At 39.1% G+C, this 487,587-nt stretch overlaps 7 protein-coding genes and 2 long non-coding RNA genes across 22 annotated transcripts; 4 read left to right on the plus strand and 5 right to left on the minus strand.

Moving 5' to 3' along the window:
- Positions 1–70,484: 70,484 nt before the first annotated feature.
- Positions 70,485–110,411, minus strand: LOC130249751 (uncharacterized). 2 transcript variants are annotated; one of them, XR_008839851.1, is made up of 3 exons: positions 109,902–110,411; positions 99,871–100,053; positions 70,485–70,582 (listed from the first exon to the last, which is right to left on the minus strand). It is a non-coding gene; the product is annotated as an uncharacterized LOC130249751 (long non-coding RNA). The 2 variants fall into 2 exon arrangements; XR_008839850.1 differs by lacking the exon at positions 70,485–70,582 and adding an exon at positions 84,333–84,597.
- A 53,931-nt stretch (positions 110,412–164,342) lies between these two features.
- NR4A3 (nuclear receptor subfamily 4 group A member 3) lies at positions 164,343–192,345 on the plus strand. Its single transcript, XM_056484828.1, has 8 exons — positions 164,343–164,788; positions 167,280–167,435; positions 170,014–170,900; positions 173,046–173,175; positions 174,155–174,327; positions 179,577–179,776; positions 180,935–181,113; positions 190,516–192,345. The coding sequence occupies exons 3-8, from the start codon at positions 170,016–170,018 to the stop codon at positions 190,776–190,778; spliced, it is 1,830 nt and encodes a 609-aa protein (XP_056340803.1). The 5' UTR covers positions 164,343–164,788; positions 167,280–167,435; positions 170,014–170,015; the 3' UTR covers positions 190,779–192,345.
- Positions 192,346–192,629: 284 nt separating this feature from the next.
- On the minus strand, positions 192,630–221,757 carry LOC130249758 (uncharacterized). Of its 2 annotated transcripts, none has more exons than XR_008839852.1 (7): positions 221,670–221,757; positions 211,650–211,811; positions 209,889–209,952; positions 204,966–205,021; positions 202,378–202,401; positions 201,720–201,797; positions 192,630–193,188 (listed from the first exon to the last, which is right to left on the minus strand). It is a non-coding gene; the product is annotated as an uncharacterized LOC130249758 (long non-coding RNA). The 2 variants fall into 2 exon arrangements; XR_008839853.1 differs by having other exon boundaries at positions 209,889–209,979.
- A 74-nt stretch (positions 221,758–221,831) lies between these two features.
- Positions 221,832–245,317, plus strand: STX17 (syntaxin 17). 3 transcript variants are annotated; one of them, XM_056484830.1, is made up of 9 exons: positions 221,839–221,933; positions 222,572–222,669; positions 227,267–227,428; positions 231,409–231,474; positions 237,066–237,285; positions 242,404–242,519; positions 242,603–242,653; positions 244,167–244,253; positions 244,933–245,317. In XM_056484830.1, exons 3-9 carry the CDS (start codon positions 227,306–227,308, stop codon positions 245,170–245,172), a joined length of 903 nt encoding a protein of 300 aa, XP_056340805.1. In that variant the 5' UTR covers positions 221,839–221,933; positions 222,572–222,669; positions 227,267–227,305; the 3' UTR covers positions 245,173–245,317. The 3 variants fall into 3 exon arrangements, with proteins under 3 accessions (XP_056340804.1, XP_056340805.1, XP_056340806.1); XM_056484831.1 differs by lacking the exon at positions 221,839–221,933 and adding an exon at positions 221,984–222,080; XM_056484829.1 differs by lacking the exon at positions 222,572–222,669 and having other exon boundaries at positions 221,832–221,933.
- A 4,576-nt stretch (positions 245,318–249,893) lies between these two features.
- Positions 249,894–297,406, minus strand: ERP44 (endoplasmic reticulum protein 44). Its single transcript, XM_056484826.1, has 12 exons — positions 296,609–297,406; positions 277,762–277,834; positions 275,925–275,964; positions 274,332–274,447; positions 265,401–265,585; positions 264,874–264,989; positions 261,020–261,077; positions 259,565–259,681; positions 256,173–256,284; positions 255,572–255,713; positions 252,505–252,607; positions 249,894–250,490 (listed from the first exon to the last, which is right to left on the minus strand). The coding sequence occupies exons 1-12, from the start codon at positions 297,389–297,391 to the stop codon at positions 250,389–250,391; spliced, it is 1,947 nt and encodes a 648-aa protein (XP_056340801.1). The 5' UTR covers positions 297,392–297,406; the 3' UTR covers positions 249,894–250,388.
- Positions 296,817–377,885, plus strand: INVS (inversin). The gene is made up of 17 exons (XM_056484820.1): positions 296,817–296,977; positions 299,605–299,774; positions 305,530–305,696; positions 331,832–332,005; positions 334,172–334,339; positions 342,420–342,600; positions 346,217–346,326; positions 350,517–350,688; positions 354,838–354,993; positions 356,442–356,671; positions 357,707–357,813; positions 360,998–361,210; positions 367,130–367,431; positions 368,729–369,536; positions 373,595–373,827; positions 374,771–374,851; positions 376,857–377,885. Exons 2-17 carry the CDS (start codon positions 299,669–299,671, stop codon positions 376,970–376,972), a joined length of 3,324 nt encoding a protein of 1,107 aa, XP_056340795.1. The 5' UTR covers positions 296,817–296,977; positions 299,605–299,668; the 3' UTR covers positions 376,973–377,885.
- Positions 377,886–377,974: 89 nt separating this feature from the next.
- Positions 377,975–432,629, minus strand: TEX10 (testis expressed 10). 5 transcript variants are annotated; one of them, XM_056484821.1, is made up of 16 exons: positions 432,551–432,629; positions 432,007–432,129; positions 429,116–429,304; positions 427,832–428,538; positions 422,131–422,374; positions 420,086–420,198; positions 419,085–419,323; positions 414,496–414,631; positions 411,594–411,769; positions 410,698–410,875; positions 395,408–395,496; positions 394,143–394,276; positions 382,636–382,716; positions 380,008–380,189; positions 378,884–379,094; positions 377,975–378,211 (listed from the first exon to the last, which is right to left on the minus strand). In XM_056484821.1, the coding sequence occupies exons 3-16, from the start codon at positions 429,293–429,295 to the stop codon at positions 378,098–378,100; spliced, it is 2,784 nt and encodes a 927-aa protein (XP_056340796.1). In that variant the 5' UTR covers positions 429,296–429,304; positions 432,007–432,129; positions 432,551–432,629; the 3' UTR covers positions 377,975–378,097. The 5 variants fall into 5 exon arrangements, with proteins under 5 accessions (XP_056340796.1, XP_056340800.1, XP_056340797.1 ...); XM_056484825.1 differs by having other exon boundaries at positions 414,496–414,628; positions 432,551–432,611; XM_056484822.1 differs by lacking the exon at positions 432,551–432,629 and having other exon boundaries at positions 431,917–432,125.
- A 1,864-nt stretch (positions 432,630–434,493) lies between these two features.
- LOC130249440 (uncharacterized) lies at positions 434,494–453,566 on the minus strand. 5 transcript variants are annotated; one of them, XM_056484236.1, is made up of 19 exons: positions 453,477–453,566; positions 452,820–452,906; positions 451,891–451,959; positions 451,399–451,429; positions 450,252–450,311; positions 449,662–449,721; positions 449,271–449,351; positions 448,448–448,584; positions 446,514–446,636; positions 445,009–445,051; positions 444,028–444,138; positions 443,556–443,670; positions 441,530–441,575; positions 441,177–441,236; positions 439,058–439,165; positions 438,125–438,221; positions 436,956–437,153; positions 436,061–436,144; positions 434,494–435,004 (listed from the first exon to the last, which is right to left on the minus strand). In XM_056484236.1, the coding sequence occupies exons 2-18, from the start codon at positions 452,868–452,870 to the stop codon at positions 436,065–436,067; spliced, it is 1,470 nt and encodes a 489-aa protein (XP_056340211.1). In that variant the 5' UTR covers positions 452,871–452,906; positions 453,477–453,566; the 3' UTR covers positions 434,494–435,004; positions 436,061–436,064. The 5 variants fall into 5 exon arrangements, with proteins under 5 accessions (XP_056340211.1, XP_056340212.1, XP_056340207.1 ...); XM_056484237.1 differs by having other exon boundaries at positions 436,956–437,081; positions 441,177–441,239; XM_056484232.1 differs by having other exon boundaries at positions 441,177–441,239.
- A 638-nt stretch (positions 453,567–454,204) lies between these two features.
- MSANTD3 (Myb/SANT DNA binding domain containing 3) lies at positions 454,205–467,796 on the plus strand. 2 transcript variants are annotated; one of them, XM_056484239.1, is made up of 4 exons: positions 454,205–454,495; positions 459,892–460,195; positions 460,289–460,337; positions 461,677–467,796. In XM_056484239.1, the coding sequence occupies exons 2-4, from the start codon at positions 459,923–459,925 to the stop codon at positions 462,084–462,086; spliced, it is 732 nt and encodes a 243-aa protein (XP_056340214.1). In that variant the 5' UTR covers positions 454,205–454,495; positions 459,892–459,922; the 3' UTR covers positions 462,087–467,796. The 2 variants fall into 2 exon arrangements, with proteins under 2 accessions (XP_056340214.1, XP_056340213.1); XM_056484238.1 differs by having other exon boundaries at positions 459,892–460,337.
- The last annotated feature ends 19,791 nt before the right edge of the window (positions 467,797–487,587 follow it).

The raw sequence follows: 487,587 nt of genomic DNA on the forward strand, positions 1-487,587 counted from the left end.
AAGAGAGAAAGAGAGAAAGAGAGAAAGAAAGAAAGAAAGAAAGAAAGAAAGAAAGAAAGAAAGAAAGAAAGAAAGAAAGAAAGAAAGAAAGAAAGAAAGAAAGAAAGAAAGAAAAGCAAGGCAATATCAAAGGAGATGGGCATAGGTAACACACTGCACAAGGAATGAAATTTTCGTCTTAGCAGCCATTGACAAAATGAACTTTTTCAGGCAGCCCCATAGTATGAAAATTAGAGTACAGGTTGGAGCCAATAAGTCCAAGGAAGAATATGACAAATAAAGTACAGCTGCACATCATATTTGTAATAACACAGCTTAATTAGAAAGTGATTAGAAAGCATAATGGTTATCAAATGATGCTTCTGCCGGAGATGCATTGCAACTCAGCTGCAAGTGCTATGAGACCCTTTGCTTCCGCACAAAAGCGTAGATGAGATTCCTCTGTTACAGGCAAGCTGCCAGTTATTATTTTTTACTGTGGTAAAATGCTCAAAATTTCAGCATTGATAACTTCCTTACTGTTCAGTGCATAAAATTATTCTGCTTTTATATATAGCAATGTATAAATCTGTTTGCTCCAGTCCATGACTAATATTTCCACTTGAGTGTTTTCCAAGTAAGTTTTCTGAAACACTTTCTTCTTTTTAACTGGTCTTTGGTATTACTTGATTGCTGACCTCTTTGGTCCAAGACCTGAAACATTTGCAAACTCATAACTCCTGACTGAGACAGAATACAACTTTTGCAGTATTTCCAGTATTGGCTTACAGATTCAAGTGGCAGGAGCAAGGTTCACATCTAGGTAAGTAGTTTCCAGGGATCAACTAACCACACCAAGAAGTAGGCACATAATTTCTAGCTTGATTTATCTACATTTACTTTCCAGAAATAGAAGTCTCATTTCTGCCATTTTCTTTAGTGTTCAACAGCTTGTTTCTGGCATGACTCTTCTCTTAAGCTCCTTCTTAATAGCATATTGCACCCATCACACTTACATAGGTTTTTCAGACTTGTTACTCTCTTCTGAACCCTTTCCTTATGACAGGATTAGATAGGATTTTAGTGGCAGTTTCTTCTTTCTATTTCTACTTGACAGCACTGCTTTTTACAGAGCATGCTCTTAGCCAGAGACCACAGAACTTCACATTCACCTGTTTATTCATTTACATTTGAGTATCCCTCGGAGTCACCAATTTCCAGATCATCCTTTGTGCAAATATGAGACTATTTCTGCATGGATCATCTGAGCAGACACAGCCCAGACATCAATATTGTTATAACTGCTATAAATCTGGTCAGTCCTTGCTTCTATTATTATCTTCTAATCTGCATCTGCAAAATAGACTTACAACACACTCACATTTTTGTCCAGATGAATACACTGTAACTACTCAAGACAGCCAATGTTTCACTGTTGTGAGTGCCCCCTGATGATTTTGATTAGTCATTGGCAGGATTTGGATGAAAAAAGCAGCAGTGATGCAGCCTGTGCAGGTGTTGGGAGAAACAAACTATATTTGCTGAAGTCCAGGGGGTCCCTTACAGGACCACTTGTGTCCATCTATTCTTCTGAGGGCTGCTAAGTGGCACTCACACATTTCACACTTAATTTCTTAAGTGGACAAAGGCACTTGTTCACAAACTGAATAATTTCTTATTTCCACAGTCTTTTTCATTTATTATTTAGTATTTTCCTCCATTAAAATCTTTATCCTGGTTAAAAATATTTTTAAACAGTCACATAAAAAAAACCAGATTAGAAATTATTCCTCAACAGAGGAAATGCATCATGAGTGGCTCCCATGTGTTTACAAGAACTACCCATCAGACAGCAACCTGCAGCAAACAAACAGTTCAACATATCAGGAACAATATTCATTTATGTTGCAGACAAATGTTTGTGATCGATTCTCAAACAATAGAACAGGGGTAAGTTTTGTGCAAATGAATAATTGAACCAATCTTGTTATCTTCAGTACAGACTTAATTTGAAACAACCACATTCAGCTGGAATGAGAGTACTTAATGGAACACACATCACTGCTTCACAGTTCACTCAGCCAAAATTGTCTTCTGCTTGAATTGGCCAGTGTGAACACCACAGAGAAGCAATGCCAGCTACCTTCTGGTGGAATCCCTAGAAAGGTTTTGGAAGATCTGAGAATGCACACTAGTTGCAGTGAAAGCAAAATAACCACAAAGTCATTCTAGTTGTTAAAGTACTGTGTAGTTTTATGGTACTTTTTTAATATTCCAAAGCATTAAGGAAATTCCATCTTAAAGCTCTCTGTAGACAGCCTGCCTGCCTGTGAGAGGGTGGGAGAGATAATATTGTGGATTTGACTTTTCACTGTCTATTACTATTACTATGTGAAGAGTAAGAACAGTAAATATGTACCCTGGTAACTGGAGGCACTAGAAAGATGCAGAGCAACAAACCCATCAAAGAATATAAGGTGAGCTTGAGGGAAGAACATGGGTGTAGCTGGACCTCCCCTATCTAGTCCCATCAAGGTTTCACACCTTCCTCTCCCATCACTGACCATGAATACTAAAACCACTGGGAAAACTATTTTGTGTCAGAAATGGTTAGCAACTAAATATAGCAGAAATGGTTATTCAGTATAATATGTGAATTAATTGGATCATAGTGTAAACAAACTTGAGAAGCTTGCAGATTTTGTTTGTCTGCACTGTGTAATATGAACAAAAGCTCCTACATTGCAAGCAAATCACTAGGATACTTGCCTACAGCTTCATGCATCAGATAAACAATTGGTTTGGCATTTCCAAAGGAACTTAACTGGTTGCCATGCGTCTTCAATGTATCTGTATTAAAAATATACTTATCTATATTTATAATGTGTTAAATACTTCCATATTTCATGTTACATTTAGATCTTTTTTCTGTGATATTGCCAATGTCAGAGAAGGATGGATTTCAGTAAACTGTCTGGTGCTCTTGGATGTAGATGAAATATATGTAACTGAAAATGAAATTTGTTTCATGAAGACAAGACGCGTTTCAGTTTTAAATTTTAATGTTTTAATGTTATAGAAAAAATTGATTATTTTTTTCTCCAATGTCATAAAAGACCAATTAAAAAAGTGGTCAGTCTCTTTGCTCAGCTAACAGAGCAAAGAAAGAGGGATCCTTTAGAAACACTGATATGTCAAGAGGAGTTTATATATGGAATTTACGTTTTTAAAAAGAGACATATTTTACTCTAGAAAATCATATTTCACTGCAGAAAATAACAGTTGGTTTCTGTGCAGTTGCCTTGAGACTCGCTTAGTTCTCAATATCTTCAATGGAGATGAATATGTATATCTGAGGAAATATTTTGGCCTTGAGAGAAAGAAAAAGGGAGCATTTGGATTTGATTGTCTACATAACTCCAACTTTTCTTGGTACAGCTGAATCTACTCTGATTCTTGAGAGAAGTTGGCTTTTCTTGCACTGAATACACAAACCCAAAAGAGACTTTTGTCTGGTTCTTGGTGTACAGCTGAAATAATGGAATCAAAAGACTTTGCTTTCTAGAATGTTGTCTGGTGGGTGGCAAGGTAGAACAGAGATACTTTATCCTAAGTTTGTGTTTATCTATGGTTTGTTTTTTGTTTTTTTAATGTCCTGAGCTAATAAACTCTTTTCTGGTCATGTGTTAATCCTGCCTCTTCAGAGGGCTGTGATGGGTCTCAAGTTTTCAAGTCTACTAGGGTAGGAAAGATGAAAAAGATAAAAAACTTAGTTCTCAAGAACACCCTCTCAAGTCTGCTCTGTTGATGTGACACTCAGCAGAAGATTTCCCTGTAAATGAAAAAAAGTGCTGCCTACTTTCCTCCTGTCCACTTTTCCAGTTAAAGAGATATTGGTTCTAAACTCCTGCTCTACCTCTCAGCTAAACCTGCTCCTGTGTATCAGCAATAAGTATATTTAAAAGAACAGGCAAATGTGTTGAGTTTCTTTGACATTTCTTTTTCAAACCTCTCTTTATAGTTTCCTCCCAGAAAGAGAGCGAGGAGTGTGTGCAAACACTTGTTCTCCACATCAAGCCTGACTGAACAATTTCTCTGCTATTCTGAGTTTCTGATGAACTGAAAATTACCAGCTGTACTGAAATGTGACAAACACTGTGTATGTGTGTCTCTGTGTCTCTGTGCGTGGAAGAAAACATATAAACAGAAAATATCATATCTAATGACAGCAAAATAGGTTTCACATTTATGACCCTATCTAGAATTTTAATTCCATAGAATGCAAATGCAGCCTTAATTTCTAACTAAAGCATATTTCTTCAAGCCCTCACAGAGGCATGTATAGAGCATATGCAGAACAAGAATTCTCTGATGCCTTTCCTGGTTGAGACACAGTCAATGAATAGGACAGCAACTACATAAATGCAGCCATCATTGCACAGATTTGAAAAAGAAAATGAGATTGCAGCAGGGAAGAAGAAAGGTGTTTTAGAAGTATGCAGCTTCCACTTCGTACTTCAGGACGGTTGATCCACATCCAGATATACTCAATGATCAATATCAAGCTGATTTGCAATGAGAATAGAAACCCACTGAACTGCAGTAACACATTTGCCACCCTTTGATGTCTATATTCTTAGCATTAACATGGTAACAATCTAAGCTTTCTGTGTCTGTGCCACATCACTCCCTCCATGTCAAAATAAACCACAATAGCTATATAAAAATTGTGGTCACAACCCAGCTAGCTAAATCCTTGCCAAAAATTGACTTCAATAGCTGTCTACAGAGCCTGCCAGAATACTGTTGGCCAACTCATACCATGTGTGCCTTTCAGGGTCATGGCTTTAAAAGGACTACAGAATTGCTAAAATCTATCCATCTTTTCAGCTGGAACCCTCACTATTCCTCATGAATTATAGTCCCATCTCATAGGAAGGAAATAGACAAAAAGCCATCTGCACAGAGCAACCTAGGAGGAAGTAAACAATGCTTTTAGACTCTGAATGGGAGCACTTCATGTTGGCAAAATTGGACTACCCAGACTGAGATGCATAGTTGCATCCTGAAAATAACAGTTTTTAAAACACTTTCTATGAACTGCACTTACCTGAGAACCTGGGAGACAGCAAATCTTCCTGGGTATTCTGCTAGCTGAAACCCATAGCTGATTTTCTTGAAGGACACTGTAAAAAGTGCCACTTTTCTGAACATCATGGTCTGGCCAATCTGTTGCTTTGACATGACTGCTCTAGCAGAAGGCCACTTCACAGAAGCTTTTCAATCAAATATGGTCCCTCTTTCACTAAAAGTTTGCAGTTCTGGGTGGGGATATGTGCAAGACTTTGAAAGTCAAAGACATTACTGTAATTTTGTCGTAATTATGACTGTATAACCACTACATCTGCACAGCAAAGCTCTACATTGTGAGTGCAGCAAGGCCACTACACCTGACAGGTGATCTGTGCTATTCAGGCACAGCAGAATTGCAGTGAGACTGTGGGAAACAAAACCCCTCCAATGTTTAGGTGTGGAAACTGGTTTTTATTTCACCCAGCAGAGCTGACAGGAACACAGACCACAGTATGCTTACAGGTCCAGCAGACAGCAGGAGAGATGGCTTGCCACAGCTTCCATTCTGGTGGATTTAAGGGATACAGTTTTGGGGGCTCTTTCACAGATTCAGAATATCAGGATTAAGGGCTAGAAGGAGGTTACTAATGAACTAAAAGAATGAGACAACCTCTGATTGCCCTCACTGTCACTGCTGCTCTGGGTGTCCACCACATCCATGCTTGTATGAAGTTTTGCATGCAATGTCTGTATATCCAGGATTATCCTTATTCAGACAGTATGAAGGGACAGTGCTCTGGTCTGGAAAGATGAAGGAGCACTTTGTGCAGAATGGATAAAGTGAGATAATATTAAAAACACATAAGTTGAAAAAGGAAAAGTAAAAAAAAGATCCAGAAGAAGCAAAAAGAAAAGGAATAACAAGAGACTGGGCAGAGAAAAGAAGGACTAAAGTGGACAAAGAGAAGCAACTGTAAAGGAAGTAAAAGTAGATGAAAACACCTTGGGAGACTGAAACATCCAGCTGGGCTGTGACTGAACATGAGCTCATTTCACAGTAAATTCCAACAGAAGGAAACTCCACCTACAAGGGGAATGGTGGTGACAGTGAGGTCAATGGTGGCACTAACTTTACTCCCCATTTGGAAGGTGGGACATGGCACAGGGCAAGGGGATGCAAACAGCTCCAGCAGAAGACTTCCAGGAGAAGAGAAAGTAACAGTAGAAAACTCTCCATCTTTCACCCAGGAAGACTGATGAACCTCTCTGCATCTCTGTCCTGGTCTTTTCAGGGAAAGAATCCTGCTAGCTTTCTCACAGTGGCAGAAATAATTAAAAGGGGGATCAACTTCAGAGGAACATAAACACACACCAAAAGTCTGTCTCTTTAATGATATCCCCTCCATACTTCACTGGCAGGCATTCTGCTAATCTAATACCTGTTAATTCTATTTCTAATTAGGGCTATAGCTCACCAGAGGCTGTTTTATACTTAATTTGTTGGGGTTTTATTATATGGCTCAACAGACAGCCAACCACTGTATGCACCATGTGATCCTGGTAGGGATCTTTCAGGCATTACTGAGCACTGAGGCCCTTGGAGAGAACGTGCCACTACAATTTGTGAGTCACGCGTTCTTGCTCTGCCTAGGTCTTGTCATGTGTGTGCTTGTCAGGATTCATCTCCATCTCCATTACCCCTGGGGCAGAAGTCATAGTTTGTTTCTGCTCACTTGTCTGATTTTTAGCAGATCATACTCCCATCTTCAGAACCTTAAGCAAGTGCCATCTTTGTAGAATTTAAGGTGGAATTCTAAGTGGTGATTTAATTTAACTCAAACCAGTCTTCTAATTGACAGGGAACATCCTCAGTTCAATCATCTTCCAAGGTTGATGTAAACTGCTATACAAAGGAAAATAGTTAAATTAAAAGCATTCTTAACTGTTAAGAAAATTTTCTTAAATGTTTTTCTTGTAATTCTGTCATTTTTTAAATACTTTCTTTTAAGAGTTTGAAATTAAGATCTGAGGCAAATTTAATTATTTGAAGCACATATGTGAGAGATGCATCTTTATTAATTCCATTTTTGCCAGAAAGAATTGCAACCAAGTTATGTACCAGTTAAAGAATTACCTGGAAGATTATAAGGAGAAAAAGAAATCACAGACAAGCAAAGTCCATGGGGTATTAGTGACCAGAACAGAATATAGGCTGATGAAGAAACATTTTATTAAGCCACTGGAAGCTAGCCTAGGGGACTGACCAAACTTTGTTTTGGCTCTAGAGTGTCAGCTGCCAGGTAAACAAGAGTATTAAAGCATCATTGACTCCAAACTGGTGAGCAAAGAAGGTCACCAACAGCTGTTAAACAGCTGTGGGTGCCAAGAAGGATGACACTTAAAGGCTGTTCAGTCACTCACTGAGAGTGATGGTAGCACTTGTTATGTCATCCTAAAACAACACTTCGGCTCCAGAGAACCACTGTCCATCTTATCTGAATCCACAAAGGGTTTAACAGTCACACAAGCAATTCCCATGACTGGGAATTGTAGATCTTACAGAAACAGTATAATGGAACTTGCTTATCTCCAGATAGCAGAAAACAACCTCAGAAAAATTCCTCCTTTCTGCATTGTCATTTAGTAGGGTTTTACTGGAAGAGATGGAGAGTACAAATCAAGAAAACACTGGCTGTTCTGGAAAGCCTTCAGAAACAGTACATTAAATAAAAATAATAAGTAAAATAATGAAGAATTTATAAATCCTTATATAAAGATAAATAACAAAGTCAGCCCATCTAGCCATACATCTAGTAGCTTTAAAGATGTGACCTAACTCCAGCCAGATCAAAAGAGAAGTTGGGCTGGATCTGGTTTTGCCTACAGAAGCATGGTTAGTCAGATAATCTTCTGTGGTATTTCAGTGGGAAAACTACAGGATCAGAGTTCCTAGATCAGGAAGTTCATGGCAAAGTGAAACAAGGATGCTGAGTGTGTAGCTGCACAAGTCACAGCTGGCAATTCAGAAGGACAGTCAAGTTATCCTTTGTCAGCCATGGAAGGTTACTTGTTCCAGGAACAAATTATCCAGGCACAAGATAATGTGTTATTTCTTTGATAAAACTGTATTTTTCTTAGCATTCTCTGGCAGGCCTAGGTAGATATCTTGAAGGGAAGACCTTGCATGGAAGAATAAAATAGAGAGGATAGATTTGCACAATGCATATTGAAATTATGCATCTTGGTGCTACCCTGTGTTAGGCAGGCATAATAAAATTCTCTGAAAGCTAATGAACACAGAATCATAGAATCATAAAATGGCCAAGGTTAGAAGGGGCATTAAATATCATCTAGTCTCAAGCCCCCTGCCATGGGCAGGGACCTTCCACTAGACTAAGTTGCTCAGAGCTCCATCTAACCTGGCCTTGAACACTTCCAGGTATGGGGCATCCACAACTTCTCTGGGTAACCTCTCCCAGTGCCTCATGACCATCACAGTAACAATATTTCTTCCTAAGATCTAATATATATCTACTCTCCTTCAGTTTGAACCATTCCCCTTGTGCTATCACTACATGCTCATGTAAAAGTTCCCACTCCATCTTTCTTGTAGGCTCCCTTCAGGTACTGGAAGACTGAAATTAGGTTACCCCAAAGCATATGCATGATGGTCATGTCCATTTGGAGTCTTCAGACAGAGCAACTTGAATTCTTGACCAGTAAGTCAGTAGCCCAGGGACAGCTGGAGATAGGAAGGAAGGACATAACAAAGGAGGAGTCACTCCAGAAATGGCCAGTTCCTTAGTTCTTCTGCAGGGATCTGCTGCTGACTCATCAGAGAAAAAGTGCTAGGCTGGAGAGAACTTCTCCACACACAGAGCAGCTCTTCTGCTCTCTACTCACCTGTCACCAGTATTCCTTTCTGCTTTCAGCCCCATTTCCATGCAGTGCTACCATCCTGGACTCCTTAAGAAGGATTGCAAGCATCAAGGGACATTACTGCTGATGTGATCATCAATGACTGCTGCTGGAAATCCATGCAGAAATATGTGCTGTGCACAGGGAAGCAGACAGCAACAACACCCAGCTCTCCTTCCCCCTCTCCCTTCCTCCACCTGTAATTGAAATGCAAGGAGTGTAAGTCCCACTGTCTCCTGTCAGGATAGCTCCATTCCTTGGGGAAGCAGTTATCAATAGCAAGCCATGCCTTAGCAGCAGTGTGCCATCCCACATGTGTAAAAACCAGTATGTGCAGGTAGACACCTGGTTTTAGCCAAGATTTTTTGGATGTGCAAGAATGAGGGACAAGAGCAAATCCATGTGAGAAGGCTGACCAAAATAACAATGTTTTGCTTGACCTAATTTTGAGGCTAATTTTCCTCACAGAAGGGACAGAGGTAAAGTGAGATTGTGGAAACACCTCATTTTAAGACAAGCCACAGCTTTGCACCTTTGAGGAGTGAGGCTTCCTGAAGTCCCAAGCATTTTGTAGTGACATTTATATGCAAATCATCAAGGCAGGGTCAGGCCAGGTATGGCAGCTGTAGCCAGAGTCAAACACATTCTCATGATCAGCAGGCAAGTCCATAGTGACAGGCAGGTCCTGTGTCAAGCTTGGAGCAGGGCCATGGCCAGGCATGACTGAAACACAGCTGGAGCTGGAGCAGAACTCAGCAGAGACTGAGCTGCAGTGGAGCCCCTGAGCAGAACATGTGGGTGGAGGCCCTATGGGGGTTTGAGGAGAGCAGCTAAGGCTCATTAATGCACTCAGGACCCTGACACAATTTTTCTAGGACAACAAGGAGAGGTGAAAAAGTACCAAGGAACTTTGGCCTGAGCCAAGGGTTACCCATCAAAATAAGAAGCCCCAGCTGCTCCAGTGTGGTCCATGCCACAGGAGTGTCAGACAGACTCAGATGTTTCCTGTCTCCACGTTTTGCCCCAGAATAGTTGAAAAACAAGCAAATAATGGTTAGCACCAATCTGCAGTGACCATGCCCAAGAGAAGAGGCAGCCACCCAATGTGACATTTGCTTTCCTCACACTCAGAAAAGCCAGCAAATAAACAAACACTTAAGGGAGGTTAGGAGGAACATTAAAGGCTTCGGGATGCAATAGATTTTTTAAACAACCATGACAAAATTTAGCACTAAGGACTATATTTTTGTGTTTTCATAATACATGGTTTCATAATATGCAAGACTACAGAGACCTACCTTTGGATTTCTCAGTTTTGCTGTTTTCAAATTCACTCATAGGATTCAGATAATTACTTTTTTTATAACTTTCTTCACAAGAAAACAAGTAGCAGGGTGAGGTCATAAACTAATGCAGCCTAATTTTGAACAGCTTGTGATAACTGACTTTTAAACTTTCTTTATGCCTTTATTGCTGACAGAGACTGAGTCTATACAGAAGCAAAAACCTTGCTGCAGAACAAGATCCATGTTACCTGCAGGAAGCATTTCCTGTGGCTGATCAATGATAACAATTTCTTTCCAAGAGTTTCTCTGGCAGATAACCTAGGCAGCTATTTCTCTCTCCATAAAGATTAAGAGTATCACCCTTTCCTACTCTGTTCCTGATTTCATTAAGCTTTTAGGAACAGAGTATGCTGAAGATCTCTGACCCTCTATCAGATAGGAAGGAAGGAAGGAAGGAAGGAAGGAAGGAAGGAAGGAAGGAAGGAAGGAAGGAAGGAAGGAAGGAAGGAAGGAAGGAAGGAAGGAAGGAAGGAAGGAAGGAAGGAAGGATTGCATAAGTGCCATTTCATAGGAAAGCAAGTAAAAAGGAAAAAATACCTATTACACAATAATCAACCTAATTAATTTTTACATACTGGCTGTAAAAGCTCTATTAGAAAAAACAAAACCAGAAAAGCAGAGGAGGTTTTAGGGGATATTTAAAAATAATAATAATAAGTAAGATATTAATATCTCATATTTTCTTGAAATATATAGATCAAACTGTCTATGTTGAAAGGCTTATGCCTCATGTGTAAGGCAGAATACCATTACAAATGTTTTGAATCTTGCACAAGATAAGAGTGAGAGTCCATTGCAGGGTTGACATCACTACTTGAGTCTTAATACCTAAAACTATAGAAGATAAATATTCTAACTTTATTCAATTGCTCTTTCAGTAACAGAGCAAGGAGAGAGATAATAGCAGGGCTATCAATTCATCACATTTGTCAAAACAGAAGAGCAGGCAGCTACTTTTTGAAATCTTCATGTATTAGGGAAGATACAAGGAATTCCTTTACTTTTTATATGTGGTATTTGCCATTAGAAGAATAATGTGAAAGATCATAATCTTCAGGTTTCAGTTCCAAACTCTACTACTTTTCTCCTTCTCTACTTCCAAAACATATTATAGAAAATATGGCTGGATGTGTTCTCAAAAACCAGCTTAATTAATCCTTTTAACCTACATCTAGACTTAACTGAGAAATACTTTCCTAAAACAACAGCAACTCTCTCCCATAATGATGGAGATTAGCAGCTTCCTCAGGCAATATAATTCAGTGCTAGGGTACCCTTTCCTACTTTACCCCTTGATTTGGCCATGAATCTCCTTTACTGCAGTTTAGATCCATTATCTTTTGTCTCATGCATTGTGAATGCTCTGACAACAAGATAATACTTCCCAGCTAGCACTTGCATACCTAAGGAATATTTCTCCTGCCTTCCTTTGGAGTTCTCTTTCTCAGACTAAATAAACCTAATTCCGCTTTTGTTTTCCTTGCTGATCACAGTTTCCAGTTATTCTTTTTAATCTCTGCAGAGTACATCCATTTGGACCACATATTTTCTGAAGTATGGTATCCAAAATTGTATGGAACAATCCAGCTGAGACTTCCATTCATCCACATTTTGACATCTCCAGATGTTTTCTTTTGGCTTGATTTAGTCTTGTGCAAGCTCTGTCAGTGTATAAGGACATGAATATTTGGAGAAAAAATAAGGCACCAAATTAAACACTGAAGGGTTAAAGCATATAATACAGGAGTTTGAGAGAACCAAGCTGTGAGAAGTGGAATTACAGTGATAGAAGGTGTTATGATTAGGAATAACTGGAAAGGAAATATATAACCTTATTTCCACCTGACTGGTGCCCAACTGTTACTGTAAGCATCATAGATGGCCACAAGATCCTTCAGAATTCCAAGACCCAGCAGGCACCTCCCTCCTTATAACCTCAGATACAGTTCCTTAGAGAAGACCATCCCTAGTGTGATAATACTTCCAAATTTTCTTCAAGTGGAAGTCCTTTAGTGAATCCCTAAAGTTTGTTCCTCATGCTGTGCAAACCAGCCCAGTGTGACCTTTCCAGGAGCAGGACAATTGTAAAAGCCACATATACTAATTTCATATAGATATGACATAGTAAATAAACTATCTCTGCAAACAAAAGGATGAAGACTGAATACCTGGATTGCTGTTTTCCAAATGCAGTTTCAGAAAGTCTGAAAAATTGTGGGAATTGTTTTTACTTGACAAAACTGTCATTGATTCTCCTTCAATACAAGTCAGGGATGATCTACATGGAATATGTTCCACAGTAGAGCCCTGACTCCTGAAACTCTAATTATTTACATTACACTTCAACCTCAATGAAAGTTGCTGCTCATGAAGAATTGCAGACAGGTTTCTGAACAGCCACACAAAGTAGAGCTAAAAATACAGGGGTTTTTGTTAGCAAGGAAATTTTATAAGGCACATGAAGCCATATCAGTGAGTTTGTGAATGGCCTGGTTTTCAAAATAATGTAGTCACTCCTGGATGCATACTAATCCAATTCCAGTTCTCATTTGCCAGCCCCTTTCTATAGGCTCTGGGCAGCATATGTGATTCGTAGGTCTGTGATAATTTCATGACACTCTGATAACTTCATGAAGTGCTCCAGCTACAGTCCCTGGAAGCCAGCTCCAGGATTTGCAGGACCTTCTGTGGTGGGAAGCCCTGTAGCTTTCAGAGCCTCCTTCCTCCAAGAGCCTTCAAACTTACAGTTTTGAGAAACCTCAGACTCTATTGAGGAACCCAAAATTTGGCAATATGCCTCTTGGATCTCCCTTGAACCTGAGTGATGAGTGACCTCCATTGCCAGGAATCCAGCAACTCCAATAGGAATTCTACAGGACACCTGGGTTACAAAGTAATGAAAAATACTTATAAAATACTTACCCTCAACTAAGTATTAATTGATCAAACCATATTTAATTTAAAATCTTCAGCCTAACTTTGAAAGAGGTACCTTTGCCCTCCAAAGAGGCAATGTGTAAGATCCATATACAACTGCTTTTCAGAGGTTGTCTTTCCTCAGCAGACAGGTGTTCCTTTTGCCTCATTGCAAGTGATGGAGGGGCACTGGGAAGTGAGAATGATTCATAATTCCCTTCTGCCAATAGCATGATGGCCCTAATTTTCTGAGTTTTCAAACACTGCAGGAAACATAGCTGTAAAGTCAATAAATTATGACTACACTTAATTTTTTCTCTATAAAATCCACTGCTGTTCAAAGGTTTTGAGCAAAGATAAATACTAATGAATTTTCAGTGTTTTGTATGTCATGTCTTCCAGTCTCTTCTAAAATCTCTTTCCATAACACCAGACTCTTTCCCCAGTCAAGGATGAAAACCATTAAACATATCTATGTTAGATATAAAACAGCCTTTGGTGAGCTACAGACCTGACTAGAGATAGAATTAACAAGTATTAGCAGAATGCCTGCCAAGAGGTTCATCAATCTTCATTGGTGAAAGATGGATGATGGGAGAGTTTCCTACCAGTCACTTTCTCTTCTCCTGAAGTTTTCTGCTGAAGCTGTTTGCATCCTCTTGCCTTGTGCCATCTCCCACCTCCCAAAAATTAGTGCCACTACTGATGTCACTGTCACCAGCATTCACATGAATGCACAGAATTTAGTGTGAAATGAGCTCCCACCCAGCCTGATCCCAGGTCTCTGAAGCTGGGTATTTCTTCCTGGCTAATGCATCTACAAAAATCAATCTGATTCTGTCTAGAAATTTGATCTACAAAATTAATGGTTTCTGTCTCCCAGCATCACAAGTTTTCCCTTCCTTTTGCCTCAAATGATTTTTGAAGATCTTCAAGGTCCAAGTAGACTGAAACACTAAATTCTACAATTTGATTTCTGCAGACAGTAGATCTATCTTTTCCTTTTTCATTCTGTCTGCTAAACTAAAGATGGAAAAGATAGCAAGTTGCATTGGGGCATTTTTCTACAAAAGAAACTAGTTTGTTGTCAGGAGATGAGAATGTGCTTTCCTCCAATACTTCCCATTTAAAAGCCTTTCAGACTTTTGATATTTTGTTGTATGAAACAGATCCTTCAACTTCACAGCAGTTTCATATGTTTCTCCAAAACACATGTTCATAACATCTTCTGATCCTGACTTCACCAATGCCAAAAACCAGTGTGTCCATGCAGATGTGGCCTCCAGTCAGAGAACTAGCCTAGGGAGATGGTGGCAAACAAAAGTGAGCACACCAAAACCACTCAGCAAAGCAAACTGAAACATACTTCAACAGGTTTACACAATTGCATGTATTCCTCTGACAGGATAGAAGAAATTGTGCACGACAGTAGAAAGGAGGAACAGTGGGCAAGTAGTTGATGCATAGAGAGAGACGAGAAAGGTGCTTTGATTCAGACCTTTTATCTACAGGCATAGGGTACCACAAGACTGAGTTAGTTCCAGCCCTGAAAAATGCAGAGTAGGGCCCAGAATACCATGTTCCCCCCAATCAACACATTGTCAATGCAAATGCTTTCTTCCTCAGAAAAATAAACCATAGAGCTAGGTAGAGAAAAATGAACATTCCAAACCCAAGCAACTCCTCTTTTCTTTAATTTTCTATCTTTTTTTTTTAATTTTAAAAAAAATTATTCCTTTCCCTCCCAATTATACGACATTAAGGAGTTAAGGTCAAATAACATTTCTTCAAAATGCCTTAGTCTGTTAGGTTCTTTGTAACCTAACATTTTATTGAAAATTATAATCCCATCCATTGTTGCCTTATTTGTACCAGAAAACATCAGTAGCCTCCAGAGCCTAGCTGGTACAAGGTGAGTTCTTGAAGAGCTCAATACTCAGTGGAAACTGGTAGAAAGCAACAGCTACTGTCAAAAGGTGACTGCAATATTCTGATACATATCTAATGATTCAGTGCCCAGAAATCTGTAGCAAACATTGCTTAGACTGCCTATCAGTAAAGAAATTGAGGCCAGACAGACAAATTTTTAAACACACCTTACCAACGTCACCCACTAATAGAGGAGAAATGATCACAGATTCATCCTTCTCTTCCTTGTGTATTACTGCCAAGAAAATACAAACCAATCCAAGAAGTCCAGCAGGTAGCATGGTATGATTCATTTTCATGCACACTACAGCTCTCACTTCAGAAGACAAAGTGCTTGGTTGAGGTCCAAGATCCATGCCAAAAGTGATCTCCCTGCACAAGGGAGGCAGTGTCGTACACTGTTCATTTCTGTGCATTTCTTTGTTTCACCATCCTTTGGTAAAATCCTTGACCCACTGAAGTCATTACAACCCTTGTCATGGATTTTAATCTTGCCCTATATTAAGTATCTACTTATAACTGAGGGAAGCTTTCTTGTGCAAGGAAAGAGCGTTCCCAAAGTGCCATCTAAGGCTGAAATAATTCCCCAAGGAACTGGGAATCATCACAAATCTCATTACCTTCTTGTACAGGGCACTTTGAATTTGCTCTTAGTAACATGAATAGCAACACATATTTTAAAACAAAACACATTGGAAAGTAATGAACATTAAAAACAAAAGTTAAGGCAGTGGAGCCTTAGTAAAGCCAATGGTAATACCAGACAATGCTGCAGTAAAATCCTTAATTAAAAATAGAAAAAAAATGAAATAAAGTACACTACTCCTATTGTAAAAAGACCAAATCCCGTTTTGGAAAGGCTTTTCATCTCAAACAAGCTACACGGAGCAGTGACTTTACAGTTCACACAGACTATGAAGCAGCAAAACCCTGCTGCATGTGACAAGATCCAGGACAAAATGGTGATGCAAAAATAGAAGGATAAATATAACTAAATGTGCCATGCAGAACACAGAAAGCTGAGGCAGGTGTTATCATAGCTATCAACTTTCAGGTTCCTTCTTTCTTCACTTTTTCAAATCATATCTTGATTCTTCCATAAAAACCATGGGAAAGGACCAGATATGAGACTTTTGGATTTAAATCCATAATTTCAAGTGTTGCAAAAAGCCATCTAAAACTGTTGTATATCCACTAGAGAGGAAAAAAAAAATAAATAAACTACAATCCAATAATCTTGATTTTCCTTTGAAAAGTTTGTTTCTGAGAAATTAGGAAAGACAAGTGTTTCCAGGAGAAAAAATAATAGTTTAAAAATATTAAAGCCTCAGATAAAATACATAATACAATTAAATATTTTATAAAAATTGAAGTACTTCTTACTTGTAAACAAGTAATCTAGAAGAAATTGTAGCATGAAAATACAGTTTGCATTTCTTATTGAAGTCTCAGAGTCAAAAGTATCCCAAGTTGTGTCACTTCTGTGACATGGTCTGAAAAGAGAAAATCCCCGCCACTGTGACACTGTAACAAAAATAGCCAGCACTGGCAAGGGAGCATCAACTGACCTCAGCAAAGGAGGGAAATACTGGCAAGCTCAAACCTTGACCTCTAGCAGTGATATTCTTGTTTCAAGACTTGGAGGTCTACACACATATCCACCTATTTCTGTCGGAGTCTACCCTTGCTGCAATCTATCCCTGGGCAGAGAGCCAGTGTGAAATCTCTCCAGCACAGAAGCCCCACTTGAGCCATGGGTTTAACAGGAACATAATGAAGGGAGTGGCTGAAAATAACCTGCCCTTACAAGGCAATCACATTTCAGGATTCCCAGGCCATAGGGAAAAGGCATCTGTAAACAGCAGGGTCTCTGGGTCCTGCCTTTCCCATCACTTTCTTCTCCTTGGAAAAGGAAACCTTGAGAAACTTCTGTGAAAGCAGCAGTCCCAATGTGGGAAAGAGAACTTTTAGTGGCTTTGCTCTCCCTTGAGCTGCCCCTCTATGGCTGTGCCAGCTGTAGGCGAGCAGTGGAGCACTGTTCCCCAGCTCTGTACAGTGTGAGAGCAGGGAATGTGTGCTCCAGGAGCCTCTTTGCAGACGGTGAGTTTTTCTCTTTATGCCTTGGTCTTTTCCGCTAGCTCGTAATCTGCCCCCCAGCTTCCCTGGAGCCAAGGGGAAGAGGATGATCTTTATATAGCTGTCCTCGGGGACTGGGTGAATCACAGAGTAACATCTAATCCCTCTTGCACTCCACTACTGTATAACAGCCCAGCTGAATATCAAGCCAGGGAAAATAACTTGCAGTTTTACGTGCAAAAATCAGGGAGAGATACCACAAGCACAGTTAGAGGAGTTAACAGTTTCCAACATAAAACTTAAACTGAAAAATTAAACAAAGAGAAAACAACCAGAGACCAGGGAGGGTGCAGAAACCACCTAGAAAGGCCAAGATACCATGCTCTTTATCTTGGCACTTTATTTTTCATAAGTTTTTAAAAAATAATATTCAATAGTCATTGTGTGAATCTATTGCATGATTTTTTAAATTTTTTTTCTTTAATGGAGAGGGCACAGAGCCATGTTTTTGTAAAAGCTTGGCCACCATGTTTGGTATCTGAGCTGTATATCATGCACTGTTTGTCATTTCACGCCACTTAGAACAAATCCCAGCTGGCTGGAATCCTAGTCCTGTGCACTGTGAGTCATGGATATTAAATGACCATCATGTGAGCTCCTGCATGCTGCTGTGTTTAGTGTGTGGCACTGTAAAGTTGTACAGTATCTTATCACAGAAGATCATCAGCATGCATACACAATTTGACCGGGAGCACTTTCATAACAACACGAATTATTTGTTTTAGCAAGAGGCAAGAAAGGGGTAGAATGCATGAAGCTGAAGCAAAGGTACAGCATTTGTGTGGTTTTTGGAAGATCAGTAAGCCACAGAAAATCAGGTGCTGGCTCTGTAGCAGCAGATCTGGGGCAAGAATAGAAAAGGTACAGTCCGTAGTGGAAGGGTTTGCAAGAACATTTAAATCTGCTCAAGGAAATCCTGTAGCAGTCTTTTTGATGCATAATTATAATCCAGTCCAGTCTCACCCAGGATATCTAGTATCCTACCCAGGATAAGGAAATGAAGACAAGCATTAAACTACTTGTCTTATAGGAACCAGAACAAATTTTGGGACTGACTAAAATACCAGTCCCAATTCAGAATTTTAAAACAAGCAATGAGATCTTTTTCACTGATGTGATTGGGACAATCTTGAAGTGGATCATTTTAGTCCAGCAGAAGCCCAACTTAGAAAATTTACTCAGCAATCCATTTCATGTTAATGACATGCAGGAAATCTGTACTACAAATCAGATAGGAAAAGACTTAGTGCTAGGGGAGAACATTATTTTCAAAGAATACCATTTCATACCTGTATGAGGTAGGTTTATTCCATCCTAGTTATGAGCTGAGTAACTTCCTGCCATCAGTGATAAAACGAAAATCCATTTTAGACAACATATGGGAAAATCCTGTAAGAGCTGGATGTGAAAGCCAACTTCCCTCTTCGTTAGCATGGGTAAGTCATTCAGGCTAGAAATTTTGTTATCCGGTCCAAAGTGTTATCCAGTTGCCTCCTGCAGGTTACTGTGAGATCACACACTGCTATCAAAGGTTCTTAGGAGTCTATAATGTTTCAGCTTCCAGTCACGGCTCCAACAAAACTACTTCTCTTGCTGCTGGTTCCAGCTTAGATCGGTTTTTCTGTCTTTGCATGTGTTTTTCTTCCTGGTAGCAGCTACCAGCTTCTTCCCACTATCCCAGCAGTTTCCCCTACCTTTGCTTATGTTTCTACCACGTCATAGCAGTGTAGTTAGCTCTCCTTAGGTCAGCAAAGCCAGGCATTCATAGCTTGCACCTTCTAACACTTTTCAAGCACCGAGTCTTTTAAAATGTATTCTATTTCTTCAATTAAGCATCAAAAACTTTGCATTTGAAGTCTGTTCATGGGCCAAAAGTGATGGTAAAACTCACTACTAATTTTTTTGTACAGAAGTCCAGGGTTTTAGAGAAAAAAAATATGACTTGAATCAAATGAGGAAAATTTACTCCCATTGATTCAGACTTAATCGAAATCACCATTATAAAGACATGAGCAAGTTATATAAGAGGAAGGATAAAACTGTTAATGCAGTGAAGTCAAGTTACTGTGACTGTCAGAGAAAAGTCAAACAGTATATTGGGTAGTGTTAATAAAAACAGAATGTTAAATATACAACTATGTCACTACAGCTAGCTCAAATCATCCTTGACTTTTTTTTCCTTTATCAATATAGGGGCAAATTTTCAAAATGCTGTTGAATTTGAAAGAGCTTAAGAGGAAACATCTTCAAATATGGAGAAGTCTTCATGGGAAGAAAAGACCAAGAGGAAGCAGGATTATTCACAGACATATGAATGGATATCAGATAAATGATAAATCAGTCTTATCAACACATTGGGAAGACCAGGAAGTAATAAAATAAGGTATTAGCAAGGAAAAAAGCAGATTAAAAATTAAAGAAATTTTCATAACTATATGATGGCAAAATAAACCCAGATGCAAATGCAGAAACAAGATGCCAAGAAAAGCTAAGAAATTAACTTCACAGGGGATATTCAAGATATTGGTTTGTGGGAAGTCACTTCAGCATAATCAAATCAGAGCTTTCAAATGCAGAGACATGAACTGAGGAAGCCACTCACTATCTTCTAACCCAAATCAGCAGAAATAGCTTTGGTGAGCTAAACATTATGTTGTCACAGTTGTCCTCATTTATTACAACCCAGTTTTCTTGAAATAGGTGGAACTGACAAATATGCTGACAATGGCCTCATAACCTGAATGTGACAGCAAGGCCAGACATGGGTATCTGACTAAAAGTCATTGCTATTTTTCCAGGTCAATTTTTTTTTTTAATTTAATGAAAATAAATTTCTGCTTTAGTGAAATAATTTCAAAACTGTTACTTGAAAGCATAGTGAGATAAATTCTCAAGGAATTTTAATGAATAGATGTGCTTTGCTTTGTTTCTAGCAAAGATTAATGCATTTGCACAAGGATTAGAAAGCAGTTTCACAGTCAGAGGAAAACAGAAGTCCTCGCTCTCCCTCAAAGAGAGCACAGGCCTGTCAGCCTGATTCTGCTGTTTGGAAATAGAAATATTTTCTTCTTTTCTTTACACAACTGTGATAACAGTCTGTAAGCCAATGTACAACTAAAGTGTCTCAAGGAATTACACTGTTTGCAAGAAATGCATTTTAAACTTATTATAATAGTGTACTCAAGAGCTTGAAATTTCCATGCCCACAGGGCAATATAGCACTACATTTGTGATTTGATGTCACAAGCATGTAGACTTCAGTTTTACAAATACTCTTCAAGAAAACATTTAATTTTTCTTTCCAGGAAAAACATTAAACTCTACCTCAGAAAACTGTACAGAAGGAAGGAAATTTGGTTTGATATGGCCATGTTTTGGCTTCCAGTCACCAAAATCAAATCCTCTCCCCATATGTATTACAGCTTTAGCTTCATATCCCTACTGCTCTGAACCTAAATAACAAACCTAGAACACATTTTACCCTTTTTATTATATTCCCATTTGTAACATTCCATATAGGTTTTCCAGAATTCTGAAGGTCCATGACTACTTATGGTTTCTAAGGAAATAAGGTTTAGATGATCACAATCTGCCCACTCATACATTTCTCTTTCCTTCTCTCTTTTGAAAAAAACAGAGTATTTTTATTCATACTTGACTGGATGATGAAGATATTAAAGGCAAAACACTTATTCTATGGGTAAAGGAAAAAGAACCAAGCTGGTTCTGCCAAAGGGATCCAGCCACTGTGTGGCCAGAGATGGGAGCCAGGTGGCCAGTCAGCATGTGTGTATTGACAGGGCAACCAGCACCTTGCTTAGTTTTGCCCTTGTCACACTGTGTGCTGCCACTCACCCATCTGGTTAGGTGAAATTCCCTTCACAAAGCTGGGGCTTCAGAAATGATCCACTAAAAACCTGCTTCTCTTTTTGGAGAGTCATGTGGATCCCAGGCTCTGTAAGTACACTGCTGTGCAAGATAAAACAGACCCCAGCACTGCCAGAGTTACACAAGTGATGAGCCCTCAGGACTGCCAGAACAGAGGCAGATATCCATAATTATCTAATATCCAGCATTACTGAGGTCCTGCACAAACACTCACCCAGAGCACATGCAGGGGCGTGGCATCAGAGCTCTGTTCCTCAGCCAGAATTCATCCTGGTGTGCTCAGTAAGGCACTGCTCAGCCTGGACTGCAAGATAACCATGTAAATGAGCACCCACAGAAGTGTCCTGCCCAGTGCTGGGCAGCTCAGCACAGTGGGAAGCCTACCCAGTGTTCTGTACAACACTGTACCCAGAGCTGGATCCCAAACTGGCTGAATGGTGGCTCTGATGCCTCAGCTGCCACACTTTGTTTAAAGTAGTTCAGGTATGAGTTGCCCCTGCTTCAAATGCATCCAGCTTGAATCAATGCATACACAGAATTTATATGTGCCTCATTCTGATCAGCCTCAGGTTGTGCTGGTGGAAGCTTAGACTGGATATTAGGAAAAACTTAATCACTGAGAGGGTGGAACAGGGAAGTGGTGGAATTAAGGTACCTGGAAGTGTTCAGAAATCATGTGTACATGATTTAGACACATGATTTTGTTGTGGGCAGTGTTGGATTACTGCTTGGCTTTTTGCAACCTAAACAATTCTAGGATTGTGTGATTCTACAGGAACTAGAAAGATTGAAATCAGTTAAGCAAATATGAACAGAGAGCATTTACAGAACAAAATTCCAAAAGGCTATCTACCCTATTGCCTAATTAAAAGAACACAGTATTTATGTTCACATTTGCCCTGTCAGGTCACAAGCCACTGCAATTCCCACGTTTTACACACACAACATTGAAACACTATCTGCAGTGTAGATACTCACACGTGAACCCTTCAAATTCAGAGAAAGGTGGGCACTCAGAGGACAGGAGCTGCCTTAGCAATTTCAGCCGCCTGCCGTATGATGGGACCAGCTCCTTTCTGGGAAACTGGCAGCACATTATCACCATGTAATGAGTCTGGAGCTGGCTCTGGCATCCACAGTGTGGGCACAGCCTTGGTCACAGGGCTGAGAGGAGAGGGGGAGCTGAGACTGACAGCTGCACTGCTGGGAGCTGAAGTGAGAAAGGCTAAAGGTGAGGGTCAAATTGCTGCGGGAGCAAGTGTCACGGTTTCTGGTTTCAACCAAGCAAACTATCTACCTGCACTTAACTCCCTTACACATCCAGTATGGCTGTTAACATACTGATTTCTATCCACTTCACAAATTAACTGCCTAAAAGTCACCAAAGTCAAAGGATGGGAGGTAATTCTTTCAGTCAGGAGAACTGTGAAACAGAAAGCTTAACAGAGAGTGATTTGCAGATCCAAAGGAATAGTACCTAATTTAACCAAGAAGAATGGCCAAGAGAGAATCTAGAGTGGGCTTTGTGATGAAATGAAGTGTTTAACAAGAGCATCTTCAAGAATCTTGCTCTAAAAGTTATTGGGTTTCACTGAGGTAGAGATTATAAGAAGGCCTGAGTAGGATAACCCTTTCAGTGGAAGCAAACTAACTTCAGCAAGTTAATTGGGCAGGGTGTCCTGGTTTGATGTCTGCCAATAACGGCAGAAGCTTCTCTTGGAAATGGAAAATGTAAACTCCCTCCCTCCAAATTATTATAATTTGGAAATTAAGGGGCTCTCAGGCAAAGATATGGGAATTAGGAATAACAGCTCTTTACTAGATAAAATAGAAATACAGTATTACAAAGAATAATCCCAAAACACTAACAGAGTCAGAATACAACCTGACACCCTGTCAGTCAGTCAGGGTGTTGGTAGCAGTCCCATTAAATGGTAGTTACAGTCCCCCTGCAGTGGCAGGTGTGGTTCAGCTGAAGCAGTGCTCCTGTAGAAGGTTGTAGCTTTCCTCTGAAGGTCCAGGGATGATGTGGAAAGGTCCAGCTTTCCTCTGGAATCCAGTGGAAAGAAGGTATCTTGCTGTCCAAAATCTCAGATTTTATCTAGGTAGGAATGGCTTGGCTCCTCCCCCTGGCTGGAACATCTCCCAGTGGGATGATGTAATTTTATCAGTCATACAGTGGGACTGAATGGCCCATTCAGCAGATGATATCTTCCTGGAGGGAGGATGGGTTGTGGAAAAGATAAAGATGATTGCCCCACCTGGTTTTAAAGATGGCCCATTAGCAGATAATATGTGCCATGGAGATAAGGAATCACTGCCCCACCCAGCTTCAACAGATGGTGATAGAGTACACATTTCTGGCCACATCCTGTATTGCAACCCAAGACACAGGGTTAATGTGCTGGGTCTGGCTGAACTGGAGTTCATTTCCCCACAGCAGCACTCACAGAGCTCTGCTCTGCACTGCTGGCTGGAAGGTGTTGATAACTCACCTGTGCTTTGGGTCCTGCTGAGCAGCAGTGCCAGCAACCTTCCCCCTCCATCAGAAGGCTGATCCTGGGAGGGAACACAGCTAGGCCAGCTGACCCAAATTAACCAAATAGATATTGAAATAGATATTGCATACCATAGGAGGTCAGCTCAGATATAAAAGCTAAGTAAAATAGAAGGGAGGGGAGGCATTCCTTATTTACAATGTCTGCCATGTGGAGCAACCACTCAAATACTGAAGCCTTGCTACCCAGGAAGTGACCAGACCATCATTTGCTGATGAGAAGTAGGGAATAAAACTTTTTTTTTTTTTCCTTTGCTTGTGCACACCCTAACTTCCTCTTTTGCCTTGGAAAACTGCCTTGTCTCAATTTATGAGTAGTTTTCTATTTTATTTTCTGTCCCCTGTCCAGCTGAGAATGGGGAGTGATAGAGTGATTTGGTGGCACATGGTACCCCGACAAGGTCAACCCACCACAGGGAAGAAAGAGGGGAAAAAGCAACCTTTCTGATGTAAGTTTTAATTAATTAAGACTGAGTTTTCTTCCCTGTGTATTTAAAAATCTATTATAAGAGAATTCTGTACATTGCATATACAAAAGTATGAGTCATGTAACACCAACCTGACGTGACATTTGTGAGTTATGATTTTATATGGATAACACTGACCAAAAAATGTGGCAAACCCCTAAGCAGGGCCCCAAGGCACCTTGTCATGTGAAATCACTGCCCAACACACTTTCCAGAGTAAAGAGCAGCAGAGTAGATCACCTCAGGAGCTATTCAGGTAGGTGACACTGGAAACAGATGAAGGTGTCCTCTACTGCCTGGTGATAATCAGGAAAGCACTCTGACATGCAGAAAGAACCCAGGGAGGCCCAGAAGACCAAACAAGTTGTCAGAGCATCCTTTTTTCCTCTGTGCAGATGTCTGTGAGCAAGGTACCCTGACAAGTCCATCAGAGACTCTTGTGCGGAGAAGGATTTACAAATGTCCCACCCTTGTGGTCCTGACAAACTTGAGAGAAAAGGTCTCCCAAGGAGACCAGCTTCACAGTGTTGCCTCAGTTACCATGTGGGAGATGGTGGTGACAGAGGGGAGCCTGAACAGCCAAAAGAAGCACACCAGCTTTGTTCTGAGGAGCTTGGCCCAGGAAAAAATGGATTGTCCCTAGAGGAAGCTATTGATGTATAAACAGAATCCAGCCATCAGTCTCATCATGAGCTTAAGTGCAAAGGCAGAAAAGGAGATTGAACCGAGATGTATCTGGCACACACCATGTACCCCTGAGGCCACCCCAGATAAATGAAAGGTACTCCAGACTGAGACACTCAGCTGAATTTCAATTCACGTATCAACATCAGTAAAAGCAGATCAAATGCACAGACGGCAGGAGAGTTTCCATGGCAGAATTGGATTGCAGCAGGGATGAAAACAACCAGGAATGAGGAGAAAGGAGGCCAACAAGCACAGAGTAGTACCATTACATCTGCCTCATATGTGTTCTGAAAAAGGTGATTCCAGGCTGGCTTATGGCTTTTTTCAGCTGTCTAGAAATGTGTATTGGTTGCTGTGCATAGGGGCTGGCAGTCTGAGGGGTCTGCAGAGCATCCTCTGGAAGCTGTGAGCCTCTGTGAAGCAGCCAGGCTGATGGCCCCACCACAGAGCATGGCTGAGCCAAGAAGCCAAGACAATGACATCTTGGGGAAAAGGTGTCCCTTCCAACATGAACCATTTTGTGATTTTATGATCCGAATGCCAGGGACCAACTTTGCAATATGAATGTAATATCAGTCATGAATTACAGTAGTTTTAGACAAGTTGAAGTGTGAATCATGGAGTACATTTGGCCACAAGAATTCCCATGCATCAGGTGAAAGAAATAGTGCTGAATATCCTAGCCAAGCAGGGAATGCATGTGAAGGCCATTTGTGACCACCTCTGTATCTAAGTTGTCTTCAGACTGTGATACAGAGGAGGTAATCACAAATGAGTAAGTAGAAAACTGCTAGAAAAAAAAATTACCAGAGAGCTCTCTGAAGAACATTTTATTTTCTTTTAGTCAACTTTATGTAGTTCAGAGTCAAATTGTGTATTTATATATACTTATCTACATTTGTTTCAAATTCTCTTTCATATTCAATAGAGATAGTAATGTTTGTGGAATATAGAAAGCTTAGGATGCTTCTTAGGTGACAGAATGCCTTCTTGAATCTATATGCATATACATTTTTGAGAAAATTTTAGACAGAACTGAATAAAATGTTTCATAGAGAAACTTCCAGTGCTTCCATATATTTACTGCACTCCCATGAGAAGCAGGACTTTAAAACACACTGACTCATGGGAAAGCATAACACAACTGTGACACTTCTGTACAGAGGCACCAAGTACAGTTGGCCTGCCAGCAAAATCCCAGTTTATGAGTTAAAATCACTTGAGCAGGTATTGCCTGTGAGGCCCTTTGCCAAGCCAAACAACAGCATCTGAAAGCTGTTATTTACATTCTGTGTGGGAAAGAAAGAGGATCACACAGAGGGAGGTTCCAACAAGAATGGGAAAGGAATAAAATGGATTTGCAATGATGAGTTGAAAAGTTGGATAGGGAGAATATCACATAAATAGTTAAACATTTGTAATTGCATTTGTGACAGTAAGGATGTTGTTTGACTTAGCTTGACTTGATTTCTTATCTAATTTATTTAACACAGTATAAAATTACACAAGGATTAAGAGAAATTAAATAGCACGGACAAAGCAAGCAACGACACCAAGGGTCATCACAGGTATTGTAAAAGCAAGTAAATGAGCTCAGGGATGTGCAGATGATCTGGAAGGAAAAGGGATTGTTCAGGATCAGGAAGGTAACAGCTTCCTGGTGCCTTCCATGTCCTGAGTTGTGACAGCTCTGCAACTTACACTTCTGCAGAACAGAATAAAAGCATTTCTAAGTGTCCAGCCTGAAGCCATGACTCCACCCACAGCTAAGACGTTTTTTGAGATTCTGGTTTCGGGGACATCTAACAAGGCTGGGAATGAGGAAAGCAGTTAAATGTCAGAGGATAAAGGAATTGAGGCAGAAAGAGACAGATGTTTCTCTGGCACATGGCTAAACTGTCTGGTGGGAGACTTTGGCAAAAGCTCATGGTCTGCATGTTCTTACTGCTGTTGAGAGGAACTGGGCTTTGTGTACAATTATGTAAACAAACAAATGATCTCAAGACTTTCCAGCTTTGAACCCATTTTTCATCCAGATACACCCTCTTTCCTGCAAAGCCTCAGTGTTCAGTTTGCCATGAAACCAAAAGGGCAATGAGGCTATCACCCCCTGGTTTGCATAGTGAAGTAGCCCAGCAACAAGCAATGTAAAACTAAACTACACATTGCCCCGTCCATTAATCTGCACTCTTGCTTTTCACTTTTCACAGTGATGAGCCACAGGGAAAACAAAGAGCTGTTCTTTTCAGACTTTGGACTAACACATTCCTATTTTAATCACAAGAAAATTTGATTGGAATGAACAAGGTTCATGTTTTCAGATGATTTGGGAAATGCTTTAAAATAACATTTCTTGATATATTTTTTTTTCAGTTTCAGGACATAGCTCAGAAGAATGCAAAACAATAATATCAATAGTTGACTTACTATTTTGAACTGAAAGATACAATTCATTAGTAACCTGAAAGAAGCCCAGGACCACTCTGACCTTACTGGTGTCATTTTGTTGTACACATGCTAGAAAGAGTGGAAAATTCAAGCAGATTAAAAATCTTCTAAAATCTGCAAAATTCTGCTGGCTTGAAGAGAAGGCTTTCATAGGCAAACAGATTTTCTTGATTTACTTTCCATCCAACAGTGTTCTAAGGCTGGGGTTAATAGCAGCAAAATAGAGTAACTTGCAATAGAAATACTTAATGGTCCTGCAGCATATGTGATAACTACACAGCAGGGGCTCACAGGAGCTGGCTGACAAAAATTGCAGTGCTCTGCTAGGTTAATCTAATTAGAGCTCTTCCTTGTGGCTTCGATTGACAGTTTGGAAACCTGTAAACTTCTCTAAACATAGACAGCCTTCCATTTGCTGCAGTTCAAGAGAGGACCCTCTTCTTGCACTCTTCCCTTGAACTGTTTCCATGGAATGATGTCCATATTCAGAAAAATGTACAGGTTGCCAAACTGTCAACTAAAGCTGTAATGAATGGCTCTAATTACATTCAAGTAGCAGAGAGCATTGCCATTTTAATCAAATCTGAGCCTTGTGAGATATTTGGCACAAATACAAGAGAAAGCCTGAGGAAAACACTGCCAAAATGTTAGCAACCTTTTATTCTAAATTCTGCCTTTCAGAGAACTGAATACCAACTGCTTTGCAAAGGTTTTTGTTTTATGGGTTTTTTTATTGTAGCCTATATGGTCTCATCATGAATTATTATCCTGTTCTCTAACAACAATGCAAAACAAAACAAAAACCACAGCCCCACAATTTCAAGACTAAAAATGATGATCAGCAATTTCACTAATCAGTCAGCTACAGTCACATTGCCAGTTGCAGAGGCAAGAGGGACCTAATAACATCTTTTCACTCAAAGAGTTTCTGCCAGTGCTCAGCTTCGTGTTGTGTACAGCAAGAGACACACAAACAAACTGCTTTGTCAAATATCCTGTCAGATGCTGCCCCAGCTCCTTTCCAAATGGCACCACTTTATGTTTTGCAGCCCTTTATTATCCTAATAGTGAAAGAGTTATCCTTACCCGAGTCTGGTGATCTTGATATTCTGTTCCTTTCTACAAATCACAAATTTGGAACCACCCCCAAAGTTACAGCCTTTTATTTATTGATTTATTTGTCACACCTTCAAGACCTCACAGTGATTCAAAAGTAAAGTATTAAAACTAGTGAGTGCCTGGAAAAAAAAGATAAGGAATTATTCAATCATTCTATAAGTTTAATGGACAAGAAGGAAAGCAAGATTTCTAGAATTTTACAATATCTACTCTGGAGGATAAATGAATGCAACAAAGGAATTCCTTCTTCTTCTTCTTCTTCCAGAGGAGTTAATTTGGTAATGTAAGGTTTTCAATTACATTCCAGTTCCCTCTCATGAAAGCATCTACACCAAGTGCATTATAGGTGAAACGATAAAAGAGGAAGGACTCATACCTCAGATATTTTTTGCGAGCACAATCAGTCTCAGTCCACCACCATTCCTCATTTCAGGAGATGGCTTTCATTTATTTCACAAGACATTTTGCTAGACTTGTCACACCAGTTGTCACACAGAAGTCCTGCTGTTTCATGTTCCAGCAGACGGCCAAATGCCAACCACGCCTGACTGCTTACTGTTGCATTACTGGAGTGCTCTTCCTCCAGCTCCCCTCCCAGCAACAAAGATTCTCAGAAAAAGTCTTCTTCTAAGTTCCAAGGATTTCCTCATTAATATTTTTTCATTTGCATGATCTCTGTTTGTTGCAACCCAAGCAACACCTTCGATGCAACATCTGTTCACTCAGTATGCTTTTAAAATGGGCAAAACTTCTAAGAGGGGTAATCCAGGCCCTTTGCAACCATCTGTCTAATAACTAATTTTGAAGCAGACTTCAATACATCACTACTGAACTTCCCTGAATAGTGACAGGGGCTGTAGGGAGGTTTTTACACAGCCTTACCATTCTCCCTCAGTGACAGAGCTTAGCAGCCCTCAGGAAACAGTCTCTTGATTTCTAGACCTAATCTCTACTGCACGCAGAGTGGAATGATTAGAGTAGCAGGAGTCTAAATTAAAGGGTTTTCTTTTCTTTTTGGCGTTTCTAAAGAAGCTTTCTCTACTTGTCTTTAAGGGAGTTTTTTTTTTTTGTTTGTTTGTTTTTCATGTGGTAAGAACTTTTGTGTCTTTTTGTATAAAGATAATTTTTCTGTTATCTTTTTCTGGAAACTGCGTATGTTGAAGCTGCTAGTGAATTACGTTTCTGGTACACTCATGATCAGCATGGGATATATCATTGACAATTTCATTGTTGATGCAACTGAAATATCAGATTAGCTAATATAAGAAGACATTTTTTTAAATTTTTTTAATGCTGGTTGTGTTCTCTATTCTTTAAATATATTCATTAAGTACATGCATAGGTCTTTCTGGCTTCAGCTAATAACAGATGTTTTAAACATGATGTAGAAGCTCCACACAGAAGGATATTTCTATCCTATCAACTTCAGTTTGAAGCATGAAATATAATTATCCTTATATCATTATCTTAGCCTGCATAGTTCAAAGAAATAAGACACAATCTGGAAGTGTTTCTGTGCCAAAAAATGTGCTAGCCTTTTCTTCTTCTAAAATCTGAGTATCAGTTAGGAGGGAGAAGAGAGAATCCTTCTTTCTGGGTAATAAAAATGGGAGTGTTTTCTTTACTTACATTCCAACACAAAGCCCAGTGTCACAACCACCCTTCCTTCACCACTAAAGCCTGGGACAAGAGCATCCAAACTGCATGGAAGACACCTAAATCAAAATAATTTGCTTTTCAGGCATGCTGAGTGCTTTCTGCAATTGATGCACCACTGATGCCTAAGGAGAACACAGCCTTGGGTAACCAGAACCAAGTTTCTTGGGAGAAGTAATGTGCCCTGTTCTGTTCTGTATGCCCTGATACATATGTTCCATGTTACTCCAATGGAATGCAGCAATGGCAGCAGTATGAGGAGAAAACAGGTCAGAGAAAGGAGCACCAAGCAAAACAACAGCTATTTTGTACAAATCTTTGGATTCTCTAAGTTTCCTCTAAAACCTTGATAAATTAAGGTGGAATCAACTACCTCCTGTATTAGGAACACAATTTGCCTGATGGTGGAAAGGTACAATGTGGACATTTACACAGCAGTTAATCACTGTAAATTGTTCTTAGAGTCAATGGGCATCTAGTCAGTCTAATTAACACAAACTGTGGAGATGCTGTTCTTCACCTTAAGCAGACTTTTAAGATAGTTCAAGCGGATCCCATGCTAATAATTCTCATTGCTTTCCAGTGCCAGCATGGATGACAAAGTCAGCTGTAGTGAGGTGAGAGGAACATGATTCCAGGTACTAAAATGTAAAATATCACAGGCCATTCTTCGTCTTGAAAAGGGAAACTGTGAGTCATTGCAACCTTGGCAGTGGGACCTTGGTATTCTGCATCAAGTGAGAAATCAACTCACCTCTGCTTGTTTTGCTAATGATGGGACTCAGAAAAGCTGATAGCTTCTTTAGAATGCTGCATATAGAGTTCATGTCACCTGGCTTCAAAAAATTCAGTATTATGGCAGTAATGGCAGTCATCTTCAGCTGTCTCGAAGTCACTGAAGTGAAACAGATCTCTCCAAATGATGATTCACTTGACGTATCTCATACACAACCTATTTCAGGATTAAATTATTAATCTCTCAGGGGTGGTTTATTCTCTATATAAACAGTAAGGATCCTAGATATCTAACACAGATTTCTGATTTTGATAGACACAAGGAAGGACTCTCTGTCTCCAAGACTTTTTGACCATTTCAGACCTGACTCTGCATAGTATTTTTATAGAATCATAGCAGAGTTTAGTTTGGAAGAGACCTTTAAAAGCCATCTACTTCAATCACACTCTCTCCAACGAGCAGAGTCTACACAGACTACATCAGGCTATTTATTCAACTAGATCATCTTACTTGAAGGTGTTCACCCCAGCCAATATTTAGGTTATACTACTCCTCTTACCTATGCTCTCTCTTTTTTCTTTCTCTCATTGCTGTGAATAGAGATTTTAGTAACAGATAAGACATCCCTCTTTATCTGTGAGGTTACTTTCCCAACCAGAGCAAGAATTACACTGAAGCTGAGCTAAATTTCTGACTGTTGTGGAGATGGAAGAACTGAAGATAACTTTTTTACAGGGGACATAATTTCTTGCACAAAAACCATACTCATTCTGCAAGGGCAACTAGTCACATTTGTGGTTTTCTTTTTCTTTCTTTCTTTCTTTCTTTCTTTCTTTCTTTCTTTCTTTCTTTCTTTCTTTCTTTCTTTCTTTCTTTCTTTCTTTCTTTCTTTCCTTCCTTCCTTCCTTCCTTCCTTCCTTCCTTCCTTCCTTCCTTCCTTCCTTCCTTCCTTCCTTCCTTCCTCCCTTCCTCCCTTCCTTCCAAACCCAGTTTTGACAAGTACTGTGCTCAAATTGGCAGCTTTCAGAGAGAAAGACTATAATGCTAATTCACAAAATTTTGACTGATGTGATGATCAAGAGTCAGTTTAGGCATTTGTAGATTTATACTCCTTTTGTCAGTTACAAATCACAAAGGAGCTTTCATACTTTAAAGAAAACATTAAAGCAAAGGAGTGGAGTCACTGTAGCAGAGTTGTGGAATCAGAATAATACCAAAGTGTGTTTTACTTTAATAAAACTCTCAGATTTGTCTTTGATGATAGTCTGATCAACAAGCATGGAAAACATGCATGCACAGCACATAATTTGACACAACAGGAGTAGATGCAACTAGAGGCCTGTGTTCAAAGACAGTAAAAGAACCAATCTCTAGTTTACACTGCACCTCTCTCTGCACAGATTTGCAGAGTTTTCTTTATATGTCTATAGTAAAAATTCAGTTTTATCTTCATCTTAAAGGTCACACAATCCAAAATCTCCATAAAACTAAACCAACATGCATAAGCAGGACAAAGAGGCTGCTTCTCAAAGTCAAACCATGTGTGTAGACACGAACAGCACAGTTTGTACACAGAGAAGTTAATAAGGGTTCACCAACAACCCACAGATAGTATTGAATGGAGATCCATGAAATGCTCTTCTGGGTTTAAAGACTGCAGTATAGAAAAAAGGCGATACTTTTGATAAATAAGCTCTATATGTACTGTAAATTGCCATTTTTTTACAGTTGATTTCCCAGCTGAGATCTGGAAACTATCTGACCAGAAGAGAACTCTCCTAAACATTAAACAGAATGGAGGACATTCAGTTAAACAGTGAAAAGGAGGGTGTTAGAAGGAAAATTGACGACTCCTAAAATGGTTTTCCTCTGTGTATGAAGTGGTTAACCAGATGAGAATGCAGATAAATCAACAACTATAGGTTTATCTCATTCCTGTACTTATATTTTCTAAGAACAATGCAAACTGGTGTTACCAACTTTGCGTGGTGAATAAAGAAACTCTCCCACAACCCTCTGGACCTGTCCATGTTGACTGGACTATTGCATCTTCTGATTCTCTGTTTACTAATGCTGGGTAAGTATGGATTCAATTCACCATGGCTTGGTTTCTACCAGCAAGTAGCTTGTAGGCTTCTTTGAACTGAAACTTCTGAAAGCTGTCCTGTTTGAAGGTGAATGAATGAGAAGGTATTAATCACTTTTTGTTTTGTTTTCTGACTTCTCAGACAATTCTCAGTGTGTCTTCTCCACAAGTTTTACTCATTCAGGCACATTACATTTACTCATTAGCATACGGAGTGCTAAATGAGGAAGGAAAACTCAGACAATTGATCTTTTATTTCGTATCTCCTGAGTTACAACTATCTTCAGCCTATTGTGGCAAACATCAAAAACAGATTTTTGTTGAACAATCTGATTTTAAACATAAGATTTAAAGGTAATATAGTCAAATGCTTGTGAACAACCACTTCTTTCTTATCTGAAGTAAGATATCGAAATTCTAAAGGAGATTTGGCTGTGTCAGCCTTTCATGTTTTGCCAGCAAGCAAGAAGAGAAAGATGGTGTGAAAAGTAACTGAATTTCCCCAAACTGTTAATGAGGCAGTATCTGTTCAGTACACTTTCATTTATGTTTCCTGGTATTATTAATGTATTTTGCTTTGCTTCCAAGTAGTTACAAGAATAAATGTTACTGGGGCTGGCATGTGATTGTTAGTACTTAACATAATTTTTGATGATAAATTATTATTAAGACAGCAAAAGCCTCCACAACAGCTAATATCTCTCTTCCCTCTGAAGTCACCACTGAAAGCTGTGTTCTCCAGAAAGTGATTTAGACCAAGAATCTAACCTTATTGTCCTTTAGAAATGAATCAATAGAAATTAATCAAATTTGGGTTTCATCTACAGCCCTTGCTTATAGAAGGACCATAAGAAGTTTTTCCTTGATAGGTCACAGATAGCCTTTAGGAATATCCTATCATGCCTGTTGGAGCTGTGCAGTAGACCATCTTATCAGATGTTCTAGAAAGTTGAAAAAAATTAGGGCCTTTTGTAATGAGCAACTGACCCAAGCCCAAAATACACGTGCAGTTTGCCTGCTCTTTGAGTTTGGTGTTGAGCTTGGCTCCTCCACTTTCTCTGTTTATCTGGGATCATTTAAGAAGAATTACAGGCCACTGATTTCACCTATGTCAAAGAGGCAGGAGAAAGAGGATGTTTCAAATACTTCTAAAGTTTGATTTTGTTGAGCTGAAAGCAATATCTCTTGACACAACTTCTGTTCTGAAAAGTTGAACTCTGCAGGATCGAGTTAGGCTTGATGAGTCAAACTCAGCTATTAGGGGTTCTGATAAGTTTTTGCCAATTTTCTCAGGCATGCTCTGAGAGCAGAAAGGATAAAATTGCCCCCCAGTTCACAGTCAAGGGGCACTTGGGAATAAAACTCTAAGTTGCTTGTGACTCATTTTGAGTTGCAAACCATAAGACACACCCAGAGCAAGAGGACAAGCTCTGCACATTAGATGCATCACCCAATACACCCAGCAACTGACATCATGAATGCTGAGTATGAGAACAATTGTGAAGTAACGGGGGTCACTCAAAATGAAGAGCTGTCTTAAAAGAAAAATCCTGAAGTTGTGTTGCTTTATATTTCAAGTAGCACAAGTAACTAAGATATTCGTTGTAATTTTTACAAACTTCTTTCTAAACACAAGCTTCATTTTGCTTTTAACTATAGAAGAAGTAAAGGGATTAACTATTCATCCTTAATTTTGAGGCCCAGAGGGATTACCTTTAATGAAGGGACAATGAATACACACTGTCTGTGGCCTAGGACACCTATGGTGAGAGATAACAAGTAGTATTATTTGCTGCATTATGAAAAGGATGTGAAGGAGGAAGCAGAATTACACCATTGTAGCAGGGCATGTCACCCCCACCAGAGTTTATCTGTTGCTTGTTAACCAGTCAGATAACTCAAACAGGACAAGATTTCTTATAGTGAGTTATTCTGTGCCATGGGGTTAACATTTGTCTGGCATCTCCCAACAAACATCTTACCATAAGTGAGATCTGGAAAGATAAGCTGGATTTTTGACTGACAGACACTTACTTTACACCAAATTTTCACAAAGCAGAAATCTTCTATACATTCCCCTGGAGAGGTGTGGAGTTTCTCCAATGAGTAGGGACACCTGTTTGCAGTTATTCCCCAGGGATTAAGTGAAGGAATCTGTGCCTGTTATCGTCATTTTTGTGATAAATTACATTCAACTCCTAATCAATACTATTTCTTTTGCTAGCTGTAATACAGGTATCTTGATATCATGCACTGTTTTATGTTATGCTATAATCTACTAGTAGCTCTTTTTAGTTTTATACTGTGTACTAAGTAATTCTGATTAAGATCTTTCATCTGTTATCCCTTGTCTATTTAATAAATAATTCATTTTATAAATAGACCTGATCTGCCATCCTTAGAACGCACAGGCCAGAGTGATTCCTTAAATTTAAACTGTTGCCAAAACCTGAGACTAAGGCATGCTTTGCCTGAAGCTCACACTCTTCCTGTGACAATTATGTCACAATAAAAGATAGGAAGGGTAATGGATTTTCTCAGCAAAGGTAAAATTATTGTGTGAAAGAAAATTGGGCAAGAATGCTCTCAAGGCCAGGCTAGCTTATGCTGCTCAGCATTCTTGAAAGCAAACTCTTCTGTTTTCTGTTTCAAGAAGGTTCCCAAAAGTGGGCCAATCTGGCTTTGTTTTACCCTGTTTTGCCCTGGTGGACCACAAGAAAGAGGGCAATGCATGGAAGGTCCCTGTTGCCAGCCAACACAAAGGGATCTGGAGATGCTAGCAGGGGTACAATGCTCCCCAGGGCATGACTGTACTGTGCAAGACCACAGGACTGCAGTATCACTACCAACACACTTTCAGTGAACCTGGTGGAACATCTCTGCAGCTGGCAAAAATTGGGAAACATCACTGGTGCTGTCTGCAATAGCAAATAAAAAACGGGACGTTTCTCCTCCATTCTGCTGGGATCAGCAGAAGGTTTGGTTCAACTGAATATTCAAAGGAAAGGGATGGGTCAAGGAAGAAATTGATCCAGATTTTTGACACTTTATAGAAATAATCTAGTTTGTCAGATCATCCCCCAATCTCTCACTGAAAGAAGTGGCTGAAAAAGGATTTCATAAAATGATCTGAAGGACAGGCACATGTTTCAGATACCTAAGAATGCCTGAAGAAAAAAATAAATCATACAATGGAGTTTAGACACTTCCATGAGTTGGTAGCAAGTATGCAGAGGATTTTTGGATTACAGCTTTAAATTTGGGCACCTACTTCTTCTTCTGGATTGAATTCCAGGGCTCTAGAAAGAGTGAAGGAAATAGACTCCATCAAGACCTCCCAGTCTGAACAGGAGATTTTCACTGCAGGTGAGATGAATATTTAAATGTATTTAAATTCCATAAACTTTGGACAGTCTCCAATTCTCAAGTTAAGATCTTTTATTTGATGTTGGTGGGCAGTTACAGCCAACAAGGATAACCCAAGACAAATCCTAAGCAAAAGAACACAAACAGCCCTTCTGTGGAAATTAAAATCACAGGATTTTTCTCTCTTCCCTGCCCCCTCAAAAGTTGTTGATTTATTGCCCTGAATCAAAGCATGTCATTCAAAACCAAGAAGTTAAATAGACATTGAATTTATGATTTGTGTAGGAGAACTTGCATCTAGAAATTCTGGTAAAAATATGGAGTATACTGCAAAAGGAGAAAATAATAACTTTCTAAGAGGAAGAATTACTAAAGTTCAAAACCTACTAGAAAATGTTGAATCAAACATTTCTCCTCTGTTCAATTAGTATTGATTTCTCCAGATTTTACTAATATGAAATTCATCATTCTCCGTATGTAATAAAAGACTACCCTTTTAAAATGGACACTCTACTTATTGCTAGAAAACATGTTTAGTTAAAACTCTACCCTAAGACATGCCAGTGGAGGCTTCATGCATCAGTGTTTGCCCAGGCAAAACTCATATTTGTTCATGTAAATGTCCAGCTAGGACACATAAATATTGATCTGTTTGCACAAGGAAGATATTTTTGCTGGCAAAAGTTTTTGAAGCTGTGGCCTGACATCCAGGCCCAGACTATTTAATGGCCTTTGAAGACACAATGGTAGCAGGCAAATCTTTTTGAAGTTTGCAAAAATATAAAAAATTTGAAAAACATATGTTCAAATATTCAGGTTCAACCATTATGAATTTTGAATACAGCATTTCAGACAGAATAAGGTTTCACAGAAGGAAAGAGGGTCTCTATTTAAAGCAGGAGCCTGGGAAAATGAAGACATATGTTCAATTCCTGTTACTGCAATAAACTTTACTGACACTGGGCAAGTATCCTAATCACTCAGTCCCTTAGTGCCCAGCTGGAAAAAGCAGGAACACTGGTGCTTATTTTTCCTGTCTTGCTTCATTTGCCTTGAAGGTCTTGGAAACAGGATTGCTTCTGATTATGTACAGCTAATGCTTGCAGGAGTAAGACCCAGATCTCAACTGGAAGCTCCAGGAACCACAAAGAGCAGGACTGGACACTGTGCAATTAAAAGGGTGAAAACTTTCAGTATGGCATTTCTAAACACATTTCTTTAAGTGCTCCTTAGAAAAGGGGGAGGAAAACTTCTTTCCTTTTTTTTTTTATTTAAGTTTGAATTAATGAAAATATTTATACTGAAAAATAAATCAATACTCTAAGGATATTACAAGTAAAACTCAAGATTTTAAAATTTAGATAGCACCTCAGCAATTTAAAAAAAAAATTAAGGCCAGGAAGCTAGCATTGAGAACACTCATCAATTTCTGCTGTTAGTCTTCAAAGTAGTGGTTGAAAAAATTACTTTTTTCACATGAAGCTCTGGAAAGTTGTGTTAGATGGGGAAAGCAGGTACAGGTAGTTGTCCCTTTTGCAAAGATTTGCTTATTAAAAAGGGTGAACACAGTATGATGTAAGATAGAAAATGTCAAAGAATGTTGTTATCCCTTTGTAGCCGGGACTGAGCATTAATCACTTTCATGGATGCACACAGCCTTCCACAGCAAACCAGCAACCTTGTGTCACTGCTAAAAATACCACTTTTGTTCACAGTTTCGAGCTTTAATACTTGTAAGTAAGCATCTCTTTCATTATTAAAAAAAAAAAAAAATGCACGGTTTGAGGACATGGTTAATATTTATTTTTTCAGTAAAAATGGGCCATAAGAAAAAGAACATCAACCATGCAAATTGTCTTCAATTGTCACAGAACTGAAAGGTGGTTATAACTAGGGCAGCACAAACATCTGACTTATGCCATTTGACAATCAGCCATTGGCTATTTTTTTTCTGCAGAAAAGTAAAAGAGTGAAAGCTGTTCCATTCCAAATGAAATTGTTAAGCTTGGGTGGGGTTTTTTTGTTTGTTGTGGGTTCATTTAATTTTTAAATTATTTTTCATCTATTTCACTATTAAATACAATTAGCTTCTAAAATTGAATTTTTTTAATTAAAAAAAAATTCTGTTTGGAAAACATCAATATCAAGTTGATATCTTTTATTTAAAACAACCTAGGTTTAACAACTATTTTTATTTATTCTCTGTACAAAGAAAGCGGTAAAAAGCACTTCACTCAGCTTAGCAACACTAAATATCTCTTGGTTCATGTTACTGGCATAGAAAAGATTTGCCAGCTTCCAGGAAACTCCTGAGACTTACTGCACACCATCAATGTTCATATGTATGGAAAAATTACAGCTGTTTGAAATCAAAGGAAATCTGGCCATACTCTACTTGAGGGTGATATAATTTCAAGGCCCCCAAGCCTTATTGAATTTCAGGATATTCCTGGGCTAGCAGTAATCTGTACTCACCTACAGGGAGCTTTGCAAAGCTGCAAGGTTCAGACACAAAAATGATGAAGAATTTGGTAACAAACAGCATTTTCAGGCCACTATAGCTACATGACTTTCAGTGGAGAAAGTGAAGATATACATTCTACCCAGATGTGTTACCTCCTTGGGAGCAAAAAGTGGTGAATGAGCAATACTCACACACTGCTATGTGGGATAACAAGCATCATCCATTTTGGCCAATGAAGTGTTCTGATGTACCTTTTGAGGTCCAAAAACTTCTCTCTAAGTAGTGGCATCAATATGAGCATTGCTGAGAAATCATGGTGCTTTTTCTTTACAACTCTGCTCTTTCACAGCCTTGTCTATTACTGTGAATATCAAAATAGGAACTAGATTTTGAGAAAAGAAAGGGGTGAAATCTCCTTTTTGCTATGCATACTCAGAAAACAATTCCCTGTTCCAATACATTGACAACCAGCTCCTATGGCTATTTCACTGCAGAAACAGAAAAATTTTGAAATTGCTGTTCCTCTTGCCACATGTAACTCTCCCCTAAATTATTCTGGTGAAAGCCCAGTCACTTTGTTTCCTTAGAAAGAGAATTAAGTGATTCTCAAGTCAGCAAAAGCTTTTGAAGTAACCATGCAATTATTTTTCTTCCTTTCCCCCAGAAAGGGGACAAGCTGCACGAGTCCTGAAACGTTAGGCAACCACTGGAAGCCTTATCAGGCCCCACACCAGAAAAGAAAATCTGTGTGGTAGCACTCGACCCTTCTTTCAGCAGGGCCATATTTTGGCTCCTATGGAAAGATCTGTGCCATTTCCAGCCAGAGGTTACAGAAAGTTATACAAACCTCCTGCTTCCACATGTGTCTGGGAGCGTTTTATATGACTAGGTTATGCCCATAATTTATTTGTTCTTTTATAGGGCTTTCTCTCACACAGCAATTCTTATCATGCTCCCCAGCACTTGCCATTGATCCCAGCCAAGCTCAGACATCCCTTGGGTGGAAATGCAGAGACAGAACGGATGCATCAGTTTAATGGCACCCACATATCCTCCATGTCATGAGGATCTCTGTGTAACCCCTGGGGAGTATCTCCCTGCCCCTTTTTTGCTACAGAGCTGTACAAAAGGTCAGAGAAAGAGTCAGCAGGATGTGTCCTGAAGGGTCATTCTCTGATCTTAATTATTCTGATGTAGTTCCTTTGAATTATAGGTACTATTTTTGCCTGTGAAAAGATGATCTAAGGTTTGCCCTGAACCTTGACTTTATAAACATGGCTTTCTTACTCCCCCTTTCTCTTTGTCTAATGGATGGCTTTACAGAACTTCAAACACCAAGGAAATTTGATGTGCTATAAAGAGTGGAACATCATAGAATTTACTTTCATATTTTTTTACTGGGTACTAAGGAAGCAATATGAAGCCTATTGTTAGCTAGCAGTCTTCAAATAATAAGATGAACTCTGAATCCCATGAATTACAGTTATTCAGTGTGTCTGGTAAATGATATATTGCTTATTTTATCCACAATATAGGGGTTAACCACAGGGAAGAGAATTTTGAGAATCTTTAAGAAAATTCTCACACAAGTGTATTAATACCAGATGTATGAAAAATATGCCGCCAGGGAAAATACAGATTAAAAATATTATTTAAATGTAACAGTATGCATATAGTAAATAAAACAGCATACATTAACAGTCAAATATAATTAAATATAATTAAAATAATTAAATTTTTTTTGTCTTTTCAGTGAAAAATTAGTGGATCTTTAATTTCAGGTGATATCAAAAGAAATCAATAAATATTTGCCTGAAAAATAGCTCTTTTAAGAAATAAAAATACATATATTGCTTGTTACTGCATTAAACTGGATAAAGCAGAGAGGGTGTGAAAGATTCTTTCACACAGACTTTACTGGTTCCTTCTTTGTTTCATGTACAAACTCATTGGCTTCAAATGCTTTCTTGTAGTTGAATTCTAAGCTGAACTGTATTTATGTTATCTATGTTCCACTATCCTCTACAAGCAGATGTCCTTGTATCTACAGCAAACATTCTTGGCCACTTGTCATCCCTCATCCCAAATCATGTGAGTCCTTTTTTAGAGCCTCCTCCCTCAGATTAACCTGGAATCATATCACAAAAAGTACTGTGAGTTTACAGTCAATGAACTAGTTTTCAGTAATTCAGAAATCTCATAGTTTGCTTGGCTTAGATAAAGATCTAGAATTGCTACTAATACATTGGATATTTTTTAATATTTAAAAAGTTAAAAAATAATGGACATATAATTCTAATAAATCGTGTTTCTGTTTGTGCACAATGGTCTTACTAAAAAATTCACATTCAAGCACTGACTGTTGTTATATATGCAGCAACAACTATTTCAGAAGAGGCTTCATGTAAAGATGTAGTGTGTGTTCTGTAGATGCCAATTGCTCATGAATTAATCAGATTTATCAAGAAGTTCTAACCTCCATCCACTCTAAGTAAAGTTCAAGGCCCAGAAAGAGAAAGTCAAAATAAATTACAACAAAAGAAATAAAATAGTGCAAATATCTAAGAGAGAAAACTCCATTCACTTTACCTTGTATGACCCTGTGGGCTCTGTTCTCCACATCTACTCATGACAAGTGTGCTCTAGGAACTTGCTTTGCAAAACAGCAAATTCAGTGAAAATTGAAGAGCAGTTTTAGTGTGCAGACACTAGACATAGAGGCAGGTAGCATGGTTCAGAGATTTTTTTCCTTAACTGGATATAACCACTGTCATCTTCTTCTGTTAGCTGGGTCTGCATCTAGGAGCAGAAATGTTATTAAGTTCTTCACATCACATACTTAAAAAGAATAACAATCAGGGCTGACAATGAAAAAGAAAGGGTGCTAGGCATCCTGGAGCACTCTAACAATTTACCATAGCCACATTCTTCCTGTTGCAGGCATTTTACATGAAACTCTTCAGTCTTAGTTTACTGTGTGTTGTACTTTTTCACTGTGGTGAGCCACACATTTTAAAAATAGTTAAAAGCCCACTATGAGATATTCAATCAGCTTTTATTCTTACACCACAGCACTTCAGCCCACATAAATGGTCAGAAATCACTACTTTCACAGGTATTAATCTTCATCAACTCCCCTGAAATCTTTATCAAAGATTTCTTTTTATATATCAGCTGTCCTTCTCACCAAAAAGTGGGTCTCAACACCAGGTGTTTCTCATCCTTATTGTATGTGCTCATCATACACCCTCATAAAAAATGTCTAGACCAAGATACAGACATGCAGCATTGCTTCTCCCCAGTGGTTGTTGGTGCCTAAATATGCTCATTAGAGAAATAGAAACTCATGCTTCTGCTGCACATCATTCACAAGGCATTATTAGCAAGAAATGTTTCCAAGTATTACACTGTTTGATTTCTTGGTATTATCAGATTATTACTAAGCAGGCTTGCTCAGCATCCCCTCATAATTTTAGATTTATTTGGACTTTCTTGCCACTTCAAGCACAGCTTTTAAACAGTCATTTATATCCTGTTTTTTGTCTAATTCATGGCAAATTGACCACCAGCACGTATCAGCACAAATTAGAAGTCAATAAGGGCCACCTAAAACAAGGACAGATTTTTGCAATTACCATGGCACTTTTCCCTTTCCCATTATAATAATTCCTACATTATCATGGTATAGAATCATTTAGGTTGGAAAAGATGATTAAGATCATGAAGGCCAACTGTTCCTGTAGTACTGCCAAGTCCACAATTAAACCTTGTGTCTCAGTGCCACACCCACATCTTTTCCATACTTCCAGGGATGGTGACTCCACCATTTCCCTGGACAGCCTCTTCCAATGTCTGACAACCCTTCCAGGGAATTATTCCAGTGAATAAAGCTTTCATAATATCCATTCTAAATCCTTCCTGGTGCAACTTGAGTACATTTCCTCTTGTCCCATTACTTGTTACTTCAGAGAAGAGGCCAATAATCTCTTCATTACAACCTCATTTTGGTCAGCTGTAGACTCTGAGTAGCATCACTTCATAACAGGTTAGGCAGAGGTCTCATTCCCTTGTTACATTCTGTAAAGGCGAAGTTTAGTACTTTTCCTGGGAATCCAAAATACTCATTGTGACCACAGTACTCTTTTGAGTATATCATCCCGTATCTTCTTGCAAAATGATGTATTTCCATCTTTTCTCAAGCAGTTGACAAACTGAAAATATTTGAGCAACAATATACTTGTTTTTCTGTAATGCCTTCATATTTTCTTACTAAAACCTCTGTGTACCTCTTCAGCATATATAAAACTATAAAAATCAGATGGGATCTTGTGAGGTAAAAAGTTCCTGTACCGACTAAAATACTACTTTGCATTAACTGCATTTTTTTCAGAATTCCTGACATAGAAATAACTTAGACTTAATGTATATCTTCTTATGTTTTCATAGTTCATTAGAAATTTTGTTATACTTTTATTACCGAGTTGCTTTTTTTATGTTCTTTTAAAAAATATTGCTTTCACAAGTGGTTCTGCTGCCTAGAAAATCTCCCTGAATCTCTCTACCCACTTCACCATGATGATACTCATTAAAACTGTTTTCTTAATATGAGTGCATGTCTTATAACAGAGCTACAATATCAATGCTGTCTGTAAACTTCAATTAATGTTTTTTAAAGCCAGCTCTTGGTGACCAACATCATTGTGTGCTTCCTGCCTGTTATGGAGCCTCTGTTTTAGTTGTGCCTCATCTCTTATTTTCATGTCTTTAAAGAACCATTTTTCTCTCTTGCACAACAGTGGCCTGAATCACAACTGGGTTCCTTTAGACTCTGTATTAGTCTGCTGTCTTAAGGCAGCTCGTGGTTGATCTAGTAGGTAAGAATTCCATTTCTGAATATTAACATATTCTTGCAAATACCATTGGGAGTACAATGAGCTGATTATTCCCACTGTAGGCAGCTGTGTTACAGGTAGAGTTCTTTCTCATTTTCCTACTATAATGCCTTAGTGTAAGGATCATTTTAATGTCAGTGCTGAGAGCTGGTATGGGCTCCTTCAAGTTCTCTGTAGACTCAGTTTATGTTTCTCCAGTGAGAACACACATGCTGGTAGCAAGCTTGATCACAGCTTATTTCAAGGACAGTAACTGCACCAGCAGCTTTTCATACTCAGAGGTTCCATTGCTTTTCCATTCTGCTGAGATTAGGATGTGCTTTACAGACAGTTGCTCCACCATATTTGGCTGAGATTTTTGCCTTTGATGAGATTGAGACACTCCATGTTCTCAGTCTGTTTTCTCTACCAGGGTAATGTATCTGTATTATCATATACCAGTAATATTTATTTAGCTTTATATCAAAAGGAGATGAATATTCAGGCTTTGACGAAAGACAACTGGATCCTGACTCTGGCCCTTCCCCTCCAGCCTGCTCAGAAGGCTCTGCTTGCAGCAGGACACGTCTGGCACAGCTCCCAGGGCCGTGGGAACACACAGGAGCTGCCACCATGACTGGAGGCTAATTTAGAGTAACAAACTGATTCAAGGAAGACCAAAGCAGCTCACAAACAAGCGGCAGTCAGAGGCAGAGCTAAATTTATCAAGCAACACATTCTGTCCACTCATTGCTCATTCATCTCTAACAACTCTGTTTGTGAGCATAATTATGTTTTTCTGCTGTGGTTGTTTCAGAACATTTTTCTGACTCTATCATGGAGCAACATTCTAACTCACTCAAAATAAAGCTTTTTTGTTGGTTTGTTTGTTTGTTTGTTTGTTTGAATAATTAAATTCCAGATGAAAGATTTGGCTTCTCCAAGGAAGGCACAGAAGATCCTTTCTAATAGCCATGAAAAAGTATTTTAAATCAGATTTGTTCCTAAGTCATAACATGCATAAAATCATTCTTAATATAGCTTTCTGGATTTTTTTAAATACTTAAATGAGCTTCAAAACAAACTTATGAATGATAGCTTACTGTAGCCGGAAACAGGCAGGACACTTGAGTCCTTTGAAAAGCAGAACCATAATAATTTATCATTTTTATTTATGTCTGCTAAATTACTCTTAAGCCAGTCATTATTCCAAACCCAAGAATAATACTTTACTAGATGTGCTGCAAGCCATTTTTAAAAATTAGTTGTAATACTAGATTTGAATATTTATGGAAGGTAGTAAGAATAGCTCAGAAAGCCTGACAAACATACATTTTTTAACAAAAAAAAAAAAAAAAAAGATAATTGGATACATCTGAATGAAAAAAAGCTGAAGTTTTAACTAGCCAATGAAGTATCATAAGTAGCGAATGGGTGATGTCCCACTCAGTTTATCTTTGCTGTATGAAAACCTACCCAACATCTTCTACATTCACATTAATTAATCATAAAGAAAATCGTCGTTAATATTTTTTAACAGATCTATGATCATGTTGTGTGAATTTCATGCACAATTAAATCATTTTGCTCCAGATCACACTTTAAAAATTCTTGTGGCCCTACTGAAATTGTCAGGGCTACAGATGTCCACAAGTTTGGAATACTGTGCCTCCATCATATCCCAGTACATAACTTTAAATGTGAGAATCAACTCCAGAATTATTATTACTATTGAATAAAATTAAAAGACAATTCATCAGCAGGGTATATAGCCAAGAATTTTCACTCTGCACTTAAAGGATTACATTCCCCTAAAATACTGGCATGTTCAGTTGTGCAAGTTGTACATACTGAGCTCCTTCTGAAAACTGCTGTCTGTTTGGAAACACTGGGCTTTTGTGAACTTCTTTTAAAATTTTTCTGATCTCCTCCTGGGTTATCCAAAAGAATGTTTTTCTCTCCAAGGCCTCAGCTGCTCTTGTGTCTTTGCTGCTCACCACCACCACCAGAACTATCAACTCATGTGCTGAAATTAAATGGGAATTTACAGAGAGCCAGGCAAGCACTAAAAGCTCACACTTAGTTCACAACAACCAGAATTTGTAAAACATGCCATGCAATGAAATGAATACATTTAGAGCCTGGGTTTTGATTGTGGCTATTTGAGAGAATAAGAAAACACACATATCAGATATTAGTCTTTTGACTTGGAGGTGTATTCATGCTGCAATGATGAGAGAGGAACATTACCCTCCAGACCCTGTTCACACCACCCTCGAAGCAAATGGCATCAGTCCAGCAGTCATAAAAGAGGCCAAGATGTGTCAAGAACATTTTTCAACTACATGATGACCTTTATGTTTTCTTTCCCATGCTTCTCATTACAGAGCAATTAACAAAAGAAAGGGGGCTTCATAAAGTGGTTGGAAAAGAACTTACAAATTAAATGGTAATTAAATACATAACAAGAAACTATCAATTCATGAAGAAAACAGACAGGATTAAATAGCAGCAAAACCTTTAAATCACAACCCTCATAAAATATTAAAAATAAAAACACGGCTCATAAATATATGTTTGAATTCAGAAGCAAAACCGCATCTTCAATGAGACAGTTACTGGATGAGCAGACATATTGTTAAAGCAAATTCAAATTTGCCTCAAGAACAATATTTGGGTACTAAATTTTAAGTCCACCAAAAGACATTTTTTCTATAGCTTTTTTTCATGTGGCAGCACAAAACCTATCAGTATAGTATTGGTTTAAATATAAGCCATATAGAAATCTGGAGAAGAATAAGTGGAATAAAGGGAAAGAAAGAAAGAAAGAAAGAAAGAAAGAAAGAAAGAAAGAAAGAAAGAAAGAAAGAAAGAAAGAAAGAAAGAAAGAAAGAAAGAAAGAAAGAAAGAAAGAAAGAAAGAAAGAAAGAAAGAAAGAAAGAAAATAAAAAACAGTAACTTTCTCCAAAATACCTCCAAAAATGACAATAACAGGCAAAAATCCTATATGTAATGAAAGACAGAGAGCAAAAAAAGCAGCATGAAACAAGAGAAAAGGAAGAATGCACATAGTACTTTTAAGCATATTGAAGTGAGTACTGATGGAGAAATGAATGGATTTCAGCAGGCAAGTTTAGAGATATCCTAGGATAAGCAAGGAGGGATTTCTTGAATAGAAAAGAAATAAAGCAAGCAATGGGTAAATGGTATCAAGAGCTGCTAAACAAATCCATAATATTAAAAAAAGAGTTATTAAAAAAATACTTTCTTTGGAAGAGAATTATAACACATCACATCTCAAAAGAGCAATAGACTCCATGAAAAAGATTGCATTAAAAACCTTACAACTGAAGAACACTGTAGCAGAGGAATCAAGGTGCTGTTAGTCAGAAGGTGCAGGGTTGGTACATTGGAAAAACTGTGGAAATCCATCACTGGTACACATTCCTTGTAAGGAAATACTTCAGAAAAATGCTGGTATTGAATAGGATATATTTCTAATTGAGTGCTAAGAAAAATCAACTGAGTGCCAGAAATCAATTATTTGTTTTTTGAATGTTACCCATTTAAAAATTAGATAGATAGATAGATAGATAGATAGATAGATAGATAGATAGACAGATAGATGTCAAATTTCAAAGAAAACCCTGAAAAGAAAATCCATTAGTGGGACACAAATCAGAGCTAAGCTAAAGTGTAGCTCTGTAAAAAAGCACTGAAGGGGAGTTTCTGGACTTTATAGCAAGGGACATGCCAGAAGCAACACTGGACACACAGGTGTAACAGAGCTACCTTTGTGCTCCTGGCTGTGTCATAGCAGCATGGAAAATTTTCTGCATGCTAGAGCATTCACTTTCTGTGCAGATGAAATCTATAGGATTTTTTTGTGTCATTATAGCATTTCAACAGGAAACAAAAAAAAAAAAAAAAATCCAAATAAACAACAAACAGCAGCCTTCCTAACTTCTGCATCTGTTTTGGTGTGTATAAGATGATACAATATATGTCACTTTAAAAAATAACCTTATTGGATTTGAAATGCGCTGTATTCCTGGAGATTGAAATCAAACTCTTGAGAACAGGTGGGAGTGGAATCAATGTCTTTCTTAAAAAGCAGATTCAGCTTTAGCTCAGTGTATCACTCTTGCTTCTTTTCAGATACAAAATTACAATATTACATCACCCACAGGGATGGGATTTGTTACAAACAGAATACTTATTTAGTTATCTTCCTATATTGTGTACCTTACTTACGAGCTTTGCAATTTTACTACTTCTTATCAGAGCTTTACATATGTAAAAGCTCTTCCATTTTATATTTGACTGAAATTTTGCATAATTATCAAGCACTGTGTGTAGTGTTAGGTAATGCCCAGAACACAGTGTTTAGGCACATACTTGATTTTTACATCCATTAGTGGCATCATTAAATTTGACTGGCTTCCTTAGTTATTAAATGTTACTGTGAACTAAGTTCCCTGTTGACCTGGAGACACAAAGAGGACTGTGCTTGATGAACAAAGACAGTACAAGATGAAGGCAGAATTCTCATTCTCTGTGGAATATAAGATTCTGTATGTCAGGTTAACAAAAGAAAGCTGAGGGTAAAGTTTTTCTTTAGACCATTTCAGTTCTCTTCTCTATACGTTTGCTGTAACACATTAGATCTTTAAATTGTAACTTTATAATATATAATTTATTATATATTATTATATTAATATTATATACAGTATAAATTTCTGAATATAAAGCATTATAAGAATGCTTACATTGTGCTGTAAGCCATGAAATATCTGCATTAGGAGAATAATAAATTTGCAAAGTAAACTTTTTAGAAAGTGTGTAATGTGGGAATTAAAATTGCTGTGCAATTTTAACTGACTCCCATTGAGCTTTTTTGGTAAGTGAGTTAATTAATTTTGTACCAGCTTTTCTTCAGGATTCCTACCTCAGTTCAAAACTGAATCAGTCAGTAAGTGAGGAAATCTGCAACATTTTACAATTAATTTTCCATAAGCTCACTAATGGCATTCATCACTGCAGCTTCTGAATGAAAGTTATTTGAAAATGTCAACTGATTTATGTTTGCAGCATTCCTGTGAATGCAAGGTTGGCTATCCCCAAGCTGCAGAGCTGCAGCAGAAACAAAGGACAATTAGAGAAAAAAAATATTCAGTAAATATGGATGCACATTTTGGGATGCCTCATAGCTGGGTTTTTAAGAGCACTTGATGATATGCAGTGTTTTATATACCCAACATTAGGATCCCATTGATTCCGTGCCATCCACAGGCAAAAGTGTAAAGTGGTAGCACAACAACTTCTAAGCGATCATGCATAAAACAATTGATTTAGGGAATTCTCGCTGTCTACAACAAATAAAATTCAATTATCTGAACAGCATCCAAAGAAGTACTTTTGTTTTCCAGCCCACCCCACCCCCCAGTCTCCTTGTGCATCCTCCAGTTTCTGCAGCTAATGAAGGCAGCCCAGAGAGCAGACTCCTTGGCTGAGCAACCTTCTCCACTTTGAGGGCACAGCCCATCCAGTGTGAAAATGGGAAGGGGAGCAAAGAACAAGCACAACATCTAGTTGGATACTCTCTCATATTTCACAATGAATAAGGAGAAAAGCACTTTTTAAAAAATAGCAATATTAACAACAACGTGAATTTGCTTAGAATTCTGCTGTTGTGGAGCTTTGAGGCTTGGAATAATACAATATGTTTACTTATCTTTGTAGGACTAGATTGTTAAACTATATTTTAATGATGGTAATTCGTTAATACAACAAATGTTGCATTAAACACATTTCAGAAATGTCTCAACAGATAAGGTATGTCCTTGTCATAACCTTTAAAATAAATTAAGCACAGCATCTCTGATACCAAACAGGAGAATAAGGGCTAGTTTACTTTCTTCTATTTACTCCTAAATTTCTAAATGGAAAATTTAGGTCCTTTCAATGATGACCCAGCAAGTGGTGTATGCCTTCTGGAAGGAAGGAGACTGCTACAATATATCTCTTTAGAATAGCTTTTTTTTGATACTGCATTATAGTCTGATCATACTTCAAAACATTTAGGAGCCTTTTTTGGATTGTACAAAAACTATACACTTCATATAGCAAAAATGTGACCTAGGATGACAAATGGTGATTTTACAAGCATGCCCTTCCCTTCCCTTCCCTTCCCTTCCCTTCCCTTCCCTTCCCTTCCCTTCCCTTCCCTTCCCTTCCCTTCCCTTCCCTTCCCTTCCCTTCCCTTCCCTTCCCTTCCCTTCCCTTCCCTTCCCTTCCCTTCCCTTCCCTTCCCTTCCCTTCCCTTCCCTTCCCTTCCCTTCCCTTCCCTTCCCTTCCCTTCCCTTCCCTTCCCTTCCCTTCCCTTCCCTTCCCTTCCCTTCCCTTCCCTTCCCTTCCCTTCCCTTCCCTTGAGGAAATAAGGTTGTGTAGTGGTATTACAGAAGCACCTTTTAACCAGTAAGCATAAATAATCTGATAGCATGACCTTTGAGAGATCACAAAACATGAAGGTCTTAGAGATCATTCTCACTTTTCTGCTTTAAAGAGTAGAACTGCACTTTAATGAACCAAGTTTGAATGTTTGTAATCCAGCAGATGTCCACATATTTAACATTTCCCCATGGGTAAAAGAACTATGTGTTTTGAGTACCAGATGAGTTGATCTGGAATATTTTATTATTCTGATCTAGCCTGGTGGTCTTTAGAAGATGACAATTCTATTTTCAGCTTATTTTCTTCTTTCCTAATTTTCCCATAACCATTTAAATAAAAATTTCCATCAAATCATGTTTCACTGTTACTGAACATAGCTCTGGGGCATAATGTTGTTCTTTTATCTCAACAGTTGTATTCAGATATTTCTCTGGTGTTCCGGTTCTGCGGGTTTATAAGTTTCTACATGAGTAGGAGTTTTCTACATCTTCGTATTGTTTTCTATCCTTGACAAAGACTTCAGCCTTGGACAGATTGCTGACAGATTGGTTCAGAGCCAACAAGCAGGCAACAGTGCTAAATGGAGCAACGAACTCTCTATTACTTGTGTCTATTATAAATTTAAAAACCTTGGGTTTTTTTGGGCTGCATATGTCACTGAACTCCTGACAGAGCAGTTACATTACAAGAATTAGAAGGATTTAGTTAAAGTCACTTTTCTAAAAGTAGTTCTTAAGCCCAACCTGGAAGACAACCCAGGTCAATTGTAGGCTCAGTCATGGAGATTGAGGGGTCCAGAGAACTACTTTATTTGGCAAGAAAGAAGCCCTCTGGCTCTCTTGCTCTTGTCTGTAATAAAAGATAAGTCACCTCTTGATGTATATTAAAAACAGAAGCAGGGTGAAGAAAAAAATCTCTTTCAGGGCACTATCTGAGTATTCTGTTTCTTTATCTGCCCACTGTTTTGAGCAGGAGTCTACAGCAATGACTGTGCATATGTCAAGGAAATCTATAACCTTGATTGTGCACCTAGTATGGAAATAAATGAATTCAGGAATATTATGTGTCTGTTCATAGCAGAATGAGAAAGTAAAGGAAATATGAAAAAAAAATGCTCCTATCTGCTATATTCCTATCTTCAAAGAAACCAAATGACATTTCAGGAAGGACAAAAAGGAAAATCTGGGGAGCTGCAGGCCAGTCAGCCTCACATCAATCCCTGTGAAGATCATGGAGCAACTAATTCTGGAAGCCTTTTCCAAACACATGAAGGACAAGGTGATCAGAAGAAGTCAATGTGACTTTACCTAGTGAAAGTCACACTTAACCAAGCAGATACCTTCCCACAGCAAAAGGACTACCTTGTCAGATGATGGGAAAAGCAAGGAATATTGTTTGCTCCAACTCTGTTAAGGCCTTTGGCAGACTCCCATAGCAATCTCGCAGACAAGGCAGTGTTGTATGGGTTTGGTGAATTGACAGTGAGGTGGATTGGGTGTGGCTGACCAGCCAAGCTCAGGGGATGGTGATCACCAGCACAAAGTGCAGCTGAAGGTACCTCTCTGGTGGTGTATGCCAGGGGTCAAGAGGCCAATATTGTTCAACCTTTTCATTAAAAACCTTCGAAAATGGGGCAAAGCGAACCCTCGGCAAGTTCAGAGTTATAAAATTGGAGGAAGCAAACATCGACAAAGAGAGCAGAGAGGGGCATGAAAAGGGAAATTCAAAGTTCTGCCAATGCAGAGCAATGACCCTCATGCACCAGTACACACTGAGCTTCTGAGAAACAGCTCCATAAAGAGCTTGGGATCCTGGTGGACAGCAAGTTGAATGCAAGCCAGCAATACACCATAGTGACCAACAGCATTGTGGGCTGCATCAGGAAGAGCTTTACCAGCAGATTGAAGGGTGTTACCTTTTTTCAACCCAATACTGTTAGGGCCATTACTGAAATACTGGATCCAGTTCTGGACCCCCCAGTAATGGAGATATATGACTTACTGGAACAAGCCCAGTGAAGGACTGTGGAGATGACTGAGGGACTGGAGCATCTCATATGAGGAGAGTTGAGACTCTTCTGCCTGGAGAAGATTCAGGGGAGAATCTCACAAATGTGTGTAGATATCTGATAGAAGGCAATGAAGAAAATCAGTCTGTTCTCAGTAGTGCCCAGTGTCTCAAATATTCAAATATTGGTTTGGACATTCTGAAAAATCTTTTCAGTAACTTAATACACAAAAAACCCAATTTTTAAAATATGTAAATAAATAACCCCAAAAATTATTTCTAGGCAATTTCCACTCATTTAACTAGATGTTTAAGTTATTTTAAAAACTGTAAAACTTTCATTTTTAAACAATGAGAGATAGACTTCTGTCAGATACTTTTCATGAAAGTAGTATTTTCATTTCCTGGAAAGCACTGACACATTAAAATTTCACCTGTCCTAAACTGAAGTAAAGCAAACAGGAGCACTATTTTTTTTAATTCACCTAAGATAAACTTGGATTAAAAGTTTTAATTCTGACAATTTGTTCCCCAATTTATAATATTGAACACAATCCTGAATGAAATGTCTTCCAAAATGAAACATTCAAATATTCTGTCATGACATGATTATAAAAAAGTTATCAGAATGCTTTGTTTTGATTGAAAGCAAAACAAACAACGTATAGTCAATCCTGACACATTCCCACATAACATTTACAACAGAATTAATTGGCATTTTCTGAAAAACATTCTGCTCAAAATTTCTGAGCCCCTCCACTGACAAGTGTATAGAATCACTGCTCTGTCCCAGGCAACCCCCCACACATGCACACATCCTGTTGCCCTGACAAGATATCTTATTGAGAATATTGGCCTTTTTAAGGAGGAATTGCATTGCTAGATTCATATCACTGAGGCAGAAAAGGAGGAAGAGCAGAGGAACCATTCTCAGAGGGGTGTTTCAAATGGATATGTTCTCCTAATGTTTCTCAAGACAATCTCTTGTCCATTGGTTTTGCTCCAGATATACCTGGAAGCAGCATCTAGTCCTTTTATATGTCATTTAATATTATGGCATGTTTATGTGGAAGAATTTGGATGTTTTTTGCTTCATAAAACTAACCTGTTTGGAAAAAAAAAGCCCATAATCCAGTTAATGGGATTCTTTTAAACCATTATCTTTGAAAATGTTCCAAACCAGTCCCAAAGTGTTCTACTGGAGGGACATGAATTAACCACAAAAGTTTGTTGGTTCACACCAGGCTTCAGTTAACCATGTTTTACCATGATTTTCATGATTTGCTGCTTTTGATTCTCATAATCACATTAGCATTTGAAAGGTGATCTACTTTTGAAACATTGTGGGTTTTTAGGCCTTTCAGATTTATTATTTTTTTTAAATAGACAAGAAAATAACATACTCCTCTCTTCTTCATTCAACTTATCAGAGAATTTATAAGGCCAGATTTTTTTTTTATTTCTCCCCACTTACTTTGATACAGTGACTTGCTGTAAAGATCTCTGCCTTTACCCTGAGACACAAAATTTCCTTCAAAAAATTCTTGAAAACTGAATGGTAAATGCTCACAGGGAATCTCTTTAACTGGCTTACTTTGTAGTTGTCTGTGGTCTTAAATGCTTTGTTGATTGGAAATTTTGTATTTTTTGTATGACCATATCAGAAAGGAGAGTCTCACAGAAGAGGTAAGACTGAGGATACATATACATCATATATACCATTTACACATAGTGAACTGTAATTGGCACAAGCAGAAAACTTCAGTCACAGATGAACCCAAACAGGAAATTAAAGCTAAACCTGTGCTGTTTGGGCTCAGTTATGTGTAATTTTGCATGAACTACACCCGTTGATTCAAGCAGAAGAGCATCTACACATCTACAGATCTAAACAGATATGACAGGAAGAACGGAATATACACTGGTGACCACTATTCATAAATATTCTGAATACAGTGAACACACATTTACAACTGAGATACAAGTTTCAGAAAATGCTGGGTACTGGGCATACGATCTTGCATCCTATTAAACAGAAACTTTTGACTTAATATTGACTTTATAATGACAAGTAGCAAGATAGAAAACAAGAGAATTGACAAAAGAGCTTTTATTTTCCCCTGATGTCATCTGGTCATGTCACTCACTGCAGTTAAATCCAATCTCTAATTGCAACAAGCATTATGAACAACATTTGTTAATTTATAATGTGGTGCTATGCCAAGCCTGCATTTGAATGCACACTATAGTATTTCCATATCTACAATTTTCTCTGTCTAAAGTCGTCTTCATCTCAAAAGGACTGGGCTTGTTAAATGTGTGTGCATTTTTAATACATAGTAGCTTAAAAAACATAAGCACAGACATTTTCTTGTCTGTATGTATGCCCTCCTCTTCTATTATGTTTTACAATTTCATCTGTGGGAAGGGATAAAGTTTGAAAACACAGGAATCTTACACCTGTTGCTTCATTTACACATGTGGAAGATGACTGCAAAATGCAAGCAAAACACATTATCGTGAACATGGAAATGTTTCACAGCCACATTGCATGAGCAGAGGCAAGTGTAGGAAATGACAGTAAATGAACCACTGTCTTTTGTTCTGCATCATTCACATATCGGGCACTATAAGTCATTATGCACTCATCAGGGCTGCCATGTCTATGAAAGCCCCTGCCAAATATGCAGCTCTTTTACACAACCAGACACTTAGAAAGCAACAGAAATAAAAATGAGAATCAGCCCATAATATTTTAGTGCTAAATAATAGGATTGGATGCAATAATGCATATCCAAGACCAGTAAAGATACAAAATATCTACCAGTTATATGAGACGTAGCTTTATTATGATTGTATGTCAGGAATATTGTTCTGAAATATAAAAACACAGGCTACCAGATGCTGAAGTGCACATGACTTTTTAATGTGTTTCTTTAATGCTGATAAACTAAAAACTGAGGCAGTGAATGTTTATATTTGCAATGATTGGTATCAGTCTAGTTTAGAAAATTCAGTTCAAGATTTTTCTCCTTTTTTGCTCACATTTTTCTACTTAGATAGGTATCAAAATCCCCAGTTAAAATCCATTTTATTAATCTTTGCTCAGGAGGTAGAAGATAATAATTTCGGTCTCAAAGCTCATTCACATACTTTGCACACACAAGGCTTAGAACAAATTGATTTTTGACACCAAAATGATCTCTGAATTCTCATTCTTCTAACTCAGTTTCTGTGTAAATCATTCAAAATGCTCAAGTGAAACAACATATAGGGACATCATTTATCAAAATTAAAAAGCAGTTTTAAATGCTTCCTAGGTGGTGGGGATCTCAACAGAATCCTTTGCAGTAGAGGTGCAGCAGTATGTACATAAATGATGTTTAGCAGAGCCATTTCCTACAGAACACAAGTAACACAGATCCTAAAACATTTAAGTCAAAAGGCTAACTTGTATATGATAGAAAAGTAAGTATATACAGAAAGTCTTTTATGACAAGTTACAACACAAAGTGGTGGCTACAAGATGTAGCCTTTAGTGAGTTTTTTTGCTGCCTGTCCTCAGACTCATGCTGTCAGATGTAGCAACTCTGCTGAGGAAAAAAACAAAACATGTATCTGGAAAATTGTACACATATGTATATGAAAAGCTATAATGTCTTTTAAAAGTCCATGGCCTGTTTTGTCCTCTGTTGTGAAGTATGGCAGCCAAATAGTTTCAACTACTCCATATTGTTTTTACAATGAATAACCTATAGGTTTGTTGCTTTTTCCAACATTGTCTCTTAAATCTCCATTCTGCAGTGCCACTACTACAGATCAGTATTAAAAAAAATTATGAAAAAGGTTGAAATGATAGTATCAGTACCTACTACAGCTCTTAGCAATATTTTCCTTTTCTGGAAAAGAAATTTTCCAATCACCATACATTAGTCATATTTATGAAGTCCATACAGACAATATAATGTCCACACAGACAGAGACTGCAGGCATTTTTCCATAAGTAATTATTCTTATTTCAGTTTTCCTTACTCAGTCAATATTTCCAGAATAAAGGAAATGAAACCTGATAAAATGTTTCAAATGTAGGGCTTCATTATTTGACCAAATAACAGTAAATAAATGACTGTTGACAGATGTGTTTGAGTGCATTTTTCACCTAACGTCTTCTTTATCATTCCTACTAAATACCATTTTTAATTTACTCTACACACATGAAACAAGGATGCAACTAATACTCTCAGGAATATTTTTCAGTACCCTGTTGCTCCCATTAGGCTGCATCTTGGCATGAATTTTTAAAGGGTTTCTTATAATTTTAAACCCTATTCCTCCCATTCAACTTGAAAGGGATGCCTATGTTGCCAACAGTTAATATTCTCATAAATGTTTCTCATAAACATTCACTTCCTTGCTTTCAACTCTGTGTTTCTGGGATCTTTTAAAATTATTTCTTCCTCATGTCTACTGTGATCTTGCAAGCTGTTAACAGACTAACTGTGGGCAGAAAGAAAGATCATCTTTGTCTGTACAGCGTAAATTCTCCAGTGCCTTTCCTGGCACAGTTCCATTCAGCAGCTCCTTTGGCACACACAGTTCTCTGCCTCCTTACACCAGACCCCGACCTCCACCTCAACTATCCTTCCCCTAGTGACACATACATCTATTTTATTTTCTTGGAATTTCTGATATGTAATTTCTTAATACTTTAAGAAATAGGCACTAACTGAATGAAGCAATGATTTTCAAGCATGCATCCTTTAGTGAGTATATTCACACGAACATTTCCACAAAAATCAATAAAGATTTATGACATTTGCACCAAAGGCTGCTCTACAGGCTGTTGAGTTTCTGAAATATCTTAGTCAAACAAAACTGAATGAACTCAAAAGATCTTAGACCCCCCTTCACTTTGACTCTCAGCTCTGGGCTGCTCTCTGGGCTAGAGCCTTCACCTTATTCTCCATGTGTTAAACCTTTTAAAACAAGATATTTCCTGTCTTTCTACTACTTTTAAATTGCCATTAGCTTTTCATTTGCAGCAAGAAAAATGCTGTAGTTTCTTTAACTGCATTTAACATGGATCACTTCCCCTAGGCATGCAAGTTGCCACTGCTGGTGTCACCGTGAGCCCTTTCCAGGGCTACCAGCGCTTTAGTTTTTTTTTAGAAAGCTCCCTGTGATGAAACAGGCAGAATTCCTTGACATAATTTCTCTTTCCTTTAAAAAGCTTCATTTTACCTTGTCAACAGCTCCTACACTTCAGATACCTCAACCCTCCTCCCATTCTTGCTGTAGGTTGCAGTATTTCTACAGTGACCTCTTTTCCTTGTTACCCTAGGGATGGTTGCCCAGGCTTTTCCTAACAGGGATATAATCATGTTCAGCTGTTTCTTGGTTTTCTTTGTTTAAGACATGTCCTCCCTCAAGTTAAAAAGTATCCATGAACATTAAACCAGCTCAGGCCTGACATACACATCCAACATCAGCAGAATACAAAGATTTTGAGGCTGCAAAAAGGCACTTTCATAAAAGTTGAAGAAATATGTGCAGACGCAGAAGCAAAGGGAGAAAGTTCCTCTAGTGCTGCATCACATGTGACTGCTCTGTGCCTCTGACAGCAGATACCAGCTGGACAATGCCATCAGGTCACAATGAGGAGAGGAGATGCCACCACTGGGCCCTAAGCTCACAGTAGTTCCAAACCAAGACAGAGGTGGTGAGGAGCAGGGAATAAGCACACATGGCATGTGACGAATGTTGGGAACAGGGTAGGAATCTACAGCTGACAGGATACAACACAGACAGCAGAACAGTACTGTCCTTGGGCAGGCCCCTCCTCACTACCTCCTTCCAACCCAGGTATGCCACATTTCCCTTTGGAAAAGAGCAGTTATCTTAGCTGTTGCTTAGAAAGGATGGACAGTAGGCTAACATTCTTGATTTGCCTTATTTTCCTGTCCTGTTTTTACTTTGAAATTGATATATGCTTCCTTCTGCTGCTACACTGGATCCAATACAATCTAAATTTTTCCTTTTCTCCTTTGCTCTTAAATGAGTCTTTCTACTGCTTCCCCTCTGCAGGAATCCCCCCTAAAGGATACAATTTGATTGACAGTGACTTCTCATGCAAACACAAAAATATACAGAATATAATGGCTATTTTGTTGGAAGACTGCAGTGGGTGCAGCAGCTTCTTCACAACCTGACATACTTGACAAAAAAAAATTGCAGCCACAAAACCTCAGAACACAAATCACAAGCTAGGTGGATTTCTCACCTACATAAAGCTTTAGTGGTGATTTCTGCAACAAGAACCATAGAATGGTTTGGATTGGAAGAGACTTCAAAGACCATCTGGTCCAACCTCACCTGCTATGGGCAGGGATACCTTCCATTAAACCATGTTGATCTAGGCCCCATCCAACCTGGCCTTAAACATTTCCAGAGACGGAGCATCCACAGTTTCTCTGGGTGAACCATTAAGGATGTTTTAATGGCAACAAGCAAGGTAAACAGGGCAGTTTATACACTGAATGCACTTCTTAGAGAAAGCCCACTGGTAGAGTAATTCTTACAATAGTAAGTTCAGGTATGTTATGTGGGCCACATCATCCTCTTTTTTCATAGTCAAATGCTTGAGATCACAGCTGCATTGTTCCATTTGGTGGACATATGACTAGTTGAACCATACAATGAATTACTCATGGCTTTATTTTTAGACCTACATTTCAGGTACTCCTGCAACTATCCTTGTCTCTGGCAATACAGTGCATGGCATGGGGAGTCAGACCTCCAAAAATAGTAAGCATTCTATATTTTTGGTGGGAGAACACATTGGAGAGCACTCACTCTGTCATACCCAGTATAATCCCACCTCTTGCTGCTCCAGATACCATCTTTGACACCTCTGTCAGCTCCTAAAATGGAACTAAAACTATGGGACCAAAGTCCCTGTAAGTGTAACTCATAACTGGCAGAGGAGACATAAAGCAGCCTTTCAATTATCAGTGCACAGAAGAATCTTCTCTCTGTTTTTTTTCTTATCCCCTTTCCCTGTAAATAGATCTTTGTCTCAGTGATTGCTTCTGGATGACTGCAATCCTCAAATTTTCACTGCCTGCTTCTGGGTAACTAGAGAGATCATCTTTGGCCTACGGTGTCCAAAAATGTCCTTAATAGTGGCACCTCAGTTACTTGGGAAATCAAAGACATTTCTGGCTTCATTAAAATATTTTCCTGGAAGAAATATGCTGCCTTTCTACCAGCTCTGGAAAAGAGTAGTACATGATGTATGCCTTGCCATACCATCTGTGCAAACTTGCCACAATATATAGCAGTTTTCACATCTGTAGGTCCAATTATCCATTTTAAAACAAATACATTTTTGGTTAAATACAAAACTTTTTTTTTGCCCAATCAGAATTCTTTCTCTGGTAAGGCAAGGAATGCCTACATGCCTAACCAAAACATGTAAGCAGTCCCTTTTATCATGGGGATCTTTACATATATGGTACCTTGGTAACTGGAACTCAAGGGCCAAATTCTCTGCTAGTGTCATCCTGTAAAGACCATGTCCTTCAATTCAGCTCCACTGATTTATATGCCCAAACTGCATAATGAAATTTAGCCAACTGGAAAGTGGAATATAAAAGCATTATGATGCTGTCAGGCTCTACAGTAGAAAGCCTTGCAGCTAGCATTTGTTTGGAAAAATAACAAGCCCTGAAGTTGTTGGCTAGATTTCCTTTACAAGCAGTCTTATTAACGTCAATCCCCTGTATGGAGAACATTGTATTAATACTAGGAGTTTAAACATAATCAAAATTATATTTATTTATTTCATTTATAAAGATATTTTGAATAAAATTAAGCTGACAATGATAAGACCAGCAAGTAGGTGCATGGATCCCTCACAACTTGCAGCTCCCCACTGTACTTCCCTGTTCTTACAAAGCCTCAGGATCAAGAACATGAAAATGCAATTCCTCATTAGTTATCTAAGAAACTACTCATCCTGTCCCCAGGTAATGGCTTCAAGGAACATAATTTAGAAGTCAAAACAGCAACTGTCTTGAAAGCCTTAGAGAGCTAAGTCACTCCATGGCTGGCTTCCTGCTAGTTTCATTCAGCAGTGTTTCCTTTGGCCCCATTCCTTGCTTGTTTGTCTCCTATGGTATAACTTTTGTCCAGCAAAGCTTCAGTCTGCCTAAAGCTCTGCAATGTCCACAGAAAGGTGGAGGGGTACATGTTTGGGGCTATCCCAGAAGTGCTGTATGGAATGCTGGTGATTCCCCACAGGTTAGGCACAAACATACATGGCTTGCTTTGTTCATAAACCCTTCCATCCCTCACACATCCCTGCACCACAGGTGACTCCAATGTTTAATATAACTAACGTAAAGAATAGCACAGCTAGTTAAACAGAGATGAGTACCACTCCGAAACAAAATCTGTTTGTATTTATATTTAAAAACAGGAGGTGTATCCTCTAGCAGATATTCCAGTCTGCCTGGAAAGCCTATATGCACTGTTAAGGGAGGCTTACAAAGGCTTTGATGATTCCTATGGTAACCCAGTAGAAGGGCTGTTTCCATGGGGACTAGCCAAGCCTATAAAAACCTTCTGTCTTCATTAGAGTATCTCTGACACTGAATGCTTTAACAGTTACTGTTCTGGATTAGTTAACAACAATCTCTGCTCTAGGGAGAGAATAAATTCTTTCCTTCCGGTGGAAGTCCAGTTATTTTGTCAACTTTCAGTAACACTCAACTGAATACCTGTCATGTATCAATATAAGGAACATACCAAACAGTGGTATGCACTTTAAAAAGCACTCTGATTTACTATCCCCAGCATTAGAGTATATGAACATTATGCATTTAGAAATGCAGTTAATTTAAGTGTAAGGATAGAATAAAACATACTCTTTAAATTTCACAAGCATTAAATATATCTGGGTGTATGTGTAGTTGATTATCTGTCAAGGTAGTGTTCTGGTTCCTATTCAGATTCCCCTTCTCAGTTGCTCACATCTCCTTCTAATATGCTTTACCAAAACAAAACAAAAAAATTATTTCTTTTGAATATAAATCTTTCACTCTTGATCTCAGCCAAATTTGCTTTTCTCCTTATTTTTTTCCTATCCTTCTTTTTTCTTTTCTATAAACCCAACCATTTCTGACTTATGCAAGTAGACATAAAGCTTTGTTTCTTCCATATGTTCCACACAAAACATTTATACATTCAGAACTCAAAAATGCCTGAAGGAACAAACTTCAGATTTCATCTCAGCAATGCCTGCATCATCATTAATTTTGCCACCTCTTTCCTATACATTTATGTGTCTAATTTCTATTTTCCATTCCCTTTTCCTTTAGTATAAGAGCCTTTCTTAGCACTCTCCCTACCTCCCATGTCTCTGGGATATTATTCTGCATGTAAAGACATGCTGTCTAAGCTATAATATGCAAACCTTCAAGTAAATAAATCAAAGAGTTAACACATTACAATCTCTGAATAATTTTAAAAGAGTTTAAAAATATGCCACAAATTGCCTTTGTCTCCAGAAGCAGCCCCACATGTGCCAATGCAGTTTGAGTTCTTGACTGGAGTCTTAGTATCAGCTTAAAATAGACTAAAATTATTTCTATCTATCTTTAAAAGAACAAATGTCCAGGTGCCCTTTACAAAAATATTTGAGGCCTTTCCTAAAAACTGATATTAAATAGCTGTGGTCCCTTGCAATTCATAAAAACCTTAATAAATATTTTTTCTCTATTTAATATATTTCATAATGGAAGTTTGTCTTCAGAGTAGGGATTCAGCATTTTTTAGAAAACAAAAACAAAAACAAAAACAAAAACAAAAACAAACAAAAACAAAAACAAAAGGCATAACTTCGTTCTACACTTGCAGATTTAAAACCAGCAAAGATTTTCACAACACCCCTCAATTTTGGATGGATAATGACAAAGATGGTGATTGATGTACCCAGCCAGGACCACTGTTTCTCTGCTCATTTCATAAACTGTTGCTAAGAAGCACCCTCCAAGTCTGGGAGGTTCAGAGAACTCAAAGCCTTCATGCTTCTATCTCTGAGGCCAAGTCTTGCTCAGCCTCAGCAGTTGTGCAGGCTTAGGTTCTTCAAACAAGACACTGCTTAGATTAATCTGTCACTCATGCAGCACATGTGACAAAGCCAAAAAGTACCATCACACTTTACAGCTTTGCTTTCTATAAAGATGATTTGGTTTCCCCCTTGAAGTTCAGAAACTGAAAATTGTTCTGATACAGAAAGATACTGTAAATTGTTCTGCCATCTCTCATGTTTATAATTCTTTTCCATGCACTAGCATGCTCAGAAAAGCATCATACACTCCACCTGAAAGACACATATTTGTCATTTGATCATAACTGCTTATTTTCCAATATGTGTTTAGACACATTGCCAAAGACAGTTTCTGAATTATACACTTGATTCCAAGTATCACTTGATTACAGATTGCAGGGTGTAAATGCACCTTCTGGCATGGTATAATCTGATGCAGTTCCTGGATCAGTCAGAGCGCTTTGGGTCATGATGATTTTCCTCTTCACATTAATGCTGAGGTCTGAACATGTCTTAACTGCCCAAACTGAGAGCAAAGCTTCATGTACTCACTTTAAGTCAGAGCAGCAACAGGAGGATAAAGAAGGCTTACCTACTTAATAATTCTGACTGAGGATATGCAGTGCCTTTTTGAAAACAAATGGTATCTGATTAGGAAAAATTAAATTAAAAAGAGAAAAAGAGGGAATATATCAAGCATACACAGTAATGCTAGTTTATGCCTGAGTCCATGTGAGGATCCAAGCTTTCAGAATTGCAACAGGATTAAAATCCAATTTCGTGTGAGTGCCCTACTTACTGAATCACTTTAGGCACACAGGCCAATAGATATATACTCCATCCCCTAAGTTAACTTATTACTGCAGTTGCCACATATTCATGGCTACTGCATATGCCAGCTGGACATAACACTAAATGCTTCCACCATTCTGAAAAATCTGAGTCCAAACCTGTTGTGAAACAAGACCAAATACTAACCAGTATTCTGTGAACCCACAGTGCATTGCTGAGCAAGCAGGCTGTCTATCCCTCTCCCCTATCATCATTCTCTATGTCTTTACAAGCATTCAGAGCAAAAAGAAATTATACTCAATAGGCACTGTAACACCTGTGAATCTGAACAGTGAAAGCAATTCCCTTGAGGATGACCTCTGCTAAGGAGATGCCTTAAAATTACACAGCTCTTAAGATTCCAGTGTTTGCACGTTGCTCAGCTCAAACAGTAACATTTATACAGTGACAATACCACCAGCACCCCTTCAAGCAGAGCCCAGGGAATGCCCCTGAATCAGCAGTGTACGTGCCAGCTGGACAGAATAAGGTCACTTCTCTCCCTTTCATCTCTTTCACAGCAAGAAATTGCTCAGAGGAGTAAGCCTCACTCGATGTTCTTGTAGTCAAGAAATCGTTGCCAATTATTGCAGCTGTGAATGATCCCTGACCAGAGCAGAGAAGGCTCCTGAAGCCAGTCCCATGGGGCACAGACATTATAACACAAAGGGCCTGAGTGCTGTAAAGCCTGGGTGATGAGTGAGCTCGTTCCTTCTGCGTGGTGAGACTTACAGTTCAGGATGATTCAGTTAGGGAGTATGTCAGCAGAGAGTTTTTAATCCTGTTAAAGAAAGCAGCCTTCCTTCCTATTGGATACCTAGCGGCAGTCTCTAGAGAGATGACTTCTTCCCAGTGCTGCACAGGATCCCACTGCTTGCTGTGCTGGAAGGAATGTGTCAGAACTAATCTTACAATAACAAGTTGCACTAACTGCTGACATGAATCTTGGCACTGACGTAAGCCTGAGTTGTTTAATTAGTATTTATGAAAGATGAAGTGATACGGTTCTTCAAAAAATGGTAACATTCTGTTACCATAATCTGTTATGATAAACTGATATAAAGATTTCAACCCAGCTGAGGTCACTTGGGAAGGGGAACAGTTTTCTATGGTTTAATAAAGCAAAGAAGGGATTTGGGGAGCAGAGCATTATGAAGAAGTAAATACATAAGCTTTGGCTTCATTTCCTATTCAGCATCTCCTATTTAGCATTTCCTATTTAGTATCATTTGCATTAGAAAAAATAATTAATTTTGCGTGAAAACTCAGCTTCTTATCATAAATGCATTCTGAGAAAGAGGTGACCACCATAAATGTTTTAAATTGTGATATTCTAGCAGGGATATATTAATTGACCACATCGGCAAAATCAGGATCAGTATTTAATGTCTCCCTAATTAAAAGAGAAACACTTCCATGATTCATGGATCACTATATTCAAAATGCAGAACTTCATTTTCATATGCAGGAAAACTTATAAAAATACATCCAATTAGTGTTTGGTAGATTTCTTTAAATTGTTAATTAATGCTAAATTCCTATAGATGAATAACACCATGCATATACACAGAGACAGCATGTTCTTCCATCTTCAAAGAAGAAATCGATTAAGAAATTCTTACTTAAAAATTCCTGTGGATATTTTCAGGTGTTTTTCTACTGTGATAGCATTAGCTCATGATAAATTCTGCCTGTAGCTTCAAAAGTGTTTCATTTCCCACAGTCAGATTTCTTTCTCCCATTGAAAATCTGATGGGAAGTGGTTTGAATAAAAGGATACTCAGCAGCATTCCTCTGTATTTTTTAAGCCAATTTGTGCCTATCTCTAGGGAATGACCAAGGACATAGAGCTATCCACAAGGGTGGGAAACATTTGAGCATGAGTATTTAGCACAGTGATATTGCATGTTAGCATTTCTATGAATTTACATTGGGAATGAAGCAGACAGCTCCCAAGTGTTGGACTTGCTCTTCCTTCAAACCCCCTTCCCACACACATATTTATGTTCAATTGAGGGCTGATGGAGGCCTTGTGAAAGGAAGCCTGATGTTATCAAGGTAAATTATTTTCTTTCCATGTCTCTCATTTTCCTTCCATACAGAAAGGGGGAAATCTGTGGCGTCAGGTTTTTAAAAGCCTCATTCGGGAGACTTCCCTCATGTCTTTATTACCTGGATCAGTCTCAGTTCTTTGCATTCAAGCTTCTGCACAATTTGTAAAATATCTGTCTCTCTTGTTACTATATTCCTTTCCAGTAGTCACCATTCTCCACATATTTGGTGCAATCTAATCATGTGTTGAATTTCATTTCCAGGTAAAGACTGCAATATTCACTAAGAGACTGTTTTTGACTGCAATATGTGTCCACAAAAAACAGTATATACACAGCACTGCTTTGATCTTTTATCCTAATTACATATAACAGTGTAAGGATCATAGAATATATTGAGTTGAAAGGGACCTTTAAAGGCTTTCTAGTTCAACTGCCTCAACATGGGCATGGGCACCTTCCACTAGACCAGGTTTCTCAGAGTCCCATCCAACCTGGCCTTGAGCATCACATCTTACTTTCCTCTGAAAGACCCTTTGCTTCCCCTAGTCTCTTTTATCTCATTACTGTGTAGTGGGTTTCCCAGTTAAAGTCATTGTCTGCTCTCCAGCTTCCCTAGGTGGATTGGGAACCACAGTGGTCATACGATCCTATGTATTCTCCATCTTTTAGTCAAGACACACTCACACATCAATACTGTCCACCTCACTCTTTCAACCTCTTCGTGGTGATCCCTAGCCAGCACCAGTCCAGCACTGTCCGTTTCCATTCTTTTCAGTGACTTTGTCTCAGAGTCATATACATACCTACACCCACATATGCATGTCTCAGACATGGCAGAAAGGCAAAGACTTTGCATGAGAGCACAATGCTGCACAGAGTATGGCCCCTTTATCTCTTTATTGAGATATACATGTACCTGAGGTGTGAGATTCAGTCCTTTAGCTAAGAAGAGAACACCAAAGGGCTAAGGAGAGAACACCTACATCAAAGCAGCGATGTGACATTCTTCCCTGCCCGTTACTGTTAAACTGATACCAAGGGAAGAGGGGCCAGCACTGAACAGACCCCATCCAGATTTTTCTCTCCAGAAGGTAGGAAATGCTTAAGACGAATGAACAAAGGAAAAGCCTAGTTCCCATTGATCACTGAAAGAAGCTACTGAGTGCTGCAGCATCAGTAGGTCTAGACACTATCTGTTATATGTATTTCTGCCCTGCACTACTTCTTCAGGCTCTCTCCCAGCTCTGATTCACAAAGGGCAAAAATCCATCAGAGCCCTGAATTTTAAATCATTTTCTGACATCTCGAGGATTTAGCTAAAACATCTTGTTCAATCCAAAATGTTGAGGAAAAGACTGTAAGGTGACAAGGCAATGGACCAGTCCCCTCTAGCTGTGGGGCTGGGAGCCCATTCCACCTATCTGACAGCCTTCCTCACCAGGACTCAGAGCGTCAAGAGCTTCTCAAAGTCCTCCTGGGTCGGTACAGCTTTCTGCCACCCCCAAACAGGCGGGTGGTTGTCAGGCACAATCTGGCCTGGACTGTTTTTCATTGTATAAAGTTGCTATGGTATCACCAATTAAAAATTCTAAAAAATAATCTGCATCTGTACAGCATGCTAAAATAACCTACCAAATGACACGTCCTTTCGTAGAAAGCGAGTCTACTAATTGCTGAGGGGCAGATTCCTCCACCCTTCCTCTCGCTGAACAGTGCCTTCAAGCTGCAAATACTCCCACTGCTTTCAGCATTTGCCAAGCCTAAGTTTTCCACAGAAACCATGAGTCAGGCTCCAAAAATCAGGAGACAAGCTTAAAAAATCATGAGATTTAATTACAGCAGGTGAAGTATTTTGCCTTGACGAAGGATTTGGCAGAGTGGGCATTTAGCATAAGAGTCAACCTCACAGCTAAAAGCAGGTGATCAGCAGCTTTAGCAGAGTGATCCCATCTGAAAATATGTGGTCTAACACTCCAAAAGCTTTTTGTTAGTGTCTAGCAGGAGGAAACAGAGATCATAATTTCCACTATAATCTTCTTCCCTCTCCGTTTTCATCTTTTTAATTTATTTTTTTCCCCTTTTTTTCTGTCCCTTCACCTTATTTCCAAATGCATTTCAGTAGATTGGTCATTGCAGGAAGAAGGTGACAGTTAAGACTCAGGTAGGAAGACAATTTTGGTAGCCAGAGTCATGACAGTCATGGATGACAGAGCTGGCCTGTAAAGACAGAACCAAGCTCCCTGGAAGAGATGGATTTACTGACAAAAGGTAGTAGCACCCTGTGACCTGGTAGACCTGAGCAAGAGCAGAGTGCCTGGTTTCACAAAACTTTGGTTTCCCTACAGTCATCCACAGGCTTAATAGCAAAGACTTGAGATCAAAAGACTCAAAAACTAAACTTCAGTCAGTAGTATGTGAAGCCATGAACTCAAGACCTGTATTTACTCCTTTATGGTCAAGAGCTCAAGCTCATGCCCCCAGCTGAGCACCACACACAGGTGCTGGGGCCCTGGGCACACCAACATGCCACACTGACTCTGACTGGCCTCCTCTGCCCTTCCCTCTTGGCTGGGGGCTCCATGTACCCTTCGCTGTGTCACTTGGAAGGCTTGTCCTTAGCTGCCCTTCTGACCTGCTGACTGGTCCTCCTCAGGGAGGAGCTCAGTGTTCATCCTCAGTGCCATTATGCTGCCCACCTCCAGGTCAGTTGTGTGACAGAAAGGCTCATGTCATACCATGGAGCCACCTGAATTTAACCCTGGGCTGGCCTCATGTCAGGAGTGCAAAAGGATGCTCTGTGGCAAACATGGACTGCAGAGCTGAGGGCCATCACTCTTTCTCTGATGACAGGAACAAAAGTGAGTGCAAGTACTACATGCTGAACATGCAGACAAGTCAGAGGACAGATTTAGACCTGGTCAGACCTGATGCAATGAGAACTTCCTACTTCATTTACTGTTCCTCCCACTGTCGTGAGCCTTTTCACACCCCTACGTATTACCAGCAATCTCTTACACCTTCCACCAGAATAGTGGGCTGGAAAATCATAGTGCACAATAAGATGAGACCTTGGCACATTCCCTTTTCAACTCAGAACTTTCATCTTCCCCACACAGAAAACGCCTCAAAGATCTGCAGCATCAGCTTGTCAACGAGGAACAATTTAGCTTCCAGAAATTATCACCATGGATTAATTTTATGAAGTCTGAAAGCAAAGCCCAGAGACAAGCTCGATCACATGTTCTATTAATTGAAAATACATGCATCTATGTATGGTCATGTTAAAAGCTACTTATTAATTTGACTAATTAAATGCATATTTTATTTTCTAGGAGTTTATTACACTTTGGGCACAAACAGGTTGATAGCAGCATTTGCACAGGAGAATGAAAAAGTTCAGAAAGCTCTTGGAATCTGGCAAGAAAAACATGGATTTGTAATGTCATAAGATCAAAAAGCTGTTGATGAAAAAGAAAGATTTTGGTCAAAAAGAAAATATTAGTTCTTATTTTTTTCAAAATGGGTGTTGAGAAGAGCTAAGTGAATAACTGTCTGTCTGGGTGCTGCAAGTGGGAACATGTCTAGATGCTATAAATTTAGAGATGAATAATCTTTCTTTATAACAAGTGTAAGAAAAAGTACAGAAAAGATGCTCCATCTCAAGAAAAGTCCATATAAGCGGAATCAGCTTCCCTATGAGGAAATAATTACAGCAAGCTGCAAAAATAGAAATAAATCTCTGACGAATTGCTGGTGTATGAATTCCTGTTACAGTTTATTTATGCAGACAATATAGTGTCTGGGATGAAACAGCTCTGTTGGCAGAACAAGCATGAGCCACTGTATGTGGGCTCTCAGAGCACTGCATGGGAGTGTTTACTTCAGCTCTCCTGGAACCATGCAGAAGTGACGTTACTATGCTAGAGCCTGAAATTAGCAGTGATACCACGGGTAGCAAGAGAAAGCCGAGTGTGTGGCTGAGATCTTCGTCATCTGACAAAAAAATAAAAACTAAAACAAAAACCAAACCCTAAAGAAGCTAAAAGGATGTATTTTAAGTATTTGAAACCTCTTCCTAAACAGATCACTCTGAATACAAAGAGGGGTTGCTAGACTCAGCCACTCACATTTTGCCACTGTGATCACTTACCTGCAGCGTTTTCTGCAGGTCAGGGCAAATGACCACTATCTGCCTCTTCATGTTTGCATGTTTATATTGCTTTATTCTTTTAAATAAGAGTTCAAGTTGTACTGGATGTTGTCAAAAAACCCCGGTAATATTTTTCTGATCTAGAGGATAATTCTGAAATTAAAATGTATTTATTAAACATGACCACTTTTATGTATGGAAGATATGCTAATCTACTCGGTTACAAGGTACCCTCAGCAGGCATTTTCATAGCTCTATTGCTGAGAACAGGCCCAAATGAAAAAGAGGAGGAAGTCCTTGTGCAAGAGGGCTGTGGCACACAACTGAAGGAGCAGGCCCTGGGAAGGCTGTCAGCACAGCTTTGCCTGCTCTGCATCACCCATCCCACTGAGCTCTGCATGCTCTCTCTGCACCCCTGGACTTGTGGATAGGCAGGGGTTAAAACCACTCTTGGAAGAAAAGTGTGAAACACCTGCCACAAGGAGACTATGGCAGCTAGAAAGCAACAGAGCAAAGAGGGACAGACAGACAAAGGGATGCTGTGAGAGCAAAAAGAACAATTCTGTGCTGTCCCTTCATGAGAGATATTCCCCATCAGTCATCATGTAGGTTTTAGAAACCAATGGATTAGCACAAGGAACAAACTCCAGCTCATGGCCTGCCTGTTTGGTCCTGCATCCCTTGAAGTAAATGACATAAGATCCATTGGCTTCAGGGAAAAAGGATCACACCCTGCCATCCCATCAGCTGATTCCTCAGACACTAAGTTTACTCAAAACCACAATTTTCTTTTGCCCTTAGTGTTCAGCTGTTGGGAGATTATTGCTAAAGTGCTTCATGCAAAGCCTGAGTATGGCCAGAGAGCAGCCACTGCTGGTGTATCCAGAGGTGGGCTCAGCAGTGATGCAGCTGTGGGAAGGGAGCTTAAACTACTTAAATCTTAGAGGTTCATTGAAGTGATATTTCATTCCCTTCTGGTCAGTGGGAGTCTTCCCATTGATGGCATCCCAGGACTGGCCTTTGTTATCAATTTATCCCTTATTTATCCTTTATTATTAAAATAAATGGTTTGTAAAAGAGTATTCTAAGGGGCAGGTGACTGAAACAGGCGCACCTGAGAAGAGCACATTTCACTTGCTCACAAAATTGCCAGTGATGAGCAGTACAGCAGAAAATCATCAAAAATATGCGCATTGAATTGAGGAAGAAGGAGGGAACAAGACATGCAAATAAACATTCTGATGCAAAATATATTTTTTCTGTCTGCAGATTCTACCAGGAATAATTTAAAAAATAGAAACAAAAGACAAGCCATGTGGAGGTGTCTCCTTTATCTGAAAGAAAAAAGAAGAAAACAAAAAGAAAAATCAACAATAAAAGCAAACAAGCAAAATAAACCAAAAAACTGCTTTTACATGATACAAATTTCTGATGGTATCAATATGTGCCCTGACTATTATTATTTTTAAAATACTCTGATTTGGCTTTTTTGAAGATGGAAGAATCTTTCCTGGGGTAAAACCTAGGATTTATATTCATCTTCAATTTATTGAGCCTTACAAAAAGATGAAAACATGCAGAACATTTTCTCTATGGTAGGAAAATGTAAGTTGCTGTGTTCTCAAATTTATCTATATTTTTAAACAGTGTCCTTACTAGTAAAGGAGGAAATTCTAAAACAGTATCTTCACTGGTGAAAGAGGAAATTCCATGAGGCTAGATATTATGGACATGCTGAAACAGATGTGAATAACTGTTGTGAAAGCTTTTTTCTACCTCTTAGAAATCCAAAACAGAACTGTTTTTTGGAGAGTGAAAGATCTTTGCAGTATCTACAGTGGGCATAAAAGCAAAGGCAGCTGACAGCATCAGTCCAAGCAGATTGAGGAGATGAATGGGTAGACTCTGTGAAAGTTAAGTAATAGTTCACAGTCATTTACAGAAAATTCAATGCAACTGCAGTCTAAAACCTATAAGAAAGAAAGAAAAAGGTCACTTCTCAATCATATAGGGGCCTATTTTCTTAGTTCCATGTATAGATATCTAATTATGTGCATACAAATAGATGGCAGTATTAAGATACTGTGCTTATTTCAGGATATCATGCAGAGATCCTTTTCAGGCACTTGACTATCGTTTCTGCTTCTCCAAGTGCTCCTACTGAGTGTCAGTAATGTTGAAACTTTTCAGGGAGTTTTTAAAAATTTCTGAGTTCTATCTTTGAAGCACTGGCTTTAGAATATATGCACTTTTGTGCCTTTTTGTCCTGTATTTATTGTATATATGTTTCGTCATTATGTGTGCAAAAAGAAAAAATATCTTTTTGCATACATATCTATTATAAAAATTCATCTGAATCGTGTGCACAGCATTTCCTCTGTATCTTTCATGATGTTATAGATGTGTAGTCTCAATTTGTTTGCTCATTTTTAACAACATTCAGTAACAGAAAAGGCTGTGTCATAATGAGCATGTGAAGTGCTGTGTCTAGCCAAAGCCATTGCTTTTCACAATGTGAGTACAATGTTCCCTAAGGCATCACTTGGTAAATGGCATTAGTATTAAAAACAAAACCTTTAGATGGGAAGGCTGGATTGATTCCTTCTTTTCACTCTTATCCTTACCATAAGAACCTGATCCATTTACCTTAACCACTGAGGAGTTTTACATTTTTCTAAGATATTGTTATAAATATGTAACAATTGAAAGGACTAGTAAGAGAAATTACTGATGTAGGTCTCAACTGGCAAGAGATGTAACAAGAAGACCACAGCCAGATATTTGGAAGCCCATCCAGGGAGCACTGCTTTAGAGCATTTTGGGGTATTACAAGACACCACAGAATAAGAGGAATGCCAGCATGCCCCTCGCTAACAGAAGAGCACCCATGGGAATAGCTGACACTGCTCCCATCACCTCTCCCAGCTCAAAACAGATTGTACATGGACTAGGATTGTGCATCCAGTTATCTGAGTTGCACCTAGCCTCTGAGACAAAGGTTTGAGGCTGTCAGCACTGCTAAAACAAAGTGTATCTTCCTACCTGTGGTGGATCCTTGGATACTCCATGTCACTCTCAGCAGAGGTTGGATATTTTGTGGTGCTACAAAGGCACTGCCATGATCTATTTAAATCATTTAGAAATTGGAGAAATATAAAAGTATTCAAGACTTACAGGGACTGATTAACGGACAGGCTGCCGTATTTTGGAAATAGCTCCAGATGACTTAAAGTTTTATTGAGAAATTCCAAGAGATGTGGAGATTTTGTAATATGTGAGATAATGGATGGCTGGTATAATATTATTTGCACTTTCACAGATTCCTGTAATATTATGGTCAGACAGCAAATTCATAAGGACTAGAAAACTAGAAGGACCCTTTCACCTTCATCAAACCTTTTCAGTGATTCCAAAACACAGACCTTTTTCTTCCCGGAAGCATAGAGTTATTTTACTTGTTCCTAAAAGCTGAGATTTTGTTGCTGCATGCTGCCACATAGAGCAGGATAGGAAGCAAGTCAATGCCTGGAGATAACAGTAAAGTAGTCACAATCCAGAGGTTTTTTCCTTCTCTTATTTTTAGATGACAGTGTAGTAAGTGGGAGAAATGGTGAAATGGTGTAGGATGTAGCTGGGAGCTAAGGCCACACAGTGGAGCAGTGAGGTGGTATAAAGCAGTTGAGAAATGAAAGTATTTCTTGGAAAGGTAATTTTGAGCACTGACCTTACATAATACATAGAATGTGAGTAGGCGCTGAAGCCATCTAAAAGAATCTAGCCCTAAACAAAAAATAAGTACTTTTTTTTCTTAAATATCTTTTTATGTTTTAGGCATAGAAATCTATCCAGACGAGAGCAATTTGACGATGATGCTTATTTGCTTACTATGAAAGGAGCAGAATGTTCTTTTAAGGAATATAAGGAAAATTTAGAAGGATCTGAGGGTTTGTCTATCCTTATGCAAAGGTCCAAACCACTGTAGGGCTATAGCATAAATTAGACCAGAGATGAGGTTTATACTCTTTCCTTCCCTACTCATGCTTCCTACTAGCTGCATGTCCTACAAGACGTCTTGTCATCAGAGCCTTGTTCATTCCTTTCATTTAGAGTTTCACAAAGTCCAGTCCAGTTGTCTGAAATCAGAGGTGTCCATGTAAAGAGGGTATAAACACTGAAGGCTTAGATATGAGCATAGATTAGCCATGGACAACAATTCTGAGAACTAAAAAAGGGAACACTGCATCACCGGATGAGCTCTGAATGGAACAAAAGGATTTGCTTAAACACATGCTCAAAATAGAAAATAATTTTAGCAATGTTGTTCAACTAGGAGGCTTTTTTTTTTTTTTCCCTCAGAACTGATCAGCAAATGAAAAGCTACAGCAAAGCAACTTCTCTTCCACTGAGCTCTCAGGGCTAAATTCTTTTTCAGTACAAGTTTTACAAACTAATTTAAGAATCTCAAACAATGGGCTGGATGATTTGAAACAGTCACGTTATCACAATCATTGTGAATGTTGCTTTTTTGGTTGGAAAGCTTGCCAATTTACCTGCCATTCCCAGGCCTGGGTGGCCTCTCAAGCAATGACTAAGCCTTTTGGCGAAGTTTAGAATTTGGAGAAGTGAAAGCATAGTTTAACTGTGTGTATACCTTTCCTTTTCAGAAGGCATGTTGCAATAAAGGCTGTAAAAATCACATCCATTCCTTCCCTTCTTGCTAGTGCTGATTTGGACAAGAAGTGTTTATGAAAGCAAATTACAGTCTGATGTCATACAAGCTGCAGTTCAGAGTCCAGAACAAAAAACATTGCCTATTAAATTGACCATATTTCTCCTATAGAATGTTATTTCACTGTTTGTCTGCTTCAGAAGAAGTCCCAGGCACATGCAATTAGGCAAAGCTTACTGGAGCTAATGTATTTATCCCAAATAGCAACAGGATACCAATCACTGACTGCAAATGTATGTACTGAACTCAACACCTGTTCATAGCTCCTATAACACACACAGGTTGGGGAATAAGATTTAATACAGTTAATAAATAAATATAATAATGCAATATAATTTTCCCTCACACCCATTTTACCTTATTGTCTGTCTTCAGGAGATGGGGAAATCTTCACAGCCTAGTCCCTTGATTTAAACTACTTAGAAAGTCTTCCCGTTACAGACTCTCAGTAGCTGTTGAAATAGGGTTGAAAACTCTTTTATCAAGCCAAATAATTTCCATAAGAGTATATCCAGCAGCTGAGGTGCATGTTATCAGCACATGTTACAAGCACTTTGCCTGTGTTACTCAAGCACCTGGCAGTTCAACCAGCCCTTAGAAAGAGGAGAGCATTCATTGTTTTCAGCACCTCACTACAACTTTTTTGATAGCTTTTAAGATGACAGAAACTTTAATGGTTAAATGTGGGAATCTGGTTTTCCTGCAAAAGCCCAGAGTACATAGAACCAATGTTAAAAGATTAGAAGCTAGATTTCATGAATACTGAACACTAATCAGATTTTTTAAAATATCAGTAATTTCACATTTTGTTGCAGCCTTTGTTTGCAATTACTCAACTTAGTTCCATTTGAAAGGATGTCTAAGAAGACCCCACTAGGCCCCATTCAAATATTTTAGTTCAGAGAACTCTCTGAACTAGGGATGTAAATTCATCCTTTGCACTTTATTTCAAGTAAAACTCAGTCCACCATCACTTCTGGTTTAGACCTTCCTTTTCTGATTTTATTCTTCACAGCAGCAGGAAGGATTTTAAAACTGAGCTGTTTATAGCCTTAACCCATTGAATTACTTTCTGGTAAAGTGGTTGGAAAAGTCTTCCTTTGGAAGAACAAGTGACAGTGTGTAAGTATTCCAAATCATAATGAAGTCACCAATAAGTTTCTGGGTTTAAAAATGCTTTCCTTTACTTGTGTAGCACAAATGAAGTCAGTGGGGTTTCAAATTAAATAAAACTTGGCACTTCTTCTCAAAAAGCCATATTTTGTTTTGCTAGATCTGCATAACTCAAAATTGCTTAAGTGAAAGTTTCTTGCACATAAGAGAGATGAATTTAGCACAAGAAAGAAATTCTCTCTTAATTTAAATCTCTAAGGCAAACAGGTGTTAGTCTGTGCACAATTTGGCCCTCTGGGCCCTTTTATTCTACCTCTACATTTATGTTCTCTCTAAAACAATTGTGTAATTTCATCATGCACTCAAAGATAAAATACAACCTGTCACTCTGAGACCAAGGCATGGATCTCCCAGCTCTGAACAATGTTAGTCATATGATAAATGAAAGAAACAGAGAATAAATGCAATGTCAAAATAGCACTCGAGAAAGCCATCTTCTTTTATTCTGATTTTTCAATTTTGCCTAAGATATGAAGAAAAGCATGGAAGTGTTGTAGATTTTTTTTACTCACTGTTCAAATATGTCTAGAAAAAAAAAGCAATAAGGATTAGTCACTCTGTTTTCATGCCTTTTATTGTTATTTTATGATCTCAGAGGTCTCAAGCAAGAGTCACTAATGTTTGTAATTACATCATCTTCTCTGAAAATTTTTATTTGCGTTTACCTAAAATAATGAGTTAAGAGTAATTCCAAGCTAGGTAAGTACTGACAACACATTTATTATCAACTATATAGAATATCAGTTAAATTGTCATACACAGGCAACCCAATTGAACAACAGTTCTACTCAAGTAATTAAAGCACTTTGGGCTGTTTTGACATTCCTGGCTTTCTTTTGAAGGAAACAAGCAAAAATCTTAGTTCCGACCACACGAGTCTGGAGATGCATAAGTGTCTTCTGGCGGACAGCAGTAACCAAGGAGGTTCTCTGCCTGTCTCTGAAAAGATTGTGGGGAGCAGATGCTCAAACTCAAGGCTCCCCAGGGAGTTTGTCACAGCCACCAATTATTACATTTGAAGAAGCTGGCTAAAAATAAATCTTATTTCTTTCCTGTCCTCTGTTCGAACATGAAAGTAAAATGGTGTATATGCATGGCCAAAAACCCCCAAAACCACAAAAACCACTTACCTCCTTTTCACTGCTGCCTCATTAAAGCATCATGTAGATATGAAGGAAGAGAGGGTGTTCCTTGGTGAATATTTAATTTTCTTTGTGAGTTCAAGGGAATCCACTCCTAGCATGTTTTGGAAATGCAGGGAAATGGGCTGGGATCGGGTGGCATTTGGCATGCCAAAGAATTGACTCTCTTTCTGCCAGTGGCCAGCAGGAGACAATGTTGCAGTGTTAATAAACCGCAATTAATTCCAGCTCCTGAAAAGCAGTGAGCTCTGCTGACTACCTAGGAATTCTCTAACGGTCAGTAAAGAAGTGTGAATAATATTTTTAAGTCTTTAGAAAGGACTGAAGCATAAACAGCATTAAGGTGGGCTTTTTGAGGAGCTGTACTAGTTTACCTCTCCTAGAACAGATCTAAACAAATTTCTTCAGTTTTTGGAAGCCTTTCAGGAATTTGTAAGAATTATTTTACAAAGCTAGCTTGTGTGGGTGTTCTTGTACTCCTGATGACATAAGGCTGCACCATCCTAAAGGAAAGATTTTGAAGATATTTTTGGACTAATTTTTTGGAAGATACCAGTTTACAAACTGCTTCATAGGGAGTTTTATCATAGGAAGTTTCATCAGTTTGAACACAGAAAGAATTCTGATATCCTGTTAATGTGCAGGGATGTGATAGATCCACCCACACATAGTGTGTGTACAGAGAGAAAGAGGGACAAACGCATAGGTGCTCTGTTCTGGTGGTGGCTCTTAATTCCCTGGTCTTCTGAGAACTTTCAGAAGAAGGATTTAACTGGTCTCCATTTTTGGGCTTCGTAATACACAGTCTTTTGTGTAACAAGAATTGGATTTGATCCAGGGTCTTCATAATTTTTACGTGTCCAGTATTTTTCCATTTATTATCCACACACAAAACAGGACACGGAGAGAAGTCAACACATCACCTTGTTCTCAATTCTCCCTCTCTGCCATCCTCCTCTATCTGGTGTTATAATGCTGAGACTTGCTAGCAGTGGGAGTGGGAAGCCATGAGGTGAGTTGTCAGCAGTCCAAGCAAAAAGGCAGAGGAACAGTGTGAACAGCTAGACTTGAAGAAAAGCTTCATTTGACAATGCATGTTACTCTGACAATTTGCCTTCCTGATTGTTTCCTTTATTCTTTCATCAACTGGTGTTTGTTATTGAGTAAATCATGCACATCAAGGGAAAAATAGCACCCTGAACCACAGATGGGTCACTTTCATTTTCTCAGGGGTTTTTTTGCTTGGGTGGGATGGGTACAGAGGCTCAAGCTGAAGTACTAATTTCTTAAGTACTTCCTCAAATATAAGTCCAGTTCATAAAGTGGCAAATTAAGACTTATCCGAAGAGTTATAACTAAATGAAGAAAAGCTGCAAGGAGGACCTAGTAGCCTACACACTCTTTTCCTCCTTTTTTCCCCCAGCGAAAGCAGAACACTGTCACATTTCTACTCATCCCTCTCTGAAGTTCAGAATACCAGAGAAACTTGGAATACCATGTTTCAGAGTTTGATAGAGAACAGCCATTAAATCAGAAATATGCTTAGAGAATAAGACCTGTCAGGGGAAATGCTATCATGCACCCTTCAGGAAGATTCATCTTTCCTGTGATTGAGCATGTCTTTAATAAGAGTCTGGCTGCAGAAGAGGGGCACTGGTGCAGCTATTCTTAGAGATCAGCCAACAGGACCAACAGGCTTGTATGTCACTCTTTATGGCTCAGAAGGGGTTTGGATGCTGAGTTTATCAGTTCTGACAGAGACTCTATGATCTGTGTCAATGTGAGGAGCAATCTGAGGGCAAAGCAAAGGGGAAATGCAATGATAGTTAACTGCTGTTCACAGCTGAGCTGAAGGCACAGACACTGAGCTTTACCTTCAACCACAGGAGCCCAATTGTCATAGGAAAGAGCAGGGCTGGTGACTACAGAAAGCTGCCTAAATTCCAAGACATGCTGGTTTCTTGGCTATGGAACTTTGGTTTTTTTACGAAAAAGAAGGCAATAAACAACTCAGAGACTGGGTTTAAAACACACAGTTGTTATTATGGCTATGCCAAAACTAACCTTGAGAGTTCTTGCACTAAAACAATGATAATCCCCAGCAGAAGCAGTTACAGAGCCTTTGGCTATGTAGTGAGCAGTCAGTATTTCTGGATGACTACTTGCTACATTATAAAAATGCCAGCATACTGGATATTTATTTGCAGAGCAAACCACTGTCATGAAGGGTCACTTTTGACATCCAGGTGACTGTAGTTACATTGCAACTACTTAGGCTTTTGCTAGAAAAGCATTAATAGCTCATTTCTCTGCGTCCTGAATCATCAGTGACAGGCAATTTTGGAAAAGGATTCATACTTAGGGGACAAAAAATGACAACTCCTGATTGCCAGCATGATCCACGTATCTTGCAAACTCTGCAGTGAAAACAAATTTCAGTCTTCAGTGGCTGCATTTCAAATCAATAGGTCAGCTTACCTCTAAGATAGAAAGGGGGGAGATTTATCTGTATTAAACTGTGAAATGTTGCATTGAACAGTAGGACATCCTCCATTAAAAGCAAATTGGAGAACATTTGCATGGGCTGCCATGAGTAAGGCTATGCAGAAACTGCTAATACCATGCATTTCATATAGTAGTTACATGGCTATTGATCAATGCTAATACTGCCTCAAGTAGTTCTTTGATTAAAATAATTTTGTTCTTGTTGCTGTTGTAAATTAAGACAATTAGGGCTTTCTTCACAGATAGTGACTTGCTAACTTCATCTATGCTAACTGCTCTGAGCACCAGTATTGTCTTCTATATTATGTCTCCCCAATGCCTCAGGCTTTACTGACCTTTTTTTTTTCCATGCTGACTGGCTTATTCTTAATGGTATCTTCCTCTTTTGCCTTGTGCCTAATTGTCCAAGTTGCATTATGCACAATCCTTTCTTGGTACCTTATGTGTGATATTTCACTTTCTCACTTTGCGCTGAATGATTCTACACTGAACCAAACATATCCAGTCTTGACTTTGCCATGTCAGAGTCCTCATGATCAGAATCTGTCAAGCTCCATAGCTGAGGCCCTTTACTTGGGTGGATTATCTGCACCCAACAAAGAGGATTTTGCCCTCTGTTCATTCAGACTCAACTGCCTGAGGATATAACCAGCTCATTGGTTAAACAACTTCCTACATCACAGAAGTATACACCGCAAACCACTTCAAGGGATGAGAGGAGTAATTCTTCAAATAAACTTGCACAGTGATGGAAACATCACAGGATTTATTATGTATGCTATCAACTGTTTTCCAGTTTGCTACGCAGTTGATAGCACAGTTGAGTTTTGTAATATTTTGTAGTTCTTTTGTAAGTGATTTTTGTAAGAGACTTATGCTAACTAAAACCAACCAACTTAAAATGGTCTGGATCCTCTAAAATACTTTCAGTAGTTGTTACTATCTGGTCAACACTTGGAGATATAACCTTATGTCACCTAAATGTGGAAGCTCCCAGGGAGTCAGGTCTGTTTCACAGCAGCAGATTTAAGAAATGAAGAGCATTTATTCCCTGGCTGTATAGATAATTCCACAAGATGTAGGAAGACCCTCAAGATGTTATCACAATTGCCCAGTTCAGTAACTGAATTCTGAACCACATCCCTCATACACTTTTGATCCCAAATGTGCCACTACTCAGCAAAAAATGTAGCCTGCCATTTTATTTATTACAAATTCTGCAGTCTTAACAGAAAATGAAAGGTTTCATCTCAGATAAGTAAAGCTGCCTCATGTTTTATCTTCAGATGACATTCTCCTTAAAGACACAATAAACAGAAAAGCAGTATTTACTGACAGATGTTGAAAATTACTTTGCTGGTGTCCACAGATGTATTAATCTATCATAGATAAAATCTGCCTCTTTTTCCCCCTTCCACTCTCTACAGGTCAGCCAAAATAATTTCACCACTTTTTAAGATCACAATTTGATTTCATGTATCTGATCATCAGTTATTAGCTTCTTCATAAACTCTTTTTTTGATGCACTCTATCACACTAGAGATAAAACAAAGGTCACAGGAATAGTTCTGTGAAGACAGTAAATCTTGGTACTGCAGAAAGCAATGCTTATGGTTAGAAGACAGCTGTACAAGTGATTTTCATGGTCTGTGCCAATAAGATGGGAGAGTCATAGCTACAAATCTTTCTTTAGAAGAAGCACCATTCACTAGCATAGGCAGAAAGACAAAACATCTTTAAGGGATTTTTTTATTATTCACTTGAGATTTTTAATTCTAGAACCACGGAAAGACCATAGAAATTCTAGAACCATAGAAATACCATTAAGGTGTTAGAAACTAAAGAAAAAACCAGCAAGAATAACATAAGGAACATATGGGACTGACTTCTAGGCTAGTCATGGTCAAAAGAGTAAGTTGCCTACAGAAGACAAAGGAGAGAAGGGACAGAGAAGGGCAGAGTGGGAAAGTGAGAGAGAGAGAGACACTGTAGTTTGAGGAGAAGCTCTGAGGTGCTAAAAATAGTATTCTGGAGGGCCTATAGGACTCGTTAAGATGATATAATCTGATGAGGAAGCTGAGAATCATATGCAGGATTTTTTTTTTTTCCTAATTCTATGAATCTTCTATGCTTCTTACACTGAAAAAGAACTGGTTTCATGACCCTCACAGCTCTCATCACTTGTCTGCTTCTTCCATAATACATCTGAAAACACAAATGTAACCTTCGAACACCCAGGTGGGTTAGAGAGATGAGAAAAAGTGAGAAATAAGAAAAATGAGAAATTTGTCTTGAGAGGAGCTGTACCACAGTGATCAAGATAAGAGATTTCATGGTTGCCTTGTCCCGACATAAGGAGTTCAAGCAAACATGTCCAGTATGATGGCACTCAAACATAACTTCTTGTTGTTGTCATCTGGACGGGTCTCTCCCAAAACCATATAACACAATCTTCTGCATTAAGAACAGGAAGAGGAAGATGATCCTTCCTCTCTGCTCAGCACTGGTGAGGCTACGTCTGGATAACTGCATCCAGCTCTGGGCTTCCCAGCACAGAAAAAGGCAGAAAAGATGATTATGGGAATGGGAGGAAAAGCTGAGACAGCTGGGACTACAAAGCCTAGAGAAGAGAAGGCTCAGGGAGGATCTTATCAAACATGTAAATATCTGAACAGATAGTTCTCTCTATAGCCCAGGGAAAGGACAAGAGCAATGAACACACAAGGAAATGCATACTTTTCTATCTGAGCACCAGGAAACCCGTGTGACCTCGTGTCTTGCACCTATTATTCGTTATAGATGAGGCACAGAAGTTAATTCCCAACCCTGTGAAGACTTTGTCAAACAATGGCACAGGCCCAGAGCATCCTTGTACCACTGACTGCCTAGAAACACCCAGGTTTGCAAATCTAGCTTGACCAGCAGGGAAGAGAAATGCATCCAGCTCTCACCAGCTGTATGTGCCTATGGAGAAGGAATAGAAGAGAACACCTTGGAATATTTGCTCTCAGTTTTTCTGCCTTTTGGTGCTTGGGACTTGATCTAAGTAATTTACTGCCCAGTGATAACTGTTGTCCTAAAGTTAGATCTATAAAAATTAATAAACTCTACAAGGAGTTACAATTTTATTTATTCCCAGTCATGTATGCCTAGCTTTACTACCCAAGATAATCAATTCCACAAGATGAGTACATTGCTGAGTTATAGCTGTTTCACACAAGTGTATTTTGAGACAAACACATACAAAATTTGATTCAGAGCCTTCAATATTGAAGGCATTAAATGAGTGAGACAGCAATGCCATTTGTTGCTGTTAATTATTAATTAATTGTGAATGGATAATTAGAACTGAACGCAGCATTCTTTGTATTGGTTTTGTACTGAGCAGAATGACTAATCTAAGGCCATTGGGGTGGCTGTGCTATCTTGCAAACACTTTTTGATATCGTAATTTTGGAGCCACGTGCTCCCTTCAACTGCTGTACACATGCTGCTCCCGCTGGATGGATGAGGATGGACATTCTGTCTATGCCCTGTTCAAGGGCAAGGTACAGAGACCAATAAAGGTATAAAAAAGAATAATATGTCATGCTACAGTCCTCACCACCATGGGGAAAGAAAGAGAGCATGCTGGCTACTTTTCTCAAAAAGAAAATATTGTGGCAATGACTTCCCTCACACCTGTGAATGGATTTCCCAGACTAGAGTTACTTCTCCTCTGGACTAGTCCAAATCTGTAAGTATTAAAAAGAGTATTAGTGACATTGACCTGCTGCTAAAACACTAATGCAGTTCATAAGGCAGATCAGCATCATTCACCTCATTTGGCAGGATGGAAACAGGGGCAGAGGAACTTGCCTAAGGTCTTCCAATATGCCAAGTGATGGAGATAGAAATAGAAGTTCTTCTCCCTGACTCCCAGCTTCATGTTCTCTCTATTGCATGTCAGAAAGGATCCCGCACATTTAGGAGAGATGTACAAGTAGAAAACTCGACAAATTGAAAATAGCTATAAATATATATATATATATATTTGTGGCTGCAGAAGAAGAAACTCTTCTCTGAAGTCGATAACCAAACTCTCATTTCAGGTAAGGAAGACAGTAGATGGCAGTGTCCCCCAATACTTCCTAGGGAGACACAGATCTGACACTCAACATCCCTGCTACAGAGCACAGTCCCACACCCCAGCCAGTGACAGATGCCAGACAGAACAGACTTCACCCCCCCCCACCACCCCCAAGTTAAAACCAGGCAGGGTCTGGAAGAGCTGCAGGCTCTCATCTCATTTCTCCTTAGGAAAGCCTTGTAGCTCACTTTTCCTGTCTTGCAAGTCAAGCTACTATAACTGACATCTGACAGATGACAGTAGAAGACCATTCCTGGACTGAAGGAAACAGTGGTCAGTCAGCTCATCAAGTATGTTCCATAGTAATAAATCATGGCAGCTTTCCATTTCTTAAAGTCCTGACATCTGGCCTTCAGATAGAAGGTATTAAAAAGCCAGGAAAAAGGTCCCAGGGCAGAACAGAGATCTGGCTACAAATTATGTGTTTCCACTGGCTTCCCGTGTCACAATGAACAACACAGTATGTCCCTCTGCATTCTGGTTCCTGTTGCAATGCAAAAATGTCTGCTTTGGGATATGTACTAAACATTAAAAAAATTCTGCTCTCTCAATCAACAAAAGAATTCAGAATAACTCCAATGACTCAAAGAATCAGACTTCTGTGACAGATACTAAAATATCTGCTGAAGTCTTCTCATAGGAAATTGAGATTATTCCATTAATCTTTGGAAGACAACTGCCATATAGAGCCCTAAGAGAAACCTAGAAGAGAGATAAAGAAATAAATTTGGAAAGAAGCAGCATTCCATAATGACTCTCCTAAAAACAGATCAAAACTGGGAACTGTTGTAGGGCAGGTACTTTTCAGATTTCTCTGAAAGAAAATGAGCACAACAAATGAACTCAATGGAAAGGTCAAGAATTAATACATCTACCACTTCTAATGTTGCTGGGTATTCTGTTCCCTTGTAAAAATCAACATAACTCTGTCAACCACAATACTGGTATGTACAAGCTCATCACCTGACCTCTTTCTGAGCTTTGGTATTATCTTGGACTCTGAAGACTTTTATTAGAGGACTTTGCAGCAAAACAACTGGTGCAGAGCACAGTGATGTGAACTTTTAACACCAACCATCAGACTACAGCAGGACATAAACTGGCCCTGGGTTCAGGGTTAAAGAATAATGCCAAAACAAGCCAACATGATAGAGTATGCCACCAGCATTTAAAATTAGCCTTAGTGAGTCATTCAGACGTGCTAGAAGAGCAGATCCCAAAGCACACACATTCTTAGCCTTCTTCCTCTAAAGCTCCAGAGTGACACTAAACTTTTAACTACAGCATCCTAGTGAGCTGGTTTAGATATACAAAAAGAGATAGAAAACAATAGTTTTAAATGCACTCAAAACATACTGTGATGCATCCCATGGTAGTGAAGGTCACAGAAGAATAAAGTGGGGGGACAGGAACAGATTTTTAAACCAGTTTTCATCACTAGCTAACTGCAAAGCTTTCTATTTCTTTCCAACGTGTTGAGTGGAAACTTTCCTGCAGTTACAACAGCACAAGATGAGGAATTTCAAGACTTCCATAGGCAGGAAGTGGAAAGATTCTCCTGCAGAAACTGCCAAAATGCTGGATTTGTAGCTATGGTCAGTGAAAACACCTCCTCACACAGTGCATCTTGCTGCTTCGTTTTCAATGGTCCACTCAGTTGTGCTGCAATTGCTGTGGGGAGGGGAAAGAAAAAAAGAAAATAAGAGACAGGCAGCTGCACCTGAAGCTCCCTCACATGATGATTTTAGAGCTCTTGCATGGTCTGAACTGATTCTTCAGATCTTTCAAAGAGTAAGGAAGATAGATTTCCCAACAAAGATTGGTTTCTATGATCCTCTCCAAATGAATTCACTTGGTCATATGCGGGCATCTCACATTTTGTGCAGTTAAAAGTTTGCCTGGTTTGTGTGTCCAAAGCTAGAAGTTTCAAGAAACCACTCAGAAAGAACCAGTGAAGGACATAGAAGAAGAGGTTGCTCTGCTGTTTGGGAAGAAAATGAAGAACACTTGTATGTGGATCCGTAATTTTTGGAGTCTCCATGGTACACAGGTATCTTTTAATTAGGCACTTTGCCAGAAGCTGAACAAGGCATGAATGGCAGAAGACAGTTTCTCATCAGAGAAACTTGAAAAAAGGACATTAAATTACCTTTGTTTAAAGACCTTTAAGGGCATAATATTATAGCTATCCTACCTGTCAAGGCAAGCTTCTGTCTTAAAATCCCCGTACTATATATGAAGTCAAGAAGGCCTTTACATGCTTTATTTAGTAAAACGCTGTCTAGGCCATTCCTGCTTCTCTGCATCAGCCAGGCACACTACAGCACACCACTCCTCCTGGACCTTGCTATATCCATCCTGAAATGTCCTGAACACACATTCTGTTGCTGTGGTTTTAGCACTAACTTAATGAAAGAATAAGCTTTTCTCAAGGGTATCAGCAGCAGTACCTCAGGAACATGCTGGCAGGTGCTCAGCATCACAGACCTTGTGTAACTCCACAAGATGAATTGCCAAGTAATAGCTTGGGCTGGGGTTCAAAAGTTGCTTCTGTTGGCACTTGCAGTTGTGCCACTGGTGACACTAAAGACAGAGAAAGGATCCAAATTTAAGCATCTGACAGGTGTTGCCCAGGAATCTGAATAACAGAATTTATACACTTCTCAGACTCCACAGTTTTCTTTGAGAAAAGCAAGCCTCAGGCTCATCTGATGTCACAGAATCCAGTGACTTTGAAGATTATGAAATTGATGGGCAGTCTCTCTGAACACAGGGCGAAGCTTCAAAACAAAACACTGCTACAAATCCTTGCCTTCTAGATGTGCCTGTGTTTTCCTTTTCTCCCTGAGCCATCAGGAGAACACCTTGTCACTGTCCACTCTTCTAACCAGCGAGTCCTTCCGAGTGCCCCCGAGCCAGCGTCAAGCCCTGGCAGAGTCAGAGCAGCACACGCGATGTGACCGCACAGGGCTCGGCTGTGCCCTCCAGCTCTGCTGTTTGCACCCAGCATACCTTGCCATCAGACTCTGTGTCACATTCTGTCCCAGTCCATGTGCAGGCATGCTTGTGCTTCATGTCACTTGTAATAAAGAATAATTTTAAGAGGGATTGTCCTATTCTGTAATAGTTGCAACATACATACAGCTCACAGAACCTCTTTCTGCCTGCTTTCATAGAAGCCTGAGTTGAACAGGGCTATGACAATAATTGATTATTTTTTTAGTTCAGCAGTCTAAGCAAACAAAAAATAAATATTAGGTTATACTCTTATTAACCAGAATACAATTTTTCTGCTTCAATTCCCCTGCTTCCTTCAACAACAAAAGTATCACAGAGTCACAGAATAAAATGATTTGGACGGGACTACAAGGATCATCTAGTCCAGCTCTGAAGTATCTATGATATAAGTAGCTATCATACTTCTTTCCCCCAAGGAATAATGCCCTACAATAACTGACCTCTACAGATTTAATATTTTCCAGCCATATTTTAAAGAGACAATACATTCTTTGTTTTACTATATGATGTGCCAGAAGATCCTGAAGAATGTAAATCACAATTTCAAACTTTATTCCTCAAAATACATGAATAGAAAAATTCAATAATTAATTTGGTGATCTACTACTATGACATCTTTCATTTCATCACTTGGTTCAAACAGCATCCAACATTTGCTTTGCTGGTCTTTTAAGTATCTAGCACAAACACATGTTGAGAAAAATAGTTTGAAGGTTTTCTCATCCTTTTTATCTATTTTTCAAACAAAATTTCAGGATTTACATTAATTGTTTTGCTTTACACTTTCAAACCTAATTAGCAAACTAAGCTATTTTATAAGGAAACAGAAATGAATGTTTGTAGTACATAAGGTTCCAAAGGCCTCCCAAAAAAATCAGTTTTACTTTCTATATTTTATGGTGAAGCTACTGGAAAAGCTGCCATCCTAGCCAAGGAGTCCACAACCCTCACTGGCAGGCCAGAGTAGGACTGGAGAATAAGAGCAGCATGAGAGGGCAGTTAGAAGACTTTTTGCCAGCTCGTGTTATACATTCATTCCACTAGGAGTGAAATGCAAGTGAAAACATTCATTATATATATACGTTATGATGTATATATATACTGCAATAGCAGCATGCATTCGATGACTGACATTCAGCTGTGCCACTGCGCATGAAACCTCACTGTCATCCCTAGCTGACCCCTGACTCTCAGCAGTAGCCCGGGACTACTCCTTGCAAAAGCACATACCCCACTACATGAGTCACAGCTGTATAAAACCCTGGCAGGAGTAATCTCCTGCAAGGTCTTCCATCTAGAAATCTCAAGAAATGTGAATCTATCTTGAAGTGTTCTATTCCAGGACTCCCATTAAAACTATATTAAGATAAAGTTACAAACAGGATCCTCATGGTATAAAATACCCACCTCTCCCACATCTTTATGGTGACAAGCTTCTTTAAATCCTGGCAATGTCCAGGCTCTGGTGTTTCAGAACAAGAATTTTAATTGGATGGCTAACCTATTAATTTATATTAAATGAAATCAAAGCTAAAGCTCAAAAAGAAATCTAAACTAATATTTTCAGGTTTTTTCTCCCTTTTTGTTTGATAATCATTATACTCTGTTGAATAACCAGTGTATTTCCCAATATAGCTGCAAGGAATTTCACAATAGCATTCATTCATTTAAAAAACAGGAGAGAGTCAAAGCTCTTCTGTCTTACATCACTTTCAATGAATGCTTTAGAGTGAAATGGCAATCATGAGACCTCCAGCCTACACAAGGAGGAAGTGGTTTTGCAGGCTTGCCAGATTAAAGAGTGACATCACATTATCTTCGTCAATGCTGATTCCAGCTCTTCGATAATCAGGCAAACATGGAAAGTGCTGTTCTCGTATCACATGGTCAGACATCACTTTCCATTCATTAGTGGAGCTAGCAGTGCCTGCCTCAGCAGAAGCTCTGCCTCCTCTACTGTAGGAAACTTGCAAAAGCTAAGAAAATGGGACAGAAAGAGCAGCCTTCTCTACTCCTTGGCTGACCTATTCAAGATGCATATACCAAAGCCACTTGCCATTTGTTTATATCACAAATCAGGCAAAATTAAAACCCTGTTCTTGTACAGAAAAGACTGTTACGTGCCATCACTTTCAAACAAGTGTTGTAATTTTTGTGTATAAGAGTGAAACCTTCTGAGAGACCCAGGTTTTCAAATTGCTTATGAAACATGGACTTAAACCACGAAAGAAAACATTAGTGTGTGTGTAGTACCCCTTTCTGAAAATGCTCTAACACAAACTGCAGATCATGGACAAGATCCCACTGATTAAGAATTTGAGAAGGACACCACAAAATTTTTGGTGACTTTTTTTTTCCACAGAGTGCCAGCAATTCCAGTAACAGACTTGCACTTTGCTGTAAGAGTTATGCACTGAAACTTTGTTGAAATAAAAGATAGCTTGGGTTCATAGCAAACACTTCAGAGAGTTTTCTGAGTTTACAAATTACACCATGTATGGTTTCTGTTAACAGAAATTTGGGCTTAACCTGCAGCCTTCTTGAAGTGAAGAGGCAAGAACATCTTTCTATAGACAGCTATATATAGGTCTAACATATTACACAGCACAGCTGATACACGCTCCTGATCAGCCTGGAGAGGAAATTATCTGTCACATATGGTCTCAAAATTACATTCATTGCTGTCCTTTAGCTGAGACTTAATGCTTCTTCCCTACATAGAACACAGTGTAGAGATGTAGTTATTCAACACTTCTCAACAGAACTCCAAAAAACTTGCCAGGTCTTTTAAAGAAGAACAGGTGTGGTCTGTGCCCCAGAGATACTGCGTGGTCCAAGGCACCCCCATTGCAGAGCTCTTACACCTGTCATGTTAGTCAATGTCCTACAGCAGAGCCATGCAGAGCACTGGCAGCAGATTCTAGCACAAGGCTTGCTTCAGAAGCCCCAGAGATTCATTCAAAGCACAGTACCAGACAGCAGATGAGGTAAAGATGAGGCAACAAGCTTCTCTCCTCAGGTCCCTTTTTGGCTTCTTCTTTATTCATTTCTACTCTTCATTCTCAAAGGCTGGAAAACTAATTCCTCGTCATCTGGGCTGGGAGAAGAGAACAGGCATGGAGATAGTAAAGGGAAAATCTTCAGCTGAGACTGGGCCTTGAGAGATCATTCTATCAGCCCAGACTCACAACTTCTGCAGATTTAGACTTGTCTGAGTTTGGAATCCAATTAGGCAAGAGATCCAGATGAAGCTTTCCTCATGGCTGAGGCTTTTAAAAGGTTCTTCTTTTTGACCATCCAGAAGGAGACCGGGTCACCAAAGTCAACATCTCAATAAAAGCATACATAACCTTGTTCTGTTTTATGCTTCATGATTTCTGTAGGGAAGACCTCTTTAGGACCTCAAATCTTTGTCTAAGCTTGTCTAAGAAGCTATTGAAGGAGGGAAAAGGAATGGAGAAACGGGGGAAGTACACTGTAGGCCTGAAATATTTCCACTTCATATCAAAAGTTTCCTTGATTGCTTGATGACTTATAAAACAAACAAACAAACAAACAAAAACAAAAACCAAAACCAAAATAAAACAAAACAAACAAACAAACAAACAAACAAACATAAAAAAAAAAAAAAAAAACAAAAAAAAAAAACAAAAAAAAACCACCTTTTTCAATGGCAGGATTAAAAACACAGCTCATCTAAACTCAGTTTACCCTCACTGTTAATCTCTGGGAACTCTGGGTAAGATTAGAGGTGAAAGACACCAAATCTTATCAGACTAGAAGCAAGTTGTTCCCTGAAGTAAACTAAGTTCCCTTTTTCGTTTGCACAGCTAAGTCATAGGCGGCAGAGGAGGAAATCTCCCAAGCCTGTCAGACCCAAAAGTGGTATCACACGACAACGCCCACAAGGTTAAATAAGCACCATTCTGATAAACGCCGGTCAAACAAAGGAAAGAATTACTGCTCCCTTTGTGAACTGGAAATCCCAATCAAGATTATAATCCCCAGACGCTATGCCCCCAAAATAAGAATTTATAAAAAGAAAAAATGCACAAATGTACATTAGAAAAAAATCAACCAAGGAGGTCTGTCATTGGTACTGTTACATACACACTCACATAGTTCTTTTGAACTGAAGCACTCTACAAATGAGTGCATCTCCACAAGAGTTGTCATTGTAAGAATGAAATTTCTCAGCTCTCAGGAGGCAGTAAACAGTAAATCATTTCAATCAGGAAACCTGGATAGCAAACAGCAAGTGTACCTTGTAGCAGAAATTCACTTCCTCAAATTAGTGGCATTTGCACTGAATTTATAAAAATCCATTTTAGCCACTTCTCTTAACCTAGAATCTTGGGTTCACGATAGATGAAAATGCTCTGACCACAGACATTTCCTAACTGAAAAGGAATTGGGAAGTGATGCCAGGTTCTTCTGTCATTCAAAGGTTTTGGTTAATAAGCGTGACATTAGATCCATTTGAAAAAAATTTCTTTTATAATCATGGGACATTGACTTATTGCTTGCGCTAATGTTCTTTATTTGGAATTTAAAGGTCTAACAGGAGAAGTAGGCTACACACTACACATACTACTGTTATAAGTGGATTCTTTACTGGAAAACTTTGGTTCAGTCAGACATTCAAGTAGGGTATTGGTGGGGGAAAGACTGAGCTGTGGACCTTAGGAAAGGTGATAAGGATATGAATTTGCAATAATTAGTTTTGCACAGCCTAGGTCTGAGCGCAGCTCCTCAGGTAGAATGGTTGATAGTGTATACCCTGTGATGGCACATTATAGTCAGCTCAAATGCCAGGTATGAAGTCTTCTTGTAAAAAGCACAGCATAAAAATATCACAGAGAAAACGTCAGTCTTATTGAGATTATGTGAGTGCAACCCTTGATAGGGGCCTTTTGGATAGTTATAGCTCACAATGACTATAGTTCACAATGGCAAAGGATTTCTTGAGGGCATTTCTTCTTCGTCCATACTGAAACCCTTCTCTCCAACCCTGCCAATGCCAGAGTCTGTCAGACTCTACAGCTAGCATACCAACCAGAACCCACCTAGACCCAGCCTGAGCCAAAAGCAGGGAATATGGCTGTCTGTGAAGGCAGCCAAGCACTCAACCATCAAAAGAAAAAAGTCACTTTTCCAGAGAGAAATGAAAGCTCTTATTGGATCTTTCATTTGTTACCTGTGGTCAACAAACAGAAAATTCTCATAAGAAGCTCCCCCATTAAATTCTCTTAGCTCACTGTTCTGCCACAAAAAGACAGACACCCCTAAATTTTGCCTGGCAGAACACATATTACTGCTCTGACAACAGAAGTGATAAAGAGAGAATCTGCAACCATAAGTATCCATCAGGATCACATAGCTGCAAGTAAAGAAAACATAACTAAGAACAGTAAACAGAGCTTAACAAGGGCTCTGTGTTTTTAATCACAAAAGTACTTAGGAAGTGAACCAGATTTAAACCCCTTCCTTCTTCTGTAAAAGGGTAGCAACTTCACTTGCTCTAAATGTTGGAACTACTCACAGAGGAAGGTAGAGCACTACAACAGGATTTTCTTCTTCCACATTCCAGAAGAAGAATCCAAGCACACACCAGGTTTATCATTTGTAAGTGAATGGAGAATGGTCAGTCCCTTGACATGTGGCTTACAGCAACACCAACAGTACAACAACTAAATTAGCAGTTTGCAGTGGCTTTCCTTCAGACACAGGCATAACTTTATTGCTGGGTTGAAAATATTCCCACTAAAACAGCAAACACCTCTAAGTTGTAACAGGAACAGAAATATAAAAATAGTTGTACACTGAGCACAACTTATTAAGAAATAAAGATCAAAGTTCCCAGCTAGAGTCAACTGCCTTCCAAAATAATCTTTGTAGCTGCCATGAAAACCACAGCAACCAATGGCCAAAGGCTCATTTCTTCTGTATGAGATGAAAGACCACAGAGGTAAAGTCTCTCTCTACCAGTGGGATTTGAACACCAAGCTGCTGCCTGCTTCCTTACAAATCAAAAAGGCTGTTGGGAACTGGGAACTGATAGCTGCTATCAGATCTGCATCAGTTTGGCATAGTCCAGTTCCATGGTGTGCAAGGCGATGCTCAAATGAAAATACATTTAGGAACTGCTACCATTTATAGCAAGACAAATTCTATCTTTGGTTCTACATATTTGAGAGGGAAATGTAGACAGTGTTAAACAGCCTATCCATCCATTAATTACACATACAATAAATTATTAAACACTGTGGGACTATATATTAGGCCAAATAAGCAGTGATGGGAGTAGAGGACACAATAGTAACACCTGAAAAAGACCATGGGGTGTTTGTCAATCCAGCTTCACTAACCAAAATGAAATGCTGATGATGCCCCTACTGGGTGCCCAGAGTTCCCAGATGGAAAAATCCCTACTTTTCTGGCTGGGACTGCAAAGATAGTGCAGAACTTGGCTGCAAACCTATTAATCATGTTGCAGAGAGTTCAACTTCTTTCCCATCCAGAACGTGACAGGCTGGAGAAGCAAGAGGAGGGAAATAAAAATGAGAGTTGCCAGCTCCTTTGAAGCACCAAGCACCTTCAGAGCAATATCCCTTCAAGTTGCCCTACAGGAGCAAACCTTGTTCTCTGATGCAAGAGGACCTTGCTCTTACCTGAGGGTTGTACCTTTGCACAGGTAACAGCCAGCAGGAAAAGACTCTCCATCTCTCTCCTCCGCTCCACAGTCCGCAGAAAAGTACCCTCAAAGATTTCTAGCTCCTTAAATGTGACTCCATCATCACCCACTGACAGAGCAAAATAGGATTCGTGATCAAAGAAAGTCACTAATATTTGGACATGTATGGAAAGGAAACAAAGGATAATGGAAGACGAGTGACAGGATTGTGAAGTGCTCTGTGTTAGTATTATGTCCCACTATTTAATGTTCCTAGACTATTTATTCAGTTTAGGTTTCTTCCATGGATGATGTTTTTTGAATTTTCAGTGACTGAAGTCACTAGATCTCCTTAATGCCACATTTGCTCAGTCACTGATCAGCCTTTCCTTGCTTGTGCATTCTGGGAGGTCACACCAGATACACCAAAATGGGGTCATTATGCCATATGCTTATTTACTATGTGTATGTTAGACCTTTTGTGTGCTATTTTTTGCTTGTTATCCATCATTATATGTATTTATCTTCAAGTAGCATATGGAGTAGTAGGATGGGGTATATATACGGAGTCAACAGATGGTGAGACTGTGTGTGATTAATATGTTCTCATAACTTTTTATTGTCTCTTGTTCTTATATGTTCTACTTTCAAAGTGTCATTATTTTTTTATCCCTGTTCTTATTTCTTCATTCTTGTATGCTGTTAAACAAAGACAAAAAAATTCAGTGTCTGGGTTTGAGACTTGTCTTTAGTGTATAAGGTGTTACCTTTATTGAGGTGTTTCATAGGTTATTCAGACCAACAGGGCTAGTGTGTTCTGATCACTTTGTACAACACAGAATTTTATCCTGCAACTTCTTGATCTATAGGAGTGTTGCTTCCAGCTACTGCATGAACACCATCAATACTTTATTGTCTGTATTTCACATGGCAGTCATTCTGTAGAATGATAAAAAAACCTTTAGAAGATTAAATAATAATTCATGCTATTAATTGTAACTTAAATGCAGACAGAAGGGCGTATGTTGAGTTTGAACAAGTTTCCCATCCACTGGAGGCATTGCAGAAACCTGGCTGAGATTTCACATGCGCACTGGCACACACAGCGGGGAAGCAATTGCGCACATGCTCTGGCCTGACCCCACATGTGACACCTCCCAGACAGTGAACAGCTTCACTCTGTTTCATTTTGACTGTCCTTGCTCAAGTAGCACAATGGTTCCTTGTGGCACAGGAAGCAAAGGCATGTTTTCCCACCCAATGAATCACCTTTCCCTTATCTGAATGGGTGGCCATGTTATCAAAGGTCTGTTTAGCTCTAATGCCTTTCCCTCCCAGCATATTACTTGTATTACATGGAAAGTGGGTATCCAATATTTGTTAAAATCACTTCAATAATGTCTATTGATTTTTATTGACAGTTTAAAATGTTGCTTGAACCCATGACTGCCTCCTCTCCCCTTAAGCCTCATGCATACTGGAAACAAGGATAGCTATTTATCAAACTCTTCAGGAAAGGGCTTTTGCTCTTATAGCAGCATGATCAGTTCAGAAATGTACATGGCAATGACTGCAAGAAAAAATTCCATCCTGATCTATATAGAGTATAGAAAGCTTCATGTCCTTATTTACCTTTTATTTCATTATTATATGAAATGTAAATTCTGACTTTCAGAAACCACTGGTGTACATGAGATTATGGTGAAAAATCTAAGGATGATGAGAACAACATACTTCCAGATAATGAATAGGAAAGGAACTTCAACTATATGCACCCCTGATTTCCCTGAAATATGATTTCTGTAAAGTTTTTATGTCAGAGTTTTCTCTAGATGCACCATGCCTGACATAATATTGTTTAATAGCAAGCCACCAATTAGTAACAAAGGAGTAAGCAGCTCTCAATGATATACAGGTAGAAGTATATCATCAACAGCCTGTTATTCTCTCAGAAAATTACTACCAAAATCATAGGGTTTTTGCAGATATTTATAGTGTAGATTAGTGCAAAAACAAGACTTATTTTAATATAAGACTTATTTTAATATTATTCTGTGAAGATGATACTATGCCTATTTAATAACAAGGAAGATCACAGATAACATCAGTGACCCAAGCTAAAAAATAACACAATTTCAAACAGTTACACAGTACAGACATCTCAACTATACCCTCTTCAGATCATATTAGGAAGAAGTTGAGCTTCTTTATTGGTTGTTTCACCTGGACAGGGTGAACACAGACAGCAATCTTAGATGACCATCAATAATTGCCAATATTGTCAATGACTATCAAGAGTTAAACTCTACCAGGATTCATGGAGGGAAGCAATCACCTGAGGCATCAGCAATTAGTCATAGATCATTATGTTGGGGGTTTCATTTTGGAATGGTTTTCAAAGTGTGTTATGCTTGCATTGATCATGAACTCGCCTTGTGTTTGAATGGTGAAGGAGGATATGTGGAGCAACACCAGCCTAGCTAGCTAAATGTGCAGGTGTGACCCTGTGTGCTGCATGGAGGTTGATATTATACAACACTGGACAGCTCAAATAACCCGTGAATCAAACTGTCAGACTTTGAGTGAAAACCAAACACCCACAAATGAATGGGAGAAAGTGAAAAAGGAGACCAAAGATATGTCATCAGACTCAGTTCTCCTCATCTGACACAGCCTGATGACAAATAGTTGCTATTTCTTCATCTTTCTAGTAGACAAGACCCTACTAAAATTAGAGGTAAATTTCACAGCACATTTATAAATATGGAGGACATTGTGAGAGGACTACAAAATCTAAGTGTATGAGTTACATGTTAGCTGGCTGATTACTGTTCCTTCCTGGTAAGTAACAAGATAAAAGAAAAAAAAAAAAAAAAAAAAAAAAGAACAAGCCAGTGAAAATGAAGAAGCTTTAAAATCCCTTGCTTGATTCAACTGGTTTAAGAAGAAAACATGTTTTGCAGAAATCCAGAAGATAGGTTACTGTCTTTGCTGACACCCAAGGAATATTAACCTTTTGACTTCAGGGGACATCCTTGTTGAATTAGATAAACTAAAATGAAGAAAATATTAATTTTCAAGAACCCTGAATGCTTTTAATTGCTGACGTTTTCCCAGCCAGAGTCTTCTGTATGTTCCCAGTCAAGTAGGATTTGGCAATAGATCCAGATATATTGCGGACGCCTTTCAACTTTTGGAGGCTCAGGTTATTTAAGCACAGCATGTTTATATTGAAGGATGAGTCGTTGTCTCAGATGAAGAGGTGAGAAGAAAAGAAAGACCATGTAAATGATATAAATATGTGTTAATGCTGTGCTGAAAATATGCTGTGATGGTAACAGATGTTGCAGCTGTTACTTTTCATAAACACAATGTATAGGCAACAGCAGGAGTGTGAGCTGGTATGGCAGTAAGCTGGAGCAAACTTCCTCAGAAATAAATTGCATTTACACTGCTGTTTTCAAACTATTCGAGAACGCATGCTTGCAGTGCTTATGTGTTCACTACAAATATTTTCTCTGTGAATAATTACGTGGCATCTTTTTGTTAAATAGCATCTGGTTACCTACACAAAAAGACCTGAACTCAGTATTTGAATTCTGTGTCTGGAATTTACTCTGTCAGGTATCCCAACATATGCTTCAGCTGACACATCTCTTTCTGGTGCAGCACCAAACATATAAATGGAAGTACAAAGAGAAACAATGACTGTACATGCTGCATGCCAGTGTTCTACATAGATTAAACAACTTCAAGGGCAAAAAGTGTGGCACTGATCAGTGGGCTACAGTTTTGAAGATTTCTTAACTGTCTATGAATGGCACACTTCATTTTCTGGCACTTCATTTTCAACACTGCTTTCTATAAAGAGCTTTGGCTATCAACTACCTAGCAGCAAGTACTTGAAATTACTTCAATTTCCCTTAGCTGTTGATTTTTCTTAAAAAAAAAAAAAAAAAAAAAAAAAAAAAAAAAAAAAAAAAAAAAAAAAAAAACCAAACATGATCTATCTGAGATTAGAAGACTCCTCTTCTGTGTCCATCAGTTTAATCAGGAACATGGTGCAGAGAGAAAAAGAAGACACAGTTTGAGTAGGCTACCAGAAAAACAGAAGAAAAAATGAGGGGTCTTTTGCAGAAATCAACCTTGATTTTGCATGTTACATGTCGACAAAAAGGTATGTGCAGTGCACATTACATGTTAATAATACATCCTCACTGATCTTTCATCAAATTCCAGCTGAGCCCTTCTCTACACTTTTCCTTGATATCTGTACTAGCTTTCAAACTTGCAAATAGGGTATTTTTCCCTCCATATATGTCCAGTTTGATTATTTCTCCATATTGGTTAGTCCTTTGAGTTTCTTTTTGTTCAGGATTTTAAATTGCCTCTTCTAAATACTTATTCATAAACTTTTTCAGATAGAATTGATTTCTGCTTCACAAATTCTTCATTTTTGCAGAGGAGCACAAAGGTTTCTTGTTGCTGACAGCTGACAAGAAAGAATCCTGTCAATCCATTCTGTGCTCAAGATCAAGGTAGGAAATTTCAGCTTTCCTTTCAGTGCCACACACATACTAAAATATAGACTAATATGGCCTTTCCTTAGACAAATCATTGAGAAATACTTGCTTTTAAGTGCTGGACAAAATTGCAGCCTTGCTCACACTGATGTAATACAAAAACAAAGGAGCTCTCTCAGAGATCACATGGTCCAACCCAGGTTGCTTATGATCAGCTTATGACCCATTATTATTTCATGTGTTAACTCTGGCCTTCTTCTGGAGAAAGGAATGAGTCTTGTGGTTTCAGCTACAGAGAGGTTTTGGTTTGCAGCTTGCCATATCACTGAAGGTCACCACCCCGCCTAGAGAGTGTACTTGAAGCCACACAAAGAGGAGTTCCACTTGCTGCCTCTTCTCAGTCTCGCAAGCACTCCTGTCATTTCCTCCTCAGACAGACCTCGAGCAGATTCTCTTCACCCTGAGCAGCACTTGTCTCCACTGAATGTGTCCCAGTGTATTTGGAAACATATGTCCCACTGAGTTTCATGAGCGTTTCACAGTAATAAAGCACTGTTCACCATCAGTAAGTAGGACAGACACTTAGGAAAGTGCTAGCATGAACAGGTTATGAATTATGACAAAGCACATTTGAAATAAAACCAAAATGTTTGCACAGTACAAGCAGCTTCAAATGAGAAGATAAACACTGAATTATAGGGAGTATCTTGATTCCATTTGGAAAGACATAAGTGTGGTGTTAAACAAGAAAATGAAAACATTTCCTCCTCTTATCTTAGTTTTGTCCTGGCATGAGAACAGAGCCTTGCATTTTCTAGACACTACTAGAAAACACATTCATGATGGTACTCAAATATAGCTATTACCATATTTAAATATTTCCTCACTGTTATTACTTACACGGTCAGCTATAGCTGTTTCCAATTCAAGACAATTACGACATGCAGACGAAAAAGCTGAAGGGGAGGAGGGAACAACTTTTGTTCCTAAACAGCTTACCTCTTCAAAAAAGAACAATGTTTACTGAGATAAATGAAGAGAGGGTGGTTGTTTTAGATCACTATGACTAATGTTAAGAAACAGCTGGTAAGGAATATTAGGTAATCACATACACAGGCTGCACATTGGGAACATTACGCTAACATACCTACTATAATTTTATTCCTTTCCCCACGCATTTATTCAAAGCTGCAGCTGTGATACTGGCTTTTGAACACTAGAAACTATCAGGAAAAGCAGCATGAATCATCATCTTTTGCTTGTGTTATTTAACTTAGTCACTCAAGAGCAGTTCTTCCAAGAGAATAATAGAAAGAAAATGATAATTTCTTTGAGAAATTTGTGAAGACTGTATTTCCTTTTCCTTTCCCTTTTTCCTTTCCTTTTCCTTTCCCTTTCCCTTTTTCCTTCCCTTCTCTCCCATTTTTTGTTCTTTACTGGAGATAATCACTAGGTTCTTCAATTAATTCAGACTTCCAGTCACTACACAAGTGGTGAGTAATTCATTTAGATATATTTGGGAAATATCACTTAGGATCTCAGACATGAAGTGGAGTTCTGCAATAAAGTATTTGTGATGGTCCCCATTTCTCTACTGTGGGATTGACCTAAATTTTCAAGGCTGCTTGTACCTTTCAGATGGCAGCACATTTGTTCCACCATTTCACAGCAAACCAGTGAGGAAGGAGAGACACAGGGAGGTTTATTCTGTACTGATGGCATGTTCTATCCTCACTGCTTCTGTTCCCAATCCCTTTAGAACAAACTCTGACAAAGCAATTCCATCTCATGTCAAGATGTTTCTAGTGGCTTTGTGATTAAACACACTATTGCTCATGAGGTCATCCATTTAACTTAGGCCAGATGACAATTAACTTTATTTCCTACTGAAGGCAGCCCTGCAGCACTAAACAAGTTCCTCTTTGCTCAGTGCTCACCAGTCTGCTGCTTTTTTATCAAAACTGCTATTTCCTCACAGTTTTATGCTTCTGTGAGCATGATAGGCCACAGAAGTCAATTCACTCCAAGAAGGGTCTCTACTGCTTCTGGGAAATGCAACAACACTCAAGTTCCAAGAAACCACCCTAAAGGAAGGAAGGTTCCTGAAAAACTGTGGTTCAGACATCAGGGTTAAGTGGTCATGCCTGCAAACACCAGCAGGAGCCATCCTAAGGACCACTGAGTATTTTTAGAGAAGGATAAGGAATTTACAGGACCAGCACTTAAAGCTTCAGGTTATTTTGGATGTTTTGTGACAGTGAAACAAGCCACAGTTCACGCCATCCTTTCCCTCCCACCGTATGGCAACCTCCTGTCCTAGGTTTTCCCATTACTTTATACCCACACACACGTGCAGGCAATATCTGGCCATGCTTTGATATTTTATCAGTAGCTTTCAAGCCTTACTCATCCATATCTCATTTCCCTAGCTAAGACTTTTCTTTTGCTAATGCAAACTTAGTAAGATCCTGGGAACAGCCTCGTGCCCTTGCTACAACAAGTAAGTGGGAAAGGAAGCCACAAGGAATAAACATGGAGTGTCTTGCATAAAATAATTATGAGTTGGCGGAAATAGGCCTACGTTACATTTTTAGAGGAAGACACAGAACAAAGCAAGTCTTCATTGCTACACAGCTGTGCATGGTCAAACAGGCCAAAACCCAGCCAGTGACCTCCCTCCAATCTAAAACTTCTGGAATGTGGGAAGGATCAGCACACTTTCTCACTCACCTGATATCTCTAGTAGTCAGCTTCTGTATCCTCTCCTTGGCATCCAAAAGATGAAATCAGTTTCTGCCCCCACAGGATTTAAGGCTGGTCCCTCAGGGTTGAAATGTATTACCTCCCAGAACTTTCTCCTGAAGTGCAAGCTCTCCACTACACCATGCAGCACTCCGCAAGTTCTCAGTAGAGCTAAACAAAAAACACATCAAGCATATAGACAGAGATCATTAAGATTCCACCACCACTTACTTCATGCCATAATAAACACATGGATCTATAAAAGAACATGGCCTTTCTCCTTTTCACCATCCAATCAGAGCCTTTCTGTGGGCTCAGTTCTTTTGGAATTTCCAATCAGATCACATCCTGCTCCTGAAACACAACTCCCAAACCAAGCATTTTTTTTTTCTAACCCAACCTGCCCATTAGAGCATATTATATGTCCCAGATATTTTTTCCCTGTGTTTCCCCATTTATATGCCTTTTTTTTCTCCTATCTCTGATAAATTTCTTTTAATCCATACATTTAAAGTCAAGACAGACAGAATGGTTTGTTCTAAAAGAACTTCAGTCCTTGACTCAAATGTTTTATATTTCAATCACTAACCATCAAAATTTAGGAGCTAACAATTGTCCTTCACCTAAAGGGATATGACAGTCTCACCTACAAAAATGAATGCACATGGGTAAAAAAAGTGTTAATGATACAACAATATGTATAGCCAGAGTAAGAAAAGAACTTCATAACAACAACCAAACTCAGGCAGAAGTTTCTCAGATTATGCAGGTCAGTGTGGTAGGGCATCCCGTATCTATTTTAGGAAATTCATACTCTGAAGTGTGCCAGTGGTACAGGAGAAGGCAGAAGTGGTTTCCAGCTAGTCCCCACTCACTACCAGGCTCTCCCCTGATTCTATCTCTTCCAATATGAGTGGCAGACAAACTCTGGAAGATTTATGTAGCTGAGGCAAAAATATCACTGTAGCTTGCTGAATGCTTGTTTTCTGCACCTCCCTACCATAAGTTGCTACCCCCATAGAACAGGCAGTGGTAGAGTACATGGGTCTGCCTGTAAGTCTACTACCTAACACAGTTTTATAAATTGTTTGAGGTGGGTTTTATGCTGAAATACTAGATAGTGACCTGGGGCAGCCAAGGAACTGATGTGAATCCTGCTTTGCTACCTGCTCATACAGCTGGAAACCAGCCATCCCTTGAACCTCCACAGTTAGCCCCCAAACACCAAGTTGGCAGCTCCAAACATTCTCTGGCACAGTTCCCACCTGTTGACCAGTGGATTCTTCTCAGATGAAAATGCATAAAACAGTTTGTAGCTCTCTCTTCTTGCCAGCAAAACCTGCTCCTGCACAAATCACTATGAAGCCTTATGGATACACTGACCTCCAAAAGAGAAAGTGTTCACTCTCAAGAAGCACTATTCCATCAGTCTACTGGGACATCATTTGAGAACTCACAGAGGATAAGCACAATGTTCCTGAGTTCACTGCTCTTCCAAGTTGCCTCCCACCATCCTACATGCCATTACAGTCTGTCACAACAGTGACAAAACATGACAGGAGGAGGGTGAATTCCATCACAAAACTGTCAAGTTCTTTAACTTAGTGAAATTTTGAGAAGTTCTATAATTGATTTTAAAATGTTGCAGAGAGGAAAAGCTAAGAACTTCATTAAAAGTAAACACAAATCAAAACTCATGTTAAACTTTTTTTTTTTTATTTATTTCAGCAAGTTTTTGCCAGAGGTGGTGGAATTCTGGATGGTGGAAGTTTATAAACTTTCCATGCATCTAGGCATATCAGCAAGCACATTCAATGTGAGTGTGGAAAAGTAGTAGTATCTTCCGAGACTTGAAAAATGTTTCTGTTAGCCAACAAGGCTATAAATACTTGACTGTAAATAGAATTTATGAACCCACAGGTGACTGCAGACAGGGCTGTTTGATAACTACAAACTAGGTCCTTTGGAGGGGAAAAAAAATCAGTCTGGTCCATCCATAGAGGAGAAACACTAATTTTCAAATTATCCATCTCAAACTCTAAAATCTTGTTATGCTGTCTAGTTTTGAGTAAACCAGAGCAGAGATATCTCTGGCAATATTAACCATTTGAGATCCCAAAAGCAGTTTCTGCCTCACTTTGTCTCACTGCCACCACAATCTCCAGCTTTCTCCCCAAAAGTTTAGCTGACTCTGCCAGGATGGTGTTGGCACATGGCAAACAGGAGTTTCTTCCAGCTGCACCCCCATCTTGCCATCATTTCCAGACAAGTGAAAATTGCCTTGTTAGTAGTGAGATTTTCAAAGAGCAAGTTAATTTACAGCCGACAGTTCTGTCTCACTATTTAAAATTACCATCTGTAAAGGTGCATAGTTCATCAGAAGGTATGAAGTGCATGTTTATGGACACCTGTTACCATTTTATAGACACTTCCCCATCCAAAAGACATGGTCATTCACATAGCAAAAATCAAAACAATGCTGAATAAAAAATCTCTTACAGTTATTGGTGATAATCTAGAGTGTTCAAAAGTGAAGGGCTGCCTCCCTATTACTTGTCCCCCACCAGACCAGCTCTGCTTGTTGGGGCCATTGGCTCTCAAACTGTGCCTTTTGGCTTGTTGGGAGGACAACACAGGGCTGACTACATTTGCCCAGGCTTCAGATTACAAAAGGTTTTATTTGCATCTACTCTACTGATTATTGAAATGGCTTCTGAGACCACTCTTAACACTAAACTAGGTTAAAGAAAGAAAGCAATAGATTCATTCTCACAATGCAAAGCTGATTCTTCTACTCATATATTTCTAAGACTCACTCCTATCTGAAGTATTTACAGAGCTTTTATGATGAACCAGTGCTTTTCTAACACAGTACATTAATGAAGCATCTTATTTTTTGGGGATTTCTATTTAGCCAAACAGAGGAACAGATCATGATCAGAGGTCATTCCCACCATCTCATATAGTTCCTGAAGTTCATTCTACTAGCAGCATGAAGAAACAGGCTCAAAAGGTGCTACTGGGTTTCATTGCACAAGGTTTACACTGGCACTTGTGGATGTTGGCAGGAAGTCTCCAGCAGGATGCCAGTGCCCTCAGGCCTGGCACAGGCATAGTCATACCTTGATGCCTAATCTGACTCAGGTGTTCCCTGGCAGCCTAAGGAAAGCATGCTGCTTCCCCTGCTCCTCCTCATTAGGGAAGCAGGTTTATTGCATGTACTACGGTCAGGATAAGAAGTTGGGTTTATGGTCCTAGTTTAGGCCACAGTGATAAAGTACAAGACTTTCCAACAGGTATCCCCAGACAGCACTAATCACAGCTTGCTACCTCTTACATTACCTTTTCTCCTTCTCACTCTCATTTGTTTCACCATTCTCATTCTCTCCCAAATAAACACCAACCACCCCTGCTTACTGTTCTTTCCACAGGCTCCAGTGTTGTTACATAAATAGCTTGATACCCTAATCCAGGTGATCCATTCCTGATGGTAACAGCTACAGCTTTTGCTAGCTTCTTGCTTTATTGCATCATGTTCAGGAATTTCTAATTTGAAATCTCTAGTAATTTCTCTCCTGTTAACCTAAATTCAGGACAGGACCTAGTCGGTTTCTTACCAAGACGCTACACATAACTGCTCTCCCTGGAGCAATATCAATTTTACAAAAAAAAAAAAAAAAAACCAAACCCAACAAAAAACCAAACTAACCTCATCCCCACTCCTTAATCTTATATTTGCACAAATCTTATCAATAAGAATAGATTTAAATTGCATTCTCTTCTATTTTTTCTATTTTTAGTGATTCCTTGATAGCAAAACCTGATCTTAAAAAGAGTACTCTTAGAAACAGAGTTGCATTGTGCGCCATTTCTATCCACTTGTGCCTCTGACTGAATGCATCTTCATGGAAGATATGGGAAATTGAAAGGCTTGAATCTGGGATCAACCACTGTGTAAAAGTATAAAGGAAATGGATGGCTTAGAGGCAAGGAACCTTTTTTCTGCAACAAGCTTATGGTAATAACAACATCACAGACACAGACCTTTCTGTTAACGATGAGCTTCCTGGTTCTTCTAGGTGAAACTTTTCCCAAGGATAACATTATTCCTTGTTTGAAGTTACAGGATAAGATAAAGTGATTTTCCAGGAAACACCAGAAGATCATTGGCAGAGTCAGGAAGAGTGTACTGAATTTCTACCACCCTGCCTGATGTGCCCACGAGCCAGGAGAAGTCAACTCAAGCCTATGTGCTTTCATTCAGTCTGACATAATAGTCCCATTCCCAAGGAATGCTATCTCCTTCTTTGTGGGATTACTGTCCCAAGCACTATGGAAGTTTTGAAACAATTTCAGACTCCTAGCAGATATTACAGCACAAGTTGTTGAGTGCCAGTCAAGCAGAGCACCTTATGTAAAGCTAATACAGTGACCAACAAAGCACTTGATTTAGCTGCTCATCAATTGCACATATTTGTGGGTTTCTGTTGTGTGGGAAGCACACATTCAAAGCTGGTCATGTCCCTTTCTTCCTCTCATGTGATTTTGTGTGGATTCCTTAGCTGTAACAAGTACTGCAATTCATGATACAAATATATTGCGATCTATTGCTTTATTAACTCATGAATACTAATGGAGGAAAAAAACCCAATAACAAGTGAATGGAGGATAAATCTCACAGCCAAAGATAAATGATGTTTGTGCAGTTGTCATGGTTTAAGAATGGCACTCTCCAATTCAGTGCCTTCACCAAAACTCTCCCAAAACACCTGCCACCCTCTCACTAAGAATGGAATTGAGAATTGGAGGCACAAAAGATGAAAATCACAGGCTGAGATAAGAACAATTTATGGGAAACAGCAATAAGATAAGAAATAAATAGTAACAGCAACAATATTAAAAACAAAATTACATAAAAGAGAAAGTGATTCACATGCAAAAATACTCATTGCAGACCCCGAGATAATGAGCAATGCAGACAGCTTTCCCTGAGACAGATTTGCTCAATTGTACTTTCCTGCCCTTAAGACTAGCATTCAGACTAAAGTGGTTCGGAGATTTCCAAATTGAAGAAAAGTATGAACATGTTGACACCATGGAGGGCTACTCCAGAAATTCTTCTTGCCATGCCAAAACGCCCTCTGGAATTTCCTCCTCAGACATTTAAATGCCAGACAAGGCACTTTCAACCTTCCATCACACCAGCCCAACTTTTAGCAGAGATACATGACTCTCAGTGTCCAGAAACAGGTCTTTTCAGTGCTTCAGTTAAATAAGATGGCTTTTTGTAAAACAGCAAGAAATAATACAGTAAGGTTCAGGCTGATATCCAATTTGATGACAAAGAATTAAACCACAGTTTTCACAGGAAGGTGAATTTGCCCTCAGCCTGCAATTCATTAGACCCCAGCCCTTGCCTTCACCCTTTTGCCTTGAGGGACTAAGAACAGGAGCTATCACTCCTACAGTGACATGCCCTGATATGGAGAGCTTGAATGACAGTTTCCCAAAGTAGGGCTGGGAAATGTGTTCATGCCTAAAGCCTTCCCTTTACTTACAGGATGATTTTTATGTTTATTGCAGTTTCTCATAATGGCAAAAAACAGACTACATGCAACATGATAGAACATTATTTGTACAGTCAGCAACCTCAGCTCTTTGAAAAAAAGGATCAGAGCTATTTTGAGGTCTATCAACAGGGTTATTACAGGAAAATAACCAACATCATCACTGCAGTCTAGACAGCAGTGACTAGGCCTTAATTGCAATAAAGAAGTTGGATTTGAGTGCCACAGCTCTAGAAGCTGATTATGAAAAAGGATCCCCTAAAAATAAGCCAAAAACCAATCAATTAGAAAATATAACCTATGGAGTTTATCTAGATACATTCAGTTGTTGTCCCTGAACACCAAAACAAAGCCTTTGCACATGCCAATACAACAAAGACAAAACCAGAACAAATAAATGCAATTTGTTTATGAGTAGAAGCTTTCTAAAGAGCAAAAATGTAATGTAACAAGCTTGAAACTACTGCCACTTAATATGGATACCTATATGTAAGGTGCAGCTTAAGAAGATGAGGTTTTTCATGATTAAAGGGCAGACCAGCAGTACAGTTACCAGAGATCCATATGGGATGCCATATTCTTGACAACATAGCTTTTAATTGCTTTGGAAACTGGCTCATCATCTTTCACGAGTGAAGACATTATAGAGAAGGGAAATACTGTTTCCATTCCAATTTGCTCTCATTCAGCATTCTTGTTGCCTTCACTGTTATATTATCATGTTAAATTTATTGAGATAAATCCACTAGTGAATACCTTTATATATATATATATATATATATATATATATATATATATATATATATATATATATATATATATATATATATATATATATATAAGTTCGTAAGGTATTTTTTTAAATCAATTTGCACATCCTTTCACTTGTTCAGCTCAACTTAACATTAATATATATCTTGGGCTTAACAGAAGCAATATTTTAAAAATTTCCAAACCATCTGTTTTTAAAAGGAAAATATTCTCCAGAGTGTGCACTCAAGTCAGCAGAGAGTATATTAAAGTCAACGAATTTAGAAAAATAGAGATAACAAGAGCCTTCGACAATTTCTTTACACAAGGCTCATGCCATAGGTGTATTATTGACACGCTTGCCTTCCCCAAAACTCTTCAGCCAAAGATTCCTAATCCAGACTTGGAAGCTCAGCCTGCCTCAAACATCTGTGATTTCCTGAAAGGACAATGCTTTTTTCCAGAGGAAGCAAGCAACTCAGTTTAAATTTCATTTTGTTTTTCGTGGCTTTCATACAAATTCTGGTATTTGAAAGGTGAATGAAATGCTGGCTGGTTTTCCTGCTTTCATGTAAAAGTGTATTTAAGAATTAGACTGTGATGCATGAATCAGTTGTCAATTCTTTTCCTAGATTATCCTTCAGAAAAAGTATGACATCATTAACTTCAGCACACAGAAGAGCAGGTTGTTATGATTTTTAAGTGTGTCATTAAAAAAAACCTTTTAAGTAGTTATTTAGTCATTGAAAGCATCACTCCCATCCTCCTCATCCTTACAGAAATTAGAAGTTGCAATTAAGCAATCTTTGCCTAAAGTAGAAGACTAACTTCTAATAGTGAGGAAACTTTTCAATATCCCTTCAACTGCACAGTTAGTTAACACATTTATCTTAAATTGACAGCAGAGATAATATTTTTGTGGAGTTATGCATCAGCAGCTCCAAATATTCAATGCTGAAATATCTCCTGCCACTCTGGAAATCTTTTGGCCATTGAAGAAAGGTTCCTATAAACATGATTGCATTTTTCTTTTTCACCTCAGTAATAACTTACATACAGAATACTTTGCTGTACAAGGGAATCAGGAACCTACCACTGTTTCTGCAAAATCAGTGTTAGATTTATGAGTACAAATGATTACATGTTTTCAAAAGACAATTAATTTTAATGCACTGTACTTTTCCCAATTGCAATTATTCCAAACACAGGTCCTTAAGTGCTTCTTTTTAAATTAATCAATAGACAGAGGTTGTTTGCCCTCTTAAAGCTGTATTAATGAACAGCTAGCAGATACACGGACATTTTCCCAGTTTGAGATTGTGACCCTTTCCAACTTAATTGATTTAATTTTTTCTCATCTGAAAGAGATTACATTATTATCATGTACACAAAGTTGTAGTTCTACCAAGAAGTATTACTTGTGGATATATCTTAGAATAGCGGATATTTTAAATTTTGTGTCACATATGAATGGCTCTATACAGTACCAGTATTTCTTCAGGAAATTTCCACGCTGAAAACAAAGTTTAATCAACAGCATATGGTTTAGCATCACTCTGCAAACGTTTGATTCATGTGACAAACTAATGAAATAAGCAATCTCCTTTAAAGGACAGAAAAGATGGTCATCCTCTCCCCCTCCAAAAAAAGAACCCAACAGATTTTGTAATCCATTATTAAGACTCCAAATTAAACCTGCACTAACATGAAGCAGTCTACATGTGGTTAGAAAAATGAAAGCTAGAAGCAGTTTCTGAAAAACACTTTTCAGATGAGTGAAGACTAAACTTCCAATTGGACAGGAACTGTGAGGCAGATTTGCTTAAAGTTTGCAGGAAGAACTTCCCTTGCTCCTAAAAAAAATGTAAGACTTTTCAAGTGAAATGCCAGGTTCTACTAAAATGCAAACAAGAAGAGTTAACTTTTTACAATGGATATAAATCAAGTCATTAGGTAAGACAGAAATGAAATTTTAAAAAGGTTTGCAACAAAAAGTCCTCTCACTATCTTATTCTCCTGAAGTGCATCCTTTCTTCTAGGCTTTTTTCCAGCCCAACAATCTATTTTCTTGAGGTTGGAGTTCAACTCTATGTAGTGGCCCCCCAGTCCTGAGAATTACTTAGGGCTAATTGTGTGTTTGCTCCCTGTTCTCTGTAGCCGTTTCCCAGCTCCTTGGACAGCTTCCAATCTCAGACCTCCTCAAATCCCTCCCCTGCCCAACCAATGTGTATAAAAGCTTTTTTTCCTCCAGAACCCTCAAGATGATCTCCAGGAGTGACTTGCCCCTTTCTCCACAGGTTTCCACTTGAATCCATCACTCTCTTTTTGTAAGAGACCAAAACATCATAGCAGCAGAGTAAAAATAAAACACCATCCATCACTGAGTTCCAGCCTAACTTCCCCTTGTATATCACTGCACAAAACTGATCATTTTCAAACACAAAACTAATCCACTAATCCGTGTTGATAAAACAGATTCATCGCCAAGATAGTGAAAAAACCAGACTCTATGAGGCCTTTCAAACCTGTGTGTTCAAAGAAATACTGCTGACTGCTGAAACACTGCTGACTGCCCACTGGCACAATACAGAAAGTATGAGATGAAAAGGCCTTTGCAAGAAAGAACTTTCTGAAGTAGGGCTTTGGTGCACAGTTCTGGGCTATTTGCCTCATTTGTTACGGTGCCCTTGATTTGAAGATTTAGAAACGCCTACAAGTGAGTATATTTCGATTTTCCAAGTTGACATCATATTATTTCCTCCACAACATGCCAGGCCAAGAACTAACATGTCTAGTCCATTAAACATACAAAAGAACATTTATTATTTCCTAAAACTGAGAAGAAATTTCTCAACATTGCCAGGGGGAAGGAAGTATCATAAAACCAGAAAACAATACATGAGATATAACTAAGCTCTCAAGTTTTCTTCTGAGCATAGATACAATCTTAACTTTGCAGGAAAAAGAAGAAAGTCGTGGAGATTTTTCACAGATCAAATCCCAGCTTTCTTTACGAAGTTGAAAAATGAATTGAGAATTAAAATACACTACTAAAAGAAAGGGGAGAAAAGGGGGGGAGGCTGTTGTCTCATTCTTCTCCACCCTTTAGCCTTGTCACCAGCTGCAGAAGCATTTGATCGCACAGAAAAAACAGTGATCCTATTCTTCCACAAACATCGTCAGCAATTAACAGGAGAGTAAAACAGTAGAAAACTTTGATAATCCCCTTCTATCTGCAGGACAAATCAAAGTTCCCAAACTTCTCTGGAGCACAGAACCATTGCTGGAATCTTGTGGACCATCCTTGTGGGACTTGTCACATGCTGGGGAGTTAGCAGTCATGTGAGGTCACACAGCAAGGAAGAAACATTACAGCAGAAGATACTGATGGCAGACTACAACATCCACAATACAGCACTGGTTTGTTCATAAATATCATATTTCCATGCAGTTCTGGAGATCTGCTGTTCAATTGTACTTTCAATTGTACTTTCTGCAGATCTGCTCCAGAAAACTTAACATAGCCTTCTAAATCATCAGTGTATTTCTATCCACTGCATTTTGTAAGTAATACCATACAGTGGACCTGTAAATGTGCTGTATATAATACCTAGCAATGATAGTGAGAACCAGGACTCAGGATATCTGAGCTTCATTCCTAATTTTGCCTCAGATACCTGCACCAGTAATTACTTAACTTACCTATGCATCATTTTCTTTGGAAAAACAGGCTGGACTGCATGGAATCTTCATCATTCACCCATTCCTCCCACAGTGACTGGAGAGACATTTTGTGTTTCCAGGGTCATTGTGATGTAATAGATCCATAAAAGAAATAACAGAAATAGTATCTCATAGATGTATTCAAAATCAGACTATATAGTGAAGTATTTTGAAGAGTGTGGGTATAAATCATTGCAGCAATCCAAACATTATATACATTACATATATATACATATATATACAGTTAAGATTATCCTTATGTACTATCAGTCTAGTCTGATACAATTCTTACATTATTTTTAGTTGCTGATAACTTTCCTTAATTAATGTTTTTACTCTTGGTATGTTGAGATCCCACAATTATTTCCATGACTCCAGTGTAACTGAGAGAACTGGGTGATTTCTAATGTTTGCTAAAAAGCAAGAAAGAATTTAAGAGTGCAAAATGGTGCTGCTGAGCTACTGAAATCAGAATACTACAAAGCAGAGTATTTCCTATCATTTCAGTCACTATGTAACCTTTCTGTCCCATCCTGATTTGATTTAAAGTTCTTTCTTACAAGCCTAGCTTCCAGGTTTGGCCATTGCAAGAATATCTTTGCCATTTTTAACTTGCTTCAGCGAGTTCAAAGTGCATCAGCCCAACTCTTTCATCCATACCAGTCACCCAGCACTCATCACAACGACTGTCAGGTTAAACCAGAATGAAATTATTCTGCTTTTCCTTTCAGAGCCCTCCATGGGCTCTGCATTCTCACCTAAAGGAAAATTATTTGACACTGAAACTTTCTCAGAGAGTGAAATCCACAGCCTCAGTAGTGACCTAAAGCATGCTGGCAAGCCAAGGAAAAGGTCTTGACCGACTTTTGAAGGATGCCTGGAGAGAAAAACTGCAAGGGGGACATCCAAGGATGCCAGGGGCTTAGAGTGGCCTAAGGCAACCTGCTGGCACATCAGGCACAACCAGAGTGGCCAGCTGCACATTGCCTGCAAGACATCACTGGTTCGGAGGGCAGCATCCTCCTGGTCTCCTGACAAAAGCCATGCAGGACAGTACTTCTCTGTCTTTAGACACATTCCTCTAGCAGAAATGCAAATGACCATGAGCCTCTGTGGCTTCAAAAATGAAGGCAAAGCTCCCTTTCTGTCATAGTAAAGTCAAATATGATTTTTAAAAAACATGAATGTTCTGTACCTGTAATATAAAATTATCAACATTGCCTGTAGTACTGGAATAACTCACAAACCTATGGGGCAAACATGTAAAAACAATAATATATAAATAATTATAAAATCATCAAATAAATATAAATAAATATATATATAATTTAATAAAAACCACTATTTTAGTTATCCCTTGTACTTCACAGTATATCAGTATAATCTGTCTTTTATTAGGTTGCTGGATGGTGTGGCAAGAAAAAAAAAGCATATTTGGTTTTTAAGCACTTTGAAGTGAGTACTTTGAAGCCTCAGTAAGTGATAATCAAGAAAAATGGCTCTAACAACTTATAAATCTTCTTTATATATTTAATCAGGATTACTTGTGAAACCTCAGAAATTAAAATTATTAAATATAGCCTTACTTAAGACTTGAGTTTAATAAAGCATACGATATTGGTTTTTAAAATCCTGTCTTTTGGAGCTAAGTTAGCTATAGTAATGCCATTCAAATGAGCTCTTCTGTGAGTAGTAGAACTAATAAAAAATGGTCCCCTTCAACCCATAAATGAGGCAAGAGAGTGTATGAAATGTGGATAGTCCAAAATTAGACTTTGTCCACTGCTGCTGAATAAAGTATGGAGTTTTTGCTTCCTGCCCAGCCTTTCCTCAGCAGCACACAAATCTGAGTCTCTTTCCTCCATGCAGCCCCTAATTTTTCTCATGACTTAAAGGAAACATAGTAATGTCAAAATGGCAGATGGAAAGACAATGCCACAGCATAAGTCTCTTCTGAAACCTTGAAATCAGCTTAAAAAATAATTTCTTTTAAGCAGCTCATTCAACTAGAAATACTACCAGAGATATGAATGTCATAAAAGTTATTACAACTTTTACTGTGGTGTGATTTCAGAATTTCTTGTTTAGTTATTAAAAAAAAATAATTAAAATCTCATGAAATCTCAAACTTCTTGGCAGATACAAGAATTTTCTATAAACTTCAGCATCTTGTTTGTCTTGCAAAATCCCATTATTTAGCAAGAACAAAATAATTTCTCCATAACATTTCTCTATCTTTGAGCACAAGAGCCATCTTTCTGATTATCACTACTAGACTATGGAATCCAGGTACTCTTGTATACATATTTCCAAACTGTCAGTTAATATTCATCACATAATTTAACATTTCTTGAAATGTTAAAAAAAAATCTTAAGGCAAGCAGACTATGAATTCTAAGCAATAAATAATTTAGTTACTTGACATTTGGGGAATTTCAAGTTTACTGAAGTTTGAAAGAAACAAAGAAGCAATTGTTTGCAAGTGTACATCTTTCCAAGTTTTCTCCAAATGTTTTCACACAACAAGGGACATTTTTAGTTCTTCTGTCTGTCAAGCTTACACATCATAGACAAGCATTACAACAGCAGTTTTGCATCTAAGAAAAACTGTTCTTGAAGATTACATGAAGTATGTATATAAAAAAGCTGAATTGGATGCCTAATGTTCACAGCTAATTGCTTTGGTTTTTAATACTTCTCATTTAACTATGGCATGTTCCCTTTCCATTCTTTAGGACTGGTTGCAGAGCCTAGAGTTATGAGAAATAACTATCAAAAGTACCGAAAAAAGAAGCCCACCTGTACCTTTCCAGACAACTGATCCTTCTATTGAAATATGCTGGGGAAAAGATTTTATAAAATATTTTGAGTAGCACATAAAAATAACACTTAAAAGTTACCACAGTGGAACTAACACAATGCAGGTAGTCCCTTGGGAGAATCAGTCTACCTCATTTAGAAATTTATCTTGGTTTTTACAAATCTTTACATTCAAATGTAGCAATTTAATATTTTTTTTAACTAGTCCAATTATAAATATCTGTAATATGTGCTTTTTGACTAGAGGTTTTTATTTCAGGTCTTGTATGAGAGATTTTCAAAAACGAAGCACCTCATTTCAGCGTTCATCAGACAACTGTGGTTTCTCACAAGGAGTTTTTTGATGCAGCAATTTTAATTAGAACAGCAACTAATAAACTCCACACCCCAAGCTTCAAGCTCTGACTGGATTACCAAACACATTTGAAGACTTCCTGCTGCAAGTAAGGCTAGCCACAACATCCAAGAAATCACTCTGAACAGAACTTGAATACATCTCAGCAAAGGGCATTTTTAGAGACTGCCAAGTAGCCAACATGGTTCCCTTTTCTGAAGAAGTTTCTCTTGGCTCAGAGAGAAAGACAGATGACAGAACATGCACGTAACTGTAGACAGGAGAGGGATTTTGTAGACAGACCTTTCCTCAGCCTGGCAGCAAGAACAGCAGTAGCAGCAACATCATCGGCCCACTGGCTTCCAGCAGACTGGAGGAGGGTTGAAAGAAAATAGATTTGCTTAATGCAAGGATTTCTTCACCAGGACAGGATAAAAATGGAAGCATTTCTGTGCAAATATTTTCGGAATATTCATCAACTTGAATTTGAACAGTAGGACTGTATTAAACAAGGTACCACTAAAAGAACACTTCACTTAAAAATAAGCCTTTCTGAGCACAGACATACTGTTTGAAATGTTTGGATGTCAGAATAGCTGAATACTGCATTCACCACCCTGAGCCTTACAAAGCGTGAAGGAGGAAACAAAACAATCCCAGAAAATTTAAGGAAGAAATGGAGAAGGATATTCACCATTTTGCAGAAGACTACCCCAAAAGCTTTTCTTTTGTCCCATTAAAGTCCCATTAAAGAACTCAAAACAGTCATTAACAATAGGTCTTACAAAAGAGGCAGGCCATTTCTTAACACTGTCCAGCAAAGACTTTGATTCATAAATCATTTCTTTTATCAGTTCTGCTCTGAGCAATTCCCATATTTAACAACTGCAACATCCTCTGGGAGACTCTGAAGAAAGCAGAAGGCCACTGAGATAGCCACCAATTTCTGCTCTTCAGAATTAGGGAAAGGAGATTGGTTTTGCCCCTCTTACTGTATTTTAACATAATTAATGTGCTTCTGTGAAACGGGAACTAAAACTTTCAAAACTATAAATATTTAAGTAAATATTTAAATAGGAAACTCCTTATAGAGCCTACTCTCTTCCAGCAATGCATGTGTTCCCTTGTCCCTTCACCGTACAACTGTGTGATATTCAGTGTCTGCAATTTAAATAACAAAAAGTAGACATTACTAAAACAATTTTAGCTATTGTAAATGGAGGGAAAAAAAAAAATTGAAGTAATTTGCAGTTCTAGGAAGTTTCCACCTACTGCATTTTCTCCACATTCAAAGGCAAGTTTTTGAGCTAACAAAAAGGGAAGACTGAATTGGCCCTAAGTATATGTAAAAAGTGCTTTTTTACGACAAAGCATGGCAGTTATGAATAAAAACTATGCAGATTTTTTTAAGAATACATTATAAACAATATATTATGTGATCCAGATAATCAGTGAAAATTGTTTATCCATCCTTCCTGCACACAATTAATGCTTGGAGAGAAATTACAATAGATTTTAACTTGTTCATAATTCCTCTTTAGGATTCATCTATTAGAAAGCAGAGGCCACAGTTTTGGAGTGTTGAGTTACATGTCAAAGTAAAAGTAGTGTCTTTCACATGGAAAGCCAGAAAATCAATATGTTGAAGGGTTTCACCAATAAATATCTATGCCTGTTAAGAATGACAGTTCAAGTTCTGCCTACTCCCCTAATGTATATAACTGATGGGAGTCCGAGAGCAATATTTCACCTGCTTGTATGAACTATAGATTTAGCAGGAGAAAATGTGGTGCTGTTTATACCAAAATGTCATGCAGCCACCTCAGCTAGACATTCTTGTGGAGATTCAGGGGCAAGGGAAAGAGTAACAGGAACAACACTCCATGTTTCTTTTTGCCAAGTAAAACTGAGACGTTAGGGCAATCAGTAGTAATTATGGTTGGTAAGGGTTTTATTAGGTAATATAGTAGCATTTTCCTCTTCAGTGCAAAACAGAAATGTCTGTTCTTTTGGAACACTTTTTAATAACAGCTATTTGCATTTAATTTAAATATCTCTGGACAGACATAAAGGTTTATTGTATATGTTAACTGAAACTAACCAATAATTCATAGGCAGCATTTGGTTTCATGGTTGGAACTATCCTGTTAAAATTGACCTCTTCTTGCACTTGAAACAGACCTGGACTTGTCCAACAAAATCAAAGCAGCATTTCCACCATCTAATACTTCATCTCTAGCGAATGGTTTTTCAGATTTTCAGAAGGCTTCTTTTATATTGAAGCTACATATTTATTTGTGGAACTACCACTCCACTTTTGAGTTTTAGTGATATGAGAAGAACACAGCCCAGGCAACAACTCCTCAGGTTATCAGAATTCAACAGGAAACAGAATATTACCTAACAATTCTTATATCTTGGCAGATTTGGGACTATCCTATGTAAAATAAAACTTCAAGTATCCATGAGAAAATGTGACTGAGATATAGTTTAAGTACCTATCCCCACTATACTTTATCACTAGGAGCTAGCAGAAAGTATTATCACCAAAATCCAAATTAAACAAGTTTCTCTGGAGATCTTGTGAAAATCTGAAATCATGATGATGATGGCAATGATGATGAGGATCATAACAATAATAATAATACCATCATCTATCACCACATTCATGAATCAAAACCCATCCCCTAGTTGATGTTGATATTATGAATCTTTTTAGTTCTATGTTTAAGTTATAAAAAATGGATAATATTACCTGGCTGATGAAGACATGTAAACTAGTCGTAAAATGAAATAAAGATTTGAAATCCAATCCAACCAGACTAAACCCCCTGAACAAACTATCTTGTTCCTTACCAAGTATCTTTCACTGATTCTGTCCCAAACTTTCTTAACTCTTATATGTCAGTAATATTAATCATTACAGATGTCTTATCAAGAGTGATATTATATTACTTCATATATATTTTCCTAGACTGTGCCCTCAGACCAGTAGTATCAACTACTCTTTCCACAAACAATGTATTGTTTTCTTACACTACCTATTAGACTCACTTATACTTATAGGATGCCTGTGTTTTAGAATAGCCTCTCTTTTCTTGATTTAGTGCGATCAAAAGTTGATTTTAAAAATTCATTAAAAACTCAAGGCTTGTATATAACTCCCTCTGCAACACTCCTTGTATAATACTATATGAGTGGCTTCCAATACAGCAACACATATATCAACATTCTTTTAATTATTCTACATCAGGCTGAATGACTTCAAGGATACTGTAAAATCCAGTTAAGTACTCTAACAAGAAACAGAATTGAGATGAAATATAAAGGTCAAGACAAAGTCTTGCCTAGCCACCTTCTTAGCCTCTTTAGCAAGAATTATTTGGCCTCCTATCCACCCCTTACTAGTTGTATATTGATTTCCAGTTAAAACTAAATATTATTGGAAGAGTATAATTGCTGCATTCCTGCTGGAGATGACTGGTTGTTTAGTTTATATTTCCATGCTTGGTTTCATAAACTCACAATTGTTCCCATTTGAAATTAGGTCAGTGTCAAACACCTTCCAAAAACATACAGTGAAATAATTGCCAAACATTGCTTGACATTATTGCAAAGACACTACTGGTTATTTCGGTTGAGTTTCCACGCTGTGTGTGCCAAAACCAAAATTAATAATAAGTATACCATGTGAAATAATGACAAAATTAAAATAATTTTGTGGCTAGCATCATTTGGTTACAGGATCAAAGCAAAAATATTACTGGATGCCAAAAGATCTAGTTCTTTCATCATAGCAAAACCATGAGCAATGAACAAATAAATGTGGTAGTGGAACTAATAAGAATGGTCAAAATCTACACTACTAAAAAAAATCTGCAGAAGTCCCCCATCCAGTATGCACAATTACTTGTTACTGAAAGTTCACAAAACAGAGAAAGGGTCTTGTTTTTTGGGTTTTTTTTTACAAACTCCATTCAATACAAAATTTCCTCAGTTGTCCTGGCATCTTTCTATGGCTAAGATCTGGAAGTAATAATCTTCCTCAGATACTTCCTTAAATTATCTCACTTCAAATGGTAACAGAGAATGCTTATGATAGCCTATAGTAGTTGCAGGTTTTGTTTCTTTGTCAAACTACTCAGTGAGAGGCCAGTCCTTAACATCTGATTTCTAAATCCTTTCAAATCACCAGATAATTTTTCTCCCTTTGCCTTGGTAATCTTTCTTTGAGAGCAAAGCTTTAAGGCGCTTGTCTGACATTTGATAAAATATTATACAGTTTACCATTGTACATAATTGGCTATTATACAATAATCCACTGTGAGATGAAGGAAATCCCTACCACCTCAGGGAATTGCTCTGTACATTACTCTGTACTCTGAACTGATAGAGGTTTTATCTACAAATTTGTCCATTCTGCTACTGTGGTGTCTGCTTCTTTTTGAAAAAATACTGAACAAAACCATGATTTACATTGACTGTCTCCTTGATGGTTGCACTGGCTGATACTCATCTACTGATTCGTTTTGCCTTTCTCTGTTCCTTTTGCAGCACAGCTCCTTCCAACAGTTTGGACCCAGCTCTACAAGCACTCAGGGAAGGCAGGCAAGAAGGGATGCAGCACTTAGCAGGCACTGGTTTACAGGCAAGGGGGAGCTGTAAAAACGTGTAGGCAAATGCAAAGTCATGCACAGACTGAGCATATAATCATCACAGAACGGCAGCATGAGAAATGAAAGATGTGGTGGGGGAAAAGAAAATAATAAAATGTATCTCACATCATAACATTGCCCAACTCACAAGGAAGGAAGGAAGGAAGGAAGGAAGGAAGGAAGGAAGGAAGGAAGGAAGGAAGTTACATGCTGCCAGTCTAACATGACAGCTACACACAGCTACCGTGTCAGAGAGATGCACATCATGATTGGCACAAGGTGGCCTGACTTCAAGCCTCCCTTGCAAGCTCATTGCCAAGAGAGACCAGAACTGGTTTTGTATACAATCTCAGGACAACCCTTAGAATCAACACAATAAAAGTTACTGAGTTTGTATATTGCATATCACAAGGTTTCAGTGTGTCTCAGGCATCATCATCTTTCCCTGTCTGGTCCACAAAGAGTAGTTAGGTGGATTCTGAAGCTTTTAACCTTTGTTTGACTAAAAAGATTCCCATAAACCAGTGTTAGAATTATATGTAAAAACAATGAGAAAAAGTACAATTACCACCTTCTAATGAATTGATGAATTTTGCTTGTTTCCTCTCTTCTTTCCTTAAACTAATTACTTGAAGAATAACTTTTAGGACCTAGCACTCAAGTCTTCAAAAGTCCAGAATTAAGACTCTCACCCAAGCAAGAATAAGGTCCACTGTCCACATGGAGAAAAATTTGGTTTAAATTACAATACAAATCCTGATTTTTCTGATACTCCCCTGGGTCTGACACAGCCCACAGAAAGAAGGGTATGTACACAGGGCAAACAATAGTCTTGATTCTGTCCCTGCCTCATTTTCTACATGGTTTCATGCATTATAGGAGCATGGCAGAGGGACTTCAGGGTGACAGCAGATGTGAAGTTTAGGAAGCAGAAATTCAGACAAGTGAACTCACTTCCAAGCCTGACTCTTCCATAGATTTCACAGAAATTTCCAGATTTCCCTTCCTGCCTGCAAGATAAAAATGTTTTTCAGTCCTCAGTTTTGGTGTGTCTTGTCTGAAGTGCTGACTTTCAGGGGTGTGATATGACTAGGCACTTTCTAAAATGTGCATTCCTAGTCATGCTCATGAAGACTGGAGCAGTGCTGGAGTGCTGGGAGTTTCCACACTAACAATTATCCTAATTGCTAGTAAAAGTCTGTTTTATCATAAAAAGTCCTTTCTGACATATTTTCCTTGTCATTAAAATAAAGATTATAGAGCAAAAGGCTAAAGAAGGGATGTGGAAGTTTCTTTGTTACTTGGTGTTATCTATTCTTGCATGTCATGAGACACAATCCTTTTAAAAAAAAAAAAAGAGTTTAATCATCATTCAAGTGAGGGAAGTCCAAAATTAGTATTGCCCAAGAAACTACAAGAAACTGTAACTCTGTTTTTCCTTTAAGATCTTCACTTTGACATACTAACATTATTTTAACAGGTCAACTGTTTGCATAATCATAGGTAAAGGTCAAGCATCAACAACCACCGAAGTTGTTAGGGAATGACTCTATAACTAAATAAATAGTAGAAGTTTAGAGAAAAACAGACACAGTTCTATTGAGGAAAAAAAAAAAAACCATGCTGCTCCGGAAACCACGAGCAGAACAAACCTAACTTCTTTCCTAAACAAAAATAATAAGGCAAGTGATTTGGCAAGTCAAAATAAATGAACTATGAGGGAGTTACAGAATGCAAAACTATTGCACTACCTGTGGGAAGGTGGCTAGAAATCAAGTGGCTGCTGGTTTTCCAAACAGAAGAATTAAGGGCATTAATGAGAGCTAGTAAGACACAGGTTTGAAGAAATAAAAGATGATCCTTCACACAGGTGGAATTTGTCCATATGCTCTTCTGCTATCAGCACCTAATTACCAGAAAAGCATAGAAAAATTGGACTAAGTTCAAAGAAAAGCTGCAAAAATAATTAGGGGGGGACTAACCTAAAAGAAAATACATGTTTAGTGTTAATTAAATGACATCAAGTTACAATTACATCTACAACAAATATTTAAAATGTGCAAATTCTACCCTGGTTCATAAGCAGAATCATTTAGAGTGATACAAGAGAGTATTACACATATATAAAGGAAAAATTAAGTTATGAGCATTGAAGTCCAACAGTAGGAAAAACCTTTAATTGGTCTCTGAAACTCAATTATTAGGCCTAATAGATTAGATAAACACTAGCATTGACAAAAATTTGGGAATGATCCTGCACTGCAGTAGGAAAACCAGGGAATATATGAAGAAGTTCCAAGGGGTTTTGATCAGCAATTAAAAAAAAATCAAACCAAGTTGGTATTTTTTTCATTAAATGGCCATTTTATTAAAAATTTTTAACTCTGTTGGTATTTCAGATTGCATTATTTTAAGAATTTTAGAGGGTGGAGTGTAAAGTATAGCAGGGGATGTATATATAGAGTGTACAAAAAACTGTATAAATAATTGTTTCAATCCTTTCAAAAATTATCTTGGAAAATAATAAGTACTTCTTCATCTCTGCCCTAACATGTCAAAATCCTGTCACTGTCATTTACAGTTACAATTTTATTTCTAGATCTCTCCTTCCTTGTTCCATGCCCTTCTTTAGTCATTTATCTTTCTTTTGTTGCCCATTCCCTTTAAGCAGCAGCTGAGGGGCATTTTTCAACCACAATCCACTGCAGTAGCACTTCCAACAGGCACTCTGCAAAGGACAAGCAACTACAGTCAGAAAGGTCTCCTTGCCTTGCTCCCTCCTCAGTATTCTGTCAGCAGGAGACAATAAAACAGCTCTTCAGAGACAGGACCTCACCCACAATTCTCATAATTTGGCGTTTCTCCATGTTCATCTGTCAAAACCATTGAGATTGTGCCATCTTAGTGTCAGTCCTTAAGTCTTTGCAGCTTAATTATGGTTTTTTGATGGCAGATGGTGGAGAATTCTCCAAGCTTTCAAAACCCCACCACAATTTTAAGAGGGAGTCTTTCACAAGAAGGCAAAATGAAGGTAAAGAGACCTAATAAAATTAAGTTCCTTTGCCAGTCACATCCTCAGGATTCAAAAAAGCTCCTTCAAAGAAACTTCCAGCAGATGTATCCCCATACACTCTTAAGCTAAATAGCATTGTCACAGCCATGTTCCCTCCAGGCTTCTTGTGCATCTCCTTGTTGGCACAGCATGAGAAACTGAAAACTCCTTGACTTAGAGTAAGCACTTCTTAGCAACAACTAAAACATCGCCATGTTATCAACATTACTTTCATACTAAATCCAAAATAAAGCACTGTACCAAGTACTGGGAAGAAAATTACCCTTGCCTCAGCTGAAACCAGGACAGTACCCACCCCTTATTCTATTCCATTTATGTCATGCTCAAGTCCCACACTTTCCAACACACCATCACCTTTCCTGTGTTTTGCTATATACATACAGACTCTGCCACAGGGGACATTTGAATCGGACTTCTGGATCTGTGGGTGGCTGCACATTGCTCAGGTCATAATAAATTACCTCTAGGATGGCTAATTCACTCAGGTATCAGATACGTCTCTCCATGGTAGTCCATTTTCCTGAGTGACATAAATATCTTCCTTGAAGGGATACTTTTCCTTTACCCTTGACAGGAGTTGCCTCCAGAGACTGAGAACTTGCATTCCTTTTCCAAGCACCTTGCCAATGTCCCCTTTCCCTAGAAAATTATCCCAGCTGCTTGACTTTCTTCCTCTCTAATTCCAGGCTAATAGCTTTGTCACCCCATCACCAAGGCAGCCAGATGTGCTCATCTGATTGACAGATAAAATACTTTGCCTATCCTGCAGCTCACTCAGGGATAGGGATCGAGTGGTTACCTCCTTTTCTGCCTCTTCCTCATGTTCTTGTGCTGGCTCTGCTTAGTTCTCCTTCACTAAATGCGATGGCTCAATTTCTTCTGGTGTATAGGGGCACAGACTGGTTCTCTGGTTCAGCTGCAGTGCCTTTTACAGGGGTAGGAACAGGCTGTTGTGTTTTTTGTCTGACCCAGAGACCTTTTTCTCCCCTTGAGGATAACAAATATGGTCAAACAGGGCTTGAAACGCCTCAGCTATGGCCCAGCACTTGGCAGAGATTTTTGTCTCTCTGAAATTGCCAGGGTGAGTGCATACTTTTTCCAAATATTTTATTAGCTCTTCTAGATTCTGCACTTGTTCAGGGATGGAGTTTCAAAACACTGGAGGTGCCCACAGTCTTTGGCACTTTGGCACATACTATCCCACACAGCCTTACCACCGATAACTACCTGGCTTCAGGGTAGACCACTGGGTGGTATTCTTAAACAGTTGTTTTTTCTTAAACAAGACCTGGAACCCACTCAGGACACATAGCAATACAAACATGCTGGTTTCAACATCCCAAATATATTCAAAATTCTCAAGAGTTGTTGTAATTAGCCTGAAGAAGAAGGGGAAGAAGAAGGGGGGTATCTCCACCATGGATTGAGTCTTCAAGAAGGAAAGGTAAAAGGTACAATTAATAGTTCTGATAGATTCTTCCAAATTATAGAGATGATGGCAGAGACTGAGCACAAATACCAGATCCACTTCAGAGCCAGCAATTCTACCATATCATAAACCAGAGTAACAAAGTACAACATGATAACCTTGGCCCAGTTCCCATGGGTGACAAACAGCACAGTGAGGAACACCTACTGCAAGTAAGGTACCACATAAATGAAACTTTAAGAACAAGCAGGCTAGCTTTGAGAGAAAATTAATAAATGTTGTGACCAGTGACTATTAAACTAATAAAGCTAACTTGTTCTAGTGTGTTGTGGTCAGATTTGTTGTTACCACAACCCATCATGCTTACCATCATGCTCCCATGCTCTGCCAGTGAGCAGGTGCACAAGAAACAGGAGGGGAGCACAGCCAGGACTGCTGATCCAAACTAGCCAAAAAATACATAAACTAGGGAGGCACCAATCACTGGGAGGAGCAGACTGGGCATCGCTCAGGGATTAGTGAGAAATTGTACTGTGCATCATTCCTTGTTCTCTTGGGCTTTATTTCTCTCTCCCTTCTTGTTGGGCATTTGGCATCTAGCCAGGTCCAAATCACAACAAGCAGCAAAAAGAAATACATTGGAGCAAGATGTGGTTAAAAATGGAAGCACTTATTGTAATCCATGAACTAAACACAAACAAATTATGTAGGCAATGACGTGGCTTCCAATTTTTAAACCTGAGGAGATCCCACAGGAAACCTTATCTGTAGCTTACAAAGAAGCTTTCTGCTGTTATATATAAGAATCATTTTGGCTATGGACATCTGAAATATGATAAGGACCATTTGCAGACCATACAATCATTTAATGAATACACAAAGTGCCAGCATTTTCCAATGTAGCAAGGTACCAAAGTTGTATGATAAGATCATAATGGCAATAGTTCATCCATGGGTCTGGGTTTATACCAGTATTATCTGCACAGACTGTTTAATGTATTTAGTTTCTATGAAGAATTTGATAACAGTAAATCAACATTGTCATTATTTAATAATATGGCTGCATTCCATCCTTCTGGGTGGAAATAGTCAATTCTGACTTTTTAACATCTTCATTTCAGAGGTCAATTTATCAAATGGGCAGCATTAAATAAAAAACACCCAAATCAGAGCAAACCTAAAGGTCTAACATGATTTTGTTTAGCATGAGAAATACACAGTGACATACCTTTGCCATGCAAATGCATCCTGAACACACAGGATGAAGAAAGCTGTGTTGCATCATGTTTACCATGTACATAGAGACACCTAATACAGGGCTATTACAGAGGCAGAGCTACAGTGTGAAAGGCTGGTCTCCTGAAAGGTGGGCAAATCTTTCCTGAGGAGGCAATCCAGGGGTACAGGGACAACAGTGGCAAAAATGCAGCAGGGATCAGTCAGCACTCCAGGACAGAAGAAGGCCACAGGTAGGCAGAGGAATCCCCTTCTTGGGCAGCCAACATCCTCTGTTACTGCAGTCTGTCTAGGTCCTGACCCAAGCAAGAGGCACTTCTGAAACACTTTGTGCTTATGATGCTGTAATTTGTCCCATTAAAAAGCATTAACCCCATAAATGTGAACAAGATGGTCCTGCATCTAAAACACTTAAGTACTCAGAATGGTGTCAGACTTAAGACAACAGGAATTTGGATACACTAGATATTTGGTTCCACACATCACTACTTTTCACTACTTTTTACAACCTCACAAGCAGAAAAAGGACCTGAAAAAACACAGATCTTTTGTAGATACCTTGCATTGGCAGCAGGGACATTGTTTCTTTTACCAGCCTGACCACAGAAATAAAATATGTCTGTACCAAAACCTCTCTTGGTTTGGTCTAGATCTATCTAGCTTCTCTCTCTGCTTCAAAGGAGAGGACCCTTGCCACCTCTACCTGACAAAAAAAGCTGAAGAGGATGCTACTGCTTCAGAAAGGGAACATGGTTTCCTGGGAGGTGCTGGAGCACAGATACCTTCAGCATCAATGACAAGAGCTCAGCACTCTCTTCTCACCCAAGTCAATCAGGGTCACCTGCTGGGTTTCTATCTCACAATGCTCCCAGGCTTAACAGAATCATGCAACCTTGCTGGATAAGGCTCAGATGCTCAGCCCTTTGCAGGATCAAATCCATTACTTAAAATTGAATCAGGGTTACCAAGAACTAAATGGAAATAGTGTTGTTTCCCAGGACACAGCAGATCTTTCACAATGTACTGGGGTGCATGTTTTTCGTCTCCACTCAGCTATGAACAATAGAAAACTCTCTGCTTTTATTAAAAACTTTAAGGGATTATTATTTTAGTTAAGCCTTTAAGAATTCATACCTATCTGGAAAGGGCAGATTGTGTAATGTGCTTCCTGTTTTCATCATAGCTGGATACTGCTTTTTGCTGTTGCCTGTTATTACCCAGTTAATATGAACTGCTAGAAGTTTATTTTTAGCTCACTTGAGCCTATTGTAAGGTTCGTTCAAGAACATCCAACCAGAAAATATAGCTCCTGCATCTAATGCTGAGTTTAGGAATATATTCTTAAATCCTTTTAAACAGCCAAGATGTAAAGTGAAAATAGATAATGAATAGTTGTTGAATATTAGCAATCTGTTCAACTCAAAGCTTACATTTTATTTTCAAATTATACCCTTAATTTCTAAAGTAAGTATTTATTTGATAAAGAAGTCATGCTCCATACATTTAATTGCCAATTAAAACAGGGGAGATGAATAAATATTTGCCAAAATGAGCAGAGGAGTATTTTTATCTGAGGAAAAATATGTAATTATCTAAATGTCTTGAAATTATAGAATTAAAAGCTCTAAAGTCTTCTGTGTCAGACACAATTTGTTTCATCTATATCAAATCACATTCAGCACAAATGAAAAGTATTTAAGAGTACTTTTGAAATAAGACTGAATGTAAACTCTGAAAAGGACATTTTTCTACAACAGTCTTTCAACCTCTCACAGAAACTAATTTTAAAATATCATCATCATCATCAAATATGTTAAGTAGGAAGGGACCAATCAGGATCATCAAGTCCAAGTCCTGGCCCTGCACAGGACACTCCAAGAGTCACCACGTGCTCAAAAGCACTGCCCAAACACTTTTTGTACTCTGTCAGGCTGGTGCTGTGACTACTTCCCTGGGGAGCTTGCTCCAGTGCCCAAACACCAACTGGGTGAAGAATCTTTTCCCAATATCCAGCCTAAACCTTTCCTGACACAACTTCAGGCCATTTTATTGGATCTTGTCACTGGTCACCACAGAGAAGAGATCAGTGCCTTCTCTCCCTCTCATGAGGAAGCTGTAACTGCAGTGAGGTCTGTCCTCAGTCCCCTCTTTAGGCTGAACAGACCAAGTGACCTCAGCTGCTCCTCATACAGCTTCCCCTCAACGCCCTTCACCATCTTTGTTGCCCTTCTTTGGATGCTCTCTAATAGTTCAATATTTTATATTTTATATTGTGTCATCCAGAACTGCCCCAGCACTGGAGGTGAGGCTGCCCCAGCTCAGAGCAGAGCAGGACAATCCCCTCCCTTGCCCAGCTGGCCATGCTGTGCCTGATGCCCCCCAGGACAGGGTTGGCCCTCCTGGCTGCCAGGGCACTGCTGACTCATGTTCAACTTGCCATCAACCAGGACCCCCAGGTCCCTTTCCACTGTGCTGCTTTCCAGCCTCTCCTTCCTGAGTTTGTACATTCAGGGTTGTCCCGTTCCAGGTGCAGAATATGGCACTTTCCCTTGCTGAACTTCATACAGTTGGTGATTGCCCAGCTCCCTAACTTGTCAAAGTTTGTCCTCCAATAATATTATCATCACATATATTCACAGGATAATATATTATTATAATATATATCACATATATTCACATCACATAATATCACAGGATAATTCAAGTTAGAGGATATCTCAAGTCCAATACCCTGCATAAAGCAGGACAAGCCTCGTGGGTCCATTCAATCTGCCTTCAAAGTCCTCAAGAATGGGGAATAGATAACCTCTCTGGAAATCATGTTTCAGTATCTTGAGTTTCTTTGATGTGGAAAGGTTTTTCCTCACTCATACTGTGAACCTCTCTTGTTTCAACTCCTGCTTGTTAACTGTCACTCCCCCACATCGTGCCACTGAGATATGCCAGGCAGGCTCTGTCTTTATGACCTTGTCCCACATAGGGGGATGCTACTATTAGGGGTCCCAACACATTCCCCACCTTCTTAGGCTAAACAAATCCTACACTCACAGACTCTCTCCCCTGGGCAAGCGCTCCAGTGCCTGATTGTGGTCCTCCACTAAACTCACACCAATTTGCCACTGTCCTTCTTGTTTGCAAGAGCCTCAAACTGAACACAGTATCCAAATGTGGTCTAACAGGTGCTGAGCACATGGGAATAATGACTTCCCTACAGCTACTCACTGCACTCCCCTTGCCTTAGCCCAGGATGCTGCTGGCCTCCCTTGCTGCCAGGAGATTGCTCTATCCTGCTCAACCCGATGTCCATGAGCCTTCCAGGCCCCTTCCACAGAGCTGCTCACTCTGTCACCAGCCTGTGGTCCTCATGGGATCTCTCTTTCCCTGGCACAGGGTTTGGCATTTGTCCCTGATGAATTTCTATTAACTTCATTATGACAGATAATTCCATGAATGATTCTTAAACAGGAGCTTAACATTTTCCTCCTTTCTGTTTTACTGTACTGCAGCAGACTCATTTTACTACAATTTAACTTAAAGAGAAGGATCACATAAGTCAGGATAAATGTAAAATCTGTTCGAAAGGGGAGTTAAGAAGTCTGTCCTGTTTTTCATGCAGAATTTCTTTTTCACTATGTTCCACTTGACATGTATATTTTACACTTGCTGTTGTAACTACTTTAGCTTTGACAGTTACAGAAGAATTACAGAAGCATTATACTAAAAAAAGCCCCAACTTTTTGTTTCTTGAGCTAGTCTGATAAGCCATGAGTCACAGTACTTTCTATAAGCATACATTTTCAACAATTTCAATATTAAACCTTAGCTATTATAATCACTACGTTATTTGCTTTAAGCCAATTTTATATTAATATTGTAAGTTCTCTGAAAGAAAAGTGAACATTAGCTGGCAACAGATACATTGAAAAGGATTTATAGGTGAGGAATGCAAGTTTGACAAGTTAAGTAACAGTAGTTCCTTTAAGTTTCAATTAATTGCATGTATCAGTGACACTAAAGGAATTTTCTGTTTTGTTGTAAAAATAATATATTTCTGGCCAACTGCTGCCTGTGAAATTTCACAAAGAATACTGCACTTTTCAAAAAATGCTATAAATGAATACAAGCTATAAGCCCTATAAGGATGTTTTTCTCTGTCCTTTCAAGAAATGCAATCCCAAGTGGGGACTAATACTTAGTTTAAACTAAACAAAAACTTCAGGATTGAATTATCAAAGCTAACTATTACAGGCTGTTGAACAAAGGACTTTCCTTTTTAAAACTTTGAGCATTTGGTTGGGATTTTTTTGCTATATCTCACTAGCATTGTGATTTTTTTTTTTTTTTTTTTTTTTTTTACTATTTATTGCCTTTAACTTAAGAAAATTCACTGGAGATAAAGATAAAATCAAGAAAAATTGTCATTATAAATCTTATAAGAAAATTAAGACCATTCTCAATGATAGCTATCTGTGTTTGTTTTGCCTTTTGAGTATCTATTCAATATTAGGTCTGCTTCCCTGCTCACCTTTCCATCGCCCTCAAAAACAATTAAACATCAAAGACTTCATCATTGGGAATTATACAGAAGGTATTTGGTTTAATTAGAATATTCATGGTCCCCACATATAACAAAATGCATTTATGGTGGGCTGAACTTACTCTACTGCCAGATGCCCATCCAGTAGTTTACTCCCCTTCCTCAGCAAGACAGGGGGAGAAAATTGGAAAGGATAAAGACAAGGAGGTCAGTCATCAATTATTACCACAGGAAAAAAAGGCTAGAATAAGATGTCAAGAAACAAAAACAAAGGTAAAACCATCTACTCCTCACTTTTACCTTCTTCCCAGGCTTACCTTTTCCCGTGATTCCTTTACCCTGTCCTCACCAAGCAGTGTAAGGGATGGGGAATGGGGAATGGGGAATGGGGAATGGGGTCAGTCCATAACAGCTCCTCTCTGCTGCTCCTTCCTCCTCAGCTGTTTCCTGCTCCGGCCTGGGTCATCTTCATGGGCTGCAGATCTTCATGGACTGCTCCAGTTTGGGCTCTTCACCTGTGCTGCAGTTCCTTCAGGATAAGACTGCTGCAGCATGGAGTCCTCCATGAGCTGCAGTGTGGATTTCTGCTCCCCCATGGGTTGCAGGGGGTCAACCCACAGCACCATGGTTTTCTCTAAGAACTGAAGGCAAGTCTCTTGCTGGGATACCTGGGGCACCTCCTCCCCTGCTACTGCTCTTGTCTCAGGGCTCTCAGGGCTGTTTCTCTCACATTTTTCCTCACTCTTCCCTGCCAGGCAGCATTTTGCCCTTTCTTACACACATTATTCTGAAGCACCTCCACTTTGGCTTCCAAGGGCTCAGCCAAGAGCTGTGGTGGGGCCATGGGATTCATCTGGAATGGGCTGTAGCTAGCAAAGGACAGCCTTGGCTGCTTATCATAGAGATCCCAGCAGCACCCCCTGCCAGCACCTGGACACCCATACCTGGTACAGCATGGCCCAGAAGAACCAAAATCTTTGGTTACCCTCTGGTGCCCTACGGTGCATAGGGTGGCTGATTCATTCTGGTCATTCAGAGGGGTCTCTTTTTCCATCTTTCCAGTATTGTACACCTCTAGGGGAAAATCTAGAACCGTAAAGACATTACCAGTCTTGACACATCTGTCCTCACCTGTTACAGCCAGAAACATTCAACATCCTCTTCTTCCACTGTCTCAGCTTCAAATACTGATTCCCACACACCAGCAGAGTGTGGGAACACACTTGCTCACCTCCAGAAGCTGTCTCCTGGCATTATTTTCCTGTACAGACAAATTAGGCACATGGAAATGATATGGTTGAAGGCAGAATTTGTCTATTATGCTGCCGGTAGAAACTTTCTTCACAGAAGTATACCTAAGCATAAGAGTTTTCTACAGGAACCATAACACTGATTTAATGTCCTCGAAGCACAGCATACTACAGATTCATTTACTTATCAAGTAAAACAATTTTTAAATCTTACTGGAAAAATTCTTGAAAAAACACAAGAAACATTTAACTACAAGCAACTAACATAAGAAAAGGTCAATTTTGCATTGTCAGCACTCTGTTTTAATTAATGAAATTAAAATGAGAAGCAATTAGGTATTTTAACTTAACCTTCTAAAGCAGTTTAACCCAGTGAGATCATTTAGGGCAGAGGATAACCTGCCATGAGAGGTCATAGCACTGTATTTACAGGATGAGGAGACAAGCAATTAAGGAAAACAGTGTGGAGGCCCATGCAAGTTCTCTTCCAGCAGTGCAGAGGGAGTCCCGGGTCATTAAAAGATAATTTTTCTTTGATATTCTGATGTGTAGTCCGTTATGCCCAAATATAACCCCATGTTTCATTAGCCACAGAAAATACATCCCACACTGGAATCGAATACAATGATTGAACAGCTTTAGATGTTCAGTAAATTGACAACTGTGCACCACAATTCTGGTACGTCAAACCCCAAACTACATAAAACTGCAATATTTATCTCCAAAACCATAACTGTCTAAACATTTACATCAAGTTTCTTCCATAAAACACACATTGAAAGTTTAGAAATGTTGACTGAATCATTTCCTGTGACTCAGTGATTTGCTATTGCATCTGTGCAGAATGCCAGGAGAGCTGTTTTTAGCTTGACAATTTTACAATTCAGTGGAATCTTAATGGCCTCTTAAATTTCATATAAAACAGCTACTTATCACATCCTTAATCTCTTATCAGATATTATCTAGAGTAGAAAACTCAAGGTCAGATTATAACCATGGAGAGAAGAAGCAAAAAAATTCTCCCATTCAGCCAGTCTCAGATTAAAGATTAGCAAAACTGTGTGCCAGCTATTTCCTTTGATTGATCAGATATCTAGAGAACCATTATACTGTTCTCCTGTCATATATTACCCAGCATACATGACAAGAATGGGGAGGATGCTGCTGCAGCTAAAAGTTGTAAACTTGCTCCTAGTAGCAGCCAAAAGTAGTTTACCATGCCTTGGGGTCATCCTTAGAGAAGTCCATAGACACACAGTCTGTGGCAACCATCTCTTCAAAGTAATTACACCACAGTGAAATCTAACTAATCTAAAGGTGGTTTGGAACAGGGCAAATCCCATATCTGTCCTCAAATCTCATGGGATATTTTCTGTGGCTTTGTAGTATGGAACCTCTATTTTTTAACAGGTTTCACATCTGCCACATATTCCATAACCATAGAAATTAAAAGAACTCAGTGCATGACTGTATAAAATGCTTATGAAAACAGTGAAATGGAATACCCACACTGTGCTGGCACATGGACAGAGTAAACAAACAGGAAAGGGGGGGAAGGAAGGAAGGAAGGAAGGAAGGAAGGAAGGAAGGAAGGAAGGAAGGAAGGAAGGAAGGAAGGAAGGAAGGAAGGAAGGAAGGAAGGAAGGAAGGAAGGAAGGAAGGAAGGAAGGAAGGAAAGAAAGAAAGAAAGAAAGAAAGAAAGAAAGAAAGAAAGAAAGAAAGAAAGAAAGAAAGAAAGAAAGAGAGATCCTTTTCCTCCTGCCCATTTCCCCCTCCAACCCTTCTACTTACACCAAGTTTAAGGTAAGCTTTAAAAAATAGCTTAAAATATTGTCAACTTGATTTCTTTTCATTTACACTTCTCCATCAACACCTTTTCAAAGATACTCAGGTTTCAGAACGTACTGTATGTTTGTATTAGGAGTAACTCTTGCTGTTCAATTGCTTAAAGCAGATAGGATCAAGTAATCTGCGTGGCTTTTGCTTAGCCTGCATTTTAGAATAAGTATCTTTGAGGCACAGCCTACTAAGAAGAACAGCTTTTCACAGGAAACAGAAGAAACTACTGTGTGCTCAAGACAAATGGGATTTTCCTTAGGCAAACATCTCAATACTAAATAAGTAAAGAAATATGAAAGTTGTGGGTTGATCTTTGCTGTTACAATGACAAAGGATAAAAACATCCATGGCAAAGGACTTACAAATTCCTCTACAACAGATTTCAGATATAAATAAAAAATTTAAATGAATTCTCTGATATATGCCTGCAAAGCAGCCAATATGACAAGAAAGTGTAAGGAACGGCAGAAATGTGGATCCCATTCATTCTCTGTCATACCACACCGACAGACTAAAGCAGTAGAACTGCTATAACACATCACATTCCCATTGTCTCCTCCATTCTCATGCTCCTCATTTTCCATGTGCACCATATACCTGCTTTTCCCATTCTTCAGTTAGTGTTCTGTGTGACACCATCTTTGTTCCCCTGTTCCTGATATGAGGGTCTTTGACTGCAGGGCCACATTCATTGCCCCCAAGTCCAAGTGTTCTAGTTCCTTCCCTGCCAGTGGGGCTGCCTGCTCCTCATCCCTTCTTGCTGACAGCTGCTGCAGTGTCTACTGATAATTATTAGTAACAATATAAAGACAAAAACTCCAGAGTCTAGTCCCACTCAAAGAGCAAGCACAGTTTTGAGTTGGTGTGTAGGAGGAAAAGGAACCCTGAAATACCTGTGTCAAAGTTGCATGCAAAACACTACCTAGGGCCAAGGTGAAGGTGCATGCCCAAAGGTCTAAGCTGGCTGCAAAGATATGTTATTCTGAACACTTCTTCTTAAGCATCTCTTTTTTTACTTTGTCATGATAGACAGAACCACTCCCTGAGAGATATTCTAAAGTCTAAATGTAGGGTCCTTGAATCACTAATGCTCATACCTCTAGAAAGGGTACTACTCATACTGCTAAAAAGAGGTCTAAGTGTTTCTGCTTTTTATTTTTATTCAACTAACACAATTTCAAAAATAACAAACTATCTAGATAGTCTAATACTCTCAAATGTAAAATCTAGTTTTTCCCAAGTTTCTATTACAGAGAGAAAGATCTTCATTGGTAATGAAAATTCGAGTCATCAGTGAAAGGGACAGGTTTGTTCCAGTCAACTGAGTGTTGAAGTTGTCAGTCATCCAAGTCAGTCTGTTCACTGAACACAAGAATTCAGACTTACACAAAGATATTACTTGACTTTGCTCTTCCTAGTGGGCCCTCTGTCTTTAATTACTTTGTCTGAATTTAGGAGAATGATCCTATATATATTTAGCTATTAGTGTACAATCCTCATGAGTCTCAAGCTAAAATTGTTGGTTGATATTTGACCTGTCTTTCCCTATTAGTCATTGCTTCTAAAGACCATTGTATTTATGGCCCATCTCTTCTTGCCCTAATCTGAATGTCCACAGGAACAAAGCACTGGGTAAAGCAGTGAAGCTTACTCCATATGCTTGACATTCAGTATTTTGTTGCTGTTTGACTTCTACTTATCTATTTTTCCCTAAGCTGGAGATTTTATTAGAAGTTAAGCGATTCATGAGAAAAAAAATCTACAGAAGACATGGAACATTCCTCATGAAACAAGAGAAGACAACATATAGGCTATGGAATTCAGGAAGTTCAGAAAAAATTCAGGTGAATGTGAGCTAAAAATGCAGTTTATCTATCAGTTCCTCATGCAAGTGAAAAAAAAAGGAAAACTGGCATTTGCAAAAATTAGTAAGAAAAACTTCAATTTTAATTGGAAAAATTGTTTTAAGTGGCATAAAGCCACAGCATAAGTTCAAGGAGTAGATAAAGCCAGTATGTCCCTGCAGCTGAAAGTATGAAGTCTGTCTGCCGTTTTCTTCTTTTCCTCCTTCTCTCTTTCTGTGCCCCAGCTCCTGTCTTTGTCCTCTCCTTTTGGAAGCCACCATAGTCCACTATCACTGTTTTCAGCTGAAATTTCAGAAAGCTGCCCACAACATTGATGACACAAATGGGACTCCCATTTCAGTGAATCAAATAAGCTCCTGGAGAAATACAAGTGTCAGAGAAAGCACTAAGTATATGATGGAAAAATAAAGGGAGAGAAAGGCAGAGGATCTCATCTTTTTGGTACTGGCGAGCTGATGTGCCTGCTCATTCTGTCTTGTCCCCCAAAAAGATACTGTTTGAGTAGATTATCTGTGTCTTTTTCCGACACATTCCACATCTGGTCAAGATCACAATTTTTCTCAGTGATGCACTAGTTATCCTGGAATTCCATCAAAAGTAGCTTATTTACTCAGGAATCAGACTTCCTCCTATGGCTTCAGAGCACTCCATTTTGCTTTCCTAGGTGTTTTGCTATTTACTCCATAATTCAGTGGATCTGTTTTCAATAATAAGGATAGAAAACCTTTTGTCGAGGGTTCAGAAACTCTTTTTCTGATTTTAGAGCGACAAGAACCATCTGCACTTAAGACAGTCCCAAAACATCATCCTCTAAAGAAGCTTCTGTCCAATATTCATCCTGGCTTCATGGCTGAGCAGATGCACACAATTCTTCAGCTACCTCTCAGATCAGAAAGGGTTCTACACTCAGCTTCATGTTTGCAAAAGAGATCTGGAAAAAATGTTCTTTGTCTGAAAGTTATTGTTCCTTGGGGGTGGTAGAGCATGCTCCTTCTGCAAGACAGAATAGACTCCAAGGCCCCCCATGGCACACAGTAGCTTCCAGGGAATCTGTGATAGGCCAATACCCCCCATAAGCCTCTAAACCATCCACAGTCCCCGACAGCCACCATGTCAAATGACAATAGTGCAGAATCCCCAGAAGAGTTTCAGTCTTCTGACAATGAATTAAGAACTTTATTACAATAAGTAGACTAGAATTCCCGTTAAGAAGGCATTCCCCAAGTATGGTGCAGCAGGCCAGGCTAAATGCTCTAAGGCTGGCTGGCAAAAGTCTGTGAAAACACTGTTTTCAACAGTGTCTCTTTTAAAGGTTTGATGAGACAGCTCAGTGGAGGTACCAGAGAAAGAATGAGGCTAACAAGCGTCCATCCATCAGAAACCTTGGCAACTACCAACCTCAAACCACGTTTCCCCTGTCCTGCTCCTCCTGGCAGTTTTTCAGACCCCTTCTACCTGCTACACCTCTAGAGATTTAAAGCTCCAGCATGTGCACACCTTTACCAGGATTCCCCTTCTCCATCAAGGCTCTGGCTTTTCTGAGGAGCAGCAGGTTCCAGAGCCACACCAATGCTCAGTTTGATGGCCACCCTGCTGATGTGGGCATCCCTGCCTAGAGAAAAATTCTGCCTTTTTAGCTCTTTTGAGTATCAAAAGTCACCAAAGTAGGCTTCCTTCAAGAAATCTTTTGCTAGTGTTCCAGTATGAGTAACCCTAACCTTGGCAGCACACCACAGCTCAGTGAAGTTTACATACTTCAGTTGAAGGCGGTCACATACAGGCTGCCTAGAGATAGTGATGTCAACAGGTATTGCCCAACATTTTCCCTACTTGGTTTTATTGCCACTAGATTGCCTGATTTCATCTTGTGTAAGATTTCTGTGGTTAAGAAAGAGAATGATGGATTTTTGACACCTACAAGTCTCCTGTCATTTACAAGAGGCCACTTGAAATTAAAGTGGTGGTGTTCCCTGCTGCTGACTATGCAGCAGGCCGGACTATGTGACTGTCCCTTAACCAAGAGGAGCTCACATCAAACAATGTTGCTACAGATGTCTGTCCTGCCCTCTCTTACCAGTCTGCTCCCTCACGGAAGGAATGACCAGGATGTTCTGAGCTTGAAACCACACCGTGGTTTCCGCAATGCCTAGATCATTACCTAAGAAACTGCTCTTAATCATGGCTATTCCTTCCAAGTACCAAAAAAGAAAACATGCCTTTCCAAGATACATTCATTGTGGTTTTAAGATAGAAGAAGTGTTTCTACAAATTTGGATCAGCCAGTAATTGTGACACAGGTAGGTCACAGAAATGCAGTGTCATTCAGTAGACGGTGCTCAGGCTTGAGGGTACATCTCACAGTTGGTGTTACTCTGACCTCTGCTCTCTGCCCAGCCTTCACTTATGGACAATGCCTAAAACTACTCCCACAAAATTATACTTCTTCCTGTCACATGCTGCTGTATTTTCTACCCATTTCTGTACTGCAACCAGTATGGGGAATCTTTATATAGTTGATTCAGTCATCAAAAGAAAAAAAATGTGATTTTGGAATTACAAATGCCATGTGAGTTGTCTGACAGGATATACTGGATCTTTGATGTTAATTTTGGGTATTTTATGAGATGGAGATACTATAGGCTATATTTTTCATGTAACAACTACCATCAAGTTTAGATGTAAGTTTGATGCCTGTCTTATGCTTTTACAAATTCCATAATACCTGTCATTAACATCTCTAAAAGAACTAAATTGCTAACACTTCCTCCTGCATGCACAGATGGAGAACATATCACCTTCTAATGTCTTCTTGATCAATACAACACTTAAATCTGACCTTGACCATATCTCCAAGTATATCCCATTTAGAACAAAGCAAAGCTGCTTCTCAGGTTAGTATTAGAATTTGTTTTGCTATTTCTCTGAGAATTACCATCATACCAAAGATTAGATTTGCTGTCTACTACCTCATTCATTAGAAATTTTGCCCTAGTACTCTTAAAGTATTATCAGGGACACATTAGAAACTTAACAAATTAGGAAAAACTAGGGACAGATCATGTATTGAGAAGATAAATCATTGGATGGGGTTTGAAACATCAAAATTTTTAGCTTTTCTTAACAGTTAGTTTCCTATCCTTTTCCTGTGTTTGGCACTACTATATTCACCTTTCTGGCTTTTCCTGTACTTGCCAGGACATTTCTTTGCAGACAGAGGCAGGAAAACTGTCATCAAGAGGTAAGAACAATGTGAAGTACTTGCCCTATATTCTGTGGCTAGTCAGTAATTTCAAAGAATGTCACTGTTGAAAACTACTCCATTGGAGGTCCTGAACACCCTTGAAAGACCCAGCCTCTTTTCCGAGCACAGGGAGTCCTATCACTACTGTTTTGGAGATATTAGTCACATTAGAAGTGTTCATCAGTGTAGACAACAGTAGAGAGCAGAGAAGCAGAAGCAGTTGCATCTGTGTTGTAAAAACTGGGGAGAAATGTGTACATTTTTTTTTATCTGGATGATATCATAGCTGTAACCAAAAGTGCAGGACAATCTCTAGCTGCAAACAAGCAGAGCTTAGTCAGTATCAGAGAAACTATGCCATGTGTGTGTTTTTCTTCACTTACCAGACCCATCATCACAAACCAAAACTACACTTGCTGGTAGCTCCTCATTGCTCCAAAATCCCCTTCAACATGCACAGCACATGATACCATAATGATACCTATCCACACCAAACCATACTAATCTCATCTTCATAGCACTTGTCCTTTTTCCTTACCTGATAAATATAAAAGTACAGTTTCTTCTTTGTTTTGTTGTTTACCTTACTAGCCTTTCATTTATGGCTGCACAGTTAACTTAAATATGTGACAAAAAGACAGCGAGTTTTCATTGTACTAATATATTTGCTTTCGAAACAAGATGTTGTGATTCAAACTACTCTCTTTTATTAAAATTATTCTTAAATCCCCTTCTATCCCCAAGGAGGTATAATTTTTTCAGCATGTGTTATGCAGTATAGATATTTTTGTATATCTCATGATGATTTTGCAATGTATTTTGAAAAGAAAAAATATGTAAGTATTACTGAATCCAATAGTATGCAGAAGTAAGAAAAATAGTCTGTAAACTATAGTCATTCTGAAGTACACCATTCTCCTAGTCAAAAGCATTGAAGTGCCAAGGCCACTCCATTTGCTGATGCTAAACAAGTAAATACACAATTATCTTTAAGTAGGTATGAAGCTTTCCTTTTCAATATATTCATGTTCCCCACAGGATCCTACCACAGATGTTGCAACAAGTTTGTTGGAAGTTACAACTAATTCAAGTTGTAAGATACTTCTCACTTCCTTCTCTGAGTCTCTCTTTACAAATTGCCAAACAAAACCAATGCACAGTCAAACATGGATTAAGACACCTTTTAAATATTTGTAGTCAACAAATTAAAAACAAATAACTGTCCCATTTATTCTAATACCTTTATTATGAGTAGTCTCCACTATTAAAAGATCCCTCTGACTTAACATTTTAAATTATCTCCCTGTCCACAGCAACATTACTGAGATACCACAGAAATATACAACTTTTTTTGTTTTTGTAGACACCTGAATATTTCAGTAATGGGTGTGATGTCTTAAGCAAAACTGTTAGGAGGCACAGATACCAACCTGGCATTACACTGGCACAGCTTATAGCTAAAACACAACATTGTACTAATAATAAGGGAAATTTGTATTCATTCTCCCATACTGACATAAATTGAAGCTGTAGCACTCTGAGTAAGAATGAGCTCTTCAGCATGCATGCATCCTCTTTCAGATCTAGCTGTGCAGAACGAAGCTGCTATCACTCCTGGCTGCTCCTCGTAGCCCATCAGGTGCAGGTTACCATTTGCAGAGCCTCGATATCAAAAGAGACCTTCAGAGCTCTGTGTCACTCATATCAGTCCAGTCTGCACGTTATCAATGTTTTAATCAAACTTTCTAGATGGGCCTGCAGTGGATAACATAACCACGCTTATTTCCATTACAAGATTTACCAGCAGCAAGATGGGTCATGAATGAAGAGATGGTATTTTAACATCCCCAGCCAGTCCAGCTATTCATAAAGTCAGCAGCTGCCAACACTTTTCAAAGTGACTGTCACTCAGAAGAAAACAATGCCTGGCAGGATCCAGCATTTAGCCCTGTTCAGCCTTCAAGGCTTCCCCTCCACGGTGAACCTTTAAGGTCTACTGAAGATTGTGACTGATAACCTCATACCTACATCCTTTTCAAGGATAGGTAATATCCCCTGCCAAAAATATACAGATACATATAAATCACCGTTTGTACCACTGATGGAAATCTGGCTTCTGACTCCAAGAGTGGCTCCATCTTCTTAGAAGGACTGAAACACATCCTCATGTCCTCAGATAATGGTCTGAAATATAAGAGAGTGCCAGTGAAAGCTTGACTATTCCATTATTGTGCAATCTGATTACAGCAACCCAGGAGGAAAGTGATGTCATATGCCAACAGGTAAGAAATCATTCACTTACATCAGTGATGCCTTTACCATTTTCATGGTTTCCAAAAATATTTTGTCAAACTTCTCCAGTCAAATGTACAAACCTGTTGTTTGGTTTGAAATGTTAGGAGCTTATACCATTTAATTTAAAATAGAGAAATAGAAAATCACTAACACTGAAGTGTCAGCTCCAGAAGTGGAGAAGTTCATTAAATGAAACTTTTTTTTATGTAAGTTGTTCTGATACACTGATTTTTTACATCTTTGCCATTGTGTTTTTAAACTAACAACTCTCCCTCTAGGCATGTAATATCATGGCACCCATTACCATTGACGGGCAATCTTACTGAGAGCTTTTGAGAGTGTTTTAGAGTATAGTGAAACACTGCACTGCAAGGCGTAATACTTTCAGTTAAAAGAGATACTTTTTTATCAAGTGCTGTAGTAACAAAGCAAGTGATTGAAACAAGGTAAATTTCTACTGGAAGTAAGGAAGAAATATTTTGATGAGGGTGGTGAGGTACTGGGACAGGTTGCCCAGAGAAGCTGTGGATGCCTCATGCCTGGAAGTGTCAGGTGGTACAGGGCTTTAAGCAACCCGATCTAGTGAAGGATACACCTCCCCATGGGAGAGGGGGTTGGATTAGATGGTCTTTAAAAGTCCCTTCTGGCTCATATTGTTCTATAGTTCTGTGATTTCAAGATTACATGAAAAATAGAACACTTGCACTGACATATTCTGGTGTCTGTCGGGAGCATGGAGATCTTTTTACACAGTTTTGTTTAAGAAGTCAATTTTTTTTTTTTTTTTTTGTTTTGAGTAATAATACTGATGTTGAATGAACTGTTCTAACAAAAAAATCCTCAGTCACTGATGCAGATAATGTTTTGCATGTTTGCCTTGAACCAAAAGTAAATGGTACTCAATGAACATCAGGTCACTCCTTAGCTCAAAATCATCAGATGAAAGACTGCACTTAGGTTGCAAAGAAGATTGAATCTGCTCCCTGAAACCAAGGCCCCAAACCCCCATCTTCCTCCAAAATTTGAATGTGCTTAAAATTTAAATGTGCTTAAATTGCATAGCTTTGGTCTACATTGTGATGAGATAGCACATAATGCATAATGCACAGAATACATGAGATTATTCTACATACTGTGTTAAAAAATCTTCACTTAATAAGTAATTGGAATTGCAGTTGTAAATAAATCCACAGGCTGCTAAGTTTCAACAACTGCATATGTTTTAGGGTCAATAATTTTTCAAATTATATATATATAGGTTTCATGATACAACAATTCTGTATTTATAAAAAACTAGCATTGCACTGAAATGCATTGAAATCCCTCTTTCCACAACTTCATAAATGTAGTTACCACCCCCAAATCAGGCACGTAAAAATGACTTGATGAAATTTTCTCCAAATTTCCACCATCTCCCTCTGGTGTTTCGTCTTCCATGTTATACCAAAGTTGTGACAAAACTTAATGTTAATGTTAATGTGCCACAATTATTGATTAAAACATGAGACATTGATTAATAGAAAGTTGCTGCTCCCCAGAGTACTGTTTCCTGGAAATCAGTCAGCAGGTATCTCAGAGACTGCCCTCTTCTCAACTAAAGGGATTCTTCAAACTATTTAAACTTTTCCCACACAATGGGGGTGGAATTAAAGTAATTTCAACATTACACTAATGCATGCATATCCTCAAGAGAAAGAAAAAAGGACTTGCCAATTTCAATGCTACAACATGATACTGTTTTTCTTCTTTGAACTGGTTTTCTGGTGAATTGAAACAATGACTGCTAGTGGCTCAATATATTTCATATATATCACACACAAGGTTACAGTCTAATGTCATATTACAGTAGAAACATACGTACATCAATTTCAATTTTTGGAGAAATTTAGTTTCAAGCAAATGTCTTTGATTATTGGCCCAGAGAGTTATTTGTTCACTATTTCATTTTTCCCCCAAAAAAGCTTTATTTAATTATACTTAAAACTTCAAACATACTAAGAAAAGTAGCTCTGTGGAAAAAGAAATTAGCTTCTTACTAGCTCTATTTTATTACATTTCAAATCCAGAACCATAACTTTTTACTCCACCATATGGATATCACAGCAAACAACAAACATATTACTAGAATATAACAATTACTGCTCAGCAGCTGAGCAGCAGTAACTGACCCCATGCATGCTTTTAACAAAATCAGATCCATTATTTTGAAAACTAGTGAGGATATACACTATGCTCTTCTCACAGCCCAACAATGCAGTTATCTTTTACCAAAATAAAAATTTGCTTTAAGACAGCAGTCCAGACTCTGCATTTCTTCCTGAATTATCAGCAAAACCATGTACTTAGCTTCACTTCATGTATTTACTGAAAATTACTGAAGACTGTCTTCAGCACTACTAAAGGTCTATAGAAAAACTATGTGGATCAATGCCTACAATGTTTTGCAATTTTTTTTACTGTGGAGACAGAATAGAAACACATGGTGAATTTCATCTGATCCTCAGATCTCAGGATACAGTTGGAAGTCTCATCCTCATCGCACATAGACAGAAATCCCCTGATTTGGTGCTCTCTAGAGAGCCAGCAAGTATGGAAACAAAAGATGCCTAGCTTAGACAATCCCTTTTTGATTGCAGGGAGAAGAGTTTTGCCATGAGCAGGTGTTTGTTACAGCTAAGTGGTAAGTTTATCTTACAGCAACCTACAGACCATGTTTTAATAACTGAAAAGTACTTTTAAAATTCTTTTATCCACAAAGAAAACTACTCAAAGTGTCACCAACACTTAAGGACTCCACTGAATGAAACCACCACAGAGAGACAGAGACTCAACAACAATACAGATCCATACATCTCTGGATTACTGTCTGCTCACCTCCACCTGTGGCAACGAGGAGAGAGCTTGTCTCACATTTTGATTTTAGTCTGTGTAAACTGGCCATCTTTTAAATGAACTCACAGATTCAGCAATGGTGATTAAGGTTGTACAAACCAATACAGGAAGAAACTTAGTGGGGGAGCTCCACCTAGCTGGCAGAATTTCTCAATTTGGCCCAGTTTAGTTTCACACATGGTGAGCCTACCACACTGGGCAAGTTGTTACCACACTGTGCAGAAACCACAAAGCCAGATGGGTACCCTCCAAATGCAGAGTCAGAACATCACACTAATAATGTGTGAGAGTCTTAAAGCAGAAGGGTCCTTTTCCAGAGATCTTGTTTAGGAGAGTATCAGGAGAAAACAATTCTGCTCAACACACTCCTCCTCCACCTTCCTCTTCTTTTGGTTCCCGCTCAGAATGGAGGGAAAAAGCAAAGGAGCAAGCAGACCAAAGAGGGAGAAAGTGTTAGAGACATAGATGTTAAGTGCCTACATCCAAGTGCACATCACAGCTTTGGTCCTCTGCCCCTGCAACTTCATAGTCCTTCATGATTCAAATTAAAAAAAAAAAAAAAAAAAAAAAAAAAAAAAAAAAAAAAAAAAAAACTAGAGGAAGAGCTCCACAAAATGGACAAGCAAATACAACTTTTACTAATAAAAACATTTTAGAGAAGTTCAAAATGCTGTGAGGTTAGTAAACATTCCCCTCCTTCAACAGACTGACTACCAGAATGAACTCTGGGAAAAGGAATCTGGGTCTTTTCTCATGACCTCCCTATCTTTTGGATTTGTGGTTGGTTTAGGTTGTGAGGGTTTTACACTATTTTAACTACAATGTAATGCAGTCATTTGTCAGAAACCACTGCTATCAGGGATGAATGAAGCTCTTTATAAGGCCAGTGGAGTTTGAACACTAGGCCAAAAACCTGGAGTCAGCTGAATCCTGTATTTTGACAGGTTAGGACAAAACCAAAGATGCAAATGTACTCTTCCCTAAATCATAAACTATCATGTCTGTCACAAAACTTTTTACTTCAGTCTGTTTCAGTCTCTGGAAATGACAGACACTCAACATGAAAGATTTTTAATGACTTGAAGAAGAATCCTAGAAACCAAAGACCAGTATGTCTGATCTACTGACCAAACCAGTAAAGGCCTCTAGTAACTGACTAAATTCTTAAAAAGAGAAAGGGAAAGGGAAAAATAGCATTTGTTTTAACAATAAAAAATTAATGGAGTAATATTTGAACAGAACAGCAGCTTTCTTAACAACTCGTAACTTCCTTAGTATTGCAGAAATGAAAACTTAAACAGATTCTATTGGCCCAGAATAATTAAATTTGATTGAATATATCATAACAGAGTAGTAGAATAAAACTATCTCAGTCAGGCATTAGAAACACGCCACTGACTTCATGGATGATTGTGACTAGATTTATTGCTAATACAATATCTAAATATTGACAATGAAGTATAGAATACAAGCAGGTGTAAAGGGCTACAATATAAGCAGGTTTAGCTAGAAATTTACAGGTTTAGTCTTTGGCTTTGCAGAACACACAATCACAAAGCGCCTATGGAGCTACTTTATGATTTATCTCCACATGTCACCGTATCTTAGCAGTTTTACTTACCCATCTAAAAGTGAATCTATTCCTTATGAGATCATCCAGAGAGTTCCTCTTGGTATCCTGTCTTAGGACAAATCATATTGCCCACCAGAGACAAAAGACAGAAGAAGTACATCTCTGGGCTGAAGACTCACACATGGCCATCTTTCATCACCAGTCACATATACGCCAGCAAGTTACTTGAAAGAAAATTTCTAGTTAATGCACAAATAAATATGCCAAGCAAGCTACTGGAAAACTCAGCAACATACTTGGGATAAATTGTTAGTGTCCATGCAGAGAAGGGGTTTGGAAGTTTCATTTATTTTATAAGGATTAAGAATCTAAATAAGTTGTTTCTAATTCCAGAGACCTTCAAAGCATTGGTGGACTCAAGTACCACAAAATCACCAAGAGAACTCTCATAGGTTAAAATTTGCTCTTCCTTCTACCACTGCACATTTTTCTGGGCCTTCCAACTGAAAAGTTGAAAATCAGTTGTCTGACATAAATGGACACGTAAAGGCCTCAGCAAAGACCTACTTATAGGAGATAAGTGTGACATTATGTTTAAAGAAAAAATAAATTCAGCTCAGTAACTTGAAGAATTATTCAAACCAGCATACATATACCAGATATTTTTTATTACTATTTTAAGAGTTAAAAACCACTTAGCATTGTCTATTAATTGGTAAAAGTGATATACTTGCATGGAGCATCTTTGTTCCTTGTACATGGACTATTCTTGTCATTATTTAATAATTGTGCTTTTTTTGAAGGCAGGAGTCATGACACAAATTCTCAGAACTTGGTTGTAGGCAGAAGTTTTAACCACAGACTCTCTCTCTTATTGTCTTTGGTCTGATTCAGGAGACACTTTCCATGGGGAAAGTGATATTTTCTAACAGGCGCTGAGCAGGTAGGCACTAGAAAAAATGTATTTCAGCATTATCTCACTTCATACATGATGTTCTTAAATAAAAGAGAAAAAAGAACACACTGGTAAGAATAAAGTTACTTCCAGTGTGAGTGACTAAATCTTGCAGACAATAAACATAACTTTATAAGTTTCATTTTCTCTTTTTATTATTAGCCTGTGGTCCAGCAAATGCATCTGACACACTGTACAGACATGAATTCACAAGACTGTCTTTGTTGCTAGGTTCGCTCCTGAGTCCATGAAGTTAACATACCCAGAAGGGGATATGGGATGAAAACGGGTATACTGACATTAAGATGAACCTAAGGCTATGTTGCTTTGGACCATCCCACCAATCATCTTCCACAGCCTACGAAAAGTTTATAAACATTTTGATATTATAATCACCCATCAAACCAAGGTGCAGCAGGTAACAAACCAGGCCATGGTCTTCTGCATGATATTACATTGAATTTAATTAATTTACATTTCTTTATATTCAGAAACAAAGTATTCCTTTTCTCAACTGTTACAGGCACACACCATATCCTGGGCACAAGATGCTTCCTCCACTCCAGGTCACGCTGGGGAGCATCACAGCAACTTCTGATGTCAGGGCTGAGTTCCCCACAACCGGCTGCAATTTCACCAACTTTGCCACCCCAAGAGTGGCCAACACTGCTTACTCTGGGGAAAGCATTGCACCACTACCCTTCAGCCAGAGCCAGTTTAAGGTCTTTCTGAACCAGAAGTAACATCACCACCTTTGTTTGTGGGGCTATTTTTTTCCTTTAGAAGTACCTTCTCTTTCTTGTTTTTAAGCTTTCATCCTGAAGACTTAAATTTAATTTGTGGTTTATTACAGAAAAATAAATTATTTTATGTGTTCTCTGTCCACTATTTATCTCTCTCTAAAGAACTATCAATTCGTCTCCCCTGAAATCTATTATTTAAGGGGGAAAACTCTTCTGTACTAATATGCAAACTATTCCAATGCATGCAGTATTTAAGATCTCCATGGTTCATATACCAATTTGATGGAATTTTCTCCTTTTTCCCTTTTTTTTTTTTCACTTTTTTTTTTTTACTTTTTACTCCTTCTACCTCTTCCTAACATAGTTCTGCTTGCCTTTTTGACCCCTATTGAGTATCAAGCTGACATTTTCACATAACTATACACAGTAAGTCCAGAATAATTTCTGAGTGATAACAGGTAAAACAGAGCACATCACTGCATGCATATAATTAGTGCACATGCACTATTTTACATTTATCAGTTCTGAATTTCCTCTGCCATTCTCTCACTCAGCCATGCAAGAACTGCAAGATTTTCTGTACTGCTCTACAGCCAGCTTTAGGTTTGATGTTTCTGGAAGCTTTGTCATTCCCCTTAAAAGAAGTTTAAAAGACTTCCTTTGAACATAAAAATACAGATGAATGCATTGTACAAATCAGTGATCCCCCAAGCATTCTATACAATATTGACTAAAACCAAAGATGCTTAGGCAATTGCATCAGAACACAACCCTGGAACACCCACCACTCTCAACTGCTCCTGAGCTTGCATGCTGTGTTTATAGTTTTGGCTTGGTTTTCCACACTGCTGCCTCTTTGCACCCAGAGAAACTTCTAGTGTTTGTCATGTCATCGGGTGTGGAATGTCAGAGCTTAGTGACACACTGTGCAAAGAACCACCTCCTCTTGTTCTAAACATGACACCCACCAGCTTCCTTTGGCACCACAGACACTTGGGCTCTAGTCACCCCCTAATGACACCCATGATTTGGTGGACTTCTGTTTTTGAAGACTGAGCCATTTGTTAGCTATTTGTGAACTGATTCAGTGTTTCTTTAGGCTCAGGCTCAAAACTGAACTATCAAGCAAAAGGACAACAGTCAGATGGGCTATCATCATTGTCCAATGCTTTACTGGAAAAAATTGTAGCAAGTATTTTCTCCTTGATATTTGACCAATAATTTAAATGCAAGCTGCAACAGATCAGTGAGGTTCTTGTCCCAAGAACAGTTGCAACACTCCTGTAAACAGTTAATAAATTAGACTCTTGCATTTCAACAATTTATAACACATCTGTAAATTTCAAGTATACTAAGAATAGATGTGCAGAGAAAAGAGGGAAGCAGAAAAAATTAAGCTAAAATTCTTAGAAACATTCTTCTGAGTTGCCTTTCTGCTTGACTTTCTATTGTCTCCTCTTTGATGGGGATTTTTCCTCACCCAAAAAAACCAAGCCTAAGTAACACTTTTACTGCTGGCCAGCAAAGTGAAAGCTGTGAGGGCAGGAGTTATGAGGTAGACTACCAAAAACTGCACAGGAGAGTGGAAGAAATTTACCCTATTCCTACCCTATACTTTCATATACATTGTTATCTGGGATTTTTAAAAAGAAACGGAAATCATCCCTCGTCTATGCCCTAAGGATTTTTTTCCCTGGTCATTGTGAAAAGCCGAGGTTGAAGCAAGTGAATTTTCACTTAATTCCGAGGACAGGGAGGTTTATAGTCGCTCTGATATGTTCCAGGAATCAATCCCTCAGTTGTGGGCTAGCTGCAGAAGCAGTTTGTCTCTCCCATTCATTCCCCATTTCACCAACAATGCCATTGTTCCAGAGGAATGCAGCTGTCATGAGCAGCCGTGACTGCAGAAGGTGCTCCCTCAGGCAGCCTGGGCCGCTGCCATCAAGCATTGTAAAGTGCAAGACCAAAACCAAAACCTTGAACTTGCCTTGGTGCTCAGCAGGGTTACAGTGCAATGAGCAGAACTTCAGGGCAATATGCTTTCAGCAGCCTGTAATAGGGAGAAGATGAATGGCTCCATTTTGCGTCAGCTTTGCAAATCTATACCATATGACTGGCTACTAAAAGTCAGTGGCCAACCCGAGCACCAGGATTTGTAGCTTCTAAAGTTGTAGTGAAATCATGGGAGGAAGGAGTAGTTCCGTACTTCTACAAGTGAGAGGCACAATCTGAATTCAGGAAACTGCTCAAATATAAATAAATCTATACTTTGTGGAAAATCACACTGCCAAAGGCCTGTGTCCACAGAGGAGACAGAGGAGCCCTGCAGAAACCAACTTTATCCAAATAGTGGGAGAGTCCACTGGGCCACACCTCTGTGGGATCTCTTGATTTGTTGGAGGACAGCCTCCTTTTATCCTAAACTCCTGACCACCTGTTGCCCTCCTCCTCTCCCCACTGGCTGAGGTACTAGGAAGGTACAGCCTTCCCAATCCTATTACTACATATTTCCCCTACACCAGCTAGCCCCACACTCATTCTTTCAGATCCTTGCTCTCAAGTCATCTGTAAAGACATACATACCCGTTCCTCCTATCAGTACAATTATGCATCCATGAATCTACTGAACCCCACACACTGTTCAGCCAAGAACTTACTTTAGCTTAGCATTTAACTCCTTTCTTCAGTTTTAAAAAACAATTAGGAGAGTTTTCAGAAAGGAAACATTTACTGTTCATGTGAAAGTGTACATCAAAGCTCAAATCTTTACATCTATACAATTATTTACCAGGATGCACAAACTGATTTTATGAGGGAAATTCAAGCATCATTCTGAAGTAGTGGTTAACTATCAGGTTTTGTCTACATTATAAATTTTTGCAAAAAAACAAGCTCTAAATCAACCAAAACCTCTACTGGAGTTGTAGAAGTTCAATGCGACATTTCCCATATTTTTCTCTCGTTCTCCCAATATACTTACTTCCTTACAACCTTTAAGAAATCTTGCCCAGTATTACAAAGCCTTCTTTCCTTCTATTCTTCCTGTTTTATCACTCTCATCAAGCTCTATCAACAATGATTTTCAAATAATTTCTCTTGTACATCCACCCTTCCCCTAACCAACCATGTCCACCAATAATCAGCCCAATGTCCAAACAATCACAGCCAAGAACCATCACCTATATCCTCAATCACCCATTTTCTAGCTTTCCCCTCACCATCGACAGAGGTAATTCTAATTAAATTTGAACAACCTGCAGATGACTGAACCAGTTACTTCTACCTGCCATTATTTTTGTAGAATTTATTCCTCAACTAAATGCAAGCAGTTAATTAAGAGCATCATGCTCTTTTAAGTATCAAATTAATTCCAAACGAGCAATAAACTTACCCAAACATATTTCCCTAAATAAATTACTGAGAATGCATACAATATCAAATCACTTTGACATACAGAATTAAAAGGGCCAGCATGATAGCAAACAGTGCCCTTCACACAAAGAAAGACCACACTGCCTCTCCTCACATAGAGGGGATTAGTCTTTCTCCAGATCAGCTTGGGGGAATGGGAAATGGAAAGCAGTCACCAGTCCTCTATGACGACTACTTGCTGGTCTTTGGCTCTAAAAGCCTTAAGAACATCACATCTCAGGCTTGGGTCTTCTTCCCAGTGCAAAAGTCTTGGCTTTGCCATGGAAGAGTAAGCAAGTTGCAGACCAAATAAGTGGGGAAGATCTAGTCCCTAGTAGAAAAGACCATGATACATAAAGGCACGAGCAGATCTCATAATACATAAGTAGCTTTGTCTCCCTCACATTCCAGATCCCAGAGCAGAACTCTTTACTAGTTTCGATTCATGTCTGAAATCAGTTTTAAACAACAAAGTCAGTAGAAGAGTGTATAATGAAAGCCAAATGTCAAAAATGTTTGGAAAAACATTGAATGTAGAAAAGAAAAAGCCACACTTGCTTTAGCCATTAGCAGGTTTCATTAGCACTTCTCCCACAAAGAGACCAGCTTGGGAAAAAAGGTAAATAAGAGTTATTAGAACCCTAGAAAGTTAACATGAAATCACTTCTTAATTTCACTACATAAATGAAAAAAAACCCAACAGTCAATTAGGGATATGTGAAGCAGGAAAGTCCAGAACTGGCCTACTGTGGAAGCAAGGAGACCCAAAACGGAGACTGGAAACTCTAGAGGTACAAGGCAGAAGAGAGATTAGAGTGAAAAGAAGAACAGAAAGCATAGAAACCGAGAAGGGCATTTTAACGTGTGACCACAGACATAAGCTGAAGGCTGACATTAACAAACCACATTATCTTGTGCTCGTCTACTTACGACTTCCCACTCTATCCCATTTTTGCTTCTCATTAAATGCAAAACAAGGGAAGAAAGAAAACAATGCCACTTAAATCTTTTTTAAAACATGGAACCCTTGCATACAGTATTGTTACAACCATATTTAAGAAACTTACCAAGCCACGCTTGTTTGCAATTCAGATACCAAACCGGATTTTAATACAATCATGTACACTGTCATATTCCATCCAAACATGTTTTTCTAAATTAACTTTCTTCACTTCAACAAATGAAACATTTCTGGAAAAAAATCAACAGGAATTTGTTCAAAATAAAACTTTGTAAATCTGCTCCTAGACATGTATCACAGAAGGAATAGAATGTCTTTCTTTTTTGTATTTAGAAAATGGATCTGACACATTGAATTCTATAAAACAGACTGGAGTGACTTCACTGACAAGTATCCCAGTCTACCTGAAGTTAGAGATCAAACCTTTAGAAATAATAGATATTAAAAAACAAATAAACAAATAAAAAACAAAAACAAAAAAAAACCACCAAGAATTTCATTTGAAGTACTCAAAGAATGTACAATCTTGTCACATTAATATCTGGTTTTCTTACGACCAATTGTTGCTGCAAATACATTTTTACTGTTTACCATCTCCAATGACAGAAACACTTCTGATTATCCTGATCACAGACAGCATCACCATAGGGGATTGTTTCCTCTCAACAGCAAGCGTTAAGAAGCATCCAAGCCAGAGGAGACAGCTATAAAGGAGACGAGCTTTTTGCTTTATTACTCTACAAAGGATCATTTTGTGTCATACTCATCTTTCTTTGCTTTTCCCTGTGCTCTATCTTTGTTCTGGTTAAATTTCTCTTCTATTCAAATGAATCACTACACTGGTAGAATTCCTGTCTGTGCATATGAACTGAGAGAGTTAATATTTTTTTGGTTTGGGCTAAGCCCCACCGAGATCACCTCTGACTTTCCACTTTTTTCATCCTCCTTAATTCAAGGCCTTGGGACCCACCACCAAGAACTGACATGGTGTTAAAGTTAGCTTTTCTTTAGCCCACTCTCAAGTGTCTCAACTCTAGACTTTCCGCAGGAAGAGAGCTTTCTGCACACCTAAGTGCTTTTGCTATCAAAAACCCTTAAATCGCCTATCAGTAAAACACTTGAACCTCAAACAAAAAGCACAAGATGACTTTAATGGAAGCTTGCTAAGAGTATTTTTTGTCAAATACATCTAAAGATTATATTTCATCCACCAGTGGTAAACTGTACGACAGCTCTCACCAAAGTTCTCTTTGAAATTTCACAGGACATAGATCCTAAGTCAACATTTCTTGGAAAGACAGTGCTGTGACTCAACTCCACCATTTTCAAAAAGATTGGTTGAGAGCTTGTTCATAACTAGATCCTTTCATCTTTTTGTTTTGCCTCTAGACAGCTGCCAATTGCTTGGAATTCATAATTTGGGGATGGCTAGGTAATGGCAATGATACCATCTATCCCACTGATGGTGTCAGAGGTAAGCTCTCCTACTGCCAGCTGTGGAATCCGCCAAAACAAATCTTGTCACGGATAACTGAGTTGTTCCTAGATTCAGCTCACCTGTGCAGCCATCTCAGTGTAGGAAAACTCTCCTCTTTATAGACAAAGTAACTGCAGAAACACTGGGTTTTTCTCAATGAATGCATTACTGAAGTAAACCATTTTTCTTGAGAACTGAAACTGATATTAGCATCAAAGATGATGGTAAAAGGCTGACACAGTCTCTGCATGATGTTCCATCAGACCATGCACCTCAGAGAAGGGCATACATACAAAACACTGTGAGATTTAAAAATGTTCACACTTGTCCAAGAAATTACTATGTCAAATAAGCCCTAGAAAGCTGACTAGCAATTAGAAATTACAAGTATCACTATTCAACACACTACTAGTTGTAAAATTGTCACTTTATCTGCAGACAGAAATGGGTTTGTTCTATTCTACCAGGGCTAGAAAATACATACAAAACTCCCAAATGCACAGAACTCGGTGGAAGCCCTAAATCACCAAATTGGGCAATTCCCCAAGTGAAAGAAGTCGCTTTTCTGAACTCCATACATAAAACTACATATATCCACTGATATAAAAGCACAGGACAAGAAAAATGTAACATCAAGTACTTTGTAATTAAGCAAACCAATCAAGTTCTAGATGTTAACCTACAAAATGAAGCAGAAAGAAGGCCAACAAACCACACACCAAAAAACCATTAAAATAGCTGGATTTCCTGAAACCCCAAGCACTAGAAGAGATCTATTAAGTAAATCTCCTATTTACATTTTCTTTGTCCTTGCTTTGCAAAGACTCTCTGGAAGAAACACACACCTTGGTGCTAACAGTAAGGGATAAGAGAGACAACCCCTGAATGAGTTGTGATGCTCCTGTAGCCAGAAAGCTTACAATCAAAACTAGATAATGGTTTAATTTTAACACTGTTTAGCAAGTCTAAGCACTAGAACTGAATTTCTTTTTACAGAACTGTTTTCCATTAGATTCTTCAGACAGGTCTATCTTTGAACCTAGCTCTACACACTTAGGATGCAAGTGAGATGGACAGACAGGAGAGCCAAACATGCAGCCCATGCCTACCCTCTCACCCAAAGAGGTTACCTGGCATACAGCCCTGCTGTGAACAGACGCAGAGATGTTACCAACCAGGCTGACCTGAAGATTTGTGTACCCACCCTGAACCCCAGGTACCCCATGTACTCACGGGAAAGTTGTCTGAATGCCTGAAGTGACAAGCAGGCATCTTCTTTTGAGTATCACTGCAATAGGTATTATTGCCATGAGTGCTGCCATCACAGACAGCCATAGACAACCAAGTCCAAACCTCTGTCAGCAAGAGAGATTGCAGGAATCCTCCTCAGGGCGCCTCAGGCAGTATTAGTACAGTTCATCCAGCTGCTCTCTTATCCAACATCAACTCAAGAGCTGTGGGGGCGGTAACTCTGGCAGAGGAAAGGCAGCAAATCGCTGGGGGAGAGTTGCATCTTCAGCCAGCACAGCTGCTTGCAAAATAAGTTATCTTGCTACACTCCTAGCCCCGAGGGGCCCAGTGCCTGCTGACACACAGAGACCAGCCATCACAGCCACTTCTACACAGCAGACCACCAGCTAAAGCACTTGCCTAGGCTGTGAGAACACTCACTTCTCTCCTGGACCTAAAAGGATCCAAAAAAACCATTGCCTATCTCTTGGGAGATGGCTGCAGCTTTTGAGACACACACTGTATAGCACAGCATTACTATAAACATAGGAATACATTGCCTACGTTTATAATAACCAGCTAATATACACACAGATTCCCTGTAACCCTGCTGGGATCTCAGACTAGAGAGAGAACAGCAGCAGCACTGAAGTTACTGCTTCTGCTGTGTACTCCAATCTTTACTGCATATGGACTCAGGCTGACTGCAGAGTGACTCCTGAATTACCAACAAACAGCCAACACTTGGGCACATCATGATTTGTGTGTCTATGAAGACATGCTAAGAATATTGCGGCTGTTCAGCCTAGAGGAGAGAAGGCAGATATTGCAACCTTCCAGTACCTGAAGTGGGCCTACATGGAAGCCAGAGAAGCAGTTTTTATTACAAGGAGTAATGGGTTCAAACTGAAAAAAGGGGAATTTTGAGTTAGATATATGAAACAAATTCTTTACTGAGAGGTTGTGAGAAACTGAAACAAGCTGCCCAGATAGGATGCCCCATCCAAGGCCGTGTTCAAGGCCAGGTCGGATGTGGCACGGAGTGGACTGGTCTGGTGGCAGATGTGCCTGCCCATGGCACTGGCAGGTCTTTAAGGTCCCTTCCAACCCCTTTAACATTTTATGACGCTGAACTGCGCACAGGCTGTGAACTACCACCCCTCAGGGCCCGTTACGCCGCCGGGGAAAAGGGGGAGCCAGAGACAGCAGCACCTGCTGCCCGAGGACAGTACGGCCCTCACAGAGGCGTGATCTCTGCCCAGGGGGGCCTGTCCGCACGCAGCCCAGAGCCCCTCAAGGGGGCGAGGCCGCCGAAGCCGGTGGCTCCCGCGGGAAGCGGCACCGGGAGCACCAGCGGCAGCGCGCCCGCCACTGGCACCGGCCGCCGGAAGGTTATTTATAGCTTGGCCCGGATACGCGCTGACGTCACGGAGCGCACCGCCCCCGTGCGTCAGCGTAAGGCGCACGTAATGGGAACGTGACACACGCACGGCGCGCAGGAGCTATTTATAGTCGGGAGAAGGCGGAGAGGGGAAAGGGGAAAAAAAAATTAAAAAAAAAAAAAAGGAAAGAAAGGAAAGGAAAGGGCCGTTTGTTCGCCGTCCGCAGGCGCTGGTGGGGGGAGGGCGTGGGCGCCGTCAGGTGACAGGGCCGGGAGAGGGGGGAACGGCGCGTGGCGGGGAGGCGGCGGGCGCGAGCTGGCGGCGCGAGCGGGGGGATTCCCCCTCCCACCCCCCCCCTTCCCCGGGGAAACCCCCCCATGGAAAATAAAAAGTGTAAAAGTGGCGGTGCTCGGGTTTCCGGGAAGCGGAGCTGCGTCCGCCCGGGGCTGGCGGTGCCGCTCCTCCCGCCGCCTGCGTGGGACGAGCAGCCCCACGGCAGCTCCCAAACGCCTTCCTCCCACCGCCATGTCCCGGCGTGGCGGAGCGGGGCTGCCCCGCCGGGCCAGCGAGCCCGTGTGGGAAGGGACCCGAGCACATCCCGCGCCGGGGATGCGAGTTCCCCATAGCCGTTCTCGGAGTTTTTCCCGCTTCAGACCCGAAAGGGATCTGGAGTTTCTTAGGAGGAGAGCCTGTGGGAGCTGGACCTGTTTAGTCTGGAGAGGACTGAAGAGGGGCTCTCGTTAATGCATGTAAATATCTCCAGGGCGGGTGCCAACAGCGTGGGGCCCATCAACAGGTTATGAAGCAGCGGCCATACACTAAATCACAAGAAGTTTCACATCAACACGAGGAAGAACTTCTTTACATTGAGGGTGGCAGAGCGCTGGAACAAACAGCCCGGGGAGCTCGTGGAGTCTCCTTTGGAGACATTCCAAACACACCTGGACGCGTTCCAGTGTCACCGCCTCTAGGTGACCCTGCCTTGGCAGCGGGGTCGGACTCGGTGATCTCCAGCGGTCCCTTCCAGCCCGGGGGTGTCCCGGGAAGCGGCGCGGGGACACCTGTTGGCGCCGCCGCCGCCGTCACGCGCCGCTCAGCCGGGCGCGCGCGTCACGGGACCGGGCGCGCGTGCCACCGCTGTCATCTGCCCGCGCCCCGCGGGGGACAGGGCGGGCGGCAGGGACAGCCCGGGGAAACGGGGAGAGGGAAGGTGTCCCCCCGCTCCGAGGCGGCCCCCGGCGAACGGCGCGGAAAAGGGGTTGAAGCAAACAGCCCCAGCTGGCGTCCTGCGGCCGCTCCGCCTGGGAACAAGCGCTTGACTTCATCCTGGTTGGGTTCACCATGCCGGGCACGGCAAACGGCAGCAAACTCTTGGGAGGTGGGGAAGCCGCAGCGGCTCCGCCTTTGGAGGTTTAAAAACAGACCCGAGAGCAGCGCGGGAGGAGAAATGAGGGGTTAAGGGAGTTCAGTGGAGTGTGCTGGTGTGACACAAATCCTGCAGGCAACGTGGGAATGTTACCCCCAAAAACGTTTGTGACACGGCAAAGCGATTAAAGAGCCAATTGGACAGCTAGAAAGAAAGCAATCGGGAAATGGTACAATTTTTAATAAAAGCCTATTTATGAACCACAGGAAATATCAAGGTTGGAAACAACCTCCAGGATTCCAGTCCAACTTCGACCGAGAAGGACTTTCTCGGGCATCAAGACATACATGCATGTAGATAGAGGAAAATCCATTAACGCCTAGGTTTGAAAAGTAGCAAATAGTCAAGGAGTTTGTTGGTGAGACAGTCTGGTTACCAGCTTGATGATACTATAGGGGACGGAAAAGAGGAAATCCAAAGGCCTCCAGTGTTAGAAAGGACCCAACTGGGCGTTTCAGGTTCTTTTCATTATTTAAATACTGTGCTAGGAACAGGTATGATGAATGATAAAATTGTAAAGCTCAGTGATGTTATCTCTCTGTTGAAAGCATAATACTATATATCATATATAAGTAAGATACTATATATCATAATATATGAGCAGCAGCATGGAAAATAAAGGCAATTGCCTAAACTTTTAAGGGCAGAAATACTGAAAATTTAACTTTCTACTTCATCAGCAACAAAAACAATAAAACAGGGAAATATAATAGCAAAAGATATCTAATTTAGAACAGATGGCAGGAAGTTTTTTTCCCCCTTGCATGGAACCACAACTGCACAGAATGATCAGTGGGGAATTTTGGTAGGGTGAAAACACCATGGTTGTTCTCACACTCAGCAAATGAAAGCTTTGGTGAAGAGAAAATGGAAATAAAATTTGCTTTTTAAATTGCCCGGAACTTCTAATTAGTTTCTATTGCAAATTTTAACTGCAACATGACAAAGCTTTTTCTTCATCATCCACAACAAATTTCCTATAAAAGCACAAAGCATATCCTAGTAAAAATATAAGACAGTTCAAACATTAATTCTCTTGCTGTACAACATTCTGCTCTCTTCCTGTAAGGCAGAGTATTGAGATTGGCCCAAACTATGCAGAACAAAGCCTTTGCAAAGACATTTGCTGGTCTTCTTGCTTTGGAAACTGCAAAGGTCCTTTTACTAGTGAAACACATAGAATGGTTTGGGACCTTAAACATCATCTAGTTTCAATCCCCTGCCATGATCAGGGACAACTTCCACTAGATCAGATTGATCAGGGCCCCATCCAACCCAGCTTTGAACACTGCTCAGGGATGGCACATCTGTGCAGCAGTGAGCACCTCCACTGATTTTCAGTTCCACTTGGTGCTTCCTGTTTGCCTTTGTGAAGCTCAAACACTCAGAGGAGGGTTTCTTAAGAAAGCAGAAGACAAGGTACGGAATCTCTTCGCTGCCATTCTCCCCCTCATCTCCATCATTGAGACACATAGGCTTTCTGTAACTGGATCTCTGCTCTGTGTACCCCTAAAACTATTTAGATGGGTTTGACTTTCACTTCTTGATGCGATATTTCAAATTTTTTGCTGTTTGAACCATACCATCATCTCATACAGCACTCCACCTCTAAGTTTTTGTGTAGTTTTTTGGTAACACGCACTGATGTTTTGCTTGTTGCTGAGCAGGGCCTATATTAAGTTAAGGACTTTTCAGTTTCTCACATCAACCCACCGGGGAGTAGACTGGGCATGCAGAAGTCATGAGGGGACATAGCCAGGACAGCTGATCCAAATGACCCAAGGGACATTCCATACCATTTTGCATCATGATGAGCACATAAAGCTGGGTGAAAGCTTGGGAACAGGCTGGACATTGGTCAGCAGGTGGTAAGCAGTTGCACTGTGCATTGCTTGTTTTGTATATTCTAAAAAGTGGTGGTAGTGGTAGTAGGAGGAGGAATAAGACTTTCCCTTCCATTTCTGTTGTATGAAACTGTCTTTATGCAAACCCATTAATTTTACCTTTTTTTCCCCAATTCTCTACTCCGTCCTGCTGTGGGGGATATGTCAGCGAGTGGTTGTGTGGTGCTTAGCTACCTGCCAGGTTAAACCAGGACATCTAAGCAGCACACCTGCACTCAGTGCACTTTGCTCCTTTGTTCCTAAGTTTGTTTTGGCACTCCTTATTCCCACTATCTCCAGAGGGCTGCACAGAGGAGCACTCATAACACAGCTCCAGGCATGGCATTCCCAACCCACTATGGGCTGCAGCAGCCTCGACTTGCCAGTTGCAAGTTTGGATTTCAAGATGATTTTCATAACACCAAAGACTGGACTCTGAGCTCATCAACCTACTGCTGAAGCTGGGGCTGTAAGTTCAGGTGCATACACCACGATTTGGTGTTTCATATATAGCACAGGAGGATGGAAATGGAACTGGTTTCATTAGCTCATTCTAGCAGTGTATTTCAGCTGATTCAGAGATGCCAGAAGGTTTAGACATGACTGAAGAAAGCTGATGCTTAAACTCTCTTAACCTGTGACGTTGATACTAGTGCCCACTTCTGATCTTTAAGAAATGATAAGCTTGAAAGAAATAGTTCAAATCCTTTCAGGTAAATGATTCATTTCTTTGTATAAGAGGGAAAAAAAAGAATTACTGCCATTGAGGGGTTTGAGGCCTTGTGCATTAGTAAGAAATAAACAATAAAAGTAATTAGTTTCCATTTCTGTGCCTTTATTTCCTAAACACTCTGTTGTTATTTTACAGATGGGAAACAGCAGGCAGAGGTAAATGAAATTGTGCAAAGGCACCAAGCCAGGACAGAGATGAAACAAAAAGCAAACCTGGAGAGGCAGTTGCCCTGGCAGCTGGGATCTCACTTCTCTCCTCAAACCCCTCATCCTACCAACTGAAGAACTGCTACCCCTTGGGACTTGGGAATGGGCAGTTCAGATGTGACTTGGAAATGGGCAGGTCAGCACAGTAGTAAGAAGACAAAGAAACAGGGAAATAGTAGGAAACCGAGAAAATGCAGTCCAAGAAGAGGTAAGAGAGATAGTAAATGAAATGCAGTGCACAATAGCGTAGGAAGATCCATAGGTTTGGAAATCAAACAAACAGGGTAACCAAAAAGACAATGTCATAAAAAGCAGATGAAATTTAAAAGATCTTAGAAAAAGTAAATAAGTAAGAAGTTGTTGCTTTTGAGGAGCTATCCTTTATCAACACAAATAGAAATTCTGCCAAAAAGGCAGTGCCTGCTGAACAAGCCTAAATGATTATCTGGTATAAACTATTTATTTATTTAATTTTTTTTACAATTACAGAGTTGCATTTGTTTAGTACTTCATGTGGTAAGTAAAGAGATTCCATCTTAGGAATAAAGATTGACAATGCAGCCAAGAATTAAATATAGAAATGAAAGGCCCAAAAGGAAGCCATAAAAATAACTTAAATAATAATTATAATTGCTGTAATTTTATTAATTATGAGATAGACAGAAAAAAATATTAAATTTTGGGGTTTGTAAACCAGTCCCGTGGCCTTGATCCTTTATTAAAATCCATCTCTCTGTAATAAACATTACAGTTTGTGAGATCTTTGCCTAGGATAAGATAAACTTGAGCCTTTTTCTTTTCTTCCCCACTCTCTCATTTTCTTTAAGTGAGCACAATCAAGTAAGATTGTCCTTTTGAAAGTATCAAGGCCAATGTAGTTATTTTGTATCCATTATAAATCCAGTTTAAAGCTGCTTCATTATTATATAATTAATGTACTTAATTTAAGATCCTTCTGAATGCTCCTTCATCTCTTTATTTAATAATCTGCTGTGCTTGCATGTCTGAACCTTGTCTGGTCCTGACTTCTCCCATTCCTAATCAGCTCTTAGGTTGGCAGTAGGAATTATACTCTCAACAGCCCCTCTGCTTAATATGATCACAGTTCAGTCTGTGGGCTTGTCTAAAAGGCAGTTGTTCTATTTGTTAATATGTGACCTCCTTTACTTTTAATTTTGGATCTCCACAACCAAGGAAGAATCGTCTATTGTCTTACAAGCCAGGCAAAGTGAACAGGCTGAGTCAGTCCAGGAATATTCAAGCCTCCCCATCTGTGGTATTGCAGAATTCCAGGGCAATTCCACCAGTTGGTGGAGCTTCTGTCTGGGAAAACAGAGCTATTGTGAACAAAGCATACTGTGCATATTTCTAACATTCATAAAAGACTGGGTTTGAATCATTTGAATCTTTCTCAAAATTTCTTCCTTTGGGGCAAAAATTTCCAATGCATGGCCACGATCCAATTACAGTCCTTTGGAAAGTCTGAGCATAAACCGTGCAATCATGTCTTTAACTAGTTGTGAAAAGAAAAGATAAATGTTTGACTGTAAAAGCATGACAGCAGGCTGGACTATATTGGCACTTCATTTACCCAGGACTAGGACTCGGTTTTAGCAGGGCATGGCCTGCCAAATACACCACCAAAACTAAGATAGACCTTCCCCTCTTCCTCATCATGACCTGTCTATGACAAAGGCTCCTTTCAAGCAAAGGAGGCAGGATGAGTTCCTCTTTCAGTTTGGAAACACAGCAGTGATAAACTGAGTGTCCTGACAACCTTTTGCAGCAGGCTACCTCTCATCTAGAAATGTGCTGGCCTAACATTATAAGGCAGCTGAGGCAGAGATGCTGTTCTAGGCTATCAAACTCTGCTAAGTGTCACTTTGACCAGGATCAGGATATTTTCAAGACTTTAGTCACCTTGATCAGCACCCGAAGGTGTTACATTTATTTTCTGAGTGACAGAATACCTCTGAAGGGCAAGATTCTGACTCAGACTGTGTTTTAGATGATGAGATTAAAAGCTGCAGTGTTTTTTCTAGTGCCCCATGACCACAAATTCTGAAATCCAAATTAATCATCTAACCCTTGCTTGCAGGTTGAGGAAAGAGTACGAAACAGACCAACTTCAATATGATGATAAAGGCCGTTTCCCAAACCCCACCCCTCCAGAGCAAGGAGATGTAGCTTAGGACAGCAGTAAGTCTTAGGCCAGTAGAACCCTACCTCACATATGAGAATTTTCAAAGACACAGCTGGAAGGAGACAGGTGCTACTTTCTGTTGACTCTGTAGCTCAGCCAGTTACAGCACTAGAAAACATTACCCTAGAAAACAGAAGACCTGTGATTCAGCTCCTTTCTTATTTTAAGAAGACTCAAATCCACACTGACCTTTATCTGAAAGAGTGGCCTCATCACCAGGTTATTGGTTGTCTAGGAAGGTATGGAAGGAAAAAGGAACTTTTACATAGAAATCATGCTCAATTAGTCAAGAAAGTTCTCTTAAGGCCATGGCAGAATTTTTATACTATAGGTATGTAATATAAAATAACACAAGCCGTCCTTGGAGCAGGAATGGATAGGATAGGCAGATCTCCATCCTAGCAGACAGCCTGAAGCATTAGACTACAGTGCTTGCATACAAACCTGAAAGTGGTTTCACCACTTCAAACAGGTGGTTGAGATACCACCCAGAATGATGCAGGGATTACAGCAATCTCCTGGGAGGTGGGGAATGTAGGTTGAGTTTCCCCATTCCCACCCTTGCCTTCTTGCCCCAGACAAACTAGGTAAATCTGAGTGTCCTGTCTTCTGTGCATGTACTGAAACTATTGAGCTATTGTGTATTTTAGGTGCACCAGCCAACTGCTCTTCGGGGTTTCCCTAGAATTTGGCATTTAGGCAGATGAACAGTTGTTTTCTATATCCTTGAGGAAGGCAGGAAATTTTATTTAAAAAAATTCCAAGAGGTACGCTTTGCATAGGAGGCTAGACTAGATAGATGCCTTTTCTATGGTAGTATTGAATCTATCCTAGAATGCCCTAGGTTGGAATGGATCCTAAGGACCATCTAGTTCTAACCCCCCTGTCATAGGCAGGGAACCTTCCAATAGAGAGGCTGCTCAAAGCCCCATCCAGCCTAGTCTTCAACACCTCCAGGGATGGAGAATTCATAACATCTCTGGGCAACCTATTCCAGTGCCTTAGCATCCTCATAGTAAAGAATTTCTTCCTAATATCTAATCTAAACCTGCCCTCCTTCAGCTTAAGGCCATTCCCCCATTGTTTTATTACTGACCAATTTAGGTGCCTCTGTATAGATGGCAGCCAGTCAGGATTTTAGGAGTTTGGGTATCCTAACACTAAAGACAGTGACATTTCATTGCCTTGGCCCCAGAAATCTGCAGCCTAAAGATTGGCTCTGGTCTCGGGGAAGCCAAGCAAATTCTGATAAAGAGTTGTCGTCAAGTTATTTGGTCATAAGTGCAAACGTGTGGGTGGGCACTGGAGGTGAACCCCCTCAGCCTCTCCACACTGTCTGCTCCCAGTCTTCAGTCTCCCCAACTCTGGCAGCACCCAGCAAACATCCCTCAACAACCTTCTCCACTTCCTGGAGCTTTATTTTCACCCAAGGCCTCCTTCATACTGCCGCAGGCTTCCTCCTGTTGTTGCAGTGCCTGGTTTTATGATTCCGAGTTATCCAGTAAGCCCTGGGAATGACATCCTCCTGGCCCTCACTCCTGCACCGCCGCCTCCAGCGAAGCAAGCTGTGTACACACCAGTTAGACAATTTGCCTACTGTTTTTCCTGTCCCCTTATCTCTCCCCGCCCCCCGCCCCGGTGTTAATGCTTAATGGATTGGGAGTTCCTTGCACGAAGAACTTCCTTTTCGCCTCATGGGAAGCACGCAGCGTATAGTGAGTGACCTCAGGTCATAAATAACTGCAGGACAGCAGACCGTGCTCTCCCTAGAGGGGACCGCTGCCTTGGATCAGTCGGTGAGCAAGTGCCCGGCTCCCTGCACAACACCCGCATCTGCCCGAGGCACATAGCGCACTCAGTGCCACTTTCTAATCATTTTCTCCAAACATCCCATTTCCTGTTCTTTAAATAGCGCCTCAAAGATTATTTTAAAGGCTTTTAAAACACTCTTGCCGCCGGTTTTGGGTTTGGAGTGGGTTTTGTTGGTTGGGGTTTTTTTTTAGCTTTCTTGCATGACGATATTTTCACGTCGTGGGAGACAGGAACAGCTCGAGGAAGCTGCGAAGTTGCACGGAGTACCCGGGGGAGGAAAGGCGCGGGGGGGGGGCAATACGGTTTCTAGGACAGTCCACCTGGCACCGACGTTTTGTTCTTGCACACACTTTCAGTCCGGAGCTGCGAGTTTCGGGATGACTCTGGAACTTTATACCCCTCTCAGGGGCAGCCCGCCCGGAGCGGGGCGAGGGGCCCGGAGGGCGGCGTCGCTCGGCGGAGTCCCTTTCCCAGCAGAGAGGCCGAGATGCAGAGTAGAAATGACAGCATGGAAAGCGGAGTATTTTTATCGGGGCCAGTGCCCCGGGTGAGGGGTGGGCGGAAAGTGCCACCCTCTCTCTGTCTCTCCTCCCTTGCCCTCAGCCACCCACGCCGGCAGCGGCATCAAAGGGAATCTCCCTTGTCGCGCCGTGTCAGCACCGGGGATGAGCGCACCGGCCCGTCATGGCATTTTCGCTTCTCCCGGCGCTTACTCAACAGGCGGGAGGGGAGGAAGGGCTGGTTCGCAGGGGGGGGGCGGGGGGAGGACTCCCAACCAGCGCCGCTTCTGCCATGAGGTCACCGCGGCGCTATGCGCTGTGCCCGCCGCCGCCCCTGCTCCGCTCCGTTGCGTCAGGCAGGGGGTATCCCCGCCGCGGCCGACCGAGCGGGGCATCCCCGCCGCGGAAACACCCCGCGCTGCCACGCGTGTCCCTCTCCGGCGGGGCAGGGGGGTGAGCCTGCCTCCATCCCCTCCGCCGCCTCCGCACCGTCACCCCCCAGCGCAGCGGGCTCGGGGTCGTCGTTCGGGAATGTCAACAGCGGTTCGCCGGGGGCCGTGCAGGGATGGCATGCGATGCGATGGGGAGGGAAGGCAGCGCACTGCACCGAGGGAATCGCACCGAGCCGGCCACGCGGAGGGGAACTCCAGCCACAGCCACCAAGAGACTTTTTTTTTTTATTTTGGAGGGAGCCGGGTCTGCCCCCTCCACCGCCGTCCGGCTTTCCCCCCCGCGGGGGGGGCTGCCGGGAGGATGGGTGTGCGCGCCGGGGTCCTCGTGCGCTGCCCCGCACTCCACCCCCTGCGCAGAGGAAGCCGGGCGGGGGCGTGGCCCCACGACAATGGGACTCGCCGGCGCTATAAATACCCGCCCGCATCTATATTTGGTTTGGCCGGATCACAACCGGGGGGGCGGGACGGGGGGGTGTCCCAAAAATAGCCCCGCGCGCCCGCCCGCCGCCGCCGCCGCCGCTCAATGGGCTCCGGCCCCGCCCTCTCCCTCGCGCGCGATCCCGAGCGCCTCGCGCGGGGCCCGGCGCGGCTAAATTTAGCAACGCCGCTTGCGTCAATGACGCGGCCGCCGTGCGTCAGCCCCGCCGCGCCCCGCCCCTCGGAACGGGGCCCGCCGCGTCCTGTGCGTGGATTGGCCGCGGCGGCGGCACGAGGGCGGTGACGTGGGGGCGCGGGCTGGCCCCCGCCGGGGGCCGGCGGCGTCCGGAGGGGAAGCGCGGCCGCGCGGGGAGCCCGGCGGGTTCCCCCGCGGGGGGAGCGGGGTCTGGCAGAGCCGCGGTCCTGGAGGGAGGGAGCGAGGGACGCCCCGGCGCCCGCGGAAAGACGACACGCACCGCCTCGGGAAGGGGATCCCGGGGTCGGACGTTGCCGCCGCTCCGCCGGTCCGCGGCGTGCGCCGAGCAGTGCGCCTGCCCCGGCTTTGCCTCCCGGGGAGGGGAGCGCACTCCGCGGCGGTGCCGGCGGCGGGATGGTGCCGCGAGAGGCAAAGCGAAAGTGCCGCTGCTGCCGCCGGTCCCTCGTCCCTCCTCCTCGGGGCGGCAGGCGCCTCGTCCCCCCCGGCTCCCGTCGGCGGGAGATCTTGTTTGGCGGAGTCCCTCTGTGCGAAGCACAAGCGCGGCACCGGCTGTCACGGCTGCGGTGACAGTCGCGAACACCCAGGCTGCCGGCGGTGGATATAAACACGGCACCGGGCACGGCGGCGGGCGGCTGCTGCCAGCGGAGACAGCCGGGGAGTCGTCCGCCTCCAGCCCGGTGCCCCGGGCAGACACACGGACACAGGCAGTAACAAGCAGGCGGCATCCCGGACGCTTCTCAGGGCCGCTCGAACTAGTGCCCGCTGTGTGAGCGGCACCTCTCGCAACCTGCTCCTTGCTCCTGCGCACTGGAAAGTTTCGAAAGAAAAGAAAAAGAATTTAAAAAAATGAAAAAAAAAAAGGAAAAAAATGTAAAAAGTGGGAAAAGAGAAAAAAAGAGGGAAAAACTTAAAAGGCAAAAAGAAAATACGTTTAAAAAAAATGAAAAATAGAAAAGTGAAAGAAACCTTTATTAAGTCATCCTAAAAGTTCCACTAAGTAACCAAGCAAAGCTCTTTTCATTTGAGCCACTTCAATAAAGATATAATAATTTTGTTATTATGGCTATCTTCATAATAATAATAATAATAATTATTATTAATACTATTACGATCAGGCTTGGGAAGGACTCGCCAGGCTGCGGCGGGCAGGCGGCCCCGAGGCGGCCGGCCGGCCGTGCCGTCCCGCTGCCGGCGGCTCAGCACGGCTCTGCCGGAGCTCCGCACCGCTCCGCACTCGCGGCTGTGCGCGGCACGGCTCGGCGCGGCGCGGTGCGGCGGGAGCGCGGCGCACACACTGGGGCGGGGGGGGGGGGGGGTCAGTAGCGTCAGGCTCCCATGGCGTCACTATTGACGTTTCGCATTCCAGCCGCTCTATGGAGAGGCCGCTAGGGCTCCTCTCACATAAATGACGTTCAGAGAGAGGGAGCGGGAGAGCAGCGCAGAGAGGCGCCTCCGTCCCCTCTCTCCGGCGCAGGCACACGCGCACCCCGGGGCACTCGCACCGGGACGCGGGCACAGGTCCCGGCCCGGCTCCCGCCGCACACACACAAAGGCACATCGCGGCGGCGGCGGCCACTCGGCATCCCTCGCCCGCCTGCCTGCTCACTCCCTCCCTTCGCCCGGGGACGGGCTCCTGGCTCCTCAAGCTTTTTCAACCCTTTTCCATGCCTCGGGATAACGCACCCTCTGGACCTGCAGCTACCCGGAGTCTGAGGGATTTTGTGTCTCGGATCCTGCCGCTGGACAGCGCCAACACACGCCTTTAAGGAAGCGGGCACCTACAAACTAGATGTAAAGACGGAACCTCCACAGCAACCGAGTACGTATGCGAGTGAACGGGAGCGGCTGAGGGAGAGGGACAGCGCGGCATGTCCCCACTCCATGAAAGTTACGCCGCCGGGGTAGAGATGCTGGGGAGATGCCGGCGGCGAGCGATGCGGCTCAGCCGACGCGCTGCCGTGCCGGGCTCTCACTGAAACTTTTCCCTCACCTTCCCCCCCTCCTCCCCCATCCTCCCCGTGGATGCTCAATTGCCGCTCGTCTTCCGAGCCTCGCTGCCTTCTCGGCAACTCCTGCCGTGCGCGGGGCACTGCTGCCCCTCGCAAACGGGAGGGCTGTGCTTGAGAGGAACGGAGCGGGAGCCGGAGCCGGTGGTACTAAGGTATTTCTGCTAGTTGTTGTCATGGAAATGATGCTGCCGGCGGCGGCGGGGAGTTTACAGCGCCGGTGATGAATGGCAGCAATTTGTCTCCTTCCTTTAGCCGCGCTTGGGAAATAGGTGGTTCTGTTTGCACAAGTTCAGCTGTCTAATAGGGACGGCGAGGCAGGTTGAGCTCATCTCACTTTGGGAGGCAGCAGCTCCCCTCGGCAGCCCAAAGAGCTCGCCCAAGAGGTAATTGCTGGAATGTGACATATTGTATTGAAATGAGACGGGATGTTTGCACGGCACGTCTGCCCGGCATCTGCTCCTCGGAAATGTGCACTTTTCCCTTCGGAGGTCAGAAGTGGTAACGAGGGGCCGCGGTGCCCCGGCACGGGCGGTACCGTGCGGGGACGCTGGGTTGCGCCGCCGCTGCCCCGCTCCCTGCCCCCGCGGCGCCTCTCGCCTTTGCCTTCTTGCCTTAATAGCTGCGAAAGAAGTTTCAGTCTTGGAAAGAGGCGAGAAAGCGCGGGCGTTGGGTTGTGATATTGTGTGCAGGGACAGTTGTCGGGGCAGCATTATCGCGATAGTCTGTCCCGGGCGGAGATGCCTCTCACCTTAGCGCGGCTGGTTAAGAACGTTGTTACTTAACTTGCAATTTTTGTATACGATGGAATCCGTGCGAGGCTATTTCGCAGGGAAAGGGAGTAAAACACGGTTTTATGTAGGGGAATTGGTGTGTTGGGATAGGATTTTTTTTCTCCAGGAAAAAAAAAAAAAAGTTTGGGAATGAATCGCTAACTTTTATCCAAGCCGCTTCACTCGATTACATTCTTCGCCCTATTTTTCTCTCCTCCGTGGAGACCGTTGTATGCTGGAGTCAAGCCCCGGTAAAAAACAATGGACTAAACCAGACCAGACGGTTTCTTCGGAGGTGAATCTCACGCGATCTCGTGGATATTTGCTGGAGTGACCGTGCGGCTCGGGGCGATCCCTCCCACATCCCCCCAAAAAAAAATCGCCAGCTAACCGGCGGTGGAAATCCAGCACGAAACTTTTTAATTGAATGGACCTTCCCCCTCCGCAGTCCCTCCCGGGTAAATGAAGGTTTCGAAACTCCCCTGAAGAAGTCACAATCACAATGGAGTATTTCACGGTTTCCTCCTCGTATTACAGGGTGGGGAGGGGTGTCACTCGGGGCTGAATGTAGAGTGCACGGAGGAAGAAAAGAGCTTTGACAAGGGTAGTTATTTCCTCCTAATTTACAGCCCTTACGGCCCTGCGCTCCTGGCTCGGGCGGCGGCAGCCCGGAGGGGTGCTGCGTGGTTAAAAGCGCAGCGAGTGTCTCTAGGTAACCGGCGGCTCGGGGGGGCAGAGAGGAGCCCTAGGGCGCTCCGCGCCGAGCGGGAAACCGCCTCGCAGGAGCTCGTGAGGGAACAAAACCCTCGGGAGAGAAAGGGATGAGCTGACAGGCGCTTAACACCGCGGGAGCTGGCGGGGGTTCAAAGGCGAGGGGCTCGGGGAAGGCGAAAGAAAGACAAGGAGCTGGAGAAAGAGTCGCCGGGGAGCGGCTCCCGTGGGCAGGGGCCGGCGCGGCCGCGCATCCCCCGCGCTGCCGCGGAGCCCAGCTGGCAGCGCCCGGAGGTCGGGGGGAGGCGGCTGGGCTGCGCTCCCTTCCCCGCGCCGGCGATGATGGGCCCGGAGACACCGCACAGGGTTAGTTTTAGCTGGACCGGCAGGACACCCCTTAAGTCTGGCCGGCACCTTGCATAGTAACTCCCAGCCTGCTTTTCCCCGGTCTCTGCATCCCAAAAAGAGAAAGTTCTCACGGGGAAGTGGGCGCTCGGGGATGCTGTCCCGCTTGCTGTAGTCACCCCGCCCGGAGTTCTCCTCTTGCCTTCTCCAGGAGAACAAACCGGCGGCTCGGTTGTCCCAACCCGGTGCTCTCTGCCTTTTGTGTGATGAGGGACAGGCAGCCGACAGGAATTCGCTCCCCGGCCGGCTCCCCCTTCCCACCCGCGGGGCGAGGCGGGGGGTCGCCGTGCGATGGCGGGGGACGGTCCCTCCACGTCCCCCCGAGGCGCCGCGCCGGGGGGGAGGCGGGGGCTCCCCTGTGCCCCGCCGGGCACCGCCGCCCCTGACTGTGCCTTGTCTCTCTGCCGGCGGACAGAGCCCGGGTCGGAAGAGCGCCCCCCGCCCAGGCCAGGCCCCGGGCCCGCCTCCGCAGAGAGGTCCCAGCCGGCACCCACCCCGCCGCCGCCGCCGCCCGCCGCCGCCTCCGTCCGCACCTCCAGCCCCACCATTCAGCGCGCAAGATACCCACCAGGTAAGCTGCCGCTCCGGGACAAGGGCGGGAGGAGGAGGAGGAGGAAAGGGGTGCGGGAGGTCCTGGCGCGGCCCCTATCTTTCCCAAATCCCTTTGGCATCATCGGCCCCCGACGTCCCGGGGAGCTTAAATCCCAAAAGGATCTGAGCAGCGCATGCCTTTCGCAGCGCTTTTGGCTCTGCCGTGCCTGGGCACACGGGGTTACGAGCCACTCGCCAAAGATGTGCCAGAATTAAGGGGAAGCTGGTTGGGGGTGTTAGTGTCCCTGTGAGGAGCACAGCTTGCCTGGCGTTAAGCTGGGCGTCCTTTACCCCAAGTTCTCTCAAAGAAAGCAGAACGCCATGGTAATAGCTCCTAACGTCCCTGCTCTGATGCTTTTACCCATTCATTTGGGTTTTGATGACAGGCTGCTCTTCAATGCACCTCCTGTGGGGACTTTTCTTGTTTTAGTATTGTTGCATAAAGAAAATAAATCCCAGGTTATTTACTTTGCAGGGGAATTAATACTGGTGCCCTAAGTGGAAAAGTAGGGGTTAGACACAGACAAGTGCGCTGGCAAAAGGCGAGGTAGGAGGAGTCCCACAGAGCCAGGAGAGACCAGACCTTTAGGTTAGGGATATTTTTTCAGTCCTCCGGTCAGAGTTATTTTAGACTTCTGTTTTTCTACTCCACTTTGTACAGAATTCAGTGGCATAACTCTGTTATGCTCAGAGAAATGCAGGAAAAAAAGGCATAATGATTTGTTCCCTGGAATTCCTGCTCATTTTCTGAGCTAGCCAAAAAGCCTTTTCCTTCATAGAGCTGTGTATCAACATGTCCACTTGTGACATTAGCTGTGAACTCACTCTGTTGTGTTTCTCCGTCAGTTCTCAGTGGAGGTGTGTGGAAAGAATTTCTTTCCCTTTTTATTTGATTAAGCACTGATCACTATGTTTTAAAAGCCAGTCCTTAAACTAACAAATGATAGTGATACGACTTGCCAGGAAATGTGTGTGCGTGGAATGGCATGGACAGAAATTGACAGGGAAAAAAAAAGAGAACAGTAGAATAATACATAAATAACATTGGGAGGCAAGGCTTGGGGGAAGGTTGTCCTGCCTTCTTCTTCAAGCTTTTGAATTTAAGGCAAGGAAGGTCTTAATTTCAGGAAACAGCACTGATTTTTTTTTTTTCTCAGATTTTAGTGTTTTCTCGAGACGAAGAAAGATGTGAATGGTTTGTGACAGCGTGATAATTCAAAATTGGTTCTTAGTTTAAATATGTTTATCTGCAAAGTGGGCAGGAAAGAATTAAAAGCTGATTTAACACAAATTGTGTGGATTCCTGCATGCCAGGAGTGACTATTTTAAAATTGGAAGTGAAAAGAGCTCTTAAAATAATGAGGAAAGCCTCATTATTTTCAAGGCAAGTTTGTTTTTTTTTTTAACATGAATTATTTCTCAAGTGCTTCTGGAATATAAATTACCATGATTAAGAAGAGATGAACTGCACTTAATTTTGATATACATTTTATCCATATTTACTTTTCTTTTTATAAGAAGATTTATACTAATTGATGCATTTTATTCCTCTGCTGTGGAACCAAAATACACCACACACTTTTAGTTCAAGTTGCAAATATTGGCCTAGAATCTCACAGTGTTTAGTCAGGGAAACCTCAGTGAATTGCAGAATTGGGTCTATTATTTCCTGTGACCAGCAAATTACATGGCAGACTAGTAGGAAATGTAAAAGAAAATAACAATCAGATCTTTTCAGCCAGGCACTGTGTTGCTTCAACCATCCCAGCTATCAGTGAACTGCATTAAGTTTCATGACTAATGAATAAAACCAACTGTATTTCTGGCCTCAACCTTGCTTTCCCATGAAAACATAAATACCACATACATTTTATCCTACATTTTTGCAAATTGAAAGGGATGTTGTACCCTCCACTTTTTAAAGGAGAACATTCTACCAGAGATAAGCCTTAAAACTAATAATGAGGCAGCAGCCTTAAATTATTAGCTGACCAGAAATATTCTTCAAAGGTCCAGAGCTGAGTAAGCAAAATTGATGTTTGCAAGTCCTGAGTAGCAAACCTTGTGATTTGAGTAATTCCTCTGACATGCACTGCAGATTCTGTTTCTTTTAAAAGAAATATAATTTTTAATATTATGCATTTGATAATCTCTTTTACCCTTCATGAAAATTTTACAGCATGATTGCATGCACACAGAGATAGATTTAGAGTCATAAACTGTTCTTATTCTGCTTATCTAATTCTCATCGACACCTATGTATATTAAGCAGCAGATGTAGGGTAGCTTGAGATGGATTCTTCTCTCACTGACACTGGTATAAATGCGAGTTTCTGCCTTGACTAGACAAGAGCAGGCTCCATAGTAAGTAATGCTTAGTTGGTCCCTGATGTATATTTCTTGTCGAAAGGAAAAGGCTAGAGGCTAATTTAAATGTCCGAATGGGAGCTGGGTGCGTATCTGGGCTCTGGGAAAGCTTCTAGGGAAGCAGTTTGTGAGGCCCTGGGCCGCGGCCTGGTGCGCTGGGCCTGCTGTTGACGTGCCCTTTGCCCTTGCAGATATGCCCTGTGTGCAAGCGCAGTATAGTCCTTCACCGCCCGGTTCGAATTATGCATCGCAGACCTACGCCTATGGCTCGGAGTACAGCTCAGACATCATGAACCCTGACTATGCCAAGCTGACCATGGACCTGAGCAGTACCGAAATCACCGCCACTGCCACCACCTCCCTTCCCAGCTTCAGCACCTTTATGGAGGGTTACTCCGGCAGCTATGAGCTCAAGCCTTCCTGCCTCTACCAAATGCAAACTGCCTCCTCTGGCCAGAGGCCCCTCATAAAGATGGAAGACACCCGGCTGTCCCCATACCAGCCCTCGCTGCCCCCATCTACGGACGAGGGCATGCCCAGCACTTCCATGTACTTCAAGCAATCTCCACCCTCCACGCCCACCACACCCGGCTTCCCCGCTCACCAGGGCCTGTGGGACGAGCCGCCGCTGCAGCCCACGCAGACCTGCCTGCCTCCCGGCCACCTGATGGACGCCGCCCCCATGAAGACCGTGCCTCCACGCTTCCCTCTCTTCCACTTCAAGCACTCGCCTCCGCACACGCCGTCCGCGGCCGCCCACATGTGCTATGACCCGGCCTCGCTGAGCCTGCCGCTGGGCTCCGACAGGCCCGCCGCCAGCCAGGCTCCCATGGAGGGCCATTCCTACGGGCTCCACCTGGCCAAGAGACCAGCCACCTTAGCCTTCTCACCGCTCGGCCTCAACGCAGCCACCTCCGGCCTGGTGGGCGAGAGCAGCGGCAGCGGCAGCAGCGGCCTGCCGTCCCCGCCCAGCAGGAGCTCCTCGTCCGGGGAAGGCACCTGCGCCGTCTGTGGAGACAATGCCGCCTGCCAGCACTACGGCGTGCGGACATGCGAGGGCTGCAAGGGCTTTTTCAAGGTGAGAGCTCCGCGCTGTGCTCCCCTCCCTGCTCCTCTCTTCCCACCCGCCTGTCCTCACGCGCTCCTGGTCCTGACCCGGGGCTTCAGGGTGTGTTAAAACCCCCCAGCAAGGTGGAAGGGGCACCCAAAGTTTTTGAAGAAGGAAAGCCTTTTGTAAGATAAAAGGATCAGCCAGTCTCTGCTGAGAAAAGGCCATGGTGGTGACCTGGGGAACCATATCTCTGTTGCAGTGAAACATAGGTCACCCCAGTTTAAGCTATAAACTGTACTTATTCTGTAGAGAAACTCATCTGGAGTGTATTCAGCTTGGGTTTTTCTCAGTCACCAATTCCAATTATACTTTGTTTTTAGATGAGAAAAGAAACCCTGAGATCGAAAAGTCCGTTTAGTATTTTAGGTGGCGGCAGCGGTGCCGTTTGTTGTCCGGTTGGCGTGAGGGGGAATGCAGGGTGGTCAGCACCAGAGGAAACTGGTGGGACAAACCCAAGCACTTGTAGTTGCTTTTGGTTGCTGCCTTGTCATTACCCTTCAGCTCAGGAGCCAGGGGAGTCCTCACCAGGGGAAAGCTGCCTGCAGAGAGTGACTAAGCACTGCTCAGGGTCCTGCTGCCTGCTCTGCAATGAAGGCAGCTTTGCAGCTGAATAACAACATAAATAACTTACACACAGCAGTTTCTCAGTGGAAACTTTGTGCTTATATTTTCAAGAGTTTAATATGCTCTTTTAATCTTAGGTTTGGGGGCTTTGTAATTTCCTTCCAGCAGACTGAGTTCAGGTTCCAGAATTATTAATTATTAATTTCAGAAATAGCTTGTTTAAGTGAAGAGCTTGTGATTGACTATTGGTAGAATGGTTCTGGGCAGCAAGGTTAAGATTTGAAATGTTTGGGGTTGATTTTGTATATTTCTTCTTGCTAAGATAGCAGTTATGCCACTGTTCTGATAAAAGATACAATGGGAACAAAAACAGTCCCAAAATATTTGGGGGAGGGCTTACAACATTTTTTTATTGTAGGTGGAGCTGTCAGTATTACTTAATAATAATCCTTTGGCCACATAGTAACATGTATGTCTCCTATAAAACTAATTTTTTTATTTAAATATAACTAGAAAGGGGAACACAAATAACAGGAAAATAGCAGCTCTTATTATCCCAAACCTGCCCCTCTGGAAATCAATATCATGTCCTTGAGTTGTAACAGTACCTTATTCTGCAAAATCAAACTGTTTTCAGCTCCAAATCACAATGAACAATATTTACTGTATCTCTTATATTTAGTACATTGAGGTTGTTATTTGATAGCGAATGCAAATTATGGAATAAAATTTATCCATTAATTAAAGTGCAGGTTAAGATTTAATATTGAATGTTGAGTTGATAAATTTGTTCCTGGTGTGTTTTCTAGTAATTTTTTGGATGTTATTTATTGATGTATCTTTGATTTTAAGTATGGCAGCATGATACCTTTTTGTATTAATATTTGTTGCATTTTTCCAAAGCTTACCAGGTTTCTACAAATTTTAATTTTGTTTTATTTTTTTCAACATGACTTTATAGTTAATTAAATTTACATAACTATGTCATCATTCTGTCTTTTTTCCTCAGGTCAGGTTAACTTTCCCAGAGTATTTAGCCAAACATATTTTGTAGGGGTTTCTGGTATTTTTTTATTTTTCTCCCTGATGATTTTAATGGCTAACCAAACCAGTTATTGTTGTATTTGACTAACAATAGTGATAGCAAGAGAAGTACATTGCAGATCATTTTGATTTTATTTTAATAAGGTCAGCAATAATCAAGGGAATGAACCAAGTAGAAAATTGTTCCCAAAGGGATATTAAAAGCGGAGATAATCTAATCCCCAAAGGTAGATGTGATGACCTGGTAATTTCAGATATGATTTTATCATTCAAAGTTGCCTGTCTCCAGAGACTTGCTTCAGAACAATCCTAGATGATTTTCATTGTCAGCAGCTAGCACTAATAAAATTGTTTTTCCTGCAGGCTAGTGTGTTAGGAAATTAATTTTATCTAATTATATGAATTGCACTGTCACTTTTCATGTTGTAATTAAAACACATTTTGTCAGGTTCTAAGTTGCTCAAGAAACGATCAGTTTACTATTTTTGTGTTGCATTTTTGCAGAGAACAGTTCAGAAAAATGCAAAATATGTTTGTCTGGCAAATAAAAACTGCCCAGTGGACAAGAGACGTCGCAACAGATGCCAATACTGCCGGTTCCAGAAGTGTCTCAGTGTCGGCATGGTTAAAGAAGGTAAGGACTCTGGCTATTTATGATCCAGAAAACTAAATTATGAGTAATGAATCTCTGTGCATGTGTGTGTGTGTGTGTGTGTGTGTGTGTGTGTGTGTGTGTGTGAACATGGATGTCTCTGCAATAAATTTGACAGTGATGAGATTAATAACTTACCCCAAAATATGTGCATTTATGTAATAATGTATTGATTTTGTGCTTTTCACCCCTATTATCATATTTAGACTATAGACCCCAGAGTTCAAGAACAGCAAGGTCACAAGAGGATAATTTGACAGTGGCCAAAATGTCTCCTTTATTAACTTTGAACATTGCTCGATAATGCTGCTGGCTTCCCCATGTTATCTCACTGGGGGCTGCAGTGGATTGTGTGCGTTTTGACATAGGATCTTGTTTCATTCCCATAAGCTGATTGTAAACTTGCAATTAATTTAAATGGAAACAGGATCAACTCATTAGTCCCAATTCTGCAAATATTTAAGCATGCGAGTAATACTGTGTGAGAAGTCCCATTGCAGATACTTGACATGGATAATAGAACCTATGTAATGTGACCGTATTTTTTCAAATGCTTCAAGAAAGCTAAAATTACTTTGAATGAATGCCTCTGCCATTTCAAAGGGACGCTGGTAGTAGAAACACTAAAATCTATGTTTTAAAGAATTCAGCTTTTTTTCAGCAGAGTGTCACGGGCACACATACACAGGCACACTGACATGCTGCAAACAAAGCATGGACACAAGGAACACAGTTGGGCTCTCACTGAGCAGCTGCATTGCTGCTTACGATCATAGGTCTGACACAGTTCTGGTGCCATTTGTGTTCCTTTGCAATCAAAGGCATCAAAAGCATGTGCTGAAACTGGAGAATGCTCTTATTTTTGCTGGTCTGGCCACTGTAAGGAAAGCAGGATGTTCATTCTGATCCATCATTTGCTGGTACCTTCACAACTGATTCCCTTGGGATTTTTTTCACCCAGTTGTCCGTACCGACAGCCTGAAAGGGAGAAGAGGTCGGCTGCCTTCCAAACCAAAGAGCCCCTTACAGCAAGAACCCTCTCAGCCCTCCCCGCCCTCTCCTCCCATCAGCATGATGAATGCCCTCGTTCGAGCTTTAACCGACTCCACGCCCAGGGAGCTGGACTATTCAAGAGTAGGTCTCACTTTTCTTTCCCTGTTTGCTTTCCGCACAGAAATGATTTGCGAGCTGCATTTCTCCTTACCGGCTGGTTTGCCAAAATGAAATTAAGTGTGAAATTTGGATGAGGGTAGGAATCAGTCCAGCCAGCCGTTGTCTTTTTGTGATAGGTGGACGATGAGAGGAAAGGAAATGCGGTAGATATTAGTGTTAGTAACTGTTCAGTGTGAGGATCTCAATCACAAAACAATCTAATAATCTGCAGTATATTCAGTGGCTGAGTGAAAGCAAAAATGCATGGATAAATAGAGCATTCTTGCAAAAAGACTGTGCCAAAACATGATCAATTATGATGTCATTGATCAACCACAGGCAGTACTAGTGTGACTGATATCTTAACTTCCATTTTCTGAAGGCTAAAATTTAATAGCACTTCCCTAATATTCGGATAGAAGGGTTGCAGAGTGTGACACTGGATGGATAGGACCATTCTTGTTGAAATCAACAGGAATTTTGTCATTATTTAAATGAGAACAGGGTTGGGTTTGCATAAAATTTAGCATAAATATTCCTTCAGTAAAACTCACATTTTTAAAACAAGACTTTTAAAATTAAAATTCTGAAAAATCAGCAAAGCTTTACCAAAGATTATATATTTTGTAACCTTGTTCTTTAATGTATCATAGTCTCAATTTAAATATTCATGGAATATTCTGAAAGCTGAAAAAAAATGTTCTGTAATTATTAAAATACAGCATTGAAATGGCTTGTTAAATACAATTTTTAGGCAGGTTGATATAGGATAAGAAAAAAACTACATCTATTGTAAAACAAGATCAAATTCTTCCCCCATAAAGAAACATGATTAAATTTGAAATTGTAAAAAATAGCAGCTGTACTCAAACAAAAACTCCATTGGCCATTTATCACTTGTTGCTAAGTAATATTTAATCCTAAAGCATATTTAATACAATTATATAAAAATTACATTATGCTATTTTAGACTTTACTTATATATATAATTTAGCAATTTAAAGCATGCTGTAACATATTTTCTTCAAACTAATCTGTAAGTATTAAATAACATAATTTTTCAAGCTGTTACCAAGAATCTAGCTGTTCAGTTTCTGACAACCTACTATGGGGAGAATGCATTAGCCATATCTACATAACCTTAACTTACCCAGAATGTCTCAAAGATCATTCTGCAAATACCAAGGTGTGTGACAAGCTGTGCTCTTTGCTAGAAATCTGCTGGGTACCACAGAATTACAGAAGTCCAGGGGCCATAGTTTGTATTTTTTTATTGATATAAAGTTATTTTGCATTTACAGAAAACTGAACAAAAATTATGTACTTTCATGTGACTTTTCTCTTTGTCCTGCAGTAATTATTTGTCTTTTAATGAAAACAACCCACAGATTTAATTGCTGAACAATTCTGTTGGACATTACTGGGAGCATATGATTGACAGTAAATTGATTTAGTCTTGGTAGCTAAAAGATTAAGTATGATTATCTGTTAGAATATATTAATGCCTAAGTTTTTCTTTACACTAAAATATATAATAGTCTGTTATGCCCAGCAGTACTGAAATGACAAAAACATTCTACAAGAAATTAGTAGATTCTTAGGTTTTTCATAGACCCTTATTTTGAAAAGTTAGGGGAGGTCAGAAACAAATGCTATGTAAAGAGCAGGATTAACTGAATTTAATTAATTCAATGAATTTAATGAAACATGCCATAAACACATTGCAATGCTAAAATATTCCTATGAATATTTTACCTGTAAAAACTAACTTACACATTTGGCACGTTCAGCTAGGCTGTGATCCTGCTGAGCACCACAAATGGGCAGATCTGGAAACCTGGCTTTGGAGTCAGCCCTGACACTTCTGCAGATATGACCTTAATGTTTAGCATGGTCTTCATGTTTACAAGCTATAATATCTTGACCGTCTTGAAAATACTGATAAAAGTTTCTGAGAGAAATGTGTATCCCTTCCATCCAGAAAACCCTGTAAACATACACACACACACAGAGCAACCCAGAAAAAAATAAACAAACCAAAAATAAATTACATAAGCTAAAACTTTTTACACCAAAACATTGGAAACAGTTCTGTTCAGAATATGGCTGCTTTTCATCTCAGCACTGGTTTTAACTTACCAGTCCACAGCGGTGGTATATTTAGGTACTTGGTTTCAAAAGGCAATTGCCAAGGGCCGTAGTCTGGTCTCACACCTGTTTACTGGTACAATTCCCTGAGTTTACACTTTTAAGGGAGTGACATGAGAAACTGACCCTCTATCTTATCATTCTTACTGATGCAGAGCAGGCACCAACATAAATCGAAATGTTGTCTTTTCAGAGGGGGAGTGCAGTATTTAGGCAATAATCACCCCCTTCCTGGGCCACAAAATAAGAACATACCGTGGCTTTTGGAAAAATGAGTGTAGGCTCTTGTCTGTGCAAAGAAGTTATTGTTAGGCTTTTGCAGCTGTAGCCGTCGATGAAGGACTGATGAAAGCAGGCAAAGGGCAGAGCTAAGTTGTGCTGTCGGGCTTCCCAACCTCAGGCTTTCCAAATCTCTTCAGATATAACATACAAGTTAATGTGGCTTGCTGCACATGCAACCCCCTCCTTAAGTAACAGTCATATTTCATTTAATTGCCAAAGGAGCTCCAAGGAAGGGAGGGGGCAGAGCTCTGTCTTTTGTCTTTCTCCTGGTTTGCCTCCAGTTTGCAGGGGCAGGTTTAGAAATACAGATCGGAGGGAGCCCTCCCGTCCTGTGGCCTCCTGACCAAGGGCAGGATTGCCAGCTGTCTTGGTCACAAGTTAGGTCAAATATCACTTCTTCTCCATTAAATAATCATGGAAAAAACCCACAACTGTGGTGCATGAAACAGAAACATACGTATTGTTTATGGTCACTTGTATCCTCCTAAGTCTGTTACAAGTAAATAATATTTTACTTTAACAACTCTGTAAGTGCTAATACTTTATAGCAAGCAGTGATGTATTGCAGCAGCTAAAAATTACACAATTCCATATAATCTTTTACCTTTCTTCTGAAATTGCTCTCATGGGATTGGCTATAATAAAAAATACAGGTTATAATTTTTTAGATGCATTTAATATGATTTAGTGCCCAGTGTGGGATAAACCACAGTGTAGCATTCACAGTTACACAACATAATGCAGCATTCAGCTTCATTAGAAAATGTTAACACTTGGCCTTACTTTTTCCAAAGGAATATTTTATAAATATTGGGAACAAATTAACACCTGGCATAATTATGCTGAGCTGTGATGAGTTGTATTTAGAATGAACCCATTCAGAATGGTTAGTATCTTTTTTATTTTCCTTTTCCTTCTTTACTGCTCAAAGGATCAAGAATATGCCTTGGCTTAGCAATACCTGTTGTGAGGCAGGAGTTTCCATCAGTCTGTTTAGTTTCCCTGTGTAGTAAGAGTCATAGGTCAGCCCCTGTGTAGCAGAGCACATCTCCCAGAGCCAAAATGCACACTTGTTGTGGCTTGCTCTGCAGCTTGACTTCTAGAGGGTCCAGAACATGCACAGTCTCTGAAAAAGTAAATTGTCTTTTTCTGCCCATTAATGACCTCAATTGCTCCATTCACATGGGAATCTGAACACATAAATGATACAGCATACAGGTTTTTCTACTGCTGCTCCCCATCTTCTCTGTATTGTGGCCTCTACCTGCCTCAGTGTCACAGGATCCTTTGGAGCAGCTGAGGCAAAATCTGTCTTCATATGAACTTTATAAGAAGGGACTGCACATGTTTCATCAGCTGATTAGGCATGTGAGCTGGAACTTACTGTGAGAAACTCAGGCAGTTAGGTTGGGTAAGCAGAACAGAGTCACTAAGAGCTAGTACCAGGACCCCGATACAGACAGAGATCTCTAGGATTGCTGTGGTTCCCCCGTCAGTCAGCAACTCTGACATGGTGTCCTTCATCCCTTACCTGCCAACAGCAACCAGCTCCAGCTAGGAGAGGCAGAGTACAGGACAGCTACCTGAGAAGTTCTGGTTGCTGCCTCATCTCTCTGTCCTGCACAGAGGTGACTTCTGGATTGCAGTTAGCAACTTGGGTGATATCTGCAGGCCATGGTTGTAAGATGGTCCTCCCAGGCTGCCAGACACTGTTATTGATGGGGAGAGAGTTTTTTCTGCTTCCACTCTGGCTTGGAGAGTTGCTAAAGTGGCCTTCAGGCTGATGGGCTCAAGCCTAAGTGCATGTGGGCAGTTGTTTCCAATGGTATGCAGGCTTCTTTTAGCTGTGGAGACTACCTCAGCCTTTCTTTGGCTGAACCCTTAAGAGAGAGTGGCTATGAAGTCTCTCCCAGAAATAACCCAGCAGGTGTCTGATGATGAGGATGTTACTACAATAAATGCCACATTATTTAGTACCTGCTCAGAAAACCAGCAGCACTTTCCAAGCACAGAATTGGACTAAGCCTCAAAAGCTCCTGTTGTATTTTCTGCCAAGAGAGAGAGAGCAGTGTCAAAGGAGTGACAGGGATCTGCTGGTGATGAAGTAGGAGATAGTGGGGAGGGAGCTGTCAGAGGGTCACAGGGAAGCTGAGCAAGCTGAGACTGTCAAATGGTTGCCTGGAAGAGTTATGGCCACATAAGCAGGATAATAGGTTCTGCTGAACCTCAAATGCTTCAATTTGAAGGATAAGAGGTGATATGGGGCAGCTGGTTTACTTTGAACCAATCCTGTATTCAAATGAAGCAATGCTGCATGTGTCAGATAAAACGTGATTTATCTTATGTGTCTCTATCACTGTCAGATAAAATGCACTTTGTGAGGTTTTGGAAGAAATCTGCATTTCTGACATACTGAGACAAATTCATCAATGGGAAAAGTGTTTCATTGTAGTAAGCCAAATAATGTTCCTCTTCTAGTGTGATGCAAATTATCCTAGCCACCAGGTTTCTATTTCTGTTTAATAATAGCATGTAGGTACTTGTAAAATGTGATATTATATTTTAGTTATAAATCTGAAATTATTTCTATACAAATGGAAATATTTTTGTAATATCTATCTGAATAGCAAAATGCCTGTAGGTAACCAAATAAGTAGGTAGATGTAGACCTATTTTTTTATGTCTTTATAAATAATACCAGCTTTGCCACAGAAGGAAATGTTGTCGGGCAAATAATGCTGTATGTTTCACAGAATGCCCTTAAATGCATATAACCTTGTTTTCTGTGGCTTTCTTTTTAGTACTGTTCCACTGATCAGGCTGCTGCAGGCACAGATGCAGAACATGTACAACAATTCTATAATCTCCTGACTGCCTCCATTGACATAACTAGAGGCTGGGCAGAAAAAATCCCAGGATTTACTGACCTCCCAAAAGAAGATCAGACGTTACTCATAGAATCAGCTTTTTTGGAGCTGTTTGTACTAAGACTCTCCATCAGGTAACTATTTATTTCATTTCCTCTTAAGATGATGTGAAAAGTCATCCACATGAATATTTTTAAGGAATAAATATGGCACTATCTTTGAACATTGTCGTTCGTAAAAAAAAAAAAAAATCAACAATGTCTGCATACAAAGGATATGGTGTTTAATTTGTTTTACACAGCAGGAAGAATCAAGAAGGTGATTTAAAAAGAGATCATAGGTGTCACTAATGTGCTTCTATTATTTGATCTGTCCCATCTTCCTACATAGTAATCAAAATTGATCCTCAGGTACTATTTGAGCAAGTCTGCTTTGTACTCATAAGTATGAAATATAGAAACACACTTCAAGTATGAAAGTTTTTTCTTTTCCCTTTGTCATCTGTTTTTGAAAGGGATGAAGAAGATTTAAAATCTTGTTCAGGTTGGTTTTCTTCTTAATACCAAGTCATTTAATAGAGTGAGATGCTGTTTGTCAGTCTAGCACTAGTTAAGACACTTTACCAAATCCACTTTCAGGCACAGGCAAAATTGCAGACTGGTGATTTTAATTATGCCCTTGTTTATTTAGGTTGAAAATTACCTTTGCATGTGTTTCTTTAAACAAAAATATTGGTAAAAGAGAGGAAAGAAGAGGAGAGCTTGGCTCTTTTGCACAAAGGTTTTCATTTAAAATAGTTTATGCAGTTATGTGTATTGTCCTACATTACTGCATGTGCTCTCCATTGGTTTTTTCCTTGCCAATTTTTACAATCTGAAAAATGCAGATGATACTAAGTAAATGCTGAAAGTGCAGAACCTATCTTTTTTATTAGTTTTGTATGTCAAAATGCACTCACTTAGTATTCTTTTGGTTCAAACATACAGTATTTAATGCAAAATGTCTTCTCTGTTTATGCCTTTGGGCAGGACCAAAATCTTAACTAATTAGACAGTCTACACCACATGCTACAGCTAACCTCAGGCTTATAACTCTACCAAGTAAGCAATCACAGAAGCTTGTTTGTTGTACTTTGGCCCCAAGGGAGAAACATATTGTCAAACGTGAATGCCCACATATGTCTCAGGATAATATGCCTTGGATTTTAAATGACAGACGCTTCAATACTGGTTATGCATTTTTCTGCAAAGTAGAAGATGCATTTATAATTTTTTCAATTGTTTTTATTTGAGGTCTGATACTGCTGAGGATAAGTTTGTATTCTGCAATGGACTCGTGCTTCATAGACTTCAGTGCCTTCGTGGATTTGGGGAGTGGCTCGACTCTATTAAAGACTTTTCCTTAAACTTAAAGAGCCTTAACCTTGATATCCCAGCCTTAGCAAGTCTATCAGCTCTAACTATGATTACAGGTAAGTGCTCCTTTGTTGACAGAGAGCTTTAGACTCTAGTGCTTTGCTTTATTGGATTCAAGCAGTTTCAGTTAATTTAGCTATATTCAGGGTGAAGTGATAATGATTTTTAAGCACTGGCATGACCATATTGAAATTGTGGAATAATATTAGGCTATCAGACACCCCTCTTAATAAGTAATCTAACTATTTCTTTGCAGCTTCATTGTTTTCTTAGAGCAGCCTCTAAAAAGCAAACTGTTTCCAATCAAATTGTGTAGCTCCTACAAAAATATTCAAGATACTTGCTGAAGTTCCAGAAAATCTTAATGAAATTACCAGAGCTAGGTCTTCTGTGTAGGCATAGTAATATCAAGGCAGCTTGAGACCTAGAAGCCATACAGCTAGTGTAGCTCATCTCTCAGCAAGGTAGCTAGACTAGAAAGTGTGCTCCATGAGGGCAGGCAGGCTGCTTTTGGTAGCCAGGCTAGCCTAGGTATTCCATGTACTGCTTTTCTGAGGGAAGAAAATCAGAGAATAATGAGAAAAAAGTCACATTCCGCAGTTGTACAAAAGCTTTTAGGTGTGCATGTGACCATATGACCCTTTCTGCCTGCCGGGGCAAAATTTACATTTACATTACAGCAGGAAACTAATGTCAGAATTTGCCAAATCTGTCCAGTAAATACAAAATAGGGGAATAGAACCTTTTAAAGTGTAATTTTTGCATTCCTGAAGCAATAAAGCCTTGGGCATCTTGCAATAGAAGAGTCATGGCTGATGGCAGCAGGAGTTGGGAGAAAGGGTGTCTGACAGCCACACAGCAGAATTTGGAGCAGAAGTCATCTCCACAAAGAGCTTCACACTCATATCAGAAAAACTGGCAGTTTAACAGTGTAATTGTGTCATCAGTGTGAGGCAGGGCTTCAGTGTGCCCTGAGCTGAATCTTCCCAGGGATGCTTATAAGCTCCCTTGATTTCCTTCTGCATTTCAGGCATCCACTACTTTGCAGGCAGTGGCCTCAACAACACCACCTGTAGTCTTCATTTTACCCAGGATGTGATGGTGTCAGGGCAACCCTGAGATAAAATACTCGGTGACAGATACGAAAAATAAAATTGGCCAATTCCTGCTGACATTTGTGGAGCAAAGATTTTGGTTTCAGAGTTTGCACTGTACACTGCCTTCCTGCATTTTGGTGAAGGGTTAGTGTATATATGCAGTTCTTTGTTTCTTAAGCATTTTCAAGTTTTTTATTTATTTCTGTTGATTTCTTCTGCAGTTGGAAAGGGTACTTTAAGATCCAGGTTCTGTTTCCTTTGATAAAACATTTAAGACCAGAATAACTAATTGAAGCTGCTTTACTCTGTATAAAAAAAATCCCTGTATAAAAAAAAAAATTCCCAAAATAAGTGGTATGTTAAAGTCAGAAAGAACATTCCCAATTTATTTTTTTCTCATCCACTGGCATATGTTCACACCTACTTATATATATGTACTATAAACACCTATATATATATGTTCATATATGTGTATGTGTCTGCATACTTTTTTACATACATAATGCATTTATGTATGTATATGCATTCAGATATCTCTAAATCAAGGATAGGTGCTGCCCCTCTATATATATACATACAGGCATATATGCTCATATATGAGTGATTTAGATTATTTACTATATATGAGATGTGGTTTTTAGGTAGCCATAGGTACTGTGTTCTTGATTATCCTCCTGGAAACTGAGAATGTGCAAGTTGATGAACAGGATTCCCAATAAACTAAGTGAATGTAGTAAAAAACAAATGTATAGGAGGGAAACTTACTCCTCTTACAAACCCATGTTCTGTTTTAACATGGTAATTTGTTCAGTTAAGCACTGCTTGCTTACCCTTACATAAGGGGTCAAAGTTGTTCAGTGTCTGGTTCAGTTCACCCTAGGATAATTAGAAATAGGTTTTAATTTGGTACATCCCACCTCTCTTCCTTTTCTTGATCACAACACTTCCAGGAGTTTGCTATATTGTGCTGGTCTTCCCAAAGTTTCGAAACAAATAGAAGCAATTGTTAAAAGGAGACAATTTCTGTACATAGAAGCTTTAAGATTTTCTTTGTTTGTCAAGCTTCTCATGATTTTCCTTTCTGTGTGATGATGTTTAAAATTAATGTTGTTTTCTGCTTATTCTTTTATTTTGTGAGGCTGGTATATCTCTGCTGATTTGGTCTAAGGACAGCATGTATTTTCATGTGATCTAAATTAGCCCAAAGCTCTAGTGACTTATATTCACAGGTTTCAGATGTCCAAGGGCAGTTAGCTAACTCAGGGCCTCAGCCAGAAACTTGGTCACCTGAAAATGGATAGCATTGTATAATGATGAACAATATTAAAAATAAAGCATGTAAGAGGAAATCAGGTGATTCTAGCTACTGTATTGAAATTTTCTTCAGGAAAGCCTTGAGATTTGGGTCTGATGTGGCATCCCATAAGAAATGGCTTCTTTTCTCCTCCCTGCAGTTTGAGTATGACAAGACATGTGTTGGCTTTTCAGCTAGTCACACCAGAAGAGAAAAAATAACAAAGAGAAAATTTGAAAAGATAAAACCTGAAGAGGTCTGAAATTTTTAAACATTGTTTTGAGGCTTGGCTTAGATTTAGATGGGTGGTTTAGGTGCCATTCTTTATCTCCAGGGAAGGCACCCTTTTTTCCTGTAACGGATTGCTGGAAGCAATGGGTAGTCAGCAAACTCTTCAAGCCCTTTCTGTGAGTCAGACCAAGGAAGAGCAACCTTTCCCAGGAACATAGGATATCTAGCTATTAACTACCACTGTCTTTTGTCTTAAGACAACTTGATGTGTTTCATGGGCCACAGAATGTCTGTTGTATCTGATGGTAGTCTGAGGGACACCCAAGGCCCTATCTCTGGTCTGATTTCAGCAGGAAGGGAATCTGACCGTGGTTCTCCCATGTTCCAGGTGGATATCCATGTCATTAGGTTTCAAAATAAGAAGGAGTGGGAAAGCTTTCTTTTGTGAATCTAATTGTTTGCCTTTAGTAACAACACTGCAAAACCAGAATGCTGCCTTGAGCAAAATTTTCTTGATTATCACGCAAATTACTTATGACTTGGTGCCTTAACCAAAAAAAAGGAAAAGACAGCAGCCCTGTGATCTGTAGTAGTCGCAGCCTTTTTTAATACTGTACAGCATCTTAGGTGCTGTACAGTATTGGCACCGAATTCAAGAATTGTCTTTCCAGATGGAATTTCTTCTGGGAATAATGACCTATTCATTCTTCTTGATTTCACTAGTGCTGTCCTTAGCCCAAACAAAGATGTGTCCTTAGAAAGCAAACCCTCTTGTATACTACAAAGCTTTGGCAGTTTTGCTAAGAGAGAAGAGTAAGAGGAGTCACTACTCTCTTTCTCGTATTCTGTGTTCTTCAAGAGTGACAGGGAAAACTAACATGTGTCTCCCAGTGAAGGAAGAGGGAATAAATGTAAAATTCAGTGTTGGAGTCTAAAAGACATTCCACTGGTCCCAGTGTCCTAAGACATATTTATCCGCCAAGATTTTTAATGGCAAAATCTCCCTAAATATTTACTCTCAGTGAATACAGTGAAGGCTATTCCTTCATTTTGAGATGTCAGATTGTCTCCCCAGTAACAGCTCCAGTAGTTCCAGTGACCTTCCATTAACCCTGCAGAGTTGTTTGGAGCTGCAAAGCTCCATGTCCTATGCCAACCACAGCTTCAGATGACAGCATAGGATGCATGGCTATAGGCATGTAGGGTCATTTGTTCTTTTCAATGTAGTTCACTACATTACTTACTTTTCCTAAAAGCATGTACCATATCTTGCATTATATATTTCATTAGAAAGTCCATCTATTTATCTGTGGTATGTTCCCTATAAGGAAAAGCATTATGTCAGGTTGCTGATGAATTTTCTGGTCCTCTGAGATAAGGTATCAACCTAAAAGAGCACCCAGAATGAAAAAAGTGGTATCTGGTTTACTCTGGAGGCTTGCAAACAGTTAACTTAGAGCTCTTGTTGTGCCGAAACACATTTTTTACTGTAAGGTGCTCCTTTAGGATCTTCCTCTCTCTGTCTCTCTTCTCTTTTTTTACTTCCTTTAGTTGGTTTAGAAAGGCTGGACACAACTTCCTCCATAGCATATGAGTGTTGCTCTAAGCATCACCCAGAAGAAAGTAGGTAGGAAACAATGCATGACATTCACCTCACATGCCTAAGAAAATTAAAAAATTAGGTCTGTCTTGTTCTTCTCCTTTGGACCACTTATTCTGTTGATATGTAGCATCTAATGAGCTAAAGAAGAGCGCCAACATGGAAAGGAAATGCTGGTCATCTTGGGTCAAGTTCTATTGTTAATTCCACATGGACAATTTCTATGAGTTTAATGTATTCATGGATTACAAGTGTTCCTGCGCAGTCACTCCATGATGGACTTGGTACTGTTGAAGATGAAGCTTTGCAGAGTAGACTAGGTACTAACTCAGCCTGTGCTTGAAAATGCATCCTAAACTTCCCAAATGACCATTTGTTAGGTTTTTTTTAACAGTGTGAAAACAGAAAGACTGAGTCCAGTGCAGATCATCTCAAGGGCACATTCTAATTTAGCCTCAAATTTCTGCCTGCTCTGAGAACTGCTAGTGTTTTCTCTCTCTCTCATTCTCCTCATTGATTAGGTTTTCCTCTCTGCCCCTTCCTTTCTCTATCCACATCAAACCATTATTATTTTGCCCACTTGACACTCTCAGTGGGATGCTGCTGAGTACAGAGCATGCTAGCCCTCATTCAGCCAAGCTCTTTCAGCATATGTTTTATTTTAAGTGTGTTACAGACCAGCCCAGAGCCACTGTATATATTGGGCTTATTCACACTTCTAACACTTTGTTAGACTGGCACCAGACCACTGGAGAACATTGTGAGGTTTCAATTAATTAGGAGTTTGTGTTTGTCTTCCTGCTGTTGGGCTTTCCGTTCCAGTTTACAAACACAATTTTTAGCACCATCAGTCATACCAAGAAACAGTAATGAGACCAGTCTGGCTAAAAAGAGTATGACTGCTGCAGTTCCTTCTGCACATGAGTTTGTCCAGCCTCCCAGTGGAATTGAAACTTACCTACTCTTCAGCAGCAGATATCCTTCAGTCCTCTTGCCAGGATATCCTTTGGAGTGGGTGCTTCATGTGCTGGGTCTACACACAAGCAGGTGGCAGACTGGAGGAGTGTAGGAGAGTTGGTTATAAAAAAAACCCCCTCCAGATTGCATTGTCTGCCTTCCCCCATCCACTTAGCTGAGGGAAATACTGTCAGCGTCAAAGTGAAGTACTCACTCCTCCTTTTTCACTCCCACCTCTTTGTTGAGGCAAGAACTCTTTGCTTCTACAGCAACCAGCACTCTCCGTGTTATATTGTGGTTTTCTTAAAAGAGGGAGCAAACTATGGTGTTCTGTGTGGCCACTCATCTTACCTGACTTTAGGTACCTTGTACAGCTGATGCAGAATACAGGGCACCTCCAGAAGATGATTCATCCACCTAAAATTGTAATAATCTAAAAATGCCCATCCTTACACTGATGTTAGGAGGAGTTTGAGAGATCTGTGCACCAAGGTTGGGGATCTTTGTGAAGTGTCTGAGAGTTAGACAGGATAAATATGGGCCAGACTGCAACAGGAAAGGAGACTCTTGGATCTGCCAAATTGCAATGTTCCTGTGTAACAGTGTGTGCATGAGAAAGCTGTAGGCAACTGAGCCTTGTGCTTATTTGAGTTATTGAAGGGGAAGAGGAATGTAAAGGGGGAAGAGAAAATCACATAACTACACTGAAACCAAGACAATCAAGAGGCTATTTTAAGTCTGCAGTGTTCATCTGTTGCGTTTGTGGACACCTCAGAATTAATTGAGACAGAAAGTGACACCCTGTGACACAGAGTGCAGAGCCCAGGATCTTTGAGGTACTTATGCTCTCTGAGAGGCATTTTCTGTAAAGGTAGTGCTTGGTTTGCCTGACCCTGGCAGGATCTACCTTGGGTCAGAGGTTAGGGAAAGAGGGACTAGCACAGCTGGTGATGGATTTCTTTGCTTTCTTCCTGTTGAGTTTTTGCTGATCAGTGTAGTGATAGCACAAAACCATATCCAGCTTCCCAGGAAAAGGAAAAAGGTGTAAAATCTTGCTGTGTTCATTTTACCAGGATGAGCTACGTTTGCAGAGCTTTAGCGGCATTTAGTGGTCATTTTGACAGCATCTTTGCTGTATATCACCATTTTTTCCTCAAAAATCAGTGATATCCTAAAACCTAATCTTGGTTTGTTACAGGTTGAGAAATACTATATTCACTTTACTCGTGCCTTTGTCAATATAAGAAAGTCTGACTACAGTAATATTTACACATGTCCTCAATCAGTTAGTGAAAATCTGTTTTGACCAGCTGTACTTCTTGGGATAAATCTTGCTCTTATAATTCCCATGTGGATAAGAACATCCTGTGGAAGGCAGTGATGATTAGAGGCACTCAGCTTCAGTTCCACTGCACATCCTTACTCCAGGGGCCTCATTCTTCTCCCTCTAGGTTGTATAAGAAGGACTGTGGGTCTTTATGCAAACAGAACTGGTTGTGTGAAAAAGGCAAGAAAATATATGTCCTGTTATTTGAACCCTGTTAAATCTAAATCTTGGAGCAAATCAGGCCCTAGACGCTTACCAGGTCTAACCTACCAAGTCCTAGTCTACCAAGAAGAGGAGCCTATTCTTAGATGAGTGTGTTCTTCAGAAAGCAGTTATGTTCTAACACCAGAGACTGCAGTGGGCAGTGCTGGTGCATGCGGTGTCCTTCCCTAGCAGAAGGGCTTCCACATAGATGGCTTTGACTTTCTATGGATGCCTTAGGAATTTAAGACTGAAACCCCTAGAGGCAATTCCAGGCACGAGGAGTTAACCCTTGTGGAGATTTGCAAGTAGAGAAGGCCGTTGTATGGCACTTCACTCGGGGGAGGACAATTTGGTTTATCAAGGACTGTTTTAATACTGTAGCACCAGAGTTTAAGGACAGAGTATCTCTTAATTCTGAATTCCCACTGTTTTGTTATGTAAAGTAAGCTACTAATATGATAATCTTCGTACACATAGTATTCTGCCTCGGTACATTTCATGGCTATTCACAAAAGACATGATTTTTTCATGAAACCTGCTGAACTTGTCAGTGGGAGACAAGCTGTTTAGTTCTGGCTGGAAATGCTAACCAAGTTGCTACATGTTCCAGAGCCAGAGATAATTTTCCATATTCTGCAGCAAGGTACTCACCTACTGAGGCAGTAGTTTGAAAATGTGCTCAGCTAATTTGTAGTCAGGTTTTGGATCCATTCTATATTCCAGCTCCCTACATCTATAAAAATATCTTCACTTACACAGCTAGGAAACAAAAGAGATTAAAAGATGAGAACTCTTCAAAGATTGCAAGATTAATTTAATGTCCTGCAGATTCTCTCAGTAGGCTAGTGGTAAAAAAAAATAAAAAAGCCCTACAGCTTTTTCAACCTGTATAAAATATTTATCTGCCAAGATTTTTAATGGCAAAATCTGCCTAAGTATTTACTCTCAGTGACCTGTATAGTTAAAGCTTACATAATTACACTATACACCATTTACTGGAAAGGCTTTAAATATTCATTGACTTCTCATGTTTTAATGTAAACAAGGCACTTAGAATACCTAGGGTTTTTAATTCCTGCAAGGTGAAAACGATGTCTGAAGCAGATGTCACTGCTTGGATAAATGTTGCTCTGAAACAACAGCACAGATTGATGGTACTTAAATGACAGAGCACAGGAGCTTCTGGACAGAGATGACCATGTCTGCATATCTCTGATTCTGATCCCAAACCAGTATTATTCAGGAGCTAACTCTGCCTAAATAAATACAGTTGGGGAAAAAAAAAAAAAAAAAAAAAAGTGTAAAATGGGTGAATATCAGTGAAAAAACAGACCTTTGCATTTCTGACTGCCCTCATTGAATCCCGTCTGGTTTATTGGTAAAGAGTACCTAAGCCAAAACAGGTGTGAGCAAGGAGTTCATATACACAGGCTGGGCAAGGCACCACTGTGCAGGCAATACTGCTTCTGGAAGTAAAGAGAACTGTACTCTTTTCACTGTTCATTAGGGGACTGGCAGAGGACATGTCTATTGCTTGCTCCTCCTGGCAGGGAGGAACAAGACTTGGGGACAATGGGCACAATGTGGCTGCTGGCTGCCAGGGATGGGAGAGAGGCCCAGGGAAAGAGATGACTGCAAAAGCATCAAACACAAGAACTGCTACAATTTCTCCTTATCCACTGCTTTCATTGTTTTATATATGTAATTGACTTAATATAACCTGCATTTTCTTTGATGGCTGTATCTAGCACAATTCTATTTCACATGTAAATTATTATGACTTTGCAGTGAAGCCATTTCTTATTGCCTGTGTATTTCAAAGTCAGAGGCAAATTAATACATCACAAATTTGAGATTTTTGTGTTGAATTTTCTTTTGTTCTGTTATCCACTAAGCCGTGATAGCAAACAACACAGAATTCTTTCCCCTGTAAAAAGCCTGCTCTTAATGAATCACAAATCTGATTCATTCTACTTATGCTTAAAGAACTGTGACTGCATTTAACATCATTGTAGTATTTTAAAAAGATATTTGAAGGGGAACAAACCCCAGCTCCCCTTCCTTTTAGGAGTGCTGAGGTTTTTGTGATGGATAACATAGCAGCTGTTCAGGCATTGCTCACTCAAAGCAAAATAGTTAACTTCCAGGCTTCTTTTATCTTAGAGCTTTTAAAGATGAATAAACTAAAAAGCAGCAGCTGATCAAAATAACAAAGGGTAGTAAGGTGCCTTTAGTTTCTTATAAGAGTGTCTGCAAATTCCTGGTGGAATTCTAGGCCGGGTGCTGATGGAGCTAGCTAAGGATATTGATCGCCACTTGAATTCACTGAATAAGTAATGGTTGCCATAGTTATTGAGCATTCACAACTGGTGGGGAAGCACGGAAATCTCCAAAACACCTCCTGTGATAGTTTTGCTGGAAAATCACCCAATTAATTCTGTCTCATATCATGAAAATTATGTCAGATACACGGGATGCTTGGATTCCTTGTACCAGAATTTCAATCATAACTGAGCATCTTTGTTGCCTGTTTGAGTAGATAAAGAGAAAAGGGCACTTGCCCTCTCTTATTTTGTGTGGCAAAAAGGTTAACTGACACCATGTAACCCCAGCTGTTCTGAGAAATCTACACTCTCAGAGCACTTTCTGCTCTGAGTTCCAGAGTATGCACCTGAGTACGCCTAAGAAAACGCCTTCTCTCCATTTGTGATAGGGTTGGTGATGTGGTTTTTCCCTTTGGCTTTGCAGAACGACATGGATTAAAAGAACCAAAGAAAGTGGAAGAGCTATGCAACAAGATCACAAGCAGTTTGAAAGATCACTTAACTTTCAGTTGCCAAAACAAAGGACAACCGCTCGAGTCTGCAGAGCCGAAGGTACTGGGTGTTCTGGCTGACTTGCGTTCTCTCTGCACACTGGGACTGCAGCGCATCTTTTACCTGAAACTGGAAGATTTGGTGCCGGCCCCTTCCATCATCGACAGGCTGTTTCTGGACACCTTACCCTTCTGAGTCAAATCACCCTCCTGAGAGGCAAACGCCCACCAGAGCAGGCAAATGGATCGTGACTTACAGCTAACATTTCTGCCCTCACTTAACAGAAAAGCCGCTCCGAGTCTAACATGAGGTCTTTTCTGGCGCTTTGTCCTTACAACCTGAGGCCTGAAACTTACTGGCTTACTGGTTTGGGGTTGTGTTCTTTGTTTTCTTTTGTGTGATTTGGGTTTTTTAAATGGCTAATATGGCACTTTTGGACAATGCTATCCCAGCAGCAGTAAAAGGTTAACATGACTGTTTTAAATCTGTTGTTTAACACCTCATGGTCCATGAGGAGTAAAATTGTAGAAGCTGTGTTTGAAAGAACAGCAAATTGTTGTTTGCCAGGGTAGTATGTGTTTTGTGAGGATACTTTTAGCATACTTCCTGCATCAAGGGCACATACATCAGCACAATCTAAACAAAAATTCACTTTTTTAGCAAAGTACATTCAATTAAACATTTCATACAAATCAAATATAGCAAAATGACAATGGCTGTTAGCTCCCATGTTCAAGTGCAATTTTTTAAAGTGCTGTCTTACTAAGTCTCGTTTATAACTAATTTATTTTACTAGGAAAACAAACAGAAGAAATCAAGGGAGAAAATTACATGCACTAACTTACCTGACAGAGTTTTCCAAACTTGATTCCATGTAGCGTGACTTATTGACAAATGTATGTGGAAGACACGGGAGCAATTGTGGCTCAGTTGTTCCTTAGCTAAGGAAACCCGAGTAAGTAGTGATTGGAGCATACAGGGTCAGTATCAGGGATAGTTCAGTTCTAGACTTCTAACACAAGCAACTCGTTAGTAAACAGACAGAAGATGGTTTTCAAGAACAAGCAAGTCTTGTAAAATAGTATGAATGTAAGTGCTAGGAAGGATATAGTGGGCTGCGTTTAAACATTCCGTGTTCGTACTCCTTTTTGTATGTTTATACTGTTGATGCCATATTAATATGAGATAATTTGTTGCATAGTGTCTTTATTTGTATAAATGTTTGTATGCATGGTATATTGTAATGGCTTTGCCTGTATTTATTGCAATGACTGCCAGCTCATGGGAACCCTGTTACACATGATAACTAAATGGGGTGTTCACACTGACTCAGATACACCAGTTGGAAAACTATATACATATATATAATGTGTATGTATATATATGTATATACCTATATTTGTGTGCGTGTGTGTGTGCGCGTGTCTTTTTATTAACCATTTGTATATAAAATATCTGTCAAATCACAAGCAGAGTTATTTTACAGTTTATTTGCAGTGACTTCTAAGGCAGTACTGTTTAGCACTTTGATATTAAAATCTTGCTCATGTTTTGCTAAATTCAAATAATATTTAAAAAGTTCAGTTCTAAAAAACTTTATATGCACTGTATTAAGTCAAAATTTTGTTGGTCATTTTGCTAAAGAAATTTTTGAATGTCAACCTGATGTCACTGTATCTTTTGTTAGCTTTAAACATTCTAGCTTTTGTCTTTTTTTAAACTATGCTGTTTATATGGAAATTAAATTATACAATCAAACAGATGCCAAATGAATTGCCTAATTGCTGCAAAGGATAACCCAGATATCGAGTCACTGTATGGTTTTCAAAAAGTAATCTGGTATTTTATCACTTACTATGTTTGGATGTGCTTTTATGAAAAAATTATTCTTATATCAAGATTTATAGTAGTGTCAATAGGGAAACAGACTTCTAATCACTATAGTTAATATTTCTGGTTTACCTGCAGATAATATTTGGAAAAGTATTGCTTTTTGTATTGACTTTTAAGCTTATGTGCAAACATAATAGCATAATTAAATATCAGAGAAGCTAATGTTTCTTGTAGGTTGCTGTAACAAGCCTGACCAGCAAGACAAATATATTTTGACTGAATTTGCTTTTGTATATACTAAATATATATATATACATATATATATATATATATACACTCACACACATGTGCGCATACAAAAACATACAGACATAAAATCCAAAAAAAGAATATTTGCTTTTGTCTCCTTGTGTAAGACACAAGGTCCCTTGAGAAATTGCTTTTATCTAGGGACAAATCCTGCCAGGTGCTGAGCACCAGCCAGACAAGGGCTTGGAGGAGCTTTTTGCGAGCGGGCCCTTAATGAGGATTTTCAAGCAAATCAGCATAGTACAGTAAAATTGCTTTTTTGTTGAGCAAGGTTTATTTATTAAGTGGAATGTGAGTGGGAGGAAGCAGGTTGAGAGCCCCGTGTGAGATTTCACGTAGTCTGTGTCCTCCAGTCTTCCATAGATAGTCTTAGCTGTGATACTCTCCCAAATCCCATCATCTGTGGAATTGTCCTTCATGTCAACTTCAATACACTGATTCATCCTAGAGTACAGCCGGTGACCTGTCACAGTGGTAAAAGAAAGAGTTAATGCAGAATAAATCTACTACTATTCTTAGAGCTCTCTCAGTGTGAACATGCCTTTGTCTAGGCAGAATTCAGGAATATATCAGGTGTTAAGGGAGAGTGCCTTGCTTTTATTTCAGACAACAGTGTCTCAAGAGTTTCTTCACTCAGTAACCACAGTACTTTTTTTCTTTTTTATTTCTTTTTTTTTTTTTTTTTTTGTGGTGTTAACCTGTGGGTTGAAAGAAATGCTCATGTACATATACAATGTAAATTAAAATTATTAAATTGAATAACATTTTTTTCAGAGGCCCCATGTGTGTTGAATAAGTATGCTTAATTCTGTTAAAATCTGATGTGAATTTTTTATCATTTATAAAACATTAAAAAAATTGTCTACTTGAGTCTTAAAAGTGGAAAAATTGGTGAAGCATGCTTAAGAACACTGGCAATTTAATGGCTAGTCTTTTGATTAAAATAGCTTTTATATAAATACATGCCTGCAGTATCTGGTTATGCAATCTCAATTAGATATTGAGAGCTGAACCATGGTTGTCCCAGAGGTTGAACCACATGTAGACCAGAGCAGAGAGACTATTCACCCCTCACTATTTCTCCTCCACGACAAAAAGGGATTGTAGTTAATGCAGAGCTGATGAGGCCACAGAGAAGGGAGTGGATGGCTACAGGGCTCACAGCACCTATGTGTAGCCAGAACGAGGACAGAGCTCCCATCCCGTATTCAGACCCTTTGCCTCAGTAAATCCTGCTAAGGCATTGCTCCAGCAGGCACCTGCATCATTTTCTTCGAATGTGCATCCAGCTCCTTTTCTTACTGTGCCACTGCTTTGCAGGAGGGATTGCTTATCCTCTGCCAGACAAAACTGTTTGGCTACAAATGCATTTCCAACAAGTGCAGTTTTGAGAGGCATCTGCCAGTATTCCGGGCATGGCCTGAGCACTGATGGCTCTGGCACACCTCCGTGAGGGCTGTTCTGCAGGAGCTGCTTGGCTGGGGGTTACATCAAATGATGTGCTGGGCTGGGCTGCAACACTGGCAGCCCCTTGTTGGAAATGTGACAGAACAAAATAATCTTCCAGATTATTTTCTGTTTATCTTGTTGGGCTGCTTTTTTTTCCATGCTGTTTTTTAAAAATTTAAACTATGAATCTTAAGATTGTTAATTATAATGAGTTTTGCATATTAGCCCCATGTTGAGCAAAATATGCAGATCTTGAGATCAAGCCACACCAGGGTCTGAAGTTTCACCCTACAAGACAAAGTGTATCCTTATTAAACTTACAAGTAATTATTTTAGGGCCTTGTGTCCTTAGACATGAGAACAGGTCTATGTCCTGATCTAACCTGCACTTGTGTCTTTATGTGTGCCTTGTGTGCTTATACCCCTAAACCACAGCAGCAGCAGAGGCCTTGATAAGGCATGTGATACCCAATGGTTGATTTTGGCAGTGGAAGGTTGGGCTGAGTCAGGAATATAATAGCAGGTTCCTCTAGTAGCAACCACCCTTGGACAAGAGACTATCACAAAGGCACCCAAAAATGAGGAACTTTGACTAGAGGTGAGTCAAATCTCTACAGCTTTCCTATTTTTACTTTTCACATTCAGGTTCATTTGCCCAATAAAGAAAGCTAAAATTTCAGTTATGCTGTAGAGAGAAGGGAGAGAGGGGTTTAACTGTATAAAATTAAGCATGGTTCTTGGAAAAATTGGCAACACCCTCTGTGGACACTGAAATATGGCTTTTGATTAATTATTTGTATTATAGCAACACCTAGAGGCCACAACAGAGATCAGGACCCCATTTTGCTACCTACTCTAATTAGCACCTCCAGTACCCACCCAGGAGAAGCTCCAGTCCAAACAGACAAAATCAAAAGAAAAGGAGAATGCCAACCCAAGGGCATACAGCATCTCAGTCATAGAGTTGGGAATAAAACCTTCTGTTTGCTGAGCTAGTGTCCAGTGAATGCTCTTACTTGGTTTTCGTTTTCTTTCCATTATGCTGCCACTGTATGGAATTATAAAAACATGATAAAAGCATTGACAAATTCAAAATAACCCAGGTATTCAAACTGACCTTTCTTACCCTGCTTATGAAGTCATCCATGAGACTATTTAAAATTGTGGTCAATCACATGTTTTGTCAACCAAACTAGATAGTATTTAGAAAATAAATACTTATCTGTCCTTTATTAAATTAATGAAACCAACCATTAGGAATATTGCAAGATATGGATTAAATAATAATTACTAATGGACAAAAAGGATTAACTTTTAAAAATGCCAAGCCATTGATGTAGTAATTGAATAAATGGAGTGCCAGTTAATCAAATTCTTAGGAGCAGAGGACATATTTGAGAATTGTATTCCAGACCTGCTTTTTTGAGTATTACCAATGCAGTGATTTGTCAAATAAAAGTAAAAGAAACTTGTTTGCCAAATGGAAACACTTATAGCAAATTTTATTCTGTTTTCTTTTTTGACATTAGTCATCTTTATATTTATAATATGGAATGTTCTGACTGCATTTGATTACAGAAGCAGTTTAAATACTTGAAATTGTTATATGGTTGTGAAAGTCAAATGAGATAAAGATTCTGACCTAACCCCACAAAACCAAGTATTTTCTTTATAGAGAAGCAACTTATGCTGGTTTTGGTTGGGATGGAGTTAATTTTCATCACAGCAGCTGGTATGGGGCTGTGTTTTGGATCTGTGCTTGTTACCGTGTTGGTAACAAAGGGATGTTTTAGTTACTGCTGAGCAGTGCTCACACAGAGCCAAGGCTCTTTCTGCTCCCCACCCTGCCAGTGATAAAAGCTGGGGGTACACAAGGCGTTGGGAGGGGACACAGCTAAGACGTTGTCTTCAAGTGACCCAAGGGATTTTCTGTGCACGTCATGGTCAGCAGTAAAAACTGGGGAAAGAAGAAGGCAGGTGGGGACATTCAGAGTGGTGGCATTTGTCTTCCCAAGTCCCAAGCATGAGAGAGGCCTGCCCTCCTGGGGGTGGCTGAACACCTGCATGCCATGGGAAGGGATGAATGAATTCCTTGTTTTGCTTTGTTTGCATGTGCAGCTTTTGCTTTCTCTATTAACCTGTCTTTATCTCAGCCCAAGAGTTTTCTCCTTTTACTCCTCTGATTCTGTCTCTGAGCCCACCAGTGGAGAGTGAGCAAGTGGCTGTGTGGGGCTGAGTTGCCTGCTGGGGTTAAACCATGGCACAGATGTAAATGATGGTATGTATGTGGCAAGATCCTTATGTGTGTATAGTGAAACTACTCAAGTAGTACAAGGTTCTGAAGTCATGCCAAAGACAAGACCATGGGGAAAAAAGGCATTTTTTCACATTGTTTAATATTTTCACAGAAACATTGAAACATTTAGGTTGTAAAAGACCTTTAAGATCGAGTCCAACAGTCAACCTAGTACTGCTAAGTCCATAAAAAGCCATGTTCCCAAATGCCACATCTACCCCAGAGATGGTGTCCATCACTTCTCTGGACAGCCCATTTGAGTGCTTGATTATGCTTCCAGTGAATAAATTTTTCCTAATATCCAGTCTATACCTTCCCTGGCACAACCTGAGGCCATTTCTTCTAGTCTTATGACTTGTTACCTAGAAGAGACCAACCCCCACCTGGCTACACTCTCCTTTCAGGCAGTTGTAGAGAGTGACAAGGTCACTCCTGAGCCTCCTTTTCTCCCCAGACAATCCCAGCTCCCTCAGCCACTGCTTGAAGCACTTCCCATCCAGACCCTTCACCAGGTCCATTGCTCTCCTCTGGACTCTCTCCAGCATCTCAATGTCATTCTTGTTCTGAGGAACCCAAAAGTGAACTTGGGGTTTGAGGTGCAGCCTCACCAGTGCCAAGTACAGGGAGATAATCCCTCCTCTGGTCCTGCTGGCCTCACTATTCCCCATTCAGGCCAGGAAACCATTGGCCTCCTTGGCCACCTGGGCACACACTGGCTCATGTTCAGCCACTGTCAGTCAGCACCCCCAGGTCCTTTTCCATCAGCAGCTTTCCAGTCACTCTGCCCCAGCCTGCAGCACTGCCTGGGGTGCTGTGACCCAAGGGCAGGACTCAGCACTTGGCCTTGTTGGACCTCACCCAACTGGCCCCAACCCATTGATCCAGCCTGTCCAGATCCCTCTGCAGAGCCTTCCTGTAGATCAATATTCCCACCCAGCTTGGTGAGAGTCTACAAACTTACTGAGGGTGCACTTGCTCTCCTCATCTAGATCATTGATACAAATATTAAACAGAACTGGGCCCAACAGTGAGCCCTGGGGAACATCACTTGTGACCAGACATCAGCTGGATATTACTCACTGCTACTCTCTGGGCCTGGCCATACAGACAGCCTTTTATCCAGCAAAGAATACACCCATCCAGGACATGGGAAGACAGTTTTTCCAGGAGAATGTTGTGGGAAATGGTGTTAAAGGCTAAACTGAAGTTTAGGTAGATAACATCCACAGCCTTTCTTTAAACCACTAAGTGAGTCACCTTGTCATAGATCAGGTTGGTCAAGCAGGACATGCCTTTCATTAACCCATGTTGTCTGGACTGATCCCCAGTTGTCCTGTATGTGCCACTCACTAGCACTCAGGATTGTCTGCTCCATTTTACATTGTTTATCAGTTTTTCTAAAAGGAACAGAGAACTTGGGCCTTATTTAGGTGCAATTTTATCTCAAAGAAACCAATAAATAAAGAAATAAACCTGCTAAGTGACATTTAATGAAATAAATGGTTTTAAGTAGCTGAAATAGCTCAAATAAACCAAAGTCTTTAAAGTTAAACTTGGCTTTAACTAAATAACGTATTAAAAAATTCTCTTCATGACAACTTCCACAGTGGTCTGTGATAAAACATTACCATAGAATGAAAGTGAATTACAGAAATGCTTGATGCTGGGGAAACTTTCAAATTTAGCAAGGAGAAAACAGAAATTAATTTACCTTTTATGGGTTCTTATTATTTATCTTGCTGTGTTTCCTAATTAATTGACGATATTGATGTTTACATAGGGATTTGCTCCTTTCCAACTTTGCTTGATCCTGTGAAGAAGTCAGAATGCTGCATTTGTAGTATCACATTTATTGCCATGGCAACAGTCAGGGATTTCACAAACACTAATTAGGGTTGGCAACTTGGAATGTTTTCAGTGCAGTCCCATATAATTTTCCCTCTTTTATCCATTTCTCATTATACCTTACTTTAACGACTGACTTCTTCATTCTGTGTGCAGGTTTTTCCCACATGACCTCAGGATTCAGTTAATACCTCCTCTGATTTGCAGCCACCTTTCTTTTATATTCTCACACACTCAGTTAAGAAGCAACTGCAGTCCTACCTGCATTTGTGCTAAGCTCCATTTCTTCCACTTCAAATTAGTCCAAGTTTCAGTACAACCAGCTGGCTCCTACATCAGCATGTCCAAAAGTAGTAAGGAAAGGTATGGAAGATTAGCTGTATCTTCCAAGCTACTTTTAAAAGTAGATGCTAAATCTTGCTCAAGGTAGACTATAATCCTTCTGTTTACAGAAGCCTGTGTTCCATGAACATCCAAAAATCATATAAAATACTTTAATTCAAGCATATCAAAGGCATTCATGGACAATTTATTATGCAATAATATAGAGAGCTGCACCCACGTGAGCCTCATGAAGTTTAACAGGGCCAAGTGCAAACTCTTGTGCTTGGGTAAATCCCAAACATGGATGCAGGCTGGGTGACCAGCTGAGAGCAGCCCTGTGGAGAAGGACCCAGCCAGACTGACAGATGAAAAACTGAATATGAGCCTGCAGTGTGTGCTCACATCCCAGAAAGACAATTGTACCCTGGGATGCATCAAAAGAAAAATGGCCAGCAGGTTAAGAGAGGTGATCCTTCCCTCCCCTCTAGTGAGACCCTATCTGAAATAATTGTGTTCAGGTTAGAGCCCCCAATATAAGAAGGATATGGCCCTGCTCCAGTGCATCCAGAAGAGGCCCAGAAAGATGACTGGGGGATGGAACACTTCCCTGTCAGAACTGGCTGAGAGAACTGGGTTTGTTCACATGGAAGAAAGAATCAGGAGACCTCGTTGTGGCCTTGCAGTACTTTAGGGAGGCCTAGAGACAAGTTGGGGAGGAACTCCTTATCAGGGAGTGTAGTGGTAGGACAAGAGACAATGGTTTTAAACTGATAGAGGATAAATTTATATTAGACACTAGGAGGAAATTCCTTATTCTGAAGTTTGTGTGACTAGAACACGTTACCCAGAGAAGCTGTGGATGCCTCATCTCTGGAACAATTCAGGTTGGATGGGGCTCTGAGCAATTTGGTCTAGTGCAAGGTGTCTCTGCCCTTTGCAGGGGGCTTTGTACTGGATGATCTTTAAGGCCCCTTCCAACCCAAACCATTCCATGACTATGACTAATCATGTATTATGGTTATCCAATTGAGTTAGAGCCCGAAAATCTTATCTCAAAAGTCTTATCAAGCCCTGTGTTGGTAGTGAACTTTTGAGCCTCTCAAAAAGCAAAATGCATTCCTTTGTTAATAAAGGAAGAAGGTAAATTTGTGATGGCATCACCAGCAAGAAAGGAGGTTTTATTTCATTTTGCATGCTCAGGGTAAGAAAGAGAAGTGTCTACCATTCAAAGTAAAAGATTCTCATTCTGCAGCACACTCGAGGACAAGTCCCAGCTGATTACCAAACTGGCTTCCTAATAAAAAAGACATCCAAAGAAAACCAAGGAGAAAAAAATCTAATTTGGAAAGGAATATGATAAATCAAATTGGATAGAATATATTTATAGTCCAAGGCACTACAAATTTCTAGATAGAAAGAGAAAAATAGTGGAAGAACCTGAATGATCTTTGTTACAGATGAAATCATATCATTTGTTTCTAATACAGAAAGAATTTTATACATTATTAATGGAAAATGGGTATTTGAAGAATAAATTCTGAGTCTGATCACCATCTTCTTTCCCTATGTGATGGAGAGGCAAAAAACCTTTAAATTCTGGAAAAATGTCTCATAAGGTATGAAAGAATTGAAAGTCAGTCTTGATGGTAAATCACTGCATCTTTTTAGGAGATTATAGTTGAAACCAGGGGAGAATTACTATACTTTATAAGGAGATCTTATTGAAATAAACATTATGATGTGTTAAAAAAAAAAACAAACCAAAACAAAAATAATTAAATTGGACATTCAAGTCAAAAGTGAACCATTGGAAGAAGCTCTGTGCTCCCCCAGACACTTTAACATCTAAAGAAAGCCTTCAAAGGAAAAAAATTCTGTTGCCTCTGAAATTTATGTTTGCCTCCCTGTTTTTTGAGGAAAAGACTGGACTGTGCCAGCTTTCCCAGTTTTTGACAATGCCTCCTGCTGCAGTTCGCTGCAAAGATCAATTTTAAAACCTAGTCCTAATGCTTTTGAGAAATTTGAACTCAGAGCCTTCAGCCTTTTGGACTTTATTTTCATGTTAACTTTGTTCTCCCTACCCTTAATTTCAAAGGGCATGGTCAAACTCATGACAGGACTTTTTGCAGGCTTTGTGAACTGGGCCACAGTCAAGAATTTCCACACTGAGTAATTTTATTACATGAAGTTTCCTGCCTGCTGTACAGAGCTGTGCAATATTCAGCATGAACATCTGCTTTTTGTCTGATTGCTAAAGGAAACTCTGGTAGACTGCTGCCCCTTTGAAATTAAGGAGTTGGGGAACAAATTTAAATCATGAAAATAAAATGCCAAAGCTGGAGGGCTCTGGGTTCAAATTCTACAGAAGCAACGATGCTCTGTTTTAAACTGATCTCTTGAGGGAAGCACAGTGGAAAGTATTTCCATCCACTGGGCAGGCTGGCACACTTCAGTCTTTTGGAAAGAGAACCAGGATGCATCGCACGATCAGCTGCAGAATTACACCCACTTTGGACCTATTCAGTGAAAGACTCTTCAAGGTAAGTTAACAAGGATGGCTGAACCCGAGAAACTAAAGACATAGATAAATATAGATAATATACAAATAAAAATAAATGTAATGAACTTCAATTAAATCTTCAAATTCTCTTATGAAACATGAGACTTTTTTGTAAATGCTTGTTTTACTCCAAGCCTCCATATCCGCCTCTCTTGCCATGAGATGGAGTTGTTAATGCAACATTAAAAGGCTTCAGAATCATGCTACTGGACTCTCAGGGGCAGGAGAAATCCCCAAAATCTAATAAATATGGTGGAAAATACTATTTGGTGTTGTCATTTTCCACTTTTCCATACTACATTACTCTTGCAGCTCAAGGCCTGGTTCTGTCTGGGCTACTGCATCATTTAGGCTGCAGCATTGCATATGTGACTGGCACACTGCAGAACAATTGCCAGCAGTAGGGACACCAACACACCACACTCACTTCTTCCCTCTGCAGTGCCTTCCCTTCCTTGGGCTGGGGCAGGGATCATGTGGATGGGAGAAGAAACAGCAAAAAACACAGCTTAAAACTAACCTGGTTTTCCCAGGTTGGGGTCTTGTCTGTGCTCCTCCTGTCCAGTTATGGGGTCCCTGGTGTAAGAAGGACATGGACCTAGGAGAGGGTTTAGAGGACAGTCATGAAAATTATAAAAGGAATGGAGAACCTCTCCTACGAAGAGAGGCTGAGAGAGCTGGGGTTGTTCAGCCTGGAGAAGAGAAGGCTCCACAGAGACCTGTCTGCAGACTTTCAGTGTAGAAAGAAGACTTAGAAGAAAGACCACTTCCCACCCCTAGAAGTGTTCAAGGCCAGGATGTGAGCAACCTGGTCTAGTGGAAGGTGTTCCTGCCCATTACAGGGATGTGGAACTGGATGATCTTTAAAGGTCCCATCCAACTTCAAGACATTTTGTGGTTCTGTGATTCCTGTCCTTTCCTTACAGGTCTGCAATGATATTAATAGACACTTATTTACTCATTTGCTGCCAGGATACTTTGGATGAATTTTTACATCTACTGCAAGCCCATAGCATCAAATAGAATCAAGAATAGACATGGGTGCTTTTTGGAATCTTATTGCCATATATTATTTGCACATAATATATTTGCCATATATTATTTATTATATGCAGGAGTAGCCTGCAGAACTCCCAGTTGAAATAAGGGGCCCATTGTGCCAAGTTCTCTTCACTTACATAATTGGAGACATCCATAGGCACCTCCAGGTTCAAAGGCATTTGCAATAAATGAAAAGAGACAGAGAAAAAAAAATATTATAATTGCTGTGTGGAGACTACGTTTATGGACAGAGACATTTAGAGAATGGTTCTGTGCATGGCAGCTTTGGGAAAGTCAAGAAGTTAATAGAGATCCTACCATATCTGCCCATTGCTTTAAAAAAGAAATCCTTCCCCTCTCATGCCATGAGTCAGCATACTTTTCCAAAGTGGTGCTTTTGGACTAACAATCGTCAAATTGCTTGGGGAGACTCTAACTTGACATATTTAGTACGTTCTTCCCACATCCCTCACAGAAGCCCACAGATGTCAGCTTCGATCTGACTCAGCCAGGACTGCAAAACCCATCAGGTTTGCAGGGCTAGAAGGCATGTTAAGATGGCCTAAAAAGTAAATCCTCCCAAAATTACCGTGTTTTCTGCACTTAGAGAGAGACATGAAGCTGCAATGGACAGCATTTCTAACAGTCTGCCCTAAAATAAGAGTCTAGTTATTGGCTCCATATTTTTTTTAAACCCATAAATTTCTAGACCATAGGAACTCCTTGGAAGTAGACTACTTATTTGAATCTCAAATTGTAGTCCCCCCCCATATTGTGAAGAACTGTCACCATCAAGTCACTGGAGTCCAAACCAGTCACAGAAACCTGCATGTCATAACATAAAAGCAAAGGATGTCACTAACTGTGTATTTATTACTATCAGACTAGGTTGGAAAGAAAAAAAGAAAATCTCATATACGGGTTTGTTTTCAATACTAATTATTACAAGGGTGATTTATGACTTTGTGATCATTTAAAAGGCAGTAGTTCAATAGGGAGGGAAGAGGGAGCAAAGAAGTTTAAATCAAAACCCATATATTGTCAGAAAGCTGCAGATGATCCACAATTGCAGAAAGTTTTAATTTCATGGATTAAGACTACATAAGGAGTTGTGATAGTTCCAAGGGAAGGTCCATCTAGCCAAGCATCCTGACAGTAGCCAGGACAAGCCAGAAATGGGCTGTGCAGGCTGATCACGACTTTAGGATCACTGAAACCTAACAGTGTGCTTACTCATCAAGCACTGGTCTAAACAAAAGCTTCGACTTTTGTTTTTGTGAGCCATTATCACTAAAAACTTTTTGAGCATGCACCCCCAATATACACATATTTATGCATAAACTACATACATATATTTATTTATTTAGAAACTACATACCTATATTAGTGAAGTATTGTTATTTTTTCCTGCATCCCACTGGGCCATTGCCTTCACAGGCATTTTGCAGCCAATACAGACACTTTAAGATGGTAAAGATCTGCCTGTTTGGCTACCTGTAACCAGAACCCTCTCTCATCTGCTTCATTGAATGAGATACCACTCAGAAACAGAAAGGGACAATTTGTCCAAGCTTAAGAAATTCTATTGCTTTAACATGCTAGGAACATCAATTTAATGTGGGAAACATTAATAGGAACTGGAAATTGTTCAAGAACATTCTACCGGGTATTAAAAAAAACCCAGCCAAAATGCAAATTTGCAAGTAGAAAAGAATTCATGCTGGGGAAGGAAAAAAAACTGTGAAATATAGATGATGCAGAAGTTCTAGTAAAAAATTAGCAATACAAATATAGAGAATGCAGGAAAAGGATAATAGTGGTAAACTGCAAATTTAAAAAAATTTACCCTGCTAAAAACAGCTATCAGAAAAAATCAATGGGCAACATAGTTAGAAGGAACATGCAAGAAACAGAGTAAAAAATTTCTGCACCAAATATTGGTCCATTGTTAGAAACAGGTATTACAATTTTGAACGGAGGCTCAGAAAAGACAGATGTGTTCATTAGTATTTATCTTCTGATTTCAGAAGGAAGCAGGAGGATAAATCTGCCCAATAAAACACTGTAGATGGTCCAGAAAACTTGGCATCTAGAACGAATAAAAATATGATGCAGACTCAGCTGCAATTACAGATGTACAAATCAAGCAGTTTAGAGGGAAACACAACATGGAAAACAGGAAAAACCTCAAAGACCTCTGAATTTCCAGTGCATTCCAAATATTTTAAAAGAGCAGAAAGATAATATAGGAAAATACAGATGTGTTTCTCAGATGCTGAACCTGGACACATAATGAGAAGTTTCATTTAGAAGCCTACAACACAGAATTGAACACTTGCATCTAACAATAATCAATATGACTACATGGAATGCAGGTCTTGTAAAACAAACCTTCTTTGTTTTATCTTCTACAACTTTATTTTGGTTCACAGCTATTGCTCTGGTTGACAATCACAACTGTCCTCATACAGTATAGTCATATTCCTGTACTTCAAATCGTTTATCCATGGATTTTAAACACCACATTATATGGAACTAAAAGCATGTAACTCAGGAATTGGTTCCTATCCACCTATTAGTGAATTATATTGTTGTTGCTAAAGTTTCCACTGATTAAATTTGCATAATAATTCATGTGTCCCATCATGGAGCATAAAAACTGCAATGCAACTGAAGTGAAAAATTATACATCACAAGCAGCAAAAAGTCACAGTTAACAACTCACAAGCATTGACAATATTTTCCTTCTGAATTTTCAGGTGAGGTCCTTGAAAAATGAATCTGTCCGGAGGAATGAAGATCAGTTAGTGAAAGATTTGTGAATAACAACAAAAAGACTAAATGTTTCATCCAGTCCTAGTAACATCCATGCTGACACTGCATGACTGACACAGCCAGTTACTCTATTTTTAGGAAACAGCAGAGCAATGTTATCACACACCACCTTGACAAAGGTTCCGTGCAGACAGACAAGACCCGATTTCCCTGCTGGTGCAAGCTGCTGTCTCTATTAGTTTTGACAGAGCTGTTCCAGTTTCACCAGCTCCAAATCTAGAGTTGAGGAATAACACTGATAGCCACAATAGCAATAAAATATTATGGATTGCCTGTTTTCTGAAGGACACAGGTATATTAGCTTTTAATTGGTTTAATGGACTTTGTGTACAGCTTTTGTATACAGTTATGCATCTTACTGTACATGTTTATGTTCTGATTTCTGTGCTGTTTCCCACTTGTTGCTCCAGGTTTTCTCTTCTTTTGTTCCCATAAGGTTCCCTTCAGCATTTTTTCCCTGAACTCCTTTGTCTTTCCAGTGGTTTCCCATCTAGTTAAGCCCTCAACATTTTGCTTTATTTCACTGACAGTGGTCTGTACTAGTTAGTACACACTGACATTCTCTCCCCTAGAGTAATATCACAATAGCTATACCCCATGTCATGACAAGTTTCTCTTCATGTCTGACACCTGCACCTCGGACACGTGTAACTTTTTAACCTGCTGTTCTAGTCTATCCTGTATCCAATTGTGGCAATCAATCCAGTCTTCCTCCCTGTTCTGGGACTGGGGGAGATCCATGAATCAGCTATGGCTTCTGTGAGGACCAGCAGCACTGTGCTTCAGAAGCACTTGGTAGAAACTGTATTAGCTGAACTCCATCTTGAGCCCATGAAGACCCAGCTGTCCAGTCTCTATGTAAGCCTTGCTATTTTTAGTGTGGTGCCTCCTACATTTTACCTCTTGCAGATTTTCTGACATTTTATTTCATTTCCTTAGTGAAAACATATGGCAAACAGATGCCTAAGCAGGGCCCCAGGCACCCATTTCTTTTTCCAGACATTTCAGAATATCTGGGAAAATTCTGAGGCTTACCCTGATATGCATCACACTTGCAATTTATTTCAAGCACTACCTTTTCAGTGGTGGGCATCCTAAATACCATCAGTTTTGGAGATATATCATTTTAAACACAAATTTCTGTCTCTATTTTATTTTCTTTTTTCAGAAGCAACCTTGAAAACATAAATAAACTAACCACCAGGTTTAAAAATGGTGGTAATTGGTTATCAGTCAGGGAAAGCAAGGATGTTCTAAAGAGTTTCTTTCTCCTTGTCACAAGCACATCTCACAATTTAGCATCATTCCTCTACCAACAACAGTTTACCAGTCCCTCCCTAAACCTTAAGTAATGTTTTCCACACAATGGCTTGACCTGCCTGTCTGAGATAAAAGGGAAATGATCTGAAGACTTGAAAATACTAAATCTAGCTCTGGTTAAAAATAGCTGGTACTCTCTGAGGCTGGGATTTAGCTGTTTTATAGAGGTTATGGATGTATTGAGCCCTCTTGCTGTGGCAAAGGCATCTATTCCATGGGAGAGAGCATCTTCCAATCCACCAGGAAAATGAGCAAGTTTTCTGTAGAGCTATCCATCTCTGTCATGCACTTCTACCCCTGGTACCTCTTCTCCCTTTCCCATGCTTCACCCTCTATTATACTATCCTAGGGCAATGCATTTAAAATTAATATTTCAATATGTTGAAAGTATTTGTGAATTTTAATGGTGTATGTGTATTCTGGAGAAAGTTTATTTTGGTAAGGGGGCTATATGTGGATATCAGCATTCTTTCATAATGTTGCTTTGTAATTAATAGGTCACACAGGGCCTGGAAGCTAAGAAATAGCCTATCTGTTTTCCCTCTGCTGTGTTTCCTTCCCAGTATTCATTCATTCCAGGAACATGAACTACTGAGTGCAGAATTTATGATGCAATTGTGTTGAGAAGAGAGTACTGAGAGCCAAATGTGTGGAAGGTGGCAGATTTACCCTTAAAACTGGACCTATCTCCCAAATATGAAGATACCCAAGGTATGTCAAGATTTGCTCCAGGTATCAGGCATCAGGATGTAGATTTATTCACAAAGTGCAAATGTTTCATTTAGAAGCTGCTTAAATGAACAGCCTCTTGAATTTATTGTCATACTTCCTTTTTTCCTTTCTCATTAATAATGCTGCTTTTTTTTTGCACAAAGGATGAGAAGGTAGCAATGCACTGTTTTCTGTATTGATATGCAGCAATCAAATAATGCTGAATTAGATGATTTTAACATTTCTAAGACATTCAGTGGAAGCTGATATAAAGGCTGGATGAAATTGCTCTAAAAGGCACAGCACACAGAAAGAGAATAATCTCTGAGGCCAAAGGGTCTTTCAGAAGTGGTTTACTGGAATCATGCTTCATATTTTATATCAAAATCACACAGCTAAAAAAAAAAAAGAAAAAAGAAAAACTTAATCAATGCCACCCTGATTGTTGTATGTGATGTTTCTTTTTCTTCCAGATAATCTATATCAACCTAAAATGTTCCTGAAAAATGAACCTTTCTGTTGCCAAAGGAAGGGCTACAGAAAATAATGGAACAGCAGCCACCACAGGTAATTCCCAAGGGATGCTTGCTTTTTCTATATGAACACATAATGTCCCTTACAGATAAATGAGCCATTTTTGCTGGTTTTACCAAGGAAATACTAAAGCACACAGAGAATTTCATCACACCAGGTCACGAATGGGGCTTCTTGAAAGAAGTAAAACTCTGTAGTCTTCCCAAAAGATGACTTTTGAGTAACTAGAGAGCATCTTGGCTCCCCAAACTCCAGCTGGTTAGCTGCTTAGTTATAGTTGCTGGTTAGCTGGGCAACAAGGACAGCAGCTGCCTGTACAGAGCTGAGACCTCCCAGCTGGCAGGGCTGGCAGGTGCTTTTGGACTGTCCAACCTTTTTTGCATGGGAATGGGGCAGAAGATTCCTGTGTGCAACCTCAGACATCTCTGCAGGTCTCCTTCTGTTCTGTGCTTGAGCCTCCCTGGTGCAGACTGTCGGACTGATTCCTCAGCACTCTCTTTATAACATGCTTCTTAATTTGCCTCAGAGCTCCTAGCCATCATTTCACTGTTAATTACCAAATGTGTGTGAGCAAAGTGTTTGGTAGCCTGTCTTTTGGGGCAGCTGCAGAGCAAAGGTGCCAGTCCCCAGTGGGTGCAGGAGAGCCCGAGTGCCACCCTGACAGCGAGCACCCACTCTGCTGGCAGTCCCTTCAGCCTGTGCCAGCTCCTGTTCCATCACTTCCTACAGCACCACAGGGGCCACAGGAGAAATCTGACTGCAAAATAATGTGATTTCTGCTTTAATTAAATGAAACACTTGTATTCGTCTCGGAAAGGTACAGACATTTCTCCCCCCACCCCCGGAATCACGGTTTTCAAAGGAAACTGATTGCCATCACATGCATTAAAAATGGTATTTAACAGTGACTTTATCAAATGTACTGAAATATCTATGTTACATGCATAAATGTAACGTTTCACCTTCTGTATCTAATCCAAAAGCTTCTTATTTTCTACCCACCCACTCAGGCACACAGTTATTCATTAGGTACAAAAATGAACTGCACACCTGAAATATATTCAGATTATTGTAAAACTGCCTCCATCTTGCTACCAGAATTGCCAAGGTAAAAATATATATCTCTTTTTCAAAAGATAGATGGTGATAATATAGAAATGTTTCTACTTCCATAGCACCTATACTAATACAAGGAGTCAATTCTATTTAAAAATAAATTCACACTTGAACAGTTGCTGTACTCTATACATGTATTTCACACACTCAGAAAAAAATTGTTAACAAAGTTATGTAGCTGTAGTCAAGCATTTAGAAGTTAGGAAATAAGAGTGAAGAAGAATCTTCTGTGCCTGAAGAAACTTTTTTCTCCCCATTCCCATATAAGCATTATGATATAGTCCACAATTACACGAAAATATGCTTTTTTGCCATGGGAATCCATCTTATTTAAGCCCAAGAACATATTTTTTTCTTCAAATTGTTCTACTTCAGCCACCTGTGCCATGGACATCTATAATATTATTTCATGTCCCCTCTAGCCAGGTTTTCTTGGAAAAGAAATCTTATGCTATGATTTGTCCCCCAGACCCCACTGGGTGGGCTCAACCAAATACAATGGAAAAGTGGAGGTTTTAAAGAAGAAAATCCTTTCTAAGTTTCAGGACAAACAGGGAAAAGCAGAAGCCCTATCAATGCCTTCATCAAAGTAAAGGCTGAAGGTGAACCCGACTCTGCTTCTGGAATTCAGTGGCACAGCCCTGAGGTTCTGCACCTCAGGACACCTGCCCTCACCTGTCCTGCTGCACCTGGGCCACCCACATCCCTGCTTCACCCCTCACTTGGCCTCTCTTTTCTAAGCATCTGCCTCTTTTAAAAATCTCCTTTTTTAAAAAATTGGAGCATTTTTTGACCCCAAAAAATGCTCCAAGTGTGCTACTTTATAGTCTGGGATGATGGGGATTACACTACAACCATTTTTATCCAGAAATCTGGTTTCAATCTGTCCTTCTTTCCCTTGGTACTCCCATTGGCCTCAGCCCCTTGCTTTTGTCTGGCTGATCATCTTTTGGCTCTACAGTTCTCCCTCACCTTGCACACTCAGTTTGTCACCAAAACTCCCTCTCAGCAGAACGTTTGAGCTGTGCTATTTAGGTTTGCAGCCCGGAAGTCTGCGGTAAAAATTCTACACACAAGGAGTGTCAGGGCAATTTCAGTATTAGGTGATAAAATTCCCCTTCTTTCCACTCACCTTTCAGTCAATGTTTCCAACAACTGCCCAGTCTCTCAAAACCTTCAGTGTAGCTAAGATGGAGCTGGGTCACAGACCATGGCAGCAATGCCTATGTCAGAGAAAAAAATAGACTTAGATATAAATAATCAGCACACCTGAGGGTTCATCAGCCATCTCTGCCAAACACAGGTCTTGGACAACATATTGTAATTTTGCTAAAGATTGTCAATAGAGATGTCTGCACATTGGCAGGAAATTGATTGATTCCCACTGTTCCTTTTGTTTAGACTCTGCTTCCATTTTCTCTTATAAGACAGAAGTGTAGCAATAGATGGTGGATAACCTCTGGTGTATTCACGGATGTCGTGCAATACATATATACACATTATCACATTGATTTTCTGTATGTGCCTTTACTGTCACACCTCATTGCTGCAAATGATTAAATGAAGTAGCAGGCAGTGAAAAACTGCAAAAGCTTTCCATTTGGCACTATCTGTAACTATCTGTAAAGCAGCTAATCTGCTTGTATCCATGAATATCCAACACATCTTCTAGGAATTACCATTTCCCCATTTTGTAAAGGTCCCAGTGTTAATTGTCTTGTATAGAGCAATCACCTTTATTTTTTCTCTCTCTCTTTCTCTTGCTTTTTAAAGTCCTGATTTGATGATTCAGTTTGTATCCACATGCACTTAGTGACAAATAACACTTTGCCTTAGCAGAAAATATCTATTGAAGGGTTGCTGAGAGACTGGACATCAATCTAGGGAAGAAACACTACAAGAACTACAGAGCCCACCTGCAGTGTGAAACAAAAAAATACCCAATCCAACCCAACCTAAATTCTAAAGTACACATCTATGCTGTATAATCATGATATTTTGCTTGAGTTCCAATATGTCAGCACTGAAATAGGATATTTTTTTATTCCTAAATGAGTCAAATATTGGTGACTGAAATTAATGGCAAGATTCCCACTTACTGTGATAAAATGTCACCATTATGTGACAAATTTAAATTGAAAAATATGAGTTTTAAAGCATAACATCTGCATTCTTCATGCCCCATGCTAATGAAATTATATATTGTTAAAGAGTCAAACAGTTTTATATAGTTTGAATTTCTGTTGTTTCCAGTTTGTTTTATAACATACAAACCCACAAAAGAATAAAACAAATGGATAAAATAAATGCATTTCTATAATTACATCAATCTAACATTTGACAGTAAAATTTTAACTTTTCATACCATTTTCTTCTGAAATGCTCCTATATCTTGCAGCTTGCCTGGTCTTTGGATGTTGCTTCAACAACTAAAGTGAAGAGAACAAAACTAATGAAGACTCCACTCTGCTAAGAGTGGTGGTGAAAGTGTATCTTTGACATCTGTTCCTGTCCTTACACTACTGTCCTTGTTATGAATTGTTATATACTGTTATGAATGCTTTTAGCACTGCTGTAGTGCAATATAGACCCAGGGCATTGGGACAGTGGAAAAGAAGGAAAAGCTTTTGAGTCATCCATAGGGTAACAGAGCTGGAGAAGGAACAAGAAGGACAGAGAGAAAAGACTAGTGGCAGAGTATTTTGAGGGTGGCAATGTAAAGAACAAGGCTATTAATAACAAGAAACACATGTAGGGTGTGGGCTGGAAGATGGCAGATCCCAGCATTCCAATCAGCAAGCTCATCCTACTGCTCCCTGAAAAACTCCTTCCTTATCCAAAGGATGCAGAGCCAAACTACCATCCCACTTATGTTCTTTCTTTGCAGAACTACCTGTGAAGACAGACTTCCACAGGAAACACAAGTCACTTCACTGCTCCTCCACTTGTATCTGCATGCAGCCTTTTCCCTAAGAGCCACCACTGGTAGAGAGTGAGGTGTTGCATGAAGAGCATCAATTGGTGAGGCAGCTTTTCATGCTCCATGCTTGCAATCCTGGAAAGAAATCATAGAGGACAGAGAGTTACAATGAGGGAGTTCATGAAAGACTAGCTTGCCCTGAAATTTATTTTGAAGGTACTCCTGAAATGACAGAAATGTATGTGTTAATGTAAATCCTACGAGTAATTGGAGCCTAAAGCAGGAACTCCTACAGGAATCTTGTTATTGCACCTGAACATCAAGTTCTGCTCTGAGTCCATAAACCTGAACCTTAAGACTGAGATTCAAGTAGTCCCAGGAAATTTCTTTAGTGATCAGTTCTGAAACAGTCCTGAGAATCATAAGGCTCTTCTAAATTCCTGACAAACTTTCATCTGATTCACAGAAGAGCTAAGAATCATCTTTAGGAGAGCCAAACTCTAATTTGACAAAGCCCTGAGTCACAGCCCTAAACCAGAAGTTTGACCTACATAGCATTAGGTTAAAAACACACCAGTGCAAAATTTTAATGTTTACTCTAGCTTGGGTCTTGAACTACTTTCTTCATCCATGTCTTCTAGACTTCCCAGACAAACAAATTTAATCTTAATAAATGAACACATTCCTCCCTTCACTGTAGTCTTTTTGCCATGCAGATCAGGTTCCTGCTCTCATCCAGGAACTGCATCACTTCTGGCCTGCTTCTTGCAGCCCCCATACCTAGACATCCTCCACATCAAGTTTGTCCTGGCCTTACCTCTAAATTTTCCTATACTAGAAGTGAAAGTGTTGGCAGATTCCCCATTTGCTTCCAAGGCCTGATGCTGACTAGTGAAGAGAACTTGATTATTTTTCACATGAGAAATCAAGAAGAGTAACAGTGATGATCTCCTGAGGTACTGGATCCTCTCTCCTTCCAAATTTTTGGTGTATCTCTTGGGAAAAAGATGACAACTATTTCTGTTGAACCATAGTTCTGTTCTAGACATAGCAAGAGACTGGAAAAGTCAGTAATAAGTATAGCAGTGGAGCAGTAAAACTCACAATAAAATCCTAAGATAATCAGAGTCACATTAAAAACTACAATTGAGAGGACCAACTAAGAACCCAAGAAACTACCTGCAAAAGAAAGATAACTAGCACTTGGCTCAATAGAAGTGTTGTCTTGGGTTTTTTTTTAAGCCTGGGGCTCATAAAAGCTATTTTGTGTAGATCACCTCCATCCTGTTCACTTTGGGACTGCTGTCCAGCTCAGACATGACCCTCAGCTGGAAGCAATCAGATAGACTGAAAATAAAATCTAGTCATGTTCCTCAAACTGTGCAATCAATGTGCAGTATTGCCAACACAGTCACACAACAATTAGAGTTCTTTTGTTTTCCCAGTGTTTTACTTGTCTGCAGCTGATGTTGAAGGCAACCATTCATAAATGATTGAAATTCATCCTGTGGACAGTATTTGCCACTGGATATAAAACTGCTAATATAACTCATTCTCTGTACCACCCCAGTGTTAAGCTAATGCCCCTCTTAAGCTTCTCTTGAAACTCAGCTTTTGCACACAAAGAAATAATCTACATTCACAGTGCCCACGGAACTTTAATCCAATCTACTATTTATGAGATATGAAATGAAGCCATTTGAGTCACAATTTAGGGATTAATTCAAACTGTACTTATACTATCTTGTAAACAGAATTGAACATATTTAACTAAAAAAATGGTCTTTATTACATGTTTACGTTTCCCCTTTTAGTATTACAGAAAACTGCAGCAGGGAGAAAGCAATAGGTATCGTGGCTCATCTAAATACTAAACAAAGATGTAAATATTCAATATGATGTGCAGGGAATTAGTAGTAGCTTTAGCACTAATGCAACTTGCACTACTAATTCTCCACCAAGCTAGCTGAACATGTATCCCAAAGTACTTATCAAGAAAACCAAATTTTCAAATACATTTTAAAGCAAAATAAGCTTCAGAGGCTTTCTTTCTGTGAAGAAAAACTTTAAAGTTGGTTCATCTCTACAAGACTGAACTTCAAGACTTCATACTCCTACAGCATTCCTAAAGGAAAATAGAATAAGATTCAAAGATTATTTATAAAAAGGGTTCTTATTATGGAATCAAGTCTCTTTGCATATCTGTTTATGCAATATCTTCAGTCTGTACTGTTACAGAAGTTGAGAGCTTCACAGTTTTAGTGCATACATGGCACCACCTATGAAGTAATGAAAAGATCTGCTTGACTTCACAACTGAGTTGATACTCTTCAACTTTGCATCTTTGATGCTAGATCATCAATATTCTTTTCCAATAAGTGCTTTTCTTCTTTTATTTTTCAATAAGAGCACGTCTGCACTAAAACTGTCTATCAGGGAAGAAAGAAACAAGTTTGAAATGTGAATTTAAGCCATTTGTCTTATGCCAGCATCCCTCTTCATTGCTTAGATACATCTATGACCTACGAGGAAGCAGGAGACAGTGAAAGAGTTGATTGTGACTGCCTTCTCATTTTCTGTTTTTCAGAGAAAAGGGTCTGACTTCTGCTAGAAGCAAATTAAACTTTTCAAGATAATACCAGCAAGCATCACTGTAAAGATCCAGGTCATGAGGGGTTCCTTTGTAGCAAAGAATTTGATGATTCTGGAAAATGTGTAAGACAGAAATAATCAAAGCAGCACCAGGCCAAAGAAGTTTCTCATTTGAGAAAGTATATTCCATGACATATTTTTATCTTGCTAAGATAGTTTCTCAGTTGCATTTAGACTTGTATACCACTTGCCATATATTAAAAATGACAGATACTTTTTAGCAATAGATTTTGAACTATACCTCAGCCATTCCTTCTCTTCACTTCTGACTCACCATGACTTTCTTGTGAGCAGAAGTATTCCTCTGTACAATTGCTTTATTCATTATGTTGCTTTCAGTCATTTTCAGTGCAACTCTGTGGACTATTCCTAAGGTAAGGAGCCAACCATTTTGTTGGCCATTACCACTCAAAGTAAGACTTTGAGATTAGAATGAAAACTGCAGTAAAACTTCTCAGACATGGTTAAAAAAAAAAAAAAAAAAAGAGGTAGACATATCAAACGCTTGGAATTATTAGTAGAGTAATAGGCAACAAAATAGAAAATACAACTATAACCTTGCACAAATATGTATTTGCCCACAAAATGAATACTGTGTGCAGCTCTGGTCTCTTCTCCTCATTAAAAAAAAAAAAAAAAAAACAAAAAAGAAACAGAAAATACCCTGAGGAAAACTACAAGTATGATCAAAGTTATTGAGTACATTGACCACAAGGAGCGATTGAGACTAACAAAAGGCAATGCAAAGCAGAAATGAGGTCATTGGAGCAATAAGTAGCAAGAGGAAGTTGGACAGCAATGAACTGTCAGAAGAATCAGCTTCTTTATATAGACAGCAGTAGACCTGTGAAAATCTTTGCCAAGGGACCTTTCTGCCCAAAACAGCCTTACTTTCTAGGGGAGATTGGCTGAGCATTTGGAATAGAGATCCAATGAGATTACTGATAATCCAAACCAACTCTGGTTCAGGAAGCCCCCTCCTTCAAAAAAGGTGAAGGCTGGGAGAATAAGAAGGAGGAACTAGCACACATGGTTTCTTACTCTGAGCTCACTGTGCACTTGCAGCCACCGCTGGAGACAATCCAAGACTCTATGGCACACAAAGCCTTTGAATCAGCAGTGTGATTAACAGGTCATTGTACTGACAGGTACTGACTGATCAATGTGATGTCAACTCGATGGCCTTAAACTGTAGGAGGGTTGATTTAGATTACATATTAGGAAGAAATTATTTTCTGTGAGGGTTGTGAAGCACTCAAACAGGTAGTCCAGAGAAGTTTTGAAGCCCCCTCCCTGGAAGTGTTCAAGACCGTATTGGATGGAGCTCTAAGCAATCTGCAGTAGTGAAAGGGTCCCTGCCCCCTTGTTTATTCACCTCTCAGCACAAGGAACCTCTTTGGCAGAGCTGAATAATGCTTTTCTGGTTATCCCATAAGGGGAAGAGAGAAGGCAAAGACAACTCTAAAAATCTTAAAAGTAAATATGTAACATCAAGTCAGTGGAAAAGGACCCTAAATGAATATAAGTACTTTAAACTTTAATTTTTTTCTCAAATCCCCTGAAGGTTTTGTTGAACAGGCAGTTGCTCATGATCTGCACATTTTAGAGAAACAGCAGAATCAGAAGCACATTCCTAACTAAGCAAGAAAAATTAAAAATGGCTTTTAAAAAGACTTTAATAAAAACTGATTATAAATGTAAGATGATGTTATTATACCTCTGGTTCTGCAATTAGAAGACATCTTGAATCCTTCATTCATGGCTGAATGGTTTTAGAAAAGGAATGTCTTCTGGTGAATATAATGGATGAACTGACAGATGAATGAATATTTGTCCACTTGATTTGCAATTTTCTATTTTTTATCCCTGAATATAGTTAGTCTTTTCTTTTGACTCAGGAAGCACTGGAACCTTGACAAAGAATGAAATGCTCACCATGGTGATTTTAATGAAAATGTTACCATTGTCTTGATTGGCACTAATAAAAACTCCAAGGAAATGGACCAACTTCCTTTAGTTAGTAAAACTGCCTTGTGTGGAAATTCCTTTTTTTTTAAATTGGAGTGACTTGTCAGGATTTAGCTTAAGGTTGTAAGGAAAATTAATCCACAAACACCAGAGGTTTATGTCCAAAAAGGAGACAGAGGAGTCCTTTTTGCTTTATTCGAATAAAAGGAGAGGCCATGGGGCATTCCCCTGGGATCTCCCAAATTTTTGGAGGACACAGCCTCCCTTTTTATCCTAATTTCCCGGCCGCATTTCCCTCTCTCTTTCCCCATTGGCTGAGGTACTCGAGAGGCACAGACTTCCCGGAACGCTTGACACCTGACATTCCCCTCTAATGTATAACCCTCCCTTTTAATTTTTAATTCTTGTAGAATTCATAGTTTCCCCCCCTGTTGCTTCTTTCATCTTCTGTTGCCCAATTTCATTTACCAGAACACCTACAGTTCGTTTGTAAAGGCAAATCTCTTTCCCCATTCATCAATCAGTGTAATCCCTCCCATTGTTTCTTTTATCTCTAGGTGCTAACTTTAACTACCAACAGATCTACAACTTGTTTGTAAAGACAAATGTAACATTCCTCTCAAGGTGATGCCAATACAAGCTGGTATAAAAAGAAGCAAATGTGCACAAAAGACATTCCCACTGAAAGCTTTTCAGATGAGTGAGCTTAACCTTCTTCAGAAACAAAAGTGCTTAGGGGACCGAACAAAGAAAACTGGCACTATCTCATAAACCATTGCTACAGAACATGCTGAAAACTGATCAGTAGCTCTGAATGGGAGAAATCCTCTTCAGTGGGAACAAAAAGACATTGGGAAGAAAAAACCAAACATGGATTTTAATGAAATTCTAGTCATGGGCATGGCCCAGGTATGGCCACAACCCAGGCAGCAGATTTTTTAATGCTTTACCTCTGTTGGTTATGCCAACAGCAGATAGCTAAGGCATCCCAGGCAAAGTGCCACAGGTGCACATTCCCTAAGAGCCAGCAACACACGCTCCCACCAGCTAGTGATGCTTGTTTCACCCTGCTCTTGTCTGAAGAAAGATCGTCCTGCAGACCAGGTGTTGTAGACAGTCTGCACCCACCCTCTCTGTATAGGCTTTCCTCTATGACCCTTACAGGGGCAGATCACTGGCAGGTACTATAAACCACTCCTGCACCAAGGTGACTCTGTGAGACCTGTGAATATGCTGGAAAAGACTCAAATAACCAATGCAGTCATTGAGGAAGTGCTTTTACCAAAGTAGAATCTGCTTTGCCCTAATTTCTTTCTCTCCTACTTTTACACCCTATGCAGTATTACTGCTGCTGCAAATATGTCACTGTATGATAAACCTCTTCCGTTTCACTCCCATTTGAGAGCCCTCCTTTCTGTAATACTATACAAATACTATACAAATACAAATACTATACAAATGATCCTCAAACAAATCTGAGATGGTTTTGCCACAAAGTACACAGAAAGAACTTTGGATCAGCAACTGTCAAAAACTATAGCATAACTTTTGCCAGCAGGAGGAAACTCCCAAACTAGCTCCCAGCATTTTGCTTACCTCAAGAATACAGTTTTATAGAACACTGCCACATATTCCAGAGAACACCCCTCAATCAAGAATTATGGAAAGAGTTTGATTTTTTCCCAGGAATGTATGTTAAAAGAGGATCTCATTTCAAAGAAGCTCGTGAAAGACTGTGAGAGAGAGCAATGTTCACTGTAACACAGTAAGGGCTGTTTTCCATGACACAGTGGAAACTTTATGAATGGTTCTTGCCAGCTCAAGCCGTCTGACAGTGAAATCAGTGTATCTGTAGTAATAATGCATTGAAAAGGGCAACAGAACTTTGCAATGCTGTACTGGAAAAAGATACATGTTTGGGAACATAATGTGAGCATCTTGGAAGTTCTGTGTCTATTGAGCAACACTCACTGAAATATCCCCAGCATGAGTTATCTGGGAGTCTGTGTGTAAGGAAAGATTGTCGGGAATAGAGCTAAGCATATTAAATTAATTGCACATTCTGAATCCTGTATCTGAAAACTATGAATGATCTCATGTGGAAAAAGAAAAAGAAACTGCTGCAATCTCTTCCTTAGTCAGACATACAACAAAGTTCTGTGCCTTTCTAGGATTCTCCCTTATTTTCTCCTACATATTTACTGGTAATACACAACAGTTTGATAACTATACAGGGATGCACACATGTCATCATATCTGTAAGAGACCACTCAGACTTGATCACTGACTTGCAATAAGTCTGAGTCCGTCTGTAATTCAGGAAGTCCAACTCCATCTACACTTTTTTTTTTTCCCTGAGATATCTTTTGCCATCAGAGGTAGTATTTTCCCAGACCTGAAGGTGGAACTCTTGTTCCTTTGATGATCTTTATATGAGTGACAGCATTTTGCATTGTCTTTTTTTAGCTTGAGGATATTTGGACTTCCCTGAAGTCACTGCTGGGTTGTCTGGAAAACCACATTAGCCCTGGTAGAAGAACTGGATAGTCAGGCATGAACGTCATGTTCACAATGGAATGTGCCAGGAGTTCTTCAGATGTTGCCTGTTAGAACTCACACACAAAAAAATCTTTCCTTTTGGAAATATCATGATCCTGTTCCTTCTTCTGCTGTAATACAAGTAGACTTCCCATTTTTTTTCTGGAGTCATTAAGTGTAAGGAAAGGATTGGCTGAGTATAACCTTGTGGTTGTGCCACCTTCATACTGGACCAATGTATGCTGTTTATGCTTGAACTACAGTGTATCTTTAAAAAAAAATCTCTATATATTTTACTGACAATTTTGCATTGTTTCAAAACAGTTTCATAGACAATTTGATCCTATAGCAAACTAAGATATGTCAGGTTTCTAGTCTCATTTTTATTCTAGTTTTGCTTTCAGAGTTTTTTAATTTTCTGAAAACCAACACTTCTCAAATATCTCTAAGCACTACTTAGGCAAGTACTACCACTCTTCTGACAAAAGTACCTCCTCACCTGCATTGGATTATATTTTAAAAATACCTCATGTTAATGCACATCTTCCACACCTTTCATAACTTTCTTGTGGACTCTTTTCAGTGTTTAACATCCCTTTGAAATGTTAATGCTCAAACTGAATGCATTATTTTGAAAATGGTTTCCATAAAAAGAGGGAATATCCATTCCCGTTGTATGTGATGTTCCTCTGGTTTTCTTCAGAGTATTAACTATCAAAAGACTTGTTCTGAGACCTCATGTTTAGCTGATTGTGTCCAGGTCCTCTTTAGCACTGTCTCATGCCAGTCATTCTCCCAGATTCCAGGTGTGGCTTTAAGGCCTTATCTTGAATGTATGACCTCCAATTTGACTGGCTTCAGAGGAGTATTTTTGCAGAAGAGCTTACAAAGCAATTCAAAGGAGTTTATCTTATATCTATTTATAAGAGCAAAGTAGTCATTTGGTATTTTTGTTTCAGTGATTTATAGTAGCACCAGGTCAAGAATAACATCAAGACAACCTAATGACAAATCTTCACTTAGAATCACCCCCCCTCAAGAACTGTCACCTGAATCGCTTATGATTTTATTATCACTTATTATGAGGAAAGGCTGAGGGAACTGGGCCTGTTCAGCCTTGAAAAGAGAAAACTGTGAGGGGACCTCATAAATTTCTGCAAGTATCTGAAGGGAGGGTGTTAAGAGGATGGAGCCCAGCTGTGCTTGGTGCCAAACACCAGAACAAGAGGCAACAGGAAGAAACTTGTGCACAGGGAGAGCCACCTGAACACAAAGAAAAACTTCTTTTCTGTGTGGGTGACCAAGCACTGGAACAGGTTGCTCAGAGATGATGTGGAGTCTCCCTCACTGGAGATACTCAAGAGCTGTCTGGACACAATCCTGTGCTATGTGCTGTAGGATAACCTTGCTTGAGCATGTCATTACCCAATGACCACTGTGGTTCCTCCCAGCCTGACCCATTCTGTAATTCTGTGATCTACACAGAATCTGCACTCATGGTATTTATGAGAAGAGCATACTGCTTCACATCAGATGGAAGCTAATACTTCAACATTACCACCTTTATCTACCAAAGTTAAATTCAAACACATTTAATCAAATATTTTTCATAAATATATGTTGACCAGCATTTAATTACTGACATTAAATGACCATATCCAAGGTCAGCACTTCCACAATTCTGCTCCTAATGTGGGTCAAACTGTGAAACTGCTAGCCTGTGTCATCCTCCTTAACCTTTTTAAAATATATGTTTGATATAAGCTTTTTTTCCTAGTACACTGGCATACCCTAGTATTCCATTGTCATTCCAGAGGCTGTACCATGAACACCAGAACTAATGAAGCCATGGGATTCTGTTCATTTTGATTCTTCAGCCCTTAAATAGGCTTAATTGTAACTAAAATTTATTGTCCTTTAGCTGAAAATCCTGTCAAGCAGTCTGGAACTCTGTCTACATAAAGTGGATGGCTAATACATACACAGTAACTCGCTGTTTGTTGCTACAAGAATTTGTAAGAGCTTTTTGCCTACTACTTCTTCACTGAGGAAACAAATTTAGGTTTATTTCCTCAGTGACATATCCATTTCCACAAAACTTACAGGACCATAATGACTTCCTCCAAATTAGATTGGAACTGGCCAAAAAGTCATGTAACAACAGATGAACAGATAAGATAAATCTTATTTAGAACATCAGGATCAACATACATTCCTATTAGTTACTCTGGAGATCTTTCTTAACTTTGTTTTATTCATGTTTAGTTTAAAAATGGTCTAATATTGACGTAACATAGTTACTATACAGATATTACCAGGTAGCCAGACAGTTTCACACTTCTGTTCAGATGTGGCAAATTGATCAGCAGTGATACCAGGCTGCCCTCGGAGGTTCTGCTCCACCTGTCCCACAGGTGCAGGTACCCTACAGGGGCAGGTGCTCTGCCAGCCAGGGGATGTGGCGTCGGGGAAGGATCCCATCATCAGTGTGTCAGCCACAAACAGGTCACACTTACACATTTATTCTTAAAACATAGTAGTGGAATGGCCCGAAGGTGTGTCAGGAGAGGTTTAGGCTGGATATCGGGAAAAGGCTCCTCACCCAGAGGGTGTTTGGGCCCTGGAACAGGCTCCCCAGGGAAGTGGTCACAGCACCAGCCTGACAGAGCTCAGGCAGAGCCTGGACACCGCTCTGGGCACATGGGGTGACTCTTGGGGTGTCCTGTGCAGGACTTGATGACCCTTGTGGATCCTTTCTAGCTAAGAACACTTTTTTATTCTATGAAAAACTCTTAAAATATTTCCCTCCCGATATATATTCCAGACTCCCGGTACCCCCTTTGTGGCCAGGACAACTTCTCCGCCTCCTTCTCTTCTTCCTCCTCCTCCTCCTCCTCCTCCTCTCGGTCTCCTTCCCGCCCCGGCCGGTGGCTCCCGCAGGAAGCCCAGCCCGCGGAGGATGGCCGGGGGCGGCGGCGGGGGTGTGCGTGTGGCGGGCGGGGGCCGGGCCGCGCCCCGCGGCGGAGGGGGAGCCCAGCGCCCGCTCCCGCCCCGCGGCCCGGGGCCGCCGCTCAGCGCCCGCCACACGGCCGCCCGATGGTGAGGGACCGAGGGGCCGGGAGCGGCAGGGAGGGGGCGGAGGGAGAGACTCAGCGGGCAGCGGGGCGGCTCCGCTTTCGCTTTCGCTCCCCGCGCCAGCGCGGCGAAGGGAAGGGAAGGGCCGGGCCGGGGCCTGGCGGGCGCACGGTGAGCCCTGCGCTGGGCCGCTGCGGACGGGGCCGGTGGGAGCCGCAGCGCGGAGCGAGCGCCGGGTTCCCCCCGCCGCTGCCGGTTCTGGGCCCTCGGCGAGGCCGCGGCGGCCGCCGCTCCCCCGGCCGGGCCCGGGCCCGGGCCCAGAGCAGAGCGCGGGGACTCGTCCCGCTCCCGGCCCGGCCCGGCCCGGCTGAGGGGCTGCGGGTGCCCAGCCGGGGGTGCCCCTGCGGTCGGGTTGTGGGGCGCTCATCGGGACAGAACTTGTCACAGCAGCTTGGATTGTCTCGTTTATATGCTTGTTTACTTACTTATTCTTAGCAGTGTGACAAATTGTTAAGCCTAGTATTGCCCAAGCTTTTAGAACTGTAAGTCAGAACTAGTGAAAAAGAACTAGCTTAGTCTGCTCGAAGCCTTTTATATAAGACTTTAAGCCTATCTTAATTTTTTATGCTTCTGCTTTCTTCACACTCAGTTTACTTTTCCAGGGCATGGTACAGCCAGGGTAGGCCTCTGCAACCTGTTGATCTTAAGCTGCACCAGGGGAGGTTCAGGTTGGACATCAAGAAGAGTTTCTTCACATAAGGTTAGTTAGACATTGGAACAGGCTGTCCAGTAAGGTGGTGGAGTCACTGTCCCCGGAGGTGTTTGAGGAAAGGCTGGCTGTGGCACTTAGTGCCGTGGTCTAGTTGACAGGGTGATGTTGATAGTTGGAGCTGATGATCCCAAAGGTCTTTTTCAACCTAATTGATTGTGTGGTTCTGGGGTGAGACAGAGTCTGTGTTAATACCAAGGATAGTTCTGTTAAAACCAAGAATTCAGTATTAGGGCTCTGATTGCAGGTTGAACTGTTGTGGCATCTTGCTGCAGGTGTCAGCCCACTGCAGACTTGCTCCACCGGTTCAGCTTTGTGCTAAAGGTGTTCACGTGTTAGTCATTAGGTATTTTCTGCCCTTCTGCAGCTGGCTTAAACATATACAATACAAGACAAAATGCCTGTTGTCTGCTCTGATTTCTCAAATAGCAGTCATGTGCCCTTGCCTTGCCTGGATCTAAGCTGGGTTGCCAGATGATCCACAAGAGCACAGATCTACTGGGATTCACAGCCATGTATGGCTGCTGATTCTGGGTATTTTGTGGGAGATCCCACATGTGTGGCTGTTTATACCACTGAGCAGTTTCATATTACTTTGTGAGCACGCTGGGCCTGGTGGCTGTGCCTTATTTCAGCCTAACAAAGTTATTTTATTTTGATCCATTTTACAGACAAAAAGAAAAAGATGTAATTTAGTCCTGGATTGCTGTAGCCTGCCACAGGAGCGTGTTCCTCACTAACTGCAGGCCTCACCCAAGTGAGCAATAGTGTCACTGCAATTCTGGGGCCAGTACCACTCTAGGAAATGTTTCAGGTCACCCTAGGGAGAAAGCTGTTGTGTGTCCTTATATTCTAATTAATTTTATTTACAGGGAAAAACTTTTTGGCCTTTCAACCCTTATCAATAATTTTTTCCAGTGGCAGTGGTTGTCTGAAGTGTTGTGAGTGAATTAAAATGAAATCAGTGAATTGTATTGTGTTTTCCTGGGCCAGCAGAACTCCTTGTGCATTGTTGTACTGGATTTCAGTGGAGAACACTGGGCAGTTTAACAGAAGTTCATAAGTGTTAACAAACAAAAGTCCATGAGTGTTAACATTTGAGGTGTGTTCGCATTTTCTGAAATTCATGCCAAGTAGCAAGTATGTTACCATCCATACCTGGGAAGAATTTTACTTCTGGTTGACTGCAGCTGTGTGACTTGTGCTGCTACAGCCTGCTTTGGATATGTAGTTGACTAAAAGTTATTCCGCATTTCTGTCTTGATTACTTGTGGATTAGTGTTATTTCAGTCACTGATACTCAGATCCAAGGAAAGAGGCAAGTCACCTTCCTAAGAAGCTGATGTTGAGTGCAGTGTTTTCACTTGCCTGAGGAGAGTGATTCATAGGCTGGACAGGGCTGCTACTCAGAGCGATCTTGATGGGATGCAGATATGGGCAGACAGAAACCTCAAAAATTCCAGCAGAGGCAAAAGAAAGCTGTGTACCTAGAACAGGTTGGGAAGACTTGATGGTGAGCAGCTGAGTGCTGTGGTGGACCACATGCTGGTTAGAGGGCTGGAGCAGGTGATGTTCTAGGAGAAACTGAGGTGGGTTTGCTCAGCCTTAAGAGAAGGTGAAGGAAGGGGAGATCATGCTGCTGCAGGTAGAAGGTGTAGAGCCAGGCTGTTCTTGGAGGTGCATGACAGTGGGATGAGGAGCAGTGGACACAAGCTGGTTTAGCTACAAGGAAGGTCTTTGTGGTCATGGTTTGGTTTTGTTTGTTTTTAGCCTGGACAATAGTCAAACACTGAAGGAAGGGTCTAGTGAGTGTGGATTTTCCATCCATGGAGGTGTTAGACCTTGACTGGACAGGAGCCTGTGCCATGACATCTGATTCACATTGTACTGTGATGGCATGTGAAAATCCCTGCCAACCTAAACTGTCCTGTTACTCTGTGATTGCTGAAAGAACAGGCATTATTACTTCAGAAATGAGTTGTTAAAAAGTTGTGCTTGGGAGAACACAAGTCAAATAAAATACGCAAGGTTTCCTTGAAATTGCATCAGCAACAAGCAGAAATGCATAGTGTTAATTTTATTTATTTAATGTTAATATTGTATGAACGTAAAAAAAAAAGACACTGTGTTGGAAATTTATGGCTCAGAATTTTTGTTGCAGAAGCTACTATACTGTTTGAAAGACAATTAAGCAGGAGACCTGATTGTATAGCTTTTCAAACTTGCTGCACAGTAAATTTTAGACAGCAATGTCTTTAAAAGGTTGGTAGACACTGTCATGGAAGTTATTTTACTGTCTGGAAATTCCTAATGAGAAGAAAATTACAGCCCACAGCCCTGCATGCAGCCAAATCTTCAAAATTCAGAATTCAGATCATCTGCCCAAGGCGCATGGCTGTTGTTTACATTAACTCTGGTTTTACAGTGCTCCAGATTGTAAGTCATCTAAACTATCAGTTTTTACTCTCATCAATCTCCAGATGTCATAAAAGGTTAAGGACAAAGTTAGGGTGAATTTAGCTTAGTCTCTACTGTGTTTCTTCTAAGACAGAATGGGCTGTGTGTTCCTGTAAGTTCATGTTGTGTTATATGTTTGAAGAGTTTGCATCAACACTTCTTCAAGATGATTCAGTATTAAGGAAAAGGATGTGATGGCTATTAAATATCTTTAGGGAACCAATTTTTAATTAATTCTAGCTCATAAACTCATGGATTAGTGTATAAGCTGCCAGGAAATTAAAAGTGTGTTTGAAGAGGAAGTACTGCAGTTTGGAGTATGATGCTTCTTATCTTTTGAATGTTATTAAAAAAAATCAGTTCTAGACTCAGAACTGTGATATATGAGTGCCTCTTTCAAAAGTTAGGCACTGTAGTGTCCAAGGTATAATAGGATGTATTTTTTATTACCTTGCATTTTAACTGCTGTTTTTGGTGAAAAGAGTGAATCAATACAAAAGGTATAAAGTTCTTTTTGCAGCCTGAAAGTGTGAGGTCATTGGTCCACTGCATGTTTATTTGAAGGTTGTTATTATTAAATGCCTTGGGTTAGAAGGGGATTTGTAAGACTGCTTGTTAGTGTCTCTTTATAATTTGAAGTGGGGAGATTTAGCAATGACTGCAAAGTCAGTTGATGAAATAATTTCCTTTTGAGGTTCTGAAAAAAGATGTCTCATTGAAACCTTAAAGATTGACTTCCCCTAACCTGGTCTACTCTCAGTAAACAGTCAGCTTTCCACAGTTTTCAATTTCTTTGTTGAGTGGGATAGATAAAGGAGGAGAGTCTCCTGTTAGCATTCTGTTCTTGTGAAAAATGTAGTGTTGTTTTATTTGCAACCATCTTCCTCCCTATACCAGAAGTGCTTTCCCCTTTCTTGCTGGGAGTTTCTTCCCAGGTGTCTCCTTTGAGTTTGGAGCAGGTTTGTACTTGTGCTCCCTGCAGCCTGCATGAGAGGGCTGGGTCTGAGCACTGAGCAGTTCAATCAAAGACCCAGTGCCATCAGCTGGTGTCTGCCCTCATGTTCTCTCTGCCTGAATCACAGGTCTCCGAAAAATGTCAACGCCCTCACTCTGCATTTTCCCACCATAGGCAGATGTGGGAAAAGTGGTGTCTAATTTCACTGTTGGTAATATGTTTTGCTGTGTGAAAAACAGGAATGTTTTTTAACCTGTTACATTCTACTGTGTCTCATCTGTAGCAGGAGGATTATGCTGGGTTAATTACTTTAAATCAGTTTAATTACTGAAAGACAAAAATCAGGGAAACCATTCTGATACGATAGCTGATGTACTTCAGGTATTTCCATATAACCAAGGTGGCATATGTCTTTACTGACACTTGTGGCAAAACTTTGTCATACATGTCTTCTTTCCCCTTGTGTGCATTCAGCATAATGGAATTCCTTTATGTTACTCCTATGCTCTGTAGATAAATGCTATTATATACAATACTACACATCTCTCTTCTAAAATTATTCAAAAAATATGTTTTACACTACGCAGGGAACAGAATTCAGGCTGCTTACATACTTACTGGTCCTGCAAATACTTCAGCAGCCTATTTATACCCCTTGCTAGGTGATGCCTTACTCTCTGTCAGTAGGGAACATAAGCAATTTGGACTGCAAGTCTTCATTCAGGAGCTCTTAACATTTCCTGGGAATGGAATTAAAAATTAATTTTATTCTGGTGTTTTTTCAGGACACGTTTTACAGATTTTAAGATGATTCTGAATGTGAATTGGCAAAATATGAGCTCTGATCAATCAAAGCATCTAATTGGAAGGTTTTTTTCAAACCTTTTCATGTATCATTATGCTGCAAAGCACGTTTGCCTCTGCCTTAATTACTTAGCTGTTTTATTCCCTTCTTGTTAGTGTTAAATTTTATGAAAAATGATCCTCAAAGCTTGCAAATAAATAGAGATAATACATTTAATTGCAAACATCGAGATATTAAGTATTAATACTGCTTAATTGTGGTTTGGGGGGATATGTGATCATTAGAAAGACTGATTTATCTTTTTATTTCTTTAAAAAGTGATTCAAGTTTACCTTTCTTGTTTAATTTTTTGGGTTTTTACCTTGGTGAAGGTATATTGGACAACTGTTGACTTGAAAGCTGCTTTTAGGATGTCTGAAGATGAGGAAAAAGTTAAACTCCGCCGAATCGAACCTGCAATTCAGAAATTCATTAAAGTGGCAATTCCAACAGATTTGGAAAGGTTAAGAAAGCACCAAATAAATATTGAGAAGGTTAGTGTTCACTTTTTACTATTGTAGTTCTTTTTGCAGTGTAGAGGCAGTCATGCTGAAAGATTATGTAGAGTTTTCAATGAGAAGTTGATGACAAAATGCTTTGATTCAAATTTGGCTGAAGATGAAAGTTCTATATTTGTAATTGTGTGCAGAAAGACCTTTACATTTATGGTAAACACCAATGTTAGCAGTAGTTTGGTTGAAATACTTGTATGATAATTGGATTTTATATCTTTTATATGCATTTTAGCCATAATGAATGTGTTACAGTACTTTGGTGAGCTGTCATGATGGTTTTCTCTTCAATAGTTTTTGTAAAATTAACTTTCAGCCATGTAAACCAAAATCCCTAGAGGTAAAAGGATAATTTTATCGAATCTGATCCTGTTTATTTTACAGGCTACTTTTAAGCAAAAATCACTAATTATGTCCAATTGCTTAGAGCAGCAACATTATTTACTTATGATGAAGCCAATAGCTCTAACCTCATTTCATGAATATTGATTTAAACCTTAGGATCTAGAGATAGTCCAAACAATTAATCTCCTAAATCACTGTTTGAAGAAACTATAAAATCAATATATAATGAAATTTGACCTTGAATACACCTTTTCAGAGGAAGTGGCTACCATAAATTCATCATCATTGCTTCTCAACTATATGAGAGTCCAACTTTCTGTATGACAGTTTTAGAAGACTTAAAAGCTATAGCCTTAAGAAATAAGTTCTCTGTACTTTTTCTTTCTTTCCATGTTTTCTCCATGAAAATTCTTGTTTTCTAAAGCACATTCCATGGAATGGATTGCCTTTCACTCCAGGAGGGAATAAAATGCATGTATATCCAAAAGAGGAACAGCTGTCTATAAGTCTCTGTTAGATAGCAGCAATTGACTTGGTTGTACAGGAAGGTGGAGATTTTGTTTGGCTTACTGCCCTAAACGTTGTTGGTGATATGCAACAATCCTTTAAAAAAATAAAAGTGCTGTAAGACACTTTTTCGCCTTTTCTCTCTTGCTTTCAATTTTAATTTAATTTCTTGTGACTGTGCCAGAGGATGTTGTGTAAAACGCTTTTTACCTTTGGCTGGGGACCTTTGTTGTGGTGGGAAGATATGTCAAGGTGACACAAAACGAGAAATGAGGGTACCTGAGTCTTCCTGCAGTCCTTATCCAAATGTGGACATTTGTATAGGACATTTATTGAAGAGATTTCAGCAGGAGATATTATGACAAACTTTTGAGTTCTCTCCATGTCCACTGGATACTTTCAAGGAGAGATGGAAGGGATCCAAAGCAAAAGCCTGGAAGTTACTAAAGAGTGCTCTCAAGAGAATGGACACAGAGCAAGACAGATTGAGTGCCTGAGAGTAACCTAATGTTTTATATTTTTATTGTGGAATACAAACTATTTGGCTACAGCATAATTATGATGAAATATCATAGAAATATGGAACTATAGAGTGATTTGGGTTGGAAGAGAAGCTTTAAAGTTCATCTAGTCCAACCCCCATGCCGTGGGGTAGGAACACGTTTCATTACATCAGGTTGCTCAAAGCCCCATCCAACCTGGGCTTCCAGGGTTGGGGCATCCACGGCTTCACTGGCAACATGTTCTAGTTCCCTACCACACCCAATATAACAAATTTCTTATGTCCATTGTCAGCTTACCCTCTAAACATTTAAAGCATTGCCCCTTATGCTGTCACTATAAGCCTTAGTCTTCGTCTTTCTCCTAAGCCCTGTTTATTTATGGAAGGGCTGCAATAGGGTCTCTCAAGAGCTTTCTCTTCTCCAAGCTGAACAACCCCAACTTTCTCAGCCTTTCTTCACAGGAGACCATTTTTGTGGCCCTCCTCTGGACCTGACATAACAGGTTAGGATTCCATAGATGTTTTAACTTCATGGACCTCCCTTAGTTTTACACATATTTATTCAGGATAAAATCATAGAATGCTATTGGGTAGGAATGGATCTTAGAGATAATCTAGTCCCAGCCCTACTGCCATGGGCAGGAACAGCTTCCACTAGGCTCAAGGCCTTGCCCAAACTGGTTTTGAACACTGTCAGGGTTGGGGCATTTGCTACCTCTTCCAGTGTCTCACCATCCTCACAATAAAAAATTCCTTCCTAATTTCTAACCTGAATTTCCTCTTGTAATTTGTACCCATTGCTCCTTGTCCTATCACTACAGCTCCTGATAAAGATTCCTTCTCTGGCTTCCTGGTAGGCCCTCTTCAGGTATTGGAAGGTTGCAATGAAGTCTCCATGCAGCCTTCTCTTCTGAATAGCCCCAACTTCCACAATAAATAATCTCAATACCATCTCTTCTCAAGCTGTACTATACTTGAGGCCCCCAGGGTGAACACTGTCAAGGAGTATGGCCTACTTTGTGTTGCATGACAAAGAGAAGTCAACAAGGAGGAATTCTCTGACCACGTGAATGTTGGTGTGTTAAGGCATTGGATTCTCTGGGCTCGTCACTAGCATATTCTGGATTTTGAAGCAAAGTAATAAAACAATATATTAGATGAATGTGATGAACATCTCTAGTAGAAATTATGAAGAGCAGTAAAGGTTTCCTGAGGAATTTTTCTTAACTGGATAACAGGATTTATTATTATTAGTTATTTGGACAATGTATTACAGTCAGCTGAAATCAAATAGGTGATTTTTTCCCTAAACCCTCCTGTTAAAACTTCAGAAATTCCTGTTTCAGTACTGTTTCAGGGTGACTAAATTGGAAGATCTATTGTTGATAGAGGGCTTTTTTTGTCCATTTTACTTTAAAGAACACTGTCAGTAATTTTAATGGCATAGCAATTTATTCAGAGGTTGTTATTATTCAGTTTCCTAGAAGAATGACATTAATCTGGCTTTGTTGAACACTAAACCTTTTATCTTCCATAGCACTACAAAGTCCTAACATGAAAGACCTTTTAGCTCTGAAAATAAGTAGTAACTTTAGATTTCTCCGTGTTTTTTAGGAAGCTGAGTAACTTTGTGATCCTTATTACTGTGGCATCTAAAATTATGAAAATAATTATGTAAAGATACAGGCTGTAGATAGGTTTTTATTGGTAACAAAGTTTATTAAGAAATTGAGGAATTAAGCTTTACATAAAAATGCCTTGCAAATCATAGTAAATATTTTGCCTTATCTAAACAATTAAATAAATATTCTAATATTGTAAATTAATCAATGCGTGATACTGTAAATACATTCTTTGATAGTTTCAGCACACATTCCAGGAATCACAGCTTCTACTTCTATTATTTTACTACTCTTTTTAATGTTAAACCCTCTGTATTATTTGTGTCAACTCCCTGTAGCAGGGACTGATTAAATATGAAAAGGTTGATATGTGATAATATGCAGTTCTTTTGCCAAACTTGCTCTCTGCTAATGTAATAGTTAGTCTGGTCTCTGTCCTGTGGAAGGTACTGTATGGATAGTTTCCCACTGAAGTTAGTGGAGCCTGATGGAGGTGCCAGATCTGGCCTGATGGTTCTTGTAGCTGTGTTTGTAACTATTTAGAAATATTCAGTGTAAATGCAGTCAGCAGCATTGTGTGATGACTGCCATTTTCTTTGTCAGTAGTATCAGATACCTCGTTGTCCTATATGACCAGTACTGCTTATCCACTATTCTACTCCTTTTTCCTTCTTCTGCCATTTGTTCTACTGCCCATGAAGAGACTTATGCCACAGCAGTGTCAGGATGCAATATCACTTGGGTGTTAAAAACTGATACTGAAACCCTAGTTGTCTGTAGTTCAATAAAATATGTTGTACAAAAATTTTTCACAAAATACATTGCTATTTACGTCTCTGATTTTGTAGTGGAATTGTTTATGACTCAACTTCTTTACTTTCAGTTTTGAAAAATTAAACTGATCATTTACCAAAGGTGGCTTTTTTGTTCTGCCTAGGCAATTGGTAAAAATAGCAATTCTAAGGAATCTTTTTTCTCTGTTTTAGTATCAGAGATGCAGGCTGTGGGACAGATTGCACGAAGAGCACATCAACGCAGGACGAACGGTTCAGGTAAGAATATGAAAATGGCTGTGCTACTGATGTGATTGAATTACAGACATAGTTCTGGTTACCTCAGGGATGGACCTTCAGAGAGACATACACTTGACAGGTGGGTTTGACAAGCAAGCACACAGTTTTGCTTTGCTTCATTTAAAAGTTGGGGATTTCCTAATTGTGTCCTATGAGGCAAATACAGTCGGAAATATTTCCATATTCTTGAAGAAGCACAAGTTTAGAGGCTGTGATCTTTTGTAAACTATCCTCTTACATTATTAAATTAGAAGACAGCTGTTGCAATAAGGGATACTGCTAATTTTAAAGCCTGATTTCAGATGTAGAGAACATCTGGATTACTAGCTTGGTGTGCACATCTGTTGTTAGGTACATTATATCATCAAGGGAGGAAATACCAGCACATTTGTCAGCACAAGCATCATCTCAGTGACTTCATCCATAGTCATCTATAACTCAGCACTCAGGGAATCATACACCATTTCTAAAAACACCTATGTCTTGATGAAAGTGATGGAGAGACTCAGCCAAACATCAGCTAAATAGCACACAGGCAAAGTCGATTATCAGTACAGAAGAACACAAAGACCACATCTGCAGCACAAAGTTCACTGAGGCAGATACAGTATCTGGTGGCTGTAACAGCTGCACTGCCAGTATTGTGGGGACAGACGTGTTTTGGCCAGGAGAGGCATCTTGTATTGTTTTCATAGGAGGGACCTGTTGTTGTTCAGAGGAGGGACCTGTCTTTGCTACTGTAAGTGACCTACACTGCACATAGACAAGCAGGATTGGCACAGGTGGCACAGTCCTAAACCATTGCTCACAATTCTAACACTGTGAATTCCCATGTTTGTTTCAGTGTCTTAATGACTCTTGTGGGAAATTATACCAGGCTAAAAATAATAAAAAAAAAAACCACCAGTAAAACCTCAGAAAGAAGAACTTAATCCTGATTGAACGACAGAATTAGATGGTAGGCACGGTAGGCAGAGCTGCAGTTATGTGTCTGATTTGAGGAATGGAAGGTGCTAGTGAGCTTTTTGTTTAGTATAGATGATATAAAGTGACACATGAAACCCAGTTGATATTCCTGCTCATCGAAGATTTGAGTATGTGTTTTGATTTTTCACCAAGTTCTTTTGAAATCTTAGTACAGGTTTATTCTTCATATTCAAAGAAACTTCCAAAGGTGAAAGTTCTGTTAAAACAATGGCATTTTAACAGGTGTGGTGTAGTAAGCATGCATTTGCTTATATCTGTTCTCTAATCTGTTTTGACATCTGAGTTGTGGGAAAGGCTTCTCTTGTAAATTTAAATTACCATAAATTATCATTTCTTTAGCAAGACAAAAATCTATCAATAATTAGAGAAAAAATAATTGTGTTGAAGATGTTATTTTTAGATATTTTAAGTGCTTTAATAAGAAAACTGCTTATTTGTCTCTAGAAACATTTATATTTGTCTTGAATCTAAAGCTTGCTGTTTTCACTTTCAGTCAAAGTAAATTTTCTTGGGTTTTATTTAATGCTTATTGCTTCTAGCTCTGAATACAGATCTAGATGCATTAAAGTGGTTCACATTCTGATACCCAGAGAGCAGAATAAGTATCTGGGTCCATGCAAGAAGAGCAGACTGGCTCTTTGTTTTAATTAAATAGTTAGTAGTCTGGAGTACTTGATAATAAATTATATGACATGTAGAATGTGTTTGCTGTAAGCTGTTTAAATGTTTACCGATGGACTTGTGATCTGTTTGTTTGCAAAGAAATCAGATTAATTATTGTGATACCAAATGTTCTCTGCAGCACACACTTTGCTCTCAAAATTAGATGTTGTAAAAATACATTAGGAATCCCTAAGTCAATATTGACCCAAGGCATCCGCCACAGGTTTTAGACAAATATATGCACAGCCATTCTACATTTAATCCATGTGCACATAATTAGCCATTTTTCTGAATTTTCAGTTTACCCAGAATAATTACTTCTGTTGTAATTTTGATGATGGTCAAAATTATAATAGAAGTATAGATGAGTGTAAATCTGTTGCTCTGCTTTCAAGTGACTGGGTGCCACATTAAAAACTTCCATAAAAGAAGGCAAAGAAAACAGATAAATCTTTGCACAGGGCATGAAGATAGCCTTTCCAAAATATTGAGAAAATAACTCTTGTATATCATGTATTAGTTTTTCTGAACATGCTCTTGTATATTTTCGTTTTTTAGGGACAGTCCATGGACTTCTTAAAATATTATGCCTGAATGAATTTTCACTTTTCTAGATTTTGTCTGCATACTGCCGACTGTATCACACAAGGTTTAAGCTAATTTCAATGAAATGGCTGTATTTTGTTGTAACATCTAAGGACTGCTCTGATCATTTTGGTAGTGAGAGGAAGGGAAATGCTGCAGTTACTAGTGAGGAAATAAGATACTAAACAAAAAAAACTAAAAAACAAACCCCTGAAAAACGCAGTGGATGAACAATCTGGCTTTAGTCTATTCAGCCCACAAAAAGAGGCTCTGTTCTGCAAAATGTATTTAGGCTGACATGGTCTCACCACTGTGTTATTCTGACCTGAAAAGCTGCTTGAAAAATGTTAATCTATATTTTCTTTTTCACTTTTATGGTTTCTAGTTCAGCTGAAAATAATTTACAAGTTAAAGGTGGTTTCTGATCAGCTCTGTTTTTTTGCATAAATCTTCAAAACTTGGTTATTTGGCTCAGGTCTTCTGTAACATTTCTAAAATGATCCTCAGATTAGGTACCTCTCTGGCATACTGTGTAGATATGCTGTGAGGGCATGAGGAATAGTGTAGAAAACTTTATTTCTGCAGGAGATTCTTTGTGGTATCAGTGTAAAATCAGCTCATTGTTGGAGCTTGTGGCCATCTGCAGGGTAAAGATATCCTTAAACTCAGAGTTCCTTTGACCTAGGCCAACTGATTGTGTAGTAGTGATTAAAAAAAGCCAGGTAATTTAGTGGGATATATAAACATACATAAACAGGAGAGCAGTCAGTGTGGTCTCTCCTACAATCTCTTTAGTCAGCAGTAGTAGGATCCCAGGTAGAATAGTCTGTCCAGTTTGGGCACCACAATTATAAGGAAGGCATGAAGGGAATAGGGAGAGACTAGTGAATGCAGGCAGAAATTGAGAAGACAGGACTTCTTGAAAAGATCAACATATTAGTTATTTTGCCCAAAGAGTGCCCAACAGCATCGTGTTGTCTGTCCGCAAACGTGGAGAGGATTGTTTCAAGGATTGTTTCCTTGTCTTGAACAAAGAGGATTAGAAATACCTGGTATAAACCGAGGCCAGAGAGATTTCTGTTAGACGTAAGGAGATGTTAAAGCATTCTAGACTCTGGCAGTGAGGTGTAAAGGAGGTTGTAGCTCTTCATGAAGAAGTCCTATTAAGACCAGATTAGATAAACAACTGACAGAAACAATACAGGGACAGCAGATGCTGCATTGAAGGAATAAACTTCCCAAGATTTTCACCAGTTCTCTTTTCCTACAGTTTTTCTGAGAAAGCCACTTGAAACAAAGATTGTTGTTTGATTTTGGAAGTTAATGGAACAAAATTGCAATTATAATAAGGAAAAATTCTGTCTTTTCGATTGAATTTGCAGAGTTTGAAACTTAGGAGTTCCCACAAATGAAAAGAGAATTTTGTATTACCTTCCCTGCTAAGTAAGTTTGGTTTTAAAAGTGGAAGCAGTTGGGATGAGACACTCTACCTGAAAATTAAACTCTGTGCCATTAAAATTATTGTGAGAAGAGTTCACAGTCATTTGCATATCTGTAACATTTATGATGTTACACCCTGGTGAGCTCCTGGGATGTGACTCCTTTCAGCAGGGCGGAACTTTCTTGCTAGGCTGAATCCAGTCACCTTGTTTAATTAACAGAAGTGGAACATGTTTAAGTGGAACATGGGTCCCCTCTTCAAAACCACAAAGGAAGAGCTACTAAAATTAAATTTCACTAAATAGGTGAATATCATCATCTGATTCTTCCATCTTCTTGCTCAGAAGTATTTCTCTTTGATTAGCAAGGTAATAATGAGCAGTGGAAATGAGGATCTGGTTTAGCTGTTTCTTAGGGTGAGCACTTCTTATCTATTGAAGCTCCTGTTCAGGATCTGTGCAAATTTCCATCAGCCAGTTGTGTTTTGTTGGTCACTGCACAAACTTGTAGTTTGCCCCAGCAGCAGCCACAGTGATACAGATCCCAAGCAGAACTACATTTTATCTCAATTTCAGCTGCAAAATTCTCATTTTTCTTTAAAAGAAACTGCTGTGGAATCATGGTTATCTCACCCCAAACTCACTGTTGTCACCTGTTGTCATTGTTTCACTGTTTCACTAGTTTTTTTAGTTTGTTTTTTTTTTTTTGGTCTCCATTGTTGCCAAAGACAGGATAATAGTAATAATTTTCTTTACTGAAGTAAAACAGCATGATCAACCTCAGTCCCTTGCACATAGTTCTAAGAAATTAGATGATTGAGTGTTGTGTTTAGATAGTCCCATTTTGTTTCTTAAATGAAATTCCAAGATTCTATAAGCCAAGAATTTTGGCACATGGTGCAGTAGGAAAGTGGTAATGTTCTCCTTTTTTCGGTACTTAGGGGCAGGCCGTGGGGGGAAGATACCAGGAGGCAGGAGGAAGACTGAAATGAGGAAAGTGTATGAGGGAAGTTCCTAGCTATCATGTTGCAAATTCAGCTCAGTGTCTTCCCAAGTTGGGAGTTTTTTTTTATCTCCCTTTATAAAAATTGTCAATCAGTGGTTTTACCTGAGGTTAGTCTTGAATAATGCAGCCTAATTTGGCTAATAGCACTCTCAATTTAAGCACAATCTAATCTAATCTAATCTTAGTAATTTGACACAATTTTAACGAATCAATAGTTCTTTCTTTGGAAGTTTGTGTAATGCTACTTCAACATGTTGTTGAATAAATTCCTTCTCTAATTATATTTTCTACTGTTTTTTTCATAAATATGAAGAGCAATTAATTCCACTAGTGTATATAAATAAAACCAGTTCCATCTAGATCTTGCTTTTCCAGATAGTCAGTTTTTTTTTTCTCCTTTGCCCCTGAAGTTGTCTTCACAAAATGAAAGTGAAAATTTTGGGATAGTTGGGGATTATAAATGACTGTATTCTGAGGTCCTGTGATCACCACAGTCACTTACTAATATAAAACAAGCATATTTTGAGAAGCAGTCACTTACTTTACTTAGATATTATTGCAACTTGTTGCAATTTGTGTAAATATTTTGGCAAAGACGTAAATTGACCAGAGAAACAGAAATAACTTCAGCAATTACACAGTGAAATAGTTAATTATTACACAGAATAATTGATTAAATGCTTTAATTGAAACCCAAAATAAAACAAACTGACTTGGAGAAATGGATAAAGTACAAAACTGACAGCTAGAAGAATCAAAATAGTGGTGGCGATGGCTTCAAAAATGTTTCTGCCTTGATCATAAAAGTGATAGATGCTTCCCAGGCACTGAAGGTGTCTGGTGTTCTCACATAGCAGTAAGCTACAAAATAACTCTTAATACTCTTGCAGCAACTCCGTGCCAATATGAGAGAGATGGAGAAACTCTGTTTGCGAGTCCGGCAGGAAGATATCCCAGTTCTGCAGAGAATGATAAATCCCATTAAAGAGGAAGCTTCAACTGCCATTAAAGACTTCCTGCAGCTGCATTCTGAATCTGCAGAAGAACTTAAAAGGCAACTCAAAGGACAGGAGGATGCCTCTTTAACCAGATCTGCAACTCTAGGACAAGGTAGTAGAATTTCATTTCTGTATTTATTGTATCTTTGTTGTTTTATCCAGTATGCCATTTCTCTGACCAGATATAAATGAAATAAACAAATGGGATTTCAGTTGAACAGTATTGTTAATGAAGTAGATTTCTTTCCCTACACCACATTTTTTTCATGCCCTGTGATTGAATTTTGATAAGCAGAAAATCCTGAAGTATCTTTAAAAATTAAATTTCTATGGCCTTCCATGAGAAAGATCCTGTAGCGTTGGATCTTGAAATAGTGGACTGTTCATAGGAAGCAGAATACTTACATTCATGTTTCAAGATTGTTTGGCTTCATTTCCCCTCCCCTGCAAATCACTTGATCATGTGCAAATAATAATTTTGGCCATTTTCATTGAATTAGTGAAGAAATGCCAAGAAGATTTTTATATGACAGTGCAATACAGCATTGCTGAAATATATGGAAAAGAGTAGCAAGTCTCTAAGAAGAAAATCTCTTCCTGTAGCATTTTAACTTGGTAACTGAGAAGAAAGAATAAAAGAGTATAAATCCATTTAAATAAAATATTTGGAAAACACACTGTGACATGCTAGAAATCAACTATATTTGCTGGTCTTTCCTCCTTTCTGTATAAAATGTCTTTCAATCTTTGTTGTACCATTCTGTCTTCAGAAGTCTCTGTTATGCCCTGGTGCTGGCTAGTGCTTTCTCCTGATGATCTCTGAGAAGGCTGGTTACATCAAACCCTTCCACAGATCTGTAATTAGTTTGCTGCAGTAGAATTATTACTTAAAATGATATGAGCATTTCATGTGTCTTAAAATCAAAAGAGCATTCTTAGTCAGTAGCACTGTAGAAGAAATTGCTGTCAGATTTGATTTCATGACCCTTCTTGTTGCTGCATGCAGAACTACAAGAACTCTTTCGAGTGTGATTAACAAGCCAGTGAACCTTGTGGCTGAGCTGGGAGGAAAAGGAGATTTGACAACTGGGCTTGCTTTCAAGAATGTCACATGCAGTAGTATCAGAAAGCCTTGTGAACATAAAGATAAATCAAACACAGGGTCCACAGAACTTTGGGTTAGAAGGGACCCTTTGACTGTCATCTAGATCCAAGCTTCCTGCCACAGACAGGGATACCTCCAACAGACCAGGCTGCTCAGAGCCCCATCCAACCTGGCCTTGAACTCTTGCAGTGATGGGGGCATCCACAGCTTCTCTGGGCAGCCTGTGCCAGTGCCTCACCACCCCTATTGTAAAAAACTCTCTTCTTACAAGGCCAACAGAACAGACTAAATTGGCTTCTGACATAAAAATCTCCATCTCTGCAACACCTTCAACATGTTGTACTAGGTGGTTCAGTAGTTTGTTCTAATATCTTTGTGAATTTCAAAGTCTCTTCTCTTGCAGTCCTCTGGAACCACCTTATTCAAGTTCTCAAAAATATGCTTGAAATTTCAGAGGCTGTTTCTTAAAAATGCTCTAGAGTAAATTTCATCAAACCTTCAGACCATAAATAGGCCTAGCTCACCTAAATATTTTTAACCTGTTCTCTTTATCAGCCGGTATCTTTCTTTCTTATTTAAATTAATTGCACCAGATACATACTGAAAGCTACCTTTATATCTGGCAATGCATTTCCATGTCCTTGGTCTTCCTCTAACTTCAAAAACATTCACAGAAACTTCCTGCTACCATTTATGCCTCTTGGTAGTTGCAATATATTTATGTCCTGGTCTTCATGATAGTAACTTTCTGTGCTTGTATTTTTCTTTATACTCACATCATGTGTCAAATTCTTGGCATCCAGGACATTGAAGAACTCATGCTGAAGCATAAACATCTTCCTCTGCATCAGGACAATTTGGTGTCATCTTCAGCCCAGCCTGTTTTTTTTTGTGTCTGACAGCAATTCTGCAGTTTTTTATCTTTTAGGAACTTCTTCCACATAATTTCTGTTAATCATTTTACCCAATTTGTTGACATCTCTTTTGTGGCGAGCTCATTGTCTTCAATATTCAGTGATTCCCCTCATATATATTAGCCATTACTTTCAGTCTGTTTGTGAGCTCTTCTCTGTTATGATCAAAATGAAATTTAAGATACCTCTTCTGTTGGTGACTTTCTGCAGTTCTCAGTACATTCCAATATTTCATTGGAAAGGCTTTGTCCTGGATTCCTGCTTCTCTTTTTTACACAATTACATAGGTGGCAAATGGGAACTAGAGTTTAATTTCAAAGAACAGGACTGCTTCTGAAATCTGGAATACCTTTGAAGTACAGAGGACATTTAGTACAACAGCACTTCAGAAGGCCAAATAAATTGATTAGAAAGATGGGGATGAGAAGAACAAAAACAGTATTACTGGAATGACAGGCATCTGCAAGTCTGCTCAGGAATGTGGAAATTCACCCCATTTAAAGTAAAACAGACAGTCAGACAACTAAATACAATTAAACAGTTTTTTTTTTTTTTTAAGTTTGCCTGCCTGTGCAAGCAGCCCTGTGGAATTGCTAACCCAGACACAGTATATTGCCTGTTCTTTTGTGCTTAGAGGCTGCAGTCCTGACAGCAAATCTTGGCTGTTGATCTTAATCAAAGGAGGTTCAATACATGCCCGTTCTTTGTAGCATGTTGCTTCCCATCTGGTAGAGAAGGCAGGAGTTTACAAATTCAAATCTCCCTTTTAGAAGGCATGTCAGTGATATGATAAATCCCTTCCCCCATTCACCATCCTCAACTGAGGGCCAATAGAAATGGAATTTAATTGCATATTAAACAAATATTAACAAAAGGTGAGACTCCACTCTTAAAATTCCTGAAATATTTTAAGCAACGTATTGAATCTTCCAGAGCATTAGATTTTTATCTCGAGTGTAATGACATGTAAAGCTCCTCTGTGAAATCTGCAGAGGTGTTTTGTATTACTGTATTTCTGTGGAGACACTGTATAAATGAACTGGTGAAGTCACTTCCATTCTCAATTCTATTAAAATTGGTTAAACTTGATAAAAAGTGAAGGAGTGAATATAAATTCCTTACTCCAACTTTCAGCCCAAATGTGACCACCTCTTACCCTTCTTGTTCATTATCTTAGTTTTTTAAAGTGAATAAAGAATTTTCATGAGGAATTTTTCCTCACTGATTTTTAGTTATTACAAAATGATAACATGTAAACCCTATTACAGTTTTAATTTCTCTAGAATGTGTGTCAAGCAAAACTTTGGTATCGTTTATACACTTTCAAGGATATGCTTTTCTACAGTAGGTCAGCATAGATTGTTAGGAACAGACCAGAGCAAGGTCTTGGGAGAAGGCAGTTTTGCTTAGTGAGATATTTATTTTGCTTTTGAATTATGAATATTTTCATTTTAACCAACTTAACATGCCATGTGGCTGATTGGGGAATAGTACACCTTTCTGGGCAGAAGAAACTTGATTTTGAAATAGGATTGTGTAGGATTGAAATGAAATAAAATCCTCAAAACCTTTGATAAATGCCAGAGTATGTGACAGAACAGTTTTCTCGAAAAAATACACACATTTGGATATATAATTAATTATGTTGAAAAGGGGAAAGGAATATTTTAGAACTGAGTATGCAACCTTAATTAATCTGAGGTTATTAATCAAAACTATGTTCTGGAAGAACAGGTGATGATTGTAGAACATGAAGTGCCTTCCATGTCTGGATTCTTAAAGGAAAAGGGATAGAAATCATTAGAAATAAAAACAAGCCCAAATAAGCCCCCAAATTGTTTAGTGCATTCTTGTTACTCTGCTTACTTAGTAATTATGTCTAAATATCAGCTTCACTCATGTTAGACTTAGCTGAAAGTAGCACAATTGGGTCCTTAATGTGTTATGAGATATTGGGATAAAAATGTTGAGAAATGGACAAATATTATGAAAATGTATCATTTTTATTTTATCTTAAATTAGTTCCATGAATAAGCATGCACTATTACTGATTTTTTTATAAATATGATTATATTTATTTCTTTTCCATTGGTCATATCTGTTGTTGTAACAGTTATATAATATTATTATCGTACCTTGGCACAATCATTGTATCTAAAGATTTTAATACAATATTTACACTTTAGTATTGTTAGACATATCTAACCAGTCTTCCCCATAATAAGCTTTCTCTTGGGACTGCCATCCCAGGGAAGAAAACACCAGTGTCCTACTGAAGGAGTGATCTCCCTTCAGAAATTGAGTTGTTTGAATTGAGATGATGTTTGCACTGTGCTTACATACACACCTTCTCCAGTCTGCCTTTCAGACTCCCAAGCTCTTCCTCAGTCCTTGTATTGCCAAGCCAAACTTGTTTGTTTTTTTATTTTATTGCCACTCAACTTGTCCACAATTAGAGGCATGTCCATGACATTCACAGTGGGCTGTGACTGGAGGAGGTGTGAGTGTGCCTGCTCATTGTCTCTGCTCTCCCCAGGGCCACCTCACTGTCTGTCATTCCCCGTTTTTAACACCATACTTTGTCCTAATGTCTTCTGCATTCAGTCCAGGTGATTTAGGGAGGCACATACTCGAGAATATCTTGTGTAGAGCACTGAGCTGCAAATATCTGCCATCCTCAGTACCATTTACCCAACAGATCCAGCATGAAATGCTGGGCACCATATGACTTGGGTTTCACTGCTTTTGCTTTGAAAGCTTTTTCCTCCAGTTTCTTTTAGTTCCCAATGGCTGAAAATCAAACCAGCAGCATGATAATCAATCATAAAATGAGTAACTGTCTGTTCAGTTTTGGGAGCACAGCATTTTTATGAGTCTTACGTAAATGAAAAGTTTTTGTCCCAAGCTCAGTTTTCTCAGTCTGGTCGATACAAAATGAATTCAATGACCTTGAATGCAGGAGTATAATTTAGTATCATTTCAGGACTGGTTGTGAAAATGTGCTAATAGAAAGGAACCTATTTCTTCTTCAATAACACCCTTTTAAGAAACTGTGTAGTGCTGTAAGGCTTCTCTGTATATGATAATTTTTGGGGCTGTTGCCTGGCTTGAATTAGGTTACCCTTGAGAGACTTCAAGGGTGAGAAAGTCTGCACAACACCTACATTCTGATTTGGTGCATTTATTTATAAGCATCATGTTTCTCATTCAGAAACTTTATATAACACGGAAGTGAAGGATGGCTCCCAAAGTCTGATCCAGATCTCCCGCCTTCCGGAAATACCTCAGGAAGAAAATGCAGCTGAGTCCTGGGAAAGTTTAGAAGGGGTATGTTGGAACTCCCTCCCTGCTGTGTTGGTGTTCTTGGTTTTAGCAACTATTACAGAATAACATTTGTTTTTTATTTGCAGGACTTGATTGAGCTCAATCAGTTGGTGACTGAGTTTTCTCTCTTAGTCTGTGTAAGTATTAATTCTGCATTCTGTCCTATAGTCTCCTACAAAAATAGGGTGCATGGGTAACTCCTAGATGGGGACAAAAAATGAGGATGTGTCTCTCCTGTGATGCAGGCTCTACCAAGATGACACTTTGAGGAGGCAGCAGACTGCTCTTTCAGCACTAGTGCTGGGAATTGCTTCCAAGTTCTTGTCACTGGAGCAGCTACAACGTTCCAGCTACAATGAGCTGAACCTTAACAGAAGCTCTGCAGTGTTGACTGCAGACTTCTACCCAGCTCTTGTTTGTTTTTACAATCTCTAATTGTAATGGTGGTGACAGCTTTTACTGCACAGCGTGTGTATTTGTCAGGTCCCTTTTCTCACTTAATCAGGAGTGCTAGAAAAATCCTTTATTACCTTTATCATGCCCTTTCTGTGCTCTCACTGCATTGCCAAAACGTGGGCTCCCAATGCCACAAGGAATTTAAATGCACAATTCTCATGTCCTGGGTGAGTTCTTTAATGTCATTGCTGTTGGGTTAGTAGGGATAAATAACCTATCTTTTATCTTTTCTGCTGAGTATGTGCTGCTTCATCTATACAAAGAAACCCAAGTAAAAACCATTAGTCTAGAGAGGGACTGCAAAAATGCTCATTCAGTATTCTAAAGGTTAAAGGAAGAGGTCCTGTTCCCAGGACTTCCTGGATTTTGCACTTAACCATCATTAGATGTAATAGGTGGGTGGACTGCATTGCAGATGAATACCAGAGCTGGTGTACTCAGCAGTTTCTAAATTAGAAAGAGGCAAAAGGTTCAAAATGCCTTTTATTTTAAGCTGAAGCCATCTCATTATTTTGTGACATAAAACAGCCTGCATACTGCTGAGATTAGAATAAGAACAAACAAACCCTCAGACCCCTTTATCTTCTGCGCCAGTGTTCCCTGGGAGAGACTGCAGGGGAACCTGACTGACTGCATTTGGAGAAAGGATGGAATGTTTTTGTAAAATCAAACAGTAAAATACAGAGCAACATCAAGTAGATTTTTCGTGCTGTCACTATTTCTAAAGTTATTGTTCTATAATGTCATAATTAAACACTTCTTAGATTTCTTGATGAAGCTTTGTATGTTAGAGTTAGTACTGATCTTATAAATGCCCTTTATAGAACTTCTTCTTTGAACGTGAGACTCAGCAGGAAACAAAACAGGCTAATTTGGATTATTTTTCCTTTTGGAATGTGAATTCCTTTATCCATAGAAAAGATTTAGAAATCATCTGTTTTGAGTTGTTTTCTCTAACTGCAGCAAGAATTGTCTAATATCCACCCCATATTATTACTTAATAGTTTAGCTTTTTTTAAAATAAGTCTGTACTTTCAGCAGAGTTTATCAGATGCTAATCATGGAGCACCACTAAGGCTGCCGGGTGCAGATGAAAGCTGCTGTGGGGCCCTGATTACAGGCATTAAAATGGTGTGTATTGGCTCACTGCTGCTTCCCAGCAGGTTCCCTCACTCATAATTCCTTTGCATCTAGTCCCAGCAGGAGAAGATTGACAGGATTGAAGACCATGTCAACAGTGCTGCTGCGAATGTTGAAGAGGGAACCAAAAACTTGGGGAAGGTAGGGATCTGCTCCTGCTGGTGAATCAATGGTGCTCTGCCTCCCAGCCACCCTCTGTATTAACCCCATTGATCTGCCGTCTTTAATGCTGAGGGAACCAGCAATTAGGGAAATAAGGAAGAAATGACCCACAGGTAGCAGAGGAAAAAAATCAATCTCTCTTGTAATTTTCTGTCGCATCCAGGCTGCTAGAAAATACAGTTATTTAATTTTGGGGGAGCCTTTTTAAACACTGTTCTGATGGTTACTTTGGTTTACCTGCAAAGACAAGTGCAGTCAGTGACTGGCTTACTAGAATCACATAAACATTTAACAAGAGGTTGATGATAATTTGTCATTTCCATCCTGTTCCATGTCAGTTGCTAAATAAACCCCAAAGCTGGAGTCAGGCCCATCACTGCAAAGTCTGAGTGTTTTCTCAGTTTCTAATTTAACAATGGTGACCAGGTAACACCCAGTGTACACAGCAGCCAGAAGTATGTGACAAGATCTGGTTCACAACTGCATACACAAGACAGCTGATTTTTAATTGGTTTTAGCATATTCTGTCATACTTTTTTAAAATATTAATTTGTAAAGTTTATTTATCATTGAGCATTCAAGTCATTGCCAAGAGCAGTGAGGGGAAAATGCACATCGCCACAGGCAAGTATTCTAACTATTTTTTTTTCCTTTACAGGCTGCAAAATACAAGTTGGCAGCTCTGCCAGTGGCAGGTGCAGTCATTGGTGGAGTGGTGGGGGGTCCTATTGGTCTCCTTGCAGGCTTCAAAGTAGCAGGAGTTGCAGCTGCACTTGGTGGTGGGATTTTGGGCTTCACAGGTGGAAAATTGATACAAAGAAAAAAGCAAAAAATGATTGAACAGGTCTCTTCCAGCTGTCCAGAGCTTTCTCACCAAAGTGCCAAAAAATCCAGCTGAAGTATAGATTCATTATGGCCAGGAACAACAGTGTAGTAGCTGAGCTAATGACAGACTTGCAGCCTTATGCTTTATATACAAGGCTGAGTTGTGAATTTTGATGACAGTTCTGTTCCTTGGGAGGGCTGAAACAATCGTGTCCGAATTTATTTTTTCAGACATGGTGACATCAGTCCTTTGAAAATTATATGGGTAACTTTTAATTACGTAATTCTTAGGTAAGCTATATTCACAGCTGTAATAATGGGTGACAGGTGCTTCATGCCAAATTTGCACAAAGTTTCTTGCAGACAATACAAAGAGATACTTGGAAAATCCTTGTGCTTTTCCATGAATGCCATGAGAAGCTGGAGCTCTTATTTTAGTGCTCCAAAGAAAAGGAAATAAATGCCATCATTCTTTCACGCTCATAGTATTCTAAATATAATTTACCTGGATTCCCAAACTCTTCCTATGATTTCCCAGGATATGACTGACTATACCTGTTTAATAATGCACAGGGAAGCATATGCTGTCATAAGAAAAGGTGACAATGTTGGGTGAGCAAAGTGAAAAAAAGTTATGTATATATCACATCTGCCTCCATCAGCCATATCAGATCAGCACTGGAAGCAGCTTCCCCCCTTTCCAGGCAAGGCAATTAATTTGTAAACTCCCCGCCTTGCTCAAAATGTAGTTATGAATTAAACAATCTAAGCAGCAACCCTGCAGTACTGCTAGTGGAGGGTAATAATTTTCCATGGCTATTCAGCTCCTTGGCTTGTCCTGAGAACACCATACAGGATGAAGAGCCAAGCTCTGGCATTCTGAACTTGAAGCCTCACATTGCTGAAGCAGCACTTACTGCAAGATGTTGCCTTTGCTTCTCACGGAGCTCAGAGGGCCCTGGTGGGAGAGCTGAACAGCTTCCCTGGAAGGGAGTGCTGCAGCCAGGCCCACTCCCTCTGCAGGCTGTTGTCCCTCAGGGGTGGTGTGAGGCCCCAGGTCAGCCAGAGAAGCAGGGAGGTCCCTTTACATTGGCAGTGCCAGCTGGCAGCCCCAGAGGTGGGGACACGGTTGGAAATGTCAACCTCATAGAGCTTACAGCGTAAGCCACCCTTGTTTGGGCAGCTGCACTCTTGCATTACTCTCCAGTGCCAAGCCTTCTTCTTCCACCCACACTGCAGTGTAGCTGCTCAGCCTCTTCAAGATTTTGGGACATGCTGTGGAGCCTGTATGGGATGAGATGCTGGCAGTGCTTTTGCTTGCCTTTTATAGTGGACACCTGTTATCTTACCCTCCTTAAGAAGCCTTTTGCTTCTGGAGCTTTCATTCTTAAATGCAAAAGTGTTAACATGTTGTTATTGTCAAATAATTGTACAATTGTCACATAATTTACTGTTACTGGTCCTACCTCCACCCTTTCAGGACACTTCCCACACTACTGCTGCTACTGTTTGGGGGAACAGAAATTGAGATTGCGAAGCCGCTTTTTAAAGTTTTTAGATTGGTCGATTCATCCTGAGCTCTGCTTGAGTTGTTTTCTTAGGTGCACAGTGAAGTCAGTATTGAGATAAGGCTCCCTAGAAGGGAACACGGTGCAGGGAAGTGTACTATAGAAAGAACTCCCTTTCAATAACCAGTACTTTGATATCATCACTGGAAATCACTGTCTGCTAATGACAGATGATGGGGTTTTGTGCCTAGAGACATTGTAAGCAACTGTTAGTTACAGCACAAATAACTTCTTCTAAGCAGTGCTTCCTTATTACTTTTAAAATACTGAAATTGCTACCAGCCAGAGCATTATGTCTATTTTAAGTAGGTCTGAGATTCAGGGAAACAATGTGTGCAAGAATAGTTTTCACAAGTAATTGCAGACATTGTCAAAAATGCATGTGTTGAAGCCTTGGTGCCTGCACTGGTAAAATCAGCTGGAGTGCAAAACATAACCTGAGTAATTCAGCTCATTTGCTCCTGACAGTCAACAAGTCCTTTCCTTTCAATGCATCTGCTTGGAAGGTAAACACAGTTAATGAGCTTGTAACAATTTCATACTAAGGCTGTTCATTCATTTTATATTTATTCTCTACATTTAAAGGAAGACACTAAGAAAAAAAAGTGTTCTTAATCAGCAACTGGTTGATCCTTTGTATGATTTTCAAATGTGCTCTCTGCTTTCCTGCTGTATGCTGTGAAACCTCTTGCATTTAAATGACAACAGGCACATCTGTGATGTTTTGGACTCCATCCTCTCCTCCCAAGCTGGAATAATGCCAGGACAATCTAAATTCAAAAGACTGAATTCCTGCCCCAGCTTATACAAATTCAGCTTGGTGTGCACTCATTTTATGAAATGTCTACTTCAAAAACTATTCTTCCCCCTTGCATCCTTGCAGAAGCAATTTGAAATCATTGTGTACACACTAGATGTGGGAGACTGTTATTTAAGTTACGATATTTTAAAATACGTGGGTTATTTACATATGTGAAGAAACATCAGCATGTGAGTAACCAAACTAGCAATTATACTCAGAAGAATTGTAAGATATAAATAATTCTTTCAAACCAAATAAAAGTTTTTGTCTACAAGACTGGTTGGAGCATTTACTGAGAACACCAGGGTTTATTTCCTTTCAGCATCTAAAAGATTAATCCCCCCAAAATTTTGTATTATTAAAATAATTGCACTACCATGATATAAGAATCCTGTAATGAGTTCCCAAGCACATACTTCAACTATCAAAATATTTACATTGACTGAAATGAATACAATAATACAAGTTTCTGAAATGTCACAGGCATCCAGTAACTCATATGCACGTGGTAGCTCAGAAACAGACTCAAGTTCAATGGAAGAGAGTTTGGAATGGTTTTGTTCCCTAAGGGGATGACACTGATATTTTTAACAACTTCTCCTGGAAAACACTGAGAAGTGAGAAGGGACTGGGAAGCTGAGCACCAAATCATTAAAACCCCAGATGTAGATGATCAGAGTGGAAGGGCTCAACTTGAAACACAGCTTGGATTTTGACAAGCACTTGGCTCTCTCAACACAAATTCTGAGTATCACCCGGTAAAAGCACAAGTGCCCCTCAGCAGCAGAATGGGCAAGCCCAGCTCAGCTTTAGCTGCTCAACCTTCCTGCATGCAAAGAGAAGAGACACTTGAGCATTGGTGCAGCTGGGTCAGTGGCCATCAAGAACCCCGGAGAGTCAGGTCCAACTCCAATCTATACACACCAAAATTACTTGAGCATGTAAAACTGTTAAATTTAACTGTCAGCCTAGTGCTGGGATGCCAAAGCTCTGGGAGTCAAGTCCTTTCCCCCAAAAGCAAACCTGGATTAAAGAATAGCAGAGGGACTTAATCTCTTTCACTTTCTAGCTAAAAGCACCAGCCACTGGACTGCTGCGTGGATGATGACCATCTCTTTTCAGAGAGTAGCTCAGACATCTTCCATCAAACAGCAATTACAAATTCTGTTCCAAGAATCCCAAGGACAAATAGGAACCTCAGAAGAGTAAGGTAAGTACTTGCAGGTATCATGTAAGAAGTGACTAAAATTTCAGGTGCCAGAACTCCTCCAGAACCTGCAGATAACAAATGTCCGCCTTAAAACCACACCCTGCTCACATCTTTTGATTCCAGCTGGAAGCCAATATGACTCAGCTGCCAAATATGCTTGATTTGTGATGAGATGGAGAATGGGACAGGGGAAGACCTGGCTTTCAAGCATTTTATATGCACTCCAAAAATGCAGATTCACAAAACCAACAACAAAAAGTATAGCTGTGAATAAAGTTTTGTGATATTGTTTTAGCTCCCACCTCTGCAGCTGCTTAGCCAGCTGTAGGTTAGTGTAGTACCAGCAACTCTCTCCTCAGAAATGCTCCCTAGAAATCTGCTGTGCCTGGTGCTTCAGGGGCTTGAGTCAGGAGCCCATCATGGGATCAACTCTTGCCACAGCTTCACGGGGCCACGTAAATCCTCTGTCAATAACTGAGCCAGTGGCACTGAGCTGAGAGGCAAAACAGTCCTGAGCAGTGACTGCACAGGTTGGTGCTTTCCTAAGCAAACCCAAACCCAGAGAAGTCTGTCCAGAGAACAAGCTTCCAAGGACACTGAACCCTGGGGCCCAAGTCAGACCTACAGTCTGTGCAGTAAGTGCACTGTACAAATCCAGTACTGTTTCATCTCCAGCAATGCAGCACAAATCAACAGATATTCTGCCATCTCAGTTTCTATATGTTCACCCAGCAGCTTGAAGGCTGAGAAAAGCCTGTAACAGAAAGCCCACAAGGAAAGTGGCAATTCCTTCTTCAGAGCAGAATTCAAAGACTACACAATAAGTAAGGCACAAGCCAGGCAAAGAGTAACAGAAAATGTGCAATGGTTGCTTGAACAGTGTCTGCCAGGAAGGCAGGGACCCAGAAGAGAAAAAAAACAAAATACCCAGAGACTAATGGTAACATACATACAGATACAAATTTAGGACAAACTCAGATGCCAGTCTAGTCCTAGTCCTCTCTGATTTTGAAAGGTTTTTAACATTCCTGTCCTTTTACCACAACCACATGGGTAGCATAACAATCTCAGTTCCAGGAAATCGGAGCAGGTCAGTACAGCCCCTTCATTCAAAAAACAGCCATTATCATCAGAACTTTTCCTCTCCTCACTTGGTATTTTAACATTTGGGATTGCTTAACTGCTTAGATATTTAAAGCCAGTAAACCACCACACAAGATTCTGTAAAACTTTAATTTATTCCCCTCCCAAGTATCCAGAATAGAAGACCCTTTTAAGTTGGAGAAAAATGTGACAAAGAAATAGATTGATTACCAGGATAGCTGTTCACAGAAGAAGAAAAAGCACATACTACCAAGGTTACACAGAAAACAACCCAAAAGTCCTATTTAATGGGATAGTGCAAGTTAACAGCATGTCTCTGGCAAGGATACCTTCATTTGGATTATAAAAGTTTTACAGAGTTAGATCAAGAGTCTGGATGGGTCTCTGATATTTTACTATAGCATTAAGAATGTACTGTTTGAAAGATGCTGTACAGAATGACCCACCAAACAAATGTATTTACAAGCCTGGGGAGAAAAAAAATTATTTTTCAGTTTATTCAAAATAAAAATACACATAGAATTATGAAAATATAGGTTTACTATTTCCACCACACAGAAGTCAATGCTGCTGTCTGAAAGGCTTGCAAGATTATTTCAAGTTTTTTAAAGTTCATCTTTTTCCCTCAATAAGGTGTACCTATGTTCACTGGGTGCCAGTTTCTGGAATGAGCTCTCTGGTGGGCTGCTTGCTAAATCCTGAATTGGCTGAAAAACAGAACAAACAGTAAAATAGTTTGTTAGACTAATAACCATTCACCCCCATTAAATGAATTTCGAGCATGAGAGTGCACAAATGTCCCGCATTCTCACAAATTGAGTTTGAGAGTTTTTTTGGAAGGTGTGTTCCAAGTCCCAGGTAGGTGGAACACAGACACACACAAATTAATTAAGCAACTCCAGTTAAGGATATTCCTTTTGTTGCAACATGTCAAGGGCAACAGCCATCACATGGGTTTCTGTACAGGTTACACAAGTATTTCAAATGTACCACACTGTATTTGCTTCAATCTACCACTTGCTTTGGGGGTATTCTAGTTTTATGTGCATGTGTTTTATGAGATATACCAGGGCAAAAGTGACATCACTGCAAAAGTATTTTAGAATTACTTCTCCAAGGAAACTAAAAGAAAACTCCCCATATAAAAACACATGCATTCAAGGGGCATAGGTGACCCGCGACAGCAGCATCCAGTTTAGTTAAGGCCAGTATTTATTACCGTTGCATTTACATCTTCCACAAGATGGCAGGATGCCATACAGAGATGGGAATTAAACAGCCCAGGTTTTGTGTGCATTTTTAAAGGCAGAAATGAGGCAGGAGCAAGCCTGCAGCTCTGGGTCCTGTGCCTGTGCCCAGACAGGCAGCAGCAAGATCCAGGGACTCCACAGGATTCCTCTCTCCCTGGCAAAGCCTCCTCCTCAGGGCAAGTTCCTAGCCTATGCCTCAGTCTCCAGCCCTTATTTCTGCCCCTCCTCCTGATGACCTGAATTCTCGTTGCTCAATGAATTTCTGAGAAACACAGGGAACTAGGAGTCAGCCCACGTGTTTTCACAGCCAGTCATGACAGCATTCAAAAGCAGTCATTCTCCTGGCCAAGGCAAGCCCTCCAGGGCTTTCACACTTTTAAACCTTTTGAGCAGGGCAACAGGAGGCTGCACTCAATCGACTTAGAGCAGTACCATCCTTACCACATCCCAGAGATGAGCAGGAAAAGGAGCCTCTAGCTATAAATGGTTTCTGTCTCTCAGCCATGCAACGGCCCAAGGCTTGACAGCACAAGGGCACCAGGGCTCCTATGGGACCAAGGGGGCCCTTTGAGCCCTGGACAACACAATGTATACGTTGAAAAAAGTGTTTAAAAATGGTTCGTTCTTTGGAGGGTGCCCAAGGTAGCGAAAATATTCTCTGACAGTTAAATTTGCACTTTTCAGTGGGACCCCAACCATGTAAACTGAGTGGAGTATCAAAAAGATACAAGACTGGGATGAACAGAGGGAATTTGGGCTGGTCTTTTTTTGGCTTTTCTGACACTTGTTTGACTTTTGTCTGGAGAAGAAGCTATAGCTGTGTTGCTGAAGAGATCCCAGAAGTGACTTCCAGGCATGTAATTACACAACATAAAAAGCTTTGAGCAGAAACATGAGGAAATCAAACTGACAAGTGCAGCCTGTGAGCACTGCTAATGCTGTTTGTCAACCGTATTAACAAAAGCAGTAAGGCCTATTACTGCTTACCCATCCTTTCTTGATGCTCTAATAATTTGCCTCCTGCTTGCATTGGTAAATATATAAAACATTCAATCAATTGTTGTTTCCCCTTAGAATCACCCTCTAGAAATGCATTGTGTGGGAAATAACGCAGCTATGATGGATTATCAGCTTTTGCACTGAAATCACAGGAGAACCTAAGAGCAGCTCTATTAAGTAAGGTCATCCAGCCCAAGATTTCCTGTTTCAGCGGAGAAAATAAATATTCTTACATTCTTCCCTTATTCAAGGCAAATAAGTGTCATACTGCCCCTAATACCCCCTCTGCCTTTACCCAAAGAAGGTTGAGGAGCCAAGCAAAAGTGGTAATGTTATGCTTCTGTCAAAAGATTTTCTCTTTTAAATGCCTGAAGTTAAAAGTACAAATATACTAGAAAGTACAGCTCTGACAAGCAGTAGTAAGAAGGCCTTTACTAAACAGCCAAATGAAATGCATTTGTTGTAACCTTACCTGACCAGGTGCTACATCAGTTGGATCAGGGCCATGATGAAACTCTCTATGCAATTTTCCAGAATGCAAGTCTAGTACAAATTGCTTCAGTTTACCTGGAACTCTGGAACAAATTCAACAGAAACACCCACGTTTATTACAAGTTAAGTCCAAACACAGGAGATTTAAAGTGCACTGCTAAGAGTAGCCAACTTCTGTTTATCTAGCACACTATGCCTACTTTTAGGTGATTAATAGAGGACAGGGAGCCACATAGCTTGCTAAGGTATCCCACCAGCTTCTTTTTTCTTTCCACTGTCTCTTCAGAACACAGCAAGTATTTCATCTTTTCAATAACTCCCACAGAGCTGTACCAGCCAATAACTTCATTGTAAACTCCCTTCAGCTCCCCACTAACTGTAATGTAAGAGGGAACAGCAGGTTCCAAGTGCACAGTTTACAGATACAAATGACACTTGGGGAGCACTATTGACAAAACATCTTTGAAAGGCTCTCTACTGCCTCAGCAACTGCACATAGACCACAGATAAGCACTAAGAGGATATCAATGTAAATCTAATCTGAGATCATCTACTGTCACCCACAGCAAATGTGCTTAACTACAGCATCCAGTTTTATTTGTGAAATGTCAAGTTGACTAAAAATCTCAAAGTGAAGAGTTAATCTAGTAAGTATTAAAGATGAGAGAGAAACTATAGTGTGAGCACTATGCATGAAATCTAAAGGTAATGCGTGAATGGACACAGGTTTTGTAGGGAGTCTTTCATCAAATCAATTACTACATTTAGGAAAGAGGAAGAAAGTGTGGTCAAACTATCAGCAATATTTAAGATCATCAGAAAACTCTATAGATAAACTACAGCAAATATTGATTCAGAGGGTAAAATTACAGCAATGTCTGTCACCAATCAGAATTACACTGGTACTTTAAGGGTCCTCTTCCCATCCCAGATGAGATCATAAATTAGAACCAATGGAGAAAAAAGGGGTTAATTCCAGCCTGGTTATAGGGACAGCATATAGGGACAGCAGACTTACTGCTCCCTGCTTTTGCTCAGGCTCCTGCCCTGTTCTAGGTCAGGCACATTGCTGGAGACATTCTCCTCTCCTAATGCAGCAAGGGCACTCGGTGCCTGCAGCCTCGTGTAGCTCAGCCTGTTCTTGCTGAGAAGCTACAATCCAGGTGTTGGACACTCCTTGCCTATAATTTCCAGCCTGGAACAGCAGGATGAACAGGGCCAGGTGGCCAACAGATGAGGATAAAATAGTGATGGTCTTGTTAGCCTGCCAAGTGCCTACTCTCCAAAAAGACAATGAACTCCCTAAAGAGAGAGAAAATCTTTTAATGGGCCAGTTCTGAAAGTGCCATATCCAAACCCTATTGGCTGGTGGCAGCACTGAGGTTACAAGAGACAGCCTGGGGCCAGTTTATAGGAGTCCAGAAGGTTACCTGAAGTGGTAGATGAAAGTCTCAGAATTAAAGTTTTGCTTATTATTAAAAAATAAAACCACCACACAAAACCACCAAAGAAACAACACAAACAATCAAACCAAATATCCAAACTATATATATACAAAAGAGTATCTTCCCAGGAGCTCCAAGACCTTGTTGTTCCCAAACTGTGTTTTGCTATTTCTGTGTATCAGCTCAACCTCCTAGAGTAAGGTTGAGTAATTATTTATCATTAGGCAACTGTCTACAATCCTGACATCTCTTTCAGCTTCATTTGTAAGTGACAACTGGTACACATCAAGCAAGTAGCTCTCATTATCCTGACAGCATTTCACAGAAACTGAACATTTAATAAACATAACATCAAAGTCTAAACTAAACATCACTACTACCTCTATACGAGATGTTAATTTGTTTTAGGGTTGTTTAAAAAGTGGCAATAAAAAGAGTGGTTTTAAAATGCGAGTATCCTGCTATTTTTTGCTAGGGTCTGCAGTGAATACAATCTTCCAAAGAAACAGAAATACAGGGAGAAAAACAGTCACTTATCAAGAATTTCAACATACATAGCCTCAGATATTTGAAGATACATCAGAGAACCTTTTATAGACAACTTGTGGAGAATCACAGAAAGAAGCTACGTTTGAACTATCCTCCCAATTGTCAGTATCTCAGGCAGAAAATGTCTCCCGGAATAGCAGAATTAGACATGATATTACATTCACATTGCACGCTAAGTCTGAGATTTGAATCCTTAGTTTCAGCAAAAATGAAATACCCATTCTAAACGTCTAACCAGGAGTTAGCAGGCAGTGGATGGGCAGCTGCCTCCTTTGAGACAGAAACTGGACTTCTACACCCAACCAGAAGACAAAAACAGAGAACTTGTCTCAGGCTGAAAGCCTCTGAAGAGAACATTTACACATCTTCATTCCTTGACTGATCCATGCAAGAAACATCAGCTTCCAAGGCAGCACACCATAGAGTCAGGCTGAGGTAATGAGGGTTACCATAGCAGTATTTCACCTCAGCACCCTGGTACTTTGCTGTAACGTATTTTATCCAGACAAACATGCCAGTGATTGGCCATTTTCCAAGTTGCACATGGAAAATTTCACAAACTCACACAACCATTTCTTTGCCAGCTTTCCAGGTGTAGACTAATGAAGGAAGGCTAGAATTGCACTGCAGGAGAAACCAAACCAGCAGGCTGGGAATTATTACATGCTGCTTTTTACAGCAATCTCTGAATAATACAGTACTTAACATTCCATATAGTATTTTCAATCTTTCAAAGTTGAGATATCTAGATCACTACTAAAAACACCATGCCAGGCTCCAAATACCTAACCATGATGGAAAATAGCAAAACTGAGAAAGAAGACCACCATCTAAGAACTTAATATAAAATTCTTTTCTTGCATAAAGTAATACAACTCCATTTAAACAATGACTTCACACCAGCTCATCCTGCTTTAAGGTTCTGACACTAAATCACACAGAGGCAGCCTTACCTATCCCAGATTTGCTCATCTTCCTGCCACAGTACTGTTTAAAGTATGAGCCTTTTCATTTGTACTTCTCAAATTAAAATGCGCCAAGAAAAATACTTACGACAAGTCACTGAAGTCTGGAAAGACATACATGTGCCTGAAGCTATCAATGGCAATGACAGGGCAGTCTGCTGGAGTCTTCTGAATGTGGAGGAGTGGATGCCTGAACTTGTCACAGTCAGCATGGAGGAAGTTTATTGTACCTTAACATTGTGAGCAGACAAAAAAACATGTTAGGATTTTTTTTATTATTATCATCTTGAAACCCACTTGAAACCACTTTCCTACAAAGATGGAGATATTAGATAGATACAATACGCAAAACCTGAAAATAGGTCTAAACACCACCACCAAAATAACAGATTTTCTTAAAAGTGGGGTGTTTTTTTCCATATTACAAACTGAAGCTTTGTTTAATGCCCTCTCAAAACACATTAAATCATTTAGACAAGAAGGATTTCTGAAAGTTACTTACTAATAAATTCTGCATCTATTTTAATAATTTCCAGAGGAGTTGGTCCTCACTGTCAAAAATGCATCAAGCCCATCAGTCTCAAGAGCTTGAAAACTACAATTCTGTTCGGCCTTTACTTCCACTCCACTGAGTTGCCTGAAAAAAATTATATCAGTAAAACCAAGAAGTAGTGGCAATTATTACACACCTTTTTCACCTATTAACTGCCGTGCAACCTCCTGTTGGAATTTCTCTAAACTCTCCAAGTCATCCTTCATGTGGAAAAGTATGAGAAAAGGAAGGCCTTCTTCTGTCAGTTCCTGCACAGAAAACAAAGGACAAACTCATTTCTTCCATTTCTTAAGGGCACCAAATTAAGAGATTCCAACAATTTTCAAATTCAGTGAGATCTCTACTTTCAAAACAGATGAAAGAGCAAGACTAAAGATGTTAACTGCTGACCCTTCTGCTGAGATACCTAAGTGCTACAGTTAACCATGTTTCCTTCCTCTTATCATATACAACAGATGCAGGATGAGAACTAGTCATTATCAGCATCTTGGGGAAGGGATACACTTTCACTGGAATACTTGTGCAAAAGAAATAATCCGATTCTGAAGAAACACAGCAGCTCCAGAGAAACTATAATAAAGCCTGAGCACCATGGTGTAAAATGCTACAAAAGGCTGAGGGTGTATTCTAGAATCCAGTTCTAGCTTATCCACATAAATTGGTGCTTTCTTAGCATAACACAAGTGTCTTTGAATAACTTGATCCCCTCCTCACCAACAAGGAGAAAAGCAGAAGCTAATGACACAGCCAGAGCAGTTATGATCAAGTACTGCTCTCCGGCCAGTAACTGTGTTCTGACTGGTCACCCTTTGTTGGACAGGCAAACTTTAGTTCTTCACATGAATGCATTCTTGCAGCCCAATACCTTTTAAAGATCTCTGCCCACAGATGGATAAATACACGATTACCCTGAATAATGTATTCATGATTTTTCTTCTACTCAAACACAAAACAAAACACAAACAACATGCACTTGCTTTCTCCAAAAGTGATTTTTGTCAGCTCAACTCATTACAGCCTGATTGAAAAAATAATCATTTATCATCTAAAAATGCCTACAGTTGTCTTCATTTGCACAACTAGTATAAAAAATAAGTACTGCTATTGCTTTGATTCTAGCCTACATCAGTATAAAAACTGTGCTTTTTGAGAAAGATATTAGTGTCTTGTTCTGCTACCAAATAGAAGCATTTCTTCAGATATCTTCAATTTGCAGTAAGTTGAAGAAAAGACTTTCCTTATTAGTAGGCAGCCAGTTACACAGGGTACATGAAATGGCTTTTGCTCTTCCTTCAACCAAGTCCATCAGGCAAGCTGAAGCATGGTCTTTTAAACACAAGACTGCAGAGATCCTCATAACTTCAGTACTCTTGAATTCCAAACTTCCCAAACCATCCCTAAAACAATGACTAATCATATTTGTTCATTCTCATTTTTACACATACAAATGCAGCTGGGTTTCAGCCTCCTCTCTTACTACAGGATGGGAAAAAGTCTGTTTTGTCTCACTACAATTACGGCTCCATTTTCCCACTCACTTCAGCAGGTACATTTCCAGAGGGAGAACTCCTAAACAGAGCTTGGTATTCTGGCTCTAAGGTCTTCTCTTGCTTGCAAGCAGCTAAAATGACAACCTCAGCAAGTTACACCCACAAGATCAATTCATCTCCAAACAGGCTGTAAGAATAGCTGGCATGAACATTGCTAATTTTAGCCCTTCCATAAGGATTAAATTCTTCTATAAAGTCTTCCCTTTGTTTCCTGCTATTCCAGCTTTCATATCACATCTCACTGATCAGGCAGGACAAGTGGAAAGGCCCTCAAAAGCTACTGTGTTGTTTGGTGCTAAGAAAATCAAAAGACTTTCCATTAGGTCTCAGCTTCCCACATCACTTCTGTGTGCCTTTGAGAAACTTCTTACTGGTTCAAAACCTCACAGTTCAGCACCACCATTAGACCACACAGATTCACTGCACTGATTTCACACAGAACTACAGAGCCTGATCACTGGTTAAACAGGGATTTCTTGTGAATGGTATCCTGATCCAAACAGCCTTTGCTGGTCAAGCACAGGAACTGTCTTGAATGGGCAGTCTCCTTAAGCAGAAAACCCTGCTTCAAAGCTCAATTACTGTGTGGTTCAAGTGTATTCTAGTGCCATCAATACAGTTTAGCAGTCACAGCACTTCATGTTTTTATTGTGCAATATGCACAATAAGAGCCCATTTAAATAACTGTACAATCTCAGAATGCAGAAGCATCTCAATTTTGGAATGTTTAAATTTGTTTGCGTACCAGCAACACTGAAATTTTTAAACAAACTTTGCCAGGCAAAATGTCACATTGCAATTGTTACTATCTGCCTAAGCAAACAGGAATCAAGGGTTAAGGGAGCAACCAGAGAAACCACAACAGAATGAGGTACAAGCTAAAATTGATGAACCTTGGCTTCCAAGGCTTAGAATCCTGTTTGACCATGAGAAAAGTGCCAAGAAAAGTACCATGAAAATCTACTACATACTTCTAAAGATATTAACATGTGGCATCTTTTACATATTAAGATGCACATGAAGAATTAAGATTTGTTAGCTATCAGAACTTTCCAATAAAAGCTGGCAGGATTGACTAAAAAATAGTCAGTAAAAATGGCTTGAATAAAACCACCCTGTCCCTCCCTCTGCCATGAAACCTTAAGTGCTGCATGTGGCCAGAACAGCAGATTCAGGATAAAAAGAATTAAGTGTGCAAACTGTGAATGAATCACAACTAATTCTTTGTTTTCTCATCCAGTGTACTGTAATTTGTGACAAACCTTGGCAGATTTTCTAACAGTTTCTGTACCTATGTACAAATACTCCTTTTGAGATGCTACAAACTTGAAGTGGTTAATACAGTCATATTTTTCTACCATTCACATTAACTTCAGTGGGAGGCAGCTGAGGGTGTTTATAGTCTGGACAAAAGGAGGCTCAGGGGGTACATTATTGCTCTCTACAACTGCCTGAAATGAGGATGTAGCCAGGTGGGGCATTTGCTCTTCTCCCAGGTAACAAGTGACAGGAGAAGAGCAAATGGCCTCAAGTTGCAGCAGGATAGGTTTAGATTGGATACTGGGAAAAATTTATTCACTGAAAGGGTTGTGAAGCACTGGAAAAGGCTGCTCAGGGAAGTAGTGGAATCACCATCCCTGCAAGTGCTCAAAAAGACATGTGGATGTGGCACCTGGGGACAAGGTTTAGTGTTGAGCACAGTGGTGCTGGGTTAACTGCTGGACTCAATGATCTTAGAGGTCTTTCCCTCTGTTCAATAATTATAACTTCTAACTTTGGTAATGTATGAAACAACCACAGATCTGTCTCCAGTGAATTTCAAGAGTAACAAAAAAGCTCCTAAAGAATGAAAAGATATTATCTGACAGCCATTTTCTGTGTAAAACAAAACAAAGTTCTTTGATGTAGATTAGGGATCTTGAAAGAGACATTTTGGTTTTAAGAAAGAAAATATGTAGAAGAGTAGAAAAAGTCTTACCTCCCCATTCTCAAATGTGATTTCTCGAACTAGTGGTACACATTTATCTTGTGTCCATGCATAAATCAAATCAAAATTTGTTAGTGAGCCCAAATACACCATATCTGGAGCATTTTCCTGTTGAAAAGAAAAATACAGTAGGATGAGAAACAGTAAAAATGACATTGCTACCTACAAAGATTACCTATCAACATAAAATAACGATATCGATATAAATATTGAAAACTAATCTTATACCAGTATTCAACTTTGTTCATGCAAGATTTGTATAACCTATGTGATAAAAGAATAAATGGAAAATAAATATTACGTATGATAATTTATGCAGTCAACTCCATTTTATAAGACAATTTATAAATAATGGGAGATACTTTGTTCTAAATTAGAGATGCTTCAGGTAAGGGCTAGCTAAATTTCTGCTTTCTGCCAGGCTGAGAAATAATATCTCCAGACCTACACTAAATGCAGATAGAGAGCTGCTTCATGCTGATAGTTACAAAGACTCATCGAAACCCACTCAATGTCCTACAGGACTTGAAACTGGTATTTTACATTTGCTTTGCCAAAGAGATATGAATAAATAATAATTTTCCTTTATTTGCTAGTAGTTTTAACTTGTAATTCAGTGCTAGCATTCTTTAATTTAATTACAATTTTGGTTAACAAGAAGTGAAGCATGACTTCGCAAGCTGTGGCCATGATTAAGCACACCTTAATTCAGAAATGCCATATAAATTAAGTAACTTAATACATTCTGTTGTTCTGAAAAAAATAAAAATGTTTAGAAACTCCCTTCCCCCTCAAGTCTATTTGCATCTACTTCCTCTTTTGTAAGCAGCTCTTTTCATACAGTAAATTCAGAAAGGAGCAGATTTTTAGATAATATGTCTCTATAAAGCAATTCTTGCAGATTTTCTTCTGTACTGATTTTTTTTCTCAGTAAAACTATGAGAGTCTGTTAACCTACAGTTAATTTTATTAATTTTTTTTAAAATTTTAATTAACAGAAGAAATCAACACTTGTGGAATAAGGCACACAAGACAGTCAAAAGTCAGAAAAATACACAGTAATTGTAACTTGCTTTGAAAAACATGAAGTGTACCACCTTCACAGATTTTAAAGAGTTCTGCAGAACACATAGTACCTATACACATAATGTGTTGACTGTGTTTCTCAGAAAAAAAAAAAAAAAAAAAAAAGATTTATTTTTAGGACATGAATATTTCAAATGATAGATTTAGGTTCTGTGCATTAACTGTTAACATGTGAGACTGAACTTTTTCATTAACTCAGAAACACTAATTTCTATGATCCTATTCCTCACACTATTTAGTGATGAAATAAAACTAAGATCTGAGATGCAGTAACACACTGCATGATCTGAATACATTCTCCATTTGTTTGTTTTCACACATAATCACAACAATAAAAATAAAATACATAGTTACACTTACCCCTGGTGGCTTGTAGATTACATTGTCTCCACTAAATCTCTCTGCTTTTGAAATAGCCCTACAACAAACCAACAAGTAGGCATGTCTTAATACAGATGAATAAAATAACTGAGATACCAAGATTCATATTTTAATTTCCTATCCTTTCCTTATTTCTTTTTCCCCCCCCTTCACAATTTGAGAATTGAAATTATTAATTTTTAAAGTAAACTGTAAAGTTACTCCAAAGAAACTTGGCCTGCTTGGATAAGAGGACATTAAGGGAGTCAGCAAGACGCACCTCTAAGATCAGGAGTTTGAACTAAAAGCATCAAAGTGACAAGTGACAAATGCCAGGACAGTTTTGGGTAAAGACCATCATAGAATTTAAAAAAAAATCTTGAAGAAGCAAAGAGAAAGGTGGAATCTTGTTTGCATTTACTCTTCCTGTTCCACTGTTTACACTAAGAATTTACAGAACTTTGAGGTGTTCTATAGGCACAAGCAATGACAAAATGGATGGTAAGTGATTCCCACTGTCCATTTTACCCTCAGGACACATCTGGAGAGAAGACACAGCATGCAGTTTGTGGCCTCTGATGATAGGCACCACTAAGACACACAGTTCTTCCTTGATATTCATCTTACTACCTCACCTTGGTAAGCTCCTCTCTTGCCTTTAGAATATTTTACCCCAAATCACACCGAAGTGCCCTGAAAGCTGATAGTTTTTACCCCAAAATTATCACCTCTTATTCAAGCCAGTTGGAACAGCTGTGCATCCAATGGAGGAGACAGAAAAGAAAGAGAAGTCAAATTATCTGAATTTACCTCACTGCAAGATGAGCTAATCTTCCAGGGGTCTGAACAATTTCAAGTGTCAAGAAAAATAGACATCATAAGGCTTAACTCAAAGTACCTATGTTTTATTGATTTCTTTTGATCTAATTATCCTTTTCTTATCACATACAAAAGGTGCCTTGCAGAGTTATGTTACACCACAAGAATTTGTGGCAGTTAAGAGATGTGTATTTTAAAATGCATTTTTGTATTCCCAACATGACTCTCCCCATAATGTGAAATGAGGCTTCCTAGTGACAATCATCACTGAGGTAAATGACTTGTATCCCAAATAAACCTTCATAGAATAAGAAAGTGAAGCCATAGAAGCCACCTGCCCAACCACTCCTTGCTAAGCTGATGATAATCTATAATGAAATATATGCTCTAGGGTAACCCTGTGGTAGAACCCAAAATGTCCTCTTCTGTGTTCTTCCACTCCAGTGGCTGCAGCTATGACTGATTTTTTTTTTTATTTTTCAGATAACCCAAATAAAGTGGGGACATGATGTGAAAATCCCAAATGCCTGAAGATACACCTTTTTACAACAGCTACTAAAATGGAAACATTCCAGTTGGCGTTTTGTCTTTTTTTGAAGCAGTAATGTACAAGGTGAATCTCTGAAAAGCACACAACCCCCCACCCTCCCCTGACATATTTACTTGCTAATGTAAAATTAAAACAATTCCTAGATTTATTCCTTTCTTCCATGTTACTTACATTCTACTTGTAGTTCATCTTAGCCTTTTTAGATAAAAGTATTTTCAGCTTTTTTTTTTTCCAGTTCAACATTCTCTTTCACATTCACAAACATTACAGATTCATTTCTCTCTACTTCTAAAATCTACCTCTAACAATCTCCTCATCAGATTCTTCATCTATCTCTTCCTGCTTACAAGTCTTCTTTCAATAATCTTGTTCAGTGATCACTTCAGATCCTAATAGAACTGTAAGGACCAGTTGATTTAAAAACAGCTTTAAGCATCAAAATCATCTGCAACTAAGTACTATTAACAGAGTTTTAAAATAAGCTATTACAACTACCTAAAGCCAGAATAATTTTGGCATAATGGGACAGTTCTGTCTTGACAGCAGTTAGTCAAGCAACTGTTCTTCTCCTGTAAAATTGATTGTTTTATTTTAGCTTAAGAGAAATTTGAACATGACCACTCAGGTAACCTCCCCAAACCATTTTGGTAGCTGTTGAGCTCTATCCATAGCAAAACCAAAAGTCCTTTGCAGAGGCTGCCAGGATGCTCAGTCAGAAGAGTTCAATTGATCAATGCCAGCTCCCCATGAAGAATTTTGCTATGTATAATCTGAATAAAAACCACTGATCTGTAGCCAGCATCTCCCTTGGAAGTATTTTCACATACAATTTTTAGGAAGCTGAAGAGCCCCAGCTACTGAGAGATGAAAACATTTAGTTCCCAAGGTTGCTGTTGGGAAGGCTACACTTTAAAGCACTAACAGCTCCAGGCAAGAAAGGGAATGGGTGTCTGGAGATAAGAATAATGATAAACCTGCTGTGCAATCTGTATTTACACGAGCAGGTTATGAATAATCAAACTCTGATCCATTCCACTATGTCTGCTTATTGCTAATATCTGAATAAAAAATAAACCCCCTACAGCACCTACTTCAAGAACAGTGCCCAAAAACCCAGTGCTAACACTGTGTGGGAGGAAACTACTTCTCATTATATGCAATCAATAAAGAGCAAACCAAAGATGAACAGAATCAAAAAGCAGGAGAGTCAATGTCGAAAGTAGTGCTCTCACCAATAATTTTTTAAAGTTATTTCTGAAAAGACTGGGAAGTTGAATGAGGGGCAAAAAAATAACAAAAAAAATTCTAATAGCAACTCAGACTGGCTGTGCTGAGAACAAGGACAGATGCACCCATCAGAAAACACTTGAGATAATGGCACTCACTGGAGATAAGACTGTCAGACCACAGATTTACAAGCCATGGACAGGGCTGCTTACACAGTCATAGCCTTACCTAAGTGGGGACTGAAGGAAGGGAAAGCCATGTGCACTCCTGCACCTTGCAAACACTCTCCCCCACCCCCAAACTATTTTTAGAGACATATTGGAAGAGGCATCAGTGACTGATGACAGGATTTGTTCAAACAGATGAAACATTTTCTACCATGATACATCCTCTCAGTTTCTCTGCTATTCTCCACTACATCCAATTAAAAAAACTCCTGAGGCAACTCTGTGCAGCATAAAATCTAGCATAACCCACACAAATTCCTTATTTTGCAACTGTGGATAGACTGGAAACCACTACAATCACATTAATGCTCAATCACTTCAAACTGGGCAGTGCCAGCACATTAAACACTGCAGAATGAATCTACATTTTTATTTTATTATACTACTTAAAAAGTGAATCCCTCCCAATCTATTCTTCTGATGAATATTTTGAAATACCACTGTAAATCTGTACAAGGAGAAATCTGAATTCCTGTAGGTTTTTCTTCTAGACTTACACTATGTAACTCATAAATGCAATTTTCTTTCTAAGCTATTACACTGTGCAGTAACATAAAACTTGCATGAAAAAGGCCCAGGAACAGAAATTAGGTATTTTGGAACAAGGTCTGCTCCCCTAAGACCAAGAGGAAATGAGTAAGCAACTACATTCCTTACAGAGAAAAGAAAGGGGGAAAAAAAAGAGTTAATAATGAAAAAAAATCCTTTCCCTCTAATAATGCAGGTTTTTGGGAAACAAATGTCTACCATTCCCCCACCCAAACATCCTCAGGTACATTTAAACTATACTGACAAACAACGATAAAAAAAGAAAAAGGAAGCAAAAATAAAAGATTAATTTCACAGCAAGCATTAAGGCAAGGATGAATTTTGTCTTTCTATCTCCTCAGTGTATTTATCTATTAATGTTTAGTCTCTTCAGTTATGCCACACTGAAAATAATAAAGAAGTCTATTTAATTAAAATTATATAGACCTCATTAACGGAATTTCAAAAATAAAGTCACAAAATCAAAAATTTTCAAAACTTACCCAAAAGCAGAAAGGAACACACAATCATCATGCAAAATATTCGCTACTCTTTCAAAGGTTCTGTAATTATCAGAGTCCTTTTGCTCAAAATACCCAATAATATTTCTTCTGCTGCGCTGTAAAAACAAAGGTTGAATTATAACTTGCATCAAATTATAAAAAACTGTCATTACTCCTTATAGATATTAAATACAGAGATGCCATTCATTCAACAGTCAGTAAATGCAGAAATTAGAAATTATTTCTTTTTTGCCTTGTCAATATTCAGAAGAATCCTTGTATTTTTTGGTGAGGAATATTAAAAATATCCTGTCAAATACAACATATGATTATTTTCAAATTTTTAAAAGCAAGATAAGTAACTCAGTAGTGGAGTGAATGCTGCTCAAAGTGACTACACCAGACTAATTTGTAATACTACAAATGATCCTGTTTTCCACTCAATTTACAAAAACCACAAGGTACTGAACATTCCACAGTTAACATTGAAAAAAGATCTTGAGAAGGAATAAAATAGAAACACTTACATCAAGAGAACTAATTTCTTCCAAATCCTGGACCTCCCGAATAGGGTTACTTTTCTGCTGCCTGATGTAATCTGCTATTGCTGTCACAGATCTCTGGCCCCTGTATTCCCTCTTCATCATCATGCCATTCCGAAAGAGTTTCAGAGTTGGGTATTTGCTTATCCTGTACCTCTGAGCTATGTCAGCTAAAAAGAAATTAAGAAAATGAAAGCAAAGCCTTATAAATACAGAAATACACTGTACATGGTTTCTTATGCATGTATATGTCTGCCTGTATGTGGAATCTATGAACCAGCAGTTCAACATCTTTAAGCAACAAGAAGACAAAAAAAACCCCAAAAAACAAACAAACCACCCAACCCAACAAAAACAAACCCCCCCCTCCCCAAACCTTCACACCTCTATTCCTCCCATGAACTGATCTTCAAAGAAAAATATTACCAAAATCTGCACTAAGCAAAGACTCAACTTGGTCACATATACTCATTGAGTACACTTCCTACAAACAACTAGGAAGGCAAATTGAAGGGCATAGTAGGAACATGAGAATCTTCAAACCTTGCCAATCTCAGTTAATTAAGCCACTTGAGAAAATGTTAATAAAATAAATAATCTATTTTTCTTTAAGCTTATGATTTTCATCTCAACTGCAATGCTGGAAATACAACTGTCATGTCTGAAATATTTGAGAATGTAAGCCCTGTGCAAAGTATTTTTTTAAGGCTATGAAGGCCAGAAGACTGCTGTTACAGTTCTGAGATGTTAAGGTTTTGAACAAACACAAATTCCAGGTTTCTAAATTAAGGCAAACACATCTCTGGTCAACCAGTATCATCATTCCCTTCAAGATACATCTTCATTCATGTCTATATATGCAGTCCAGTCTTCTTCTAGACTTGGACCACACAGAGCTTTACACAACAAAGTAACATGTACTGGCATTAATCTAGGACAAGAGCACTAGCTCTTTTCATCTTTATGTAACAGGTCAGTTATTTATTTATTCACAAGACTTTCAAATGTAAAAGAATAAAAACAAAGAGGTTTTTAAGAGGAAAGTTAGAAAAGCAGCAAAGAAGAAAGCTAAGCAGAAGCAATACAGTCCAGTTTCCCACGCATCTGCATCCTGTACCCCTTAACTTCAACCACTACTAAGGCACTAGTGTGGTTCTTCACTGCACCCCAGCAGAGTCCTTAACATGCCTCTTTGTCCCTCTTCCTCTTGCTAAATCACTGGGACATCGCAAATTGTAGCAGGAGTTGCAGCTAGTTCCCAACCACACATTGATGGGAAAGCTCACACATAACCAGCAAGTGATTCATGGCACACTGAGCAGGATCTAGCTGCCTTGAGATTTTACAGCAGCCTTTGCTATGGTGTAGAAATTGGGTTTGTGCATCTCCAATATTCAGCAACTGCTTTAATCAAAGTTATAAAGTATTTAATAGCTTTGAATGCAAGTCTTCCCCCTTTCAGATGTGGCTGAAGTCCAGGAAAGAACTTCACAATTTTATGAGGAGGAACTGAAGAAATGAGGTGACCAGATATATCTTGGGTTCTTAGGAAAGCAAGAATAAAAACAAACAATAGAGACAAAGTATGTAATGTCAGATAGATTTCCACTTCCTTCTGGCTTTTGCTTTGCTTAATTATTTAATTAATTAATTATTTTATTCCCTCCTGTTCACTCCTCCCTGAAAATAAATCTAGGGGAAAAAAAAAAAATCTCACAGACTCTGTGAAAATTTATTATCGTCTTTTACAGAGTGGGATGCAGTTTACCTATACCTCTGGACCTAATTTCAATTAAATGCCCCCCAAATATGCCCATCTTCCCTGAGCTACTTAACCATTTGAGGTTCCAGTCAACCACACCCACCACACTTCCCCTTCTTTTCTCAAGGAAAGAGAGTAGTGAATTCAGCAGACTGGTTGATCCTTTGGAGGCAGAGAAGTTCCATTCAGTCAACAGAGAGAGGAAGGCATTGCAAGGGTGGCCTGTACACATATTTTCACTTTTCATGGACTCCTTACAAGCCACAGAGTACCCTTCAGGTGACCTGGATTAGCCCACACAAGGAAGGCAACCAAGTGGGGTCCATGAGCACATGTGGCACAGTACTGAATGATGTGAGAACAAATCCACTCTGACAAAAACATCCCTTCGCAGTTATACATTTACCACAAAGTAGATTTGCTTTCTATCTTACACTTACACTTTTTTAAAGAGAATGGAGAAGTCTGAATTCCATGCTGCCTGAAGAACTCCCAGTGAAACCATCATAATTTCAACTGCTGCTAGAACAATACTAATCCTACTTGCAGCTTTAGTTACTGAAAACAGTCTCTGTACCAGTTGCACAGCTTAGATGAGTCTGAGAAGTGAAAACAAAATGTGCACAGCAAAGGAATAAGAACCAGGTCAACTCCACAAAAATGTTCTCTAGCATCTCCCAACTTCAAAGCTTAGTCCAGGTCCTAAAAAGCTTTGCATCACTATAAAATAGCACAGAATTCAGTCTGTCAATTTTGACTAAGAGATCTTGATTTGTTTCCTAAATATCCCAGAAGTGCATTTCTTGATGCACTAATTACAGCTAAAGTTACGGTGAAACATTTTATGTCCTCAGTGAAGAGTACTTTTATTTCAAATTCATACAAATTTCTCCAGGGAGGATGCCAATATATTCAACATTAATGAACATTAGATTAATAATGTTTTCTTTCCTTAAACCTACCACATATTAGTTAAAGTACTTAAGAGCTGCCAGCAAGAAGGTGGCAAGTACAGCAGGAAGGAATCACTTTATATTTGCTTGGTAGAAGACAAACAACATCTGCAAGCCAGGCATTTGCTGCCCTTTTCCCCTGCTGATAGGAGGACCTTTGGTCTGACAGTACATGAGTTGATTCAGCCTTGACCAGGGTCTGATAAGGGACAAGGAGCAGCACAACGTGTCAAGATTTCACAGAAACACATTGATATTAACCACTCCTCCTGTTACAGAACTGCAAGGCAAGAGAACACCAAACCCCACACTTTTTGTCTCACAGCATGGACTTTTTCCCTCACATTATTTCCACAGCTATAGGAGGATGCAAGGGTTGAAGAATGGGCATTCAGGGGGTTATGCAGGTTCTCCAAGATGGAGAGTGCAGTACCTCAGGATGTGGATCTTCATCAAGGGCTGAAGTTGTGTAAAAAAATTAATGTTAATAAATGCCCACCTTCAAAGCTGAATTCAAACATTATTTCATAAGTCAGTACTTGCATGATCTTTACAAATTACATTGAGATTCCATGAATGCCAGTATTTGAACTAACACAGAGAAATGACACTCCTACACAAGTCAGTATTTGAAAACTGTCTTTTTACAAAAAATAAAATGCAAGTACATGAAAAATTGTTTGAATTAATTCAAAAGTTAAATAGAGTAAACCTTAAATGCTTCATTAAGCCCTGGCATTTGATACAGGTAGAGTTAGCATAAGCAGTGCAACTACAAAATTATATTCCTTTTAAAATTGGAAATACACAATGCAAATACATGAAATATTGCTGGAGCTCATTCACAGATTGCATTAGTTATAGTAAATCCTAAATTAAATTTAGAAATATTTCCTGACGTTCCCACTGTCCATTTTCTGATGAAAAGAGGTATTTGAAACAGACAAGGACAACCTACCTAAAAAAATAAAGTCGCCCAACTATAACTTTATGACTTTTTATTTTCTTCAGATATGAAGGTACCTAAAAGGAATAAACCTTGTGTTTGTATTTGCTGAATTGATCATTAAATCACAAATCCAGTGTCTATGCTACCAGAATAGCTTCACATTAGTTATGATAGGAAGTTACCAACACACTTGGTCATCTTTTCTTCTACAAATCAGAAACTTTGAGCAACAGCAATGACTGTTGGATTCAGATGATTCCTCCCCATTCTGCACATTTACCTGTTGACATGCAACCATTTCCAAACTACCCAGACTATTTTCCACTATTCATTCTGCCAACTCCAAAAGGAACATCTTAGTCACCCAGTTCTCTTCAGAGATGCACTGTATTGGTTGATACTTCTCCTGAGTAAAGCTCTGTCTTACAACAGGGAAGAGACAGCAGCTCGTTTTGAAACAAACTTTTATGTGAAACCTGACATCTACACATGTTTTCTAAGACAGTCTCCCACGCCACCTTCTGAGCAAGATCCTCTAGGAAAGCAGGCTTTGTGAGCTATCATTTGTGATCTGTATCTTTATCATATCTCTTGCACTGTCACCATTTCACCATTGTCAGAGCATCGTGTGTTTCTCTATTCAAAGGAATGCCAAAGACCATTTTTTGGGGTGCCTCAGGCTTTTCTCATGGTGTGTACACACGTTACTCAAGCTACAGCTTCAAGCAAGCACACAGCCCACCTTCTCAGAATGCTTCAGAGCCCACCAGTCTAGGTTAACACCACAACACACTATCCAAAGTTCAGCTAGCTAGGTATCATGTCACCAAGAACCTCAATTCCATAGCAACCAAGTTGAAATTAAATGTATAATGTGCTGAAAAACTGCACCAAAACCCACTATATTGAAGAAGGCTCCCACCCACAATGTAGCTAAGAAGGTCCTTCCTTCCCAGTGAAGGACCAGCAATACTTACAAGGGTCACTATTAACTCAGTACACTGTTCTAATTTTTCAGGGCCATAATTCACACTATGACTAAACAAATATATAGATTTTAAGTCTATGGGACTGGTTCTCAAAAAACGTGTCCAGTAGGATTTGAACAATACTAATAATTATCCTAAATGCCTACCTCATTATATAAGGCACCACCTGAAGAATTCACATGCTGAACAGAGGACTATAACAGCTGAAAAGTTATCTGAAAGAAAATCAAAGTTTCAAAACTCAAGCCCTGTAAAAATAACTTCTGAAAATACTCAGTGTCCCTTTTCCTAGAGGAGAGGGGGGTGGTGTTTTCACGTTGCCTGAGAAAGAGCTAGCACAAACCCAAGGTACTGCATTTCCTATCTTTGGTGTTACATGATGGTTGTAGGAATTGCACAGCTACATATAGAGAGCTTGAATTTTCTGGATCTAATACTAAGCTTTATTTTGTGTGCCAAATCATCTTAACTCCTCCTTACCTTTCTGCAATATCTTCCATCTCAAAAATAACAAATTCTTTCAGCTGTATATTTGAAGCTGGAATGACCAAGTGAGTATTCTGCTTGCACACTTGAAATCAGTCAACATCTTTTGAAGTCCCTCAGGCTACCCACCAGGGCACACTACAGATGACAAATGAAATCTGTCTTTGATAGGTACTTTTTACTTTCATAATACACCATAAATTCTCCCCAGTTAAACTACTGCTCTCGTGACACTCGCAAGAAATCGTACACCCTGGTGGAATACTCAGAAGAAGCAGAATTAGAAAGAAACTTGGGAAACCATCTAAACTAGGCATACTACTCCAGTGACTGTGATACTGGTGACTTGTATGATGGACCAAAACAGATAGAAGGAAAGCAATCAATATTCTGTATCAAACTCTGGTAGCAGTTCCTTCTGCGGCAAAGGAGCTCCACAACAGCCACGCCTGCTCTAAGCAGGGCCTCATCAGTAGGCATCCCATAACCTTCTACAGACTAATAAAATGGCTCTCCTGAGGAGTGCCATCAACAACCTCTCCAAATCACTTACACTTTTTATTTTATCCAAAGATAACTCTCTCAGACTGAATTTTTTTCCAAGCAAAGTGACAAGAATGTAATGAAATTCTCATGCTTGTTTAGAGTTTCATTTAGGGTTCCTTTATGAACTTCCAAATTTGTTATCATTGAGTTCTTCTGCTTACCAAAGGCACAGTAACAAGACAATCTCATCCCTGCAGACTAACATTAGTAACATAAGCACACATTGCAGGAACACAGAGAGAGAAGCAGCTTACAAAACTGAGGGAAAATACCATTCCCAGACACATTTTGAATGGAAAAACAACAGTTCCCTAAACAGTCTGCCCAGCAAAGCATCTCCTTACATATCCCCAGTGAGAAATTTATTTGTTTGGAGGCATAAAGATATATTCAAACTAGATACTATTTTTTATTTAACTCAGAAACCAAAGAAAATCATGGTGAAATAAAATCAAACACCCAATATATAATACTTCAATTTAAAAAATTCTATACCACAGCTCCTAATGTTAAATTTAGAGAAACTGTCCAAAATATAAACTCTTCCCCAGAGAAACATGAGTTCTAGATTGCAATATTCACTCACATAGAACAGAAACATAGGAAATCTATAGCACCAAGTTTCCAATACCCCTGCTTAACACAAATGATTCAAAAAGCAAGGAAAAAAACCACCCAAAAAACCCCAAGTAAACAAAAATCCCCAAACAATGACACAAAACCTTCCTAATATTGTCTGTGCAGTAAGATCTTCTGTAATTTTATACGGAAGATCACATTTACTAGGTATTATACTTAGATGAGAGGTGTCTAATATTTAATTACTAAATTGAATTACTAAATTGAACATATCAAAGCCATCAAAGATTTTAACAAGCCACAGCATAGCAGAACTCAGATATTTTTAAGTTATAAAAGGATGTGGTCTTGGGAAAAAAAAAAAAAAAAAAAGAGTACCTACTTCTGATTTACCTTTAGTGCATTACACACCAGCTTAAATACAGCCTGGTGACTTTGCCTACACATTTCAGGTATAATTATCTTCCACAATATTATAAACCAGTGTAAAATATAACACATACAGAGGCTTAATATAGCATTAATATGCATATTTATAGTTATAAAGTTATAATTATACAGTTAACTATATATTTAATATAGTTATAATATGTATAAGGGACTATCACTTTCCAGAAAAACATTTTTCTATTGCCTATAAGAGCAGACAGAATGATGGTTTTGTCATTAGGCATTAAACATTTGGCAGTACATCAATAATTCTCTTTAATTTGCTTTACCCTCAGAAGCTGGTGGGAGCTGTTGGGCCCTGCAGTGTGCTTCAATAATAGTGCATTAAATAGAAAGTATCTATGCCTGAGTGACCATTCTGAAAGCTGTTTTTGAGTGGCCAGAAATCAGCTATTTGGATTCCCTACAGAGTCTTGGACTCAAAAAGAACCAAATCATTTGTAATGCAAATAATCCACCACCTCTAGAACACCATTCTCATAGTGAATTACTAGTGGTATGAAATCTACATTTAGTGGCATAACAAACCACCAAAATATTGACATAAAACCTCTAGTGTTGCTAAAATATGTAAACACATGCAAAAGTATAAAGTTTGAGTAAAAAATTCCAAACCACTAACAATCTTGACACCAGCATTCAGCAAAATACTACTGCCGGCTCAACCTTGATAATACATTAATATCCAATTTATTACTAAAAAGCTGCTATTGTACACATTAAAATCCAAGGACATGCCCAATAACTGTGTGTCATGAAATGTACCATTGTTTAAAACCCAGCAAATAAATACTAGAAACTAGGAATGCCATGCACAACTTTGTTACTTCAATTCAAAAAGGCAATGTAAATGGCCCGTCAATAAAGTATTTTATTTTTAATTCTCACATTTTACATCTTCTGCAACAGCAGCCATGCTCCAGAAATAAAAAGAAAAACTGAAACTCCTGGCTGTTGCCTACTACTTAGCCCACTACAAGTACTTCCAGGAGAAGGATGACAATCTCTTCCATAGCATCTCCTCCTCTTAGCTCTCTGTAACAAGCACAAACTACCTCAATTCAAAGAGCATATGAGAGGGATAAGCAACAAACTTTTTAAAGTGTTTCAAGCACTTGGTAGGGGTGAGAAAAATGCTTCCTTACTATAACTGCTAAGACAAGAACGTCTCATAGTTAAACACTGGGCGTGCAGCAGCCCAGACTCTGAGTTATTCAAGCAACTGAAGCTACAGCAACCAAAGTAAGGACTTCAGCAGTTAGTTTAAACCTTAAGAATAAAACGCAACAGCACAAACTGATGTTACTATGTTCTTTAGTGAGAACTTTCTATCAAGTTTTGTTGTACATGAAAAGATAAGCCAATTTCCAATTATGCTTGTTCTTACAAATTAACAGTTTTATAAAGCCCAAATAGTATAATCAGTACTGATTAAACTAAATTTCTGCTGTTAATACTCTCTGGGTATCATAAGACACTGTAAAGAAGTTATTCCTAGAAAGGCTGTTCTCCAAAAAGCATAAAACAACACAGCTGATCCAATAGTGTAATAAAAATCCTGCTACTACCCATTTGCCTTTCAATGTGCAGCAGATGTTCCTCACATTTTACTTATTATGGGATTTAAAAGGAACTTTAGGGACTAGTAACAGCATAAAGTAAGATTTTGCATATCATTTTCATGTATGTCTGGGCATGGGGAAAACAACTCAAATAGGCAACTGTTTTCTGACACGTGTAACAACAGTGGAGCAAAGCTCTGATCCCTGCCTGGCTGTGTGAAAGGAAACTTACAGCCCCTACCATAACTCTAAGGTGGAAGGAAGATCTGATCAGAACATATTCTTCATGCTAACAGTGGGAGGTTACCCCTTCCTCTTCTTGGTTGTGAAGACTTGCATCATTTGTTGCAATAGCCAACCTCAATGAGCCAATTCAATTTCTAATCACAGCCCTTTTGTCCTCATTAAATGAGATAGGCTGAATTGATTAAAAAAAAATGGATGGATGCAATGAGAAAGAAACATTGGAAATTGCCCTGACATATTTGGAAGAGGTTTGCTGATGCAATAAAAGCAACCCTGGGCTAAATGATGGGTCAGCTACAGCTACACTTTGCACAGCTATTTACCATACTTTTCAATACAATTACTAACTTGGTATCAGGACAGCACAGAAAAACCTAAATCAGGATTTACTTACAATGCTGATCACAGTCTACTCTAGCAAACACCACTTGATTCTTATCTGGATATTCTTCTTTGATTACATTAGAAGCTTCCTCAAAAATAGGATGTAGCATTTGGCTGAAGCGGCACCTGTAAGCAGAACACAAAATCATGACTTCAAAATATTATTTTGAAATATTTCAATTGATGACTACTGAAACATTTCAATCTTTGAAGGAAAAAAAAAAAACCACAAAAAAAACCCCCAAAAAAACAAAAACAAAAACAAAAAAAAAACAAAAAACAAAAAAAAAAACAAAAAAAAACAAACAAAAAAAAAAAAAAAAAAAAAACAAAAAAACAAAAAAACAAAAACAAAAAAAAAAACCAAAAGAAAGAAAAGCCATTGGCAAAATCACATCTACCTGAAATCATCCCAGTAACTGACCGAATAAAAATCAGTTCAAAAGTAACTTGAATAAATAAGGTGTGGAAAAAAAGTAATTCTGAAAGAATACATAGTTCAAGATATACTCCCCTGCTTTATCTCCCTAGGAAACACCATTAATCAATTATAAGCCTTTAGGAAATATATTCTATTCAGAAAGCATGTTGTTAATTTTCTTCTACCTGAATAACCCAATGAAAAGTGATTTTAAAAATGTGGTAAAGGAAGTTCCTTAGATTGCTGAGATACGAAATATTCACCAACACCTTCAAGAAATATCACTGGTAATTTTGTAAGAGTCAACAATACAAGTTGTAAGTATTATGTATTATATTATTGCTCAGGTTTGGCAGAATTTGAGCACACTGCTTTTACAGCAGTAAGAACAAAGAGAACCCTAGGGGTCCCTTCTTCCAGTAATGTCAGATTTTGAAACAAATTCTCTCTTTCTGCCCACAGAAAAGTTGGTAGGATTGTAAAGATGCTTCAGTGGCTTTAGGGTAATAGTAGTGCACAAGCCCATTGCTAATATGTCAATAAAATTATTTTATATTCTGTCCTCCCAAACATACAGCAGATTTTTAAATTGGAGATGCATAATGGCACTGTAGAAATTGTGAGAATGAGACTTCAAGGAGTAGACTTGCAATAAAGCAGCCTGCACTGAAACCCACCTTAAACTTAACACTCACAGCCTGGGGATGCAGTTATGTCTGCAACAGCAAACATCTAAGTGAAGAGCAAGTCTTGCTCTCAAAATGCCAAGAGAGCTGAAGTACACCTTCTGAAAAAATCTGACTCTGGGCAGCCCAGCTGTATGCTACACATTTATGAAGCATGTATATGTAACCATGTATATGCAACAATGGCTCCCCATCCCTCATTCTTCTTCACCCCTAAAACAGAGACCCTGGCAGTGTGGTATGTTGAGGGGTTATTGCTGTATGTCTAAAAGTAATGATCATAATTAAGGCTGTATTGTTTTAAAATTATAACCTATTATAATATGAACCTAGCAAGCATAGACAGAAGGAAAACAATCAGGACACAAACCCAGGAAAGAACTGGTTTGAAAGCAACTGACTACTGTATTTTCTATTAGAAAACTACAGCCAAACATGACAGTTTTCAAAAGACAGAAGCTTAAACATAAAAAAAAAAAAAACTTGAATAACTTACCAATCAGCATAAAAATTAACTAAAGCAACATCTGCATTGTCTGAGAAGAAAGAAAAAGAAAAAGCCCAATGTCACATTGTGAGGCAAACTTCTCAGTTCTTTTATCTGAGATTATAAAAGTATGTGCAAAAAAACTACAAAAGCAAATATTTCTAGATAATTCACCATAGAGCTTAGTCTGATTCCTATAAAACTGTTGGGGCAAATCTTATCTGAAATATAATCTATAACAAATGGGAAAGAGTTGAAAGAGGCCTTCACTCAAGTGTTCTATTGACTTTATTGATATATAAGACAAAAAATGTAAATACTTAAGGCATTAAGACACACAAGAAGTAATTAAGTGACACGAGTTAAAAATTATTTCTGGATTTAAAATTAAGGCAGCCATATCCAGAAATTGAACTCCAGTAGCTCTTAAGCACTAGCTCTATTATTCATAAGTGTTAAAAACCAGTTAAAAGATGAAATTCCAACTATTTGGGGTAGAAGACTGATGAACAAGCAGCCTGTCTGTGCAACTTGCTCTGGTTTGTCCTTACTTGTCTTATTTAACCTGGATATTATGGGAAAAGATAGCAAAGAAATGTTAAGTCTCCCAAAACAGAAAAATGTTAAGGAACATTAAAAAAATGCAGTAGTACAGGTATACCTATAATGAGATCATGAAATAATGTTCTTATGCATTCTTTTTCACATATTAAAAAAAAAAAAAATCATAAAAGGATAAATCTCCTGTCCAAAAATAAAGTATGATCTTTACAGAATTTTATATTAATCAACCATGCTTTAAATTGATTTTGTAGTAGTAGTACTGGTCTAGACACTGAAAAAAAAAAGAAATACATACTCAAACTACAGAATATCAGCCACAGCTTTGTTAAGCAGAAATGCTGACAAAGCAGAAAACTGACAAAGTTACAGAGCAGTTACATGTGAAGATAAGGATGCTGAAAGCTTGGAAAAGACAACATGCTGATAAAGACAACTCTTGAGCAGGCTGGAGAACACCAAGTTTGATTATAATTACCGTGTTAAGATTTTCATTATCAAGGGATACAAATGGTGAACAGGTAAATAACAAGCACTGAAAAGTTTAAGGTTACCTCCAATACATGAATCATTGCTTGAAAGCAATGGGATGAATTTTAAAAGCACTTACATTTAGCATATAATCCCTTTTGTGAATTACATTGTATAAAATAATTTTATATTTTCCACTGTAGAAAAGGAATTTACGAACAGCTTTCATATCACAAAGTAATCCCATAACATAAGGCAAATCCAACTCCAGACCTTAATAAAGGTTTCCCCCACTGCCGCCACTATACTTAAAACAATATAACTTTTTCCTGCAAAACCAACCAGATACAGGCAAGTTGCATACTTCTCAGAGGGAAAGGTTTCAGACGAGAAACACAAACCTGTTTAATTTAAAAGATTTCCATTCTGTGAGCCACCAGAATCAGAACAGTGCTTAACGTGAGGAAAGGCAGAGCTGAACAAGCAAGATACTTAAGGCCCATTACCATGGGTTTCACTTGCTGCTATTTTTTGGGGGAACTTTTAAAATGCCCTCTAGACTGGTTTTGGTTATGTAATCAAGCATTCCCTTCTGTAAACAAGGTAACAGTTATTTTCTTAAGACACTTCAAATTCTCATTGCAATAGATTAGTTCAGACAGCTAATTTCAACCACAGGTATTTAATATTTCTAAGCTGATTATAATTCATATATTCAAAGTTAAGGTATGAATATTCATTTAATATCACTACAATATTCACACAGATAAGTAACTGCAGACATACAAAGAAAAAAATTATTCAAAGTACTCACTTAAAATGTCATCTATATTTCCACTATCTAGACTTGTTATTTCACTTCTTGCTGGATTAAAAAGCCAAGAAACCTAAAAAGAGAAAGCAAACCATACGGTATGTTTCAGCAGTAAATGTATTTTAGATGACAGCAGTGCTACAAATACACAAATAAACTACAGATAAAACATACTTTCATATTTAAAGAAAAATTAGACATTTCAATACAATTTTCTATTATGTAGCCAGAAATGTTACAGGTAAATTTTGCACCTTTAAGAGTAACTTATATTCGTATCTTCACAGAAAGAAATGAAACCCCATTTCTGCAATCTCACACAGCCCAGAAGCATGTGGGCACAGAGGTTTTACCCAGAGACAAGTAATTCCTTCTGTCACTTATAGGACTTGTCAGGCTAAAAAGTTTCTCATTAAGGAAAGCCTCAATTGACTGCATTTTTATTGCTGTTTTAGGAAACAATTTCAATACATCTAACTCAACTAGCTACAGTCTTTTATCTCCTTCTGTATTTCCACTTGACATTGCTTCAGTCCCAGCATGCAATAGGATTATCAGACTATAAAAACCAAGACACCACATCAGCCAAATCATTCAATTACAAAGCAACATTGATGTTACTTTCAATGCAACTCTCATAGCAATACACAGTTTTATGGATGGACACTCATTTTCAGTGCAACTGGCCATGACCTTTTTTCCTAAAATGCAGTGGAAGAAATAGGAGGTAGAGTTCTGCCCAGGTAAGAGAGGCATCAGTGAATTACAATTTATTTTTGCTTTGAGAGAGACAAGCATGCTAACTTTTGAGTAGGATAATATAGATTCTTGTCTGGGACAAGCCAGTCACAAAGTCATCACTTCTCTAAGCACAGTCAGGGCTTGGAACAGATGCTCTGTTGTGATGCCTTCACATTTTCAATTGATGTACGATTCCTCAGCTGACAGAGGTAACAGGAAAGGAAAAGGAAGGTTTTAGAAGAGAACTGACAAGAATGCACAGGTCAAGGAGTTGGGCAGAGACCAGAGATTCACAGAGACATCCTGCATTAAAATGTGGTAGCACATAACATACATGCTATCAGTGTTCCCAGAGACTTATTTACTCCTTGAGATGCAAAGGAAATCTGCCTGTGGCTCAAGAGGCACCAAAGAAAAACACAGCTAAAAGCATGAAGACCATCCAAATAAAACCACATAGAGCAGCTGTATAGCAGGAACTAGCAATACAACATTGATACTGCATTTACAGAAGAGCCTGAGACCTATCCTGAACCTACAGTAGGACCATGACTACAAAGAACAAGCTTCCAGGATATATCTGCCTTTGACACTGTTTACAATTTATCAAAAAACTCATTTAATGTCACACACCAGATTTCCTACAAGTATTACAAGTATATATGAAAAATTTTATTTAAAAAAAAATAGGCAAACTGGATCCCTGTTTTCCTTCAGATCAGCCTCAAAAATGGTGGGAAATTTCTGCAGTGAGACACTGTCAACAGTCCTAAAACTATCACTGTAAATCGCACACAGGTGAGATCTGCAACAATCAATCATTTTCAATTCTTTCTCATTTGTGGATTGCTAACCAGAAAAATTACTAATGTGGATCACTAATCACTTTCCAGTGAAGATACTGATTCTTTCACATTTCCCATATGGAGGCCCCTGGGTAGTATATAACTCTATCTTACATGACAGGCTGAAAACACACCAGCTGTTAGAATATAAAATATGTACCAGTACTTCTCTCTTGTACCCTTCTTAAACGCAAATCTAAGATTTGTGGCAGAGTTTGCACAATCTTCCTATGGCACTTCAACTGCCTGAGACAAGTGTCTGAACTGTGGCTCTAAGAGGACCACAGGGAAACAAACCCAATGGTTGAGCTGTCAGGCCCAGAGATTAAACAACCAGTGTAACAACACAATTTGCCAAAAAATTATCTGATTAAGCAAGCTGTGCAATGCACAAGTTCCAGCAGGCTAGTATTCAGGGTGTTCCTCTGAAGATGCTGGCATTGCTGACTACTGAAAGAAGTAGGACTCTGTCTTTGGAGCAAGAGGCTACCTATATGGACCTGGATCCACACTGGCCAAATTATCCCCAGAGAAGCAACAGCTGGCAGCAACCATTAGTGCAGACACCTCCCCATCACCCCCTGGCTGGGGCACAGGATGACAGGTGCTTCCATGGTGCTGCTGGGGGGACGTTCTGGTAGTAGAAGTTATGTTTGAAGTGAGCAATGGGTCAGGTCAGCATGTGGTTTTGTTTGTACACACCTGCCACTTTGTTGCAAATGTTAGGTTTGACCTAAGGTCTGTACAATTGAAACAGTAGCTACAATTAACAATAACAGTTGGAATATTGCTCTAGACAGTAATGGATAGGGTATTTCAACAATAATTTTCTCAGCCATCATCTGATCCTACTGCAGGTGACTTTGCAAATTCAGTGTTCTAAGGCTTCAGCTGCCCTGCAAGGCCTCAAGAACTCTTATCATCCTGAAGTCCACAGAGCTGCTTATCCTGCTTGTAATCTTGGACAAGGTTTGTTTACAGAGAAAATCCACACAAGCCTCTAGAAAGCAGGAACTTTTCAGCTACTGCACACAAGCTCTGCATCGCCATTCGCAGTTGAAAAGAACTTCCGCAGTAGGTCTTGGTGTAACAATTTTCACAGGAGCTCAGCAGTAGCAGTTCATATTGTCTAAACAAACCAAATGGGTAAGATAATTTCTTAAACCTTCCTGGCTTTTTCTAGTATAACTTTCCAGCAGCAAGACAAATCTTATCTAACAGGATAAGCTACACAGAAATTAAGCATAACGTAGATAAGCATATTATTTGCAGCTGAGAAAGGGCTCTGTTACTTAGCAGATACACTTCAATGGATCAGGAACTGTAGTCATATTTGTAAATTGCCACAATACACTTAAAATACATTTAACTTGCAATGCAAATATTTAACTGCACCATGAAAGCACAAGACTTACTAACCAATGCAATCCTCTTCTAGACTGTGATATAAGCAGAAAAAAGGAATTAAAATTAATACTTCTTTATACCATAAATAAATTTTGTGATTGCTTTCTTAACTCTTACTGTGGAAATGTGGTGCAAGCTGCATGTACTAAGACATTAACACCAAAACAAATATTCCAAACATCTTCATATCTTGAAGGTGAAAAACAAATTAACCATTTACCCTATTGTCCCTTTATATTACAGCAGTGGAAAAATACTGAGATTAAGAACACCTTTCCCCAAAAGTTGCACAAAACTGAGATAACTGAATTACTTTTCCTGCTAGAAGTATGAAAATTTCTGCTTTGTCAATCATATTCATAATCACGTTCTCAAACATGTTATACTGACTAAATAATTGTGGGTGCCAAACTTTTAATAATAAGTAGACAGACTCAGGGGAAAAAAAGGATTCCTTGAAGAAATGTCAATAAATATGCAAGACTCACTCCAGCTGAAGCTTTCATTATGGTATAATGCCTGTAAGGAAGAAAACACCTCCTTTTGACCCAGTAATCTTGCTATCCCCATGGGATGCAAGAGGGTGTATGATATTACTACTATTAATATTTATCATGAAGGAATATAAATTTGTATTTAAATTTCTAAGAAGCTACACTGTTTTGAGAATATTTTCTGACCTTTTTTGTGGCCTGTTCTTGATAACCATGAGCAGAAAACAAGACATTTTTGAGGAAATAATTTCTGAATATCAGCTACTTTATAGCACGTATTGAACATAAGTTCTGAAAAACATACTGGCTAAGAAAAGTATTCAGAATTTTTCACTTTTAAGTGCAAACTTTACGTTCCACTGGCTCATAGCAGAATGTATGGATGATGGTTCATATTTGTAACTGAAATGAAAAAAAAATTCAAACTGGCAACACAAGATAGCTACAAACTCATTGAAGAATGCATCTTGAAAAAATAATTCAAAAGGAAAATTGGTTACTTAAGCACACCTGAAAAAAACTCAGGTTTCTGCACTTACATTGGATAAAATTAATTTTTATATTTCTATTTTCAAACTGAAAATCTGAAGGTAAAAGTAAGTAGCTATGAAATAAGATTTTTAAAAACAGAGCAGAATATGATATATAAAATACTTGAGTGAAGCTGCTCAAGTTAGATTAGGATATTTATAATCTACTCACAATCATTCAACACTACAGAAAAATGACCAAACAAATGTAGACTGAAACAAGAGAATGCAGAAAGCTTTACACACTTATAGAATACATTGCTGGAGGAAAAAAATCAGGAACTGAACAAAGAGTTCACAAAGATAAAATTTAGCTTATATGAGGGGAGGGAAAAAGAGGAGATGGCATATACTTTTACTCTTCTGGTCCTCAGAAATACTGTCAAATAAAGCAGGATCATCATGGCTCAGGTTCCTAGGAGTTTCTGAACACAGCAGTGGTCATGCTTTTACTGAGAAGTCTAATTAGTACAGAAATCTTAGTGTTTCTGATTAAGATTTAGTCCTCACTTGAAGTTAGCCAATGGCTTAGGGAGCCAGTACCAGTCACTTCTGAGGAATGACTACGAATTAGATTTATTCTGATTGTTTCCAATGAAAGACCTCAAAGGACTGCTGGAAAGTCACTATCATCCTCCCAAACACACCATGCAATGCCACACAAGTATCCTCACACAAAAATAAATGCCTGGGCAGAACCTATTCAACTCGCACCCAACACTGAACCTCTGCCAGGCTTCACAACATTTTCCCAAAGAGGAAATAAAAGCACATCCAGTTTCCACTCACCTTCTGCTGACAGTATTGCTGCTCAATTGCCATTTCACACATCCAATTAATTAAGCCTGCTGGTTATTCAAGAGATTTAGGTTAACCTTTTATCAACATTTTACCAGCACCAGTTAGTGTTGTTAGTTCTTTAATTGCTAACTGGAGAGACAGACCTGTAGGTTTAATAGTATTTCTATTTCAAGTTTATTATAGTTTACATGCCACTTTCTTGCAGAAGATTTTAAAAGTTAAATGTACATAGCCATAAAATTGCAAAAAAATAAAAAAGAACCCAGGTCTGTTGCATTCTAGTTCTTTGTGCCTTTATTTTTTTAATGCACATAATGAAATAGAGGTCCTCATCTCCAAAGCAAACTATTTGTAGAATATAGAAAATATATTCATGGCACATTATGATTTCTAATTAATACTACACCTGCAAGGCAATCAACAAGAACATTTTCACTTGCTAAACTTTTCATTTACCTTTTCCTCCTGCTGGGAATTCCTAAAGGCACACAGCTAAACCATCTTTCTCCTCTAACACAAAATCATTTTACATTTGGCAACCAGATCTAGCCCACACCTAATGCAGACTGACATGCTGAAGTTACCACCTGAAGTCTAAGCCCCCCAGGACCCTGCTGCTGACTCTCAGTCCCTGAGTATCTCTTTTTTTATGCACACTACTGATCTGCTGCTGCTCTGAGGTCTGCATTAGACTCCTGGACAACAGGAAGCAGACAGGTTTACAGCCTGCTGTAGGATGACACAAATTGAAAGAAATCCCAGAAGACAGCAATGCCAAAGCTGACAAGACGTTGTAAGAGCCCCTGAATTTTGGCTTCAGAACCATCAATCAGGAACATCTTGCTGGCGGCATTCCCAGAAGCCCCATAATGAACCACAAAGTTCAGAGCAGAGAGAGGTAACAGTAAATAGTGAATGCTGAGAGAAAATGAAAAAAGAACATTATTCACCCTCTCAGTGAGGGGAGTTCAACTCTTAGTTGTCACCACTTGATTCTAGACTTGCCCAAACATTTTCATAACTTAGACTGACTGCAGCCATCTGTGATGAATATGCAGGGTTTTTACTGGTAATGTAAGCTGCTTTCATTATAAGCCTATGAGACAAAGATCTATTAGTTCAAAACATTAACTAACGACCCCTTCTCAATTATAGTCCAGTATTCAGAGCAATTTTTAAATGGGTAACAAAAATAATTTTCTTTTAATTTTTCACTGTTATCTTAAATTTAGTCAGGAAAATTTAATATGCTCAAAAGAAACTGCTTAAAAAAGATTTATTGACTGCAGTTACTAATGTTCAGGAGAACAGAGGAAAAAATCTAACTAAACAGAAATAAGGATAATATTTAATTAGAAAAGTAAACTGACTTCTTCAGCCTTCATAGACAGTTCACTTTTATGCTGTTTTAGCCAAACAGTGCTGTAACTGCACAGAGCTAAGTAGAGATAAAAAGAAGTCACTCAATTTTTCATCCTCCACATATCTTGTTGTCCACTCCCATTTTAAGTGTGTGGAAGGAATATTTGGTGCAGGTGCCTATCTTATTAATATTGAAAAGCTTATTTTCAAATTAAAATATTGGAAACAGAAAAATTCACAATTTATAATGCTATCTTGAAAATCCAAATTATATTGATTTGACATGCCAAATCAGGAAAAAGAACTTGCAGCTAATGGTTCCTAAAACCAAACTTAACACACAAGCAAAGGAGTTGAAGGATTGTCCCATTTGACTGGGAATAGTTCATAGTTGCAGAGATCTCTCAATGGCCTGATACCACAGCACCAAGGATTTCCAGAAAAATGGGTAAGCTAACCTCTCAACAGTTTGTGAGCTATCATTAGAAGACACAAGATGTTCATTCAAAAAGTCCATTGCAGAGATGAGAATTGAACACCATTACCATAACATGCAGCCCAATGCATTGCATTTTTTCCCACAAAGCTATTAGTATCAGAATCATGTCTCTGGGCACAAACCTATGGATCACGGTCTTCTATAGAAATGTTTAAATAAGGGCTCAAAAAATGACATGAGGTGTGTCTAAAAAAATGTCACAGAGATAAGACTTGTAATTTATTTCCAGTTGAATTATTCATAACTTTCAGTTATTTCTCTTGGCCTTTAAGGAAAAGAGCGATCTCCAGTCAGGGTTATAATCCATTGGCTTCCTTGCCTTATACATCCACATAGACAGAACACAGTCCATAGACCTTCAAAAGATGTAAACAGATGTCTGAACATCTGTATTAATTTGTGAATAATGTTCAGAATTCTCCACATCTTCCCAACTTGGAATCTACCTTAAAGCCTGTTTCAAAGATTTAAAGCTACGAATTCAGCTCCCCAGGAAACTAATGAAAACTCTGAATCTTTAGATATTTTATTTACCAAGCTGCTTCTCTTAAACGAGCAGCTAGAATTCCCCTGAAAAAGAAAGGTCACATTTGTGCAGCTTTTTAGGAAAAAACACCTCATGTTCCAATAACTCTTTCTTTTCCATTTTGCCAACTGCTCTGATTATTTGGCAACAACACAAGGATACACTTTCAAGAAGGAGTAATGCACATAAAATACAAATGCAATCGCCAAAATGATTAGCACAAATTAAGCAGCTGTTGCTCTGTATGAAAGCCAGCACCCTCAAGGTCCTCAACTTGTTAAAGCATGATCCAGCAATATAAAATAAAGGGCAGCTCAGTCTTGTCAAGACTTTGGTAAGGCTAAGCACAGCAAAATAGTTTGCTGCCCCTTTTCACTAAGTCAAGGAAAAAGGCCTTGTTCTCTATTTTGGCCACAGCTATTAAATGTAAAACCTACTACCAAAAAATTTGTTGTAGACAGTTTAAACCTTGGAGACTGTGTACTTTTAATAAAATCCATTCCTCAAAAAGCAACACGCTACCCTGTTATTCATTATAATCTACAGGCTTTCCTGTGCTCTTTATTGTAGTTTTTACACAGGGCCATTGCAGAACAAGAAATTAGCTTTTATATTTTTCAAATAAAACAAATATATTTATGTTTTGTTCATTCTTGGACTGGTGATGAAAAAGCATATTAAAATGAAACAAAAACTATTATGTCTTTCCGTGGGAGCAGTGGCCATGGAATTCAGAATCTTCTTTAAAGTATAATCTTAGAGGAAGAAACCAAAAGTACATGTAGTGCTTCCATAACAAACTGTATTTATGTCACATGAATGTTTACTACCTTGGAATAATTTGAAGGAATTAATATATTAGTGCATAACTGAATTTTCTATCCTTGCTGCCTACTCACATTCTACTCCTTTAAAAATAAACACTTTAAAATTTTTTAAACTTTAACAATTTAAACAATTTCCAACAAATTCCTATTTTGACAAATTTTACTACATATTAAGCTTATTCTTCAATAAGACAAAACCAACTTCTTTTTAAAAGAAATTATAACTTCAACACCTACTCACTTGTAGCTGCTTAACTTTTTATTAACTAGTTGCAATACTGAATACATTTTTACTCCTTCTCTGGAACTTTGCCTTATCAAGAAAGGTAGGAACTTTAAGCAAAGACAAACTTATTCAGTTTTACCCTTCAGCTGAATTACTGAAACCAACTGCTCAAATGCCAATATAAGGACTACCATAAACACACAGCAACTAGCCCTTCATGAGAGAAATACTCACAGTGGACCAACACTGCTCACTGCAGCTGAGGCATTGGATTAAGGAGAAAAAAATTAGTAAAAGCAACAAATAGACAAAAAAAATACTTAAACAAAAAATACAGCTTGTCATTTTCCTCACCTAATCCATCCAAAGGGATGCAAAATATATTGGTTTAACTTGCACTCTAAAGAGAACATAAAGGAAGACAAGTGGACAAGCCAGTCTCCAATAACACTATTTAAATTGTACCATTTCCCTTAGTGCAGCTACCTGTTTGAACTCCTGAAAAACAAAATCCTTTCGAAAGCACAGAATCACAGCCATCGTGATTCAGCTCATGCTTATTTGATGCTGAAGGGATGATGGTTAGAACTAAACACCAGAGCAGAGCAGCAAACATATGGCTGATACTGTGGCAATTAGCAGCTCAAGTTAAATTCTGACCCTCTTCCACTTTTACAATTACATAGTCATGCTAAGCTCTGCAATCTCCCCCACAATGAACCCACATGTAACTACCTCATATTTAGAGCTTTCAGCACTAATACTTCCAGTATCACTATGACTCTCCTTGTGCTACAGATTTTGTTTTTCCTTGATGCCATTCTTCCTCAAATTACCTTCTAATACTGCAGCAGGAGGCTAAGGTTTTGTCTGTACAACTATCAAAAGACAGCCACAGTAATTTGTGATACAGCCATTTGTAGTGTATGAAGTGCTTGCCCATACATGAAAACTGAGATTCAGTCTGGTGTTGTTGCTCCTCCCTCTTTTTCTGAAAAATGAAAATGAGGAACACCTCAGAATTTTAAAATTGCAACCTTTCTAAAATACAAAGGCATTTTGATGCTTTCTGTTTATCATTCCCTTAACATCAGAACTCCAAACTTTAGAATAAATCCACTTAAAATATTATCTAAACTTACATTACTTTGGTTACTTTATTTTCTTCATTCCAGGCATAACTATGATGCACACTTCGCAAACTTCTACTCTACACATGCAAACTGTCAATCATAGCATATTAAAGCTCTTGGGACATCCATTAGCTTGTCTCTAGCAAACAATTTTTAGGCTAGCATTTATTATTTGCTACCTTAAAATTACATGTGAGTAGATAATGGATAAGATCTTTCCAAATAAGCAGTGATTCTGTGTAACAGAAATACTACTCCACAGCTGCATTCTAATTGAGAAGTTGGCACTGGAAAAATCTCCCAATTCATATGAGAAGGCCGAAAAAAAAAAAAAAAAAGATACGCTTTTACAAATTAATTCATTGACTATCTTCTAGGGAAGAGCTCTGATTAAAGCACTGCTGCCTGAACCTGAAGAGAAAAATTCACCTTTGGGACCACAGCAGCATGTACCTTGAAGAATGAGAGGCTAATTTCAGACTGTGTAAGACCTATTTTCCTTCTGCCCTAAACAGCTGCAAAGGTCCTGCACATATGCAGTCAATTTATCCTGATCACTCTGGACAGCAGAAGAATAAATAATGCAGAAGACAGGACACATGCCACAGATATTTTGAAATGCACAAAAGAAAATCATACAGAGAATGGTCTACCTCTCTTCAAGGAATATTAAACCTGCCAGCTTCAAGCTGACTCCGACAAAAACATCCAAGCAAGTACTCCAGATTGGTCCTAAAAATAGTATGAACACACTAACATGGTGCAGTGCTTGAACTTGGAGCAAGTTTCAGACACCCTGGCTCTGCAATCAACCAGCTTCACATAGCAACCTTACTGCTCTCAACATGGAAGGCTGCTGCTACCAAAATCCTCAGCTAGGTATCACAGCTATTTATTGGTTTATTTTAAAATATTTATTATCTATATAACACCAATTATATGTCGACATTTGCATTGGTTTAGCAAATTCTGCTGGCCTATGTTGACAGAAAAAAGTTCTATAAAGGTCTCTCCCACTACAATTATACCTTTTTAACCAAAGCCGATTTAAATGCCATTCAAAGGTAACTCCTAAGAGGCCGAACACTGCTGAGCTCCCTTCACTAATTAACGGATCATTAGTAGGAAAGAAGCCCTAACCATTCACCCCCTGCACCACATACTGTAATTGTAATTACCTTTGTGAAGCAACCAATTTGTCTTTCAGTTATTTTGTCCAAAATCCCAAGTGAATTGACTCAACAGGGAGAAGGAAAAAATGGAAAAAGGTTTTTTCATACACATGTTTATGAAAATTCATAAGTTTTATGACTGGCAAAGAATCTAGGAGCTAAGTTTTTCTAGCAAGAGTTAAAAAAAAAGGGGATTTCAGTAAGTTATGAGAGTCAGGAGTGATAGACTGACTAAAGGAACAAAAAGCTTTTCTTGGAATTACAAATATGGATACATCACTGAAAAGCTTTTCCTTTGTGCAGCTTTTGAGAAAGTTAATTATATCATCACTTCATAATCACGACAGCTATGGGAAACAGCAAAACACTATCACAGCTGTTGTTTGCTTTTTCCAGACCATTGGAACAGGCACCTATTCGTTGCCTTTCAAAATACTTCCTTGCAGAGTTCCTAATGAACAAGTTCTCTCTGTGTTTATGCCCAATTGCCACACGAATCCAGTTGGAGATAAAATACAAGCTTTACTGCCAGTTATTTTACAACAGGGATTAGACTGCTCTTCTTCTCTCCTTTTCACAAATCTATGAAAATAAAACCAAAAAAATCCTTACAGAGACATTCATATTTTTTTGGATGCACCTCAATGAAACACACAAGAAACAGGCAAGAATCATGATGCCAAACAAGACAGAAGACAGGCTGGCTGCAAAGAAAACACGCCAAGGAACCAGGTCATTTACTACACTCTATTTCTAGAGCTCTATGCTCTGCTCAGGTAGGTTCCGGTTTTGTAAACATCATTTAGGATACAAAGTGTCAGTCATTAAAGAAATCTAAGCCACAGAGAAGTATCTTGCTTTGAAACAATGCAGCAAGCAATATACCGGGAATCTCTCTCTTAATTAACATATCCGTCATTTTGGTCCCAAAGCAAAGCAGCTGGAACACTCCAACACATAAAATGTGGAAACTTGCATCTTCCAAAAAACAAGACTTCGGACCTCCAGTGTTTCATTTCACTGCCATTGCTAGTGCAACTTTTACATATATGACTGGGGCTCACAGTAAATCCCATCTATAATCTACTATGATATTTACTTTTTATCTAAAAATATGTACCTCACAGGACCACTGAATAAAAGCAACAAGACCTAAAGGCACTTGGGTCTTAATTCAGTTCACTCATGAAACACAGCTCTGAAAGCCAAAAGGGTCCACAAGGCCTGCTGACCTTCAAGAAGAACCTCTTCAGAGCTCAAAACCACTCCACTGGGCAGAGAGCTGGTATGGCAGAAGACTGGTACGGGTTAACACAGAATTTCTGGATGAGTTTAAAAATAAAAAAAAAAAAAAGACTGAGCAGACAGAAGGTAGAGGTAAGAAAAATACTTTGTAGGAAGAGAGAAACACTGCTTGAACTGGCAGCAGTCCAAGCTCAGCTGGAGTTGAGAGAGGGATGTTAAGGTACACTGGCAACAAAAGGAAGACAGGAAGAATAAGAAAATTGTAGGCCTGCTGCTCAGCTAGCAGGGGCCATAGAGACAAAGTACACAGAAAAGGCTTAGATACTCAGTGCTGTCTTTGGCTGTTTTTATACTGATGAGGTCTGAGCCCATAGCAGATTCCAGGGAAAAGAAGCATTACCCACATGAGCAGAAGACCAAGTTAGAAAGCTCTTCAGCAGCTGGGACATCCACAGAGCCACAGAATCAGACCAAATGGGTCACTAGGAGAATTACAGAAACAATTTTTTTTCCAGAAGCCACATCCATCCAGCATATATTTGGAATAAGTAAAATCAATCTGTTTGCTGTTGCAAGACATTTAGCTCTGTGAACAAGGAAAGAGTACTACTGGACATTGTTTGCCTTCTAACAGCACCTCAAAGGATCCTTAGACCTAAACTGTTGATGCATGAACTGAGTAAGTGACGCATGAACTGTAAAGTGAGTGACACTGCAGCTGAACTGCTGAGCTCAAAGGGCTGAAACCAAAGACACCATGTCCAAGTGGCCTCTAAGGAAGTTTCTCCAGGCCAATACTGGGTGTAAGCTTTGTCTGTAGTAATGACCAGAAAGATGGAACAGAGTGCCTTCTCAGCAACTCCCCGAGGATACAGGAACTGGGTGAAATGCTTTGTAAGCTAGAGGGAATATCTGCCTTTCAGAGATACCTCAAATGTCTGGAGAAGTGGCCTGACAGAAACCTTGCAAAGTTCCACAAAGGCAAAGCCCTGTATCTCTGTTGGAACAACCCCATACAGGCTGGGAGCCAACCAGATGGAAAACAGCTTTGCAGAAAAGGTCTTGGAGAGCAAGTTGAACAGGAGTCAGCAGCATGACCTTGCAGCAGAGACAATCACACACCGGGCTGTGTTAGCAAAAGTGTAGCCAGCAGACCATGGAAAGTGATTCCTTCCTTTCATCTGGCACTCATGTGAACACATCTGAAGGATTCTGCCCAGCTTTGGGGCCATCTGTAAAAGACATTAACATATGGAAGTGAAGCCCAGCAGATGGCTATGAAGGTGAGTAGTGACTGAAGTCAGGGTATACAAGAAGAGCCTGAGACAGCTGCATTTGTTCACCTTAAGGAAAAGTTATTACTGCTGCTACCAGCAACCTAATCAGAGGTTACAGAAGGCAGAGCCAGACTCTTCCTAAAGATGCAGTGATAGGACAAGAGACAATTTACACAATCCACACCTCCAGATAGAAAACTTGCAACAAAGTTTTGATTCAACACCAAAACAGGTGACCAGAGAAGTTGCAGAACCTCCATCCTCGGAATTATATAAGACAACTGGAAAAAAACCTGAGCAATTCCATCCAAGTTAATATTGCACTGAGCATGGAGTAATACCAGATGACTTTAAGAAGTCCTTTAAAATTTAAATGATCAAACTCCCAATGACAATCAAAAAACCAGAACTCTACAACTTGATCTTATCAAGTAAACATAGTGAGGCTCTCAATACTCCCCTCTATCAAAGTGTTCTTGCTATAGGCAGACATAAGTGAAGAAACAAGGGAGGGAAGAAACCTAGAACATTTAACATAATAAGAGCAGATGAAAAGGAGATTTACTTGCACTGCATATATGATTACCAGTTATTTGCTGAAAGTATGCCCAGAGACCTGCCTTTAGTTAACCATGTTCTGTCCTCAATGCTTTCACCATTCCAACCACTATATGGTTTAAGGCACAGAGCACTGCACTTTGCATTTTGCTTAGTGCCACTGTAGTGGACAACATTTATGTCCTATCAGCCACCCAAAGAGCAGATCTTGTGGATCACTACAATTAAAGGTTTATGTGCACGCATGTGAAGGAGCTTCCAGGTTTGGTTCACTCTTAGAAGCAGCTCCAAGTCACAGGTGCTTATCTGGAAGACACAGTACTGGAGCTTTGCACATGTTTTAATGGCATGAACGGCTCTTAGCTATAAAGGGTATATTATCAGGGTAGTCAGCTTCTCAGTAGTAACATATATAAAAATAGGAAAAGTGATGGAATTCTTTTCCAATATGCCTTTCTGCTTTTTGTAAGGCACTTTTACCAAAGCATGATTAAATGTGGAAACAGTGCTACAGCTGTTTTGGAAAAACATAGCATCCTCAACCAGCACTGAAAAAAACCACTCTGAGTTAGTGTTATAGTATAGCAGTAACTTTGCAGAACAACTCTTAACAATGTAAAAAGAAATACCAGAGAGACAGTGAATTTGAAAATAAAATTAAAGCTATTCAAACATCTAAAATCTTATCTATGAACTTTTTAAAATTAGACCATGTAAGCACTTGACATTACTAACAGTTCTGGAAAAGAAAATTGCATGTGTTTCTACCGATGCTCCTGATGAAGGAAGACATGTCAGGGTAAGAAGGGTAAAGGCAGAACTCCCAAATGGAAATTGGATCTCACTTCCTTTCTTAATTCTCTATAACACACCTCTTCTCTTCTATTTCTCCAGGTTGGAGTTTTGGAAGAAAATATCCCTTAGGCTCTGATCTCTACACCCTGTATTGCTTCTGCTTACATCCCCAAAGGTTCTGTGTTTCCTCCTACCAGAGAATTCACTCTCAAATGGGGCGGCGGGAATAACGAACAAGTTATTGCTAATGCATCCAAACCCACTTAAAGTGCTATTAAAGCACTTGCTTTTGAATGTAGCTCCAGACTCTGCTGAAGAGGTTTTGAAGAAGGTCTGGTACAAAATTTACAGTATATTTGTACACTTATGCATGAGACAATTCCCTCCCCTTAAGTAAACAAAGTATCTGGAAGCTATACAAGTGAAGCTTAAAAAAGAGTCTGCAAGGTGAAAAATTGGTTCTCCTGAATAGCAGCATATAACCCTTAAGTCTTTAAAATGAAATTGATTTGATTGAAACATATGAAATGTGGTATTTCTGCTCTATTGAGAAAGCAATGTAAGGACCAATCACTTGCTCAAGAAAGCTGTCCTGCCAAAAAAACCAAAAAAAAACCCCAACCAAACAAAAATCAGAACAGATTATGGAGGCAAACACTAAGAATATCAAAAGAAATACTAAGGAGTATATCATCACAGCCACAGCAACAGAATCTCTAAGATCTTACTGTCAATAACTCATTTAGATATTTTCCAGCATTGTTTGAGTCTTCTGTTCCAAGAAACAGTTCAGTTTCTTCTCTCTTCCCTCCTAAACACCCCAAACAGGAAACTTGTCCATCATATGGCATACCATGAAGAATACAAGTTGTCTTCACAACTTCAAGACTCCCCTGCTTCCCTTCTCCAAAGAGGAATGATCCTCAGTTGTCTATTACTTCATTGTTTAGAAATCATGGCAGATGATGGACAACTCAGAAGACCTGTGCTGCTCTTGAAGGCCATCCATTTCATTGTCTAACGCTCAGTGGTCTAAATTTTGCCTACAGTTACAATTTATCTCATGCTCACATTCAGAATATAGTATTTTGAGTAGCAGTCTCAATTACAAAATTAGTTTTCTATTACAAACACAGAAAGAGGCAAATGCACAGATAAACACTCTAGACATAAAATTTACAGAGTTCAGCTTCTCTTTGGGCAACCTACTACACTTTCAACACTGAGTTAAAAGACACCTTTTATTTTATTTTACTTTCATTATTTCATTATTTGGGTACTTGGTGTATTATCAAGACACAAAAGGCAGTGGCAGTAAAATAAGAAATGAAAATACTACTCTACAGTATTTTTTCCAGTTAGGAACTTCCCTCTTTGTTTCCCTCACTATCCGTTGGTGGTTTCCTCCAGTCACAGCATTTGCTCAGGAGCACTGTGCATGAGCCTCCCAGGGAAGCACTGAGCAATACAAGGGCCTCTCAAACACAAGCAGGAGAAACATGTGCAACACTGTCTTATTCTAGAATTTTCTTTAAAGGCAACGTATACCTGACTGGGAGAACAGGCACGCATACAGAATGAGTGGATAGAGCAAATCCAAAGAGCCACACCTTGCCTTAGGGGAGAATGTGATGAGCCACTCTCCCATCAGCATTTATTCCACTGTCTTGGATTCATCTTAAAGATCAGTCCTGCCCAGTTCTGCCGACAAGGCAGAAACATCTCACTCTCCAAGACCCCCCTGCAGCCTGTGCCATGTACTGCTCATCCCTTCACTCAGCCCTTGAGGCAGAGGTCGTGCCAGCCTGTACCTCCCCTGTCCCCTCTCCAGTTTATTTTCAGCTCCCATCAGCCCAGTACAATGCTGAAAAGTTGGAAGGGCAAAGAGTTGTTCTGGGACTGTAGGTATCCCCTTTGCACTGCAATCTCTCTCGTGTCAACCCAAAATTCAGTGAGACCAGGGAAGAAGAACATTAGCATGAGACACTCCACAACTGTAGTGATCTGTCAAACTTTAGACAAGAGAACTTCTTTTGATTTGACATTGTAACTTTTCTTCTTTTTTGCAGCATATTCAATTCCCATCTGGAAAAGAAATATGCTTATCCAAAAGTCTGGAAAAGAAAACTCCTGATAATTTCATTGCAACTACTAAGCAAGACCAGCTTAGTAAGCTGTTTTCACAGCTACATATCATTGTGTATTCTGCCCTATGAACCACTGACACGAACAAATTCACTTATCCACAAATATGCTGTGCTCCAAGAGCCTATGTTAGGTGGCAAATCCTTTAGATGTGAAGCAGAAGTCCAAGTAGCATTGCTGGTCTTAAGTATTCATGGCAACTGGTAACAAGAAAAACAAAGTTACCAGAACTTTAAAGCTAATTTGATACACCTTATCAGGGACACTGAATATACAAGAAAACAAACAACACACTTTTACAAACTTTTTCAGCCCCTCTAAAGAAAGCGGGTCCCCTCCCCAGACTGCTCAGAACAACTCTTCCAAAACTCTCAACAAATCTACTAAAAGGAATGATTCATTGGCTTGATTCATTTAACTAGGCATCTTACAACACAGGGCCATGGCTGATACAATGACACTGAATAATTACACAGATAACATTACATTTAATTGTTTTTTTTAAAAAAAACAACTCCGAACTGTATTCTTCTTAAAGTTTTATGTATAGAGTTCTTTTAAATCACATTAGAAATTGGTTTAAATGACTCATACACAAAGAAACAGCAGGCAAAATATAGACAAGTCGCAGATTATAGTTATTTCCTGCTGGGTTTCTTTTTTGTTGGCAAACATAATTCTTATTGATGCATATTTAATTTGCATTGATCAACTGTGCCATGAAGAAAGAAAAACTCACTAACTTGTGCCCACTTCTTCAAATTTGTAGTTGTCTATTTAATGGACACATTCCATTGTGTCCTTAAGCTTTAAATGCTCCTTGGTTTTGCTCATTGGTCTGCATTTAAGATAATAGTGAAAACCAATCTAGCACATAAGCAATATTGTTTTAATACACAGATGTGGCTGAAAAGCACGAGGCTCCTCACTTCAGTCTCTCATACAGTATTTTTGCATGCTATTGCCATCTTATATAAACATTTCAAATGTGTTTTTCAAACCCTACCAATCACATGTGTTTTCTAACCCTGAAATGACAGCAAGTTCATAATACTTCAACCAGAGCTTACCCAGGTAGAAGTGCACATTTCAAAGGGATAATGATGGATAATGTATTGTTCATTATGGACGTGTTCTCACATTCCTAAGCAGTTCATCTATTCATTAGCAGCTATATTACTCTGTACTCCTCTTTGGACTTCTAGAGTTCTATCTGCCATTACCTTCAATTATTCTTTAATTTTATGGCTCATTTTATTCTCCCAAATGTTTAAAAGAGATTGATTCAAATCCTTAGTATTTTAAGAGAAAAACCCTATTAAAATTTATTCACACAAATCCCCCTTAGTTCTGCAAGTCACATATGTTATGAAAGGTCCAGAATCTGGACCCAATCTCTGGAAAAGTAAGAATCACCACACCAGCCTGGTTTGTTCTAAAAAAAAAAAAAAAATAAAAAAAAAATAGAGAACTATAGCACAGGCAACTTATCTCCACAAAACACACACATCAGTGATTGCATTTGTGTACTGGCAAAGCCGGAAGGTGGCTTAGGTCATGCATGTAATGCCAGCCTAAAAAAAACTTGAAAAAAATGCTGTAGTCTGACAACTAAAGATCACAGAATCAATGAGGCTGCAAAGGGCCTCTGAGACAATCGAGTTCAACCTATGACCCAGCACCACCGTGTCAACTAGAGCACGGCACTAAGTGCCACATGCAGTCATTTCCTGCACATCTCCGGGGACAGCGGCTCCACCACTCCGTGGGCAGCCCATTCCAGTGTCGAACCACCCTCGCCGTACAGAGATTCCCCCTCACGTCCCACCCACACCTCCCCCGGCGCAGCTCAGGACCGTGTCCTCCCGCCCTGGCGCTGGCTGCCCGGCAGAAGCGGCCGCCCCCCACCCAGCACAGCCTCCCCTCGGGGGGCTGCAGGGGGGGCCCGTCACGGCCGCTCCCGCCGGCTCCAGCTCCCGAGGAGCCGGGGCGAGGCCGCACCGCCCGGCCGGCCGCTGCCCCGGGCCCGGGCCCGGCGCGGCCCCACCCCGTGCGCGCAGCCTATCGGCCTCAGCCACACCGCCGGGCCCCGCTCCCTCCTGCCCGGCCGCCCTCCCTCCTTCCCGGCCGCCGGCACCTGCTGGGCGGGGGAGGGGAGCGAGGGAAGAGCCCCGAGCGGGGCCCGCCGGCCACCGCAGCGCCGCCCTGCCCGAGCCGGCGCGGGGAAGGGAAGGCAAAGGCAGCGGGGAGCCGGCGGCTTTTACCAGGAGGAGCAGGAGGCAGCCAGGGTCAGGCAGGAGCGGGAAGATGGCGGGTCTCATGGTAGATCGGGCGGCCGGGAGCGGGGAGGGGAGAAGCGCGGCTCCCACTCTCCGCGGCGGCGGCTCCTCCACTTCCCCCGTCGCCAGGAAACACCCGGGCAAGTTCCACCGCGGGGCCCCGCGCTCCGCCGCGCGCTCCCGGGGCACGCCGGGAACCGTAGTTCCGGGAAGGGGAGGGCAGGGAGGAGAGAAAAGGAAAGGAGAGAGGGAGAGAAAGAGGGAGGAGGCGTGGATCCCAGAGCGCACCGGGGCTGTCTGCGGGGCGGCGCCTGGAGGCGGCGGCGGCGCGATGAGGGGAAGGGCGGGGTGGAGGTGAGTTACGGGGCGCAGCTGCTGTGTCGGGCAGGGGAGAAGGGAGGGAAGGCTGGGGAGAGGGAGGCGCTCCCGCGGCCTGGGCGAGGCAGGGTTAACCCTTCCCGCCTTGTGGCGCGGGTGTCCCGTGGCACCGCGCTCTCTTCCGCTCGGGATCGCTCCCTGCCAGCCCACAGCGGCTGTCCGCGCTTCCTTCGGATCCCTTTGCACCCTCAGCCGCCGGGACTGGGCACACGCGCTTGGCTCTGGGGAACGGGACAAGGGGCGTTTGGGCACTGTCCGCCTTGTGGTCTTCGTGTCCTGGGAGTTTGGGAGGAAACTTTCTGCTTGGAAGCCTGCGTGTGACGGGGCAGAGCGGCTGCTGGGAGGGTCGGGAAACTTCAGCTCGGGTGGAACGTCATCGCTGGTGTTCATCCCTTGGCGCCTCAGCACATTGGCGCTTTCTGCCGCTTCCTCGGCTGTAAATGCTAAAAGTGAAGAGCACCCGAAATTCAGGGCTTCGCCCTCTTCCAGTGAAACTTTAGACCTTGCAGAATACCTACGTGCTCTGAGACCTTTCAGAGCCGTCTCAAAAAGATCACAGGAAGCCGCGCTTTGCTTTTGTCACTTTTCCAGTGTGCACACGAGTGCAGGGAGGGAGACTGGGTGTGGATTTAAAAGAAAATCCTTTACATCAGCCTTTTTCAAGTCAAGACTGGCTTGGTTTCAAAGACAGCCTGACAGGCTCAGACTTTGTGTGACCCTGCAAAAATCTTGTGGCCTGTCAGTTTCCTGAGCAGCAAACACTCTCACACACATAGATATATATACAAGGCATGTTTTTTTTTCTAGTCTGAAATTGAAACTTGACTTTTATCAGTTCTGCTATGACTACCTTAAGAACTTGTGCTCTTTGATCTGTAGAACGAACATCTAGTGCACTAACTCACATTTGAAAAATCTTTGATATTTTTTCAAAGCTCAGTCTCACTTGGAAACTGTATCAATAAAATTTGATAGCATCATTGTGCTATCACGTTTAAATTTTAACAACCTCATGTTTTGCTGAATAGAAAAATGGTGTAATTCTTGCTGTCTCCGTAATGCAAAGTAGACATATCATAGTTTGGTATGAAATTTCACAAACCTTGAAGAGGCCTCGGTGTCCATGTGAGTGTCCCTTCATTTTGTCTTGAGAAGGCTAATAGTTTTCTGTGTGTTAGCTTAAAGAAGAAAAGTGAATTATTTGCTTGATTGTGGTAATATGATGCATATTACAGATAATGCCAATTATGGAGCATTTTATAAACAGATCTTTTATTTATTTGTTGATTTTTATTGACTAAATGTCTCATTTTTTTGTTAATGAGGATCAAGCTAGCCTTCCAGACAGCAGTTCTGTTTGTTATATACAAGAGAAAAATGCCTGAGGAATTTTACAATTTTTCCTTTTCTAGTCCCTCTTAATATTTCAGAACTTCTCTGATGCAGAATTAGCCCATTCAATGGAATCATGACACTTTTCTAAGAATTACTGTAGAGATAATGGGTTGCTTCTCTCACCTGTATGATTACAAGCGCTTTATGCTGAATTAACTGTTGCTTTCATCTGGAAACTGTGAACATCTTTCATTATTAATTCTCTTCTGTATGGAGTCAGTTTTATGGAAAAATGATTGTTGATGTTATTGGGATGTTTCTGGTGCTTCACTAAGTTTTTTGGTATTTGTCAAATTTGCTGCCCCTGGATTTCTTACATTTTAGTTTATTTGTTGAGAGGTAAAATGTGAATAAAATGGAGGAACTAGATTGTAAGAACCCCTGAGAAAATGCTCTTGAACGTGCTGGGTGACTTCTTAAGTGCTGGTCACTTCTTAAGCACCAACTTCAAAGGAGCTGGCAATTCCAAAATGTCAGAAGTCAAGCACATGAGGTAGAAGGCTGGCTTGGCTGGCCAGGGGTCTTGCTTAGTATCCCTTCCAGTCACACATCCAAGTCAGTAATGAAGATACTGAAAATCCCAGGGCCGAGGATGGAGCCCTGCAGAGCCCCACCACTGACAGGTCCCCCATCTTATGTCACTCCATTCACTGTAACCCTCAGTGCCCAACCAATGAACTGAACAACTCCCCAGGGAAGTGGTCACAGCATCAGCCTGTTAATGTTCAAGAAGTGTTTGGGCACATGGTGTGACTCTTGGGGATGTTCAGTGCAGTGCTAGGAGCTAGACTTCAGTGGTCCCAGGGTGTCCATTCCAGTTCAGGATATTCTGAGATTCTATACTACATGACTATAGTAAGTTGATACTTGATAACAAACTTTATTGGTTACTGGGTTAAAGCATGCATGTCAACACTCTGAAGATCAGTCTGTTTTGTAGAGAAACACTATACAGAGTTCTGCAAAGCCTATGAACTGAAATTTGTGTTTATGGCAATGAAACTACAGGATATAGGTATATGTTTCTTAATGCAGGCTTCTTTCTGGTGAATTTTGGCTAGAGGTAGAATAATTCACAAATAAACCCCATGTTTTCTCTCTTCTGCTTTTAACAGACGTTTATTCTCTTTAGCATTGTTTGAATAATGGCAATGACTCAGTATGAAAATAATTCTGTTTTATTAATATGGTTTTGGGTTTTTTTCTAGAACTGAATTTCTACAAAGAATGTTGGTGGCACAGATCTGACCTATAGTAGTACCTTGAAAGAGTATGAATATTTCAGCAAACTGCCTCTTCAGTGGTTCCTCGTTAGCATCTGAAGTGCATGCTGCTGCTGTTAATGGAGATAAGAGTACCCTCCAAAAGCTAATAGCAGGTAAATGTTTTCATTGTACATGCATTTGGATTACTTTGGAACTGGAGCTTTTTGGTTTTGACTTGCAGGTCTGATCTTTAAGATTTCTTGATTATATGTGCTTCTAGAATAAATGTTGCCCTGAAAATATACCTAATTTTTCTTTTTACTACCTGTTGCCTTTGATTGGTACTTCTTTATGAAATAAAATAGAAAATTGGTAAGTGATAAAACCCCTTTCAGGGAATTTGAAGTTCTGGAGAAGTACTTCATGCTGAAATACTTTGGTTGCATATGCTAATTTTTTAAATTGCTTTTTGGGAAATTTGATAAATGTGTTTTTACAGATAGCTTATTGTAGTTTCTGAGGTCTTGTCACTGTGTAGTATTTGTGAACAAAATGAGGCAGCCTTATTTGCTACTTTGATTCTAACAGACTGGCAATGTTTCTCAAGAATTAAAGGTAATGAGAGAGTCTAGTCCTATTGAATCTGAAGTAAAAAAAAAACAACATTCCCAACTATTAAAAAGCTCAGGATTTTGCCTTCCCTTGCTCTTCAGGAATGATATGGCATTCCAGGTTAATAGTTTTCAAAAGCAGTATATATTCTATGTTCCAAAACCAGTCTTGCATATATTTGGAAGGCTGCCATATGATAGGTGAAGACTTGGATTTTTCAGAGCTTCTGATTAAATGCAATTCCAAATGATAATGAGGAATTCTATTATCTCAGCATTTTTTGGAAAATCCTATTCCCGGAGCTTAGCAAGTGTTGAAAGACTGAAATAGTAAGAAGCACAGTCTGTATTTATGTCACTTATGTCAGTTTTAATGTGTGTGAAGGATTTAATGGTAATAGCATGAAACCAGCAGTCAGGTTTCTTTATGTATCTGCTGCTGACCTGTGTTGAAGGCAAGGTGAAGACCTGTATGGATCTGTTGTCCAAGCTGTACAGAAAGCAGTAAGGGGCTCTTCTTTACAAAGTGTATCCAGTTTTCTCAAGATGTAACTAGAACTGATTTGAATCCAACAGGAACACTTTGAGGGAACTGACTTTATAGAAGCTGCACTTGTTGAAATAGTTCTTTTTTGTTGGGCCTTCAACTTTATTTTGTCATATGGTGGTTCAAACATATACTGTTTGCACTTATTGCTGTCTGTTTGCTCTTTTTAAAAACATTTTATATACAGCAGATGATATGGAGATACTTCTAGGAATCTGTGACATTCAACTACAAAGTAGCTTTAAATACCTGGGTTTCTAAAAATCCCTTCTGCCTGAATGTGGAGGTGAAAAAAAAGTCTGGGCTCTCAAATCCTGAAGAAGCAACCAAGAGTTTTTGCTAACTTCATTGTGGTTTTGTTAATCTCAGAGCCAAAAGACATTTTTGAAAACACAAAGGAAAAATTATGTTTTGTTGCTGGTAGATCTTGTCAAATATACCACAAAACAGCTATTAGAGCTAGATAAAGGTATTGATCTTCTTTTAGTAATGGTCATGCAGCAACAAGATAAAAATGCTGTTTTACTACTGCATGGGAGAGAAAACTGCACAATCCTTGTAGCTTTTGCTATACTAGCAAAATCTGGCTTTTCTGCCTTTTCAGGATATGACACAGACCTTACTTTTGCCAGAACTGGACCAAACTGAAAAAAAAACCAAACCAACAAACCAAAACTTCACGTATTGCCTAGCAGAAGAAGAATGCATTAGAGTAATATTTTTAGCTGTTTACCAGTCACTGTTGAAAATATAACTTGATGCCAGAAGTGAATTGAGCAATTGGTGCTGTTCACTGAATTTCATGACTGCTCTCAGCAGCAGCAGCTAATTCAGGACAGTGCTCCAGCGTTATGTGTGCTGGCTTGCTTAACAGCACCTTTCTAATACAGCCAGGCTTTGCATCTTGGATACATAGCTAGCTGTGGATGTGGCAATGGAAAGTCTTGACTTTCTCCTCCTTTCAGGTAGGACCTTTTAGCCTCTAAATTCATTATATTCATTATTACTTTCCTCTTATGTGCTTTCCCTGTTCAGTTACTAACATAGGAGGGGCATAGAGGCTGGCCAAGCAGTCTCTTAGAGCAGCCCTTCAAATCTCTTTTGTGATTTTTCCTTCTACCATCCATAGCTTGGTGGAGCATGTGTGCCTGTATGCAAACATAGGTGCTTTATTTGCATGTAATTAAAGTATGGATGAGTTTTGAAGGAGCAGGTGTTTGAAATAATACAGTGTGTTCTGGATATTGCGTTCCTTTTGACACCCTGTGCCAGAAAAAGGCACAGACAGAATCAAAGGTAAGTAGAAAATTTATATAGAGATAAGGGGCTTGTAACAAAGTATCTCTGTATGTTAACCACTGCTAATGCTTTTTCGTAGGACTTTCTAAAAAGCCTATGGGTTAAATACCATAAAGTACATGCCAAACGTTAATTGTGTAACCAGTGTTCTAATAGAAGTGTGCTCATTGTTTACATGGTGTGGGTTGTCCTGTACTGTATCACCTTGTTTTAGAATTGTACATTCATGGGCTTTTGGGAATGCTTACAGTGTTTTCTTTTCTGTGTATTTTATGACACTGAATATGTCTTTAATTAACAGTTCTTCAGTGTTAAAAATCCATCTCTATGATTTTGATCCAAGGAAAAAAGCGAGCAAAAGTTAATTTTGTGTTTTCCATTTTATGCTTTGGGAAGAGGCATCTAATTGTTTTAATTGTTTAAAAGAACATAATAATGATTACCATAGTCATTATATTGAAGTGTCTGTTCAGTCCAACTCCTCATTCTAAAACCCTTATCATGCATTGCTTGCATTCAAATGCCTCTAAATCTCTGATGTGATGTTTCATTGTAAATTTTAACTAAACTATGGGTTACAAATATACAGTTGTGCTCTGTTTGATCCTCCTCTCTACTTCTCTCTTGCCTATTCTGCATTGTAGGATGTAGAATAAATCTCAGGTATTGCAGCAGGCAAGATTCTTGCAAGTGACAAGACATGGTCTGTCTTTTAATAGTTAGGAAGAATTCACACCCTCTTTCTGCCCTTTCTCCTCTTCTGGTTTGAAAAAGTGCATAGAAATGTTAGGAGTGTGATATGACTGCTTGCATAGAATGTGAGGAAGTGATGAAGTACAGCTATGAGAGTTAAATTTTGGACTTGGGCCCTGTATTCTGTAGTGTTTATGACCTCTGTTGCCAATAAGCTTATGGAATGCATATTCTGGTGGGCTGAGGACTCTGATTCTAAAAGGGGAGGGATCTAAAGAAATTTCTTTATTAGGCAGGTACGTGAAGAGAATTATTTTTGCCAAAGCACATTTTAGGTATGATAATATGTGAATGTTTTGAAGGCTACCTGTGCTTTCTTGATTGCAGAAAGTAGTCATTTGCTGCAGCTGTGAAGTTCACAAGGCGTTGTGGATAGAGACTTTGATCAGTTTAGTCTCCCCTTAGCACCTGATGGTGATATAATAGCTCCTAGCCCTTGTTCTTTCTCTTAGCCTGAGCCCAAAAACAGCCTTTTAGTGAATACTCACAGGATATTAACCATTCTTAGAATAATGATTAATTACCAGGGCCCTACAGAGCTCTGGTAAACAACAGGAGAAAACCTACTGCTGGCTGAAGATAGTTTCTTTACCTTAAAAAACAGGAGCTTCAGGAAAATTACTGGCATCCAATTTTGAATCTCTTGCTCATTTCTCCCTCAGACTGTGTGCAGTCATGGAAACTCCTTGTCATCAGCTACATCACTTTTTGAGAACTGAAAATGAACATAGATATCTGTTGCTGTACTTAGTTATGCTGCACTTGAGCATTAGTCCATTTTTGCTTGTAGTTAATCTCTAAATCTTATTTATATATATCCTCTAATATTCTGTGACAGAAAGAGAACTAAAATTTGAGAGAAAGGTGATAGTTTTGGACACCGCTGATTTAGGAACCAGTGTTATCTGAGCATAAGCCCATGTGCTTGTGTCTTATTGGGAGAAATGAATGTTCATGTATTTCTCTTAATATATTTGAGTGTTCAAGTTCCATCAGCTTCAAGCAATTTAAGATACTCCTGAGGTTATGTTAAGACTTAGCAGTGAAATGTGGTTTTGTGATGTCTAAGTGACCATGTTGAGCTGATATTGGAGGAGCACCTGACTGTACTTAATTAATTAGAGAATCTGGCTTGTTGGTTGGGAGCAGTGACATGTTAAATCATGCTTGGGACAACAAGATATGTGGAGGAGCAGGCTAAACAGCAGTGTGAAGGTATTATAATGCAAAAAGATGTTCAAAAACCAACCTGTTCCTGAGAAAGCTAGGTGTGGGTCGGTAGACAATTTCTTGTGGGGTTCTTTGGGGGTTTGTTTGTTGTTTTGGTTTTTAGTAAATTGCTAGCGACACAAAAGTTAGTTCTGAAAACAATGGGTTATCAAGGTGAAGTGGCAGTCAGAGAAGAGAAGGCCACAGGTGAAGACTAAAAAGACTTTTTTTATATCTGCATCACAGAGGAGTTTGAAAATGTTCTTAAACTTTTTTTTTGCAGAGCAAGAAAACTTTTCTCGATGCAAATCACACTTTCCAGGCAAAAAGAAAAAGTGTTACAGAGTGAATCATGTGATTGACATGGTACTCACTCTATAGTTTTAAAGGAACTAAAAAAATCAACTGAGTGAGTAAATGATTTATCTGACTAGCAGTATTCTGCTTGACAGTGTTTTTTGTAAGTGGCTTGATTGGGAGGGAATGAATTTTAATTCTTGATATTCCCCTTGATTCATATTTAATCTGCTTGATTCTTCTTCTGGGTGAATCAATAGAAATTATAATTAAGAATAAAATTACTGGATATGTAGATAAGTAAAAAATGTTGGGGGAGAGCAAAGACTGTAAAGAAGCAGCATGCCTCTGCTGGAGTGCTTCTGAAGCATCAACAGTCATGCAGACAAAGGAATAATTAAAAAGCAAAACTAACTTGCCTGTAAAAGTCAATGTTCCTTCGGTAATTGTAGATTATGTTGCTCTATTGGAGATCTGAACAATCTGGATGTGTGGGGTAGTTGATACCCATGAAGTCAAAGGTGCTTGCCTTTATGTGGTGACATCATGGAAATATGAAACTTTATGGTGAAACTGCTGTGTTTGGAGGGTTTTAGACTGTGAATAAGAATAGTGTTTTGACTTTTTTTGAATAGGATCTCAGATTACTGCTTTACTAACCTTATCAATTCAATCAAGCTTGAGAAATATTTTAGTAGTTTCCATATTGTAAGGCATCCTGAAGTAAATAATGGTATTGATGTAATATTGACATTTATGCTTTTAAAATAAACAATACTGTGAGTAGGCTTCAAAGTTTGTTTTAGTTACAGTGTTTACAGGTTTCAGGAGGTCTATTTGGTTTCTGTGCTGTTGATATTTTTAAACTAATCTCTGCAGCTGAGATCTGTGTAACTATTTGAGAATTATTTAGTTATGCCACTGCAGAATGTTACTGATGGTAGGTGTATTCATGGACCTAATGTTTTCTGAATGTGCTTTTTTTCTGTAAATATATGTTGAAATATTCTGTAACTGTCAGTAAAAGTAGGATAAAATGTAATGACTCTGCATTTATTACATATTCCATTTTTTGTTTACCCCAGTCATATTATAATGAGATACCTGCTGTTCATATTATAATGACTTTTTAATAAAAAAGTACTGCTTTTAGCTAGATACTAATATACTTCACTGGTTTAAGTGGGCACTTTGTTTTGGGTTTTTTTTTAGGAAACTCTGAGCTGAAAGACAAAGAGGACCAGTTTGGAAGAACTCCCCTTATGTACTGTGTGCTGGCTGACAGGCTGGACTGTGCAGAGGCGTTGCTGAAGGCTGGAGCTGATGTTAACAGAGCTGATCGCAGCCGAAGAACTGCTCTCCATCTTGCTGCACAGAAGGTAATTACTTTATAAGTGCTCATAAAGTTAGGGCTTTCACCACAGCTGTGAGGTGGGCTGACCCTGGCTGGACACCATGTACCCACCAGAGCTGCTCTATCACTCCCCTCCTCAGCTGGACAGGGGAGAAAAAATATAACAGAAGGTTCGTGGGCTGAGATAAGGCCAGGGAGAGATCCCTCACCAGCTTCTGTCGTGGGCAAAACAGACTCAATTTGGGGAAATTAGTTTAATTTATTACCAGTCAAATCAGAGTAGCATAATGAGAAATAAACCCAAACCTTAAAATTATCTTCCTCACATTCTTCTTCCTGGGCTTAACTTAACTACTGAATTCTCTACCTTATCCTGCAGCCAGTGGTGCCGGGAGGTGCTGTCAGTTCATTACTGTCTGTTTTTCCTTCTGCTGTCTCAGTCTGTTGTACTGTCTGGTTATATTGTCCCACTGAAGAAGTGCTAAAGGAAGTATTCAACAATAAAATAGAAGGTAATTGAAAGTATAACTTCAGAGCTGCAAGAAATTTTGAGTGTGGTTATGCCTTGGGGAAGTATCCACAGTCTCTCCACAGGAGACTAAGCAGGCTGCTGATGGGGGAGGGGGGGAAGGGAGCAGCTTTGGCTGCTAACTGAGACATTTGAGTTCATAAACTGTGAAAAAGACTCCACAGAGAAGATTAGAAATTCAAAATGAAAGCAACAGCCTTTTATTTACTATTTTTTACTATTTTTTATTTACTATTTTAGTTTTTATAGTATGTTTAAAACCAAAACTGCTCAAAATTAACACTTTTTTGTCTGTATTAGCTGTGTTGTGGTACCAGTTAGAGCATCTGCCATGATTTTCATAGCAAACCATTTCCGTATATATCTTGTCACCTGTTCATAATTGTTCACATTTTTTATATCTTTTATATCTTTTAATATATATAATCTGCAGTTTTTTATTATTTTAATTAGGTTTGCATAAAGGCAGCTATAGTATGGTCATGGTATTCAGTAAGGAGTAGTTAAATAGAAAATATCTCAGGAAGACTATAAGGTGATATTCTCCAGGTACATTTGCATGGGAGTCCATAGGGACTGTGTGATCTGTTACTGCATCCCTTACAGGGAAATAAAGTGTTTTAGTTGACTTGAAATAGGCTAATTCATCTGCTTGGTTACATACCATTACACTCTGATGAAAATAATTCAGTCATCATCATAACCTTGTTTCCAGGATTAATTTTCTATTTCTAAGGGACCGACCAGCTTATTGTGAATGTTTTTGTATCAAAGATAGGTATTTCATAAAAGCAGCAATGTCAGAGACTTAAAAAATTGCTGTAGCATACTTTACTTGCCTGGTATTCATACAGGCGTTCAGATTTTATGATGTGATGGACACGTGGACATTTTAACCATATTATAAACTTAATTTTAAAAATTATATGTTCCCCAGATTTTTAAAATACTTTTAGCATATTCAAACAATATAAATTCTTGTTAAATTTTTGTCTGAATGTTCATAATGTGGATATTTGCATCACAGCAATTCAAGGCAAGAGAGATTTTGCCTTGGTGTAATATCCTCTAACTGCATGTACTCTCCATTTCCTTTATGCTTTGCCTCTATCCTGAAAGTGCAGATTGTAACATGGGATACTTGGACCCTCTTAGATGTTTCCAGTTAGTGCAGATGAAAAGGGAGGTAAAACAGCATGAGATAAAGATTGTAGAAGTAGATTTTATGTAGTCACACGCTCACTGTGTAATGTAATGCATAGATGTGATTCACCGCATTGCAAAAAGTGGTCAGGAAACAGCTCTTGCAACTGCTTTTTATTTGCCTCACTTAACTGTCTTTTAAAATTCCCTTCTGTGCCTTCTGAACAGTTACTTGCTATTGGTGTCAACTTATGAAATTAACATTTCATGTGTGTAAAATTTTGTCTGTAGTCTTTCCATATTAACATTTTAAGATCTACATTTCTGTCAGGAGTGTCTTCTGAAAAATACGTAAAATTAAAATTCAGAACAACTTAATGTTTCATGCAATTTTGTCTGTTTAAAAATAATGTTTTGCATTCTGCTGATTTCTTGCTGATACTTTTGGTTTATATTCTGATTTTTTTTTCTCCAGAAATAAAATTTCTCTGTACAATTGGCTTTCAGATAGATAAAGAAAGCATGCTGTGAGATCACCCGTTTCCAAAGTCGTTTAGTCCGTGTTGATTAATCATGAATATACATATTTACCAGGGCCACTCTATGGTTTTTGTTGTGTTCAAGTTTGTGAGTCAGTAGCTGTCCTGTGCTTCTTTAAAAACAGATTCACATGACTTTAAAAAAATCCCCATTAATTGGTAGTCACAAGTACAAGCTGTTTAGAAGGGCAGTGCTTGGAGATTCAGATTCCTAAATTGTACTTGTGTTGCATTCTAGTTTTCCTTTTCTTTGGAGAGAGAAGCTAAGATTTACAGACCTTTACAGGCAACCAGTGAAGAGGTAGGACAGAAAAGATGCTTCTTTCTACACTGATGCTAACTAAAGCAGATGGAGGTAAAATGAAATAAGGTTCCTGAGTCAGAACCTTCCTCTCTGTGTACCAGGATTACTTTGGCTGTTCTTTGCTATCTCTTTGAAGGGCTTTTGAAACACTTTGCTCATCAGATCACAGCAGACACATTCTGAGGGCTGGAGTTGGTTGCCAGAATATTTGAGACTCCTTAAGTCACCATTTTACAGGTTGCCTTTATGTGTCCCTTTGCACTTGCTCATCTGAAACAGTCTTGCAGCTGATTTGACAAAAAATGGTCTCTGCTGCCTTCCTTTGGGAACCACAGAACTGTCTCAGAGGCGAAGAGTTTGTGAGAAAATGCTCTTCTAATGCCAAACAGAAGCAATTATTTGGCTGTCTTGGACTGAAGAGAGCTGAAAGTCTTCATTCATGCGTTTGGATTCAAGATAGTGTCTCTCCCATTAGTAATCCTGCTTATCATAAAAACAATTGGTTTTATTCTCTGCAGGATGAGATGAAACTGTTCCCATTTTTCTGTCTGGAGATTTCACTGGCAGAGAACTGCCAGTTCATGTCTTTCAGTCCTAGTAAAATTGCTTGTGGGTTTTTTAATCCCTATAATAGAACAAACATTCAGTAGTGTGGCATTGACCTGAGTTCAGTCATAAATCATCAGTATTCAGTAAAATGAATTAAGACATCAGTTGCTTTTCTTCTCTAGGATGGATTTCTGGTTGGATAGGACTTAAATGAAACATCATGCCATTTAAGACATCATACCATTAACACTTGCATAACTAGCTTCTGACTCAACCTGTGTGAGTTGCAAACCTGTCTGTACTGGGTGAGTGTGTGTATGTATACACATATGTACAAATCAGCTCTACATTGTATTTTATTTTGTATTTTATTCTTAACACCCACCTCTCTGCAAGTTTTATGCTTCCAGCTATTGTCTGCAGAACAGGAGACAGCCTATGCTTCCATCATGTTTGTCATTACTGTTACATAAACAGTTCATTCTGTAAAAGCATTTCTTCCAGTCCTTCAAAATGCCAACAGTCACATCCAGTGTTCAAAATGCAGGTTCTTATTTGTTGTTAGTACAGAATTCTTCTGAAATTATAGGTAAAGATTTCTGCACTATCCATATGGACATATAAAACATTAACTGATGTGATAGTTTCACAATAATTCCTTAATCCTTTTTCTATTCCTAATGGCACCTCTAAGTCCTTTTTAAGTAATTATTTTCTTACTTGCAGTTGTGTAGTTTATCTCCTCCAGATATTCTGGTGCACTCCAAGTGCCTTTGCTTTGTCTCACAAATGTCCTAGAAGACATCTTTCAGAGCCATGGTTTGTCAAAATAGCTCTACTTTGATTTGGGTATCAATAAGCAGTACCAAAATGTTTGCACTTGATATAAAAGCAGTTCATAGTCTCTACCAAAACTATTTCTCATAGCATACCTCGGCAAACTGGCCAGTGCTCTTACACATTCCTTGTGTTCCAAGGGTTTCAACACAGGTGAGAAGTGAAGGTGATCTGATGATTTCACTCTGTCTAGTGCTGTTTTAATAACCAGGCCATATTTACCAGTTAATGAGGAAGGTCATGTCTTGGAACTCAGAGTTGCTGTGTCATCCTGGTCTGGCCATGCTTCATTTAAATGGTTTTTGTCACTGGAGCATGTCTACAAAGCAATAGTCAGGTGAAAAGCTGTCAGGTTGTCCTCTGTTCTCATGTCAACAAAAGATTCCTATAATCTCTCTCTCAGATTTCACTAGTGATAATCTGGACTATTTGCAAAAAGCAAGGCTTTGGATGTTCTCTTTCTACCCTTGTCACCTTTCTAAGGCTAAGCATTCTCACACCTTTCTATGCAGAAAATTCCTGAAATAAATACGGCAAGGTCGGAATTTTGGGCTGTACTATTAGAAATACTAATGTTTTTTGAAAAACACCTGTGTTTATATATTGGTATGACAACCTTGGATGACTGGGTGCTTCATGCTAATAATTATGTTCTTAATGGTTAATCTTCTGTTTAGTGATGGGCATCCTTTGTATTGCAGCTTTTAAGTTTTATACATCTAGTGGTCTGAAAAAGATTTTTAGTTTGAATAAAGAGATAGTTTAACTTTCTGTGTGCTTAAATGTAGCAGGTATATCTTTTAATGGAAAATAATACAGTACAATGCAATGTGAGATGATGGGCTGAAAATAATCTAAATGTAACTAAAAATTTACATTGCAGACGTCTACATATAAGCTAGTCATGTAGATAACTTAAAAATAATGTACTTGAGGGTGCAGTCATACACCCTAAAGTGAGATGAGTACTCTAGGGCACACTGACTAGCTGATTCTTTCTTTTAGGCTTCTGTCTGATACAGGTTTTCGTGTTGTCAGTGTTGTAATTGTGACGAATTAATCTTACCCAAGGCATACATTTTTTTAGCAACTCGTTTTCTGATTGTCCTTGACATGGTCTTTCATAGTATCTGTCTTTTTTTCATCAGCCTTATGATGGAGAAGATTCAGTCTTTGTAGGCAGAAGGCCACATAAATTGAGTTACTTGATGTTTTTCCTTTTGGATTTTCTTCTGTTCCACTCCTTTGGTCTCTCTTTTCAAGTGGACAGGTCTCACAAGCAATTTTGAAAGGGTGCACATCCGTTAAAAAAATAAGAAAAAGGGGAAGGTCAAGTCATTAACATCATAAAATTTAAATTAGAAGCAGTCAAACAAAAAAACCATCAAAAATCGAAACCCACCAGAAAATGATAGATATTATTGCAGAAGTGCACCTGTGAAGGTTGTCATGGGAGTTTCAGAGGGTGGTTGTAACTTCCTGAACACGGATGTAATTTTCGGGAACTGAAACTGTGACTGATTGCAACGGAAGTAGAATCATTAGCATAATTTGCCAGTGAATTGTAGTACTATATGGGTACAGATTGTTTAAACTTGTAGAACTTAGATTATTGTGAAATAAACATGCTGTGGAGATTTGAGTACTGGGATTACTATTATGTAATTTAAGGGGAAAAAAAAAGCAGACCTGCCTCTCTCAAAATTTCTCATAGGGGATGCTCACCTATTAGCAATCTGTTTTCTTTGGGGAGTGATCTACCTGAATCTTTCTGAATACTTGAGGCACAGCCTTTTGTGTTCACAGGGATAGAAGAAAAAAAAATCAGTATTTTTTTGTTTGTTTCTAATAACATGCACTTAAAATAATCCATCAGGATGCTTAAATGACAGAAGGATATTTATTTGGCTTCAGGAAGATTGATACAACCCCATTGGGAAAACAAGGCTTTAGAAGCATTAACTATTGTGTAGCTTATATTGTTTATTTGCTGACAGGGTTGTTGATAAATAACTGTACATCCAGGATGCAGTTAGGAATTCTGTGTAAAGTAAGAGGGTATATTTTAATGGTCTTTGATTTTTCTTAAACTAGAATAAATGGTTGCTCCTGTATACTCAGCAGTAACAGTAAAGTAAAAAAAGAGAGCCTGTGCCAAGCATTAGACATGGTAGAAAATTAGGAACATGAGGTAGTCTTTAGTTCACTTATTTTATGAAAATTTATTTCCAAATCTTATCTAATGAGTACAGTCAGGTTAGTCCAAGAGCTGCAAAAACAGAATGTTTTTTTCCCCTTGCTTGAGCAAATAAAAGGTGTTTGTATTAAAAACTCTTGAATTAACTTGCCTGGGAGCCATTTTATAAATTTTTCCCTCATTACCTTTTCCAAGATGTATTTCTTGGAACTGTAGTCTCTCAGATCAAGGCTTTATATGATCTGCATAAAAGAGCACATGTGCTTCTAACTTTCTTTTCCAATCTATATAATGAAAATAAGTGATCATGTCAGAAACAATGGTGGCCAATTCATGTTCTTTTTTTCTTCGGGCTACAAGCTTTTATGATGTTCCCCCTTAAGTGAGAGCTCATATGAGCTTTACATTTATTCTGTGGTATTTTCATGTAAACATACAATTTGATTAAATGTGAGAAATCTGAACACACCAGGATATGAAACAGGAATGTTTGCTGACCTGCCAGAAGAGGTGATTTTTTTTAACATGTGGGACTATAGTTTCTTCTGTGATTAATTAAGCTACAGACAATAACCATGATACAAATGTTTTCTTTACTTTCCTGAACAATGAGTTCTCTCTAGTGAATGCAGCCTGAAATTGCTCAAGGGTGGAAGGCAGAGTAGTTCCTTTTGTATGATTTGTGTGTTATACTACAGATAAACTGTCCTAGCTGCCAAGGGCTTGGTACTATCCATGGCCTTCCCCTGACCCCTTTTCACAGCTGTAGAACTGCTCACTGGGCAGTGAGTTGACAGAAAATGAACTCTACAAAAGAACAATTAATTTTCTGCCTATTTAACACAAGGCCCCATGTTCCCAAATGCTTTTTGCTATTGGTTGTTTTGATACTACCATTGATCTCTGCTGCAAGACCTATTGAAATGGTTAAAAATAGCTACAGGAAAAATTTAAGAAGAGAAAACTGACATTGTTACAGAAATCTGATTCCCAGTACACTCCCCAAGAAAGTTGTGCTGTCACTGCTGAGAATGAACAGAGACTTTGCAAGGCTGGAATTTCCTAAATGAACACTGACATAATGAGAAATATTCTCAAAACCATAGGTAAGAATTTTAGTGTCCTATTTGAGTATAGGAAGGACGGGAACCCTTTTGAAATTGGTGGGTTTTTGTGTGACAAATTGCAGCTCTCCTTCAGGATCTTGTATGTCTCTCCTAATTCTGCTTTTGACTGTTCTATAGATTTCATTAATAATTCCATTTGCCTCTACTGTGTCTTGATTCAGAGTGAAATTTGGGCAACTGCTTTATGCAATTCTCATATATTCAAGCAGTGCATTTTCAGCTTGCACACTTTGTCATGTCTTGTAAAAAGGCAAGAACATGCACTTTATTGTTTCCTCATTAAGTGTTAAGCTGCTACAATCATATGGTATCTAGCTATTGTCTGTCTCTACTGTCAAAATGTGGGTTAAAATCCTGCCAATTCTTTTCTCTGCAGAAGATAAAACTGTGGAAATACTGTTCTACATGTTAGGTTTCAGTTGCACAGCAGATACTGGGGCATCTGAATCTGATTTCTCACTTTTTTTTGTTAGCATGAAACCATATTTTAAGACAAGGTTATGCAAAAATTTATATGCCAAAGTATTCTTTTGACTTGAAGTTCAAGATCAGAATTTCAAACTAACTGCAAGATCAAACTTGGTCTCTCTACAGACTTCACTGATAAATATGCTATGAATGTCTATAGTCAGTGGTGCCTGTAGAGTTGATTTTTAAATTATTTTAGGAACAGTTGGTTACTAAACTCACTCTGGTAAAACATATTTGAAAGTATTGCTTGCAATTTGTGGCTACCTCCCTGACTATAGCTACTTTCCAGCAGACATTTTACACATCAAAGGAGTTATAGCATGGCTAACCAAAAATCATAGCGTCTGTTACTGTCTGTGTTTAGGATTGGATGGTGAAAGAAAACAAATAAAGCTTGCTGGGATGCTAAAATGAATTATTCTATAAATATCTGACAGATTTGCTCTATAGCCTGCTGTAGACAGAATGGTTCTATCTACTTCCAACTGGAAGAGCAAAATAGTATTTTTCCCCCATTTAGAATAGTAGAACTAAAAGCTGAAAGAGGACAGAGGATGTTTAAGGAAAGGGTTTGCAGTAGGAGCACATGTGGAGTATTTATCCCAATAGTTTACCCAATAGTAGAGTATATCTGCATGGAAAATGATGGACTGAGTGCAGTTAGTTCACTTTGACATCCATTTAAGTGTTGGTCTCCAGTTGCCTGGGGCAGTTGTTGACTGACAGGTATCATTGTAGCATCGACATTTTGAAGGATTTTGTTTTAGTTTTGAGGCTGCAAACATAATCTGAACACAGAAGGAAGAATACATACATCTAGGGTTGGGAAGATGTGTGGATTACTTCTTGCTCTGTGTAAGGGATGTTCAGTGTGATTCTCAAGGAGGCACATCTGGAACACAACTTGGAAAATACAGTCATGTACCATTTCTGATTCTGACTTGCATTAGTGGGAAAGATTCTCACTTACTAAAAATAGTGATCATAAACTAATATTATAATTAAGGCAGCAGAAAAGTCACAAGTAATAACAGTTAGACAACTCATTGGGCTAGTAAGTCTAAATCTTAAAGACATTTACCAAGTTTGCTGATAAGATTAGGTGTTATGAATAGTATTTTTTCTTCACTATTTAGCACCACCAAGTCCTCTAACATAGCATTGTTGTGTTTTGGTTTTGTTTTTTTTTTTATTTTTTATAAAAGCAAATTGGGAGTATGATATGTGTTCAATTTCTTTTTAATCAAGGTATGTGTTAAAAAGAATGAGAGTCTGCTAAATAAGAGCAAGCCATAGCAGTGGCTATCACCTAGGATAAGCAGGAGGTTTGTAACATAAACAGTGAAGGAGTTTTTGATCCTGGAACACCTGAACAGCTTCCAAGAACACTGGGGACTCATTGTCACCAGCATAGGCATAAATGCCTTTTATGTAAGTGAGAGTTTGGAAAGAGTTTGCTCAGTCTTCCCTGGTGTGGAGTGTTGGGCCAGGCCAGTTGCACCTCTGTAGGTCTCCTTCACACAGGTGCTTCTGTGGGGCTCAGCATTGGGAGTTGTGAGCTGGTCTCCTCCTGGAAAGGACAGAAGGCTATTAAAAATGTGTAAAATGTAAACAAAAATTTATCTACTAAGTGCTACTGTATGGTATTTGAAAATGACAATATTTGTCTCCTCTTTGCAGTGATTTATTTACATTATTTGTATTTGGAGTACATTTTAGAGTGGAATAGTGATAACTAAAATTTATTCATGGAAATGTTATATATTGCTTCAAAAAATTTTTATAGGTTTGCTTGAGTTTTGTGAGAGCTAACTTACCCAAATGTGCTGTAGATTCAAGTGTTCTTCAGGCAGTAGTACTCATAAGGGATCCTTTTGCTAAACTACTTATTTAAATATCTAAAATATATATATTTTAGATATATATATTTTGTGCTGTACTGCCCATAATTAAAGTGTTAAATTATCTGTCTGGTTGAAACTATTAATAAATACGTATTCATCCCCAGGAATATTTTGTAAGCCTAAGAAGTTAAAATAATAAAATACAAATTTTTTTTTTCTAAATAGATCTCTTCACAGTGTTTAGATTTCTTAAATTAATACTGTGTTGCACTTGCACAGTAGTTTCCTTTATCTGTGCAACCTGCATTTTGAACAAGAGCATTTTTCTCAGTTAAAGTAGAATAGCAGATATACATGTTTTATGTCTTTAACTAAAACTTTAAGTTTTCATGTAATTTGATTTACTAATGTTTTTCTGTTATTAAGTACTTTCAGAAGCATAGGAATCCCTTGCTGGAAAACATGCTCCTTTTAGCTTAGTTGAGAAATCAACTAATTAATTTTGGCAGGGCAGTATTAATTGTTTTTTAACTGTTTAAATAACTTGCCTATTTTTACTTGCATTATTCTTTTGGTTGCCTGATTTTTAACAATATTACTGTGGTTGTGGTGTTTTATTTTGTTTTGATTTGTTTTTTTGTTTTTTTGGTTTTTTTTAATGTTCTTTTCTATTGTTTGCTGTAGCAAACAGCCTCAGTTTAGGAACTGTGCCTCTGAAACACTGGTTTTGGATAGTCTACCCTGAAAATAATAAATGTTTTCAATTTGCCTCAGAGTGATGTGACTTGTGAGGTCTTTTGTCACTAGATACTGCATATTGTCCTAGAAAATACAACTGAAGCAAATTTATAGTGATAAATTCAAATTACGTAGTCCTGGTTTCTATCACTCTGCTACAAAGAAAATAGATAGTGTAGATATTAAATGAAATAACGACTGTAACATCTCTCTGTCATCTAGCACAGTCCTGCAATTCCTTTTTTCAGTGATGCAGATCCTTGCCTCAATGTTTCCCAGCTCAAGCTTGGTTTTCTGGGGTTAATTTTCCCGGCGTGTCTGCCTGGGCTTTCGAAGAGCCCTGTACAAAGGGAGTCAGTACAGCCTAGTGGAGAGCAGAGTCATGAGCATTTGCATCTCTGGAATGTTTTTATTGACAAACGGTAGTCTGCTATTGACATTCGTGTCCCATGATGATACTTCTATCCTAGCTTATCTTTGCTGGTCAAATGCCTTAATTGTTCTGGCCTTTAATTCAGTCAAAGTTGGTGCAGGAGTGGAAGAGAAAAGAGAAGGAGCAGGTCTAACAGAGCATCAAGCTTGAGCTGTGAAGCTGCTGGCAACGATCAACCTGTCATAATGTTATGATTTGTTCATTTTTATACCATTTATTAGCCTTTACTTGTTGTGCCATTTGGCCTCCAGGGCAGATAAAGTGCTGTCTAATTTGGTAGGTTTGCTTCTGTCAGAGTGGCCTCGACAGAGAAGGTGTTAGCTGTAGTGACAAATAATCAATAGCTGTCGTTGTCATGAGGAACGTGAGTAGTTGGGCCTTTCATCTGGAGGATTAGAGGTCTAATTGGATTGAGAATAGGGAGGGTGAGCTGTTGGGTAACCCTGTCAGCTATGTTAAGCTGTCAAATGTCAGCTTTCCTGAAAGGAAGAAGGAATGGTTAGCTTTCAGAAACAAGGAAGAAGACATATGAAAGCTTTTTAAAAAGTAATAGAGAGAAAAGTAGAATAGGCTAACATACGCTTTAACCCTTTCTTGTTTAATTACATATCTTTCTAGTTAATGAGGATGCGTGCTGTGCACTCTCTCCCTCTCTCTCTGAGACAGGCAGAATTTGTGTGAAACAGATTTGGCAGTGTTGTACCAGATCAGACTGGTTTTATGTCTTGAGAAAAAGCCAGTTAACTACTCAGGGAATAGAAATGCAAAAGATTATGACATGGGAGAAGAAAATATCCATCAATTGAAGGAATCGCTTATTAGAAGCTGTAAGGAAATCAAGTATTTTATTTTGATATTTTGTTGTAAAGATATGTCAGTCTGATAATACCAGTATATTTTTTGATCTATAAGCAATTGATTCAAAGTTGCTCTAAGTAGATTAATTATTATAATCCAGTCCTGCACTGGACTTTAAAATCATCAGTTGAATTTTGTCTGCATTTTCTTACTGTTGCTTTTGATCTTTGCTTTCTGCCTGTTTCTTGGTGAAAGATTTGTTGTTCTAAATACAGTAAATCCAATGCAAGACCTCTTATGCTGGTAGAACAAATAATAGAATGTGTCAAATGTGCTAATATTTACCATACCAGAGTAAATAATAGGACTGCATTTTAATGAAGGATTTGCTTATAAAATTACTGAAATAGTGGTTTCTTTATTTGTCATCTTATTTTAGCACTTTCTTCAAAGCAAGTCTTAACTGTAACCATGCCAGCATTCCCCTTCTCTAAGTAACACATTTGCCTTGAGATCTGTAGTACTTGGCCATAGATCTGTATAAAAGATCTGGAAATAGCAAGGTTTTAAAATGGTGGAATAAAGCTCTTTATTTTGCACCAGCTAATTTAACAAAAGACAGTTCTATTTTTTTAGATTTTTTAAATTATTATATATATATATTATTTTTTTTAATGGACTTGTAAGTATTTCAAGACTTACAGAATTTTTTTCCTCTGTGTTTGGTCATGTATTCTGAAGTAGTGATTTTACTTTTGGTGTTTCAATTTGGATTGATTCCCCTGCTGCTCCCCTCTCTTCTGCAGCACTTATTGATGGTCATCTGGACTTGCAATATTGTTTTTACTGGTGGTGTGCTATAAATACTGGCAAACCCATCCTTAATCTCAGGTTGATCTTTGTAGATTAGTACAATAGTGTAAGTATTCCAGAGGCAGAAATCTTGATCAGATTGTCTGTTATCACATTTCAGTGGTGTTACGTGTCAGAAATCATGGGATTTCCGTCCCTTTGAGATCAACTGCCACACTCTCAAAGACCTTCTTTGTGTGAGAGCCTGAATTCATGTGTGTTGAATAATTTTTGGATTCACAATTACTTGTCTGACAGGTGCTGCACCTCTGTCACTTATTTTCTGATAATCTAGTTCTCCTGATTTATCTTTCTCTTCTTTGTTTCATTACTTCCCCAACTCAGACTTTATGATCTTGATATTTGAGTCTGAGTAATCTGATTTAAGCACATTTTAACCTTCTGGTGTGAGCTACAGGATGGACAGATGAAGAAGTGACATCATAGCCTACTCTCACAGCTTGAAGTGTGCTGAAGGTTGCTGAGCTACAGGAGAAGTATTGTGCTGCTGTGGCTTGGGTAGCTTCAGTGTCCATAATATCCATGAAGCTGACCCAGCATTTCTGCCCTGTGTGGTTGTCTGCAGTGTAGACACACTGTGATAAAATTAGCTTTTTCCTGATTAATAAAATAAGCCCAGGCCTATTTATTATATTTTAATTCTATATTTAACTTATTGAAAATCTATCCATTCCCCTGATTTTTTTTTCAGCGTTCCATCTTTTGTTTTATTCATTGTGATAAAAAGAGTGTCAAAATTCAGCATCTTAATTTCTGGAGTTTTACCTAACACTTGGTATGAAAATTCTTACCCAGTATTTTTTCCCAGACAACTTGCCATGGCAGTGATCTGTGATTTCCCCAGTTTTTCCTTATTTTTTTCTCCAACTCAAGCATCACTATTGGAGATGTTTTCTTTCGCTCTTGCCCCAGCAATATCACAGCTATTTTTGTTAACCTAATTGATTTATTTTCATTGTACAAACTAATCTCTCCCATTTTCAAACTTGATGTAATTTTACTTCTCTGTGTCTCTGTTCCACTTCTTGCTCTGGTAACTCTCCTACTTTCCTTCACTTGGCTTTATATCTTCTGCTACCATGCTTTCTGTACTTGAAATAATCCAAGGAGGCTATTGTCAGGCCCAGAATATATATTGCATTGTCATCCTCGTGCCTCTGTTGAGCAGTCTTGCTCTCAAGCACTTGAAATTTCAATATGAAATTTCATTAAAATAATGAGAAAAGGAATGTCTCCAACTGCAGTGATTTTCTAAAAGACTTTGCAAATATGGTTTAAGTGCAAACCATGGTGGCAGAACATTGAGAAGCTCTGCTTGTGTTGTGTTTCTCAGTCAAAAGGAGCTAATTCTGCATAGCATATGGAATGATATCTTAAATATCTGTACAGCCAGCTGGGTGGAATTACTTTATTTTCATGTATTGAGTTCAGTGCATACTTTAGTGAGTAAAATTTGGAAGAGCTTCTGACTGATGTAACTCACCTATTGTTACTTTTACTGATCTTTGCTAAGTTCTCTTCCATAACAATAATTTTTCAGGCTACTGTCAACAAGTAAAATTATTTCTATGAATTTTTGAAGATTCTCAGTTACCAAGAGTGAGTAGGTAAAGTGATCCTGTCTTTAAAAAGATCTTAAATGAGTACTTAAGTCTGAAAAAGTATTGGTGCATAACTCCAACTCAGAGATGTTGTTGCAAAGGCCAGCTAGAACTGAACAGGATACAAATATGCCCAGCAAATATAAGTAATTTGTTCAGGCATGAGAAGTGCTTTTTCTATAAGAACTTTATTCCATATTGCTTGATGTTTGGCTCTTTTAAGTTGACTTAATTATCCTGGGTTTCAGCTGCTGGTTGTCTCCTATATACTGTTATCAAACAGCTGCTCCCTCTCTCTCAATTTGCTTTGTTCAAAGGACAGGTGAAAATTTCTCTGTCATTTGATCTTGAAGATAATGGTTGCATCTTAAAAATGGTGTTTTCTTTTTAAACATGGTGCTTACAATACTCGGAGAGTTACACTTCAGATCTGAATAGAATTCATTTTGTTTCACTTATTGTTGTTCCTTGAGCATGTTTAGCATTGTGGCATCCCTCGGCGCACAAGACACTCGTCCAGCTCTTTTCCCAGGACATTGATGTCTGCTGCCAAGTCTGTACCTTTAAAAGTACCTTTGCAGACAAAGACATTTCCCTGTTTGAGTGTCCTTTATAAAACATCATTCTTGCATTAATTGCCCCTCTGCAGCTGACCCCACGACTGATCTTTAATGGTTATGAGAAGAAATATTGTTGTTGGGACTGAGAAATCACTTACTTGTTTGTGTCCAGATTTGGCACTGACAAATTAAAACAGGACTTCCACTATTATTAGCTCATCAGTTTGGTTTAGTAGCATTTTGTGAACTGTAGGGTGATTTCTGTTGGAATAAGGTGTCTTTTTTTCCCAGCTATTCAGCAGTAAAAAGGGAAAATATTTGTTTTCACTGATTATAAATGTTATTCTAATTTTAGGTGAATTAGTTTTGTGTTAAATGTATCCACATACGCCTCAATACATGAAGGACCAACAATAGATCATTTTGAAACAGGACACCTTTCTGCTGAAATCTCCAGGAATCTTCTATCAGGTGTCTGACACATCCTTAATCTGATGCTCAGGCTTGTCATTTGAATCAATAGGATACTAGATAGGATGTCTTCAGCATGCAAGGCTACTGCTATAGGAGGTATTTGAAAAATAAATTTAGATCTTATGGCCAGCCACAAACTCCAGGAGCACTAATCTTTCATTTGTCTCTCTCTTTGTCTGTAAACAGTTGGTTAAATTGTTGATTAAAGAGAATTAAATGAATCACACTTAAGTCAAAATGGGTATGTATTAACTGCATAAGCAAATTCTGTTGCTGCCTAAAAAGCAACAGTTAATGTCAGCATTTAATAAAATATAAAATAAATTTAACTTGCCTATTAAAATTCTAAATTTGAAGAGCAGTTTGAAACCCTCTTTTCTTTGCACTTTTTTATTAATGAAGGATTAAGGAAGAATACTACTAGTTTTTACTAATCAGGAATAATTTTTACTGAAATATTAACTGATTTATGTCATGAATATCATCCATGTGTGTTCAGCCTTATGATGGGAACATTTAAACATAGATAGGGATATACACAAAGGATGTGTTTTTTCAACATTATTAATATGGTGTGGATTTGGGAAGGCTTTGTAACACCAACCTTGATTTGTTATTTTATTTGCCTCTAGTCTGAACAAAGATAAATAAATCCTATACTTTTATTACTGCTAGGATGCAGTTTGAGTAGATTATGAAGGCTTTGATTTATTTACTAGTACTGTAACCAGATTATGGCTTCATTTTAAATATCAAACATTGCTGCAGTGTCTATAGAAACTATAAAACTATGCTATATGTAAAAGTAGCCTGAAGTGTCTGAATAATTATTTAAATTAAGAGTAAACCTACCTTTATTGCTGGTTGTTTTCAATATGGATTGTCTGTCGACTTCTGTAACTGTTCTGGAGACTTTGCTGTGGCTGGAGACCTTTTCTCATCCAATAGAATTTGATAGGTAGATTTGCAATTATTTCACATAGTGGTTTTTTATATGTTTGAAATATATTTAAATCACATAAAAGGCGGGCATTTATTTGCAGATAAAACAGCAGCTAAAATAACAAAAATATTCCATGAAGTTGTGTTTAGAAATGAGCATATATGCAATTATCTTTTTACTTTGCAAGTGTTGTTGCTTCCAGCAGTCTGTAAGGACATGACATGTACGTAGAGGGGTGCAATTAAGAAGTACAAGGCAGTAATGACACAGTAGTAGTCAGAGTGATGCTTAGTTGTAATGGCAATTAGTTTGCTTCCAGAATGACATAGTACTGCACAAAAGTAGGATAAAAAGACTTGGACTGGACTAATGGCTGTTATTTAGACTTGTTTTCAGGTGGAATTCTGTCATGGATTATACTGTGATTTGTAACATTTTTATTAGATTTTTGAAAGGCATACATCTGTTTCAGGGATATATTTTCTTTTTTTACAGTGCTCTTGGTTCAAGGCAATTCAACTCAAAGCCATTAAGATGAAGAAAATTAATGTAGTAACTATTTTCTAGTACTTGTGTTTTTGGGGAGGAGGGAGTCAGTACTTTCTGACAAATCCTTCAAATCACTGTTTTTTGAAATACAGTATTTTTTTAAAGGTTAGTGTTTGATTCTTTATGGAGAGGTGGGCAGTGATCCTGTAAATATGGATGATGTGTCTCAGGCTTTGTCGTAAATCCCCAGAGATTGTGTCTTGTGGGTACTTCTGCCTGAGTGACTTCAAAAGAACACTACAGGAAAACAAGTTCAGTAACAGTGGAAGAGATCAACTGGAAATGAGAATGCTAATTGCATTTTCATCCTTGAAGTGCTTTTTACATGAAAGCCACTAATTTTTATAGGTAGACCGTAACATTTATTGCTGAAGAGCTGAGAACACTACATAGGAGCAACATGTGTAGGCCATGGATAAATGAGGTCAAAGGCTGTGAGATACAAACACCTATTTTCTTTCAGCCTATGCTGGGAAACAGTTTACCTTGGCTTTTACTGCACTGGTCTGTTGTCTTCTCTATTGTGTTCTTTAACTGTGTGCCAGTTGATAGTTCTGTCTATTCCTATGGAAACCAAGAGAGTAAAGCCAATCTTGCAGGAGGCTTTAGGGAGAATCGCTCTTAGTTGAGACACTGCCTTGCTTTCAGTCAGAATGTCTGATAGTCAGAACTGGCCTCAAGTCGTGCTGATGTTCTCTGCTGATGTATTGCCTAAGATGCTTTGCCAGACAGATGAACACGTTCAGCTTGAAAACTGGTAAATAAGGTTTCTGTTCAGCTGTCTGAGAGATTTTGTCCAGTTGAGTGTTTTACTTTTGAGTCTAGATTGCTGCTAACGAAGTTGCTAAAAGGGTACTTCACGAGATTAAACCCAGTGTCGAAAATCAGTGATGTTTTTGTCATGGTCGACTTGTAAGGGTCAGCAGAGCATTGCATATTTAAATCCACCAGTGGTTTGTTAGATAGAAGGCATGGCATCATCCTTGTCCACACAGAGGTAATAAAGAGCTTACAGATTTTTTTTTTTTTTTTCAAACCTATAGTCCAATGCATGGCTGCTAAGGGTTACATCTAAAACAGTAATCCTAAAGATTTTCTCGTACTTTTATTTTTAAATTACATTGTTAATCAAAAGGTTAGCCCTTAGTTAGTGATAACCAGAAAGACAGCCTGATATTTTGATGTTGACTTTACTAATTTTAACTAGAAACTGGGATTCCAAGTAGCTGTGTTTACTTTATTTGATTTTTTTCAGAAGCTATTTAAACAAATTTACTGATATTCAAGGAGTGTAGGAATGGTGCAGTCATAAACAGTAAACGGTAGCTTTTACAGGGCTTATAGCTGTTATAACCAGGCAATATGAATTCAGTTTCAGTGTATTAGAAAACAAGAAGTTCTACTATTTCATGCATAGGTAAGATTTCAAAACACAAGTGCTAATTTATAAATCCAAGTAAGTCTTATTTGTAATTAAATTAATATATCTACTTGCTAGCCTCTCTTAGTAGCTTTTCTTCTGAAGAATTCTTGTGAGATTTCTCAAAAGTAGCTGATAATATAAGCATATTCCTTTTGTTGTATGGATTTCAGTTACTTTTGGAACAGTAGTCTGTTCCTATAGATATCAAATTAGAACTATGATAGAACAGATTCTGTTTTTCTGAGTGCTTAGTTTGTTTCATGAAAAGCTACTGAAACTGATAGGTGTTGGTGACAGAAGTCCACATCATTCCAAGTGGTTTCTGACATTCTTAGAATGTGCCTCATTTCAAAGAGACACTAAAGGATGAAATAACCTCTAAAGAAACCACATGCACAGCCCCTTTCCAAAGTTATTAAAATATTTGGGGTTTGAAAATTTGTACAGTTTATTTGCAGGGTGAAGCATCCTCTCTTCAGCACCTCCACACTGGAAAGAGAGTGAGCACATTTGTGTATATAGTAACACTATCTTCTGTAAGATCGAGTAGATCAAAGAGAGGTTTCTACTCTGAAGATAAGCAGGTTAAATTCAGTTGCCATTTTTGTTTTAAAGAGAAACCTCGTGGATGTATTTATCTTTCAAAGGCTTAGCTAGTGATTAAAGAGTTCAAGTTTTTTGACTTTCACTGCTTCTTGAAAGCATCTGACAGCAAAGAACTGTTCTCAACTTTGGCTTTAGCATCTGTGCTAATCTGTTGGCAAAGCATGTTAATGCAGTGCCAAGTGGCCGATGTGTTCTGCTTGGGTTTTCAAGGCAAAATCTAAAATACTTTCATGTAGTACATATTTTACCTCCATGAGTGTCTGAGTGTACAATATGATTTAGTATTTGTTAATCTATAGATTTCTACTGGCTTTAGAAACTGCTGTGTCACTATTAAAAAGTATAGACATTTTTGTGTTTCTGGCCAAAGTGACAATTAGGTCTTGACTCCAGCGTCTAAGGAGTCCTGGGTTTAAAAGGCTTTTAACTAATCTAATCTGACTGTTAAAAGATCATAATAAACTGGTTTGGGTTTTTTACATGTATTAACTTATTTATTTATTTGTTAGTATATTTGGGATAGAATGTGCTTCTCTGGAAAAAGAGATCAGTGGCCTGGTATGCTAAATTTCAATGTACATTACCAGTTCTAAACCTGGGTTTAAAGCAGATGAACATTGTACATGAGTGAACATGTATGCAGTAAGCATACATTCAGTAAGCATATAATTCGTTTTTCTGTTCTAAAAATGCTGTTGTATATCCAGCTCTACTTTCATAGATACTATTTAAAAGTTTAAAAGAAAAATTTAAACATTAATAATATTTAAATACAATAATAATTATTAAATAGTTGTATAATCACTGCCCATGTTATGATTGGTGTAGTAATAGAGCAGGAGATTTTTTCTTTGCAATTAATTTAACTGTAATAATTTTGTGCTGTTCTGTTTGTGAAAGAGTAAAAGTAACTGAATTATATGTTATATTCTTCTGAAGAGGATTTATTGATTGTTAGTCTATCTTTTCATAAAAGATTGCTAAGAAAAATTTGCTAAAATGTCTTACATAAGTGCTTCTTAATTAATAATGAATATATTTCAACAATCAAAATTTAATAAGCTAATAAATTATTAATCTGTGGTAGGGATGTATAATTATCAGATCTCAGAAATCCTTTCTGTTGTGGTTGGTGGACTTGCTGCACTGCTGTCTTCAAACACACCCCTTTCAATAGCTGACCTTTGTGCTTCTGATTTTGTAGAAGCCTCTGTTTTACCACTCACCTGCACTCTGCTGCACATTTGTTGACCTGGCTTAGTTACTGCAGGACTCTCTGTTTGGGGCTTTGGTCAGTGGTTAATGCCAGATTTTTGGTAAATCTCATCTCACGACTACAGAAACAGCAAGGAATGAGGTGCAAAAGAATTTTTGAATCGTTCTTTGGGAATTGTGAAATTATAGAACTTAGGGTATTCAATAACATTTTTAAATAGTGTCAGCGATAGGTTCTTTAAGAGTAACTGGATATTTATTTAGCTCATTTCATAGAAATAAATGCAATAGGTTGCCTTTTTAGGCCTGTGCAGAAATATTACTGTAGCACTAGATGGAAAATTGCAAGCTTAATTAGAAATTAGGATGTAAAATGTAAGAGAATGGTAAATTATTATTTGATAATGAACTGAAAATGGATACAGTTGAAATACGAGCTGTAAGATCAGAGGACATGTGTTAGAAAACTTAACAGTTGCACTTGAATCTAGTATTAGTCAATATTTGACTAATGAGCAAACTTAGAATCATGAGTAGTATTTTTTTAAAGGATACTTAAGAGTGGCACAGTGTTAGGAATGATTATCAGTCAAAGAGAGGATGGCAGTGACTAGGATATCAGAAGAATAGGAATACTGAAAGTAATTGAAATTGTTAGAAATAGTATAGTCCAAAATGCAAGTCCCAGGGAGGCAGGAGTGTGGGGAACAGATGACACACATAATGATTAATTCTATGTAGTATGAATTTATTATTTGAAACATGACTGAGAAGGATGTAATGTGCTAACTGATTGGAGAATGTACCTAATTTATGGGAGAAATGCAGTTTTAAGTATATCTGACAAGACATATGCACAAGCAGTAGACAAGTGTCATTTGGATTCAGTAGGGTTCTTTGTGGGACCCCCTTTGGTAGCCCTGTAATCTCCACTCACTAGTGTTCAAAATAGAAGAGCTCCAACTAGAATGAGTGCAGAGAGCTGATGATTTCTTGAGGGCAATGTAAGGTTTATCCTTTGTTACTGAGATAAAAACACCAATGCTTGTTTAGATTTTAAAAGCCACACTGTATTTTCATGGGCAGAAGAATTAAATGTGTCCTTGTGTGTGTGTTGGCTTAAAAAAATGACCCAAACAAGAAACAAAACCTAAAAGCCCCAGCCTGAAACAGAGAACTGGGAGGAAAAAAATCCTAAACATTGTAACTCCACTTAAAAGAAATTGCTAGGAATTTAAAAAAAAAAAAAAAGATTAGATGTTCTTACTCCCTATGGTGCTAGAGGATGGATTTACTAATCCAGCGGGTCGGTTTTAACCTTCAGTTCTCATTTGTGGTTTATCTGTAAATATTTCTAAGGCTTTCTGTTCTGCTGCAAGTATATGCCCTGACTGCATCGTCAGTGCTTATGACTGTTAGTAATGAAAAGCCCTTGAAAACCACCTCCTTTGTGAGGATTTGTGTTCTTTTGGCCTGTCTGTTCCCAGTCCTGGGAAAGCAGGTATGTAATTTCGGAGCGGAGCCAAAGTAGCATCTTCACGGTTTAACAGCTTGGCATTCTTTTTAATGACCCCTGCTGTTTTTTACCAGGAGGTTGTATAGAGATACTGGACTGCTTTTTCCCCAGTTCCTCTAGCAACCCTTACAGTGCACTAAATCTTCACAGGCCCATTGTAGGTATTCTGAAAATCTAGCTGTACTGTAACAGTTGTCAGCCCATGTTCTCTACATTGTAAATTATTACAGATCAGTCTTTCAAGTCATGTTGAGTGCTTTATGTGGATGAGAATTGTTATGGTTTTTGAAAATATGATCTCAGCAATTAATAGGGAAATAAGCAATTTTTCTACATGCACTGTCCCCTTTTAACCCACTGATGATGATGGTAGCCTAACTATGGCTGTGCTTTTGATGTGCTTAGAGAGATGCACATGTTCTAAGAGGCTAAGACACTCAGCCTTACCTTGTACAGCTCAGTTTCTCCCCTCATAAAAGGTGGTGTGTTTATCTATGCAGTGTGGTTTTAAAATCTGAATACAAAAAGTTTAGTGTTGAGATGTATCCATGCTACAGGGTAGGAGGAGTGGTTAGTCAGTGTAGAAGAAATACACAGTTTAATTTAGTGACCAAGTTAACTCACTGAGACATAGTGCCATGAGAATGGAAATTAATTTTCACAGAGTTCTATTGCACATCAGCAGAATGTTTCTAGAACCCAGATGTACTCTTTAAAGCAAGTTTGTGTGCTTGTGAAATAGTTAAAATTTGTTGTGAGCAATACTTAACTTCTGGGGAAGTGTTTGAAACAGAGGTACATGGCACTCAGTATCTCAGAGCAGGACTCTGTGGGCTGTACAGAGTGGAAAGATGTGAAATGTGAAGCCAATGTTTTCAGTGCACTGGTATTACAACCAGTAGTTTCAGCATCAACCTATAATTAGAATTATAGCACCACTGAACAGAGCTCATTTTTTCTTTAGCCTTTCACATAGTTGACCATATGGGACAGCCTGACCATGGCTGTTTGACAGATGCCCACCCAGCTGCTCTCTCAATACACTTCCTCAGCCAGCCAGGGAGAGAAAATAGATTGAAAAAACTGCTTTAAATTAATAAAGAAATAAACATGTTTTCTTGTAGACCCAGAAAACTAGGTTGAAAAGTTTGCCAGTGATTTTCCACTGAAACCTTTCCCTGGCAGTAGAATCATATTAAATATACTAGACAGCATTTTTTAGTGACCGAGCTTGCAGTTTTGGGGATAATTTTTTCAATTGCAGAGACAATCTAAATTCTGGCAAATTCATTGATTCTGACTAAGATATTTCTTCCATAACTCTCTTCTCCATTGAAATATTCAGGGAAAGAAAGTTTTTCTGCCTGCTTAGCAGTTGAGCTTGGAGTCCAGAACTTTCTTTGAAGTCATTACTTGATGGTGGAGCCATGGTTGTTTATTGAACTATCTACCAAAAAATCAGTTCTACATCACTGCAGTTAGTATCTGTGGCTGAATTTTTGAAATAGCAGAAGTATTTCTTCTGATTATGTTGAAGTCAACTGTGCTCTGAAGCTCTGCTGTCGTTTGCAGAGTCAAGTATTTTGATTTTTCAAATAATTTTTGTGGAATCTAAAGGAATTTTAAGAATTGGCATTGGAATGGTAAGTTTTGGCTGCCAGGAACCAAGTTTTCTGTACAAGTATTTAATCGTGTTTGCTCATAATGTTTTCTGTTTATAATAGAATTAGTTTTGAGTCACTATCAATGGTAAGAGACCATAGACTGACTCAGAGAGCTTCATTCACAGGAGTATTTAGGCCAGTCAAGTGTATTATTTATGAGTAAAATCCTATCCAGCTTGAAGATTTTTCTATGCACAAAAATTTTATAAATATGGAGGAATTGGCTTTTCAAATTAAGCATTCCCACTCTACATCTAATAAGACCTAATTACATCTGCCTTCAAGGCTTGTTGACATATTCCATACTTACAAACTTAAGTAGTAATCAATTGAAGGTGGGGAAAATTTCCATTGTCATTAAAAAGCAAAATATTGTTTTCTAACAAGTGAAAGGAAGACAGCAAAATTAATGGTATTACTGAAGAAAAGAACAGCAATCAGAAGCAAAAGCATTAATAATTCAAATAAGTAATGTAAGTACAGGTGTTTTCTGTGGTAGTGTTAAAAAAATCTTAAATCACTTGGAAGAAACAGAGTCTTTTGTGTTTCAGAATGAAGGGATTTGTTATAAATTCATTTGCTAAGGAGAGGGATTTGTTGGCTAAGCATGCAAGAAAATAATGTAGTAGTAACTGATGGAAAAATGTGTAACAGGAAATATAAAATACCATGTAGGGAGAGAAATTCTAATAACAAAATACCATGTTTCCTTAGTTTTATGCATTATTTTAACTTTCGGTCTTCTTTACAGTGGAATTCATTCAAAAAGCAGAATATACTTGTAAATCTTCCAATAAGTACCCATCAACAATACAAAAACAATTTTTTTTCCCCATGAATATGCATACACCCTGGGCAGGAAATATAGAAAACCACACAAATGTATTATCCTCTGTGATGGATATATGGAGCTAATATTCTCTCGAGTTAGTTAACATTGTTTCCCTCCAGTCTGATTGCCAACCACATCATGATACACTGAGATTTTTTTGTTAATTTTTCTTTTTGTATGAGTTTTGTGAATTTTTCTTGTACTTGCCTGTACAGTGTAATGATAGTAATGAGGAGTATTCTCATCCCTAGCTCCACCCCAGATTTATCATGAATTAGTTCTGAGTCTGTTCTCTGTGGTTTAGGAGCTCTGCAGATATCATGCTGCTCTGCCCCTGTACTTCAGAGTATGCCCTGATATATGTCTGTGTACTAAAATACAAAATCCTGAGGTTATAATTCCCCTGACCTAGCAGAAGAAAAAGATGTATTTGGTCACTTCTCACTGGGAATGCTGTTGTAGCTGTGCTGTATCTGGCAAGAGAAGTTTACATGATCAGGCAAGTTTGTGGCAGGTTCTGTGGCAGACTTTCATTGTAATCTGTCATTGATGAGCAAGGACTTGTAACAATAAATAGTAGAAGCAGGACGTGGTAATTTTGTCTGAGCTCATTCATGATTTGCTTTCCCTGATTTGTATTTTAAAATAGAATAGTGTAGCAAAGAAAAAAAGTCATATTCATTTATTTTGGCAGTACCTAGTGAAATCCATTCTGCATCCGTAAAGCTCAAGTCTTCCATTGCTGTTAGACAAAAAACAGAACAGTAATTTTTGTAAAGTATGCCCTTCCAATGTTTATGGCTGCTTTGAAAAATGAAATTTGAATCATTTTTATGCCCTGGCACTGGATACTGTGGAGGCCTCTGGAATGCTTTGGCCTATCTCCATCCTACCATTGTGCTGACAAAAGCGATTTGCAATTCTGAGCCTTATGAGATACCAAAGTGCCCCTGTTCGTTAGCACTGCTTGCCCTTGTCTACTTGCTTGCCTTTTTTCATTGTTTTTCCAAAGACAGCCTAAGGGGACTAAACTAACTTGCAGAATTTATAAAAGAATTGTAGCAGACTGAAGTATGTTAATTTGCAGGGAGTTTCATAAGCAGAAGGATCCAAAGACATGACTTCTATTGATTTAAGTGTCACCTTTCCTGTGTACATTGTCTAATAAAGCTTCATCAAATGCTCCAGCTTTTCCCTAAGTGGGGGAGAATTAGTACAATTTATCTTCTCTTCTGAGCTTTCTATTTTCATTGTAGTTATAGGTAATGATCTATATGGGAAATTGGCAAAACCTAGAATCTTGGGGAAACATTGGAAGGCAGTGAGCAAAATTAGGAGTCAACACATTCCTTTCACTTTAGGAAAGGTCAAAAGTTAGAGTGTGAAAAGAGCAAGGGTGTTTAAACCATGATGACTGAAGGTAGGTGCAGATGTTTTACTTTAATAAGTTATTACTCCAGCAGTTGCTGATCCTCGGTTGCAACTTAACTGCTGAAGGTGATTTGATAAACCCATACTATGTTGTATGTATCATCTCTCCTATATGGAAAATAACTTCAAGCAAGAGGTAGTAGCAAGTCAAGGCTGGCTGTACTACTAAATCAGTACAGCTTCTTCATAGTTGCATATTCATGTCTTTAATTTTTCACTGGCTTCTTCAGTGATTTGAGCAATAAAACTGGATTGGGCTTTTTGGGATCCCCCTTCCTTTATTATATCATTATATTTATATTACAGAAGCATTTCTGTGTTATCTCTTTTGAAAACATAGTGAAAACCTAATGAAAGTCCTAGTGATAAGTATCTTCAATGTGTTGTAAAGCTAGCTGTCCCATCCATTTATTATATATATATTGCAGACCAAAACTCATACAGTTCTCAATTTTAAAATGTAAGGAACAATCACTTTTGCATATATTTGCTGTGTATTCAGATGAGTACATTTTATCTTTCTGAATCATTCCTGGCTATTTTCTTAGTTTCATTTTGAAAATTACATTCTTTCTTCATGTTTAGTTTTATTTCTCATCCAATATCTGTTCACCTTGCTGAAAACAGAATGTAATGATCTTATTTCAGTTTTCACATTTTTACTGAGGTTAAACAGCTAAGAAATTCTGATAATATTGCAGAATTTTTAGTATTAATGAACCCTGTCTTATTCTGCTAATGGAATATAAATATCTAAAACCAAGTAGCAAAAGAGACGTAGAAATGAAGAGTTCATATTAACAAAAAAAAATGTTAGATTCATTAGGTTCATTAGATGTTTCCAAAGCTTTGAACTGTGTTTTGCTGCAAGCTTTTTTAGGCACTGTAATACAAAAAACATATATAAGTATCATAATTTGATTTGATAAACTGACATAAATTTCTGATATTTTTCTTTACCCAGGGAAATTACCGCTTCATGAAACTTTTACTGGCTCGTAGAGGAAACTGGATGCAGAAGGACTTAGAGGATATGACACCATTACATTTAACTACACGTCACAAAAGTCCAAAATGTTTAGCTTTGTTGTTAAAACATATGGCACCTGGAGAAGTGGATACCCAGGACAGAAACAAGGTAAAAATACTGCTTATTTTAAGACAACTGCTTATTTTAAGACAACTGCTTATTATAAGATTTGTAGCAACTTTAGAAATTGGTTTGACATCAAGCAGTTGTGTGCAAAAAATTATTTCTTATAAACTTTTTCTAGGTCTTCAAATCGGAAATATTAGTATTTTCCTGATGTTAATGATGTCAAAATTCACTGCACTGGCTCCACTGACATTCTTCTTGAGAGTAGTTACAACAATAGAGGAATCAAAAGCCATCAAGTCTTTCTGTAACATTGTGATCCTTGTTAGAGTCTGGATAGCATGTGCTTATGTTGCTTTTCTTCCTTTGAAAAACCTCACGTTTAGAATCTTTTAATGATAAGAGTCACTAGAAAACTGCCTATAATTACAGCAGTCATTCTGGAGAGGTCGTGCTGACTTCATGACCATGCTAATTAATTAACAAAGGTATGCATAAACCTGCCAAAACCATTTAGCAACTTTGACTGTTCAGCAAATTTCCAAGTATTTAAAGCGCTGCCAGATTCCCCACAAAACACGGAACACTATTCTCCCAGTTCATGTCATGAGTAGTCACAAAAATGGAATTCAGGTTGGTGAAAGCTGATCTCAGGCACAGAGTCCAACCTGTTTGACCCTGTTGGGCATATAGCTTTTTCAGTTTCCTTGCTGCAACTGAGCACATCAAAATTGTCAAATATTATTCCTGAACATGAGGGAGAACAGGTGTCTTATGCATCTACTTCCATGTGGGTAACTGACTGAAACTGGGTGTAGATGAGAGAAGTCAGTGACCCAAGGCTACACTGGCCTTCTGGTAACCAAAGGTTTCTGCTTTTTTTGCAACTGTCTGTTTTCAGGAGTACTGGTCAGTTCCATTTAATAAATAACACTTGTTAATTTATTACAAATTTTTACTGGTACAAGGCTGTGGTGGCACTTTGTGGAGCCCTTCTTCAGTGAGTGGCAAGTAGAATAAAAGGCTGTGCTATCTTATCCTTGGTACCATGGTACTAGGCTAACAGCTGGCAGCAACAAACACAAATAGACTCCTTTTTGCCTTCTTCCTTTACAGAGAAGTTAAGGACATGATAGTGAACTTGCACATTCCATGGCAATGTATAAGGATGCTAATCCAAAGTATTGTACTTTATGCATAAATGTCCTGCATTTCTCTGTTTCCAATCAAAGCACCATGTAATGTTTAATAAGGGTGAGAGGGTGAGAAAGCTGGGGAAAATTTTTTTTCTTTATCTTACAACTCTTACTGTTACTTGACAGTTGGGAGAGGTGTGTCTGGTAAATTAAATACTTGTTAATATGCCAGTGTTTTGCCCGTTAAGAAACCCCCACATGTTGGTTTGGCTGTGTAGTTATGAACATAGACAAGGCCTGTGTTGGCAGTCAGGAATTGGCAGTAGGAGCATGGATTGCCTTTTGATGTTTTATTGGACTGCCTTGGGTCATTGGGCATTAGACTCACTAATATTCAACCTCAGAATTCTGAGTCATCACAGACAGTAATGTCAAAACCTTTGTTCAAGATGGATCCAAGTCCAGTGTCAGCATTCAGTGTCACCTTCCCCTAGTGGAGAATTGTCTGTTAATTTGTGTTATCCCATCAGAGTTTGAAATTTAAGAGGGACCGCACTAATCACTGCAGTTGTTCTATAGTGCAGCTCTGGTGCTGAGGCCTGGTTCAGATGATCATTCTAGCTTGGATGTCATTGCTTAATAACAAGCACAGATATTTTCTCTGCACCAAATAGCAGTGCTAAGTGGCATAGACATTTTTCTCTTGCCATAGTCTAACAAATCTTCATAAAAAGCAGTTAGTCTCCTACCAGAGATACTTACTTACATTCTAAGCACAAGGGCTTCTCAGCTTAGGTTTTATATGAGGTGGTGAAGCTTAGACTTAATTCAGACTCTTACTAAAGTAGATGGGCCACTTGTTCAGCTTTGTTTAATGCCTATTTTCACAGATTTTCAGTTTTCAGCCACCCCAGGTAAATGTGCTCAGTTTTTTGTCAGTCTTCTTTACTTAAGTGTGACAAAAGCTTGCTAATATTTACCTGTTGTTTAAAGCTGGTTTTAGCTATTTTTAATTTTCAGGTTTCAACAATTTTTCAATGTCTTGAAAAAGCTTGTGAATATTGTGTTGCAGCAAACTGCATTGCATTGGAGTGCCTACTACAATAACCCAGAGCACGTGAAGCTTCTCATAAAACATGATTCAAATATTGGAATTCCTGATATTGAAGGAAAAATCCCACTTCACTGGGCAGCTAATAACAAGGACCCTAGTGCAATCCACACAGTGAAATGTATTCTGGTAAGAAAGTATGCTATATATGTAACACTTTCTGTCCTTACTACTTTCCTCTGATAGAAATATTTTTTATTCTCTTGAGAGTTCTCATTTTGGTCCACTGACCCTTTGAGATTGAAATAATTTGCTTTTTTCTCATATCGAGAACTTTGTAGGAAATAATCCTAAATATCTTTGCTCTCTCGAGAGGAGTTTGTTTTGGGTTCTAGGGGTGGATGACTTCGCTCTAAGTCTTGTAAGGGGAGAAAGGAAAGACTTAAATGTTTTCCTGGATAAAATGCTCAATCATAGTGCTCATTTCAGTTGCATTTTGCACACTGATTTCTTTGCTATGTGTCTTTCCTTCATTATTTGAAAGTTTATATCTAGTTATCTATACAGAAAATTTCAATTTAATTTGGTTTTTCAAGTTGGAATTCTGGGAAATATTTGATCAATTATCAGTCAGCCCACAATCAGTTTGCCGAGAGACTTCTATGTCATTTTATGTATGAATTTAATACTGTTTCCTTGATAGAATATTTTATCTTACTGCAACATTTCAGTTTATCGTCTGCAATGACAGTTATAATGGGTACTATGAAGTTGTATGCTCGGCTTGATTTTTATTTTGTGAAAATCTCTGAGCTTCACTAAAATGGAAAGATACAGAGGCCTCAATTTAAATTTTCTGTCACATTCGAACAATCTGCATGTATCTCTTTCAAAGTTCTTTCAGAACTAGACATATAGTGATTGTACTTTAACTACAAGGACTTGTTTGTCTGTCTGCCTGATTGGCTGGCAAGCTAACTTAAATATGAAAATGAAACCTTTTTTTGCTTTTTTTCAAATCACACTGACAATCTTACAATCTTGCAATGTTATTGATACTTTTTTTACTATAAAAATAGCTTCAGAGAAGCTATCAGCATCAAAGAGATTGTATTTCTGTGTTGCTGCTGTTTATTCAATATATTTGTAATTTGTATCCAGCTGTGAAAAAAATTGTTGCAAACAAAATTTTGTCACAAACTTTGTATCTACTTTTCTGCCACACTGGAGAAGTAAACTTGCTGCAAAGTACATAAGGATCTCTGTATTTAACTACAAACATTCGGTAGTCAAAAGGAAAATATTTTTTAAAGTTGTGGTGTGTTGGGCTCAGACAAGAGCCTCACACCCCCACAGCCACTCACTCACCTGCCCTCTTTCAAGGCAGAGAAAATAGAAAGAAGGCCAGAAGATTTGTGGATGAAGTTAATGCCAGCCCAGTATAGAAAGCAAAAGCTGTGTGAAGAAAAAGAAATGTATTCACTCTTCCCATCAGCAGGCAGATGTCAGCCACTTCCAGGAAAATGGAAAAGGTGGTTGGAGTTCCCCAGCAGGACAAGACCCTCCAGCACAATGCCTCCTGCAGCTGGAGCAAGAAGGCTTTGTCAGGAGTCTCCCCTTGCTCAGGCAGCCTGTAGTAGACACTGGCCACAAGGGTCCTTTTATTGCCTTCGTGTCTGATTCCTGCCTACAGCTTTCTATCTGCTCATGGCTGTTCCTCAGGGATAGCACATTGCACTCTGTCCTCATATTGTAGAGAGCAACCCCTTGACCCTCCTTCCTGTCCTGTCTCTTCTGAGCAGCCTGTGGCTGCACACCAGTCATAGATGCATCCCACCTAGTTTCAGTAGTGGCAGCTGGGTCATAGCTCTCTTCTGGAGGCTTCCAACTCCTCCTGTTTGTTGCTTATGCTGGATGCAGTGGTATAGAGGCACTTTGGCTGGGCTGAAAAGAGTATTCTTGATTTCATCTAGGCTTTTTCATGCATCACCTTAATTGTTTATATTGCAATTAGTTACGTCTATATGTGCTTACTAACAGATTAAGTTAATAATAAGTTTAAATGAAAAAATAATTTAGCTATGCTGCAAAATACATGATACAGAAATGTTAGTAGGTTATCAGTCTGTTGACTGAATTTTTGTTGAATATAAATAGCTTTTTGTGGTGGTGATGGTGCCCTGAGTATAATCCTGTAGTAAGATCTCCCCAAATTGTAGTGTTTTTCTTACTTGTCTTGAAGTGACAGAGCTTCGCAGCACAGTGCAGACACAACAGAGCTCACAGTCTTTTCCTTCTTTCTTAGCTGATTTTTGCCATATTACCCAGTTCCAAGTCTATTGTCTAAGCATCATGTTTGATTCTTATTCCTCTCTAGGTCTTCTAACTTTATAGTTTTTCACAATCTGCATTGTATTTCTAGTGGATGTACCCATAGAGTGAAAATTTGTCATCTTGTATCTTAACACACAATTGCATTTTTAAGTTTGCAAAAATACTGTCGTTGTGGTGATAGCAGTGTAAAAGGCAAGTGTCTGTGCCACTGTTGCTTCCCCATTCTTAATTACATCCAACCAAACAATTTGTCTTTGCTTTCTCTAAGCACTGTGCCATTGCCCAGACAGCAGTGAGGTATCAATGTCTGCTTCTGGACTGCCTTGGTGCCTGCTGGCCGAGTTATGAAAAACAACACTGCTGTTGTTTCTATGTTGTTATCTTCAACACTGTGGAAGAATTCCCCAGAAAATTATTTTTTCTCTAGTATCCTACTTGGAATTCTCCAGTGCTGCTTTACAAAAACTTGACAAAAGTTTACCTGCTGGTTTTATCGAAACCACAGTCTATGGTACTGAAAAAGGCTGTCTTGTTTTCCTGTACTCTCCTTCGGGTGTGGCCAGATATTGTGTCCTGTTTATAAATTCCTAAAATTAAGGGTCATCTTTCTGTTTGATGTTTGTGTAGTACATAGTTCACTAGTATTGTCAAAATAAACAGTTATGAAGAGTTCTGCTGAATGCTGAGAAAGTAGGTTGAGTGTGCAGGAGTGACAGTTATGCACAAATTGGTTATATCTGAAATTGAAATCCATAAAATACAACCAAAATGCAGTTTGGCATGTCTAGAAAGTAAACTTGTGAAGTAGGGAGAAACTCTAATCTGGAAATCCTCTCACAGTCAACTTCCTTTTCCATCTTTCCAGACTGTGCTTTACATGAAAAACATTGGGAAGGTTTAAGGAGAAAAGAACAGAATAAGATTCCATTCTTATAATGGAAGCAACTGCTTAGTAATTTCTGTCTATTTTGTATTTCTTCTCTTTATTTATATTTCATGGTAGGAGACATGACATTTGTTTATGCCACATTTTCCATTATTGCCTACAATTCCATTGTTCTAATTGCCACAGAAAAATGTTTAGCTTCTGTTTCTTCTCTATATTGTGCTTAAAATATTAATACAGCGTGACAGTTCAATTATAGCTAACCATGCACACTTAAAACCTAAAGAAATTATATTCGTGAATGTAGGCAGGAACAGGCCTAGAAATTTTTAATTTAAGGGGCAAAAAAATCGAAACACATGAATACTTTTAGACTAGAATATAAATAATGGCTTTGTCATTGGAGATTCTGCACCATTTTGTAAAAATAACACTTTTGAGTATGGGGATATTTCTTGGCAACATGAATGATTTTAAGCCAGGAGTTTCAGGATTCATTTATTTAGGATGCTGTTGTGTGTCTGGAAGGCTTGAAAATTAGCTGTCAGGGTTACATCAGCAAATAAGAAGTGAAGAAGCATTTGTTTCTTGTTTGTCCATTTTGTTCAAACACATTTTCCTTTGGTGGACTTAGAATTTCAGTAACAACTTCTGTGCCTATCGTAATTCATGTTTAGCCATTCTTAAAAGTGATTCTCATAAAATGACTTTTTGCAGTAGGCTCTATGCTCCCCCTGCTGAGCTCTATGAATAGAAAAAAAGTAAGCGTATTATCAGTTTGCTTTCTCTTGAGGACTATTAAAGTTTGGGAAGAACATACAAGTTTTCCCTGTAGTGGTTCAGGTAAATGCTTTTGAATATTGTTGGGGGTTGAGTGTTTTCCTATTACTGTGTCAATTTGGGGAATTTTTCCCATTGTCATGCTAATGGAGCTGGCCGGTTGCACCGCGGATCTTTGCTGGCTCTGGACAAAAGGGGTGGGTGGGATCGGCTTGAGGAGGGGCTCTCATGCTTCCGGAGGGGACTCGTGTTTCCAGCGAGCTGGGAGGGAGATCCTCTCGGTCTTGAAGCCACGCGGCCAAAGGCAGGAGAGCCAGACCCTCTGCCATCACCTACCCTGCATCTGCCCTGCTCCAGCCTCCAGTCTCTGCGGACACAGCTGAGCACCAGAACCCAAACAGTGAGCGAGGAGCTGCCCGCTCCAGCCGCTCCCCCCTGAGACTGGCGCGGCCGCAGCCTCCCCTTCCCGCCTCCGCTCCCGCCAAGAGAGAGCGTGCTCACAGCTAAAGAAAGGACTGGAACCGAGTAATCTGCTCTGTTTTGTTAGTAATTTTAACAATTGCTGTTGTTTCTGCTGGTACAGTTAGATATATTAGTAAAAGAGCTGTTATTCCTACCCCCTTATCTCTGTCTCAGAGTCCTTGATTCAAACGTTTATAATATTTGGGGGGGAGTGGAATTTGGGTCTCTGTTTCAAAGGAAAATTTCTGCCTTTCTTGGCAGACACCTGTCCTTCAAACCAGGACAGATTTTGGCGCCCAATGTGGGGCTTGAGGGCATTAAGAGGAGAGTTAAGACAGGAGTAACAGCTCTCTTGAGGGGCAACATGTTGTCCGGTTTAATCTGGTTTGGGCTCCATGTGGCCACAGATACCTGTCCTTCAAACCAGAACAAATATTTATCAAAATAAGTGTTACACATGCTTTGATTATTATGGTTTGTATGTGTAGCAATATTAACTTTGATTGCAGTTTTAGTTGAGAGTAATATTTATCAATTTTTTATGTTTTGCTTAGATTATTTGTTATTGTACTGGTGACTACATATATTAGTGAACTCCAATATGTTTTGAGTATGTTAATTTTTGACTCTAACAAAACATGGCTGACAGTAATGATACCTAATCTAAAACTGATTAGGTTTTTTGTCTGAGATGGGCAACTTAATTAGCATTTAATTAGCACTGGCAGATGTTATTGCTAAGATACTGTCCATCATCTTTGAAAAGTCATGGAGAACAGGAAAGGTATCTGAGGACTGGAGGAAAGTGAGTGTGTTTCCAAGGTCTTGAGAAAGGGCCAGAAGGACAACCCAGGAAACTACAGGTATCACCTCAATCCCTGGAAAGGTGATGGAACAGCTTCTCTTGGATGTCATCTCTAAGCATGAGAAGGAAAAGAAGGTTATTAATAGTCAACATGGATTCACCAAGGGGTAATAACACTTGACCAATAAGAGAACCTTCTGTGATGGCAGGACTGGCAGGGTAGGTGAGGAAAGATCAGTGGGTGTTGTCTACCTTGACTTCAGCAAGGCTTTTGGCACTGTCTCCCTTAACATTGTCACAGGTAGGTTCTCTGAGTGGGCAGTGGGTAGGCTGAGGACTGGCTGAATGTCAGAGCTCAGAGGGTTGTGATCAGTGGCACAGAGTCTGGTTACAGGCCTGTATCTAGAAGTGTTCCCTAGAAGTCAGTGCTGGGGCCAGTCTTTTTCCATTTATTAGTTAATAACCTGGATGAGGGGAAAGACTGTACCCCTGCAGGTTTGCTAATGATATAAAACTGGGAGGAGTGGCTGATCATGGTGTGCTGCCAGTCAGTGGGACCTGGACTGGCTAGAGAGTTGGGCAGAGAGGAGTCTCATCTAAGCTCAAAGGCAAATAAAGAGTCCTGCACCTGGGGAGGAATCACGCTGTGCTCAGTAGAAAGAGCTGGGGCTCCTGGGGCACAGCAGGCTGTCTGTGAGCCAGCAATGTGCCCTGGGGGTCAAGAAGGCCATTGGTACCCTGGGATGCATTAGGAAGAACATTCCCAGCAGATCGAAGGAGGTTATCTTCCCTAGAGGATCAATCCTAGGGGGGCTACATCTGAAATGCTGTGTCCAGTTCTGGACTCCCCAGTTCAAGAAAGACCAGGAGTTGGTGGGTAGGGTCCAGCTAAGTGCTATGAAGATGAGGAGGGGTCTGGAGCATCTCTTTTATGAGGAAAGGCTGAGAGACCTGGAACTGGTTAGCCTGGCTGAGAGGGAATCTTATCAATGAGAAATACCTTAAGTGTGGATGTTAAGAGGATGGAGCCAGGCACTTTTCAGTGGTGCTCAGCAACAGGATAAGGGGCAATGGGTACAAACTGAAATATGGAATTCCCATTTGAATATGAAGGAAGGCATCTTTACTGAGACGAAAGGTGACTGAGCCTTGGAACAATCTGCCTGGAGAGGTTGTGAAGTCTTCTTCCCAGGAGATACTTGAAACCCACCTGGACTTAATTCTGTGCAACCTGCTCTGGTTGAACCTGCTTTAGGTTCAACCTAAAGAGCCTGGAAAGAGATCCTTTCCAACACCAACCATTCTGTGATTTACATACGGTGTGCAAAGTATGTAGCTCCTTAGATCTAGAAAACTTTACATTAACCAAATATTAGGTGTTTAACTTGGCACTGTTAGAAGATAAACAGTAAGAAACAAAGAATCAGGGCATTGCAGAGCTGAAGTTACTATTGTTGTATTAACTTAGCCATACTGCACTTAGAAAATACAGTGAAATATAACTCTAAATGTTTGGGAGGTTTTGAGGGGTTTTTTTTCCATTACATAGGAAATACTGAATGTACAACTTTGGTCAATTAATATTTGCATAGAAACCATAATTTTGGAATTTCCTTTCTTCTTGGTTTTTTTTGTTCTGAATGTTAGATATCTGTTTTCTGTGTAATAGTTACTACACATCAAATAATGCAAATGCAAGTGATTCTACAGCCAATTTGTATACTTAGTGCAGTCAAAAGGAAAGATTGCAGTTAGTTTAGTGGAAAGGGGTCAGGAACTTGCTTTAACAGTTAACAAGCTGCACTTAACACAATACCTTGCTCCCCTTTCAAAAAAGTATTGTGATATATAATGTGGCTCTGTATTTTCAGAGGATTGCTTTGCTCACTTATCATGGGTTAAAATCCCCTCTAGTGTTGGAAGTTAAAAATCTCAGGACTACATTCCGTTTTAATTCTACACAGGGCTCCCATTACTTCAGTGAGCTGATTTAAATTTTTGAAGATAGAAATGCAGACTCACTCGCTCTGGTTTACTTAAACTCTTGTTTTGACAATCTGCTTTTAATCTAGATGTTTAGTGTCCTACATCCTGAGTTTCTACTGTATTATTGTTTACCACTTTTTTTAATAATACCTCTCTTTTTGGAAAAGTGAAGTTTAAAGTTCGTGTTTCAGGGCCTTTATGATATTTGCCATTTGAAGATCTCTCAAATGCTAAGATTATGTTCATTTGTACTTGTTCTGCTCTCTTGCCTGAAAAAGAAAGTCACAAAGTGAAATCTGTATAGAAAAACGTTTGAGAGATGAAACTATCATAATACAAAACTGTATAGCTAGAGACCTTATGTGAAAGTTATTTAGCATATTTTTTAAGAAAAGGTAATGAAAAGTCAAGTTATATCTATTAATGCCTGTGCTACATGATCAAGTGACTAATCATGAGACTTTGAAAGACTTTAAATTCAAAATTAAGCCTGTTAGAAGTAGATGCATTATTACAAGTACTCTCTCACTTCTATCCTGTCGGTTAGAGATGTAGATATCTCCTATGGAAATACTTTAAGGGTATAAAATGCAAGAATATTTTAATGAAAGTAATAAAATTAACTTGTGCAGAAAGGGAAGTGTTGTTGGAGAAAATCTGAAAATATATATGTAATTTTCAACTTGTAAATTATGTGAGAATTTCTAGTTATTTTCATAAGAGTCAGAGTTAATCTTTTAAAGATCTCTTTAAGGAACCACTTGCACAGCAGACTGGTAAAACTATGGGGTAGGTACCAGAAATCAGGTCTGGTACAATAATTAAGTATAAAATAGCATTCTATGAGAAATACTTGAAAGTAGCCTATACTGTAGCAAAAGTATTTGGTTCTAGAGCTACATTTTGCTGATCAAGGACCATGTCTCTCTCTCTGAAAAAGCATCTGTAAAGACTGTATAGGTTTTCTCTTTGATTTAATATTCTTAAAATTTTGTTGTTCCATTCATTTTTTAAAGGAAGCTGCACCTACAGAATCTCTGCTTAACTGGCAAGACTATGAAGGACGAACTCCTCTTCATTTTGCTGTTGCAGATGGGAATGTAGCAGTTGTGGATGTCCTGACCTCCTATGAAGGCTGCAATGTGACATCTTATGACAACTTGTTTCGAACTCCCCTCCATTGGGCAGCCTTACTTGGTAAACTGGACAGTGCTGAAGACACTTAGTCATTAATTAACTGTACTGTTTAATCTTTTTCTCTGATTTTTATTTAATTCCAGCCTAGCAGTATGATAACTAATCTCTTAGAGCAGTAAGGGTTTCTGCTCGACCAGGATTAGAAGTTTGTGTTTTGTTTGTGTAGACTGCTTCAAATTAGCTTCAGATTCTCTAAAGCATTGTACAGTGCATTACTTCAACAGGTTATATGCTGATGATTTAAGAACAGTTAGAGTATATTGAGGTTGTTCTTGCATTTGCAACTTTGCTCATAAAAAAAAAAAAAAAACAACAACAAACCAGATACTCTGGAGCAGTGGTGTCTGAGGTGGGGTTTCACAGCCCAGCATAAAAGCAATACAATCTGTAGGAATGCCTGAAGAAAATATCAGGGCTTCTCTTTATTTTTTATCTAAAAAGATAAAAAAAGATAAACTTGGCTAGCATTTCATATACAAATTTAAGCTAGTACCCTTGTTTGGGCTGTATGTAAGGTGGTCACATGTGGTTTGTGAGGTGCCTGAGGGAGCTGAGCTGCTCTACAATGCAGGGTGGTTGATGGTAGCATCATGAGTCACATGCTCACTTTCAGCCTGTTGTGATGTACTGCACATTGTCTGCCTGGTTAAGCGGATTTATGATTATATTATCTAGTTGTTTTTTTTTTAAACTACCCCTCATAAACTAAATAAGGGGCTTTAGAAGATTCTCACAAAGAAATTGCAGATACTCTGATTATGCCAGCACAAGTAAACAACAAAAAATGGCAGAATTGACACTTCTAGTACAAGCTCTTCATCAGATATGTTATGACAATCTAATCAGGTCTGACAACGAGTTTTATTTGTGTAGAGTTTTTCTCTGTTTAGATTGTTCCCTGAGACTCAGATGCTCTGTAAATTGTAACCTTGCATATGTGAATTTTGGTTTGGATTTAAAAAACTGGATCCTTGCAAAACAAGTCAAAACCTGATTAAATGTAAATGGTCTAAATGCAGGGAAACACAACCCTTGAAATGACAGACACAAAATTAATATGATTTAGAAAATTTACCTCCTGTTTCCATTTAAAAGAAAAAGAAACAAAAAAACACTGGATAAAAGAATCTTCAAACAGTCTCCCTCTGCTTTTAACAGGCTTCATCCCAATGGTCCTTTGGGACACTGCAGATGAAGAAAGCCAATACAAGAATCAGATGTTCACTGGAGCGAGTTACTGCAATTGCAGTGGCAATATACCTGTAGTTTGTTTATGTTTATTAAAACAAAAAAGAGAGAAGGGTGTTCTCAAATTTGCATATATGTAGGGATATTGAATTTTAACAGAGAAATTGTGAAGCATCTTAAGGATCAGATGTCATAGGATCAGCTTTCCAAAGAAATAGTCATTATCACTTGGTTCCATCCAAGAAGCAAAATTTATTGTGTTTTGAAATTTATTGTACTTAAGAGACAAGTTTCATCTGTTGGAAAAATGGATTGTCTAATCAACGTAAAGGGGAAAGATGTGCCAAGACCTCCAGACTACTTTGTGAACTTCATTAGGTCTCTAGGTGGCATAAACTCTTTGGGAATTTCTGGTTAGTAAATCATTATTCATTTTCAGGGTTATGGTTTTAAGCTGAAGTTAATGTTCTATGTGGATCTTAAGGAGAGTAAGATGTTACTATATAGATTAACAGCAGGAGATTTAAAGAAGTGCAGGGATGTTGCCACAAGTTTTCTTAGATGTGATGGATTGCATGTGGCTTCATGCATCTTAAGAGCATTGTTGCTCCTCTTACCTTTTCTTTGTGTAGATAAAACTCCCAGCCAAGTTACATCTCTGCTAGATAAAAGTACAACAGAAACGACAGTTCTTGACCTCAAGAAATGAGTTTTAATGTTTACATTAATGGCTGAGCGAGATCCACCTTTGCACCAATTTCTGTTGCACAAAATACAATTTTTTTTTCAACTCCCTCAGGCCTTATTCTCATATTCTTGAGCTATTCTCATAGCTAGACCTCCTGTCCTGATTATGGAGTTAGGTTCCCTTTTGCTAGTTGTCTGTCCTGAAAGCTCAGGAATCTTTTTTCAGGCTCAGTACTCCTGTGGTTTTTCTGTTTGGATTCCACTCCAAAGCAAGTTCTTCCAGTGAATCTCAATTTACTTCCCATACTCTTGAGATGAAATAGCATAGAAACATTTTATCTCTTCTTTTTGTTGTTGTTGTTGGAAAGGGCAGAATAATGTGATGTTCTGCATCCAGGGTTCTCTTAATGGCTAACAGGAAAGAGGAGCCTTCCTGTACACCCTAAGACCCCTAGAAAGAAAAAAATGCTTACATAACTCTTCATCCTTTTTGACCCAAATTACCATTTTCTCTCATTTCTCATATTTCTGTATGTATAAAGTCTCAAAGTGCCATTTTGCAAGAGAGGGCTTGCCTAGTCCTCCATGTCTTAGGTTCTTAAGAGCTACAGACCACAACTGTAGCACAGCTTCATTCTGTAATTGTTCATGCTTTCATTAAAAATAGTCTGCTGCTAGCAGGAAGGTTTACCTACCTTTTCATTTATTCTTAAGTGACTCAAGACAACTGTGCAAAAGTAACAAGCTGCAGAATTGATTGGTTTTCTGACATATGAGGTACTGGGAGTTTTCACCTATAAAATCAGAGTGGTTTTATAGTATTGCTTAAAATACCAAATCATTAAGATACTCTGTGAGCTGCATATGCTGACAGAAACAAGTATATGAATGGACTGGTTGAATTTAGGGTAATATGCGGTATTTGTCTTTATATTCACAGACTGGAAAACAAAGTTTACGCATCCTCCAAAACTGTTGTGCTTTTAATCTCAAAATATTTTTATCTGGTTTTGTGGAAGGAGTTGTGTGTGAGCTTGTTTATAGCAGCTGATAGTAGACTAGCCTCTGATTCTGCTATACATTCCCAGGTGAAATTTTGGTTAAATAAAACCCAAGTGAAGAATTTACACTTGCTTTCTGTAAAACAAGATGTTGTGTGATGAAATTGTCAACATTGGTTTAGCTTGTCTTTTAATGCAGATACACAAATGCTCATCTTCATCAGCCTTTGCTCACTTTACTGTTTCTGACTAACCTGCCACTCAAATGCAGCATCTCAACTGAGTTATTACAGGCTTTCTCTGGAAGTATTCAACCAATTCATTGCAAAATTAATATCATATCTATTTGGCTGGCCAGTTACTGCTGGTTTCTTTATTTAGGAAAAAGCTCTAGTGATTTCTGTTACAAGAAATTTTGTGTTTATAGTAATTCTGATTTATAGATGCCCCTCAAAAATGACAATATAGAGAATGGTGCTGGAGCACTATTGGGAAGAAAGTACATGCCAGACTTCATAGTTCAAATATCAAGTCTTATGTTTGTCTCTTACATTTAAACTATAATGGCTACAACACAAATATATGACTTTTTATTAAAGTCTGTTTTCTTGTTTTCTTCTGTTTTGTTTGAATTTAGGTTGTTTGTTTGTTGGAGGAGTTTTTTTTACCTTTTTTTTAACTAAGCTTTTTCTTGACTTTAGGATTTGATAAAAATTTGTTTTTTATTTTATTTTTGTCAGGTCATTCACAGATTGTCCATCTCTTACTAGAAAGAAATAAGTTTGGAACTATCCCATCTGATAGTCAAGGTGCAACACCCCTACATTATGCAGCACAGAGCAACTTTGCTGTAAGTAGAACATACCCTAAATGTGAAGTAAACATATTTTGCTAAAATCTTTATAGTTTAGCAGAGTGTTTGAATTGTTTTTGAAATCATATAAACACAGTGTTGTTGGCTTTAGTTAATTCAGAGTTCTCTTATATTATGTGATACAAATCTGGTTAATTTCAAACTATTAAAAGATAGATTTACAAAAAATTACTTTTTGTACAAAAAAAGACCCTTTGAGCCATATGTTTGCATCAGAATACACAATAGTCATTCAGTTACTTCAACAGAAAGCAGAATGACACCTACTATTTCACAGTGCTTTCAGGTTTTAGGGCTCATTATAGTGAAGCCTAAGCAGTTATAAGGTATCTAGAGTAAGATGACCTGTAGGAATATTTGCACAGCTGCTGCAGGACTAGTCAAACCAGTCTTTGCATTCAAGGAGTGATTAATTTATGAATATTTGGCGTTATGAATGAACTGTTGTCTCGTGAAGCACGGCTGAAGAGTTGAGTGCCTTTTGTCATAATTCTTCAGGAACACTGTATTTTTTAAATTTTTAAAAGTATTTTTTAAACTCAGACAACAAAGAACGTTGGTTTCTCAGACAGCTTAATTCTTACACTTTGGTATAATAGGTAATTTTTTTCCCAGAGCAAGATCAGATACAGTAGAGCCAAGTTTAAAACTCAGCACTTCAATGATTGCCAGTCACAGATGTTGCAGAAGTAGTTCTCAAGCACTGGAAATTAAGAAAGCTTTACTTAAACTCCTTCACCTTGCATAGTTTTTATACCCTCCCTTTATAGAAAGGGTTATTTAGTGCCTAATGTAATAGTTATATAGTCCACATTGCAACATTTTCTTAGCAAGGATAGTAATTTGGGTCTTTCTTGCATACCTACGTGTTAACAAGGAAAATAAAAAAGGAAATTTTAAATGCCCTTGAGAGCAATTCAAGTTAACAAATCTAGAAGTAGTATTGAAAAAGGGAGCAGACCAATATCTTTGCTCCTTTGTGAGAGTGAGTTTTTGGGATTTGGTGGGGTTTTTTTGGAAGTGCTCTTACTAAGACCATCCAGATTTTTTTTTTTTTTTTTTAATTCAGACTTTTATTGAAGCATATCTCTCTGTGTAATCTTCACTTTAGATAATTTTTTGTTGATGCTGTTTTTTGTCCATTTAGGCTGTGTACTAATTCACACATTTAAAATACTTGTATTGTAAAAGTCTTTCTTTCATGTTTGAGTTAGACGCATAGGAAAAAAAAAAGTTTTTGTTTGCCAACTGCTGATTATCTCCACATTCTTTTATCTTGTTGGTTTTTTTTTTTTTTTTTTCTCTTTTCTATATTGATGTATTCCTACAAAGGTTTTTAATACTGGCTTTCTTTCCCTGGGCTTGATTCAGTTAAATGAAACATCTTCATTATGTTGCTGCCTTTTGATCTCATCAGCCAGCCAAACTGTGATATCATCTGTGTTTTAAGTGGAAATAACGTACATGGCAGAATCAGACATTCTTTTGTAATCCTGTGTACTTACAATGAATGTACTGTTTCCCATCTTACATGAAAAATCACACAGGAGGGTTTCATTCAGATCTGCAAGCCTGTTTTAGCTGGTGATGTACTCAACAGCCCCTGCCTAAATTATGTCTGGACTCTGTTTTCACCAGTCCAGTTGTTTCTGACCACCATTATTTGCTTTTTTTCTCCTTTACATGCATATAATTGAGTAATTCCCCCCACTGCACTCCATATATACATGATCAAACAACTAAGTGGAGATACATCCATGTTTGTTCTGACAGTACCATCTCTATACTCATGGTTTGAGAGCCACATTGTTGTTCTATATAGTCTGCCCAATTTTGGTTAGATGTGTTTTTTCTCAGTTAGAATATGTTGTTTTTTTAGTCCCTAACAAGTCCATCAAGTCCAGCTCTTAAGTCCAAACAGGAATTGAACCTAGGTGTTACTGACACCATGCTCTAACCAGCTGAGCTAAGATGCTCTCCTCATATTGATTTTAGTATGCAGGACTAATTTTTTTTCTTAATTTTTCCAGAGGTTTTCAAAGCAATGTACTTTCCTTTCATGTTTTTATATGCATTGATCTAGTAAATGAAATGTGGATACCCCTATCTTATTTTTAAATATTCAAAAATAATGTGTAGTATTTTTCAGTTTCCTGATGGTACAGTATTAAATATTTCCCATTTAGCTCTCTCCTTTGCTGATATTTTTCAGCTTTGTTATTTTTATATTGTTTCCTCCACTTTTTAAAATAATGTTAGAATACATGGGATCTTTTGTAACAAAATACATGTAGAATTAAACTGATTGCTACTTCTATTTCCTGATTTGTTAATCATACTGGTGTAATTTAATTTTGTTTTGTTTTCAAGTTATGGTAACTTCATTTTAGAAAATAATTCTTATAGCAGTGTGAGATTTTCTTCTACTTTTTCCAATTAAAAGCTATAGAATAGAGTCACTGAAAGAAGCATTGCTTTGCCAAAACTTAATGGAAAAATAAAATATTTGTATTTTTTAGAATGTGTGCCTCAGTATTGAAGTGCTTTTCACCTTTGCAGTGCTTTTCACTCTGCAGGATTTCCAGCAGTGCAGAGCCCTGGGAGGGTGCTGAGTTTCTGGCCTAATGAGAGGCTGTTTGTGTCTGAGGTGTAGTGGTGGTCAGTGTGAGTACACAGAGCAATAAACTCATGCTGGGTTTGTGTGGAAAGCTTTATGCTTCCATCTCACCTTGCTTCTGGCTGGACCTTGTCACAATAAACTGGTAGCACAGACCTAAATTCACAAAGCTGTAAGGATCTTAGATCAGTAGCATAAGATAAATGATAAATTTCCTATTTCTTTAGAGGGATGAAACAGTAAGTAGTAGTGAAAAAACAAATCCTAATTGATCAATGGTACTTATGCATTCAAACACCTTCATAATTAAAAGAATTTAGGACAGGAAATTCCTGTCCTACCCAGAGTAGTGATAGAGCTATTGTGGGGTCCTACAGAGGAAAGGCTAAGATAGTGTTAATAATAAAATATATAGTAAAATAATGAAACCTGGGTTTTTTTCAGATTTTTACTGGCTAGCCTACCAGTGACTCATATCAGATGTTTCCCAGCTGTTACGTACAGAGACTTTCACGGCATTAGATAGAAAAGAGAAAAATCTTCCTTTTATTCTTTTTGTAATAGTTGTGATTTTTATCTCCCATCCTTTTCTGGGTGACTTATTAAGAATCTAGCAGCAGGTTGGACAAGTGGACCTGTTTGTTGACAGCTTAAGACAAACACAGCATTTAAAGAAATAATTATTTTTTTCCTTGATTTGAGATTTTAGTTTAACAGTTACAGTGGAAAGACTGGACTCAGGTGTAAAGATTTTCTTAATATTTTCTGATTTATAGTATTTCAGTAATTAGTAACCTGATTATGTTATTAAACATTAGGAAATATGTCTACATTGACCCTTTTTTTTAACAGTCAAAATATTAGAGACAGGCAAAGTAAAATATTTGCATGTTCAGTTGTATTTATAATTGGAGAGAAAAAAGTATATTGGGAAAATATTTTGACAGAACGTTGTTTTCAGGGTAGGTTCAGGTTGGGCATCAGAAGGAATTTCTTCAGAGGAAGGCTGACAGAATGTTGGAATGGGCTGCCCAGGAAGGTGATGGTAGAGTCACTGTCCATGTAGGTGTTTAAGGAAGGATGGGACGTGGCACTCAGTGCCATGGTCTTGTGGTTGACATCGTGGTGTTGGGTGATAGGTTGGACTCAATGATCTCAGAGGCCTTTTCCAACCTAAAGGATTCTGTAATTTTATCATCACAGTATTACAGTCATGTTTTAATAAAGCCATGCTATTTTCCCATTGCTTTCTTCAGAGACTGCAGTGTCTTTTGCTTCCTTGTCATAACACATCGTATTTGACACTGAAAAAAGTGTTAAATGTTGGTGTTAAACTCATAGTAAAGGATGCACTATGATCATTGACGAGGGAAAAGGCATAGCAGAAGATGCTGTGCTCCTGTTGAGCTATTACTCTTTATAAACATAAAAGAAAAAAATGAAGCTTTGATTTGCTTCATAAACAGCTCATGTTCATAAAACATGAGACAATAGTTTCTTGTAGTTGCAGATTCCTTTTAATGTTAATTTCAACAGTATGTCTTTTCAGGAAACAGTTGAAGTATTTTTGAAACATCCTTCTGTAAAAGATGACTCAGATCTTGAGGGAAGAACGTCCTTTATGTGGGCAGCTGGCAAAGGCAGTGATGATGTCATTAGGACTATGCTGACTTTAAAATTGGATATTGATATCAATATGACAGACAAATACGCCGGCACAGGTAAGATGCTTTACAGTAAAGAGCCACTGCATGTTTCCAGTCTGTGTGATTTCCACCAAGTGGAAACATTGTTAGAATCTGTATTTATGTTTTTCTGAATGTGTACTTCAATCCTGAAAACATTTCTGCATTAATTTAATTGTATGTGTGAGTCAATTCTTTGCCTTATTGTGGGAAAAAACAAACCTTTTCTGCACAGATTGGAACAGTTCATTTGAAGTGTAGCAAAAAGAAATGCACTGCAATGCTAGTTAGTTCTGTAATCGTGTGAAAGGAAGAGCTGGTCTGTAACTTGAAGAATAAAGTGAAACATAGTTGCATAAAAAGCTCTTCCTGAAAATGCCTGTTCGAAAATGTGTTTGACAATACCCAGATACTTTGAAACGATATAGAGCAAACTAACCGCTGAAGTAGCTAAATTATCATCGTGAAAATCGTTCCATTATTTGTAAAGATAGTGAAACAGAGATTAGGCTATTGCACTTCTGTTGTCTGAACAAGAGATGGAACTTGATATCCCCCAAATTTATCATCCTGTTATCTGTCTGAAACAAAAGATAAGTAGGCAGCACAGTGTTTCAGGATTCAAGAATGCTAGTAACGAAATACAGAATTTGCAGAATTAACTATGAGTGTCTCCTTTAAGGAAAAAAAAAAAGTCTTTGTTGGTAGAAATATTGTACCTATGTAGTGCTTTCAACAAAAACAAAATAACAGTTCTGACAGGTGAGAGAGACAGATGTTGAAGCCTTTATGTATTCAACAGCGTTGGAAATTTAGGAAAAATACTTGAGTTGCATAGTATGCTGATGATATCAGAATGAAAAAAAAAGAGAATGTGGATATATTTGCTATAAATTTGGAGGGGTTTGATAGCAGGGCTTCAGGGCAAGCTGTATGAAGGGAGATCAGGAACTACCCAATGCCAGATACAGTCACACAGTTAGAAGCACAAAATATATATGTCAGGGTTGTGTGGTTCAGTATTGAAACTTTGTGTGCATCAGTATTATTTGTTATAATATATTATAAAATAAAATTTTAAAGTGTCCTTGGTATATGCTGGATCTTAACAAAAAGTAATTTACATAACATAAAATTCTTAAACATAATTAACATAAAATTCTGTATAAATATCTAAATTCTTGTTTTTCTTACAATGTAACATACACAAAATAAATCAGTCTTTCCAAGTTGTGATAGTTTGAAGTTTTTGCGTGTAAGAAATAGGGCAGCAAATAAAATCTCAGTCTTCACGTTTGATGACATTGCAAACTAAATATTCTATAATTTTAGTCTTCATCTTTTATCAGTCTCAGCTCCACTTGCTACTTCTTGACAGTTCCCTTTCAAATACCTCTTGGCATTTTTTTCAGACCTTAAGGTGCAGCAATGTTGTTGTTACTGTGCAAGCCTCCTTACAAAGGGTTTTTTTCTTTGCAGGCAGTAATCGGTAATCACATACTGTGTTTCTGAAATTACTCAGGTGTGGATTTCATGCTTGAATAATTCAGGTGGTTGGGTTTATTATCTTTCAGTCTTAAATCTTTCTCATAGCGGTGATATGTAATCACCTTTTAATCTCGGTTTCGTTGTAGAGCTTTTAATCCAAGGAAATGAATGGATTTTCCATTTGCTGGAGGGTGCCGTTGTGTAGAACACAGGAACAGTCTGGAAGTGGGGAGCTGTGCTGCCGAGCAGCCCGAGCTGCACCATTGTGCCAGAGAGGGCATAGCGTGGGCTTTATTATAGCGAGCTCTAAACATAAAAGGAAGCCCACCAGTAAATCACTCTCTGATTTATTTTTTTTTTAATTTTTTTTTTTTTTCCAAAGGGCTTTAATCACTCCCAAGTTTTCGTGAGGGAAAAGCAGAGTTCGGACAGGAAAGTATGCGCTAATAGAAAATAGCGCACATGCCTCCGTGCCTGGGATACAGTTGCTGAGCAGAGTTCAGGGCTGTGTTTTTCTGACTTTTGTGTGCAGACTCAGTTCGGCTCGGTTGTAATGTTGCGTTAACGCAGCCTTTTGCATTAGCTCAAAAAGAGCAAGCTCTCCATTGAGCTCTGCTAGAACATCGAGGCTCTCGGCATTGTGTAGGAGAATGACACCAAGGGAAAGGAATTTCCCTCCTCTCAGAGATCAGCGCTGCAGGAGCATTACAGGGGCAGCTTTATAGCTCTGCCGTCACTGCGCACAATGGAGAGGGCTCTGTCTGTCGGCTCAACAAAGGGCCCATTGTGACCAGCTGGCTGAAGAATCTCTTCAGTCACCGTGACTCCATCACAGAAAATTTGGCTTACAAGAAAATATTGAGCACAAAGTGCGAAACAAGATGCCTGCGTCAGAATGAGTGATAGGGGGGAAGAACTGGCCAAGCTGACACAGCAGCTCTTTTTCTATTGTATTGTTACACACACCCCATGTGTCATCTGATGGAGTGGTTTACTGCCTTTAGTTTCATAAGGGATTCAGGACAAAAACCAGAACCTAGAGTTTATTGTGAGGTCAGACCATGAAAACCAGGCCCATCCAAATGTGCGACGCGGCAGGGATCCCATCCTTGCCCAATTCCTGCTGATAGCCACCCACTCGCAGTGGCTGCTGTGCGGGCACTCCCTTCTCCGAGCGCCGTGAGCTCCACTGCACTTTTAGGCTGCTGCACTTAAACTTAAATCGGCGTCCTCTCACAGGCATGATTTCAGTCTTCACTTCTCAGGGTGTCTCTGGTTCTGACCCCAGTGCTTAGCCCGTGTCACAATGTTACTGTCACTTATTTTGTGGCTCTGTTTTTGGATTCAGGTGAATGACAACATGAACAGCCTGAGCGTTTTAGTCGGGCCTGTGTAACAGGTTGTGCTGGGTCACTATCTCATAAGCTGGTGCTGGTTGTAAACGGTAGCTGGCAAATAAAAATTATTGTTTTTATATTCTGGCTATGATTCAAGAAGCTGCTTCTTCTAATGCTGATCTTTGTGGTGTGCATTTCTGTATAATGCCTCTGCTGGATCCTGACCCTGTCTGTTTCAACATTAAACAAATAAGGATGTGTAGGTAGTGTTTACAGCCCCACATTGTGCTTGTGTGAGCAGATTCAGTTCTCACTAAGTATGAATATTTCTGAAATTTCATGGGGAGATACGAATTCACTTTGTTAAATATACACTTACAAATCACATTGTTTTGCGATTTTATCCTGTATTATTTTGATTTTATTGTCTGTAAAATATTCTGCATTTAAGGCAGCACGAGAATGTAGATTGTCTGATTTGACTACTGACTATAGGAAATAACCCAAAGCATTTTGAAGTCAAACTGTAAGTGAAACCATCAATACATGTGTTCTCCATTGCTTTGAAATCTCATTGCTGTGTGCAGTTCTTCTTTCCTTCAAAAAGAGCCATGAGCTGGTCATCCTCAACTCTGGCTGACAGTGCCTGCAGGGTGCTGTGTTAGGCAATAGCATCTCCAGTTACAGGATACCACATCTTTACCTGAGTTTTGAAGTATATGAAGTAGCAGCATCTGGTCTTTCTGTAATCTTTTCCTTGAAGAGAACAGGGATCTGGAGATACTGTGCAAGATAAGATGGTCTTGCTACATAATTTTGTATAAAATTTTCTCCAAGTAATTCTGAAACAAAAAAAGGGGGGGCAGGGAGGAGTAGGAGCTGCTGGGTAGTTTTCTGAAGTTAGTTTTAATTGAGACAACTTTGCTTACTTGAAAGAAAAAAGTAATTTTCAGGAAAGCATTGAAGAAATAATGAAAGCTTTCTTTCACTGGTGATGAGCAATCTCAGAAATGCTGCAAAACAGAGGCAGAAGTAAATCATGTTATATTCTTTTAATCAGAAGCTGCTATTCTTCCACAAATCCTCACTGTAAGACAATCTTGGTGGTGGTAAATGTAAAATTTCTGTTTGGCAAGTTAGAATGTTTCAGGGCTAACAGTTTTTCTGCTTGTTGCTTGTGTGGCAAGAAAGTGTTATTGTTGCATCATCGCTTGTTATGATTCTTCAGTGTCTTGAGGCTGAAAAGTACTTTTTCCACCTAAAATAGTTGTGATTAATTTTTATTGTGACTGTTCTAATTGTGGACCTCTAAAGCTCATGGTATTGTGGTTTTTTTTTCCCTACTGCTCTATTCCTCCAGCATTACACGCTGCTGCCCTTTCTGGCCACGTCAGCACAGTGAAACTGCTGCTGGAGCACAAAGCACAGGTGGATGCTCTGGATGTGATGAAACACACCCCGCTTTTCCGAGCCTGTGAGATGGGTCACAAGGAAGTGATTCAAACACTCATTAAAGGTCAGCTCTCAGGGCTTCACAAACCTGTTCAGAGTTCTGCTGCTGCTTCCTGTGGGAATGGGAAATAAGCAGCTGAGCAAGAGGTGGGGTAGGAAATTGCTTCCTGAAAGCAGGTGTTATTTGTAAGTTCCCCTTGGGAAATAGCCTTAGTGAATTTAGAAGATTTTCAGTGTTGTGCAAAATGGCTAGAAGTGTTAAATACAAAACTTGCAAAATTGGGATTTTTTTTTTTTTTTCGCAGCTCATTTCTGTTCAAGCCTTTGCAAATACATTCTTGTCTCTCAAACTAACTCTTTCCCCAGCAAGTCCTTTCTTTCTTTTGTTTTTGTTTGGTTCTCCCCACTCCCCGCAGTAAATAAAACCAAATTAAGCTTTCTTCCCTTTTGTGAAAAACCATTTTTAGGGTTCTTTGAAGATTTTTTAAGTGAGTCTTTATTTTTTTAATGCAGATAGATGTCAAAAGTCCTATGTCATTAATATTTTGTTCTGGTTGTTTTTTTAAAAGCAGTCTTTTGTTTGTAGATAGAAATAGGATTTAACAAAGGGTTTTTAACACAGTTTTAGATAATTGTAGAATATCTGCTGAGGGGTAAGAAGTACAGAGAAAGAACAGTGGTATCTTAGATGTAAAATTCTGTCATTTTAGCTTCCCAGAGACATCTCCTCCCTACTTCAGACATTATCCCACTTATGGATAGATGAGGTATCCAGGCTGAATTTTGCAAGTTTTCCATCAATTCACCTCTCTTACTGAAAAGTGTTCTTCCTTCTGTGATCTGCTGAGTGTATTATAACTTCTTGTTAAGCTCTTCCTCCCACTCCCTGTGCCATTTAGCTTTTGTAGATGCAAGAAGCTTGGCTATCAGAATCCGAGTTATGTTTAATTAAATATTTTATGATTTAGAGAGTTGTTGTTGCTTTTTGTTTGTGGAGGGTTTTTTATGTACAGAATTTTTACACCTTGCAAGAACATATGGAGAAATTAATTATTTGCATAGTAGAGTCTTAGCATGCCTAAGTTTAAAAAAAAAAAAAAATTAAAAATTATTATTACATTGTGATATTTTATCTTGTCTGCTTTAGGGATTTTAGAAGTTGTTTTGTTGTTAAGAAAGAAAAGTTCTATTGAAAATTCATATATCTGAAACAAATAAAATAGGTTTTTCATAGGCATTTGATAAGTCTGGATATTCTAAAGTATATTAGAGGATAGTCAAAAGATTGTAAAAAAGTTAGATTCCTGGCCCTCTTTGAAACTATTGTATTCCCAATTAATTTTTATTTAATTGTAGGATTTGAGTAACAAAATTGAGGTTGCTTTCTGAAATATTTCTCTGAATTATCAATTTATGAAATAAAAATAAGTTCTAGTTGAACATAAACTCACTCTTTTCTTAGCATTCAGCAGTATTTTCTTTTTGTGCTCAAAGATGTATCTGTTTGTACAGGAGGAGCAAGAGTAGATTTGGTTGACCAAGATGGCCATTCACCCCTTCACTGGGCAGCCCTGGGAGGAAATGCTGATGTGTGCCAAATCCTGATAGAAAATAAAATCAACCCTAATGTGCAGGATTATGCAGGAAGAACACCTCTGCAGTGTGCTGCTTATGGAGGCTACATTAACTGCATGGTAGTGTTGCTGGAAAACAATGCAGATCCAAATATTCAGGATAAAGAGGTATGTTGTTCTTCTTCACTGAGGTGTATCCTTAACTTTAGAATAGCCATAAATCAAAACATCTTCCTTTTCTTCAAAGTCATTCTCTTTTCCAGGACATAGAAACATCTGTGCTGCTGTTTGTCACAAAAGGAAATGAATCCTTACGTCATTTTCCCTATGCCTTCACTTCTGAAATCTAGAAAGAAAAGTAGTATTTTAATATCTAGCATGAATTGAACATTTGATTTTTCCAGATCACTTTTGGTTTTTTCCTAATCAAAGTGTGATCGTGAGGAGTCATATTAATAATCTGATTTCTTCTATCTTTCTGTATTAATAGCTGACATGAGAATGTGATTTTAGTCTGTTCTCCAGCATAGAGAGGCATAGCAAGTAAGAAAGTAAAGTACTGCAAGTGAGATTGCACAATAACTACTTCAACTAACTTGTCCACATTAAGTACCCACATATGTATCACTCTTCCAGGTGAAAGAAAAAAAAAAGAGCACTGATTGGTTTATATGTTCTTTTGTGCCATTATTCAGGCAGTAATTGAAATTAGGAGCCAGAATAATTGTGCAACCTATAACAGATTTCTTTGTTATATGACATAATTTCTCAGAAGTCAGTAGAACCTCATCAGTCAAAAGAGCTTCACCCAATTTATTGAAATTTCTTGTTGCTGTTTGTTGTAGGGCATAGATAATTCCAGGTAATGGAAATTTGGTTTTCATTATGAGTTCTTGCTCTATGAGAGCAAGCTGTACATCTTTTGGAAAGAAGGCAGCTCTAAGGCTAGGCTTCTACTGCTGCTTTTCAGCTGTTTTAGGTGAAAAAGCACTAGTGTTGAAATATTGTTAAAAAAAAAAATCGTTTTTCATCACACACATTTAAGTGCTATGTTCTTATTTTAAGAAGGAAGTTTATTTAGAAGAACTGTTTGTTCTTTGTGTCCAGAAAAGCATTGAATTGCAATATGATTTATGACTTTTATTGTGGCGTGGTAGAGTTTGGGGGTAATGTTTATTTTTGTTCTGTTCTATTGTTTTTCAGGGCAGAACTGCCCTGCACTGGCTCTGTAACAATGGCTACCTTGATGCTATAAAGTTACTGCTCGGCTTTGATGCTTTCCCCAATCACATGGAGAACAGCGAGGAGAGGTATTGCTTGTCTGAAGGTGTTACTTTGTCACTGTGCCAAAGTGCTACCTTCCATTTAAATGTTAAATGTTCAGATGCTGCAAGAGAATCATCCTCTTGTATCTCAAAGGAGAGCTGTAACCTTGGGCTTCAGCATAAGCAGCTTTTCTCATGTGAAAGTTCCCTTCTTTAACTGAGACATTGTGACTTGAACTTTTACATTTCTGTACCATGAACTTCTGGGTGTATTTACTCACTCTGGTCTTGTTGGAAATATTAAAGACCTTTCTCATTTATGTGGAGTTGGTGGCAGATATATAGGGACAAAGGATGAAAAGGTAGTTCTGCTGCTGTTGGAAAAGACTGGAATTTTTCATTTATATTTGATACAAATTCAGCAAGAAGAAGGAAAATGGGAGAAATGTAATGTTATGTTTTAAAATGGTGATTACAAAGTACCTGGTGGTTACCTGTATTCTAAAGGCCTGTTTTTAAAAAGGGACAGCACATTTGCATCTCTTTTCTTTGTCTTTCATTGACATATAAATAATAGTTTTTTAAAAGTGATTTGGGTTGTGGAGTTCAAATTAGTCACCTGACCATGAAGATAATTACTATTAGCAGATATTTCTAATGCCTTTTTTTAGAGTGGATGACCTCCTCATAATTATAAGATTATGAACAGCATGCCATATAAATTTGAATATTTCAGCATTTTAAATAACTTAAGGCGTTTGCAACCCCATATTTCAGTGCTAGATTTCAGACTTTTGTACTTAACCCTAGGTTTTAATTGCTTCCTTCCCCCATCATTTTTCTTTCATTCTCCACTCTAAACCACTCAGGTCTCTCTTCCTTTTCTGTTCATATTTTTTCTTGAGAAGCACAAATGAAAGTATAACTAGTTTCTAATTAAGTAATGTCAAGGCTCTCTTTTAGTAATTTTTGATAGAAAATTGAATAAACAGTTTTAATTAAATTACTTTTAATAAGTAAGATTAAAAGCCACGATTTTGCCAAATTGGAGACTGCTGTTATCCTTACTTTGTGGAAATAAACTAATGATGCTCAAATGTCAAGAAAAGATCTTAGCTGTGGTTTATCACAGTCATTCAGATGGTATATATTTTTGTTTCTCTTCTGGAATTTTTATATATAAATAAATAATTTATATAATGTATAAATCTAGATTACTCAAAATGCAACTAGCAGTATTCCAAATGTCTGCTGTTAAGCACTAGTGCGTGTGCAGAACAAAAGAGATCCATTTCTAGATGGATCAATCTTTAAATATAATTCTCCTAAAATATATATTAAAAAATGGCACAATTGCATCCTAATAAATATCTACAAACCTTGTTTTATTGTTAAGATATTGGAAGTTTGGAAAGTTGAAAATCAAATTGAGTGTTGTAAGAGAGAGGAAAAATAACCTCATGGATATGGTTCACCTGTAATTGGATGAAATTGGTTTTTAGTCAGTAGCAATTTCACTACATAGTGAGGTTTTTTTCAAATATTCCTTTAGGAAAAAAAGCTTCCCTTCTTTACTTTCTTAGAGTGTAGTATGAGATAACAGTAAAAAATTCAAACGTAGTAGTTTTAACTAAAAGATTAGAGAAAAGATAGAGCTGGGATTTAATCTAGAATTTTAAAGTGCCTGCTTGCTTGCCGAATATGTGATCAAGCACTAGTCTGGAGGGTATTGCATTTGTTGTTCTTTGCAAATTTATTTTGCAATCCAACCTAATGTCCTGGGTGCATCAAGCTGCTGCTTGACCACCTTCATGTTAAATTGCCTATAATAGCTGATGGCTGATGTCTTCATGTGTTTCCCTGTGAAGCCAGCTTGATATAAAAGCTATCTGCTTGAGAGAGAACCAAGGGAAAAGGAAATTTACATCAGGCTTTGAACTGATACAACATAGGAGTGTGTGTAAGTGTCCAGTCATAAAAACCTCTCTTCAGATTTAAGTGATTTTTTTACTTTCAAAGGTAGCTTGGATGGAGTTAGAGAATCCACATTTAAAAATATGGATCTTCATGACTGGGATCTGCAATAGAATACTTTGTCTTGGTAAATACACAGTATAGCATAAAGTGAAATTTAGTATCTTTTATGTCTTTAAAGTATTCAAAATTAGGAATACTTTAAAAATGTGTTTATCTGATATACTGTTCCTTCTGAAGTTCCCATTTCTGGGTTATCAAAAATCTGCATCTCTTTAAGTGCTATCAGCAGCACGCCTTGACATCCAAATTTTCATGTTATGTCATTGTCTTTATTCCTGCAGACACTTCAGTTCAGATACTGTTTATCCTTCCATCAAGCCATTGCTCTGTGGCAGGTCCAATTGTGCTTTCTGTCTGTTTTTCTTTGCTTACCGGCACTGTGTCCCAGCAAGTTACCATCAAAAAGAGCCCTAATTTTCACAATCACATACATTGACACTTGCTAGTGGATAGTCTTATGTTATATGGTCTTGATCATGGCTTGTGACTGATAATTTTCAGTCACTAAATGTCTTTCCCTAAAGTTTCATTGTTGGTGAGGGAGATGTGTAAATTTTCTTCCTATGTCGACAGTGGGAAATTTGGGAATTATTTTGAAAAAAGCTTAGATATCTTTGACACCATTAAAATCCAAAGCAATTTAACACTTTGAACACCTGTGTCCATTTGAAAACAGACTTAAATTTTCCTAGTACCTTAAAATATGTTATCCTTTGATAGGGATCTAATCCTGCTGCTCTGTCATAGTGTTTTCAGTTGAAGTTACAGAAGCTAAGCCAGATTTCACTGTAGATTTCTCGAATTTACATGCATATGGAAATAACACAAAAATATTTTAACTTACTTTCTCTTTATATTTCTATAGGAAAACCTCAATAACACATTTTAAAAACTGTTTCCTAAAGCACTTAATGCTGTGGATAGGGCTTTGGGAGATTTTGTCCAAACACTTCAGGTCCTCCTCTACCCCCTTCTATATTAGAAGGCTAAAATAAGCTTTAAACATAACCACAGTGTGTAGAATGAATAAGGTAGCAAAATAAAAAGATGAGAAAAACAGCCTACTGAAACTGTTTAATCTGTCTTCATAGTAGAAGTTGCTTTATTATGAAATCAGCATGAAGAAATGCACATTATAGCTGGAATTCTAAATGAATTGTAATTGTTGTGCTTTTGGTGTTTTTTTTTTTAGATATACTCCACTCGATTATGCCTTGCTTGGTGAACACCATGAAGTGATTCAGTTCATGTTAGAACACGGGGCTCTGTCTATAGCTGCCATTCAGGATATTGCTGCTTTCAAAATTCAGGCTGTCTACAAAGGATACAAAGTTAGAAAGGCTTTTCAAGAGAGGAAGAATCTTTTAATGAAACATGAACAGCTGAGAAAAGATGCTGCTGCCAAGTAAGTCTGAAACTTGAAATCTACTCCAGCACATAGACATTTGTAAATTTGTATTTATCAGTGTATGATTTTATCTGTTGCTCATCAGTTTTTGTTCCTCTTGGTATAAAATTCATGAAACTGAAGGAAGCATATAACTTCCATGTAACTATAGACAGATGGAAGTTATTTTCCATATAATCCCAGTTTAAATAATACATTTTTATATAATATATCATAGCAAGGCAAAATACCAAAAGCTGAGTAAATAGCGTGTTAGTGTCCATGAATCTTTGCCTGATTTTCTGTATGATCATAAAAAGGCTTGGAAAACATTTATAACTATAAGGTAGTGGAAATAATTATTTGCCTATCAAGTCCTGATACCAGTTTTGAACAGAAATTAATCAGTAGCTGAGGAAAAAACTGAAAACAAACCAGGGAAAGCCTGGTTTAATAAGGCTTACCTCAATGTTTCTCTAGCAACCTGAACTCCTGGTTTCTATTTGCAACTTCATTTTGGGCCTTAGCATTCTCTGCACTTAGATTTTCTGGTGTTGAATTCAAGAGTTCCTATGAATTGGTTGTATTGGATTGCAGATAACTAACATATGCAATTCAAATTGGTGACAGCAAGATGTGTAGGTTCTGGCTGAGTTTCAACCCAATTTAAATGTGGTAATGGTAGCACAGTGGTGAAATTCTAAAGTCAGAAGGTACATAAATGATTATCACTATACATTGCTTGCGTGGAGTTTATCCTTAAGATTCTTAGTATGAAATTAGCACCTGGTTTCTCTTGAAGAAATCAGATTCTGAAATGAAAAAATGTAACCATCTGAAAAGATTTCTGCATGATTTGGGAGTATTATTTCGATAAAGAGAGATTATGTGAAAGAACACACAATGTAAGTATTGCACCTAGTTGCTGCATCTGTGTATCACAGACAAAATCATCTGCACTCCACTCCGTATCAAATTTGGTAGTGTGATATTTTGCATAATTGGCCTGTCAGACCTTCATTGGGTTTGATTGCTGCTACTGTAAAACAATTATTATTCCCCAGGACAAACCAAAGCTAGAAATACCAGATAATTCATCTCTTAGTCACATTTCTACATCCTGAATTTGTAACCTGTAGCTTTCCTACTGTTTCCCTTTTGTACTGAAATCAGAGTAAGTCACAACCATGCATGGGGAAGCTGCCTTGGAAAATATTTCTTTTTAATGTGGAGAGCTGTGCTTATTGCTGTGTGGTCACAACTGACTTTACCAAATGAGATCGTTTTGTCCTTTTTGATGACAGTCATTTTTAGGAGAATCTCTGATCCACCATGTGGAAGATTAAATGGAAAAGAATTGCCTCATGGAAATCTGGGAGTATTTTTATAATAGTTTTCCTTTGTGAGTTTCTGATGTAGTTTTTGAAACTTAGCTGTTGTTGATTTGTTTGAAAACAATAGAAACAAAGTCTGTGTACCAAACACCATAAAAAGAGAATTACAGTACAATTGGAGTGTACAAGCAAATCAGGTTGTCACATAACAAATTTTATTTAATTGCAATTTTATGATCTGTAATAAACTGAAGGGGACATTATGTTGTCATCATTCTGCGTACCCATCTGTGCATTCCACAGCTAAAATTGGCCAGGGTGTTCTGCATACAAAAAACTATTATCCCTACTGGTGTCTAAAAATCTGGTCTCCAGATAAAAGGAGACATAGTGTGGGGATCCAGAATTATGGTGAACTCCTATATTGAACACACACACCTTCTCCCCAACTATTTCAGTGTAGATATTTAAAACTTACTTTGTAATATATTATTTTAGAGTCTCTCTAAGATAAATCGCTCCTAAATCTACTTGGATTTAGACAGTCTGTTATTTTTCTGGGTTTTTTTTCGTTTTTTTTTTTTTTTTTCTTCTTACTGTAACAAAAATTCAGCCGAGATCTCATACCTGTATTATTTTCTGGTAAAATTACATTCACTGTATTTAAAGCCTATGAAATATTTCTATACAAACATCTTCTCCCATGATCTCTCCTATAGCAAAGAAATTTTAATTTATAACATGAAGTTTGATGAAGGTCAAAACAACATGAAGACTCTTATGTCACTGAGCAAAGAGACACTTTGAGCAGCCTGTTAGCCTTGCTGACTTCCTGAGATCTTTTCCAGACTTTAAAAAGATGATTTTGGTTTACTTATTGCAAAACCAAGAATTTAAGAAAATAATATTTAGATCTTTAAAACATATTCTGAGAACTAATTTCCAGTGTATTGGATTTTGAAAGGGCTGCAGAGCTCATTCCTCATTTGTTCACCTCCCCTTTCAATTTCTCAAGATGAGTTCCTGAATCCATACTTCTGTTTTTCATTCTGGCCAGTTGAAGGAAACTGATTGAGAATGTGGATGTGGAAAGGAAATGGATGAAAGTGAGTAAGTAGCTCATGATATTTAGGAAGAGAAGAACAGCAAGAAAATAAGCAGTTCAATTAAACAGCCTTCAGAAGATTTAGAAAAATGTTCTCATGCCAAGAGAGTACAAGTAGATTATGTGGTTTTTCAAAAGACTCGTGGTTAGCCCCACATGCTGAGAAAAGATAGGGGAGTGTGGCAACAGAGAAAATAATAAGCTCTTCAGCAACTTGAAATGGGAAGGCACATTTTGGAAATTTGATGTAGCTACTAAAATTGACAGTAATAAGAACATACAATGATAAAGCTAAACAAGCTGAGGTGCAAAATAAGAGCTGGCAAAGGATGTGAGGTCGGTGTCACAATAAACCATTGTAAACATATTCATTGGAAAAGGAGGAGTAAAGAAACAGTTGGTCCATGAGAGATGCTAAGTAGACTGAACTGTTCTGTGGGATTTTTTTTTTTTTTTTTTGCTTCAGAAGAAATTACATCAAACCAACTCAATTTTCTTTTGTGTCTGAATAACAAGTTTTGTGGCCATGGAGAAACAGTAGCTGTCACTCAGACTTTCCTGAAGTCTTCATATTTCCTCATGGGAAATTTCTCACCTTTAAACTGAAAGTGTATATTGATAAGAATTTCACATAAATCCATCATGAATTTTTATTTTCATTTAAAAAGTAAATTTGAATTTGAAAATATCACCAAGATGCGGAAGATTGTAAGCTCATTGAAGACTAAATTAGAAATCAGAATGATGGTAAAATACATACAAGAAATGACTGAGGAAAAAATAGGTGCTTAGGTAAGAGCTAATGGACTGCTTTACACATTTGGGAAGACCCATCAACATAGGAATACTGGAATGAAATTAACTGTCTTAATGTTTTTGTTAAGGACTATCAGTGTAAAAGATTATTATAGATCAGAAACTGAACACATCATGAGTCAGTGGTATCATTCTTTTGAAAATAACCATTGTAGTAGATTATGTAGCAGGAAATGCTGTTAATACAACATGAAATATAACTCCTCTTAATCCAGAGAAAGCTCTAACAGTAGTAGGATCGTACCTGGAGATCTATTTTCAGTTGACATTTTTTAAGTAAGTCTTTGGGGGTTTTTTGCAAGGATAACTTTAAAAACACTCTCCTTTAAAATATCCTTCCGTGTGTAGATAAAAAAAAGTTAAGTTTCTATTCTTAACAGAATAGAAAAGGTTGAATTCATTTTAGCAGAATCAAAAATTCAAAACATCTCTGTGTCTTCACAAATGTGCATGTAAGGCTGAAACTGTTCCTTTCCATCTGCTAAAGGCTCAGTTTTCATTCTTTCACTTTTGCAACAAAGTGCGAGCTTATGACCGTTCAGGACAAAATTGTGTTGCATTTACAAGGGAAAATGTTGGCCTGACAGTTCTGTTACCACTGTTGAGCTGTAGCTGTCTAACTTGAGAGCCCAGATTTGGATCCTGTTGGGTCACCAGAACCTCCTGAGAATGACGGAGAGCCCTGAAGTTAGAATCTTCTCTACTTCCTTCACTTGTTCATGAAACCTAGCCTCTCCTCAAATTGGACAACAGAAAAACTTGGAAATTTTAATTTTAAGGAGATCCTTCGCTGTAATGCAAACTGAATTTCTGATTAAATAAAGCAAAACACAGGGGGAGGTTCTTATGTATTCAGGAGTTTATTATTCAACTACACTGTACTGTGACAATTGTGATGATGCTTTATGAATAGGGAGCTTTGAAATGCCTTCCCTTTATTCTTTCTTCAGTTTAATATGAAAAATTTGAACACAGATAAGACCTTTAAAGAAAAAAGCAATCCTTTTTACTTCTTGGTTTCTCGTCCTGTGTCATCTCAATAACTTTGCAGTTGGTATGTTACCGAAGTTACTGTTTTCAATTGAGTTAATTTGCTCAGAGGAATGCAGGTCGCTCTAGCTTGATTGTGTATCACACAGCCCATCTCTCACTTCCTTTTCTAATACTAATAGAGTACATTGGTAATAGGCTGCCTGTTCTTGAGAAGAATGGAAAATTACTATTGTGTGAATAGCAAGATCTGATTTATCAGCTCAAGTGGCACATTAATGGCTGTGAGATCCATACTGTACACAGCTCCAACATCCCTGCATTGTCCGGTTGTGGAATGCCAATATTAATTGAAAGTAGCCACTTTTTTTCATGCCAGAGGGAATTCTGAATCCCAGGCTGCTAGGAGTGTATTTTTTTTAGATCAATTAGCAGCTTTTCAGGTGCAGGGTTCAATCAGGCTCTTCTGCAGAGCTTAGTTGATAAGATAGCACTGACAGATAAAGTTAGGGCTCCTGGCTGGCAGCTCGCGCTGCAGTGACACGCGCTGGCAGTGACACCACTCACAGGAACTGGGGCTGGCGTGCTGCATAACTCACCTGTCACACGCCGTGCTGGGAGGTGATGTGGCAACAGTCTGCACGCTGTGTTGGAGCACTGGAAGCAAGTTAAAATACCAGGCAGCTACATGATATGGCATTTACCGCCTGTCCGTTCCAACAGGAAAAGTGTCACTTCACCCAACAGCCAGGGCTTCATTTATAAAAACAATTTCAGAGGGAGGGAGGTATGTAACATTTGCTGTGTGCTATTGGGTTTATCCTGCTTGGTAGGAACAAGAATTTAAAAGATCAAGTGCAGTGGTAGCCCATTGTATTTCAAAATAGGCTGCAAAATTTTAATTTCAATGGATGCACCCTTCCTAAGTTTGTCCAAAATTCTCTTTTATGGCTACAGTATTAAGAGATTCATGGCTTATTTAATTTTGGAAATCCAAATGTCACCGTTGTAATGGCATACAGTGTGCACACAAGTTTTTAGTTCACATCTCATATTATCAGTAATTGTCATTTATATGATTTTTATATTGTCATTTATATAATGTTTATGCAAAATTAATTATCTACCCATGACAAATACATAGCAGCAAGTTAGTACTAGTAGCCAGTTCAAAGTTGGTTTATAATTCTCTGTATTGACTATGACACATCTAAGTATGAAAAAATAATTTTCAAAAATATTGTCTTTTGTTGAAGATTTTTGCTTTTCAAATACAGTGCATTGCATTACTACTCACATGAAAATATTGCTTGTCACTAATTACAAACACAGTTATTAGTGTCATGATTCTTTTTAAAATCCTGCTTTTAATTTTTTTGTATTTATTAAACCCCTAAATTTAATTGTTTTCAATAAGTGAGTGTTTTAAGATCAGTCAAAACAACTGCAAACTGAATGGGCAGCTGGCTGACAAGGACTTAACCTTCATCAAGCTGTAGCTGCAAGTCAGTTGTTGTTTTGGATCAAGCTAAGACATTTCAGTGCAATATGTGTCCTTTTCTCACGAAAAAGATGTCAAGTCAAGGATTTGTTGTGGCAGTGTCAGGTTTTTGGAGAGGAGTGTGTTCAAGTTAGATATATGCTTCCAAGATTTAATCTTCAAAATTCTTATGGTATGGACTGTAATTGCAGGAAACGTGAAGAGGAAAGTAAGAGGAAAGAAGCCAAGCTGCAGAAAGGGATGCAGAGTGTGGAACAAAACAAGTTTAGAGTACAACAGAATCCTGCAAATTGGGAGAAGGCCACCAGTGTCCCCCAGATACCCAACAAAGCAGCTGACACACAGAGCAAGAGGCTTCTGTCCCTCAATGCTTCACAGATCCAGCCAGGGAGAAACAGCAGAGGTTCACCTAAAGCTGGTCATGACAAAGGGACCCCAAAGGAGAGCTGCCTGTCAGCAGAGCCTCAGAGTGAAGGCCATGAGATCAGGCGAGGTTTGTGATCTTTTTTAATTGTGCTGTTTATCTGCTTTGTCCACTTCTTGGGGGTAGTTTATATATAGAACCCATTTTGTCTTTCTGTGATTTCATATTCTTTCATCACTTGAGCAATATGTGCAGCAGGGTAGAGTTAGATACAGATTCTTTTACTCTGGGTGAAGTAGTGAAAAACACCAGTAGAGTGTCCTGTAGTGTCTATAAAAATACCTAGCATATGTGAAGACAGGCTGTGGAAAATTGTTCTATTAGTTGCACTCTTTGGAGAAAATAAGATTAAAGATATGTCGCATATCTGTGGTGTATATGAAAAATGTAAATGGAGAAATGGTGACTCTGTTTTTTAAACAGATTTGTCCTCTCACTCAATCCGAACAGTTGGTGTTTGAAAGAATGCTATGCCTTTTTTAGGTATGCATTCTCTTTTTAATACTGAAGTGATGCCAGGAAAGTTGATACAGCAAGGATCAAACCATGAAGTTGTACAGTCAGTTCTCATTAGGTGTTTTAATCAATCCTCTTGTGACCAAAATTTTAATGGACTTCATTGGTCATTTTATTGGAATTAAATATAAACTCAGACCTTTTGGGCTATGAAAAATTGTGATTTGATTGTTGTATGTTTTCTGATCTGGTTATCCAGTCAAAAGGGTATGCTGTAAAGGCATTACAAATATAGCATGGTTTCACCAGGCTTTAGATGATCCAGAAGATTTTCTGGAATGACAGTATATTTCTTTTTCCCTTCCTACCTACCCTGTAACATCCTGTCTGTTACATTTCATCCTCTCTGGTCTCTTTTTTCATTCTCCTATTAATTTCCAAGCAGAATGGAAGGTGGATGGAAGATGGGGAATTTTCAGGTTTGCACTCCAGTATGACTTCTGAGTCACCCTCACCAAAGTGTTTAGAAGCAGTGATCACAGCAGCAAGGGAGAAATAGAAAGGACCTCATAATTCCATTCAGGATGTCAAGGGAAGTACTAAGAAACCACTTGCTTTGGGTTTCCTGGGTCAGTGGCTTATCCTGTGCCAGGATACAGCATGGATAGAGCAGAGGCATCTAACTCAAATGTAATGTTAGAAAGAAAACCATTTGTAAAACATTAAGCAAATGAAGGTGTTTGGGACTACTGTGACAGGCAATCATGTCCTCTTGTTCCTGCTTGCATTTTTTTGTTCATTTAAATGAATCCTAGTGTGCCCCAAAGGTAACTGAGCAAAAAAATCTGAGACATAAACTATGTTTTGCTGAGTCAAAGACTGAATTTGCCTTCCATTTCTCTGTCTAAAGATTCATTGAGGAAACACATCAAAAGCAAGTCAAGTTGTGTCCATTTCCATTGTGGCAAAGCAAACGAGGGAACAAAAGTTGAGGTGAAATACGAGGTTGCAGCTGCTGCAGAACTGGGTGGAGCAAAGCTCAAGGAGCACGCTGCCGACACAACAGGTGCCTGTGCTCGGAGGAGCAAGAAGCTTTCTGCTTCTACCTGTAGGACTGCCAATGCTGGGGAGAAGCTGAGGGATCCAAGTCAGCCCCCCTCTGGCAAGAGGGACCACGGGGAAGGAAGGGCTGTGTTCTTCTGCGATGTCGGCTGTGCCGCTGGAACGGCGCGGAACTCAAAGCTGGGTGAAGCTGCTTCCAAAGGCAAAAGGCACCAGCAGAAACCCAGAAATAAAGAGGTAAATGATAAGAGATGTTCACCAGCTGGTTCTAGTAGACCAGGAAGTGCCAAAACAGTATTTGTAAGCACCAGAAATGACAGCCTGCATGCTGTAGAACAAACTGTCAAAGTGGGAAACAATGAAATAGCAAAAAAGGCCTCTTCATTATTGTCTGCTGAGGCAGAACCTACCAGGACTGTGCCAAGAAACCCAACAGCATGTTCTGCTTCTGATGGCAGTTTGAACTTGGAAAAAACAGGCATAGTTAGATCCAGGAATGCAGATGATCAATTATGTTCTGTTCCATGGCAAAGTACAAATATTGAACTAATCCCTTTAGAGATTCGAATGCAGATCATAGAAAAAGAAAGAAAAAGAAAAGAGCTTTTTCGGAAGAAGAACTACGCTGCCACAGTCATACAGAGGACGTGGAGAAGGTAAGATTACTCTTTCAGTGGCTAGAGAAGAGTGAGATACAAATAGATGTAAATGAAACCAGGCTTGTTGGCAAAGTGCTTTATTTTGCTTACAGTGTTGCCAGTGCTAAATGAGGCAGTTAATAATCTTCCTCCACACAAGGGGAAGTGGGTTCCACTTGCGTAGAATTGCATTAGTAAGGTCATAAAAAGTGCAAGATAAGTGATGACTTTTAATAATCAGAGAAATCATTAAACTTCTATTTCAAGCTCTGATCTTTCTTTAAAGAGTGCAAATCAGGATTTGCCTAAACCTGGAGTTCAGTGGCATACTTGGAGTTGTGCTCTCACATTTAACCAGGCAACCAAACCACAGAATGTTTGGGATCTTTGAGTGTTCATTGCCAAAACTTGAAGGTAGCTTGAATACCTTGAATAAGCATGAACAATTGCTGTACAGAATATACAGAATGCTTTCCACAGCATTATCCTGCTTTCCTGAATGTGTGAGTTTCAGCCTCAGAAATGCAGTCATTCTAAAAGTACATGCTCCTTAATATTTAATTTTTTATCATAATGGGCAGGAAGAGGATGTAAGGGAAGTATATAATATGCAAATTATTCTTATTTCTTGTTTGTATTTAGGCTTTCTTTGATTTTACTGGATGCAGAAAACTATAAATTGCTTATGTTTACTAGTATTCTTTAGAGATCTCTCACTAGTTTGACAGTTTCTCTGAAGAACTCTGAGTTTAAGATGTGCCTGGCCATGGCAGGGAGGGTGGATGAGATGATCTTTAAAAATCCCTTCAAACCCAAACCACTTCGTGTTTCTGATTCCATGCCATATTCCTCTGAGCTGTGAAGCAAAGCAGCCACTTTTTCTCCCAGGGTTCCACCACTTCTGCTCTCTCTGCTGCTTGCTCCTTGGCCTTCTTTTCTGATGTAGATCCCAAGGTCTTGTTTTATGTGTTCAAATCTCTTAGATACCAAAAGCTAAAGGAAGACAGAGCTAGGTGAGGAGAGTGTATCTGCACGTGATGCTGCTGCTGCTGGCTCTGCTGCTTTCACTCAACACCAGTTTAAAATCCTTACAGAGGGACAGGCATGTGCCATGGCTTTAAGACAAAGCAGAATGAAGTGTAGTAAGTGCTTGTGCAAATTTCCCCACAACTGGGATCCAAAACCATGCATTGAGCTGACTTACCTGCACAGAAATCTGCATTCCATTTACACTACAGATTTTGGATAGGCCTTTCTAAACTGTCCACCTGCTGAAACAGGGATGGCATGCATTCTCTCCAAGAAGTGCATGCACTTACTAACAGCTTGCATTTTGGAAATTGTGGAAATTAAATATTGTTTAAGTTATATTTGTTATTTAAATACTTGATAGTGAGAAATAAATATATTTGTTCTGTTTGCAAGAAATCATAGAACACTAACAAAGATCACAAATTCTGCAGGGCTGCAGGAGACATTAGTTTGGCAGTTCTTCCTCAGTCCTGTGTTTGTTTTTGTTCTAAATTTGCATCTGGTAAATAGCATGTACTTATAGACAGCAGTAAAATGATACCATGTTATTGTGTAATTCTGCATTAGAAACATGTAGGAGTACATGCTTGAGTTCTGGAATTTCTCTAAATTAGAGCTAAATGCATTTGTCTCTGCAAATTTTATAGTCCTGATTTGCTTATTGCAGGCAAACACAACAGCAGAGTGGTACTGGTCTACTTAAGAGTATTAAACTTGCCATTCTCAGGAGGATGTTTCTATTCCCAAATCTGCAAACTTTATAAATGTACTCCTCAAAAGTGTATTCTAAGGTGTGTGGCTTTTCAAAGGTTAATTGCTTATCCTGCTCATTGAGGCTTACAGATTCTGTGTCTGTTCTCTCTCCTGGGGGGCACCGGGGCCTTACCACACTCCAGGGCCCACAGGGAGATGACAGGAGCTGGAATAAGTTGGTTGCTGTCACTGTTGTTCTCCCCCTGGAGTCAAGCTGTATATTTTTAATATATTATTGCTGTGTGCACACTTTGGCCAGCAGTTGTTTTCAAGATTAAACTTCTATAACAATCACTGAGAATACCACTTGCCAGCTTTGTTGTTCTGCACGTGGATGTTCCACTTTTCTTTTATGTGCAGTAGTTCTGTTGACTAAGCATCAGGTATATTTTAAGGCACCGCAGTCAGATTGATATTGTATCAAACTTGGTCCCATTCTCCTTTTTTCTCACTAGGATCAGAATGATCTGTTAAGAGACAGCTGAATTGAAACAATCTGCACTTGCTCTACAGATAACTGCCTACATGTTAGTGGCAGAACCTCACAGTTGTTTTCTTGTTGCTAAAAACTACCAGAAGTTCTCTGCAAACATGAAATCACAGCTGGGTGCAAAGGTGGAGTGACTGTGAATGGGTCATTTCACTGTATCAGCAAAGGCATCTGGCAGTAATTACTGAATTCCAAGAGAGCAGCTTAGTATTCTTTTCTGCTCCAGTATGAAACAGTTCCCCAATTGTTTTTTTCTGCAGTGAAGTATTCACTTAACCCATCCTTAGCTCAAGTTATGTTAGCAAGTCACTGCAACTGTGCTCCCTTTTCACTTTCTTTTCCTCTTTTATCCCATTAAAAATTTAAAAGTGACATGTTATTTAAGAAAACTGGATAATTTTTTTCCTATGTCTCAGTAATACTCCTGTTCTGAATTCATACCATGCTTCACAACTTGCAGGCCCTGACAAGATGCAGTTGCTGCCTGCATTTGTTACGTACTTTAATGAGCTGCATAACAGTACGTGCCTGAATTCTGAAGCTTCACTAAATTAAGATTAAATACATTTGTCTCACCCAGCAAATTTCACAGAGGTAATTTACTAAGCTTATTGGAAGTTTAAAATTATTTAGACTGTAACGGAGCATATCATCCCCCTTTGGCATTCTATTGTGCTTTTATGTACTCATTTTTTGTATATAGCTGCTGCTTTGTTTGAATTATGTAGTTCATTGGCTTAGAACATATATTTAAACAATTTGTATTTGGCTTGTTGTCTTTTGTTTTAATTTAGAACTTGTTGCAGAGGGAGCAACAGAAAAAAAAATCATCTCTTTCTCACTCCTTCCTCCTTTGCTTTACCAGGGCATCCAGCAGAAGCCTTTTTGAATGCCAGAGGGGATGATGATCAATGTGTTTTGGCCTGTTACCAAACACTTATAATTAATATTTTACAAGTGTTATTCAATGCTCATTTGTGACAGGTTTGTACTGGGAGGATTCAGAGTTAATTGCTAAGCCAGTTAATTGACTTGTGAGTGTGAAACGCCAATATCCCATTGAATACTTACATCCGATCCAAGCGGAAAAAACCCCAAACAGCTCCTTGCTGCCGGTGCCATTTGCCACCGGAGTGTGAGGGACAGATAATCTGCTGCTGCAGAGGGCTGTGACTGTGTGTAAGATCAAAGCAGCTGAGGCAAGGCTGGGTCAGAGACAGGCAGCCTTTGAAGGGAAGGGAAAAAACACAGATTGCTGAAAACAAGGTGAGGGGAGAGGAGAGCATCTTCAGAGGAGGGATGGAGAGCAGCTCAGTTTTCTGCGGAGGAAATGTGCAGTTGAACCCACAGGAGACAGATTTGGTGTGTCTCTTGCACTGATTGACTGAGGACATGAAGTGCTAAGGCAGACAAGAAAGTCTGGTGTTATTAAGCTGTGAATATAGTGAAAATGAGGAAGCAGTGTTGATTATACTATTACCATAAATATTTATAGTTTTGCCTTCTGATGATTTTCTGTATATAAAGCAGCTGATAAACTGATGTTGAAGCACTGTAACTTTTGATACCTATAATGTCAGATCTTTACTAACTGTGTGAAACAATGGATGCATCCAAAATTGAACCCAACTCCTTCTTTTTCTTCTGAACAAACATTTCTCATCCAAGTGACTTAGCACATCAGTGGGAGTTCTGTTTTCCCAGTTACTCATGTAATCCACCGTGTGAACTGATGCGTGGAAAGCACGGAAGTTAAAACAGGTCACCTAAAACAAGTGCTCTTCTCTTTTCTGCTCTCTAGTTACCAGCTAAGACAGGAGTTGTTTCAGCTCCTTAGTGCTAAGCGGCAGTGCAAGGAAGATGAAGACAAATGGAGACAAGAGGCAGCTGCCTTCTTCATTCAGGTTGCTTGGAAGAAGCAGCTGAACCATAGCCCTCTGAAATCAGTTCCTTCGTGTAAAAATCTGAAATCCGTAAACAAAACCAGCTCAGCCATAAAAACCAGCAAGCACTCCATCCTAAAGCAGATATATGGTAATTTTCTTTTCACTGTAATTTATTTTTATAACTATGCTTTTAATTTTTATAACAGAGTATTCACCTATACACTTCTTGCCTTATTATTAAAAATCTCAGCTATTTCTAAAAATTAGTCTGAACCTCAGGTGTTCTAGGCAATTGTATATCTCTTTCAGATTAAAATACCAAACAACTCAGTGATTTAAAATGGCTGTTACTAAAGCTGTGTGAATCCCCACACAGCATTGTTTCAGCACAGATCTTGAGCAATCAAATAATTCTGTTGCCAGAGCTGCTCACATATATCAATGTGGAAAGAGAACAGAGCAGTTAAGCTGGGGATAGCTGGCTACCTGGATCATGGTTTGGTTTTTTTAAAGCATTGGTTTAAACTTTTTGTTTTCGTTACTGTTTTAAAAATATTTTCATTTGAAGAATATGTTCAATGTTGATAACTTTCTGTATGAAGATAACTGGTCTTTATGACAAGAGCAAAATTGTCTTTTATAATTTTACACTGCTTTGCACTGTGCCTGAATGTGCACGTGCAAAGGAATGCATCTTCAAGAATAGGTGAAGTACTGCTTCTAGACCTTGAGTTCCTTTACAGTGTGGATCACTGAGTAAGGATATGCTAACTATATGTACTTTAACAGGTAGTAAATCACTTCTATCATGGCTCTGTAGCTTTGAGAACCAAAAAGGATAAAATAATAAAGCTAATAAATTTATTTTCCTTATTTTTTAATAGCAACTGCAAGATGTATTTTATTATTAGTTAAATTTCAGTTCTGGTTGTCACAATTTTGTGTCATATGGAATGTCTCATGAGTTTCCCCATAAAAAATGAAATAAATTTTTAGGATAAAATAATGCTGTAGCTTACTGAAATAGTTTGTAGCTATACACAACCACGTTTACGTGATAAACACAGAGCTGTTTACACTGTTTGTTGTAGGACGTTCTCAGGAAGGCAAAGTGTGTCAGTCAACAAGATCTCCTTCTAAGCTGAAACTTTCTGATATGCAGCTGGTCTCAGGTAGGACACATCTATTTTAAGAAAACTTTGTTGTTTATATATGTGAGATTGGTTTCTTTTTAGGTAAGAAAGCAATCTGCTAAGGACTGGGTTCTCTTATCAAAATACGTAATTACTGCCAAATGGTTGTGATTGCACACTCCTCCTTTCACTCCTTTTGGGCTTAACTGAGCACTGCACTTCTATCCTTGAGTCATTTAGATGAAAAACTTCTTTACTAAATGCCCTTTGTCAGACTTTTCAAAGTGCATTACAGCTTGGGGTTTGGAGCTGTGCTAATGTTGGTGCTTCACCACATGAAGTTTTAGTGCCTCACTGGGCATTTGGTGTTCCTGGTTGTGCTACACCTCGGTCAGACCACAGCTAGATGGGAACACAGCAACTGCTTCCAGGAGTCAGGAGCTCAGGTGATTTGCAAAGTGAAGTAAAATACATTTTCCAAGTAGTTTAACACAACTCTGAAGTCAGAAGGACCTACCATTGAGTTTGTTAGAATTGTAGGTGAATTTCTGCCTCATGAAGAGACAGAGGCCTTTTTCTTCCACTGTCTGAGAACTGTTTTAATTAAGAGGCATGATCAGACAGGTGTTTGATTGCCACCTCTTCATGCAGATATGAATCTAAATTTTAAAAGAGCTTTTAGCTCTTTTTGTTTAACTTTCAGGACAACAGATCTCCCTGTCTTCTGAAATAAAAAGCCTTTCTCTTGAGGCTGGAGTGGCCTTTGCTTTCATAACTTGGTGACGAATAGGTTAGTGATAGGAACTCTGCCCAGTTCCTTTAGAACACTACCTACTTTTATTCACCTAATAGGAGCTCAGGGAACTTTAGCCCTTACTTAAAAGACAATAACATGTTTTTCATCTGCCTGCCTTTGTGCATGACAACATTACGTTTGTTGGAAAAGTTCAGAGCTGTCAGTAGCTAATGCCAGATACTCCGTTTCTGACGTAGGTGCCTGGAGTAGGTCAGAATGGACTGCTCAGTTTCATTCTTCCCTGCAGAAGGTACAGCTGGGAAGGTGAAGGCTGACTGGCAGCCCGAGTTTTAATGTTCATAGAGCTCGTGGAAGAAGCGCGTGGTGACAAATCTGTAATGGGGATTGCCACCCAACTCGGTCAAACACTCTGGAAGGGGGGATACACAGAGGGTGTTCAAAGGAAATGTTCAGTAAGGCAGGTAGAAAAGGGATGGGATATACAGGCATGGGGTAAGTACTTTGCAATATTCTGGCAAATAGCCCCTTTAAGATTGTTACCATTAAAATATTTCAGAACTTGAAATTAGTTCTTTTTCTTATTTGGCTTTTTTAAATAAAGTAGATTCCTTTCTTCAATTCAGCAAGTGGCACTTTAAGAGAGGTGCTCTGCAGCAGAACCAGACAGCCTGGTTCTTTGTTTCACTGTGGACATTAAAGTGTGTTCAGCAAAGTAGCAGGTTTTGCAACTCTTGGCATTAGAAAAACGTCCTGAAGATGTGCTGAGTTCACACCCTCAATGAAACATTGGGATTTGCACTTGGGATGACCCTGACTAGAATGGGATAAAGCATTGAAATGTTTGCAGCTAATCTTTACAAACCTGGGAAAGGAAAACACACATATTATTTGTCACACATTACAGGAAATAAAAAACATTGCATGAGCAATTCAGAACACTCACTTTAGGTCCTGGACTTTTCCTGACTTCCTAGAAAGAGCCCACTGCCTACCTCATGTTGCTAAAGATTGCTCAACGCAATCTCTTTCTGCTCTTCAGCAAATTCAGCCAAGAGTATAGTCTGGAGCCCTACATTCATTTATGGGGGTGAACATTGCTATTACCCATGAGAGGCTGCTGAAATCCCACATGCAGCAGCAGCATCAGTGTTCCACACAAAGCTACCAGGAAAAAGGCATGTTCTGCTCCCAGGAGATTCACTGCTTATGAAATCTAGAACACAGTGTAGATGAAGCTGCTTTTCACCCATTAGAGTTACTCATCAAAGCTATTTTGTTCTTTTACAGTGAGCAATCTACAGTGTGTTAATTTGCTGGAGAACATGGAAAAATCAAGGCAATTTTCATACAACATGAGACCAATCACTGCTGCAAAACAAAAAAATACAAGACTCAAGCATTAGCAAAACAGTGTTTGGAATTTAAAATCCATTCCAGTACAACTGTTATCTTTCATAATATATAAGCCATCTATGATGTATTAAACTTGAACATTTTTCAGTTTTGTACTATCACAGCATTACATGCCAAGCAGATTTCTAAGGAGCTGGACTCATTTTGTGTACAAACTGTTTTTTAAATGCAACTGTTAATTTCTTTACCAACACAGGATGAAATCTGAATTGCATTTGAAGACAGAAAATGAAGCACTAAACCCAGTATTTATTGCCCCACTGTAGGGGCAATCAAAGCTTTCCATTGCAAAATGTAGGAATTTTGAATATGTTCATCAAACAGAATTTCAAGGAAGAGGGAAACCGTACTAAAGATATTACAGGTCCAAGAGACCAATGTTCAATTTTACCTCAAGTTCATTAAATTTCTCTCAAAATCCAAGCAGGAATGGAAGAACAGCCTTCATGCTCCACTTCTCTACTAAAGAAACAATAGTTCCTTAGCTAAGTATGGACTTGGAAGGAAATGTAGACATGTTGACAAAAAACACTAAAGAAATTCCTTTCACAACCTTTGGAAACTATCACTTTGAAATTATCACCTATTTTTTAATAACTCTTTTTCTATGTGCATTAAATAAAGAAGCAAGAAAAGATGGGCCCTACTCTAGAAAAACAAATACTTCTTTTAATAGCTTTGGAGCTGCCACAGTGTACAGTAGTTACCTTGCACAAAGTATTTAAAAATATGAACTCAGCAAAAATAAAAATTGTTACTCTAAAGCATTATTGTTTTCTAATTTTTTTTTTCTGCTTGATACTACACAATTCTGCGTTTTTAAAAATAATGTGATGCTTCAAAATAATAGATGAGCAGAATCATTTTAAGTCTGTTTCTTCAAGCTCTTCAGCATGAAGCAGTGGACTTTAACACTTCTCACTGTGGTCACCACATTTTACTAAAACACTTCCAGTAACATCTACTTGCTTGAAAAAAAGGCAATAGAGGTATTGCAGTTCTCTGTAAAATTTTTATTGTTTCACTTACAAAAAAATTGACAAGCTTTGTTCCAACATCTTCCATTCAAAACTAAATAGAAGTAAATGCTTTACAATAAATGCAGTTTGACCTCTTCAATATACTGTGTTTATAGGGCCAGGTGTCTGGGGATGAGAGGCAAGGTAGATGTTGAAACAGTAATGGAGGTCTGTGAGCCACTGCTCCTGAACTTCACCGCTCTTCAGTGTCTAGAAAGGAGAAAAAAGTACAACTCAATTTCCCCAAGAGCACTTGCAAAAGGCTTTGTTTCTACAGGTTATCAGGTTAAAGGTACAAGACAGCCCTGTTCCCCTGCATACAGTGACATTATTCCTCTCTTTAATACATTTCAACACAGTGTGTCTGTTAAAGCCCAAATAATAAAGTGTTACAACTGGGTTCACTAAGTCATTACATTACCAAGTGTGTGAGTTAACACCAGATGTGCTTTCCTTACTCTTAATTAGAGTGGCTCACTTACTTTGCAATTTTGCAATTTATAGGCAATTAAAATGCAAATGAGCATGGTGCTACCAGTTCAAGAAAGCTTCCCAACCCAGTCTAAGAACTGCTACCAACAGACCACCCCAGCCCAGTCCCAGGAATTCCCTCTTCTCAGGATTATGTAGGTAGCTTTAAAAACCCAACAACAACAAATAAAACCCACCCACAGTGGAACACCACAAGAACTGGTTGTGGCATTTTCAACACTAAAGGGAAACAACCCTCTCCCTAACCTGCAGGTTAGAGAACTCCACCATAATGTCTTAAATCTGCTTTCACCACCGTTTGAAAATGCCTCTTCTTGAACATTTGCAGTAATTTTTTAAAATAAACACGACATACATGTGGTCTCTGGGAAACAAGAAGAAGTTTCATACCATGATGTCCTTGATGATCTGTTGCACCAGAAATTCATTTGTGATCATATGGCTCCTGAGCTGCCCATGCTGCATTAGTAAGCGAAGCAACTGAGCGACAACGGGCAGCTCTTCCCGACAGATCCTGCTCACTTGCAGGCTTTGCAGCATCAGCCTCAGTAGCCGTGGCAGGAGTGCTAATGCAGAAATGCATGATCTCCACAGCATATCCCTGAGAGGGAAAGACAATCAAAATTGACATGATTAAGGACACACGTTTCAAGGATGCTTCTGTGAACTGGCTGTATGGTGGTACAAATAAGCCTGCGTCTATGGATTTAATGATACCAACTGCATTCACCTTAATTAGCGGCAGAGCAGAAAGTCTGTACAGAAAGTGCCAAACTTGAAAATATTCCAAAATTTTGTACAGCACTGGAAGAAAATTAAGGCCCTGCTCTGGAAGCTACAGATGTTGCTTAATCTCTCATACAGTGCAATTTCTGCTTCATGCAGCTGCAAAGAGGTTTTTGTCTCAGTCACCTTTCAGGTACCTCTGAATCTTTGTTTAAGATTCATAAGAAGTAATGGACTCAGCTATATGTGATATGCAAGACATTAAATACAGTAAGAGAAGGAGGACTTTTAACAACTTTTCTGTATATGGAAAAGTTTGACCTGTTTAAAGACATTTCTGCATTTCACGTGAATTTATCTGCAGCTTTTGGGTTTTTTAAATCAAATGGCTTTGTAGTCTGTGTTATGATGCCTGAGAAGTTTTAAAACTGAAACATCAGATCAGTTAAGAGTACGTACTCAAAAAGCCAAATCCTTTGCATGGTGCTTTTCAATGTATCTAATGAAGCTAAGGTTAAAGATTAAGGTAAAAATATCCAACTTTACCAACCAAGGATGGTTTTGACATCCAAGTAGAACAATTTGAGATTAATCCTTCTTCAGTTACTGTTTTAAGTAATTCCTTCTAACTCTGCAGGTTTTTCTTAAATCTAAGTACTGATTTGAAGTAAGCAAAAGAGAGACCGGAAAGAAAACCTCAAGGGGGGCAGGGGTATCCTTTCATTTCACATCTCTAAATATTTGTGGCTGCAAAGACAAAGATGAGATGGTAAGAAGAGCAGCTTTACCTTTTCTGTAAGTGTTCTGCATCCTCTCTGTCTATAGTTAGCAGAAAGTACAGAAGACTGTAACAACAAGAGGCCAAGAACCTGTGCAGGTTTTCACTTATGATGCAGGCTTGATCCAAGAGCTTATTTATGGCACATAGAACAGATCCAGCTGTGCTATCGGGTATTACAACCAATCCAACCTGTATTAAAACCAGACAAAAAAAAACCAACAATCCAAGTTCATACAAAAGATTTTTTGCTGGGATATAAGCAAACCTAGAGCTTTCCTATGGTGACATGTATTACTTTGTTTCTGTTCAAACTCTACAGAGACCACTGCATTTTTTCAAATCCCTGCTTTCCCAATAAATTGCCACCAATACCAACAGAAGGTTAAATTGACATCTTCATTCCATTCCTTCTAAATACTCATCTCAAACATATTTGAAAAACACAACACTGCTTTGAGCCTTGCTCTGAATGACAGTGCAGGCACAAACAATCTTCTGGGCAGAACAGGTCTTTCCTTTTAAGCATATATCATGGGACTGGGAAGGCCTTCTGAGTCTTGAAATGGCAGTGAGCAGTCACTGAGGTAGAAGGAACTCTGATTTATGCTACAGAAAGGAAAGCTTCTACTGGATTGTCACCAGGCTGAGTTTCCTTTGAAGCCCAACAGGAACTTTATGAATTGAGGTAAATCAAAGCTGATGAAATATATGGTGAACCCAAAAGTGGGGTGATGCTCTGCTGCTGTTAAAGAGAGAACATCATCTTGAGTAAGGATTTTACAGGCATGATAAATAATTTACAAAAAAATCTTGTTTTTTGTAGACAGTGAATTAGAAAGCAGTTTAAATTTTGAAGTACTATGGAGTAAGTACCCTAGATTTTTTGTCTTGTAAAGCCATAAAAAAATCATGCACTGCAGTGTGGCACCATTTACCTTTAAAAAACTATTTAAGGAGTTCAAGAATAGTCTAATTTGCTCACCTGCAAGTACTTTGTTTTTAGCTGACAGAGGGAGTTGGTCCACTTAACAAGGTCAGCTGTTTCTTTTAGAAATGTTCAGAAAAAGGATCAATAAAGTACAAGCTACAGAAATGTAAAATGTATTTCATTCATATCATTACTTGTGAGAGGTAAGAGATACAGAACAACTATGACTTGAAACTTTTATATCCTTCCAGCCTAAGACACTGGGTGTATTTCAAGGCCATGAGCACAGATCACTGTCCCAGGCTGACCCTGTGCCAGTCAGGTGCAGAGGCAGGAGGATGATGATGGTCCTGCCTCACAGAAGGTGGGACTGCAGTTGTCACCATGACCCTGCTGAATACTACAGGACACTGAGGCACCAAACAATTAAAATTAATAACATTCTTCCTGATCAACCATAAATAAGAAATAATGGCAGCGATGTAGATGGATATAAAGAACCATCCTGAAGACCAATTGAGCCAACGCTACTGATGGAAGGTGCTGGTCAGCCAGTCTGAAAGGTGACAGGAACAGAGACATTTCAATTTATACAAGTCCAGTAGATGAGGCTGCTCAGATAAATTCCCATACAGGATGTTGCCTCCATGGTGCCTTTGCTCCCTGAGAAGTGTCAGCAGCCAGTTGGAGACCTTTTTCAGCAGCCTTGCCAAGCATAAAAACCCACTTAATGGTTTGCTCTCAAAGGGACAGGGCAATAGAACATATAACCCTTTTAAAAATTTGATTTAAGTCAACATCCACCCCTGAAATTCCAGACTAGGATTATAGGTAAACTACTCCCTATGGAAACTTTGGTCTAATTACTTCTCAGTATGGCTCCATACAGGGAATGGCAGATACTGGTTATCACAGACAGGAGGGGAGGGGCAGACCTGTGGTCCTCCCTCTCATCAGACAGTATCACAGGGAACTGCAGATTCTGTCCCTGACCATTCTGTTACCCAGCTCTGGCTTTGCCATCCCCATCCTCAGCTCAGGCATATTTGGGATTAGAAGACAGGCTGTAAAACCCACAGAATGGGTCAGGTTGAGAGGGACCACAGGGGGTCACCTGGTCCAACCTCCCTGCTCAGGCAGGGTCATCCCAAAGCACATAGCACAGGACTGTGTCCAGATAATTCTTGAGCATCTCCAGTAAGGGAGACTCCCCATCATCTGTGGGCAACCTGTTCCAGGGCACAGTCACCCACACAGTAAAGAAGTTCCTCATGGTCAAGTGGAACTTCCTGAGCATAAGTTTCTGCCTGTTGCCTCTTGTTCTATCGCTCAGCACCACAAAAAAATCTGGCTCCATCTTCTTGGCATACTTTAGATACTTATATACCTTTAGATACTTATATACTTATAAAAACCTCATCTAAAGCTGCTGGTCGCTCTTTTGAAAAGCAAAGCAAAAAGTGTTTCATTTATGGACAAACTGTCTTGAAGACAGGCTGAAGTATTCAGAAATCTGAGCAAAATTACCCATAAGTTTACATACCAACAGTTATTATGTATTTTTTAAACTCCCCCACATCTCGTTTAAAGCTTTTGCAAGTGCTGAAATTATATATTAAATACATAGGTAAGTGCATTTGAGGATTAATGAGACTTAGCAAATTTATCACAAAGCAGTTTTAATGTAGAAGACAAAATGGCACTTACCAGATATTTACAGATGCCAGTCTGGAGAATGTCAAAACACTGACTTTGTGAAGGTATAGTGGACAAGCTGTGACAGATCACCTGTTTCAATAAAACAAAGTTATATTTAAGCACTCCAAAGGCAACCAGCAATGACTCACTGTGCAGTCATACTTTGCTGACAGATCTAAATCCAAAGAACCTACAGGGACATGCAGCAGCTTTGTCTCAAAGTTCTGATTCTGCACCGTGTAGAAGAGTAACATTGTCAACATAAATGGTTCAGTGCTTAAAGAGATGATGGTCTATACCATTAGGTTTTTTGGGAAAGGCTCTCTGCATTCTGTCTGTCTGACAGAAGGCCAAAAATACTCTATCCAGCTAGACTGCCACACCAAGCCTCCAAATCCCTTTCCTTGGAGCTGAAGAATTTCAGAAAACAACTTCCCAAATAACTGTATCAAGTATGAAACAGAGCGGTCACAGTGGAACAGGAAAGTAATACAACAAAGAAGAATGTAGCAAAGATCCATTTTCAACATAGTTTCCTTTTCAGGTTCAAAAAGGATACAAAATGTAATACTACAATGGAAAAGCTTGTTTTATAAACGGCATAAAACTTTCTGATGCTTATATAATCAGGCACTAGCAAACTACCATGAAATGTTGTATGTCTCCTGGATAGAGTAAAGAAATCAGAGCTCCAGTAGAACTGCTGCTAAGCTGTACTGCAGTCCTCAGTAGATGGCTTTCTCTAGTCCTCTTTTCCTTCCCCTCTATTCCAGTAATTCACAAACTACTTGGAGAGCTTGGATGCTCTCTCTCTGTTCACATTCACTGCTTATCTAACCAGGGTGGCAACTCAAGCCTCTGGAGAAGCCAACATGCACAGCACAAGCACATTATCAGACCATGAGCAATTATGATGTCCTGCTAAGGACAAGGAAGATGGAAGAACCAATACATGAGAAATGGAATCTTCTCTTTGTGCTTAGGGAATCAGAGAACAGCAAGATCAGATGTTTGAAGGATGAAAGAATTCAAGTCCTTAAGTTTTACAAATATCTCAACTCAGGAAAATGCATTTCTCTAAGATGCCTCATGACTCAAATCTAAAGAGAACTTGCACAGGAGGATCTGACCTGAGGGACTAAATTCTGTGATAGCATTTTGGTTTTGAAACTTTAGTTGAATAAGGCAGGTCAAGCCACTAAGAGAAGATAATAACAAAATAGAACATATCAACCATGTTGTGTCAAAAATAATAGTCCACTACATTTGCAGCTGGAGGATGGGAAAGGTTAGAGAAAGAACCATTAGCTCAAGGTCCTGTGGTATGAAAACTCAGCCTTCACTAATATGGATGCCAGTGCTAGTTTAATCAGAAATGGCCAAGCAGCACCCTTTGTGGTGATACAGAAGTGCACTCAGCTTTTTCCAAAAGTACATGCCTTGCCTGTTTTTAGCCCTGCTTGTGCCAGCCAAATTCAGGAGATCCTTAACACATCTGCCTAGTAGAACATCACATTGTTGGGCTGTCAGGACATTGCTCATGTTAATCAGTATCACAGCTGTAGTGCAAGTGTTTTGTCTGACTAGCAGGACTATTTAAAAGACAATGTCATACATACTCTTGCACTGAATACCTTTACTATACATTTACTTTATAATGAAACAATATTATTAAAACTGAGTACACCATCCTAAATATAGTAAGGCTTTTGTCCACTGCAATTTGAAAGTGATAAAATATTAAGTGCTCTGGAATATTCCCAAGAAATTCACTCAAAACATCTGTGTTATTAGTAGTGTCAAGGAATAAAGTCAAGTTGCAACAGAGGTTATTCCTGGGGACTGTCATGTCAAGGATGAACTGTGACACCAATCTGACCTGGTATTTTAATGAGCAGCACTTACACAAAAGGTAAAGCTGCACTGATGAAATGACTGTTGGATGACAGCTCCAAGCTGAGAAACCCTGCCAAGGCAGGAGACTGGACTAACCTATGGAAAAGATCACACAGGTTTGATAAGTAACAGCTACAGAAAAAATTCAGTGAAAAAAAAACCAAAACTGGTGGTCCATGTGCTTGGAGACTTATAAAAACTTCTGCATGCAGCTATGAGTTTTAACAGCTGAAAATGAGGAGGAAATTCTGTAACAGCTCATCAGCTGTTACAAAACAAGTGCTTGTGATACAACCACAAAACGAGCAAATGTTACTTCAGGATGTAAAAATAAAGATAATCCCAACAGAAGTACTCAAACAGAAGGATAATCTCTTCAATACTACTCTGTAAGATCTCACTTAGAATTAGACCATTTCTGACATGGTGTGCAAAGTAGGAGCCACTTATTTTCAGAAAAGGCAAATTCAAACCAAACAGATACAGAAAAATTGCACAAAGAGAGATTCTATCTTACCAGTGCCAATGCAAAGAACTTAACCTGCCTGGGCTGCCAGAATGACACCCAAGAAGGGATCTTATTGTCACTTACAAAGTGGTGAAAAATGCTGCACCAAAACAAATGTAATCAAACAACAACTAAACATCACAATGATCATGGCTGGCTGGGAATGCAGATGAGATGTAAACTGAGAATGATGATTATGAAAGGGGAAAATGCAGGAAACCTTTGTTGCTCATAGGACAGAGCTTGGGCAGTTTACAAATGCCATATGCTCATGAGCACATCACACCAGACTCAGTCTGCCAGAGAGATCCCTTTTGATCCAGTACAGACCAACAAACTAAAGACCTGAAGGCAAATCCACCAGGCCCACCCAACAAAAATACAGTTTCATTATTAACATTTCACCCTTAGGACTATGTCCCTAGAGCAAGCCCACCATCCACTGGCTCTCCCTAAGAAGACAAGTTGTAGGAACATTTAATTACAGGTACAATACACCCATACTCAAGATTATTCCCAAACTGGCAAGGAAAATAGGCATCACACCACTGGACAGCAGCATAATTCCTTAGAAGAGTTGTGGTAAAGATCTTTCTGACCCTCAAAACAGCACCACCATTCCCTACATCAGTTCTGTTTTCCTGCAATTAAATGGGAGAGGCAATTCTTTTCAATTCCATAAATTAAATCCTGCTTAAAATGGCTTTCATACCAAATGCCTTTTATAAAAAGTGAAACTGAAACGTTTTTAGACATGGAAATGAAAGGAAAAGAAAACTTAATTATCACATGAAAATTAGTATTTTCCCTGACAATTTATTTTCCTTAGGCAAGGTTTTGCATGATGTTTAATTTCCATAATAAAATGTCACAGCTGATTCATTACATTACATTTGATTAGCATTTATCACATTTTTGGCACATTCATAGATTGATTTTGGACCAAAGCCAGAGCAGTTTTGTTTCAGAGCAATCCTGAAGTGAAAGGATTGAGAACAGGCATTTTTGATCAGAGAAGGGTGGGTTTTTTATTTTTGAGGCAAGTATTTTATAACAGCTTTGGCTTAGGCTTAGACATTTTGTTGAGCTGTTTTTTTCTTTTATTTTTAATTTTGTTTGAATGGTCACTTGAATAAATTAACCTAAAGAAAAGCATTCTCTTAAACACAGGGATTATCTGTTAGCATTATGCAGCAAATGCTACAGGCTCTGTAATCCATTGGCAGATTTTCAAACAAAATCCTATTGATCAGACAAGCCCAAGTATCACAAGCCACGTAACTGCAACTCCAGGTTCACAACTGGTGCTTTGGGAAGTCATTGCTACAGGGGCCTCCTTGCCTGCCACACTGAAGACAAACTCCAACAGCAGCCAACCACAGCAGGCAAGAAAAAAAACCACAACAACAAAAAATCGCCACAAAAAACCCCAAACAACCCCAAACAAACAAATAAAAAAAAAAAAAAAAAACCCAAACAACAACAACAACAAGAAGAAGGCTGGAAAGACCCCCCAGAAGCACAGCCTGACCCAGTTTTTTTTGAGATCCTGACCATGGAGTATTTTACTTCAACTGGATGAGTTAAAAGCATTTTTGCCACTGACAGGTACCCCGACTGACAATGCAATCCCAGACAGGCTTTTCACAGTTCTAATGCAGAACCAGAGGAATTAATCATCTCTAAGATGCTCTCACCTCCAGAAGCCAGAGTTGGGATGAGCCAAGGAAGCCCAGTCTCAGTGTGAGCCCTCATGGCAACAGGAACAAGCACACCTGATGAACCGAGACTAATGGTTTGTTCATTATTGAACTGTTCCCTTTCCCTCAATGCTTCCTGTAACACGGCAGAACCCTGATTCAAAGTCTCAAGGAAACTACTTATCAGCAACTGTCCAGAGAAAATGTTTGTATTATTTCAAGTTTAATCATGCTCCAAAGTACTCTTTTTTCAAAGAAAAATACTCACCTTCCTCTGAAGACACACACAAGCATGAGCACAGAGAGGAACCCAAGCAAGCAGGACAGACAATGGATCGAGTATTTTAGTAAGCCACTGAGTGGAGTCAGACCAAAGGCAGTTCAGACTCCCTGAGAAGTGATTTTATTAAAAAAAGAAAGTTGGTGCACACCAGATTCTATAACCTAAGGTGAACTTTAGAATACATTTTTCAGCTCACATCCACGTGTACCTCAGACATGGATAACTAAAATGTAACAGGCTGTTGTGCAGTGAATTCCCCAGCCCTTGTGAAATGCCTGTTTGGAGCAGGACTGGATCCAGTGTAACATGTTAGTGCGGAGCGTAGAAAACAAGAAGTTTTCAGGTGATGGGGCAGGCAATGAAGCTTGGCGTCTGAAGCCTGGCCAGCTCCCCCGAAGCACCCTCACTTATCAGACACTGTGCTCCCCTGACAGGTGCTGCTTCTCTTTCTGAAATAAATTGATTTGACAGGGCAATATTAACAGTGCCCTGAGTTGTTGAGAAAGCTGCGTACAACAAGAGATCTTTGTTCATCTGCCTTGGCTAAGCTCACAGGGGCGGATGTGAAAGATATTCCTGATTCACTGACTCCAGAAAAAAAAAAACCCCATAAAAACCTTCACATGAAACCCCTACACATTCACAACAAAACAAAACAAAACCTAAGTTAAAAAAAGAAACAGCCAAAAAGAGGAACAGAGTCTGCAGGAGAATATTACACAGGTGAGCAGCAAGGGAAAAAAGACACTATTAGACTGATTTTACACTCAGGGTAGCAAAATGTAATTTAAGAATTACAAATGCTTATGAACATATCTGGTGTCCCACATACTGACAGAGACTTGGTATTTCCAAGACTTAGAAGAATTATGACACACAGTTCATGTCCTGGTCACAAACTGCAGCACACAAACTCATCTTGCATCTGCTAACTGTGACGCTTGCCTGGCTGCAGGCTCCTTGGCTGTCACAGGGTCTGATACAAAACCTGTATTTGAGAATCAATTAAACTAAGTGAAGTTATCTTTATTTGCCACTGGACACAAATATCTGAATGGCAAGCACCACAGCTCACCTGTGCAACACCTTGATCATGTGTTCAAGCCTGGATACTAGCAACATTTGGTGCTACAAGGCAGAGAGGACTAGGGACAATCACCCTGGTTCTCCAGGTGAGAGGCATTTCTGAAAATTCTGTCATCAGCAAAACCAGGGTTTCAGCTCAACAGCTAGGTTTAAGCTTGTGCTATCCAAGAGTAGACAAAACCATAACTGAAGAACATCACAGGTTGGGTTCTCTTCTGAGAGCCATCTTACTAACAAAATTCAAAGAAAGGATACCACAGAAAAGCTTTTGTTTCATCCCTTTGCAGCCATAATATGCCATTCTTTCACAGCTCTGCAGTTTCCTGACTGCTATAAAAATGTCACCACAGCCAATTGCTCCTCCTCTGAATGCCTTCTCCTCAGACTACATGCAGGACAGTCAAAGGAACATCTGATGTTGAAGTCTCCAAATTCACCTGCCTGTCTGTTCTGCCCTTCTGCCACACAAAAGGGCTTGAAAACACAGAAAACCCTTCACTTAGCTCTCGTCCCACAAAGCCTGTCTTTCTGAGCAAATTTAGGTTAGGTATCAGGATTTGAATATGAAGCACAATACACAGTACCTGTGGAGGTGTAAATTCACGCTAGTGATGTGCAGCAACACTGCAGTGAGCTCCCAGCTCCAAAGTGTTAAAAGATATGCTGGAAGTATATGATGCAGGTACAATGGAGCACTTGGCTGATGATCAGTTTAGGTTTTCTGAAAGTTTGTGTTTCACTGTTTATGTTTTACTGGTGGGGACTAGTTCTGGGGCCTTCTTGTTTGCTTTAAGTTCTATGTCTTTTGAAAAAGAGCTTTATTAATTTTAGGAGACATTCTTTTACTTAAATTATTTCTCTTCTGTTTCTCTGGACTTTGGATTACTTTCAAAGAAAGTAATTATTTTCATCTCTAAACATTAAAGCTGGGATAGGATGGAGCTTTACTAAACACTAACAGGCTTATATAGAATTTTTTTGTCTTCCTTTAAGAAGATTAAAATAGTACCATATTCCTAGTTTAGAAAGAATTTTATTTAGAAGGAAGTTTATTTACCCTTAGCTGCCTTTTCTTCCCAATGTAACTTTAGCCTGTAAATCTCAATAAAGACAACATGCCGAAACCCTTCAGGAACTTCAATTTAAAATCTACATTGTAAAAAAAATTTTGAGAGTTTTTTAAGCATTAATCTCTGCTTCAAGTTAAGCTATAGCACTACAACACCACCATTTACTTCTCAAGACAAACATCCTTGCAAGGCTTTTAATTTATATGCACTGATTTGCTATCTTTATTGATTTGCTGTAATTTTTCATAGCATATCTGTGCACATCCAGTCTTCCCAATTGTATTTCACTTATAAGACTGAACAGGTTTTGACATGGATTAGTGTATTACACTACATGCATCGCAAGATTTTTTTAATTTTAAAAGCAGGTGACCTTCCCTAGTGTTTGCTCTTAAACATTTTAAACAATTGTTTGAATATTTTATTTCTTTGAGTCAGCTCTGTGCTTGATAAAGCTCTGGAATCTTGGCTTCGAGCAATTTGCTTTCTCCCTCTGAAATGTTCAGCTATCACAAACATCAAATATTACAACAGAAATTACCATGTATACACGGTTACCTTGTTAAACTCTTCATTTCTGTGGGCACTTTTTCATTTGATCCTGGCAGAGCAATTCAATTACAGGGGAGTGAACAATATCACTGACAAACACTATGGGCACAGTTAAAATGAGCCAAGGCTGAAGCTCTTCCCTCGGGCTGCAACCATTTATTCTGGAGTCCCATTTATTTCAGCTACAGGGGGCTGATTTTAAATAATTGGCTTTAACAAGACAGAAGTAATTTTAAGCAGAAGTTCCTCCAGAAAAGGAACCAAAGTTCCCACATTTAACACCTCTTTCAGACAAATCATGAAGACTAACCTTTAGAGCTATGCAAAACAGCATTTAAAGAGACACTTTTCTAAAGCACTACTGCTTAACTGAAAATCACCACTATGTCAAAGCTTACAAAAAAAACAAAAAAAAACCCAACCAAAAAAAACCCCAAAAAAACCCAAAAAAAAACCCAAAAAAACCAAACCAACAAAACAACAAACATATTGCTGCAATTCCAATTACCACTCTTCAGACAAAAGAAAAATAATTTACAAATATCCATCTCAAACCAGGTCTTGTTATAAACTATCTAAAAGTATTAATTCCTATCAGAAGTGCATTTATTACTGTTACCCACATGCTACCAGGTGCCCTGGCTATAATAACGCTCCAGAAGTCCAAACTGCTGTTTGAAAATGCCTCAAGTTTTTCTTTTCCTTTCCAGAACCTGTCCTTTCTCCAGAGGCACACTGCTTTTTCTCCAGCACCTCTGGCATGCATGTCTTATACGTAAAATTCCCTCTTCCAGCTCCTTACCCTTAGAAAAACACATCACCCATTGCACAGCTATGGACAGGAAGGTGGGACTGCTTTCCCCTGCACTGGGGAACAAAGTTGAGCAGTGAGAAGTAAAGCCAAGAAGCTGTGGCATCCAGATTCACACCTGGCACCCTTCCTCAGTCCCAGCACCCTGGCTGCTCCTGCCTCACACCCCACAAACCCCGCTGGCTGAGCCCCTGCAGGATGCTGGAACAGAGTTATAATCCACTCTGTGCTAACCCAGAGCCTTTTCTCTTCCACCTGCTTATTTTCATAGAACTTATGGGGAATTAGTATTTGCAACTTTATTCTTTTCAGGAGATAGCTAAAAACCAGCAATGGTTCAGACAAAACTAGCGGTGGAAGAGACAAAAGAAAACGGTGGAAGGACTAATAGGAATCTGATCACTAGTCTCATTTATTGACAGGAAACCAGGCCATCAAATCCTAATTCCATCAGAGTTCTTTATTTATTTTCACCCACATTAAAATACTTTTCAATTGAGAGGAAATCCTGAATTACAACTACATAATAAGAACTCTTAAACAAACAATACTCTGGCCTGGTCTGCAGCCAACAAGCACTGTTCTCATTTAGCAGGTATTTAAAATTACTACAAACATTTTGCTTAACATTACAACATCACCACAAACCTCCTTATCCAGCAACGGAACAGATGAAAGGTTAGCATTCAGAAGCTCTGCACTATACCAAATTCCACCAAAAGCATGACAAATTCAAACTGGGGTTTATTATATCCTGTAGCACTTCTCTATCTAAATAAAGTAATTTTCTGCCACAGCTAAAAATATTTTAACTCCAAAATTCTATCACACCTTGAACTATGTCCACTTGGAAGAAAGCAGTCTCCAAACCTACCTCCCTCAAACTCAATGCAAGCAGAATCCTCATATCACACTGTCTTTCCAGACACTCCAGGAGAGACCCATTATTTGTTGTCAATTTTCTTCTCCCTAGAGCCTGCAACTCTGGGGTTTGCTTTTTTGGTTGGGGTCTTTTTCTTCTTGCTGTTCAGTTTGTTGTGTTTTTTTTTTCCCCCCAAGGTTTTAATGGACTACAGTCCCCAGAATAATTTCTTCATAAACTGAGCATTATATAGCATATTGTTCAACATGTTTGTTCCTCATACAAGGAAAAGACAAAACCTCCCAAAGCTTAAAGAGCACAGTGCTGTATTAGATATTTAAACACAGAGAAAAAAGTAACCTAAAAGCTGAAGAGCTTCAGCATGGGTGTTTGTTAATGCACCATTTACCGTATCTGACTGCATCTGAAATCAAAACCAGACAAGTGAAAAATGAATGGCATTCTGCAACTCATAGAAGGAAATGGTTGCCTCAATACCAATGATCACTCCTCATTGTAACACAACCAGGTACATCACCATTATTACCAGATCAGAGGAAAGATGATCTTAATTTTTCTTCAGTATTAAAGCAAGCTACTGAAGAGGTGCCCCTACTTTTCTGTTCACAAAATTCCATGGGAAAAAAAAACATAGCCAACCTGGGAGAAACACTCCAAACAGCATTGCAGTACCTGGAAGGACTTAAATGGGAGCAGCTTGACTTTCAGATCAAATATAAATGTAACAAACCTACCAAATGGAAGAAAACAACAAACCCTTACTCATACTGTGAATTTCATTATGTCTAAAAAGCAAAAATAACAAAGAGATTTGTTGATGGAAAACAAAAAGACCTGATTTTCTTCAAAAGGAGTTTTCAAATAATCACAGAAACCCTTGAGTTGGAAGAAAGGCCCTCGAGTTCCTCTAATCCAAGACTCCTGCTCAAGTGGAGTCACCAGGGGAAGGTCACCCTGCACTTTGTCCAGCCTGGTTTTGAGTACACCCCTAGATGGGAACCAGAATGTCTCTAGGCTACTTATTCCAGTATTTGACCATCCTCACTGGAAAAATGAGACAGTTAGAATTCTCTTTGTTTAGAAGCCTACAAAATCAGGTGGGTCTGGAAAGTCTCATCCTTCTTCACACAGATTTTTGATGCATGGGATTTGTGCTCCTGTTCTCTTTCATACCCAGAAAATACTTCAGGTTGACACAAGTGCAAAAGTAGTGCAGTACTCCACAGGACGTCCAAATCTTTTTCATTACTAACCAAGGATATCCAGCCCTTTGCTTAGAGACCACCATCCCCTTCTAACAGCCTGGGAGAGCATCTTGTATCTTTCCTGAGAAAAGGTACTTTAACAAAAGTGAGTCTCTAGTTTCTAAAAATACTGACTCTCCTTGACAGCACCAAAACACTGAAGATTGTGGTAGAAGAGACTCAAACTTGCAACCAGGAACCAAAGGCACAAAAAAGAAATCAAACTACTTCATTGTTCCCTGTGTGAAAACAAGTCCTATTTTACTGCCAACTTTGAAAGATTTATGGAATAACAGCAAAAAGAGGAAGGAGAAAACACTAAAGCTGACATTTTCAGAAACAGGTAAGGCGTACATATATCCTTCAGATGCTGTATGGGATTATGCCAACTCTGAGAAACAAATAATCGCTCTGTGCATTCACAGAGCAACAGGACATGGAAAGAGAGCATTCTGATCCCTCCATATTGAAGAAAGGTATTTTGGTGAGAAAACACTTCACTACTGTCCAGAAGAGACAAAGCAAAACAAATTGGAAAGTTCAACTGTTCCACAGGCCAAATTACTGAAGGCAGAACACCTATAAATGTGTGTCAGTCATGGTACCAAACAAAAGCCCTGCTTAAAATACTTTCTAATACATAGCAGCACACAGTGTATATCTCAGACCATCATCAATTTCAGAACATTTTCACCTAAACACTGAAGTAGAAAAATCTACTATATTGCTTTCTTGAATGAAAAAACATACAACTAAAACCTGTTTTGCTCTTCTTTCTGAATTCAGGACTATGATTGATAAATATTGTCAAATTGGCACGTCATTAAAACATGATTTCACACCTTAAAGTGGTTTCTGGTGAGCTAAACAATAAAGAGAGTTGAGTTGATGCAGAAAGACAGCTAGTGCACCCGTTTTGAATAAAATTTGGTGGCTCAAATCCCTTTAGAACTAACAATCAAATTAAGCTTTTAGCTCTTATGATGCTCTTAGGTACTGAATTCAGAGTGAAGTTTCTAATCCCAGCATATTTTGGTTAAGTAATTCAAAATAATGACTAATGCCAACTTAATATTGCTTCCAAGTTCAAATTTTATTTAATGCAAGTGCTTTTTAATTAATAGTGGCACATATTCTCCAGGAAATCTCTTTATAATTAGTATTTTTACAATTAATTTGTTTTTGAAAGCCAAAACATATTGCTGGTCCTAATATTAGTGCTTAAGAATTTCCACCAAGGTTTCTACCAATTTTTCCTTGAATACTGCTTTGCATACTACATGTCTAAACATTCAACTTTTAAAGCAGCTTCCTTCAAAATATTATCTGATAGCTGTAAAAAATTGTTGGCTGTTCTACAGCTTTTATATTTTTCATTCTTTTTTCAACTCAAATCATGACAGGATTTAGGCATCTGTGGAAAAGGGATGGAGAGCACTCAGAGTTTGTATGCTGTCATTTAGAATTAGTGTTGATGTATTACCTCTGTCACAGCCCAGTGGTGTAAAAACTGGTCCAGATCAGTTAGGTAAAGACGGATAGGTGAAAGCTGTGTCTGGCTAATGTGTGGTTTTCCTCTAATGCCCTGGAGACTAGTCAGCTCCTCTCTTGAAAACCCTGGGGAAGAAGAAGCAGTACAACAGTATCACAAAACAAGCCAAACTGTGCTCTACTTCAACATCATCATTGACAAACACTGTCTTTTACACTATGTTAACATAACAATTTTTTCTTAAAAGCTCTTGCTTGATTTTATAAACTAAGTATATCAAAGTAGAAATTTTGAGTTTTGACTGAAAAGAAAAAAAAATTAAAAACCCAATCGTACTATAATGTGATATAAAAATCTTTAAGAGGCCACTGTTAGGCTATTTGCAATATATGTATCTTTAAAAAAATAACAAAAATGGGTATAATGCAAAATACTCATGTGTTCACTAACATGACCTCAGAGTTAAAAAAAAACCACATTTGTCTTATTACTTTTAGACAGGTATTAGATGTTTTAGTAAAATAGGATGATTACTCCACAAGAGTTACTTGGGCTTTGATTTCATTTTCATCTGCTATCAGTTCAGAACTCTTTTTACTATTTAGGAACAAAAAGGTAATCTTTGAAAACAAAGTAGCTGAACATTATAAATAACAAAGGTGATGAAGGAAATGTGCTATTTTTTACCACAGCACAAGTTATTGAGAGTTACTTCTTAGCAATTTTAGCCACTGTAACTTCTCAAAGTTGCACCACCACAGAATACAACTATTTTTATAGCTGAGTAAGAGTAGCAGAAGTCTCTGCTCTCACACTGACCTTGGCCAGCTCACTTTAACGCACTTTGATTACTTTATTCTGATGGAATGTTTTTAATAGCATAAGCACATTCACAGGAAATCCCAGAGGCACTCATTTATATTGTTATGAGCCAATAAAAGGCATTTACTTCAAGCTAGGAAAAAAAATCTTGTTTATGTCATATGCTAAATTTAGGTTTTCCTCATACTTTCCTAAGAAAGTTGCTAGAATGAAGAAAAAGTATGCAAATATTCAGCCCAAATGGCAAAGTGTAAAAATAGAGTATCAAAAATCAGATCAAGAAAATAAAATCTCGTATCAAAAATATATAGCAAGATTAGAATTACTTTCAGGAAGTACTTACTAAACCATTTACTCTAAATTAAATTCAGTAATTGACTATCAAAACAAATTTCATTTTGTTAATTCTGAATTATTACATTCATATGGATTACCTATAAGGGTTGAAAACAAGAAGCTGAAATAGTCCACATCATTCACTGAATTATCCTGCACTTGGCACTTCCAGCCTGCAAACGATGATCTACACAAAACCAATAGCAGACAGTTTATTAAAAAGCATGTAATTAAGAATTCACAACCTACCTACACAATACAATCAATTAGCATGCCTAAATTTTTACAGTTTTAGCATTCCCGTTTCTAATACTTGTTAGAATAGCATTTTGAATAGCTTCAAAATTAGAACTGGCTCTTTTAAAGATAAGACACACTGATTTTTGTACCCCTGCATGGCCTTAGGTTGCTTAGGATGATTAAATTAACTGAGATGGCAACTTTTCATTAATACTGGTATAATCTTCAGTACAGTGATGGCACCATAAATTAAGCTAATTTTATTTCCCTTAATTGGTAAAAGTCTTTATATTACAAATGCTGAGCCATATTTTTGATCATATAAACTACTTTTAATACATGAACAACAAGCCCCATCTGAAAGCAGTCTCAGCATCTCTTCCAGAACTGCTGAAGCTATTGAACACAGCTAAGATAAAAAGTTGGTTGGAGACTTAAAACACAAAAAGGAGCAATATGCAAAGACAGGAGCAAACCCATTATCAAAGCTGTCTGACACTTTCCCCCTCAAGGGCAATCTGGAACAAGTGGAGCACCAGCCTACTCTGGTGTCTCAAATCTTGTGGAAACTCAGAGCAAACAGACACCAGTGGCCACCTAATGGCAGAGCCTGGCCCATGTGTTGGTGCAGAACCAGGAGGAAGCCAGGAGCTGGGAACAAGGACATCTCACACATGCTTTCCTCACAAGGCTGCAGCTCAGACCCACATCACATTATGCAAAAATGCATATTATTCAAATTGCCTTGTATGCTGCTTTTGGCACTGGCACTACAGACTATGAATCTTTGCTGTAAAAGATTGCTGCTTTCCACTCTTACAATCTTGTGAAATTTCAGAGCTTCTGAATGCAATTTTCCAAGCCAACTATCTGCCTCAGATCAATTTTTTTCTCCTAATTTCTCTGTGCCAACAGCCAAAATGGCTTAGCTCATGGGTAACAAAATTCTGGAAAGCTTGTTATGCAGGAATTTTTTACAGCTCTGTGCTTTGGGAACAAAAATATCAAATTTGGAATACTTTTGTGCCAGGTATATACATTTTGCCACCCACAAAAATCCATCCATAATATTGCAGCATCCACAAAAATGACAGCTAGAATATGCACGTGTCTGGAGTTACTCAAAAAGAAAGAAGAAAAACCTTGGAATTTCAGAATTTTTTTAAATTAAAGAAAAATTTCAGGATTCCATCAGACTACCATGTAGGATAGTTAGTTGTGGGGAGGGAAAAATCATCGTTACGTGAGAGCACCAAGTAAGGTTTTATTAAATAAAGGTCCCACTTTGCATTGAAATCTTAATGCCTGGCAATAGGGATTTGCCATATTCCAGGTGACCTGGTGACTTTGCAGTGCAGGCAGCTGTGCATGCTCCTTTCTGCTTCCTAGGAGGCCTTTGGTCCTGCCCTGAGGCCAGGCTCACCCACAGTCTCTTCCTTAACCCACAGTCTCTCAATCTCCCCCCAGCCCTATGGCTGCTACTTGGCTGCCAAGTTCTCCCAGGACAAATCCCATGGCCATGGCCAATGGTTTCCCAGGAAAATGGTGAATTTTTTCCATCCTTCCAAGGAGGTCCTAGTCCCATTCATTACAGCATGGAAGAGACTTCACACATACTCAACTAAGTCAGCAAGAGGTCTCACCACTACTTCCCTACATAAGGAGGATATTCAAACAGAACTCAGATCTATGCACCAGAAGAGAGAGTGAAATCCATGTCCTGTTCAGCACAGCAGAAGAATCTCCCTAAATCTGATGCAGAGAGACCACGGGTCTGACTTGAGGTCACTTGTTTTACCAAAGTAAGTACTGAGGAGCACAGAGAGAGATTCAAGACAGTTTAGGACTTGCTGGACTAGACACACAAATTCAAAGTGTGATGCAACCACTGAGCAAAATGGTGGGAATGCAAGAGGTTGGGAGAGAATGATAGATGAGAAAGCTGCAAAGGTAATCAGGCAAATGTGAAAATAAATAAATCCTGGGTAGGAAAAGAGAAAGAAAAAACATGTGATAACTCTAGTTCAGAAAGTAGGGACTTGCACGACAAATCTTGTTAGTATATGGGTCAAAATAATCAAATTTAAAAAAAAAATCCTATTGGAAAAATTCCATTTCTATAAGCAACAGTTAACAGATGCTTTGAATTCCTTACAATAGGATGAGTGCATGCAAGAATTTTACATAACCTCCAGAAGAGACTGAACAAAAACTCAAGATTCACTGCAGGTTAGCAAGCAGAAACTGCAATAGTTTAGGAGATTTCTGGATAGGAAAAATAATTCCAAAGCTTATAGCTAAGCATCTGGAAATCAAACACTTCATCAGTTTTGTTTTCCACACATCTACAAACTCACAAAGAGGATAAGCATGTTAAGCATCCTAAGAGAACACCAGGCTAAGGGCCACTGATACAGACACAAGAGGAAGCAGAGAGAATCCCTGCAATTCTGCCCTGGGAACATGGAGGCAGCATAAGGAACAAACCCCTGACAGAGCTATTAAATGGTTTAATTTAAGATTCATCTCCACAAGCAAAGCTACACTGAGTCACACACACACACAAAATCAAGATCCCCCCAAATTCAGCTGCAGTTTACTTCTTCAGAAAGTGAAAGCTATTACATGCACAGAAGAAGCCTCAATGTTAAAAGAGCATTAAGGTTAAAAATAATCTAGCATTGAATTTAGAAAGTGACAGAGAAGGCTGCCTCTGATCTTCAGCTTGGCCTCTCTATACACCTTAGAGAGTATGATAATATTATGGGTCATATTTTCTCTAACAAAAAAAATAAAATAAAAAAAAAATAAAAATCTATGTCTCATTCAAATCATGGATGAATGGATCAATCAGGATTACACCATGAAGGATAACGTAATCTGAACTGTCCCTGCCTTATTTATTGCATCATCTATAATGTGCAGAGTGTGTGAGGCAAAAATTAAAAAGGCAGAAGAAAGTATTAGCTCACAAATTCAGGCAGGTTACACATGATGCGAGATAAATACTTTTTAAAATTAGAGGACAGAAGTCAGTGACAACACATTTCTTCAAGTATCATTATTTTTTTTTTCATTTCAGGACAGAGGAAGCTCACATTATTCATACTGGAAGCTTCTCTCATCCCTTTTTTCCAGCTAGTTACCCCTAGTCCTGCAACAGTTCAACAGTGATTAAAAGATGAAAACACCATTAAAAGCTGTGAAGAAATACAGCTTCAAGTATTTTTAAGAGCAGCACCCATCTGATCTCTACTTCTCCACTTGAACTTACAAGGTCATTTGAGGTCATTTTTTTGTTTTCAAGACAGAAGATGCTATGTATTCTGAAAAATTAGAGCCCAAATGAATTCCTAAATTTATCAGGTACTTCTACATACTTCTGTTTACACCTTTTCCTTGCCTCAGTTCCTCATCTTTAAACAGGGAAAAACATCACCTTCCCATCTTCTGCAGCTGTGAAAATTACTTGAGCACAACAAAAAACTTCCATGGGTGGGTGCAGGGGGAGGGAATCCCTTTCTTTTCCAAGTGGGACATAATACAATAGAGACAACATGAAGCCTCCTATTGAAACAGGGCCAAACTGTAACATGAAGAAAATGCTCCTTCAGTTCTCGTGATGTACTCCACACAGAAAGCAGGGTGTGAAAAAAACCATGAAATCATGTAATTGAAACATCACATGAGAATCTCACAATAAATTAAAACCAAAACCAACGTCTTTCTAATAGTACAAACAGAGCAGAATTACAGCATAGAAGTTTGTTTAAATACAAGTCTAACCAGCTGTCATCACCTCAATTACCTTAGAACCCAAGTGCCTATAATGTAGACATTTGTTAAAGCTGCTCAATTTTGAAGTAAAGGAAATTAAAAAATGAAATAAAACACAGAGCAAGAGAGATTTCATTCTAAAACAGATGCTGATGTACTACAAGTACATTAGAATTTTTTTTTAAGATTTTAGTTTAATATATTAAGACTACCATGAATAACGGGGGACTGTATGCACTTTTAAAATGCATTTTCAGGATGCCTGTAAATGACAATTCAGACATCTGACTAAAAAAATTATCAGCTTTATATGTGGAGGGAAGGTAATAAGCATATTAGAACAACTCTTTTTTTGTATAAATTATTACTGACAATAGGAACCCGTTAGCAAACTGCATATAAGTGAGACCTCTTCAGTCATGCAGTCCAAACCCACAATAACTATGATGAATTACATGTTGTAATTTCCATAAGGTCACCTGCTCTCTGTGGGAACCTCTCTTTTGAGGTTTAGAATTGCACCTTGAAGTAACCTGCTCTGTACACCAAATGGTATTAAAAGAAAAGCTGAATCTAATTAACTTAAAAATTACTGCTTCTCTTGTCATTAGCAGAGCAAATATTTCTCAGTCAAAGCAAGTGCGCTGTGCATTCCTTTTATCAGCTGCTGCAAACTTTTCTTTTAATTCCAGATGGACTTCACTATTTTAGTTAGTGCTGCTGTTATTTTCAGGTTGGCTGTATCACACAGCTGCAAAATAAAACAACTGCAGTTTGTGCACAGGGAGTTATTTCTCAATTGCAGACTATTATCTCTGTGCCTCCTGACCTAAACTAGCTACCAACTGATTTATGGTTCAGGTTTAAGGTGTTGATTTTGGCTTATACAGTCACAAGGAGTCTTTGGGTAATTTAGAGGTCTCTAGTAGAAGAACTCTTATGAACATTGATGCACTCATTTTAGGAATTATCCTTCCACTTGTCCTGCTATAAAACGCACTGCTCAAACTCCAGCACAGACAGCAATGCACCTGTCCAGCACTTGCTAAGCAAGTTTTCCTTAGAATTTGGACTGGGGTTGGGTTTTGATTTTATTCTTTTTTTAGCAATAAAATTGAAAAAGAAGAGTGACTGATTTCAACCCCGAGTTCAATCTCCAAGTATTTTTAAAGTAAAACATAAAGCAAATGCAAGATTCTGAGGAATTAATACTATTATCACTCTTTTGTTTATAAATGTGAGGGTTGTAACACTTGAGAAGTGCAAGGTCAAGGGTTTGTGTTGTCTGTTCAGGGAAAATAAAATTCAATTCCCTCACTTTCCAGGAAAATGGTCCCAGCACCATAATTGGGAATATCTAGTGCAGAGCATTCCCAAAGCTTTACAGAATTATTTCAACATTGACAAGACAGCAGGTTGAGATACACAACTTGTACTTAGTGATCCTCTTTTAAATTGATTTTATCAACCACTGATTAAACCAAGCCCTTCCACAACTATTTTTTTTTTTAATTCTAGGTTAGAAAATCATTGTAAAAGGAGTTTCCCCTCTTTCTTTCACTGATACATCTGTTCCACACAGAACATTTATGTAGTCACAGACACAGTCAGTAGCTGATTCACTCATTTCTTGAAAAAACCTAACTGCATTCTAGGCCTCAACTCTTTGAAAATTCGATAAAATTTAATAAAATGATTAAGTACACATCCTCAAAATAGTTCAATGACTAAGTCTCTGTGTTAGGAAATAGGAAATCCATCTCCCCTTGAGATGAAGACAGTGAACACAGACTTTCCGCAACCTCAGCAAGTGCTTTAACCACCAAGATACCAATATTAATTTATTATTAAATGGTCCTTCAAACACATCAGGAGCAGAAAACTTCCCAAGATTCTGTACACCCAGCAGACAATCACTGCATGAGGATGGCAATCAAGCAGGAAAAGGCTACAGGACAGCAGGTACAGGGACTCTGCCCATCTCTGATCACCAGAAAAGAAACTCTTCTGGTTCCTATCCCAGAACAGATAATCTCAAGATAACCTGTTGTAACTTCAAGCAGCTGCACAAAATACTATAGAATCCAACAAACCAAAAGGGAATTGCCAGGATGAGATGGCATTAACCTTGCAAAAGACCTCCAAGAGAAGGCAAGGATGAACTGAACTTGCTGTGAGCAATCTGATATCTGTGAACTTCCCTAACACCAGCAAAAGTATGGAGTGACAAATGCTGTCATGGTTTTGGGTGTTTTAATTGCTTTTTGGTGTTGTTGGGGTTTTGTTTTGGTTTTTTTTTGTTTGTTTGTTTTGGGGTTTGTTTTTTTTTTTGAGATGGTTGGTATGCTTTATTTTTAAAAATAACTAAGGTCTATAACATCAGTGCCTGCACCAGGCAAATTAACACTGTAACAATGGATGAAATGAGCTGACACATGAACACCTGTCTCATGCTTGGGAATACACAGAATAGTTTCTGAAAGAAAAAATTTTTGCATGATCCATCTCTTAGAAATCTTGTTAAAGGTAGCTGCACATGAATATGAAAGACCCTATAACATTTAGGGGAAAAATTCCAGAAATCTAAGCAGCCTCAGGGTAGGAACAAAGGTCCTTATACCAAGAGAATTGGTTTAAAGGCAGGAGATGGTGGATAGAACTGATCAGCTAACACACAGAAGACAGACATCACTGGTGACTACTAAGGAACAACCCAGAAAGACAGATAACAAAAGTCCACAAGCACTCACATTATTATGTATACAGAAGTACTTAGAAGTGTAAGTTAATCAAGGCTACCCTGTCTTTTCTGTCTCTTGACAAAGCAATTCAGACATTCTATCTGCCTAACAGTGGAAATGACACACCAGCACCACCCATGTTCTGTTGTTCTGTAGCTCATCAGGATACAGCAGAGCAGCTCTTTTGGCATATCCAGGAGTTCAGTTAAGGCCTTGGAAATATGAGTAATGAAGTTCTTCCCCAACAACCAAAATAATCACACTGCAACCAAGGATCATAAAGAATTGTTTCCACTGCATAAAACGGGGCTGAGTATTCCTTCTCAACCCAAGGCCATAGATATGGAGAACAGCAGTCCTTTACCACTTGTGAATCTTCATTGTGATCAACCAAAAATAGCATTGAGGAAAAAAAAAAATCTTTACTGATACACAGAAGCATAGAGAAAAGGCTTCCTTGTTTCTTTTGGCTTCCTATTTTTATGACCTGTCCTACCTATGACCTCTCAACACAGCAAGTTTAACATCAGCCCAGAGTTTATTGATCAACACAGAACTGTTCAGCTACTGATCAGTATGCATCAGAAGTGAGAGACTTCCACACAGATCCTGCAGCATCCTTCCCTCAGCTCTAGAGGAGCAATTCAAATCCTTCAGCACAGTGCCCGGGAGTCACTGTCTGAGCCCAGAAACACTGTTCTGCTGATAAAACCACACTGGGACTACACGGTACAGGTGTGCCTTCTAGCCAGCCTTCTCACAAGACTGTTATGAACTCTGCATGTCTTACAGCCAGCCAGCTGTGTAATGACAGCTGCATTATCTGACTGCCATTTAAAATAATACATGTAAAAACACCTGTCAAATATGAGGTAAGGGATCACCTATGGAATTACCTATGAGCATGGAAAGTATGTTACAATACATCCCAAACACTTCCATCATTGTAAGGACTGTGTGTATAAACAACAAAACACACTGAAAGGAGCAAAATCACATGCCAGTACCACACCAGGACTGTTGCACCTTTATGGAAGAAAAATACAGATTTTCTCCCAGTATAGGCATGTACTTGCACTTCTGTAAAACATGTTTTTTTAAAACATTAAAAAGCCCTGTGCCAATATTTATCTCAGCTTTGGCACAGTTTATTCCTGCTCAGCTTTAATGAAAAATAATTTCTGTCATATTGAAACGCAACTGCAATAAAGTATAAACTCCTGTCCCTGCATCAACTTAATCAAATCAGTTTTGAGTTCTACTGCTAATGAGGATCAGCCCTTTCAGTTTTCATATCAGTTCTGAAAAAGACAGGAAACCATGGCTGTCACAAAATGATGGTGAAATTGCTAAAAAAACAGAAAAAAAAAAAGAATTGAATCTTTGAGTACTTCTCCAATTGTACACCATCTTATCATTCAGACGAGACCAACTTAGCTCCAGGTAGTACAGGGCCTGAATGTGAGCTCCAAGAGCAAGTGAGGGGTTTTTATCTTCCTTTTCCTCCAACAGGTTACCACATGTAGCCACTGGTTTGTTAGTGTGAGTTTTTTGTTTTAACTTTCATTATCTCTTTTGAAGGATCAAGTCTTTCCATTTGAAAATGTGGCAAAATACAACAAACATCTGAAAGGAATTACCAGGGATTTGAAGAAAAATATGAAGCCTATTTTAAGAACACAACAATTTAAGCTATGCATTGTTAAAAGTAAGCCTGTCAGATGCTCATTTGCTCCAGAGCTGCAGAGGTTGTCTGAAGCAAAGCACTGCTTTCACATTATAAATGAGAGAACAAATCAGAAGAAACATTCACTAATGAGCAAACGGCATTTACTGACGGCAGCAATTGTAGTGCAGCAACATAATTCTTTTCCTTTGATTAGGAACCTCACACTACAACCAACCTGGGGAAAAATTTAGGGGCTGTGTCCTTAAATACAAGCTTGGACTTCTCTCTCTTTCAAGTCCTACACATTTACAAAACAGTGAGCAAGAAAAAGGAAATTTCCTGACCAGATGTGGATGAAGGAATGCACTGTAACCCCGGGGTCTGATTCCCAAGAACTACAGATCCTCTCTCATCTTGCAGCAAGGAAAACAGATCATTTTTTTACCCTCCATCCCCTCAGTGGTACCTCAACAGGGAAAAGCCAGCATTTTGAAAGCACACTCTAATGTTTAGTTTATTCAATAGTGCTTATGCACTTTTGCAACCATTTTAATACTTTCCTCCTTTACCTTTGTTTCTTAATTGAGGGGTGTAAAAATAAAGCCAGAAAAGACACTTCAGTGAACACAGACCTTACTATCACTACATTTTTCCTAGTAAGCCATTAATAACTACTATACTTCTGTACACATGTATGATTTTTGACTCTTCTTTGTTTGGTGTTATTTATTTAATATGAAGTTAGCTTATTTTGGCAAAAAATTTCATTTTATTGATGTCTTTTAAAAATAAATATACTGGTCTGGAATATTTTCTACACTTTACTTGCATGAGAATTACTGAATTCAGTTGTTCTTTCAGTGTTGCTGACCACAATAATGTGTTACAACATCCTCTCCAAGTTTTCTCCTGGTTGCAAACACTTTGGGGGAATATGCTATTTTTCTTTTACTTGACTATAATTATGCATCCAATAATTCATTAATCAAGTAGTATAGAGGGTCTTTGTTAGCTACATTTTGCTTTTTCACTGTCCCTCCTCATGCTGTACTGGCAAAGGTTGCAGGTAAAATAACTAGGATGGCTAAATAAGCAAAAAGCAGTATTTAATTACAAAGGAAATATCCATAAAGAATTCTATTATAACCCTAAAACCCCATCTGAGTAATGCATCTGAAGACACAGAATTTCACATCTTACAGCAAACAAATGTTAAAATGTCCATCTTGGTTTTTTCTAAGCACCAGATTCCAGAGGATAGCAGGAACCAACAGGCCTGCCTGGATGCTTGATGAGACAGCAGCTGAGCTCCCTGATTACTGTCTGGAAAGCAGCAGAATATTTTAAAGGCACTACCTCTTAAGAGAAGAGTCCATTTACAGTTACATCAAGCAGAATGCAAGTTACCCCCAGGGTTATCTCAAACCTGTGAAAACTTGGAACTCTCACACACTTTATGCCAGAGAGCACTCAGCTTTCATTTACATGGCCCTCACCCTGCTCCTTTTCTACAACAACAAACAACTCTTGGCAAGACCCCAGCAGGAAAAAGAGTCCCACAAGAATAAGAAATGGCTGTTTGAAGCCATTGGAGATCTCATTTATGGACACCCTACTTCAAGGGAGAAATGCCATAAATTAACTCCCATTGTTTTTTATCTAGACAGTGAAATATTATCTGTCCAACTCTCTATTACAGCGAAATAATTTCCAGACACACTGTTCCAATGGATAAAAAGTTGTAAAACAACCATAACTACTATGCATAAATAAGGCACATAAATTGCATTTGAGTTTCTTTATTTGTTCTTCAAGGAATGAGAGGAGACAGCAAAATTCTCCCATAAAGTCAGCAATCTAACCTCCTGATTTATATATTTGATCACAATCCCATAATCTGTATTTCTTAATCCACAATTCACAGAATAGAACACATAACAGTAAGTGTGGAGTTTTTTATGCAGATTATACATTAATCATCTTAAGCATAGCAACATATACAAAAGGGAAGGAAAAAAGAAAATTCTGTTTTCAAGAGTATCTGCCCCTCAATCACCACAAAGTCACTGAGTGGAAACCAAAAACACTGAGCCTGACAAATGGGTTTTTCTGCAACTGTAAAAGAATAGTGTTTGGTGTGTAAACAGCAGACCAATTTTTCAGGCAAACAAAGTAATCTACCTTATACAACAAGGCGTATTTACAACATTTAATGCATTTCCGCATTTGACAAAAATACTTGCCTCAAAATAAGTCTTCCAAAAAGTGTTCAAAAATTAAGCACAAGCCTCACCAGTTCCTTAAAACCATTTTGAAGTAGCCTTTCTGCCCTATTAATGCAAAAAGCAGGCATAGGGAGATTACATCAACATTTTTTCCAGCTCTACCTCTGATACTGCTAAAGTTTATTACCTTAGTCCCTATCAGACCATCAGTGATTTATATATTTCTTCACCTCCTGGAGAGAACTGTCTACCTGTCCATATCCACAGCCTCAAGGAATTACCAGAACGCCACAGTCAAGGTGAAGCTAAGATTGGCATTTCAAGTCAAAAGATGCACTCATGCCATATATTGCATATTCCAAACCAACACTTAAACCATTCACCTTTAACTAGCAGTGAAGTACTGTTTGCTTATTCAGCAGTTATTCCAATAAATCATAAATGAAAAATAAATACTGAAGTTAACTCTTCTAGAAATGTGGCACACTGCATCAAGATGAATTGCCTATCTCAATATATCAAAATAGTACCACCTAAAAGATCACAAAAAAAAAAAAATCCATCCAGTAGATTTCATGCAAAACACTTCCTAAAATACTAACAGACCCTTCCATTTTTCTCCATACATGCAAGCTCATCAGAGGCTTAAATCAGAGGCCAACTCAGAGAACTTATCTCCTGTCTAGAAGCTGCTCTCTCATTTCTCAGGCAGAAGTGACAGACTGTTCACCCATGGCGCTCCACACCTTTCCTCACCTGCTTCTGTATGACTTATATCCCAAAACCCTGGTACACTTCCATCTCTCAGAACTCTACCTGCCTGGATTTATTGAAGCTACTTACATCTCAGATCCCATACAGTAGGCACAAGGCATGCAGTTGAGGAGGAGAGCAGGGAAATTAAGACACTACACCTTCTGATCCTCAGTTTCACCTGAAACTCACCAGCTGTAGTCATCCCAGAGACTCCAACACCAGAAATGTTTGTTCAATGGCACAGAGATCATGACCCATTAGTGCAAATCTGGCTATGTTCATACCAGCATCCAAAATAACAATTTAACAGTATAGTTAACCAACCTCCCAGGGGCTCAGAAACCTTCTCATTCTATATGGAAACACTGCCAATATAATTTTCATTCTCAGCACACAGAGCTCACTTAACGGGCTCCTACACACCACTTGGATATTCACTTCAACATTGCAAAAAAAAAAAAAAAAAAAAAAGTGAAACTATTGAGTATTTTCAAAATTCACTTCTTTTAAACAACAAAAAATAAGAAGGTCTGAAAGGTAACACACAATAACAACTTTATGTTACCACCTGATATCATCACAGGGCTGTGCTTTGAACCATCTGGATACACTTACTATTAGTTTTATAGTTTATGCACAAAAAACATGTAAGTTCCTTGAGTTCCTAATGATTGTTCAGGGAATAACTGCAAGTTTTATTATGATCCATAGGTACTCTCAGTGAATACACTCCAGCATAGCTGGTCCCTGACAAATACACACAGCTCCATACGAGTACTCTTGGGTGCGTGTAAAAACATGCATCCGCTGCCAGTCAAAACAGCGCGGGAATAAAGGCTGCTGAAGAAATTAAGAACAAGTACCAAACCCTCTGATGCTCCTGAATGCACGCTATTTAAAGCCTGACGGATAAGTAGGTTCCATAGGAGAAATGTAGGGAGAGCCATCCCTCAGCACAGAAAACGGGAACGCACCGGAAGAGAAACAGCGCCATCTACTGACAGCAGCGGGGTACTCGTAAATGACAGCTCCCCATGGATTTGGGACAGTTTCTCTGTCCAAGCCACAATCTAAAGTACAGAAAATGTCCCACGGACCAAGCTATGGCACAGAAATGTGGAATTACGAAAGTTTTTTTATGGTACCATTCATTTGACAAACTTGAAAGTTTAACTCTGAGTATCACAAGAGCTGTAAACGATGACCAGGGGCTCCCCAGTCCCTCTACTTCCTTCAAGGGTTTACCCTCTGTCATCCACATCCCACCTGATTGCCTGATACTAACCATTTCCAGGGAAGTATATCTGTATTCCTTTGTTACACAAGCCATTCCAGTATGTATCTCTGCTTTCATAAAATTTTGCTAGCACTCAAACCAAACACTCTCTTGACATTTAAGGTCTGTATTTTTAATCCTGCTGAAACTGCACTCTCCCATTCCTTTTCAAAAGCCTTTTACACAACCGACTCCAACTTCTTCCCAGCCTTATCTGCCTAAAATACCAATTTGTCAGTCATTCCCCATTATCAGAATTGACAGACTATCATTCTCTGCTCTTCTTGAAACTCACTCGTCTGTCCATGTCATTATCTAAGAAGGAGCCACAAAACTAGATACAATAGTTCAGCTTAGCCTTTCTGATAAAAGACAGAAAATAGGTTCATTTGTCCTGTGTGCAATAATAGATTATAAATCTCAAAACCCAGCTAAGGTTCATATCTAGAAAATCTACTATTGTTTCCTAGACTGTACAACTTATTTTCCAATGAAAAAGAAGTATCAGACTCTTCTGTTCTTGGAAAGTTAATATTTACCATTACTTATCTCCCTATCTTTGCATGTTTAAGTAGACAAAGCACCTTTTTTTGGCCATCCCCCTGAGTCAAAAACATTTCTATCCATCTTGATTCCCTAAGTCTTTAAAGCACCCTAGATGAATCTTTTAGCATAAAATGTTTACTGTCATGATTATTGGGGAAAAAAAAAAAAAAAAAAAAAAAAAAAAAAAAAAAAAAAGAAGGGAGTCTTCCACAAAATACATTTCATCTAAGCCAAAGCTAAAAAAGGTGTCATCTATAAGCACTCTGTAACCTGTATAAGTGTTTTTAACTTGGATATATAGGTAAGAATGTATTTTCAATCCCTTGCATTCCCTTCATTTATGAAAGAGTAATTTTAATCTTTCCAAGTACTTGTATTATTTTCAGATGTGCTTCTAAAGACAATTAATCAACTTCCTCTTCTTAGCACTGATTTCTCTCAATGAAATGAGAAGAAGCTTATCAAATAAAAACAATGCTTGGTCAAGAGTAATCTCTCTTTTTCAAGTTTCATCAAACCTTGCAGGCTTCCAGGAAGAACAGCTGTCTGGATTATCAATACAAAAATGCTGCACCGTTGTAAGTACATCAGTACATTTTTCTTTCATTTAGTGATTTCAGATAGACTTCTTGGGTTGATTATCCATAGTCTTTGAATCCAAAGTAAGTTTAAAATGTGTTCCAAATGCCATAAATTCAAATCAAAATACTTCCTTTGCACCTCTGAAAACAAAGAATTGATTCCTCCTCTGCTCTCAGAATGTAACCCACTTTTGGTAAGAACACTGCCTTTCATCTGCCACTTGCATCTTCTGCCAAAAGGATCAAATGCCCACAACCCACCTGCAGCTTACAGTAATTTTTAGAAAACAGGCACTCCATTACTACAAAAATCTCCACAATGAAGATCTGCTAAGATCTAACAACAAAATAAGCTTAATAAAATAAGTGCTTATTACTGACTTTAGTTGTTACAATGACTATCTTTGAATCAGTTACACTTTGCCACTAAGCTTCCAGTGTACAGCAGAAAGTTTTTCATTCTAAAAAATAAAATCTGATCTCTAGCTTCCCAAAACTAGACTGAATTTCACTTTTACAACAGTAATGCATTATATATATAGGATATAAATTTCAGTACTGTTGCTTCCTATGTTAGTCACTTTATCCACATGTTACACAGCTAATACAAACAGGTCTGCATTTGACAGTACATTGTGTTGTGTCCTATTTTAATTAAAAATGTTTCAGATCCAAAAACCATCAAGAATCACTTTAAGCAGAATTCATAGAAGATTAATTCCTGCTTGTTTATCCAAGGTTTCACAATACTGACCAATGGAGAAAAATGTATTTTTCCCAGAAGAAGCAAAACAAAACACCCTTGTGCAATCTCAGCAAGTCCTCCACTCACTTCAATGGAACAGCAGCTTCACTCGCAAACCTACCCTCTTTCAAGTCAGGACAAACAAAAAAACAAGAGCATGAATAATTTCAAACAAGGCACTTGCCTAGCAACTGTAATTTGGCTATTTAGGTGTAGTAATTGGAGAAAAAGTGAACTGAAAATAAAGGAGAACATGAGAAAAACTGGTTGGTTGTTTTTCACTTCAGCTGTGTCAGGTTGAAGCATTCACAAGGAAAAGCAGCAATTAGTGGCAGAACAAAGACCACTGGTGATGATGTTCTGGGTAGAAGGTGCTCCATACCATGCAGCCTTACAGATTTTGTAAGAGATAGGCTAACGCTGCTTTGCATCCTTACTGAAATGACCCAAGTATTAAAAGCTCTAATGTTTGTATTTCAAGATGAAAATTCTTGGCAGACTTCCTTAATATATACAAAGACAGTATAACAATATGGATAGACGAATATGGCACTTAAAAACATGCTTAGTGGTGAACTTGGCAGTGCTGGACTAATGGTTGGACTCAGGGTTAAAGGTCTTTTCCAACCTAAACAGCTGAATGATTTTCTCAACACATACTGTAGAAAATCAGGCAGTGTAAAGACAGAGTCAAAGCAACAGGCCAACCACACCATCAGTTCCTGCACGTTCTGCTGATTCTCTGTGTGCAAACTTGTTACCAAGTTCACAGCTCATGACTAAGTACTCCCGCCCGGGGCTGCGGTGGCTGGAGCCTAGCGCAGAGCGGTACCTCATGTGCAGGATGCCGATGAGGGTGGCGGCGAGCTCGGAGGACATCCTGCCCATGATGCAGCAGCGGCTGAGGCAGGCGAGCAGGCTGGCGGGCAGGCAGGGCAGGAAGTAGACGAGCTGCACCAGGCGCCGCTGCGCCTCGGCCGGCAGCAGCACCAGCGTGCCCTCGAGCGGATCTGCGGCACACAACACACGGTCAGCGCGCACCGACACGGCCCGGCTGCACTGACCTCAGCTACCCACCCACGGCAGAAGGCTACAACCAACATGAAAGAGGGGAAAAAGAGGCAATACTAGCCTCAAAAATAGGAGGCTTGGATCGCTCTCTACAATTACCTTAAAAGAGGCTGCTGCCAGGTGAGGGTAAGGCAGCCTCTTCTTCCAGATAACAAGTGGAAGAATGAGAGGAAATGGCTTTAAGCCGTACCAGGGGAGGTTTGGATTAGCTATTAGGAAAAATGTCTTCACTGAAAGGGTAGTCAGGCATTGCATCAAGCTGTGCAGGGAAGGGGTGGTATCACCAACCCCTGAAGCATGTGGCATCTCCCAAAAAACATGTGGCATCTGGGGACATGGTTTAGTGGTGGACTTGGCAGTGCTGGGTTAGCACTTGGACCTTAAGAGGTTTATTTCCAACCTAAATGACTCTTGGACACACAAAAACTAAAGTTTCTAGTTTATCAGATTTAAGTGCTACTAACTCGAACTAAATATCTCAATCTTTTTACTCTCTAGTAAATGACATGCATAGTTCATTAGGGGACTGGACCAATCTGCAACCCAACCCCACAGAGTATTTAGGTTCACCTAGGAAACAACAGGATTTTCCACCTATTGCAACGTGCCTGCCAGGTGAGGGGCAAAATTCTTTGTGCTATAGTGTCAAAGTCTTACCGTATATTCGAGCAGCAGTGGCTTGTAAACTTTGCAACAATTCCTTGTTTGAACGAGAAGCGGCGGAATGAATGATATCAATGAGCTGATTGGAAAGCTCAGGGTTCCTCAGGCCAAGCAGAGCCAGTTGCTGAGGTAAGCCAGCCAACCAACGAGATAAAACTTTACTTCGACTTCTAAAGAAAGAGAGAAGAAAAAAAAAGGACAGAACAACAGAAACCCACACAAACTTCTCTTCCCATTGTTAAGTTGCTTTTATTTCTCCTTTCTGGCTCAAACTGAAACAACTGTAGGGACTAATCCTATCTTTCATGGGTGACAATTTCTATGTCATCCTGGCTTATCAAATCAAGTATCACTGAAGTGAGTGAGTTGGAGGTGGGCTCAGTGGTCTCCAATCATGAATCATTTCACTTGAATAATTTATGGAAATAGTGGATGTGAATAAAATAGTTGATCTGTCTTCCACAGAAAGAATCAGATGCTAGTATCAAATGAAGCTAGGAGACAGGATTAAACAAGCAAAAGTAAGTTGGGTCTTGACACAGCTGAGCTTTGTCAGTCCCTGCCAGAAGATGCTGCAGTTGGTCTTCATTTAGACTGGTCCAAGGGATGATGTGAGAAAAACTCATGAGACAGATATTACATGATATCCACTGAGTGATAAACACAGAGAAGCTCTGCAGACTGAGGAAGTGCAAGCTTCAAATGGTTGGAAGCTTAGAGTACGATGTAAAATTAATTCTTGTCTTCTTCCTATGGCGTCTCACATAGGTCAGTGCTGAAGGCAGATTTTGAGGCTGAATAGCCTTTTCAGACTCTTACCAGTATATAAATGCATATGTGTACACACATACAGACACACTATATATGCATATATACACACAGTGCATGGTATGTGTGCAGTGATTAAGAATGAAGAAAAACTAAAATATCAAGACAAAACTTAATTCTGAACCATGTAATAAATCAGTCAAGTTTGGCTTTTTTTCTGCAAGGCAGCAACAGGCCAAAAGCTCCTACTTTACCCTTTGAATTAGACACACCTAAAAAATAAAAACATTCACAAAAAATTCTGGAAAAATGTTCCAACGTGAATTCTTGACAAGCTGTTCTTGACAAGCTTCTGAGAAAAAAAAATAAAATAATGAGGAGAACCAGAGGAGGGCTGGAGGAGCTACAACGTTAAATTGAATGGAACAATATGAATGTTGTCCAGGAGCCAATGAACAGTCCACATTTTGAAGAAATTAAAAAAAAACCACTTGTTTCTAAAGGAAAGAAATGGAATAGTGCAGTACACCAATATTATGTTGTCTTCAAATGTCTTGTCAGACCTAAGTGGAGTCATACTTTTTTGCAAAGGGTTTTTGAGATTTCATTCTTCTATTACTTAAAATGTCACAGATCCATGCAGAAGACTAAGAGCAAAACTACTGCTATTTGTGATGTCTAAAGATAGAAAGTTAAAGCTTTCCAGATAGTCATATGATCACATGAAACTGAATGAGATGCTCAAGACTTTCAGGTAAGTACACAGAACAGTGGTTATATAACCTCAGGGAAATTAGTCAGTATGAAAAAGATCTCTTTTTCACTCTGTGTGAAAAGAGGAGGAAAATGGGATATTCCCATGTGGTTTTCCTTGTCTTTCATATTCCCTACACTTTTTATAATGTTCAGAGCATAGCATAAAATTATTTCTGGCTGTAGATCTAATTACGCGTACTCAGGCATTACCATAACAGAAGATTAACAAAGCAAAGAAGCTGTAGAAGGGAACAATTTTCCCAAAACTTGACTGTGTTAGCAGATGCCAAGACTGCTGAGAGACCTGAGGTTTGACTTTTTTAGTGGCAGAAAAGGATCATATTCCCCAGAAAGTCAACTGTATCCTGAGCATCTAAAGCAGTGTAGGCAGAAGGTCGAGGGAAGGGATTCTGCTCCTCTACTCTGGTGAGATTCCACCTGGAGTGCTGCATACAGCTCTGGGTTCCCAGAAATAAGAACATGGAGCTATTGGAAGAAGTCCAAGGAGGTCATGAAGATTCATCAGAGATCTGGAGCACCTCTCCTATGAAGACAGGCTGAAAGAGCTGCTGTTGCTCAGCCTGGAAAAGAGAAGGTCCTTCCAAAACCTTAGAGCTGCTTTACTTGATGGGGACCTGCAGCTCTAAAATGAGCCAGGATTGATGCATACACATCAACACATGACTTGTGTTTAAGGTTTTTACATTCTGGAACTAGATGACAGCTGAAAAATACATTCTAGAAAAGTTAAGATTTGGAGACAGTCTGGACACATCCGATTAATGAAAAACCGTAGCAACAGCATTACATAGAATAACCTCCTCTTACTGACTACACCTGAAGCAAGTCAGGTATCTAAAAGCTGCCCATGATCTAACAGATCCCACAACAAAACAGGAGCCCAGAAGGACAATAACACTTTCTTAAACCTAGTCTCTTTAGAACCACACCCCCAAAACAACAGAGTATTTTTCTTGAAGAAGGTGATTCAGCCACTATCAGAACACCAACAAAGGCACTAAGTGACATGCTCATGACCTCAGGCTGAAGTGATGGAAATGCTCCAGGGCTACAGCAGCACGATCTTGACACATCCACTGACTGCAACACAGTTAGTAACAATTACCTTGCAGCAGTGTACTTCAAGCTAAAATTTATGTCGTTAAAATCTATCTAGTACTCATGCTACAATAGACAACTAAGCTGATACATCTCCACCTCACAGAGCACACAAACTTTCAAATTCCAGTAACAAAGTGTCAAAACAGATTCAGAATGAAGTTTTATGACTTCTACATATAAATTCAGTATTCTCACTTCTGAAATCAATACACTATTTTGAAATTAAAAATAATATGCTTTTTTTTTTTACCTGATTCTTTGTGTCCTCAAATCTTCTTTTTGGTAAACTCTGCTAAAAAATTTCAAAAGCAATGTACGAACTGGAAAGAGCAGATTCCTTTGCTGGTATAGCGTATATACAGCTTTTATCAAGGGTTCCGTTGCTACTGGAAAAAGATTAAAAAAAAGGGGGTAGTAATACTTTTTAATCTTCTGATTTTATACATGCGCACATACACACAAAGATGTGTTCTTTATCTGCAACTGTTTACATTGAACTCCAGAGGGAAGTACCAAAATGTTTTGAAGTAACTTCTGGACTGACTTCTAAACCATCGAAACAACACTCTCTTGTACAGCTTGTGAAAGAAACAGATAAAAGAATAGAGACAACATGCAAGTGAAAACTTCACAACTTCCTGAAGACAGGTTGCAAGGTAGCCGTGAACTAGTAAATTTCTGCTTTTTACACCTATCTTCCAAATCCTCCCCTGGTGCAGTAACCTCAGACCAATGTTCTCTAGTCCTTTACTTCTGCTCCCCAAAACCTCACTGTCACTCACTTCTCTCTGCCTTCACTTCTCTCTGTACTATCCCTTTCTCCTGGCCACACACACTAAGCTCACCAGCTCTCCCTGTCTCTGAACCAGCTGGCTCCAAGTTACACTTGCTAATCAACCAGAAAATAAAAACCTCAAGAGGTTGCTGGCAAGACACCTCATGAACTGCTAACTAACTTCCTTCCAACCTTTCCTTCTCTGAAGCTCTCATCAACCATGTGTTATCACCAGACTTAAAATTTGAAAGCTTTACCACTGTGACCAAACTGGCAAAAATTAGCCAGCAACACAGAACTTATTGTAATAGACTGAGAAATATACCAAATATTTTCTTTGGAAACCAGACTAAGCCACCAGATGGAAAAAATTAACAAAGCATGGAAAAATACCTGAATTCAGAGAAGACAAGCCTGGAAAAAATAGGAAAGCATCTGAAAACTTAAGCAAAGCACAAAAGGTATGAGACCTGCTTCATTTTGTCACAGAAGAACTTGTGGTCCCAAGAAATGCAATCCAATTAAGGCATACTTAAGCAGCAGCAATTGATTCATTACCTTCATAAACCAAAGCTGAGAAACTTCTTTTCATCCCAGCACACAGACCAGTCTTACTAAATTATGTGTGCAAAACCAGATAAAATATTTGTGTTCCACACTGAACAGAGCCACTTTACCCACAGAGACAGACAAGAAGGCTCCTTTCTAAAAATTATTCTGGATCAGACAGGGGCCAATCTGTAAAACTTTTACTCAACTTCAAGTTACCATATAAGGATTCTCACTACAAAGCACACTACAAAAATCACCTGAAATGGCACGGCTACATGCCAGCATGAAGCAGGAGCCATTCAGAATTTGAAGAAATTGAAATCAAACATATTTTTCAACAGAAAAATAAAATCCATTCTAATATTTCTTCTAACTAAGATTATATATTATTATTTTCAATGCGTCAGGAATATCAGCCTACCCAATTCACATATTCTTTGGGTGAAGATTCACCTTGGATAGCATTTTTTACAACAGAACACTGGCTTATCCTTAAATGAATAACAATTACGTCTTTATGTAGTTTACAGCTAATTGATGAACATTTAAGAGAAAAAATAAAAAAAACAAATTAATATTCTGAGTAGAATTCTTACTTCCCGATAACACTGTGGCATGCCAAGTAAAACAGGTCCTACTATTTGAATTGTTTCATGTGAACAGGACAAGTTTTAAAATGGAAGCAATTTTAAAAAGTAGTCTTTAAAAGTGATACTTTAAATGGTCCACATTATATAGAAGTCCAAAAAACAGCTGAAAAACTCAGAAGGTTTTAAAATACTTCAGTTTTAACTGGCACATGTCAAGCCTCCTTCTGAAGTGGCTGTGCTCTCTTTTGTTGCATGAAGAAAATTTATCAAAAACACAAGTAACAGGCAAGCTGCTGTTGAATTCATACCTGAGAACTGCAAGAAAGGAGCAGACCTCCTAATTACAAAGAGGTCTTAAGTTTGATCTTAAGCAATGGAGATTTACCTCCATACAATACAGCTACAAACTCTTCTACACATTCATAGAAAAAGGGAGTTATGTGCATTTCACCCCAGCATAAATCCCTACTAAGAACAGGCAATCCAGAAAACTGGAACCATGCTTGTGCGGCATAATGCACTCGAGGTTCACTATGGTTTTATTTAATCTCTTTTGCATTAGCTCTTTTGGTTTGTCTAAACTTCCCACCTTTAGATTTCCACTGTGCTCTAAACATTTTTTTAAACTGAAATGGCTCATTTTTCACTTTCTAAAAAACACATACCCTTCCAGGATTTAATCTCTATGTCAAATAGGCTTTCAACAAATCAAGAGTTTATTTTTTTCTTTATGTACCACCTTTTGCAGTCCCATCTGACACAACATAGTTCAAAATTTCCAGAGGACTATCAAAAGAGCCAATCAAGGACAGAAGGGTTTTTCTTCCATAGAATCACATAATGATTGAAGTGGGAATGAATGACTCTGAGCTCATTTAAAATAGGATCAGCTAGATCTGGCTGCTCACAGTTGTGTCCAGATGGCTTCTCAGTATCTCCAAGGATAAGACTCCACTATCACTACAGGCAACCAGTGCCACTGCTTGATCAGCCTTACAGTGGAAAGGGTGTTCCCCACGTTCAGACAGCATCTTCTGTGTTCCAGTTTGTTCCCACTGCTTGTCCTGTCTCTGGACACCACGGAAAGAGTCTGTCTCCCTCCTCTTTGCACTCCTCCTCTAAGTATTTACATACATTGATGAGATGCTTCCTGAATCTTCTCACCTCCAGTTCACCCAGCCTTTCCTCACAGGTGAGATGCTCCAGTGTCTTTACCACCTACACAGGCTTTGCTGGACTCTCACCAGTATGTCCATGCCACTCTTGTACTGGGGAGCCCCAAACTGGACACACTACTCCAGGAGTGGCCACAAAGCAAAGGGGCAGGATCACCTCCCTCAACCTGTTGCCAACACTCCTAATGCAGCCCAGGACCCATTGAGCTTCTCTGCCACAAGGGCCCAGTGCTGGCTCTACCAGGACCCCTGGTCCTTTACTGCCATGCTGCTTTCACCTGCTCATCCCCCAGCATGTACAGGTGCATGGACTTGCTCCTCTCCACGTGCAGGACTTTGCACTTCTTTCTGAACCATTCTCCTGTTTCTCCAGTATGTCAAAGCTGTATCTCCTCTACAGCTGGTAGATTAATTATAATCTAACATCTAGTCATGTTTTTAGTACTGCACAAGAATTATCTTGAAGGGGTGAGATAAACCATCCACACAAACAGACACAGCTTTGTGAGGTAACTAATTTCACACTGAACTTTCACAGGACCAGCAGAAAAGATCCATACATAATAATCTTTCATGATTTCATTGTAACTTTTTTAAAGCTCAGCTTTTTCTAGATTCCTGAGGAAAATGATTACACTAAAATGGCCACTTTGGGTAGAAAACACAAGCCATTATCCACTATTTGGTATAAGTTTGGCAAAGTAAAAAAAACAAAATCAATGTTTCATTACAAAGAAAGGCCTGAAGTATCTGATCTAACACTCTAACAAGTGTTTGGGAGCTACTTTCCTGAGTAGCAATTCCTCTGCCTTAGCACAGGTGGTGTATTAGGCTCTGACTTTGAATTATTATTATTTGCCTTCAACACAAAGCTACATTTGAAGTGCAGACAGGAATGAGCAGTTATTACCTTTGTCACCAGGGACATGGGAATAGACAATTAAAATGGATTTGGCAGGAAATATAACTGCCAAAATGTATTTGAGGGACATTTGACATATTTTCATTTTACAACTCTAACAATTGTATCTGTTGCTAAGGACTTCTCTATGAACTGCCTGGATGTGGAATTCATTTCTATCACACTGATAAAACATAGAAGACTGCTGTCACTTTTCTGTTTACTGATCAAGTCCTTTCTTGAAGTTCTATATCCAAGGTCTCATTTGGAATACAACCAAGTAGCACTTGAAATGAAAGAAAAAAGTAAGCTAAAATATTGGACTGGTTCTGCAAGTCATAACTTAAATGTTTTCTCTTTGAAAAGTATTCAAATCAAACACCTTGGAAAATACTCAACAGCAGCTTCCATCCAAAGTACCGTGGCATTTCACATAATCACAGAACTAAAATGGTAATTTTACAGTACTCAGGAGAGTCTATCAGCTATGTTAATGACTTTAAATAAGGATTGGGATATTAAAGCATCATGCATCTCTACAGCCTAGTAGTTACTTTTCAATATAAAGCTAGTCTTAGATTTATAAGAGTTTCTTAAGAAGCAAAACCAGAAAACAGGTACAAATACATTCAAACTTTGCATATCAACAGTATGAATCTAACAGTATTCAAAAAATAAAGTCTCCAATGCTACATGTAGGGATATTACCAAGAAATTCGTTTTACCTCTATGACAAAATACATTATGATGTAACAACTGAGAATGTAAGATGCAGACCTCAAAACACTAAAACAACTCAAGCTTTGTTGGTGAATAATTTTGCCCTCCATAAACTACTCATCTTACCCTTGTTTTGCTGTATTTGCATTAGTCTCCAAGTCACCCCAAGCAATCTGTTCACTTGCTTGCTGTTCAACTTGCTGCCATCCTGAAGAGTATCTGTCACGAATTTCCTTATCATGTCCAGCCAACCAGAGTCCGTCTGAAGTGTTGAAGTGCTTGCTAACGAAACCATTATGTCACACAAGGTTAAATTCAGTAAAAGGTGGTCTATGTCGTTTGAGGATTTCATACAGTTCCTGTTGCTAAGGGGAGGAGGGAGAAAGAACAGAAAGATTTCAAAAAATTATTTTTGAAAGAAAAAGGGACACCAGCTGATACCCCTTGTACATATACCAGTGTTCTACAAAGACTGCAAAGGCGCAGAATGACTTCAGAACAACCTTAGTATGAATTTAGCCTCACATCTGGGAGGTGAAAGAGGAGACAACTTACTACTGGCCTGTACCAAAACAGGATTGGTGCATCTGCTCTGACAGCTCAATAGTGAAGAAACGTGCTCCAATACTGCACTGCCCTACAGGACAGCCACAGTGTGCCCCATCTCCCCTCTTAGCTGCGCTTACCCAGCCCCGTAATACTAGAGGAGACTATATACAGCTGAAAAGAATGTTTGAATTATGTTTCATGTAATTCAACAGTTAGCTGAAGAAAACATGCAGAAATATGAAACCAGTCAGCCTAAAACAACCACCATTTAGCAATATGCAAATTCCAGATGAAGAGTTGAATAAAATACTTCCATCTCCCTAAGGCAGCACTTACTTTTCTACTTGATCTATTCAGACTTCTTATACAATACTTTTACAAAAAACAACTAAAACTTCTCAATTTGAAGCAATGCAGCCTTCCTATAACAGCATTTCCACAGATCTTCAAGCAACAGGCAATAAAAAGTTTTCTTTCCCATCATTAAAAACTTAATATTTGAAAAAGCACATAAGTCATATTGTCCCACTTCTCTTATGAAATTAAAAGCTGCTACATGACATTGATTTTATTATTACCTTTTGCATGGATCTTTCTTTTTGTGTTTTACTGTATCTTGTAAAGAATAAGGAAAATGACGCATGAAGTGGTGCTTGAAATCAACAAGGTAATTCATTCGAAGCCATAGCTCCTGTTAAGGAAAGCAAATGATAGACAGAAAAACACGGTAGTAAATTAAATAAATCCAGGCAATTATGTTCCAAAATTCATTACTGGAGTCAATAAAACCAGGAACTTTAGCTTCTGTTTGCAAGTCATTTATACACCTTTACTTTCAAGTGCTGTGCCTGAAGGTCCACAATACAAGGGAATAACAAGATGCTGTAAGGTAAGTCTGAGCAACAACACGTAATCCTAACTGAACCACTGTATTTTTAGCACATATTTATGTATTTTATATGCAGTACTAAACTGAGTTACAGATCTGAATGAAAGTACTTTTTTATCAATTTATTAGGGTTCTAAAAATCAGAGTGGACTCTGTTTAACTTGCAATGACTGTCCTGAGTTTTCAATACTTCTTTGATCTTTCCCTATCATTAATGTTCTTGCGGCTGAAAGCCCACTGACAAAACGTTTTCTGGTACAAAGACCACTCTTACAGAAATATGATTCAGTATTTTAAAATAATTTTGCTTTGCAGGTTAGCAGACAGCCACCATTCCACAAAGTGTCCAGCAGAGCTCAGAACTAAAAAAGCCTGCATTGCTATCAAATTGATCAGGCAGGATAACCTTTTTGATATTCAACTATTAAGAACAGAGAATGGCCATTAAACTATTTCAAAGATCAATAGCTTTCTACCAAGCATATTCAGAGTGGTTTTTCACAGTGACTGTAATAACCACTTTGGCCTGTAAGCCTAAGGGCTATTAAATAAGCAAAGCTTTCATTTTCAAACTGAGCCATTTGAATGCATTTTGTATATAAAGGTAACTATAAAGAGAAAACAAACCATTTATTTACAATGAAATTTGCTCCACAAAAAAACAAGTTGTATGAACCTCAGATTTTTTTTCTCCCCACAAATAATTTAAGGCCATAATCCAACTGTATGTAGCCAAACCAGTTCATATCTTGACAGAGTGTAACGTTCATGTGACCAAAATACAGGCACCCTATTGCTAAGGGCAGCAGCTCTGCAAGATCCTTCAGAAAAAGGCTAGGGACAGGAAGCTGCCACAGGAATTTACCAGGTCAAGTGTCTGCTTTTTGCCCACTTCCAAAAGAGCCTCTAGAAAAGATGAACGAAAAAGAATAAGTGTGCTTTGCTCAGACACACTGAACCCATCCCTCAAGGCTGTATTTGTTTGGTAACTTTGATCTAATGTAATGATTTCACAAATGTTTTCCAATAATTACCCTATCTGTAGCTTTCCATTTAGCAAAAGGGCCTACAGTCCTACATACAGGTTAAACCAAAAGCTGGCAAGACATTCCTTCCAACTACTCAACAGCCAAAATGGAAATTGGGTTCTTTTTCCAATTTGCAAGATTTTTGGAAAAGCAGCAAAAGTTACCAAAAAAGCAATTTAGTTATCTAAATAAAAGATGGAGAAAATAAGTTGGGAAAAAAAACCCCAAAACTTCAGAGAATACTTCCTAAAATCCTTTTTGATCTAATGTCTTATGATCCTACCAATCATGACACAGCAACACAGAGTGCACCAAGCAATTACAGATCTCAGACCACTATTACCCCCATGAAATTATTCAACACACGAAAACAAGGAACAAACAACCCCATTCTACAATTTGTTCCAATTTATATTCTAGAGGTTATCTGGGAGACAAAATGCTCCTCCTTCTCCAATATCACTTCCAGTTTCAAAGTTTTCGTGCTGTAGTCAAGGAGGATTCCTAGAGACTATTTACTGAACTTATGGCTCAGTTCAACAGATTCATTCCCACAGTAAGAGGCAACAAAATCCAGATTCATCTACTCAACACCTAGGCTTTTTCTAAACAAAGAATCTTCGCTACTTCAAATCACCAAACCACTGGTTTCTTATCAAAACAAAATGAACTGTCATCATTATGCCAAGGATCATTTCTCCCTTACCATTTTGTATGTTTCATCATGTCGCTTTGTGAGTTTCCACAATAAATGTATAATGCTAAGAACTTGCTGCATAAGCTGCTGAGATTCTGATTCCAAAAGGTTTCCAAGAATGGGAGCTGATTGTGCAGGAGATGCTTCAATCCAGCACTCAATCAGTAATGGAATTATTATCTCAATAAAACCTTTTAAGTTTTCTGCCGAGGACAGGCCTTTTTCTGCACTGTCCATTACACTTGTCAGAGACCTAAACAACAAAAGCAAAAAAGCATAAAAAGATAAAAGATCACACCTTTCAAAAGAAGATTACAGTAATACCACTACTTTCCTGTTTTCTGAATAATGGGAAAAGTTACTTTTTTAACACATTAAATATTTGCTGGCTTTCCTGCTAGAGATTTCAATACGGGAAAAAAGGGAATTCAAACCATCTACAACAAACCTGCTCCCAAGTCTCCCTCTCTTTAACAACTTGTTAGATTTCAGTATTTCTTTCCCCATTGTTATATGTAAAGTCTATGAAATGGAGAAATATTATATGCATTAGCCTATCACCTTCAACCAACAGGAAGGAATTAATTATATTCAGCACAACAAAATAATAAAAAAACCCTTTTAAGCTCATTAAAGCAAAATAATGAAGCTGACTACAAGGTATTGTCAAATGCATGAGGTTTATTACAGTTCATAGTCAACTCCAACTATAATAAACACAATATTTTTCATATTAAATGTGGGAAAAAAATGTTCCTGTAAAAATATACCTTTGGTTCCCACCTGATGTTTAGCTATTAAGCTCTGAAAAGTGACTAAACAGAAAATTATCTGATAATGAAATAAAAAAAAATTAAAACTAAAATATAGTTTAAATTCAAATAATATCTGCCAGAAATCAAGAAAATAAACTTTTTCCTCCCCCCACTCAAAAAACACTTTGTGTCTCTGAAGGGATAATCAGCAGATATGACCCAATTCTGCTACGAGATAAATTCAAGTAATTTGCATCCAATTCAAAAAGAAGATTCTTTAAAGAACTAAAACCCTGAATAACTCCTGTTAATTTTAAGGAGTACAGATTCCTTAAAATAAGGCAATAACCGTTTCAATTGATCATCTGTGAAATTGTTTTCCATTATGATTTTGTTTCCTAATTCACAGCAAGGAATTCCTATCATAATTCTCATTTCCTAACATACATACAATTAACACATTGAACCTCCTGTTAAACTCCTTTCTATTTCAGTGATGATCTTCAAGTCATTTTTTTTTTTACATATACACTCAAAATAGGAACTGAAAATCTTTCCACAGACCTGCAGAAGTTTTGTTTACAAATATTTTCATTTCATATTGAAGATGTAAAGCAATTTCCCCTAGGAATTTCTAAATTATCCAATTAGTTACATCCTTCTATGAGGCTACATATTGTTGCCACCACCTATAATACAAATAATAAGATAAAATTGTATTCTGCCATTTCTCTCTAGTTAATATCGGTGTTATCAAGAAAATTACTAAACCAAAACAAACCCAGGTATTAATGACATGTAAAAGGAACAGGGAGAAAGAATAAAAAAAAAGTATGAAACAAATACAAGCTATTTTTCAATGAAGGCAAAATGGCGGAGAGAATTTAGATATCCAGCACAAAATAAAAGGGATAAATGGAAATATATCTGATGATTTAAAAAAAAAAAAATCTTCTTTACTTTATTGCTTACTATGATTACCAAACAAGTTAAAATTTTATAAAGCTTAGCTTTAACTGCAGCAACCAATATATCCATTAAATATCATTTGGTTTATTTGTCTGTTTTGTTGCCTTATTTCCTTTCTGTGGTGCAGGCACTGCAGTAGACACCAGTTTCTTTCAGACCAGAAAGAGTTTAAGGTGAATGGTCCTATCTTAGGCTTTTTAACTCTCAGTCATCTCAAATACAAAATTAGACAAATCCCATCTTTCAGCTACAAGCACAATGAATTCTAAATCCTGTTGATACCAAGACTATAATCTCATTGAAAAAGTGGGGTTGTCCTGTAAATGCTATGCTGTGACAGGATTATGCTCTCAGATGAAGTCTGAAATTTCAGTAATTGACTGGAAGAGTTCAGAAGTAGTAGTCTTTAATAATTTCTTTTAAAAAAAATACCTGATATTACAGAACTCTGGAATTCCAGCAATCTATTTACGGAATACAAAAATCTGCTAATTAAAAAGTGAATAGTGCATGAAACCTGAGAAGTTTGGTAATTCATACTGGAAGATTCCTACAGAACTATAACACCCACAACTATTTCAGCACTTTTCTGAAACAAGGAATGGAAAAAGGAAGAATTTATGCCAAAAGAGATACTCCTCCCAGCTGCTGAAAGCATTCAGGTAGGAATACTTACAGCTTTCATGTACCCCTGCAGAAGAAGCCCCTATCTCCTAAGATAAGATCCCTCCACATATTCAGGGTTAACAATAGAAGTGTAAAATAAAATTTAAGTGCCAGTAACAGATGATGACAAAGTATTACAGTAATCTGCCCAGCATTTGTTTGATTACTACATTATCCTTAGCAATACAGGTTCACTCGACCTGGGCAGGTTTGATGTAATTACTCTGTCACATACCTGTTATCACTACTCTAGAGTGGTAGGGTGACTCTTGGATATACTGCAAAGCATATTACCTTTATATCAAAAGGAAATATTACTGAAAGGAGCTGCAAGATATTTGTGTACCCCTTAAGCTGTCATTTTTCTTTAAAATACCAGCATTTTCACACAGCAGGGTCAAACAAACAAAAATTGTGTAAATATCTGTCATATGACAGAAGACAGCAGGAATACAGCAAAGGGAAGTCAAGGACGCATAAAAGAAACAGAAAATAAGGAAACAACTTGCTGTTCTTTAAAACAGAAAGTCTTTGGAAGTTTTTATGGCTCGCAGTTTAAGCCAGGTTACTTGTCCTCCTTTTCTGTGCGCACTGCCAAATGCAGCAAACACACAGACACCGAGTGAACTGCATTTTCCATTTCTCTTTGATGCACATGTACGTATTTATTGGCTATGCTTCATCTTCCATTTCAGGCTCTCAGGTAACTTTTTTCTGCAAGCTTTTCTCTGCAGCTTCATATTGTCCTCTTTCAGCAGAATCTGAAGCTCAACTCTCTCTTCCAGTAACAAAAAAAAAAAATTAAAAAACACGTCTTGGTACCACCACATTTGAGTTGTGAAGGCTTTCTGGTTTTCCACACCTGAAATGAGTTTGATGCAAAAAGCAGCAGAGTCAGCACATAATGCAGAGAATACATTCTAACAATTTCCTAATACACTGCAATTTTTGATTTATAAACACTAGGAAAATCTAGCACACAACAGAAGATAATGAAGTCTATCACCCAGCATTCCAAGCTCAGAAGCTATTATTTTTATTAAACACTAATAACTGCAAACTGATTCAGAAAATCTCATTTCATAATTACTAGGTTATCAGTGACATGTCAGCCTTGTCCAATGAGCTTGCAAGATAAAATAGATACAGGAACTTTAAACATTTAGCATACTGTTATGTTGTTTGGAAGCCTGCTCGTTAAAGAACAAAGTTGAAACTTTCAGTATTAGTGACAAGACCATCAATACACACACTGCAAATAGTTACTTATGGTTTGGTCAACTCATTACCCTTAGCTAGTCCTAGACTTGATTATTTGACTTTAAACACACACACTGAGTATTGCACCTCTTATTACAACTAATTTCAGTCCTTGCAGCAGTGGCCATAGCAAAGGCCCGGGAATGCCTGTAAAAGGCAATAATTGGGATTGGAAGTGACAGACACCTTTAGATCATCAAAAATTATTTTGGTGTAAAATACAAAAACCACCACAACTCTTCACTATTGGAACTTCACACATAGTCACTAAAACAAGCTGTACTGGCCCTTTGTGAAAAAACTAATACACCAAAAATATGCATAAATGCAATAAAATGAGAACATTTTAGTACCTTCAGCAGATGATTCTTCCCTTTCTATTCTTCTGCTGCCATCAGCTTGTTTTGCCAATCTCGCCTTGGATTCCAGGCATGTTTCCTTCTATTCTTCGGGCTCCTCCTCATGCTTGCAAATATCTTTTTTAAGTATTTATAACCAGAAGTGTATCACGATGTTTCACCAAAATCTAGCTCCTCAGAAAAGCAGAATCCAATTCAGGTGACACCAGACGTAAAGTTTATTTTCCTAGACCTTGGATACAATGCATCTTCAGCTATTAAGGGGCTGGTACGTCATACACCATACACCATATACCAGGGCACAATACAAGCATCCTCTGATACACAGTGGTCCACAATCGTGCACTTCTGACTGCAAAGATGAACTCAAAAGGACAGTTCTGGGCTCAGCACTGTACCTTTCCCCTGTCTCAAGGGGGCTTCACCAGCCTAATTGCCAGCTAAAATTTTACCTGCACCAGATCCTGCTGGTCATGACTGAAAACTAATGCTGACAACACCTTTAGGAGAATAAGCTGCACTTCTTACTTAGCTTAATTTTTAGCTTATACCTACCATAAGTAATACACTACTTCCAAAGAGGAAGTCTAGGAGAGAGCAGGAATGGATGTCTCTCCCTGACAGAGATAGAAACCACCTGCTAATTCAGGTCAACACTGTGGTATTCTCTTCTTCTGCCCTTCAAAGATATAAGATGGACATTATAATGGAGTAGGCAGTGGGTTTTATACCCTTTTTTGCCACTGACTTCCTAGATCAATTTGGTATAACTGCTTTATACCTCTTATTTTGTCTTCTCCTGCAGTAAAACAAGTACTGTGGTTTCTCTTCAAACCACCTTAATGCTTACAGGGAACAGAGCTGTGTAACAGCTAAATTGCTTCCATTTTTAGTCACCATTTCACGTTTCCAGCCAGAAGGTATGTAACATCCACAGTAATGCGCATGAGGAAGCCAATGTTCAAAAAGTACCATAAAGTGAAGGGGGAGGTTCCCCTCTAGTGGATCAATCAGAGAGGAGGAAGAAAATCAAAACAGTTGTTTATTTCTCCCTTAACTTCAGCTCACATCTGTTTAGAGTACTACAGAAACCCACACAAACCTTTCTATGACTAAGCACACTACACTTTCTTTCATATTCATCAGTATGTCTCAGCCAAGACATCTTTCATCTACAGTGAATATATAAACTGGTGAAGTGATTAAAATATCTAGAATTGGAAACTCAGAAGAACTTCATACCACCAGACACATCCTGCTATCCTTTTTAAGAGGAACTAGAGTCATAGATAGACTCCTAAGCTTATGACAGACTCTTGAAGGTAAAAGCACAAAATTTCAGTAAAATTCATTATCACAAACAAGCTTACATTTCATGCAAAGAAATTTGCCTTCTTGCCACTACATCTGTTCAACATCCTGCAATAAGTCAATGTCAGTTTGCATTCCAAAAAATATCCCAAAAGAGATGGTAATCCAAAATTATTATTAATAGCACAAAATAAAGACTTTATAATGGAAAAGTTCATTATATACAGTAACACAGTTATCTGCTGAGAATTTCTGTATTTTCAAGCCTCTGTAGTAAGAATACACATTACACTAAGTGTCCTAAAATATGGGGAAGGGGCAAACCCACAAAAATATGAATTGCAATCACACAGTTGACATTAATCCCCAAGCTAGTTAACGTTTTCTCACCTCAGTCTAAATGATGAGTTGATCTTTGGTCGTAAGCCACCACTTTCAAACAGTTGTATATGTTGCTGATTATTTGCATGGAGCTTCCAACTAATACATATTGGGTTCCTCACAGAATGAGAGCTGTCCTTCTGCTCTTGAAGCCCTTCATCCTCTGTATCATTGGATGCATCTACCACTGCTTGGAGAAACTTCTTGAGCCTGGTAAGTACATTCAACCTCCACTGCTGAGAAGTTACTCTGCGATTTGGGTTAACGGAGAGCATCCAGGAAAGTTTATCCCTGCTTTTCAGTCTTTTTGAGAGTTGCTGGTGAGAAATAAGCTCTACAAAATTCTTCAACAATATAATGCTGCGGTCTGTAAGAAGAGCTGGGTATGCTTCCAATAAAACGTCCAAGACTTTCAATGAATCTTCCTGAATTCCCTCACTGATATGAGTCATGGCACTAGAGAGATGGGCACTTACCAAAGGGAAAAATGGAGCAATCTGTTCCGCTCTTATTCTCGAAGCCAAGAACTGCAGCAGGTGAACAGCTGCTCCTCTGACACTGGAATCCTTGTCTGTAAACACAGCTGCCACCTCGCTTATTATACTGGAAAGGTGTGCATCAATTACAAAGGGATACTGAGACAGGAGTTCTTTGAGTCCAAGCAGTGCATTATGCTTAACCCCAGGACTATAGTGATGCATCTGTGAGAGCAGATCCTATAAGGAAACAAACACATACACTTGTCATCGTTATTACTTTAAGCTGTTCAAACTCCCTCCACGTATTTTCTGCACATTTTTCATACACACTTAAAAACACAGAATACTTTTAAAATGTACAATGTTCATAATGGCAAAATGTGTTTAGAACAAACATTCATAGCACAACAATTAACAAATGATCAGAATTCAGTGATAGGAAAAACAAGATATAATGACTTGTCCTTTAGGTCTCATTCTTAAGATCATGCACAACCCTACTGACTCAGAGGGATGACCAAAGGCAAGTCCTCTCACTCTTGTTCTCAAAAGTAGAACTATGAAACCTCAGCATTAATAGCTTTCTTCAGTTTAAGCAAAGAGCTTCAAGAGATGGAAGATGACACAAAGGAAGGAAAACAAATCCACCCCCCAGAGAAACACAAGATTCTTTAAAAATGGGGCTGCATTCAGATAGCCTGCTGCATTTACTTTTTTAAAACAAATGTTTTTTCCCAAATTGCAGTAAACATAGAAAATCTAGATAAAAGGCAAGCAATCTTCTGTCATTACAGAATGTAATATCACAGCATACCTTTATGTTAAGTTTTCTATTTTGCGTAGGAAGCACCCCATCTTCTTTAAGCTGCTCAGGAATTTGTATGGCCTTTGTTTTGAAGGTAGTATCAGTTGCATTCTCTAGTTTAGGCTTTTTTTTCCCAACTTTTAATTTCACTTTCTGGAAATCTTCCTGACGTTTCCTTTTTTTAGTCATTCTGACTCTCTGCAAAAAGAGAATTTGATTAAACACACAGCAAAAGTAGTTTTCCCACCAAAGAGCAGCAACCTCCTAAAAATAGCTACTGTTTTTATTCTTTTGTCTATGCATAAATGAGTCTATTCCTGAGACAAGATGCTAGACTAAACAGACATGCAGACTGATTTCATGCAGCTGTTCTTCCAGTGTCCAGAAAACATTCTGCTGCTCCTCCGGCTCTGAGAACTACTTCATTACAAAGCATCCAGATATCTGCATCTGCCACTGCTTTATCAAGAGTTAAGTTGCTGACTTGGTTTTAAAAACCTCCTGTCAACAAAGTAACTTAGTTGATTCTTCTCAAGCCAAGAAGCTCAGCAAACTGTTCCCTTTCAATTGTACATCGCTTACCAAGTCCATCCCAAACAGAACACAGCTTGCACATGTACAATTGTAGGTTTAAATAAGCCTTCACCAATAAAAGGATATAAAACACCTAAGGAATCTTCCACTACACACTGAAAAATCCAGTCTGTACATTTAAAAATAACTAGAAGTAGCAGGGAGAGAAGAGGTCAAATAGGCAATTACAGAGGAAAAAGAATGGAAAACTAAGACACTTTTAATAAGGCATAAGAAATGAGGTATCTGAGCCACAAACTTGTAAGCTGTACAAACCTTCTGAAATATAGGTAACGCAAAGAAATTAAAACCCCCATAAGTTTCTAAATGGTTTTGTTCTGTTTTGATACTGAAGTACTCTTAATTCTATCAAGTTAGAAAAAAATAAACACACTGAAAAACTCCCAAACAAACTACACTACAAATTCCTTTATTTAATCCTCTCAAAAAAAATCCCCAAAAAACCATCATCCACTTCCCACACAAAAAACCCCCGAATCAACAAAAACCCAAGCCAAAAACCTCAACAATACAATTGACTAAACCCAGAAATTTCTAAATAAAATATCCAAACAATGATTCTCTTCTGGTGGATGTGATCATCATTCCTAGCTGATTTTCCCAATGGACTTCAAGATGAAATATGTGCTGCACTAGAGTATTTCATATACACATCAACAGGATAATAATTAAAGAATGTTTTAAACTGTCATTTTCTATTATTTTAAAACAATTTAAACAACTGATTACACCAACATTTGGCCACAACTTAATTTCTGCTTTTCACACACTAGGTTAAAAAATTACATGCAAGACTACTGTAACTGAAGCACAAATTTGGCATAAGTAATCTATCAACTCAAAATGCTTTTAAAAAACTTGGAGCCTGGTGCCAAAATAAAAAGGTCCTTTAGTGTCCAACTATAACAACCATGGCTTTATAAATGTTTGATTTTTACCATATGAATCTCTTAGGAAAGAATTACAAGAATTACACTACTTGATATATAGAAATAGCTACCAGCTTTTGATGTAAAAGGTATCACCACTTACCAGGCTTGCTTTTACAAGAGTAGATGTCTGGCTCCCAATCAGTATAAAAACTTCACAATACAGGTGTGCACATACCCGAATGGAGTCAATTAAGTTCTTTTAAAGTGGGAGGCTTGTAAAATATCCTTTCTCCTACTAAAAGCAGCACAGCTTACCTCACAATAAATATTCTGGAAATAACTGGTAATCTAAGCCTACCCATTTCCAATTCATATATCCCACATTATATCAAAAGATAAAATCCTTACAAAATCAAAGTCATGTAAACACCACAGTGGCTATGTAAAAAGACATCAAGCAAACTCTATTCAGCTGATGAAAGTATGCAACCATTTCAATAAAACTTCTTGCCGAAACAACTGCCTTCGACACAAACTGCATCCTACAAGGAGAGACTATAGGAGCTAGGCCTGTTTAGTCTGGAGAAGACTGAGAGGGCATTTCATTAATGCATTTAAATTTCCCCAAGACGGGTACCAAGAGGATGGTGCCAAACTGTTTTCAGTGGTGCCCAGCAACAGGACGAGGAATAATGACCATATGCTAAATCACAAGAAGCTACACCTCAACACGAAGAAGAAATGCTCTACCTCGAGGGTATAAAAGCACTGGAACAGGCTGCCCAGGAAGGTCTCTGGAGACAATCCAACCCACCTGGATTCATTCCTATGTCACCTCCTCTAGGTTATGCTGCTTTGGCAGGGGGACTGGACTAAATGATCTTTAGAGGTCCCTTCCAACCCTAAGCTGTAACTCTGTATTTTCACCTAGCCCTGCTCCAACAGGACTGAGCTAAGCGCACCTAACAGTTAAGCACTAACACGGTTTTACAACTCAAAGCATTAAAACAACCTCCAATCCATGCAGGCTTCCTTAAACATAAAGCAGCATGCAGCACTTTTCAGACACCACTTCAGATGTTGCTCAGGCACCCTCACCTCAGGCTCAGAGAAAATATTCGGTTACAGGCTGGACCCGATGATCGTGGAGCTCTTTTCCAACCAAATGATTCTGGTTTCACTCCCTCGCAGCTCTCAAGCGGCATCCTTAAGGAACCTCATTACCTTGCTCAGTCAGGAAAATCCGGAGAAACCCGAAGGCACACGCCCTAGCTAACTCCTCCAATCTGATAAGGATTTCCCTCGGGCGAGCCCTCTCCCGGCACAGGACACAGCGATACTTACAGGCGATCAGCTCCGCGCATCCCCCGCCGCCGCCACCCGGACCGGACCGGACCGCAGCGCACCGCCCGACCCGCGCCGCGCACGCCGTACCCGAGCGCCGCAGCGGCCGCTCCTCCCGCGGGTCTAGGCCGTCACGCTGCCTTCCTCGGCGTCCCGGGACATCCTTCGGCTCGTTCCCCGAGCGCCGCTTCCCTCCGCCCCGCTCCAGTCGCTCTGCGAGGCGTTCAAATAAAGGCGCGTCAGTGCCGGCCCGGCGCCGGGGAGGCCGCGCGTTCGGCCCCCGGGAGCCCCGGCAGCGGCGGGCGAGGCGGGAGCGGCGGCGGGGGGAACCCGCCGGGGGAGGTGGGGCAGGGGCGGCGGCGCGCAGCGGAGCCGATGCCGCCGGTTTCGCCGGGAGCGGCGCGCGGCCCGCGCCGCGGCGGCTCCCGCTTTTCCCGCCGCCTCCCTGGCGCAGGAACGTGAGGGAGGGCGGGTCGCACAAAAGGCGGGCGGCCCTTGGCGCAGGGGCCGGGCGAGCGCCGCGGCCCCGGCGAGCAGGGATGCACCGACAGGGACCGCACCGGGCTCGGGATCCCGATCCGCCTCCTCGTCCGCCTCCTCCCGCTCCTCCGCGCGCGGCCGCTCGCTCACTCACCAACCACGCGCGCGGCAGCGCCAGCCCCGCTTCCGCCCCCGCCGAGCGCCTGCCCGGAAGCGGCCGCCACGTGAGCGGCGCCGCCAGCGCCCGCCCCGCGCGCCGGGGGAACGCGCGCTTCCGCCGCGGCCGCGCGCGCGCTGGCGCCCCCTGCAGGCGGGGCGGCCCCGGGGACATCCCGCCGGTGTCCCCTGCCCGGCGGCAACACAGCGCCAGGACATCCCGCCGGTGTCCCCTGCCCGGCGGCAACACAGCGCCAGGACATCCCGCCGGTGTCCCCTGCCCGGCGGGAACACAGCGCCAGGACTTCGGCTTCGGCTGGGATAGGGCTGGGATAGGAGGGCAGGAGGAGGGGTAGACACTGATCTCATTTCTGTGGCAACCAGTGGGCAGCACCCGAGGGAATGGTCTGAAGTTGTCTTAGGGGAGGTATAGGCTGGATGGAAGAAGTTTCCTCACCCAGAGGGTGCTTGGGCACTGGATTCAAGGAGTTTGTACAAGGCTCATGGTGTTACTCCTGGGGTATCCTGTGCAGGATAGACCCCTGGCCAGGAGCTGAACTCGGTGATCTCTGCGGGTCCCTTCCACCTTGGTTTATTCTGTGGTTCGGTGAGGATGTGCTCCCCCTGAAGCACAGCTGCTCCAGCACCACAACAGACAAGAAAGCATTCATAATAACCAGCACCCTGGTTAGAGATCAGCACAAGTGCTGTGAGAGACAGCTGGAGGAGCTGGGTTATTTAACCTGGAGAAAAGGAGGCTCAGGGGGGCCTTTATCACTCTTTACAACCACCTGAGAGAGTAGCCAGGTGTGGGTCGGCCTCTTCTCCCAGGCAATCAGCAACAGCATGAGAGGACACAGCCTTAAAATGTTTAAAGGGTAGTTTAGGTTGGACATCAGGAGGAATTTCTCCACTGAAAAGGGTGATTGGACATTGACTGAGTCACCATCCCTGCAGCTGTTTAAGGAAAGGCAGGAGTGCCACAGTTCAGCAGACATGATTGTATGGGGTCATGGCTTAGGCTTGATCTGAGGCCTTTTCCAAGCTACTTGATTTGGTGATTCTTCCAGTGAAGAATATAAGAGGTTATTATTTCACATATAAACCACAAGGCACGCTACACACTTTTGTACACGTGTACCCAGATAAAGCTTGCTGCTCCAAAGGGGTAATGAATTCCCCTATCAGAAAGAAGGTGCAAAACCCTGGGAGATCCAGGAAGCAACAACCTCTAAACTTTTTACTTCTTGTCAATTAACCTCTGAACACCTTTCCCCTTCCCCTTTCTGCCTTCTGTGAGGAATAGGAGTTCTGCAACTTTTTGTTAAAAATAATTTCCTCAAAGGTCTCTGATCTCAATAAAATGTGTAAAACCTAGATGAAGCTTTACAGAAAATTAATTTTCTCTTGGTTTAATTTTTCTTGTTATTGCCTGACTTTTAATTCTGTTAATTCTCTAGTCACCTCAGAAGTCTGCCTTGCTGTTATTGTGAGAAACCAAAAATGTATAATATTAAATAAAGCCAACAGCATTATTTAAATATTATCAGTAAAGATAATGCCTTTTTTTTCCTTACGTTGCAGTACTGGCAGAAGTAAAGCATTAAAATATATTTTGAAACAAATACGCCAAGCCATCACAAAACAGAGGTGGACAAGAACAAAATAATACAATGCTTTTTCAGCCTCTATTTGTACCAGGTAAGAAAGAAAAAATAAAAATAATTGTACAGCTGAATGGACTGTGTTCTTTGAAAATGTTTCTGGAAGCATATACTTGGTGACTTTTATGCAGTTCAGGTTTCTCAGCTGTCTTTGAGAGGTACAGCAGCACTCTGCAGCATACCATTCAACCATTTTATGTCACTGTACTACAGATTTAGGAGACTTTCTTTTTCAGCATGCTCCTCCTGCACCCAAGCAAAAAAAATCCACCTCAAATCCAAGTTATTTCAACTTTATTGTAACTTTATTTGGAATGATTCCACAGTAAGAGCAAAAAGAAGCTGTCTCAAGAGACAGCCATTTACAACAGCTGAATAATCTGATTTTATTATTTTAATACAAAAATTGTTCTGCACCTTGAAAACAAACAGGAAAAAGATGTTTCTATTTTTATTTTCAGAATTCAGAATTTTTACTGATTAAGTTCACCTTCATTAAGCAGTCATTAACACTGTTCCTATACAAAGTAAATGGACTGTAAGAACTCTGGTTCCATCTCTGTCTCTGGTAAGAACAGATTTAGACGCATTCCAGAAATTCCTCAGAGTTTCTTTAAAATGGTGATTTAATTTGTCCATGAACTGTTTTTCTTCCTGGGTTTGTTATATAATAAAACTCATACATTTTGTTACTACTTTCTTTGTTACCTTAGTTTTACTGCATCTTGCATTCCATGGTATGTAGATGTGAAACCATCAGGATGAGGATTCTCAAATTCCATCCAGATCTCAAAAAAAAATGTAAGCTAACACTAAAAAGTTCATTTACCATCTGGCCCCAGCATGTCTAAATTATACCAGTATTCGGCTGCAAAACTGAAGAGCTTTAATTAGAACCACTGAATGCTACCCAGCATCACAAGCAGGAAGTGAATTTTAATTACACAGCTTCACTTTAAAAAAATATTTTTCTCAAGCAAACTAATTTATAATCACTTCAAACATTTTTTCACCCGCCTACAAAAGTAGAAGTCATTCATGATTTAATAAGACAAGTACATTCAGTCAGAACCAGTACTACTTTAGCTGGAAAAAAGTTCATGTTAAAGGAGCATGAAGGACAGTATAACCCAGCTTTTATTTCATGCTCACACTGGCAGTGTGAAAAAGACAAAAGATACTTCTGCCACCACCTCAGTGCCTCTTAGCCAGAGCCTGGTTACACCTGTTGGGATATATCTCTAAATTTGCAAAACATACCTAACTTCTACTAACATTGCTGCAGCTTCTATGCTCCCTAAATTGGCTGTTATCCAGGCACTTCTCACTTCAGTGCTGACTTTTATTATTACTTTTAATCTTATTAATAAAAAAATATGGAGACCTATTCATAACCCTGATATGGGAAAGGGTTTTTGATTGCAAATGCTTTTTAGTCAGTCTTAGCAGCCACAGGGAATAACTGCCAAGTATTTGTTATAGGATGAGTTTGTAGTGCTGAGTGCAGTAGTTCATTCTGCTGATAATTCTTTGTAAAAGAACTAACAAGAAGATCAGACTGTTAAGGTACAGTATTTAATAATACTAAAGAAAACAAGTTAGCTGTTTTAAAAAGCTGTTTTAACACAGAAAGAATGAACATGAGCTTTACAACCTTTCCCCAAAACAGAACTTTCAACTAAATGGAGAAATAAATAACAAGAATATCAAAACCAAGTTATTAATTTAATTTTAAAAACACTGTACAAAACTTAAACGTAACAAAATAACTCCACTGAGGTCAAATGAAGTAAAACAGCAAACTTACAGAAAGTAAACATTACTATATTATCTCTATTAAGTACCATGTCACTGTGTGCTGCCATTGCTTGGTCCCCTCAGAGTTCCACTTTCAGTCAGGATCCTTATAACATTTGGTATATCAATTCCTTAGTTAAAGACAAGCAAACAAACAAAACCAGAAAATAAGCAATTTTATAATAAAATTCACTTAAAAACACAAATTGTACTGAAACATTCAGATGTTGAGATGAGTTTTGGATCTTTCCTTATTAAAAGAAAAATACCTTAACTGAGAACAATCAGTATGTCCCTGGAAACTTTAAGATTTCCTATATTGTACTCATCTTCAGTGGTTTTTTTTAACCTTTGTGATTCTAAACACACTCTGAGAAGCTTAGAAACATACACAGCTCTAAAGAGAGAGCAGTAGTTGGCTCAGTATGTGGGAAGGTTTAATAGCTGACACTTATTAGAAAGTTGCAGGCAGAAGAGAGACTACTTGTCTCTGATTCATTACTATTTCTATGTTACTGTGCAAGTACACTTCTTTCAGGAATTAGTAAATAAAAAATTCTTCACTGCTGGTTTTCACAAAACTAGCATTTTCCCTCTTACAGCACATATAAGATTCTAATTTTCTAAAAACAATATGCTGGGTTTTAGTTTACTGATTCTCATCATGTAAATGTTGCTATGCAAAAAATGAGAGAAGAATTAAAAAAAAAAAACAAAACAACCAGTAATTATTAGTGCCTTTATGGGAAGGCAGCTCTTCTGAATTACCGTTCCTAAACTGCATCCTGCAAAAGTTAGAGGTTGGGAAAAAAAAATTCCCTTCACCCCTTCATAATACCTCAGATTCAACCCATATAAGTCCTTAATATTTCACAGATCTAATAAATGATGTTATGCATATGTTTATATATGTGTATGTGCTTACATGTGTATGCAAATTACCTCTGAAAGCTGGATTTGATGCTGCTATTTTGTGCAGGGTGGCAGTAACTTCTTCAGCATTCATATTTCTTACACTGTTCAAAAACTCAGTCGTGATGTTGTTCTCATATGCTGTTTCCAAAGAGCCTGTTGAAAAGTTTTGGGATTCATCTTCATTGACTGGTAAGAACTGTTTAGCTGATTGGCTGCTTGAGTAGTCTAAAGAAAGGAAATACTGTTTTTTAGTAAAAGAGGATTCTGAAGAGCCTTCATTACTTATTTCTCTAAATAATGCTTTTCAAAACAAGCATTTCCAGTCTGGCATAGCAGCATTACTGGTGTGGTTATCATCTGACTTCGCTACATTTTCAAACCACTGAGAGTCAAGAAGACTTTCCAATTACAGAAAATCCTGGAGAAACAAGGGTAAGGAGTTAGGTGAAAGCTATTTCCATTACACTTACAAAAAGGGAATAAAAGTTTCAAATCTCATATATTCAAAGTCTCTGCAATTTTTGCTATTACCATTGTAAAAATTGAGGTTTTCAAGAGCTAAACTTTATAGAAAAACTAGAAAATTGACACTCTACAGAAAAAAAAAAATCACAGAAAGTAGCTTCACTAGTATTCTGGTATCTTGCCTTTCTAAGCATAGGATTGCACTTCTTTGGTTTAAGAAAAACAGCCATTTCTTTCTATTAGAAGAAAATTACCTCCAAGAAATCCAGGATTATTTGAAAAAATTAGACAGAAGTACTGAGGCCAAGCAGCTGGAATATTCAGATATTAAAGAGAATTATCCATCCTCTACGACATAAATTTCTGCTAACATCTTGACTTGACTAAATGTGCAGGAAACATCTCCTCCATCAAGAAGTGAAAAAAAAGCCAAAGAGACTTTGAAAGTCTCCTTAGAAACAGTTGCCTTTGAATACAGGGAAGTCAGAGTTGGTGCTAACTCAATTTCTCCCCAAATCCCACAGTTTCAGGATCTATGTGTTTTAATAGTCTTCTCTTTCTAATATTAGTAGAAGATGGGGAAGAAACCTATTCATTTATGCTGCTTGACTCTGGCTTTATTCTGTTCTTATGCACTGCTTTTAGAAAAGCAGGAAGAAATGCTTACTATCATTTATGCAAGGTTCAGTGTTAAGATAAAACCACATTAAAGACTGCAAAGCTAACTTTACCAGTGTCAGAGACAGTAATATCTGCTGAAGTCTGGCCAGGCTGTTCTGTGGAATATTCTAGTGCTGCTTCTCCATTATATCCAGCATCCAAGTGCCTCTAAGTTTAAAAAAAAAAAAAAATTAAAATCTCATCAGGACAACCTCTTGGAAAAATGAGCTACTACATTTTGAATGATCATAAACATAAGAAAAGACCAGTATTTCTGCTACCAAATCTGAAAAATCAAGTATTTATTTGCAAATCATAGTGCTAATAACTTCTATGTATACACTGCCCATCATATCTCTCTATGTCTTGTAGGTTAGGAGTTATTTCAGTTAGGACTTGATTGTTTTGTAACATGTCAGCAGCCTCAGAGAAGTACTTAAAACACCTCCATATGTACAGCCTATGTAAAGATAAGTCAGTCACAAGTAATAGCAGAAAGGGGAAAAAATGGGTTTCTAATAATGGAAGAAGAATGAGACCTCAGAAAGAATAGTCCAAAGAGTAGGACCAGAAGTTGTGTAAGAAAAAAATTTCATGTCACTGTTGTGTGACTGCATGGTGAATAAAGCCTGGGAACAGAAATGGGATATACAGAATAGGAGTGTTAGGCAAGTCAGTAGAGAGAAGAAAAGTTTAAGTTAGAATTAAAACCAAAAGAAACAGAAAAACTTAGATGTAAGGAAAAGCATGGGAAATAAGTGACAGCTTTTTTAGTTTCTATTAACAACAACAGAAAAGCTAAAATTTTACCCTGTCATCACTACTAAAATTTATGCATTTAATGAGAAAAACTTATAAGACAGTCTCCACAGCATTTTTTGCTTTATTGTATGTATCAAATATTATTTATATAAATATATTTATATTTATCTATAATAATAAAAACATACAATCATAGCAATCTACAGGTTTGTAGAACAAAACCAAAACAAAATCTGCATTACTTTGTTTGATGCAGCCTGCTGACGATATTCCACCAGTGCACTTGTGAGAGTCTGTGTAACTTTCAGGATAAATGAAGCATCATCTTCATTCAGTATCTCAAAACTTTGCTGGGGGAAAATAAAGAAACAAAACAACCCACCATAAAACATTTTTCCTCAGAAAAACTGAAGTATCAAAATTTATAAACAATCCTGCAGGAACATCATTTTCTCTGTGTCTCTACCCTTCTGTCAGACTTGGATGGAATTACAAAGCAAATAGAGTTTTTATTTTCAATCCTATAAATGGGGGGAGGAAGGTGGAAGAGAATCCTAAGAGAAGGAAGATGCAGCTACCCAACACAATCATTTGAAAAGGAACACAAAAATATGCCTGGAAATATATGGAAGATAATGCTTCTCCTTAAGTATTTTGATCTCTTGCCAAGACGCCTGCATACAAATGAATGTGTTTACCTTCCCTGAGGCAATATAGTCATAACCTATTTCTCCAGAATGTAGCAAAAAGGATGCTACTGAATTTAAAATAGCATGCTGCTTTGCCTTACATTAACCTTCTTTTCCCCTAAAAGTCTCAGGAAAAAGCAGTCTTAAAGCTGTGAAGCTCTACTAGAGAAGCAAGCTCTAGCACCAACAGCACTCACAGAAAGGGCTACATGTGTCATCCTCTTGACTACACCAAGAAAGTTCTGCAGAAAACACTTTCTTGGGGACAAAGTAACAGAACTCCAGATGTGTCTAACAGATCAAAGTCTTCTGAATTAGAAACAAACACCTTTAAACATACTAGACAGTGGAAAATAAAAACTAAGGATTAAGTTCATATGTGACAGCATAACAGGGATTGTATTACATTTTAAACAATAATAGTATTTCTGTCTCCTCTTTTGCACAAGTTATATTTAATGAAGATCTTGTCAAAAGCTAGTGGAAAAAGAAGACTAAATTGTGGCAAGGATATCTTTGCTATGCAGTAATAAAATAAATATAGTATGGATGGATAATTATTGGACAGCTTTACAGAATATGAACATTAAGTGCAAAAATGATACCTGTAAAATTACTTTTCACCACATAGGAAAGCTTTGAATCCAACAACAAGAAACACAAACACAGCTTTTGAAAAAAAAAATTACTGTAGATGAAAAAATAAATGATTTTCACTCTCCAAAACAGAACACTGTTCCAATCACATTCCAAACAGTCCTCTTTTCTTCTCAGAGAACAATCATACTAAGAAAGAAGATGCCTCAAAACAAATGTAAGTTTTATTAACAAGGTGTAATCTCTGTACCTAATAATTCCCTATAAAAAAGTGGAAAAAACCATTTTATGATAGTCAATAGTGCCTAAATTACCATGCAGTAGATCAGTCAAGCAACTACCAGTAAAGATTTCTGTAGAGCTTGTCAATGCTTTTATGAAAATCATCATTTCTGTGTGCAAGACCACGACTGTTGTTGATACGTTTAACAACAGGAAACTAACAGTTTTCCACTGTGATTGATTGTATCACTGCTGTGCATGTGTACTTCATACACATTTTCAACAACTGAACAGAATTCTGCTGCTCTGACACTCTGGGCCAGGGTCGGGGGGAGCCCCATTTTAAATGCACAAATTGCATTTCATTTCTTGAAAATCCCTTTTTTCCTTTCTGTGTATCTCTGATATTTGTTTTCATTCTGCTTATTTTCATTATTGAATTACATCTTTCCCAATTCCTCATTTGAAAATTACAGACCAGTTAAGGAAACAAAGGAGAAAAAAGGTTTAAAAAGGTCACATTATCTAAACATGTAGCTAAGGAGTGAAGCAAAGACATAGTTGAAAAAAATGAATTTTCAATGCAGATAATTCCTCTGACAGTAAACCAATACTTTGGCAAAAACAATGTCTAGAAAGTTGAAAATTAACAGACATATTATAAATTCAGTGACATTCATTTTATTCTGAATCCTGCCTTCTGGCAAAATGGTAATCTGTTAGATACCAGACTGCCTACATTTTGCCTTTCATTACTTGCTACTTTGTGGACTTAGCAAACCAGTGATTTCTTTTTTTATTTTTTAATTTTTTTTTTCAAAATTTATCTTGCAAGCTAAGATTTAACACTCACCAAATAATCCAACAGTTCTTCTTGACTAGTGAAGTCTTCAGGATTTGCTGTAAATTCTTGCTGTTTAACATAAAAAGAAAGTGGTCCTGAGATCTATTATATGTAGTAAATACAAATAAACAATAATAATTATGGTCACCCTAAAATTCAAATTGTTTGTGCTGTTATGAAATGTGTACATAGATTTTCATAACAAAGTAGGAAAAAACTTCTGTTAATAGTTTTGCTTTAGTAACTTTGTAGCTAAATTATTGTGAATAATATTAATTTCAGTAAGGAAACACTATTGCCAATCATATATTAATTATTTCCCCAACTATTTGGAAACGGGAGTTAACATAAAAAATATTCACCTCAGCTTCCTTGTTTTCTTCCTCTGATTGTTTATTGGTCTCACACCTTAAAACAGAATAAATAAAACATTCAGTTGGCTGATCCAGCAAAAATGTGTAGCCAGCCAATAACTGATAATCAGTTTCAATTCCTGACACACTACTACTACAGTAGTTCTGACACACTCGGAAAGAAACGACACATTATTTCCTCAGAGAAAACCCAGTCGTCCCAGATCAGCATAAAAATTATTTATGCAGTTTGGGTTTTTATTTAGTGTGATTATCTGGCATATAAGCTCTAAAATCCAGAGTTACTAAGAAAGCTTGACATTGGTGGTAATTGCTGTAAGATTTTTGTACACATTGAACCAAGACAAGGCTCCTAGTTACAACTTGATTTTTGTCAGAACTCCACAAACTTGCCTTTTCAAAATTCAGCTATTAAAAATTACTGTTTTACAATGCAGTCACACAAATAATGGGCATAAAAATATTCATATGGCTAAACAATCCTGGACATATTTGTGCTGTTCTGCCATTACAACTACTACAGGTACATTCCATGCCTTTGCAAGCCCAGGAACCAGGGCTGAGAGTGGCTAGGTGTTTCTTAAATTAGCCAAAAACCATATGACTGCCAAGCCTAAGCCCTCTTTTGCCTTGAAATGTTTCCTCAGGAATCGAAAGTTTAGTAAAAGAAGACAATGATAAATAATTTACATCTTCAGGTGACTGTTCAGAAACTTAACTACAGAGAAATAAGGAGTCATAGAAATTCTCAGACAGACATTGCAGAATCTTTAAGCAGAAACAAGCTGTCACTGAGGATCTGATTTTAATTCTTTTAAGACATTACATATTGAGTTCACATCTTCTCAGTAGTCTCACAAAAATAAATACTAAAGGAAAAAACTGAAGTCCTAATTTAGTAATTAACTTCCAAGTCAGTCTCACACTGAAACACCTGGCTGCTAATAGTCACCCAGAATCCATCTGAACCAGATTAAAAGAAAAACATTAGGTGATATTCCAAAGGAAGGTGTTCTTAAAATTTAAAACTACCAGCAGCACAATGAAGATCAGTACCAGGCAGAAATAGACCTCAGCATCTCCAGATGTGGATAGCTGTTTACTCGTTTCCTGTTCTTGTTTCAATTAACTAGTTCAGATTCAGAACTGTTAGTTATTTGAAAGCCAATAAGTAAACACAAAGATTCATAAACATGGACTTGAGTCTGGCTTCAACTGATGATTTCCATAATGGTAACTCCACAGAGAGGCAGGTCTGAAAAAATGTACTTCAGGAACATGACAATTTCTCCTTTAACAATAAAGCAAAAGGCATTAGCCCTCCACGTCTGGGAGATATTTTACTTGTTTAAAGTTAGAACACATTCCAAGGGAATGCCATTAAGAAAAAAAACAAGTAACCAATCACTGGAACAAAAGTCCTGTGTTTGGGTTGATGCCTGCATATCCCTTACTAAATGCGCTGCTGGTGCTGCACAAGGATGACCAATGCTGGAGATGTCCTCCTCACACAAAGACTGACAGTTACTCAATTCACAACCCTGTTACTAATAAGATGCTCACAAACAACAAGCACAGTTTCACCATTTTAGAACACAGCTGCTTCTTTGAAACACTGATTGTTCCTTCACTGAAACTTTAAAGAAGAAACCCTAATAGTTTCAACTATTACTGATTGTCTTTCCCTTCCAAAATCAGTTCACATACCACCCTAACTATCTGACAAGAACCTGTAAAAGAGGCAGTTTTAAAACATGAGGAAACATTCTTTTTTAACATTTTGAGCAACTATACTTTAAGGATAATAGTTAAATACAAAAGCCAGCTGCATCCAGAGCAAAGTCTGAAATCACATTCCATACACCAGGTTTTCTGTTGATGACAGAAGTTTACAGCTGAGTACAATTTCAGAAGACACAGATTTTACTATGCAAATCTAATACAAACAATTGTCATGTACAACATTTTCCTTTAAGTTAAATGGACTTGAAGGTGATGACTTTTTTTCTTTTACCTTTCTGAGTTATTGCCTTCACTGCTTTCAATAGCATTATTAGGTTCAACCTGTTCATCTGGTTTTGCCTGTTCTTTCTGCATTTCTTCATTCTCCTCCTGAACATTGTTTTCATCTAAAACAATAAAAAGTATATTAAATAATGTTTTTTTCAGTGTTTTAATTTTAAAAATATTCTAAACAAAGAATACTTCTAAAGACAACATCAATAAAATCTAAAGGTGGAAGCAAAGTATCTTATGAAAAAGTAAAATTAAAAGCGAACCTAAAACATCTGTAGAAGTAGAATGTTTTCTTCACAAACACAGGGATTATTCCTTCCTTTGCCACAAACCCCAAGGCCATCCACACAACTGTGCAAATTCACCTTTATAACTCAGCTGTGGAAGCCATGAACAGGCACATACAGTAGTAAGTAGTTCATACACTGGTCAAAAAAACAAAACATTAATGAAATAATTTTTCCTCTTACTTTGAGTAGGGTCTGTCAGTTTCTCATCTTCGTCATCTGTTTTTTCTGCATTATTAGGGGGCACATCCACATGCTGAACTTTAGCATTTGAAGAGCTGTCCTCTGCAAGAGCTAAACAAAGATGCTTGAAATGTAGCACAATGGACATTATCTTGATAGAGGGTGGTTCTAGTACTGCACTTCAATTTCACCTAGTTCTGTTTCTGTGCAATAGTACTTACAAACACCAAGAAAATAATTTTATAAGCATTATTATGTGACAGCATGTTAAATATGAGTTCAAATCAGCAACAAATTTTAAAGTATTTTACACCCTGGTTATAATTACATGCCTGCATTTTCTAAAATATGTAAATACCATAAGTGTAGTAGAATGCCACCAAGTCACATGCAAAGTAAGACACATTAACCAACAGGTTACAGTCAAGAAATATAATTTGAATAGGACACAACTTATTTCAGACCACTTTCCTAGATTCAAAATGGCTATTTTTCCTCTTCAGAGTACAACTCTGCTAATTTAGATGATCTCATTACTTCTATTGAGCTATTTTAATATACCATTTACATGCTAATATATGTTAAGTACATTAGTTTTAATTAAAATCTTTATTTTCAGGCAATGTGAATCATAGCAAAGTTTAGCCATTTCCTCAAGTGGCATTCAGTCATACTGTCCATCCATCTGTACAACACTGTACTACAATGAGTTTTAAAACACTAAACTGAGTGGGGGAATCTCACAGATACCACATTCCTACATTTTTGTGAGTATCAATGGCTAGTGAAACAGAAAATTTTCTTCCAGAGGTAAGAGCTATAGCTGTGCTTTAAGAATTCTGTGTGGCTTTCTGTACTGCAAATTAACTACTAGCATAGAGCCCCAACCTGCTCCTTTTGCCCAGTTCACCAAAATGCTGGTAAGTATCTGGCACTTCAGAGACTACCCCGGGCAATGTGCATCCCACTGATCACACTTACATTCTTGCCATTTCCTTCTCACTGTTCGAACACTTGTAACAACCTAAAAATAAATCCCATATATAGTTATTTTGTGGATAAAATGATTTCATAGATATTTCATCAGCATTAATTTTATTTTATTTTTTAAGACCAGTAGTGTAAAACACGTGTGTAAATCTCTCAATGGATATTCAAAAAGTCAGTAAGTTAGTTACCTGGACATTTATTTACCACAAATAAATTTCTTCTAGAGCTTTAAAAAAAAAAGAAAATTAAACAGCTGGTTTCAGAAGATATAGCAGCAAAATTAAACCAGGTTACACACACTTTGTTTAAAAGTTCCTTAAACTGAGAATGGATTGCTAATAAACTACCTAGGGAAAAAAAAAAAGGTCTCCAAAATATAGATGGAAGTAAGTATTTCCATATCCATGAACATAAATCTTGAGTAAAATAAACAGTCTCAAGTCAAGAAGAATTTTAAGTATGTCAAATGAAAAAGTTGCTGCCAACAGTCAGCTGCTTTTCTTTTTACGCAGAGGTTAAAAATGAAGGATATGCAGACAGAATGGATTTGATCATCTGAAACCTCTGCCTGCTACAGCATTCATTCTTGACTTGATCTTACAATATTTCCATATTTGTTTTTTAATAGAATAGGATAGGAACAGAGCAGGCTCTAATCCTTGAGCCTAAGTGTGACAGTATTACACAGAAAAAAATACAGGTCTTTTTTCAGATGGACAGGGCACTGCCAGCTTTAACACAGGAACTCCACTTTGCAAGGAGACATCTGTGCACATTATGTAGCATTAGCAAGGGATCTTATCAAGAAACACTGCTGACAGAAATTGAAATTGATGGAGAAAACAAAATTAACGTGTACCATGAAGAACAGTGGGCACCTCAATAAGGTTGTCATGAACCAGCTGGTGGTAAGGTGCACCTCAAGAAGAAACCACCAATATCCTGTCCACATAAAGGTATTATAAATAATACTGCAGTGTAAGTATCAATAGAGAACAATATGAAGTTATCTCCATAAGAATATGTTTCTAAGGGTGCAGCTCCCTAAGATTTTAAGCTTATAGCACTTCTGTGATCCCATAGCACTGCTGATAATCTCATGTCAACCTGAAAATCCCTGCACTTCCATCTGTACTATCAGAAATTTTACCTGGCTCCCCTGAGAATTGCCACGGGCTGCTTACAAAGCAGAAACTATTCAGAAAAATTATAAAGGCAGTTTCCTAGCAACAAAGAAACAACTTATTTTACACTCACACAGAGATAAAAACTGATCAAATATTAATATATATATTTTGTGTTATTTGTACATTCAGGTAAATTTTGTCCAGAATAATCTTGGAAGAATTACTAAAATGACAAAACCCACCTGTAATAAAATTTTAAAAAGCAACATTTTCCTACCTTCCAAAGCAAATCTGCCCACCATAACAGAAATTACATTCTTGGTTTCTTCATTAAATATAAAGCTTCTGGAATTCTTAAGAGAAATGTACCTGTATTTGTTTTCTTCCTTCTTTCTTCTCAATTGTTAATCCAATTTGCCTAACTTTTCTGTTCAGTTCAGAGCCTTTACACTTAACTTCATCAGATTGTGCTATCTCTGGATAATGCTGTCTCTAGAAAATAAAATCAAGTCTTTAAGTCACACAACTCCTTCCAGATCTACCACTGTTAATAATCATAGGAGATAAATCAATTTCTACATATACATAGCAGAACTTATTAGAATGGTTATGAACAGAGTAATTTAGGGAACTGAAGCCAAATCTTCAGCTCAAGACAGTGTTGGCATTGAATGCTGAACTGGTTGCACCAGGCTTTGACTGCTTGGGTCTAAAAACTCTGGAGAGAGAGATTTCTCCCTTTCTCTGGCCCTCACATGAAAAACTTTATGTCAAGTAGGAAAATCCCCTAAACTTATGTAAACTTTTATCACTTAAACTTATGTTTCTGCCAAGAAGCTCCAAAAAGGGTCTGGTTCTGCCTTCTTAATAACCTCCTCTGAGGTACTGGAGGGTTACTGTTAGATCCCTCTGACACTTTTTCTTCTCCAGCCAGAAGAAACCCAATTACCTTAACTTCTCTTCACAGTACAAGTGTGCTTCAGCACCTTGACTATCTTGGCAGCTCTCCACTGGACCAGCTCAATTTCATAAATAGCTGCCTTTCTGCAACAGCACAAAACTGAACACAATACCCTGGGTATGGCCTAGCAAGGATCAAGAACAGGGGAATAATCATTCCTTTGATCTACTGGCTGTACCCTTGTTAGCAGAGCTCAGCTTGCTGCTAGCCTTCACTGACACCAAGGTACACTGCTTACCTTGAGCTTGTTATCCACCAGGACCCCCAGGCTTCTTTTTCAGCAGAGAAAATTCCAGTCTTTTAGTCTCCTACCTTTTCCACTACCTAAGGTTAATCCAGCTCAGGTGCATGATTGAAAAGTTATCCTTCACTAATTATTGTATTTGTATAGTATTTAAGAATTTAGCAGAGAAGCAGTTTACAAGTGTAAGATTCAGAATTGCAGGAAACAGTTTCAAGTAAGCATGAAATGCAATAGCTGAGAATATCAAAACTCAGCATGTAGGTCTGAATTAATGACCAGAAACAACATGGCATTTATGAAAGACATCTCTGCAGATTCATAGCAGCACATCCAACATTAGGCTTAAAGCTGCCTCAGAATACCACGTGAACTCAGCTGTCTATGACTTTAAGATATATTGAATATAACTCCAATTTTGAGAGAGTTTTATGGGAAGTATCAAAATAGTTCTCAGCATATTGCTTTCTCAGTTTTGTTAAAGCTAATCCTAAGCCAATATACTCAAGTAAACATTCAAAGACCAGAGAGCCTCATTTCTCTAAACATATTGAAAATGATAATGTGTTTGAATATTTGTGAGTTGACATGAACCTCAAGAGCTTTGTCATAAAACAAGCAATAGAACAGAAATGTCCTGTCTAGCCTCAAAATAGAACAGGAATTGGGTTATCCCTCCCCTGATTCTAAGTAACAGTATCTAATAATCTAACACAAATCACTTATCTAATATGTATCATGTTCATTTAAAAATATGTTCCTTCTAAAGCATCTGAAAGATGGAATAGTTCCTTCATTGATCCTGTTCTTTTACATAATACAAAAATCAGTCAAACATGTATTTCTAGTCAATTTTAGCTACAGATTTCATAACTGGTTGACCAAAAAAGAATAAATTAAATTCAGTGTCAAGCAATGGACAGACTTACACATTACTGAGAGGAATTTTAAGTCTATTCATTACAGTTGCACAACTGCAATACAAAGATTTTCACAAAAGGTTATGTATAACCTTAATTTTGATTTTTTTAAAAATCAAAATATGACTAACAAAGTCTCTCCTTAAATCATTACATTAAAACAAACAAACAAAGAACTTACCAAGTAGGCCAGTCTGTGCTTGGAACCACAAACATGCATGAACATGTTACTCAGTCCTGTTTTAAAGTAGCAGAGTTGACATTCATAGAGAATAGGAACATTGTCATTTGTTCGGTATTCTATTATGTATTCAAGTCCTGTATAAAAAAATAAATCAAACAACTTAGGAAATTTGATCTTTACTGGAACAAATCATAAGTGCTGGTTACAAAAGAACTCATCTTAAAGCGCTGACATGTAAGGAAAAGATTACTACTGTATGTCAAATACATCAATGAAGACTTCTAAAACCATCAGATATTTTATCTTTTGGGTATCTAGACTTTTTGAACACCAAAGGTATAAAACTGATGTGTTTAGGATGTCTTATGTTTACCACATAGGACTCAAGAATTAAAAAAAAAAAAAAATCCTAAAAAATAATAGCAACAATTATTTTTTAACTGTTTAGAAGAGACTGTATTTTAATATATGCCCCTACTTGCTTTTTCTGTAAACTCCTATCTCCCCTCTGCTGGATGGGTAGTTAAATTGCAAAGAGCCACACTGATCTTTTAAGTTAAAGTTAATTTCTGCCATATAACTTTAGATTGTTTCTAGAGAATATTGTCAACATGAGATATCCAACCAAACATGTTCCAGGCCAAATCCAATGATTTTGTCACTATAATCTGGCACTTCCATACCATACTATTGGCTACTTGGTGTAATCACAAGAAAATTTTGTCACACATTACCTAATTTCATATTTCAGAAAACTGATCTGTTCTCTTTAAAGGTAAACATCACAAAACCAAACAATTACAGTATTAAATGCCCTCACCAAGTGCAGGTTCTGAATCTTTACATGTATTAAGCTGCTCTTCCAATGTCCGTCCATGAAGCTTCTCTGGCTCAAGTGGCACTGTAAGAAATTCACATACAAGTGAATCCCTGCTCATACATGGTCCCACATCACAAATCAAGTCAGTTGTTATAAAACATTATCCCCCCCCAGTCTTATTTCCACTCTTTTTAAAGCATTTGACTTGGGAAAAAAAAAAAAGTATTATTACAAAATATTACTGCAGATTGAAAATACAATGATCAGAAATGAATTCTCAATGACCTGCTAAGATCTGGACATCACTTGTAATGTTGTACGTCAACATTTTTTTATTTCTTCCACTTTTTTTTTTTAAGGAGGTGTGGGGAGAGGCATTAAGCATTCTTACCAAAATCAGGAAGTTTTGCAGGTGTTTTCACTTTCTTCCCTAAGTAACTTTCTGTTTTAACTAGGAAAAAAAAAAAAAAAAAAAAAGAAGAAGAAGAAAACGAAAGAATCCAAAAGAAGTGGAAATAAAATTGTTAGTACAATTGAAAGAGCAATTTGGAAAAATAACTGACTACTTTCAAAAAAACTCTTTGAGCTTTTGTTGATATGAGAAAACTAAGTTATGTTTAGTTTTGAATGTGCTAAAAGATTGTTTTTACAGATTCACAGACCATTCTGAGTTGGAAGGGACCCACAAGGAACATCAAGTCCTGTACAAGTACCTGCTCATACATAGTCCCACATCACAAATTAAGTCAGTTATTATAAAACATTATCCCCCCCAAACATATTTCAACTCCTTTTATAGCATTTGTGTTGCAAAAATTAAGTATTATTACAAAACATTACAGCAGGCTGAAAGTACAATGAACAGAAATGAACTCCCAATGACCTGCTAAGATCTGGACCTCACTTGTAATATTGTACCTCATTTTTTTAAATTTCTTCCACTTTTTTTTGGGGGGGTGGGGAGGCAGTAAACATTCTTACCAAAATCAGGAAGGTTCACAAGTGTGTTCAATTTCTTCCCTAAGGAACTGTCTGTTTTAACTAAAAAAAAACAACAAACAAACAAACAAGAAAACAAAAGAAAATGAAAGTCCCACAGAAGTGGAAATAAAATTGTTAATATAAAGAATAATTTGGTAAAATAACTGACTAACTCTTTTAAAATAACTCTTTGAGCTTCTATTGACACGAGAAATCTAAGCTATGTTTAAGTTAAGGTTTGAATTGGATAAGAGATTCTTTTCACAGATTGACAGACTGTTCTGAGTTGGAAAGGACCCACAACAATCGAGTCCAGTACCTATGACCTCAGTGTCATTAGCACCATCCTCCAAAAGATGGACAAAAAACATTCATACCAAACAACAACAGTTATTTAATGTCAGGCCATTCAATGAAGCAGGCAGAGAAGATCAATCAAGCTCAATGTCTCTTAACATCTCAGGGCATCCAAGATTTTCAGGACATTTATTTCAGCAGCATACAGCTGCTAAATATTTCATCACTTAAATCTCCTTTACAGTCCAAAAACAATTCTCAGATCAGGTAAGTCCAATGACTATGTCTGACTTGAACAACAATTTTCAAACGAAATTCTTGGAGCAGTGAATTGTAGAAACCTGAAAATACATTTTGGTGCATCATGAAACCAGCTTAGGAGAACAACTGAAAATGTAGTTAGACCTTCACTTGTACTGGAACTAGACCAGGTCATCAAGATCCAGGGAAGGTTTAATGATTTATTAAACCTATGAAAAGTGTTAAAAGTATCTTAATCAGCAGAAGCAAATTAACCCCTTTTCAAAAACAAATATAAAGTATTTCTACATGCTTTAAGAAGCATTGGGTTTTAAATTTTCTTTTAAATTTTGAAGGTCTCTAATGTCTTGAATTCTTTAGAGTTTCTCAAAAATTTAATGTAGGTGATTTTTAGTATTCTAGCTAGTGCTTGTTAATCAACTTTGCATACCTCTTGCTCACATTACTGATTGATTAGACAGCTATATCACTAAAAAAGCACAAGTCTTGAGAAAGTGTTTTTCTCATTTGTTTCATAAACAACTACATTGGGGTGGGGAGAAAGATGCAGGTACAGAACACAGCAGGAAGCAAAAAATCTTGCACTTACCCATGCCATGAACTTTCAATGCTTCTTCAATCTAAATTACCAAGTTATCAACCAACAAAGAAGAAAGACACTTAAGAGTCAAAAAACACCAATGCAAAGCTTTCATTATATGTAAAATAAGTTGGATTAATACCAACAGCATAGACTATCGCCAGTGAACAATTGCTTGAAAATTAAAAAAGAAAAACATTCCTTTGTCTTCTGGAGATTGTCTATGATTTAAGTAATTCCATTTTCCCTTTATTAACAGCCATGTATTCTCATGTATTGTCTTTACTAGACATAAAGCTGTAACATTTTCTGACAGGACTAATGTACAAAACCAAGTTCTACTTTGCCACAGTAGGAAAGCCAGTAAATTAGCAAAACTAGTTAAATGTCTGAAATTGTATGTTTCAACACCACACTAAAAACTAGATTTCAAATCCCATAATCTATTACTAAATAAAATGGTAAAATCTGACAAAAGGTGAATTCAAAAGCTGATCTTACCGTCTTGTGTTTTGTTCCAAGGAAGTGAGTCTGCAAGTTTAATGCAGAAGAACACCAGATTTTGCAAATCTAGATTAAAGAGAAGTATTTTGAGCATTGCACACAGACCAAGAGAAATAAAATACCACTGTTATCAAACAGATCTACCATCAAACTGATGGGACAGGTTAAATTCGACAGAAATACTACTACTTCAAAGACAAACTAGAGCAGCCTCCTAAAACTGAATTTTATAAGGCTCCAAGACCACCAAAACACAGTGGAAAGAACCAGAGCCTCCACATCACGTAAGAATTTCAGATGCTCCAGAACTCTGCAGCGATCCCATAACACTTTCTGTGCAGGCACGTGTGGATAAGTGAAGACAGATCCCAGACCTTCCTCACACTCTAGAGGGTGGGTGAGCCACAGGCATGGCATCGTTGTGACAAGCCAGGGCACCTGCCTGACACTTTCTCTGATCAGTTCGGGGCCTGCCTCGCTCCTTTGGAAAACTTCCCCATCACAGCTGTTTGATGCCTGGGCCAGCTCAGAACGGGAGCAGACTGGGCTTAAATTCACATGAATGAACAGCAGCAGCCCAACTATCTTCTTCTCCTCTAAAAATTCCAGTATGCTTTAAAAAAACAGCAATAAACCTGACAACCAGAGAAATCAGGATTTTTTTGTTTTGAACAGGAGATACACTTAACAATCTACTTTTAAAAAGAATGCCTCTCTTTAGAAACATAATATTATTCATTTTAATAAGCAATTCTTAACACACATCCAAGTCAAACAAGACAAAGTCACCAAAATAAGTTCAGCTCCAGTGCTATTTATCAAACTTGCTCAAGAGGAAAAAAACAACGTTCACACTTGGTTGAGTACAACTTTGTTCCACCAAAATCACTTTGTATTAGTTACAATTTTGAGTAAGTAATACTTACATTGCAGTAAAAGGGGTTTACTTGCTTCTTTATTTCATTTTCAGGGTCCATATTCAGTCTTTAGATGATTAAAAAACTCTAGGAAAACTGAAGAAAGATTGCAAACTGTTGGTTTAGCTTCACAAAATTATTTACATTTTTGTTTTGCCCATATGAGCGTTGGGCACATTCCAGCTTTAATTTGTGCCTCGCCTTGAGTTATACTCAACATTTAAATTTCCAGGGTATTGATCCTATTTTCAACTCGAGAGCAAAACAGCGGCATGGGAAAAAAAAACTGTTCTCTGCGAGCTTCCCTGGGGAAACATGAACGTCACCAGAAGATTACGCAGACCAGAAACTAAGGAAACAAAAACTAATCCGGACCATTTCAAGCTTCCCCCTTCTTTCCTGGGATAGGACAGACAAACACACACCGGGAACAGGAGGCGCACGGCGGGGTTTGGGAAGAGGGACACGCTCCCACCCGGACCGCGGCGGCGAAAGAAGGAGAGAGGGAAGCAAAGGACTGAAGGAGGAGAAGCAGGGAGGCCCCGAAGCTCCAAGCCCCACGCCAAGAGCGGCACCAGGCGGGAGAGCGCCCTTCCCGGCGCTTCCAGCCCCGCCGGGATGGACACGGACCCCGCTCCCGCCGGGCCGCCGCTGCACACAACTCACCGCGGCGGGCCGGCTGCGGCAGCTCCAGAGCCCGGCGGAGCTGCGGGCGCTCCCCGCTGCCGCACCTGCCACCGGAACCGCGGGCGGGAGGAGGCGCGGGAGGGCGGCGGGACCCCGGCACGGCACCGCGCGGTACCGCGGGCCGGCGGCTCGGCACCGGCGGGCGGGCCGGGGGCGGGGCCGCGGCTCCCGCCGCCTTCGCTTCCCGCGGCCGCCGCTGGGGGCGCTGGCGCGCAGGCGCGTCGGGCGCTGTCGGAGGTAAAGCCCGAGCTGGGTCCGCGGCCGCCGCACCGGGCCGGGGGTTACTCGTCCTGCTTCGTTCCCGCGCCCCGCCATAGGGATGCGGCTGGGCACGCAGCGATAGGGACGTGCGTCCCGGCAACGCCGCCCGCGCCCGGTGCCGGCGGGGCTGCCCACCCCTCCCTGGCGGCCGCGGGGTGTTCGCTCGCCGCTCCCCACAGCGTACAGCACACCCACAAACATACACGCGCGTTTCCCCGCGGCCGCAGCCCCGCAGCGCCGCCGCACCTCGGGGCGGGATCGCCCGGGCCGGTGTCCCCGCGGCACGGCCGTGTGTCCCGCGGGAGAGGCCGGCAGCGCGCCGCCCGTGCTGCGGCGGGCGGGAATCCAGCGCGGGCTTTGCGGGGAGCTGGAGGGAGCGGTGCCGGCGGCCTGCGGGCGGGGAGGCGAGGGAGGCGGGGAACGGGGAGGGAAGAGGGAGCCGAGAGGCGCTTTGTTAGGAGCAGCCGGCGGGGCCGCAGGGTGGGGTTGTCCCCGCGCCGGTCCCCGCGGGCGCTGGGTGACAGCGGCCCGCCCGCCGAGCCCCCCCGCCGCCGCGGCTGATGCGCCCGCACCGCGCCGCAGCCCCCGCGCCCGCCCGGCGGGGAGCGGCCGCCTTTGTGGAGCCGGGACCTGCTCGCCGTTCTCCTTCCAGCGGAAGAGGAGATAGCGAGGAGATCGAAATAAAGAACCACCGAGCTCGAGTTAATGTTTGAGAAGTTCGGGTGCGGGAGAGTCTGGTAGGATTCCTGTATTATGCCTATTTTTGATGGATTTCAGGCAATCGTTCGGAATAACAACCTGCGTCCATTACCTTGCTTGCGGGAGGTGCTTTGGGTGTCCTCCATAGGTAGCGGGATGACCCGCTTAAAAATCTATCTGTGTGTATCTATAGTGTAATATGATACAGATACGTACAGATTTAAATACATTTCCATGTGTAGCTATATAAAATCTGACAGGAGAAATTTGGGTAAAGTACTGTGAATTTTACTGATAAATTATCTTGTTTGTTTGCCATGATAACTATCCATGATAACTATTCATTTGTATTAAAGCGTGGGGGGAAGAACCGTAGGAGGTGGGATTTTTAAAAAATCTGATTAAAACACGTTTTCTGTATAGATCTCTTTTATATTTGCAATGTGCTCTTAATCACCTAGCATTTTCAAGTCTCAAGGTAGGCAGGGTCAGGCCTGGAACACTCATGGAAGCTCGCTGAGGAAAACCTAACATTTGAGGAAGAAGAACACTATTTACTGCTGATTCTGTCATTCAAACGAAATATAAACCTGTTGTGAGTAGTTTGGGTCATTTCCATGCCTTTCTTCTATCTTCAAGCACTGGATGAAAAGGACAGAATTATATTTGATTTCCAATGTTGTTAATTACTGGCTATGTTTAGCTCTTCACCTGCAATTTAAGTTAGAGACATAAATTTTATTTTTATCAATCCTTGGATATATCTGGTAGTAATTCTGCTGGCTCTGGTCAGTGAACCTCATTTTCACCCCTTAAGTGACCACAGTTTACTAACAAACTCTTTTCTTTGGGTTTGGTTAGTGTAACCTTTTTAACATTTAGTATAAGTCTTCCTCCATACCTTTCTCTCTGCATTTTCTTATTCCTAAAAAAACATTTCATAGATTAAAAATGCTCACACAACTTAAACTGATTTTTTTTCCCTTTTCCTGGGATTCTGTGCAACTTATTGGAGCTTGGATGTCTGTTTAGGTGTGTGCAAGCAAAATAATGCACGTGTGTGACATATTTGTGAATATATGTGCATTTTCTAACTTGTGTAATATTTTTTTTCAAACTATTCTTCCAGCAGATCACGTCGCATGCCTCATAGTCTTTAACAGAAGAATACTGCACAACATTTCACAGTAAAGATGAGGAGTTGGGAGATATTTGTTATCTTAAACCTGTAGAGGTTTGTGTGAAAGGACAAATACTTAGGACACTGCTTTGTTTTAAGGCAGGTTGTGAATTGAGTCATGCCAGGAGAGGATATTTAGGATAAAATACTTTTTTACTGTATGTGTCATGGAGCCTAGGCACCTGTAAGAGTGGGAGAAGATTTCCAGTCTTAGTTTCTTGGAATTTACTCTGCAACTGTCATGAGCCCACACAAATCAATCCGGTTTATGGGATGAGCTATATACAGTAAACTATTCTGATTTCAGCACAGATTCCTACCTGCTAAATTATATCCCAGGCATATGTCCTGGAAGGACTCAAAATGGAAATTCTGTGGGTTTGTGAGAGTCCTTTCTCATATTCTGCAGAGGGTCCAGTGGGCTGCAAGAGGTGAATAATATGCCTAAAGAAAAAAGAGGTGAATATAAATACATGGTAGAATACATTCTCAGTATTTTAACTTCTCCTGAATCTCAGAGTGCTTTCTTGTTCACCTAATTGCAAATGGGCTTTAATACACTGAAGAAAATAGGCTAAGCATGTAAGAGCTTGAGAAGTCTTCCAAAACTCTTTTCTTCTGTGTATTAAACTGTCCACACCAGTTCTTGAGCTCCTTTCTGCATCCTAGATCACAATCCTGTCTTCTTCACAGAAAGGACACAAGTACAGTGTGTGTGTTTAGGAAACAAATACTAGGAATGTGATTAGTGGAAGGAAAGACCAATATATTCTTCTCAGAGTAGGACTTATGTTTCCATTCTTTAATGTTTAGTATTTGAATTTACATCTGGGGATATCAGATGCTACCACAGTAAAAATTATAGAAGTAAATGATAGTGTGGTGTGAAAGTGATACTTAAATTTGCTCCATCTATCAAAGGTGGGCTTTTATTCTAGTACATAATTTGTTAATATGTCAGAAGTCATATTTATAAATGTTTTAGATATTTACTGACATCAGCTGATCTCAGCCAGTCTGTGGAGCTAGTTATTTAACACCTGGAATCCAGAAGTTCTAGTAATGTTGTTTAACTTTTTGAATGTAGTCTCCAAAGTTCTGAAAATCCAGTTTTTCTTAATAAAGGGATCTTCTAAATACAAACATATAATTATGCTTTTCATCTGAGATTCTCTCACCTTTTCAGAACTAGACATAAGGTATACATGCATCAGTAGAAGGTAGAATTAGTCCTTTCTGATCACATGGAGTGATTCTGGTTTTTCAGGATCATAAGCTATTGGGCCTTGCAACTTGCTGGTTGCTCCCATTCCTTGGTGGAATTGAGGTTAAAATAGAGAACCAGTATTTAGTCCTAAGAATTTCATTTCAGCATCAACCCAAAGCAACTTAATGGGTTGGAATGGTGCAATAAATGTGTAAGTAAAATAAGTTAGTAGATACCTTCTATTCAATTATAGTTCTCTTTTATTTTACATGTTTTCAGAGTTCTTTCATGGAGCAAATATGCCAGCATCTTTGCTAGGATGTCAATTTCCTGACTGCTTTTTTTTTTTTTCCCCCTAATTTGTGTTTCATTTAAGGAATTCCTGAAGCAGCTGTACACTTCTATTAGACCTAGACTTTGTAATGACTGGTATGCAATGAAAGAAGTTTCTTCACTTACAGCTATTTTGTTCTGTGGGTTTATAGCTGTTTAAGAATTCCTGCCACCAACGTGGCGGGGACTTAAGTTTTCACAGACCATAAAAAATAACTTGATATAGTGTGACAGAGGAAATATTGGATCAAGAAACTATCTTCCTTATGCTCAGCCACTGAGCTCTCTTCCTTTTTCCTCCTTTTGCTTTCATGTAAGATAAACTAGCTCTTCTATGAATAGTGGCACTATTACATTTTGTTTTCCTATGAGTCTTTCCCTTAGTCCCCTAGATCCTGTCTGCTACAAAAACTTCTGCTCTCTTCTGTCCTGGTGACATCAGGATTCAGTAAGAGACAGCATAGGTGCCCAGAGATAACCCAGTCAAGCACTGACAGAAGGTGCAAATCAAGTGTTTGCTGCCTTTTTCAGTAGGGCTAAAACTTAGCTACTGATTTAACCTAGACTATTACTGACTTCTATTTACTTTGCTTCAGTTTTGCTATTCCAGGCTTTGTTCCGCTGTGTCCCCTGTTCTTTGACTTCTTTGTTTTGCTGTTGTCATGGTTTAACCCCAGCCAGCAACCAAGTACTGTGCAGCTGCTTGGTCACCCCTTGCCCCCAGTGGGGTGGGGAGGAGAATCAGAAAAAAAGTAAAACTTGTGGGTTGAGATAAGAACTGTTTAATAATTGAAAGAATATAAAATATAATAATAACTATAACAATACTTGTAGTGAAAAAGAGAGAGGGGGAGAGAGGAAGAAAACTCAAGAGAAACAAATGCGCAATACAATTGCTCACCACCTGCAGGTCCCAGCCAACTTCCTCCCCATTTATACACTGAACATGACATTTTATGGTATGGAATGTCCCTTTAGCCAGTTCAGATCTTGGCTGTGCTCCTCTGCAGCTTCTTGTGCACCTGCTCTCTGGCAGAGCATGGGGAGCTGAAAATCCTCAGCTTGGAATAAGCACCACTGAGCAACAACTAAAACATCCATGTGTTATCAGCATTGTTCCCTCTAAATCCAACACACAGCACTGTACCAGCCTCCAGGAAGAAGATGAACTGTGTCTCTGCTGAGACCAGGACAGCTGGGCTTTGTCATATATTATGGGCTACTCAAGAAAGATGCTGCTTTTATGTCAGACTTGGATTCTCATTTCAATATTAGCTTGTTAGCTGTTAGCTTTCTTTAAAAATATAAGTAGTTACCTTTACTAGAGATGGGAATAACTGTAAGTACCAAGATGTTTGGAGGAAAGGAACTACAAGGATGGCACAAAGAAAGTCCTAGTGCAGTGGAGTTAAGGAAAAATATATTGAGAAGAGGAAACCTGATGGTGATACCTAGTGCATCATCAAGGAATGTTATGAGAGAGGTAGTAGAAACAGTGAGCAAAAGACTAGAAAATTCATTTTGGTAGAGTCCTAGACTGTTAGGAATATGAACTGGTTATCTTATATGTGTTGTATCACTGGGTTTAATGGTTAAAAACAAAAGAAATGAGAGCTAAAGCAGCATTTCTACCCAAAATCTAAAAGTAATTTGGGCTGCATAGATACAGCAGAAAGGAACGGGGAGAAAAGTGTGAAAAGATAAAAGAAGCAAATATACATAAATACATTTTGTCATATGTTGTTAAGGCAACACTGCTTTTTTATTTTTTTTTAATTGCCAAGAACTGTTATCAGCTACCTTTTTCCTATTGACTTCATCAATGCTGGACTTGAGAAGAGAAGTGGTTGCTGACATGATTTAAGTGTATAGCTGGGTTGAGTAAGGCCAAAACTCTTTTTAGCCTGGTTGTTGGCTCCTGAGTGACCAGAAGCACAAGTGCAAGGAAGTGCCACACGTCTGCTGCGGGCCAGCAGTCAAGGGCAAAGGACCTGTACCTTCCATGTGATTGGTTTCTGTAGTTATTGCTTGTCTCCTTGCAGTTCTTGCTGCTTCTCAACATTGTCATACAGCTCAAGATCCTGCTGCCTGATGGATATCAGCCGGGGGGGACTGAGCATGGGGAAGAACCAAGCTGACAGGTCTTTAAGATGACAACTTCTTACTATAATTGCTCTTACAGCTTTCAAATATTGTAGAGTGAAGGGTTGAATTAGTTATACACAATCAGCAAGGGCAGAAGAGGGCATTTTTATACCAAAGGAAATCCAAATGTGCTCAAGGTGGCTTTGGACATAAACCTGAAGCTAGTGAGGGCTGGATTTTGGAGTTTGTTCCTAACTTCAAGGCTTGGAAAACCTTCTGGGAGTGAAAAAGTGAAATGAACAGGAAAATGAGACATTAAAAGCAAGACGCTAAATAAATACTGAGTATTTTGTATCAAGACAAATTGTAACAAAGACAACTATTCATTATAGTCTGCTTCTGACACTGTGTATCCACTAAAGTGGTAACACAAACCAGCTTGTAATTGTTATATCTTTCCTGATCATTCCATTTTGTACTCTAGAGCTACTCACAAGCTATTCTAGAAAATAAAATTAATCAGAAGCTATGCTTAGGAGGTTTTTTTTGCTGAAACAGTTTCCTAGTACTGCAACCAGTTCTAATCTGTGTTTGGTTTTTTTTCTTTTTTCCTTTCATTGTTTTCCTAGGAATTTTGGCTTCTCGGAGAAATAGTAGAAAATGCAAAACGAAATAATAAAGCCTGCTAAATACTTCTCAGAAGTGGAGAAGAGTGTGCTGCTTGCATTAGTTGAAAAATACAAATACGTGCTTGAATGTAAAAAAAGTGATGCAAGAACTATTGCTCTGAAGCAACGCACCTGGCAAGCACTAGCTCATGAATATAATTCACAGCCCAGTGTATCACTGCGAGACTTTAAACAGTTAAAGAAATGCTGGGAAAATATCAAGGCACGGACAAAAAAGATAATGGCACATGAAAGGCGGGAGAAGGTAAAAAGAAGTATTAGTCCACTTATAAATACTCACATCGTAGGGAAAGAGAAGATTGCCAGCATAATGCCTGAGCAAATGTACTTTTTGCAGAGCCCACCAGAAGAAGACTCTGAATATCAGCCTGATGCTTCTAGTCAAGGTACAAATGTTGCTGATGCGAGTAGTATTGTTTTGTATGTGATTTTGCCAGTGATTCTTTTTCAGCACTTCAAATCTCTCCACTTAGCTGTGACTGCTAGATATAGAAAAGTAATTTCAGAGCTATGATATTACAATGCTCTGTGTATTTCCCTCAGCCTCAGGGAGTCAAAAGGCTGTGAGATTTTTCACAATTTTTTTTGTCTGTTTTTGACATAGCTGCTGCTTTGTGGCAAGCATCACAGTTGCTATCACACTGGCTTTTAGTCCCAAGGATATCTTTATCAGTATTAAAGTATTATTTTGCTGGTTAAAAAAAAAAAAAAAAAAAAAAAAAAAAAAATTTAAAAACCACCAGCAGAAAATTGATACACAATTGCCTGCTGCAAGAGTTCCCTGTAGGCCTTCCCTCTGTTTTCAAGGACTAAAATGAGCATGTAGAGCCAGCCATATTTCACACTGTAGTCCACATTGGAGAATGGCCTTTCTGAAAAAGTTCATCACTACATTCTTCTTTGTTTGGCAAACATACCCAGAAGGAATAATTTAATACCAGAAGGGAGAGTGGCTACAACAATTTCTTGCAAATTTTATTATGTCAGGATCTCACACAGAAGACTGTCCTTGCTCAAAAGACAACAGCAGCTACATTGTTAGATAACATTCTTAGAATGTCTCTTTCATAATTGCATTTACCATAATTAATTATTGGGATTTGAATAGGAATGTATTTTGAGACTCTTATTTGCAGTAGTAACTATTCTGTTCCCTGCATTGTCTCTTTTATTTCAGAAGAATTGGTAGAGCCTTCTCAAAGCTAGAATTTTTTCCTAAAAGTATACACTTCTGTGTTTACAACATATGCAGCAGAAATAAGGAAAGAATAAGAAGATTTGTTCCTGGTATTCCCTCAGTCTTTTGATATTCATGTTGATACAGCTTCACCTGACACTCAGATCTTTCATAAAAATATTGCAAGTCACATATGGATTTAGCTTAAGTGGCTGCATTAAGGTTTTGCTCCAGGCTCAGCCACCTAAATTTAGGTGCCCACTTACAAGTGTCTACATTCAGTTTAATCTTCTGAACTCCCACTATAGCCTTGGAGGTCTTTCAACAGGGCCCCAAGTGGTTTTGTTCAGCCCATTATGTATTAGTATTGTATATGCATTAGTATAGTATATGTATTAGTACTCTGCAGCAGAACAGCATTGAATAGTGGCTCCTGTGCTTTGCTACTGGAGCACAAGGTTTAGATGCATGTGTCTTACTTATATTATCACATTTCTGTGTGGGAAGGGAAGAGAATTCTATAATGCTTTTTCTTCTTTTGTTTGCAGAGTCATTTGTTGTGTCAAACAGAGAACTTTGTGATGAAGACAAAGAGCTGGTGCATTTTCCAGTATGCGAAGGTACCTCCCAGCCTGAGCCTTCGTGTTCTGATGTCAGAATAGCAGCAGATAAGAACTACAGAAGTAAAGCATCTCAGGAAAGTGCTCTGAAAAAGATGCATGAGGAAGAACATCATCAGCAAATGTCGATTTTGCAACTCCAGTTAATCCAAATGAATGAAGTTCATGTGGCAAAGATACAGCAAATAGAAAGAGAGTGTGAGATGGCTGAAGAAGAACACAGGATAAAAATGGAAGTGCTAAATAAAAAGAAAATGTATTGGGAGAGAAAACTGCAGACCATTACCAAAGAATGGCCTGTATCATCCTATAACAGACCCTTTCCTAATTCACCTTAGAACACAGAGAGGCAGAGTCAGTTTGATTTAGCACATTTATGAGTAACACACACTGAGAAGAGGGTTTTCTGTTGTGAATGTACAGTGACAGGATAGGTGCCTGGCTGATAGCGAACACACTATGACTCTTAATGTTTAGGGAAACAGTGGTATAGTTCACCAAGAGGAAAACTCTGTTGTTCATTTGTAGGTAGTTCTGATTTGACTCACAGACATGCACAGTGTTCTATAATGTGAACGTATTTTCCCCTCTCAGAACACCCTTGATCCTTTTGGAATTTAAGGGACTCTGGGTATTCTTACATTGGGTGTTCTTAAGAAAACTTAACAGCTTTAAACATTGAGCTGTAGTGTTTGTTTTGATTTCTATCTCTTCCTATCTACCATTTCCTAAATGTAGCAAGGGTTGGAGTTGCTCTCTGCTATTGAGACAGAAGGTGATTGACACCTGTTAGCTGGATCATTATGCTAAGGCTTAGGGAAAATAAACTAGTTAATACAGTCCCTAACTTATTCTTCATAGAAGATATGAAAATGAAGAGGGCCACTGTAGTAACAGCCCTCTCCTTCTGAAGAACAGTAATATTTCCCAGCTGGCTGACTGAGAGAATGGTTGTGGAATGGCCCTCCAGCTGTTTGAGACTTGATGCTTGAGAGAATTCTTCCTCAAAAGCCACTGTGCTGTCATGTCCAGGCCCATCTTGTATTGAAGTAGAATACCTAAACAGGAGGGTCAAATGCTGCTGCCAGCACTGTGTGCTGTTCACCTGGAGTCATTCTGAGGGGAAGAGCTTTTTAAGAATTCATAAAGCTCTCAAAATGCAGTGAGCCAGCCAGTCCTTTGGCAAAGTCTCCCTCTATATTCCTATGCAATACTTGATGGTGTAGCAGCTAGCTTGTTTATTTCTCTGTAGCTAGAAGAAAAGATTAAAACTCACCTTCTTTTCCTTCTCATAGTGTGGGAAGCATTCAAGGGAATCATTCCTGTCTAGAAGCACTGTTCTGATTTGTTATGTTCTGTCCTGTGTGTTTTGGTGGTGTGTTTCTTGCCTTTGCTGTCAGTGAGGGGTGATGGACATGAACATACATGTTTGTATGAAGGCATTCACATGAAGGTCTCCACAGATTTTGGACGTCCAGAACAGTAGACAGTAGGAAAGCACAAATAAAGATAATTTTTACCCTGGCAATCATTTATTCTAGTAGGGCAAGAGTTAAGAAGGTGTGAAATGCAGAACCCCACAAGGATTCATAAGAACTGGTGTGTGAGAGCCTGTTTTACAGGAAAGTGTACAACCATCATTTGAAGCAGTGAGAAAAATGAACAAATCCATAAATTTTCATTGAAAAATCTGAGCATCGCATTATTCAATAAAGTATTTTTGGATCATGGCTCCTGGGGGCGAGTCCATACGATGAGCAATGTACTCAAAGCAGAGTATGTTACAAGGCATACATTCCCACTTACACTCCTGTCTCTTTCCCTGGATGTCCATTCTGGTGGAGTGAGTTCCTTTTGGTTTTGTTTTGGATTGAGTAGGGTTTTGCGTGTGTGTGTGTGTGTGTGTCTGTGTTTTGACCTGCTTTCTCTGCTGGTGATTCATCTTTGCAAGCACTGCCATTATCAACCGCAGGACTCGCTGTGGTTAACAGTGTGGTACCTGCGCTACTTCCTTAAATGTGTTAAAACCAGCAATCACAATGGGAGCTATTTATTACAACTCATTTCATATGACACAGAAAAAAATATGCTGGGCTGCTGCAAGATAAAAATATAGGGCCTGGGTGAAGCTGCGAGATAAAAACATAGAGCCTGGGTGAAATCTGAAGGCAGATCTTTTTGATCAAAAACTCAATATTCTTATAAATTGGCTGTGTAAACAAAGTGCAGAAATTCCAAAGAAGGATGTTGTTATGTGCACTTTTATTTTTCTGCTGAATGAAAACACTTTTGGAAGGTATAATAACAGAGGCAAAAGAAAAGTAAACAGAAGCGGGAACCTTGTTGTTCTGAGATTGCATTCTGTGGTCTGGAAGATGAGTAAGTTATTTGATTGGTTGTGACAATTGTTCAGGCACCATCCAGAAAAAAAGGTTAGGGAAGACATTTGTCTTAACCAATTAGGATATTTGTCATAACCTTCTGCACTGGTTTCAAGTGAAAGTAAATGGAAACCAGGTGTTAGACGGTAACGAACGGAGACAATTTCAGCACTGTAAAGAGGGCAAGAATAAAGAGACAATCTAGGTCTAGATAGCCCTGTGAAAGTTGTGAAATAGTCAGAGAGAATCTCATGAAATGTGAGATAAGGGTAACTCGAACTCCTGGAAGTTATATGATTGCTCATGAAAGATTGTTTTATTTTTATATTTAAAAATCCTTTAAAATAAGCATGTTTTCAGACTGTACTAAGCGTACAATGCCTTGCTTCTTGGTATATTTTCTAATTCTGAGACCAAAAGTTACAGTTCTTAGGCTGAACAATAGACCTTTTAATTCAGGTTCTATTTAAAAGAAAGATCATAAGAGAAAGATTAGAAAAAGCCAAGATGAAGGTATGAAAGAAAGAATGATCATTACATGCATAGGGGAAGAATGGGAATGTAACACCAAACATAAATTATATAAGATGGTTTTGTGGTACAGGCAGTAGATGGTTCACAGGTGACACAGGCTCTTGCTTTCCCATTTGTAGTTGACTGTTGGTTGCTGTAAAACTGGGTAATAAACACAGAAAAATGTAAAAGATCAACAGGAGTAAATAATGTATCTCCTTGCCAGGCTTTGACTTTATAAAGTGATCAATGTGATGGAATTGAAATTACTTGAGAAATTACTTTTGCCTTTGTTGTTGTTGTTGCTGCTCCCTCTGGTAGTAGGGTTTATAATTTCTTGTGTTTGACTTTTCTTATATGCAATATGGCAATCTCAGACAATATGTCCATTTATCCCCTTTTTTCTAGATTACATCATTCAAATACTTCCACATAATTGTGTTTTCCTGTTAACCATTTGGTCAAGGTATACATGCATATTCTCTAGGTTTTTCCACAGGTAGAATACAGGAGTATTTTAAGAAAAACATGCCTGTTGTTTCTGGATTTGCTATAAAACTTTTTGTCAAGAATGAACTTAAAAGATACACAGGGCAAAATGATCCCTTCTTAACTCCATACAAAAACATGTGTACCTGATACGTAGTGGCCATTGTTCTCAGCCTCTATATTCTTAAGAAGAGAGACAATGGCCTTCTAGACAAGGTGTGGTAAATTCCCTTATGCTCCCCAAATTAACATGAGCCTAGCTCCAGGTGCTCTCTTTCCTTGGAGGTAATCTAATGTGTTGTGTAGTAACATTTTTTTCATGTATTGATTTTTTTTTTCTCCTGCATTTTTCCCCTTAGTTTTTAAACCAGCAATATGAGTAGGGGGTTTCATTCAGAGACATGTGTTTTGCTTTTTCCTTCCTCTTGCCCAGGTTGCCCATATCACAGCATTTGAACTTGAAATGGGTGCTCCTCTACCATCACCTTTCTTTTCCAGGCATGGTTAGCTACCTTTTCCACACAGCTGCCAGTACATTCTGAATTCTGCACTCAGGTTGGGGAACATATAAGAGGGCTTTGAAGAGAGGTTAGTATTGAGAAAGGCCTGTATGAAGAAGAGCACTTCCTGCATTCCAGCTCCATGTAACTTGGGGGGACAGTCTGTGACCACAAAGTCTTTCATCAGGACCAGAGCTAATGCAGGGTGCTGATGCTGTGTGAGTTTGATTCTTCCTAAATCATTTGGGTTCTGCAGAAGTTAGGTTTGAGGTTTCCTGGTAAAAAACTTCTTTCTTGGTAGTTGAGGGGTCTCAGTGGAATCCTTTCACAGCTTCCTCAAATGAGAGTTCTTGCAAACTACTGACATCTATTCTACTTCTTTCAATGCTCAGGCTGCTAACACCAGAGCAAGGGAGCTTGTGGCTTGCCGCAAATCCTCTCTCTGAAGCTCCTTCCTACACTGCAGAGATGTGTTCAGGCAGGACTGGAAACACAGCCCTGCCCAGCCACTGCTCAGAGAAGAGATCCTTACAGAGCAGGTGCACCTCGTGTGGCTGAGCTCAACATTCAGATTTTGGGCTTAGCACTCAGACTTTGAACTATTACTGCTCAGGGTTGCAATATTCCCATTGCAGCCCTGTAACCAGAGAAAGAAGGAAGGCTTAGGGCTGCCTTTTTCTGAGCATATAGTGCAGCTGAGGATGTTACGCTGAATTTTGTTTAATGAGCATTCATCTCTGTGTGTTCCCAATACCAAATTTTAGCAGTCTCACAAGGATTTGTATGATTGCATAGGTGTTTTTCAATGATCTTTTGTGGATTTTTTTTTATTTCTGGTTGTAGTTACTGTGACTTTTATGTGTCCTTTTCCTTCTTCCCCACTTGCATTATAATGTTCCAGTTTTGTTCTAAATCTCTGTGGTTACAGTCTGTAAAACCACACGTTCATGTAGTATCATGTTTTCAGGTATTTTTCTCATTATGACATTGAAATAATAAACTGCTACACATTTGTATTTTGCTACATTGTGGATAGAGGAATTGCATGTAAATCTTAAAATAACATCTAGTTGGTTGTTTTTCCAGACAAGTCTCTCACAAGTGATCCTGTCGTTTCATATTTTGAGCTAGCTTGCTATTTTTGGAATTCTGATGCACCTTAGTTGCTTTCATAGGATAATTACCTGTCTTTCCACATTATTTTTCTGTTTCTTCTCAAGAAAACTGACCGTATATTCACACATCATCATTCTTCCTGAATTTTGTACATTTGTTAAAAAGGAAGATGACCATTCATTGCCATCTATAAGAATAGGATAACATGTTTTCCAGTGAAAGCAAGCAGTGGCCGCTGTTTCTGGTATCACAGACTGACTTCTGTGCTGATGATCAGCTTGATTCTCTGATATCTAAATAAGATGCAAATAGAAATGTGGACAGATTGCTGGACCTAAAACTAGATCTGTAAAATAGAGATATACTAGCTGTGGCTCTGAAAATTTTGTTGTTCTGATCACGAACGGATTAGGCATCTGACAACATCATCAGCCATGTTAATAACAAATTAAAAACTTGCAAAGTCAAAAGGAAAAAAAAGGGCTGGTTTTCAGAATGATTCAAAGTGAAGACAGCTTTTAGCTGTCCAAAGAGGTAACATTGACACACACGTCAAACAATTTCCCCTCCTGGTCTTCATTTCTCTCTCCTTTAAGACTCTGGACACCTCTATCACGACAAGTGCCCGACAATAAGAAAAGTGGCTTCAAGTAGGAATCGCACCAGAGTTATTAGACTTCACTCTTTATAAAACTGAAGTTGGACAGTTTTCCAAGACTACATTATCCAGACACACATGCACACACACTGTGGAAAACCGTCTGCAAAATAGCATAGGATACACAGCAAGGAAAAGGAAAAGGTTGTCCACTCCTGTGGACAGTGGGTAGTAAAACTATTGTATTCAGGAGAGTGTGTGGATGAATCTCACCAGACAGTCAACCTCTCTAAGAATCAAGAAGTATTTTTTCCAAATCTTCTGATCTGTCAAAACAGCCACATAAAAAAAGCAAAAGGAGCAAAAAAATAATTTAAAAATTAAACACTCAAATTGCTATAAGCAATCTGTTCCCTTCTTGATGAAGAGCTGGCCAGATACAAAGCCTACATTAGACACATATATATATATTCAGGGAAACAAGACTCTGTTTTAACAGAAATAAGGCAAGATAGATTTGTAGATTGTCCTTATTTGATTTAGGTGAGTTTTTAAAATGTTGATTAAGATTGTTTGTTCTCCTTTTGTTGTTCAGTCCAGCTTCAGAATAGTTGTGTGCTTCAGTCTCTAACCAACTGTTAGAGCGCCACATTAATCAAATTTGTTTGGCAAGAGAATTGTAATGGATTTGTATTCAGCACAACTTGAGATTATTTGTATTCCACAAATCTTCAGATAGCTCTTCTCAGCTATAAGAGGCTGTTCTTGGAGAGACCTGAACCTGGAATTATATGCCTATTTAGTAGTAACTTATTTTTCATATGGCACTTACAAGTTGTCATGTGAGCTGCTCAAGCTCTGCCCATTATTCAGTCATGTACAGATCCCTTTTCTTTTCTTAGTTATGTCCTGAAATTACGTACTAAGCCACAAATGGACCAGCTGAATTGCCTGTATAAACTCCTGCCACACATTCTGTGTCACATTATAATGGTGGGGGGGGGAAGGAATCCTGCTTCTGTTAAATTCTGAGGTTTTGAAATTCGACCTCTTAGTCTCACCAAAGTTTTGCCAAAAATTGTTTTGTTGTTAGACATCTATGTGGTCCCACTGATCATTCCCTCAGCCCAATTTATTGCTTGGCTTTATAACTATTTGAATTCTAATCCCATGGACTGTGTGAATTCTGAATTGACACACACAACATAAACTCCTTTTATTTGAAAAAGGTCTTATAAATATTGAGACTCTGAAAAGTGCAAATCAGGGAGGTGATGTGATGAATTTGGCATTTAAACCAGGGCAGAAATTTTGGCAGGCTGGGAGTTATCACTGCTGACCTAATAGAGAGGTTCAACCTCTGCTTTGGGAACAATAATATCCAATACAAATATTGCCTTACCTCCAACTTTCCGTCTAAAATGAAGCATAATGAGAAGTCCTTGCCAAATAAAGCAACACTTGTTTCCAAAATGCATTTAATTTGCTTTCAATTGCTGGCCTGCATGAGGGCTCTGAGACTGCACTCCGTAGGTGGCTGAGAACATAACAAATCTTCCCCTACAGATTTTATCCTGTTCCCTTCAAATGCAATATTCCTACTGGGATATACTTAACCACATGGTGGTGCCACTTGAACCATGGCAAGGTGCTCACGTTCTCAAGTTGTCTGGCATCTTTTCCAGTTACCAAAGCAGTGGTGGTGGATGTATTTGAATAATAAATAAGAGGTTTTAGCCAGCAAGAACAACCATCATTGCTAACTGTATCAATGAGGTGCCTTCTAAAATTAATAAGGCAGCAAGTTTAGAAGTAAAATAAATAAACTATCACAACAATGCTTTGTCTCAGCCAGTTAAAACACTGTGTTGTGGGGTTAATCTTGCTTTTACTCCTCTAGTATACTGATAAAGAAGTTGAATACTTCCAGTTTACATTTCTACAATCCCACTGAAGACAGCAAATTACTCTACACCGTGCCATGGCCTTGGTAGATGAGTGCTGATCTCTTCTCTCAATCTGGTCCAAATGCCACCAGCTCTAGTTGCAAGTGTGCTGTCAGGGAGCCAAGCTGAGAACATCAGGTGTGGGATGAACTGACTTAAACTTAGGCCCTTCCCTTACATCCAGCATAGACACAAGTGTCTCAAGCCCCGTAGAACAGCAAAATTAAGCCCTCATCCTGCTACAGCTCTGAACATGAGCAAGGACAGGGTCATAGCTGTGGGCAACTTTAGTGATCCATAAAACTGGCTTTGGGTGATAAACAATTGGTTTTTTTAATTGTTGTAAATTAAAATATTCCAACTCATGGGGCAACTTAAAGTTATGCCTTGTCAGTGTTCTATTACCAAGAGGCTATGAATTAATACACCTTCAGTCTAACAGGTTTTCTCTCAGATTCTTAAATAATAAGAAAGAAATAAAGCCAACTGCATTAATCCATGCCCACTTAGATATGTACATAAATTTAACCAAATTAACATATTTTTTGTAATATTTTGTATTCTCAGCTACATGTGGACTATTGTATTTGTTTATACTTTCCGCTTTTTCTTTTCCTCAAAATTTAAATAATGAGAGATCTGATCTTCATCTTCTTGAGATACAGAGGTTATGACATTTTACAATAATAGCTGAAAAAAAAGTTCTGGTAACCAGTAAATGCAAATAGAGGGATATTTCAGTCTGTCCTGCTTCCCACAGATCTAAAGGCACAGTCCTAATTATTCCCTTCTTTTTGTGTCTGCATTTCTGAAATTCCAGTCACAAGATGTACAAGCTGTTCTACCACCAGCTACCATCCAGCAGCACTCATGTAGTTACAAGGCTTGTTCTTCAGAGGTGCTGACCTGCTGGGTTTTTGACTGACCTGTATTGCTGAGTAAGAACATCTTGCTTCCAAAAAATCATGCAGTTTAACAGCATTATTTTTACAGTACTCAAGAAGTGGAAATGCTTTAGGAGATAATATGTTTTCAAATGTGTTATGGCTGTCTCTGCTAGTACTACCATCTTGTGATGGTACATTAATGGTGGCCATGTTTGGAGAAGTTTTGTCTCTCCAAGGTGAAAAAGAATCTTTCACTTGAATTTGGCAGGGACCAACAGTATTATTTGAGGTTGTGCCATGTGGTTCTTTCTCCACCATCACTTTTTCTTATCCAGCAGAATCTTCCTCTATTTTGCATGCATATTCCACCAGTGCTGAAATTGCATCTGAATTTGTTTGACCAAGGAGACTGCAAGGATTCTCTGAAAAACCTCTGAAAGTGGTAATCTTTCCATGTGTGTTCAGGGGACTCAGGATCACTGCAGTCCAGATGCACAGGCATTAGAAATTGGATCTCTAAAATACTGCCATCACAGGAGCTTGAGAATCTCAAGGAGAAACCTGGATCTAGGCACTCCTCATTTTCTTTTTATATAAAAGGTCAAATAATTAGGAAATCATGGTTTCTTTGCACCATGTTGTATGTGATTCAGTTGTATTTTGACAATATGTAAAATTACATTTTGCCATGTTTGTCCTTATGGGCAGTAAGATTCTGAAACAGAATGAGAACTTAAGTACTGAGCTATTTGTCACAAGATACTTGAACTATCTATGGCTCCTTCTGATACTAAGTATTTTAATGGGGTATTAGGTGGTGTCTCTTGTGGTCTTTGCCTTTTAGTAGCAACAGTTTTTCCTGGGGTTTGCTTTTTAAATTGTGCTAAAAAGTGTACACTATTAAGAGCTCCTTTTTAGCCATTGGTAGCCAGTAGTTGATCTGATTTTCCTAGCATGGTGCCAGCCCAGTCATCTCACCTGTTGTAAATGTTGTTTTAGTATTTTAGTGCCTCAGACACTACCAGAGCTGGTTCCAGCTTCCACAGAAGTAGCTTCTGGAATTGCACCTTTAAACATTTTTTTTTGTACTGTTGTTTTTTATTAATTAAAAATACCCATATTGTTGTTTGAATCTCTAAGGAACTCATAGGATGTCTGAGTCCTTAGAAATGTGATGTAGTTTCCATTATCTTTATTTTGTGGCTAATTTTCAGAGCAAATTCTTTGTTTTTCCTACAGAGAGTAAAAGCAGAAAAAGTAGAACCCTAAAATGCATATATTCTCATGACTTCAACAAGAAGTACCACTGGGGGAAGAAATTTAATAATTGTTTAAGCCAGGGGAATGTACTGTATGCTTGGGACTCACAGCATGTAATAAGGATGACTAACTGTACATTTTAGTGCCTTGTTTCTTGTAAAATGTTTAATCATAAATTACTAAACATAAATAATTATGAATTTCTGAGAAAACATATCTAAATATTGCCAATAGAAACTGTATATTCACAGAGAAGTCAATAAATCATCATCTATTGTTGCACATTAATTAAATGAGATTTTTAGTCTCCATCCTTTCAGAGTTGTTTTCAAATAATGTCATTTAATTACACACAACTGTGCTATTTCTGTCTCTTAAACTAAACTCCACTCAACAGCATGGAACAGAGCAACTTTCTTAGTTGCACTGCCAGATTTTGTGGGAGAAAATGCTGCTTGTGAGGGCTGTTGTACGCATTCACCACAGAACTTTATATTTGGTTTGATTAAGTGCTGATACAGTCACAAGTTCCTCTCAGATGTTCTCACTGTAGACCTATTGGTAGACCAGGTTTGAACTTGAGTTAAGCACCAGCAGTTTGCTTCTGGATAGCCTGTGTCAGGCACTGCTGGGCAACAAAAATAATTGGTTCCTAGTAAGAGCACCTCAGTTCAAAGACTATGTAGAAATCCAGGAAACTAAACCATGCTGTGGCACATCCCAGAAAGCCAAAATCTGTCCCCCTCATGAATAGCAAGATGAGCAGTGGGGTTTGAAAACCCACAAGGCTGAGTGCTTAGAAAGAAGGAGAGGACAGCAGTAAATGGATAAGGATCTCCTTAAGATTCTCCCTCCTTCTCTAAGTTTTCTGCACAGACTCTGTGCTGAAAGCCACACTGGCATGGAACAATTTTCCAGTGGTATCTGGTCTATGCTACATGTAGAACCTGATAGTGAGCATTTCAATGTCCATCCCAGAGGAATTGGGATGCAACTGTAGGGACAGCTGGATTCATGCACATAATACCATGCAAAAGCTGTTCCAGGTCAGGTCACAGCTCCATCTAATCCAGTGTCCTACCTACAAAAGGGGTTTGTAGCATCTGCCCTGTAAAAAGTTAGAATAATCTGAGCATAAAATATTTCATAGCGTGCACTGCTCCATGAGACAAAGTGTCTGTGAAACCAGATTCCAAAGTGGAATCTTTGTATGTCATAATCTTTAATGGATTTTTCTTGTAGAAATCTCTTCAAGATATTTCTGAACCTATATAAACTATAAGTAACAATCTGTTCCAAATATAAGCAGAGTGAAGAAATACCTTTCTTGATCAGCTCTAAAGCCAATTGCTGCTAATTTAGCTTGCTGCCCTTTCTCTCCATATATAACCTTGAGTTAGAAACTCATAGATCTTAAATCTGGTTCTAATAAGATAAGGGCTAATAATAATAATAGCTCATTCAGTCCTTTTCTCTTAAAGCAACACAAGGTTGCCTTTTAATTGATACAGAAAAATATCAGCAATTCTCTCCCAGTACGTTTGATCAGAAGACCACAAATGCTTTCAAGAGATGTGAAAGAAAAGAGCAACAGTAGAATAATTATTTATAGAAGTAAGAACTTCACTTTGATAGTTTTCAAGCAGTTTTCACTTAAATCTGTTTGCTCTTTTTCTTTTCTAACTCATTTTCAGTAAAAGAAGGAATAGTTCCACTGAGTTAAAAAAGCCTTCATGCTAGATGATTGCTTTTGGCCAGCAGAGTGCTCCTCAAATCATTTCATCTCATGGAAGATTTCCAGAATGTGACCATAGGACAGCGAAAGACAGGTTTGAAGGTTTCTGTCAACAACCTTTTCCTTGTGACTTTGGATTCCTGAACAGAATAACCAGGTTTGTGGCTGACAAAACCATCAAACTCAACAGTTTTTCCTTGTAAATAGATCTACAAGATCCAGTACAATATGCCATAATAAGGATATTTTTCCCAGATAATTTGATTGTTCCATGATAAAGGTAAAACCATGAATTGAAGGATCTCATATTACAAATGGTTATGGCTGGTTCCGTCAAGTGGCTTACTACCACACTGCCACAATACCCCTTTAATATCTGAACCAGCTGGGTTGGGAGGTTTCACACTTCGTCTTCTTGGTGACAAAGCGAAGAGAACAACACAAGCAGAGTCCACTTCAAAGTGGAAATAAATGTTGGCGAAGGGCATTGTTTATCAAATAGAAGGAAATGGAAATCGATAGTAATAAATATAGACAAGGAGCTAATGAGGTTCAACAGTAATAAATAAACAGTGGGAAGTCTTGACCAGCAGACCTAAATATAAGAAAGGAGTTTCTGAGGTGTACAAGACAGAGAACAAAACCACTTAAAATTTTAAACTGTATCTTCCTATTAGTATATGCCAGTAGTAAATTATTATTGATAAAAAAAAACAAAACAAAAAACAAAAAACAAAAAACTAAAAGTACTAGTACCATATGCATTTAGAAAGCAGAGAGATATTGTTTTATGGGTGATGGCTTACTTGTCATGTGAGGATGGTTAAGAATGCCATAGTCCTTTCTACCAAAAAAGAACACTTGATTTCTTCTAGAGGGAAAGGCCAAATTTGGAGGGCTGGGGTTTTTCCATTAAAACATGCAGAGCACTTGTAGCCAAAGTCCAAAGAATAATGGCTGACCATTACTGCTCAACTGATTCTCATTTTCGAAGACTGGGAAAATTCTGAAACCTTGATGGTTACTGGTTGAGAAAAGCGTCATAAGAGAAAACTGTGTGTAAATAGTGTACCTTCTACAGAAAAAAACCCCACAACTTTATCAAATAAATCTGATTTTGTTGTTAGGCAAAGTCGGAATTATGACCAAAAAAAGTAACTGTGCTGATAAAAATCACATGAGCATTGATAAACTCCGTGTTTCAGTCTAGCATAACATATGAAAAAGAAACAGTCCAAATTAAATCTACTTACCTGACAGGCATAAAAACACTTGAAAAGCAGTTGCTAGTAAAAAATTTCTCTAGAGATGTTCCAAAGGCATTAGTAGCAGGAGTAATCTTGAAGCAAATGCACAAGTCATCGCTCTCATTTACAGCTGGCACCAGTTTTACCAAGAGAGTGGTGACAGGGCAGTGGTGATGGTGCAACCTGGCTTGTTCTGTGAAATGGGCCAGTTTATAAAGGCATCTCAAAGAGAAGACAAAACTCTGAATTTGGAACTGGCTTGCAGGGGCTGCAGGGAAAACCTACACTCTGCTTTGGTAGTGTTCTTGGATCACTGGGGCAGGCATATGACAGGGGCTCCTGAGGGCTTGCACCAGCAAAAAGGGTTATGAGGAGACATAAAGGCAGGATGGTGCTAAGACATGGAAATGCTGCCTTCCCACATTGTCCTAGGGAGAGCAACAACAAAGTATTGTTGGACCTCACATCTGCACTTCACACCGATGTTGAAACAGAACAGGTGAGGGTGCTGATGGGAGCTCTCAAAGCCGTGGGTGAGAGAGGATGTAGTGTACCAACCACCTTAATGGGAAAAGTCGTTTGGGGTTCTAAATTGGAATTTGGTGAATTGGGATGAGCTGAATGCATAATAAACCCCCTCAGGAATAAAATAGTTTGCTGACCGGCTTTTTAATTAGAAAACAAAAGGAGCCCTAACAGAGTAATCCTGAGAGTGAGGAGTGATGGGCAGCCAACCCGCCGTGAGAAGCACCTGGCAGGTAGCTGGGGCTGCTCCTCGTCCCGGCGCCGTCCCGCTGAGACCAGGAGCCTTTCCAGGGGATGCGGTATGTGGGCCATGGCTCGATCCAGAGGCAGAGAACGAAAGGCCAGAGGCTGGCGGCCGTGCGGAGCCCGGTCCCCGGCCCTGCCCGCTCCCTCCAGCGGGCGGCAGCCGCGGGCCGGGGCGGCGGGAGCTCCCGGCGGGAGCGGCTCCTCCGGAGCTGCGGCCCCGCTCCCGCGCCGCGCCTCTCCCGGGACGCCGGCATCCCTGGGCGGGAAAAGCTGCTCCGTGCACGCCGCTCCCAGGTGCGCCCCGGGAATGGGGGATTGCCCGGGGATCCCCCGGCACCACCGAGCTGTTCCCGGAGAGCCGCTCCAAAGCGGGGCAAGGATGCTGAGCCAGGCTCGGCCGTGCCGCCGCCGCCGCCTCCGCGGACGGGGCTGTTTTAAAGTTTATTTCCTCGTCGGTGTTGGAAGCCAAGGCAGCACCTTTATTTCGTTTCGGGCTAAGCCAGTGAGGGACTGGTTTGCACTCAGAGAAGATCAATCCCTTCCCTAGAGAAATCAGTATTGCACACTGCCTGTATGTATATAGCCCACTGTACTTTGCTTGCGGGCCGAGTAAGAGTGAGCACGGCTTTCCACATCCTTTGGCTACTCCCATTCCACTAAATTCTAGGCTTTCGTGGGTTTAACACAACACCAGAACAAGGGAAACCCATTGCAGGTGAAATCCTCCAATTTTTCAGCCTGTGGAAGTGTTCCCGTTGGTACTGGGCTCCAGGAAATCCTCCACAGGGGTCAGGGCAGGATCCTAACCCGCAGGAGATTTTGGCAGCCTACTCTTTGCTTCCTACTCAGAAAAAGAAATTCCCTAAATTTCCATCTGTCTGGTGTGTTCCTTTCATGGCTGGGTCAGGGAAATTCTTGAAAGTCTTCAAGGTATTTGTTTTGCGCCAGGTTATGTCTATTCTAAGAAAAAAAGGTTTTATTTCAGTGATAGTTGCTGTCCTATAAAACATTAGTTAGGGCAAGCTGTGAGCATCTGCTATGCCTAAGTAGGGCTTATTAAAAAACCCTAGTTATGTCATACAGGTTTTTCCTCATGAAACCAGCATATATAAGAAATGCCAGGTACTAACTCTCATGTTTTAAAATCACACCGTTTTGCCAATCCTGGCAAAGCCTCAGGGAAATTCTCCCAGATTTTGTTTATCCACATAGTGCATAAATCTTTTAACCACTCCATTTGCCTGAGGCCACATGGGGGTTACACACTGCACATAAGCACAGGGAACATGCTGTAGCCTTAGGCAATCCGAATTGTTGAAAAAATTGTATGTAAACAGTTATAAACAAGTTTTCAAGATCTCTTTTAAATAAGCAATAAACTAATCCTTGTCATAGACAGATAGGCTCCCATGTCTCAGCTGTTTAAGAGCAAGTTGCGTAAGACAGTGCCTGAAATACCTCAGTTTAAAAGCACCATCATTGTGTTCATGTGAAAATGAAAACAAAGACAACCAAATATTGAGGAGGCTGATCAGCACAGATAACACTAAAGTACACACAAAATAACCAAAGTCCTTGGTTCTTGGTAGCATTCCTATTTGGGTTGAGTTTTCAGAGAAAGCATACCTGTACCTGCCACTCAACTCCTAGGTGCTCTCTCTACAAATGTGCTAAACAGAGCCAGTTCCAACCACTGTTCATAGACCCAGGAAATTTAATTATATGCAGAGAACTCAGCCATGAGTAACTTTTTCCCATTCTCAAGCTGAGAGCTAAACAAAAGGGCTCTAGACTACACATTTTTTGACCCAAGGAAAGAGGCCCCGGAAAAATAAAAATTGCAACAACATATAAACTTAGGAAACCTGCTTGACTAAAAGGGAAAAAAGACATCCAGACAATCATCCTGACCCAATCTAACTTCAGCACTTCATGGCTAGTAAGACAGCCACTAGCAGCTGCCCCAGCTCGTAGCTGCACCCTGCTCCCAGCTTATCGTTTTGGCCTGGATGTGTCCTGGTGAGCTGGGGATTAGAGTTCAGGCACTGTCAGTGCTCCTTCTCCAGGCAGCAGCCTCAGCACTAGCCACCAGAGCAGCCACTGCCCCTGCTGCCTGCAAGTCATGGCTCTACTGCCCATAACTTGCTCTCAGCTGGGCAGAGGAAAGGAAAAACAAGAAAAATTAATGAAAGACTCATGAGTTGAGATGAGGATTGAGAGTAAACACTCTAAGGGCAAAACAGGTTCAAATTTAAAGGTATAAAGTAAATTTATTATCAACACAGCCAAAGGAGATAATGAGCAGTAAAATAAGGCCTTAAAACACCTTTTTTCCCCCCAGCCCCTCCCTCCTTCTCACCAACAGCACAGGGACACAGGCTGTGGGGGTTTTGGTTAGTTTGTCACTAGAGATCTTCTGTTTGCTCAGGGAGAGGAGTCTTTTCACTGCTATGGCGTGGGGAACCTCCCATGGGCAAACAGTGTTCCCAAAACTGTTGTGGCATGTGTCACTCATCCACGGGGTGCAGCCCTCTAAGGATAAGCTGCTCTAGTTTGGAAGCAAGGGCCCTCTCTCTCTATCTCTGGAAGCAAGGGCCCTCTCTCTATTCAGGTCTCTCACTAGATCACAGCTTTCTCTGACATTTCCCCGCTCCAGTGTGAGCACTTTTCCCATGGGCTGTGAGTAGATCCCTGCATCCCCCATGGACTTCATGCATTACGAGGGCACAGTTTGTTCTACCATAGCCCTCACCACGGCTTGGCTCCAACACTCAGAGCACCTCCTCTCCCTCGTTTTTCCCACTGACCTCGGTGCCGCCATGTTGTTTTCCCTCACACGTCCTCGCTTCCTCCTCTTCTCTGGAAAACTGCCGCCTGTTGGTATCAGTGCCAACAAGTTCCACCAGTTTAAAGATTCTGACAGGATCCTGCAGCACCAAGAAGTTGATCTTCTAGGTTCTTCTAGGCAGGTGAGGCTCACTGCGGGCCGCACTAAGATGGCAAAGGCCGCGGTGGCACATCGCTCCAGGCTGTGCCGGGACAGTCCGGCAGCTCTGCTTTGCCACTCCTGGAAAAATACTGCACATGCCCTGTTTTGGTTTTCTTCTTAAATATGTCATCACAGAGGTGTTACCAACCTCTCTAACTGGGCCAGCAGCCTGTCCATCTTCAGAGCCATCAGAGTAGCTCTGTCGGACATGGTGGAAGTTCCCAGCAGCTTCTCACAGAAGCTGCTTCTGCAGCCCACCCCTGCTACCAAGAACCTGGCCATGCCAAATCAATGCAGTGGCCCACTCTCCTTTTTGCCTCCTCAGCCTCTTCATCTGTCTGGGAACATCACAGACCCAAGGGTGCCACAAGTTTATTTTCTTAGAAGGCACATGAATGGCAAAGAGGATCCACATCTAATGCCTATAAGCAAAAGAAAAACATACTATTTTATTTTATTTTATTTTATTTTATTTTATTTTATTTTATTTTATTTTATTTTATTTTATTTTATTTTATTTTATTTTATTTTATTTTATTTTATTTTATTTTATTTTATTTTATTTTATTTCATTTCATTTCATTTTACTTTCTCCCCACTCTCTCTCTTCCATCTTGCTTGCCCGGGGCTCCTTTATCTCAGGTGTCAAAGCCTCAAAGCTTCTTCTCACACTTCTCTTGGTGCCCTCTATCACTGAATACAACTTTTGTCCCACAGACCTTTATTTTAATGGGGTAGCTGTAATCAAAAAGCTACAAACAGGCATCAACTGAGATGCATCCCACTGTAGTCAGCATCTGGCATAGCTTTTCTGCTGGAGAGAAGCCTCAGGGATGCTCGTACACCTCATGAGTGAGCCCTTTCTGTGGTCTCTGGCCACTGGGATCTCGTTAGAAATGGCACAGTCAAACCTGCAGAGCTCGTAAACACAGAAATATTTTTTGTGTTCCAATATATTTATAATACACAAAAATATCAAGGAGTTTTCTAGACATGAGTGAGACTTCAAGGAGTAAATAGTAAGCTGTGTAAGCAGAGTAAACTGAATGAATAACAAACTGTTCTCTGCTTCCAGTCACTTCAGGGAAAAACGGAAGACTGCAAAGGACAGTGAAGAGGAACCTGTGGACTTCTACTGTGCAGGCACTTACACAAACTACATGAAGACAAATCTACAGATACTATCAGTTTCCTTCATTTCAGCAGAACTATCTATGACAAGTTTTCTGGTTTCAACTCCCCCTCCTTCCCCAATTTTTGTTTTTAATAAAGAGTATTTGTGCCAAGACTGAAAAATGTGACAGATCTCTATCTCAAGTTCCAGAAGAGTGGAAACTTGATATTTATTGTATTACTGAAGAAAGAGAATGTAAACAAGTAACTAAAGACCACTGTCTGTCTGGGTTAGCCTGGAGTGCTCCTGCTAGCCAGTTTACTGCTGTCCACAAATTTTATACTATCCTTGTCAGAAGAAGAGCCGAGCTATTTCTGGGCTACATTGTCAGATGAACATCTATTAGCTTGAGTCCATGTGGGCTCGTTACCTTTGGCAAAAATCTCAACATCTTATGTCACTACCTGGTGCTTACCTAAATCCAGGAAGGCTTATTAGCTCACTGCTCCACCAGGAAGCAGCATGCAGCATCTCCTGGATGTGAACCTTCAGGGTTACTGTGATAGCAGGATAAAGGAACTATGGGCATCCCAGGGATCAGTAGAGGAGATAAGGAAGGCAAGACACGGGGAGAGAACCTGCATCAGCTTTTGTCTCACAATGTTTAGTAGCTTCAGAAGGTGTTTTACCACTGGAACACAGTGGTGACTATGTGGGATGCAGGTGCCCAGTGGCAAATGTGGTCCATTAGCTCTGGATCTGTGCCAGTCCACTGGACCCATGCTGACACAAGGAGAGTTCCTTAGGTTCTCCCTCCTGCTCTCAAGTCCCTCACTGCCCACAACTTGTCAATGTGCAGGCCTTCATGTGTACTCAGAGGTGTTTTGATTCTGACATTGTGCTCAAGCTGATAACCCACAGCTCTTGGAAACACCGTCATCGATGCAGTCAGATCCTGCAGGACCTGTGAGTCTGAGCTCCATGCTTTATTAAAGTACTCATGCTAATAATAAATGAGGCCTTTCCTAAAAGTGTTACAGCCATGACCACTAGGAGAAGGTCCAAATCAGCTCTGCTCTTCCCTCATTCCTTCTCTTGCCGTGTATCAGTACCCTTACCCAAAGACTGCACCATTTGTCTAAGCAGGAAGCAGAGGACACGTCCCATGCCACCAAGAAAACTGGGGTCAGGATTTTCAAAACCTGCATGAACTATATGCCTCATAGGATTGTCCTAGTTCTCCTTTCCACCAGATATCACTGTAGGTTCACTGCTCCATTGGCATCTCCAATGTACAGTTCTGAAATGACTGACTCCACACTTTCTTTCCTGACACTGTTTTTGTGTGTCCTGCAAGCCTGATAGCAATTTCTGCTATTTCTGAGAGATCTGTCAGATACACAGCGGTGTAAAATCTACAGACACAGTTAAAGAGTTCCTTCTCTGTCCTGGGGACTTGGGGTGATTCCTGGGGGAAGGATTGTGAAGGACTCACGTCCTGAATAGTACCAGGCTTCACCACTTTTCCACATTGATAAATCAGCAAAGCTATTGCAAACAAAACCACCAAGGATATCTGACTCTTCGACCACTGTACACAGAATTACTGTTGTGCTGTTGATAATACCTATGTTTTCATGATAAATTCCTTGCTTTTAGGTTTACAGAGTGTGTCAACAGTGCAACTAATAAACAAGAGACAGAGATCAGGCACCAGATGAACTGAATGCACTCAAAAGTGAGAATGGTGTGTATCATAGTGGATACCACAAAAACCACAGGAGAAATGTACTAAGGGAAAGACTGACGCACTTGTCACAGAAATACCCTACATATCTCTGTCTCTGTATTTCCACTCCTTCTGAGTAGTAAGAAAGCCAGGATTCATTGACTTTGAACTTGGACAGAAAAATAAGCAGTGTGACTCATCAAAGAATTGGTTGGTTCTTTCTTGTGTAGTAGAGTTCTGTGTGACCGAAGGGGATGCAGACAAAATGGGTAGAAAATGTGTAGAAATTCTGTATTCTGATATGATGTTGATTATTATCTAATTCCTCCTTAGCAAAATACCCCTTACAGCAAGCTATACTTAACTTTCAAACTATGATTCTGCCAATAATTTATTGTATTGACAAACAAAAAATGACTTTGAGTGAGTGTTCTAAATTTTAAACAAGTTTTATTGTGTCTTTTTCACAGAGTCATAAATCACAGCAGATCACAGAAAGGCTGAAGAGGGAAAATTACCTCTGGAGGTTGTCTGAGCTAAGCATTCTGCTCTAGCAGGGTCACCCTGACACCATTACCCAGGACTGCTTTCAGAGTCTTCTGAATATCTCTAAGAAGGTACATGCCACAACTTCTCTGAGCAACTTTTGACAGTTCTCAGTCACCTTTACAGTTAAAAAGTGTTTCTTGATGTTTAGAGGGAACCTCTTGTATTTCAGGTGGTGCCCATTGCCTCTGGTTCTGCCACTGGACGCCAATGAAGAGAGCCTTGTTATTCTTTGCAGCTACCCTTCTGGTAATTATATACATCGATAAGATTCTCCCTTTTTCACATATTTCTTCATTTGTTTGCTGTGTAATATACTCTTTATTGCCTAAATATAACCAAAAAAACCAAACTGAAAAGCTGGCAAAGCTAACTTCAGCACTAAGTCCACAGAGAATGTATGAATGGGCATTATCTATGATCGAAATGGTGTGATGATGACCCATTTGTGCTTCTAAAATACTTGGTTTTAATCGAAATGGTAGACTGAAAAAGAGTAAAGAACAGATTCAGAAAACGAACCGTCAGTGCATAGAAGTTCTGCTGGCAAGTGGCTTGTAGCAGATGCCTTCTGCATGTTCTTCCTGCATAGCAGGAAAACTCTGCTCCCCCTGAGACAAGCCTGAAGCCCGGGATGAAGGAGGCCCAGTAGAGATGAAAAGCAGCACAGTCCGTGCCTCAAACCCTCTCCACTGGCTATGAGGACAGCGGGGGATGACTTCTGGAATGACACCACTTACATTCTTTCCACACTGTCTGTCAGGGCTGGACTAGGAGATAAGAGGGATGTAAAGAGAACACTCAAAGCCCTAGCCCTAGCGGTGGGTGACTCAGAAAGGACAGCATTCCAGTGGGCATGCAAGAGGGACTGCTCGGGATGCTTCTTCTTTTCTTTGTCTCCCTGCAGTGGGAGGAGTCCTCCTTGGGACTAGCAGAGGAATAGTCCACTCCTTTTCCTAGGCAAAGATCTGAGCCGTCTCTCCTTCCTCCACAGATGGGGAAGTAGCTGACAAGAAACAAGTCAGCTACTGGAAGGGGAAAGAGCTCTTTTCTACCAATGATTTCAGTTTCTACATGGCACAGGCTTTTGGGAAGAGTTTAGGAAAATGGCACATGTCATAGAGAAAAAAACACCAGAACACAGAGGTCAGTTGAGGAGCAAGACACCCTTAGAGATGCTGGTAGCAGTCTGCAGGTTTTAATAGCTGGTTAATGTGTGTCTGTGCCATCTGCTCAGGGACAGATCTCATGCTGTAGCTGCATTTTGAAAACAGGCGGTAAGAATGTAGTGGAAGTCTTACAGGTCTGCCTTTTGCAATCCACAGTGAATATTTCCCACTCCTGCTTCCCCCTCCCAGCATCATAAGTGAAGGTGAGATTAGCAGTGGCAGCACTGAGAAGTACCAGTTGCAGCCACAGTTTTTCTCCATACTGGGAAATGGAGCCTTGAAGGTGGAAAGCTTCCAAATTGCTGCAGAACACCACCAGAAATCACCATTCATTTTTTCTTCCTGCTGAGACTTGTCATCCTTAAAGCTATGGGGAATGCTATTACACAAGGCTGGCCCTGCTAAGGCAAGAAAATTTCCCAACCATGACAGCCACCAGTGACACAATCTGCAAAGCTCTTCATTCAAATATGGCTAAGGGTATTCTAGTGCAGGTCCCCTATCCTAAACAGCTTTGCCAGGCTGTTTTAATTAATCTTGTCACTCTTTGGTATATTAGCCCCAAGTATAAGGAATTAACAAAAAGCAATGAGCAGCTTGGGGCTGTCTAATTCTAAAGAAGTTGTTGTATCTTACTTTGAAGAGTCTTTTTATGGGGAAAAAAAAATCATAGGTTATTCTGAAAAGCTCTCTATAACCTTTGAAGAAAGAGAAATGACATACAGAGTTGAGTTCTGGTTAGAGACAAACATATACTTTGCCTTCTCTCCAAAGATTTTAATGTACCAAAAATTTTTTTAGAAGTCTGCGAAGTATCCACTGGGTAACTTTATAAGGCTTTATTAAAGATAGATATGAGCACCTAATTTTTGTACTGATTAGTTTTCTGGAATCTTTATGTTCCCCAGCTCACATTTTCACCAGGAAAACATAAGTAAACCGCTTTGTTGCTCATGTTTTACCTACCTTTCCACTGAAAAAATGAGCCACACTGGACAAGCATCAGCCTATCTGGGCCCAGCCATGGGGGAGTGCTGGTTTCAGGTAAGAGGCTGCTAGAGAACTGTAGTAATGCCTAGTTTTGAACAGAAGACCCCCCCAAAAGTAAACTCAAGTAGGGCAGCAAGAGTGATGAGAGCTGTAGAAATAATGATGTCTGGAAAAAGACAGGAGACTGTTTTTCTCCCTGGTTTTCTCTCTTTTCTAGACTAAACTTAATTCCTATATTAGGACTTAAAATAGAATGGTGACTACTTATTACTTGTCTTTACTGAGAAAAGGACCAGAATAAATGGATGTGCTTTGCAGAAAACAATAATGGGAAAACTTTTAATAGGTTGTTGAAGGTTATTGAAACAGGATGAAAAAGGAATTTCTGAAACCTTGCTGTCATTCTGTCATCTGCCCATAGTCTGCATACAACTGGCAATGTCTTGGTGAAGGATTTGACCTAGAGAAGATAATCTCATTCAAACCATGCACCTCACCTGTATAGAGTGGATGGGCCCTTCCACAGCAGATGTAGTGATTAAGGTTGGCCTTAAAGGAAACAGCTCCACTTGCTTGTCCCCTGAACCACTTTGATCACTTTCTCCCCAACCCATTCTCCCTTACTCTTCTCCAAGCTTTCACTGCTTTCATCCTTCTCTTCCCTGCCCACCCAGAGAAGAAGATGGATGATGAACTGTTAGAACCTGTAAGAAGCAGGTACTCTCTGCAGGCAGAAGCATGCTAGGAGCAGGATTTTAGGAGGTGGCTGCGCACTTTCATCTGCAGCAGAGGAGGTTCGAGTGCGAAGCGAAGCCAACGTCTCCTCGCCAACGTTCACAGCTGAGCAAAACAAGCATGACACATGAAACAGCACAATCACAGATTGCTGTTTTCAGATCTGTAGAGTATTCCTACTTCTGTGTTTGAGGCTTTGGTAGTTATGTGACATGCAGACCTGTCTCCCCACCACAGATTATGATTTCCCAGAAAAAGGAATGCACAGGAAAGAGTACATGTCTAGTTTCCTTTCCATGGTCAGTTAATATTGGAAGAAAAGGAGACAAGGAATACCTCCTTTTCCTAGCTGGAATACCTGTAGAGGAACAGCTGGTAGATGTGTAGAAGGTGGACCAGATTCTACTTTCAGTAGTGGGGGAAAAGTTCCTTAGGAGACTGGAGTTCTCTTCAATGGAGTTCCATTACTTTCCATTACAAACCCAACTATTAGATAAACTCTCATCTGAAATTATTTCCCCAAATAAAAAAATGTAAGTTCAGTAACACAGCATAACCACTCTTGTCATCCAATCAATTTTAAATGACTCAAACTGGTTGCCTGTGCTGAATAGAGGTCTCCTTGCCTTCTTCTCTACTCATTTCCCCCTTCTGACTCTATGTGATGTCCATGGAACTTTGATCACCATGACCACTCTTTTTAACGGAACATAAAGTGATATTTCTCTAAAACAAGCCAATGACTGTAATCAACACCTATCTTTTCCTCCAATACAAGGTAAGTTCACATCAAATTTGAAGTAGATCAGGTAAATTAAGCTGAAGTTTAATTAAGTTCTAAGTTTTGCATGCTGATTTCCTGTTCAAAAAACTGGCGACACAACACAACGTAAATTAATTATAAGTAATTATTAGTCAAAAAATAGTAAAAAAAAAAAAAAAAGTAGAATTGCACAAATTACTGTGCAAATTTCTAGAAGCATGTTTCCCCCAAAGGCTCCATAGAATAGCATTACAACTAGAACAAATATTTAAGCTAATATTGTTCACTGTCCCTCACTAACTGTATCTGTCCTTAAAAGTCACAAGAATGCGCATAACATTAGCAGATCATGCTGGAGCAGGAGAGGAAGGTGGAAATGCGCCCTCTCATTTTATCTATTAGTCAGAAATCTATTGCTCTTAGTTCAATTACTTAGAATTCATGAAAGCACAAGTGGTTGTGACAATATTATAATTACTTACCATTATAATTTTCTAGTATTAGCTTCTTTCAATATGAGCCTAAAACAAAAACAGAGTTTGCATGTGACTTTCTGTCCTTAAATGTACAGGATGAGCCTCTCAAGAGCAGAGGGGAAGAACAATATAAGCAAAAGTTCTGAAAGTTCAAAACTATCAACAAGTTTGCAAAAAGAACATTATTATGTGCTTCTCACCATTAGTATTAATCTGTGACCATGATATTATGCTCTGCATCACCAACCAATTTTTGTATATATGCCTTTTTGCCAAGCAATGATTAACTGTAAAAGGAAGTGGATTCAATTTCCAGACATACATACTATAATGCTTAAGATGTCTTGTACCTCTTACTCCCAAACCAGGAAAATTAATCTGCACATCTGAACACTCAAAAGCAAGCAAAGGCTTTCCATTTGGAAATAAGTGGCATATAGGGGGGATTTAAAGAGAGTTCTTTAGGAAAGACAGTGCAAGAAAACTGTCAGAATCCTGGTAAATGGCAGATGAGCTTTCCACACCAAGTGACTCTGGCAAAGTCCTGATGGAGGTCTCCAACTCCTATGAAAGACAGAGGGAGCCAGATACAACCTCTTGTCCCATTATGCCCCTATCTAAGAATCCAGCACTAAATCCAGCTGCTGCCTATGCAAACCTGCTCCATCCATAGGGGCGATCACAGGAGTGTAAGCCTGCTGTTCTGCAGCTGCCTCTTGCAGGCACCATCTGTTTCTTCATGGGTAGAATGGGAGGGCTGGAGGGAGAAATGTGAAGCATGTTACCACTTTTGGGGTCAAAGTGAACCAAAGGTACTGTTCCACCCTAATGTGGTACAGCCAAATTGCACAATCTAGGAGTCAACAGTCACACACTGGCAAATCCTTCTGGAGTTTATCAGCTGGTCCTGATCATCACACACAACAGATGCCTATCTCTGGGATAAAGTGATGATACATAAACTGGTACCCTTGGTGGTAATGCTTGTGTAAGTCTGCAGATGTGACATTACAGCATAGAATGATGATCAAAGATTTGAAAGTGGCCAACCCCACCACTTGAAGCAAACAGCACTCTTGGCAAGACTCCTGTCATGTCTCCCAGCTCTGAAATTGGACTGAATTTTTGGCGTGGTACGCTCATTCAGATCCACACTTTTAGGCATGGCCAACAGAAGAGATGTTGATGACAGACAACAAGTGCCAAGAAACAAGATTGACGATTTCTCCTGAAAGTGTGCACCAGATAGCTGACGCCTGACAAGACTTTGCAGAAATGGGAGATGGCACATTATCCTCCTGCTCCAACATCAGCCAGCTTCCCTCCCCTGAGAGCACTTGTCCTGTTGGCAGCATTTCAGAGAAGATAGTAAAAACTGCTTTCTGCTTGGGGTTGGTATGCTGATCTCAAAGCTCAAATGAACCAGAAGAATTTCTTTAGGATTCCCTAAGGAAAAGACTATATGTTCCTTACTTCACTCTGTTTTATTACTGGAGCATCAGAATTAGCACCCTAGTGAAAATGACTGAATGTGAACACTTGCACATTCTTCTATGCATGCCATCTCAGTCTGGTTATATTTTGCTTTGTCTCCTTTATTTCTGGAGAGTAAAAGTTCTGCCTCTTGCAAGCTTAAGAAAAAGATAGCAATCCCCTTCCCCCAGCTCTGAGTGACATCTGGGAAAGCAAGCGACAAAGCCAGAGTGGCCAGAGCTGGAGATATGAGTGTAAAGGTCTAGTGACATCCAGTTCAGCTGACCTGCCAGACCAAAACTCTAACACTTCATTGCTTTTGAGATAATTTTAGAATACTCAACATGAGACTTGCTAGTACTATGCATCCTGTATTTACAAAGGATGCCAAAATTTGACCCCAATATCCAAA

The sequence above is a fragment of the Oenanthe melanoleuca genome, chromosome 2 (genome assembly GCF_029582105.1).
Source record: "Oenanthe melanoleuca isolate GR-GAL-2019-014 chromosome 2, OMel1.0, whole genome shotgun sequence".
NCBI classification, from domain to species: Eukaryota; Metazoa; Chordata; class Aves; order Passeriformes; family Muscicapidae; genus Oenanthe; species Oenanthe melanoleuca.

Excerpts from the sequence above, each read along its gene's own strand:
- STX17 (XM_056484829.1), top strand. Across the intron at positions 242,654-244,166 it reads AGTTTTCTCTCTTAGTCTGT|TCCCAGCAGGAGAAGATTGA; the intron begins GTAAGTATTAAT and ends CTTTGCATCTAG. Across the intron at positions 244,254-244,932 it reads GAACCAAAAACTTGGGGAAG|GCTGCAAAATACAAGTTGGC; the intron begins GTAGGGATCTGC and ends TTTCCTTTACAG.
- NR4A3 (XM_056484828.1), top strand. The coding sequence starts at position 170,016 with ATGCCCTGTGTGCAAGCGCAGTATAGTCCTTCACCGCCCGGTTCGAAT. Across the intron at positions 170,901-173,045 it reads GCTGCAAGGGCTTTTTCAAG|AGAACAGTTCAGAAAAATGC; the intron begins GTGAGAGCTCCG and ends GCATTTTTGCAG. Across the intron at positions 179,777-180,934 it reads GTACTAAGACTCTCCATCAG|GTCTGATACTGCTGAGGATA; the intron begins GTAACTATTTAT and ends TTTTTATTTGAG.
- TEX10 (XM_056484821.1), bottom strand. The coding sequence starts at position 429,295 with ATGACTAAAAAAAGGAAACGTCAGGAAGATTTCCAGAAAGTGAAATTA. Across the intron at positions 428,539-429,115 it reads ATAGAAAACTTAACATAAAG|GATCTGCTCTCACAGATGCA; the intron begins GTATGCTGTGAT and ends GTTTCCTTATAG. Across the intron at positions 419,324-420,085 it reads AAGAAAGATCCATGCAAAAG|CAACAGGAACTGTATGAAAT; the intron begins GTAATAATAAAA and ends TCCTCCCCTTAG.
- MSANTD3 (XM_056484238.1), top strand. The coding sequence starts at position 459,923 with ATGCAAAACGAAATAATAAAGCCTGCTAAATACTTCTCAGAAGTGGAG. Across the intron at positions 460,338-461,676 it reads GCCTGATGCTTCTAGTCAAG|AGTCATTTGTTGTGTCAAAC; the intron begins GTACAAATGTTG and ends TTTTGTTTGCAG.
- ERP44 (XM_056484826.1), bottom strand. The coding sequence starts at position 297,391 with ATGAACACCAGCGATGACGTTCCACCCGAGCTGAAGTTTCCCGACCCT. Across the intron at positions 264,990-265,400 it reads AAGAAATTAGTTCTCTTGAT|CGCAGCAGAAGAAATATTAT; the intron begins GTAAGTGTTTCT and ends TTGTTTTTACAG. Across the intron at positions 255,714-256,172 it reads GCAGTTAATAGGTGAAAAAG|GTACAATAAACTTCCTCCAT; the intron begins GTGTGTAATAAT and ends CACAATGTTAAG.
- INVS (XM_056484820.1), top strand. The coding sequence starts at position 299,669 with ATGAATATTTCAGCAAACTGCCTCTTCAGTGGTTCCTCGTTAGCATCT. Across the intron at positions 332,006-334,171 it reads ATACCCAGGACAGAAACAAG|CAAACTGCATTGCATTGGAG; the intron begins GTAAAAATACTG and ends ATTGTGTTGCAG. Across the intron at positions 354,994-356,441 it reads GATTCAAACACTCATTAAAG|GAGGAGCAAGAGTAGATTTG; the intron begins GTCAGCTCTCAG and ends CTGTTTGTACAG.
- LOC130249440 (XM_056484232.1), bottom strand. The coding sequence starts at position 452,870 with ATGGACCCTGAAAATGAAATAAAGAAGCAAGTAAACCCCTTTTACTGC. Across the intron at positions 446,637-448,447 it reads AGCACAGACTGGCCTACTTG|AGACAGCATTATCCAGAGAT; the intron begins GTAAGTTCTTTG and ends TTTATTTTCTAG. Across the intron at positions 436,145-436,955 it reads ATCAAATCCAGCTTTCAGAG|GAATTGATATACCAAATGTT; the intron begins GTAATTTGCATA and ends TCTTTAACTAAG.